This window comes from Nomascus leucogenys, chromosome 5, assembly GCF_006542625.1.
Source record: "Nomascus leucogenys isolate Asia chromosome 5, Asia_NLE_v1, whole genome shotgun sequence".
Lineage (NCBI taxonomy): Eukaryota > Metazoa > Chordata > Mammalia > Primates > Hylobatidae > Nomascus > Nomascus leucogenys.
Window position 1 is genome coordinate 127,310,717 of NC_044385.1, and position 576,716 is coordinate 127,887,432.

General features: G+C 37.6%; 2 protein-coding genes and 1 pseudogene across 9 annotated transcripts in view; 1 reads left to right on the forward strand and 2 right to left on the reverse strand.

The window, feature by feature from the left end:
* Nucleotides 1–653: 653 nt before the first annotated feature.
* Nucleotides 654–366,339, reverse strand: NALCN (sodium leak channel, non-selective). Of its 7 annotated transcripts, none has more exons than XM_030813647.1 (45): nt 366,144–366,339; nt 348,891–349,037; nt 345,178–345,360; nt 328,789–328,872; nt 327,139–327,278; nt 326,922–327,050; nt 296,748–296,902; nt 244,773–244,915; nt 244,539–244,643; nt 236,524–236,610; nt 206,792–206,923; nt 186,196–186,363; nt 178,655–178,846; nt 140,312–140,449; nt 127,839–127,913; nt 91,071–91,207; nt 89,397–89,538; nt 71,956–72,029; nt 63,942–64,028; nt 57,606–57,707; nt 57,101–57,170; nt 53,920–54,011; nt 53,709–53,831; nt 51,113–51,169; nt 50,749–50,869; nt 50,521–50,652; nt 49,392–49,559; nt 46,333–46,437; nt 41,129–41,235; nt 35,443–35,563; nt 35,260–35,358; nt 29,313–29,406; nt 28,693–28,799; nt 28,411–28,485; nt 27,134–27,253; nt 22,681–22,749; nt 21,347–21,495; nt 20,373–20,466; nt 15,517–15,649; nt 14,740–14,855; nt 12,187–12,344; nt 8,736–8,886; nt 6,618–6,767; nt 4,810–4,927; nt 654–2,359 (listed from the first exon to the last, which is right to left on the reverse strand). In XM_030813647.1, the coding sequence occupies exons 2-45, from the start codon at nt 348,996–348,998 to the stop codon at nt 2,166–2,168; spliced, it is 5,304 nt and encodes a 1,767-aa protein (XP_030669507.1). In that variant the 5' UTR covers nt 348,999–349,037; nt 366,144–366,339; the 3' UTR covers nt 654–2,165. The 7 variants fall into 7 exon arrangements, with proteins under 7 accessions (XP_030669507.1, XP_030669508.1, XP_030669511.1 ...); XM_030813648.1 differs by having other exon boundaries at nt 366,267–366,323; XM_030813651.1 differs by lacking the exon at nt 63,942–64,028 and having other exon boundaries at nt 366,267–366,339.
* Nucleotides 111,817–112,489, reverse strand: LOC100592789 (annotated as a pseudogene). Its single transcript, XR_001115747.2, has one exon. The product of XR_001115747.2 is annotated as a 60S ribosomal protein L17 pseudogene (transcript).
* A 33,257-nt stretch (nt 366,340–399,596) lies between the features above and the next one.
* Nucleotides 399,597–576,716, forward strand: part of ITGBL1 (integrin subunit beta like 1) — a 265,662-nt gene continuing 88,542 nt past the window's right edge. Inside the window, exons 1-7 of the mRNA XM_003270154.2 lie at nt 399,597–399,910; nt 400,858–401,075; nt 513,368–513,514; nt 521,007–521,129; nt 524,862–525,002; nt 528,793–528,933; nt 543,842–543,988. Coding sequence (XP_003270202.1) covers nt 399,813–399,910; nt 400,858–401,075; nt 513,368–513,514; nt 521,007–521,129; nt 524,862–525,002; nt 528,793–528,933; nt 543,842–543,988 — 1,015 coding nt within the window. The 5' untranslated portion in view covers nt 399,597–399,812. The remainder of the gene's footprint in view (nt 399,911–400,857; nt 401,076–513,367; nt 513,515–521,006; nt 521,130–524,861; nt 525,003–528,792; nt 528,934–543,841; nt 543,989–576,716) is intronic.

Below are 576,716 nucleotides of genomic sequence, written 5' to 3' on the forward strand. Positions count from 1 at the left end.
TGTCTGGCTTCCCTAAGGACCAGGGAACACTGTGACCCAAGTTTTCTCATCTGTGTAATGGGATTGTTCATATGTTTACGTATCTAGAGGTAAAATCTAAAAAGGGGTGGCGCTTAATTTGTCTGGCTTGCATCTGCTCTACCTGTTTCGGAAAAATCGTAGAGAGGAGTCCTATAGGAAGTGTGTGACTGTTTTGCTTCATTGAAAATATAGGGTGCTATGGCTTTAAATACATTGGTATTCTGTCCCTGGCTTCACTGCAGAAAGAACAACAATGATGTTCTGCTGAACATCAATTCCAGACGTTTTAGAAAGGGCTCAGCAGTTTTGTGAGAATGAAGCTGTATTACTCAAGTGTAATGAGCCAAAAACATCTTGTTTTTTATGCAGCACTAGTACAGACCCATGCCCTGGACCTGTAAGTGCCTTCTGTTCATTGTAGGCTTAGAAGGCACAGGCTATTCACTCAGCCTTATCAGCACAAGTGTGAAAGGAACATTCTGGCTCAGAGAATTGAGTTGAAATGAATATCAGGGACACAGCTTTTGCCAACTAATTATGGACTGAATATTCAATCCAGGGTTTGCAATGTGCTGCTACCGAGTGCCTGCCCCACCAAGAAAAGGATTTAACAATGGTCAACTCAGAGTAAATTATTTTACAAATCCAATATTTATTTTATCTTGTATGTACAAAAAGTAAACTCCAAGTGAACATCAAATCAAATCTAATCCTTTTGGCCACAGGGACTGGTTATTCTTTATCTCATAGTTACAGTGAATCATATAAACTGTAGACTGCCACCACCATGATACATCTGTGACACAGAAGGAATGTCCTATTTGCCTATCTATCTGAGGAATGTTAGAGAAAAATAGATCATAAAACAACCTGGAGGTCACAGGATTCTGAGAGAATCCCTCTGTTAAAAAACATCTAAACAGCAAATGTCCAATCTGTAATAAAATAGTTAAAGGTCCAAGTCCACTTCTACTTGGCTGACCCAGCACAAGAAATCTAACAGCACTTTGTAATCATTTTGCTTTTCTAATTTTCCCGGAGGACATGGGCCATTGACATATAAGGAAAAAAAAACAAAAACAAAAAATGATTAAGTTGTGTGATCCCTAACCTGTGAGTTCAGAGGAAGATTTTGCAGGGCACCATTATTTCCATAGAAGATTCTGGTAACAGAGATGTCATTTCAAATCTAACTAACATAGCAATGGTGTGTTAGGATCACCCAGAATGAAATGACTCCACTGATTTATGGCAAAACAGACATACCTTGGGTAAGAAATGAAACCAATGATAATATCACACATGCAAAGATTTTTTAAAATAAATTAAGCTGTCTAGTTTTATTCTTTTTGCTAAACTCACTCAGTTATTAAAAGGCTTCTTAAGAAACTGAACATCTTTGCACAACTATGTCACTCAAGTGATTTATCTACAGGTTTGTTTTAAACCACTAAGCATCCTGAGTCCATTTCTTTGCCTGGTGCTTGCACACACAATTTTCTTAGAAGGAGGCAACAGTTTCATTAGCATAACTGAGGACAGAAATCAACTTGTTCTGGTCACCAAATGTCTTGTGTATATTTAAAAATATAACACAAGAAAAAGAAGACACTTTTTAAAATTCAGAATCTGTAGTTTGTAAAACTACTGTCATTTTAGCATAAGTTCAGTGCTGACCTTTTCAGATCAATCATAAATAATAAATTCTCTCAAGAGAAATATTTCTAGTAGAAATGGGAAAGATGTGAACTAAAGCTATAACCCCTGTACCCTAAATATCAGCCACTTTGGGCTTAGCACTCTTTTGCGGGGTGGTGATAATACTGCATTAGAGCACATATGAATATATACCTTAGTTTACACAGACAGAATATATGACATTTTTGAGTGATATACATTTGCTTGCGGTATCATTTCTAATATTATCAGTACAGTCATTATACAAAAATTGTTTTGAACAATGATAGTAACCCATCATACATGCAGCTTATGCCTTTCTGTGGCAGGATGAAAATCAATTTATAAAAATCTTGTGACAAGTTGGAATTCAGTTATAGATCAATTACAGATTGCTCACTGGACAATCAAGGACATTATTAGAAAACAGTTTCCACCACTAGAAATTCATCTACATTGACATCCACCTAAATATCCAGAAGGTCATCCCCACTTTCGTCGCTCTCCACAGTCAGCTGCCGGGTCCACCACTTCTTAACTTCAGAACCGCAGGAAGCCGCGTCAGTCATGGGGTTCATTTTGCACACGACAGATTTCATGGTTGTCCTTCCTCCAAACCGTAAGTTGACTGAGGACACTGAATGGCTTATTGGTTTTGGGGCTGTGGAATTAATGAGTCCTATGAGCCACTTGGTATTGCCCCACCCTATTGTAATCATTCCTAAAAACCCGTGATATTCCCATCCGTGATACTTTTGGCTAACGTGTCCTATCCACAGATGCTAAGTAAACATCCTTTTCAGGACTTGATTCTTTACGTTCACGATAGATTTTTTTTTTTTAATTATGCTCATGGACAACTAATGATGTCATTTGGGAAAAAAAAGTGCTGTTCACCCCTTTCATTTTGAAATAATTACAAAAACTAGAAAATCACTAAAAAAAATTCCAATTTGGGAACTGTTAAGTGTCATAGAAACCTGTGCATTCGTTAGCATACGCAATAAAGAAAAAAACAAAAAGGAAGGAGAGTGTGACCCACAGTAAAGGCCAGGAGGGATGCAGTGAGGGTATGGGAGGAAAGGTGTGGTTCTGGGGCCTCACAGTCATGGTGTTGGGACCCACCTCTGTAACCTGTGGATATGTAGCTATGGGCAACTTCACGTCTCTGAACCCAAGTTTCCTCCATTGTAAGATGAAGACAATGAAAATGTCCTAATTAGACTATTGTCAGGATTAAAACAGGTTACATGAGATGACTTAGGAAAGTGCATAGCATGACACCTGTGACATTGTTGCTGCCCCCTCAAAATACTATTTTTCTTCTCCTCTGCCTCCTCAAACTCAGCCTGACCCCAACAGCATGTCTATTTCACGATCACCATTTTTGGTGGGGACCACCTAGGCATGGACCGGTGGAAGTCCTTTTTTTTTTTTGAGGGGAGACAGGTTCTCACTCTCTCACCTAGATGGGAGTGCAGTGGTGCAATCTTAGTTCACTGCAACCTCTGCCTCCCAGGCTCAAGCGATTCTCCTGCCTCAGCCTCCTGAGTAGCTGGGATTACAGGTGTGCACCACTACCGGTCAGCTAATTTTTGTATTTTTAGTAAAGACAGGGTTTCACCATGTTGATCAGGCTGGTCTTGAACTCCAGACCTCAGATGATCCACCTGCCTCGGCCTCCCAAAGTGCTGGGATTACAGGGGTGAGCCACTGCGCCTGGCCCAATGGAAGTACTTTTGACAGCATCATTTCTTTTGTCCATTTAAATGAATACCACGGACTGTGCATTCTCCCCAGGTCACCTCTCCTATCTGTCCCTGCAGCATCTAGCCCCCAGCTCTGTCCATGCCTTTGTTGCCTTGTGCTCACACCATAGTAACTTCCTCCAGCTTGTAACCTGCCTCCAGGCTCTGTCATAGACAATTCCCTCCTTTGCTGCAAAGTCAACTTCCTAAAGCACAGATTCCAAAAGTCACATACTGCTCAGAAATCTTTGCTAGCTCCTAATTGCCTACAGGAAAAAATTGAACCTACTCAGCTTGTAATTTAAGGCTTTTTGTGACCTGGCACCACCATCTACACTGTCTTGATGCTGTCATTCTCTTCTGTGTTTGAATAGGAGGAACTTAGATCTTCTCTGATCCCCAACAAATAAGTTCCTGGATATGAAAGGGGATACTTTCCTTGGTGGTAGTCCCAGTGAAGACCCACTGAACATCGTCAGCCTCAAAATGTAAGCTGTGCTGTCATCTGCTTTGTGGAACACGTATGCTACACATCTCCTTTCAACTGGGCTGAAGTTGGGGCACAGTTAAAGAGCATTATAAAGCTCCTGCTTTTTAGCATGAACTTCGTTTTCTATAGAGAAAAACATGTACAAGGACACTGGGCTGTGGGGAGCATTGCTCTCCCTCCATTCCTGAGTGCTTTTAATGGGATTATCCTGGCTTTCCAAAACCCTATACAGAAGAAGCTCATAGAAGAAAATTCTCTCACTGAGTCAGTAAAATATGGAAAATAATGGGATTGTTTATTAAAGGAAATGATTGAATGAGAGAACACAAGTAATGCACTTAGAAGAGTGACTGGCATACAGTGAGAACTACGTAAGTATTTGTTGTTGTTGTTACTGTATGGAGGTAAAGCAGCTTGCCTAAAGCCAGTGACCCACTCAGCTGCAAAGTGTGCTGAGACAAATCGGGGGCCTGTCCCTTTTTTGAGAACTTTGTGGCGTTTTCTGAATGATTGCATCTGCCCACTCCCTCTTCAACTGAATACTTTTGCCCATGTTTGAGCATGCCTTGAGGCACACAGAAAGCCCTTGGAAATTTCTCCCTCTTTCTGAATCTTGTCTTTTTCATAGGTGCTGGCTTCTCAGCCACGATAGCCTGAAATGTACCCGGAAAATGGGGGCTAATGTAAGTCATATTTAGAGGAGTTACTTTGGGGGACAATGTTTTTGACAAGACTGCATTTTTCATTATGTTGCTGTCTGTAAACAACTGTAGATGCAGACTTGCATTTTGAAAGGCAAGACCGAAAACACACAAACAGAGTAAATACCTTTAAAATGCCTCGATCGCTGGAGAAATGCCTGGATGTACCTACCTGAGGGCAGACGCCACTGCCCAAACTTCCTCTGCGGTTTCCCTGCATCGGCGGCATCTTGCCGACTTCCTCCTCGATCCGACAGCGTGGGGCTCAGGAGCTGCTGCTGGCTGCTTGTCTGCATGGGAGGAGAAGCACGCAGTTACCGTCTTTTTAACCCTGCGCTCTCCTCCTTTTACTATAAGAAAGGAAAACACACGGCAGGAGGACAAGTGGGAAGAACAACAGGGACTCAGAGTGTCCACAATGGGGAAAAGTGAAAATGGGTATAAAGGGTCACAGAAGCAAAAGAGCCACCACTGCACGCCGTGCTGAAGGAGACACCACTCTTCCTGGGATATCTTGTCCCCACTGCCTCGTTCCCCTCCATGCCTGAGAATGTCATTGTTTCCCTTCGTATCTTAAGGGGCACTGCAGGAAGGAAGGTGGGGCAGTGGGGACTGGCTGGCCGGGGGCAGTCTACTTTTGCCAGCCTGGAGATCCACACTTAGAGCTTCAGGGACAGAGTTCTCTGCAGGCAAAGCTGTATGATGGGCCGTGGCGGAGGAAGGAGCTGATAACAGTCTAAGCTAAAGTCAAAGAGAGATGCCAAGACTTCCCACACGTTGCACCTGTTCTCAGGTTCACCTGTCACCTCTCCCTTTCCTAACAAAAGCCTTGGTCTTCACATCTCTTCAGTATCCTCTTTTTTTTCTTTTATTTTTGTCACCTCTTAGGCTTTTTCATCTAAAAACAAAGGGCTCTGAAATCATCACTTTCCCCAGCCTCATTAGTCCTGTCTCACTGTCTGTCCTGACCTCAGCCTGCCTCCCTCTCCCATGCAAGACACTGCTAACCATCTTCAGGGTGACCAGTGGCAAGGCCACTGCAGATGCCCCCCCCTTGCCCCTTGGTTGACTAACTCCACAGAAGTCCCTGCAGTCGGTGGCAGATGATTTCTAAAGGCTGGGAAGCCCAAAACATGAGATCTACTGAAAACTGGGCTATGGCACCAGTGGGCCTCCTGGGGCACCCTGCTGGGCTGTGGAGCCTTAGGCTTCCAAAGGTACTCCCGGCCCCTGGCTGGCCTGGTGCTCTGCACAGAGCACGGGATCAGCTCCATGTCGTTAACCTCAAATCATAATTGCTGCCTCATAAAGGGGCAGATCCTCCCAGCCAGCTGCTTCTCACAGCACAGGACTCTCCAGGACGCTGATAACTCCCTGTACTCTTGAAAATAGACACATACATAGAGTTTGAAAGTGAAAATATGCTGTGACCTAATAAATAGAAACTCCTCAAGCCAATTGTCCTGAATTCCATATGTTCTTCTGATACCCAACCAGGAAAGGATATATCTTCAATGAGTCTGATTATTTAAGGAGGTTGAAAGCCAATTACAAACATTTTCACTGATTTTACTGCAAATTTCTATGACTTTAGTGAGGGGAGTTAAACATTTAGGGCAGAGCTTCCTGTAAACCATACTCCATGTCATATTTCCAGATTCAAATGCAGCCCTTAGAGCTGATGTTAACTCTTTAGACAAAAATAAAACTACAGAATTATGAAGTTCAGGGCATTAACATTTTTTTGGCATTCATATGAATCAGAATCTTTTTAAATAACCTCAACTGCATCTGAGATGGCAAAGACACAGACGTAATCTGGATCAATGGATTTCCATTCTCTCTTTTTTTTTTAATGAAAATATTCCTATTGGAAATATGGTCACCTTGTTTGAATGATCTGACCAGCACCCATTTTATTTATTTTTATTAAAGAAGCCCACGGAGTGTCCTGGGACAGAGGACGCCTCGTGCGCATACCTCGGGTTGCATGCTGTTGTCCTGACTGTTGGCGTTTGTGTCTTCACTGGGCTGGGTGGTCTCAATGCTGGGCGGGTTCAGAAACCGGCTCAGCTCTTGCTGTTGACTCTCTCTCAGGCTGTGGATGATACTGCATGACTGCTGCTGTTTCTATGGAAATACGATTGTTTGTTCAGTAAAATAAGCCCAGCATACCGCCTGCCCCACCGCCACACAAATCTTAGTTTCTTCTCCCCTCTCCTAAGACCTGCGTGATTGGTGACCTCTTAGGAATTTCCAAGTAAGGATCCTGAACTAGTTTCAATGTTCAGTTAAGGTAGGCTGATGCAAAGGTGGGCTTAGAGAGGTATGCATTGACTTCCCAGTCCATTTTCATTTGTGTAACAATCAGAATAGTGATGGTCATTGATGCTTGTGTTTTATTTATTTGTTTTTCTTTTTGTTGTTGGTGTTTTTTTTTTTTTTGATAGGCTCTCACTATGTCCCCTAGAGTTCAGTGGTGCAATTATTATAGCTTACTGTAACCTTAAACTCCTAGGCTCAAGCTATGCTCCTGCCTCAGCCTCCTGAGAGGCTGAGACTAAAAGTGTGCATGACTGTGGCTGGCTAATTAATTTTTTTCTTTCTTTTTTTTTCAGAGAGGAGGTCTCACTCTGTGGCCCAAGCTAGTTTCAAACTTCTGGTCTTAAGCGCTCCTCCCGCCTCAGTTTCCCAATGTGCTGGGACTACAGGCATGAGACACTGTGCCCAGCTTGTGTCTTATTTAAAATTACTAATGTAGCTATTCTATTTTTTCTCCTCTTATTTTATTCTAGGCTCATTAAGCCAATACAACCCCAACCCCTTTCCCACTTTCCTGCAAGTTGTAAGAGGCAAAGAGCCTCAGGTGGATGAGAAAACCTTTGTGCTTGTCTTGGTTCTGAAGTTTTCGGGCCAATCCAGGAGACCAATCTGTCTTGGCATATACTAAAGCCAGGACTCCTTGTGCCCTCTCAGAGCCAGAGGAGGACAGATTGATCCCTGGAGCTAACACAGCTACAGTGGCCAGCAGTGACGGGACATCACTGGGCAGCTGGCCTTGCTACAGGAGGTCGAGTTGCATCTTTTCTCTGGGAACATTTTCTCCTGCAGTAGAAATACATGTTTCTGCAATTGATGTTGTTGCTCTGAGGAAGAGGATTGAAACAATCTCTGTTATATATACATGTTTAGTGATTGCTTTGGGTTTCTTTCCCCCGCCTGTGAAACATGCCAAAAGCATTCATAAAAGTAATTATCTCATAGAAACATTCACTGTAAATACAGTATATGTCAACGTGGTATACATTCATTAATTTATGAGTTAGAGAATCTTATAGGCTTATAATTCAGGAAGCAGGAAACATCATTAATCTTGAGAGGTCTTTTCAGAATAAACAACATTATCAATCACAGTTTGTTGAAATTTTTAGCAGCAATTTAAAGTAGTTTTGCAAATTCAATATGTGGAAAAATTATAGAATTTTGAACAGTTGAGTTTAATAAATGGACATATTTTAATACCAATAAACTTTTTTTTTTTTTTGAGACAGAGTCTCACTGTGTCACCCAGGCTGGAGTGCAGTGGCGCGATCTCGGCTCACTGCAACTTCTACCTCCCAGGTTCAAGTGATTCTCATGCCTCAGCCTCCTGAGTAGCTGGGACTACAGGCATGTGTGCCACGCCTGGTTAATTTTTGTATTTTTAGTAGAGATGGGGTTTCGCCATGTTGGCAGGCTGGTCTCCAACTCCTGGCCTCAAGTGAGTTGAGCTCCTCCCTTGACCTCTCAAAGTGCTGGGATTACAGGCACGAGCCACCGCGCCTGGCCAATAAACTGCTTTTTAATTCTTCATGTCATATTATAAAAATGGGATTCCATGGAAACTCCTAACGGACTCTGCTGAAGAGGGCAGGGCTGACTGTGGACTAGAGTGAAAGTCTGCATCATGATCTGACCACTGTAAGTGGAGGTGGTGGACATAATTTAAAGGGATAGAAGGCTGATCACAGGAGCTAAACCCAGGTTCATGAAGCTCTTTTCTTTCATCCTCCTGTGGGGTGGGGCGGGGCGGGGCGGGGACGCGTGCAGTTCACTCACAGCTCTGATGCGCTTCAGGCACTTCTTGAGCCACATGCGGATGGTCTGCTTGGCCACCTCCTCCTCTATGGTGTATTCCAGCTGCTCCCTCGCCAGGAGTTCCTCCAGCTGCAAGCTCTTCCGGATGTCCACGGACCGGTATGAAAGCATGCTGGTGGGAGAAACACACCTGCAATCGCAGCTCTGATTCACCTGAGATTTACGTATCCTTAGATACGTCAAAATCCACAGAGGACATCACTCAGTCCAACAAGTCTAGCGTTTTGACACCACCCCTCGCCACCCGCATGTCTTGGGCTGGTCCTGTCACCTCTCTGTGTCTCCCTTCCCTGGTGTGTAAAATAAAGATAGTCCTGGTAACTCCTTTATTTAATGACTAGGTGAATTAGTATCTGTGAGGCTCTTATAGTAGTAAGTGCCATCTAAGTGCCTGTAAAGCAAAAGATCCAGGCTAGGAAAAGGCTTGCGACTTTCTCTGCAGAAGGAAGACCGCACCTCCCATACTTTCTTCACACTTAGTCCCCCATGGTGATGGTTAATATGCTCGGCTGTGCATCACACATCCCTACTCCCTGCATCCCATTTCCCTCTCTGTTTATCTCATTCATCCTTCTGTATCTTCCTTATTAATTAATTTTTTCTTTTTTTGAGATGGAGCTTCACTCTTGTTGCCCAGGCTGGAGTATAATGGCGCGCTGTCGGCTCACTGCAACCTCTGCCTCCTGGGTTCAAGCATTTCTTCTGCCTCAGCCTCCCAAGTAGCTGGGATTACAGGTGTGTGCCACCATGCCCAGCTAATTTTGTATTTTTAGTAGAGACAAGGTTTCACCATGTTGGTCAGACTGGTCTTAAACTCCTGACCTCAAATGATCCACCTGCCTCAGCCTCCCAAAGAGCTGGGATTACAGGTGTGAGCCACCACGCCTGGCCTTCCTTATTAATTTTAGAGGCTACCAAACAAACCCAGGGTTGAATAGCCACTCCCATTTAACCCTTGACACACAACAGGCCCATGCAGTTGTAGATGAAGCCAACACAGCATCACAGTTCATGGGGCAATAAGGCAGCTCCCAGGATGTCTGGACTGAGCAGTCCACCACCAGAGGAGAAGACAGCCCCTCTTGGCAGTATGATGCACCCAGGTGTAGCCACAGGATTCCAGGTTATGGCTGAGACCCATGCACCCTGGTGCACCTGTGAGCTACCAACTTCTGTGAGCTCAGTTCCACCCTAGAGCCCAAACCACAGCATGGAGGCTCTTGAGAGCACTGGTACATTGGGCTTCTCTTCTTTGCTAAATCTCTTCCCACCACAGAGGGAAAAAAATGAATCTTCTCTTCCTCTCTTCCCTGACTCATCAAGAATCTCATCAAAGCTTCATTGCTTTTATCTTCACTGTTTGTTTTTATCATATACTGGGCTACGGGAATAAATAGGAAGGGGAGAAACAGCCCCATCATAGATTTTGCCTGGGTCTATTTTTATTAGATACACCGGTATGTTCCAAAGAGGCTGAATATTAATTATTAATGACAACAGTATGCCTATCTGCCTCATGTCAATTTAAAAAATTTGCCATTAGGAGGAAAGACTCAGAAACATTGACAGAGATGACATCCTTTGTGATTCACATGCATTTCCCCGTCCCGTCTTTTTTGCTTTTTAGCTTGTTCATGGAAGAACTGGATGGGGGAGGTGAAATTGATAACTTGAGAGAACTTTTCCCAGATTCTTCCTGTACTGATCTGATCCTTTTTTTTTTTTTTTTTTCAGCTTCTGGCCACAAGCATATTTCTGTACACCTGAGTTCTGAAATTTGAGACACAACACAAGATCCCACACACTACTTGTAGGTACTGCTATGTGATTAGAAAAGCTACTGCTAGTCAATCGCTCTTAATTTTTTCTGTGGCATGGACCCCTGTGGCAGTGGAGCTTATGGGACATTTCTTAAAATAATGCTTTAAATGCACAGAATGAAATACACAGTATTACAAGGGAAACCAATTATATTAAAATACAATTCTCAAATTTACTTTAAAACGGCGGTGATATAGTAACATAAGTGCCTCCTTTATTATTCCATTAAATAATACCATCTAGCAGAGCTCAAATGACTACCATAACTCAGAAGCACTGGTGAGCATAAATGATATTTTAAGATGTCATCCAAGGCAATCAGTTACGTAATCTGAAAATATCTATGATTTCTCCTGGTAACAAAGCTATGGGTATTGCTATGTGACGGTGGTTTGTTGCCTACGTTCATCACGGAAGAGAATGCCGCATTTCAAAGACTGATTAGCGAAAATAAAGATGTAATTGTTTCCCCTTGCAAGTCCATGGGCCTCTGTTTTACCCATGGACTCCTGCTTAAGAAGCTGTTATGGTTTAAATGTTTCCTCCCACAAAAAGATATGTTGGAGTCCTAACCTCTAGTACCTCAGAATGTAACGTTATTTGAAAATAGAACATTGCAGATGTAATTAGTAATTAAGTTAAAAGATGGACTCCTGTCCATCCTGTGGATAGGATGGATATGTAATATGACAGATGTTCTTATAAAAGGAGGAATTTGAACATAGATACACACACACACACACACACACACACACACACACACACACACACACACACAGAATGCCATGTGAAGATGAAGGGAGACCAGGCTGATGCTTCTACAGGCCAAGAATGCCCAACATTGGCAGCACACCCCCAGCAGCCAGGGGAGAGGCTGGGCAAGATTCTCCCTCGCAGGCCTCAGAAGGAACCAGCACTGCAATACCTCCATCTCGGGCTTCCAGCATCCAGGGCTTCGAGACTATACCTTTCTGTTGTTTAAATCCCTCAGCTTAAGGTGCTAAGTTACAGTAGCCCAAGGAAACAAATACAGAAGTCTCCCAGGGAGAAGAAACGGCAGAGACTCCATTTGACCCTCTGTCCTGTCTGGGTGCTCATGAAATGTCTGGAAAATCTGGTGTTTTAGTCAACGGGGCAACCATCACAGAGCAGGCCAGGCAAATTCTTATCAGACCTGTGCAAGTGAGGCGCTCTGCATGTTAGTTCCAGCTTTGCCAGAGCCCTGTAACCGCAAGCAAGTCACTAAGCTCTTCCGGGCAGTTCCCGCATCACAGGGAAGGGGTTGGGACTGTGCTCTCCCAGATCCCTTCCACCTCTCCCCTTGGGGAGCACCTCAACGGGCAGGGGTTCCTATGGGACGTCAGGGCACGGCTGCCCAGCCCTCCCCTGTGAGGCACCTACTTGGAAATGATCACTGGAGGACAGCGGGAAAGGGCACTTAGCGCCTGGGACATGTGACCTCGCTTCGTGACCACAGCAGATGTGGCATTTTGGGTTGGAAACACACTTGTTAATTGTACTGCAGAGGCCTTGAAGGCTGACAGCTGTGGTTTCTGGCCCCCGTTCAGCCCTGCAAAAGCCTGCCTTGTACCTCAGGACATCGTGGAAGGTGACGTCGCCGCCGTTGTGGAGCCTCTCCATTTCGTAGCACATGTGCTTAAACAGGAGTTTGTCCTTGTCCAGGTCCACCTCCAGCCTCCCACGCAGCAGCCGCAGCAGGAACTTGACGCGGAACGTGGGGATCACCCCCTGGGGGGCAGAGCACAAGAAGCAGCAAATCATCATCAGGCCTCGCTGATTCGCTTGGGTTTCTCAAAAAAAAAAAAAAAAAAAAAAAAAAAAAAAAAAAGGTGCTATTTCTCAAAAGCTAGCATAATTAGCACCAGATGTGAAGAAAGCTGGTCACCTCCTTGGAGCCTTGTGGAATTAAGTGCACTGAGAAGAGCAGAGGATAGAAAACTGAGTGATAAATTTCTGCTGGTGCTTCTCTCTCTGGGATGTCACCACATTGCAGCATTTGGAGTGAGGCATGGGAAGCTCCCCTTCAGCCCCTCAGGACTCTGCTCTTGGTCTCACCAGGTTGATGCTCGCATAGCCTGTCCCACAGACTCCGCCTCCAACACATGCACTGAATGGGTCATAATGCACTCACACAAGGTAATGGACAAGTGTAATCCTCCTCTTCACTCAGTCTGGAGGCTAGGAACGTCTCAATGTTTATTACATGTTTTTCTACAATTAAAAGATAACTCATGGTGGATCATGCTTGTAATCTCTGCACTTTGGGAGGCCGAGGTGGGTGGATCACCTGAGGTCAGGAGTTCGAGACCAGCCTGGCCAACATGAGGAAACCTGGTCTCTACTAAAAATAAAAAAATTACCCGGACGTAGTGGTACGTGCCTATAGTCTCAGCTATTCGGGAGGCTGATGCTGGGGAATCACTTGAACCCTGGAGGCAGGGGTTGCACCACTGCACTCCAGCCTGGGGACAGAGTGGGACTCCATCTCAAAAAAAAAAAAAAGATAACTCCTTTTCATGTCTTCTTCAGGATTAGAAAAACTATATACAGGAGAATTAGGCCCCCAGCTCTGCCCTCTTCTGGGGTCAGAACTGATCCAGACACTGAGAATCTAAGATGTGTCGCTACCTTCCATGCAACACAAACCACCATGCCCCCTGGCTGTATCTTTGGATGAAAGTGCTGGGCAGAACATTGGTGACCATGAGTGCCTGCCAGTTACTGACATCTCGGTTTGCAGGGCAGTGTGGTCTTCATGTGTGTATTGCATGAAAGCAGGTTCCCGTGGGTGACAGTTAGAGAGAGAAAGGTGGATCCCGAGGAGCTGCGAGTGAGCTCAGATGCCCTGCATGCAGGGCACGTACTACCTTGAAAGCCCTCAAGACTGAAGCTTGGGCGGGCGAGGGTACCAAGAAGAGGCAGCAAATTAGGGTGAGTGCACTGCCAGGGCCCTCACTTGTGATGCCCATGCTGGCTCCTTGCTCTTTGTGCCCTTCATCAATTCTTCTTGAACTATTTCCAGATCTCGCCCCAAATACCCTGGCAGAACTTTCCTTGTTCAGACATGAGGTCCCACAGCACCCCTCAGGCCTCCTTCATGGTCATTCCTGCCGGCGCAGCTCCAACCCCAACTACTGTCTATAGTTTTAACTTCTGGAAATACTGCACTATTATTATTTCACTTTTTATTAGTTGTCTCCACCTATTAGAACGTAAGCTCTGTGAGTACAGAAGCTGTTCCTTCTTGTTCACTGCTATATCCTCAGTGCCTAGACCTGTGCCTGAGTGTTTGCTAGGAAGAGGAAGAGAGAAGAGGAGGAGGAGGAAGAACAGGAGGAAGTGGAGAAGGAGGGGGTGGGGGAGGAGAAGGTAGAGGAAGGGGTAGAGGAGGAGGAGTGGGAAGATGAGGTGGAAGAGGAGGTGGATGAGGAGGAGGAGGAGGTGGAGGTAGTTGAGGTGGTGGAGGTGGAGGAGGAGGAGGAGGTGGAGGTAGATGAGGAGGTGGAGGTAGATGAGGAGGTGGAGGTAGATGAGGAGGAGGAGGGGGTAGACGAGGAGGAGGAGTAGGAGCAAGGGAAGGAGGTGGAGGTTGATGATGACAATGACAAGAAGAGGAAGAACAGACTGCAGCTACTTTGGCTAATTTTAAGAAATCTTGGGTAAACTTTATGGTTAAAACATTCAAGTAGTAACTCAAAAATAATCCAATACACACCTTCAGACACCACTTAAATAACTCCTTTGTACTTTTAATTGGGATTGCTGCTTGAGTTTGAGGTGGTCATGAATTTGTAATGTACTGTCCCTTTGGTAGTTTCAGTGTCACCTCTTTTTCTAGCCTAAGCCCAAGCCTGATTCCTACAGAGTTCTTTTGGATTCCTTTCCCTGCTGGCCTTCTGAAAGTCTGAAGAAGAGGATGTTCATGGTTGAAGATCATGTAAGGAGGAACGACGCTCTCTCCCTTCCTAGAAGATTCTGCTGAACTGTAAATGATGGCTTTCTGCAATTCACCATTTAAAAATTCAATCTATGTCATTTGCCAACCTCAAAACCATTTAAGTGTTTGAGACATGTTGGTAAGTCTCTTTGAGGTGGGGCATGAAACAACAACCCACTCCCATACCTCTCTTTTATCATCCACCATGTTCCATATGATTTGAAAGTGGCGAAGATCATTGTAACTTAAAAGCTGGTCCTCCTCAGTGGAATAAAACAAGGAGAAATTCTCCACAATTATGGCTTAAAAAAAAAGAAAAATTCAGAAGTTAGACAATTGTGCTAATCTGTCATATTTTAGAAAGAGTAAAACATCTACTATTAATAATGGATTCTATCACCTACATCATAAGCCAAATTTTTAAAGTGCTTTTAGTATGGTTTCCAAATTGGCATGTTTAAACTTGGACTAAGCTATTTCTCTAGCTCCTGCCTTTCCAAAACATGAGGGTCGTAAGCACAAACACACATTCTGTGTATAGAGATAGTCATGCCAGCTGGCTTTAACTCTTAGTTGAGAGTTCCAGGGCTGTTTTTAAAGGTCAAATTGAATTCTGGGTGGCCCCACAGCTGGGTAAATAAGGTGTACCTTTCAAAAATATAAATCTGATATTTCAAGGCTAGAAAGATAGTCCTCTCTGATATTTGTTCAACTCAATCCATGAGAAGAGCTCTTTTGAAATTAATGATCATAACAAATGCTACAACTCTTAAAATTGCAGTCAACTGTCATTTACATGCCTTTCAAAGGTCTTTTCAGCTTCTGGATTGAGAGACAACAATTTATAATTAATGCCATGAAACACCCACCCCAAGCAATCCAAGATAATTGCTTGAAAATCATACATAATTATCTAAGTACCTGAGTTTAAAGAGTAAAAAGTATTCAACTAACATCACTTACCTACAAGCAGATTTAGCATGATGTAGGCAATGATGACATAAAATGAACAGAAATACATAAGTGCTCCAGCATAATTTCCACAGTCTGTTGCCCAGTATGTAAATTCATCTGGAGTACAAAACGGAGGCTGAACCTTTGGGGCATTGGGGTGGAAGAAGGAGGAGAGGATAAGAGTAGAGAATACAAATTTCTTTTAGCTGACTATAGTTAATAAATAGATTCCTAAACATATAGCATATCATTAACTTCAAAGTAAGCTTTCAAAAACCACATACATTGGGTACATCATCTGTAGCAGAAATAAAGAAGAATATTTCACTTATGCTATGCTGTTATCTTGTAGAATCCCAAGGTTATTGCCATTTTTAAAAGCACAATGAAAATGAACCGATCTCCACTAGATATTCTTTCTGCCACCGCCACCAGACCCAAGTGATAAGTAGCCACTGTGCTCAAACTGCAGAAAATCAAATAAAAAGACATTTGCAAGTTTTTCTCTGACTGAAGTAATGGGTTAAGGTTTGGGAATATAGACTCTACAGGTATACCTCGGAGACATTGCAGTTTCAGTTCCAGACTGCTGTGATAAAGTGAATATTGCAATAAAGTCCCATGCATGTTTTGGTTTCCCAGTGCATACGCAAGTCATGTTTATACCATACTGTGGCTTATTAAGTGCACAATGGCATTATGTCCAAAAAGGTACAGACCTTAATAAAAAGTATTTTTATTGCTAAGAAAAGCTAACAACCATCTGAGCCTTCAGTGAGTTGTAATCTTCTGCTGGTGGTGGAGGGTCTTGTTTCAATGTTGATGGCTGCTGACTGAGCAGGGTGGTGGCTGCTGAAGGTTGGGGTGGCTGTGGCAATTTCTTAAAACAAGTCAGTATGGAAGTTTATCATATCAATTGACTCTTCCTTTCATGAAAGATTTTTCTGCAGCATGTGATGCTGTTTGCTAGCACTTCACCCACAATAGAACTTCTTTCGAATTTGGAGTCAACCCTCTCAAACCCTGTTGCTGGTTCATCGAGTAATTTTATGTAACATTATTATGACTATGTTCATAGCATCTTCTGCAAGAGTAGATTCCCTTTCAAGAAGCCACTCTGATCATCCATAAGGCGCAATCTTCATTCCTTCAGGTTTGATCAGGAGATGGTAGCAATTCAGTCGTGTTTTCAGGTTCCATTTCTAATTCTAGTTCTCTTGCTATTTCTACCAACCATGTGCAGCAACTTCCTTCACTGAAGTCTTGAACCCCTCAAAGTCATCCATAATGGCTGGAATCAACTTCTTCCAAATTCCTGTTAATGTTGATGATATTTTGACCTCCTTCCATGAATCATGAATTTTTTTTTTTTTTGAGACGGAGTCTCGCTGTGTCACCCAGGCTAGAGTGTAGTGGTGCGATCTCTGCTCACTGCAAGCTCCGCCTCCAGGTTTACGCCATTCTCCTGCATCAGCCTCCCAAGTAGCTGGGACTACAGGTGCCCATCACCACGCCCGGCTAGTTTTTTGTATCTTTAGTAGAGATGGAGTTTCACCATGTTAGCCAGGATGGTCTCGATCTCCTGACCTCGTGATCCACCTGCCTCGGCCTCCCAAAGTGCTAGGATTACAGGCGTGAGCCACTGCGCCTGGCCATGAATGTTCTCAATGGCATGTGGAATAGTGAATCCTTTCCAGAAGGTTTTCAATGTACTTTGCCCAGATCTATCAGAGGAATCACTATGGCAGCTATTAGCCTTATGAAATCTATTTCTGAAATAGTAAGACTTGAAAGTTGAAATGACTCCTTGATCCATGGACAGAACGGATGTTGTGTTAGCAGGCATGAAAACAACATTAATCTCCTTATACATCTCCTGATACAGCTCTTGGGTGACCAGGTAGATGCATTGTTAATGAGCAGTACTACTTTGAAAGGAATTTTTTTTTTTCTGAGCAGTAGGTCTCAAGAGTGGGCTTAAATATCCAGCAAACCATACTGTAAACAGCTGTTCTGTCATCCAGGCTTTGTTGTTCCATTTATAGAGCACAGGCAGGGTAGATTTAGCATAATTCTTAAGAGACTGTATTAGTCCGTTCTCGCACTGCTAATAAAGACATACCTGAGACTGGGTAATTTATAAAGGAAAGAGATTTAATTGACTCACAATTAAATGTGATTGGGAGGCCTCTGGAGACTTACAATCACGGCGGAAGGGGAAGCAAATACGTCCTTCTTCACATGGTGGCAGCAAGAAGTGCCAAGCAAATGGGGGAAAAAGCCCCTTATAAAACCATCAGATCTCACGACAGCTATAGTGAGAACTCAGTATCACAAGAACAGGATGGAAGAAACCACCCCCGTGATTCAATGATCTCTGCCTGGTCCCTCCCATGACACATGGAGATTAAGGGAACTACAATTCAAGATGAGATCTGGGTGGGGACACAGTCAAACCATTGCAGGGTCCTAGGATTTTTGGAAAGGTAAATGAACATTGGCTTCCACTGAAAGTCCCCAGCTGCATTAATCCCAAACAACAGAGTAACTCTGTTATTTGAAGCTTTGAATCCAGGCATTGACTTCTCCTTTCTAGCTATGAAAGTTCTAGAGGGCATCTTCTTCCAATAGAAGGCTGTTTTGTCTACACTGAAAATCCATTTTTTAGTGTAGCCACCTTAATTAATTATTTTAGCTAGATCTTCTAGATAACTTGCCACAGCTTTTATATCAGCAGCACTTACACTTTTATATTATGGAGATGGCTTCTTTCTTTCCTTAAACATCATGAACCAACCTTTGCTAGCGTCAAACATTTTTTTCTGCAGCATCCTCACCTCTCTCACCCTTCATAAATTTGAAGAGAGTAAGGGCCTTCTTGTGCATTTGGCTTTAGCTTAAGGGCATGTTGTGGCTAGTCTGATCTTCTATTCAGACTGGTAAAACTTTTTCTCCATATCAGCAGTAAGGCTATTTCTTATCAGTCATGTGTTCGCTGGAGCAGCATTTCAATTCCCTTCAAGAACTTTTCCTGTGAATTAACAACTTGAGTAACTATTTGGTGCAAGGGACCTAGCTTTTGGGCTAACTCAGCTTTTGACATGCCTTCCTCCATAAGCTTAATCATTTCTAGCTTTTGATTTAAAGTGACTGATGTGTGAATCTTCTTTTCACTTGAACACTTATAGGCCATTGTAGGGTGGTGAATCGGCCTAATGTCAATATTGTTGTGTCTCAGGACATAGGGAGGCCCGAGAAAAGAGAGGAGAGTTGGAGAAACAGCTATTTGGTGCAGCAGTCAGAAGACATATGACATTTATCAATTAAATTCTCCATCTTATTGAGCATGGTTCATGGCACCTCTCAAAAAAACTACAAAAGAAACATCAAAAGATCATTGATCACAGATCACCAAAACAGATATAGTAATAATGAAAAAGTCTGAAATAGTGAGAATTACCAAAATGTGATACAGAACCAGAAAGTGAGCAAACATGCCATTGGAAAAATGGCCCTGATAGACCTGCTGAACACAAGATTGCCATAAACCTTCAATTTGTAAAAATGCAATGTCTGCAAAAGGCAGTAAGTGAAGCACAGTAAAATAAGATGTGCCTGTACATAGCAAATTCACATTCAAATTGTGTAAGGAGTAGGCCCCATTCTTGGAACACTGTTATGGGATGCTATGGAATAGCACAAGACTTAAGTCATCGAAAACTCTCTCATTGTTTACAGGCTCCATAAAATGCCCACACCTCTGAGAGAACTTTCTGGTTTTTCTCTGCAAGGTAAACTAGCTCTCTCTTCTATAATCCCAGCATTCTGCTTGTATTTTTATTTAAGATTCATTAAATTTTGCCTTGTGTTCTATTTGATTTGGCAAATTCTCCTTGTTAATTCATGCATGAAGTCCTAGCGCTCCTACTGTGTGCTAGGTTTGTGCCAAGTTTCAGGGGAGACTGGTAAGAAAGACATAGGCCCTGTCTGTTCTTCCTGCGGACAGTTGAGTGCTGTGCAGTCCAATATGGTGACCACTAGCTCCATGCAGGGACGTAAATTTAAATTTATGTTAATTAAAATGTAATAATATAAAATTAAAACTAAAATTCAGTTCCTCAGTTGTGTTAGTCACATTTTAAATGCTCCATAACTACATATGGCTAGTGGCTCCCGAATTGGACAGTGCAGATTTCCATCACTGCAGAAATTTTTTAACACAGCATTGGTCTGTCCTGTAGTGAGAAAGAGATAAAATAAATGAATGTAAGCCAATAATTCACTACAGCTCCTTATTACAAAGGAGAACTATAGAGCAGCATAAGAACATGTAGCTGGCTGTCTTAGCTTAAGGCAAAAGACCTGTTTAAACTGAGGCCGGAAGGATGATGCTTGGGGAAGACAGGATATAGTAAGAAGGAAGTTTAAAGTATACTTTATAGTATAAAGGAAGAGTGGCTCAGAGCCCTTGCGATAAGCTCCTGGAGTGTGCCTTGGAGTTGTTGAAGACCTAGCCCCTAACATATAGCTGAGGGGCAGTGAACTATCCACTGAATACATTAAATTAAAGGGCTCCCTGTTTGACTTTGATTACCAAAATATTAAAGATGGGAGGGAAAGAACAACACTCACAGAATGCATATTTGTTGAATAGAACTACAATAGCTCAAGCTGGGTTGAGTATTTTGCCCTAAATATTCACACATTGGAAAGTATAATAATGCAATTTTATGGACTGAAGTGTCAGGATTTATATTTCATACACAAAGTCTTGACGCTAACAAGGATGATCCTGCCAACACTGTGTTGCAAGAGTTTCATGCTGATTCTAAGTCTAAGCCTTGTTCATGATGAGAGATATTTACCATACAGTCATGCATAATCTTGTTCCAGTCTTCACCGGTGACAATTCGGAACAGTACGGTAATAGCTTTGCCAGCCGAAGAAAAATTTGCATGCCTGATTTAAGAAAAAAAGATTAACAGAATGTGAATAGAAGGGTTTGTCATGAAATAGCATGGTTTGCCACCACCAAAACAAGTGGAGGTTGTAGCAAATTTGGTTGCTAAGTTACCTTTTCCAAAGGTTATACCTTTTTATTAGTTTGTCATTTATACTTGCCTCCAAATATAGCTGTCTGAACACCCAACTGTAGCATGACCACTAATTTATTGCCATTCATCTTGAATGACTAAGTAGGCAGGCTTTGGCAACTAAGTGATTCCTTCTTTCACTTGGACGATGCTATAAAAGGTGGGGCAGCCATGTATCTAATTCCTACAACCAGACATATCGATATATACTTTGTTGCATCAGGACTTTAAAAAAAACAATGAGACGCATCTATGAAACTTAGGCAAATAGTTAAAAACTGCTTTTCATATATTATATATATAATATATATGTTACAACCATTATAACATATTACATATATATTACAACCATTTGGGGGGCTCTAAATTCCCATATTTTGCTGAGAAAGAAACCCAAAGTTATCTTAAAATTGTTCCATCTGAAAATAATATATCACTTTTTGGCAATATGTAGATAGAAAAAGTGCTGGAATTGGGAGTGATGATTACTGAATGTTGGTGGAATTATGGATTCTTTTTGTTTTATTTCTAATTTTTCTAAGGTTTTGAAAGTAGACCTTTTCAGCTGAATAACCTTTTTCAACTGGAAAAATATCATTCAAAACTTGGCTATTATTTTAATTTCCAACTGATTACTTCCCTTTCCCCTCTCCTAGACTTTAATAGACAAAAAAATTTGTTTATTTAAAATTTTATTACTAAAGGGTTTGCTTGATAAATGAATAGAAAGATAAGTATACACCAACCTGTTAATATTCTCCCCATATTTCACAGTACCAAATAAAACAACTCCAGCAAAAGCGTAACACAGCAGCAAAAGGAACATGCCTACTATGATAAAGAAGCTCTTGTACATGCTGACGACCACGGTCAAGAGGAGCATCTTTAGCGTTACCTGGGGACCAGGGGTGGGAAGCAGGGAGAGAGAGAGAGAGAGAGAGAGAGAGAGAGAGAGAGAGAGAGAGAGAATATTCAATCTATTAAGCTATGGAAGACCTGGGTAGCACTAATCTTTAAGCAGATTGGCTCAAAAGTGACTCTTAGGTGTATCATTTGAAAGTTGCTTTCTATAAGGTATTAAATCTAAATATTCTTCAAAACCCACCAGGCATTGGGTGAATTTTATTCTTACTTCAAGCATTTCAGCCTCTTCACACAAATTAATAAGAGTAACACTAAGCATTTTCACCTTCCATTTTCTCTTCTCCTGCTCCTCAATTCTCTATGATAAGGGCTACACATTTTTGACTGATAGCAAGTAAACTCAGGTTTCTTCCACAAACAGACTTTCACAAAAACAAACCTAAGCAAAGGTATAATACTAAATAACTATCAAATATTAAGTATATTGGTTATGTGTATATATGGAATGTATATATGAAATAATGTTTGTAATAAAAAAAGGAAACGGCATTGTAAAAAATGAAAAATATATGTGGAATATAACCATGAACATTAACAAATAATATTAAAAAATCTGGAATCTTATCCTGGCTAACGTGGTGAAACCCTGTCTCTACTAAAAATACAAAAATTAGCTGGGTGTGGTGGCACATGCCTATAATCTCAGCTACTTGGGAGGCTGAGGCAGGAGAATCACTTGAACCTGGGAGGTGGAGAAAACAGCTGAGATCCTGCCACTGCACTCCAGCCTGGTGACAGAGCAAGACTCCATCTCAAAAAAAAAAAAAAATCTGGAATAATGGAAACATAAAAATTCATTACAGATTATTTTTCTTTGAAGTTACTTTATTGAAAATAAAAATAAAAATGCATTAAGAAAGAATATTGGTTTTTGTTTTCATGACTGATGTTATCTTTAAATTAATAAATTTAAATAATTTACTTAATTATTGAATGTAAAGAATAAGCAACATAAATGGCAGGAAACACATCGAATGATAACTAAGCTACTGATTCATTTAATAATGTTTAATGTTTGTTAATCTTGACTTATGATGTCTAGTAATTTGTGATTACATCCCTAAATACCCGGAGGTAAGGCTGTAATCAATTAATCACCATTCTTTCATTAACACATATATGACCTTTAAGATAAGATTCTTCACAAAGTACTTACATGTTTTCCACAGATGGAGAAAAACCTAAATACAATCACACAAGCGCCCATCATGTAGGTATATGCATTCTGAAATTTAAACAGAAGACACGCTCAGAATTTGCACAAAAGATCTTGTTACAGTTCCATTTTTTAAGCCTTCTGTGAAGTATACTGAATAATTAGCTTAATATGTGTAAATTCTTATAAGAAAGTTATCTAAAAAAGTGCTGAAAAGGTCACTGCAAAAACTCATGAATAAATATTAGATTTAAAATTCAATCTCAAATGAAACTTCGGGTTCTGTTTTGCTCAGCTAAATTCTGTATTTTGAAATTTACTTTACATAAAATGATGACCAGCTCTTTTGCATACAGGGTGTGAAAAACACAGGATAACTGTGCAACATAGGAAGGTCAACTGACATAGGAGATAAAGGAATCCTGGCAAAGAGAAAGGGCTGATAGTGGAAAAGATTGCCAGAAGTCAGATTCTAGACACCACTGAACAACAAACACACACTCATTCCTCTAAGCTGATTTCAGAGAGGTCCTCCCTGCTCAGGAATACATCCAGCTCTTTTTTCAAGGGTGTGATTAGCAGGAAGAGATGACTGCACTTTATGAATAAGAAAGCTTCATTTGAGAAACAAAGATCCCACCAGCTATAACTGCAATAACAACCTTGACATTCAGCCGATGCCAGAGTGTGATTACTTTCGAGGAGGCTTGCCTAGCCAAATGATGACAGTCACAGATGGGCCCCGCGAAGGGGGTCCAGCGAGATCCTTGGTGAGGTCCAAGCACATGAATGTGTGCACATAGCATCCTTGCATGGGGAACTTTCCTTCCCAATAGTCCACTGCAAAATACGGTGGAGAATGAGCATCCTTCCAAGACCAAAGAGGTTCTTGGAGAAGAACAAAAGCAGTCAGGCAGAAAAGGGAAGTTGGTCTTTTGGGTTTAAGATTTCCTTTCTGAGGTTATCTGGGATTAGGGAGTCTACTTGACTTTTGCTTGGACTGAGTAGCTTTAGGTTGCATTTTGATATGGTTTGGCTGTGTTCCCACCCAAATCTCATCTTGGATTGTAGTTCCCATAATCCCCACGTATCATGGGAGGGACCAGGTGGAGATAATTGAATCACTGGGGTGGTTTCCCTTATCCTGTTCTTGTGATGATTAAGTCTCATGAGGTCTGATAGTTTCATAAGGGGCTTCCCCTTTCACTGGTCACTCATACTTCTTCCTGCCACCATGTGGAGAAGGATGTGTTCGCTTCCTCTTCCACCATGATTGTAAGTTTTCTGAGGCCTTCCCAGCCATGCAGAACTGTGAGTCAATTAAACCTCTTTCCTTTATAAATTAACCAGTTTGGGGTATTTCTTCATAGCAGCATGAAAAAGGACTAATACAGTAAATTTGTACTTAGAGTGGGGGCTACTATAAGGATACCTGAAAATGTGGAAGCGACTTTGGAACTGGGTAACAGGCAGAGGTTGGAACAGTTTGGAGGACTCAGAAGAAGACAGGAAGATATGGGAAAGTTTGGAACTTCCTAGAGACTTGTTGGATGGCTTTGACCAAAATACTGATAGTGATATGGACAATGAAGTCCAGGCTGAGGAGGTCTCAGGTGGAGATGAGGAACTTATTGGGAACTGGAGCAAAAGTGACTCGTTATGCTTTAGCAAAGAGATTGGCGGCATTTTGCCCCTGCCCTAGAGACCTGTGGAACGTTGAATTTGAGAGAGATGATTTAGGGTATCTGGTAGAATAAATTTCTAAGTGACACAGTGTTCAAGAGGAAGCAGAGTATAAATATTTGGAAAATTTGCAGTCTGATGCAATATTTGGGAGGGGTCCAGGCAGAATGATATGGTTTAGCTGTGTCCCCACCCAAATCTCATCTTAAATTGTAGTTCCCATAATCTCCACGTGTTGTGGGAGGGACCAGGTGGAGATAATTGAATTAAGGGGGGCAGTTTCCCCCATCCTGTTCTCAAGATATTGAGTTAGTTCTCACAAGATCTGATGGTTTTATAAGGGACTTCCCCCTTTGCTGGGCACTCATTCTTCTCTCTCCTGTTCCCTTGTGAAGAAGGATGTGTTTGCTTCCCTTTCCACCATGCCTGTAAGTTTCCTGAGGCCTTCCCAGCCATGCGGAACTGTGAGTCAATTCAACATCTTTCCTTTATAAATTACCCAGTTTTGGGTATTTCTTCATAACAGTGTGAGAAGGGACTAACACACATTTTATCTGGAGAAAGGAAAAACATGGGCCTTGCTGCCTCCTCTTCCCATGTTAGCTAAAGATCTATTGCAGATACCTTCCCTCTTTATGTTTTGGAAGTAATGACAACCAATAGTTTTTAGGATGAGAATCTGAATTCTTCACCTGGACTGCAAGGTCCTAAGAGGTCTGATACCTTCTTCCTCATCCAAATCTTGTACTATGCTAGTACTATGTATCTATCCTTCTTCCAGCTCTGTCATCTTTCCATCCCAGGAACAGCTACCTGAAATGCCCTCCCTTATCCTACAGATGGAGCCATCACTCCCTTGGGGATGTCTTCCAAGACCTCTCTGATGAAGCCATCTCCCACTATTATCTAAGTTGTCACAGGAACACAGGCTGTCCTTCATCTCCCTCATCATAGTCATTATACTCATAGATTTGTGAGCAATTGATGACTATCTACTTTTCTAGGATATAAGGTTCACAAGAGCAGCAACTATATTTGTTTTGCTTATTACATTCTTCTCGATTACTAGTACTGTGTCTTGTACTAGGAATTGAGAACCATTTATTGCTGAGAAAATACTTCAGGGTGACTGAGAGCTCACCTAGGCTTCGTTACAGCCCCGATGCTGAAGGTAACCACTGGTTTAAGAAGGACGCTCACTATGTTCATGAGCACAGCATCTCATATTAAGGCAAGCCCTTTAGGATGTGTGAATGAGTCTTTCCCAGCATGTGTCTTAACACTAAGGGAATGGGAGAATGAATAGAAGGAAACAGGGAAAAACTGATAATATTCCTTGGGATGAGATCAAGGGTGACTAACAAAAAGAAGGTAATTATAATAATGCCTACAGGCTTGTATAATCTTTCTAGTTCAAGAAAGCCTCAAATATATTATCTCACTTGATCTCATAATGCCAGAGGGAATAGGTGGATTATGAAGTTATATTGGCCGTTCAGAGCAGGAAACAAAGGATCATTGAAGGCAAATAAATTAGTCAAGGCTGGAAAATGGTGGAACCTAGACTAGGACCCATATCTTCCAGAGCTGTGCTATCCAACATGGTAACCACCAGCCACATGGAACCACATGTGGTCACTGAGCACTTGAAATGTGGCAATTTAAATGAAGATACGCTGTAAATGTAAAATACATACTCAGCCAAAGACTTCACACACAGATACCAGGATACAACTTATCTCAATAATTTTATATTGCTTACACATGAAAGTAATACTACTTTAGATATAGTAGTTTAGAAAATATAATTATTAAATTGTTAATAATTGTAATTTTATAAATATAATTAAATAATTATATAAATAATTATAATCATATACTAATAATTAATTATAATTATATACTAATAATTAATTATAATTATAGAAATAATCAATTATAATTATATAATTATAATTAAAAATCATTACATTAATAAATATTTATTTAATTAATAATTATTTAATTATAATTATATAATTATATTATTAACAATTTAATAGTTATATTTTCTAAACTACTACTTTTTTATTGTGGCTTCTAGAAAATTTTAAGTGATATCTGTGGCCACATTTTATTTTCATTGGACAATATGGCCCTAGATTACAGTTCAGTACACCCATAGCTGCAGATTTTGAGTGGGATCTCGGACTGAATGGAGGGTGAAGGCACTTTAGGTAAAATAGTGAGAATACAGGTGTAGAGATGGAGAGTCATATGATTTAGAGAAGTGGAGGCTAAATGTCTTATAGAAAATGAAACAGTGGAAGTACTTGAGAATTACATCGTGAAATACTACTTATAACAAAGTGGAACAAATGCTGTATTTCAGCTGAGAAAACAGGAAAATAGGACTATAGTCTTCTGATACTAGCTTGTGTGAATTTGGACAGTTCTCAATCTCTGTTGCAGTCTTCCTCTTTCTTTCTTGTTTTCCCCTTTGGTAAGATGAGGGGTTAAACCAGAAGATCTTGAAGGTCCTTCTCTTTCTAGCTTGCACCATCTAGGGCTTTGAGGGGCCAGGTTTTGCCTGTGTGAAGAGTGCGGGGGTGTGTACATGTAGATAAAAGCATGTCTGAGAGCCCATCACAGTCAAAGCTGGGCTTTAGGGAGGTCCATCTAACACCTCAGAGCAGGTTGATGTGGAGTAAAATGAGACTGGAAACAGGACTGAGCAGAACTGAACCAAGCTGAAATAATCAGCTGAAATCAACTTGACTTCTATGCTTACCAGGAGGGCAAAGTGAAGCACCACCCATACAACGCCAAGCGACGTCACCAGGAGATCGTATCGGTTTCTTCTGCTTTGCCAGAAGCCAGCAGGCGACATTGCTATGATCTTCATGGTAACCTGGAGAAAAAGCAAAGAAGAAAATAAACAGAGCGAGTGTTTAGCACATATTTAAATGTATTAACTTGACATGCATTATGTGTATGTATTTTTTTTCAAATGAAAAAAATTTTAAATTATTTGATGTGGACGCAGTATCTTTTCCATTGAAAATGAGACAAACACTTTAATGCCTTTTGAGGTTTCCTTTTAGGCCATGTGCCTACACTATCTATCTGTCTGTCTATTTATTTATTATTATTTTTTGAGACTGAGTCTCGCTCTGTCACCCAGGCTGGAGTGCAGTGGCACAATCTTGGCTCACTGCAGCCTCTGCCTCCCGGGTTCAAGGGATTCTCCTGCCTCAGCCTCCCGAGTAGCTGAGATTATAGGCATGCGCGACCACTCCTGGCTAATTTTTGTATTTTTAGTAGAGATGGGGTTACACCACGTTGGCCAGGCTGGTCTCAAACTCCTGGCCTCAGGTGATCCACCCACCTCGGCCTCCCAAAGTTCTGGGATTACAGGAGTGAGCCAGCATGCTCAGTTATACTATTTAAAGAACAATTGTAAACAATGTAGTAACTAAAAATAAGAGTTTATTACCAAGATATATGATTTTATTTTTGAAGCTAAGTAGCTTACAAATCTGTGTTCTCTCCACTCTTTCCTCTTTGTTTTATGACTAGTTCTGATCATGGGACATTTTTCTTCCTTAAGCAAAAGGTCACAGATTTTGGGAAACATCAACCAGTGTAGGGCAAAATGAGAATCTGCTTGTATTTCAAGAAGATTGCCCTGGAAAGCGATATTATGAGACTCACATGTTCAAATAACCTTGTCTGGGCCAACTTGCTTTGCTTCTCTATTGCAATTTGAGTCAATGAATTATAGTGGCTTGCAACATTCCCTCTAAATATGAGAACTCGCATAACTAAACAGGCCAATGTTCAGACAAAACAATCGACAGCAGCATTTCTGTAGTTAGAAAAATCTGATGGATAAAGTGATGTCTTTGTCCGAGTTAAGCAGAACCGCTTAAGAAGGAAATATCCTAAGGGCAAAGCTTCAAAGGCAATGGAACACAGAGAGGAGAGTAAGTGGCATCAAAGAGGGAGGCTGATTTACTTTAAAACTGTGCACAGATTCCCCCAGAGCTAGCTGACTCATTACGGTACCTCCAGAACAAAGATGAAGGTGAAAACAACTGACATTGTTGCCAAAGGTACGGTCACCGGGTCCTCGACGTCCCACTGCAACAGAAACAGCACACGAATCGTTGCCCACGTCCATCGGACACAAACAGGCTTGCCCCTCTTCTGCCCACTTTGCCATGACACTGAATCTTAATTTTTATACCCAAGAACATAACCGTGAATGCACAGAGCAGCTTGTGATACTCTCGGATGTAGCAGTGAGTACAAAATTCATTCCCAGAGTCTTAGGGTGAAACCAAGTACCTTGACAGAGAGCAACACCGACTGGGCCAGGACGAGTAATGCAATTGTCCTCTTAAAAAATGGATGCTGGGTTATGTCATACATTTTAGCTCTAAAACCATCATTATCTAGAAAAGAAAGGTTTGGGCAAGGGCATTTTAGACACAGGTCACATTTACTTTCTTGTCGTTTATTTTCTTAAATGCTTATCTTAAAACCCATTACATTTTTCTCCCCAAGCAGTTCCATCTATTGTGAGGTGTTTTTGCAGCAATGGCTGGCTCTGAATATTTAAAACGACAGTGTATGATGCCGTCTATATTGGAAGGAGAAGTGCATCATTCAATTTCTGTCAGTTTAATACATTTCACTCATATTTTTAAAAGGGGAGCGCAAATATATTTTATTTAAAAATTCATTTTTTCATTAAGGCTCTGTCTGAGAGCACTGAAGCACAGGACTTTGGGTGGTTGATTTTAATAGCCTTATGGAGAGATCTGTGGTTTGGAGCCTGTTTCTGTATTAACTTATGCACAACCTCCCAGCGGCCTCACGATTATTATTTTAATTTAAATCTGAGACTCCTGGGGAATCGTGCACACTAGTGCCCAACATGAATAAAATCAGAGCATCTTGGGTACCCGGGCGAGGCGGGAGATGAAGAGGCTGTGCGATCTTCAGTCGGCTCTTCAGGTCTTCCCATCTTCTCTGATCGACGGTCAGCAAAGCCGTCCCCTTAACAGACAAAAGAAAGCAGGAAAAGGCCTTTTGTCATGTGCTCGCACCAAGAACATGGCAGATGGGGTGCCGAGACAAACAGGACTCACGTGGGGGCTTGCACTGACCATGTTCTTCCAACCGTGGTGGTTAGAGAAACATGGTCAGAATGCTCAAAGCTGGTCTTGGGAGGAGTTCCCAAAATGATGACCAGGTGTTTCAGAGAGAATTCAGCAGCCTTCGATTTGTAGCTTTGGAGATGTGTAATATTCAGGTTTGGGAAAATGTAAAGAGGAGTTTCTACATAATCACATTTTCAAAAAAGGATACTCACTAATAGTAGTTAGTTTCCTTTCATTTCATACCAGCAAAATTATAGCTTGTCAGTGCTGTGGCTTCTAGTTAAGGGTATGTTGTCTTTCTTTAAAAAATGTCTAATATGTGCACTTGCAAAACTGTTTTTGAGAGATACAAAGTCATAGAGTTTGCATTTTAAGAAATTAGTGCTGTGATAGCTGCCTAAATGGAATTCCATATTCTGTATAATAGAGTACTTGATTAAAATGCATATGATTACAATTATATTATATTGTATTGCACTGCACTGCATTATATTTTATCCTAAAAGCAGAAGTGTAATTTTAAAAACTAGACAAAAACCCCACTCTCCCTTTCCTTACCCAGAGCTAACCACTACCCTTCAGGCATGCATCCTCCTTACTATGTTTTCAGACTTTTGTGCTTATGTATGTATCAATACATAAGAATTTGTTTTGAATTTTTTAATATTTATAGAAATGGTGTCCAACATGTGATTATTTATGCTGTTCTTTATATCTGCATTGAACAGTATACTTTCCATACAGCTAGATTACTAGATCTAATTTGTTTAACTGCTCACAAACACTGTCCACTGTACAAATATCAGAAGTTATTCATTTTAGATTTATGGACTATAACCAATGCTGCAATAAGCATCCATGTATTGTCTCACAGTAAATATCTATGAGGGTTTCTCCATTGTTAATCTCTAGGAGAAGAATTGATGGGGTCTAGGAATTTAAGCATCTTTACATTTACCAGATGTTGCCAACTTGCTTTCCAAAGAGCCATAACCAAAACAAATTTCCTACCAGCAATATACAAGTGTTACCATATCCTAATATTCTTGCAATACTTGATATTGCCAGACATTGTAATCTGACCACTTTGATAGGTGTGAAAACGTATCTAATATTGTTTTAATATTAACGAGATGAAACATTTGTATGTGTGTAAATGGTGATGCTCGTATCTTCCTATGTGAATTGCCCATTCATATCCTTTGCTCATTTTTGTATTTTGATATTTACTTTTTAATGGTTTGTAGAGATTCTTTATACATGCTGGATACTAATCCTTTATCAATTATGTAAGTTGTACATATTTTCTCTTAGTCTTGGCTTGTATTTTTATTTTGCTTAGAGTGTCTTTTGTCATTCAGAAAATTTTAATTTAAATATAATCGAGTTTATACTTTTTTCCTTTATAGATTTTACTTGGTGGCTAATGTGATGAAATCCATAACTACTCCAGGGCAAAAAACAAATGCTTACTAGGGGTGGGGAGGGGAACTAGAATAGGGATAGTCAAATGTTGATTAACAGATATGAAAATACAGCTAGACTGGAGGAATAAATTTTAGTGTTCCATGGTAATATACGGTGAATCTAATTGACAACAATTAATTGTATATTTTTAAATACCTAGAAGAGAGGATTTTGAATGTTCCCAACACAAAACAGTGATAAATGTTTGAGGTGATGGATATGCTAATTATCCTGATTTGATCATTACACATTATAATACATGAATTGAAATATCACACTGTACCCCATAAATATGTACAATAATTATGTGCTGATTAAAAATAATAATAAGAGCAAAAACATTATTTGCTGCTTATCTGAAATTCAAATAAAAAATAAATGCTGACATGCTTTAAAAATGGTTTAAATTTTGCTTTCCATATCAAAGTCTTTAATTCATCTGGAATTCACTTTTGAGTATGCAGTGAGGTAGACATCTCAGCATAGCTCTTTACATCAATACAATCAATACCCTCAACACCACTCCTTGTTGGTCTCACCATCCTCTGCACTAATTTGTTGAGCTGCTTCTGTTTTCTACATACAAGGGTCCCTGCTGGGTCTTTCTAGTTTTTTCTGTAAGTCTGATTTTCTATACCTATAACAATACTGACACTGTTTTAATTATTGTAGCTTACTTTATTGTTTTATGTTTTTATTTTTGCTCAACCTTCCTAGAGGTTTATTGACTTGATTTAAAAAAAAACAAAACCCAGCTTTTCTTATTCTTGAACATTATAGAAGCTATACAAGTTTCCTCACTTTCTGTATCATTAATTTCTGTCCTAATCTTTGTTACTTTCTTCCCCCCTACTTTATTTGATTTTACTTTATTATAATTTATTGATTTGGATATTTGACATATTAATATTCAACTTGTGATTCTTCTCTAATATATACACTTAAAATGATACTTTTATTTGTAATTACTGATTTACCTCTACCTCATGAGTTTTTGTATATGACACTATAAAATGTTTTGTCTGTAAATATTTTGTGATTTTCTATTACAATTTCTTCAACTCACAAATTATTTATAGTATTGTCTTAATATTTCCAAATTGTAGAGTTTTTTTTTGTTTTTGTTTTCATTATGGTCAGAAAACATTCTTACAGTATCAATTCTTTGGTAATTGTGGCCTACTGGGAGACACATTTTGTGCTTGAAAATAATGCACGTTCTCAAATTGTTGGAATTAGAGTTTTCCTTATATGTTCATTTGGTTGTGTTTATTGTATCAAATCTCATATTTCCTTTTACTCTTCTCTGAATTATGAGATTTTTTGAGAAATATGTTAATATCTTTCACTATGATTTTGGATTTTCTAGCTTCTTTTTACAACTTGGTTAATTTTTGCTTTGTATATTTTGGGATTCGGAAGTTCTATATCTTTCTGGTGATTATTTTGTCATTGTTTAATATATCATTTATTCCCAATAACAGTGTTTGTTTAAAATTGTTCTTTTCTGATAATCACATTGCTAAGCCACTTTTCCCACTAATTATAAGCAAACACATGTTCTCTGGCCACCATAGATATTAATGTAATTACTTTGTTATACAAAAAAAAATTTTGGAAAGTTGAACTCTGAAAGGATCTAAAAGAATAATAAGCATGGAGGTATTATCTGATCATTAATATATAAAAACTCTGAAAGTTTATTATTGTCAAATTAGGTTAATAAATCAAACACATTGTCTTATAGAGAAATCAGAAAAAAATCTATATTACTAATATAGACTTGGAACTCTTTAAAGAGGTTCCCATTTTCAAAAGAAGACATATTTTTGCATGATTCTGAATTGTACCCTAAAGATTCCCTCATTTTCTATCTCTATTGTTTCTACATTTGGAAATTGACCTATGTGCCTTTGGGTATGACTATTAAGATGTGTGCTCCATGAGGGCAAATAACTTTTCTGTGTTTAGCGTTTAGGTTAGTTCGCTAGGTCCTCAGTGTCAAGAGCAGCACCTGGCACCTAGTGGATGCTCAAATACATCTGTTGAATGATTGAATAGTATACAAATGCTGTTAGATGGCAGCTCATGAGCTGCTTTCTAAAAAAAAAAAAAAACTTGCAGAGAAAGAAACTTTTCTAAAAGGCTCACATAATTTAGCAATTGATATCTCCAATTAACAAACAAGTTTGTAAAACTTGGTAATATAATTTCTTGTCAATTTCTCCTTTCTTTAAGTGCCCATTTGAGCTGATAGAACATACGCCCCAGATCCCTCAAACAGGCCACGTTACTCTTTCCTACCTGCAGAACATAAATACAGCGCTGGATGGAGACCTCCCTGGTTATTCTGCTTACCTCAGCCACTTCTCTAAGCTCAAGTGTTGCAATTAATTATACATTTATTTCCAGTTACTGAACATTTTATGTTGTTCTACGTATGTTGCTGAACTGTGAGCTGTGATACGTTCTAATCTTCCTGAAATCAGGTGTCTGCTCAGACGGCTTCTTAACGGTGTTCTGGGCAAGCAGTGCCTAAACTCTCCTGTTAATTGACTGATTAGCTTCTACTTATATTCTAGAATTCTCAGTGTCTGCTGCATTACATGGCTCAAAGCCATCTAAAAGATCCTTCTTCCTCTTTCTGCTTGGTATTAAACTAAACACTGTAGGGCTCAAAGCATCTCATTAATGAATGTGATAGGAGTAAAATAAGGGGCTGGGTGACACGATCACTACTGTTCTTTCTGTCTCTAACATCCCATGTTTCTGAGGGTCCAAGTAGAGTCGGGGCCCAGAAGAGGAATTTTTAAACCTCATCCTTTGAAAGCCTGAATGAAATGACATGCTCATTAGCCACACATCAAAGGTGTCAATTGACTGGGTAACTGGTACCACACACATTGAGCCTGAGGACAGTGAATGACAGATACAGTCCCATGTGTGGCAACACAAACTGAAGAGCTCTGATGTGAATGCATGGGAATCAGTCCTAGCCATGAATAATATCGAACAGCACGGTGCTTTACGGGCAGATCTAGCTTCAACTTAATGCAGAGTGAAGGTTGACTTTATTCTACTCATGCCTTCGAAGAATCACAGAGCCTGCGGTAATAGGCACCAATTCTGAATTCCGGCCCTGTTTATCACAGCTTATAAGCCCCAGACTAGTCATTGCTTTTTCTGCAACCGTGCATTTGAGAGTTGTGAGAATTGATTGAATATGTAAAATCTTAGTACACAGTGTGTGCTCAAAAACTGCATGCATTTCCCTTACCATGATTCCAAAGACTGCCTCTCAAACAATAGAGGGCAAAGCAGAAGTGCCTAGATAAGCAAGCCCCTCTCCAAGGAGTGCCAATAGAATGTTCTTCCCCAAACTCACACTTTGATAGGAAACTACACTGTCATTTTCCCATTTGTGAGCCTTTGTTCTAAATCATTAGAGCTGTTACAAACTCAACAGGCTTCCTGAGTTCACAAAGTATGTCAAGTTCATATGAAATTAGAAAATCTTTTTTTCTTTTTTTTTTTCTTTTTTTTGAGTCTCGCTCTGTTGCTCAGGCTGGATGCAGTGGCGTGATCTCGGCTCACTGCAACCTCTGCCTTCTAGGTTCAAACAATTCTCTTGCCTCAGCCAAACCCAGTAGCTAGGATTACAGGGATGCGCCACCACGCCCGGCTAATTTTTGTATTTTTAGTAGAGATGGGGTTTCACCATGTTGGCCAGGCTGGTCTTGAACTCCTGACCTCAAGTGATCCACCTGCCTTGGCCTCCCAAAGTGCTGGGATTACAGGTGTGAGCCACCATGCCCTGCCACAAAATCTTTTTATTCTGTGATTTAGGATTTTACATTTTCTACCAGACTCCCCTCACCTCCATCAAAATTCTGAGTTCACCTACTGAGTTACACAGAAGCATAAAATCTACATTTAGTGAAAGTAATATTACCTGTAATTAGCGAATCACTTTCATCTATTGTATTTTAATAACTTGCTGCACATCTTTTCAATTTGAACAATAGGAGATGCGCCTCTCAGTTGTCAGTGAATTAATGACACTGTTACCAAAAGGGTAAATTTAGCAAGAGAACTGTACTCTTAAATAATGTGTCTGAAAAGCAGCAATGAGGTAGCTTGTAAAAACAGTTATAGAGATTATTTACACCAGTCACATTACAGTTTAACAAGGCTTCACGCCGTGTGTGAAAAGAAAAAAATAGCTCAAAGTGAGCGGCTAGAAAAGGCTAAACCCTGTGGTATCCAAACCAAAAATTCTTACCTTGTTTTCATTGAAATTAGCAATAACTACTCCAACAAAAAGGGTCAATCCAATCATGCAACCCAGGAATACAAAAACATGAATATAGATTCCATGGATCTGCATAAAGGAAAATACGGTTATTCATCAAAACAAATGAAAGCTGCTCTTGAAGTGTTCAAAGGATTCGATGTGCTCGCTTACCGGCCCCACACGATGAATAATAACATCTCTCACTTCCACCCAGCCTTTCAAGGAGAGAACTTCAAACAATGCCAGCATAGCGTTTCCCACATTGTCGAAATTAAAGTTCCGAGGATTCGCCCTGCAATTCCAATACAGGAATGTTCTGTGAAATTCCAATAAGCAGCACTGGAAGGCAAATATCTGTAGCCCTTTCCAGTCATGGGTGTGGGATATGTATGCGTATGTGTGTATATATACACACACATATACACACACACATATATGTGCGTATATGTATACACACACATTTTTACGCTATATGGCATTCATTTGCTAAATCATAACAATGCATCAATGTGCTATAATTGAGTGTGTTCATTAGGTAATGATGGGGTGATCTCAATGTAAAACAGCTCTAATTCTAGCTGGAGAGGTTCTGCAACATTTCTACCTCGTCCTGATTACCCTGAGGACTGGACATATGATTTTATCGATTTGCACAAAGAAGCACTGGATTTTGGATGTGGATTTTGAAATAGTTTTGTAATTGAAAACCTTCTGAAGGCATAAGTTACAATTGCCTGTGTTAGTATAGAAAGTGTAGAGTAGAATTTAGTCACTATTTCACTTTGTGTCATCATGGTGAACACAGGGCTGTAAAGTAGTGATGCATTTAGAGGTCACTGAGACGGCAAGAAGTGTTTGCTTGTAGTATGTATTTTTCCAAATTCCTCTCTTCCGGTTGGATTGTTTTTCTTATTAACTCTGAGTCTTTTCAGTGGACTCTTAGTCTGGTCCCCTTTCTGGGTGGCATGCTTTCTACCTCCACCGCTGATTCCTGATTCCTGAAACTCATTGGCTTCTTCATTTTCTTTTTTCTTACAGATTCGGGGGGTACACGTGCAGGCTTGTTACATGGGTGTATTGCCTAATGCTGGTGTTTGAGCTTCTAATGAACCCATTACTCAGACAGTGCACGCAGAATCTAACAGGTAATTTTTCCAACCTATGCCCTCCTTTCTTCCTCCTCCCGTTTGAAGTCCCCACTGTCCGGCGTTTCCATCTTTATGTCGAGGTGTACCCACTGTTTAGCTCCCACTTCTGTGGGGGCCAGGGATGTCTCATTTCTTGTTCTTTTAACATGGTTATACTTTTCTCTTCCCACTTATAAAAGTGATCCTTTTTACTAGATTGCATCTTCTTTGTTATGGTTCTTAGCTAACATTTTTGTTGTTAATAGAAGAAGCTTTCAGTGGTTTTTCCCCCTCTTTCCTTCTTATTAGAGGCTAATTTTAAATAATTAAGATTTTGACGACCAAACACTGGAAAACCATGGACTATATTTCCTGAATTTAATGAAGAACTGAGCTCCGGACCACTGACTAGAGTAGGCCCCTTGGAGCCTATTTAAATTATATTTTGATCATTTTTTCCCCCTGCTAGCTCATTTCTCAAAATTTAACCCTCATGACAGGCAACGCTCTGGGGAAAATCTGGTTCTGTACTTTTCTACCATCTTTTATGTTTTTTAAGCTATAGAGACAATCACAAGATGTGCCTTCATAAGTGTTTTGAATATTAAATAGATGAGGATAGAAGAAGAAAACATTAAACTGAAACTGATTTGCTCTTAAGGGCTTAGGGCTGATTAGTGGAGATGGTCCTTAATGTAGTGCAAAAGCCCCACTCAGAAATGCATATTTTGGAATTCTGCTTTATATTTTTGATGTGTGAAAGTACAAATATATTCTTCTGGATGCTTCCAACAATCTTTCCTTTGGGATGTTTCCACTAAATTTCATATATTTTACAGTAGACAGAAGTTATAAGGATTCTACAAATGCCACAGTTTGCTTGAATAAGGATTTTTTAAAACCAAGTGAACCAGTTCTCAGAGCCGATGTTGGACTTCCTTACCTGCTCATTTTCTTTTGTAGAAGTGCTTTCTTAGCTGAATTTGCAACAACTGAAACTACTGTTATCTTCTATATCTTCTAGAAGTTAGAATATGTGAAAAATATTCTAACTAAACCAAGAAAAACAAAATGTAGCATCAAAGACTTCAATAGTTAGAATTTATCACATTTAAAAAGATGTCTTTTTCAGTTTTAATCAGGTAAGGTGTTTTCTTATGCTTTCTTCATGCTAGCAAAGTTGCAAAGTTTGAAACTTTACCTGTAACTACGGAGTCCTTCAATAAATCCCAAATGTCATCTATTATTGTCATTTTTACCTGCTACCCTTCCTTGAATTGAAAAGGTTGTCATTTTTTCTGGTTAATTTGTGAAATATTGTAATCTTGCCTGTCCAATTCAGAAAACTAAGACATTAGATCTGACCACATAATTTTGTCAGTTTTTTACCTCCCAGAGGAGGTGCTCCAAGGCGCCCCAAGATCATGGTAGGGAGAGCTGCTCTTCCCTTGGGGAACATGGGGCCACCCTGAAGACGTGACTGAGCCTCTGCCCTTGGATGTGGAAATGCAGAAAAAGACTTTGTCCAAAAACAGCATGCTGTATCTTACACAACCATCTCTAAATAAATCAGAAACATCGTACTTCCTACAGCACCCCAACCCTTTTTGCCTTGAGCTGTGGGCATAGAGTTGCCTTAACTTGTAATACCAAACCTATGCCTAGACTTTCCTCCGTACCTGCCTCTGACCCTGCCCCCTTCACCTGGCTAGTTCCTATTGGTTGTCCTTCAAAGGTAACCAGTATGTCTTCTCATCTGTTCCTTCTCTTTGGCCCTGCATAGTTGGGGTTAGGTGCTTCTCCTGTGTGTCCATTGTACCCTTAGCCTTTCTGTAGGAATCAGAGGCAGGTATACCATGAAGCCAAAGAAACCTAAGGGGTAGGACCCCTCTTTTGTACAGGCCCTTCCAAGACCCTGGTACCCCAAATTGTTTGGGCCTTAAACCCTATAAAACCTGATCACCTTCTGCCTAGAACGTATCACAGTGTAGCTTAACATTACATGGAGATGAGTTTCGGGTGAGCCAGAGGTAAGCTTAGGGGCTTATCTGTGCAGCATTAAAGCCCTTAGCATATTATATAAAATTATTTGTAATTTTATTTTCTGTTTCCCACTAGACTTTAAGCTCCTAAGGGGTAGGGGCCATAGCTTATTCAGGGCCTTACCACAGTGACGAGCATACTACCTGGTGAAGAGCAAGCACTCAATAAATACATTTATTATAAGCCTGAATACTTTGTTGGTTTTTCTCCCATGCATGCCATTTTCCTATATTCCAGACTTCTTCTTAAAATAAATCACACCATATTTATAATCTATGATATGTTTAATCCTTTTTACTGAGGTGACTCATCAAGTCTGAGTGATTCAGAAGAAAGTACATTTATTAATCTGAAGAGAGAATATTGAAACTAGACTGTCTCCTGAATTAGTGCATATTTATGTCCTAATTACCAAAGCATTCCTCTAGATTCCTAGATATGTTATTTTCTTAATCATAACTTAGCCAATATAAAATTACAAAATTTCAGCTTCTAACTCTTGATCAGCTTGCTAAAGAAGGAAAGTGTAAAAAGTTATCATGGTTACAGATGACATTTATTAGATCGAAGGTATCTATTTCACTACAATCCAAGTCACATTATCCTGGAGAAATGAACAAGAGCAATTGTGATGATGCTCAAGGAATGTCTGGCTATTTGCTTATGCTTCCAGAATGGCATTGCCTTTGAAACCCCTAATAATACCTTCCATAAAATATTGCATTTAAATTAACTTTGATTTTAAAAATCCCATGTAGCTTGTTTTATGGAATAGGTTGAGTGCATAGGGCACAACTGGCAGGTTTACTTTTCTCCAAACATTACCCTCAAGTGTGTTCCAGCTCCCTTTCTGAATTCTTGTGGAGGTCCCAGAGCTTTTCGGTTATTTTCAGTCATTCAGTTTTACATCCAACTGACCCTATAACTCATACAACAATCCCATCCTTAGCAGCTCAAGGACCCCGGTTTGAGGAAAGGAAGAAAAGCTGGCCACTTTCTTCACTTCCACTCCCCCTCTTCAGGCCACCACGAGATTCTCACATGACTGAGGTGGGATGTCGTTGAAAGGAATGGAGGAATGGAGTTAAAGTCTTGTGCATCTGATACAACTGGATTCTGGCCATAGGTGTTCAAGAGTTTGAACCCCCTCTCCAGCCCAGGAGTGCCTCATTGCACCTTTACTCCTGTGAGTGTGCAGTCTCTGGGTGATTCTCAAGTCTGGCTCCTGGAAACACACCTATGGCCCCTTTGGATGGGGGTACCCTTTCCCAGCACAAAGCCCTTTGCAGCAAGGTTCAAGAGGACTCAGATGATGCGGCCCTAGGCAGTGACTACTGGGCTCTCCAGGAACACCAGATAACCCTGCTCTCCAGGTGGTGATGAGCAGCCTGGCCACAAGAGTCTCTCTTCTTGCCCTGCCCATCTCTGATGTTAAGTGATCCCCCTGGGGTACCTCACTTGGCAGAGGTGGGAGGCACCCTCCACCTTTCTCTATAGTGAAGGAAATGAAATGCCCCAGTGTTCTCTATTCCTGACTACATTTACTTCCATATTATCTTTGAATTAATAAAAATTAATAAATTATAACATAAATAACCTTATGCTATAATTAATTTTTGTCTCATGGAAGAAAATTTTTATGCTCCTTTAATTTTTATTTCAACGGAAATTGGACGGCTCTTCTAGTCAGCAGTGGGGCCAGGATATTCTCATGTCTCACATTCCTCTCTCTCCAAGCTGAAGCCACATACCCCAAATGAACCCTTTTTCTTAGTTCTTGGATATTTTAAAAAATAGAAACCCAATATGCATTCTATTGGATTATGTATAAAAGCAAATTTCATATTAGAAAAATGCCGAAGAAAGGTAACAGTGAGTGCTAGGGTACAGCTGGGTGAAATGCTGTTTTTATTAAAGAGTTTTGACATTTAGAAAAGAACATCAATTGTGATAAAAGCAGAGGTGCTGTGCCTCAGTTGTTATTCTTACACATTTTCTAAAAGAAAACTTAAAACACAGATAACAATTTTATAGGACAAATGAAGGTGACAGAACACTCAGTTCACCAGTGACACAGACTGAGAGATCCACTCATGGTCATTAATAAAATAAGAAAGAAGGCACTAGGTATTTCTAGCTTTGATCTAAGTGCTTTGAAAACTCAATTTAAAGAAAAAGGAATATTAAAGGGAAAGTTAGAAGTAATCAACTGTGTTACTGATTATTCCTCTCTAGTCTTTCAATAATGGAAATCCTTCAGTATAAATGGGTTTTAAAATGGAAATAGCTTTATGATTTAGGGTTCTATTATGAGGACATCAGATCCTCCTTTAAAGATATAAACTCAGGATAAGTTTAGTTTTAATTTGACAGAAAATCCTTTCTTAAGCCTAATTTTTCAAGCCATTTGAATCCAGATACATATTTTTGAAGTCTTAGAAAAATACTGAGATAATATTTCTCTAGTTTCATGAAGCTATGTAGAACTCATTGTACTACTTGCTCTCTTATTTTTTTTACCTTATTTCTATCTTCCAATATAATCTAGTGCTTCGCCCTGTATGACTTAAGATCCTTTTTACAACTCTAGCAAAACTACTTTTAGTTACATGCCATATTATACTTATTTAAAACCTCATATTGACAAACACACCATTCTTCAGAATTTTTTTTTATGATATACTTACCAAACACGGGGCACCCAAAATCCAGGTTTTTTCTCTCCAGGCCTCAATTTTAAATTTAAGTTCTTTGACACACTGACATTAATTCTGAATATGCCATTGCAATCTTCCTAAAGTAGAAAAACAAGGGGAGAGGGGGAACCTGGTCAGAAAATGAACTCAGAAAAGATAAAGGATAGGAAGCTCTTCTCTCACGGAATCCCAAAAGCCCTTTATCTAACAATAGTGATGTGGACAGCTACCCAGCAAATAGTAACAAAGACTTTGGAGACAGGCAGTTAAAAGTTGATGCTGAGAATATTAGTTAAATGGGCAAAGGACCTGAGTAGACATTTCTCCAAGGAAGATATGCAAATGGCCAAAAAGCACACGACAAGATGCTCAGTATCACGTGCCATCTGCCATCAGGAAAATGCAAATCAAAACCATAATAAGATATCACCTCACACCCACTAAGAAAGCCATAGCAAAAGGTCAGATAACAACAAGCATTGGCAAGGATGTGGAGGAATCGCAGTCCTCATACTGGAACCCTTACATACTGGTGGGGATGTAGAATGGTGCAGCCAGTTTGGAAAACAGTCTAGCAGGTCCTCAAACCACTAACAGAGTTACCACATGAGCCAGCAACTCCACTCCTAGGTAGAAGTGAAATGAAGAGAAATGAAAATGTATGTCCCTAAAGACACTTGCACAAAATGTTTATATAAGCGTTATTCACAATAGCCAAAAGGTGGAAACAATCCAGATGTCCATTTTTGAACAAATAGATAAACAAAATGTGGTCCAACCATACAAGTGAATATTATTCAGCCGTAGGAAGGGATGAAGTCCTGACACCTGCTACAACATGGATGATCCTTGAAAATATTATGCTAATTGAGAAAAAAGTCACAAAAGACCATATGTTATGATTTTATTCATATAAAAGTCCAGAACAGTGAACTCTATAGAGACAAAAAGAATATTAGTTGTTGTTTAGGGCTTGAGGTGGAGGCTAAAGGGATGAGGGTAACAGTTAAGAGATACAGGGTTTCTTTTCAAGGAGATACAAATGTTCTAAAAGTGGCTGTCGTGTATACAATTCTGTGAATATGCTAAAAAACCATTGAATTGAACACTTGAAGTGGGTGTATTGTGTGGTATGTGGATTATATCTCAATAAAGCTGTTAAAAGGGTTTTAAAAATTAAACATCTATAGGCAGTTTTTGACTCATTTCCTATTCTCCCTTTGGTTATTTTTGTTTCTTTGGCTATGATGGTCATATTTTGAACCTAAATCTCTTTTCTGGGTTCAAGGTGTAGATGGTAAAATTCTTGATCACTGTTTGAGTATTTCAACAGAAATTCCATTTTAAGCTGCTTAACGTCCTCTTTGACCCTAAACCATGTCTCCTCTTGGCCTCCTCCTTTCTGTCCCTGGACCAGCATCCTGGCAGCAGCCCAGCATCAAGCTTAGGGTTCCCTGGGCTTTCCCTGTCCTTCCTGGCCCACGTCTCCATTCTTACTACGATGAGTTTAGTAATGACAACGTTACTTCTTTCTGGATTACCAGCATGACTCTTTAAAATAAGAACATTTTAATGCAAACAACACATCTTTAATTTATAAAGCCTGGACAAATAAAAGGAAGAAAACTTACCTACAATTGCCCACAGACAAACACAATGAACGTTTTGGGATATACCCTTCCAGTCTTTTTTCCTATACGTATCTGAGCTCATAAAGTTTATATTCTTCCATCGCCCACCTTCTTCAGCTAAAACTATATTGCGATTATCTTTCCATAACCATACCTTTGTATGTAGAACATTATTTGAAAAGGCTGTGTTGTAGTGTATTGTATAAAGGTCCCTTGACATATTCGGCCTCACTGCCTTTTCCAATTTGTCTTCCTGAACCCACCTGAGCCCACCTTTGATTGCATGAAGCAGTCTGGTATCTTGGTGAAAAGCCAGGGTGCCTGGACACTAGTTCTCTGCTTCTCCACTTATTAGGTGGGTGACCTTGGACAAATTATTTCATCTTTCTACACCTGTTTTCCTCATTAGGAATGGATATCCTCATTAGGATATGGGTAACAAAAACAGCACTAAGAATGGTGCTTTGTACTTTGTGGGCACTAGGATGTGTCTGATTCCTCTTCTTACCAACCTTTTGTGGTTTCTCACTTCTCATCAATGAAATTCCAAACCCTTTAGCCAGGCATTTCAGGTGCTTGAGGATCTCCCCCTAACTTACATTTCTGGCCTTGTTTTTCAGTTTTTTCCTACGTGGGCGGGTATGAAATTAACACTCACTACTGAGACTGGGTTAGGTACTTTGCATAAACAAGCTAATCTAATCTTCATAATATCATTGTGTGAGAAGCATTCCAGGAGGAAATAGTTTCCAGAAGGATTAAGTGACCAGACCAGGCCATCACCTCTCCTAAAGTAGGATTCCCATCTCAGAGGCTGTGATTTCGAAGCCCGTGCTCCTTCCTCCTTGTTCGGTTCCTGCCTCCACACTGTGACTCTTCTTTACATGCTTTGTGTCCTTCTTCACTGCTTGCTCTCCTTGGAAGGTCCTTTCCTGCTCATCTCAAATCCCATCTCCTCCCTGAAGCCCTCCCAGTACAGTACTCCCAGTTGGAAGCACAATTTCCCATGCTGACATCATAGATTGCATGTTATTTCTGCTTCTCATAGGCTTTTGAAAACTGCTGACTTTATATTACTGTTGCTTGAACATGAAACACATTCTGATTGGACAGAAAATGCCGCAAAACAGAACCAAGGACCTCCTAATGTTTCCATTCCACATTTCATTTCACCTATCACAGTGCCTTGGACACAACTGACATTTAATGACTATTTGTCAAAAGGTATCCTCAGCGTTTGTTTACAGGGTTTTGGTGACTAAGTCCTAGGCTCCATATCTATATTCATCTCATAACATCTGTTGAGTTTTAAGAAAACAAACAAAGGAGCAGAGGGAGGAAGTGCTCAGCCTCATACAAGAAAACATGTTTTCCCAACTGGAAACTATGGATGCAGCAACTCAAGCTTCATTGTCTTTAACAGGAACTGTGTGTGATCTAAATGTTGGTGTATCTACTTTACCCGTTTCTTTGGATTTATCTCTTCTTTTAGTAAGATGGGCTGAAGTTCTCCGATAGAACTGACGTCACCTTCACTCATACGGCGTTCTTGGCCTTGGCCTCTTATGTTTGGATTTGAGAAGACAAAAAGACTCAAGCCCCGTCTCACCGTGCCAATTTCTTTTCAATCATTCTGCTTGGTGCTGGCGCTCTCCGTGATGGCTAAGTCTCCTTAGGCTTTCCATCTGAGCCTCGTACAGACCTCACTGCTCTAGGAAACAGGATACATGCATCATGAAATGTGTGTCTATGCTCATCTGCTGGCTGCTGTCACCATCAATCTTCGGCTTTGGCCAGGTATGAGTAGATAATGTAAAATCACCATGCTCTTAGGCCACTGTTAATATACTGAGTCATCCAAGATTCCTAGCAGGCTTCATCCTGAAGTGTTGTTAGTATCTTTCTGGCCTCTGTTCTGTGTGGATCGAAAATCACTCTTCTTTCCACACACAAGCTTGTGGATGAATGCGTCAGGTCTCTGTCACTTTCTTTATCAGCTAATTTGATACAGCATGACCGTCAGGCCACATTCCTTGTTCTGTCTTCTCAGGTGTATCAAAGCTCTTGGAATGTCTCTCCCAGTCTGGCCTTTGTTTCAAATTCTCATTATTAATATAATTTATAATGTATTTTGGCTGAACAAAGATGTTACCTGTATTTTGTAACAATTAGAGAACAATTTGTGTCATTTAAAATCTATACTAGATAGCCATATTTGCTAGAAATATATAATGTAGTTCAATTCAGGTCTAGTAGGCCTTTTGAAGATACACATTTAGGAACTAAGGCATCATTTTATTGGGATCAAAGAGAAAATACTTTTCTAGTTTATACACCAGCAGTAGTTGGGGTTTACTTTATTAATCTATTTCTAACATAAGAATCTTAAGAGAATGGGACACTTTATGATATTGCAAAAATTGTCTAATTATTAACCAAACTGTGTCCCCCCCTTTTTTTTTTCTGGAGCACACAACTAAATTCCAGCATCCCTTGCAGTATCTCTGCTCTTTACAGATGAACGTGGGTAGAGCGGATTCTCCCACAGCCCACTCAGATGGAGATGGCTCTCCACTCTTATCTCCAGCTCATTGAAGAAGGCTCTGAAGACATGGCAAAGGGTAGTGGCACAGGATGGAAAGCATGTGAGTCCCTGAGTGGTCATTTGGAGGAGAGCTGTATATATCGTATATATTGCAAATGTATATATTGCAACTGATCCAAGATGCAATATATACATTTCATTATGTGAAGCTATGAAATATTGGGCTTGTTACAGCAGCTAGCCTCCCCTCATAACCAATGACTGAAGAAAGAGGAAGAAACGCCGTAGTGCAAGTATTCAAGTTTGGGTCTTTGTGGAGGTCCTTGTTGCTTGTCATAAAGAGGGAGATTCTGGGCAGCTAGAGCTAATGTAAAGGCACTGGCTTTCTAATGGCGAGAAAGCTGATAGTGGGGAAGAAATAAAAAGTGGTGAGAACCAAACGCTGCTTCTTGGACATTTTTGCAAGGGGCTGTTTGCTGATATGAGTCTTATGTGACAACAAAGGAAGGATCAAGTTAGCTAAGGCCTCAAGGGAAAGTATCCGAAGCTCACAGCTATAAACAGCTGGAATCTTGGGTGACCACGCTCAAGTTGTCAACAGCGGGTTGACACTGGAATAGGAGGGAAGAGTGACATTCTCTGAGGTGTGCTTTTCATCTTATCAACCTTTCTAGCCAGAAGAGACATATCACATGCTTAAGCAAAAACGTTGTGGGAAGAGAATTCTTAGAGTTTTATAGGGAGTTCTTAAACTAGGCTTGTCAGCCACTGGTACCACACGCTTGCCAAGGGAATGTAAACTACCTTATTATTATTATTATTTTTCTTTTTAGGGACAGGGTCTCTCGCTCTGTTGCCCAGGTTGGAGTACAGTGGTGCGATCATAGCTCACTGCAACCTTGACCTCCTGAGTTCAAGTAATCTTCCCTCCTTGGCATTCCAAAGTGCTAGGATTATAGGCACATGCCACCACACTTGGCCCTTAATTTTTATTTCAAAAGACAGAAAGTACATCTTACCCTTCTAATAATGTTGGGATCATTGCACTTGGCCAGTTTTCCAGCAAAAAGCTGAACTCCAAAGCTTGCAAAAACGAGCATTAATGTCAGCAAAAGAATGGAGACCTGAAAGAAATTGATGAAATGTTGAATCTCTTGTTAAAGACTGAATTATTATGTTTGGTTTAAACAGTGACATAAATCGGAATTTTAAGATAACATTGTATAAAAATCATGGGTTTTTGATGATATATTTTAACTTCTCCACCATAGGTCACACAATTAGCCTTACTGGAAGGTCAAAAGGAGAAAATTAACAAGCTTTGAATTTTTTAAATGGAAACATGAATTTCATGTAAGAAAATGGAATAAGGTATTTTTGATATGACTTGAACTTTTCTGACTTTAAAATCAACACCTTGATCTTTTTTATTTAATGGAACAAAGGAAAAAAACTTTAAATAATTATATTTTGTCTATTTTTTCCCAAATGGATTTATATATATATTTATATATATTTATATATTATATATATTTATATATTATTTATATATTTATATATTATATATTTATATATTATATATTTTTATATATATTTATGGATTATATATATTTTTATATATATTTATATATTTTATATATTTATATAATATATGTTTATATAATATATATTAATATATATAATATATATTTATATATTATATTTATTAATATATATTTATTAATATATATTATATAAATATATATTATATATATTAATATATATTATATATATTAATATATATTATATATAATATATATTATATATATTAATATATATTATATATATTAATATATAATATATATTTTTATATATATTTATATATTTTATATATTTATATAATATATATTTATATAATATATATTAATATATATTATATAAATATATATTATATATATTAATATATATTATATAAATATATATTATATAAATATATAAAATATATAAATATATATAAAAATATATATTATATAATAATATATATAATATATATTAATATATATAATATATATTAATATATAATATATATTAATATATATAATATATATTTATATAATATATATTAATATATTATATATTATATATATAATATATATTTATATAATATATATTAATAAATATATATTTATATATATTTATATATATTTTTATATATATAAATATATATATATATTTTTGAGATGGAGTGTCACTCTGTCATCCAGGGTGGAGTGCAATGGTGCAATCTCGGCTCACTGCAACCTCCACCACCTGGGTTCAAGCAATTCTACTGCCTCAGCCTCCCAAGTAGCTGGGACTACAGGCGCACGCCACCACGCTCTGCTAATTTTTGTATTTTTAGTAGAGACAGGGTTTCACCATATTGGTCAGGCTGGTCTTGAACTCCTGACCTCAGGCAATCCACCCGCCTGGGCCTCCCAAAGTGCTGGGATTACAGGCGTGAGCCACTGTGCCCGGCCTGGATTCATGTTTTTATTAGCAGAGCACAAATGAGCGGGACAGTGGCTTTAGCTGTCTTGTAATCGTGAAGGTGTGCATTAGGAGAATGTTCTATACACAGAGGAAAGGAGAGAATTCAGTACTGAAGAGCAAATCTGTTAATTAACTCATGCTCCCTCTGCTGGCTGACTTCTTTGGTCCAGCAGAGAAGAGTGGCAGAGGGTAAAATACGGAACAAGTGAACTGCACCGGTTGAATAACCTAAACATATACCTAAGTGTACTAAAATCACACTGACCACCATTAGAGAAAGACACAAATTCTCCTCTAAAATTTATTATTGATCAAAAGATTCATATACATTAGCAGTCAGGTGATATTTTCTTTTAATTCCAGCTGTGTGAAGAGCCACCGTTTCATGGCTTTGCGTAAAGAAAACAAGAATTTTTAAACCCATGATAAAAAAAAAATCAGCAATTGGGAGGCCGAGGTGGGTGGATCTCCTGAAGTCAGGAGTTCGAGAGCAGCCTGGGTAATGTAGTGCAGCCCTGTGTCTACTAAAATACAAAAAATTAACTGGGAGTGGTGGCACATGCCTGTGGTCTCAGCTACTTGGGAGGCTGAGGCATGAGAATCTCTTGAACCCAGTAGGCGGAAGTTGCAGTGAGCTGAGATTGCGCCATTGCACTCCAGCCTGGGTGACAGAGCAAGACTCTGTCTCAAGAAAAAAAAAGTCAGTAATGATATACCTCTAGTAACATCACAATCTATCTTTAAAATACATTTGTATCAAGTACAACTACAGCTGTTTTCTCATCACAGGTATGTCTCTAGAAAGCAAGATACAAAACAAGCCTACATAAATTAATTTATGCCTCTCATGCACAAGCAGACCTCATCAATAATAAAAAAATCTTTTGATCACTGTTTTGTAAGGCAAAGATGTTTCTGTAACAGATTGTGAACAATGAGCCTCTTTCTTGTTGTTTTATCTCCGACCTTGTTTTCAGAAGACCCTAAATCAATGTTTGCCCAGCTAAAAAGTACGTTTTGCCCCCTCAATCATCTTTGTAATCACTCATTACTGCAATGCTGAAGTTACTTAAAGTGGGTTATACCTGTATGTTGCATTTTTAAAGTTGTTTTATGTTAACACTCCTGAGATCTAGAGGCAAATTCTGTGCTATATTATTTCAGGAACACACAGAATGAGATTAGGAGCCCAAATGCATGAATGCCTAATCCCATTTGTGGAGTACACGGTGTTGAATCTTCTTATCCTTCATTTTCAGATGGGAGGAAACTAAAACCCAGAGTAGAAATTAGAGTCAAGAGGTTAGTACTGAAAGAGTCAGCAGATACAAACTCTTTCAAATCTCAGAGTGCTTCTCTTTAGGTGAATTAAATAAACTCATATGCCAGAAGCGCCCATGAGTAAAGTGTTTGAAGGTGTATTGTGTTTTGTTAGTGCCTCTATTACCCTCTGGCAATAACCAAAACTATTGAATTGACCATGATAAGCAAGACTCACTTTTTCCCTCATTAGCTATATTAGAGCTGGACTACTGTGAACTGGAATCAAAGGATAATTCTAACATACCAAAAATATTTCCTTGAAGCCGCTGAAAAGTTCCCGAACAACTTTCCTCATCTGGGGCACCAGTTTGAATATGCGCAGAGGTCTCAGGCACCGAAGGACCATTAGGAGCTGAGCTCCCGATTCAGCAGGTACATTTTGAGGCATCCAACAAAGAAATATCAAGCTCACCTAAAGCGGAAAAAACAATCTCTGGAATTTATACAATTCATCCCCTACTATTTACATTTTCTGACAGCCAACTGGCCACAACTTTTCCTTTAGCAGAGATTCCACTCACTGGTTGTACGTGCAATCTGTTAACTTTAAACAACAAACCTCAGCTAGAAGGAAAGTCATCATGTGTATGCAGGAAAGAAATGAGGGTGTCCCCACTGTGCGTGTGTGTGTGTGTGTGTGTGTGTGTGTGTGTGTGTGTACATCAGTGCATTCTGCGTCTTCTTTTAACTTACTACTCTGGAGGGTCCGCTGATGTCGATATGGCTGGAATTCCTTTTATCAAGGTTACTGCTATTTTATTAATGATCCGCAACATGCTACTTGTTAAGGATCACAATTCTCTTTGTTGTCTCTGCAAAGACATTGATTTCATGCCTCCTCGGACATACAGGAAAAGTAAAAAATTCTCTGAGCCCATTTTTATGGTTTTCCAGCGAGTTTTACTGGACAGTTGAATGGGCACCTGCTATAGCCAGGTATTTTATGCATTGGAATCAGGAGAGAGATACAATCACAATCACTTTAGTTTGCTCTCAACAATAAGGGGCTCATAATCAATAACATGGTTTATATGAGGCAAACTTTTTTTTTTAGTATAGAAGCCATAAGATTTGTGGGATGCAAACTAGATTTGCCATGTTAGACCTTGTTAATGTATGTCTCATTCATACATAAAATTGTGATTAGTGTATTTGAACAATATAACTATCCATAGATATTTATGATGCTCTTAATTTAGATTTTACATGCATGGACCTTATTTGCATATAATGAACTACTCTAGAGTCCATTTAAGAATTCAATTAGGGAATCTAAACCTCTGTGACTCATACCTCTTGCGCTTATACCAAGAAATGCAGGAGATTTTACAAAACCATTACATTTTTCATTTAGGAAATAAGCAAAGGCTTACAAGATATATAAATATGTCCATTACTCCACCGAAGTCCCTGATGACAGCAGTTGGAGTGAAAAATAAGCCATCTGCCATAATCTTCAGATTAAGCTCAATGCTCATGAATATCACAAACACATACTCAGCAATCTGAAATGGGCAAAAGGCAGTTTGGTTACAATGAACGGAAAAACAGCAGGTCAGTATTTTACCTCCTAGTTGTAAACTGAGATTTAGCAGCGGTACCTGCAAAGTAGGTGCATGCATGACTCTTCGAAACGGGGACTCAAACATCATGGAAATGCAAGAACAGATGGTTACGATGATCATGACCCAGTCCAGGTAAGTGACCAATCCCAGCAAATCACTGCCAAAGACCAAACAAAATTGAGAAACATAAAGGTTCCAGGAAAGGCTTCTAAGAGTCAGAGATGATGGCTTCTGTGGCTCTATCAACATGACTGGTATTTTAAAAACATCATTCCCCAATCATCTATTTCATAGCACTATATAGCAAGAAAATAAAAGAGAATTTTAATCTCTGTATGCAGCATAAAATAGTACATGAAAACTTCAAATGTGCATGGAAAATGAAGTTTGTAATGCTTACTAAAGTTGATGGTACTTTGTATTTTTCACAGCTCCTGTGACAGGGTCTGTTTTAGATCTGTAAGAGAACACATATATAAAATTCTGCAACATAGCAAGCATGTTTTAACTTGCTAAAAATCATATTTGCAAATATCTCATCTACCTAAAATCTCTTTTACATCCTCTATACAATGTCCATTATAAAATATGTTAACTGTAGGTGACTCTGGAGGTCAGAGAACATTGATGAATGAAAAAATCCAAAGAATTTGCAGTTGATGCTTATGAAAATAAAGTTTTATATTTCTCAAAATACTTGATTTTAGACGTTGTGACTTTGTTCAGAATTTTCTGACATGGATAGTACAAAATTAAATTTTGACTTTCATTTAAAAATACTCATTTAAAATCTTTGCTTTAATAGTTCAAGAATGTTCTTCAAAATTATTTAATTAAATACTCTGTAATTTAAATAGACTTCTTCCCCCTGCATTTAACTGTGATATTGGAGAACGATTTATTTAGAATTTCTTGGGAGGGCAATTCATTGTTTTTACTTTCAGGAAGCTGGTGAGCACTGTCACTGAGATTCCTTACAGTCCTTGTGTATGTGTCCCCAATTACAACAGAGTCTTCATCAATTGTATTCAACATCAGCTGCATTGCTGATAAAAGGGAAATTACACCACACTAAGTGAAGTGGAGAATTAGCCATGAGATGTTAAGGTACAGGCAGCCAACAGGATAATTCAAGATTAAAAAAACCTACTTTGACAACTGATCAAATTAATCTCTAAAATGGCATTTTCTTCCTTTGCTTTGAAAACTCATGGAAGATTTTAATAATTATGACTCAGTTGCTTTAAATTGTGAAAGTCTTTATAGAACAGCAGAAAGAACAATAGTCTGGCAATCAAGAGAGAGCCAGGTAGTAGCTGGGTCCTTGAGCAAAGCCCTCAACTTCTGCACACATTAAAATGTCCTCCTCTGTTGAAGGAGGGGGCACACAAATGACACTGAGTGGTCCCTGAGGTCTCTTCCATCCCTGAAATGTTATAATAGTGTGTATTAGTTTCCTTGAGCTGCTGTAACAAAGTACCACTGGTGCTTAAGACTGGGCGGCTTAAGCAACATACGTTTATTTTCTCATAGTTTTGGAGGCTGGAAATCCAAGATCAAGATGCCAGCTGAGTTGGTTCCTTCTGAGGGCTGTGAGGGAAAACCCTGTTCCAGGGCTGTCTCCTTGACTTGTAGAGAGCCGTCTTCTACCTACATGTCTTCGCAAGGTCTTCTCTCTGTATATGTCTGTGTCCAAATGTTCTCTTAAGGAAACCAATCAGATTAGATTAGGGCCCACCCTAATGACCTCATTTTAATTTATTTAACCTGTTTAAAATTCCTATTTCCAAATACAGTCACATTCTGAGGTTCTGAGGGATTGGACTCTACCATATGGATTTTGTGGTGGGGGGAGGAAACAATTCAGTCTATAACAGATAGTGATTATCATAAGCTACTAATTAATAACAAATACATCAATTTACTTAAACGATGGCATCAGGGATAGTCCAACTACATAATGGGAACACGTAAAGTTTTCTCATTTTCTCCAGGACACTTAATGTCTTCGGAATATTTACTTAAAGGTACTGATATGGTTTGGCTCTGCGTCCCCACCCAAATCTCATCTTGAATTGTAGCTCCCATAATTCCCACATGTTGTAGGAGGGACCCGGTTGGAGATAATTGAATCATGGGGGAGGTTCCCCCATACTGTTCTTGTGGTGGTGAGTCTCATGAGATCTGATGATTTTATGAGGGGTTTCTGCTTTCACTTCTCTCTCTTGTCTGTGCCATGTAAGATGTGCCTTTTGCCTTCCACCATGATTGTGAGGCCTCCCCAGCCACTTGGAACTGTGAATCCAATAAATCTCTTTTTCTTTATAAATTACCCAGTCTGGGGTATGTCTTTATCAGCGGCATGAAAATGGACTAATACAGGTATGCTTGACAAAAATCCATTTCATCCATTGGTTGCCTGTCAAACTTGGCTTAGGTGTCCACAAATACAGTGTCTTCAGTGTTCACTCTACTTATGGCTTCTTACACATTTCTTCCATGTTGGTAGGGTAGAGACAGTGAACAGGGGGTTTCCTTCTTATAACAGTTGGTAATGAAAGCACTAATCAACTTTACATTATTCTCCAATAAACCAATTGAGGTATTTTTAGCACAAAGAAACTACAAGCCTCATGGAAGACATGGACAATGACCTTCATTTCACCACATCCTTTAGTCCCCTTTTCTCAGTATTTCCAAAATAAAATATGGAGTTAATAATGCCGATAAAAATGTATCAGGAAACTGCTAAAATGCACAAACAAAAATGGCTGTTTTGTGTTTTATCAATGCGAGTTTTCTATAAATGTTAACTACTTGCGACCTTTGTTTTCTACCTGGTCGGGCGTTCAGCAAAGAGGAGCAGCATGATTAATTAGTCCACAGTTTATTTTGTGACCCCATTAGGATTACATGTTCCTTCTTGTTCATATGACAACACCCCTGCTGTTTGCATGGCTCAGGCCAAACACCTGGCTGAAATGAAGTGTACTTACGCGTTGAAGCGCGCTCGGACCACCACCCGGCAAAAGTTTCTGAACCTGTGTTCTCGCCCGACAATGAAGAGTGGCTTATCGAAGTACGGGTGGTTCTCTCTGAGTTCCTCTTCTTGCACTTTCCTTGAAGGAGAAATTCATGGGAGAGTAAGGCTAAGGGAAATTTTGCCATTCCCAAATGAGAGCCATGGGACACTGCAGCAACCTGTACCTTTTCATCTCTGCTTGCTCCTTTTTTTCCTGAATCATCTTTATTTCACTGTCTTCTCTTTGTGCATTTCTATATCTCACTGTATTGGAATGCTAGAAATAAATTAAAAGGGGGTGTGTTAAAATAGGAAGGTTCTGAATGCAAAATATATTATCAGTTAAAAAAATTAAAACTAATATCTCCCTCGATATAAAGTATAAATATTAATTATATATATTTACTGTTAAACATATATTTATATATTTATACTAAATGTATATTTTACCATATGTATATTTATACTGAATGTATCTATTTACAATAAATATGTATATTTACACTAAATGTATATATTTACATTAAATATGTATATTTATACTAAATGTATTTATAATAAATATGTATATTTACACTAAATGTATATATTTACATTAAATGTGTATATTTATACTAAATATATATTTACAATAAATATATATATGAAATGTATATATTTACAATAAATATATATGAAATGTATATATTTACAATAAATATATATATGAAATGTATATATTTACAATAAATATATATATGAAATGTATATATTTACAATAAGTATGCATATTTATACTAAATGTATATATTTACATTAAATATGTATATTTAAACTAAATGTATATACTTACATTAAATATACAAATTTACAGTATATGTAACATATATACGATTAAATTTACAGTATATGTAACATGTATACATATTTAATGGCCACAGTCTTCATAGCAAGAGTATTTTTTTCCTCTAAAAAGTAATTCATTCAGCACATATTGATTGAAATCCTATTATGTGCCAGGCACTGTTCTAGTGTGTAGGATATGGCAAGTGGAAACAAAACATCCTTATTCTCATAGGATGTTCTAGTCAGTGTGAGACAGATAAAAAATATTCCAAAATAAGTATGTTAGAGGATGTTTAGTGATCTGATTTTTTAAAAAATCACAGTGGGTGAGAGGCATAGACAGGCTAGAAGATTATGATTTTAAATGAACAGGTCAGGGTAGACCTCAGTATGAAGGTGCTATTTGAGGAAAGACTAGAAGGAGGTGAGGGTGCAGGCTGTGGTAGGGCTGCAGAAATGTGTTCTTCCACAGCTGGGAGCAGGCCTGGTGTGTCTACGTGTGGAATAGCCAGGATGCCAGTGTGGGTAAAGCTAAGAGAGGTGAGCAGGCCGTGCAGGCCCTTCACAGCCCTTTAGATGGACCCCATGGAAGGTGCAGGGCCAGAGTTCCAGTAACTCAGTAGATTTTACAGAAAGCACTCCTTAGACTTAATTATCTGTGTCTGCTATCATTTAGAATAAGTGAAAAAGTTAAAATTCTCTAATTTAAATCTCCCCTTTGTGGGAGAAAAGACATTATAAGAATTTATTGGAAATGATCAGAACCCCATGGCGTTTTGCTATGGAGAAGGTGGGAGATGGATGTTGCTATACTTCTATATGAAAAATAGGGTAGGAAGTCTCTGAAGAAGTAAGCTCCGGCACTGAGAGTATTCAATAGGGCCTTTGCTGTCTATGTTTAAACACGTTATTTTCAAAGACATGTTCTGATTTGATTCTTAACTAGGTTGTACATTTCGGTTGAAACATATTGAAGTAGCTTTGAATGAGGGTTGCCGTTTTGACTTTTCACCTGAAAATGTTCTCCGTGCAATATGGCTGACTCAGCAATTCTAAGTGCGCAGGCCATGTGTTGGATTTGATGGCAATTCCATGTCAACAATATGGTAGCCAATCAGATAGAGCTCTGGATATTAAAAATCGTGGCTGTAACAGAGCTCTGTGCCGACTAGAACCATGTCTATAGGGTATTGGTGATATCAGGTGTTCTCATTGCCAACTTCTTGCTCTCGATTTTGCCTGGAACACTTAATAAAAGCCCTCTACTTGGACTAAAACAGCAGTTTCTACAGAATGAAAGCAGATGTAGTAGGCAAGCACTCCAAAAACTCAAGAAATAAGAGGTAAGTGGTAAAAAAGAGAAAAATGAAATAACCCCAGGGCTTTGCTAACTTTCTCTTGCTAGCCCTCCTTTCTCAAGTGCCCTCCTTGGCTCTGAACATTCAAGATTACTTTTTAAGCCAGTTCATCCAGACTCAACCTAAGGCCTGTCTTTTAATCAGGACTTCATAATCACAGTTATTTAATATGCATTTTCCAACTCTTTCACTGTAATCTTTGCATGGTATAGCTGCTGGGCCATCTAACGCTTGGCTTCTCTGCATTTTTTTCATGGCTCCTTCATTTCATTTGGGTCTCTGGGATAACGCAGATGGGTCTACGATAACCATCGTATCTAAAAATTCCCTGCCCCCAAATCCCCACCTTTGATTTCTTTACATGACTTCATTTTACTGTACATTATAAAGCAAATCTGTCACAGTAATGAAGAGATGATGGAAGATAAAAAGAAATCACTCCAGAAATTCCATTATATTTTTACGAACTTATTATCTGTCTCCTATTCGAAAATTTAAGCTCCAGGAGGGCATTGAGTCCATCTTATTTCCCCACTGCTCCTCATTCCTTAGAACAGGACCCAGCACATAGCAAACACTTGACCACTATTTATAGAGCCAGTAAATAAATACATGACCTAGAGTCTAAAAGCAAAAAGCTTTCTTGGGAAATACTAAGTAGTCCCTGACAGAAAAATTCTTCTAGAAATAAAATTTCACTTCCTAATATATAAAGCCCTGAAATTATATATTATATATATATATATTATATATAATATATATATATTTAAATATATATATTATATATAATATATATATATTTAAATATATAAGGCCCTTGATCTAGATTCTAGAATATTTGATTCTTAGTGAATATTCAAAGTCAATGATGCAAATCAATCCTATATAAAATGCTTAAAATGTCTTTAATTTCAAGTCAAATCCAACTGATAATGACACTTTTGTGTTACTATTTTAACTAAGACATGTGCTTTGTGTGGGATGACTGGAGTTTTCTGCTGTTAACGGTTACTTCTGATACTTGGCTACGTAATTCATATCTTGAGTTTCCTGATTCCCTCTGGTATGAAGTCTTAAGGAGACATGGGAATGTGGCAGAAAGACACTGACATTGTCTAAGCAGTCATTTAAATACATTTTCATAATCACGTTTCTGAAATCCAAAGCATTGCTTAAAACTTACATCTTGAGTCAAAGTTTCAAGAGATTTTCCCCTGCTGATCCTCTGGCTGTTTGATCCATGTCTTAGAGACCTAAAACAACCACCGGCACTGGTTAATACATCTCAAGATCAAACTGGCCTTTCAAGCAGTGACTATGATAAAATCAAAATAAAACACTTTTTCTGCTACAACGCCACAAATGCCTATAATTTCTTTTCGTAGCAGAAGCTTATACTCTCTCCAAATGTTTTTGATCCCATCTAACAAAATTCAGAATTTTTCCTTCTGGTCTTAAAGGTGAGAATTTGGCCATCTCTAAGGAAAAGGATTGTGAAGTAGAGATTTTTTTGAATCTTTGGATCTGATTAGGTGTTTCATTATTGTAACAAACAGCAAATAGAACTCGATTCCTCAGTCATGCCTGTCTGGCAGCCAGCGCTGACAGCCGTGGCTGTGTACAGCGACCATTTCCTGTAAAACCCCCTTTTTTAGAGTCTCTGAAGCCCTGTCTTCCCGAGTATTTACCTGCGCTCTTGGCGGATATGATGCTGCACACTGAGGATTGACCTCTCCTTTGCGGGTTGCCCCTCGAATGATCCGCTCAGCATGCGCTGTCGGGTGCAAGCTCTAGGAAAAAAAAAGGAGCCCAAGATAAATGCATGGTTTGTACACTTGAGATGAATAATACATAAGTGCTCATTACTTTTATTATTTTAAAGGCAACACCAATGAAAACACAAAATATAGCAAATAACGTATAATTATAAAGGAAAATGAACTTTACGCTCTGTGTCAAGAACACTTACAAAGCAGAAGTATCACAGCTATGAAGAAGGGCTGGAAAATAAACAGAAAGCTCCCCTCTTGCCCCTCCTCCTACTGCCTCTTCCCTCTTCTCCAAAAATAATGGTAGAGCTTCTATCAGGACGCCATAAGCAGGAAGGCCAGCTTACCCACAGTGATATGGTTTGGCTTTGTCCCCACCCAAATCTCATCTTGAATTCCCACGTATCGTAGGAGGGACCTGGTGGGAGGTAATTGAATCACGGGGGCAGGTCTTTCTTGTGCTATTCTCATGATTGTGAATTAGTCTCATGAGATCTGATGGTTTTAAAAAGGGGAGTTTCCCTGTACAAGCTCTCTTCTCTTGTCTGCTGCCGTGTAAGACGTGCCTTTCACCTTCTGCTATGATTGTGAGGCCTCTCCAGCCACGTGGAACTGTTAAGTTCACTAAACCTCTTTCTTTCGTAAATTGCCCAGTCTCAGGTATGTCTTTACTAGCAGCATGAAAACAGATTAATACACACAGGCAATCATGATGTCGGTTTTGAATGTAAACAAGGTTTCTAATAAACCCCCTTTGGGAAGGATTGGTCCACTCAGGCTCCTGGAATGATGAAATATATGTTCCAAGGAGATTTTGCAGAACTTTAGGAAGATAGGAAAACATAAAGCTTACAAGCAAAAATGAGTAATAAAGAGAAGTAACTAAAGCTGGAATTATGCACAACAATGTAAACACACTTAACACGACTGAACTGTACACTTAGAAATGGTTTAGATGGTAAATGTTATGTGTTATTTTTAAAACCACAGTTCAAAAAAAAAAAGCACACAGTTTTTGGAATTATTACCTACAGAAACCTCAATCTGAAGCTTGCAGCTTACTGTAACCAGTTATCACATGTTTAAACCATGAAGACTTTTAAAAACATGTTCTCTTTGGACCATAACTGGACTTGTGTTAATTTCAGATTTGCTAATGAGTGAAGACAATTGGGTGGCCTAACACCTGTGGTGTGAATGATTTTGGTGAGAAAAGAAAACTATTCTCCAGAAAAGTTTCTCCAACTGGGAATGACAGGAATTCCCTTGAGATAGTTGATAAGTGGCAAGAAAATAACACAAGGGATTAAAAGACCTGTGTGCCAGAAGTTACACTGCTATGAACTAGTTCAGTGATCTTTGGGCCCAACTTCCTCATTGGTAAAATGAAGAGAAAGGCTTGCTCTGAAAGATAGCTCACAGGTTGAAAATGCAATGATTTTATGATATGCAAATCTAATGATACTCTATTTGCTCAACACCTGAACGCACAATTCTGCCATTTTTTACATATTATTTTAATATTTATGTTTCTTAAAATGCATTTCTTGAATGGCTTTGAATATGATTACTATCTGTCTCAGAGTTAAGATCTTTGAGAAAAAGATTTGTATGTGCTTAGCACACTTAAAATAGCAGCTCTTATGATACATGTATAATAGAAGCATTTTTAAGTACTTAAATATAACACATATGTTACAGAGGAACTTATTACATAATACATCATATAAGAACTTATTATATAATAATACATTATATAAGAACTTACTAAATATGTCATATTTAAGTCCTTAAAAATGCTTTTAATGTGGATGAAGATAATTACGGTGAATATCTACGAAAAATCATACAAATTCACTGAATGTAAATGTATTCTTGGAAACAAACCCCAAATAATCACTATTTTTCATTTACTAAACAGCATGAAGCAACTTTTCTACAGATATATAAATACGTCTAAAGAGAACATTCTGGAAAATCTCCTTCCATTATACAAGGAGACCACTGGCCACACACAGGTTCCTGGTGAATGAGGAAAGGACCGCAGATGGAAGTTATAAACCTGAGGTTGGATGGTGGATGCAGGAGCAAGGGAACGGAAAGGAAGTTTTATAACCCTTTGGCCTGGAGCTCACCTGGACATTGAAACAGGTATAGAAAGATTCCCATGATAGAATGTTTCTGCATAATGAAACAGCCTCGCACTGCCTAAGCCATTGTCACATTTGTTGGCCATGTAAGAAATTTTGCTATTTTGGAAAATAACAGTGTTGGCAGAAAGCTATGAACTTCAGCTGGACACAATCAGACCTGCTAAAAGGTTACATATACTCTAATCCAATGTGCCCAGGTTCATACAAAAGCATGGTAAAAGTTTGCTTTATTATTTTTTAAAGGAAATACAATGTTACCATAGATAAGCATATACAGTAACGCAAACCATGAAATAAATACCAAATAGTGTTTTAACATGCACAATATAATGACAGACTGATATAAATGGGTTCTGAAAAGTAACATGAAATGAGAAATGAATATTTCACCTATGTGAAAGCACAAAAAAAGACTTGTTTTATACTCCATGTTCCTACGGTGTGTTATTAACCAAGCTTGTTTAATGTTTATGGCATTTTGTTATCATTAGTTATTCCCCTTACTGTGAGTTGATTAGGGACCACTTTATCACTCAGCCTCCCATTCCTAGGAAGTTCAGTTTCTGGCCCTCATGCTGCCTGATGAACAGAATGAGTAAGTGAAAAGGTGGGGAGGGGTGAGTAGGGAGGGTAGAGGCAGGTGCGTGGGGACTGTGTGACCCCATCCGTAACTTGCTAGTCTCTCACGGTTCAAAGAAGTGCACCATGCAGTGCAGCTGCTGATGGAAAGTTCTGCCTTTGTCTGGAAGCCTAATGGAGAAGATGAGTTCAGAAAACACAAGCTTTAAAAGCACACACTTCTGACTTCAGCTTTTATAAGTTGTGGGACCTTAGACAGGTGATGTGCTTTCTCTGAGCCTCCATTTCTCATATGTAAAATGTAGAGAACAATAATGCCTTTCCTTCTGACTTCACAGGGAGCTGGAAGAAGTAAAGATGATTATGAATGTGACAGTGCTTTGGAAACATCCACACTTTCTTTGAATTTTAGTTGCTATTATTTCCTGTTGTATCTTGTCCCGTGTCATGGTGGATGTTATAACACTCTACATAGCACTGGGGACTGGGCAGCAAGTTTGGCTGGATAACAGCAGAAGCTAAGTCTTTTCTGTTCTGACTGATAGTGATGTCCACTGTGGACCCATGCTACAGCCTCTTAACTGGTCTCCACGCCTCCACCCTCAATAAAGATATTGCATTATTATCCCAAACTGAATGTTCTCTGGAATGAACGTCATAATGGTATCGTGGCAGGCAGGTTTCTAAGATTACCCTGATGATCTCTGCCTCCTGGGTTTCATGCCCTTGGGTACTTCCCTCTCCTTGAATGTGGGTGGCACTTAGTGACTTCCTGCTAAGGAGCAGAAGAATGGGAGAGGTTGCAGAACACTATGACTTCTGTCTTCCTAGAGCTCTCTCTCTCTCTCTCCTTCTCTCATGCTGACTTGGTCTTGCCCTCTTGCTTGTCTCTCTCCTCTCTCTGTCTCTCTCTCTCTCTCTCCCTCTCTCTGTCTCTTTCTCTCTCATGCTGACTTGGTCTTGCCCTCTTGCTTGCATGTTTCTCTCTCTCCTCTCTCTCTCTTTCTCTCCCCCTCTCTCCCTCTCTCTCTCTCATGCTGACTTGCTCTTGCCGTCTTGCTTGCTTGCCCTGGTGAAGCAAGCTGCATTTTGTGAGGTGCTCTGTGGAGAGTTCCACTTGGGGAGGAATCCAGCAAACTGGTTGGAACTGAGGCCTTCATATCACAGCTCACAAGGAACTGAATCCACTAATAACCATGCGATTAACTGGGGCTCTTCCCGTTCAAGTCCAAATGCATGCAGCTTGGAGAGAGACATGACTAAGTGATGCCCAGATTCCTGACTAAAACTGTGAGGTGAAAAACGTGTTGTTTAAATCACTTAAGTTCTGGAGTCATTTGTCATGCAGCAATAGATCACGAATGTAGCTATTATCACTGCCTTAAAAAAACTAAGCCTAACGAGCAGCGTGGCTTACAAAGCCCCGTTTAGTGTCCCTCTAAACCTCCCTTTCTGGTCTCGTCTTTCCCAGGAGGAACCTCGTTCTCTCCATGCCATTTTCTTTGGTCTTTTAGTTCGTCACATATGCCATGCTCCAAAGAGCTCTAAGAGAGCAGGGTTGTCTTTAAAATTGTTCGTGATTATTTCTCAGCTCTTATTCACAGTAGGTGCTCAATAAATATTTGTGGAATGAATGAACCTTGAAATTCTGTGAAGATCAAATATTTTCTTTTTTGATCACTCCATGCTTTTGAAGCATGAAAATAATCACGGACAAAACAGCATGTGTTTTAAATATACTTTGTAAAGGGGCAAGTTAAATAATCTTAATTTTATCTCAAGTTAGAATACGATGCCACTCAAGAACAATGGGCTGCATACCTACACTAGAAGAGACAGTAATGAAAAAAAAAAAGACATTGTGTCTTACAACTAGAAACTTCATACATCTTTCTCTATATTGTATGTGAAAGCTATTAGGGAAGTCTGAAAGCCAAGATGGAGCAGAGCAGGCTGCAGCAGGTGAACTTAGTTCAATTTCTTTAACTGGAGATCAGATCTGTTGCTGGGAACGTGGTCTCCATATACCTCCTCTTACAGGAATCTAATACTTGCAAGCCGAAATAGTGAGTAACTACAAAATTCGAGATTTCTAATATTTTATATAAGAAATGAGATGCATACATCCTTAAAGTTACCAAGTAACAGACCTACCCAGAAGAAGAACTTGAATATTCCATTTTGTTATATTTTGCCACTTTACATTTTTCATTAGGATTGAGATGCCTTTTGGTCTCACGTAAGGACAAAGGAGGTGCGTTTTCAGAAAGAAAATGTTCATTTATTTGCTTCCCAGAGTAAAAGCAAGGCTAATTTTACTGGAAAAATACTGTGATCTTCAGGGACAGTCTCACTTTTCTTAGAGGAAAGACTGCGTCGTGTCACGTATCAAGGTTTTTAACATCCTCCCTAGATCTTTTCACAATGGCAAGTACTAGAAGGCCAGTTTCTTAGGAACTCCATCTAGTGGCTTACTATAAAAAACTGGCCTGCCTCCTTGGCTTCTGCAACTGGGAGGCACAAGACTTCAAGTGTCTGGTGAAAAATAATGAAGTCTTTTGTCTTGTCTGAGTGAGGAAATTCTGCATTATGCAGGCATATGTAATCCCTTTATTCCTGTTCCCTGGAGGAGAATTACAGTGAGGCATTTTCCTTTTCCCAGTTGGGGTTAATGTTATGCCCTCTCTACCTTTGAAAGTAAAACAAGATGAGGACCCCTGAGGATGATTCAAATGTGGGAATATTCTTCAGCAAACACACATTCCCAGTTGCAAAAATATTACCCCTGGTTTCTTGCCAAGCCTTTGAGGAAAAAAAAATATGAAAGATTGATCCTTTTTTTTCTCCCTGCATTGCCTTCGTGCTGTGGAATTTCAATTGCTCCTTATATGACAGCCATATATATATATATATATATATATATATATATATATATATAATCTTTTATGGACATTGGGGAAAGTGAATTATGTCTTGAAATTGTCTCTATTTTTCTTGACATTTCTCCATCTAAAATATTTTAAAATTGGCCCAAAGATTATGGTTATAAGAGAGATCTTTGGAGCTTTATTAGCCTTTAAACACCACTAGTTGTTTATAGACACAGTAGCAGGGGGTCCCCGGTTCTTTTCTTCTTTGTCTCCATGTCTTCTTTCTTAATGTCCCAGAACAAGGGTGTGGGAAAAGCCTATACATTCTGTAATGAAAGGGAGAGGCCTATGAGTCTTCGAATTATTTTCACTCATTGTAGAAAAGTTAGATTACACAAAAGCATCTGGTATTAAATGTAATTACCATCTAAAGGAACTGCAGTATAACTTTGCAGAGCATTACATTTGAGGGATTTTGCTCAAATCTTTAACTCCACAAGTAATACATTTTAAAGTATTATCCGAGGTTGGTTAATGTAATGTAATCACATTAGCAGACAACAGGAAAATAGTCTTTCAGTGGTAATTATGTAAAACTATGACTGTATAACTAAGAGAATAGATAATGAGTATTTCCTGGAAATGGCTCTTACCTGACTCCACTAGAGTGACAATGTGATCTTCCCAAGTAGAGACAACAGCGGATGCTAATGGGTGAGCTCGCCGGTAATGGCCTCTTGCTGAGATGAGGAAAAAGCTGCATTTTTATCCTAGTGGATACCCCACTCCTTTGTGAGTCAGCCCTGTCCCGAGTAAATGGATCTGGCTCTTTCATAGCAACTGCCAGTTAGTTCTTCCCAATCTTGTGTTATTCACAGAAATGTTTTCATAGAAAGGCATGTAAATACAGGGGCGACCAGAACTTCATCGTAGGCAGAAAATAAAATAAACCTTGAATGTCTTTATCTTACGCATTTATACCCATACTATAAACAAAAAAGAAAAATTAACTCATGAGAAATCCATGCCTTTAGTGCATCTATTAAATTTCAGCATAAAAATTGTCCGCAACCCCGCATCATTCACTGGGCTTCAAATTTAGTAACCCAACTACTGACTCAGAAACATGCAAATTACAACGCAAAGGCTGAACTTTTTACTACAATAAAAGTGAAATTTTGTAAATGTTGCAGGAACTGCATTGGGCAATTTTCAACAGGTATGTATTCCATTTTTCTTTACTACTTTACTCTTTATTCTTTTGACAAAATAACAAAAGAAAGACCTTGTTAAAATATCTTCCCGTCTCCATGGTTCTATCTTTCCCAGAATGCCATATAGTTAGAATCATACAGTATGTAGACTTTTCAGACTGACTTCTTTCCCTCAGTAACAGGCATTTATGTTTATACCATGTCTTTTCATGAGGTATCTCATTTCTTTTCCACGCTGAATAATTATTCCACTGTCTGGATGTACCACAGTTTGCTTATCCATTCTCCTACTGAAGGACATCTTGGTTGCTTCCAAGTTTTGGCAATTAGGAATAAAGCTGCCATAAACATCAATGCATGTCTATGGAGACACATATCTATGTATTTCTATGTGCATTTCTGTGTCTGTGGCAACAGTAAAAAGATCATTGGTTGCCAGGGTTTGTGGGGAGGGAGGAATGAATAGGTGGAGCACAGAGGATTTTTAGAGCACTGAAATTACTCTGTATGATATTATAATGATAGATATACGTCATCACATATTTGTTCAAACCCATAGAATGTAGTACTCTAGGAGATGAACCCTAGTGTCAACTACAGACTTGGGGTGATAGTGATGTGTCAGTGTAGGTTCATCAATTGTAACAAATGTAGCACTCTGATGGGGATGTTGATGGTTGGGGAGACTGTGGCTGTGTGGGGGCAGAAGGTACGTGGGAAATCTCTATACCTTTGCTCCATTTTGCTGCAGACCTGAAACTGCTCAAAAAATAGTCTATTTAAAAAAACTTCCCACATCTGTTTGGTAAAACTCAATAGTAGCCTTTCTAATCCATAACACTATTATAATCACTTTGGGGTTTATCTAAAAACAATCTATAAATCATATGCTATCTCAATAAAATATAACATATTTTGATTACCGCAAATCAGGTACTATCTAAAAATGTGTTTAGAATATATTATTTTTGTTTTAGTTATATTTTGCCACTTTTAAATCTTTACTATTTTATGTTTTATGCAAAAACATATTTCTACACATCTTGTCTCCTTAGTTTATGGTTGTCTGAATACAGTTAATTTTCCATCTATCTACTTAGCTTATTTCCAAATAGTCTTTCAACTAACCTATCAGAGTTTTTAAGTGTCAGGAAAATCTTAAGAAAAAGCCAACAATAACCAGGCAGCCTTCATAGAATTGCAAAGATAAATATTTATGACATTCATTCTCAATACTCTCTTTTCTTAAAACTTGGGGTTATTTATACCAAATGCTAAGAAAAAAAGTTGCTGCTATCTCAGGGGTTGGCGCAAACCCTAGGCTGCAAGGGTCTTTGTTGTTTCTTTCTCTAATCTGTAGGGTCAGTCCAGCACCTTCCCTTTCCGCTGAGGAGCCGAGCTCAAAGGTTCAGGGGACGCTGTAAGGTACTCAGGCCCTCCCAGCAGTGTACAGGGTGTCTTGCTAGTTCTGCCCAGAATGCGGAGCTGCAGAGAACTAACATGACCTTATCCAAAGTTGCTGAATAGCTGGCTAACCTATGTAACAATAATTATGAAAGAAGAACTTTCCAAATGGGAAAAAGTAAATGGTGTGAAATGCCTAGCACGTGAAAGACACTACAGAAATATTTCTCGAATGAATGCGTGAATTCTTAGGGGCACTTTCTTTCAGGAAAAAAATCCAGCTAATGTCATTTACATAACTGCAGATTAATAAATACATAGTGATTTTATATATGTGTAAGTAGTATATAAGTTGTATTTATAGTCATTAAATGATTCTTTTAAAATGATGAGTAAGAGAAAAACTAACTGTATGTATTTTATTAAATCCATTTAATTTTTTCTGTAGTAAGTAGCACTAAACTAAAGACTATTCCTTAAGACAAACAATTATTCATATAAGTGCATGGCAAAGAAAGTTACGTTATAAAACCAAATGTCAGAATGCAAACATCATACGAGACTGAGCATTCGAAAGGTTATAAAGATATTGTCCTTGCTAAGGAGGTACTCATGGCAAACCAGAAAAGGATGGAACTTTCTAAAATAATGTAAAATGTTTGTTTTATTTTAACATTTCTCTATTCATTCAGCCTTGCAGGAATGATAATGCATTTTTGCTCGATTTCAGGGCTTTGAATTAGAGGAAATCTCAACAAAGGTAGTGATGCTTTTGAAAGCATATTGCTATTTGTTTTTGATTTCGCCTGATGCAGAGAAAAGGTCACTGCCTTTTGAAAAGAAGCTTTATTTAGTGGAGCTGAATGATACAGTCTAAGTCCGAACAACAACAAATTTAATAGCAATCTTGGATTTTATAATTCATGTAGTGGAACGTCCTCTTCGGGTAAGTCTTAAAAAACAATGACACAGATGCCTGTTTGTGCCAAGTGAATCATCTGCATTTTTGCATGGGCCGGGAGCCTCAAGTTCTGTAAAAATGGCCCACTTTTTTTTTTCTCATCAAAGAGTTCCCAGATATATCAAAAAATTCATTTATATTTCTCAAAACATCAATTAATTTTAACAAGTGCAAGAACATGAATTAAAGATGATGATATACAGAAATGGATGATTCCACCTGTGAGTTACATACCTCAGGCTCTAGGGCCCTTCCTCTCTGAAAGACTTCTTCATCTGGGGGCTGGAATTTCCTGTTCATAGTAATGTATATAACATACTTTCTGCTAGAATAATGCAGATCCTGTTTCAAATGGAAGATGGATATTTGGAAATGTGGGTCCCCCCTGAGAACTAAGACCCCTGGCAGCTCTCCAGCTTAATTTCCAGGGCTGATTGCTGAGCCTCTGCGTCAATATGACTTGACTTGTCCAGGAAGGTAAAGCTGTTAACCAGTCAGCAGCTTCACTGTTGATTTCAGGCACTTCCCACAAATTCATTTATCTGAACTATAGACTGCTGGGTCAACGCCTTTCTCCAGACGGTAGGTCACTCAACTGGTCAAGCTAGTCACCTACAAATAACTGGTATTCATTAGGATTTTTTTCAAGACTCTACCCAATGGGATCAATCCCAAACTTAAAAAAAAAACACTATAAAAATCAGTTGTATTTGTTTGTTAAAGGTAATACATGTGTCTGGTTAAAAATCTAAAAGGCACAAAAGAAAAAATAAATTTCATGTGTGAAGAGGACAACATAAGGTCACCATTTATTTTTCTTCTCTTAGATCACCCAAGTCAAGAAGGAGAATGAAAACAGAAGGGCAAATTCGCTGTAAAGAATGGATTACCCAAATGTTGAACCAAAGCCGGGGGAAAGAACATGGAAAGCAGTGGAGAGGCACCAGGCAGGTCACTTTCTCTTTCTGGTCCTCAAACACAGCACTGCCGTCTTCAGAACTATAACTATTACTTGTCCATACCAAGTATCTTCAACACTCCTCAACTCATATCAAGAATTCTGCCCAATCTCAAACAGACCTCCATCCTACAAACACTGAAACCCAAACCCAAAACCTTACATATATCCACCTCTCACTTATCCCTTCTGAGATATTATGAAAACAAAGTGGCAGTTTCCCTTACTGGAATAAGTATTACATTTCACTTTGCTTGGTCAATAGATTATTCAGACAAACTTTATAAGGTAGATAAGAAAACTGAGGGTCAGATTAGTGAGTTGTTCAGTGTTACAGAGAAGCAGAGCCTGATTCCAGCCAGGGGGAATTTAACACCAAGTCCAGTATCCTACATTAGATCTTCAGGGGCCCTGAAGATCGCCTCCTCCTAGCTTCCATGGAATAGACAAGAGAGCTGAGAATTGAAATTAATTGCCTGTTTACACAGCCAGGCCTCCAGAAGCCTTAAGTCCAGGAGTTGCTTTATTTTTTCCCAAATACTTGTTATTTTTTGGAAAGTTATCTCAAGACGCTAATATTTCATAAAAGCTTCCTCTTCTTATATCACTCTGGATTTAAGGTTTTTGTGGTTTATCTCTATCTGCACACAAATTAGGACAAATGCCAACCTGTGATGTTTGCCGGAATGATCCAGCTCAGGTCTCTTTTTCAAGCCTCCCTATACTGCTGTTACTTACTCCCTGGCGAGGAACCTCTTTGATAAGACTAAAGACAATAATTCTATGAAAATAAAAACACCTAGAAAGTTAAGAGAGATAGAACACTAAAACGGCAGTCTCTTCCAGACTTCTTTTATTTATATCAAGGTAGACCCATCTATTAAAAGATGGAATCTGCATCCTCTTTGTCTTAAAAGCCCTTTCATTTTTTAAAAGCCTTCTTTCAAAATGCAAATGGTCCTGGGAGACCCCACTGCTACGTTATCCAGGAACCTTGGCAGAGTTTAATCCACAGCAAGGTTAGAGCCTAGGAGAGCGGTCTCTAGAGGCAGTAAAAAGACACTGAAAAAGTGGTGGAGAGCTTTTTCTCCTTCCCAATTTTGTGGAAGGTTATTTGAATCAATTGTCCTAAGGTTACTGCAAATATTTTTCTTTTTTTTTTTTTAAAAATGCTTTTTTCCCCCTCTTCTTTTTCCTTTTAGCTGTTATTGTTCCTTGAAAAACAGTATAAAACAATACAAACACTCATTGACATGGACCCAATCTATTCTTGACTTTTTAATTGTTGGATCACATTATAATGCAGGTATGGTATCATTGCCATTACTATTACTACGATTAGTGGTGAAAAGGTAAGTATTCCCAAAATATCAGTTTGATTTTTTGCACTTGCCCTTAATTCACGCAGAAACTAGCATAGAAGCAATGAAGAAAGCATTCGCACAGAAGAAAAAGCAAAATGGCTTTCTAAGATCAAATTTGTATTTTAAAAAATTCTAAGGTTTTTTTATTTTTTCAAGTTATGGCTTTTTATTTCCTGAGTTTCACAAGGTGATATAGCTCCCGTAGTTTTAAGGTGCTGCCTCTCATTTTGTAGCATGCTGGGCTGTAGTAAAATATTATTGGCTGGGGGTATCCCCTAAACTATACCATTGTTAGGCAAGTTAGAGGGGTCTATATTCCCCGGTAGTCTTAAAAATATTGCTCATGTACATTATATAATTGAAAAAACAAAAACACTTCTATATATTTAAAAATCAGCAACTATATTCCTCTTGCGCCATGTTAAATAGAAGAAAGTAATTTCTAGCATTATTGTGTTTGTGCTTCAAAATAATTTTGAGAAAATATTGGAGACTCTTAGCCATCCAATCTATTCAATTTTATGACATCAGGCACTTATTAAATCAGTTTTCATTGTTGAACCAATCAGCTGAATCTGTCAGAAAAAGTCTGGCTTTATTTTTCAGTACAAATAACATGTAACCACATGCCCTTGTGACAATCATGTTATTTCTAAGGCCTAACTCTAAGGTAGATAGCTTTGGGAAGGAAGTTATCCATAAAACTGTCACCTGGATAAATAATAAGGCATGGCCCCATGGGACCCTCTTTTTGGAGAAATCCAGGTGGGAACAGTCCTTTTGCTTGGCAACCCAGAGGATTTTACATGCCAGATTAATACACACCATAGTTTCTGGATGAGTGAGAGTTTCTCCTTTCTTTTGTAAACTGAGAGAGGGGTAAATGAGGACAGGAGGGAGAAAAAGGTAAAGTCATAGATCAGTTTTAAGAAAGAGTTCCTAGGGAAGTGAGGTCTGGAAATCTCTTCCTTGCAAGTATCTCTTTCTGCATCTGCCTCGGAAAGTCTCTGGGAACCCATTCACACAGAGGGCCCATTCACACTGCAAGGCAGTGGCTCTGGACAGGTGAGTAAGGTCCCTGTAGTTCCTGACTTGGCAGGCAGATTCTCAGTGCAGACGGAGAATGATGATGTCCTTGTAGGTAGTTTCTGGCTTGAGGGTGAATTTCTCTTTTTAGTGAGTGGATCAGCATTGCTGTAGGACCCTACCATGAACTTGTCTGATGTAGGTGCAGCTGGAATCATGATCCTGATGTAACATGTGTGGTTCAAGGCCTCCAGCCTCAGTGCATGATCTGATGGTAATACCAGGATGGGGTTACCAGCCAGTCAGGAGCAAGCTTAAGTTGGGACGCAGGTTGTCTATTTCAATGAGACCTTGTCTGTTTATCTCATCACATTTTGTGGTGATAATATACAAGCCCCAGAAATGCTTATTTTCATCTTACGACAGCTACTCCAACACATACTTAACTCTGTGCATGAATGTCAGCCAATATAGAGAGAAATACTGTCTTGATTAGTTGGGAATTTTTTTTGCACACAAATTTTAGGTAGTATTATAAAGTAAGAATAGTTTTAAAGATCATATATACTGAGCTTTATTTCCTCACACAGTCTTCCAAGTTATAGTAATATGCATTCTGGAGAGAATGCTTTAATGTCTATTCCTAGTAATAAATCTAGTAGAAGGGAGCTAGAACTCCTTATCACCCACCGCAGGTTTGCAGGGGGCTTCCTGGCATGAATCTGTCCACTCGCCTTGCGAGCGATCCTACCTCCAGCTCTCAATCTTGAGTTGTGTCATCTACATATGTCTATGTAATATACGTACCAATAAATGATATTCCAAATGCTTATGTGTTTTTATACTCATCATGTTACTCCACAATATAACATATAGTCTTATAAAATACTCAAGCGGCTTGCTTAATTTTCCTCATTGATATTTCATTTCAGGGCATCTTCTAGAAAGTAGCATTAAAAGCACATGTTTTCATAGGCATTCTAAGATTGGTATACTTTTTTTCTTTCCAGATTTTTAATAAATGTGTTCTTAAGGCCGGGCGTGGTGGCTCAAGCCTGTAATCCCAGCACTTTGGGAGGCCGAGGCGGGCGGATCACGAGGTCAGGAGATCGAGACCATCCTGGCTAACACGGTGAAACCCCTTCTCTACTAAAAATACAAAAAATTAGCCGGGCCTGTTGGTGGGCGCCTGTAGTCCCAGCTACTCGGGAGGCTGAGGCAGGAGAATGGCGTGAACCCAGGAGGCGGAGCTTGCAGTGAGCCAAGATCGCGCCACTGCACTCCAGCCTGGGGGACAGAGCAAGACTCCATCTCAAAAAAAAAAAAAAAAAAAAAAAAAAAATGTGTTCTTAATAGTGTAATGAACTATAATGAAAAAGTTTACACTTTTACCATTTATCCTTTAGATTGTGATTTCTCCTTTACATATCACGAAACATATAAAACTGTTAAAAATAACAGTAAGTTATTTTCACCTTTTGGTCAATGTTTATACTTATCATTTATGTTTAAATACTTGTAAAGAAAGAAAGGCCTACTGAGCTACTAAAATTTTTTTTTTTTAGAAATGACATCAATATGTCTTTTACCTTGTTTGTAAGTATATAGATACTCAAAGCTACTTTCTGGCAGAAAGTATATGCTGATGCCCAGAACATTAATTCATTTTTCAAAAAACTATTTTTTGATTAATATAATCCCACTTGTGTTTAAATATGTGTCAACATTAATTGGTGTTACCTTAAGATTTTAGTGACTGCGGTCTCCTTTTCCAGAAGGTTCCTTGCCCTGATGCTGAAAACAGACTTGCGAAGCTGAAAATGATAAGAGTATGACTTTAGTTTTGGAATGTTAAGAAATAATATACTGTCAAATCATTCAATAGATGACATTGTTAAAACATGAAACATGAATATCTTTCGCTGAAGCATCATCGTACGATTGACGATTCTTGTCTATTTTTACTTTTATTTGGGCAGCACCATGAACAAACTTGTGGGGCCCCACGTCCCAGCCACAGATGGTGCATTGGCTGTGCCTCACTCTGATAATGGCCTTCATCTGAATAAAATGTTCAGTTTCCAAAGACTTTAACATTGACCCTCGTACTGAACTCCTTATTTGTCTTTGATTAGTGCAACGCTCTCTAATCCACATTATGTCTGCTGCAGGTTCTTGGCCTGTAACCGAACGCTAATCTGAACAATGAGTTTAGGAGTTGTTTTGCTTGCAGGCATGGGGAATGAATGAAATGGGCATTCAAGATCTCTTCCTAGTTGGCAATGATGAAATTAATCCAGAGAAGAGAACTAAGGAGAAAACCATCCTGGATGCTGACTGTAAATTCAAAGATATACTCCCCAAGCTCAGTTCTGTGTGGCTTGCTAGTTGCAGATGTTAGATTGGTGGAAGGTGTATAAGGAGTTAAAGCAGGCAGAAGGAGGGCAAAAAGAAAACAGGGAAATGGGCCATTATGTTCTCATAATAATAAATAAATAACTAGATTCACAATAATAAATAACTAGAATAAATAATAAATAACTGGAAAGTGTAACTCCAGTAGTCAGACTGAAGATAGTAATTGAGACCTGTTCATTTTGATCAATAGATTAGATTTACTGAGCAGTTAGCATGATATTAGTGACCATAGGAGATTTAGGGTAAATAGAATTTGGAGTTCTTGGTTTCTAGAAGTGAATAGCCTAGATAGGAAGACAAGAGTAGGACACATGAGATCATCAGTGACAAGCACAGTGCAGTAGATGGCACAGTGCTAGATGGTATGTAGAGGAGAAAAAATGAGATCAGAGGGGCTGGAGCTCTCTGCGGTGGAACAGCAAGTCTGGACTAGTCAGCAAAGGCTTCACTGAAAAAGTGGAGGTTATACTGGGCCTTGAAGGAAGGCTAAGATTCCTAGAGGCAAAGGCGGCACTGGGTGAAGGACTGAAGTGGACATGTGTGCACAGGGCAAGTTAATTTGGTGCAAACTACCTGTATAAGTGCTGTGCTAGCCAGATCTTGAAACCAGGCAAGAAGCCCTACAGGGCATAATGTGTTTCAGACAAAGTTGAGGGGAGAAAGAAAACCCTCGGAAGACAGAAAACTCTGTATTCAGTAAAAATAGATCACCTAGTTAGTTTCTTTTCAACAAGGGTTAGGTATGTTGAGGTACAAACACACAGCACCCCATTCTACAAACAAAGCTATGAACAAATGCTATAATATCAGCCAGTGTGTCCATAAAGCCATAGTGGAGAAGAACTAGAGTAACAAACAGGTCTTTTTAGTCACAAATGATAACCTAGATAACAGCAAAACTAGCAATCCACTTTTCATATTTTACAGCAGATATGTAATAAAGATCAGCGTCACTGAACATACTGGCGATTTCCCCCTCATGAGGAAAGGTGGTTCATTCATTTTTCTGCTCAAAAACGAAAAAACGGAATTGGTTTCATTATTCACTAGAACTCTTAGGAGAAAAATTAATGTGTGGACAAGGAGACGAGAGTGGATACCGTCTATTTGGAACTTCCATTTTCTTGGTAGCACATACATGCTATTTCCAATGATGAATCTTGAAATTTTCCTACTTCTCCCCTCCTGAAAGAGTTGACTTTTGGCTTTTTTTTTTTTTTTTAGATAGTCTTGCTCTGTCATCCAGGCTGGAGTGCAGTGGCACGATTTCAGCTCACTGCAACTTCCGCCTCCTGGGTTCAAGCGATTCTCCTGCCTCAGCCACCTGAATAGCTGGGACAACAGGTGCCCGCCACCACACCCGGCTGATTTTTGTATTTTTAGTAGAGATGTGGTTTCACCATATTGGCCAGGCTGGTCTTGAACTCCTGACCTTGTGATCCACCCGCCTCAGCCTCCCAAAGTGCTGAGATTACAGGTGTGAGCCACCATGCCCAGCCAAAAGTTGACTTTTGGCATGGATTTAACCTCTCTGAGTTGACAGCTCAGCTCCTAAGGAAAGCTGCTTGGAGCTGCTTTTGGAGATGGAAGACTCAGCCGGTGGCCCCATCATTGTGGAGCATCTGCTCTTTAGACACCTAAGAACACACATAGTCCTGAGACAGACCCAGGCACAGAGGCCCTGTGACAGTAAGTTTTAGGAGAGGACTCCAGATTCCACAACTCTTATTTCATCTTGAAAGGACAGTGACGTGTGTTAGTTGTCTTTCTCTCAGTGGAAGATGAGAGTCTGAATCCAATCACTTATCTACTGCCCCTGCAATTTCACGTTAGGAAAAACCTTTGGGATAATATCTGGTACACTATTGCCTAAATGATTTCTGCCCTGCACAAGATTGCTAAAAGGCTACTGAATGGCCTTTGCCCTGAATTTGAACTAAGACAAAATACAGCATTAATTCATACAAGGGAGTACTTGAGAACTGTTTTTATAACTAACGCCGGAAGTAGCAGGAGAATAAATATTATCATAGAAAAACGTCAGATTTAGCTTTGGGATATTCTTTTGTTTTGTTTTGTTTTTTGAAACAGAGTCTCACTCTGTTGCCCAGGTTGGAGGGCAGTGGCGTGATCCCAGCTCACTGCAACCTCCACCCCCTGGGTTCAAGCAATACTCCTGCCTCAGCCTCCTTAGTAGCTGGGATTACAGGCATGCACTACCACACAGGCTAATTTTTGTATTTTTAGTAGAGACGAGGTTTCACCATGTTGGCCAAGCTGGCCTTGAACTCCTGACCTCAAGTGATCCACCGACCTTGGCCTCCCAAAGTGCTGCGATTACAGGTGTGAGCCTCTACACCCGGCCTTTGGGATGTTCTTAAAAGAAGGAAAGGACTCACGCACACATATATATATGTCTTCTTTCGTCTATTTATACATATATATATGATATTATATTTGATGTCCTAGATATGTATTTAGATCGTTATATACTTTCTTTTTTCTACTAAGTAAAGAAGGCCTATAGTGATTATCTAGTTATTCCCTTCTTTTTTCTTACTTCTATAGTAAAGCTCTGCGAATTTATTTTTGGCAAAGGGCATTCCTAGACTGTGCTAATCACAAAGAACTCAGAGCTACGCTGCTCTGCAGTGCCCTCTTCTGGCTCTAAGAGATATTGACAATCACCTGAAATAATTAGCAAAACAAAGAATACAGAGATCCATTTCATGGTAAGTAATTTCAGATCTGAAATTGTAAATTACAGCTATGAAAGGAGCCAGTAATTGCTCATTCTGGATCTAAACATATCAGAGATGTGGGAATAAAAAGGAAGGGGATGAATGATGGAATTACAAAGAGTTTACTTTGAAAAAAGTCAAAGATGCATTGAAAAAGATTTTCTTTGGTTTCGTTTGTAAACTGAAAACATCCAACTGCCTCAGATAACAATTCTTTGACAGAATTAATAACTCAAAACAAGTAAATTAAATTTAAATTATCAACAATATGGAGATATTTTAAGTCTTGAACTTCTAAGTTAAAACATGTTTCCAGAATTATATACTTTTAACACATAATTCAAAAGCTTCAACTCAATTTCCATAGAGTTATTTGTGATTGAATAATTTGGACCTGAAAGACATTCCAATGTATGAATCTTGCTGATTTTTTGACAATGTCTTCTAATTAATCTACATATTACCCTTCTTTCCCATTAAAATAGAGAAACCTGGGCCATTGACCTACAGTTTTTGAGAGTCTGGATTTTTTTTTTTTTTTTTTTGACAAGGTCTCGTTCTGTCACCCAGGCTGGAGTGCATGCAGTGGAATTATCATGACTCACTGCAGTCTTGACCTCCTGGGCTCAAGCGATCCTCCTGTCTCAGCCTTCTGAGTAGCTGGGACTACAGGCGTGTGCCATCACATATAGCTAAGTAACTTTTTTTTTTTTTTAAAGGGATAGGGTTTCTTCATGTTGCACAGGCTGGTCTTGAAATGCCTGGGCTCAAGTGATCCTTCTGCTGTGGCCTCCCAGTATGCTGGGATTGTAGGAGTAAGCCACTGCACCCAGCCAAGAGAGAGTCTGGATTTTGCTGAAAGCACATTCTTGGTACAGTTCAACACGTTCTTCTGTCTTCTATTTTCTGAAAATTGGCAGCTGGATCCAGAGGTTTCATCATACAGACTCTGGTTTCATCCCTTTGGCAAGGTCATAGGTGGTGTCAGATTATTCTATCGAAAGGAATAGAGTGTGTGTTCTTTTTGTGATGTTACAGGTCTTGATATTCATTTCTTAGATCCATTGACTTCATTCAGTTTGCAAAATTGTCATTCTTTTTCATTTATTAGTTGGGATAGTTTTATAATCAGGTGCTTTCCCTCTTGTATTATTTGGTTACCCAATAGCAAAATTGGTATGGAAAAGCCAAGATAAATGCTTGATTATCAACTTTTACTTATTAATTTTATATGTTAATTGATTTTCTATCATCCTCTCAAGGCAACCAATTACTATTTTTAAAATGTCATTATGAACTCAGGATTTAAACATATTTGATGTTTAATGGATTTCAGTCCATGTCAATTACCATTCTTACTGTAAGTCAAATTATCTCTACTGTGCTCATTGGGAGTTTTTCAAGTTGGTCACTCCGTAGGTTCTTTTTATATGATGACCCTCGTAGTCTTTGACAAAGCTTCCTTGTTCCTAGTATGACAAGATGCTCCAAGGTCATCTTGCACACTTCCCATTCAAAATCAACCATCTTCTTCAAGAAGTCCTGGTTTACTTATTGGAAAATTGGAAAATGGTGTTTCAAGAACATACTTAGAGTCCACAGATTCTCACTGCTATGGAGTTGGTCACTGTTTCAAAGATTTTGCCTGGGTTTATTCTGATGTTTTCAATTTAAATTAGGACCCAGGATTTTTTTTTTTTTTAGTTATACTTTAAGTTCTGGGGTACATGTGCAGAACATGCAGGTTTGTTACATAGGTATACATGTCCCACGGTGGTTGGCTGTGGGACATAGCCATCACCTACATTAGGTATTTCTCCTAATGCTATCCCTCCCCTTGCCCCCAACCCCGATAGGCCCTGGTGTGTGATGTTCCCCTCCCTGTGCCCATATGTTCTCATTGTTCAACTCCTACTTATGACTGAGAACATGCAGTGTTTGGTTTTCTGTTCCTGTGTTAGTTTGCTGAGAATGATAGTTTCCAGCTTCATCCATGTCCCTGCAAAGGACATGAGCTCATTCTTTTTTATGACTGCATAGTATTCCATAGTGTATACATGCCACGTTTTCTTTAGGATTTTTATTTTTACCTAAGCTTTTCTATATGATATCTATATCTCCTTTTTTCTCCACAAAGAGCACTCTTGATTATCAAGAGCACCAGGGATGCCAGAATGAGACTGTCTCATAGTGACTCAGTTTTATTTCACATTTCATAGACAATAGTCTCAGAATAAAAATACACAACCAAGAAAACTACTGAATATCTTAAGGGTTTGCATATCTTCTTCCCATTCACCTCCTCATTTGTATATCTGTACTCTATCCATATTAGAACAAATAATTATTACATATTTTACTCTTCATGTTGTCCTTATGTAATTAGTCCTTACATATGAATGTGAATTTTTATGCCAAATGGTTTAAGAGTCCCTTTTGGAGTTCATTGAGGTTATCTGAGGCCTGTTTTTTAGTAGATTACAGGTTCACTGAAACAAGATTACTTGTATCTTACATTACTCATATTCTCAGATCTTGAAAGCAGTTTCCCTGACCTTGAAAGTTGAAAGTCAGTTTTCAGGATGGAAAAAAATCTGGCTCAGATATTCTTTGCCTGGGCATCCTATATATGTTACTCTATTTTCTTCTGACATAAAGTATTGCTGCTGAAAAATCTGATGATAATCTAACGTTCTTTCCTTTATAAATCACTTGTTGTTATTTGGGCTAGATACCATTTTTTTTTTAAATTTAAAGACCTGTCATTTGTCTGGTGTATGTATTGTTTTTAATCATTTACTCCAATATTTTTAGGTGTGTGCTGTCAATATATAGTTTTAAATCTTTTTATGTTTCAGAAAAGTTTAGTACATGTTTTATTCTCTTGCTGTGGTTTTTCTTCCTTAGGGACACCTATAATGCAGATACTGGACTTTTGACTTTCTTCAATTTGTCATTTTTCTTGCAAATCATTTTCATCTCTTTCTTCATTTCTCTTCGATTTTAAAAAATTTCTTCTTCTTCATTTTCTATTTCTCACTTTTGAATCATCTGAGGTCTTTTAATGTTCCTTCTCGTTTAGTTTTCATTGCTTTAATTTATAACTTTTCTCAGTTCTGGCACCTCATTTCAGAGTTTTTCTAACCTTTATTTATGTTGCTATTTCACCCTTATGTAATTTTTAATGTCTTTTAACTAATTTTTCAATAGTATGCTACAGTTTGAGCTGGTTAGAGCACGTTTTTATGGGTTGCTTTCCTTGTCTACGGGGACAGTATTCTGCTCGCTGTTTTTTTCTTATAATAACGTTTGGCTTATAATAATGTTGGCGCTTACTCATTTTTGAGTTTGGCTTTGATAATTTTCTCTTACTCATTTTTATACAAAATTAGTTTTCCCAAACAGTTTAATATTTCTCTTCTAACTTCAGAGTTTCCTCTTCTGTTGTTTTAATATAGTGATCAAATATGGTAGCTTTCTTTCTGGAATTTCCAAGCTCTGTTTCCCAATCGTCCTCCCCCTGCAAATTTCGTCTGGATCTGCTTTTATCCTTACCACTCTTGTCCCTGGCCTGTTCAATTTTGATTCCACTCCTAGATTTTTTATTTCAGAATGGAGCTAAGAAGATGTTTTACCATTCCATGAACACTGGATGCTCTGTAATTAAGCTTGGTTTCCTCCCACAGACACTAATATCATGCAGATCATGTGGCTATTTGTTTGTCAACACTTGCTTTTATTTAGGGTTTGTGGATTACCAAGTTTTATGGTAAATATTAACTATGGATTTGGGGTTTTGATATCTTGGTATCCTTTTTGTTTTCATGTGGGAATTCAAGATTAAAAAACGATACCAATGCCTCTGTCATCTTTATAGAAGAAGGCGCCTTAATTCTTTTCTTGTTGAATTTTGAAGTAGATTTATCAATTTTATTACTGTTTCCAAAGAACAAAATTTCAATTTTGTTGATATTATTTATCACTTCTTTTCCCCGCATTTGATTAATAACTGCTTTTCTTTTTATTATTTCTTTCTGCTATCTTAGTGTTTCCTTGGTTGATAATTTTTCCAAATTCTTGAAATGAATGCTTGGAAGATTAATTTAAGCCTTTATTTCTTTACTAGATATTCATTCAGGGCTATATTTTTTCCTCTAAAAATGCCGGTAGCTACTTCCTACAAGTTTGATGCATCTTTTGTTCATTATTTTTTAATTGTAGATATTTTCTTATTTTGATTGGTGTTTCTTCTTTGCTTATTTGAAAGTAGTTTTAAATTTCTGAATGTGTAGGTTTTTTTGTGGCTATTTTCTTGTTATTAGGTTTCTGATTTTGTTACATTTTGGTCAAATAATATCTTCTCTAGGACATTGATGTGTATATGTTTAGAAGTCTTTCTGGTAAATGGTTACATTTAAAATCATACATGTGTTCTCGAATTAGAATGTTATTCTCTAGTCATTGAATGAAGAATTTTATAGATGCCCATTGCACATTTAAAAATGTACATTTTAAAACTTCTACATCTGTATTTCTTGGCTCCTTGATCTGTGCTGAGGTGATATATACATATTTTAAACTTAATCTTCAAACTAATCCTCATAGGTAGGTAAGGTATTATTATCTCTTTTTTCCAGATTAAAGATCTAAGGCTCATAAAAATCAAGTTGTCTAAGTTCACTCAGATAATAAATTGCAAAATTATTACTAGAACTCTGGATCATGCAGCTTCAGTGTTCGAATCTTTTCATTGCATTATGTCTATGTAAAATGTCACTGGGCTTAGTATAAAAAAGCATTTTCTAAACTAAACTATACCATAACAAAATATTATCTGCTTGACTTGAAATATTTGGTTTACATATATTATAAACTCTTGCTATTCTCACATCCTAATGCAAAATCGAAACTAACCAACTTTTTGTTTGTTCTACATATGCATAATTGATTTTCAGAATAATGACTCTGAAGCACTGAAAGAGATCAATACATTTCCTAACTCATTAAAGCTAGTATGATCATAGTTTTTATATTTTACACTTACTGATTCCTTAAAATCTGGGATCCATCAAAACTCTCAATCAATCAAAATATTAATTTGATTAATTCGATCACCCAGAAGTAACCACAGACCTATCTTGAATACAGATTCCTTTAGGATGTGGCAATGCTTAGACCTAAAGAACCATAGCTTGACCCTAGAAACCACCTTCAGAATGAAGCCATCTATATTTATTTGACAAAGCACACCACAAGCATTATAAATATTCAATAGCTTTTTTGATTTACAATGTTAACAATACATTTCTGTTTCTAACTGGGAAAAAGTTTGAGTGGCTCCATTTTTCTTTTCTCATTTTAAAAATATTAACAGGTTAATAATAAATGGGAAAGTGGTTATAAAAACATATGACTGTAAGACACAAAACCATGGTCCAATTAATATGGCTTGATGAATGTCATTTCTGCTGGAAAGGTGTAGTGTAATTATTATAATGAGCCACTTTATAAGTCTCCCAAATAAAATATAGTAATTGGGAATAAGCAATTACTTAAAATTGCATGGGTTGAAGGTGGTATCTCATTTGACTGTATTTGAATTTTCATGCACCCATGAATTCAAAATTAATCCCAAAGTGCATACGACAGATCACATGTGGCAAGATGTTTCTATAAAATAAACTTTCTCTGGAATTGACATTATGCTTAGAAAGAAAATTTTAAAAGGTGATTAATGTGAGCATCATCAAGATTAAAATGTTGATTATGGATGTATATAAAGATGAATACCATTATAATATCATGTTATGAAGCTTTGAACAGTATCTTAAAATGTGAATTTTGTGAAAAGAGAATTTTAGATGATGGGTCAAGATTTCTTACTGTAGGCTGGGTGCAGTGGCTCATGCCTGTAATCCCAACACTTTGGGAGGCCGAGGAGAGTGGATCATGAGGTCAGGAGATCGAGACCATCCTGGTTAACATGGTGAAACCCTGTCTCTACTAAAAAATAGAAAAAATAAGCCGGGCATGGTGGCAGGCACCTGTAGTCGCAGCTGATCGGGAGGCTGAGGCAGGAGAATGGTGTGAACCTGGGAGGCAGAGCTTGCAGTGAGCCGAGATTGCGCCACTGCACTCCAGCCTGGGCCACAGAGCGAGACTCTGTCTCAAAAAAAAAAAAAAAAAAAAAAAAAAAGATTTCTTATTGTAAGTTATTTCAATATCATGTGTTCTGAACCCTGTAAAAACACTATGTGTAGGAGTTAAAATATTCATATAAACATGCATGTGCACATGTGTGCATGCCACACATACACCAAATCTTCACTCTTCCTTTGGACTCCAAGGCACCCAGCACAAGTTGATCCCTGCCCTGTGTGAAACATCTTTTTATCTTTCTGTGAATTCCAATAGATTGTAAACTCCTTAGGATATGTATAATGTATTCTTTGTTTATTACATTTTCTTTCATTGTCTAGCACTGTGCATTGTTGGTGCTTGAAATATATTCGAAAATTGAATTAATTTCATAATATTCAAGTATTACTTTCAGTTTTTGCTCCTTTTTCTGTCTTATATATTTTAATGTAGTTAGTCCTCGAAAATAAGAAATATGAATGAGGTAAAAATTACAAAGAGGGACTGCTTATTTTGAAATGAATCAACTAACTTGATATATAGGAACATCTTGTAATATTAGAAACTAAACAATTTAAAACTTAATTGATCTGATTTTTTTTGCACTTGAATTTTATGACAATGCTTCGGCCACTAACACAGTAGCCTGGGGTCACCGTGGTCAAATCTCTAACATCTTACACATCAAATAATGAAACTGTGCAAAAATCGAGGGAAAAGCAATATCTTCGATTACTGAAACAAATTTAGATAGGTTTAATATACAGTACTTAATGATAAGAAACTATGAATATATGCTAGGTAGATTTTAATTACAAAACTAAAAGACAAAATGACTTTATGATTATATCTAATATAAACAGGAAGGCAAAGATTGGAAATCTGCAGAGACAAAAGAAGGTGAGTGGGCTTGTGATTCTAGAGTAAATGTCAGATGCTTTTAACTTGTTTGTGAATTTAGAAATTTCACATTTTTTTTTGTTTTGTTTTGAGATGGAGTCTCGCTCTGTTGCCCAAGCTGGAGTGCAGTGGCACGATCTTGGCTCAATGCAACCTCCGCTCCCTGGGCTCAAGCAATTCTCATGCCTCAGCCTCCCGAGTAGCTGGGACTACAGGTGTGTGCCACCATGCTCAGCTAATTTTTTGTATTTTAGTAGAGATGGGGTTTCACCATGTTGCCCAGGATGGTCTTGAACTCCTGAGCTCAGGTGATCCGCCAGCTTTGGCCTCCCAAAGTGCTGGGACTACAGGTATAGAGATTCCAAATTTAAAATCTGTGGCAACACAAGGAAGCAGGACTTGGACTGAACACCGTCGTCAGCAACAAATAAAATCCACTGAGACTAGCATGACACTTAATAGAAGAGAAAATTCGTAAGTAAACTATACTCAGAAGAGGAAAAAGTTTAAAAAGAAGAGCAAAATGTAAATTTCCAAGACAGATTTAGCAGCAGCCTTAACTCCTTGATACCTCTTTTTTACATGATATAGAAAATGCAATTAAAAGTCTCTTACATTACCTATAAAAAATTCTTAATCCTAGACTGATTTACTTTTGACGCTCAATGAACCTTTACTAAGGAATACAAACAGCTGATACATAATTCCAACCTAAAAATGGTTACACAATTAAATATTCTGCAAAAATAATCGCTAAGAGGGAATTCCTACTCTTATGTTAGTTGAAGACAGAAAGATGTGTTTGTTTACTCAGGGCCCAGCAAACTGTTTACATATAATGGTCCTTACAAATGATTGTTGGATGAAAGGGTGAGTGCTCACACACACAGATATTTTGTTTTTAGCTTGAGAATTTACTGCAAAGACCAGTAAGAAGAAAAAATGGTTTGATTTTATATTATGCATCTTTTTATTTCCTTTCCATTATGTGACTAAATTGGGAATCCATTATCTACTAAAGCATTTTTAAGCTAGAGAGAAGTGTACAAAGTTTTCATATTTGACATGATGAACACCAATTCTTCCTTTTGATATACAACTCATGGTTATATGGTAGCATCATGTCATCTGTCACTCGTTTCCTGGAGATACATCTTGAATAGTACTGCAGAGATGCTAAGCCATTATTTAAAAAGAATTCTTTCAAAAGAGCAAAAGCCCTAAAGACAAAAACAGGCTGTTCTCTCTCTCTCTCTCCCTCTCTCTCTCTCGTGAACAAACATTCATTCATCCTGGAAATTATAGATCAGACTGAGTAACTTGTTATGTGAGGAGTTACAAGAACAAATTATCAAGCACTCTATAATCATATAGAACATTATAAAATGCTGTATGGCAATCAACAAAACAGAAGAGTAATCTTTCCAGAATGACTTAACTTACTTCCTCAGGTTCGAAGACACTGTGTAGACAATGGGGATAGCAACTAAAATATCAACAAAAATCAAACTCTAAAAAAAAATCAGACTCATGTACCATAAGGAAATTGATCAGCAATTAATATATTGCACTCAACTAGACTGTTACATCTGAAGGTTAAATTTATGTGAAAGTCTTTTGTCCTAATTGATGAATAGAAGTCTGTTTGCTGAGTCTGACTTCATGGTACGGTTTAATAACAGTAACCTTTCTTGTCTGGTTTGAGAGATACAGAACATATGCTAGCCCGGGTGCAATGCTAGGTATTTAACTTTATTACATTATTGGATTCTCACAACAAACCTTGAAAATGAGAATTATCTCTACTTTACTGATGAGGGTTGGAACCTGCACCACCTAATCACTCTTCTACTCAGTTTCTCTCAAACAGTTACATCAAGCAGCTGATGCTTTACATACCTTTGCATATACGTCCCTCTCTGCCTGGGGTGCTTTCTTCCTTTATCAATCAATCACGCTTCTTCCGTAAGGGGAACTTAGGGGGTTCTGTCTCATGGTTCCGGTAATACTTTTTACCTTCATGCAGGTATGTGCATTTCCTCCCATTGGACTATGAGCTTCTAAAGGGTACAGTTTGCATCTTGCTCACTGTTGAATTCCCACAGCCCAGAGAATGGCAGATGAATAATGGGTGCTCCATAAATGTTTGTTGAATGACTGAATGAATGTTGATACGTTATAAAATAAAATGGGTAAACAAAACATAGTCATTCCAATGATCATTTTCCTCTTTACTGTACATATAAGTTAGTTGTTCATTGTGAAGGCTTATTAAAGAACTATCATAGGCTTCAGCAGAAAGGAGGCTGACAAGAGGGTGGGCAGATATTGCCCTACTGTCAGAGAAATATTCACTGTTCATTATTATGTGGGCTCTGATTCTATGCTGGGAAGTACAGGAGCATGAGGTGGAGGTGCTGGGACAGCCCTCATCCTCCATGTGTCTCAGGCTAGCATGGCTCCAGGAGGTTCATTCATGCTTCCCAGGCTCTTGCAAATTCTGACATAGGAAATGGTGCATCAGCCAAGGCAGCAGCACAGAACCGACGCCCTAGACTCAACCACAGGTGAGACCTTGACCTTGACTGGATGTCTCACTTCGGAGAACAGAGCGGGCTGGTTTTATTACAGGGTTACTGGAAAGTCAAGTTCAGATCTCACTTTATTAATCACCGCTCTGCTTAAGGAAACTAGAGTTTAATTTCAATAATATGGAGGAAAAATACAAGTAGAAATTGTTGCTTGATTTCTTTCTGCTTGGAAACTGGAAAAGCCCCTCTCAAGATCCTTGAATCAGGAAAAAAAAGGAACCTCTCACAATTGCTCACAGGAACAGGAGGTAGCAGGATAAAGGGATGGGGAAATGACCACTTGGGAAGGTCGTTTCTATGGAGTCTCAAACGACAGGCAGGAAAACACTCTTTCCTGTCTTTTCCTTTTAGGATCTGGGTCAGCCCCAAGATTTTAAAGATTTTTGTTTGCTGGTTGTTTTCTGGGAGAAGGACAGGTATTTTAAACTGTATAATAAAGGTGATCCACCAGGGCTATTTTTAAAAACATTGTTTCTGCAAAGTGAGGTTGCCATGGGAATTACTCATCCCTGTTCAAAGCCGGGGTAATTACTGGGAGAAAATCTTGCCTAATGTGCTTTTGTGTTTTCTGCAATGCTTCATCAAACCCCTGCCCCCTTCTGGGGTTGCTGTCAGTTGTTGTTTTTTGCTCCCTTAACTTGCAGTCTCCAGGCACTTGGGGCTTCACTATTTTCCCTGGAAAGAGAAAGGTGATTCCCTCTAGCATAGCGAAGTCAGAAGTTTCTCCTGGTACAAGATAACTATTAAGAGAACAGTTTTATTTTATTGTTCCTTTGTTCATGTTATGAGAATCACCGATAAACCAGCCTCTCATGTCCTTTTTCTTTCATACCAGTCACTGAGGAAAAACAGCCTCAATTTGCACAATTTGCAGAGTGCTGGGTGGATTTTTTTTCATGTAGAGTGCAGAACCTTGCCTGCCACTTTACGGTGACTAGGATTTCCAAAGGCAATTGGGATTTTAATGGCAATTTCCAAGTGCTCGCTGAAAAATACTTTATAAGGGGAGCTAATGGTGGTAGGGTCTGTGATCGGGATTTTTGTTCTGTGTTTATGCGCTCTTGTTTTTAAGTGGCTTTCAAGTTTCTTAATAAAAATGAAAAAGGCTTGCCGTATTTATAATACAAATGCCAGAATGCTGTCTCCGCAATTTCTGCTTCCATTAAATCTTTATCACTGAAATCCTTTGAAGAGGGATTTTCTGCTTCAGATTTCCCTGGCCCAGGGGCACTCAACAAGGTTGACAAATCCTAAGGCCTTATGAAGAACACCAAGAACTGGTGGGAACTATTGCTGAAAATGGTGGATCCGGAAAAGAATTAAGTCTACTTTTCTGACAACCTAGATCAAGTCAAAGCTTTAAGAAAGCGTGGATAGTAACAGAAGCAGTTGTCTTGCTGCTCCCCTAACAGGGTCCTCTGATGAAGAAAAAATATGTTTTTGACATTCCACTTTCCAAGTGGGAGCAATAATACATGCTGTATGGGATAAAACGTGTTATTCCAACTGTACCTGGGGAGGGTTTGCTTCGGGTGGGTGCACAGAGGGGTGGGCCACATTCTCTTTAGACTCCTCCTCAGCCCGGCACACACCTCTCAAGAATCTTTTTATTTTTGTCCTCACCAAATCAAACTACTGTGTTCAGGAAATGTGAGAAACAATCACATTTCCTTTTAGAAAATAAACTCATATTTCAATTTTGTGTTTCCAATGGGGTAGTGTTACCAGTGATTTTTAAAAGCAAGTCATGGTTTTGTGACTTTGGCATAATGGATATCAGCTCTCTATCCTCTTCCTGGAGATAAGTGGTCACAAGACAGCCCAGACTTCTGGCTTACAATCTGCTTTGGAAACAAAACAAAACAAAACAACTTGCTTTCTAGTCTACGCAAACTGCAATTTCAAACTGGCTGAAGCCAAGGCACTATCTTCCCACTTGTTTATCCACTGACATATGACCTTCTGCTTCTATGCCCCATGCACAGTGTTGAGCGGATTATAACTGTGAAGAAGAGAGGTGATTAAGTTTAATTAAAAACAAAATCAAAAAAGCCAGGCATGGTGGCCATGTCTGTAGTCCCGGCTACTCAGGGGCTGAGGCAGGAGGATCACTTGAGCTCAGGAGTTCAAGGCTATAGTGTGCTATGGCCATGCCTGTGAATAGCCACTGCACCCCAGCCCGGGCAACACAGCAAGATCTCATCTCTAAAAAAAATAAAAATAAAAGACAAAAGTAAAGCATCTAAGGATAGCTAAGGGTAATATGCAAGCCTTTAAGGATAGTTAAGGGTAATATGTCCATATCGTAATTTTTCACGAGAAATTTAGAGCAAAGGATAACCTCAGTTGAAATCTAATTAGTGTCCTGGAAGACCAAGCACAGAACAAAAATAGAGAGATGGCAATCTTAGGGGAGAAAGAAGCAGATGGAAGAGTAACAATTGAACACAAAATAAATGGAAATTTCCCTGGGCAAATATCTTAGTTGGCAAGCTGAAAAGACTCTAGTTGGAGCAGTTCTGATGAAAAAAGACATATAAGATATATTCTAAGAAAGCTTCTGAACTCCAAGGATACACAGAAAATCTTACAAGTTTTCCTGATGAAACAAGCAAACCAAGTCTACCAACCAAAAGACTAATTACTTTAAAAAAATGACATTGGCATCAGACTTGTCATTTACAATCTTGGATTCTGCAAAGAGAATAGAATAGCATCTCTAGATGGCTGAAGGAAAATCAACACATGGAAATCCTTGAAAAAGAAGAGACATCCTGCGGAGAAAATCATCATCATTTTCATCAAGAGCAACATGACTGAACTACAGCAGAGAACCTGGGAACTGGGGGAGAGGTAAACGGGAGAAGTAGCATCACATTAGGGGAGGGGAGGCGAGAAAAAGGAGGAGAAAAAGGAGGAGCAAAGGGGGAGGTGAAAAAGGAGGAAAAATGGGAGGCAAGAAAGAGGAGAAAAAGGGGAGGCGAGATAAAGAGAAAGGTGAGGGAATTCCAAAGGGTTCATCCCTGTGGGAAGGGAAAGAATGTAGAGAGAAAGAAGATCCTGGAGGATGAAAGAGTTGGCATTTTATTTTCACATGATCATAGAGAAATATGGATTTCATTGTAAGCAAAAGAAAAAGGGCAGTAACAACGTAAATGAATAAAAAACACACTAGGAATTCCAAAGTGAAATACTTGCAAGTGAACTAGGTGTTTTTGCAAACTCTACTGTTTAATCTCTTTAATATTAAAGGACAATTATTAATCTTTCATTTTCTAACTGAACTGACATTGATTATGTGACCAAGCTGATATAGTTTGATATTATGCATACATGTATACACACATATACATTTATATGTATATGTATGTATATTTATATGTATATGTTTATATATATAAATATGTTTACTTATTGTACCTAGACAATACATTTTATGTCTTATTCTTTTTTTTTTTTTGAGATGGAGTCTCACTCTGTTGCCCAGGCTGGAGTGCAGTGGTACAATCTCAGCTCACTGCAACCTCTGCCTCCTGGGTTCAAGTGATTCTCCTGCCTCAGCCTCCCAAGTAGCTGGGATTACAGGCACCCACCACCACACCTGGCTAATTTTGGTATTTTTAGTAGAGATGGGGTTACACCATGTTGGCCAAGCTGGTCTCGAACTTCTGACCTCAAGTGATCCACTCGCCTCGGTCTCCCAAAGTGCTGGGATTATAGGCAAGAGCCATGGCACCCAGCCCTTCCATTATTTTTTTAAAAAGTGAATAAATGAAAAATTACATTTCTTTAAAATTACACCTAAATTTGCTTTGGAATCTGAAAAAAAAATTTGAATCTGGAAAAAAAAAGAAACTTTGCTGTGGAATCTGAAAAAAAATTTTCCCATCTACTTTTCCAATGATAAATAGGTAAACTAGAACATGAATAAGCTCTTGCACCTAAATTCCTGCCACATACCAAGCATTGAATAAATGGCAATTCTTTTGACTGATTTTAGAGAAACATGCTCTGGTATCCTCTCTGATGTAGTGAGTAGACATAAGCAGTTGTACTTGCAGGAGGTGGCAGATCATTACACCGGGACTGAGCCTTGGAGATCCCAGCCCTGTATGCTGCACATGAGAAAATGCAGATTTGGGAGGCTCTTGATGTTTACAAAGTTGCATGGCTGCCACGTGGCACAGCTCAAAAGCTTACATGGAGAAATGCAAAATTTCAATGCATAGAGTAAAAAATGTTAGGTTTCATGATATCTTTTACAAATGAAATAATTTTTTTTTTCATTATTCTCTTGAGAAATTGGATTCCAGGACCCTAAAGAACTCTGCGGTTCTTTTCTGAAACATACATGCTTTTCAGAAGCCTTGTTATTTGAAACAGCGGATCTTACTTTTTGGTCGATGTATTTGTTGTCCTCAATGGCCGGGCGTTTGGAGTGGTCGCAGGAGGAGGAAGAGGTGGAAGGGAGGCTTCTCAGGAGGCAACATGTGTCCTGTTGCTGGCGGTCAATAAACTGCTTCATAAAACTCTCCCTTTGCAAATGAAGTACACACACATCAGGCATTATTAATGGAATAGAGCAAGTGACAGCATTTTGCAATGATGAGTTTGCTTGAGCAAAGATAAAGCAGTGACAAAAGATCAGAGAAAACTAGATCATGACTAAAATATTTCATTAGCAACAGCTTCCTGAAACTCAGTGACTCCTGCTTAAAAAGCAATATGCTTGAAATAACTTTCAAGCAATATTACTCAGTAACTGATGGTAGTTTTTTGCATCTTTTTTTTTTTTTTTGAGATGGAGTTTCACTCTTGTTGCCCAGGCTGGAGTGCAATGGCACAATCTCAGCTCACTACAACATCCACCTCCCGAGTTTAAGCAATTCTCCTGCCTCAGCCTCCAGAGTAGCTGGGATTACAGGCATGCACCACCACGCCTGGCTAATTTTGTATTTTCACTAGAGATGGGGTTTCTCCATGTTGGTCAGGCTGATCTCGAACGCCCGACCTCAGGTGATCTGCCCGGTTCGGCCTCCCAAAGTGCTGGGATTACAGGTGTGAGCCACCGCACCCAGCCCAGTTTTTTGAATCTTATTGTGGTAATAAAACACTTTTTTTCCCCTCTAAGACTTGGAAGAATTAGTTGCTCTCTCTAAATGCCCATTTATCATAAGAATAATTAAGAGAGAATTTTACATTTTAAGACTCAAAAGCAAGGGCGTTCATCTGATCTTCAAAGCATAATGAAAATTCAAGTAACGTCTCTTCAAATTACCAAATTCAATTAATTTTTTTAAATTAGAAATGCAAATATATTTCTATCTGAATTTTAAATATTATGGCACCATATCCAGTCTCATACTTTTATAACCCCCCACAGAATTATTTTTAAAGCTAGTAACATATTGCTGTAATTCTGTTTGTAATTTCTTGAGCTATAACTAGAAGAATTTCCTTTTATTATTAAAAATAGGTGTTTAAAGCACCTTTTATGCATTTGCTTAACTGGAGGGCAAACGTGGTAGAAAATCAAATCAGTATGAGTGGAAAAATGCCATGGTTCTTCTTTTAAAAAGTGGACGACAAATTATATGGTAACCTGACAGGGTAGGATCAATAAACACTGCAGTAGTACACAAACTGGGCCAGCTGTGGTTTCTCTGTTTGCTTGAACATAAAAGGGCCACAGAGGCAATTTTAGTCTTACATGGTTGGGGTCAGAGACTGATGTCTACCTGCCATCCCTGCAACACTGAGCAGCTTCTCCAGTTTCCTGGGATGTCCCATTCCCGAGGAGTCATCCCAGAGAGAAGCGATGGGAAGCAGCCTTCTTGCTTAGGCTACTGCAGTTATAAAGTGACTCTTCTCTGAATACATTGCTTAAAAGAGTCAAAGTTATTTATTTATTTATTTATTTTAAATAGAGGTAGAGGTAGTAAAGATAGATAATAAAATAGAAAGAAACCCAACCCACATATACTTAAAAGAAGGGTTAAATCAGATTTAAGATGATGAATCTTTTACAATGTATGTGAAATATGCAATTAAAGAAGTATTTTGGTACCTGATTTTAGGAACTGTAAAATCTGAAGGAAGCTTTGAGATTTTCACCATTTGCGGTCTGTTTGGGAATTTTTCAAAGATTCGCAGGCGTAAAGGGAGCTTTTCTTTGGTGTCTGCATTTGCTTCACTTTGCTTTAACTAAAGAAAAAAATGGAAAGAAGAAAAAAAGGGGGAACCTATAATACTATTACATATGCTACACAAAATTAGTTTTGGAATGGAAGCAATAATACGTAATTACATGAATTGCCAGTAGATGGCAGTAAAGGCCTACCAAGTATACGTCTCTTGCCCGACATAAATTGCTCTATGAGCTAAAACTTTTGAGTTACAGAAAAAACAAAAACAAAACTTAACAACAACAACAAAACTAAACCAGAAAAAAATTCAAGGAAAACTTTATGTTATTTTATTCCCAAAGACAAGCCTCTTTTCATCTCAGACATTTTTATGGTTTACTATTACTTGCATATTTAAACAATAAAATTTGTTTACACATGTATAATGCTAGAATTAAAAATTTTTTAAAACCATGAAAAATAAAAAAAAATTAACTACAGAATCATACCAAGTAGTAGCATTTGTAAAGAGAGACAATGGCAAGAAAATTGGTTATGTCGTCTAGCAGATTACAACAGAAAAGCTCAAAACAGAAATGCCACATTTGGTCCATGCAGCGAGTTTTCTATTTGGCTGCAAACATGCTTAGACACGACGAACTTAAATGCCATACAATATCTTTGTGAGAAATGACAATCAAATGGATTTATTTAAGAGCGTCTCAAAAAAAAAAAGAGTGTATATTTATATTTCTACAAATTGAGTTTCAGGGAAGCTCAGGTTTAACATAAACTGGAACAAGGCTGAACTAAGATATTATGAAGGCGGACTGTGGCTTTCAGAATTCATGCTACGCTTTCTTATGCTCTCTTTTTCTCTCCCAGTGCCAATGTCTCTTGGAGTCCCTCTATACTTCTGTTTACCTCTCCCCTTCTCCAGGACCTTCTGCAGACTGGAACACCCTTCCCCACGTCTGCCCTGTCTTCTGTCCCGGCTTCCCAAATTGCATCTTTTAATGCTGATGCCTTTCAAAGAGTACATTTAATTCAGGCTGCCTTTTTGGAGGGATTTGGGGGGCAGGTTTCAAAAATCTTCCACTCATTTACCTCCTTGTTGGGTATGCTTTTACTCTATCACTACAATTTGTCTTAGGAGTTATGGAAAGATAAGAATTAAAGGCCAAGAGAGCTTTTAAAACAGGAAGAGAGATGGCAATGCATCCCTCCTATATGTGGAAATAGAAATTGGCTAAGGAGAACAGGAGGGCTTCTTTTTGGGGAAACATTCCCATTTCAATATGATAGATGACTCAACTATCCTGTTGGTTGTAAGCTCATGATGAGATTATAATCCTGATTTCTGGTTTTCTTATTAGGCTGCAGAAATTGCTCTTATGTTTTTGTTTTGTGTAACATAAACATTGACCTTAGCCATTTGTAAGTCTGATTTGACTTTATGGGTAGCCTTTGGTTTTTCTGTCTTAGATGGTAATCTTACTTAGAGAAGGAGTCGCTGCTGTTCGTTGCCTTCCTCCCCTCCTAACTGGAGTGCTCAATGCAGTAATGTGTGCAAAATGGCACGTTCTCAACAGTTCCATGGTTATGATGATGACAATGTAAGGAATTAGCTCCCAAAGACACAAAACAAACAGTAGTAGCATCTCCGTGAGATGTACACAATTAGAAAAATGATTCCATACACGAATAAAGAGATTTACTAGGAAGAGTCTTGTTTTCTAAAAGTTGATACAACTAGTAGAAAAATACTTGTCAGTGGTAAATAGAGCAGAAATAGAGAAATCAGTTAATCTATTAGATCAGATCAGAGTGTAAGGCAGGTATATCAGGCCAAAGGGGATAGGATAGAGCAGAAATAAAGTATTGTTAATTCATGCATTTGCTGACTCATTTATTTATACATTGATACTGTCACTTATAAATCACATCTTATAGGTCAGGTTCTGTGCTAAGTTCAGGGGATATGAAAATAAATGTCACTGCACTCACCCTCACAGAGCCCACAGTATAACTGGGTAGATAGTCCTATAAAGGGATAATTATAATAAAATAGAATGGCCACTCTGGTAGATATAGGAACAGAGTGCTTAGAAACACAAGGTAGAGAGCAAGGAGAGAAATAAGAAAGAAAAATGAAGGCACTACTTCTACTCCAAGAGACTTCATGGGCAGCGGAATAGACATACATGGTCAGAAGAGTTGACTTGGGGGCTCTAGACGTATCAGGACTGGTATGTATATTTTATGAGAATTCAGTGTCTTCAAAGAGACACAAGGGCAAATCGTATATTAATTGGGACATATCATTGAAATGAAAACACAGAGTTCTTTCCTAAAAGCCTCTTGGCCTGCCCACTGCCTGCATCCCCACCAGTGCATCCCTGGCCAATGTACTACTCGGTTCCTGCATTTCCTGCAGTAGTTTCTCCATCTGCTTCAGCTCTTTCTAATCTGTTCTTCATTCTTTGGTTATTGTAATTTCTCACGCTCTGTCTTAAAACCTTTCAATGGCATTCCACTGCCTTTTTCTTTTTCTCTTTTTTTTTTTTGAGATGGAGTCTTGCTCTGTCACCCAGGCTGGAGTGCAATGGTGCGATCTTGGCTCACTGCAACCTCTGCCTTCTGGTTCAAGCCTCAGTTTCCTGAGTTGCTGGAATTACAAGCATGCACCACCATGCCTGGGTACCTGCTGCTTTTAACAAACAAAAATAAAAACTTTTGTTATAACAAACAAAAATATAAACTTTTTTTTTTTTTAAGATATGGGATCTTGCAATGTTGCCCAGGCCGGCCTCAAACTCCTGGGCTCAAGGGATCCTCTTGCCTCAGCCTCCTGAGCAGCCAGGACTACAGGTGTGAGCTGCCATGCCTGGTCAAAATCTCAATCTTTCATCTAGGCTCAGAGGCCTTTTTTCGGCCCCTCCCTGCCTGTCCAGCCTCAGCTAGCCCTATCCCCACACCAGGTTCCAGTCACATCCTTCAGTTGGTTGGAAACATCTGCACCCTCTGCCTCAGAACCTCTGTGCCTCCCACTCCTCTGCCGGCCCTCTGCCGGCCGTCTGCTGCCCCTCTGCTGCCCCTCTGCTGGGTTCCCCTTTCCTCCTCTTTTTTTCTTGAACTCCATCAAATTCTACTTGTTCTCTAAATTTCAGCTCCACTAGAAATTCCTCAGAGAAGCTTTCTCTGACAAAGTTTTCCTCTTACAAGCTCATAACATGTTAGGATGAATCCTATAATATTGCTCTTTGTGTGGCTCAAAGCAGTTGAAAATCTGCAATTTCTTATGGTTCAATTGAATCCACATTACATTAGTTTCCTAGGACTCCTGTCACACGTTACCACTAGATCATTAGCTTAACACAATAGGAATGTACCCTCTCAGCATTCTGGAGGCTAGAAGTCAAAAGCCAAGGTGCCAGCAGGGCCATGTTCTCTCTGAAGGCTCCAGGGGAGAGTCCTTCCTTACCTTTCTCTCATTTCTCCTGATTCTCAGCCATGCTTGGAGTTCCTTGGCTTGTAGCTGTAACACCCCATCCCTGCTTCTGTCACCACATGGCCTTCTTGGCCTGTGTGTTTCTGTGTCTCTGAATCTGAATCCCCCTCTCCTTTTCCTTATAGATGCCAAACACTGGACCATCCAGAACAATTAACTTAACTGATGACCTCTGCAAAGACCCAATTTCCAAAGATGGTCTCATTCTAAGGATCCGGCTGGACAAAAATTTTGGGGCAATGCCATTAAACCCCCTACATGTACTGTCGTTTGAGACTATATTGTGTGACCCCTTGCACAACAGATCTCTTTTTCCTGAGACTGTAAACTTGGTGAGGACAGGAACCATGCAGGGCTCTGCTTATTATTCCACGGCCAGTGGCTGGCATGGCACTGGACACAAGGTGAGCTGAGCAAATATTCAGTGGAGGAATAATGGCATTGATCAGGTGGCGGAACTCAACTCTAAGCTAAACTCTCCGGCAGACAACTGGGAAATAAAAGAAAAGATTTTAGATATATCCTGAAGGGTAGAGAGATAAGCATTAAATATCTATTGATTGATTGAATAAATTTGTTAGTGTGGAGTATGCATGTCCTTAGATTCACAGAAGAGAATAAAATTAGACTCCTGTGTTGTTTAACCTGAACTGATGTCTGTCGTTGACAAACTAATGAATGTTTAGACAAAGTACATATATAAAAATTTTGTAGGCTGGGTGTGGTGTCTCACGCCTATAATCCCAGCACTTTGGGAGGCCGAGGCGGGCGGATCACGAGGTCAGGAGATCGAGATCATCTTGGCTAACACAGTGAAACACCGTCTCTACTAAAAATACAAAAAATCAGCCAGGCGTGGTGGCAGTCACCTGTAGTCCCAGCTACTCGGGAGGCTGAGGCAGGAGAACGGCATGAACCTGGGAGGCGGAGCTTACAGTGAGTAGAGCTGGCACCACTGCACACCAGCCTGGGGGACACAGCGAGACTCTGTCTCAAAAAAAAAAAAAAATTGTAAAGGGACATGTTGGAGAAATGGCAAGTTGTGTTTTATCGAATATCCTTGAACATATTGTTTAACATATGTAGGATACCAACAGTCACGTTGTTTACACGTTTTAAAAATGGGTTTCACCCGCATTCTAATTGGTATTAGAGATATTTACACTCCCCAAAGCTTGTACGCTCCTTAGGAACAAGACACCATTTTAAATTTACTTCTCTAGTACATTCTAGGGAGTAGAAATAGAACTCTTTGTAAATAAATGAATTAGAACTCAGCAAGACTTGGTCATTGCACTGTGAAACTACGAAGAACAGATGAGAAGCTCTTTTTGGAGACTCAGAAGGTTCTTCACGATTGTGCAAACCCGGCGTCATTACTCTACAGTTGTGCATAAGGGCCAGTTAACATAGAGAAAGATGAGTAGCTGCTTGAAGGGTTAGTATTTCGAATCTCATGGCTGAGGCACTGAATCAAACCTCCTAAAAGCAAGGAAATATTCTCCTTCTGGACAGCAGTTCCCATGCACTCTTTGCTGTTATTAAGAGAGAAGCAGTATCAACTAAAAATGAGCACAGGTACATCCAGCAGCCCTGTGGGTCCTCTCCTAGGTTCGTGCCTGCAAGAAATGTGTGCACACTCACAAGGCACAAGCCCTCCCTTGGCCACAGCAGTGTCAGTTGTTAGAGTCCCAAAATGTGAACTGTCCAAATGCCCACTAGCAGTTGAATGGAAAAAAAAATACATTTGGATTTATTTAAATATTTGAATGAGTGAATTACATCTCAATGTAAGAATGTGGATTTCACAACATAACATTGAGAGAAGGAAGCCAGACACCACAACAGAGTACCTACTGAATGATTCCATGTAGATGAAGTTAAACCAGCAGCTGACACTGACTGGGCTGCTGAGTGTCTGCAGAGTGGTCGTCCTGGGTGGGGGTGGAGGGGAAGGGGAGGGAGTATGGAAAGGGGCTTCTAAGGCGCAGTCAATATTTCCTGAGCAGGGTGCTGGGTGTGTTCTGTTTGCAAAAGTGTATAAAATACCTCTTTCTGTATGTATATTATAGTTCAGTTAAAAGTTTTTAAAAAGGGAAGATGGTGCAGTTAAGCAAAATTATTCCATTCTTACTTCGGCACTATCAGTCGCCATAACTTTGACTTCTTCCCCAACCCGTGATTTTGACCAAGCTACAGACACAGAAAAAGGAAGAAAGAGTAAGAGGGGAGTAGACAGGGTGTGTGTTGGTGGTGGGGAATGAGGTGACCATGATAAATAAAGTATTACACGTTATTTTGAAGCCACTATTGAGTTTCTTTAAAATGTAATGAAATAGTATTCTACCTTTTATCCAAATTCTTTCCCCTTTTTTGCATTTAAGCAAAGATTTTCCAAGATTAAATTTACTTTGATGCAAATGAATGAATAATATATATTATAAGAAGTGGTTATGAATTTTTAAGATCATTATACTATACCAAGAAAAGAAGATCTTTTAACATAAAGTAATTATAATTGTAAATGTCCATTTAAAAAGTGTTTTTAAGATCATGATTCTTGAAGGGAAAGAACACAGTGTAGAGAATCCTAGGATTTTATTTTTCATACTGAAAAATCTAATGTAAAGAACAGTACAAAGGAAGTTTATAATGGCCTCAGCTGAGCATGAAGTCTGGCTGCAACTGAGAGATCAAATGATAGCTTTGTCACACATTCACATGGTAAAGAAAAGCACATTTGCAAGAATGAAATTAGAATCAAAGAAATAAACTTCAAACCTTGAGCTTTAAACCTAGAAGTCATCTAAGCTCAGTGCTATTGTACGGCTCAGCATCTGCCTGGCTGAGATACCATTACACATCGGGCGGCTGAAAGCCTCTGCTTTCCCTGACTTCTCAAGAGACTTCGGGTGTAATTGCTCTGCACGACTCATACTGTGTTCTGCCTCATCGCTTAAATCTTCCCTATTTCAGCCTGTGCTTTCTTCTGTTAAAATATTCAAACATTATTCAGTTTCAGTTCCTTTCTGATTGCTGTGAGGAATAACTGAATTGAAGAATTACATTAAATAAAATGTTTTATAATTTTTTTTGTATGATTTCCCAAAAGAAAACAATTTAAAAAACATTCAGACTTGGGAGATTCTCATTTTGAAATCTAGTCCGTGTTAGTTTGAAAACTGTGCATAGATTTGTGAGTTGACGTAACTGTAGAATATTTTTTGGTTGTTCAATATAGGAAAAAGAACCACATTATCTTCAATCAGGAGAAAGGAGTCCCTCCTCTTTGTTATGTGAATAAATTAAGGCTGAATTCTCTTTGCTTCTTTACACAGTGGCTTTGGCTATTTTTTCTGTATCTATATATATGACATAGCAATTCAGAACATAGAGTCTTGCTAAGGCGTAAACTATTATTTTTCAAGGGAGTTTCTCTTGCTAATTTGTATATGTGATTTTACAACCCAAATCGCACAGTCAAAACAGATGGGGCATCTGGAATAATGATCACACATGTTGGTTTTTAATAATACCTCTATGTAATTATAAAAACTTACTATACAAATACAAAGAATATCCCTCACTGGCCTGTGAAATCCAATACAGAATTTCTTCAGGTGGGTGAGCACTGTCTTTTCTGCTGTGGACAAAAGGCAACCAACTCTAATTAGTGCATAGAAGACAGTGATACTGTACAGTTTTCAAATGTTTCATTAAAAAACATGTTTAAGCTACTGATTATTGCCACAATTTCAGAATCTGTTATTGGTCTATTCAGAGATTCGACTTCTTCCTGATTTAGTCTTGGGAGGTTGTATTTGTCGAGGAATTTATCCATTTCTTCTAGATTTTCTAGTTTATTTGCATAGAGGTGTTTGTAGTATTCTCTGATGGTAGATTGTATTTCTGTGGGATCGGTGGTGATATCCCCTTTTTCATTTTTTATTGCATCTATTTGATTCTTCTCTCTTTTCTTCTTTATTAGTCTTGCTAGTGGTCTATCAATTTTGTTGATCTTCTCAAAAAACCAGCTCCTGGATTCATTAATTTTTTGAAGGGTTTTTTGTGTCTCTATTTCCTTCAGTTCTGCTCTGGTTTTAGTTATTTCTAGCCTTCTGCTAGCTTTTGCATGTATTTGCTCTTGCTTTTCTAGTTCTTTTAATTGTGATGTTAGGGTGTCAATTTTGGATCTTTCCTGCTTTCTCTTGTGGGCATTTAGTGCTCTAAATTTCCCTCTACACACTGCTTTGAATGTGTCCCAGAGATTCTGGTATGTTGTGTCTTTGTTCTCATTGGTTTCAAAGAACATCTTTATTTCTGCCTTCATTTCATTATGTACCCAATAGTCATTCAGGAGCAGGTTGTTCAGTTTCCATGTAGTTGAGCGGTTTTGAGTGAGTTTTTTAATCCTGAGTTCTAGTTTGATTGCACTGTGGTCTGAGAGACAGTTTGTTATAATTTCTGTTCTTTTACATTTGCTGAGGAGAGCTTTACTTCCAACTATGTGGTCAATTTTGGAATAGGTGTGGTGTGGTGCTGAAAAAAATGTATATTCTGTTGATTTGGGGTGGAGAGTTCTGTAGATGTCTATTAGGTACACTTTCTTTAGAGCTGAGTTCAATTCCATTAGCAACTTCAGCAAAGTCTCAGGATACAAAATCAATGTACAAAAATCACAAGCATTCTTGTACACCAATCACAGACAAACAGAGAGCCAAATCATGAGTGAACTCCCATTCACAATTGCTTCAAAGAGGATAAAATACCTAGGAATCCAACTTACAAGGGATGTGAAGGACCTCTTCAAGGAGAACTACAAACCACTGCTCAATGAAATAAAAGAGGATACAAACAAATGGAAGAACATTCCATGCTCATGGGTTGGAAGAATCAATATCGTGAAAATGGCCATACTGCCCAAGGTAATTTATAGATTCAATGCCATCCCCATCAAGCTACCAATGACTTTCTTCACAGAATTGGAAAAAACTACTTTAAAGCTCATATGGAACCAAAAAGAGCCCGCATCGCCAAGTCAATCCTAAGCCAAAAGAACAAAGCTGGAGGCATCACGCTACCTGACTTCAAACTATACTACAAGGCTACAGTAACCAAAACAGCATGGTACTGGTACCACAACAGAGATATAGATCAATGGAACAGAACAGAGCCCTCAGAAATGATGCCGCATATCTACAACTGTCTGATCTTTGACAAATCTGACAAAAACAAGAAATGGGGAAAGGATTCCCTATTTAATAAATGGTGCTGGGAAAACTGGCTAGCCATATGTAGAAAGCTGAAACTGGATCCCTTCCTTACACCTTATACAAAAATTAATTCAAGATGGATTAAAGACTTAAATGTTAGACCTAAAACCATTAAAATCCTACAAGAAAACCTAGGCAATACCATTCAGGACATAGGCGTGGGCAAGGACTTCATGTCTAAAACACCAAAAGCAATGGCAACAAAAGCCAAAATTGAAAAATGGGATCTAATTAAACTAAAGAGCTTCTGCACAGCAAAAGAAACTACCATCAGAGTGAACAGGCAACCTACAGAATGGGAGAAAATTTTTGCAACCTACTCATCTGACAAAGGGCTAATATCCAGAATCTACAATGAACTCAAACAAATTTACAAGAAAAAAACAAACAACCCCATCAAAAAGTGGGCAAAGGACATGAACAGACACTTCTCCAAAGAAGACATTTATGCAGCCAAAAAACACATGAAGAAATGCTCATCATCACTGGCCATCAGAGAAATGCAAATCAAAACCACAGTGAGATACCATCTCACACCAGTTAGAATGGCCATCATTAAAAAGTCAGGAAACAACAGGTGCTGGAGAGGATGTGGAGAAATAGGAACACTTTTACACTGTTGGTGGGACTGTAAACTAGTTCAACCATTGTGGAAGTCAGTGTGGCGATTCCTCAGGGATCTAGAACTAGAAATACCATTTGACCCAGCCATCCCATTCCTGGGTATATACCCAAAGGACTATAAATCATGCTGCTATAAAGACACATGCACACGTATGTTTATTGCGGCACTATTCACAATAGCAAAGAGTTGGAACCAACCCAAATGTCCAACAATGATAGACTGGATTAAGAAAATGTGGCACATATACACCATGGAATACTATGCAGCCATAAAAAATGATGAGTTCGTGTCCTTTGTAGGGACATGGATGAAACTGGAAAACATCATTCTCAGTAAACTATGCAAGGACAAAAAACCAAACACCGCATGTTCTCACTCATAGGTGGGAATTGAACAATGAGAACTCATGGACACAGGAAGGGGAACATCACATTCCGGGGACTGTTGTGGGGTGGGGGGAGGGGGGAGGGACAGCATTAGGAGATATACCTAATGCTAAATGACGAGTTAATGGGTGCAGGAAATCAACATGGCACATGGATACATATGTAACAAACCTGCACATTGTGCACATGTACCCTAAAACCTAAAGTATAAAAAAAAAAAAAAAGTCAAGATCATGAAGATCATGATTACCCTTGAGTGGGAAGAAAGAGACTGGCAGGGGGTGGGAAGAGCATCTAAACTACTGCTCACGTTATTTCTTGATTGTGTGCTGGTTACATGGGTGTATTTATTTTATGAAAATTTAAGCATACAATTATGGTTTGTATACTCTCCTGTATGTATATTTTACTTCAATAAAAAGATTCACTCAAAACAAAACAAAACAAACAAACAAACAAAAAACAAACATGTTTAAGTCACTAATTTTTCCCCCTTTTACAAAAATATTTAATACATCCAGTATATCCAAGGTCAAAGTGGGGTTTTCAATTATTTGGGCACATCGACTGAAGCCACAGATATAAATTGGAGGGCTCATTTCTTGGTTAGCCTATGGGCCATAAAAGCTACATTTTTATGTGACAGCTGACATCCAAAATGTTCATAACATTAGCTGATTAATTGTATGTGCTGTATCCCGGCTGGTTGCTCATTCGTCCAAGCAGCATGTTCCTTAAGTAAGTGCGAAGAGAAGCTCTGTTTTCAGAGGGGCGGGTGCACTGGGCAATTAAGTGGCTGTTTGTGTTTGTTGGTTTGGGAGCTCAGCAGAACACTTATAACAGACTGTTGCATTTACGCCACCTATGATATCCCTGAAATGTGCATAAAATGTTTACTTTCATGCTGTTATCACAACCCTTAAGATCTTACAAGCTTTAAATGTCCTTCAGAAGGTTACTTTGTGCAACAACATAGATAATATTTGCAGCAAGGCTAAGCTAACCAACAACTCTAATGAATTAGTAAAAGAAAAAAGATTATTCAAAAACCAGAATACCTAATTATGTTGAATGAACACATTTTGCTCATATTATTGTCCTTTAATATCCCATTAATATAATTAATAATTTCTTAGAGACAGTGGTGATGAATAAAGATTGATTTTGTATGTTTATTCTTCTAGGTCCCAAACATCTCTATTTTATATCTCTCCTTTGTTACTCAACTGAGACACAGGTGTTTCCATTAGAGAATTTACTGAGTCATAGAAATATGCTCAGTGTGATAAAAAAGTATATATCTTTTTTGCTGCACTTCAGATGAAATTATATTAGAGTTTCATGTAAACTAGATACTTGGTTCTTATTATGAAATGATTATTCATAGTGCTAGGAAAAAATGTCATACCAAAGGGAATTCAGGATACACACACACACACACACACACACACACACATACACACAAACACGCACATACACTCCCATGTAATTTTTCTCTTTTAATTCATAAAACATCAGAGATAGCATAAGTAAAAACAGTAAAAAACAAAGTAAGAAGACATGGATTTAAACTTTTGTTCAGTTTTATAATCTCTTCACCCCTTTGGATTTCAGTGTTCTCAAACAAATAATGAGGATCTTTAGTCTCTTATATAAATGCCAGACGTATAAGTAAGACAGCAATATGCCTGTAATTGGAATTACTCGAGGGAAATGTGCCATACAAACCAAAGCTCTCATCATGCCACAGGGACTGTTTGCTCTACAAGAGGTATGACTTCACCCATACGAATGGGATGACACGTATGTGCGCTTGAGTCCCTTCCCTCTGGCTAATCTGAGACAACTCAACCTCTCCCTCTTTCCTCAATTTCTTCTTTGCTATGTCGATTGGATTGTTTTCTCAAGACTCTTGATTGTAAAAACGAACGAAAATAGGCAGTTAAACCATTTCTCCTGATCATGCCTCCTTTGCTGTTTAAGGCTGCTTCTTCAAAGAGATGCTTACGGTACCATTATATCGCTTCCCACCCCTCTTCCATCCTCTCTTGTCTCAGGTGTCCCCCCTGCCCCCCGCCTCAGTGGGGCTGCTCTTGGCAAAGTCAGCATATTTCACATTTTGCTGAATCCAGTGGTCAACTGGTCATCCAAATTTCGTCTCATTGAGACTCTTGAAACCTTCCTAACTGGCTGTCTTAGTCTTGTCCCTGTAAACCAGCCTTTTAGAACATCTAGAAAAGAAAAACCTTTATGTCTCTCTGGTCCTTAAAGTAATGCAAAGACTATCAATTATGTATAGAAGAAATTCTAATCTTCTTAGCATGGCATAAGTGGGTCTTCCAGTGCTTTGCCCTCTATGCTCTAACCTGTAGGTTTGTGCGCCCCTCACACAGGGATGTCACATGAAGGTACTGTTCTCCATGCCTGCAATACACTTATTTAACTCTTATAAATCCTTCCAAAACCATCTTCTCCAGAACTATTTCTCAGAATAACAACTGGTAGGTGAAGCAGTAAACACGTGTGCTGGATGTTATGCTGAACACTTTATGCTAATATTATTTAACCCTAAAAATTAGCTCCCTGATGTTGGTACCATAATTCGCTCCATATTATGCAATGTCATTGATGAGGAAACAGGTCCATAGAGCTTCAATCAGCTGCCTGAAGTCACACAGCTAGAAGTGGCAGAACTGGAATTTGACAACCATCTTCCTGATTCCAGAGCTTGAGCTTCTGAAACTGTTGTATACTGCCACACCAAAACAACACTTTCAAGCAATTGGTACACTTTTACTTGTGAATCTTGTGCCTGTTATTCATCTTATATGGGATATTTTCTTTCATTTTCCTAAGAAAGTTTTATGCATCATTTTTAGACACACCTTCCAGGACCTGCCTCTAAACCAAATTAGGCACATCTTCCTCTGTGCACTTTGCATTTAGTCACATCTTCCTCTGTTGCACCTTGCTCAGGGGTTTGCACTATAACTTTCTAATTACGTGTGCTTTTCCCCTACTAGCATGACGCATTTTTAATTAAGGGCAGAACTCTCTGTGGCCCTGTGGCCTCACATTGTACACACGATACAATGATAATCCAATGGTGATGAGATGAGAACAAGAAGGCAACACTAACAGACTCCCATCAATAGGCAGAAGAGGATCATTTGTAATATTTCTCTTCATTCTATTATTGTTTTCTTAGAGACTTTATAATATGGAATCATCTCTATTATCCAGCAAAGCAAGTCTTCCAATTTCAGATGAGTTATATTACTGGCAAAGATGAAAGAGGAGTAATGACAAGTTACATCAGATTTTCGATTAGAAACAAAATCAAAAAAAGCATTTGGCTGTTGATAAAGTGTGTGTTCCCAGCTTTTTAAGATCAAAAAAGCATAATAAACTTGATACAACCTATTTATGGCATAAAGCTACACAGATGTACATATCTTTGAACAAGGCAACACAGGAGCTAATCTCTATGTTGCATTATTACTGCTTACCATAGAAAATTCTCATCCTATTTACAAAAACACTATTTTGAAGTAATTTAAAACTTACATGAGAGTTGCAAAGATAGTACAGAGAGTTCCTGTATACCTTGACCCAGCATGTTTTATACCATAGAAAATTTATCAGAACTACAAAATTAATCTTGGTCAAATACTTTTAACTAAAGAACTTATTGGGAATTCCCAGGTTTTTGCATGAATGACTTTCCTCTGATCCAGGAGCTCATCCTGGAAACCACATTGCATTGCATTGTCACATCTGAGGTCTCTCTTGGCTGTGACAATTCCTCTAATTCTTCCTGTTGTTAATGACCTAGAGGGTTTCCAGGAGTATCAGTCAGGTAATTTGCAGAGTGTCCCCCAATTTCGGGTTGTCTGATGTTTCCTCATGATTAGACTGAGGTTATACACTTTTGGGACAAATACCATGGAGACGATACATCCTTCTCGTCATATCAGGGTGTATATGACATTGAGGTTAACTGTCCTTACTTGGGTAAGGTGATGTCTGCCAGGTTTCTGCATTATAAAGTTACATTCAATGTTTCTCTTTTCCTACTCCATTGGCTTGAAGCAAGTCACTGACTCCAACTGACACTTGAAAGAGAAGAATTAAAGCTTTATCTCTTAGGAAGGAGGAGTATCAAAGAATTTGTGGGCGGATGTTAAAGCTGCTACAATAATTAAAAAAAGATTTGGAGAGGACACTTTGAGGCCATGCAAATGTTCTATTTCTCCTTAAAGTTTCACATACTAATTTTGGTATTCATCAGCTCTTGTCTGTGGCAATTACAACAATGGTTTCCTAACGGCAACTTTCTGTTTTCTTCATTCATTATCCTGTTATTTCCATTTCTCTACATTTCTTACTTGGAATTATTCTGTGAGAATCAGTTGTCCCTCCTCCTTTATTTATTCAATGATGTATTTATATAAATATGTATTTGTGACTATTGATTGTATTCTTTGGGTTATAACCCAGTACTTTCCTTATTCATTTCATTGCTCAGTCTTCCTGCTTTGGCCACTGGGGGGGTCTTTCAGTTGGCTTCTCTAGTCTTCAGACATACTTCTATCTATTTTGTTTGTTTGTTTGTTTGCTTTTTCCTTTTTAGCTCTCCTTTATTTTCTGGCACCACAAAATGTCCTATCCTCATCTTGTGTTCTCTTTAATTCAGCTCTAAAGCCAGCCATTTCTTTAGAGTGCCGACTTGTTTTATTGGAGAATGGTATTTAGGGACAAAAATCCCAGCACTAGATTTCTCATTGTTTCTAGTATACTCTTACTTCTAGGCTCCCTCAGCAGAAAAAGCGGGAAATACACGTATGTATATTAACTTATGTACACACACCCTGTCACATACATTTACCTAGTTTTGTATATATTAACCTACGTATGTATCTTACATAACCTTCCAACCATATGCATGCAGGTACGTATATATGCATGTAACTACCTACCTATCCTCTCTCTTAAAATAAGCTGAGTTCTTACTGATACTCCTAATCTAGCCCCACAGGTTCATTCTGGCATCTCCCCTCTGCTTATTTAAAACTTCTTTCTCTGACAGTATGAACTCTGGCTCTCATTTTCTATAGTAAATTCCCTTATTTGTTACACTTAGTGTGCATGTAACATTGTATCAGTAATGGTATTTACTATCAAATAAATATAACACTTTAAATTAGAGGCATAGAAAATACATACTTTGGAATGCAGTCTTAATATTGGGGTCTTGGACCCCAGCAGTGTCCTGTTCCCTTAAGTAATTTCTTTTCTGGTCACAACCATGCATTTCCAATTATCATTTTTGAGTATGTCTGTGGTCAAATGAATAGTTTTTAAATGTCTCCTATGTTGATAAAGGGCTTATTAGATATACTATGAAAACTCACATTAATCCACATATTTTATTAAAAACAAGTGGAAATAGGGATAACATTAAAGAAAATAACACATATATACTACACTCATTTCCCAGTAACAATCTAACAAAATTAGTATATTGTTAATACCTGAGTACAACTTATCAAGGCAGATGGTTCTATGGTTATGTAAGACACATACATAGATAGGTAAATATATACAAAATTAGCTAAATACATGTATGTGTGTACATGAGTTAGTACACATACATGTATTTCCCTTCTCTTTCTGCTGAGGGGGCCTAGAAACATTGATATACTGGAAACAATGAGAAACCTAGTGCTAGGGTTTTGGTCCCTAAATACCATTCTCCAATAAAACAAATAGCACTCTTTGAAGAAATGGCTGGCTTTAGAGCTGAATTACAGGAAACACAAGATGAGGACTGGACATTTCATGGTGACAGAATGCCAGGAATGCTTCACCTCTCACTGTGCCTGGGGATGCCCTACCTCTCACTGAGTAATGCTCCACGTGGAATGTAAGGGAAGGCCAACAATGAAATCAGTCATCCTCAATTATAGGAAAGTTGGATTATAAATGAGGATAAAAGACCGGCTGTTATCCCTAGTTAATTCCATAACTTTTTGGTCCACTTTGGTTATTAAAAATTTAGTTCAGTGCAGTCTAGTCTCATACCTGATTCAAACTTCCCTTCTTCCTCACTCCATTACATGACAGTATGACATATGGTTTTGAGCTAGGGAGGGTACATGGTCTTTTTTTTTTTTTTTTTCCTGAGACTTGAGTCTTGCTCTGTTGCCCAGAGCTGGAGTGCAATGGCATGATCTCAGCTCACTACGACCTCTGCCTCCTGGGTTCAAGAAATTCTCCTGCCTCAGCCTCCTGAGTAGCTGAGATTACAGGCAGGCGCCACCACACCCAACTAATTTTTGTATTTTTAGTAGAGACGGGGTTTCACCATGTTGGCCAGGCTGGTCTCAAACTCCTGACCTCGTGATCCGCCCATCTCGGCCTCCCAAAGTGCTGAGATTACAGGCATGAGCAACCAATGGTCTTTTCTTTCATTGCTCCATATCTCCTTCTTTTGGGTGTAGCTCCTCCAAGGCTGGGGTCAGAGTGGAGAGTTAGGAGCAGAAGGTATTATCTTAGGAAACCACTGACCTTCCTTCTAGTTTGGTTTGGATCTACACCCATTCAGAGCTCATGTCCTTTGTTGATAGGGTTAACGTATAATTTGCATGATTTCTTTTTTGTATAAGGAGATAAGTTTTACTCTGTTCTTCTGCAGCCAAAGACTTCCTAAAAGAAAGAGAATCTTGTCTTCCTTAGGTCCTTCCTTTAATCCTCTCCTGAATGAGCATGTCTTGGCTTGGCTTCTGCCTGCGCAGCCCTCTGCCTCCCCAACCTTCCTCTAACAACTGTCATGGGCACCACTGAGCTCCCCTCTGCACCGTCTGAGGTGGCATAGAAGTAGAAAGGGGTGGGGTTCCCCCCAGCCCAGCATTAATCTTAGAAAATATTCTTCTTGACAGTCCCTTCTTGACAAGCTACTGCTAGCTTTACTCTGGCTGGCCTCTGACTTTCACAACTGTCTATGTCACACAAGGGCACGTTCACTCTACCCCCATCTGCACCATTCTTCAGAAGGAAGATGCCAACTTCTTTTCACAACCAACTCAGCTTGCTCTGATCTAGTGGCTGAACTGAGTAGAGGTGCGGGTTTCCAAGCTTCCAGAGGGAAGAGCCAGTCTCCTTCTGTTTGACTGGTACTCCTCACTCCTACAAGTGATTCTCTGGAAGTCCTCTTGCGCTTTGGCAAAGGAGGAATAATCTCTCCATAAACACTGCTACTGATGATTCTACCACAACTTTCCTCCCACAGCACTCTCCTTATTTCATCTGGGGGAGTGGTGAGCTGGGAAGATAAGCAGGAATAAGAGGACCACCAGTCATCTTTCGAAGGTGGAATCTCAATTTAGAAGATGGAGCACTTAGCACTGAGATTTTAGGCACAAATCCAGAGTAAGATGAAATGATCCAGTTAAAAATATGTTGAAGGCATATGAGAATCCAGGTAGTCACATAATTCCCTTTCCTAAACTCCCAGAGTGAAAAAATAATAGGAAAGTGGGAAAGTTTGATGGCATATTAAGTAAATGGCAAGGAATAAATACCACTTTCCTGACTTTTATTCTTTCATTTGATCCATGTACAAATACAAAGCAATGCTGTCAATGACAGCATTTATTAATACAACCAAGACTTCTACTAAGAGAAAATTGTATGTATTGACAAAATCTGACTATCCTGAGAGGAGAATGCTTATCTATGGCCCAGTGACCCCAGCTCTAGTGCCAGAGCTCACAGCACAGGTCAGGCACATGGTAGATCCAGCTCTTCATCATGGCTTGCAGTCGCCCCCTACGGGTGGTTACTAACATGTTGCCTATGCTGGAGATGGCGGTTTGTGTAGGTGGCCAGGGATCGGAGCAGAAATTCAGAGTAATGGACAGAGAACATATTAGAACTATGTATATTATAAAACCATGCAGCACGAACACCCCAAAATCAGAGGAGACACTGGACATAAACAACAGATCTGTCATAATGAAGTATACAGCTACATGCGTCCCAGTAATGCCAGCTCTCGACTCTTTCCCGGATGAGAATTTTAGATCTAGAAAAGATCTTGTCAGGGTCTAGTGCAGGGGCCCAGATTTAAATGCCTATGAGACCAGGGAGATGATAAAAGTGCCAGCTAGGATGACATAAAACAATCATATAAGACAACATATAGGAGTTAGGACCCATGTCATCAAAGTGAAGAGGGCACACCGGATCTAAAGATACCCAAGTTAGATTTGGTAAAACTGAAAGAGAGGGAAGACATTTCTCCAAAATCACATCTCTTTGTTAGTGAGAGAGAAGTTTTTTTTTTTTTTTTTTTTGTTTTTGTTTTGTTTTGTTTTGTTTTTTTGAGACGGAGTCTCATTCTGTCTCCCAGGCTGGAGTGCAGTGGTGTGATCTCGGCTCACTGCAACCTCTGCCTCCCGGGTTCAAGCAATTCTACTGCCTCAGCCTCCCGAGTAGCTGGGACTACAGGTGCATGCCACTATGCCTGGCTAATTTTTTGTATTTTTAGTAGAGACAGGGTTTCACCATGTTAGTTAGGATGGTCTTGATCTCCTGACCTTGTGATCTGCCCGCCTTGGCCTCCCAAAGGAGAGAGAAGTTTTAATTGTTTTCTCCTGTGGACCACTCAGTGAAAGGAAAATGTTGCAAGGTCCCTTCTAAATTTCCTTCCCTCTTCCTTCTTTTTCACTTTGTCTGTGTCTCTTGCCTTTTATCTGCGCTTATCATAAAGCAGAGAGGTAGAGTGAGAACAGGAGCCATATGAAGGTGTAACTGACCAAGTGTGGGAGGAGGGGCAGGCTAGGAAATGGGAACCAATACTCACTCAAGACCTTACAATGGCATTCACATCTGCTTCCTCCTGAATGAGTGGTTGGGAAGGGGCTGGATTATCTCAGCTCCTCTTTTCTGTTAGCTTTGCTTAGACTGTTGAGTTACAGTGGCATGCAATAGATAAACAAATTAAATCTCTTTGTAATATGCAGGTGAGTTCTCTGAATGTCTGCCGGTTTTTTTTTTTTTTTTTTTTAATGAAGGTGATTCTTCCTTATAAATTGCCTGATGGTACAAAGTAACTCATCACCCTTGTCAAAGCTGGTTGAGCCAGAAACCGGGCCAAAGAGAGGGAATTTCTATAAGACTGGCCAGCATTGCAAGGCAATCAGAGATGAAATTCCTCCCTAAAAGGAATCATATTGATTAGCTGCATCAGTCAGATCTGTTCTTGTTGGGAGTTTTGAACTTGAGATACAGAAAATGTTGACTATTTGCAATGGAACTGAAAGTGAAAATACACAAGGAGGAGAACAAAGACAGGTTGAGTTACCATAAAGGCAAACACCAGCAGTTATTAAATGCTGCTCTTCCTCAAGGCTCCAGCATCTTTTTTCTTCCCACCCTATACAATCTCACCCAGACTTACACCTTGCAGTTTATGAAAACATGGAGAACTTTACTGGGACTGAAGCTCAAATGAGGCAGTCGTTTTTGTCTGTTCTGTTCATTGACCTACCCCACACGTCTAGAACAGGACCTGAATAAATAATTGAGAATTACATTGAACATCCACATTTCTATCTCCAGGCAGCCATCCTTCTCCCCTGAACTCCAGACTTATACACAACTATTAGGCATCTCTGTTCAGACATCTTGAAAGATTCACCAATTCAACAAGCCCAAGGCTGAGTTGATGAACTTCCCCCCCAAAATACGGTTGTATGCTAGTGTTTCTTGACTCAGTTAATGGCATTTCATTCATGCAACTGTAGAAACCTGAAACCAGGAGTCATCTTTGAGACTCTCTCACTCATGTCTTTAAATCCAACCTATCACCAAGTCCCTCTTGATTTTATTTTCCAAACAGTTCTCTGGTTCACCACTGCCTCCCATCAGTGGCTCAGGTTAAAGGTAAACATTAAAGGTAAATGTTCCGGCTGGTGTGGTGGCTCATGCCTGTAATCCCAGCACTTTGGGAGGCCAAGGCGGGCAGATCACCTGAGGTCAGGAGTTCAAGACCAGCCTGGCCAACATGGTGAAACTCTGTCTCTACTAAAAATATAAAAATTAGCCAGGAGTGGTGGCGCACCCTGTAATCGCGGCTACTTGGGAGGCTGAGGCAGGAGAATCACTTGAACCCGGGAGGTAGAGGTTGCAGTGAGCCAAGACTGTGCCACTGCACTCCAGCCTGGGTGACAGAGTGAGACTGTCAAAAAAAAAAAAAGTAAATGTCCTTACTGTGTTTCTCAAGGCACTGCATGGTTCATGCCCTGCTGACTTTTCCACACTTACTCTGTAGCACTCCAACCTGGTCTTCCTGCATTCTGGGTGCACAGAGGCTTTCCCTTCTCCCTGGAGTTGTGCTCCCTTCTCCTGACCCACCACACCTCCGTGAAGTCCACAAGGCTCATCTTGCAAAACTTAGCTCTCCTGTAACTTTCTTCATCCTCACCCCTGACCACCATTTGTGTCAGGGTCTTCTACGAGTGTCTCTTCTTAAATGATGTTATTTTCTGAAGAAAGCTCATCTCAATATTTACATAGTTAGGAATTAATTACTTGATTTACATCCAACTCTCCTATTAGACCAAAAGGCTCCATGGGAGCAAAGAACTTATTTGTTTATTATTGTACCTGGCCTATCATTGTATACATGGTAGGGACTCAAATATTTGAAGAATGGATGATAAAGTAGATTGTGAGGATGCTTCCAGAAGAACGGAAAAGTACATGAATTACTTGAAAAAAGATCCAAATGGACTGTGTGAAAGTTGAGTCCAAAAGGAATCAGGGCAATGATTCCAGCTCCAGCATAGTTCCTATTTAATGTGTAGGTCCACACAGGGTAAACCTCACTATTCTAACTCCTCACAACAAATCTTTTTTTTTTTCCTTTTAATTACATTTATTTTAATGCTGAATTTACTCCCGTGCCATAAGTTTTTGTTTCTTCAGTTTCTTCTGGGATATCTTTTTCTTCTGGGCTACCTCCTCTTCTGGTTTAGGAGCAATCTGTTCCTTTTCCGTAAGGATCATCTCAATGTGGCAGGGAGAGCTCATGTATGGGTTAATCCGACCATGAGCTCTGTAGGTCCGGCGGCGCATCTTAGGTGCTGTGTTCACTTGGATATGCTCAATGACCACAGAATCTACATCTAAACCCTTAGTTCAGCATTACTCCCTGCGGTTTTAAGCATGTGCAGCAAAAATTCAGCACTCTTTTTGGGCCACCGACCTTGTGTCCAGCCCCACTGCTTGGCCTGCGCACACCTGCCAACTCCACCATTGTAACATCGGAAAGGTACACACTGTTTCTGTAAAGTGACATCTTTCAGATACTTCATGGCTTTTCGTATATGCATACCCTTGATGGCCTGAGCAGTTTCACGAGTGTTCTTAAAGTGAACACGAAGATTGGAACCTCTTGATTTGCATGATTTCATGGGGTTCTCCGGGTCAAGTGAATAGCGAACCATTTTCACAGATTACCTAAGGCTGCTTAGGGAAAGAGCCTCACAACAAATCTTTTTTTTTTTTAATTTCTCTAAAGCAGTTGCCATTTTTTTTTTATTATTATACTTTAGGTTTTAGGGTACATGTGCAAAATGTGCAGGTTTGTTACATATGTATCCATGTGCCATGTTGTTTTGCTGCACCCATTAACTCGTCATTTAGCATTAGGTATATCTCCTAATGCTGTCCCTCCCCCCTCTCCCCACCCCACAACAGTCCCCGGAGTGTGATGTTCTCCTTCCTGTGTCCATGAGTTCTCATTGTTCAGTTCCCACCTATGAGTGAGAACATGCGGTGTTTGGTTTTTTGTCCTTGTGATAGTTTACTGAGAATGATGATTTCCAGTTTCATCCATGTCCCTACAAAGGACATGAACTCATCATTTTTTATGGCTGCATAGTATTCCATGGTGTATATGTGCCACATTTTCTTAATCCAGTCTATCGTTGTTGGACATTTGGGTTGGCTCCAAGTCTTTGCTATTGTGAATAGTGCTGCAATAAACATACGTGTGCATGTGTCTTTATAGCAGCATGATTTATAGTCCTTTGGGTATATACCCAGTAATGGGATGGCTGGGTCAAATGGTATTTCTAGTTCTAGATCCCTGAGGAATCGCCACACTGACTTCCACAATGGTTGAACTAGTTTACAGTCCCACCAACAGTGTAAAAGTGTTCCTATTTCTCCACATCCTCTCCAGCACCTGTTGTTTCCTGACTTTTTAATGATGGCCATTCTAACTGGTGTGAGATGGTATCTCACTGTGGTTTTGATTTGCATTTCTCTGATGGCCAGTGATGATGAGCATTTTTTCATGTTTTTTGGCTGCATAAATGTCTTCTTTTGAGAAGTGTCTGTTCATGTCCTTCACCCACTTTTTGATGGAGTTTTTGTTTTTTTCTTGTAAATTTGTTTGAGTTCATTGTAGATTCTGGATATTAGCCCTTTGTCAGATGAGTAGGTTGCAAAAATTTTCTCCCATTCTGTAGGTTGCCTGTTCACTCTGATGGTAGTTTCTTTTGCTGTGCAGAAGCTCCTTAGTTTAGTTAGATCCCATTTGTCAATTTTGGCTTTTGTTGCCATTGCTTTTGTTGTTTTAGACATGAAGTCCTTGCCCATGCCTATGTCCTGAATGGTATTGCCTAGGTTTTCTTGTAGGATTTTAATGGTTTTAGGTCTAACATTTAAGTCTTTAATCCATCTTGAATTAATTTTTGTATAAGGTGTAAGGAAGGGATCCAGTTTCAGCTTTCTACATATGGCTAGCCAGTTTTCCCAGCACCACTTATTAAATAGGGAATCCTTTCCCCATTTCTTGTTTTTGTCAGGTTTGTCAAAGATCAGATAGTTGTAGATATGCCCAAGGTAATTTATAGATTCAATGCCATCCCCATCAAGCTACCAATGACTTTCTTCACAGAATTGGCAAAAACTACTTTAAAGTTCATATGGAACCAAAAAAGAGCCCGCAACGCCAAGTCAATCCTAAGCCAAAAGAACAAAGCTGGAGGCATCACGCTACCTGACTTCAAACTATACTACAAGGCTACAGTAATCAAAACAGCATGGTACAGGTACCACAACAGAGACATAGATCAATGGAACAGAACAGAGCCCTCAGAAACAAATCTTAACACAACTATAAGAGAGCCTTTTTGTAATTCAACAACTGTCAGGTGCTGCATAAAACTGAAAACTAATTGTCATGCTTTTCTCTTAGAACCACTGCAATCTAGCTTCCCACTGCCTGTGACAGGATCTGAAAGAAAAAGTGCTGCGAGGTTGCTCTTCCTTATCATCCTTGCTGTTTTCAATGGTACAGTGCAGTAAGCTCATGCTTCTTAACAATTTTGTTCTCTTGATTGAAGGAAACAAAATAAAATAGCATCCTTATAGTTAAGCAGTGGGCGGTGTTCAGTTGGAGTTGAAGTGTGAGCTTCTCTCCAGTTTGGGCACATTTTCCCTCCAAATCCCACTATATTTTATTTTATTTATTTTTTTGAGATGGAGTTTCACTCCTGTTGAGATGGAGATTTGCAGGCGCGATCTCAGCTCACTGCAACCTCTGCCTCCTGGGTTCAAGTGATTCTCCTGTCTCAGTCTCCCAAGTAGCTAGGACTACAGGCACCCGTCACTACGCCTGGCTAATTTTTTGTATTTTTAGTAGAGATAGGGTTTCACCACGTTGGCCAGGCTAGTCCCAAACTCCTGACCACAGGTGATCCACCTGCCTCGGCCTCCCAAAGTGCTGGGATTACAGGTGTGAGTCACCATGCCTGGCATATATATATATATTAATTGAAGGGTTACCTTGCAGAGTGCTGTGGAAACTGGAATGAAAACAATTCTGAATTAGCACAATTAAAGAATGATATAACCAACAACCCACTATTGTAGACTTGAGTGGACAATCTTAGGTGTGTAGTTTCATGTTTGTTCCATGGTAAGAGAGATCATGCTAACAAAACAGTCCTGAGTACCCATGAATGAGGCAAAGGAAAGGTCTCTAAAACAATGTCCTTCTGGTTTGGGTTAATCATACACGACAGGAAATTTTGGAAGGGCTTTACATAAACCTTTCCTCTAAGAAAGTCTCAAGTCTATAAAATTTTACTATGATGGGGTTTGATTCCTATAATCAAAGAAAGGCAGAAGAAAATAACTCCAACTGCTGAGAAAGCTGCTCCAGGGTGGCGCAGGCTGGTGTAGGATTCCAAGGGTACGTCCACTGTTCCCCGCTGCCCCACGCTCTCAGCCAGGCTACTTGCCAGCTTTAGAAGGGATCGTTTCTTCTTGAATCCAGAGAACAAGGCTCTGGAGGTGTGTTAGTTGTCTAGGGCCGCTGCCACAAAGTTAGAAAAAACTGGATGGCTGAAAACACAAATGTATTGTCTCATATTTCTGGGGGCTGGAAGTCTGAGATGAAGACGTCAGCAAGGCAAGCTCCTTCTGGAGGTTCTGAGGGGGGTCTACTCCACGGGACTTTTCCAGCTGCTGGTGATGCCAGCAATCCTGGGTGTTCCTTGTGGACCGCATCACTCCAGTCTGCGGCTCCATCGTCACATGGTGCTCTGTCTGTGTGTCTGTGTCTCTTCTCTTTTTATGAGGACACCAGTCATATTGGACTAGGGTCCACCCTAATGACCTCATCTTAACTTGATCGCATCTACAAAGACCCTATTTCCAATCAAGTTACACTCACAGGGACTAAGGGGTAGGGCTTCCACGTACCTATTCGAGGGACACAATTCCACTCATATCAGGAGGACATCAATTCTAACAGGTGCTTCTCCTGTTTTGAACTGACTTTCTGAATCTCCCACCTATACTTATTTGACTGTAAAAATCCAGTTGGCTGTTTCTATCTTTATCTTTTTTGGGGGGTTGCGGGGACGGGGTCTTTCTGTGTTGCCCAGGCTGGAATCACAGCTCACTGAAGCCTTGACCTCCTGGGCTCAAGTGATTCTCCCACCTCAGCCTCCCAAGCAGCTGGGACCACAGGTATGGACCACCGTACTGCGATAATTATAATTTTTTGTAGAGATGGGGGTCTCACTATATTGCCCAGGTTGGTCTCCAACTACTGGGCTCAAGCGATCCTCCCACCTTGGCCTCCCATATTTCTACTTTTTGAATGACTTCTAGATTCCTAGGCTGTTGTTTTATGTTGATAATTGATATTCCCAAATTCTGAGCCTCTGTTGTGACTTCTTGGCTTAAACCTTGATCTAAACTGTTCTCAGTCTTAGCCATTTCATTTCTTCAAACCAATTTTATTGCTGTTCATGTCTTAGTGTGACAGAGAATTTATTATAAAAAGTCTAACATTTATTATAAACGTAAGAATTTATTATAAAAGTAAGTAGCTATTTCAGAAATAACAGATCAAATGCTCTATAAGCTGATCTTTTGAGATTTATGTCATGGAACGTTATGGGCAATAATAAACTGACCTCAAAAGAGTCATCTCTGACCAAAAGATTGAAAGAATGGCTTCAAGTGGAGTTAGGTAGCATCAACAGGTTTGAGTGAAATGCAGAGTTTTCCAACTCTCAGCCACTAATGATTTATAGGTTCTTCAGGGTATGGTCCTCTCGCTCCTGGGCAGCTGTTTCCTGGAGCATCAGGAATCTTTGATATCTGATATTTCCAGCTGCTCGTGCTTCCTATCTGTTGACTTCAGCGTGTTGTACAAATACGATTCTCTATGCATACCACAATGGGAAAAGGTTGGGTAGCACTGCAGCAAATGGTGTTAACATATCTAACAAAATTAAGATTCAGCCAGCAACCAGGTGGTCTATCTGGAAACAGAGTATGAGGAGTTTGAGGAAAAGGTTGGTAATCCACCTTCACTTCCTTACCTGTCATTGATTCCCTATCCTCTGCAACCCAGCTCTATATCATCAAAGGCCCTGAGCTTGCTCTTATTGCCATCACTAACCACCTCCTTATTGTTAATATGATCAGTTTTAAATAAATTAATTGTGGTAAAAAACATATAAATTTTGCCATATTGATCATTTTTGTCGTTGCTGTTGTTGTTATTTGAGACCCTGTAACAACTGTGTTGCCCAGGCTGAAATGTAATGGCATGATCACAGCTCACTGAAGCCTTGATCTCTTGGGCTCAAGCAATCCTTTCACCTTGGCCACCTAAGTAGCTGTGACTACAGGCACGCACCACCATGTCCGGCTAGGCTAATTTTTTGTATTTTTAGTAGAGACAGGGTGTCGCCATGTTGTCCAGGCTGATCTCAAACTCCTGGGCTCAAGCAATGTGCTTACCTCGGCCTCCTAAAGTTTTGGGATTACAGGTGTGAGCCACCACGCCTAGCCCCATCTTAACCATTTTAAGTGTACAGTTCAGTAGTGTTAAACATAGTCACATTGTTGTACAACAGATCTCCAGAACTTTTTAATCTTTCAAAGTGGAAACTCTGTACCCATTGAACAACAATGGGTTTACTCCTCTCCCCAGCCCCTGGCAACTATCATTCCGTCTTCTGTTTCTCTGAATTTGACTACTTTAGATAAACTCACATAAGAGAAACCATACCGAATTTGTCTTTTTGTGACTGGCTTATTTCACTTAGCATGATGTTCTCAAGGTTCATCCATGTGTTGCATGTGTCAGAATTTCATTCATTTTTAAGGCTGAATGATATTTCATTGCGTGTAGATACCACATTTTGTTTATCTATTCATCCACTGGTGGACGCTAGGGTTGCTTCCACCTTCTGTTATTGTGAAAAATACTGCAATGAACATGCATGTGCAAATATCTCTTTGAGACTCTACTTTAATTTCTTTTGGATATACATACCCAGAAGTATATTATATCATATGATCATTATGTTTAATTTTTTGAGGAACTGCCATACTGTTTTCCGCAGCAGCAGCACCATTTTATATTCTCATCAACAAAGTACAAATGTTGCAATGTTTTCACATTCTTGCCAAACTGTTTTTTTTGATAGTGGCCATTCTAATAGGTATAAAGTGGTATCTCATTGTGGTTTCTATTTGCATTTCTCTAATGATTAGTGATGTTGAACATCTTTTCATCTACTTGGCCATTTGTATATCTTCTTTAGATAAATGTCAATTTAAGTGCTTTGCCTATTTTTAAAACAGATTATTTGTATTTTTCTTGTTGACTACAGGAGCTCTTTCATATTCTCAATATTAACTCCTTATCAGACATAGGATTTGCAAATATTTTCTACAATCCCATAGGTGGCTTTTCACTCTATTGATTGTTTCCTTTGATGTGCAAGTGTTTTTAAGTTTAATGCAGTGTCTTATTTTTGCTTTTGCTGTCTGTGCCATATCCAATAAATCATTGACAATTCCAATGTCATGAAGCTTTTGCCTTGTTTTCTTCTAGGAGCTTTATGGTTTTAGGTCTTTTGTTAAGGTCCTTAATCCATTTTGAGCTAATTTTTATATATGATATAAGGTAAGGGCCAAACTTCATTCTTTTGTGTGTGGCTATGCAATTTTTCAACACCATTTGTTGAACAGACTGTCCTTTCCCCATAGTGTGGTCTTGACACCACTGTTAAAGATCATTTGACTATATATGTGAGGGTTTATTTGTGGTCTCTCTATTCTGTTCCACTGGTCTATATGTGTGTCTTTATTCCAGTATCACACTGTTTTGATTATTTTACCTTTGTAATATGTTTTGAAATCAGGAAGTATGACATCTTCAAGTTTGTTCTTTTTCAGAATTGTTTTGGCTCTTTGGTATCCCTTGAGATTTCATAAGAATTTTAAGATTTCTTTTCTATGTCTGCAAAAAAGGCCATTGGAATTTTGCAAAAGATTGCATTGAATCTATAGATTGCTTTGGGTGGTATGAACATTTTAACAATATTAAGCCTTCCAGTTCTTCAACACAGAATGTCTTTTCACTTGCAGATGTTCCTCAACTTACAATGGGGCTTATAAACTCATTATAAGTTGAAAATACTGTAAGTTAAAAGTGCATTTTTTTGACTTATGATATTTTCAACTTACTATGAGTGTTTCTGGATGTAATTCCATCTCAAGTTGAGGAGCATACCGAGCGTGTATCTGTTTTGCACCATCATAAAATCAGAAAATTGTAAGTTGCTGGGTTAGGTGGTTCACACCTGTAATCCCAGCATTTTGGGAGGCTGAGGCAGGTGAATCACTTGAGGTCAGGAGTTCAAGACCAGCCTGGCCAACAGAAACCCCGTCTCTACTGAAAATACAAAAATTAGTTGGGGTTGGTGATGCATGCCTGTAATCCCAGCTACTTAGGAGACAGAGGCAGGAGAATCACTTGAACGTGGGAGGCAGAGATTGCAGTGAGCCAAAGATCATGCTATTGCACTCCAGCCTAAGGAACAGGTTGAGACTCTGTCAAAAAAAAAATTGTTAAGTCGAATCATTGTAAATCAGAATTCATCTTTATTTGTGGCTTAAGTTCTTTCCTCAGTATTTTATAGTTTTCAGGGTATGTGTCTTTTGCCTCCTTGGTTAAGTTTATTCCAGGTATTTTATTCTTGTTGGTGCTACTGTAAATGGGATTGCTTTCCATGGTGACTATTTTTTTGACCTCTTTGAAATCTTTGAGATTGTTGAACAAGCCTCTCTCTTGAAACTCTTTCACCTTTTGATTTTGATGACACACACATCCTAGGCTTTCCTCTTAAACCTTTTGTGCTGTGACTTCTCATACACATTTTGGCTCCTTCTCACTGGTTCGTACCATTTATTTATTACCCCTTAGGGCACCATCCTTCCCTTGGTAAGTTCCTGCTCTCTAAAGGCTTAAATTACCATCTGCATGTTGATTTTGCTCTTTTTCAGTATCTATTTCAGCCTAGATATTCCACCTAAGCTTTAAACTTTATATCTCTCCATAGACATTGTCTCATAGATATTCCCCAGGCATCTCAGGGAAAATATGACCAACCTTCTTCCCCCGAAAAAAACCCCCAAAAAACAAAACTCTCATTTCTCTTTCTCTTGTATTTCTTCTGTATCAGTGCACTTAAAGAAATCTAGAAATCTGGGTGACATCCCTGTGTCCTGGTTTTTCTCGCTTCCTACATCCAATTTGTCACTAAATCTCTTCTCTGTACTTCACCACTTTCAATATTCTCTCATTCCTATTTCCTTTTGTTCAGGCTGCCATCACCACTTGCCTCAAGAACTGATTCTTCCATCTCCAGTCTAGGTGCCCACCAGTTCACTTCACACTGACACCAAAATGTAGGTATGATTAAGACACCCTGTGGCGTAAATGCCATCAGAATAATATCAAAATGCTTAGTGCTGCTCAAGCATTTCCTGTACTGGTCTCTGCTTATTTTTCCAGTTCACAATTTTCTCTGTTGCTCTACACATTAGCCACAGCAAACTCTTAGTGTCCACAAAGCCACTCTGTTTTTATCCCACCTAAAAAAGAGTCCGCAGCTCCCTTGGTCTTCAGTATCCTTCTTCATGCCATCTCCTCCAACCCTCTTCACCTGGATTAGTACTACTCAACCTCCAGATTTCAGTCTGCACCTGCTTGTGAGAAAATGTCCCTGATTTCACAGTCTGCTTTAGATGTTTTCAGTGTGCTTCCAAAACATTATCCTTATAATGGTCACCACCGAACCCAAACTGCCTGTTTACTTGTCTCTTTCTCCCACTGGCTCAGGAATTACTTTTGAGGGTAGAAACAGTGTCCTGACCATCACATGTCCCTGGCACCGACACAATATCTATAGCATAGTAGATGAGTGTCCAGACCCCAGTTTCACAGAATGGGTAGATGTAGTTTCTGGGTCACTAATAGCTCAACTGTAAAAGAGATATCTCAGATGATCTCAGCCTATCTTAGCCTATGCCATTATGTATTTTTAAAAATATTTTTATTTATTTACTTTTATATCTTACTTTAAATACCGGGACACGTGCAGAATGTGCAGGTTTGTTACATAGGCTTACATGTGCCATGGTGGTTGGCTGCACCTATCAAACTGTCATCTATGTTTATTTGAATCACACAACCTTTCTCGCCTCCCTCTCCATCCTGATTCCTGGCTCACTAAGCTATAGTCTGATTATAATTTGGCTTCTTCTTTGAATACCCACAGGGAGAAAATATGCTGATCTAAAAAATGGATAAGCATCTCATCCAATCCACACCTAGATATGCTTTTCATTATAAATAAAGGAGCTGGTTCTCTGCAGGCAGCATGGCCTCTTTCGGCAAGGACATTGGTTTAGTGTCAGACAGCCTTTGTGGCCTTGACCCAGGCACATATGAATTGTGTGAACTTGGGCAAGAAATTCACTCCCCTGAATGTTGGTTGCCACATCTTTAATATTTAGGATTAAATGTGATAATTTAATATAAAGTAGCCTACACAAGGTAGTTCTCAATAGATAGCATTTGCTCCTGCAGCAGTTACATCAGTCTTTTAAAATTACATTAGTTTGAGTTCATTCATGAGAGACTGACAAAATGCTGAGAAGACTGAAGATTCAACTAACATCAGGAGATGCAACCAGTGCTCAGCCGAATGGCATCTTCCAGCAGCATCCCTGCCACCTTGCTACCGCCCTCAATCTAGAATGAACTCAATATAGGCGACAAAATGGAGATGCAAATGAGAGCTTCAGGGTGTGTTAGGCAAGATTCTCCAGAGAAACAGGACCAATAAAATATACACCAATATTTATTTTAAGGTATTGGCTCATGTAATTATGGAGGCTGATAAGTCCCACAATCTGCCATCTTCAAGCTGGAGACCTTTGGAAGCCAGGGCAACAGTCTGAAGGCCTAAGAACCAGGATTCCTGAGGGCAGGAGAAGGTTGTTTACATGGTGCAGGCAATGAGACAGACAGCAAATTCAGTCTTCCTCCACCTTTTTGTTCTGTCTGGGCCCTCAAAGCTTTGGAAGTGGCTCAACGACACTGGGGAAGGGGGTCTGCTTTGCTCAGTCTACCAATTCAAATGCAAATCTTTCCAGAACCACCCGACAGATGCACCCAGAAACAATGTTTCGCCAGCTATCTGGGCATCCCTTAGCCCAGTCAAGTTGACACATAAAATCAACTATCATGCAGCTTAAGGCTAAAGAAAAGCATTCACCTGGAGCTCATACTTAAACAAAAGAGAATATAAGATATTTATGGTTTTTGTTTGAAAAAGTCACAGTCAATAAGAAAGGAAAGCTTCTTAATATATAATATCTATCCACCACTATGCAGCAGACTCTAGCAAAGACCCAATACCATTAAATTGGGACCAGGATTCAAATGAGACTGGATACAGAGCTGGGTAAACAGTTTTCAAATTCACAGCTCTGAATTTAATCTAAACAGACTATCTATACTTCCCTTTTCAATGATTCCTCCCCTCAGGCTTTTCCGTGGGTTTTTTCTTCCCTCAAAGCTTAATGAATTTTATACTGCTTAAAAGAAAACCTTTTATATCTGTCTTTCACCGAATTTGCAAAAATCATTAAAGCTGCAAGAATTCTCTTCACATTCAAACCTTGCAAAACTCTGTCTACATTCCCCAGTGTCATTCGTGCATCACTTGAGCTTCACAGTCATCAACTCTTCCTGTTCAGAGAAGTTTTAGGTCAAGGGTTTTGTTGTAGCCTCCATACCAACTGATTTATCAGGAATCTCCTCAGCTCACCACAATCACACATTCACAGACAATCTCATTTTTAGCCAATTTTTAAATGTCATGCAGAAACAATGTTTTATATATATGTGTGTATAAATACTAAATATAAAAATATAATTTTTAGGTACTATGTTATATATAGTACACACATTATATATAATTTATATGTCATGTATTACATATATAAATAATATAATCTTTATATTTAATATATACATATATGTATAGATATTACATATATGTAATACAAAATTATAATATATTTTTGTATTTAATGTATGATATATACATATACGTTATATATATTACATATATGTAATAATATATGTACATACACACACATATATATTTTTTTCCCAGGTCTCTGTATTGGCTTTTGGGGATGCTGAAAAGAGGAATATGGTTTCCAAGTAATTCAATATGGGGGTCATGTAAATGATGGCAGCTATGCAAAGATTATGCTGCCCTATTGCTATTAGGAATCAGTTGTGTCCTATATATAACACACAGGGAAGGCAATAGAGGAATTTCATATGGTTATATGATTGAGGTGAGTTTTTGGAACATGATTGTGGGAAGTGACAAAGGAAAAGCCATAGAGGTGACCGTCACGGCACACACTGGTGATATCTTGGAGAGGGGGTGATGGGAACAAACACACCAGAGCCTCTCAAAATTTCTCTGCAAAAAGTCCTTTTACTTTCTCCTCTGGATTCTAAAACCCAAATTTTTTCCTGCCAAAATGCGTTGATTAAGCAATAAGAAATTCATTGTAGCTTTAAACAAATTTGCTTGAAGGAAAGTATATATGAAAACACTTCAGAACTATAGTATTAAGGAACAGTGCTGCCACTTAGAATTTTCAGATTTCCAGCTAAAAGTATTAAACTTGACATTTTATTTAGCAGGTGCGGGCTTATATTAGGTAAATGCACAATTCTCTTCCAGCCTCCTGAAGTATTAAAAATGACACCATAGCTTCTCATGAGGACCCCTAGAGCTCAGCAGTCCTTGGCTAGAAACCACCTCTGATGCACATGGAGATTGCATAGAAAAATAATGGGAAAAGACATACAGCACCATGCTTCTCCTCTAGGAGAACACAGGCCCACCGACAATCCGTCATGCAGCCCATGCCTGCCCTCAGGGAGCTTTTCAGGGGAAGGACCTGGTGGGCTTTCACTTTTGGCCACTGACTTGCTCACATTCCTAACTCTGGATTTGGCCACATTCCTGCACCTTTATCCCTGCGTTATGTTCATACTCTTTATTTCATATCTGGTGTTTTCCTACTTCACTTCTTCCTTCTTTTCCATTATAATTTCTTCACTAGTACCTTTTCACTTTCTACCACCATCTCACACCCTTAGCTTAAGGGCGGCCTCTCCTCTCCCCCGCACGAGGGCTGCTTCCTCTTCCTCTGTTGAGCCCTACTGAGTGTTGCATGTTAACACCCCCATTTATTATTATTATTATTTTTTGAGACGGAGGCTCGCTCTGTCGTCCAGGCTGGAGTGCAGTGGCGCCATCTTGGCTCACTGCAAGCTCCGCCTCCCGGGTTCACGCCATTCTCCTGCCTCAGCCTCCCAAGTAGCTGGGACTACAGGCACCCGCCACCACGACCGGCTAATTTTTTTGTTTTTGTATTTTAGTAGAGACGGGATTTCACCATGTTAGCCAGGATGGTCTCGATCTCCTGACCTCGTGATCCGTCCACCTCGGCCTCCCCATGTGCTGGGATTACAGGTGTCAGCCACCGCGCCTGGCCAACACCCCCATTTTAGAGGTAACTGGCACTGGTTTTTATTATTCTTGAAAAAAAATCTATGAACCAACTTTTATATATTAAAACAGTTAAAAACATATCGATAATAAAAGACATTAAAGTCACTAAAATGTTGCTATGCTGCAAGCCTGTTATTAGGCGTCTGAGGAGGATCATCGCTCCAAGAAGATCATTGCAAAGTGGCACCTTGAGTGGCGTTTGCCGTCGCGCAGCAAGACTGTAACTCCAGTGGCTCTGATTAGATCCTCTGAGTTTTGAGAGGAAACAAAGAACTAATCTGGATAGTTTTAATGATTGGGTTGCTGCATTCACTGCTATTCTCAGAAACTGTCCTTCATTCTAACAGTTACTTGAATATGGGGATGCCTTTGTTATCTACAACATCATTATTTATAAACAAATAATTCAGAGTCCTATGAGTGGCCTCCACTGTATGCATGACTCATGTTTGGCCTTTATATAGCTTTAGTTCGAATCAATACAGTTTAGAGGTTAAGAGTGCGGGCTTTTGGTCCAAATTGTCTAGGTTCAAATTCTAGCTCTGACATTTGTTGGCTGTGTAACCTTGAGCAAGTTACTTAACCTCTCTGTGTCTTAGTTTCCTCATCTGTAAGATGGACAAAATAATAATACCTGCATTGAACGGGTTGTTTTGAAAAATAAGTGAAAACATAAAACACTTGATACCGAGCACGAATTCAACCAATGTCACTATAGCTATGAGAATCGACAGACCAGCAGACGTGGTAAAAGAAGCAAAACGTTTGAACAGAGCAAAGATGGAATTTGGAATGCATAGCGCTTTCTGAAACTTGAAACATTAAGACAACCAAATACTTTCTTTGAACATTTCCTCCACTCTACTCTCTATCTGGGAATAGTAAAAATAGAGTATATAAGTTTAAATCTTAAGGACTGGATTTGTACATGGACAATTGAAACAAATATTTAGGGTAACAATTTTATTGTTTTTTAAAAGAATCTGTAAAAGACAGTCGAAAGTTTCAGGTATCCGCATTACTACGTGTGTATATGAAAGTGCAAGCACGCGAATGTGTGTGTTCTTAAAAATATGCAGATGAGCCCTACCTTAAAGGCCAAGATCACTGAAAATAAGAAAAATCAGGGGCATAAAAAATGACACAGTTGTTAAAAACTAGTGAAACAAAACATAATCATACAAAAATGAGAGAAAGTTAACCAGGAACACTTTAACTTAGTTTAATAATATTTGCTCTAATGAATTTCAGGGTCAGTGAGTTTCAAGTATGAAATTAATAGAAGAATTTAATAGATACATAGTTTCAGTCCAACCATGAATAAAGAACAGTGCAGAAAGTACTAACAAAAATGGAATTGCTGCGTTGCGATTGGAGTTTTCAATGCCCAAATACCCAGAGTATATGGTCCAAACTGTAGGCTACTGCAACTGGATAACCAGTTCTGATATACAGAATTTCCAGAAGCACAAAACTTCACTAATATCTAGCAAGTAATTGAAAGCTCTTTTATAAATAATGACATTTACCCAAAGTGAAGAGCCATATAGTTTATTAAAACTTTATAGTCCAGGAAGAATGTCAATGCCAATTAAAGTCCTGACTTTTTTTGTTGGTTTTTCACTTTGGGTCAGATATGAAATGCCTATTGTGACCAATAGATATAAAGATGACAAAAAATTTAAGTAGGCTATGTATATACATGTATATATAAATAAGTTAAAATGTTGAAAAAAATGAACACTGCAAAGTATCCTTAGGTTTGAATTCACAATCCTGAAAAAATTGCTACATACAAGTTTATTTTGTTGCTTTCCAGCAGAAAAATTATTTTGCAAATGAGGGCTGGAATTATATGGTTATTTAAAAGCATATGGAACCTGGCGGTAGCACTAGCTAAAAAAAATAGGATATTTTAAATTTTATCTATAGAATACACATTGTAACGTACCCTCTCAGAGGATAGTACGTATCTGTGCATAATAACCATGGCATGAAGGAAAAGCGACAGCTCAATACCAGATTTGTAAAGCATGGACTAAAGTGGTTCTACAGCAGCAGATTTTTATTGGTCATGTCTAATTATATAGCTGGTCACTTTCAATTTTGAACTCACCTATTAGATATTTTTTCTGCAACTAGAAGCCACACAAAATATTTTCATTGATGGCATAAAGGAATGTCCCAGCTCTCATTTGAAGAACCTATCACTGCTGCCACAGAGTGAAAAGACATGGAAGAAATAATCTCTAGCAGAGCCGGGAAGATGCCCATTTGTCTGGGTAGCTGTAGGATGGTGAAGAACTCAAAACTTTCCTTGGTATGCTCTGAGTAGGAATCTTCATAACAATGTTTTGTTTGTTTGTTCTGTTTTTTTTTTCCTTATTGATACCCTCTGTTAAAAGCATAGGCTTTAAAGGTAAAAATAATAAAATGAAATGCCTAACCTGATCATGAGATAGATTAAAAAAATTAAAAAATTTAAATAGGTTATATTTTTTGCTTTGTTAAAAATAGAGAGCTTTGGAAAATTCTGAATATGGAGGGCCTGCTTATAATTCCAAATAGAAAGGTTGAGAGCCATGGTTCTGTTAACATTACAACAGGTGTGGTTCTGTCGACATTCTAACATTCTAACAGTTGGGTAGAGTTTGGTAGTTAACATCTCAATTATTCTCTCAGTGTTGGGGACCGTGATACAAGAACGCTCCACCCATTGTCCCACTCTCTTGCGAGCTCTTCTCAAAGGGTCTGTACTCTTTGATCGAGCCAAATATTCAAGCCAAATATCCTCCATGCAACAGAAACTATGGGAATTGTTGACTATAGCTGTAATCCTCCTGCCATTAAGAGCACAGCATTCACCTATTTCTAGTTTCATTTTTTGGGGTATAACTTTCACCATGATGACATCCCATCTGTTTTCATACATAACTGGATCCACATTTGATCATTTATTCTGTTTCTTATACTCACTACGGGCACCCAGACTAAACTGTCCTTAAGTGTCTAGAGACCAGGCAGGTTGTAGTATTTTTATGATGATGATAAAGAGTATTACATATAATTATGCAAAATGGCAATCTGGCCTTGAGGTATCTCATTTCCAAACAACCTTCATTTAAGGACAGAAGGAGAACAGTCTCCAAATCCAATTTACTACACTCTGTCCATCTTACTTTTATTCAAAACTATTCCTAGGATATTTATAGAGTAATGGAAAGTTTCCCTTGTTAATATTAGATAAAAGTTAAACTTAAAAGAACACCATTTTACCACCTTGGATAGCCTTAACTTATTACATTTTATTTTTACTTTGAAGCTCAAATTTTTAATATGGCCTATAAGCAAATGGTTTGTCCCTGGTTTTTTGTCCTTTTAAAAAAAAATTCCCCATACGTTACTTACTTGTTTAAGCTTCTTTAGGTCTTCATCAAGTTCTAAGTTGTCCAAAATAACAGCAACAAACAAACTCAGGAGGATCTATAAAATGGTGAAATAACAATGAAAAAACCCACATGCCATAAGTATCAAAATATTATATGTATAATATAGCTACCTAAAATATATTGAGTATATAATTCATTAAATGAAAAATAAACGTGCAGTTATGAATCATTGCATAGGCATTTCAAGGTATTTATCACAAATACATGAAATAAAATGCATATGTTCATTGAAGTAATATATTAACTTGCTTTATGAAACCAACTTACTTAAAAAGGAAATTAAGAAAAAGGTTTTTTTGAACTCAACAATCCCACTTCTGTGATTATATTCTAAAAAAGTGATCTGAACTGTTGATGAAAAGCTTACTACACAGGTGCTTATTAGAGGGCTGTAATAAGGAAATATTAGAAATAATATCCAACTTTGCATGAATAGTCAATACAGTTATAGAGATTTATGTGATAAGATACATGCAGCCATTACAAATTCCCACTGTGGTAGCTACTCTTCAAGATGGCCTCCAGCATTGTTCTAGACTCCTGGTTCATGCCTTTGTGTAGTCCCCTTCCACAGTGAATATGGCTGGCCTGTGTCATCAGCAGGTTGCAGAAATGATTGTGTGTGTTTTATGAGGCTAGGCGATAAAATGCACTGTGTCATTACCCTTGGTCTCTCTTAGATCACCTGCTCTGTGGAAGCAGGTGCTATATTGTGAGGATGCTCAAGCAGCCCTCTGGAGAGGTCCATGTGGTGAGGGACTGAGGCCTCCTGCCAACAGCCACTGGAGTGGCCCATCTTGGAAAGAGGCACTCCAGCCCTAGTAAAACTTCAAGGTGACTGCAGCTGTAGGCAACATCTCAACTGCAACCTCATGACACTTTGAACTAGAGACACCCAGCTAAGCCTGTCTCAGATTCCCAACCTCAAGAAACTAATTGAGGCCGGGCGCGGTGGCTCACGCCTGTAATCCCAGCACTTTGGGAGGCCGAGGCGGGCGGATCACGAGGTCAGGAGATCGAGACCATCCTGGCTAACACAGTGAAACCCTGTCTCTACTAAAAATACAAAAAAATTAGCCGGGCGTGGTGGCGGGCACCTGTAGTCCCAGCTATTCGGGAGGCTGAGGCAGGAAAATGGCGTGAACCTGGGAGGCGGAGCTTGCAGTGAGCCGAGATTGCGCCACTGCCCTCCAGCCTGGGCGACAGAGCCAGACTCCGTCTCAAAAAAAAAAAAAAAAAAAAAAAAAAGAAACTAATTGAGATAATAAACGTCTATTTGCTGGTAGGCTTCTAATGTGTGGGTAATTTATTACATAGCAATAGATAACTAATACACTGGTGGATTTTTATGGTGTTGAAAACACATTATAATAGTAAATAAGATTATATATATATATGGTAGAAGCTCAACTATGCATATAATGGAGTAATAAATGCTTGAAGGAGGTACTTTAGAAACATTAACGGTACTTGCTTTTGTGTATTGGAGTTATACATTTTTTCCTCTTTTAAAAATTGTATGATATTCTCAGTTTTTTAAAATGTATGCTTCTTTTAGAACAGGTAAATAAAACAACAAAATAGTATAATTTTAAAAAATATTTTACTTTCTAGTTCCTCTTCAACTTTGAATTTTCTAACGTCCCACATTCACTTGATCATCTTTTTCATTTCTAGCTTATATTTTTCCTATAAGTTTTCTTCTTAATGAATTATTTCCATTTGTTAATATTAAGGTGGTTAAGCATGAAGGTCAGAAAGTTGAGATAATTCAGCCAGTGCTAGAGAAGTTATTATGCAGAAGTTAATGGCTAGCTCTTTTTCAATTTTAATGAGTATATCAACGTGATTAAATTGTGATGGGATATGCTTGGCTTGGGACAAAGTCCAGCACCCTTCTTTTCAACAGCCATGACCTTTGGAGTCTTATCAGAACTTGAAGAAGATACAGAACGATCTAGACCAGAGGGTTTTTATTAACATCACCATGACTGGTACACCACTGGTAACTGGGCATCAGCCTTATTCTGAACTAGACATGATTCCAAACTGGACATTTTAAAGTTTGCTCCATGTTCAGCCCATTTCCCAATACCTTGATGACAGAAAGTAATATCAGAGGCAGAGTCTACCTTCCCTTGTCTTGATTTCTCACCCCAAATTCTGAGATGTTCACCTGCTGGTTTCCTTCTGCAGGAGGGGATATCTTATACCCCTTCTCTCACCCCTGGGCACTGGAGCAGGCATTGCTCTGTGTCCTAATTTAATCAGGTTTCCTCTCTCCCTATTGAAAGTGCAAACACGAATCTAAAAAAAGGGGGGTTGGAAGGGATCCTGTTCGCCTCCCTTTTCTTAGAGCATTTCCTTTATAAGACTTGGAATTGTAAATTCTTTCCCTTTCCGTTTGAGATGTATATAAATACTTTTAAGAGCCAAATAAGCTTCTCACCAGTTCTACAACCTAAAAGAATGTTTTCCTTGAGGGCTGCCTCCTTGAAGTAATGTAAACATCAAGGAAGACAGAGCCTCCATCTCTCCTTCTCTGTGGAGGGTGGGAGTTTAGACATCTGGCTCCAAGTTGTAAACCTACCTACTTGTCATGGAAATATGAGAAGTTTTCATTTTCTTTTGGATAAAGGCAATCAGCTCCCACAGATGGCCACCCCAGTTACCAGGTGAATTTAGGATAAACTATATTTAACAAGTGGTGCTGTCAAGTCTTCTTGAGGACTAGTTATTTCTATCTTGAGAACACGTATGGAAAGCAGTGATATAAAAGAGGGAGGTATTTTCTGCCTCCGTGATCTCTTTAGCAGATTGCCAGTGATGTGCATTGCAGCCTGTGTTAGTGCTTATTCAATAACAAAACTGGGCTGTCTCTCCTCTACCTTTAAGGAGAGGTTTCGTGGGTTGGCAGGAGATTTTATTCTTAATTATATCCCCCAAACCGGACAGATGGCAGGCTACTTAAGGACAGCAAGGCTATGTTATTCCATTAAATTCGACAAACAGTTGATTGGACTCCATGGATGTGTGAGGCACTGCTTGGTCAGAAACATAAATACGATATTGCACTCACTGCAATGATGTTTATCACTGAATTAAGCACCCATAGAAGACAGCACTGTGCTTGGAGTCAGGGAGCTCGGGCAGCAAACAGGCTCTGCCAGCTACGAGCCACGTGGAGACTGCCAGCCCACAGTGAGTTTCGGTGCCCTCATTTGTAAAATATTACAAATGTAATAATAGCTCAACAAATTGCACTTTTTTTTTTTAAATTCTCCCTGAGCAACCCTGACATGTAGTATAGCTATACAACGTCTGAAAATATACAGACATAAAATTAGTTATGCAAAGCTAAAATAAATTTCTTGGTTTTTCTACAAATGAATTGAATTTGGTGTACAATCCCTCCATTTCTGTTGGGGGCTGGAAGCATCGTCTTGCTACCTCAATTCCATTCAGTCCTTTCAAGCTCAGCTACATTTGAATAAATGCCCCTTTTCTTTTTAGGGGTAGTTTAAGGTCAAGGTGACCCACTACAAGCTGGGTAATGTGTCCTCCATCCCCCATCAGGGGAACTGATGAGGCTGTATTGGGGGTTTGGGGCTTTCTCTCTGCTGACTTGGCCACCATCTCAGCTCCCAAAGCTAAGAGCTCTGATTCCCAGTGATGTCCTCCGTATGTGCTTCCTAGAGTGCTGTAACACAGAGCACGGAGTTGGTGGCTTCAAACAACAGACATTTATTTGATCACAATTCTGCAGGCCAGAGTCCAAAATTGAGTTGTCGGCAAGACCGCACTCTCTCCAAAGGCCACCGGGGGAGAATCCTTCCTTGTCTTTTCCAGCTGCTGGTGGCCTCCACTGTCCCTTGGCTTGTCACTTTGTAACACCAGTCACTTGGCCTTTATCTAACACCAGTCACAAGGCTTTCTCTCTGTGTCTTGTGCTCTTCTGTCTCTTACAAGGACACTTGTCATTGGACTTAGGGCCCACTCAGATAATCCAGGATGATCTCATCACAAGATCCTTAATTTAATTACATCTGCAAAGACTCTTTTTCCAATAAAGTCGTGTTCATAGGTTCTGTGGGTTAAGCCATGGTCCCATTTTTGTGGGGGCCCATTTAATCCACTATACTCTCTGCGTGGTCTTTTTTTTTTTTTTTTTTTTTAGAGACAGAGCCTCACATTGTCACCCAGGCTGGAGTGCAGTGGTGTGATCTCAACTCACGCAGCCTCCACCTCATGGGCTCAAGTGATCCTCCCACCTCAGTCTCCCAAGTAGCTGGGACTACAGGCACCTACCACTACGCCTGGCTACCTTTTTTTTGTATTTTTTGTAGAGACAAGGTTGACCAGGCTGTTCTCGAACTCCTGGATCTTGGCCTCCCAAAGTGCTAGGATTACAGGCGTGAGCCACCACGCCTGGCCTCCGCATGGTCTTTGGCTTGGGCTGTTGTTCCCGCAACGGATATATTAGCTCTCAACTCAGGGAACCTCAGAAAGGGCTGCCATTCCATTTGGAACTAACGGAGACTTGTTCTTGCGGGATATTCCGGGCCTCTCCACCTAGAACTCTCAGGCAGCTGCCCAACTCTGCCCTGGCTGCCCCTGGCCCATGTGGGGCCCCCAGCAAGGTTCTCTCCCCATCAGGTTCCAAGAAGAATTAGGGTCAAGTCTTGGATGTCAAAACACACCTGTGTGGGTACCAACGCTGCCAATGCCCCCAAGTGAGGTGTGTGGGCATCTCCCACGGAAACACGCTCTGTCTCTCTCTCTCCAGGGCTTTCTGTCTCTCTCATGCTCCATCCCAGAAATCAGTCTTATTTCCTCTCACAAAGCAGGAACGTGAGAGAAAATTGGAGCGCGGATGGGAAGGGCGGCCACGCAAGTTTGAAGGAGGAGGACCCGAAATGAAGCCACATCAGAAATTCACACATTTAGTTCTGTACCATTTTGAAGCATTTAGACTTGGAGAGCCCATCTGGGCACATGGGCCAGGGGAGCACTTTCTGAACACTACTTATTGAAGATTGTGACACAATGATAGAGACCCAAAGATGCTCTCCCAAGCCACACAGATGCCAAGGAGAAGACTGATTTTGGAAAAAAGCTGTGAGAAAGCCATTCCAGGTGGCGTGGTCAGGGCCTGGTGAGTAAGTCTGGCCAGAGTCTGGCTTCCAGGCAGAGGGCTTGGAGGCTGGAGAGGAAGGCAGGATGGGCAGGCGTCTTGAGTGCCACAGAGGTCACGGATAAGAGAGGGAGGCTGGAATAATCACAAAGTGATGACATCAGTTTCTTTCTGCTAAATTTTTCCTTTTAAAAGTTCTGAGGTTTTTTTGTGTGTGTTTTTGTTTTTAATGCATGTAATGTAGCCAGTTTAAACTGGCTCAGCTGGGCATGGTGACTCATGCCTGTAATCCCAGCAGTTTGGGAAGCTGAGGCAGGACTGCTTGACCCCAGGAATTTGAGACCAGCCTGGGCAACCCCATCTCTCAAAAAAAAAAATTAGTCAAAAATTAGTCAGGCATGGTGGTGCATGCCTGTGGTTCCAGCTACTTGGGAGGAGGCTGTGGTGGAAGGATTTCTTGAGCCTGGGAGGTCGAGGCTGCAGTGAGCTGTGAATGTGGCACTGCACTCTAGGCCTGGATGGCAGAGCAAGTCCCTGTCTCCAAAAACTAAAAACAAACAACAAAAAAATAAACTGGCTCACTGAAATAGTAACTAGACAGGGTTAAGTGCAGTTTGACAAATGTTACAATGTTTTCTGGCCGGACGCGGTGGCTCACGCCTATAATCCCAGCAATTTGGGAGGCCGAGGCGGGAGGATCACGAGGTCAGGAGATCGAGACCATCCTGGCTAACACAGTGAAACCCCGTCTCTACTAAAAGTACAAAAACTTTAGCTGGGCGCAGTGGCGGGCGCTTGTAATCCCAGCTACTCAGGAGGCTGAGGCAGGAGAATGGTGTGAACCCGGGAGGTGGAGCTTGCAGTGAGCCGAGATCACACTACTGCACTCTAGCCTGGGCGACAGAGCAAGACTCCATCTCAAAAAAAAAAAAAATTTTTTTATATATATATATATATGTAATGTTTTCTTACCTTGGTTAAACAAGAAACCAGTATAGTTTATACTTTTCCCTTGGGAGAAAGAGAGAAAAGCCACTCTCAGAGCAGAAGGACAGAGAGAGCCACGGCATGCCAGCTGCACTGACTCCTCGTGGCAGATGTGTTTGATATTTGCTGTGGATAGGAGAAGGCAAGACGCCAAAAGGAAGAGCTTTGGCTTCTCTGGGGAAACGCTGCATGACTTCACAACGGGAAGGCCCAAACTTAGAGAATTGTGAACAAACTCTCGGGGAGAGGGTTGGCAGCAAATTTAAGAATAATATAATAAAGTTTGAAGTTTGCTTGAAAGTAGCATAAACCTAATTTTATTCAGCAAATATCTGTTTAGGCATCATTTTTCAATTAATGTGACAGTGGGGTGACAAAAGCACAAACTTTCAAAACAGAAACTGGTTCAAAATGTGTGTGTGTGGTGGGGGGCTTGGGTTTTCCCCTGAAGCCCTATTTGAATGTGGACTTTCAGATTGATCCTTATCTCCCTGTCCCTGGCATGTAGGGCACTGTGATAAGGTGGCAACTGGCACTCCGGGTGAGAGATGACTAAAGTCTGACCCAAGGCTTTGGCTGTGTCTTTGCAATGAAAACAGAAGATTCAGGAGGTGCAGGGTGAGTCTGTAGCTGATTGCCAGGAGGTGAGAATGACTTTGCGGTTCTTTTCTCACAGACTCTAATAAGGTGACAATAACCACTGTGATAAAGGGTAGAAGTGAAGGAAGAATGGCAGCTTGGCGTCCATCATATTTACGTTATCAACGATACAGTATTTTCCTACAAACCCAGCGCAATGTGGATTTGGACTGGAAAAGCAGGTCGACCTGGGTGTCAGACACTTGCCAACACATGGTATGGAAAGTCATGGGAATGGGAGACAAGCCCTCAATTCTGAAAGGAAGAATCATTTTTCAGTTCTCTGAGTGTTCTCATTTGTTCTGTTTTTACAGAAAGCTGAGGTAATGCTCATTAGTAATCAGAACCCATTACAGCGATCTCTGCACGTTACCTTCAGCTAGTGTTTACCTACACTGCCACATGTTGCTGTGCCAAAAGGTTTTTCTATAGAAGCCTGGGAAGTCTCTCTCAGAATATTTATGAATGACATAATAGAATTTTGACCTTTCAGCTTAGTGGATTTCAAAAGCGTAATTTTCCAGGTTGAAACTGGTACCTGGACCAGGGTCTCACAGGCGTTTGATTTCTCTAATATTCTTTATGACTCTCCTCTTTCTCTAATACCTCCTTTTCCTTTTTCTCCTCTGAAACAGCTCAGATTCACCTCAGTTAATGGTGTGGTAGTTATTTGCTCTGTTTAAGTTTTATGCATGTGACCACAGATATATTTATTTATTTTTCCGTTTAACTACAATAAATTTCAGTCAAATTCAATAAATTACTGAAACAGTTGCGTTTACAAGTATAATTATTTCTTCCAATTTTGTTGTGACGCAAATCATTTTGTCCAACATAATGTAGTTCTCATTCCCTCAGAATAAGACTTTTGGATTAGCACGATTCAAACAGCTGAAAAGTATGATTTATTTTTGCAAGAGGGCAGCCTTGTCATTCACAATGGATTTTCTGGTTGAAAATTTCTCTCCCTGTAGCAACATATCCTATTTTACATTCTCTCTGACTCTGCGGATAGCCATGACCTTACCCTATATAGCTTTCCCTTTTCATTTTTCTTTCTTTTTATAAAGTTTAATTTTATGATTTTTTTCCTTTTATATAGCTTAAAGATGTCCCTTTAACTGAAATTTCACCTTTAATCTTATTTTCTTCTTTGTTGTGATCTTTATTAATAATTTCTATCTTTAAATTATTTTCAAATATACAATAGAAACACAGCAGGAATCAATGTCCCACACTCTTGCGTTTTTCTTTTCCTTTTTACCATTTACAATCACCCTATCCTAAGCTGTCTTGCCGCCTGTAGTATGAAACAATTTCACTTTTTACCTGGGTCAACAAAAAGTCAAATGTAATCAGAACAGTGTAAAATGGGATGCGTTCAACACAGATGCACTTTTAAATGAATTCTATACAATCGAGTTATTTAATTTACACTTTGGAATGCCCATTTCTGTCAGCAAAATATGACTATTCTCAGAAAGCTGTCACTACTGAGGCAAAATCAAGAGATTGCTGTGTTAATTTCAGCACTTCAAAGGTAACAAAAAGACTACCCACAATGAACGCTTAATTACATTTTCTCTCTTTTCAGTATTCACATCACAGGGCTTTGCTTTGAAACAGTAATAGACAGAAAAACATTGCAGGAAGAATGGAGTCTTTCAACTTGTTAGGCCTTCCACAGGCCTTATCCCCAAATCGTTGGCAAGGGTGGGGAAAAAGATGAATTTAACAAGCATTCAATAAATTGCAATCAGTCAGGACAGAAATACAGAATACATACCTGGCGGAAGAGAGAGATATTTGAAAGGGACAATACATGGTGGTTATGAATATGCATTTGCTATATACTTCAGCTTGATTTTCATTGTGGGCTGAAAATTGGTGCCCCCAGGGGTGATGAAATAGCCTGCTGTTCTTTATTCCAGAACAAGCTGCAACCACACATTTTGTTTTTCGCTGCTTGGGACATGCCTGTCCCTGACAAGACTAAATCAGGAACTCACCAAGTTGTATGGCACCACTGTTCAGTGTGAACAAAAGACAAATCAGAGCTTGTATGTTTATATAGACTACTTTTTTTTCCTTCTCACCCATTTGGGTTAAAACGCGTTGTAGTATTTTGTAAAAGGAAACATACAATTAAACAAAAATGCTCATTTTAAGGTAAGTTCAGCTCTAAAGACAGGTTTATGGAATAGAGATTTTAACTCGTGAAGTTTAGTTTTTAGGGGCATGCAATGTGAGTATAACACAGACCTGTCACTCTCACACATGTATTTATATGTTAGCCCACAGACCACCTCCAGCTGTTTTACTGCCACTACTTGTGATATTTCTCATAAGGCAGATTGGGAACAACTGGGAAGCAGATGTTTATTGATCACACAGCAAGTAGCAATGTACACATGCCTCTCTTATCATTTGCATCTTTAGGCCTTTGAACCACTGGTTTTGTTTGTTGGTTAGCCTGTCTGTGTTTGTTATTGCTAATGTCCAATTATTTGTAGCCCCTAAGAGGACACGAATTAAGCTCTTTCCCACTTTGGCCAGGACGTAGGTTAGTACCTGCACATGGTAGTACAGGTTCAGTAAAACTGTATCCAATCAAATTGAACTCACTTCATAAAGCCCATTACAGTAACTGTTAGTCTAAGGGTATAAAGGAAAAGAAAAACAACTGCTGATCATGTTTTAAGCAAATTTTTTTGTGAACTGGGGAAGTGACTTCAGTATTAGACTTTTTTGGGTAGTATAGAAGTGATAATCTTTGTTTTAATTTAGTTGTATAGTGTCTCCTTTTATTAAATTATCATTTAAAAATAATTTATAAGTTTAAAAGTTTGAATAGTTTACCTTTTTTGTTTTAGACTTCATAATTAGATAAATAAATATTCTAAAGCTTGCAGTTTCTCATATGAATCTGTTTGAGAAAAATTGGTTTGAGTTGTATTTAAACAGTATATTTCATCTAGCTTACACTATATCTAAATAGTAAGTAGAGATGAACTAAAGACTTAAAGGTGAAAAGCAAAAATTATAAACAATTAGAAGAAGCTATAGGAGTATATTTGTATTACCTCAGGTGGGAAAGAATTTCTTAAGCATGAGTTCAAAATAAATACAGGCCATCAGTGAAAAAACGATAGTTTTGACCTAATTTGATCATTCTACAATGTATACATGTATCAAAACATCCCGTTGTACCGCATAAATACCATAGGCCCCCCCTTATCCACTGTCTCACTTTCTGCAGTTTCAGTTACCTGTGGTCAGCCACAGCCTGAAAATATTAAGACATTTTGAAAAGGAGAGATGGAGACAGACAGAGAACGCGTATTCACATAACTTTTATTACAGTATATTGCCGTAACTGTTCTATTTTGTTATTATTGTTGTTAATTTCTTACTATGCCTCATTTATAAATTAAACTTTATCAAAGGTATGTATGTATAAGAAAACGTATAGACTTCTGAATTCTCAATTGCCTTACAGACTTTTAAAAAGTGTGAATAAAAGAACAAGTTATTTCAATTTTCAGTTTTAACTTTCAACTGTTTTTTGAAAATTGCAATAAAAAAAGTTAGAACAGATATTTTGGGTAGATAGTTAAATCAGTAAATGGAAAGAGTAGAATTAGAGATTGGTTTTCATCTTGTGCTCTGTGGATTCCTAAAGCCTCAGGTGAACCCCAGGAGTCCTTGGATGAATTTTAAGTGTTTTATAACCAATGCCATATTTTAGCCCATAAAGAAGATTTAGATTGCCCGAGAAGGCTATATACCAGTTTTAATATTTTATTTTATTATATTAGTGACCCCAGTAGAACTTTCACTTGAAAAAATATTACTTTACTAAATAATTTAATAGGCTAGTTTTTTCTCCCAGCTTTCATATTTTGTGTCTCTAAGAATCAAATGTATATCTGAGTGTGAAACATTTTCAGTGAGGAAAGTAAACCATTATGTTGCTTTATTAGGAAAACGATTAGGTTGATTACTATAAAATAATAAGATTGATATTCCCTGACATAGATGATTTCAATGAAATCTATCCTGCATTTAACCCACAATCAACAGTCTGAGCAATTCCATAGTTTTACAGTAACTTAAACACATGGTGCTTAATAAACTTAGTTGAACGCATAAATGATGTGTAAATGAATGGATGAATGAATAAATGGCACAGGCTTAAAGGTCCTGGAAGGGAAGATGCAAAGACCCCAGGGCTAAGTGTTGTGCAAACACCGGCACGGCCAGATTCAGCTTTGCAAGCCAGGCTTCCATTCCTACTGCACAATGTTCCTATCTTTTGTGAATGTTTTAAAAGTGGATTCCATGTATAAAAAGGCCAAAACTATGTCTATGTAGTTCTACTGTTTGAGCCCATGACTTCACACCATGTAACAATGAATTCTCATGAACTTTTCAGTGGACATGTCTTAGTTTTGAAAGCCTCTGTCTGTCTATAGCAAACACAACTTCTAAGTTATATCCAGTTTATCAAGGACTTATTTCACTCATAGATATTTAGAATTAAAACTGACCTTAGAGATTATATGTAATTTGTTTGATGTGAGTGATTCTTTGGCAGAAGTTTGATTTGACAAAGACATTTTTTCAAACTTTAAACTTCATTATCCAGGGAAGCAATAATAAGTAGCTGCAAGACTAAGGACCAAATCTAGATCAGACAGACCTGGGAACACTCTGATCATATTTACATTCCATGTGACATCAGATAAATTACTAAACTCTTCTGAGCCTCAGTTTCATCATCTGTTAACTGAGAATACTATCTAATGGGATGTTCCAAAGATTAGCAAAAATATTGTAAGATATTTTGTAACTGTAAGACATATTGCCAAAAACAATAGTAGCAGTTGTTTTTATTTCTTGTGTTCCTGATAAAGGGAAACACTTGAGTCCTCAACTTGCAACTTCTAACATAATGTTAGAACTTAGGTTTGCTTCTTAAATATGAACAAATTTATTACATAGAGCTATGCATTTGGTATTACATTCCTGCATTTCATAACATTTTTTCTTTGTTTTTAAAGAAGTACATTGAGGAGAAAAATCTGCTTGTGTGACAGAAGTCAGTTCTTAGTGGAGTTTGGTATTCAGTTTTCTTGTGCTTTTACAGTATTTGCAGCGATGTGTTTTATTTTTTTCCATGTGTTTTTTCCAGTCGCACATAGCACAAAAACACTGTGCTGATTTCTAATTAACTGACTGCACCCTGAGGTCTACAGCTTCTGTCTTCAGTTTAATTACAGCTGTGAAGAGGATGCAGTGAAATTGAAGACAGTGTCTCTACATGAGAAAAAAAATAATAATGGAGTTCCGGTTTGATCCTGAGATCATCTAGGTGTGAATGCTTGGGGATACTTAAATTGGTATGTAAATGTGAGATTTTCATTTTGTTCTGTCTTGTTTTCCCTCTTGCAAACACTGGTACCTGATGGAGGAAATATCTAACTTAACAAATCAAGCAGTTCTTTGATGTGTAGAAACCTAGAATGGAAGGAGGGATCTCATCCAACCAGACTAGTCTGCATTAGTCCTTTGGCTCCCATTTTGAAACGGACAATAGGCCAAATATCTGTTGATGCGCATCCCATTATAAATTCCAAGATATAATTGAAAAAAAAAAAAGCTGAACTCACCAGAGTGGCAAAAAGATGATAGAGAATGAAATAGATGGCAACCACAGGTGCCCACATATGTCCCACAGCATTTAGAGTTTGGTCCATTACGTCCACCCATCCTTCCTGGGTGAGGATCTGGAACATGGACATAAATGCCTAAGAAGAAAAGAACAAAGGTATTACACACTAGCTTTAGGCTTGCATACAACTTCAAATTAGCATGTGATGTTTGAAGACTTTGATCTCAATATTATTGATTTTTATCTGATCAGGGCAAGAACAGTCTTGATTCAACACATAGGAAAGATATGAGAATAAAGGTCTTAAAAATGTGATATTTATTTGATGTGGAATAAGAAAATAATTACCCTGAATTAAAATTAGTTTTGCTGGCAATAAATGCTGTTGAGCAAATTAGAAACAAATTCAACATCTTTGGTTTTTGCCGTTAATTTTTTTCCTTTCTTTTCCTTTCCTTTTTTGTTCCTGATGCTAAGAGAAACTTATTTTATAGTGAATTACATTTGTCTAAGGCATATAAAAGAACAATAACCTTAATTTTATTTTTATGGTACCCATCTATCATATTATTTTAGCTATCGTATTAAAAACATGGGACTCTTTAAAAAAGAAATATTTCTAAGTGATATTGCCACACTGAACAGCTTGAAGACAAACACATTTTTCATGATTTAAAAAAAGTTTCAAGGCACAGGGTCAAGATCACGGAAGAAGCCAAGACCAAAAAACAAAAAAATAAATAAATAAAAAATAAAGCATTCCAACAAAGGCCAGCCAAGCTAATAGAAGTAGCACCCAGGCATTAGGACTCCAAAGTAAGTACTTTTTCAAATATTGCATCCTGCATTCAGTGAAGTCTACCCAGGATCTACCAGGCCTAATTACATAGTAATGTAAGTATAATTTTCACACTTGATCTTAGCCAAAACGCCGAGAAGCGACCTAACTGTAATTTCCTTCAGTAAGGATAACAAGCTTTCTTAGAAGTACACTGTTCAAGGCCCAGAACACAGTGGACCTGTTTGAAAAAGGAGCAATTAATTGTTAAATGAACCATGAACTAGAAGATAAGTTCTTCCACTTACCCTTTGTCCATGTGCAAAGTAATTATTTTTACTTGAGTTGATCTTTCTATAATCTCATTATCTTGCAAAGTGTTTTGTTCACGAAAATATGAAGTATGTTGTTACTGATACTTGACCCCAGCATCACCAAGGACAACATACTACTTTCTTGCCATGGTGCCCAAGAGACGGCCACTCTCTGCAAAAATTATTCCTTCTAAAATTGCTTTTGAGAATTTTTCAACACATTACTTATCCTTATAAGTATTTCAGAACTCATCATTGAGGGCAATTATTTTTTTCCCTGTATTTTTTTCTCTTGAATATTTACTGTATCCAAAGGTGAGGAACACAAATTCCAAAGATGATTCACATAAAAATATCAGATTGCCGTATTTTCTTCAATGAAGGTATCAGTGTGAAAACATGTACATATCCTAGAGATTCAACAGCAATAGGTGAAGAGTCAAAATGCCTGTCAGTATCAAAGAAATTTCACTGGACATGGGTTTCTTTCCCCAAAAGTGGCAGGACAGCTCATGATTAAGCCTGACAGATTTATTTTGTTATCTGGAGACTAAAAATGTAGGTGCATCTTTCAGCTGTCTTGGTCACGAACCAGCTGATGTTTTTTCATCTGCTGTGTTACATCTGATCAACACAGCTATTATGTGTTCAGTAGATGCTCGGGAATATGGGGTTATGGGATTGTAATCTGTTGTTGTGAGATAAGCGATGCGGGCAAGAACACTGGGGTTATCCTCTTTTCATTTCAGAGTCTCAGGAGAAAAAAAAAATCTAATTTCCACATGGCTCAACCACCTGAAAGCTCATATTGTGAGATGCACTAAATTATATTTGTGAACAAAGCTTTCTGTGACAATGGGACCTGTGTGTTTATAGCTGCTGAAATGAATAAACCGACGAAAGGTAGTGCCAACAAATGCTTCTATTAGAGGCTGAAAATTAACTTGTGTCCTGCTTGAAGGGTGCCTTATCAGTTTTGTTGAGATTTTTATCCAGAAATTTAAATTCAAATGAAAGTGTGCTTGAGATAGTGACTCAAGTGCACTTACTGACTTACATTATACGTAGGGCCTGTGCTCTTTATTTATTCAAACAGGACTATTAGTGGTTACTAAAGGTTTGAGGGGATTGAGTGGAGTAAGACATAGTTTCTTCCCTTAAGAATTGTATAATCGAGAGGGGCAGAAAAAGATGAACAGGATCAATTCTCAAAAAGGAAGAATATTGGCCAGGCATGGTGGCTCATGCCTGTAACCCCAGCACTTTGGGAGGCCAAGGTGGGCAGATCACTTGAGGTCAGGAGTTACAGACCAGCCTTGGCCAACATGGTGAAACCCCGTTTCTACTAAAAATGCAAAAATCAGCCAGGTGTGGTAATGGTCGCCTGTAATCCCAGCTAGTCCGGAGGCTGAGGCAGAAGAATCACTTGAACCTGGGAGGTGGAGGTTTCAGTGAGCTGAGATTGTGCCACTGCACTCCAGCCTGGACAACAGAGCAAGACCCCGTCTCAAAAGAAAAAAGAAAATAAAAAGAAAGGGAAGAATAGTAACTTTGGTGTGCAAGCAAAATACGGTAAAACTACTGAGGGGCAACAGAGAAGAGCCAATTTAGTCCTCTTGGGTGAATCAAGAACAGTTTTGGGAAAATGAAGCAACTGACCTCAGTAATGCAGAGGAGTAGAGTTTCAGTGGAAAGAAGGCAGAGAGGAAGTTGTTTCCCTGAACTACCTATTCACATGTTCTTCCATTTTTCTGCCCTATTGACCATTTCATTTTCTTTATTGGTTTCCACCAACCCTTTACAAATTAAGAAAACCCATCTTTTATCTGCCATGTATGTTCAATGCATTTTCCCCTATACATTTCTTATATGTTTGCAAAGATCAGTTTTAAATTTAGTGTGGCCTAATTTGTCATTCCTTTTAAGTGTTTTTATTTTGCTTAAAAAGACTTCTCTCGCTGCATGATTAGACAGAAATTTACCCGTGGTTTTATGCAGTAGTTTTACACTTTCCTTGCTTTATTATTTTAAACATGTTAAACCTGAACTGGCTGTTTAAATCAGTTTAAATCTGAAATTGATTTTGGTATAAGTAATGAGACAGGAATTTTTTGTTTTCACTTCTGATGGTGTTATGCCTATCCCTATTTAGGATTTCTTGATTTATCCACTTTAGACATAGACTTCTGCTATGATACGTAAAGATTTCATTTAGGCACAACATCACTCCCCACTTCCCTTAACCACTCCCAAATTTGTATGTAAATCTCTATTTCTTTTTCCATCAAACTAGAAAGACTTGACCCCTTCCAGGGTGAGATGAAGGTATTACCACTGCCACCTGTCAGGTCGCCTCTTCTCTCTGCTTTCATTTTCCATCTTGTGTCATGTATACATTTATATCCTCAAGTTTGACAATATTTACATTTTGTTTTTCTATCATAATTGGGTCATCCGTGCTTCTCAGCAAGTTGATAATCAATATGTTGATAGTCAATGTTTCCTATGAAAACATTGCTCACTCTTGGGCCAGGTAATGTTCTAAAATTATACTTCCCCCTCCAAGACTCTATTAGACAGTAAATGGTCAAGGTTAAATGGAACCTTTCTTACCTTCCATGAATTGCTCAGAATCTGGGCCAATTTAACTCACGTTATTTGGGCCATTGTTTTTTTAACACAGTTCTTGGTTTGGTTTTGTTTTTGCTGAGATTTTCTGACTATTTCTCACATGTCTCATTGGGAAAATAAATATATTCTTTCTTTCTTCTATCTCAAGTAGCTTCCAGATTCTCACACATTACACCTATCATTTAGAATAAACCCTTCTTACTATCCTACAGATGTTCTCCTTTAAACCATCAATTGCCCAGAAACCATTTGATTCTTACTCTCATAGATATTATTATGTTATTCTCGGGGTCCTCTCACTACCTGTTTTAATTTGAACTAATTTCTTTCTAGACTGGTTCCACAGTTGCCAAAATTTCCACTTTTAACATTATTATCTAGATCTTTTATTCTTTCTAATACAGGGGCAGAGAATTATTCCAGACATCTCAACTCACTCATTAGCGTCCTTTTTCAATTTATCAACTAGATTTTCTTCTCTGTGTTTTACTGTCTCAGTATGAGGAGACGGGTACAGGGAAAGAAGTATTAGCTGAGGCTGTGTATGGGCAAATATGCTTAAAATATCAGGCTTCAGATATTTCTTCAATTCAGGTAGATTCAGGAAATCTTTATTGCAGCCAGAACTAATCAGTCTTAAGTGTTCACTTCCCCAAATTCACTGGCCTCTCTCCAGCCATCATTCCCACTCCACTGACTCCCGGTAAGGGAGAAGTCAATGTCCTTCTGTTGGTTTTGGTTCTCTGTATGGGCGAATAGGACAACTTCTGGGGCTTTCATCACCCCTCTTTATCCTGAGCCTCCTGTACTCTTGAAGCTTCTGTTTTCATCTCTTCATATTTTCATTATGCTACATTTTTGTACCAGAATGGGAGCTGATTCATTTTCAGAAGGTATGACATTTTGCCTTCACTCTCAAGCCTTCTCAGCTGAAAAGAATAAAAATGGTGAGATCTAGTGGATTATTTTGCCTCTGGAACAAGTGGCTTCTACACATGAGTGGTTCTTATCACTTTCCAGGGCTCTGCATAGCCCTTTGGCCACAGACTTCACAGATTGGGGAATTTGAGTATATGGTTTAGTTGTTTTTCCAAGTTCATTTCTTCTTAACTTCTTCCAGAAGACAGTCTTGAGGGATGAGCCTAGAATATTCATATTCTCTCTCATTCTCTTCTCTTCTTCTCCAACCCTTTCCTCTTCCTCCTTCATCTTTCTCTTCTTTTCTTTCCTCCCAGCTGCTATTCAGAGAAAACGGCATGAAATTGTAGCTCTACCTTACTGTGGTTATGCTGGTATAATTTTCTCAGGTCATTTTATTCATTTCCTTAGGTTTTATTGGCAGGGGAGTTGGGTAATTTTGCTCTATTTTGCTATTTTACCCCTCAAGTCCAAACCTATACATGTAAGTATGAGTAAACAACTGTGTTTACAAGTGCTATTTTGTTTGCTGCTAGTAACATCATCACATATTAAACATCACTATACAGGTCAATCACTGTTAATGCTGCAGATGCCTCCCTGCTGATAACAGCACCAGGGATGAGTAGTTTACTTGAGAATGGTCCAGTTTGCTATGAGGTGATCTGGAACAAGCAACTCTACCCTGCCAGAGAAGAAATAAGTAAATCAAAAGCATCTCTAGTGAATTTTAATGGAAAAATATGAAGAAAAATCAGATTGCCAACGGGAGGCTCTGGAAGTGAACAAATGAATGGAGATCAGCCATGCAGCTGAGTGGGGCAACAAAAGGGAAATTACAAAGTCAAAGTTGCCAGCACATTGATGTTCCCAGGAATCAGTCCCTGCATGAACAGAATTTAAGTGGAAAAGAAAACACATTGAATAAAGAGACTGCAATGATTTTCACTGAATGGAGAAGAAAGATTTTGAAAATAATGAGCTGAGTTCAGTTCTTGTTTCTAATTAGAGTGTATCATCTTCCTTGGATATTTGAGAACAGAGTGAGAACCAGAGAGTAGAGGGTGAAAGCACAACAAGAATGTATGAGGAACCTTATGCAAAAATTAATTCAAGATGGATTAAATACTTAAATGTCAGACCTAAAACCATAAAAACCCTAGAAGAAAACCTAGGCAATACCATTCAGGACATAGGCATGGGCAAGAACTTCATGTCTAAAACACCAAAAGCAATGGCAACAAAAGCCAAAATTGACAAATGGGATCTAACTAAACTAAAGAGCTTCTGCACAGCAAAAGAAACTACCATCAGAGTGAACAGGCAACCTACAGAATGGGAGAAAATTTTTGCAATCTACTTATCTGAGAAAGGGCTAATATCCAGAATCTACAATGAACTCAAATTTACAAGAAAAAAACAAACAAACCCATCAAAAAGTGGGCAAAGCATATGAACAGACACTTCTCAAAAGAAGACATTTATGCAGCCAACAGACACATGAAAAAATGCTCATCATCACTGGCCATCAGAGAAATGCAAATCGAAACCATAATGAGACACTGTCTCACACCAGTTAGAATGGCGATCATTAAAAAGTCAGGAAACAACAGGTGCTGGAGAAGATGTGGAGAAATAGGAACACTTTTACACTGTTGGTGGGACTGTAAACTAGTTCAACCATTGTGGAAGTCAGTGTGGTGATTCCTCAGGGATCTAGAACTAGAAATACCATTTGACCCAGCCATCCCATTACTGGGTACATACCCAAAGGATTATAAATCATGCTGCTAGAGATGCAACAACAAAAAAGAATTTTAGACCAATATCCCTGATGAACATCGATGCAAAAATTCTCAATAAAACACTGGCAAACCGAATCCAGCAGCACATCAAAAGGCTTATCCACTATGATCAAGTGGGCTTCATCCCTGGGATGCAAGGCTGGTTCAACATATGCAAATCAATAAACGTAATCCAGCATATAAACAGAACCAACAACAAAAACCACATGATTATCTCAATAGATGCAGAAAAGGCTTTTGACAAAATTCAACAATGCTTCATGCTAAAAACTCTCAATAAATTAGGTATTGATGGGACGTATCTCAAAATAATAAGAGCTATCTATGACAAACCCACAGCCAATATCGTACTCAATAGGCAAAAACTGGAAGCATTCCCTTTGAAAACTGGCACAAGACAGGGATGGCCTCTCTCACCACTCCTATTCAACATAGTATTGGAAGTTCTGGCCAGGGCAATCAGGCAGGAGAAGGAAATAAAGGGTATTCAATTAGGAAAAGAGGAAGTCAAATTGTCCCTGTTTGCAGATGACATGATTGTATATCTAGAAAGCCCCATCGTCTCAGCCCAAAATCTCCTTAAGCTGATAGGCAACTTCAGCAAAGTCTCAGGATACAAAATGAATGTGCAAAAATCACAAGCATTTCTATACACCAATAACACACAGAGAGCCAAATCATGAGTGAACTCCCATTCACAATTGCTTCAAAGAGAATAAAATACCTAGGAATCCAACTTTCATGTGTCCAATCTCCCTCTTCAAGGAGAACTACAAACCACTGCTCAATGAAATAAAAGAGGATACAAACAAATGGAAGAACATTCCATGCTCATGGGTAGGAAGAATCAATATTGTGAAAATGGCCATACTGCCCAAGGTAATTTATAGATTCAATGCCATCCCCATCAAGCTACCAATGATTTTCTTCACAGAATTGGAAAAAACTACTTTAAAGTTCACATGGAGCCAAAAAAGAGCCCACATTGCCAAGTCAATCCTAAGCCAAAAGAACAAAGCTGGAAGCATCAAGCTACCTGACTTCAAACTGTACTATAAGGCTACAGTAACCAAAACAGCATGGTACTGGTACCAAAACAGAGATATAGACCAATGGAACAGAACAGAGCCCTCAGAAATAATGCCACATATCTACAACTATCTGATCTTTGACAAACCTGACAAAAACAAGCAATGGGGAAAGGATTCCCTATTTAATAAATGGTGCTGGGAAAACTGGCTAGCCATATGAAGAAAGCTGAAACTGGATCCCTTCCTTACACCTTATACAAAAATTAATTTAAGATGGATTAAAGACTTAAATGTTAGACCTAAAACTATAAAAACTCTAGAAGAAAACTTAGGCAATACCATTCAGGACATAGGCATGGGCAAGGACTTCATGACTAAAACAACAAAAGCAATGGCAACAAAAGCCAAAATTGACAAATGGGATCTAATGAAACTAAAGAGCTTCTGCATGGCAAAAGAAACCACCATCAGAGTGAACAGGCAACCTACAGAATGGGAGAAAATTTTCGCAACCTACTCATGTGACAAAGGGCTAATATCCAGAATCTACAATGAACTCAAACAAATGTACAAGAAAAAAAAAACAAACCCATCAAAAAGTGGGTGAAGGATATGAACAGACACTTCTCAAAAGAAGACATTTATGCAGCCAAAAGACAGATGAAAAAACGCTCATCATCACTGGCCATCAGAGAAATGCAAATCAAAACCACAATGAGATAACCATCTCACACCAGTTAGAATGGCCATCATTAAAAAGTCAGGAAACAACAGGTGCTGGAGAGGATGTGGAGAAATAGGAACACTTTTACACTGTTGGTGGGACTGTAAATTAGTTCAACCATTGTGGAAGTCAGTGTGGCAATTCCTGAAGGATCTAGAACTAGAAATATCATTTGACCCAGCCATCCCATTACTGGGTATATACCCAAAGGATTATAAATCATGCTGCTATAAAGACACATGCACACGTATGTTTATTGTGGCACTATTCACAATAGCAAAGACTTGGAACCAAGCCAAATGTCCAACAATGCTAGACTGGATTAAGAAAATGTGGTACATATACACCATGGAATACTATGCAGCCATAAAAATGATGAGTTCATGTCCTTTGTAGGGACATGGATGAAGCTGGAAACCACCATTCTCAGCAAACTATCGCAAGGACAAAAAATCAAACACCACATGTTCTTACTCATAGGTGGGAATTGAACAATGACAACACATGGACACAGAAAGGGGCCTGTTGTGGGGTGGGTGGAGGGGGGAAGGATAGCATTAGGAGATATACCTAATGTAAATGATGAGTTAATGGGTGCAGCACACCAACATGGCAAGTGTATACATATGTAACAAACCTGCACGTTGTGCACATGTACCCTAGAACTTGAAGTATAAAAATATATATATAAAGAGAAATGTCACAGGGATGCTCCGGGTGAAAACACAGAGAAAGGTGGTGAACAAGCATCTTTGAGTCACCAAAAGGGCCAGAGCACTGCACTACAGAGCCACAAAATCCAATGCCAGCCCTTTACATGCTCCTTTGCTGGTTTCTCAATTTCTTTATGTCTAAATGTTGCAGAGCTCCAGTACTTGACCTCAGATCTTTTCTTATATCTCAATACTCACTACCTGCTTGATCTCATCCATTATAATGCCTTTACATCCCATGTATGCTCTGATGACTTCCACAGTTATATTTGCAGCCCCACCTCCAGAATCAACTCCACATTTTTACTTGGACAGATGTTAGATAAACAGGAATCTCAAGTATTTGATGTCTCATATGAAACTCCTCATGCCGCATTTTGAAACCTGCTCTTTCTGCACTCCTTCCCAGCCAAGAAAATGGCAAATCTATTCTTCAAGTTATTCAGGCCAATGACCCTGAAGACATCTTTGGTTCTTCTCATTTCCTCACATCCTACATCCAATCTTTCAGGAAATCCTGCTAAATCCAACCTTAGTCCTTGCTTCCAGTTCTGCATTTGTCCCTGATCTTCCTTGATATTACTACTAAAACAGATAACAGTTTTCCCCTAAATGCCCGCACACTTTGGTGCTGTATTTTCTGCTTATAAGTTGAGATTAAGAGCATTGGATAAAAATGAGACCACCAAAGAGGGAAAAAAGGGGGATAAGCAAAAGTCTCCATAGCTTCTCTTTTGTTCCTAGCACCCCTTAAACATCAACATAGGTAGGCTAGGCCATGTTGCCTACACCAGGCTTCCCACAGGGCCACTGAGGATCCATGCCATAGGGTCATGGCAGAGCCAGATCATCAATAGCAGAAGATCCTTTTCTCTCTCAAGCCCCAAGGACCCATTTCTGACCCTAAATATCTCTAATAGACTTCCTTAGAGTTAGGTGAAGGCAAAGCAAGGGTATTTTCCTATGCTGAAATAAACAGGCTGAAAGATCATGCAAAGGAGTTTTAAGCCCTTAAAAAATATCATGGATGACCTTTGAAATTTGATGACTCAATGCATATTTTGGTATTTTAGTATGTGTGGATATCAATTTAAGTTAAAACATAGTCAAATATTAAGAAAAAGTAGAATGGTTAAACATCTTGGGTTTTGGTCAAAATAGAGTAAGTAGAATATATAGTACTGTCCCTTTGCTATATCTATATGCCAATATAGATATAGCTATATGCTATATCCCAAGCACATAGATATACTTTTTTGTGCATATAAATGCTTGAAAGTCTATACAATAAACCTGTAACTCCCAGGACTGGAATGGAAAGGACTAAGGAACTAGGGAAGGGGTCTATATATTTTTTTTACTTTTAAAAGAAATAGGTTTTTGAGATACAATTTGCATACCATAAAGTTCACCTTTTACAGTGTACAATTAAGTGGGTTTTAGTTTATTCACATGGTTGTGCAACCATTACCACTATCTAATTTAAGAACATTCTCTTTATCCCCAAAAGAAGCTACACACTTGTTAGCAGTCATTCCCCATTCCTCCCTCCCTTAGCCTTTGGAAATCAAAGACAACTACTTTCTGTCTCTATGGCTTTTTGTACTCTGGATATTTTCTATAATTGGAATCATGCAATATGTGGCCAGGGTTCATCCATGTTGTAGTATGCATCGGAACTTCATTCCCTTTTGTTGCCAAATAACATTTTATTAATGGATATACCACATTTTATCTATTTATCAGTTGATATTTGGGTTGTTTTCACCTTTTGGCTATTATGAATAATGCTGTTATAAACATTTATATACAAGTTTTTGTGTAAACATATGTTTTGATAAATTACTTTTGGCTCTTTCTTTTACTGTTTTTACTAAAATACATGTAAAATACACATTTTTTCATTTAAAAATATATACACTAAAAACGTTAAAATGTGGTGGGGAATACAACTCGTATCATCCACACATAACTTTCATTTTACAACATAACTTCCATCTACTTCCCAAAGTGCTGGGATTACAGATGTGAGCCACTGTGCCCGGCCCGGAATTCCTGTGTATTTCAAGAACTCTTTCTCTACAAAAAATGTTGCTTTCAAGATAAAATCCACTTGATGATTTATATAGTAGCTCAACCTTTTTATTGACAGAGTCCCTGTTATGTCTTACTATAAGACAGCTCTAAAATAGAAGACTTGCCTTGATGGTGTTCATTGAGTGCAAAAGTGACTTATCTTCTGCTTTTAATTGCCTTAATGATTCATTTACTCAGTCTCCTTGTTTCTTTTTTTCCCAAACAGCAATAATTAGTAGAATAGTTTTATCTTCAGAAAAACCCACTGACCTCATAATCCATTAATATTTTCTTTTATAATTCCTTTGCTTTTATTTAAAACTTATTCAGCTATTCAAAGCTTCAGCAATATTTAGGATAATATTGATATACAGTAAATCTTGGATGTACCTAATGTTGGGGTTACATTTCTAAAAAGTATATTGGTTGGCAAAGTCATAACTGACGGGATGAAGATCTTATGGAGAATTAGGGGTTAAGGAAAACCAATGAAGATGACATGAAATGTATTTAAAATCCCATGGTAAATAAAAGCTCCAAGAGCCACAACTTACTGTGGCTAAACTAAATTGTAGCTAAATACAAATACTGTGGATTTGGAATTTGGAGTATAAATACAGTAGTTTGTTAAAGCCATTGACCATAGCTATTTCTTTATTTCAGATCCCTCCAATTCAGTCACACTCTTCCCAGTTCTTCAAATTCCATCTCTCTGTCTTTTTTTGTGAAACCCTCAAGAAAAATATCAATTCCTAGGCGAATCCGATGCTCCATGGCTGCACTTAGCCATCCAGCTGCCCTGTGGAGAGAGCTCTATCCCAGGGAAATGGGTTCCCTCCTCACACAGCCTCCAAAGGGACTTCGACATTGCCAGCAAAGCTCCTGCTCCCATTAGTACATGCCTATCAGCCAGGAGCTTTTCAAAGCTTCTCCCCCTGGTGTAACTTCAGCCACCTCCATCACTGCTCTCACTCTAAAGAGATCACCTTTCTAGAAGGAATGGCTGAGGGATCGCATTTAAGATACTGAATCGCTGAGTATGCAGACCAGGATGCTCTGTAAGCCAGCAGATCAGTGAGGCCAAGAACCAAGTACTCAGGCTCTGCTTTCACAGGGTCTGAGTCTAAGTCACCGACTTACTTAATGGCTTTGGGAAAAACACGCAGCCGTCCTGAGACCAGTCTTCCTCAAATATGCAATCCCATTGTCACTCGAAGATTGTTTTGAAAATCAAAATAACGTATATGTGAATACTTTAAAACTAGTACAGCATTATGTAAAGAATAGTTTAAATAATAATTTTGAAATCTGCCTTAAAAATATTGTCCCAGGGAAAAGCAACTTCTATCACAGTGGTTAAATTCCAGAATTCCTATGTTTTCTTTTTTTTTTGAGACAGAGTTTCGCTCTTGTCGCCCAGGCTGGAGCGCAATGGCACGATCATGGCTCACTGCAACCTCCACCTTCCAGGTTCAAATGATTCTCCTGCCTCAGTCTCCTGAGTAGCTGGGATTACAGATGCCTACCACCACACCTGGCTGATTTTTGTACTTTTTAGTAGAGACGGGGTTTCACCATGTTGGCCAGGCTGGTCTTGAACTCCTGACCTCAGGTGATCCACCAGCCTCAGCTTCCCAAAGTGCTGGGATTACAGATGTGAGCCACTGTGCCTGGCCTGGAATTCCTGTGTATTCTTTATGACTGAAAGTGTTTTGTCATATATGGTGTGATTCCATTTTTATAAAGTTCAAAAATTATAAATGATAAGCTATTTTTTAAGAAATTTCTTTTAGATACATAATTTTGAAAGTTTGACAGTGTTTTCAAAGACATTATTTCCTTTCATCTTTGAAGTACACAATACATATATTCCAGCTATAAAGGTCTACTATTCTATAATCTATTAACTGATAATGACAGTCAATTGGAAAATTTTGTTTTTTTTGCAATATACTTTCCAGTCTATTTTTCCAAGCCAGATCTTACCTATAAAAGTTAAACAAAGAGGCTACAGTGACTTGTTACTAATAGATGCTATGAATTGCATTTTGTTGCTGTCAACTCATCAGGGTCTTTTACTGAGTCAACAGTAAAAATTGCAGAGTTGGCAAATTGACTGAAAATAAGGAGGCAGGTAAATTAAGCGCTTTGCTCTATGTCTTCAGTCATCACTTGACTGGATGTTGAAACACAATGGAACACTAACTGAATTTTGGTGTAGGGTCCTATTCTGGGGAGTTTAATTATGAGTGATTTTTAAATGATAAAGTTTTCGTAGCTATTTTTATATATATCTCTCTATGTATGAACTCTTTTGAAATTAGAGATCTGTTGAAGGCAATTATGTTAGTAGAACTTAAGCATTTAAAATATCAACATATCTGTAAAATAATTCCTTATTCCTTGTGATTTAGGAGGAAATAAAGTTGAAACTGGTGGTTTCAATTAATTCTGTGACTGCCTTTTATGTTGGCAAGAAAGACCAAGTAGTTCTTTTTTCAAAATGAACCCACATTATTTATTTTGCTTTTACAATTCCCAAAATATGCTTGTTGCCAAGCATTCCACTTAAATGAATAAAGAGAGAGGAGAAAAAAACTGTTGATTGTTCAAATTTTAGATGACTAAGGAAAAGTTTTCTGAATCTAGACTAATGTAATTGGCCTTAAATGTCAAAATGAGCTTGAACATAATTAGAAGCAAAGCAGACATCAGAACATTATGCCCGTTCCAGCAGCAAATTACTTTAAGTAGTGTCCACACTTAAATATAATTTCAAGAGTAAAAGAAGAAAAAATAACAGAAGTACATTGGCAAAAACCAGCAAATCTTTTTGCTAGTTATGAAAATATACATAGGTATGTCCAATTGTCTCTTTTCTTGGCTATGCTTGGGTTAACTTTTATGTATTATACCATAAATGACAACTGGACAAGGTCATGAATTTGTACTAGGATTTCATTGCAGCTAAGATGAAATGACAGGAGAACAGGCACTGAACCAGGACTAGCATTTGTATGGTGCTTTGCAGTTGCCAGAGTAGTTAATTGTCCATTATTTAATATAATCTTAGCAATGACCCTGTGAAGTCATTACTGTAGATATAATGGCCCCTACTGCAGATGGAGAGCTGAAGTACACAGGGTTTAAATCATGAACTCCAGCTTACAGGTAGCGAATGGTGTTGCTCAGTATCCAGGCTGAGATCTCTTGACTTTGATTACTGCTGTCCTTTTGGGTGTTACAGGTAAAAGACATTTAAGATCTAATAATTTCTGATCCTTTCCATTATTAAAATTAATAAAACAAAGAACATACACGCATATTCTCAGCAATATCTAAAAATTTTAATCCTCTTTTTTCCAGCACACCTATCTTGCACTCCATATAATGCTTGGCTGATTAATGAAAAATAGATATCCTCAGCATTTTTTACTCTTTGCTAAAATAAGCTCTACTGATTAACATTTTTACATATGAACACATAACTTTTTATTTTTATGAAAATATAAAATTATAAAATATATTTTAATAATAAAAATATTTCAGCAATTTGAGGGCGACAGAGCGAGACTCCGTCTCAAAAAAAAAAAAAGAAATATTTATTTTAAGGAAAAATATCAAGATCTTCTGAATGAACATATATTTTACCCCTGACAATCTTTCTTGCAGAGCATGGTATTTTTAGTTGAAAGGTATACTTCCCACCGATTATGTTAAAATAATTTTGAACTGCAACCGTCTAGTTGACAACAAACAGCTGTGAAAATGAGACCTGGAGATTTATGCAAATAGGGGACTTTTGAATTAATGCTCTTCATAGAACAGATTGTCAAGTTTCTTGGAGTACTTATGACCTATTTCTTAATAAGAGATTTTGCTAATGTCAGCCATATTAAATTTTTGTAAGTTAAATGCATTTCATTGTCAAATATGTGCTATAAAACTGTACATGAAATTGATATTTTCATTTCAGTGCAATGATAATTTACTTATACAAAACAGTGCTCCGAAAAACACAGATGTATGCCCCATTGTTAAATGGAGAATTAAAAATATTTCTGTAACTAAAACAGCACAGAATCTACATAGGAAATTTCACTATGTTCTCTTATTATTCATTTGTATAACTATGCTCAAGAATAATATTTTTATATTTAGCTTTAAATAGAAAGCAGCTTTTGTCAGAGAAATGCTTATGTTTTGCATATTAAAATAAACTGCACTTCAGACATGGAGTTTGCCTGGCTATTGTTCTTCTCTTTACAAATGTGGAAATATGACTACTATTTTCTCTGCTCATTTCCTCATGCTCAATACTTAATTTTTAAAAGTTTTAAATATGAGATTTTGTAAAATCTCACCCAATTCCTGCCTTCCTTCCTCCCTGTATCTTTCTCTTATCATGTGAAAAAGTAACATGTGTAATCAACTTTGATTTCTCATTTCTCTTCACTAAGCTCACAAATAAAGAGCTTTATCAAAAATGATGTGGTCTTTTGCAGATATAAATTTCAAAGCCACACTTCTAATAGTGCTTATTTAGTACTTTAATACCTTAAAAATAAACTTGATAGCTGTTTATGAATAAACGCTTAATTGAAATTATTTGACTTTAATAAAACATTTTACAAGTCAAAAACCTAAATTAGTTTTATTGTAAATATAACTAGCATGTCTGTGTGTGTATTTTCTTTCTTTTAGAACTTAACCTGTTCATGTACTTGCCATTTAAAAAATAGTTTTTTTCTCACTGATGTTTAACTATAAATTAAGGTTTTATATCTATTTGTTTATCAATCCACCTGCTTCCATTTTTGAAGATTTTCATAGTAAAAAAACTCAAAATACCAAAATATATGAAGAATAAAATAATTCAAACAGGTTTTATATATACACATATAACAAAAAATGTATATATTTTGTTTTGTAATTTAAACATTCTATCAGTTTGTTTCTAGGCATATAAATGTACTTGAATCAAAATTGAATTCAGCTGCAAATATAGTTTTGTATAATTTTTAAAAATATCATCACCATTTCTCTCACTCATGACTTACATCGCTAATTAGTCTATAAAAATATAGTTTTGATAATTGTATGATAAACCACTATATATCAAAATTTACTTAGTCATTCTACTATGGTTGGACAGAAAAACTTTCAAAATTTTGAAAACAGTAAATAATGCAACAAAAAACATTTTTTGAAGATCAATCTTTGTATGCATCTCAGGTTACTTTCTTAGGAGAGATTTCTATAAATGCAATTACAAGATCAAAGGATAAGATGCTTTTTAGTGTCATTTTATATAATAAAAAAACAATTCTCAGAAAAGTTACACAAACTTTCACCGCCACATGCAATATATCACAGTATCTGTGCTTCCTTGCCAGCAGTGTGCATTGTTGATAACAAAAAACAAGTATGGCAAATAAATCTTGTCCATTTGACATTTTTTTACTGAAATGGTAAGTTAAGGTTGTATTTCACATTTTCCTTTGTTTAAAAAATATTTTTGGTGGTTATTTTCGACCTGTTTAAACATTCAAATTCATTCTTCTTTGTAATTGATTTTATTCTTTTAGGCTTAGGTGGTCTTTGACTATCCAAGATTAAGATTTTCTTTTCTTTTTGTTCTCTACAGTTTCATTCCTTAAATATCCTTGTTCTAATTCATCAAGAAAATGTCTTGGTACACAGTATTGAGATGTGAAGCTGGCTGGGCTTCTGGGTCGAGTAGGGACTTGGAGAACTTTTCTGTCTAGCCAAAGGATTGTTAACGCATCAATCAGCACTCTGGGTCTAGCTAAAGGTTTGTAAACGCACCAATCAACACTCTGTAAAATGGACCAATCGGCGCTCTGTAAAATGGATCAATCAGCAGGATGTGGGTGGGCCCAGATAAGGGAATAAAAGCAGACCACCCAAGCCAGCAGTGGCAACCTGCTTGGGTCCCCTTCCACGTTGTAGAAGCTTTGTTTTTTCACTCTTCACAATAAATCTTGCTGCTGCTCACTCTTTGGGTCTGCACGCACTGCCTTTATGAGCTGCAACACTCACCGCAAAGGTCTGCAGCTTCACTCCTGAAGCCAGTGAGACCACAAACCCACCTGAAGGAATGAACAACTCTGGACACGCTGCCTTTATGAGCTGTAACACTCACCGTGAAGGTCTGCAGCTTCACTCCTGAAGCCAGCAAGACCACGAACCCACCAGGAGGGACAAACAACTCTCGACAGGAGGAACGAACAACTCCAGATGAGCCACCTTTATGAACTGTAACACTCACCACGAAGGTCTGCAGCTTCACTCCTGAGGCCAGCGAGACCATGAACCCACCAGAAGGAAGAAACTCTGGACACATCCGAATATCAGAAGGAACAAACTCCAGACACACCATCTTTAAGAACTGTAACACTCACCGCAAGGGTCTGCAGCTTCATTCTTGAAGTCAGGGAGACCAAGAACCCAACAATTCCAGACACGGTATGAGAGGGCTTTAGTATTCCCAACTTGTTTAACGAGTCTTTTAATCATTCATTGTGATACTTTGTTACATGTTGTGTGAGTGAATATATGGTGATATGGTTTGCATGTGTATCCTTTCCAAATCCCATGTTGAAATGTGACCCTCAGTGTTGGAGGTGGGGCCTGGTGGGAGGTGTTTAGGTCACGGGGCAGCTCTCTCACAAATGGCTTGGTGCTGTCTATGATAACGAGTGAGCTCTCGTTCTAAGCTCTAAATTCACAGGAGATCTGGTTGTTTGAAAGAGTTGACACCTCCTCCTCTCTCTTTTGTTTTTGTTCTCGCCATGTGAAACTGCTTGCTCCCCTTTCACCTTCTGCCATGATTGGAAGCTTGCTGAGGCCTCACAAGGAGCAGATGCTGGTGCTACGCTTCCTGTACAGCCTGCAGAATGGTGAGCCAATTAAACCTCTTTGCTTTAGAAATTGCTCAGTCTCAGGTATTTCTTTATAGCAATGGAAGAATGGGCTAATACATACGTGTTTGCCTATTCATCTGTCTGTGAACCCTAAGTCATACTCTTCTAGTTATTGTAGCCTTATATGTTTTCTTGTCGGTTCTCATCAATTTCTGGTGCTGTTCCTCACTGCTTCGTTTTTATAACATCCATAATTTTCCTTAATGAAGTCATTTTGAGAATTATATTAGATATATGTAGATATCTATGTGTGTGTGCACCTCTCTCTCTGTGTATATCCATCCATCTATCCATTTTTCTGCAAGGCTCTTGTAAAGTCTCACACATAAAAAGCAATCACATATAGTAACCATTATTATTAATAACATCCAGAAAAATGTCTTTCTGGACTTGATCAGGCATAATTATGCTTCTCTAGGAACTAGTTTGTACCTCATAATCATTGTAGAACTTGTATAAACATGTTTGTCTATCAAAGTGTATATTTGCTAGAAAAATTAGTCACACTTGTGCTGGGACTCTGGGAAACATGAGTGTCCTCATGATGAGCTTTTTAGATTTTGGAGTGTCATTTTTTGTTTCCATCTTAATTTGTTTTATTTTTAGATTAATTACTTTACATTTTGATTAAATTTATTGGACCTGGATATAATTATTGCTGGACACATTATACTCTGTTAGAACAAGGCCAAATATAATAAACATTTATTTTTATTTGTTGTTGAATTGGCAGCAACTATAAGATGAAGATAATAATCTTTGCCTAGTGAGTAATACAGGAAAGTTCTTCCTCGCTCTTCAAGAGAGTGTTGCCTTTCCTTTCATTTGCTGTACCTTTGCATAATCCCACTGGCTTTACTTCTTTTTACTCAACTTGAAATGACTTGGTTTATCCCAAGATACAGGAAATGTGACATTTGTCTAGACTGTTAACAGAATTCACTTTTTGGTCGTTCATATTAATATGCATTCTTTATTGCCAACTTTGTAGAGTTCTCACGGGAATTTAGCAAGTACATTTCTGTTGGATTGAGGCAGGATTTTTATCTTTTGCCTGTTGCCTTTTTCTCTGGAATTCTGAAAACTAAAATAACAACACAAAGAAGCAACAACAAAAGCCACAGCAGCAATACTGCAGACCTCCATCTAAACTAGCTACTAAGGTTCTTTCTGCATCTGGTCCCACCTGTTCTGCTTTTCCTTTGGCATTGCACAATATAAGATTATAGGATGCAGCCCACTAGCTTCCATTTGCTTATGGGGGTCCCTCTCTCCTTCCCTACCCCCCATCTGCACACACATGTGCTCAGCCAGATGCATGCTCACACATGTACACACATTATGCTTTATCCCATCATGCTTCCTGGAAATTAAGATTTCAACACGGATTCCTAGAAAAAATGTTAGAGACAGTCCTCTGCAGAGGTAGGCATTTTAGTCTCTGGCACACTAAGACTCCTGGGTGTTACATCAAAGAGGTGTATACCCAAGAGAAAGAATGAATATACATATCATTGGTTGAATGGTCTCTCTTTCGTTCCATGTATGTAATAGTTAGTGATAAGCTATTTCAGCTTCTGGAAATAACCTGTCACTTTGTCTTATTTTTCTGTAATATGATTTTTTTGCCTTTTGCATTTATCTGGAAAGTTGCAAAAGACTGATTAAAAATAATCTTCTAAACTGGAACTGGGGACTATTTTTAAAGTTTTAAACTTCCTATACATCACAGAAAACTGAGTGCCCACCATTCCATTAATTCTCCAGTCATTTACCCTTGGATGTTGGGCCACCTGAGTGCTGCTAGGAATTCAGCATACCATGCTGAGACATGGGCTTTCCATGCATTTAAGAAGGACAACTGCTACTACTAGTTAAGTGCCTATTTATATGGCAGGCGCAGTGCTAACTACTTTGCATATATTACTTCCTTTAACCTTCCTACCAATCCTCTAAGTTATGTATTATTATCCTGTTTTATTGATAGGAAATTGTGGGTAGCCATGAGAGACTGACAATAGAGTCTCACTACAGATTCTATTTTTTGTAGGCAAGACTACACAAATCATGTGCCTGTTTTGTTCAAAATTCCATCAACATTCTTTATGTAGTGGAGCTATAAGGCATACAAACACAAACAAATGTATGAACTGCCTTCTTTTTGTAGGCAAGACTCAACAAAATATTTAATAACACAGTCACGTTTTCATCACTGAAAACATACTTGTGGAAGCTCATTCTAATGGAATGAGACTATACTTTTCATTAATGACTTTAATTTATTTTTAAAGTTTGAACAATGGAACAGTCTGATTATTAAAATAATATTAATGTAAGATGGCAATTAAATAGTTGGGAAATTGCAAATAAGATGATTGGTGGAAAACTACCAAAATAAGATGAGGTGCAAAAATAGGTTCTCCCTGAAAGAGTACTCTTCCAGGGTTAGGGGTAGGAAACAGGATGCTTTATTCAAGAAAAGTCATAATTTTGATCATTGCAGTTCAGTGGACCAATGATATTAATATACAACAGCAGGAAAAGATGGCCAACTTTATGTGATTCATCCTCTAAAAGGAAGTACACAGGATATTATTTTATTATTTCATCATTATGCCACTGATGAGTCACCACAAAAATAAATTCAAACAGGAGCAAGGAAAAAAAAACCCTAATATTATAGTAGAAAGGAAATAAAGTTGATTTTACAGTTTTTTTTGGGGGGGAGACAATTATAATAAACTATATATATATGTCATGGGATCACTTTAAAATAAGCCAAATTGTTAGTTTCTATTGCAGAGTCATGCTCAAGCATGGATAACAATTTGGCCTAAAGTTTCAGATGAGACTCAGTTTTATGAGACTGTGAAAGATTTGACACAGTAATAGCCTCACAGAAAAAAATAAAAAATACCTCCAAAGATGCCTGAAATTTATCAACTGATCATAAATTCTTGTCTTTCATCAATAAAAATGAATTTCGTTCAATGAAAATACCTCCTCAGAGAAATAACATTTCTTCCAGTATAACTTTACTCCAGTAGCTCTTCTGCTATGCTCCAAGAAAAAAAAATAGTAAAAATCTTCAGAGGCTCCCTTGTGTCACAATTCCAACCACTGAAGACCCTCCATGTCTGGTTAATGGGTGCAGCACACCAACATGGCTACTGCCATCCATTGGTTATATGTGCCTCCATGCCTGTGATTCTCCATGTCTCTAATTTACTCGTTTGGTTTTTCTTATATGGAACGCCTTCATCTAATGCCATGACCCAAATCCCTACCTGCTTAAATTATATTCACCCCTAAAGACAAACCTTTATAAAGCTCTGCACACCCCCTTCTCTGGAAGCAATATTTTCCTCTTATTAAATGAGCTGATATTTGGAAGCACTAGGCACACAGTAAATTCCCAGAATTTTAAAATACTCTCCCAAATGTCTTTGCTATTACTTTAGAACTGAGTACATCTATTGTTGCATATGTCACCTTTGGCTTACTTGAAATCTTTCTTATGTGTTCTACTATGGGATAAGTTGTTTTGGTCCTTCCTTGGGTTCTTGACAATACTACAGTTAAAGAGGGCAGTGAGTACCTTTGTTCATGTCTGTATGCTTCCTAGCTCCATTGCATAAAGAATGTTGATAGAATTATGAATGAAAAACCAAGCACATGATTTATTTATCTTCATCATAAATGGGTATGTCAGATATTTTGTGAAAGATGATTTTCAATGGTGTGGCAGACTGGGGGAGGGTAAAGCTGAGGCTATGACATTCAAAGAGGACACCATATCCTCAATGCAAACAAAGGCAAAAGACTGAGGCTGCGGACAGTAAAGGCAAACACTGGGATGGCCTGCCCTAGATTGTGCTTATTTAAAAAAGTCTATCCATCTGAAGTCTATCCATCTGATAGGAAGGATCAGTATCATGAAAATGGCCATACTGCCCAAGGTAATTTATAGATTCAATGCCATCCCCATCAAGCTACCAATGACTTTCTTCACAGAATTGTAAAAAACTACTTTAAAGTTCATATGGAACCAAAAAAGAGCCCGCATTGCCAAGAGAATCCTAAGCCAAAAGAACAAAGCTGGAAGCATCAAGCTACCTGACTTCAAACCATACTATAAGGCTACAGTAACCAAAACAGCATGGTACTGGTACCAAAACAGAGATATAGACCAATGGAACAGAACAGAGCCCTCAGAAGTAATACCACACATCTATAACCATCTGATCTTTGACAAACCTGACAAAAACAAGAAATGAGGAAAGAATTCCCTATTTAATAAATGGTGCTGGGAAAGCTGGCTAGCCATATGTAGAAAGCTGAAACTGGATCCCTTCCTTACACCTTATACAAAAATTAATTCAAGATGGATTAAAGACTTAAATGTTAGACCTAAAATCATAAAAACCCTAGAAGAAAACCTAGGCAATACCATTCAGGATATAGGCATGGGCAAGGACTTCATGACTAAAACACCAAAAGCAATGGCAACAGGAGCCAAAATAGACAAATAGGATCTAACTAAGCTAAAGAGCTTCTGCACAGCAAAAGAAACTACCATCAGAGTGAATAGGCAACCTACAGAATGAGGGAAAATTTTTACAATCTACCCATCTGACAAAGGGCTAATATCCAGAATCTACAAAGAACTTAAATTTACAAGAAAAAAATCAAACAACTCCTTCAAAAAGTGGGTGAAGGACATGAATAGGCACTTCTCAAAAGAAGACATTTATGCAGCCAAAAGACACATGAAAAAATGCTCATCATCACTGGCCATCAGAGAAATGCAAATCAAAACCACAATGAGATACCATCTCACACCAGTTAGAATGGCCATCATTAAAAAGTCAGGAAACAACAGGTGCTGGAGGGATGTAGAGAAATAGGAACACTTTCACACTGTTGGTGGGGCTGTAAACTAGTTAAACCATTGTGGAAGACAGTGTGGCGATTCCTCAAGGATCTAGAACTAGAAATACCATTTGACCCAGCCATCCCATTACTGGGTATACACCCAAAGGATTATAAATCATGCTGCTATAAAGACACCTGCACATGTATGTTTATTGTGGCACTATTCACAATAGCAAAGACTTGGAACCAAGCCAAATGTCCAACAATGATAGACTGGATTAAGAAAATATGGCACATATACACCGTAGAATACTATGCAGCCATAAAAATGGATGAGTTCATGTCCTTTGTAGGGACATGGATGAAGCTGGAAACCATCATTCTGAGCAAACTATCGCAAGGATAGAAAACCAAACACTGCATGTTCTCACTGATAGGTGGGAATTGAACAATGAGAACACTTGGACACAGGGTGGGGAATACCACACTCCAGGGTCTGTCATGGGGTGGGGTGAGCGGGGAGGGATAGCATTAGGAGATATACCTAATGTAAATGATGAGTTAATGGGTGCAGCACACCAACATGGCACATGTATACATATGTAACAAACCTGCACGTTGTGCACATGTACCCTAGAACTTAAAGTATAATTTTAAAAAAAGTCTATCCATCTGAGACTCCATGGAGTACTTTTTGTTTCTTCTTCTCAAAAATTTATTAGTGAACCTCAGTTTCTCATCCTGCATGGAAAAAAATGATTCAAAAACCCCGGGAAATTCTGGATAAAATGCAAAAAGCATCCTTTTAAAGGTTAATAGTCCAAGAAAATAATTAAAAACACCAGGGACCAAAAGCCACGAAGCAGCTTGAATCAAGAAAAGTCAATTTCTCTAGAGAATTTCCGATCTCTGCTAAACTTTGGTTTTTAATGTTGTGCCAGATATAAGGTGCAAACTTATGAACACTTGAAAGGAGGAGACTGCTGAGATACTTGAGCAAAGCTATATAGTTATTGGTTTTAACCCTCAGAGAGGAGGTTGATCCAGTACAAAAATTCAATGGCAAAAGGGGATGACAAGGGAGCCTGTGCTTTTTGACTTGGGCACTCACATATGGAACCATGTTATGACACAGCTGGCATATGATGCAGAACTAGGGTGCATGAATAGATTGGTCAATAAATGGTACTGTGGCAATTGTTTATCCAAATGGAAATAAAATTGTTCCCTCTCTCACAGCAGCCATAAAAATCAATTCAGGCTAAATGAAGAGCTAAGTGTTTCAAGCAAAATATAGCCTGACCAGACCAAGTGTTCCTGAGTGGTGAAGTAGAGAATACTCTCATATACTGCTGATAGCTTAGGATAAATTGGTAAAACTACTTTGGAATGCAAGTTTATCAATACCAATGAGAATTGAGGATATGTTTATCCTAAGACCCAGCAGCTCTATTCCCAGCTACATACCCTAAAAAGAATTATTTCACATGTGCACAAATCAATGTACAAAAATGTTCAGAGCAGTACTGTTTGGATTTACAAAATTTAGAAACAAACATCCAACACCTGGATGCATTAGTTTTCTATTGATGTGTAACAAATTACCACAAACGTAGCAGCTTAACACTCATTTGTTATTTCACAGTTTTTGAAGGTCAGAATGTGGGCATGGTGTAATACAACCATGCTCTCAGCTCAGAGTCTCAAAAGGTGGAAATCAAGATGCTGGCTGGGCTTTGGTCTCATCTGGAGCTTGTGGTCTTCTTCTAACTTCATTTGGGTTATTATCAGAGGGTTGTTCCTTAGGGTTGCAGGACTGAGAGTCCTGCTTTCTTGATGGCTGTTGGCCAGGGTCTTGGCCACATAGCACTTCACAACATGGAGGCTTACTTTTTTTTTTCCTATTTATTTATTTATTATACTTTAAGTTCTAGGGTACATGTGCACAATGTGCAGGTTTGCTACATATGTATACATGTGCCATGTTGGTGTGCTGCACCCATTAACTTGTCATTTACATTAGGTATATCTCCTAATGCAAGCCAACAGAAGACCCTTTCTTGCTTTGAATCTAAGAAAAGGCCAGTACCTCTGATTAGGTCAGGCCCGCCCATGGCAATCTGTATTTATGACTGACTCAACATTAAAGGCTTAGCAACCTATTCACAGGAATCAGAACCCATCATATTCACAAATCCTACCAGTATCAAAGGGTAGGGGATGATGCAGGATATGGACACTAGCGGGGAGCTATCATGGGGGGCAGCTTAGAATTTGCCTACTGCACAGGAAAATGAAAAAATAAATTGTGTTTTGTCTATATAAACAATGTATTATATATGTAATATAATAGTTGCTTTTTATACAGTAATGACTAAATAAAATACAGCTCCATGTACTCATTTAGGTGACTCTCATAAACATAATATTGAGCAATAAAAGCAATTAGCAGGAGAAATAGTACGGAATGAGACCACATAAGGCAAGTTTAAATTACACAAACGATATGTGATTTTCAGTTGATGTCCATATATGCATTAAAAGTATAAAGAAATTTATTAACAAAACACACATCAAATTCAGAAAAGTGATTCTCTATGGGAGAGTGAGAGGGCACTCTGGTCTATTGCAATTTAGTGTTTGTTAAGTATGGCCACAGAGGAGTATGTTTTATTATTCTTCATATTTTTTACACATCAAATATTTCATGACAAAATTAAAAATACATGAAAGCAGAACAAAAATTAAATATTTCAGCAATATTAATTGAACTAATAGTTTTAAAGATTAAAATAAACCTTGAATCTATTAAAAATGTCACACACTCTACCTACATCTGACAAATAATTTAAAAAATTAAGGAGCAAATTGTTTCTTCAAATTTCTTGGTAATTCCTTTAATACAACTAACTGCATGACTAGTCATTTTGGTGGCAAGGGGAAAGGAAAGTTAATTTGTAATTATGTGTTTTATAGCATTTGTTGCTTCTATTGTGCAATAACTGTTTTGGACATATTTTAGAAGTGAAAATTCAATACAGCAAGTAATTAACATTTAGAGAATGCAAATTAAGAAAACCTACATCAAATAAATAATACTAAAATTTAAGTACTTTGTGTTATAGAAGATAATATGTTACTTAGAAATAAAAACTATCCCCATTTGTACAACTGCTAAACATGTGAGGCCTGTTTATTATTTTAGTGAGAAGTCAGAAGGAATAAAGATACAGAGCTGGTTAAAGATGGACAGTGAATGTTTACTGCATTTATTTCAGTAATTTAGAGGCAATTGCTTTCTATAATAAATGGAGGGAAAAACTGAGTAAAACCTTACTGAAGCTGCTTACAAGCTTTTGTTAGGTGATTATGGAAAAACATGCAATTTGTTTTTGTTAAAGAAAGACTGTGGTTGTTCTTGCTTATGCCAATCTGTCTTAGGACCTGTACAGGCTGTTCTAGAATGAATAGTTCATCTAAATTGTACTCATACAATATATTCATCCCAACAAAACAGGAACTGTTGCATATTACCTTAGATCAGGATTTCATCTTATTTCTATTTAGCAGTGTAGCTGTTTGGTCCAAACTAGAACAGAAAGTTATTGGCTTGAGATGACAAAGTTGTTTTATTAAATTCTATCAATATAGCATTCTTTGTTTTTCCATCGAGTAGAATTCGAGCATCCCTTCTCCATCTCTTGGGCTTATATACTGATGCAGTCCTAGCTGTCTTCCTTTCTGACTCTACTTACTAATGCTTACAGATCCCACTGCACAGTGTTCAGTGCTCTTGCAGGTGTAAGGAATGCACATGCTCTCAACCTCAAGGTACCTGTAGACTAGTGAAGGCAATAAGACCCGTGTGTAATGTCAATGGTATGTGATAGAAACTGACCAGTACCATAAAAACAGGGAGAATAGGAATCCACAAATGATCTACTCTGCGTCCAGCCCTATGCTAGCTGCTTTGCAGGTACCTACCTATTTGGGCATCTTGGGAAGGATCTGGGGTCCAGATGTTTCTGGCGAAAGGAATTAAACACCAGCTTTCTTTCTACCACATGTCTATTTACAAAGCTTGTTTGCATGGGGAATATAGGAGCAGCTCTGGAGACAGAGCTGAGAGAAATCTTGTCCAGGTTTTGGGTCTGACCCAAGTAGTTGTCTTCACAGCATCTACTTCTTCCCATGTGATTAATCAAAGCCAGTTATTTTAATTCTAGGAATGACCCTGTTACTCAATCCTGCCAATGAGAGATGACAGCAAGTTTGCTGGAAGGAAAGGGATGATAGGAAAGGTTTTTCTGGTCCTAAGGAGGAGGCCTGGTAACAGAGGACCCACATATTCCTCTAGATGTCATCAGGAAGCCTGGAAATGTCACATCCATTTTGCTAACATAGGAAGACAACCCATGGAGAAGGTCACTGTATGAGTTTGCTAGGGCTGCGGTCACAAAGCTCCACAAACCTGGTGGCTTAAAACAACAGAAATGTATTGTCTCACAGGTACGGAGGCCAGAAGTCTAAAATTAAGGTGTTAGTAGGGCTGTGCTCTCTCTGAGAGCTGTAGGGAAACAATCTTCCTTTGTATCTTATGGCTTCTGGTGTTTGCCAGCATTCTTTGACGTTCCTTGGCTTGTAGATGCCATTCCAGTCCCATGGCCATATCCCCATGTCATACAGTTTAGATCTGTGTCCCCACTCAAATCTCATGTTCAATTGTAATCCCCAATGTTGGAGGTGGGGCCTGGTAGGAGTGATTAGATTATAGGGGTGGTTTCTCAGGACTGGTTGAGCACCATCTTCTCAGTGCTGTTCTCACGACACTGAGTGAGTCATCATGAAATCAGGTTGCTTAAGTAAGTGTGTAGCACCCCCTCCCTCTTTCTTTTCCTCCTGCTCTAGCCATATAAGACTTGCCCGCTTCCCCTTCACCTTCTGCCGTGATTGTAAGTTTCTTGTGGCTTCCCCAGGAGCCAAGCAGATGCTGCCATGCTTCTTGTACAACTTGCAGAACCATGAGCAATTAAACCTCTCTTCTTTTTAATTACCCAGTCTCAGGTGCTTCTTTATAGCAATGTGAGAACAGGCTAACATACTGTGTGTCTATATCATCTTCCTCTTATGCATGTTTGTGTCTGTTCTTTCCCTTTTCATAAAAGCATCAGGCATACTGGATTAGGGTCCACCCTGATTACTTCATTTTAACTTGGTTACCTCTATTTCAAATAAAGTTCTGGGAGTTGGCATTTCAACGTACATTTTTGGGGGAACACTGACAATTCAAACAACAATAAAGAGAATTTCAGTGAAAGATCCAGTCCTGACTTCCTGAAAGCTACCTAATCTCTTGAATTTTATGGAATAAATTTCCTTATTCTTAAAGTCAGCTGGAATTAAATTTTCTGTTACTTGCAGCAAAAGGGTTTGCAACAGAATTATGCAGACGTTCCTGATTGGATAGGGTAAGGGGAATGAGGATCCTGGAGGAATGAACAATTCTGGGAGAAGGAATCCCGCATGCTGAGCCTCACCCAGTATGTAAGGATGACAGATGTTTGTGTTGGTTCAGCATTGTTGCTCATTCTCCATTCAAACACCTCTTCGCAAGCTGTCACTTGGAACATCCTTTCACCTGTCTCACGTGTGGGATCTTCTTAGACAAATGCTGTTTCTGCTATGGCACAGAGACTGTCAGGTGCTGGTTTGGGATCCTGACACGATCATTTCTAACATTCACAGGCTGTGCCCCAAAATGTTAATACCTCTGCACCTTTCTTGATTTCCTGAAGTCCTCTGGGAAGTTTGTGATGAACTCTTCCAGAGGCCTTTCCTTCCAGGTACAGATTGACAAAATATTTATATTCTTGGCACTCAATAAATATTTCCTAACTGAACGCTTTCTAGTGTGTTTGCTTGGCTAGAAGTGACCTAATGGATAATAGTTGGTAGGAGCAGTAGACAACTTCAAATCCAGCTGTCCAGCTGTGTAGCTTAGTGTGGGTTATGCATGCTCTCCAAGCTTCAGTCTTACTATCTGTAAGTAGGGCTCTTAGTTATCATGCCTGTTTGATAGACATCATTACCATTTTAAAAATGAATGAAGCTCAGACAAATTAAGTGTCACCTAAGACTGCACACCTGGTAAATAGTGTTGAAGCAGATTCAGTGTGAGTGCCCTCCCCAAGCCTCCCATGTGCTTCCACACTTTATTTTCCCACACCATTCTGCAGCCCTATAAACACTGCTGGGAGGCAGCCTCCAAGATGGCTTAGACCCAAGTCAAGATAACATAGACAACTGCTGATTTTTAAAGTCTCTATTTCACTTTGCAATACATCATGTGATTTTTCTTGCAGAAAATTTGTTCTGGTCATGTCCTGTGCCTTGGCTAATACTGTAATTAACCAACCTACCTTAAGCACTCAACTACTGGATAATGTCTAGAGAAGGGAGGGGAAAGAAACCCAGGGATGAGTGTCTGAGGACAAATCTAGCCTTAAGGAAAATGTGTTTTTAATCATCTTTCCTGAATGATTTTCTATCAGGCAAGTATGACCAATTGATGGTGCTTTATTTGATTAGGGATGATAATGACCCCTTTTGTAATTGTAATATTTTTTAACATTTCCTTGTAAAATTTTATTATCCTTCATGGATTTCACCTTTAATAACATTTATGTGAAAGGAAAAATATACTCCTTCTAGTCACTTCACACGTTCAGGCTGTCACCATTGTCAGCTGCTGAATAACTGATTAGGGGGCCTGGGAGCGGCCAAGCTGCTTTCATTAAGATGGTCAAAATAATCAGGCAAAATGGCGCAATTGAGTAATTGGAGATCTGAAAATGTAATACTACTTGATTACTATTATAGCCGGAAAATAGAGCAAGTATAGAGAGGCTAAGTCAGGCATGGATCTAAAAAGCAGCCTTGTCATTTATACAGATAATATTATCAATTTCAAATATATTACATAGGGTGTAATCTAGTCTTTTAAGAAATACTTTCTAAGCCCAGTTGTGTCATATTTGTATATTATTTAATATACAAAATGCAGAAGGAAAAAAACACATTTCTGCTTACATCTTGAATGTGAAAAATAAAAATGTAAAGAAAGATTTGCCCAGTATTACATAGCTAAAAAGCAATGGGGCATTGATGCACAATTGGACTTGTAGGGACAGAAGTACAGACTCTTAAATGCATTTTTTAAAAATAGAGGCCCACAGCCCTTATTCACAACTCCAAAATTTAAAAATTTCTGAAAATACTTGAAGGTCCTTTTTTTTTTCTTATAGTACATTTAGTAGCAAAATCTGCTGCAACCTCTGACGCCCTGGTTCAAGTGATTCTCCTGCCTCAGCCTCCTGAGTAGCTGGGATTTCAGGCACACACCACCACACCCAGCTAACTTTTGTGTTTTTAGTAGAGACAGGGTTCCACCATGTTGGCCAGGATGGTCTCGATCTCCTGACCTCGTGATCCGCCCACCTCAGCCTCTCAAAGTGCTGGGATTACAGGCATGAGCCACTGCACCTGGCCAAAGACACCTTTTTTACTATCCTTCTACATCCCTCCTCTCAAAACCTTTATGCTTTCACTTGGATCAACCCTGACACAGGCTACTCCCAACAACTCATCTGGACTGTCCTTCCCCAGGGGGTTTAGAGACAGCCCTCCCTATTTCAGTCAGACCTTCAATTAGACCTCTCCCAACTACCTCTACAACCCAGGATTTTGCTGCAATATGTGGACAATTTACTCCTTTGCAGCCCCTTTCTTGACCATTGTATTCAACACACCACCAGGATTTTAAATGTTTTGGCTGAATGTGGGTACCGGGTGTCCAAAAGGAAGGCCCAATTAACATCTCTGAAAGTTTCATACCTAGGACTGATCATAACTCCAAATACCCGAGAAATGCTGCTGGCACGAAAGCAAGGTGTTCAACAAATCCCATTTCCTAAAACAGAAAGGGACTTACTTTCCTTCCTTGGATTAGTGGGATATTTCCGATTATGGGTAGCAAATTTTGCCATTATTGCTAAACCCCTTTATGAACACACAAAAGGAAATCTTGACCAACCACTCACTCCCACCCCAGACCTTTATCATGCTTTTTCTCATCTAAAACGTGCCTTATTGCAGGCCCATGCTTTAGACATTCCAAACCTCCTAAGACCTTTTCATCTATATTTACACAGTTCTCATAATCAGGCCCTTGGACTATTAGCCCAACTGATGGGAGACTCCTTCTCAACAGTGGCATATTTTTCAAAACAACTAGACCCTATTTATAAAATCTGGTCCTTTTTCTTAAAAATTTTGGCCACAGCCTCTCTAATTATCCCTGAGACACAAAAACTCATGTTCTACAAACCGCTTTAGGTATTTTCTTCTCACAGTCTACAAGATATGGTCAGCGATAAGGTGCTCACCCCCATCTCATCCTCTCATATGCAAGCCCTACATTTAACCCTCCTTCAACCCGCTGTCTCTTTTCGTAGATGCTCACCACCTAATCTGGCCACTCTTTTACCTTCAATACCGATTTTAGACCCTGACCAACACTCATGCTCTGATCTAATTGAAAGTTCTCTCACCATGTTTCACCATCTTACTTCCACTCACATAAACGGAGCCCCAGATTAGTTTATAGATGGCAGTGCATCAAAAAACCCTCCTCTCCAAGCAGGATATGCCATCATTGAGGGATATCATTATGATACCCACTCTCTCCCATCTAGAAGAGTCATAGAGGCTGCCCCCTTGCCTTTGGGCACATCTGCCCAACAAGCAGAATTAGTTGCCCTAATAAGAGCACTAACCCTAGCAAAAAACACGCAATATATACACCAATTCTAAATAGGCTTATAACATCATCCATTCCAATGCCCAAATTTGGAGAGAGCAGGGCTATCTCACAGCTATGGGAACCCCTATCATTAATGGAAAACTCATTCATCATCTATTAAAGGCATCTCTACTTCCATAAAAGGTTGCAGTTAGTCCTTGCAAAGGATATCAATCAGACAAAAGCCACATTTCTTTAGGGAACCATGAGGCTGACTATTGGGCAAAACATGCCTGAACCAATCACTCAATTCCCCAATACTTATTTCCCCTCATACAACATATCCCCTTCTTTTATCCAGAACACAAAACACAACAACTAATCATGGCAGGGGCACAATTCAAACCCCCCAAACTGGTTCATACAAAACAAATTAGTCCTACCTGACCCTGAAAAAAACAACTCTTTTATGGGACATTCACAACCTCTTCCATGCTAGCCATTCCCCTCTACAACACTTCTTAAGTTCCCATATACACATAACCCCAGATATAAAGGAACAGTTAAAAGCCATTTCCCATCAATGCTCTATTTGCCAGAAAGCTTCACACCATTCCAACACTAGACACTCTTCTTTCCCAACCCATCAAGCCAGGGGACACCTTCCAGAACAGGACTGGCAAATTGATTTTACCCATATACCCCCAGTAAAAAGGGTTTGATTTCTTTTAGTTCTGGTTGATACCTTTTTGGGATGGGTTGAGGCTTTTCCCCCAACCAACAAATGAGCTTCTAATGTCACCTCCAAATTAATAACAGGAATCATCCCCAGGTTTGGGGTGCCTCTTTCTTTTCAATCTGATAATGGCCCTGAATTCATTTCTCAGATTACTCAAACACTTGCACAAGCCCTACACATCACCTGGAAGCTACACATCCCCTATCTACCTCAATCTTCAGGAAAGGTTGAAAAACTGAATGGCATTCTAAAAAACACCCTCACCAGGTACTCACTCCAGACACATAAAGACTGGGTTACACTTTTGCCTTTAGCCCTTCTAAAAATTCAGGTGCTCTCACATAAACCTTTAATGCTCAGCCCCTTTGAACTCACATATGGGAGACCACTTGCCCCTTTTGGTCCACCTCAGGGTCAAGCCCCACCTCTACCAACCCCTCTTGTTTCCCCTCTTGTACATACCATCCGCCATTTCATTTGGGAATATGCTGACAAATACCTGCCACAACTTGTCGTTGCCTCCTCTAATCCCTTCCTGCAGCCAGGAGACTGGGTTCTGATAAAAGATCCCAGTCCTACCCCCAATTCCCTCCTCACACCTAAATGGAAGCGACCTTACCAGATCATCCTTACTACACCCACGGCAGCAAAACTCCAGGGACTCCCCAACTGGTTTCATTATACTTCTCTCAAGAAAAGAGACTTCCCTTCACCACGTACCCAAACAACCAAATCTAAAACCCCTTCAGCCTTCTCTTGTGTCTCCAAAGGACCCACTTCCCTTCGCCTCACCTGAATCCTGGAGGAAAAGGAAGAGAAATCCACATAAGCTGCTTATGTCTCTTTCTCTCCCAAACTTTCATTGCTTCCTAACCAACCTTGTTACAGACCTTCAGTGGTACCCTTATGAAGCTCCTATTATACATCCGAATCAGTTTCTGACTGTTCTATGGTACCTATGGCTTCAAGGAACTTTCCAGGACTTTACTACTACCCAAATAACTTTTTTCTCATTTTGCTTGTTTCTTTCAATATAAATTCCCTAATCATATCAACCTCATCAATAAAACCACTCCTCACTGCTCTCAAACTAGAATGCTCTATAAACGTTACACTCTTGCTGCAAGCTAACTCTTCCTTTGCTCCAGAGTGCTGGATATGCTTATCGCTGTCTTCCTCAGCTTACACAGCCCTTCCTACACCCCTTCATGACCTTTTAACAGGAAATATAACCCTAACTTATAAACTCCCAAAAGGAGCTTCCTTTTTTGAAAGAGCTGACACCCTGTTTCTAGATTATCTCACTTCCAGGGCCAATCAGGTCAACAAAGTATTTCAAACCTATTACAACTCTACAATGCCTTAAGCCCCAAGACCCTCCCATTGAAGGGCCCATAACTAAACACACCCTCCTTTTACAACAAGCCTCACTTTGCTTTTCAGCCTCGTAGGGAAATTTCCCTGTAGGGTCCTTAACATCTAACCAATGCAACCACACTATCATTGTTAAACACCCCTCTGACCATCAAAGTAACCATGTTGGCTACCAAGTATCAACTGAAAGAAATGGAGCATTTCTGCAACCAGCTCATTTACAGCCTCTCCCTCAACTAATGCCTCCTGCCTAAGGTGTGCTGCCCCTAGTGCCCAACTTTTTCCATGGCTCAATATCAATGGTGCAACATCTGATTGCATTAAATGTGTACAAAATAACTCTTCCTATATTTCTACTATAGTGGATGTCTCCCTGGCCTCCTCCTTGTCCACCTGGAGTAAAAAACCACAGGAAAGAAAAAACACCCCATCTTTAATTTGCTTATTTTCTTTCCCTATCTCCGCCTGTATTTATGACAAAGGCTTGCTCTTTTTGTGTGGTACCAACACATATCTTTGTCACCCCACCAACTGGACCGGAACGTGTACCCTAGTTTTTCTTTCTCCCTCCATTGGACTAGTTCCTCCTAATCAATCTTTATCTGTTCCATTCATCCAATATGTTAGAAAAAGGAGGAAAATCCAAGTCATTCCTTTAATGGCCACCTTATGTATAACCTCCGGTCTTGGATTGGGAGCAGGCAGACTGGCCAACTCCTTAACATACTTTAAAGTTCTTTCATCAGAACTACAGGATTTATTAGAAGATATAGCCCAAAGCCTTATAAGAGTCGAAGACCAACTAGACTCCTTGGCTGGAGCAGTCCTCCAAAATAGACTGGGATTAGATCTTATAATGGCTGAAAAAGGGGGTCTCTGCCTCTCATTGGGTGAGGAATGTTGCTTCTATCTCAACCAATTGGGCCTAGTAAGAGATGCTGCTGAAAAGCTTAAAGGGCTACAACGTGAAAGGAATACCAAAACAACCAAATACATTCTTGGTTTAGAAACAAAATCCTAACACGGACCATCCCATTCTTGGGCCCTCTCCTAATAATATGCCTAGGACTAATGTGCTTACCTGGCTTAATTCACCTTTTTCGAAGATTTTTTAATTGACAGGATCATGGCCATCCCACAATTACCCAAAAACATCTACAGATGGCATTACTCCTACAATCAACCCAAGACCAAAGAACCCTCTGACCCCCCGCACAGCAGGAAGTAGCCAGAAAGAACCTACCACCCCTCTTCCTTTCTATAACTGTAGGGACTGGATTGACAGAGCAGGGGATCGTCATCTTGGAGAAACACCACCATTTTAAGTTCCCCTTGATTAAAAAACCACCCAAGTCAAGCACCCAAACATCAGCCTAATGCCTAATGTCAGCATAACCAAAACATTCCAACCCTAAGATAAACCCCCTCTGACCAGAAACACGCCAAGCCCGAGACAGCCTCCCCTCCAACCAGACATCCCAACCCCACAATAAACTTTCCCGCACATAGAAACATTCCGAACCTGCAATAAGCTCCCCACTTCCTACACCCTTAAATAGTCTTAGTCTGTAAGAGAGAATGCTCCTGAGCAAAACTGGCCAGAAGCTCCTCTCAAGTTTATTCTCCAAAATAAACCCATCTTTGAGCTGCTTTTTGTGTTTCTTACCTCTTTAACTCTTGGAATAACCATCCCCATGTTCCCATGGGGAAGAAAGCCAGCTGCTCTTTTTATTTACCCAGTGAAGGGGCAGACCCAGAGAAGGGAGGCCTAATGATGTGGCTTATCATCCTGGCCTGCCTCCCTCCAGCCTCCTCTCTAGGAGTCATGCTCCTGGCCAAAATCCTATGTGTGATCCATTCAGACCTGATCACAGGCAATGGCAAGGCCTTGCCTGGGAGGCCTCCTAGGGGACGACTGCCATCCCCACCCTTGACATGGTGCATGACCAGGGCACTGCCATTTCTGGAGGGACTTGCAATTTATGACTCAGCTGTGCCCTGCCAGGCCAGCTGGGATCATGGCCATAGCTGCAGTCCCAGACCAGGTGCCTCCGTGCAGAGGCCTCCTGATCAGAGCCCAGCTGAGGCACTTTCCTCCATGCTGGCTCCGTTCCTTTCTACTCCTATCCCTTCCTTCCTTATTCTTCCCCTTCCTGGGTGCAGGAATGGTTGGAACCTTTTGTTCAGGACTGCTTAGCAAGGAAAACAGCCCTCCCTCCCCCATGCCTGCTGATCCACCTGACCCTTAACCAACACCTCCGGACGCTGGAGAACAGGGGAGCAGTGCCTACCTTTGCCTCCTGTCTGTACTGTTGCAGTGAGGGAACAAAGTCTTGATTGTAACTTTCAGCTTGGCTTGCTGTCCTAAGGATCACCTCGACATCTGTCAGCTCAACACCTGTCTAAGGCCAATCTTTGTCCTCTTGCTGTGGGTACTGCCTTCTCCCACCTCTGCAGGAACCTTTGCCGTCATCCTCCTTATCTCACCCATCTGCAACCTCACTATCTACTTGCCCTCTCTCATCAGCACTTAAATATCATATGTAAGTGCACCTGAAAGCAATAACTCAAGCATACCCTGAGAATGACCCTTCTTGCCAGACACACCTGAGTGTGTGTTCTGAGCTAGGGAATCTAGGAGTGGCCAACCCAGAGATTGAATCCTTGTTTATGAGGAACATCTGAGCCCCCATCTCCTCCTGTGGAATACTGGCTATACAGGGAATTGAGGCCCCGAGTCTGGGGTGAATTAAGATTTCCACGTGGAGGTTGCTGGGGGAGTGTGCTAAGTAAAAATGCTATGTAAATTGTATGCATTTTGCAAGCAGGTCTGGTTCTCCTGACCAGCCAGCCACCATTGGACTCCCTCCCCTGTATGTAAGACCTCAGTGAAACCCCATGTCTCGTCTGCTGGCTCTGGGTCTCTTCTTCAGCCTCTTGAACCTGGTGCCTTCCCTACTAGAGTTGATAGGAGTTTGGCATGACAAATACGATCACACTTTCAACCGACTTCAGAGTTCCTTGGCCTTCTGTCCTCCTCTTACCATTGATGGTTCTTGCTCTCTAAGTTCTGGAACAAGGATTTGCTCACCTCAGACATTTAGAACATGCTGTCCCTGTGATGGGAATCTGTTCCCTTGCACTTCCTTTGGTTACATCCAGCCGTTGGAGCCACCTGTTCCCACAATCCTTTCTGGACTTTTCCATGCCTGAGAATCCATGCCTTGCCTCTGTGTCCCCAGAGCACCTCGTGTCTGCCTTCATCAAGGCCTGTGGTGCCCTGTGCTTACCTACTGGTTCCTCCCCTCAACTGAGAATTTCTTGAGGACTTATGTCCCCATGATTACCTAAATGACCAGACTCTTTAAAGGCACTCAACAAATCCTTGGCAGCACATGAATGAAGAATCTGCATTATGAAAGGATGAATTCCAACACTGGTAGCTCAAATCATAAATTTAGCATAGGATTTTTAAAAAAAATCCCTAAAATAAAGCTAAGCTATCCATTAAAAGTGCAGACCCTTTTGCTGTCAAAGCTTAACTTTTAAAAATATATGTTGTTTTTACCCCAATATTATTCTTCCCATATGATATGGTTTGGCTGTGTCCCCACCCAAATGTCGTCTTGAATTGTAGCTCCCATAATTCCCATGTGTTGTGGGAGGGACCAGGTGTGAGATAATTGAATCATGGAGGCGGTTTCCCCCATGCTGATCTCGTGGTAGTGAATAAGTCTCACGAGATCTGATGGTTTCATAAGAGGTTTCCCCTTTAGCTTGGCTCTCATTCTCTCTTGCCTGCCACCATGTAAGATGTGCCTTTCACCTTCCACCGTGATTGTGAGGCCTCTCCAGTCACATGGAACTGTGAGTCCATTAAAACTCTTTTTCTTTATAAATTACCTAGTTTCGTCAAGTATGTCTTTATTAGTGGTGTAAGAATGGACTAATTCACCATATAATAGTCCTTACTATTTCAACTTAGGGTAAAAATACATACATTCTTTGTCTGGTCATTGTATTTTTTTACGTTTCTAAGTCCACATGGAGTTAAATTTCAAGGTCCTTCTGGTTAGGAGCTTTATCTCCTACATGAGTTTTGTTTATGGATCCATTGATTTCTAACTTCCTTTTTAGCCTAAGTGAATTCTAATGAGAAAGCTGAGAGACATTTAAAATCTGAAGAGCCTATGAATTTTATTTTATTGAAAATCAAAATCTTCCTTCTAGATTCTAACATAACAATATATAAACTATAAAACATTAAAAATATGTTAACGCTCTTGAACACAAAAATGTAAGCTTTATTTTAAAATTCTGCTGTATTTTAATTTATAGGTGCTAAGAACCCTAGCATTCAGGTTTCAGCATCTAACTCTATTAGATTATTTCCAGAATTTTAGAATTGATATATAATCTTACAATGCTGAAAATGGTCTCAAATACCTGTACCCTGCAGAAGAGACAATTTTAAATATTAAAATCTAATTATCCCAAGTTATCAAAAATAGGACAATATTTCTGAACCACTGCTAAAGTGAAATTACTTTGATGTTAATCATTATTACTAAAATAAGAATAATGAATTTAACTTACTGCATTTTTAAAATTCTTACCCTCGGAAAGGTAGTAAATCTGTCCAGTTCTTCAACAAAGCAGAACATCTGCAAACTAATTGCTGACATAACAATCAAGAGGCTGGCAGTAAACACAACCAAACTCCCAAGCTTTTTTCCAGGACCGAATATCTTGTACACAAAGTCTTCTAATGCAGGTGAAATCTTAATCAGCCGAACTACTCGGAGAACCTATCAAGGGAGAGAGAAACATTTATTTACACATATGATCATTTTTTTACACTGAATCTTAAATATGTTCATACTAAAAGATTATTTTATAGTTCTTTATGAAAATCATACCTCTGCATTTGAACATCTAGTGACTAAAAATAACAATAGAATAACCATTGGTCTAGCTCAATGCCTGCCACATAACAAGAACTCGATAAATCCCAAATGAATGGATGAACTAAGTGTTTTAACATATTATATGATTATACAAAATGATATTCATAGTGTACATATTGTTGAAATAAAATTGATATTTTTCTAATGTTCAAATATGCAAGGCAACCTTTAATTCAATAAAGGTTGAACATTCCTAATTTAAAACATAAAATACTCAAAAATTTAAACATTTTGAGTGCTGATACGAGGCCGTAAGTGAAAAATTCTACACCTGACACCTTTGCTTTATGATGGTTCAATGTATACACACTTTATTTCATGCATAAAAAAACTATTAAGAATACAACTACCTTCAGGGAATGTATTTGAGGTGTTTATAAAACTTAAACAATTTTTGTGTTTAGACTTGGGTCCCATTCCCAGGCTATCTCATTATGCATATACATACAAATATTCCAAAATCTGACAAACATCGAAAGCCAAAACACTTCTGGTCTCAAGCATTTGGGATACAGATACTCAACCTCTATTAGTTATATTCATTGTCTCATAAAATATTTTCCTAGGTATTATTAGAAAATCACAAGGAAATGGAAAAAGAAGCAAACTTTTGCCAAGAATATTTACTTCTTACTGAGATTATCACCCCAATATCCATTTTCTCCTTCCTCCTTTAAAAAACAGAACTTTCCGAATTCTAACCTAGCAAGCGGCTGCCTGGGGCTATAGCCTACATACACGTTCCGGTCTCCCTTGCAGCTAGCTGTCTCCAGTGGACTGGGTTCAGACCTATGGAATGTGAGAGGAAATGATTTGTACAAGTTTTGGTGCATTAAGTTAAACTTTCTCTGAATCCTTTTTAAAATACCTTCCTCTTGCCTGGAAATGGAAACAAACAGTGTAGCCCCTTTGGACCAGAAATAGAAGGCTTGCACAGAATATGACAGTCCTGTCCAACCCGACAGGCTGGGTGACCATGGGGGGCACAGCCACCTGCTTTCCCTGCATACTCACCAACTGCTGCAGAGAAATAAAATTCTGTCTTATGTAAGTTTTATATTTTTGGATCTTTGTTATATGTACTTTTCTCTCTCTATATATATACACACATATATATATATATGTGTATGTGTGTACATTTACATATATTTTAGTCATGCATCGCATAATAACTTTTGAGTCAAGTATGGGCCACGTATAGGATGGTGGTCCTATAAGACTTAGCTTTTCTATATTTAGCTATGTTTAAATATACAAATACTTACCTTTGTGTGACAATTGCCTACAGTATTCAGTGTAGTCATACACTGCACAGGTTTGTGGCCTAGGAGCAATAGGCCATACCATATAGCCTAGGTATATAGTAGGCTATACATCTAGGTTTGTGTAAGTAAACTCTATGATCACACGACAACAAAATTACCTAACAATGCATTTCTCAGAATGTATCTCTGCTGTTAAGTGATGCATGACTGTGTATACACACACACACACACACCCCTAAATATATACAGATATATTTAGATGTTTTGCATACACACATTTGTAAAAAAACATAAGTAATTAATTGACAAATTTATTCACTCATTTGTTTAACAAACATTTATTGATTACTATGTGCCAAACTTTGTGTTGGACAAATAGGATTCAATGGCTACTATTACAAAGCAAGTATAACACAAAGACACAGCTTTTAAGGGCATATTTATATGATTAGTATGTATAAATTAGTACATAATTAAAAGTTGAAGTATATAGTGTGAAAAATACAACTTTTCATTACGTCTAAGATGTCATCAATTTTGTATGTAGCTCTAAGAAATAAAAAAATGCTGCCAATTAAAGTATAACACACCACTGACTATAACAGCTCCCAAATTCAGAGATATTAACATAGGAAAATTGCATTCTTGGCATAAATGAAATACAGTTTATACAATGATCATCCGAGATTTTTTGATGTCAATAAGAGATTGAGTTGTCTGTTAAAGATGAATAGTGTATTTGGAATACAGTAAGAAACAGAAAATGCATTTTTAAAAATTAGATTTTAATTTTTACATGTCTAAAATAACATTTGTTTGTTTTTGGCTTCCCAGTGCCTCTAGCTTCTTCACCTCTGCCTGGTTTTCCTTTGGCAAATCATTCCTACCCCAGTCTTAGTACAGAGGTGCAAAAAGGACTCCCCAACCCTCATGATCCAGATCTGGCCAGAGTATTCACAGTCATCTGAGTCATCCTCAGGGCTTTTGCTGGATGCCTTTAATAAGAAATGTTCTATTTCTTTTTTTTTTTAATCCCCAGTGGGCACTGCTGTAAGAGTCACACAAACTATGAGCTCCTGGGAGCCATCTTTGCCTTCACATAGAGAAGACCAGCTTAAGAATGACACCGATACACCAACAGAAGAAAGGTAGGTGAAGATATACACTAAGCCCCCGACACCATATCAGCCTCTGAATTTTGCCATACCTGAAACCACGTTTACTGCATTTACTTTGATTTAAGAGGAAATATCAGTGGTCAGTCTTATTTCTATTGTCTGCAGAATGCAAATGATATGGTTTACAGCATGTAAGTAAACCAATGGAAAAAAATGACCAAAGCATGTTTCCTTCATGCTAATTTGCAATTTTTAAACGTATGTAAGAAATTACGTTGTTCAAATTTAGCATCATACCACGTGGTGCAGCTACCAATTTTTCCTGCTGTAATTCTTTTCTTTTCTTTTTTTTTTTTGAGACGGAGTCTCACTCTGTCGCCCAGGCTGGAGTGCAGTGGAGCGATCTCGGCTCACTGCAAGCTCCGCCTCCCGGGTTCACACCATTCTCCTGCCTCAGCCTCCTGAGTAGCTGGGACTACAGGCGCCCGCCACCATGCCCGGAGAATTTTTTGTATTTTTAGCAGAGATGGGGTTTCACCGTGTTAGCCAGGATGGTCTCGATCTCCTGACCTCGTGATCCGCCTGCCTCGGCCTCCCAAAGTGCTGGGATTACAGGCGTGAGCCACCGCGCCTGGCCATCCTGCTATAATTCTTAACATACATTCCCAAATCAGGACATATTACTCTCAGATAATCTTTACAAAGAACAAGCAAACAGCTTTACCATAAGAACTATTAAAGTATTAACATTCAGGTTAATTTCCAGAATAATAATCTGGAAAGATTTCACATTTTTATCAGATTTGTCTATTCTCAGACATAAATAATTCAGTACCTAACTGTAAACAGCTTGAAAAAAATGGAACTATTTAATACCACTTCCACATAGGTGATTTGATCAGCATTTTCAAAGGTTAAACTTGCATTCCTAGAAAGGAAAAATCCCTGTCAGTGAGTCTAATTGTGCCTTTTCATTTATTCAGGGATCAGTAGGTTTTTTACTCTATCTACCCTACAAAGCTTTTTGATTTTGTGTTCCTATAGATACAACATAAAGTAAACCATACTCTCAAAGATAAGCACTTCAGAACATGCTGTCTCTAAAACACATTTTCCTGGTCACATTTCTGAGTCCGTCTCTTAAAGGTCACTCTGTTGATTTGTAGTGAGATGCTGTAGAAATTGCATAGTTAAGAATATGAACTCTGAAATTCATTTTTTTTTTTTTTTAGTTAAGAATATGAACTCTGAAATTCAAGTTCTTGGGAAGAAGTTTTTTTTTTTTTTTGAGACGGAGTCTCGCTCTGTGGCCCAGGCTGGAGTGCAGTCATGTGATCTCAGCTCACTGCAAGCTCCGCCTCCCATGTTCACGCCATTCTCCTGCCTCAGCCTCCCAAGTAGCTGGGACTACAGGTGCCCGCCACCAGGCCCGGCTAATTTTTTGTATTTTTAGTAGAGACGGGGTTTCATCATGTTAGCCAGGATAGTCTTGATCTCCTGGCCTCGTGATCCACCCACCTCGGCCTCCCAAAACGCTGGGATTACAGGCGTGAGCCACCGCGCCCAGCCGGGAAGAAGTTTTAGCTCCATCATTTGCTAGGTATGCGGTCTTGGGCAAGTCAACAGATTTCTTGAGACCTCAGTTTACACATACAGTCCTTATCTCAGGGCTTGTTATGAGAAACAAATGAGACAATGCACTCAGCAAGGTGCCCGACACACAGAAAATTCACAAGAAGCACCAGTCAATATCATCATGATGATACAGATATGTAAGAACCACAGCATTCTGCAAGACCTTATGATTTCCCATTGGCCATGCTGCCCTGCATTGGTTGCAGCCCAGCCACACTGGCCTTTGTGCTATTCCTTGAACACATCAATCATGCACCCTGCTCAGGACATGCTCAATGTGATTCTCTCCACCTGGAATGCTTCCCCTCGGACCTCCTTACGGTTTGCTCCTCCACTTCATTCAGTCTGCTCAAACCTCACCTCTTCAGAGAGGGCTTCTATGGACAACTAATCTAAAATAGTCCCTACTACACAATCTCTATGCTTTTTACCCTGCACACTTCTTCCTTAAGACATTTCCAGTACTTGTACTTCACATTCCTTTGTGTACTTCTTTGTGAACTGTTTGCCTTTAGAATTTCAGCTTCATAAAATGGGAACCCTCTCTGCTTTGTCCACTGCTCCATCTTCAGTATCTGGAACAGTGACCAACACATAATAGAAGCTCAGAAATATCACTTGAATAAATACACGAATAACATCAGTAATTAGTCTAACCGATAACTAATATTTTAAAGGAAGCCACTTTGCACTAAATATTACTTCATTTAAATGTGACAAATATGAGATTGTCTAAGGAAAGACTTGTTGCCAACACAGTAAAGAAAGGTTGGTTGAAATGAGAAGTGTGAGGACCAATAGGGAAGACCAATGTGGGCCTTTATACAAAGAGCCACTCTGTCTGGTACAGTGGATCCCCCACATGCAAATTTGCAAAAACGCTTGTGACACCTAAGTTTCTCAAGAGATTTACTTTCTAGCCACAAATTAACTGAGATCATTTTTATTCATTATTAATACATTAGAAAAACATAAGCATGGCCATGTATAGAGAGATACAAATGAAAATCACTTAATCATTAACATAAATTAAACAGAACCAATTACAGAATAATCCAAAATCAAAGACAGAACTGAAATTGCAAACTTCACTATGATTTGACTATCTATCTACTATCTATCTATCTATCTATCTATCTATCTATCTATCTATCATCATCTATCTATCTATCATCTATCTATCTATAAAATGGTTACAGCCTTGCAGGCTAATATTAGATATTTTGTAAAAAACAGACTAGTAGGAAAATCAGACATGGTGATGAGAGTAGGAAACTAGAGACGATTAATAATTTGTAATAAATTGGTTTATTTCTCTGTAGTCATTTTTTCCATTGTATAGGTATTTTACATATGTATATAATAAATATATACATACATATATGTAGTTATGTGTATAATATAATTTATACTGTTTATCATTTAAATAAAACAGTCATATTTCTAAGTTATAAAAAACTCATCATAATTATAATTTTATGGTTAAATTCACATTATGACTTATCAAGCTATTCCTCAAATGTTTGTCATTTAAACAGTTTTCTTTTTTCTCTCATTAACAATTCTGTGATAAATATTTTGCACACAAATGTTGATATTTTCTAACTTTTTACTGAAAAATGGCACGTCAGAGACTATAGCAGTTTTAAGGCCCTGAATATATTTTATACTGTACCTTTGCTGAAATAGGCAACACCAATTTTCTTAATTTGGCTGCTTTAATAGCTTTGTAAAAAAGGTATGCTGTTGTTTTGATATAAAGGATATTCTCTATAATTATGTGCAATGATGCCCTAAGGTAGGTACTCAATGGCCATGATAACTTTGTGAATCTAGAGAGCAGTGCACAAGAGCTTATAATCACATGAATGTTTGGAAAGCACATTTTGTATCAAGAGTTTTAAACATGTATATCTCTTGCCCCAGCCATGTCACTTATGATAGCCAAGCTTCAGGATATAACTCAATAAATGAGGAGAGATTTACATCCACGGATGCTGAGGGAAGTGAGCGCTTGAACTATGAAAACCCTCTGTGGTTTCAATATGCTTAGCTGTGATTACAAGGGCTCAGCTTTTTGCCTGGGTTTGTGGGGGGTTTTGCTTTTTACTTTTTGTGAATTATATTTGCATGTCCTTTCCCCCAGGTACTAAAAGTGTCTAGTTACATGTGATCTGGCAGATAAAGTGAGTATTGTTCTGAAAATAATACTTTGGTATTACTAATAAATAAAATCAATACAGTTGCAATGCATGTTCTTTTTCCTAAGGGGTTAGAGTCCTGTTTTTCAAAATTACTTCTTTAAAATTCTACTGTCATTTTATTTCCCAAATATTTAACAATATCTATTTGGAAAATAGTCAATGCACATTCTGGTGTTTCCATGATAAATTATATAAATGACCAAGTTTGAATCAGGAAAATGACTATATTTGAGGTGTTTTTGACTAGAATACCATGTAGACGTATTTTATCATTTTGACTAAGTATTTACCAGGACAGTGAGCACGTTGCTATATTCAATAATAACAAACAATGTAACTAATAATTACTGTTTATTGCATAATTAGAAAGCAATGTGATTCCATATATCACATTTTAAAAAGATATCCAATTATTATAAGTTAAATAAGAATTATAAGTGCCATCATGAAGTAAGTAACAGACATTTATAAATAATACTGTATGACTAATTACAATCTGTAAAGGTAAGTTTTATAAACCTTTAATATTTTCATTGTAAATCATTGTTGAGCCAACACTTAGCCTTATCAACAAGGAAGATAAACACTTGGGATTAAATTAATGTTTCCTACTCTTTAAAGTTTGTGCCAACATCTTACGTAGTTTAAAATTTGATACGCATGTATAGATATATGTTATCCATATATAAAAATATGTGTATCTATATACTGCTAATTTAGGAAAAGTAAGTAAAATATCTACATTGTTCCTGTGAATTTTCAGGAGTTTTAAAAAGCAATTGTTACAATTTATGAATGCACTTTTCTAATTTTTAAGATGTCATTGTGCCTTTCTCAAGTTCATACTTACCATAATAGTTATATATAAATATCATATATAATTCCATGTGGTTGTTAAAATAATGTGACAGGTATTTACTCTGGAAATAAAGAAATTTCTAAAGACAAATAGGCATTATTTGTATTACCTGAAAGTACGTGAATTGTGAATGATAAAGATCTGGATATACATGAAGAGTAGTTCCAATTACGAGTAGTAGTTCGAATTTGTGGAGAGATGAGCTAATATATCCAGTAAATCCCAAACACCATATCTTCAGAAGTGCTTCCAAATCAAAAAGTACTGTAAAAGCCACCTAGAGAAACAAAGAAACATTGAAATTGAAATTCAAAACTATAATTTATTCTAAATTATTTCACATATTTGTCAGTGTATGAATTTTTGCCACTATCGCATACACTAAGGCGCCCCATAAGGTCAAGAATGACATTTTACTTTAAAAATGTATTTGAAACACACCAACTAGAACACAGTAGACCAAAACAATCTTAAGCAATTATAAAAACATGTTACAATTTTGAATGTTTGTGAGTGGCATTATTTCTTTATTATCTAGATTTGATATTATTTTAAAACCATTATTATTTAAAGACTTTCTATGTACACAAAAGGCTGAATTTTTTTGTATGTTGTATTTTTTTAAGATAAAATTAATTTAACGTACATGGCATATTATAAAATAACAACTTACATATTACTAACCTAATTAAACCAAAATTTAAGTTAAAATATCATTTATTCCTTTATGCTTTAGGCCACATGGCAAAAGAGAAATTGGGATTTCATACCAAGCAATTGATCTATGTGTGCGTATGCAAATAAATCAATATGTTACTTCACTATTAATAAAATTAATGATCGATATTAGTATATTAACACATTTATTTGATCTTTTAATCTCTCACATGCATTCTATGAATTTACTATTCCAAATAACAATATTATAAAACACACACATAAAGACAGCATGTTATTTCCTTTACATGTCCTATGAACAAGAATTTTAATTTTGTAAAGGAGATTGCAACTGGAATTAAAATTTGCAATAAAAGATTAACTTCTAATTAAAGACTATGAGGGTGACTACTGGGACTAGTCATAATACGTCCCTCTGAGAAGACACTACATGATTTATTGAAGATAGGAATATAGCAGAGCCTGCTTCTCTTTTTCTGGACTAATGTGGAGTATTAGAAGGGATTTTCTTCCACTCACACATGGAACATGTGGGGAGAATGCAGTTTTAATAAAAGTGTTTTAAGAAATGAAACATTAAAGGCACTGCAGATAATTTAGATGTGAAGAGGAAATTAGCATCACTTCTCAAATCTACCATTTCTGTAGATTTTAGTTGCTTTTTAATTTTAATTGCCATTTCCCTCCTTAAAAAATGTAAGAAGGTAATATATTTTAAATTTGAAATGATCTTCAGTCCACAAAACACGTGGATGAACTCCCTTGCCTACATTTCTCAGGTATTTCATGTTAATGTCATGTATATTCTTTCCTTGATCATCTGCATCTTCATCCATACATATGCAATCACATAAACAGGCTTGCAATTACATGTTTTTACATGAGATGTAAAAACAATTGCTACAATTTATGAAAGCACTATTTCTAATTTTAAAGATGTCATTGTCCTCTCTCAAGTTCATACTTTCTACACAATTACTAGGTATAAATATTATGTACAGTTCTATGAAGTTGTTAAAAATAATGTGACAGGTATTTACTCTGGAAAGAAAAAAAAATTCTAAAGACAAATAGGCATTCTTGGCATTACCTAAAGTTATATGAACTGTGAATGATAAAGATTTGGTTATGCAAGAAGACTATATATCACCCTGCAACTTGCTTTTCTGACTCACTAACAATTGTGGATATCCCTCCAGATTAAGGGATATAGGTCCTATGTTTTATTTATCAGCTGCATAATTTCCCATAGTGTTCAACGTTTATGTAACTCAACATTTTCTCTACTAATTCATTGGTGGGTGGTATTTGCAGGAATCATCAGGAAAGGTGGTTAAGCACGTTGCTACTTCAATAAAAAGGCTGCACTAAGCATCCTTCCTCAATACCAGTATTTATTGAGGCTTTCATATCTATAAATAGATTTCCGAAGTTGGTATTGCTGGGGCAAAGACAGATTTGTGTGTTTTAAATTTAGAAAATATTAAAATGATTATTTTCAAAATATTATAAAAATCATTTGCCCTTCAGCAATACAAGAAAGTTTTCTTGTCTCAAATCCATGCCAATATCAGTGTAATCAAACTTATTGTCACTCATCTGTTTATATGTTTACTAATCACTTTAATTTCTTTTTAAAGCAATTAAATGTTACTTTTCATAACCTTGACACTATTATATGGTGTTACATTGTGTTTCTTATGCGTTTTGGGAGTTGTTGGTATTGAGGACAATAATCTTTGCTATATATACTGAAAACATTTTTTCCCTAGCCAACAGTCTGGTTTCTAACTTTCATATCATTAGTGCCACAAACATAAAATTTACATGTTCACATATGTCTACAACTTTATGATATTTTCTTTACCTTTTACATACAAAATAGAACTTTAAGAAGATTAATACTAGTCTTCATATCCAGGAATACACTCTTTTCCTATTTATTTGAACTGTATTTTGTATTCTTTAATAAATATTTTCCATATAAATATCATAAATATCCTCTCTCTGTCTCTCTCTCTCTGTATGTATTTTTTCTTTTTTACTATTTCTACCTAGTAGTTCCAGTGGGAAGAAAAGCTATCGATTTCTCTATATTGACCTTCTGTAGCCACTTTACTAGATTCTTCTATTAATTCTAATATTTTTCATAAAGTCTCATGAGTTTTATAGAAATATGTACATTTCATCTGGAAATAAGATTATTTCATTTTTAAGATTTATTTTGGAGTCAATCATATGAATGCATTAGTTTTGAAGGTACAGTTGTATAATGGTTGCTAAATACAAAATGGTAGTAATAGGAATCCATAACTTGCTCCTTGTTTTCAATGAAAGTTTCTTCAGTGTTCATATATGTGGTTGAAATGAGTGTTGGTGATTAATTTTTATCATGTTTAAAGACTTTCGTTTTCTTCCTATTCTCCTTCAAAGGATTTAACCTTTAATTCATTGAGGCAATGAAATATATCACAAGCGCTCCTGATGTTAACCATTTATTTATTTTTGGAAAAAAACTCTAGATGATAACGCTAACATGTTGGATTTTATCAGGTAATATATTTTATATATAATTTTCACAGTTACTGTTTTATGTGAAATTGGCCTATAGTTTTACTTGTATATCATTATCAGGTTTTGGCTAAGATTATGCTAGCTTTATCATTTGTACTGTGCAGTTTTTATCTTTTGTATGATAATTTCTGAAATAAAATGAGAATTAGCACACCTTTAAATGTAGACAGAAAGCGCCAGGAAACCCACATAGGCACAGGCCTTTTGGTGATGGTGGAGCAAAGCTGTCCAATGCTGTTCAGATCAGGTTTCTTATCTCATCCATCAATTTGGCAGTTTGTATTTTGCCAGGAAATCATTGATTGTCTCTAGATTTTCAAGACCTGCATTTAGGGTACATATTTTTCCAGAAAGAATTGGTTCTTCCAGGGAACCTGGGTCATCTTAGAAATTTCGGTTCCTCTTTAAATCAACTTTTGGCTGCTGTTTCTCAGATTCTGGACGTAATGGGATTTTGAGCTCCAGCCCCACGAGTGGGCAGGCTGTCTTACACAATTCAGTAGAGATAACATGATAACCTTTTTTTTCTTTTTTGAGACAGAGTCTCACTCTCTCACCCAGGCTGGAGTACAGTGGCATGATCAATCTTAGCTCACTGCAACCTCTGCCTCCCAGGTTCAAGTGATTCTCCTGCCTTAGCCTCCCGAGTAGCTGGAATTACAGGCACACGCCACCACGCCTGGCTAATTTTTGTATGTTTAGTAGAGACGGGGTTTCACCACATTGGCCAGGTTGGTCTTGAACTCCTGACCTCAAGTGATCCACCCACCTCGGCCTCCCAAAGTGCTGGGATTACAGGCGTGAGCCACCATGCCCTGCCAGAGATAACATTTTTGATCTGCCAGGGGTCAAGGTCCAGACTGATGATCCCATCCTTTCCCTCTGAGGGATGGGAATTTTCCTTCCTGATGTTATGTGGGGCCTCTCTCTTGCCTCTTCACTTTGCACAGGCCTCTAGTCGCTTCCATCCTGGACACGCTCCTGAAAACTGCAAGTTCTGGCCACAAGGATATGCAAATGCCCTCAGGGCAGCCACTGCCTTGGGGCCCACCTGGTATTCTGGCCTCATGTCACATTTAATTTTTGGCCTCAAGAATTTTCCTTAATTTTTTGCACACTCTGCTGAACATTTAAAATGTTTTAATATTTTAGGTGTTTTGTAGAAATGATTTTTAGCTACCTTGCAGGGCCACTTTGTACGTGCTTCCTATAAGCAGTGTACAATTTTATTTTGTTTTTAAACATACCCAGATTTTCTAGGGTTTTTGATAGGAAAATTCAACCTGCTCAAACAAAATGTACCAAACTTATACTTGGTCTTACGCTTCATGTTTATTTTATGTCATTGCTATTTCATTTTTAACTTTATCTTGTCTTTTTTTAACTTGGTCAACTATTTGCTAATTTCTTTCCGCCTTCGTTAATTTGGACAGACGACTTGGTTTTACTAATCCCCTGGTTTAATTCTCAATGGTTAGATATCAAACCAATATTTTTTTCTTATTGCTTCACAATTAAATTGCTGCCTCACTCATCCCTCCACCCCACACATCTGCAAACTTCATAGTACACTTCTACCATCCCACTCTCCATTGATATCACACCCTTTCCTAAGTCCTGGTTTTGCTGAAATCATTTACAAATTTATTACTAGTTTCTTGAATGTTATCATTTCTCTTTTTTTCAAAGATCCCTATTTGACATATGTATTATTATCTATTGAGGTCCAATGCCCATCAATCCTCTCTTCTTTTATCTAGTCATTGAGATTGCAATTTACTTATCTTGTGATTAGCGCACTTTAGTTTTCTTAAATAAATATAAAGGGTTGTATGCTCTCTTAGTCCTTTTATATATAAAGTGCATTTTTAACACTGACAGATGAACATGTTGTCTGTGTACAGATTCTGGATTTGCAGTTCCATTCTCTCAGCAGTCTATGTATATTGATTCATTACCTTCTACTCTCCAATATTGTAGATGAGTCATCCATTGCACAATACATTTATTTTACTTTTTCAGGTTACTTACGCCTGTTCAGAGGCTGAACAAGGTTATTTCTTTATGCTTGCAACCAAGGAAGGTCACCAGGACATGAGTAAGAATCTATTTTCATTTAATCTCACTAAAATGTAATGAGCTCTTTCAGTCTGCAGATTCATGGTTTGTTTTTCATTTAGGTAAGCTTTCTTCTGTTGTTTATGACAACTTTTCTTCTATCTGTTCCCTTTTTCCTTCAGGGACTCCTATTACTCACAGCTGTGTGGATAGGCTACTGTACTTTGCCCTTATTATTATATCTCTACCACTTTTTATTTTTTCCCACTTCATCTGCCATATTAGAAACTAGCTCTCAAGGACTACGCCCTTTTTTACCCATTTTTTGGACATTTTCAGTTGAAGTTAAAGAAATTTTATTTTGTGCCCTGCTTACTTTTTCTTGAGACACAACAACAACAACAACAACAAATTATTGTCTCTCCCATCAATTATACTTGCTTGGGAAATCCCCATACTAGACATTTGTCTTGATTCTCTGAGTTTCATCCTCAATTTCTGAGTCTCCCTTTGTGTGTGAATTAACTTTTCTTTCCTTCACTGTGGATATATGTTTTTGATGTAATTGTCATTTGTCTTTTATGCTATCTTAAGCAGTGGCAAATGAGGGGTAGTAGAGGGCACCATAGTTTACGGAGGCGAAAGACCTGAAAAGCCAAAGCTCCTTTGCTGAACATCTGGAGGCTTTTTGGTGACAGGATTTCCCAGAAATGAGTGGAGTCATTTATTGACCCCTTTCTCCACCTGGAGTAATTCAGTCTCTAGTGAGGTTCCCTTCCTGGCCCACTGAGACCCACAGGACTCTGAGGACTGCTCCTGGACCACAAGCAGCAGGCAGGCAGGTCCAGCTCCTCTGCAGGAAGTGAAATGCTCTCTGCCCTGAGCAGTGGCCTCAGGGGACCAGAGGACTCAGACTTTGCTGCAAGTCCTGCGAGAGGTACTTCCTCTCTAGCACAGGCTTCTTAGTTCTGGCCTTGCGATGATATGGGGAAGACCTGAACCTGTTCTCTCTCCTATGGATACTAGGGAATCTCAGGAGAAACTGAAATTGATGTGTCATGAAGGTCCCATCCACGTGCCTGACCTGGTTGCTGTATTAGCAGAGGAAGCAGTAATAGGCACCCACGACATCATCTCTCCCTTCACCTGTATTTTCAGACTGAGACTTTCATTCCAAAAAAAAGGGTGGTGATCCATTTTAAAGTGTTTTTTTAGGAACACTACTAATAAATGCCTGAAAGATATTCTAATAGATTGTCTAATTATGTATACATACAATTAATCACCTTACTAACTGCATATATTATCAAAAGGACAGATGGAATGAACTGTTTAAGTGAGCATAATTTATAGTAAAATGTGCAGCTGGATCTGTTTGCATTATGGTTTTCTCTGTGGGAAAATGATATTCTTTTGAAAGACACTGAAAGGCACTAAAAGATTTGGCAAACTGTTATGTGATTATATTTAAATATATATAGTCTCACTGATTTTCCCCTAGAATTCCTGATTCCAGATTCTCTTGGAATCAAATGCCTTGCTTTGAACACAATTTGTTAACTTTTACAAGCCAACACTCTAGCTCTCTGAAATATTAATGCCAAAGTGATAACATTTTATGGAAAAACAATGCACATAAAAATATGCCTAACTTACTTGAAGGTATGGGTTATCCTGCTATAGAGAAGAACCGTGTCAGGATTTAAAGAAGGTGATTAGGAAAATCAAATTAGTTTAAATGATCACTAAGTATTTCAGTGTAGGTTATGGGGTTTGGTATAGGACTTAAATTCAGAGGACTATAATAGTTCAGAAGAACCAAAATGGAAGCAGTGGAGGCAACCTCTAGTAACCACTTCTCAATGTGCAGCTCCAGATTATTGCAGTGAACTCAACCTTGATGGTAGCTGGACAGGGTGGAATTTGCCAGGGGCATGCTGGGAGCCATCTAAAAGGGAGAAGGCAACCGGGCTGTCTGCAGAACCTAGTTGCCTGGAGTGCTCCCACCAAAGTCACCTGAGCAGGTGTCCAATCTCCAGGCTTTCTGCAAATCCCAGGCATTCAGCAGGCAGCCTGTGGAAAAGCGGAAGAGTGGCTTCATTTGTCACTCTTAGCCTGGCAGCCCTCCACTGCTTTGGCCCTCCTCAGTCTGCAGCCCCCGCACCAAGAAGGTCTCATTGGGACCCTTCTTCTGTTGCATATTCTGCAGTGCATTCCACGTTCGTGAGTACCTACAAGTTAAAACTTAACTTTTTAAGAGTTAAGACAAAATTTATAAGAGTATAATAAACTTTTCTCTTTTTTTGCATTACTTTAAGAAAACTTAGAAACAATGCATAGAAAAGGAAAGAAATATTTATTTCTTCTTACAAATACCCCAAAGCAGTGTTTCCCAATCTTTTTTTTTAATCACCTCTTCTAAGAAGTCTTTTAGAGATTTTGTTCTTAATCACCACCTCATGGAGTTTTGATATCTCTACCATATTATATATCTTTTTACATACTCTACTTTGGTTATTTGGTCTACATGGCAATCTACATTATAAAAGAGTGACAATTTTCTATCCCCCAACTAAGAACATATTTTTACCCCTTCGGAGGTGATTTTACTCCCTGTTGAGAATGCATGCTCAACCGATATACCTGGTTTGATGTCGCCAAAATGAGGCAGGGGAATAGGGTCTGGAGGCAGGGAACCTAAGTCCATTTCACACTGACTTCCTAGGACTAAATTGAAAGAAAAACCCTAACTTTCCATGCCTGAGTAACAAAAGGACCAGGGGCTACCTCCTTTGCAAACCCCCACCTTTTCTGTGCGGCAGATGGATAATTGAAAGTACCTCTGATTGGTTGCTTTTCCCAACCAGACACTTGCCTAGGAGTGTAACTTCGTAACTTCACCTCAGCCTCTGACTGGGGGCCACCACTTCATTTACATGGGGTGAGCACCAAGTAGGTAGCCAATGGGAAACCTCTAGTGGGTATTTGGACCTGAGAAGATTCTGTAGCTGGGGCCCTTGAGCTGCTGCTCGGGCTCACTCCCACACTGTGAAGTGTACTTTCACTTTCAATACATCTCTGCTTTCCTTGCTTCATTCTTTCCTTGCTTTGCTGTGCGTTTTGTCCAATTCTTTATTCAAAATGTCAAGAACCTGGACAACTTGCAGTCAAGACCCTCTACCAGTAACAACAGCAGAGTTTAACTAATCTCGTAAACACTGGCCTGTGAGATAAAATGGTAGAGATGGACATTGCCCATGAGTGGAAAGATATTTGAAATGTGTTATCTAATATTTGTGTTGCAGTCTCTGTTTTCTAATTTCAAAGAATCATGATGGATATCATGAGAAAAAAATGCATATTTATCACAAAGGAAGATTACAGGACAAAACTCACAAGAAAATCAGTTCAGGCAATCCCATTCTCTCACATGAAATTCAGATTCAATAACACCAAAAAGTGATTACTGATTACCTGTATCAGTCTGGAGCTGTCTGTAAATCATCTACTCTTAGCTTGTAGTGTATATCAGTATGCTATAAAGAGCAAAGTTTGAGACGGATGGTTGAGTAGTCCAGATTGTCATTATTGTATTATATTTTTACCTAACAAGATAATGCCCAGATCTTTTAGAAACACACACAAAAAGTAATTGTCAGAAGAAACCTATTTACTTGAAGTTTCCCAGAAAATGAAATTAAACTCAACAATAATGTCAAAGACTGCTGCTATGGCAAGATTGATTATTTTCTTCATCTGGCCATTTTTTGTGATTAATGAACTCAAACATGGGTGTCAGATTTTGTTGGGGCCAAAATAAATGACTCTTCATTTTAACAAATATCATAAAACCAAATGTCTTCAGAGGAATGCAGAAATCACTTTTCTAGAAAAGAGGACTCCCTGCAAGATGGCAAAATGAAATCATGATTTATGAAACCCCTTCTGTTTCAAACACAATGTGATCAAAGGAAAAAACAGGAAACCAAAGAGGCAGGAAGGAATTCTAAACGAGGTTAACCTCTTTGTTGACCAGAAATGCAACAGAAACATATGCTAGATCAAGACTCAGGCAATGTTGGACCCAAATGTGTCCTACAGGGTTAGGAGACTAAGGCACCTTAGATAAGGTAAAGACGAGAACCTTCATAGCGTAAAGACAAGGACTAGGATGGGTTTCTCTACTAAGGAAAGGACAGTGAGACCAACTACCCAAAGCTAAGACCTTATAGGTAGCTGCAGGCCTCCAGAAGCAGGAGGAGAAATAATCAGCTTATCTGAAACATCAGAACAAGATCTTTTATGGACTATAGACTAGTGACAAGAACTGTGATATCACCCATATCAAGGGGCTAGCAATCTCCAAATGACACTTAAAAACCTGGCTCTGGATGGTGGGGCCCAGGATCAAGGTTAAGGCAACTGCAATATCCCTAAGAAAGTAGAAGTGATCACAGAGGGAGGGAGAGAGAAATAAGAAAATCTCCCAAGCCAAACGAGGCAGCATGTGAAGATTTTAAATAAATCTAATGAAAAAGAAAACAAAATTCTAAAATTCAAAATATGAATTTACTCTCAATAAAATTAATGTTGTCAAACTTTTTATCACAATCATTTAGTTGTTTTTATTATTTTATTTTATTTTATTTTAAAATTAAATTCAATTAAATTTAAAGTTCCAGGATACATGTGCAGGATATGCAGGTTTGTTACATAGGTAAATGTGTGCCATGGTGGTTTGCTGCACCTATAAACCCATCACCTAGGTATTAAGCCCCACATGCATTAGCTATTTATCCTGATGCTCCCCCTCTCCCCACCTCCTGATAGGCCCCAGTGTGTGTTGTTCCTCTCCCTGTGTCCATGTTCAGCTATTCAGTGTTCTATTATTCAGCTCCCACTTATAAGTGAGAACATGCAGTGTTTGGTCTTCTGTTCCTGTGTTAGTTTGCTGAGGATAATGGCTTCCAGATCTATCCATGTCCCTGCAAAGGACATGATATCGTTCCTTTTTATCACTGCCTAGTATTCTGTGGTGTATATGTACCACATTTTCTTTATCTAGTCTACCCCTGATGGACATTTGGGTTGATTCCATGTCTTGGCTATTGTGAACAGTGCTGCAATGAACATATGCATGCATGTATCTTTATAATAGAATGACTTATATTCCACCCAGAGAACCCCAGTAAGAAACAATTTTCAAAGAAGTTTAAAATGACCAATGAGATAAATGAAAAGGAGAAAATAATAAAGGTCAGGGAAGAAATTTAAAAAACAAAGAAATAAAGGGACTTAATAGTTCAAAATATTGGGAATGAACCAATAGTTTCAGGTACATTAGACACTGTTAGTATCAACCAAACTAAAAGCTGGTTCTTTGAATGAAAAATAAAGAATTTAACTTTTGTCTCAAGTTCCTGGGAAGTAGCCTCGACATCCTTGGAATTTGCCAGTTGATAGGTATCTTTGTTATTTATGGTGACCCTGGTAGTTTATGGCAATGAGATCATTCATAAGCACTGGCCATGTCAGAAACTCCAACCTTGTGTGGCCAATGATTCCAGCGATCATGCCTATCTAAGGAAACCCCAATCAGAAGCCTCAGCACAAAGCTCAGGTGAGCTTCCCTGGTTGTTAGCACTCCGAATATTGTTTCACATCCATGGGCTGAGAGGGTGATATGTCCTCACTCCATGAAGAGAGGAAACAGGAAGTTTCACATGTAGGACCCTCCATACCTTTCTCTCTGCATCTCTTCTTTTGGCTGGCTCTGATTTGTATCCTTTTTGCTTTAATAAAAATGTAACCAGAAGTATAGCACTTTCCTGATTTCTATGAGTCATTCTAGCAAATTATCAAACTTGAGAAGGCTAGTGGAAACCCCCGAGTGTTTAGCCTGTTGATATGTCATATGATATGTCATATGACATATCAACCATATTAGCCACATGATACATCATATGCCAGGGAGGCCCTGGAACCCCCTGAGCTTACAGTTGGTATCTCAAGTAAGGCCAATCTTAAAGAGAACTGTGCCCCTGTGCTGTGAAGTTTGGTCTAAAATCCAGGTAGTTAGCATCAGATGTCATTCACTTCTATAAAAAAGAAAGTTATAAATAAACAATATTGGCAGCAAACAGGATTATACCTTCAGTTTCAATAGAGATTATAAAAATCCTGAGAGAAAACTGTGGAAATGTGAAACATTAGTTAAAATTAATGACTCTATAAATAGCAAGCAATAAGCCATGAAACTGACAAACCATAATAATCAAACCATAAAATAAGTCATTAATCAAGGTCTCTCTTCTCCCTTTCTCCACCAGGGATCCCACTGCAAACAATAGACCTAGATGGTGTCTAGAGGGACTTTATTCACTCTTTCACAGAAGAGAAAAGGAGAAAAATATGTCTATTTCATTTGTGAAAGGAAGTGTAACTTCCCTAACAAAATCAGACTAGCAATGTAAAAGAAAATAAAATCATAGAACTGTCATTATGATTGAAAATTCCTGATACAATGTCAGCATATTTGATTTGTTTATTAAAAGTAGTGCTACAAAATCAGGTGTCTCAGGAATCTAAAATAGTTTCAGTATCAAAATATCTATTATTCTAATATACTGCACTAAGAAATATAGTGTAGTCAGCTCAATATATGTAGGAGAAGATTGAAAACTCAACTCATCATGAGAAATGCTCTTGGCAACCTAGAAATAGAAGTGAGCTTTATTAACATGATAAAAGGCATCTATAAAAACCTACAAATGACATTAATGATGAAATCACAAGCATTCATACCAAAATATAGAAAAACACCCAGCACGTCCACTATCACTGCCTCTATTCAACATTTTATTAGAGACCCACGCCAGGATAATAAAAGAAGAAAAAAATCAGAGATATAATAATTAGACATGGAAAGACAAAACCTAAATTTTAGAAGATATAATTATCTACACAGAAATTCCAATCAAGTCTATGGATGATCACAAATAACAAATTGTAGTAAAGTTGCTGGCCATGAATTAGGTCAATATAAAAAAGTAATATTATTCCTACATCAATAAAAATTTAATTGAAATTATTTCATTCATAAAAGAAACTGTAGGATATATAGGCATGAATCTAACAAAAAATGTGGAAGACCTTTGGAGAAAATTACTAAGCATTATTGGAAAACACTAAGGAAGGTTAGAATAACTGAATAGACATGTTCTTAACATCAATTAAAATCTCATTACTAAAATGAATTAAATTTTCAAAATGTAGAGCAAGAATAGCAAGGCCAAGAACAGATAAAACAAATCTGAAGAAGAATATCAACATCAGTAGCTTGCCCTAATAAATCTCAAGGTTTATTATAAAAGATAGCACTTACGACAACATATTATCAGCTAAAGCTCTGATGTATAGACACAGACTGAGGTGTCCAGAAACACAATTGTGCACATGTGTAAACCTGATATATGACAGAAATTGCACTACAGGAGTGAGGAAAGAGTGGATTTTCAATGAATCTTCGAAGGACAATTGTTTATATAGGGGAAAAAAATCAAGTCCTTATCTCATTCCAAATGTATTGGAGTCTAAAATTGAAAAAGCACAACTTGAAAACTCCAGCCTTTACTATAAGAGAATGTCTTCAATGACTCTGGTATAGATAAGACACAAAAAGCACTGAACCAAAAATTAAAGATGACTATATCTTACAGTGTTAAAATTAATAACTGCTATTGAAGAAAAGACAGCAAATAAAAGTTAAAAGACAAGCTGAAGGTTGGGAGATGTCTGCACTGCATACTACTAGATAACTGAAAAATCAATTAGGGTACAGATTAAACAGGTAAAATTATAGAAGAGGAAATTCAGGGCTGACAGAATATGAAAAAAAGGTAAAATCTCTATGGTAACCAAGAAAATGTATATTAAGACTATAATGATTATATGAGATTGTAAGAAAATTAAAAATCCTGAACATAAAAAAGTAGCATGAAGTAGAGCTGCTCATATATCCTGGCAGGAATGTAAATTGACACAAGCACTTTGAAGTTCAATTTAGCAATATTTAGCAAAGTTGAAAGTGAGCATATCTGACAAATTCACAATTTTAAGTCTAGGTATATATTTAGAAAGAGCTCTCCCAAATGTGGCACAGAAACTCTAATGAGAATGTTTACTGAAGTCTTGTTTTCAACAGCAAAAAGTTGGAAGCAATTGAAATACCCATTGCCCTTACAAGCAGAACAAATAAATTCATGGTTAAATCGACATGAATCAATTTCCCAAATACAATGAGGAGTGAAGGAGAAAAGTGGCATCTTAACACTTCATACTATTATAAAACATACATTGATATGATGAGTATAGTTCTCTGTAGATTAGGGAGAAGGAGGAGATCAAGAAGTGGTACACAGGGAGCTTCTCTACTCTACTAATGATGTTTTATTTCTGAATGAAAAACCTGACCCAAACACGAAAAACTATTAATTTTTTAAAAATCTGGGTGATGGACACACAAATATTGGTTATAATATTTTCTCTATGTGTTGAATTTAAGAAATACTTTCTAATTAAGAAGGAAATAAAAGAAAGTCACAGATTTTCAAAGGATAGAAATTTCAAAAAGAAGGAAAAATAAATAACCATAGAAAAAGAATCCTGCAAAATAATCATATTAATACACAAAGGCTAAGGGTTGCTTCTGACATCAGAGGTGTCTGACATAAATAAGTCTAATCCTGCCCAAATCTTATTTATGTAAAATTAATTTAGTCTCAGCACTTTTTGCTTCATCAATAATCTGTTTTAGAAACAACATTCTCTCAAGCTGTAACTTCTTGCAACGAACTAGCACCTTGGCAGATTATGACTCATTCCCTCCGACAAGACAACTTAATACATATTTTAGTTCTCTACCACAATAGAGAATGATTTTTAGATCTATTGGAAACACGGATTTAATAGCTAAAACTGCTCATATGGATATGATGTGTTGAGACAAACACTGACTTGGAAATTGTTCTTAATTTCTTCTTCTAGATTCACCAAAATTTCTTTGATAAATAATGTTATTGCCACAAATTTTAGGTATACACCTCACTCAAGATTACGTCAGATAATCTCTTAAGATTCTCACAGAACTATAGCTCCTAAGAGTAGAAAGAGGTCCCTAGAGTCATGCATCCATGACCATATCTTATTTACTTTATTTACCTCCGATTCCCCATCACCTAGCACAACTGCCAGGTAAGAAAGGATACTAAGCCCTTCTTCCTCTCTGTTCTCTGTCTTTATAATTGAAATGAGATGAAGAATTTTATATCCATGTGAAATCTTTGCAGAGAAACTCTGAATGTATTTAAAAGAAATATTTCCTGTGGGGGACTAAGAGGGCTTAAGTAATAGATGATACTTTCTTTTCTGATGAATCTAGATCCTCTTAATAGCAGAGCTTTTAGTTTTGCTGAACAAAGAGCAAGTGAAGATGCAAGTCTGGGGTTGGAGTGGAATTGCTGTGCATGAGTAGCAGGGGAAGAACCTGCCTGGCTGATGACAAGCTGGGGAGATACGGGAGTAGGCTGGGTAGGAGGGATAGACAGAGTTGAGAGAAAGAGGAGTTTTAGTTAGTTTACTGTGGGGTATGTAGCACAGAGTCCTGGGACTTCTTTCTCCCCTTTGGCTTCATTAGAAAACATGTCTGTCCTGATTAAAACTTAACACCAGGAGGTGGAAGAGGGTCGAGCTCCCCATTCACATAGGTCTAGAGGAAATCAAAGAACATAGCTGGGGACAATGCTAGGAGGTGACACAGAGCTAACTTTGGGCCTCTCTGTAGGTCTGTTCGCTTCCTTGCTGTGTCTCTCCCATCTGTTTGTGAGTTTCTCAAAAGAAGAATTTTGTTAAAGTTTTTAATCTCCTGTGCTGTGCTGATAAATTTTGTTAAATGTACAGCCTAATGGATACAAATACATTCATAGACAATAATAAGAAAAAAAATATTGCTCATATTTTATTATTTCTTAAGAAAAATATATATTTAAAATGTAATTATGTTCATTATAACATATGATTTTATGTGCAATAATAATATATTCTCTTAGATCACAGTGAAAAGTTAAAATTCTTACGAAAGAAAATAAACTTTACCTTTTTGTGTTTATGCACAGGCTAGAAAAGATGTAAACTTTTTCCTGTTTCTTAACTAATTCTAAATTTAGGTTAATTAATCCGAAGTAACAAAACAAGTCCTCAGCTTCACAACAGAAGCTAAGCAGCTTAATTTATTCTTAAAGGGTGATTTTTAGACTGTGAGTTGGCTCTTAATGGGTAAAGTGGCTTATTTTAGATTTTCTAAATAATTTATTCTGGAATATGTAGGAACTTAAAAAATTACTTCTTTAAAAGCTCATGACCTGTTGTGATCTATTTTTAAAATAAACTTTTCAAAATATTACATAATGCTATTGCCTTAAATCCTGCATCATTATAGTCTATAAACTTGAATTGCTGTTATTATGACTATTTTGAGAATTAAATGAGACAATGAATTCTTTTAAAGCACTTGGCACATAGTGGGCCCTCCAAAAATCATAGCTTTATTGTTGTCAATATTAAAATATTTGACTTTAACACGAAATGTTAGTTGATATGCTCTCTGTTTCTATAGCTTAAACCAAGATCCATTTTTGTAAATAAAGTTTTATTGGAAAACAACCATTCTGAGACCACACTCACTTTTGTGCAATTTCAGAGTTGAGTAGTTGAGACAGAGACAGGGTGGTCTACAAAAGGCAAAATGTTTACTATCTGGGTCTGCAAGAAAGAGTTTGCCGAACCCCGGCCTAAACTCAAGCCATTTTTATAAACTTTGTAAAAATAGAATATATTATGAAAAAGTAAGTTTAATTAAATTGACTTTTTCACACTCATTTGAAACAAATCACTTTGTCTCATGTATAAGTTTCTGATACAAAGAGAAATGGCAATGTAATTTGAATAAAAATGAAACATACTTGGGGAAAGTCAAACACACAAAATCAAAAACAGAGTGGAACGGCCAGGAGTGGTGACTCGCGCCTGTAATTCCAACACTCTGGGAGGTCGAGATGGATGGATCGCTCAAGCCCAGGAGTTCGAGACCAGCCTCACCAACATGGCAAAACCCCATCTCTACTAAAAATACAAAAATTAGCTGGGTGTGCCTGTTATCCCAGCTACTTGGGAGGCTAAGGCAAGAGAACCACTGGAACTTGGGAGGCAGAGGTTGCAGTGAGCCAAGATAGTGCCACTGCACTCTAGCCTGAGCAACAGAGTGGGACTGTCTCAAAAAAGAAAAAGAAGAAGAAGAAGACAACAACAATACCAAAAAGCCACCAAAAACCCCAAAACCTAGAGTGGAACAAATTCAGAATGCTTAAATAGTTCAAGAGTAAATTGGTGGAGTTTATCTGGTTAAGTGAACAAAATCACCAATACCTAGTTTATTTATTTATTTATTTTTCCAGGATTTCAAAGAGTTAGTTGTTAGCTGGTTAATTGATTTGCCACTTTGTTAAGAATGAATGACATGTTAAAAGCTGCATTTATGTAACGTACCAATGTGATGAGTTTGGGAATAAGTGTACCCCTGTGGAACCATTACTATCAATGCCATTGACATATCCACCACCTCTCAAAGTTTCCTCCCACCCCCTTTCTTCTTATTATTGTCAGGGGACAACAATTATTGGACACATAATATATACTGAATTCCACCATCCAGTCCTGTCTGTCTGTTGTTGGGGTTGTTTTTATTTTTAATATAATATAAAAAAGAAAAAACACAAGGATTTACCAACCACCCCTAGACTCTACAATACACTTAAATAGTAACCAGTCAACGCTACAATATTCAATTATTTGACATTTTGTTGGAATTTTGTACAGTATAAGGATAAATCATCTACCATACATAAACGCATTAGGAAAGGATCAATTTTGTACATGAAAAAGTTAGGTAAAATTTACTAAAGAATTCCATTCCTTGCTGTTGCCAGTGTGGAGCGCCTATTCACTTATGCTCCAGGATTGATTTAGTGTGACCACCTGCCCACCCTGGGCTAGAACACAAAAGCAATGTTACTATAATCTCTAATGTCAGGATTCCCTCAGGAGCAGATGCAGATTCCTCTTCCCAGAGAGATGAGCATAATTGTAATCTCTTGTGGTGATTTCTGCTTTTGTTCCCTGGCATTTTTGTCAGCAGCTCTTTACCTACTGATACTATTACTCTTGTATCATTCTTCTGTCTCATCGATCTTCCCACTTCTCCCTCCTCAGAGCCTTGAACTAATCTTTGAGTCTCTCCTGCGTTAAATAATTTCCTCTACATTATCAATCTCTGTTCTCAGAATCTACTTTCTGTCTGTGCCTGAACTGATTCTCTCTCAAATACATTAGTGACCCCTGCAGCCCTTTCCAGTAGAATATGTGGACAAGGAAGAGGTGCCCATCCATTACTCCTTGATACTCCTTTGCAACGTATTCCATGAGGTTAAACCATGCTGTCACCCACTCTCCCTGTGGCTGCCTTCTGTCCTTCTGTCAATCTGTTCATCAGTCACTCGCTCATTCCCCGTGACTTTGCTCCCTGACTCCACTCTTCTCTCCAAGAACTGGCCTCACTCTGAGTGACTTCAATGTCCATGTGAAGACTCAGCCAGTGCCTTAGCTTCAACAATCTTTTCCATTTCTGCCTTGACTCCATCAATATGTTTAAGCCGCCCACATCCATGTGACACCCTAGATTTTATATTTCATTACTCAGAACTACCCTGGAATTGTAAAATCCTGGACTCCACTCTCTGATCATAACCTTTTCTAGTTCTATTATTCCATCACTTCGGTGGTACCTGTTCTTTAACCATATAGAGACCATTGATCCTTCACCTTCACTCCTCCCTTCTCCTCCATTTCCACATCCAATAGAGACCACAGGGTCATCATTTCAACTCCTTTGCCAGCAATCCATCTTTCCCCCTTGTTTCTCGGTTCCCCCAACCTGAAAAAAACCCTAATGCTGAATTCATTTAAATGTTGCTTTTCCCTCTTCTTATACAGGGCTAAAAAGTCGCAGATCTATCTAAATTGGTATCACTGTAAATCCGTAGTCCTAAATAGATCTTTAATGTTGCATTTGCAGTATTGTTAATTTTTTGCCTATCCCCAGGCACCTCTTCCCTCTCCCCTTTCTTCGCCAACTTCCCACTTCACTGTCTCATCATCTGGCCGGATGCAGACCTTGCTTCCTACTTCCCGGGAAAAACAGAAATAACTTGATGGGGCTTCCTTCATTGTTCTTTCCCCGTGTTAGAAATTTACCTGCAAATATTAGTATCAGTTCAGGCTTCTCTCTGCTTTTTTTTTTTTTTTTTTTTTTTTTTTTTTTGAGATGGAGTCTCACTCGGTCACCCGGGCTGGAATTCAGTGGTGCACTCTCAGCTCATTGCAACCTCCGCCTCTCAGATTCAGGTGATTCTCCTGCCTCAGCCTCCAGAGTAGCTGGGATTACAGGCGCCCGACACTACACCCGGCTAATTTATTGTATTTTTAGTAGAGATGGGGTTTCACCATGTTGGCCAGGCTGGTCTTGATCTCCTGACCTCATGATCCACCCGCCTTGGCCTCCCAAAGTGCTGGGACTACAGGCGTGAGCCACCATACCCGACCTTCTCTCTGCTTTTAATGACAATCCATTCATTGTGTGCTGGATTTTCAGCAAAATTATACCTATTTTTCAGAGGCTGGGCTGCATATAATTTCTTCATCAGCCCCTGTCATTAGTTCTCCATAGCACAAAACTCTAATTGTTTACTTTTTTTTTTTTTTTTTTTTTTTTTGCTAGATCGTAAGCTCCATATACCAGGTAGCCATTGGGCAAATGTTGCATATCAGAGACTGTAGCCCAGTAAAAGTTTTGTATTAACGATATTTTGTTTCAGGAGACACACTTCCATGAAGAGGAGAATTCAGAAGCGACTACTTAAAAGTTTCTTGATATTCACATAGATGTCTACACTCAATAGGTACATGCAATCAATTCTTTTTCAGAAAAGCTTGTGTGTGGGTAGACTAAGTTTTTATTAACCAAATCCATTTTTAAATGTACTGAGAGAATTCTAGGAATCTAATAACACTTAATTATACGGCAAATTGATTTTTTTATGTGAAAAATGCTTTGGTAATAAAAAATAATCAAATTGTGACTTTTTTGCCTTTTCAGTTTACTTTTTCTTTTTTTTGAGACAGAGTCTTGCTGTCGCCCAGGCTGGAGTGCAGTGGCGCAATCTCGGCTCACTGCAAGCTCCGCCTCCCGGGTTCCCACCATTCTCCTGCCTCAGCCTCCAGAGTAGCTGGGACTACAGGTGCCCACCACCACGCCCAGCTAATTTTTTTTTTGTATTTTTAGTAGAGACGGGGTTTCACTGTGGTCTCGATCTCCTGACCTCGTGATCCACCCGCCTCGGCCTCCCAAAGTGCTGAAATTACAGACGTGAGCCACCGCGCCCGGCCCCAGTTTACTTTTTCATAGGTTGGATTTATTGAAGCATTGTACAACTGTATATATATACCTCACTCACACGATGAATGGATTTCTACATTGTCAATCAATTTTTTCATAAATATGTAACCACTGAATTCTGAGATATATTTTAGGTAACTTTTTACATTAAAAAAAAACAAAGATCTTGGAAAATTATTAAAATGCTTTAACATAAATGCAAAATTCTTATTGAAAGAAATAAAAATTAAAATATTTTAAGAATCAGGTATTAACAAAATTACCTTATCAATAGGAAGTATTATTCCAGAACTCTAATATGATATATAGAGTGCTAGGGAGATGCTTATTTAATCATGAAACCTACCCTTTAATGGATGTCTTTAATGTAGGTTGTAACACCCGTTTCTAGAGGAGTAATTATCATTATCATCTCTCTATATTTCCTTCCAGCCCTCTTCTAGGTATTGCTGAGCTGACCTGCTTATTTATGATCTTCTGAATCTGTGCCTGCTTGTACTTAGTAGGAAACAAACTAACGTAAGCTGAGAAAGGGAGAGATAATAAGAGGTGGACAGGAAAACAGCAAGATCCTAGAGTAAGGCCCAGGGGAAAAGGGTTACCTTGGCAACGTGACATACTGTGAGGAAGATGACTCAGGCCCGCGGTGACAGGAAATGAATCAGGCCACACCGTGACCAGAGGAACCACTTAAGAAGCAGACAATGATTCAGCTTTGGTGAAAGTCAAGTAATGAACAGGCTACACTTCACTTTCGCATTTCTAAGAGGCACTGTCCGCGGTTCGCCTGTTACCTGCCCAGCGATCTGCACGGTGGAGAGCTGCTTACCTCCGCCAGGTAGAACTCGTCGTACTGCCTCCTGAAGTTTTCTCCTTTGTAGTAGTTGCTAGCCGCCACGATCACGTCCACGGTCACCATGCTCAGGATGAACATGTGGAAAACGGATGACCGCATCATTTTCTGAGGGGGCGAAACAGACAGACTCTTAACAAAGGAATAAACCTCATGATGAAGTGTAATTGACGGGCTTAGGCCTTGGCTGACAGCACCTTTGTGATGTGCTGCTATGCAAAACAGGGCTTCCAAGATAAAGCCATCCGCGTCCCACACTGCTGAACTGGGCAGGCAAGGGAACCTTTCTTTCAGGCAGCTAAACAGTGACTAGGAAGATGGTTTCAGAGACTTTTGACTAAAAATGGAAAATATATATCATTTAATTTGTGTGTGGCTTGCATCTTAATTTTTAATTGGTTGGTTGGGTAGTATTTATCCTTAATTCTGACTGTATGGATAAATGGCTTTTAAAAAGCTAGTAACACAAAACAAGTATTACTTTATTCTGTGTTAAGGGAGAATACTGTGGATGAAAATATTTTAGAGATGATTATTATACAACTGGAAAAGTAAGAGAAACCTAAGATTTATTTTTTACTTATTACTTCCATAAATATTTGTTGAAAATTTTACTACAACTTCTAGTAAGTGACATGTACATCGTACTTGCTATCTACCTGGAGATCTTCTAGGTGCTTTACATAAATTAACTCATAATAGCCCTAGGAACCTACTCTAATAAGGGAACTGAGGCTCAAAGAGGTTAAATAACTTTCCCACTGTCAAACAGGGATTGAAGATGGACTCAATACTGGAACCCAAGTCTGGTCCAAGTCTACTGCCTACATTAAAATAGAGATAATTAAACATTAAAAAATAATGAGTATTTATTTATTATTATTTTTGAGACGGAGTCTCACTCTCTCGCCCAGGCTAGAGTGCAGTGGCACGATCTCGGCTCACTGCAAGCTGTGCTTCCTGGATTCACGCCATTCTCCTGCCTCAGCCTCCCGAGTAGCTGGGACTACAGGTGCCCGCCACCACATCTGGCTAAATTTTTTTGTATTTTTAGTGGAGATGGGGTTTCACCATGTTAGCCAGGATGGTCTCCATCTTCTGACCTCATGATCCGCCCGCCTCGGCCTCCCAAAGTGTTGGGATTACAGGCATGAGCCACCGCGCCTGGCGCCCGGCCATAATGAATATTATTATAAAGGCTATCATGTATTAAACAGTTACTATGTTCCAGGCCATATTATCCACATTAAAAAATATTTGTGGGTACATAGTAGGTGTATATATATATATATACACACACACACATAAATATATATATATACATAAATATGTATATATATTTATGGAGTACATGAGATGTTTTGATACACACACGCAATGGGGAATAAGCACATCATGGAGAATGAGGTATCCTTTGAGTTACAAACGATTGTGTTACACTCTGTAAGTGATTTTAAAATGTACAGTTATTATTATTGACTGCAGTCACCCTACTGTGCTAGCAAATAGTAGGTCTTATCTATTCTTTCTATTTTTTTTGTTCCCATTAACCATCGCTGCCTCCTCCCGGCCCCCCAGTACGCATCCCAGCCTCTGGCAACCAATCTCTATTCTCTATGTCCATGAGTTTGATTATCTTGGTTTTGTGATCCCACAAATGAGTGAGAACATGTGATGTTTGTCTTTCTGTGCCTGGCTTATTTCGCTTAACATGATGATCTCTAGTTCCATTCATGTTGTTACAAATGACTGGATCTTGCTCTTTATTATGGTTGAATAGTGCTCCATTACGCATATGTACTGTATTTTCTTTATCTATTCATCTCTTGATGGACACTTAGGTTGCTTCCAAATCTTGGCTATTGCAAACAGTGCTGCAGCAAACATGGAAGTGAAGATTTCTCTTAGATATACTTATTTCCTTTCTTTTGGGTATATGCCCAGCAGTGGGATTGCTAAATTACAGCAGCTCAATTTTTAGTTTTTTGAGGAACATTCAAACTGTTCTCCATAGTGATTGTACTAATTTACATTCCCACCAACAGTGTAGAAGGATTCCCTTTTCTCTGCATCCTCACCAGCATTTATTATTGCCTGACTTTTGAATATAAACCATTTAACTGGGGTGACATGATGTCTCATGGTAGTTTTCATTTGCATTTCTCTGATGATCAATGATGTTGAACACCTTTTCATATACCTGTTTGTGTCATTTGTATGTCTTCTTTTGAGAAATGTCTATTCAAATCTTTTGCCCATTTTTTGATCAGATTATTAGATTTTTCCTATAGAGTTGTTTGAGGTCCTTATATATCCTGGTTATTAATCCTTTGTCAGAGGGGTAGTTTGCAAATATTTTCTCTAATTCTGTGTGTTGTCTCTTCACTTTGTTAATTGTATCTTTTGCTGTGCAGAAGCTTTGTAACTTGATGTAATCCCATTTGTCCATTTTTGCTTTGGTTGCCTGTGCTTATGGGGGTATTGCTCATAAAATCTTTGCCCAGTCCAATGTCCTGGAGATTTTCCCAGTATTTTCTTGTAGTAATTTCATAGTTTGAGGTCATAGCTTTAAGTCTTTAATCCATTTTCATTTGATTTTTGTACCTTGACAGAGATAGGGGTTAGTTTCATTCTTCTGCATATGGATGTCCAGGACCATTTATTGAAGGAACTCTTTTTTCTCCAGTGTATGTTCTTGGCACCTTTGTTAAAAATGAGTTCACTGTAGGTGTGTGGATTTCCTTCTGGGTTCTCTATTCTGTTTCGTTGGTCTATGTGTCTGTTTTTATGGCAGTACCATGGCGTTTTGGTTACTATAGCTTTGAATTATAAATTGAAGTCAGGTAATGTGATTCCCCCGGCTTTGTTCATTTTTCTTAGGATAGCTTTGGCTCTTCTGTGGTTTCATATAATTTTAGAATTTTTTTCTATTTCTGTGAAGAATATCATTGGTATTTTGATAAGGATTTAATTGCATCTGTAGACTGCTTTGGGTAGTATGAATATTTTAACAATATTGATTCTTCCAATCCATGAACATGGAATATTTTTCCATTTTTGGTGTCCTCTTTGATTTCTTTCATCAGTGTTTGATAGTGTTCATTATAGAGATCCTTCAATTTTTTGGTTAACTGCAAGGAATTTTATTTTATTTGTAGCTTCTGTAAATGGGATTACTTTCTTGATTTCTTTTTCACATTGTTTGCTGTTGGCTTATAGAAATGCCACTAATTTTTGTATGTTGATTTTGTATCCTGCAACATTACTGGATTTGTTCATCAGTTCTAATAGTATCCTTGTGGAGTCTTTAGGTTTTTCCAAATATAAGATCATGTCATCTGCAAACAAGGATAATTTGACTTCTTCTGTTCCAATTTGGATGCCCTTTATGTCTTTCTCTTGTCCTATTTTTCTAGCTGGGACTTCCAGTACTTTGCTGAATAACAGAGGTGATAGTGGGCATCCTTGTCATGTTCCAGATATTAGAGGAAAGGCTTTCAGTTTTTCCCCATTCAGTATGATACTAGCTGTGGGTCTGTCATATATGGCTTTTATTATGTTGACATATGTTCTTTCTATCCCCAGTTTTGTTGAGGGGTTTTACCATGAAGAGATGTTGAATTTTGCCAAATGCTTTTTTAGCATGAATTGAAATGATCATATAGTTTTCATCACTCATTCTGTTGATAGGATGTGTCACATTGATTTGTTTGCATATGTTGAATCATCCTTGTATCCCAAGGATAAATCCCACTTGGTCGTAATCCATATTATTCATATGTTATTTGTTTTACCCACTTTAATATCCACCATAACTCTATATGGTGAGATACATTACTCACATTTCACACAGTTCAGAGAGACTAAGTCATTTTTCCAAGGTCACACAGCAAGTACACAACAGAATCAGGCTTTACCCTAGTCTATTTAAAGTCCATTCTGGGGCCCGCTGCCCACTGTGGGTAGAGAATACTTAAATGGAGAGAGTGGAGGCTGAAGGACCTGGGCAGCAGAAAGAGGAGAGAGAAGCAGACCTATGGAAAGGAACTGAGCACAAACAGCACACCACTGAGCCACATCTGCCCAGGGACTAGCGCCACCACACATCCTCTTTCTGAGGTTTCATTTCTTCTGGGTATTTATTAACACATGCCCTTACCATCTGATCTGATCTGAGAATCCTTTAGTCATTGCAACTCAAAGAGCCTAGCTAAAGCACAGCCTTAAAATGGGGTAAGAGAACAAGAACTGCCTCCTCTGAGCGCTGCCGATGTCTCTGTGACTCTATGTATGTGTCTCATGGGGTCTTCCTTATCCTACAGCAGGGGCTTTGGGCCAAACTGCCTGGAGCTGAAACTCCACCACTTACTGGCACTGTGGCTCCAGGGAAGTTACTTAAACCTCTGTTTTCTCATTGATAAAGTGGGGAAAATAGTACCTCCTCCAAAGAGTTGTTATTAATTTTAAATGAGTCAATATTTGTAAAGGGCTTAGAATAGTGATTACACTTACAAATATTCTACAAAGGTTTACAGAAAAAAGGAATGCAATTTTGTGAATCAAGCATTTTTCTGTTCAGGAATGAGAAATTAATTACCCGAGGTCGAATAATTAATTATGTTGCATATCAGACTAAGCCCAGAATCTAGTGAGGTAAGTAACATTGATAAGGATCTAATAATTTGAGACATGCCAGTAACATTGGGAAAGTAGATTTTTATTAAGGCTTACTGTCACCATGGCTATTGATGCATATCCATTTCCCTTTGACTTTATTTCACAGGTATTACAAAATCAAATTCCAGAGCTGCCAATCAACATGTTTATATGTACATCAATTTACTTGCAGAAATGACTGACCTTCATAACACAGATAGGCAAATCATCTGGCACTTTTCTGTGCTCACTAAAATTTTTATTGCTATTTAGTCTTTCTTGCATTGTGAGAGTTAAATTCCATTACTATTATTCCTTTTCTATACTCCTTTCAGCATAATGTTCTATTAAAAACATTTCTGCTGATTTCCATTTCATCTGCATGGCAGAAAAGCCACAACTTTCTTTTTCTATTTTCCTTAGCTGTGGATTTATGTCTTAAGTAAACTGTTATTACTGAAAGATCCAAACAAAGCTTTTAGCCATGGCTGTCAAGAAACTTTTAAATTGGTTTTGCAACTGTCACAGCTTCACTTTGGTGCTGTCATTATAATTAGGTTGTTTTTTGTCTGAATGTCTACGTGTCCCTGTTGGTTCAAAGTTATTAATATAATCACTTACAATGGATTTTGATACACTATAATCACCATTGCTTAGCTGACTTTCTCCAAAGCAGTAACTTTCAAATATTAAATAAGAATTAAGGTGATAAATATGTGCAGTACCTACATTTAAATATTAAAATCAGTAACTCCAGCTTTAAAGTTAGAGCTAGTGGCATGGCCCACTTCAACTCAATTTAATTCAGCCAGTGCTTGAAACTGGCTATCAGTTTCTTTAATGTAAAAAGGCTGATGACATTACATTTAGATTCATGCTTGTATCTACAGGAAAGTCCAAATTTGTACTTTTCAATTTTTTATTTTCTAATAAAAATTAATATAAAGGAAAATGTTAAAGTTGAGTCAGTACCACAAAATATTATATGACTTGAGGTCTTCACAACTGCATTATTTAATATGGATGCATGATCTATCCCTCTGCCTATCTACGTAGACAGATGAACACATGCATCTCTAGTATATATGTATGTGTGTACATATATATGTGTATTCACATATGTGTGTGCATATTATTTTTTATTTATATATTTTAATATAAGGTCCTTCAGACTCTACATACCATTCAATTTTTTAAAGTTTCCTTTAATTGCAATGTGATTTTGGTTTACATTTTTTAAAAGCAGAAGAGTTTTGGATATGTTCTTAGTTTGGCTTTGATCCAATAATTACTTATCTGTGTATATGACAGCTGGAAGTTTCAAAATACAAACCATCTATACTAGATTAATCCCTAAGGCAGCATTATCTGTCAGGAATGAGCATTGTTACTCAAAGTGTGGTCCCTGGACCAGCAGCATCCTGGAAGCTTATTAAGAATGCAGGATCTCAGGCCCCATCCCAGGCCTACTGAATCAGAATCTGTATCTTTAACACGGTTCCCAGGTGATTCGTGAGCATGTTGAATTTTGAGAAGCACTGTTGTAGTGGATACTCCTTAATAGCAGGCTGCACTATGTAACCTATAAGATTATTTACAACTTCACAGTTTCACAATTCTAGAAGTCTATAATGACTAGAATAGAATACCACAGATACTGGCTGGAATGTAATATGCTGGACTACACCAACACAAAAATGGCTGCCAACCTAGTCCCCATACCCCAACTCCATGGTCAAAAATCAACTAAATCTGTTTGGCTTCATAAAAACAAAAGCATGTGTTGGTTTTGCAACCATTTGGAGGCATTATAAAGACATCATTACAGACTCTCATAAAGTTAAGAAATGCAAATGCAGGTGGCCTCCAGGAGGTGAAAAAGGCAAGGAAGCCATTTCTTCTCCAGAGTTTCCAAAAGCAATGCAGCCTTGCTGATACCTTGTGTTTAGCCTGAGGAAGTCCATTTTGGACTTCTAACTGCCGAGTTCTAAGAAAATACATGTGTGTGGTTTTAAGTCACTGAATTTGTGGTTATTTGTTACAGCAGCAACAGGAAACTAACATAGCATTGTCAACGATTTTGACAGACACCAGCTCAAATCGTCTTGTATACCAGCTCGAATCACCTTCTATGAAACATGATTGTAAAAAAGTGCCCAGGGCTACAAAATGGCACCTGACCATAGGGTTCCACACAAGGTGACTTGCCAATGAGGGGTCTCTGTAACGTTGACAACTACAGATATAAAACTCATAATAGCAACCAACGCTTTCATCTTGCTTTGTGTCAGAAAGTGTAATGAGACAATGAGTCTGGAACAATGGGACTGAGTCCAACCTCAAGCAGAAGAACAAGAAAGATCACTTTTTCCCACATTGATTCTGAGTCCTGCCATGAAAGCAAACCTCCCAGGAGACTGTGGAAGTCCAAGCCAAACACGGGGAGGGCTCCTCACGCAATTAAAATGGACACCAACAGGATGGATTATTGAAATAAGAGCTACTGTTTTCTGGAGTGCTTGGTTTGTGTCAAGATTCATTCCAAACATGTTGCTTGCTGATGTAATAACATCTTTAATCCTCAACAACTCTGTGAGGTAGATACTTTTGCATCCCCTTTTACATATGGAGAAACAGGCTCAGAAAGTCTAAGTAGATTTCTAGGCCCACAGAGATAGAAACATCTTAGACATTGTGAGCCCAAACCAGGTAGTCTCTTGCCTTGTATCAGACAGTCAAAATTCATCAGTCAACATTGCTCTATATATTAAAAAAGAGTGACAGCAGCTTCCTCACCAAGTATTTGTGGTTGGATAGAAGGTGTAAGTACATGAACCCTAAATTTGAAAGCTGAAGACAATCTGTTCTTCACAGAAAGATTTAAGATTGCCATGGTTTAATGGAATGTCAATTTTGAAGACAGGATGAGCTGAGTTTAAATCTTGTCTCTGTGCCGGATTTAACCTTTCTGTGACTCGGTTTTCTCACAGAGGAAATGAGTATGATGACATCTACATCTTTTGGCTGTAAAATGAAAATAAATGAGACTTTAGAGTAGAGTCTAGCCTGCAGTGGACACTGTGTGCTCTGTAACTCTCATTATTTCAGTCTTGGAAAACACTCGAAAGATTTAAAAGTAGAGATGCAGTCAGTTGCTTACAGGGAAGGTCTGAAGGGTAACATAAGAAATCAGGTGGAAGAGATTAGTAATCTTGAAATGGACCGTGAAAATTTATAAACTTTCAAAATGATCTAAAGCTATCTTATCTTTTTTTGTGGTATAAATGCCTAAGTACTTCATAAAAGCTCTTTCTATTAAATTTCTCCAATAATTTTTCCTATGAAACAGTAACTTAAAGATTCTGAAGACTGTAGGCAAAGAGACAAAATAGTGGTCTTAGAGGTTGCAATAAATATAAATTAGGATAATGAATAGTACAGCTCAGAAATGAAATCTGTCTTTAAATTGCTGCTTGAGCGAGTAAAATAACTCCAGTTAGTAAAACAAAGTCTCCTCCACTGAATACTGCATCAGCCATGTACTAAAACTTGTGTCTTAATTGGATTTTGAAATAAACTTATTTGGGGAACAATGCAATTACATGGTGAAAGTCTCAGAAACCATCTTGCACATGAGCCATGAACATAAGAACAAGGACACAATGAAAAAGACCAAATGCATAACACCTAAAATAAATCTCCCATTTGCAAGTGGGGCATCTTTTGCTTCCCTTATTTAGAAGACATCTGGATATTCATTACTTCTACTATCAATGCACACAATTATTCTGTCCAATACAAAGAATTTATATTAAAGAGGTAACACTTATATCAACACTGAAAACAGAACCAGTGGATATCCTTAGAGACTGCCTTTCCCATCTGTCTGTTCCTGATGTGTCCTTAGAGAGTCAGGACAGAAGGGAATCCACATGTCAATCTCTACAAAGGTACCAAGAGCGTATGATTTCAGTGGACGCCCTGCCGGCTGCCACGCCCTGTCAGTGGCTGGCTCTCTTTATTGGAATGGAGAGCTGAGTAAGGGAATTCTGAACAGACCCTTTATCTCTAGGCCATGTGAGTATAGCTTTCACTCTACTCTGTAAGAGTAAGGTTAGATGTCAAATTACAAATCAACAAACAAATGTGGATGTTATTTTTTTCAATCACCAGCTCCTCTTGACTTTACAACACAAATCTAGATTTTAACAAGAAGGAAAAAGCACCACTAATGGCTGGTATGAAAGAGATCACCTCTAAGCAGGATTGATTATGATGCCAAGCCAGTGATTTTCAAATTCCTCTTAGCCTGTGTGAAAAAACCCAGTGGCCTCCAATTGAATTCACCTCCCTGTAGCCACACATACTTGACAGTATCCTCCACACCGACTCCGGACTCAGCCATGTGACTTATTTTGGTCAGTGAGATGGTAGCAAAGGTGAAGTAAGCAAAGACTTGGAAAATACTTGTGTATTAGAAATTACTCTTGCTGCTCTTGGAACCCCAAGCGACCACATCAACCCTGCAGCCTAGTCTGTTGCATGGTGGCCAGGTGGCCATGGGCCCTGCCATTCTCTTGATTCCAATTAACGGCGAGCCACACCCAAAATCAGAGATGCCAGCTGATGAGTGGCTGACCGCAGGGGCAGGGGTGAGCTCAGCTGTAGTCGGCTGAGATTGGCTCAGACTAGCAGGGCTGTTCAACTGATCCACAAATTCATGAGCAAGAGTTAGTGTCTGTCCAGGCCATTAAGTTTTAGGATGCCTTGTTGTTTAGCAAAAGCTATTATACCTACCAAGCTGGTTTCCTCTTCCTGGCATATAGCTCATCTACATCACTCAGCTTACTATTACTGAAGTGGAGCAATGTGATTGGTTCTCACCACCAGAACAGAAATGGAAGTGAGGCATCACTGTGGATGTGTCGCTTTGAGAAAGGGTGTGCCTTCTTGAAAGTCTCCCTCTCTCTTTCCCTCTACGGTGATGTTGGAAACTAGGTGCTTTGGATGGAGGCATCAAAAATTCCACTTTCTGCAAACAAAATTTTGCAACGTGTTTACATAGACATGTATGACATATATGTATGTATATGCCACCTCTGACTGAAGTGGGAGTGCAGCTTGCCCCAGCTGTGGTGTGCTGGAGCTGCAATCGCATCTCTTTCCACCTTCATGTTTACTGATGTCATGTTTGTGACTTGAAATTGGCCACGGTGGGAGCATTTACATTATGGAAAGCAGAAAATGCCAACAGTCAGGACTCCTGGACTTCAACTTGATTGTTCACCACTCAGCTCCCCCAGCTCTTATGGCATCTCTGAGTCTACTGTAGGGTATTTGAAAACTCATACATTGATCATAAATAATAACCCTTGTGGGAAGGGGAGACTATTTTATGGGCTTTTCTATGGTGTTTAGCTTTGTTACTCTAGTCTGGGTCATATATATTATATATAGTCCTTTTCTGCTGTTTAGAGACTCCTTACGAATCACAATGCCATGGCAGTCACATAGCTATGATGCCTCACTAAGCACTAGGAGCACACAAAAGCCATTTCTGGGCATTGGGATACTGTCACTAAGACTACAGAGATCCCAGTATATCAGTTAAAGTAAGAAATATTTAAAATAGAACTTTTCCTATATCCTGTCCAATAAAATCATCTGCCTTGAATTGATTTAAAACATGGGAAATTTTCTTTATGAAAGTTTCAATTTAGGACAACATGTATTTTCTAGAGTACAATGCCATAATGGATATTCACAATTTAAACTATCTTATAGAACACTACTTAAAATCTCCTGGTTTCCTCACACTTTGTGGCCTACATTTATGGATTAGTAGGAGAAAGGAAAAGTAAACGATGACATGTACAAAAACCTTTCAATTAACTAACCTATAATTTACGGATTAAGAATTCAATACCCCTGCATGACTTCATTATTGACTTGGAAGAAAAATTAATAATAAACATGCTAAAATCTTGGCTTTTCAACAATGAAGTATTGACCTTTATTATTTGGCTGGATATGGGTAATAAAAATCAAAAATATTAGTTATTCCACAATACTTTTCTTTCATGTTCCCTGGTGTCCAGAAAGAGTAGAAAAAGCTCATATATATAAAATATACTTATATATAAAAGTATATTATAATATATATTATAAGTATATTATAATATATATTATAGTATACTATAATATATATAGTAAGTATATTAGAATATATATTACAGTATACTAAAATATATATAAGTATATATATATAAAATATAAATAAGCATATATATATTATATATATATATATATATAATATATATAAGTATATATATATATATATATTAGCCTGGTGTTCCTAAACTTCAGTACTCAGTTCCTGCAAGGCTGGATTCACAGTAGATTCAACAATAATTTTTTATATGACTTAATTTCCTCCATGTACTCAATTGGCCATGGAGCATCTTCTGCCTCCATCTGAGGAAAGTAGCCTTGGGGGCTAAACATTTCTCTATCTCCTGTATTAAATGAAAGTAATGTTGGTACTGTTGACATAGCTAACTGGACCATGAACCAGGCTTCAGAAAGGCAGTTTCCCCTGAGGTGTCTTAGCAAGGACTCCTAAAAGAGGGATGCTCTAACCTAGATGGTGATCCCAAGACCCTCTCATCCCCTTCCCTATCTTTGGCATGTATTAATACAAAGTGAGTAAAACAAATTAGGACACTAGAGTTCAAGCAATACAATCTTGTTGCTTCAAGTAATATGATCTCCTATTCCAGGAAGCCGCACCATTCTGCTTTGGGCACAAGAAGACCCAGGGTGATGGTCAACCAAGGAGGCCTCACTATATATGTTCCAGCAATAAGTCTCGGCCTGTGGCAGTCACCAGGGCTGTCCCTTCTTCATGATCCTCTGATTCTGACATACACTCAAGTGTCAGTGAAATACCAGAGTAAAAATTAAGAATGAAAATGGCTTTTCAACGGTGAAGTGTTGACCTTGCTTATTTGGCTGGACATAGGTAATAATAAAAATCAGAATATTAGTCCTTCCACAATAATTTTCTCTCATGTTCCCTGGTGTGTAGAAGGAATAGAAAAATCCAGCACTGTTTTTTTTAGCCTGATGTTCCTAGGCTTCAGTACTGAGTTCCTAAAAGGATGGACACATATTAGATTCAACAATTTGAATATATATGATGTTTTATATTTTTCTCACTAGTACTCCACCAACCACACAGTTACTGAATAATCTCAACAGATTTTGACAAAAGATGCTTTCTTAACATTAGTTATCTGTATTGTTGTGAGTTTTTCTTTATCCTTGTCTTCATGGGTAAGTTAGTGAGAAGTCAGGAAGGGCTACAGTAGGGCTGCTAGACAGGCGACACGATGCCATGATGGTTTTGAGATGTCATTGACATTTCCATAGCTAATTAAATTCCTACATCTAGAATCACTTCAAATTGACTTTTATGTTCATATTTTTATTTTTAGTATTAAATGGTGGGCAGTTGAACACAGAACTTCTGTTTTATACTCAAGAGACAAATTACGAATTCAAAATTGAAGCTAACTGTCTTTTCTAATACACTGTATTTCTAATGCAATGCAGGACCTCACTTGTGATATTTAATGAATGCATAAATAAATAAAACAATTTTGAGCTACGTAGAATCTTTAATGAAAGACTCATTTTGAGATATTTAGAGTATTTAGGAAAAACATTAAAACAAATGTGAAGGACTGAACTGCCTGAGCTATACAAAGTGACTTACATTTTAGATTATGTCTAAACCTGTCAGCAGCTTTAGAGTGCATAGGGCATCATATTGCTGCTCCAAACCCTTCTACTGCAGATGGCATTGAACACAGAAAATACATAGCAGTTTCAAACCCTGGCTTTAAGGCTTAAAGAAGGCTGCGTATTTAACCTGGAGATCAAGACTTGCAAAACCAAACCAAACAAACAAACAAAAAAACTCATCCTTCATTTTTCCAAAGGTGACAACGCAACAAATCTTTGGTGAAGAAATTTATCTCCAATGGACATTTTATAAATGCTTGGCATAAGTTAGTACATGTCTCCTAATTAATATAATTGTAAACATTCAAGAGTTATAGGACTGATTCAAACTGGAGGATGAAAATATAATATGAGACAGGAATTTAGTTTGAGATAATGCGGCACGCAAATAATTTAAAAATGTTCTGCATATTTCTTCCAATGAGGCTTAAAAATCAAAGAAGCAAAACCGTTTAATTGCCAGTAAGACAGATAAACAAATAAATAAAAATAACACTAATATTTTAATCTTATTTTTTATTATAATATGCCTGGTCATCTGGTGTCTATTCTAAATATAATTATTATTTGAAATATAATCAGGATATATTAGATACATATTGTATATATATTTAAATAAATATATATGGGATATTTAGAACTGAGGATTTATACAATTGGCCCCTCTGTTTAGTTTATTTGGCCACTGGCTTCAAAATTACAATAGGCCTTTTTCAAGTAGTATTTTAGCTACCCCTTTCCACATTTAGCTCTTGTATTTTTCCTGGTTTTAATATTTATTCCAGGTAATTATTGCATAACCATTTTTATATTCACCTTTTCCTACAAACTTTTCCTCCAAGTAGCTGTTTTCTGTACCTCTGAGAAATTGAAAATGAATGTGTGTGTGCACCTGTGTGTGAGTGTATGCGTGTGTGAGGTATGTGTGTGAGCATGCATGAGTGTGTACAAGTGTGTTTACACGTGTGTGTGCATGTGTGCATCAGCACGTGTGTGTGTCACTGTGTCACCATTTGTATGTGCAAGGTATGTGTGTGAATTTGCATAAGTGTGTGTATGCATGTCTGTGTGCATGCATGTGTGTGTGTGTCAGTGTGTCTCCATTTGTGAGTGTGCATTATGAGGTGTGTGAGTCTGTGTGAGCGTGTATGTGTGTGTAGCCGTGTGTGTGCACGTGTGTGCATTTGTGCATATGTGTGTCTGTGTGTGATTATGTGTCACTGTGTGTATGTGTGAGGTGTGTGTGCATGAGCATGTGTAAGTATGTAGATCCGTGTATGTGCCTGTGTGCATGTGGGTGTCTCTGTGTGTGTGTCACTGTGTGTGTATGTACGTGTGAGGTGAGTGTGCATGAGCATGTATAAGTGTGTAGGTGTATGTATGTGCACATAAGTGTGCATGTGTGTGTGTCACTGTGTGTTTGAGGTGTGTGTGCGTGTGTGAGCATGTGTAAGCCTGTATGAGTGTGTATGTGTGTGTACACATGTGTGCATGTGTTTTTGACTGTGTGTCTCTGTTTGTGTGCATGCGTGAGCATTTGGGGAAAGCATCGTTTGACACCCGCCTAAGGGGAGAGTAAGAATTTGGGTCTGCTGTGTGTGAGGCTATGTCTTCTGCACATGAATGCAGCTTGATGTGTACAATCACGTATAATTCAGAAAATTTTTGGCAAATGCCTATCGTGAATGAAGCAATAGAGAAGAAAGAGAAAAAAGAAAATGACCAAATATAATCAAGGAATCAGAGATCACTCTGTTGAGGAAGCATTGACCTGATTTTGAGGACAGGAATATGAAGATGGAGTGGACAGAATGAGCCAAAAAATTTCAAAATACTGAAGTAATAACAGAATTGAAGAAGGATCATATTGGATTTGGAGAGGACAAAAGGAGAAGCATAATGGGTTGGTTTGGAGGTTTCTGGAAATGCAGGGAAAACCTAGTTTCTTTGTGGGAACGGGTTGGGGAGGGAGCTGCATTTAGTTTTTATGGTGAGAAGGGTGATGTCTCTGTGAGAATGCCTGGGAAACATGCCTGCTGGACATTTAGAAATGCCTCTCTAAAACCTTGGAAAGAAAGCAGGGCTGGAGTCACCGGGCTTGGGGCACGCGAGAGAGCCGACTTCCTGGAAATGGACAAGATGCCCTGGGTAGTGAACAGCACTGGGCGAGTGTGCTGATGGCGATGACAGACACGTCTACAGATCGAGTGGCCCACAGCTTCCCACACACTGTGCCTGTATGTACAGTCCATCATCTCTAATTGTTACAAAAGCCCGAGAGATGTTATTGTCCTCACTTTTCAGGTAATGAAACTGAGGCTTAGAGAAATTAATCAAATTGTCCCAGGTGCTCCTCTGCCACACGGTCTTAGCTGGATCACACTGTCTTCTCACGCTGGTCTGTGAGTATAGAAGAGGCTAGCTTCTGGAAGGAACCTACATTCTCATGGTTTCCATCAATTCTTGAAATGATCTGCCAGTTTGTGGGAAGGTTCACAAAGAAGATAGTTTCAGGAGTGCCTGGGATGTCACTTTGTCACTTGAAATGCTCCCATCACACAGGCCACCTCCCCTCAATCTTAGCCTTCAATGGAAATGTTTTCAAAGAGCATTAAAACACTGCAGGAATAATTTGGCCACCACTTGACCTACTTTCAGCAAGAGCCTGTTACCTCCCTCTGTTCCTCACAGGAGGCACGTGGTGGAATGCTACCAGAGGGAAACTGAGATCCATTGTACCACGTCTCATGCATATGTACTTTCATTCTCTTGTCAGAGACTTTCCTCATGGTAATAGAGCACGGGGGTGTGTTGGAAGATGGTTCAAAAGTGTGCAGCCACATCTGTCAAAGTGTCAAGAGATGAAAACTCCTACCTGGGCAGCAGCAGGAAAACGGCTTGTCACAGCAGCCGCTGAGGAATGAGGGTCCAACTGAATAGACTTCTATTTATCAAGCACTGGAGTGACCCTTCCCACAGCTATGGCTTATGCTAAAATAGTATTTAAACAGCTATATACCTGCTTGGTTTGATGCTAAAAGAGTCAATTATAACTTTTCACCTTTCTAAGACTCACACTTCAGCACACAATGAAGAAACTTTCTCTAATCGGTTTCTTTAATACCATATAAAAGAATTGCCTTATTGACTAAAGATGGGAGAAATGAAAAAGGTACATGTGTCAGGCATTAATATTTTAGATTTGTCTTTATATCTAATATCTTAAATTTTTATTTAGAAAGAAACAATATACCCTTTAGAAACACTCAGAATTCCTGAACATCACTTAGAAAAATCAACAGATAAATGGGCAAATGAGATAAACAAGCAATCTACAGTCGGGAGATCGAGACCATCCTGGCTGACACAGTGAAATCCCGTCTCTACTAAAAAATACAAAAAATTAGCTGGGGGTGGTGGTGGGTGCCTGTAATCCCAGCTACTCGGGAGGCTGAGGCAGGAGAATGGCATGAACCCAGGAGGCGGAGCTTGCAGTGAGCCGAGATCTCGCCACTGCACTCCAGCCTGGGTGACAGAGCAAGACTTCATCTCAAAAAAAAAAAAAAAAAAAAAAAAGAGAAAATGTGTGGCCCTTGATCTATAGGCTGTAATTAGGGAGATGCAAATTTACACTACAAGACACCATTTCATGCCACCAGGTGTAAAAGCCTGATAACATCAAGTGAATTTGAAGATGTAGACAATGAGCACTCTTACACCTTTCTAGAAGACATACAAAATAGCCCTATCATCCAGAAAGCCATCTGCCATACCTCAGAGAGTCAAAATTGTTCATTTCCTTTAACCCAGAAATTGCTGTCCTAGCTATATATGTTAGAACAGCTCTCTCACGTGTGCATACAAAGGCATGGATAAGAAAGGTCTTAGAAGGTCTGCAATAGCAAAACAATAAAACACACGCTCAATGTCCATCAATAGTGGAATGAATAAATTAATGAACAAACTGTGGGATATTTTTACCATAGGGTAATACACAGGGGTGAAAATGAAGTGGTTAAAACTATAACGTGGACTACCTGAGATGAAATCTCCATTCACTAACTATGTGACCTTCATCAAATTCCTTATGCTGTCTGTGCCTCAACCTCCTCTTTTGTAAAACAGATAATATTAGTACCTACATTTATGGTGCTGTGAGCATTAAATAATTTAATACCTAATAAAACATACAGTGAGTGGTCTGTAAATATTAGCTATTATTATTTCTGACAGACACATAGGTATTTTTTCTTATCTGTGTTTCTAAATTATTTCAGAATATGTATTTTTAAATGTAAGGAAATTGACTTAATATTATGTTGTAAAATAGCACCAATTTACAAACTGTCCATTTGCAAGTTTATAGTAACTATGTGGTGTTTCTCTAAAGAAACTATCTTATACAGCATGATTTGAGCTTCAAGTGAGACTGTAATAGCTTATTTCTTTAGCCCTTAATAAACTTCTAAAGTCCTGCAAGATTTAAAAGTTTAACAAGAAAAATGATCCCTGAGTTATAAGTACTGCAGTCAAGTCTCACTACTTAACTGGCAAATTGGATAGAGTCAAGACCCATCAGTGTGCTGTATTCAGGAAACCCATCTCAAGTGCAGAGACACACATAGGCTCAAAATAAAAGGACGGAGGAAGATCTACCAAGCAAATGGAAAACAAAAAAAGGCAGGGGTTGCAATCCTAGTCTCTGATAAAACACACTTTAAACCAACAAAGATCAAAAGAGACAAAGAAGGCCATTACATAATGGTAAAGGGATCAATTCAACAAGAAGAGCTAACTATCCTAAATATATATGCACCCAATACAGGAGCACCCAGATTCATAAAGCAAGCCCTGAGTGACCTACAAAGAGACTTAGACTCAGACACAATAATAATGGGAGACTTTAACACCGCACTGTCAACATTAGACAGATCAACCAGACAGAAAGTTAACAAGGATACCCAGGAATTGAACTCAGCTCTGCACCAAGTGGACCTAATAGACATCTACAGAACTCTCCACCCCAAATCAACAGAATATACATTTTTTTCAGCACCACACCACACTTATTCCAAAATTGACCACATAGTTGGAAGTAAAGCTTACCTCAGCAAATGTAAAATAACAGAAATTATAACAAACTGTCTCTCAGACCACAGTGCAATCAAACCCGAACTGAGGATTAAGAAACTGACTCAAAACTGCTCAACTACATGGAAACTGAACAACCTGCTCCTGAATGACTATTGGGTACATAACGAAATGAAGGCAGAAATAAAGATGTTCTTTGAAACCAATGAGAACAAAGACACAACATACCAGAATCTCTGGGACACATTCAAAGCAGTGTGTAGAGGGAAATTTATAGCACTAAATGCCCACAAGAGAAAGCAGGAAAGATCCACAATTGACACCCTAACATCACAATTAAAAGAACTAGAAAAGCAAGAGCAAACACATTCAAAAGCTAGCAGAAGGCAAGAAATAACTAAAATCAGAGCAGAACTGAAGGAAATAGAGACACAAAAACCCTTCAAAAAATTAATGAATCTAGGAGCTGATTTTTTGAAAAGATCAACAAAATTGGTAGACCGCTAGCAAGACTAATAAAGAAGAAAAGAGAGAAGAATCAAATAGACGCAATAAAAAATGATAAAGGGGATATCACCACCGATCCCACAGAAATAGAATCTACCATCAGAGAATACTACAAACACCTCTACGCAAATAAACTAGAAAATCTAGAAGAGATGGATAAATTCCTCGACAAATACACCCTCCCAAGACTAAACCAGGAAGAAGTTGAATCTCTGAATAGACCAATAACAGGTTCTGAAATTGTGGCAATAATTAATAGCTTACCAACCAAAAAGAGTCCAGGACCAGATGGATTCACAGCCGAATTCTACCAGAGGTACAAGGAGGAACTGGTACCATTACTTCTGAAACTATTCCAATCAATAGAAAAAGAGAGAATCCTCCCTAACTTATAATTTTATGAGGCCAGCATCATCCTGATACCAAAGTCTGGCAGAGACACAACAAAAAAAGAGAATTTTAGACCAATATCCTTGATGAACATTGATGCAAAAATCCTCAATAAAATACTGGCAGACCGAATCCAGCAGCACATCAAAAAGCTTATCCACCATGATCAAGTGGGCTTCATCCCTGGGATGCAAGGCTGGTTCAACATATGCAAATCAATAAATGTAATCGAGCATATAAACAGAACCAAACATAAAAAACACATGATCATCTCAATAGATGCAGAAAAGGCCTTTGACAAAATTCAACAACCCTTCATGCTAAAAACTCTCAATAAATTAGGTATTGATGGGACGTATCTCAAAATAATAAGAGCTATCTATGACAAACCCACAGCCAATATCATACTGAATGGGCAAAAACTGGAAGCATTCCCTTTGAATACTGGCACAAGACAGGGATGCCCTCTCTCACCACTCCTATTCAACATAGTGTTGGAAGTTCTGGCCAGGGCAATTAGGCAGGAGAAGGAAAGAAAGGGTATTCAATTAGGAAAAGAGGAAGTCAAATTGTCCCTGTTTGCAGATGACATGATTGTATATCTAGAAAACCCCATCGTCTCAGCCCAAAATCTCCTTAAGCTGATAAGCAACTTCAGCAAAGTCTCAGGATACAAAATCAGTGTACAAAAATCACAAGCATTCTTATACACCAATAACAGACAAACCGAGAGCCAAATCATGAGTGAACTCCCATTTCCAATTGCTTCAAAGAGAATCAAATACCTAGGAATCCAACTTACAAGGGATGTGAAAGACCTCTTCAAGGAGAACTACAAACCACTGCTCAATGAAATAAAAGAGGATACAAACAAATGGAAGAACATTCCATGCTCATGGATTGTAAGAATCAATATTGTGAAAATGGCCATACTGCCCAAGGTAATTTATAGATTCAATGCCATCCCCATCAAGCTACCAATGACTTTCTTCACAGAATTGGAAAAAACTACTTTAAAGTTCATATGGAACCAAAAAAGAGCCGGCATTGCCATGTCAATTCTAAGCCAAAAGAGCAAAGCTGGAGGCATCACGCTACCTGACTTCAAACTATACTACAAGGCTACAGTAACCAAAACAGCATGGTACTGGTATCAAAACAGAGATATAGATCAATGGAACAGAACAGAGCCCTCAGAAATAACGCCACATATCTACAACTATCTGATCTTTGACAAACCTGACAAAAACAAGCAATAGGGAAAGGATTCCCTATTTAATAAATGGTGCTGGGAAAACTGGCTAGCCATATGTAGAAAGCTGAAACTGGATCCCTTCCTTACACCTTATACAAAAATTAATTCAAGATGGATTAGAGACTTAACATGTTAGACCTAAAACCATAAAAACCCTAGAAGAAAACCTAGGCAATACCATTCAGGACATGGGCATGGGGAAGGACTTCATGACTAAAACACCAAAAGCAATGGCAAGAAAAGCCAAAATTGACAAATGGGATCTAATTAAACTAAAGAGCTTCTGCACAGCAAAAGAAACTACCATCAGAGTGAACAGGCAACCTACAGAATGGGAGAAAATTTTCACAACCTACTCATCTGACAAAGGGCTAATATCCAGAATCTACAGTGAACTCAAACAAATTTACAAGAAAAAAACAAACAACCCCATCAAAAATTGGGTGAAGGACATGAACAGACACTTCTCAGAAGAAGACATTTATGCAGCCAAAAAACACATGAAAAAATGCTCATCATCACTGGCCATCAGCGAAATGCAAATCAAAACCACAATGAGATACCATCTCACACCAGTTGGAATGGCGATCATTAAAAAGTCAGGAAACAACAGGTGCTGGAGAAGATGTGAAGAAATAGGAACACTTTTACACTGTTGGTGGGACGTAAACTAGTTCAACCACTGTGGAAGTCGGTGTGGTGATTCCTCAGGGATCTAGAACTAGAAATACCATTTGACCCAGCCATCCCATTACTGGGTATATACCCAAAGGACTATATATCATGCTGCTATAAAGACACATGCACATGTATGTTTATTGCAGCACTATTCACAATAGCAAAGGATTGGAACCAACCCAAATGTCCAACAATGATAGACTGGATTAAGAAAATGTGGCATATATACACCATGGAATACTATGCAGCCATAAAAAATGATGAGTTCATGTCCTTTGTAGGGACATGGATGAAACTGGAAATCATCATTCTCAGTAAACTATCGCAAGGACTGAAAACCAAACACCGCATGTTCTCACTCATAGGTGGGAATTGAACAATGAGAACTCATGGACACAGGAAGGGGAACATCACACTCCGGGGACTGTTGTGGGGTGGGGGGTGGGGGAAGGGGTAGCATTAGGAGATATACCTAATGCTAGGTGACGAGTTAATGGGTGCAGCACACCAACATGGCACATGTATACACATGTAACAAACCTGCACATTGTGCACATGTACCCTAAAACCTAAAGTATAATAATAATAAAATTAAAAAAAATGACCGAAGAGTTGTGTCCTCTCTCCACCCATTCCATGAACCTAAGGAGGGTGGTTGAGTAGTGGTTCCAGCAGAGATGGGGCAAGGCTTTCAGAGGGGATTCAAAAGGGAGGTTTCAAACCACTTTGGGTTTGCTCTGCAGGAAAATCCAATACTTTTGCTTAACCAGACCTGCTCTTTCCTTCCATTTGCACTCTCCGGACCTACTGCTCCCGGCTATGCCTCCTGTTTCTGATACCCCCCACGCAACTTTATTTTCTCCCAGTGCACCTTCACCTTTGGGTGTTTTCTGGGGAGTCTCGTTAGGGCTTTTGATTGGGAGGTCATTACACTCAGTCACAATCAGCCATACTTGGGTAATATGCAAGGAGAGAAACAAAACAGAACAAAACAAAACAAAACAAAACAAAACAGAATAAAGCCAGTGTTCAAGGTGAGAAAACAGAGGCAGGCTCACAGACAGAAATCATGTGGCTCAAACGGAGAGTGAGAGACAGGCAGAGAAAGGCTGAATGACACTTGCAATAAATGTTCCCTTTGAGCAGATGGTCTGTTCCTTCCAATCAAATAATTCTTTACTAAGTCATAAAAACTCACTAATTCTCACAAACCCAGGAAAAACGCATTCTCATCCCCATTTTCCATAAACGTGTCCTATCACGTATCACTAGTAGGTAGTGTAGCTGAAATATGTTTCCAGAGTCTTATCTCTAACAGACTACAATAGCGTGTAGTCTCAAAACAAGATGTTGTGTTGCGTGTTTTTTGCATCAAGTGAAGATAAGGGTATGCTGGGGAGGCAGGAGGGAGAGGTGAGGAGGTCATGTTGGGAGATGTGCATTTCAGCAGTTGTAGTACAAAAAGGAAAAGAAACCAGGTATGGGGCTTGGCTTATCTATCTTCCTAGGCTTTTCGTTTTCACCACCAGTCATCTTGTCCCTACAGTATGGACCAAAAACAGGAAAAGGCAGGCGGATCACGAGGTCAGAAGATCGAAATCATCCTGGCCAACATGGTGAAACCCCGTCTCTACTAAAATACAAAAAATTAGCTGGGCGTGGTGGCGGGCACCTGTAGTCCCAGCTACTCAGGAGGCTGAGGCAGTGGAATCGCTTGAACCTGGGAGGCAGAGGTTGCAGTGAGTCGAGATCACACCAATGCACTCCAGCCTGATGACAGAGCGAGACGCCTTCTCAAAAAAAAAAAAAAAAAAGTAACAGGCATGAGGGGCCCCTGAGTGACAAGCACATCAGCAATGCACAGAGATGAGAAAGAGCCAGAAAGACATTGCAGGCATGACAGAGGATGGGAGAGGGTTTTTCAGGGGTTCTAGGACATTCACTTATTCGTTTTAACGTGAGGATAAATTTATTAGGAATTGCACACATTGACCATGCTCAGTATCTTATTAAACTTAGCCTTATTAAGCATGGTATAAATTTCATTAACAACTAGATAAACATGAGAAATGTCCTAGCCAAATTAATATAATTAAGTTGATTAACAAAAAGTTTTAACAAATGGCATTAAAGAGCTCACCACACATAACTTACCAAGCTAACAATACCTTTCTGCTAGTCTTCCTGCTCCAAACTTGCGGTCTTGCAATGAAATTTACAAGTATGTGCATTTTCATTTATTATAAAAACAGAAAGATCACTTTAAGGGCACTGGGTTGAATCGTTTCCTTGCATGCCTGCATATGGTTCCTATTCTAATTATAATTATAGCTATGATTGTAACTGTAATTTGTGTTTCAGAACACAAAATAAATTTGTGGTTTCAAACTGCAGACAAAAGATGCCTATATTTTCCTCCACAAATGGTTCAATAGAGCCTGTTTTTTCTGTAGAAGAGTAAGAAGATCTTTTATGTGCCCTAATTCATTTGACTATCTCCATAAGCAATATTTGAAAACAGGAAACAAATACCATAATAATGGAAATATTTGATATAAGGTAAAATATGTATGTGCACACGTGGGAATGTAGGAAAACAATTTAAAATTAGTTGCTAATGTGTGATTGGAATCACTGCCCATTGAAATACACAAAATCCTAATAGTTTTATGCCAGCAATGTTTCTATATATATGTATAAACACATATACATATACACACATATACACACTTATATATGTATATATATAAACGTGTGTATATATATATATGTTTGTGCATATATACACACACACATAGAGAGAGAAAAATAGAGAATAAATTATTACTCATAAAAACTCAGCATCACAGAAGCATTGGTTACATCATGTATTTAATTACATAATGGTGAGGAAAATTAAGCCACTTCATCAATCTTGTTTTATTAAATTACCTAATTGCTTATAGTAACTGGACAAGAATACAGAGTAGAGAATATGGTGAAAAGTATAATACATAATACCAATGAAGAAAGTTTTGATTTTTTAGTACATTTCATTTATAAGAGAAATTGAGCCAGCTTCCAATTATGCTGAGTTATGATTTTAAAGTTTTAAAATGTTAAAAACATAAAATATATGAAAATACTATTTTGGAATCACTGAAATGTGTGGACTACTTGTTATTATATAATCTTTGTGATCTAAAGTTACATTATTTTCATTTATTCCATGAGTCACTCAACCAAGTGCCTCCTGAGACCTAGAAAGAAACACAGTGAGAAAACTAGGCTTAGGGTTCCATATTTAACACATTGGAATAACCTTTTTTCTTAAAATACTAGGTTCATTTCTCATTGTTTTCTGTAATCACAGGGTGCTTTTAAAATGCCTTGTATTTATTCTTTATTCATTCATCCATGCATTTGTGTATCTTTATACATTTATATATTTATGAATTTATTACTTCTTTATTTCCACATGATAGAGTCATGGACAAACAGAAATCTTTCTCTACTCTTAGAAAAATAAATGTATGAATTCATGGGCAAGTAAAACACTCACCTCCAGTGCTGTGGAGACAATATGGAGAGTTGGGAAACTGAGGCACAACAAAGCCTCTCTGCCTCTGCTCATGTGGCAGCCACCACCCAGCTCTGGCCAACTCCAGCCAGGTGGAAATGAGAGCTTTTTGTTGCCAGATCATCCTCTTTTACATGATGGGTAGGACTTCTGGGTTTTTATGTAAAATACTCTGGTTTTTAAAGTTTGGATCAAATTTAAAAACAAAGTCCTACTTTGAACAAAATCAACAATTCTTAGTAGTTAAATGGGAACTCAAACATCAGTTTGCTATCTCTCAGATATTATTGATACCTCATTTTTTCTAATTTACTTCAACAGTTTCAAAATTACAAATTCCATTTAAGTACAGCCGTTCAAATGTTTCATTCCAATAAACTCTGTCTTCTCGTTAACATACAATTAGTTTGGGTTCAGCTGGGCGCGGTGGCTCACACCTGTAATCCCAGCACTTTGGGAGGCCGAGGTGGGCGGATCACGAGGTCAGGAGTTCAAGACCAGCCTGACCAATATGGTGAAACCCGGTTTCTACTAAAAATACAAAAATTAGCCAGGCGTGGTGGTGCATGCCTGTAGTCCCAGCTACTCTGGAGGCTGAGGCAGGAGAATCACTTGAACCTGGGAGGCGGAGGTTGCAGTGAGCCAAGATTGTGCCACTGCATTCCAGCCTGGGCAACAGAGTGAGACTCTGTCTCAAAAAAAAAAAAAAAAAAAGAATTAATTTGGGTTCTTTTCAATGATGCTATTCCTAACACTATATTTCTAAACATAAGACAAATGCTTACAAGATGAAAAGAGTTCTGAAAGAGGTGAAACATAACAGAAGTCAGGGTTATGTCCTGCCAAGGCTCTGCCACCACAGATTAGAGCAGACATCCTGGCAAAACTATCCAGAGATATCCAAAGCCCTACAACCTCTGCGAGGCACTTTCTGGAAGCAAACTCCAAGTGTACTGCTTGCTTTAGACTCCAACAATATGCATATAGAAATAAGTGTTTTGTATGGAAAAGGGTGTTATTGCCACAGTCTATTCAATTTCTAGTTCTTAGAGACAAGACCAGGAGGATAAACAGAGCAGCTTCTAAGTGAGAGGTCAAATAAGTACTTTCATAATCCAAGAAGGTACTGGCTCCTTCTTTCACCAGACTGTTCTCAGTTAATAAACATAATTGATCATCTCTCATGTCTAAAGCATCGTTCCAGTAGTGACCGTGACTGGTATGGTCTCTAAAGTAATGGAATTTCCCCTGGTTGGAGAAGCAGACATCAAACAACTAATTATATCCTTAATTTGTTTTATTAAAATTATGACAGACATAAAAGAAAAGTGTAGGATGATATGAAAACATGTAACAGAGGTACCTGGCTTATTTTTTGAGGATAAGAAAGTGATGTTTGAGCTGAGTTCTGAAGGATGAGTGAGAAGGAAGTGGTGTAGGAAGAGGAAACATTCTGTGAAAATGTCAGTGCTTCCTGGAGGCAGAAGTGCTTTTTCATGTGAGATAAAATGAATAAATGCAGGAGTCTGAGAAGAATCGCCTCAACATTAACCTCCAAGTTACCTACTGGAAGAAGAATGAGGAAGGATACATTGAAAGAAGATTTCAAGTAAACTCTTCTTTTTAATTTTATTTTCATATTAATTTTTTTATGAGAACATGTTCACATTTTTCTTGTTTTAAAAATAAAAAGAAGTAGTATATGCTCCTGTTCAGCCTTGAGGGCAAGGTACCATGACAGTCCAAGCCAGGGAGTGGAAGGTTCAGATGAAAATGTTCTTGTTACCCAGTTTTAGACGGCATTAATCATTAGGAAAAGCCATCAAGTATTTCATGACCATTTTATCTTCAATATATTTTTACTTAATTCTTTTCTTTTAATTAATTAATTCTTTTCTTGCTCAGACATAGAAATGTATTCTCTCTCTAATCACAGCTCCTGCCTGGTACAAACAGACAACCTCTTGGCCATCCCACTTTTCTTCCATGCACTCTTCATTGCTGCCTCTGGAAAGCTTTATTCAGGGCCAAACACATGAAGTTGAGTGGAATGAAACTTGCGTCATACTGAATTACCTGACCCCTTTCCCCCAGGTTTCTAAGCATATGAGTCACATTCATAAGATGTCAAAAGCATGCTGCTATATTCATAACACATATCTCATATAGGGGTCTCTGGGATGCCACATCTATACACTTCAAGCCCGATATCTATCCCCACTCCATTCCAATCTTTATTTTACTATCTCCTTGCTCGATTTTGTCTTCACACTTCACCTTGTCATTAATCTCTTGCTATTCTCAAATCTTTTTGATAAGGAGGCTGACCTGCCTCCTAATTTCAGATTGCCACCTTGAGGCATCTATTAACAAGGATTTAATAGGTTTTAAAGCTCTGGATACCATACAACTCTGATTTGGCACTCAGAGTAGCCCTGATAGTTTATTTCTCTATCACAAACTTAACGATTTCTTGCATATTTTTTTCAGCTGGATAAAGCATGGGACTAGGAACCATAAGACCCAGCCACTAGTCCTGGGTTCTCCCTTTGGTTGAATGTAACTTCAGGAGACATCCCTATGTCCTCTGAATCATCACTTTCTCCTATAAATGGCTGACCAGGCATGTCAGTCTTTCTACATCACAGGGTTGCAGTAAACCTCATCCTTAGTCATTCTTTTCCTCATTCTCTCTCCTTTTTTTTTTTTTTTTTTTTTGAGACAGAGTCTCACTCTGTTGCCCAGGCTACAGTGCAGTGGCACAATCTCAGCTCACTGCAACCTCCACCTCCCAGGTTCAAGTGATTCTTGTGCCTCAGCCTCCCAAGTAGCTGGGACTACAGGCGCGCATCACAACCTGGCTAATTTTTGTATTTTTAGTAGAGATGGGTTTCACCATATTGGCCAGGCTGGTCTCAAACTCCTGACCCTAGGTGATCTGCCTGACTCAGCCTCCCAAAATGCTGGAATTACTCATGGTTTTGGTTTTAAGATTATGCACTAAAACCTTCCCTGACCTCTGAAAGAGGACCCCAATTTATATATTCTTATTGCATCTTGCTTTACTTCTTTCAAAACCCACGTCACTCTTGTGATTGCTAGTTCAATGCTGCCTTTTTTCCTCCCACCCTCAAGCATACTGTAAGCTCTATGAGTGTGGAGACTGTGTGTGTTTCTTTCAAGACTATCTTAGTGTCTAGCACATAGTTGGTACTCAGTAAATATCAGTTGGTGGATTAAAAAATAACGTCAATAAAAGTGCTTTTTAGGTAAGAAGCTAGTACTATAATCATTGTCATTATTGTTATTACTATTAGTAGTGATACTAGGAGTAAAGGTAGTTGTAGTTTTATATTAGCAGCATTGTCAACATCAAATATAGGATAGAAGGAGGACCACAAAATAATACTTATCAATATTCATCGTAAGTGTTTCCACTTATTGCCCTCCATTTTTTAAAAACTGACAGAAATAAATAACTAACAACAAACGAAATGAAAAGGCAGTCTATGGAACAGGGAAGAATTGGAACGCGATATTTCTGAAAAGGAGATAATATCCAAAAGATGCAAGGAACTCATACAACTCAACACCAAAAAGCCCCCAAACTAAAAAACAAAAACAAATACAAAACGTAAATAATCTGATTTAAAACTGAGCAAATTCTGAGTAGACATTTTTCCAAAGAAGACATATGAATGGCCAATAGGTATATGAAAAAGTGCATACTATCCCTAATTATCGGGGAAATGCAAATTTAAACCACAATGAGATAACACCTCATATCTGTTACAATGGTCACCATCGAAAAGACAAAAGGTAACTATTTGGCAAAGGCATAAAGAAAAGATAACCCTTTTACACTGTTGGTGGGGATTTAAATTGGTAGAGCCATTCTGAAACACAGTATGGAGGTTTCTCAAAAAATTAAAAATAGAACTACCATATGATCCAGCAATCCCACTTCTGGATATACGCCCAAAGGAAATGAAATCAGTATCTCAAAGAGACATCTGCAGCCCTGTGTTTACTGCAGCATTATTCACAATGGTCAAGAGAGGGGACAACCTAAGTGTCTACTGATGGATGAATGGATAAAAAAAATGTGGTATAGACATACAATGAAATATTACACAGCCATAATAAAGAAAAAAATCCTGCCATTGACAACTATATAGATAAACCTGGAGGACATTATGCTAAGTGAAATGAACTAGACACAGAAAGACAAATACTGCATAATCTCATTTATGTATGGAATCTCAAAAAGTCAAATTCATTGAAGCAGAGAGCAGGATGGTGATTACCAGGGGCTGGGGACAGGGGCTAGAAATGGGGAGCTATTAGTTATCAGTCAAAAGATAGCCAAGTTCTCAGGATCTAATAAACAAAGTGATTCATTAATGGTTAATAATACTGTATTATATACACGAGATTTGCTAGGAGATTAGATCTTAAGTGTTACCCCCCACCGCACACACACAGAGGTAACTATTGAATATATGCGGCGACGGATGTGTTAATTAGCTTGGTTGCAACAATCGTTTTACGCCGTGTACATATATCAAATCGTCACATTGTATACCTTAAGTATTTACAATTTTATTCGTTAATCACACCTCAATACAAATAGAAACAAAAAGAAGTAAATAACTCTATGGTAAAATGGCCATATAAACATAGCCCCACAGTAATGGCTCAGAGTACAATTTTATTTTTCATGCACCAATCCTTGAGTTGCATAATAAGTCCCCATCTGGAGAAAGACCCAAAAGAAAGAAAAGAGATACAGTCTCATCCCACGGCAGATGTGAACACTTCTCCAAATTACGAGGGCAGGATATAAAGAACTACGGAGACCACCCGTCGCGAGAAGAGGATTTGTCACTGAAAACCAAAAAGGCTAAAGAAAATAAAATTCTCCAGGTGGAAGAGTCAATTCTCCGATCCTACGGGTGGGCTGCTTGGAGGGAAAATGAAAGTGAAAATATTATGGAAAATCAGGGGTGCTGCTCTTGGTAAGGTGACATTATTTTGAGGGAGTTACTGATATTTAGGGGGCAAGGAGGGGGAACCAAGCAAGGGAAGATGTCAGTATGGCCCCCTGAAGAAGAGATAAAGGAGTTTATTGGGCCTTATTGCTATTACTGTTATCCATATTGTTGTCAATGGCAGCTTGGAGAAGCTTGGAGATGATGATGATTCCAGAAAGTTCACAGGCAGGGACGAGGCTCCATCTTATAATCGCTGTGAGAATCTATCTCATGAGGACTCTCAGGCCCCACCTGCAATCCTTACGTTTGTTATTGCTGCACTGTGCTAAAGAAACACCTCCACATTATGTTCCTCTGAATGCTTGCAAATGCAGAAAAACAGAGAGACTATGTATTAACATATTTTTTTCCCAGTTACTCTGTGAGGTATTAAACTGAATGAATTTGCCCACTGCCAAATATCTCAGGCCTTTGGTAAAGAATATTTTTGTAAGATTTCACATGTCAACAAAATTCTTCATTGATTCAATACCACTGAAATGCTCTTACATGCGTGCAGCCGTCAGAAACTTATCAAATCCCTACTGTGTATCTAAAAAAAAAAAAAAAAAAGCTAGGTCCTGGGAATAGAGGAAAGAGTGAAGTACCATCTCTAACTTCAGGATCTTAAATTTGGACAAATCTAGAGCTTAAAGAGCTGTGGATTTTCTTGGATGAAATAAAATTCAAAGACCTTTGCTGGGTGATTTTTAAAAATGTCATTGTACTGCACCTGGAGGCAGGCTGGGGCGCGTCCCTGGGGCTTGTTGACGTCCACAGCTACCAGCTGCCAACCTCCAGCAGCATCTTCATGAAACATCTTCAAGACAAAGAAGGGAGATGAGTCAGAGACATTTAATATGGAACATTGAGAACTCTATGTCTCCAGCTTTGTATATTTTTATGTTATCAAAAATTTGTCTTCCTATGGATTTATATTTGGAATGAAGTCATTTCAATTATATTTCCTTAACATTGAAAGCTTAAGTGAATGGAAAAAGAACAATGATAATAACTTGAGTTTATTGACTACTTGCTATGTCAGGCACTTTCTGTCTTGCACATGCTTTGCATGTAATTGCTCAAATATTCTTCTCCACAAGAGAAATACTTTAGTATTTTATCCCCATTATATTGATAAATATCTATTAGAGCTGGGAGAAAATGAAAATTAGAATTAAAAAGCATTGTGTCTGGTGTGTTTTTACTATAGGTAGCAAATTTTTATTTTTATTTAGTGGACAGTTCTCACTGACCTAATAAAAGTATTCTCAGGATCAATAAAATAAGAAGTGTGCATGTGGCATAGGGAAAGAACTGGTGTTATTTTAATGGTAGAAGACTGCCACATTGCTTAATACACTTTGTGTAATTATTTTAAGTAGGCAGCAATTAATCTGCTCAACAGAAATTTTATGTACATATTATGAAGGGAGCAAGTAGTTTCTCTTGGATTAAAGACCTAAGTGATGAAATTCAAGATGCTACAGGCCTACTAAATCTGAAATCCATTGAATTAGATACCTAGGTTATTATCTCCTAGGGACCTATTATCTCCTAGCTATCATCACATATTACCTATGTGTCAATATTACACCCAGCTGGAAGACATTTCCCACTTTCATGTATTTTCCCACTAACGTATTTTTCTTTCTAGTTCTTAGGAGTGAGTGTGTGTGTATGTGTGTATGGTAGGAATAGGGCAAAATTAAACATTTTTGTTTTTCTAAATAATGATACTAACTACAAGTGCTCACTGTTTTATTCCTGCCTGAGGTCACTGTTTTACATAAATAAATATTTCCTTTGTCATCCTTATTTATGTCCTCCTGTTAGTCTGACCCTGTATTCGAAGGCGTAACTGCTAATGAAAATATGAATGAGATGATGCAAAGATCCCATTACCTAGGATTTGTAATTAGAGTTTCAAATCCCTGGCAGCAGTGGTGGTAGATCCTTTGTGGAAAATAAACTTGCCTTCTATAAAATGAGTGAGGTGGTGAGAGACAGTTGCCAAAAATCACAGGCCCTATATGTATTTTTATTATTTATTTATTTTTTTTAGAGGGGAGATAGAGTCCTGCTCTGTCGCCCAGGCTGGAGTGTAGGGGTGTGACCTCCGCTCACTGCAACCTCCGCCTCCCGGGTTCAAGCAATTTTCCTGTCTCAGCTTCCCGAGTAGCTGGGACTACAGGCACCCGCTGCAATGCCCAGCTAATTTTTGTATTTTTTTTTTTTACTAGAGAGAGGGTTTCAGCATGTTGCCCAGGGTGGTTTTGAGCTCCTGAGCTCAGGCAATCCCCCTGCTTCTGCCTCCTATATGTATTTTTAAATGACAAAATTAAGGTGCATATTTACATAAAGCTCCTTTGACAAAGACGCCAACTGCAAATTGCTCATCTCAGCTGTCCATTTACAGGATTCTGATTTTCTTTAGAATAAACTGCAAAAACTCTTTTTGGGGTGAATCAAGCATATTCTTCCTGAATAGGCTCATTCTGAGAATACAGACATCAGTGGAGATGCAAACCTGTTGTAGGACCTTGTAAAGTTTCTGTCAAAATTCTGGAATCCTCATTTTAAGGACAAAAGACAAAACCAGCATTGCCAGTCACCAGTTATTAATAAAAACCCTCTGTTGATACATCCTATACTCTCTAATTGTGGCATAAAGGATCCCTGGGGCATATATTTACTTTGATCAGTAGCAGACTAATTTTCTCTCTTAAATTATTTTTTTTCAGTAGACTAAAATCAAAAGAATCAATTTAATTTTCAGTAAAAGTGTTCTCTCAAGGTCATTTATTTGTATGAAATAAGCAAAGGAAATGCAAAAACGTTCAATTTCTCTTTAGTCCCCTGAATTATACAACATTTAGATAGGTTAATATTACAGTAGATCTTTGAGACAGAAGCTGGGCTAGCTAGCAGAAGCCAAGAATCCTCAGAGACTCAAATCCTTGCGGGGAGCGTGGCAGGGACTGCCAGTCTTTCCTTTGTATCTCTTTTTCCTGTTTTACAAAGAGAATCTGTATGGGGCCACTAGGCTACCAAGAAAAAAGGCCAGTTCTTGCCCCTTTTTTAAAGCTGACCTTGACCATGTAACTACATACAGGACTATAGGATGCAAGCAGAAACCCTCTTTTCCTGTATTTCCTTCTTCTTCCTGTTCTCTGGAATATGGATATGAGGGTTAGAGCTACAGCAGCCATGCCAGTCTACAAGGTGACTGTGGTAATGGAGGCTGTGCAAAGTGGAACAGGAAGGAAGGTGTCTGGATACGTGGCAACATAGACGAACATACCACTCGGAATGAGCACCTCCAACTTCTCATGAGAGAGAATGGGATTCTTCATCGCAAACCTCACCTAAGCAACTTATTTTGGGCTTTTTTGTCCCTTGCAACTGAATGTAACTTAACTAGTACATGTGGTTTCTGTTAGAATGTCCATTAATTTTTTTTTTAAATTTTACTGATGTAATTTTCCTTTCTCATTCTATAATTAAATATTTTACTATTAAAGGCTTAGAAAATGAGGATGAGTTGCAAAAGAAACAGTTTAAACCCATTCCCCAGAGACACCACAACTAACATTTGAGAGTTAACATTCCAGGTATTTTACACACACACACACACACACACACACACACACACACCCCTGCATCCCACACACAAACATGGGATCTTTTTTTGTACTAATATGTCATCAGCATATCTTCACATCAATAAAGTTCAATGCTTATTTTAATGGTTTGCATTTATTCCAATTTCATAATTTATCATCGATAACTTACTGCTAGAGATTAAGATTGTTTCTATTTTTAAAAAATTGCCATAATGCCTCATAAACATCCTCAAACATATGTCCTTGGCTACTGCCCCCAATTTTTCTTAGGATACATTTCTAAAAGCGGACTTTCTTGGTCAGATAGTATATATGTTTTACTTTTGGATACATATTGCCAAACGGTTTTCTGGAAAAGATGTTTTAATTCATACTCTTGGCAACAATGTATGCGAACGTCCCTTTCAGCCAGCAATAAGTACTGTCTTTTTTAAGAAAAGAAAAGTTAACATGGGGCCAGAACAAAGACAGCATGTTGACAGCAGGGCTTGTAATGGCTAAATTGAAAGGAGGTAGCATCTCATGCTGAATAAAAAGGCTCTTGCAGCTGAGCAACCTGGTTTTGAGTCCCAGTTTTACCACTAGCCAGTTATATAACATTGGGTTAGATAATTAACTTTCCAATCATTGTCATTTTTTACATGCAAAGTGGAGACATTAATAATGCCCACTTCACAGTATTATTGTGAAGATTAAATAAGACAGGTTGTAAAGCCATTAGACTAGTGCAGTTCTCAATATATGGGAGTGATTGTAAGATGTTCTGAATTAGTAGAATATCACCAATAACACAAATGAATTTCCATGGCACTCTCCTCTTAGCACAATCATTTGGAAGCGCATGGAGATTGCAACTTTGAGAATTCTCTCAGGCCTGTCCATTTGCAACTGCTAGAGTTTTATAACTGGTCGGTTGGTTTGTAAAGTAGTTAAAAATACTTCTGGGATTGTTCCATTATAGGCATAATATCATCATCATCAACAACAACACGAACAACAGGTTATCTAATGGATAGTGGTAAGAGAAAGAATCTTGGTAATGGAGAATCACTAGCAGCTGAATTAGAATTCCAAACTCAAGACAGGCACACACACATCCACTTACACAGTAATGCAGAGAACATCTAAAATTTACTTTGCAATTTGCATGCTCTTTGGATTCTTTGAAAATTTATGGTTTTTTTTTGAAAAATAGCTAATAGTCACTATGACAGAAAATAGTGAAAGTGGATACCTGGCTTGATTTCATTACAAAATAATATATTCAATGATGCAACCTCACAAAATTTAATTCTCATGTATGGCTTCTTATGATGATTGCATTATTCTATTATTATGGTTTTTTTATAAGGAGGCACTCATTATTACACCATGCTAGAAGCACCCTTCCCTGAAATGCATTAATTGAATTGTTTTTTCACATATTTTAATGATGTATATTTATGAGGAAATACATGGTCTTGGAACACAGTAAACACATTTTTGCTAAAGTATTGTCTTTGAGCATTAAGTTATACGTAGCTTTCTCTTTGGAGGAGAAATTCTTTCCATTTTGGATCATGTGCCTTTTCATCCATTTTTTTTCTACTTTTTAACCCAGCACTGAACATTTATGCATAAGTTGCTTTAGGCATTGTATAACCCATATTCTAAGAATGTTGATGGAAACCCAAAGGAGAAAAACTCCAAAGTGCCCATTCTTCCCACACCAATTCTACCTTTATCAGTCTTCTCTCTTAATTGGGGATATTAATTCAGAAAACACATGTCAGCAAGAGTGCTCAATCAGAGATAATAACAGACCCAGAAATGATTGCTGTCTTTGTACAATCAGAATATTTAATTATTTACCAAACCTTCAATATGATCCTATTGGACTATGATTCATTTATAAAAGTTAGATATGTATTGCCTGTCAGAAGCCTGCTTTCTGTCTCTTACCATTTTAAAAGAAAAGTAGCCTTGTGTGGCTCTAAAGTTTAGCAGTTCTTTGAGTTCTACTCAAGGCAAAGTTGGGATAAGCTCATCTCCATCATAAGCTAGTCTAGATCAGAGGACCATGGGACTGCTAACAGGTATCGGAAGTAAAGCATCTAAATAATGTGAGTAAAGGTCTGGGTTAGTGAGATAGGGTAATCAGGGTTTTGTCTTCCAGCTCATCTGCACATCCCAACATCCAGTGATGGGACATCACTAAAAAGTTGTGGCCTGGGTAACCCTATAGTGTATTAACACAGCCGGGTATTATATCATGGGTGTATGAATCACTTATCCTTCAACCCAATCCACAGCTGAGCACAAGGCAATAGTTACCCATGTCTAAGAATCAGGCAGGTATGAAATCACAAGCCTCTCAGAGTTCAGGCAGAGTCAATGCTTAGTAATTTGAAATTTTCTACGTCATTTTCCTTCTGTTTTCCAGTTACATGTTATATTATGGTCTCCTAAAGACCCTTGGCATTAATGTCTCTGTAATTTGTTCCTATGCTGTGTCTTGGAGGCATTCGGTGGTGACCATTCAATTAAAAAATATTGCTTTGTTATTTTAAAGAAACAGTTCTCATCACAGATTTCCTTTCGCCTCCCTTGAAATGGTTCCTATCAGAACCAATTCCTAGTGAGCTGCCTAATATAACAGAAAGCCCCTTCTTTGTTCTGAAAATGTGCATATATATATATATATATATACACACACACATATTTTCTATACACATGGCTGTTATGGGAAGTCTGCAGACTTAGACATTAACAAGTCCAACAAGCCCAGGACCCTTTAGTCCTCTGATGAGAATAGCCTATATTTAACAACTGCAAATTTTCCATATGCTAGAGAAAGGCAAGAATGTATTTCCATGTTTGAAAAGCTGTGTGCATTACAGTAATCATCTTTATTTTATTTCCTTCAAATTAGTAACTTGCGATTTAGGGTTTTAAACCAGTGAATGAGAAGTCCCTGTTCACAGAATTTGGTCATATTTTACAAACGTAATAGCATCATGGCAAATTATGTCTCTCCCTTCTCTACACATAAAAGCATCAGAGGGCCCACTTGGAAGTGGCTAGCCAGGGTGGGCGGGGCCTGAAGCCCGTTGCTAGGCTGCCTGAGTGGTGTCTCACCCAGAGGCTGACAGCAGGAGCTTTTGTTGCTTAGCAACGAGGTCCTCAGCTCTAGCATTTTTCTTAATGAAGGTTTTTCACAATTCTCTGTATGATTACCACTGCTGAATATCTAGACGCATTACCTCTGAATTACCAACTTATTCCTCTTGATTAAGTACAATTTTGCATCAAAATGATTTTGTACAACTTTGTTCCAAGTCTCTTCACATTTCCCTTTCTATTAGAACCATTGGCTGACTTGGTGGTGCTTCCAAACACTATGTTTTCCAGCTGTGATTTTATACTTGAGAGTTACTCCATAAACATACTACAGTTTTAAAGGAATTTTAGGTCATCTCCAGGAACACTGCATGTGAGTTAAGGGCTGAGATCATAGTTCCATATTCCATTTAGGTCTCAAAGTCATAACTGAAAACATGTCCTTCTAGAGGCTGCCACCTCGGAAAGGACCGGGAACTTTATCTCTCACAGTTTGCAAAAAGAGAGGAGAGAGGAGGTGAAGACTTGCTATGGTTGATTTCTTGAAGGCTTTTCTACATGGCATTTCTGATATAACCTGGATAGCATATTCAGAAAACCTTTCATGGAAGTTTGAACAGTTGTTTGTCAAAATTGAATACGACTGACACTATTTCATCTATAATGAATTGACTGGACAATTCAGACTTTTACAGCATCATAAAGATGCCTCAACACCATCAGACTTTTCCCAAATTAGTGTGTTTAATTGCATTTTAACATATAATTATTAAAAGTTCAACTTGAGGGTTTTCAAAAGTAAAATTTGTACACCTCAGCTCCTTGATAGATACCTTTGTCTTAACGGTTTTTGTAAGTGTTTACGGAGTTGTTGAATATCCTTTAGAATTTAATATTATAATAGTTACAAGGCATTATATCACTTTATTCCTGATTCTGGAATTTATATTTTCTCTCTCTTTTATAAAGATTCACACTAGAAGAAGATAACAAACCTGCCCTTCCCACGAAAACACACACATGAAACAAAACCAAAAATAAAAACAAAGGCATTGGATCTGAATTGCCCTCTTTTGTGGTAACTGCTCTGCTGCTTCTAGCAAATTTGTAGCCCACCTTCAAATTCTCAGGAGCCTTATGGCTTTATGGAAACAATATTGTCTTATGGGAACTTATGGGAATCCTTCTGATTATATACGGATTCTTTAAAAAAATCACAAACATGCATTTGGGTTTGAGGGATCTTTTTCATAGTTTATCGTACTGTGGTTTGTTCTGAATGAAATATATTTTCCATTACAAAATTCTAATCCTACACATAGACATTACATAGGTTTGCAAGTACATGAATAAATACTCATAAAAGTGAGAAATTCCATAGCGGTTGCATTTTATCCGCAAGCCATTTGAGGATTTGTGATGTCAGAAACAAAGGTATGTAATAAATGTGGCTGACGATCTTGGTTTTGTATCAAAACCACACATGGAGCTGTTACAAAATATAGGTGTCATTACCTCACTGCCTAGAATCTCTGATTTGATTGTTCTGGGTTTGGGCCTTTGAACCTATTTTATTTTATTTTATTTTATGTTTTTGGGGGGATAGGGTCTTGCTCTGTCACCCAGGCTGGGGTGCATTGCTGTGATTGCAACTCACTGCACCTTTGACCTCCTGGGCTCAAGTGATCCTCCCATCTCAGCCTCCTGAGTAGCTTGGACTACAAGCTCATGCCACTACTCTTGGCTAATTTTTAAAAATTTTTTGTAGATACCGGGTCTTGCTACATTACCTAGGCTGGTCTCAAACTCCTGGGCTCAAGCAATCCCTCTCCCTCAGACTCCCAAAGTGCTGGAATTACAAGCATGACCCACTGTGCCTGGCCTGCACCTGTATTTTTAAACAGCTTCCTGAGTCAGACTGTTGAAGCCCGACATGCAAGAGCTTCCCCAAGGTCCACTGATGGTGAGGGTGAGACATGTGCATGCTCAAATGGGTTATAACATCCTCTTGCTGATACCGTACCTGGGTGGTGGCTGTTGAGGTAGTGCTGCTTCTTGATCCCCACATTTGTTGAAATTGTACTCTGATTTCTGCAAATGTTTCAATGATAACAGCAATAAACACGTTCTGAAAAAAATCACAAATCACATTTACCAAACTCTAAGAATGACAAAGCAGAGGGCAACCAAAACCAAACAAAAGATCTGCAGAACTATCACAGAACATAGACTTTCCTAGTACAATTCTTCGCAGTACCTTCACAAGCCAGGCGAGGAAGAAAATGAGAGTGATGAAATAGAAGTAGGAACGCCAACGGGGGAAGCTGTCAATTGCTCTGTACATGAGGAACACCCAGCCTTCCTGAGAGGCAGCCTCATAGACGGTGAATATACTGGTTCCTGTCATGACAGAGGAGGACAGACTGAGTCACAGCTGACTTTTGAAATAAGAAAGCATTTTCCAGAAAAACAATCAATATTTATCATACTCATTTTCTCAACGACAAAAGCTCTTCAAAAATTGATTAGAATCACATGCAAAACATTTTACTGTTCTCTTAAAATTTTAATAAAGTTGTTTCTGACTTCAAGCCAGGGTAATTTCAATATCTAACAATAAAATAATTTGATATTATACCTTTAGCTGTTAAATGCAACTAATAATGTGGAAAAGGGAATAAACAGTCAAACCAAGTATGTACAGGTATAATTAAAAAAAGGGTATGTACCATTTAAGCTTGCCACTTGGAGCCTAACACATTCAATAAGCCGAAAAGCACCTGCTAGAGTTTTTTTTTTTTTTTTTTTTTTTGAGACGGAGTCTCGCTCTTTCACCCAGGCTGGAGTGCAGTGGCGCCATCTCGGCTCACTGCAAGCTCCGCCCCCCGGGGTTCACGCCATTCTCCTGCCTCAGCCTCCTGCGTAGCTGGGACTACAGGTGCCTGCCACCTCGCCCGGCTAATTTTTTGTATTTTTAGTAGAGACAGGGTTTCACTGTGTTAGCCAGGATGGTCTCGATCTCCTGACCTCGTGATCTGCCCGCCTCGGCCTCCCAAAGTGCTGGGATTACAGGCGTGAGCCACCGCACCCGGCCAGCACCTGCTAGAGTTTTAACCAAAATGAAACAAATGGGAGAACTGGGTTTCATTTGACATCACTTTCTCATAGGGAGAGTAAAGTATCTCAGGCTCCACAGTTAATATGATGGAGCTCGTCTTTGGATTCCATGGTGTTACCGAACACCAAAATGTAAGGCAGTGAATCACCAAATAGGACTTTGTATTTTCTGGGAGAATTACCTCATAGAAAGTACTTCTAGTACTGGAAAGAAAGGAAAGTTAAAAATATGCAGACAGATTTTTTAACATTGGTTAAGAGAACCCAAAATGCCACGTAGCGAAAAGATATGTTTAATCCTAACAACACTATAAGATGTTTTACAGACGGGGAAACTAAAGCATATAAAGATAAAGTGACTTGTCTGAGGATGCAAAGATAATAATTAAGGGAACTGGAATTAACTCAGTCATTCTGGTACAAAGCCCCACACAACCAGCTGTGATGATATCTTGCCTCTTTAATAGCCTTTCTGTAGTTAGTTTCTCCATCTGTAAAATGGGAAATAACACAGACTTTATAGTGTTGGGAGGATTTAATGACTTAATTCCTTAATTCCTGTAAATCATAGGGTAGGTTCTTAAGATATTTCAGGTATCATTGATTATAAAATTGAAAATAATTGCTCAATATGCTTTTGTGAGAAAACACACAAACATATACCACTGAAGTTGTTTATAAATATATGTTGTTATTCATAAAACTGGTAAACATTTGTACCTCAATAAATTCTACTTCTATAAATAAGTTTTATTATTACAGAATATAAAACCAATCTCCACTCATATATGTTTTAATTACACAGAAATTTAAACTAGAATGTGCATATGACCAAGTATCCAAACTAAGAAGAGAGTTTCACAAGTTGGGGCAGCCTCACTGTTTCTTTGAGCCTGTGCGTGAGAAAGCAGAATCAGAGCATCAGTGAACACCAAGGCATGCAGAACAGAAGGCAAGTCCAGCTGCAGACTTGATGACAAGAGAAAAAAAAGAGGCTGGAAAGAAAAGCTAAGAGAAAGAAGCAAAGCATATTCCTATTGCCTGTTATGCATTAATGTGTGCTAATATACTTTATATAGAATATAACTTCATAAATGCCCTGCCTTTCATTTTAAAAATCATATTTTGTACATTGGTACTGTAGCTCCTTGTCATACAGCTGGTATTTGTAAAGCATGTTGAGTTTCTAAGCCTCTTTAACACAACATGCTAAGGAAATCTCTGTCTTGTTAGCTTGGCAGATGGCGAAGTGGGGATGAGGGCAGATGTTATCAATACCATCTTATAGGAAGGAAAAGTGAAGGTCACTGGTTAATGAAGGTCTCCAAGGTGGAAAGTGATAGAACCAGAAATTGAACCCATATCATCAGATCATAAATTTTTTTCTTTACCATGCTATTTATATTTTCTCTTGATTGAGACTGGGGCTTTAAAAAGAAATTATTAATGGGTACAAACATAGAATTAGATAGAAGGAATAAGTTCTAACGTTCCATGGCAGATGAGGGTGATTACAGTTAACAACAATGTATTGTATATTTCAAAATAGCTAGCAGAGAGGCCTTGAAATGTTCCCAACACATAGAAATGATAAATGCTTGAGGTGATGGATATCCTAAATATCTTGATTTGATAATTATACATTTTATCCATAAAACAAAATATCACAGGTACCCCATAAATATGTACAATTATTAAATAGAGATTATTTTCTCTGATCATCCTTAAATACAGTTAATATTTTTCTGAGGGATTACCATGGCTAAGTTTATTGTATATTGATCATCTTTAAACACAAAACCAATTAACTATAAAATGGTTCCTGTCGTTTGCACATTATTTCTTAAAAGTTGACTTTTAAGAAAAAGGTTCGGAGAGGAACAACACACACATAAAATGTCAACAGCAAACAGAAGCAACTGTTTTTATTAATGATTCATAGCTACTAACACTGGACAATACCTTTGCTTATGTGCATTGAATATGAAACATATTTTTAACATTAAACAAATAATTTATAATTTATATCCCTTATTTTCCTCTAGGTTTTTGAATGAAAACCAAAAAGTGGCTACAGAAATCCATTATTATCTACTATTAAAGTTTAATAGCTGTATTAACTGAGCATTTTCATGTAAAATATGGAGCGTGTCACTATAAGATTAAATTTGAGAGGAACATTGAAAATTATCCTCCCTCTCCCTGTCCAGATCTTTCTTAATTACATCTACAAGCAAGATGTCATTTGGAGTTAAGTAAAAAAGAGCACATTTAACAAGTAGCCTTGAAACTTCGACTCCATTTTTTTTTTTCTAATTGGACAAAGGAAAAAAGGAAAGAAACAGAAACCCACAGTACAGCTCAAAGAGAAGGGTTTGTTGATACAAAGAGGTGAGACATTTGTGAAAATATAACCAAAACACTCCCCAGGAAGAGGCTGACTACAGAAAGAAATGTTTCCTGTATGTGAACTACACTGGGTAGAAAGGCTGCGAAGAAGTAACGGTTACAAAGGCAAAGGCAATGGACTAAGATGGCCCTTCCTCATCACTTTTCTACTCCCAGCTTTGCCAAATATAGCAAAAGAAATCACTTTTCAAAAACGATTTTCCAATGGTTGACCAATATTTAAACCGACAGAAATCAAATGGATGTTCCTTTCATTTTCTTTGGGAAGTGGAGGACCCTGAGAAAGAAACTGTAGCTACTGAACTTCTTTTGCATAGTCCCACTCTCCCTGCTGGCCCTGCACTGCTTCCCTCTGGCCCTCTTGGCAGACTCCTGGGCTGCCCAGCTCAGCTCCTGTCTGCCCTCAGCTACACTAGGCAATGGCCCTCAGTACTCCCAGAGAGCCTCTCATTCACCTATCTCATGTCACTCATCATGCTGAATTCTCTACCTTGTTTGTTTCCCTCACTAGGTGTGAGCACTCTGAAGTTACAACTGTATCTTTCATTTCTGTACCAGACACTGAGGAGCACTCAAAGATTGTTAATAAATTAAACAATGATTTTGTAGCCTACAGACATACGAAAGCATTTCTCAGATATTTGCTTTTCGATTAATTCTTCCTCAATATTAATACTGCACAGATAACTTGGAAACTATTTTATAGTGAATTGACTTTGTTTTGCCAATTTTCAAAATTCTCTTAAAACACCTGCACGCTCATCTATAAACATAAAAACCCGTCCTATACACACAGAAAAGTCTTCATCTACTGTTTGATCTAACATGGAAAATTTCTAGGAAGAACATTGATACATATAAAATATTTTTTTTCTAGATGCACTGCAGAATATTTTTAGTCCATTTTAATTATAGAACTAAAATTTCTGGCTAAACGACCACATTTTTGTTAAATGAAAAATGATGCTACAACAGCATCTGGGAATATAACGCATTAATTTTTTAGAAAACAATAAGGCCTGTTCCAAAAATATCCCTGGAGAGCTCCTGGAATAGCACTACTTTCTCAGACCCCAAACTCTCAAGGCACAAATTAAAGCTGTGCAAGAAATGCAATCACAACAATGATACCGATGATAATCAGTTCTCCTGATTTCATTCATTCTTTCTGACCTCTTCCACTGGTGGTTTGAATTTATTAAATAAGAAGACCACAAGCCTATGTTTAGAAGATAAATATTAACCTTGAAACTTTCTACACACTGCCTGTATTGAGAACAGTAGAGGACATTTTTTATAGCTCTCAACAAAATTCTATTCTCATCTGTTTTGATTACCTTTAGGATTTTGTTTATTGCTTTGCCCTCTTCTACTGACTCTTTTCCCATGAAAAAAGAGGTGAGATATTTGTGTTTTGGGAGCGCTCCCATTTGTTTCTTCTAGTCTTAGGTTACATAACCACATCGTCATTCCACTCTCAAATGAGAGGGTCATAAAATTGTGATGATAACTAGCAACACACTACAAACCTGGGGTCCTACCACTAAACCTCTCTCCAAACGCAAAATACCTATAGTACTATTGTAACAATGGTAATACCTGGTCTACCGTGACAGAATTTGGGAAGTTAGAATTGGCGATGTAGGCTTGAGACAGTGGAATAAGAATGAGTCAGTACCCAAGGGCTTGGTCTGAATAATCACCTTCACTCCCACACTCAGAATTTTTAAAAGAACAAAGAGGACTTATTTTAGGACCATCCATTTCTTTCTCTCTCCCAGTGTTTGGATCCTCAGCAATGTTCTTGAACTTTAACCCCTCCAGGGATAGGGAGCACGCTATCTTCTGAGACAGCTCCTTACCAGGTATGCAAGAGCCCATTCACTGGATGCTGCCAGGCCTCAGTCCCTTGCAAGGCACAACAAGCTATGGGAGCCTGCAGAATTAGTCCTTGCAGCCCCTGTGAGTGAATCATCCTTTGTTTTACTCGGGTCATCTTGCTATAGGTGCTTGTTTTCTTATCTGGTCCTTTAACTCTTCCAATCTGATCTACTGTTTATGAAATTGGCCTGATTATCTGGCTTCATTTACTGTCTGGGAATAGACTTTCATCTGTGGTGAACAAAATGACAACTTTTTTGTTACTCAAGATCATCAGTTTCCCTCAGACTTTTCTAAATCACTTTCTGATCCTCCAGCTGACTCTGATCAGACATCACCCTTTTCAGAGAGAAGCTGATTGACTTCGTCCTTGTTAAATCTCAGTTTGAGCATCCCCCTCAGTTGGAAGGGAAAAGAAACTTACATGTTACTCAACCGCTACACATGGATGACTATGCTGTATCTGTGTCTCAATGAACTGTCTACCATCAGTCAGTAGATTTAACTGTGGAAGTGTATTATCCTAATCCTAAACTCCAAATAGATGCTTATTTGCTCAACTACAGTTGCAATGACTAAATATTCAATCCTGAATGGTGACCAAATAAGAGCTTGATATTTACACATGTGCATAATTAGAAGTACAACTTGCTCAAGATGGGGTGGCTTATGCTATATTGGTTTTCATTTGTTTTTTTTTTATGTTTGCATATATACAACTTGCCTAATCTCCAGCTATTTTTTTTTGAGACGGAGTCTTGCTCTGTCACCCAGGCTGGAGTGCAGTGGCTTGATCTCAGCTCGCTGCAACCTATGCCTGGCGATTCAAGTGATTCTCCTGCCTCAGCCTCCCCAGGTAGCTGGGACTACAGGCGTACACCACCACGCCTGGCTAATTTTTGTATTTTTAGTAGAGACAGAGTTTTGCCATGTTGGCCAAGCTGGTCTCAAACTCCTGACCTCAGGTGATCCACTCACCTCGGCCTCCCAAAGTGCTAGAACTGCTCCATAGGGCAATATTCTTATTAAACTGCAGAACTAATGAAAAAAGGGAGCGATGAATAGTTTAAGAGAGAACTTGCTGAAGCTACCCAAAATGTAAGTTTGATACTAGTGACATCTGCAGGTGCATGATGCCTTAATGGGAAGGTCTGTCCTGTGTATTGCAAGATGTGTAGACACATCCCTGACCTCTACCCAATACATTCCAACAGTCCTTGCAACCCCCAACCAAAAATACTTGTAGACATTGACCAGTGGCCCCTGTTGGAAAAATTGCCAATTGAGAAACACTTTTCTAACTTGACAGCCTGATTCTTCAGCTTTTGCCCTGCAGTGCCTAGCACAGGGTCTAGCATATAATTTATATTAAGTATTTTTGAAATGAATTGAATCTCTTCACTTGAGATCAAAGATGAGACTTAAAAATGACATTTCATTCTTCTTTAAAGATTTTTGAAGGCTAAAAGCCTAGATCCTAAGACATCACTTGTTTGTATAAAATATTTGCCACACAGTAGACGGCTCAATAGTACCATTACATAAATTTTTACCATTTTGCTGTTTTAACAACTAGGCACTGGAAAGAAAAGCTTATTTGTTTTTAAAATTCCTGCTATGTAATAAGATGACTGTATACATGCATATCTTAGAGTCTGGGGGAAAGGAGGCTATCTCTGCTTGCAGGATGAGCCATTAAAAAAGTACTTTAATTAAAATTGAAAAAAAATTAACATATTTTGAATGAAATAAATAGTGCAAAATGTTCCCAAACGAAATTAAATGACTGCCTTCTGAACTGTCCCAAGACAAACCACACACAGGGTTTTGTTTTTTACTTTTTTTTTGGGTAAGCTTTCAGGTTTTTCTTCTGAATCAAGATGAGACATTCAGTATATTCATAGAAAAACACAGAAGAAAACAGAGTAATTCTTAATCCATGTTGATAGACTCTGGTTCTGTCTGGGTCATGAGACAGATAATACAAACTTGCAAAACAGCTCAGTAGATGTAGCCTCTACAATGAGATCTAAGCAGCAGCCACCAGATTAAGAACAAAGTGGCCACCTCTTCAGTTCAGCTACAACGTGCATTTGAGGTCATTTGTTAATGGCAAAATCTATATTGAAATTTTTTTTTGTTGTTTTTGGTGAACTCTCAGTTTCTCTCACCCTCTGATAATCTCTTCACTCAAATATACCATCTTTTATGCAGATTTTAGCCACACATTAAAAAAAATATTTTAGCAAACGGTCAGTAGTGAGATTGACTGTAACTTACTATAATGTTTTTCTTCACCAAACTTCCTCACACCATCTCAGCACTTTCTTCTTAACTGAGAGCTGGTTCTGTGGTAAGAGTAAATTGTACCCCAACAGTAGTTATCATAAAGTAAATGTATTTAGTGTGACATAGTTAAAAAAAAAAGCAGCAGCAAGGGATGTGTGTACTCTTAAGGTGGACATCTGGACTCAACATAATGAACCTTTGTCACTGTGGCTGGATGATCCACATACATGAAATAAGATCATGTGGATCAGCAGACTGGCAACAGCAAGAAAGGGGCATCCTGAATTGCAGAGATTTATTAAACAATAAACCAGCTAGAATTAAATTACTTGGGAGGATGTTACCATCCTACTGAATAAAACCTCTATAAACCATGTTTTCTCCCTCCCATCCTCCCTCCCTCCCTCCCTCCTTTCTTTCTTTCTTTCTTTCTTTTTCTTTCTTTCTTTCTTTCTCTCTCTCTTTCTTTCTTTCTTTCTTTCTTTCTTCTTTCTTTTCTTTCCTTTCTTTCTTTCTTTCTTTCTTTCTTTCTTTCTTTCTTTCTTTCTTTCTTTTCTTTCTTTCTTCTTCTCCCTCCCCTCCCTCCCTCCCTCCCTTCCTTCCTTTCTTCCCTCCTCTCTTCCTTTCCCTCTTTCTCTTTTTTTCCTCTCTCTCTTTCTTCCTTCCTCTCCTTTTTTTCTTTTTCTGAGATGGAGTCTCGCCCTGTCACCCAGGCTAGAGTGCAGTGGTGCAATCTCGGCTCACTGCAGCCTCCACCTCCTGGGTTCAACCAATTCTCATGCCTCAGCCTCCCAAGGAGCTGGGATTACAGGCAGAAGTCACCACGCTCAGCCTCACAAAAAATAAACTTAAGTATTTTTCCCTGATAGACTGTGCTGTAACATTGTGCCTATAATAATAATCTTCAACACAACTTGTCCACACACTCAACTCATGTGCTCCACACACCCAGCCTTAGGCTTGCCATGTGGCATACCAAGGTAATAACACAAAATAAAGCAAAAACCACATTTTTTATTTGCGATTCCAGAACATGGGACAAACATAAAAGGACTTTTTTTTTTTTGAGAAAAGGACTTTTTTTTTATTATAAATGCCTTAAAAATATTTATAAACTTTATGTTTTTGAGCTACCTTAATTTTGATTTTGGTTTCTTTGTTTGTTTTTTACACTTAAGCACTCTTTTGGCATATCTTGCCATATTGGTAAAATCACTTTGTTGCCTTAAACCGTACACATGTTTACATATATCTTCTAAGTTAATTTTTTATAAGTAATAAAGAATCATAGTTGAAATATGTTTTCTCAAATGTAGAAAATTTCTAAAGTTCCAAGTTCTGAACAGAAAATACTTCAAAGAAAGGAGAGGTGAAGGCTTTCACTATAGTATTCACAAATGGAAAAGAAGTGTTGACAAGCCAGATGCTGACATTGGCAGGAAAGTGTAGGTACTACAGCAGAACAGTTTCCAGGACGCTCAGTCCACACGCCAACTACAGCACTCCCCGCACCCCCTGCGCTCGGCAATTTCCAGGTAGGCTGAGAGTAACGGTTGCAAAGAAATTATGTCAGATACCCCTCGGCATGTGAGTCAGCCTTCTGCCTTCGAAGAGCAGTGATGTCAGGTCAAAAGAGCTTCTTGGAAATTTATTTTCCATTAATTGTCTTAAGAAGAAAAGAAAGGCCGGGCGCAGTGGCTCATGCCTGTAATCCCAGCACTTTGGGAGGCCAAGGCGGGTGGATCATGAGGTCAGGAGCTTAAGACCAACCTGGCCAACATGGTGAAACCTTGTCTCTACTAAAAATACAAAAATTATCCGGGCATAGTGGCATGCACCTGTAATCCCAGCTACTCAGAAGGCTGAGGCAGGAGAATTGCTTGAACCTGGGAGGCAGAGGATGCAGTGAGCCAAGATCGCACCACTGCACACCAGCCTGGGGGACAGAGCGAGACTCTGTCTCAAAAAAAAAAAAAAAAAAAAAGACAAGAAAAAAAAACTCTACACTTTGCCACAGTTAGCTGTCAGTTACAGTTCCTAACATTCCAATCATCTATTACTTCTTACCTAGGTAACCTGTATGAGTCAGTATACCCTGGACCTCAACTTCCACTAGGGCAGTGATGATACTGCTGGTCACCACTAAGGTGCTAAAGAAATGTTAATCAGAAGCTTTTCAATTGTTCTAAAGAGTAAACAAAATATGTCATACCAGAAATATGTTTCCTCTGAGGGTCTTTTAGCTTTGTCACCCATATTTTAAAGATTTATTGGAAAGAAATCTTTTCAAAGGAAATTGAAGCAAAAGGGCTAGAACTTCGCATAATGTTAAGGTGATAATAGTTATGACATAAAAATTTCGTAATAGTCCAAAAATTAGAACCAAGTATTTGGCAAAAGTACTAAGATATTTTTCCTCCTATTCTGAGATATGCACGTAGTTCATATCTGCATCATCACACACATTCAATAAAAATGAAAATGCAAAAATTAACGATAAGGTAGACCTGGTCAGTCTACCTCAGAAGAGCTACAAGAGCATTTATTTATTTATTTATTTTTAATAGGAAGGCTGAATGAACTAGTAAATAATCTCAGAATAAAAAGATCAACCAGGATTGGAAATAAATAATTGACATTTGTTTATAAAGGCATATTAAAATTCAATTTTTAAAAATCCAATTTAGATCTAAGTGGGAGGGAAGAAAGATACCTGAGTGATAGTGACCAAATGTAATTTTAAATAAACATGAGATATGAAATACAAATAATGCATGGAATTAGCTTAAAATAAAGTTCTTATTTGTATTATGATAAATGCCAAATTTACACTGAATTTCATCAATTTAAATATTTGTAATACAACACTAAAAGCAAAGACGTGTTCTAATATCATTTGTAATAATATTACAATTTAATGGTTAAAACTGAACAGAAAATGTTAACTAACTGCTAAAAATTTGAAGCTATACATGGGGAAATTTTTCTGTCTTGTACCTTCACATTTACATATATGAACAAAAATATTCCCAAAATTTTTCCTGTATTTGCTATCCGCATTCTTCAGTAAGCTTCCAAAGCCTGAAAATATGTTTAAAATTGAAATTTGTTCAACTGGTTTAGATTTGTTTTCCAATGTGCTACAGATTCTGGTTTAGATTTATTAAGGTTATACTAAAATTAAAAATCATTTTTCATGTATTAAAAGCTATGCTACCAAGAAAGCTCTATACTGTATATTCCAACTTTTCCAGCATTTCCAGTGTAGACCAGAACTGTACAGAGGTGAGGGAAGAATGTGAGAAAATTGTAATCAATTAACTTTTAAACCACTGTTGATTTCCACTTACTGACTGCCAGTGTGCTCAGCATTTTTCTTGTTGTGAAGACAGGATTGGTAACTTCCAAGCTCTTTATGAGCAGAAACAGAAACCAGAAGTCAAAAAAGCTTCGTTTTGATTTAAGATATAGATCAAAAATAGTACAGATAAATGAACATGTTTGATTAAAACGAGTTTTAAATTAATGTCTACAAAGACGTGGCTCTCTGCTTACATGTGGTCTAGTCTGCCTGGTCACAATTTGGCTTATGCCTCACTAACAGCAGAGGATGAAAAGGCCGTCATTAGCACAAAGGGAGGCTGAATTGTGATGGGGCGATTCTCCTGGTGGACCCCAAGACACTATGTCAGAATAATGCATTATTAAGTCATTTTCCCCACCAACAACTTTTTCTATTTACATTTTAATATTTGCCTGTTTTTTTCTGCTTGATTTTAACAACTAACTGCAAGGCAACATTAGATACAGACAACATACTTATAATAAAACAGTGGCGAAGGAGGAAGGAAAACGGTCATTCACGGAATATGGTTCAAGTCCCCATTACATAATAGCACAACAAACTTAATCAAAGCCAGAGAGCTTTGGGCAGCTGTGATCTGGCCTGCTTATGCCTGGAATAAAATGTCTTTCCGCGCTCTCATTAGGCACATTGGCAAGACTGCTGCACCAGGCCAGAGCTCATTTGGCCAGCAATCATACCTTTCTAGCAAGTATCTGGGCTAACGACCTCAAGAGAGCAATCAGACATTTGCGCTGCGGCTGATGGAGTAATACTGACTGGCTATTCCTGACTGAGAGGAATACAGAAAAATCATCCCTGGAAATGCTAGCTAAACTCTAACATGCAGAGAAATACATTTGAAATATGGAGCAATTGGCAATTATTTAAAACTTTAATAGTATTTTATTTAATTCACTATTCAGAAGGTATAACTCACTGTTCTTTTTCATCAACCAATGCAGGGTATTCGTTAAGTCTTTTTGTAGAGTGTGTATGTAGGTGTTTGTCTTACAAATCACTTTGCAGTCAGGTGTTTGAGCTTTAATGACCTCCGTTTAAATCTGAGGAAACATCTAAAATGATTTTTATTTTAACTTTTTTGTACTTTAATTTTCTTTTTAATTTGAAGTATGTTTATTTCAGATGTAATGACTTTTTTGTTATTTTATTATTATGGTATTATTTTTATTTTTAAATTTAAGTGCTGGGATACATGTGCAGAATGTGCAGGTTTGTTACATAGGTATGCATGTGGCATGGTGGTTTGCTGCACCTATCGACCCATCATCTAAATTTTAAGCCCCACATGAATTAGGTATTTGTCCTCATGCTCTCCCTCCCCTTCCCTCCTGCCCCCTGACAGGCCCTGGTGTGTGTTTTGTTATGTTTTGAGACAGGGTTTGGCTCTATCACCCAGGATGGAATGCAGTGGTGCCATCTCAGCTAACTTCAGTCTCCACCTGGGATTACAGGTGGATGAGGAGCTGGGACTACAGGCACTCACTACCACGCCTGGCTGATTTTTGTGTTTCTTGTAGAGACCAGGTTTCGCCGTGTTGCTCAGGCTGGCCTTGGAGTCCTGAGCTCAAGCGGTCCACCCACCTTGGCCACCCAAAGTGCTGGGATTACAGGCGTGAGCCACCACACCTGGCCTGGAATAATTTTTTTTTTTTTTTTTTGAGATGGAATCTTGCTTTGTTGCCAGGCTAGAGTGCAGTGGCTGGATCTCAGCTCACTGCAATCTCCACCTCCCAGGTTCAAGTGATTCTCCTGCCTCAGCCTCCTGAGTAGCTGTGACTACAGGCCCCTGCCACCATGCCCAGCTAATTTTTGTATTTTTAGTAGAGATGGGGGTTTCACCACGTTGGCCAGACTGGTCTTGATCTCCTGACCTCATGATCCGCCCGCCTCGGCCTCCCCTAAAGTGCTGGGATTACAGGCATGAGCCACCGCACCCGGCCTCGCCTGGAATAATTTTTAAAGAAAAAATTATTGTTATTGTTTATTGACAAAATCCAGCATTATATACCTGACAGTTTTTATGAACCTCTGTACTAGATTCATTCAACAAGATTAGGAATGAGAGGACAGGTCAAATGTTGTCTCTTATTGGGACATGAAGAAATGGAGTTGAATGTAGTATCCAACTCTCTTATTTGGTTAACCTTGTCACTTTCTGCCTTATCATCACTGGTGGTTACTTATTGGTTGGAAGGAAATAAGTACCTTCTATGATAGTTGTGTTTCATAATTCTCTTATACTTGAATAAATTTGCTATTGCTTAATGGACGCTTATAAAATATCCAGCACAAATCATTGAAGTTAAAGAGGCACAAGGACATTTTATCATCTACACAGACATTTTAGCGAGACAACTCTTTCATTTGGCCTATTTAATTTTTCCAGCCTTTTAACCCTTATGTTTTGACCTAGAATTCTTGACTACCTCATACTGCAAAAAGAGACAACAATCAAAAGGATAATATTCAAGGTTTAATCTTATTTGCATGACAAATTCAAGTCCAACAATATCTCTTGTCTCCTTTTATCTCAAAGCTTTAATTTTAGGGAGGCACAGATTCTGTACCATGTAGGTTATACCATTGCTTATCTCATTTTATTGGAAAAATGCAGTATTTATAAAAGTTTGTCCAAGTTTTAAAGTTTAAAGTTGTTTATCTTTTTTGTCCCTTTGTAGATTGTAAACTCCATGAAAGCAGCCACTCTGTGTTGGTCACCACCATATTCCTAGTGCCTAGGCCACTGCCTGGCAGATGAAACACAGGTATGTTAATCTGGACAAAACATAAAATGTAGATTAAATGGGCAAAGGAAAGTAAAGCAGAGAGAGGTCAGGGAGAGGGGCTGGTGGAAATATTCAAAGAGGAAACACATGTAAAAGGGAAGAGTGTGTTGGACCATGTGAAGAGCCACAATTATAGAGGTCAGCAGACTTTGAAAGCCGGCCAGTCTGCTCATCTGCCATCCTGGAGGGTCTCCAGGAGGGGACTATCCAGATTAATTTCTATGAATGGTGCCTGAGGCCAGTTGGTGACCGATACCAGCTGCCAGAGCTCCTGAGGCTGCAGACCTGCTTTGCTGACTAAGGATGCCCCAGGCCCTCATTGCCAGACTCAGCCACCTCCCTTGAGAGGCGCTGCATTCCCCACATCCCTTCCCACAGTATCTATCACGCATTGCTAGCTCAATGGCTCCGCTTGTCTCCAGCCACTGGCTTCCATTTCCTCTGCAGATGCTCATTTCATGGCCTCATGTGACCCTTCTCCCATGTCGGTCCTCAGAAATGTGGGCCAATGGGTTGTTTTACCCTCTATGTCAAGAAATCCCTCTAGGTCCAGCCGTGCAGGCACTGACAAAGCTGCTTTGGCCTCCCTTCTGCTCTACCCTTGTCCTGGTGATTCTTTTATACCAGTCCTGATGCTGGCTTTGACTTTAGAGCCATTGCTTGTGTAGCTTCAGTGTCTACATGGCATTTGCAGGAGGTGGGACACCATCGTCCTCCACCTCAGCATCCCAAACGTTAGAATATCACCACATTCATTAAAGTGGCTGAGACTTGTCATGAATCGGTGTGGGTCAGGCTTGGCTCATTTAATCCTCACTGACACCTTAGTACTACGAACACCATTTTGCTGATACAGAAAGCGAGTTAAGCCATTTGCTAAGGTTGCATGGCAAGGAAGTGCTACTGTGGGTTGGATCCTGCCCTCAACTCAAGCTTAATCCCCTGTTCCTATCAGGCTTTCTTTGTGTGGAGGAAGTTCAGGTGCTATTATCAGGTGCATTTTCTTGGACTCTGAGAACCCAGGCTCCTCCCTGCAGTTTCTGAGGTAAGGGGTGGGGCTCTGAGATGCCTTCAGTCCCTGGAAGAGCCAAGCACAGGCTGGGTTTGAAGTTCATGTTGTTGCATGATTATTAACCACAACCAACAGACATGAGCATCTTGTTTGGAGCCATTATTGTTATGAACTTCTAAGTCAGGGCAAGGTCTCAGCTTCATTTTCCCGCTCCTATTATAGAGATCCTTGGGTGCTTAGCCCCTCTTTGTTGCTTGGAGAAAAACCTCATGTTTTGGTATGATTAGCTTCTGGGCAGAGCGATGGTGGCCTGGGCCCCATTAGACAGCTCCAACCCATGGAAGCCACAGACAACTCTTGGCCACAGACCCAGAACAGTCATAACCTTGAACTTCCTAGGACTGTCACAGATTACGCAGATGGAGAGAAACATCCTGTTACACGCCAGACCTTTCTCTATTTCAATTCTCTACCAACACACTGGCAAGTTCGTTCTTATCACTCTCACATTAAAAATGAAAAGACTGTGGCTTAATGAGACTAAACACATCTCTGAGTTCACCCAGAGTGGATGTCTGGAGCGGCATTCCAATGAATCTGTGCTCGCCTCCACAGACTACGTTCTTTCCACTCTGCCATGCGTGTCTGAACTTTCTGAAACTTTTCTTGGCTTAGTTTTGAGGAATTTGAACAAATTCCTGTCTGGTATACTTTGTGAAAGCAAAAATTCTGCTTTTAAAATTAAACAGACTAGCCCAAGAAAAGGGAAGGGAGGAGGGGTGAAATTTCCTCCCTGAGTTTTGGATTAGCAATAGTTCTTCTGTGCTTTTGCTTGGGGTGGGGAGAACATTTCTCTGCCTTCTCTGCACTCTTAGCTCCTCAATGATTTTCCGACAAGAGTAGGTAAAGATAGTTTTAAATACTCTCAGAGTTCTAACCAAAATCTGAGATTTAAAATTTACAAAGCAGCAAAATTTTAATTATTTTCACTAATCTGTTAGGTAAATCAGAACAATATAAAATTTAGCAGTGACTCTGGTTTAGCTTTTGGGTGTATTGGGTGTACCTTTTGGATATTCCGTACAATTACTGAAATTCTAACTATGGCTTTGTTCTGTGTTATAAATGTAATCATTTGAGAAATAGAATATAAAATAGAGAAATTAGTTTATAAAAATAAATTTGTTTTGACTTCAATAAATGAAGTCAAATTTCATGGCTTCATTTTTGGAATATATTTATAATGTACTGGGCATTTTGTCCTTTGGTTATTTAAGCCTGTAGTAGATATTGCTGCTTGCGACTCTAGACTCATTCTTCTCTTCTTCCTGGGTGCATGGCTGCTCAGTGAGGGAATATGTTTCCTAGAATTTCCTGCAAGGAGGTGTGGCCTCGTGACAAAGTTCTTCCTGATGTATGCAACTCTCAAGCCATCTACAAAAACTCCTTCCCTGGACTCATTTTTCCCTTCCCTTCCACCAGCTAGAAGTAGAGAAGCCAAGGACAGACTTGGAGAGTAAGTGTTGAGTTTGGCAGAGATGCCACAGAGGCCTGCACTTTGGGATGACTTCGTGGGGCCCAGCTCATCCAACTACCCACATACCCCGGATGGCAGCCTCAGAAAGAAATCAACTTGTGTCTTGCTTGAGCCGTTGTATTGTGAGTTCTCTCTTTAAAGCTTACTTTACCCCAACTATTACATAGACTAAGACTCAAAGTAGCTATGGTCCGTGGGCCCAGTTCTCAGAAACGGCTGATGTTCACAAGGATGTCTGTTTGGAAAAAATATGCTAACTAAAAATTATTGATATACAGACATCTTAGGATTTCACACAAATATATGAAGCAGATTGGACAGTTCAGGGAAACAAAAAGGCAAAGTTCCAACTGATGTCCGATAAAACAGCTCTTTTTTTCTCACAAAAGCCACTCTACTAACCTTGCCCTAAGTTATTGGCATACCAAGACACAGAAATTCACACTTCATACCTACACTTAGCCCGAAGAATGAACTCCACCCATAGATCTAAAATAACAAGGTAAAATGTACAATTTAATGTCACATAAAGATTTGCTTAAGATTCTTTGAAATGTTCAAAGGAGATCCTTTGAATATGAGATTGTTACTTTTTAAATATAGGGTTTTGGTTTCATGACTAATGGTATGATTCAACAACATGGAGCAATAAATTATTTCTCAAGAAAAAGCATTATACTTTAATTTGTCCCATTTCAAGGCTTTAAAAATCTTGCCAAAATAATGCTGTTTTTACCAAATAAAATGTTAAAATACAGGCAAAGTCTTAAGAATAACACACACTCACACACACACACACACACACACAATTCAACATTGCTAAACTCAGACACACCAAAGAAATTCACATTCTTGAAAGGACTACCAAGCCTGCATCTTGTTATTCTAGGCAAACAAATATGAGAAATATTTAGTACTGGAATAGGAAGAATTTTGGCAAGTTATTGCAAGTGCTTTGAACTCACAGTTTATGATCATAATGAATGGCCACCTCAGTGATATAAATCTGACACCACATAGTTTGATAAAATGTAAGGATACATTTCCTCATCTGTCAATCAAATCATGCTCATTGGCCACTTCAGCACATCAACCACCCCATATTCATTTTGTCTATTGGCAAAGAATTCCTAAGACAGTCTGTCTTGATTTTCAGCAAGATTCTAGTCTAATGCCTTGTGGTTTGAGTGAAATTCACGTCATTTAACCAAGCTTTTGCAAATTTGATCATTTTAGTTTATGGAAAATATTTTCATCTCAGCCATTGTTGACTTTGTATTCTTGACAAAAATTACACAAATCTCATTGATCCTTTACTGTGTCAAAGAAAACAATTTTAAAAAAATTGAGCATGTGTAGTTTTCATTATTCAATCATGTTTTCTGTTTTAACATAAAAAGTGAAAAAATTCTACCAGCTATAGCATTTTCAATCTAATCACATTACTGGAACTTAACATGTAATGAAACCAAGATCCTCATATTTCCCCTCAAACATGCTCTCCTGGAAGTCAATGGCAAGTCTATCTAATCACTGAGGCCAGAAGCTTTAGAGTGATCTTTTCCTTTTAACACACAGCCAATCTCTTAGTAAATCCCATAAAGTAAACATGAACACTGTATTCAGCATCTTCTGTGACCTCCACTGCTACCACCTTTGTCCAAGCCACTGCCATCTCTCGCCTGGACTCTTAGGACAGTCTCTTCTGTCATTGCTTCCCTTGATTCTATTCTCTGCCCAGCAAGCAGAGTTGTCCTGATCAGTTTTGTCTCGCCTCTACTCAAAATGCTCCACGGGCTTTCCATCTCATTTAAAAGGAAAAGCCAAGGTCATTACGTTGGCCTGGAAGGCTCTATGTGATCCATTCCTTGTTACCTTTCCAATCATATTCCCTTTCTCTTTCTCCATAGCTTCATTCGAGACCTGTTGGCCTCCTCATATGAGGAGGAGAGCATGGGGCATGCTTCCTTCTCAAGGCCTTTGCAAGGGCTGTTCCCACTGCCCTGCACACTCTTCCCCAGAGAGCCATGCGACTTGCCCCTTCCCAACTACTACATTTTCCTTGATGGGACACCTTCATGGCCACCTTATCTGAAACCACAATTCCTGTTCACACCTTCCCCTCTCTCTTTGTCTGCTTGCCTTTTCTCCTTGACACTTACTACTACGTAGCATGCTATTTATTTTACTTACTTATTTTCATTATTTCCTGTTTCCTTTGGTAGAATTTGTAAACTCCATGAAAGCAAGGATTTTTTTTCTCTGTTTTTCACTGTTGTGATCAAATGCCTGGCACATAGTGGGTACTTAATAAACTATTTTTGAATATTGAATGGATAAAATATTTTCCCATATAATCAATTGACCAGGAAGGAAACTGATAGAAAAATAGTAAAGAAACACATTCACATATACTGGAAATAAAGTCAGAACTGAATCAGATAATAGGATATTCACATATGGAATGTGCAAAAAAATCTCATTAGGCATTAGCTAGCTGCATCAATCAGAGACACGGAAAACAAACATATGAGTACATGTGAAATTTTGGGGTAAGGGCCAGACTAATATAGGAACAGGTGGCATTTTCCTAATATGCTTATTCTATGGCAGATGGTTCCTATGTTTTACAGCCTGAATAGTTCCATCACTGTGAGTTCTCTATCTCTAGTAAAATACAATCATATTTGGGGAGTAGCTATACATACCACAGCACCTCTTATTTCCACAATATCACCCACGTAAACCCAGGAATCACTCAGTTCTCTATTCTGGATATTCGAACAAATGCACAGGACAATTTTTCAAATGAATACAACATGCAAATTATATTGATCAAAAAGAATTTCATGTCAAAGATACTCCCACTAATACAGCTTTGATTCAGCCTTTAAGTTTCATTAAAACCCAGCAGCAGCAGACTCCTGTACAAAGGCAGGTGAGCAAAGCTTTGCATTTAACGTGTCATTTGGATGCCTATGAGATCTGTTGACTTGTCTGTACTTAAGTTCATACCTGAGAGTGTACTTGTTAGTTGCTTCCCACTGGCGGGAAGAGGACAATGCTGGCAAGATGCCAAAGTGATGCTGCCTGAACGTACCTCCAGTGAGATGCTAAGGAAGGGCTTTTCGAATGGGAAGAAAAGCTTTACAAAGGAAAGGGGTTAACGATGGAGAGAGGCTTTAAGGAATAAAACTTAATACAAAAATAAATAATCATTATTTGTTTAATTAATATGTTTAATCATTATTTAATTACCAGTAAATTAATTAATTGTAATGCTAGAGAAAAATTGGTCAAAATGAGAAATATGATCATATTCACAAAATGCCAATGTGGTTTTAACTTTGAGAAAGAAAAATTGTCAAAACGATAAAATAAGCATTAATTCTAGAAAGTCTAGATAATCTGAAGACCCTTAAAGAAAAGAGTGAAAACTGTCAAGAGCCAGCAAAGGCTCACTGGGAAGGCATCAGTTCCAACCAGATTTCCTTTCCTTTTTTAAAATACTTATGTATGTATGCATGCATGTATTGATATTACAGGATTACTAGAAGTATAGATCTAGTAGCACTTAATTTCAACAAGATAGTTCATATTTTATTCTTTAGAGGAGATGAAGAAATGGTAGTAGGCCTAGATGAATTCACAGCTGACTGCACAAGCTTATCTATACTCGGTTTCTATGTAGAAATTAAGGGAGAAATTCTACATTAATTTAAGATATAAACAGCAGAAAACTTTCTTAGTAAGAATGTGTACACCACCCATTTAATATATAATCTCTCAAGAAAAGTCTTTAACAAAATTAATCTATGCTTTTAAACTAGTCTCTAATCATAATGATTAATATCAGGTAATCATTAATATGAATTGATCTAATGATGTTTCTTAAATATAGTAAACACAAACTCTAGAAAGCATATACTTAAGAAATACCAGATTCTTTCTAAGAGGGTAAAAATGAAACATCACTGCTGAGGTGAGTGTTCAGAGTTGGTAAGACTTGACTCCTCCTTTTAAGCTACCAAGCCTGTTTTTTTGTTCCTGTCTAATACGCTCCTGATCTGTCCTGAGTGCCAAAATCTCCCCTGAAATGACCAGCGATGGGACAAGATATATTCCCTTCTTCCTTGCCTTCTTTCCATGTCATGCAGTGTGTTCGACTTGGAAGGGAACTCAAGTCACCCAATGCTCAAGTGACAGCTGTAGCTCTGTCACTAATGAAAGGAATGAATCAAACTTAGTCTATAGACTAAGATACTTGGATCATATATGAGAATCCACTCTTAAAGTGGACAATGCTATTCAATAAATGTTCTTCTCATCAAAACTTAAATGCCTTGTCCTCTTCCTCTCCTACGCAGCAACAGATGATAATGGTCTAATTCGTCACGCTAATTAGCAAATGGATTAAATTATGTACTAATCCCTCTCAGTTCAAACGGCCCTTAATCTAACTGAAGGTCATTTATTGCCTAGAGGAGTGCTGAGTAAGTACCCAGGCATTTTATGTTAATCAGTGAGAGAGACCTCACTGGTTAGGACGACCTCCTAGGATTCCAGATTTATTCTCCACCTACAGAGCATACTGGCACCACCCACTGTATCTAAATTACCTATTTATTTCATGTGTTCAAGAACATTTTGTTTCCACATTCATCTTTCCTGACTTTCTGTCATCACTGAAAATATTATGTGAGGTCCAGCAAAGAAAGTTTCCATTTTCTTAAGTTCAAACATCAAATTTTTCTTGGATGGAAATCTTAGCCATTTGTCAGCACTATGATTCCCTGTAAAGAATATACCCTTTTATACCTGTACCCTGGAAAATTCTTTTAAAAATTTCTTGTATACATTGCAAGAAGAAAATTAATGTTCAGTTTATATGTTCCTTGCTTCTCAAATGTTCCAAAGGTTGGGACCAGGTGACCATCCACTCTAATTCTTACTAATTTTAAAATTATGTCTTCCTGTAGATCACCATAGAACAAATTTATGAGAAAAAAAATGCTTCACTGATAGGTGCAGATAATTAAGTAGTTTCATGATGCTAAATATAATGTATTTGATGTAGTTTTTAGATTGTTAAATGCCTTTTCATTTTAAAAATAAATCTATAATTACCTTGTATACTTAACCTTAATTTTTCCAGCTATTCTGTAAATTCTTTATTGAAATGCACAGTGTTCAATATATTTCTTTTAGCTTCATCTCCTCATCTTAGGATTTTCTAAAAATTAACCAAAGCCAAATTTTGTTTTTGAGGGATTAAATGGCTATTTCCTGAAATTGTTTAGTCAAATATTTAGAAAGTTGTTCTGAATAATTTAAGTTTGTTTCCACTTATTTTACTGTAGGAAAAAGTCTTTTTAAGAAAATATAATTATTTGTATAAATAATAATGTTTGATATAGAAAATCTTTACAGGTGAGGACATACAGATAATTTTATGAGATGAAGGCAAGACATTTTAGTCATAAACTAGACATACTCTGGAAATGCTATGAAAGTCTCTGATTCACCCTTCTTAGCCATTGGCTTGCCAATCTCCATCTGAAAAGTGTACACCAAGGACATTGTCCAGAAAAGCTAACTTCTCCCTTGTAAGCATCATTGGTTTAAACCCATAAGGTACGGTAACCATAGGGGATTCCTGATTAATTTCCTGTTGTACTGCTCAGGATGGCCTCTGTGATCCACCTGATCTGGTCAATTGCATCTTCTAACATCACTCCAGAGTTCCTCCATATAACCAATTAAACTACTCCTTTAGCGACTCCTGCGATTTTGTGGTTTCTCAAACATGGACGCCCTCTCTTCCCTTTCTTTCACGTCCTTTCCAAGTGTGGCTACCTCTACATGGGCCAAGAGCCACTCTGAAAGCCTCAGAGATTTAGGAAGGTTATGTTTCCTCACCAGTGGCTCATCAGTGTTTGCTTTATTATAATGCTTACCTCTGCTTACATAACTCACATAAATGTTATGTACATTTATTCGTTATATATACATAGATTATTCCACTTTTTTAAAGCTAAAAACATTATCTATTTTTTAATGTATTGAAATGTTAGTTCTTCTGGGATTACCCTGTGATAATAGAGGAGTGAGATCCTTTCTTTGTGGTTTTGTGGCATACAAAAGTACATTATTTACAGATATACTTGCTCAACTGGGGTTTTAAATTCCTTAATCTGCTCTATCCCTTCATTACCCTCTTTTCCATTGTCACAGGATCCTTAGAGTGTCACTTCACCAGCCGGAAACCTCTGTAGCCAGTGGCACATTTGCCCAAGTTTTTCTCACCCGCTGGGCTCATTCTGCCCACCCGGCCTGGCAGGCAGCATTCAGCCTTCACTACCAGCCTGGATCCCATGCCCACCAAGGTTAAACCAGGTGCGGAGCGGTGGGGGGTGCATGAGTGAGTGAGCATGGAGTCTGGCCACTGTGCACAGCCAGACATCCTGGCTGCGGTGGGGTGGTCAGCTCCAGGCACTGGCATGGGCGCCGGCTCCCTGCTGTGGCTGGACCAGGCATACTGCAGGTGGTTTCAGGATCCCTAAGCATGAGCATTATTAGAACACAGTGAAGCTACTGCATTTGGAATTTCCATTGTCATCAGAAACTAATATTCCTGAATAGGGGGAAATCTTAACTATGTGAAGAGACACCTAGCACTTTCAGCTATGGAAGACCTATTCGACATCAATTTCTGAAAATGACTTGGCTCTTGAGCAGAAAAATGTAATTAATTCCAAGATATGTGTACTTCATGTCCCTTTTATCCTTAGTAGGCTGAAGAGGCTAGAATTATATGCAACTAACGAAACCGCCCCCCCCGCCAGGGAACTTTTCAAGAAAGCACTACAATTATTGATAATTCACCAATAGGAAAGCCCTAAAACTCAAAACTGATGTTTAAATTTTTAAAAGCTTTGTGGGTACAATTAAGCATGATGTATGTTTAGAATAATTATGACACTGGGCAAGATTGTCCTCACATCTTTTTTTTTAATGAAGAAGACTTCATTACAGCTGACAAGTGACTCATATAAACAGAAATCCCTGCCTACTCTTCACACTCAATAAACCTGGACAAAAGAAATAAAAACCTAATAAACACCCACCTGTGGGTAAAGTGCTGCTGGATGTTGTTATGAGTTGAATGGACTGGAAATAATAAACTGGGTACCATTGGAGGGAAAATACCTGCAGCTCAAATGCATCTCAAGGGGCACATGAATGAGAACTGCAGTATATTTCGCAGAATCTCTTAGCAGGGCTGCGGATGAGCCCAGACAAAATGGAGGAAGTCCCCCAAGGTACAGCCAGATATAGAAAGTGCTCAGAAACTCTTTCCTCTGTTGGCCACAGGGCTTGTCTAGTCCTAACCTGCTATAGTCAGGGAACCTCATCATCAGGACGTCTCTGTTCCTCCTGCAGCCTCTCCCGCCTATTGTTCTTGGCCCCTTTAGTTTGATGTTCTTGCTTCATCCTGTGCCAAACCTACAGATAGCGGGAGCATTGATTTGACTTAACCATATAGGCCCTCCAGGCTGGAGTGACACTTCTGAAAGATGAAACCTTCTGCTTTAAATAATGAAATACTCAGAAAACACAATACCTTCTGAATCAAAGAAATTTTATCATAGTCAAAATATTGGCCTAAATATACTTTGTTATATTTAATTACATGTTTTTAGAAGATATGTAAACCATGATTTTGAAGTGATTTTTTTGGTACATACGTTCACATTTTCAAACATTTATGAAATGCATGTGTTTTACCTTTATGATGAGAAAAAAAGGTAAAAGATTTTAAATCAACAAGTCATGTATATTTTATATACAGCCATTTGTTGCATAGAAAAAGGATTTTCTTATATATGTATAATGAACAAACAAGGCTGAATTTAGATGGCTCTGAAAATGTGGACTCATATCAGGAAATATATCAAATTATCATTTTACTTTTATATAAAGTTGATAATTCACTGCTGTGAAAACTAATCAATATAAAATTTATGAATTAAAAAAATAGCTATACTATTCCCTAAGCATCTGTGGATTTTTAAATAGGTCTTTTTCTTTAAAAATCAATCTCAAACACATAATCCCTAAAGCCAAATTCTTCTTATGTTTCCCACAATAATTAACTAATCTTGTTCTTTCCGCCCATCTCATGTCTCACTCCTGGGTGATCAGAGCACTTCCTGGCATCCCAGTAAGTTCTATAGTCCATCTTTTCTGCCTATTAGCATAGAATGAACACCATGATTATTTAGTGTACTAAAATCTATCTTCAGGTATTCAATTTACAACAACAATAACAAAGCAAGTCTTATATGCATGCGACAAGTTTTCCGATATAAAGGATCTTAGAAAACCGTGAGTTTCCTCAAATTACAACTCACTAAAATTAATAAAAAGTCAAGAAATTTGCTAAGCATTCTGAAATAAAATAAAAGCTAGAAAACCTCTGGTTGTCATTTTAAGCTGTATTTTAGATTAAAAGGTTGTTTTTGCTTCCTCTATATTTCTGTTTTAGAAGGAAAATTAAAAATTCTGGGACATTTTCCATTCTGAAGTCATGTGGTTGTTAGCTTTGTACCTTTCAGACACTTGAGATGCTCAATAATACTGCAAAGTACAGTTCTTGCTGTGTGCTATTATTTGCAGTGCCACATAAAGAAGGTTTTTAAAATAGGAGAATATTAGAGTGGGGGAAGAAAAAAGACTCTATTTTTATATCCCATTAGACAGTTTACTGCCTTTCAAGACACCGATTATAAGGAATGGCCCATTACCAGTTTTTCAGGTTCTTGGAATATGTCTCAAAAGGGTTTTTGTTATTGACTGCAGTCAGCTTTCAGAGCTCTGTCCTTGTTCCTGACAGATGCCCACAAGGAACTCGCCTATTATTTTTTTGTTTTTTATTCTTGGAATGGGGATAGCTATAAAATCTGCTTTTCTTACTACATCTATTCCTCCTTTTATTTGATTCTAACACCCTATTAATACAATATCTTATCGCATATCTTTTTCCATCGTAATAATACTTTCCCAGGGTTAGAAGAAAGGGCAATGAGATTTGCCAGTCTGCAGAGCAGCACTGTTAATTTCTTGATCATGGTATAGGTGACAATATCATTCAATGGTGCCGATGTTATGACAAAATCATTCTTGATTCTCTATTGCCCATAAATGCTAAACCCTTCATCTGTGAAATTCCACATTCTTCTTTTGTCCCACAAGCCAAATCCTTATTTAGAACATGGCTTCTGTTTAGAATCCTATGTATGATTCTGAATTCTAGGCTTCCAGCATTTCATCCTTTCATTAATTCTAAAATCCTGTAACCTTAAAGTAAATAATAGACAAAACTCAAGTATACAATATATGTAAGAAAAAGACACACACACAAATCCAGAAGGAAAGTGGGCGAAGCATGTGAACCAGTAATTCACAGAAGAAAAAAACCTGAGTGGCCAATAAACATACAAAAAATGCTTAACTTGATTATAACCTCATCAGTTACTAGAAAGGAATAGAAATCACACTCATTGAGTTGGCTAAAATTTACAAGTTTCATTATATCAAATATTGACATGCTAAGAGGAAAACAGATACATTCTTAGTACTGGTGGGAGTATGCAGGAGCAATTTGGAAGTACATATTAAAAATTAAAAAGGTGCATACCCAGTACTTCTATTTTCAGATATCTACTATACAGAACTATTCCCATGGTACACAGGAGACTCATGCAAGTATATTAATACTCCAGTATTAGTAATCACACACACAAAAAAGGTGTCAATCAATTGTAGACTGACTAAATAAAATGTGTGATAGTCACCACTAAATTAAGTGGAGTAGGTGTATATTTATTCATATAAATAATATGTAAACAATACTCCATATACTCTATGTAAACATATGTATATACCCATATGAAAGTGAGTTGCAAAGTCAAAAATGTCATACATGTAACTCACAATAATGTTATCTTGGAGATGCTGGAGAGAGGACTGGAATTGTAGATAATCATAAAAAAGACTTTGCTGTCTTAATAGTTTAAAGAAAAGAAAGTATTTCTTATGTAATTGAGTTTTTTAAATTCAAGAAATATATGAACTGTAAGGCAGACATTCTTTATTACTAAAGTTTTACTTTACAAGTCAAACATGGAAAAAATAAAATATCCATTCTTAGATTAATTCATTGTCTGGGAAAACTAGAGGCTTATAGGATTTTTTTCTAATGAATTTCCCTTTTAAAAACCTTTGTATTCATTAACTGGATATCATTTCATGGGGTGTATTTGTGTGGGTATATACGAATATGTCCATGCATGTGGAATATAGGGAATTCACACAGATCTATAACTGTGTGACTCTGGTTTGCAACGTGCAAATCAACTGATAATGCATAAATATATATGACACAAAGTACACCAATGTGAATGATACAGATGTGTAAATGATAGTGTGCAAATTATTTGACAATGTACAATGCACATTTTTAAGTATAACATACACATGCTAGGCTAAGCAGTGTATAACTTAATCAGTATAAAATTCCTTACTTTAAAGTATATGTTTTTATATTAATTCCAAAAGAACAGCAATTTTTAAAATGTTTCCAGTTTATTAATTCAATATTTTTAAATAGACTATCAAATAAATCTTCTGGTTAATGTTTGATGTGCTGTTCATTTGAAGTCTAATATCTTAGCAGAAGGTTGGACTTGATGATCTCATATGTTTAGTTTCATCTCTAACCTCTATCATTTGTGATTTAAATAGAAACCACTTGTTTTAACTATAATAGAAGTATTGAAACTAATTTAATTAAAAAATCTCTGAGCATACTTTTTTTTTTTGAGACAGAGTCTCACTCTGTTGCCCAGGTTGAAATGCAGTGGCACGATCTCGGCTCACTGCAACCTCCGCCTCCCAGGTTCAAGCAATTCTCCTGCCTCAGCCTCCCAAGTAGCTGGAATTACAGGTGCCCACCACCATGCCTGGCTAATTTTGTATTTTTAGTAGAGACGGGGTTTCACCATGTTGGCCAGGCTGGTCTCAAACTTGTGACCTCAGGTGATACTGCCCACCTCGGCCTCCCAAAGTGCTGGGATTACAGGCATGAGCCACTGCGCCTGACCCTAAGCATCCATTTTTAAGTAAGATAACTCTATTTTGTTGAACAAACCTTTAAAAATTCTAAAAAATTACTTCAACAAAATAACAATCAGGACTTACCATTATTAACATCTTCTTCTAATCCAATAATAATATGATTTTATTTCATATATATACTTAATATAAAATGTTTACTATTAATTGTATCAGTATATAAAACAGTGAATTAATTTGGAATAGTAGGTAGAGACTTACGAATAATGAACTTGCCAGATTTCTTAGCTTAAATAACTGATAATTACAGACCTCAGCCATTTGTATTAACTAGAATAAATGTCTCAGCATTGTCAAGATTTGCCGAACAAATTACAAATTTTATGGCATAATCTGTTGACATTACCAAACAATCTGTACTGAATTTGCGACGTGAACAACACAATGCAACCCTATTAATTCAGCATATGTACAATATGTTCTTAGATGCTGTTTCCACAGGTCCCCCGCTATAATTCCATCTTCTTCAAAACTTATTTCAATATTGTATTTCCTCAGTGCATGATTATTATTTTACAGTCAATAACTTTTGAAAATTATCCTAATCCAAAGAGCAGAACATAAAGTCTGACATGTAAATCTTATCCTCTGCCTACAGCCTCAACATAGTATTGATTAGAATTATTGGTTAGAATTTATAACCTATGCAAATAGAGGTTTTATAATGGAATCCAGTAGGAAGAAAAAAATAGGTCTCATGACTTTCCATGCATTCAGGATAAGACAGGGAAACAGTCACACGTACTAACATGTAACTTACGCATTATGCAATCTCCTTTCCTGGAAGGGAAATATTGTGGACTGCCTGTCTGAAGACTTCTGTTTGGAAAATAAGGTATTTTTTCAAATGGGTAACTTTTCTTCTGCCATTTTGTTGTAGAGTAGTACAGGAGTTACTGAGATAGGTTCCTCTATGTAGAGAGGCACTGAATAAGCAGAATAAACACCCATCACCCAGAAAACCATGGGAAGTAACGTTTAACTTAGTAGTAATTTCACATGACATTAACATTCAGAAAACATGCATTATTAGTATAATTCTATTTAAGTATGCAACCAGAGGTAAAAAAATTTACTATGAACGTTAGAATGGCTTGTATACTTCATAACTGTATGACATTTGGTCACTGCCAATTAGAATACTTTGAGTCCTCGTAACACGTCTCAACTGGCTTGTAGAAGAGTAAATGATAAAAACAACTCATGCTACTGTGCAACAAGTATTTAACAATGACGAAAGCAAAAAATGTAATGTCAATCAGTTAACATTTTAGCGGGTTTCTGTTTTGTAGAAAGAACAAAAGAAACACTAAAACTTTGTAACACCAGAATTTAAAATATTTTATCAGGTTACGTCATAAATATATTTTAAGTACGTTTTGTTCCCCAACAACTTTAGTTTTTAACAATTGTCGAGCAGTGGTTTGTAGTTCTCCTTGAAGAGGTCCTTCACATCCCTTGTAAGTTGGATTCCTAGGTATTTTATTCTCTTTGAAGCAATTGTGAATGGGAGTTCACTCATGATTTGGTTCTCTGTCTGTCTGTTATCGGTGTATAAGAATGCTTGTGATTTTTGCACATTGATTTTGTATCCTGAGACTTTGCTGAAGTTGCTTATCAGCTTAAGGAGATTTTGGGCTGAGACGATGGGGTTTTCTAGATACACAGTCATGTCATCTGCAAACAGGGACAATTTGACTTCCTCTTTTCCTAATTGAATACCCTTTATTTCTTTTTCCTGCCTGATTGCCCTGGCCAGAACTTCCAACACTATGTTGAATAGGAGTGGCGAGAGAGGGCATCCCTGTCTTGTGCCAGTATTCAAAGGGAATGCTTCCAGTTTTTGCCCATTCAGTATGATATTGGCTGTGGTTTTGTCATAAATAGCTCTTATTATTTTGAGATACGTCCCATCAATACCTAATTTATTGAGAGTTTTTAGCATGAAGGGCTGTTGCATTGGGCTTGCTATCCTTTTCCTTAAAGGATTAAACTTCTGGACAAGCTGGTTCCTGGCAACACCAAAACTTCACCTGTCTGTTCATAACTTCTTGGTAGCTTAAATCCGTACAGCGTTGGTCAGTTTGGAATACTATCAAAAGGCAAGCATCTTCCACATGAAACAGTACATACTACAGATAAAGTAACAAATGGGTTGACTTTATGAAATATCTCAAACAAGTGTATAAACAGAGATGACCAAAGGAACTTCTACTTGCCAACCTAGTCCACTTGAGCTGTAGGAGCCAAAAAACTGAAGAGTTTCTCTACTTACTAAGTTTGTTGGCCTAGGTGAAAGTACCCCTCCAGTGCTTGGCAATTGCAATGTGGGCAATGAATGGATGTTGATTTTTCTCCCCTTATTACAATAGTTAATGGTCACTGTAAATCACAACGATTCACAAATCCTCTTGAATTTTGCCCCTTACACAAAACAGCCAGCTGCTGCCCCTTGATTTTGTACTGTCTGCCATCAAGACTTTCCTCCCAGGTCCCATTTTCAGGGGGCAAAGGGCCTCTTAAGCCCTCCTCAAAGGTCAGCAAAACGTGCTTTTCCTCAGCAGCTGCTTCTTTCCTTTGTTCATCATCCAGGCTAGTGCTAGCTGCTTTCTTATGGCTGATATCCTTTTTAATCCTCTGCAGACTAGTCACAGACAGCTGCAAGCTAATTAACCCCTCCAGGTGTCTCCTTTTAGGTTTAAACATGGTGTGTGTGGCTAGGAGACAGGATGGTAAGAATATGTAAGAGGTGTTATCATGATTTTGACTCAATTTCTGTTCCTTCTGGCCTCATTTCACAGAGCTTTATTAATGTTACCACCACCAAGAAAAATTAGCACAAGGTATTCCTTTTTAAACTGATTAACAGAAGAAAACAGTTTAGTTTTAGAAATTTGCTTGAGACTTGAGAGTTCAGTCAAACTCTGTTAATGCTTCAGTTATCTTTTGTTATTAACATAATTTAGATTTTATTTATTTTGGTTTTTGTTTCTGCCTACAAGTTTCCTTTTTTACAAAAAGTAAACAGCAAACCTGTTTGACAATTTACTTCTTGAAATCTAGCACTATGTTTTAAGCTAGACAAAAATTTAAGTACACAATTGGAGTTCTAAAACTTGAAACAAATCAGCTCTTAATAAGGTAGGTAATCAACTTATAAGCAAGAATAAATTTGTAATCAAATGAAAATGCAATGCCATCCATCTCAGGTTCTGTGTTTGTACTTACCTGGTGCCTGCCTTCCAGTGGTAAACGTAGTGCCTAACATATAGTAGATCTCAATAAATATTTGCTGAATGAATGAATGAGTGAATGAATAAGCTTAAAACACTGCTCAGAGATGTGACTGCACATCTCAGGTTTTCCAAAACATTCCTGATCTCAAAAATCCTAACAAGTGCAAAATACTGGTTGAGAAAACTCTACTTCCCAGACGACTACCTCTGTCTTCAGAAATGCTGATTACACAATCTAATTAGTTTTTGGAAAATACAGAGTATAGTAGAGGGCATTGATTTAGAGTATAAATTTTTAGTTGGAATGATTTGCATCTAAATCCCTGACTTGCCATTTACATTGTGGGTTTAGGTAGTTGCTTAATGTCATGACCCCCCAGTTTTCTCTTTGGTAAAATGAGGGTTTTTCAATGATATGTTGCCATATAAGAAACCACTGCAAAATATGGTGGGTTAAAGCATCTGCTATTTATTGGCCCGTGTTTCTGCAGAAGGCAATTTGGGCTAGGGTCAGATGGGTGATTTTTCTGCTGATCTCAGCTGGGTCTAACAGGGCCAAATAGTCTGAGAAGGCTTTGTTCAGAAGTCAAGCAGCTGGGGCTGGCTGACCTCAGTTCTCCACGTGGCCTCTTATCCTCCTTTAGGCTAGACTGGGCTTCTCTCCATGGTCATCTTAGGGCAGTACTCAGATAAACAAGAGAGATAGCCGCAGGGCTTCGTGGGACCTTAGTTCCAAAACTTGCACAATGCCACTCTGCCATTTTCTCAAGGGGAAAGAAAGTTATAGGCATCAGATTTAAGGGGAGGAAAAATACATTCCACCTCTTAATGGAAGGGAGGCAATGTCACATGGCAAATGGGTTATGTGTCCAGGGAAGCGAGGATTCTTACTCTACCCTTGCAAATAATCCACTAGAGAAAGTAATCAGTGAGTTATTTAAACATTAAAAGTGCTATCAATGATAGCGCTTTTGCATGTTTATTGTATTTTAGCAAATGATAGTTTATTGTATTTAAATCAATGATAGTTTATTGTATTTTTATTAGTTTTTTGTAAGTATAATTATTTTTCTCCTTCTCTTGCTCATTTTCAAGTAATTTTTCTAGCTAAAACATTGGGGGGATGATATTTAGTATTTTGATTCTAATTTTTTAAGCAATTTCTTTAATCATTCAAGCTCATGCTTCCATTCTAAAGAATACTGACTAAATTTAACCCAGATTCAATGAATTTTATGTCTAACCTATTACCCACTTTTCAAAAATTCCTTACTTAAAGTGAATGACAGATTTAAGGCACATAGCCTGTGCATTTGTGAGAGGCAGCAGAAAGAAGGTGACTTTCAGGGATATACCTATCCCAGGTAATCTTTCTTTTAAAATTTCATGTTTAGAGTTCAAGGAACATTGAGTCAGGGAAAGAGGGCCAGAACTGGATTTGTGAAATTGGATTCTCACAAATATAGACAAAATTAGAGATGTGTTGTAGCCGCTGAGCCTCCTAGGGTAAAGACTGCAAAGGATTCTAGGCAGCTGTGGGAAGATAGAATCAAAAAAGAAGCTTGGGCTGAGTGGTTTTTCCTACTTTTATTCTAGTCTGGGGGTTGGCTAACTTTCCATAAACGGCCAGATGGTAAACATTTTAGGCTTTATGGGCCTCAGGGTTTCTGTTGGAACTACTGAACTTTTCTTCTGTTGGAGAAAAGCAGCCACAGACCATGTCTAAACAAATGGGCAGGGAGTTGCAATAAAACTTTGTTTACAAAAACTGGCAGTAAGCAGGATTTGACCCACTGGCCATGGTTTGCTGATCCCTGCTCTAGTCAGTTGTAAATACACAGCTACGGCATTGCTTTAACTCTTTAGAAGTCCTGCCAGGACAAAGCATCTCAGCTTAGAAATAGTTTTGCTGGTAGTATCTCAAAGCAGTGCAAAAAATAGTAATATAGTTTTAAACATTTTATTCCCAATGAAAGTCTCCATGCAAGAGAGAATATACCAGTGAATACAGAATATACTAGCATAGGAAAATGTGAGTACTGTATTTTTTTTTTTTTCTTTTTTGAGACAATGTCTCATTCTACAGCCCAGGCTAGAGTGCAGTGGCGTGATCTTGGCTCACTGCAACCTCTGCTTCCCAGGCTTAAGCCATCCTCCCATCTCAGCCTCCCAAGTAGCTGGGACCACAGGCATGCACCACCACACCCAGAAAAGTACTGTATATTTTAAAATTACATTGTATAATCATGAGTGTTTTGCCAGACTAAAAGGAGGTAATCTAAATCGAATGCCAAGGAATGAATATAGACATTGGTTTGTCTCCTATTTTTCCCACTTTCTGTCTGTATGACACTATGATTATTTGCTCTATAATTCATTAATTTATTTACTTAATTATGTATCTAGTAAAGATAATTATAATCAGTTAAACATTGAGAACTCATTAGGTGTGAGGATGAGAATAGTCTAATTTAGTCTTCCTATGACACTCTGAGATATGTACCATTTTTATCCCTATTTTACAGGGCAGAAGAGGTTAAGCAACTTGTCCAACAACCCACACCTAGTAAGATGCAGACTATGTCCTGAAACCAATTCCTTCTTTTATCTGGATAGGACCATCCACAGAATACTCACTATTGTAGCTGTACTCCGTGACAGGTGAATATAATCATCACTGAGCCCTGTCTCTGTCCCCTAAGAGCTGCTTCTGTTCTCTGCATCTCAACATCTGTACCATTAGAATGAGTTAATAACATGTCACACCTGGGGTTGATGTGAGGACTAGGTGACTTTCCTTACATACAATGTAAGGCTCCCAAGTATCTTTCCAGGAAAGCCTCTTTCAGTTCAACTTCAATTTGGTGTCAAGATTTAGAGTCACCGCTGGTTTTTAAATGAAATAATATATCTGTATGCACAAATATAGGTTATTGTTTTACTGGACATAAGATGGTAAGAATTGCCTAGGACAATTTACTTGTTTTATATTTAGGTAATTCTGAATTAGGGTTTTTATTTCATATTTTGCTTATTTGCTTAAGTACTTGTATGGAAAGTGAAAGCATTTGAATATTTGTTGCAATTAATATTAAGAAGCTTAAGCACCCCAAATCTTAACCCACTGGAATTGTTCTCAGTACTCAATAATTACCATTGCTGATTTGCAGTCTTGTCTCATTCTCTTCTTCTCTAATATTATTTTGTCTTTACACAAATTGACTGTTGGTGTGTTGTCTTCCCAGGCTGCACAGAGGCTGGCATAACTATTCAGCAGCAAAAAATAATAAAAATAATAACATTGAAATGGAATATTTGTAAAATTAAAAGTTCATGGAAATACCAAGTTTTAAGAACTAATAATTAATAAAATGCATTTTATATATAAGTATAAAAATACATATAGAATATAAAATCATAGATGCATCATATCAAAGAAAGGGAAATTGCATCATTACATGGGAATTGTAAAAATATAAAAACATAGGCTGGACACAGTGGCTCACACCTGTAATCCCAGCACTTTGGGAGGCTGAGGTGGGCAGATCACCTGAGGTCAGGAGTTCTAAACCAGCCTGGCCAAAATGGTGAAACCCTGTCTCTACTAAAAATACAAAAATTAGCCAGGCGTGGTGATGTGTGCCTGTAGTCCCAGCTACTTGGGAGGCTGAGGCATGAGAATTGCTTGAACCTGGGAGGAGGAGGCTGCAGTGAGCTGAGATCATGCCACTGCACTCCAGCAACAGAAAGACTGTTTCCAAAAAAATTATATATATATATATAATTAGCAGCATATATATATATATATATATATATATATATATATATATACACACACACACACACACATAGGCTTTAGGTCAATGTGTTGGACTATGCTTATTTAGACACCTTTTTCCCTTACCCTCCTCACCCTATGCCAAATCAACACAAGGAAATAGATAAAAGAGAGTAAGTTTTGACTGTATAAATTATCTCAAAGCTACATGAGCAAACTATCCAGTGGTCAGAGAGTTTGTGAGAATATAAAATGAGAGCTGTCAGCAGCAGCTGAAGCCAAATGGTTCACAGATGTGCTTGGAGTCAATATAAATCTTCAGGGCTTCTGGGTCCCAATAGGGAGAGGAGTTGGGAGGCACCTTATACAAGACAGGAGGTTGGAGCTGAGGTGTCTCCACAAAGCTGGGAGTTACAAAGGATTGTTCTGCATTTTATCTGGACTGGAAGAACCCTGGCCTCCAGCTCAGGAAAAAAGCGGAATGTTGCTTGACTTCTGTCCAGATCCATGTGGGGCAAAAGAGTCTCCTTAGAGAAATCAGAATCCAAGACCTGGGCCAACTGAAGTGTGTAGTCTAATTTTACAGTGCCCCCATAATGCAAATAGTTCAAGGACCTCTCCTTCCCTGATATGGTTTAGCTGTGTTTCCACCCAAATGTCATCTTGAACTGTAGCTCCCATAATCCCCATGTGTCGTGGGAGAGATTCAGTGGGAGGTAATTGAATCATGGGGGCGGGTCTTTCCTGTGCTGTTCTCATGATGGTGAATAAGCCTCACGAGATCTGATGGTTTTATAAAGGGCAGTTTCCCTGCACAGGCTCTCTTGCCTGCCCCCATGTAAGATGTGCCTGCCACCATGTAAGACATGCCTTTACTTCTTCACCTTGTGCCATGATTGTGAGGCCTCCCCAGCCATGTGGAACTGTGAATCTATTAAATCTTTTTCTTTATAAATTACCCAGTCTCAAGTATGTCTTTATTAGCAGCATGAGAACAGACTAATATATTCTTTAAGCCACAAAAGTAACACGAGTATCAGTAAGAATGGTTGATATCCATGAAACTGCAGCAAACACAACCCCAGTCATAGTTCAGGCCAGAGTACCCCTGAAAAAGGAGCTCATAGCCAGTGGCAATGAGCTCATAGCCAATATTATAAACCACATAAGAAAATGAACTATTGTAAAGGAGAGTTAGAAAAGACGGAAGCATTAGAAACAAATTCTAAAATAAGCATGTTTAAAATGTTTGGTGAGACGAAGAAAAGATTAGAAAGAAAACAGCAAGAACAGGAATCTAAGATAAAAGAACAGGCAGGTTTGAAACAGAATTAAATAGAAATATTAGGTATAAAAATTATAGATGTTGGAATTGAAAATTTGCTAAATAAATAGCAGTCTAGACACACTGAGAGAAAATTAAGAGTTCAGCAAAGAATTTGAGCTTGAAAATATGTAAACAACTCTTGGAGGGATGGAGAATGACAGAAGATTCCTTGTGCATCTAATCAAGGATCAAGAGTATAACCCAGGGTCCCTGGGTTTTTGGGTACACACTGTGAAGAAGTATCCACTTTTAACTGTTGCACCTTGAGTTTCTGTTGTTTAAAAATGTTCTAGGAAGAAGCCGAGCCCCTGCAAAACAAACAACAAACACACAAAAAACTGGTCCCAGGCATCCGGGGATGCCTGAGCTGGAGATGAACTTTGGAGACCTCTTCGCCTTACCATACTAAATGCTCTGCCCAGGGAAGAGCTTATGTGCCATTTTCTGTATGGGCAACATATGAAGAAGCATGAACAACAGCTGTGCCTGCGTGCACTCCACCTCTGCGTACAGTGACTCAGCTAAGCAGCCCCCACAAAGCCCTGTTTCCACCTGTGTCTGGGGAGCCACTGCTTTGGGAACTATCCCCAGTGTTCTACTTACTTGTTGCCAGTAATGAAATCCCTTCGTTAAACCCTCCTTGGTTGTGGTCATTGGACTGCCACCTGCCAAGCAACTGAACCCACCCATTGTGTGGTAACAAGAGCAAGTCAAGAAAATAGAGGGAAGTTAGAAAGCAAGATTTAAAGACATGGAGGATAGAATAAGAAATATATGATAAAAACAAATATTAATCAGTGTTCCAGAAAATAAAGAATAGAGAGAATGGAGAAGAGAGCTGGTATGAGAAGATAATATCTAAAAACCTTCCAGAATTGAAGAAAGGCATGAGTCTCATATGCAGACAATGAATTCACAGTAGATAAAAAATAAAAATCCATGCCTAAGCATAGGATACTAAGACCATAAGACAGCAAAGACAAACGGTAAATCTTAAAAACTACCAGAGAAAAACAATGTTAAAAAAAACCCAAATTCACAAAATCAAAAAAAAAAGGAAAGCCTTAAAATTAGACTCACAGTAGGCTTGTTATTGGCAGTAATAGATTCCAGAATACAACGAAAATATCTCAGGTTTTATGTCCAATCAATACCAAAGGAGAATTCTGTACTCATTGAAGCTAATTATCAAAAATAAGATAAATTAAAGCAATTTTCAGAAAAAGTACACAGGAAGCAGAAATATTTAGCTAACTACAAAATGAAGGTGGCACACTTAATTTATGCTACTGTAGATCTTATTTAACAAAAGCAAAAATAAAAACGTAATTCTCTAAAGATTATTCTGCATTACCAGAACTAATAAAAACATTTGTTTCAGAGGTTAGACAAGTTACATAAATGTGAGAAATAAAGGAAATAGGGGAAGTGAGACTTGCAGCAAATGTGGAGTGCTCACGCTTCACTTTAACAAAGTCATAGTAAAAAAAAGTTTGGAAGCAATGTATGCGCACACGCACACACTCAGACAGGCACACCTGCATCCAGCACATGGCTGTAAGAACTACTACAAGTTAATGATCCATCCTTTCTTCTGAATTTATTTCACCTTCACTTCTTGTTTTATTTTAGCATCTCTGTTTGAGGGATGTTCATATTTATTTACATCATTCTATTTTCAGTACCTATATAGAGTAAGTGCAAAATAACTGTTTGTTGAATATATTATTTATGAATACATCTCATTCTTCTGCGTACTGTGAGAAGCATCTCATATTCTTTAAGAATGCTTCCATTCTCAGAAAAATAGAAATACATCTCACTTTTCTACTTATCTAAAAATAAATCTGATCAATAATAATCTTTATAGTAGCAATTGTGGTAGTGGTTGTTATTTTTGTTTTAATGGTGGCAGCTTATATTTATTAGCCATTCATGATTTATTCTAATATGTTTATTTTAGTTTTAATTTTATTTAGTGTATTTAAGTTATTTAGCATGTTTTAGTATATTTAGAATATTTTGCTCTTATGATTCCAGAATCCCAAGTCCTAAGGGGGTGAGAGCTGAGGGGTAGGGAAGAATAAGGGAGAAAAATGGATGGGCTGTCTCCACTGTCCAGTGACTGCTCAGGATGACTAACTTCTTTTTCATAGCCCACATGGCTCAGGCTAGAAGCACTTTGTCAAAGGCTGGGGGCTTTCTCTCCAGAGAAGAAGGCTCTTCCCTCTTCAGCAGGGTTTTGGCTAAGCAGGGCTCACAAGCTGGAACATGGAAGCCCCTCGAGTTCCAGGGTCAGGTCTTCATTAGCCTTGAGGTAAGAGCTGTGTTAGGGCTTTCCTAAATAACACTATTATTATTTTTTGCTCCTACTGATTAGTTGATAAAACTGATTTGATTTCATAGAGTGTCCAGGGAATTATGTTCTGCAGGCTGCTGTCACCAGCAGAGAAAGTTTCCTTGACTGTCCATACACGATTTCCATGCTAGTCTATTCACATTTGTTTCACGTGAGTATCTGGCTTAACAGAGAAGTCATACGTTCAAGCGAACAGTGAAATTAGAACCTAAAGTTGTATTTGAATTTGATTTAAATTTTCAATGACTAAATTTCTACAGAATGATGATTTTCAAAAGGCAATCTATCAAATATAAAATTCTCATAAATGTGATCAGCCAGTCCTCAAGTATATACCGAGTTCAATGAGAGTGAGAAAAGACATCAAAAGAAGTGCCTGAGGCTCTGCTTCCACCTGAGACAACTGGGTCTAATGAACTAATCCAGAAGATAAGGGTAAAACACACACAGGCACGCACGTGTGTGCATGCACACACACTCCCAGACGGTGGGACACATGTAGAACGAAGTAACGAAGTGTCAACTTTGATGCACAAACCTTACTATCATAGTTCGGATAGAAGGGAGATGAGTGCTGCTGGCAGATCATGGGAAACTTACCTGAGTAGATCCTGAAAGGTGAGTCATAGGAGATGGGGGGAGTAGGAGAGAGGCATTCGAGGAAGAATGGGATGAACGTATACATTCAAGAAGAGAATGGAGAGAGGCATTCCAGGAAGAATGGGATGAACACATACATTCAAGAAGAGAATGGACTGCCAGTGTTCAGAAGAGTACAGAGTACAGAATACGAAATGCCTACATTATTTTTTGCCTTCAATATTTATGCATATTGAAAAAGAATACCTTGTATTTATAAAAATTCACTCACGCAATAAGGTCAGTACTATGAATCCTTATCTTTTTAAAAAGTAAACCGCCAGCTATCTCTTATATTAAAAATGTGCATATCCTTTCACCCAGAAATTGTTTCTAGGAATCTGTTCTAAAGCATAATAACACATGAGCACAGAATGTATATATGCCTGTATTCAACACAGCGTTACTTACTGCAGGGAAAGACTGAAAACCACTTAAATGTCTATCAGTAAGGGAAGAATGAAAAACATTTTATAACATACCATGAAACTTACAAAGAGGGAAGAAGAAATGAGAAAAGGAAGGAAGAGAGGGAAGGAGGGAGGGAATTATATATGGCAGAATTTATTACTTTCTTAAATCATTAAATCTCTTACATTATTTGAAGTACTACTTTTTAAACTTATAAATGTTTAAAATACAACCATAAAAATGCTAATTTCTTGGAATCCACTAGATATTTCCAGTGAACATTGTCTTCTATGTATAACATGAAATAAATCATCACTTTATGCTCTCCAAAATTTACTTTTAAAATTTCCTTTCACTGTCTGATGAAAAACTCCTCTAGTCACTGTCTTTTCTCATCCATTCAACAAAAACTCCTAAACATCTTTCAGCAGACAATGGACAACCTTATTTTTAAAAAATCATGCCTGCAATTTCTGCCTTTAAACTCATTTCTTCCTAACATTCTGAATAATATCTGTACATCTAATTTCAGTTTAAGTCAGTCTGTGGCCCTATTTGAGAACCTGAGAAACCTAAAGACAGTCCCTTTAAAAATCCTCAAGCACACATTCCATGTAACCTAGGGGCACTTATGATTCAAGATACAAGGATAAAACTCCTTGCATTTGGCTAAGCGTTTTCACAAATATTCCTCATATGATGTTTCTTGATCTTGTCCTCGACTCAACAAAAATATGTCAGGTTTTCCTTGTTCCATGATAAAGGAATTTTTATCAGAGCAAACAGAATTATCATAGATGAAGCCCTTTTAGTTGAATTCTATTGCCTTAGTTCTCTCTTCCATATTTGTTTTCAAAAAAAATCAATAAGTAATTCCTATGGCAACAGTAAACATCAAGATAAATGCATCAAAACAAACACTTTGGTGCTTTTTTTTTTGAAAGCATTATAAATCTCAATTACATATTTTACAAATAAGTCTTTACTGGGCTTTTTCTTTTATGACTGCAGTAAAAGTGTACATTCTGTAATAAATCATGGTTGTAGATACGTAACTTCCTGTTTTCTATTCATTTGTAAAGTTCTCATCTGATATCACATACAGTAGCATGAAATATGGTTTAATATCATTTAACTCTGATGAATCAATTTTTAGCAGCAGCATCAACAAAGTTCAATTTACATCCCATTATAATTTGAACAAAAGTAATTTTCTTTCATCATATTTTATGTCCATATTTAACATCAGATGTAATAAGAGACAAATTATAAAAATAATAGAATACGAATAGAAAAAGATATAGAAAGTTATTTCAAAGTCAAGCAAATCCTGTGTTAAAACTAAAACACTGGACCTGTGTAAGTGGATCCATTGTCAATCCTATTTCAGCAAGATACAGGGGTAGAGTCCGAAGCACAGAACTCCACCAGCAATGAAAATAATAACTGATATTTCTAAATCAATATTTAATAAAACTGATTTATGACCCACACAGGGAGCTGAGTCCATAGCTTATAGTCAATACCACCCAAATTCAAAGAAGAAAAATACTACAAAAGTAAATAACAGCTACAGTATATTTCTCCTTGTAAAAAAATACCAGTCCCAAATTTCAGTACTCATAATAATGTTCTTCAGAAGTGAGTTGGGGATATAGGAAATCTGGCAGACTCAATCACCCTTTACCTTAGTTTTCTGCATTTTCTTGAAAGGCCCAATTAATTTATTTTTGCCAAAAAAATTCACGAATATTACAAGTCATCATCTTAAATTTGTTCTAAGCATCCAAAATCCACATTTTAACTCCTGTGGAGGTGACGACTTGTAGTTTTCTTATCTAATATTTTAAGGAGGATATATATATATAGAAAAGCTTTATAATTTTTTTGTAAAGAAAACTAATAAGGTAAATACTGTTTATGTCACATTCTAATAAAGAAATTAATTAATGTGGATTTCCAAAATCATCTCAGATAAATTTGTTGGTTAATTTGTGATAATTTAGTAAGCAAATTTAAATATTCATATCTCAAAGGAAGTAAATTCAAATACACAACAGAAATTAACACATGTAGCTATAAATTACATATAGCAAACACATGGCTTATCATGGCATTTTGAACTTAGCTCAAATGCACATAAAACTTACTAAAATATACCAAATAGCATATTTTCTTTCGCTTGCTAAGTTCTCTCCCACATCTCTAGCCATGATGTGTCTACCATCTAATTTTACATCAAAAGTAGTATTTACTAATTTTTTCTGGCATTATCTCTAATCCTTGCCCAGATGTTTATAGCTCAGTAGCTTATAAAACTGCATTGCCTCCAAGGTACATTTTTTAATATTTATATTCTTTCATTCAACTAACATATACTATGCACCAACTCTCTGTCCCACAGAATACAGAATACAAGGGACTAGACTTAAAGCCAGAGACCAACCCCTTAAGGGGCCATCAGTTTGCAGTGGGCGTCACATTCCTTCACATTTACTCTTTATTTATTTATTTATTTATTTATTTATTTATTTATTTATTTATTTATTTTTTGAGACAGAGTCTTGCTCTGTTGCCCAGGCTGGAGTTCAGTGGCTCAATCACGGCTTACTGTAATCTCTGCCTCCCAGATTCAAGCGATTCTCCTGCCTCACCCTCCCGAGTAGCTGGGATTACAGGCACCCACCATCATGCCTGGCTAATTTTTGTATATTTGTAGAGACAGGGTTTCACTACGTTGCCCAGGCTGGTCTTGAACTCCTGACTTCAGGTGATCTGCCTGTCTCAGCCTCCCAAAGTGCTTGGATTACAGGCTTGAGCCACTGCACCCAGCCCACACTTATTCTTTTGTCTAAGACTTGTCTAAAGACTTCAGGACAAGAGGGAGGTCACCATGTTGCAGGATATGCCACTATGGCAGGTCACTGTTTTGGAAGATGTGTTTCTTCTATCATCATAATGAGACTTTATAATGGACCAGGTGTCCTGAGAAGCCACAGGAATGAAGGTTACTCATAGCTGACTTCTCTGGTAAAGTAGTAGTTTGTAGATCAAGAGCACAGGCTTCAGCCTCAGCACACAGGGCAGCAAGACGTGGCTTCCAAATGCGGCTGGTAAGAGGCTCTGGGAGAGTTCATTCTTGCTCATCTCATTCTCCCCATTCATCAACTGAGGGATAATGATACCTCATGGGCTTATTTTGAGGATTAAAAACACAATGGATGGAAAACCTTTTCACTGGTGCCAGGCACATAATGTGCAATCAATAAATGATAACAACAGTTGTCCTAAGTAATGACAGTAATTACAAAAGTAACGACTGTCTGATGGACAATTAGTCACCATAAGAACATAGTGTTTATTATTTCCTGGCTTTACGTTTGACTTTTGTATATAGAGAATAGGCAAAGCGATCCACTATATACAGCTCGTGTAGTGTTAAGGGCATATGTTGTATGTCTTTTCTATTAGTTATTTTCAGAATGTCTTGATTTATAGTTTATCTTGCTTGTGGGCTTCCTCTGCTATAAGCTGTTTCAGTTGAATTTCATTTATTCTGGATTTTTTTGAAAATGGGCTTTTGTCATTTATTCTGATGATTCTGAAGACTAATAAAAAATGCATGACAGCGATTTACTTCCTAAGTGACTTCCCAGGATGAGTTTTACCATCCAATGACATTCATTAGGTTGTTTAGTCCAAACTGAACATGTTTTATTTTTTACCTGACTGTATAATGAATGAAGGGTTCAAACCACCACCTGAATAGTTTTGTTCTCATCTCTTGAACCAGATGTTTTACTTTCTTTTAAAATGTCATGACAAGGAATCACCAGTTCCATGGTGTTTTTTTTGCTGTGATTTATTTCCCATATACGATATATTTTGTGTTGCTTTCTTTCTAACTGGCACATCACCTCTGTTTGGATAATGGTCTTCCCCATCAGCATTTCACTAAAGGGAAATAATGCTAACATTCTACTAGAAAATTAAGAATAAAACTAAGCTTTGCAAATTATTTTTGAATTTTCTTCTTAAACACTATTTTGAGTTGTAAGACGGTTTGGTGGAAACAGCAAGTATGGTGGACATCTGCAAATCTGGAGAAGTGAGTTCAGCCTGCCTCTGCCCGGAGTTCTGTGCAACTCTAATCCCACTCACTCTGACTCTCAGATCCCCACCTGTGTGGGTAAAACGCATGACTGCATTATCTGTTCCAGCTCTAAACTTCTGTAATTTCATTTCCAGTGCTATTACAGAAAATCACAGTGTCGCCTCTTTTATGTCTCAGCTTTTATGTCTCATATGTTTATGAGCAAGTGGGAACAGCGGAAGTAAGAACTGAAAGTGGGGTAAGTATTCAGAAAAGGGAAGACAAATTTTCTAAATAGGGTAAGTTGCTGTGATTTTGTGTCACATCGACAGTGTGGCTTTTAGTATGTTGTCAATCCCCAAACCTTTCCACTGTATGATTCCTACCCACCTCGCCACCCATACTGCAATCACGGAATCTCAATGTCTGCTAAATACATTTTGTGATTTTGCAAGATGTCCTTTAGATTATGTCTGCTACTCAGGAAGCTCGCAACATGGGGAGTGTGTGAGATCTTGAGTGCACAGGCTACCGTCTTAGCGGGGATGAGTTAGTTGGGGGTCCTTAGGAAGGAGTCGCAGGAAAGCTCTCCAGAAATAAAGATGGAAAGGTTCATAAATGGAAGAAAGAGACAGAAATAACCAGTATCTCAGTCGTCACGTGGCTCAGGGAATTAGAGGAGGTCAGAAAATAAATCACTTAGTGCTGGAGCCCCTGCATGTCACAGCATGGCTGTACCTTCTGCTCAATGCCCCAGCTGGTGGTTTGCTTAGACTCTGTGGAAGGAGCACCTGTTGAAAGGCTGCTGAAAGGGAGAGGCTCAAATCCAGGAGTCACAAATTCGAATGTATAGGGATAAATAAATAAAATTAAACATACGCATGATGCTTCATCAAACTGTAGAAAATTCAATGACATGGGCTAAATGTTGATCAGATTCTAGAGAGATTGGTACAAGCACAGAAGTGAGGACATTTGTGAGAGGGGAGAGGAATAATTGATGAATAAAGACCAAACATCACCAAAAATTTGCCTTCCAGAATGCTAGTCATTGATTGGAATACAATGAAATGGGAGATATGAGTTAACATAGGCAAGATGCAAGGTTAAGAACACTGTGCCCCGGCCGGGTGCGGTGGCTGAAGCCTGTAATCTCAGCACTTTTGGAGGCCGAGGCGGGTGGATCACGAGGTCAGGAAATCTAGACCATCTTGGCTAACACGGTGAAACTCCGTCTCTACTAAAAATACAAAAAAAATAACCAGGCATGGTGACGGGCACCTGTAGTCCCAGCTAACTGGGAGGCAGAGGCAGGAGTATTGCTTGAACCCAGGAGGCAAAGGTTGCAGTGAGCCAAAATCGTGCCACTGCACTCCAGCTTGGGCGACAGACCGAGACTCCATCTCAAACAAACAAAAAACACTGTGCCCCTGCCCCAATGCCTCTCCCTTGCATAAGATACTGAAAAATCTGCACAGTTAATGTCTGTAAACAAAGGGAATCATATCAGATGCGGTGTGTGAGTGTGAAAACATCTATGTCCTGCCCTCCCTTATTATTACGCCATTTTCCCTCAAATAACACAGAGATACATTCATATTTTGCCGTGCATCCCAATTTCTAGCTCATTCTGTGTTTGTTCTATGCTACACAGTTCTATGCTACACAGAAACTCTAGTTTCTCAGTTGCTCTTTACATTAACTCTGTAAGGTAGGTCTATCACTTATCCCATTTCCTAGATGGGGAAATTGAGGCAAGAGAGTTAATTACTTTCCTAAGGCTGTCACACTAATATAAAGTGGAGTCATGATCTAAACCCCAGGGCTATTCTTTTGAACAACTGTGCTTCAGGCAAACTTTACCACAAGGGAGTCATATGCCCCTATTAATTTTAAACATGCTACAGCTAATAGCATAACTCTATTCAGAGGTTAAAAAATACACTGTTACTTTTCTTTTGAGAACTATTATCAAGATTTAGAAAGAATTTATTCCAATATTATTACTTATATTGAAATGATTTTTTGGGACATGGTCATAGATAACATTATTTGGATTTTTGGGTTATTTCTAAAGAAAGTAATTTCTGAGTTTATCATGCATTCTCGTGACAAGTATGCATATATCTCTATTATACATTTCATATATTGTATAAATGTTACTTTTTTAACTGCTAAAAGTGAACATTAAGAATATCAACATAATTACACTATCTCCCCCAGTTTTCATCTTATCTCTTCTAGATATTCATAATTTGTAATATTTACATTGTATTTTGTAAATCCTACAGTTATATTAGCTTTGTTCCTAAAACAAATAGGTATTAGAGACTAGCTCATGATAAGAAACTCTTGATTGGCTGAATGTTTTCAAGAAGATTTCATGCAAAATATAGTCTCTATGTTCTTGCCTCTTCAAAAATATTCAGAAAGAACTTGACCCATTCTTTCCTTAAAGAATTTGTGAGCATTGTGCCATTACATTCTAGAGCTCCATATTGACATGAAGTTTCAGGCCTCTCTGATGTACCTCCTTATAGCTAACTTGACCTTTTTTTTCCTGGATGCCTAATGAATGTTTTCTTTAGCTTTGATTTCCAACAATTTTACTAAGATGTGTCTCAGTGTTGACTGTTCTATGTTCACTTACTGAGACAAGCTGTATCCTTTGAATCTGTAATTCAGTGCTCTGTTTCCTACTAAGTTTTTAAGAGTTATATATCATGATTTTTTTAAATTTTATTATTATTATACTTTAAGTTTTAGGGTACATGTGCACAACGTGCAGGTTTGTTACATATGTATACATGTGCCATGTTGGTGTGTTGCACCCATAAACTTGTCATTTAGCATTAGGTATATCTCGTAATGCTATCCCTCCCCCCTCCCCCCAATCATGATTTTTTTCAGTTTTAATAGTACCTCAAAGTACATTTTTATAGATGTGGTCCTCATTCTTTCAATTATGACTCATCTTTGAAATAAATTTTTGTTAGACCAGATATCTGTCACTGTTTCACTTTGGGGAGGATCAGGGTAATGTTGTAGGATAGTGCAATGGACAGAATGCTGATGTTTCCCCAAATTCATTTGTTGAATTTCTAACCCCCATGGGGGTGATGCTACCAGGAGGTAGGACCTTTGGGTGTGATTAGATCATGAAGGTGGAGCCCACATTAATGGTATTAGTAGCCTTATGAAGGAGGTTCAAGAGAGACCCCTTACTCCTTCTACTACGTGAGGACACAGTGAAAAGGTGCCATTCTATGAACCAGGAAGTGGGCCTTCACCAGGCATGAAATCTGCTGCTGTCTTGATCTTGGACTTCCCAGCCTCTAGAACTGTTAAGAAACAAATTTCTCTTGGTTATGAGACACTGATTCTACGACATTTTGTTATAACAACCAAAATGGACCAAGATGGAATTGAAGGTTTTTATAATATAGGTGTGTGTGTGTATGTGTGTGTTTCTTTTTTTTTAAATTATTATTACACTTTAAGTTTTAGGGTACATGTGCACAATGTGCAGGTTTGTTACATATGTATACATGTGCCATGTTGGTGTGCCGCACCCATTAACTCGTCATTTAACATTAGGCATATCTTCTAATGCTATCCCTCCCCACTCACCCCACCCCACAACAGGCCCCGGTGTGTGATGTTCCCCTTCCTGTGTCCACCTGTTCTCATTGTTCAATTCCCACCTATGAGTGAGAACATGTGGTGTTTGGTTTTTTGTCCTTGTGATAGTTTGCTGAGAATGATGGTTTCCAGCTTCATCCATGTCCCTACAAAGGACATGAACTCATCATTTTTTATGGCTGCATAGTATTCCATGGTGTATATGTGCCACATTTTCTTAATTCAGTCTATCATTGTTGGGCATTTGGGTTGGTTCCAAGTCTTTGCTATTGTGAATAGTGTCACAATAAACATACGTGTGCATGTGTCTTTATAGCAGCATGTTTTATAATCCTTTGGGTATATACCCAGTAATGGGATGGCTGGGTCAAATGGTATTTCTAGTTCTAGATCCCTGAGGAATCGCCACACTGCCTTCCACAATGGTTGAACTAGTTTACAGTCCCACCAACAGTCCTCTCCAGCACGTGTTGTTTCCTGACTTTTTAATGATGGCCATTCTAACTGGTGTGAGATGATATCTCATTGTGGTTTTGATTTGCATTTCTCTGATGGCCAGTGATGATGAGCATTTTTTCACGTGTCTTTTGGCTGTACAAATGTCTTCTTTTGATAAATGTCTGTTCATATCCTTTGCCCACTTGTTGATGGGTTTTTTTTTTCTTGAAAATTTGTTTGAGTTCATTGTAGATTCTGGATATTAGCCCTTTGTCAGATGAGTAGATAGCAAAAATTTTCTCCCATTCTGTAGGTTGCCTGTTCACTCTGATGGTAGTTTCTTTTTCTGTGCAGAAGCTCTTTAGTTTAGTTAGATCCCATTTGTCAATTTTGGCTTTTCTTGCCATTGCTTTTGTTGTTTTAAACATGAAGTCTTTGCCCACGCCTACATCCTGAATGGCATTGCTTAGGTTTTCTTCCAGGGTTTTTATGGTTTCAGGTCTAACATTTAAGTCTTTAATCCATCTTGAATTAGTTTTTGTATAAGGTGTAAGGAGGGGATCCAGTTTCAGCTTTCCACATATGGCTAGCCAGTTTTCCCAGCACCATTTATTAAATAGGGAATCCTTTCCCCATTTCTTGTTTTTGTTGGGTTTGTCAAAGATCAGATAGTTGTAGATATGTGGCATTATCTCTGAGGGCTCTGTTCTGTTCCATTGGTCTGTATCTCTGTTTTGGTACCAGTACTGTGCTGTTTTGGTTACTGTAGCCTTGTAGTATAGTTTGAAGTCAGGTAGCGTGATGCCTCCAGCTTTGTTCTTTTGGCTTAGGATTGACTTGGCAATGCTGGCTCTTTTTTGGTTCCATATGAATTTTAAAGTAGTTTTTTTCCAATTCTGTGAAGAAAGTCATTGGTAGCTTGATGGGGATGGCACTGAATCTATAAATTACCTTGGGCAGTATGGCCATTTTCATGATATTGATTCTTCCTACCCATGAGCATGGAATGTTCTTCCATTTGTTTGTATCCTCTATTATTTCATTGAGCAGTGGTTTGTAGTTCTCCTTGAAGACATGATTGTATATCTAGAAAACCTCATTGTCTCAGCCCAAAATCTTCTGAAGACGATAGGCAACTTCAGCAAAGTCTCAGGATACAAAATTAATGTGCAAAAATCACAAGCACCAATAACAGACAAACAGAGAGCCAAATCAGGAGTGAACTCCCACTCACAATTGCTTCCAAGAGAATAAAATACCTAGGAATCCAACTTACAAGGGATGTGAAGGACCTCTTCAAGGAGAGCTACAAACCACTGCTCAATGTATGTGTTTCTTTAGTCCAGTGGTTCTTAACTCTGCATGCACTTAAATTAATCACCTGGAGAGCCTTTAAAAGCCATCTATTCCTTGTATCACTCTAAGGTTGTGATTTAATTGACATGAGGATGGTGCTTGAGAATCTGTGTGTTTTAAAAGTCTCTCCAGGTCATCCTAAGTTATAGCGGCCATGAAAACCTTCCCTTTAGCTTTTATCCCATTCTAGCCAACCCAGATCAGCAGCGTTGGGGCCCATCACAAAGCAGTTGTGTCCCCTCCACTCTATCTCCCCACCAACTGCTTGCAGAAATGAGGGCCTCTGCTTTGTGATGCTGCATGGGGTCCTAGTAAGCCTCCACAATCAGCCTTTGCTCTGATTCCCTGACTCAAATATGAGATGATTCTGTTCCTCCAGGAACATGCATTATCTTAGAATGTGGCTATCCTGCCGGTGCTGTCTGATATCCACAGTAGGCAGAATCCTCTCTGGAAGTTTTCTGTTAGACTCCCAGTCCAGTTTTTCAGACTTCTTAAATATGAAAATTTCATTTCTGTTTCTCAATCTTCTTGATATTTGGATGATTTTGGGGACACAAAGGGGCAAAGATGTCTTTACTCTTCAATCTTACAACAGAAGTTCCTTGTAATTTTTTCTACTCCATGACTCTGGCTTTTAATATACTTTAAAATTTGAATTTTTCAACATCATCAGTGTTAAACCTTAATGAGAAATAAACCTACTTATGCCAGAAATTTTATAAGTGAATTGAAATTCATGTTTTGAATGGTAATTTGATTAGTAAGAAAAGGAAATGGGCTCCTTTTTAACTAATCATAATTACTTACATATTCAAGTATATTAGCCAAATTCATATGCATAATTAGGCACCTAATTATGTTTTAAATTCAGAGGCATGCATGAAGAGATGATCATATGTGTCTAATAAAATATTTTATTTTCCTCATTTTGGGCAAAACATTGTCTTTTGTTTCCATAAGAACTTTCAAATATAGTAGTTTGTGTATCTGCAGAGATACATAATATCAGGAAGTAGCTATCAATTTCAATCTAAATTATAATGACCATTTAAAAATGTTTTGGTTATGGTACAAGATCAACATTTCATTATCTAACAATTAGTCATACAGTGATGATGAATTTGGGAAAAATAAGCAAACAGATGAAATTAAGCCTGTATAGAAAGGAAGGAGTCATGAGGAATAATGAATATTGCCAACAAAAACAGACAAAATCAGGCAAAAGAACAACAAGAAAACAACTTAATTCTCTATTGTGGCTCTACCTCCTCATACAAACATGCCTGGTTACCAATGAATTAAAAGGACATACGCTTTGTTGAGCCTATTAGTAAATATTTGTGGAGGGCTCCCTGTGAGCCAGGCATAGCCCTGTGCCCTGGAGACTTGAAGATGAAAAGATGCACTTCCTGTTTTCAAGCAGCTTAAATCCCTGGGAGATAAATTAACAGTACAGCTATAGTAACATAATTGCTTTAGTAGGGGGCGACTGCCTCCAAGGCAATTTCCTCCTAGAATTGGTCCTCTCGAGCCAGCACACTACAAGGAGACTTTTTCTCTCAAAAAGAGATTCTACCCTATATTAAGCAAAGCCATTGTAAGTCAGAGTGAAGAAAGATGAATCAACTTGAATATAATGCTGCATTTTGAATTTGGGTACAACTGTTGAATTAAAAATGGTAAGGGTGTGAGGTGCTTTAGCTACATGATTTTTAAAAATTGGAGGCTATTTTCTGTAAGGGCAACCTTAACCCTGGAATGGTGACCACTCCCCATAGAAGACATGGATACACTCAGACCCTAAAAGAAAGAGCTGCAGACTCTGATAAGGCATGCATTCTAGTCATGCCCAGCTGTTGGAACTCCTGAAGCTTATTTCACACAGCCTATCAGCCTATACATCTCGCCTCCCATACCCATCTGTGATTTCTTCCTCATGCCTAAAAGTTATTGGTATAATTCATGACGCCGCTGTACTTTTGAGAGAGAGGGAAGGATTTAAGATTAATTACCAAGTTGGATTAGTTTAAGAGAGTATAGAAAATTGAAATTGCTTCACATCAGTTGGCTTCTGGATTTTTGTGAAACAGGAGATAATATTATTGGTCAAAAGAGATGGAAGAATGCCATCTAACTATAATGCTTGAGATAAAATATGAGGAAATACTAAAACATAAAGATGAAAACTTGAGATGTTATTTGCAAAACTGACTTTAAAAAAGATACCATCAGCCCACGTTCAGTACTATATTCTATCTAAAAGCTGTAACTTTATGGTTTAGCATGCGGGCCTGACACTTGAAGAAATTTTAGTTTAAAAAATTACTCTGATAACAATTCTCAAGGCATAAAATACTTGTTTGGAATTATACATGTTTTGCTTTAATAATGTAATATGTGCAACTTGCATGGAATTATAAAAATACAATCACATCAACTAAATGGCAGATGCTAAGTTCTTTCATTATGTATGTAATGGCACATTTTAGGACTTAATAAGGCAAGCCAAGAAGAATGTACACATTTGAGTACATAGTTTTCATGCACAAGCATTTCCCATACATTTATTACTTAGTTGATGCATATTCATTAAGTAGTTCATTAATTGTCTTCTAATCAAGGAGCACTTTTCAGCTCTAGTGCACTCATCAATACCTAGTATTACAGTTTTTAAGACTTACCTTGCCTATTAGGGTATAGTTACATATGAAAGGAAACCAAATTTTATCTTTTTTTTTTTTTTTTTTTTGAGACGGAGTCTCGCTCTCGCCCAGTCTGGAGTGCAGTGGCACGATCTCGGCTCTCTGCAAGCTCTGCCTCCTGGGTTCACGCCATTCTCCTGCCTCAGCCTCCTGAGTAGCTGGGACTACAGGCGCCCGCCACCACGCCCGGCTAATTTTTTTGTATTTTTAGTAGAGACAGGGTTTCACCGTGTTAGCCAGGATGGTCTCGATCTCCTGACCTCGTGATCCGCCCACCTCAGCCTCCCAAAGTGCTGGGATTAGAGGCGTGAGCCACCACGCCTGGCTTAAATTTTGTTTATCTTTGAGTCAACAACCCAGAACCCTGTTCAACAAACAAATATTTTTAAATGCTATTATTAAGAATCGAAATAGTCAAAAATGAGAGACCTGTAACTCCATACAAACACTGCTGCCTATATACGTACACAGCATGTATGCTACGCACTGTCAGGTAGAATATATTATAAAATAGGCAAAGAATTAAAATTTGTATTTGTATTTCTTCTATACTACAGTGAGTCAAAATATTAGTATCAATTATTTAATTATTCTGTCCACTTCATAAACATCATAAAATAGAAACTTAAAACGTATTTTACCAGTAAGACAGACCTATCTCATTAAAGCCACTGTAGCCCAGCTCTTGCCTGCTAAGTCCCAGATCTTCAAGGTCCATGCATTTAAATCCAGGTGGGCACTGGTAGCCTTCTTCTAGCTCTGGTGAGCAGTGTGTGTCTGGAATAGCTAAACTATTCCAGGTTACATTCCTGTGAACAACACATGAAAGTGTTAGACAATTTCAACAATCACAAATGTTGATTACAATGAATAATGTAATTACTCTTCATTAATATCTATGTATCTGGCCAGATGAGGTTGCTCATGCCTGTAATCGTTGCACTTTGGGAGGCATAGGCAGGAGAATCCCTTGAGCCCAGGGATTCGAGGTTGTAGTGAACTGTGATCATGCCACTGCACTCTAGCCTGGGCAACAGAGCAAGACCTTGAGAGATCTTCTCTCTCTCTCTCTCTCTCTCTAAGAGTACAGCAAAGAGAATACATATATATATGTTTAGAGAGGGAGAGAGAGAGAAAGAGAGACCTTGAGAGACCTTCTTGCTCTTATGTTGTAGGTACCAAATCACTGATGACAAGCATTGTTGATGAGGTTAATAATATTTGTACCACACACTTTGAAACATAGAGTCAGGTCAGACTGAAGCGAAGATAGATCATTTGGCCTACATATAAGAATGAGAAATGAGGAGCTATAAGCGACATGTCTGTCTAAAATCATATCTTTCTGGCCCACCCAATTGTGGTAATTGGTAATATATATATGAGAGACCTTGAGAGATTTTCTCTTTCTCTGTCTCTCTCTCTCTCTCTCTCTCTCTCTCTCTATATATATATATATATATATATATATATATATGATGTTATTTGCAAAATTGTGTATGTGCATCTGAATAGTTTCAAGATTCATAATCCATAAATGATATTCATAACATTAATTACATATTAAACATTCTCAAATGATATCTGATTCATCCCCACAATAGCTCTTTATAAGAATACTATCACCATTACGGTTTTTGCCATTACAGACTGAGACCCAGATAAGCAAAGGAAGGAATTTTTCTACAGATTTGCAAAGAACGTTAACTTGTCTGAGGAGTCATTGTGATTCACAAAATCCTTGTCTCACTGTGGGCACAAATTTTACTTCCCCACTTCTAAGCAATGTTGCATGATGAAAATCATTTTCTGTGTGGTACGAATACTATGAAACTCACCAATGATACTTGTCCTTCCGAGTGTTGGAAGGTGTCTAGTTTAGAAAGAACCAGACAAATAAGGAGAAATGGAAGGAACTCAAGGTATCCCATAGGAAAGAGAGATTATGAGGTGATTTAGTGATAGCTCTAGGAATATTAGAATCCTTTAGGTGGATAATGACATAACCCATTTTTATCCTTCTTTAGAATAGGCTGGATATCAACTTGATATAAAGGATTTAGATATGTAATGGCTTTCCTGACAGCAAGTATAGATAACATAGGATTGCTGACTGTAGACTCTCATTCTGGGTTGACCTTAAAAATGGACCCCAAACAGCTGCTATCTGAGGTATCCCACACGGATTGTGCAGAAGCCAAAGTCTGGGCTAGATGATTTCAGAAGCCTTCTAAACCCATGACTGCGTTACACTTATTTCCCACTACATCAACGTTTCTGGGAATTTCTTAAATGGAGAACAACCCTAAGACAGCCTCAGTCACGTCAGTTCATGGCCAAATTGAGGTAGACTTACTGGATGACTATTTTTTCTTTAATATCTTCTTCTGTTCAGTTGCTGCTTCCATCCCTTTTATAATATGCTTTTTCTAAAGTCTGACACCTAATTGTGCAATCCCTTAGCTATTTGCTGCCACTACACATACACACATGTACATAGTTTTACACACACACACACACACGCCATGCCTGGGTGATACTATGCCAACTTCTCAGACATAAACAAAGCTCCAGAAACCTCACCCATGATTCAAACACCCTAAGCTATTCCTTTAGGGTTCTGCTCTTTGTTCGCAGCAGGTGAGCTCATCTGTCTGCTGGTCTCAGGAAATAAATGGTTAAATCATTGCTCCCTCTAGTCATATTTTAAGCTGGTCCTTTGGACCCCATCTGCAAAACCCAAGGGAAAGGCTCTAATTGTGGAAATTAATACAGTTGGGTGGGTCAGAAAGATATGATTTTAGACAGACACGTTGTGTATATCTCCCCATTTCTCATTCTTATACATAGGCCAAATGATTCATCTTTGCTTCAGTCTGATCTGACTGTTTCAGAGTGTGTGGTACAAATACTATGAACCTCATCAACAATGCTTGTCATCAATGATTTGGTACGTACAATATAACAGCAAGATGGTAAGGAGACTGGGCTTCTGAGTTTCAGAGTGAGGCTTTCTGGGTTTCATCCCAGCTCTGCCATTTACTGGTTGTGTGATTTAAATAAAGCTCTAAGGACCTCTAAGCTCAGTTTCCTCATCTGTAAGGTAGAGAGAGTAATCATAATTAAAAGCAAAGCTCATGTGAGGGTTAAGTAAAGTAAACCAAGCAATGCACTTTGCATAGCACCTAATGTGTTGTAAGTACTGTACTCAATAAAATGCTTGATCTAAATGATTAATCATTACAATAATACAATGTAGCATAAATCCCAGCATGTAAAAACAGAACAATAAAGACTTGTTAAAAGAGGAGAAGAAACTTTGGCATGTTCATAGAACTATGCAGCTAAGAGATACTTTATGGATCACCTAGTTCTTCATTTACTCTTGAAGGCAAGGTGAAGTTCAGAGAGGGAAGGGTTTACTAGCCCATCAAAATTACATATATTTTTAATTCCAAATACTTTTAAAAATACAATAGCAGAAATGTCTAAGATAACACTCTGTCTACATGAAAAAGTTTCAAAAAAATCACATTTCAGATATTTGGAGAAGAAATTGGACTTTGGAGCCAATCTTCTTGGGTGTGAGTTCTGACCTACTTATTACATGTGTGACTTAAGCATGCTTTAGTTTTCCAATCTATAATGGTGTGAAAACGTCTACCTCATATGCCTGGGGTGAGAGGTAAAGTATTTACATCTGTAAAGTGTATAAAACAGGTACTTGATAGACAATCAATGCTAGATGTTACCTACTGTTATTGACAGTTTGAAAGTTGTAGATTTCCTAGATTGAAACTCCAGCCCTGTGTGTACAGCCTCAGTTATCCCACTTCCAAAATGAGGATAGTTATTGCATTCTTTGTAGGGGCATTTTAATGATTAAATTAGATAATGTGCAACACTCAGAATGGTGCCAAAAATAAGTTAATCACTCAATTGTTAACTATTATGATTTTTTAAATTAATTTATAAATATTAGAGTATTTTTTCCTTTTTTCTTCCTATTATATTTGCTTTTTCTTTCATATTAGTGCCGATACTCATTTTAAGCACAACTCTCACTAGATATTATTTTGAAGTCTTTGGCTTCAGAGGCAGCAGGCTTGAAACATTTTTACCAACATCAAGCTATTAGCAAATGCTTATTAGAAACACATTTATTAGATGATTAATTGCCCTGGAACACACGTATCTAAAACCACAAGGTAATTACTGTTTTTAAAAATTGAAATGAATGTCAAGAGTTTCAGAATATATATTTGTTAATCTTTGTTTCATTTTTTTCAGTTAACAAGAATCTTCCAGATTTTATTTTTATTCATTAACCTTAATTATTTCCGTAGTCATTTTCCCTCAGGTACTTTGGAAAGAGAACAAGTGACTCTCTGGAGTTGGGGGTGGGGTGGATGGAATTCTTGCCCCACCAGGCAAATCCTGGACATAGACAGAGATTCTTTCAGTGATAATAAATATCCACTCATGTTCAAATGGGTTTCAAGACCAGCATTTCTTACTCACAGATTTCTTAAATAAAGTATCTACTTGTAATCTCTCTCTTTTAATTTTTTAGCCCATTTCTGTGACCTCCAAGACACTGAAATTATTTTTGTTCACTTCCATATGCTATATCCAATCAGAAAAATTTTAGTTTTATCTTCTGTGACCCTTCAGCAGTGCTCTGAATTGTTGTTTTTGTGGTAGAAAAAATACTGGTTCCCTAAAGATGTCCCAATTCTAACATATGGAACCTGTGAGTAGATAACATTGCATAGCAAAAGGGAACTAAAGTTATAGGTGTGATTAAGGCTAAAGGCATTAAATTTGGGAGACGATCCTGAATTATCCAGGTGGAACCAACCTAACCCCGTGAATCCCTAACAGTAAAGAACCTCACCTGGCTGTGGTTGGAGAGAGATGTGAGTATGGGAGGAAGACACAGATGCAACTCTGCTGGCTTTGAAGGTGCTGGTTTGTCCGTATTTATTAGGCCATTCTGCTTTTCCATCTCCTCTAGTCATGAGCTGACCTTTAGCTGTGAGCTGCTCTGAGCTCTGTCTTTGGCCTTTCTCTTTTTTCATGATAACTCTCCCAGGCAATCTCACCCACTTTCATGATTTCTCAATTCTCTGTCATCCGATACATCGTTGTAGAGTCTTAGAGCTACATGTCCAACTGCTTATTAGATTTCTCCACTTGGCTACACCACAAGTACCTCCAGCTCAATAGGTCCCTTATTCAATTTGAAACCCTAAACCAGAGTTCCCTGTCACAACGAATAGGACCAGCTTCCAAACCGTGGAGCAAGCTTGAAGTCTTAGAATCATGCTTGATCCCTGCTTCTCCATCAACCCTCATAAGTAATCATCACGTTCTCCAACATATTCTCAAAATATCTTTCAAGCTAATTCCATTCTCTCCATCTCCCTCTCTACGCACACTCTTATCTGGCCTCCTCACTGGCCACCCTGCCTCCCACTCTTAGCCTTTCTGATACATTTGGCACAAAGCATATGGAGAGACCGTTAATAATCACTGTCCTACTTTAACACTGGCAAACCTGTAACATGGTCCACAAGATCCTGAAGGAGCTGGCTCCTCCCACACTTCAAACACCCCTTTGTACCCCCTTTCCCCAAGTATCCTAGTGTCTGACCATGTTGGCCTTTCCCAGCTCCAACCTAATGAGGGGTCTTCTCCTCCACTTGGAAGTCTCTCCTGTTTTCTTTGGTTAACCCCATTTTTGTAGCCTTCAGGCCCCAGTATGACTATCATTTTCTCGGGGGAACCACTCCAAGTCCTTTCCACTGGGTCAGGTTTCCCTGCTATAACTTCTCAAGGTACCCTCACTTTTTGTTTCTGGCACTTGAGACAAAGGCAATTCATGCTTGTGTGGTATCTGTTCATTGGATGTCTTCCAAACTCAACTGTTCCTTAGTGTAATTTCCAATTCCATGAAGTCCCTGACGCACAGTCTATGATAGTTAAATTTATGTATCAACTTGACTAAAGTATGGTGCCTGGCTGTTTGGTCAAACACCAGTCTAGATGTTGCTGTGAAGGTATTTTATAGTTGTGATTAACACTCAAATTGATAGACTTTGAGTAAAGCATGTTACCCTCCATAATGTGAGTGGGACTCATCTTATTAATAGGAAAGATTTTGACTTCTCAGCAGTGAGAGGTCACTGGCCTACCACATCTTTGGCAGAGCCTTTGGACTGCCACATCAGCTTCTGCTGAAATTTCCAGGCTTCCCTGAAGATTTTGGTCTTAACAGCCTACAAAATTACATGAGCCAATTCCTTAAAGTAAATCTCTTTATATCTGTATCTGTATCTATAGACATATCTTTTGAGCTAAGCCAACATATATATACACATATTTATATATATATATACATCTATACACACATATATACACATATATACTATATATACACACATATATATACATATATACTATATATATACACACACACATACATACATATATAATATATTCTATTCTATATTCTCTCTGGAGAAACCTAATATATAGTAGATGTTTAATAATTATTTTCTGAATAAATGAATGAATGAATGAACGAGTGTGTCTTTCTACCATTATTTATTTGTAAATAATTTTTTACAAATAAAAATTTGTATGGTGAATTATTTATTTGTAAACTACAGAAACTCTTTAATAAGTGGATCCTGTTGTTTTATGCATTTTTAAGTGTAATAATCCACAAATTGGCACTGATTTTCAATGTTTTAAATTTCTGGCTTTATTAGTTTCCATGTATCAAAATGAGTACTAGAATCCCTGGGAGCAGCTAATTGTTTTTTTAAAAGCCTTCAATTATCCTCCTAGCATATGTTTGCTTGCTTGTTTTTAATTCTTAACAAAACATTCTATTTACAAATAACATTTTGTAGGAGTTTGAGATCTAAGAAAATGTGTTCTGAACTTGTTACTAAAATTGTTGATAATGGCCACAAACAATACCTCAGGACCTCAGAGTCCTGTGGTTTTAAGTTATTCACCACTCCTAGGGGTGCAGAGCACTGAGCTGTACATCGTAACACAAAGACGATCATCTCAGTTCGGTGATTAACCAACTTAATTATGCTGGGAGATTCACTTGAAACATTTGAACCTCAGTTTCCTCATCTGAAAAATGAGAAACTTTCCAGCTGTTTAAAAAACAATTCCCAGAAGGACCTCATAACGCTTTCATATAAAAGAAAAGGGATACACTTAGAGTGCAAGCATGTGTCCCATAATTCAACATATGCTTCACTGTGCATAGTTCTCTCACCACAAGACTCACCAATGACAAAGGCAATAACTTAAGACTTCATGTTAAGATTCCTCTCTTCGTTATTCACAATACCGTCTTTCTCTACAGATATGGAACTACCATCACTGCTTCTGGCACTGCACTTAGTGTTGGCCTTCTGTAATCACTGTCATTAATGAATATGACTATGCTTATAATGACTTAGCCTCTTTTCAGAAAAATTTTCCCATATTCGTAGGGGGGCACTTAATTGTATTTGAACATCTGTTTATTAATTTATAATAATTATTTTTGACAAGCCTACTCTATGCCACACAGCATGCTAGGAATGGAGATGAATAAAAGTAATAAAGTGGACTCAGGGACTTTACTGCTTAGTATGAGAGAGAATAAAAAGGTAAGGACTACAGGAGAGTGTGATGAATGCTTTAAGAGCTATCTATATGCTCCTGATGTTAACTGAAGTTCAAAGCGGAAACATCAACTATGACTACGGGTGGCAGATGGTGGGTAATGGGAAAACCTTGCAATAGGGTGTTGCTTGGAGTGACTACTATTAAAGGATCCACAGGTACTAGTTCTAGGGATGGAATAAACAGCATAGCATTCTGGAAAGTAAGAATGTCAGAGCCTGCATTTGCATATGAGAGAGAGAGAGAAAGAGAGAGACGTTTTCACCTTTTCACTGGTGAGTGTAGCTGTTTAGTGAGATACGAGGATTGTTAACAAGCAGTTGTTATCATATAAAAGCAATTTTTAAACTACACTGTTAGAGATTTATAGATTAGGGTAAAAGACAAGGATTTGTGCTGCCCTAAATGGATACTGAAACTGATGCAGCATGAGCTGATTATAAACTGTTCCTAGTAGGTGAGAAAGGACATAAAAGGTCAAAAGATACTCACAAAATAAATTATTACTAAATTTACTTGCTGGATTTTCACCACATATACCTATGATAGGAATTTATACATAGCAATTTTGTTTACATTGTTATTACCTTTTTTGGTTGAAAAACTAAAGACAAGCAGGCTAAGGATGACTTTTTGGTATCAAAATTTGACCCACTTGTTGTAAAAGACATTTGCAGAGTCCAAGCTACATTTCTGAAGTTGGCATTCCACAAGAAATTGTCAATGATGTAAATAAATAAGTAGCCCAACAAATCCACATGCAACAGATAACACTATACAACTTGAGCATTTTGTTTTTTATTGCATCTGTAAGCCTTCATTTTTATTTATATTGTATGTTCTAGAAATACATCAAAAACAGAGGAACACAATTCTAAATAAACCCATGGAGAAAATTACACCCACACACAATCATACATAGACACAGACACAAACTCTTTTGCACTCAAGAGAATAATGAATATAGCCTTTGATACCTTACATGGTGCTTGTCTTGCCTTTTGTGGCAGATATAAAAATTTAGCAAGACACATTATCTCGCTAAAAGCTGACCCCTAGATTGAGATGTTTTCCTGGTCATTGCATGTACTCACAGAAAACTTAGTCTGGCTGTTACCACCTTCCAGCTTCATTTCAGACAATTATCTGATTTCATTTTCACTCTTATTTAGCTTCCTCTGGTCAGGATTAATTATAAACTTCTATGAATTGGTCTGGCTAATTCTAATGCCGGATGCTTTGGAAAAACTAATCCCACCCTGGAAAGCAAGAGTCTTATTTGCAGAGATAAATTATTTATTGATTTTGGAAAACTTTTAATGGCTCTGCCTGGACTTTTAGTGGAACTGTAAAACAAGATAAATATTCTGAAGCAGGAAATAATATTGACATCACAGCTCTTTTAATAAACAAGTTAACCTGGCACATTTTTTTCTAGGAAATAAGTTGTAAAACTGAGTATTTTAATATGGTTTTCCCACTCCTTTCACCCATTCCTGAAACGGTTGGTAGGCAAAGTTGTAAAGAATTGTAGACATCATGCATAAAAATGGTAAAATTAAGTATTTTTTTCAAATATTGTGACTATGAAATTTAAGTGACAAGGCAGTACATCATTTTATTTTAAAGGAATATTTTAAATAGTTATCTTGTTATATCTGAATAGCTTTTAAAAATAATATATATTCCCCAAGTTGACTCCCTCAACTACTTTGCCAATATGGATAAGGGACAGTGCACCTAACAGGAGCTAGAAGACTGCAGTTGGGTTAGGATAAGGCAATGAGAGGGCACAAACATATTCAAAATAATATCAGAAAAGTTGGTCGGGTGCAGTGGCTCACACCTGCAAACCCAGCACTTTGGGAGGCCGAGGTGGGCGGATCACCTAAAGTCAGGAATTCGAGACCAGCCTGGCCAACACAGCAAAACCCGTCTTTTCTAAAAATACGAAAATTAGCCAGGTTTGGTAGTGCGTGCCTGTAATCCCAGCTACTTGGGAGGCTGAGGCAGGAGAATCGCTTGAACCCAGCGGGTAGAGGTTGCACTGAGCCAACATCATGCCATTGAACTACAGCCTGGGCAACAGAGTGAGATTCCATCTCAAAAAGAAAAGAAAAGAAAAGAAAAGTTAAGCATCAGGACACAGAGGATGCACTGATCAGCTCCAAACTGGAAATGTGAAACCATTTGAGGTTATAAAGCAATCCACTGTCTTTGACTTTTAAAATCTGGGCCAAGAGATCCTCATGCAGCAACTTTTCTCCTTTTGCCTTAGGAACTGGAAGATACAGGGTGAGAATCTATATGTAAAGAGAGCCGGTTGACTCTGGTGGAAAGGGGCCACCAGAATTCAGGGCCAAGCATAACAGGACTTCAGTTGGTAATTCAGCCAATTAACTTTGGCAAGGAGCAATTTGCTCATCTTCCTTGTGAAGATCAAATTTATGAGACTGCATTATAAATTAGCAATTGTGAATATAAATCACCTCTTACATACTTGGAGGTCAAAATACATCTTTGTTAATTGAATGTGGTTTGACTGAGTTGTATGGCTGGAGAGAGGCAATTTTTTTTCCACTCCAATAAGCTTTCATCCTTTCAAGATGGCCAGACATACTAACGACTCCCTGATATAGTTTGGATATTTGTCCTCGCCCAAATCTCATTGAAGTATACTCCTCAGTGCTGGAGGTGGCGCCTGGTGGGAGGTGATGGGATCACTGGGGCAGATCCCTCATGAATGGCTTGGGCCAACTCCTAGGTGATCAATGAGCTCCTGCTCTGAGTTCACATGGGGATCTGGTCATTTACAAGTGTAGGGCACCTCCCCTCCACTATCTCTCTCTCGTGCTCATTATTGTCATGTGATGTGCCTGCTCCCCGTCTGCCTTCTGCCATGATTGTAAGCTTCCTGAGGCCTCATCAGAAGCTGAGCAGGTGCCCAGTGCCATGCTTCCTGTACAGCCTGGAGAACCATGAGCCAATTAAACCTTTCCTCTTTATAAAATATCCAGTCTCCAAATTGGATAAAGAGTTAAGATCCATTGGTATGCTGTATTCAGGGGACCCATCTCATGTGCAAAGACACACATAGGCTCAAAATAAAGGGATGGAGGAAGACCTACCAAGCAAATGCAAAGAAAAAAAAAAAAGCAGGGGTTGCAATCCTAGCCTCTGAGAAAACGGACTTTAAACCAACAAAGATAAAAAAAGACAAAGAATGGCATTACTTAAAGGTAAAGGGATCAATTCAATAAGAAGAGCTAACTATCCTAAATATATATGCACCCAATACAGGAGCACCCAGATGCATAAAACAAGCACAAAGAGACTTAGACTCCCACAAAATAATAGTGGGAGAATTTAACACCCCACTGTCAATATTAGACAGATCAATGAGACAGAAAATTAACAAGGATATTCAGGACTTGAACTCAGCTCTGGATCAAGTGGACCTAATGGACATCTATAGAACTCTCAACCCCAAATCAACAGAATATACATTCTTCTCAGTGAGACATGGCACTTATTCTAAAATCAACCACACAATTTAAAGTAAAACACTGCTCAGCAAATGCAAAAGGACTGAACTCATAACAAACAGTCCCTCAGACCACCCTGTAATCAAATTAGAACTCAGGATTAAGAAACTCACTCAAAACAACACGATTACAAGGAAATTGAACAACCTGCTCCTGAATGACTCCTGGGTAAATAATGAAGTTAAGGCAGAAATCAAGAAGTTCTTTGAAACCAATGAGAACAAACAGACAATGTACCAGAATATCTGGGAACTAAAGTAGTGTTAAAAAGGAAATTTATAGCACTAAATGCCCACATCAGAAAGCTAGAACGATCTCAAATGGATACCCTAACATCACAATTAAAAGAACTAGAGAAGCAAGAGCAAATAAATCTAAAAGCTAGCAGAAGACAAGAAATAACTAAGATCAGAGCAGAATTGAAGGAGATAGTGACACAAGAAGCCATTCAAAAAATTAACGAATCCAGGATCTGGTCTTTTGAAAAAATTAACAAAATAGATAGACTGCTAGCTAAACTGATAAAGAAGCAAAGAAAGAAGAATCAAACAGACACAACAAAAAATGATAACGGGGATATCACCACTGACCCCATAGAAATACAAAATACCTTCAGAATACTATAAACACCTCTACCTAAATAAACTAGAAAATCTAGAAGAAATGGATAAATTCCTGGACACACACACCCTCCCAAGAAGTTGGCTCCCTAAATAAACCAATAACAAGTTCTGAAATTGAGGTAGTAATTAATAGCCTACCAACCAAAAAAAGCCCAGGACCAGACAGATTCACAGCCAAATTCTACCAGAGGTACAAAGAGGAGCTGGTATCATTCCTTCTGAAACTATTCCAAAAGAATTGAAAAGGAGCGATTCCTTCGTAACTCATTTTATGAGGTCAGCATCATCCCGATACCAAAACCTGGCAGAGACACAACAACAACAAAAATAAAACTTCAGGCCAATATCCCTGATGAACATCAATGCAAAAATCCTCAATAACATACTGGTAAACAGAATCCAACAGCACATCAAAAAGCTTACCCACCACAATCAAGTCGGCTTCATCCCTGAGGTGTAATGCTGGTTCAGCATACACAAATCAATAAACGTAATTCATCACATAAACAGAACCAGAGACAAAAGCCACATGATTCTCAATAGATGCAGAAAAGGCCTTTGATAAAATTCAACAACTCTTCATGTTAAAGTTTTCAATAAACTAGGTATTGATGGAACATATCTCAAAATAATAAGTGCTATTTGTGACAAACCCACAGCCAATATCATACTGAATGGGCAAAAGCTGGAAGCATTCTTTTTGAAAACTCATGCAAGACAAGGATGCCCTCTCTCACCACTCCTATTCAACATAGTATTGGAAGTTCTGGCCAGAGAAGTCAAGAGAAAGAAATAAAGTGTATTTAAATAGGAAGAGAGGAAGTGAAATTTTCTGTTTCCAGATGACATGATTCTATAGTTAGAAAACCCCATCATCTTAGCCCCCAAACTCCTTAACCTGATAAGCAACTTCAGCAAATCTCAGGATACAAAATGGATGTGCAAAAATCACAAGTATTCCTATACACAAAAAATACACAAGCAGAGAGCCAAATCATGAATGAACTCCCATTCACAATTGCTACAAAGAGAATAAAATACTTAGGAATACAACTTACAAGGGACGTGAAGGACCTCTTCAAGGAGAACTACAAACCACTGCTCAAGGGAATAAGAGAGGACACAAACAAATGGAAAAACATTCCATCCTCACGGATAGGAAGAATCAATATCATGAAAATGGCCATACTGCCCAAAATAAATTATAGATTCAATGCTATTCCCATCAAACTACCACTGACATTCTTCACAGAATTAGAAAAAACTACCCTAAATTTCATATGGAACCAAAAAAGAGCCTGTATAGCCAAGACAATCCTTAGCAAAAAGAACAAAGCTTGAGGCATCATGCTACCTGACTTCACACTATACTACAAGGCTAGAGTAACCAAAACAGCATGGTACCGGTACCAAAACAGCCATATAGACCAATGGAACAGAACAGAGACCTCAGAAATAACATCACACATCTACAACCATCTGATCTTTGACAAACCTGACAAAAACAAGCAGTAGGTAAAGGATTCCCTATTTAATAAATGGTGCTGAGAAAACTTGCTAGCCATATGCAGAAAACTAAAACTGGACCCCTTATACCTTAGACAAAAATTAACTCAAGATGGATTAAAGACTTAAATGTTAAACCCATAACCATAAAAACCCTGGAAGAAAACTTAGGTAATACCATTCAGGACATAGACATGGACAATGATTTCATGATGAAAACGCTAAAAGCAATAGCAAGAAAAGCCAAAATAGACAAATGGGATCTAATTAAACTAGAAGCACTAAAGAGCTTATGCACAGCAAAAGAAACTACCATCAGAGTGAACAGGCAACCTACAGAATGGGAGAAAATTTTTGTAATCTACCCATCTGACAAAGGTCTAATATCCAGAATCTATAAGAAATGTAAACAAATTCGCAAGAAAAAAAGAAACAACCCCGTCAAAAAGTGAACAAAGGATATGAACAGACTCTTCTCAAAAGAAGACATTTATGCAGCCAAAAAACATGAAAGTTCAACATCACTGATCACTAGAGAAATGCAAACCAAAACCACAGTGAGATACCATCTCACGCCAGTCAGAATGGCGATTATTAAAAAGTCAAGAAACAATAAATGCTGGCGAGGATGTGGAGAAATAGGAACGCTTTTACACTGCTAGTAGGAATGTAAATTAGTTCAACCATTGTGGAAGACAATGTGATGATTCATCAAGGATCTAGAACCAGAAATACCATTTGACCCAGCAATCCCATTACTGGGTATATACCCAAAAGAATATAAATCATTCTACTATAAAGATACCTGTACATGTATGTTTATTGCAACACTATTTACAATAGCAAAGACACGGAACCAACCCAAATACCCATCAATGATAGACTGGACTAAGAAAATGTGGGACATATACACCATGGAATACTATGCAGTCATAAAAAGAAATGAGATCAAATCCTTTGTAGGGACATGGATGAAGCTGGAAGCCATCACCTTCAGCAAACTAACACAGGATCAGAAAACCAAACAGTGCATCTTCTCACTCATAAGTGGGAGTTGAACAATGAGAACGTATGGACACAGGGAGGGCAACAACACATACTGGGGTCTGTCGTGGGGTGAGGGGCAGGGAGAGGGAGAGCATTAGGACAAACAGCTAATGCATGCAGGGCTGAAAACCTTGATGATGGGTTGATAGGTGCAGCAAACCACCATGGCACATGTATACCTATGTAGCAAACCTGCACATTCTGCACATGTATCCCAGAACTTAAAGTACAATTTTTTTAAAAAGCAAACAAGTAAATAAATGGATACAAAGCAGAAAAAAAAAAGAAGAGAATACTTATTTAACAGGATGGCATTTATTACCCAGAAAGTTCTGAAAAAAATTATTAGGAGATACTTGCTCCCTAGGGTGCTAAAGATAGACTACTTAAAATCAACATTACAAATTACAGAACATGAAAGATACGTGTATCTTGAACTTTGCATAAAACTGATGTCTCTTTATGGTTAAATTTAGACTATAATTTACTTTGGAGGGGGCAATATCGCAGCAGTGATGCTGTGTCCTTCTGTGTGCATCAGCACATCATAAAAACTTGTCCTAGCGCAGTTAACGTTAATGATTCACTTGGTTAAAGAGCTCTCTGACAGACGGTCGCACTACAGAGTTAATTATTTTTCTCTTCATTATTAGGTATCTTTATGCTGCTGATGTGCATAAACCATCACATTTAATCTGGCAGCTGCCCTTCTTTCTTAGGTTTTCTTTGCATGTATCTGTCTTTGGTAAATGAAAACTCTCATCTTTGTTTACACGCCAGAAAAACTAGAAAAAGAAACACAGCCTCTTCCACTTACTGAATTTTTGACAAAATATTCTTCTTTGGCCAAAAACATTGACATGACTGGTGAGCTTGTTAAAAATTCAGAAACTGAGTCTTTCTTCCAGATCTTCTGAAAAAACAGTCTACATTTACACGATCTCCAGTTTATTGTACACATTAAAATTTGAGAGGTACCTTTTAAGTCAATATGTCTTTTCCATCTGAAAAATATACAGAACTCATTCTGTATGATACAAATATAGGACTCAAAAATGTAATAAAAGAAATATAATACCCAATCTCAGTTTTTCTTTCTTTCTTTCTCTCTCTCTTTCTTTCTCTCTTTTCTTTCTTTCTTTCTTTCTTTCTTTCTTTCTTTCTTTCTTTCTTTCTTTCTTTCTTTCTTTCTTTCTTTCCTTCTCTCTCTCTCTCTTTCTTTCTCTCTTCCTCTGTTCCTCTCTCTCTCCCCTTCCTTCCTTCCGTCCTTCCTTCCTTCCTTCCTTCCTTCCTTCCTTCCTTCCTTCCTTCCTTCGATGGAATTTCACTCTGTGACCCAGGCTAGAATGCAGTGGCATGATATCGGCTCACTGCAACTCCCCCACCTCCCGGGCTCCAGCGATTCTTGTGCCTCAGCTCCCAAGTAGCTGGGATCCATTCCCAGCTATTTTTTGTATTTTCAGTAGAGATGGGGTTCCACCATATTGCCCAGGTTGGTCTTGAACTCCTAGTCTCAAGTCATCTGCCCATCTTGATCTCTCAAAGTGCTGGGATTACAGGCATGAGCCACCGTGCCCTGCCAGTTTCAGGTATTTCTTTATAGCAATGAAAGAATGGATTTACACACTTCCCAATGACGTGAACATGAAAAGTAAAGTCGGTGAGGGATTTTAAAAGTGCCAATGCCCCTGACGACTCCAACCATGCTCAACCACAAAGTACACCAGCCCAATTCAATCTCTAGAAATAAGAACATGTAAGAGTCACTAAATAAATAAAATTGAGATGGTTGTCCATCCCAGAAAACAAAGACATACCTGCCTCTTTGCAGGAAAGACAGGAGGCTCTAATTACCTCTGCTGCTCCTTGGACTTTTCTGGGGAAATAGTCTTAAGGGAAGAGGACATGCATGCTACCCTTGGGCAGGGCAGTAAGCAGCTAGCTAGAAGACTAACATTTCTTTGAAGACTCAAGGTCTTTTTTTTTAAAAAGCCATGTAATTTTGTGTTCTAATCTATAACATATCTTTTGGAGTTTAATTGCAAAACTAAAATTTTAAACGATTGATTTCTAACCTAGCCAATTCTGAGAATCTCAGCCTTGCCTAAAAATATGAATCACAAATGTGGCTTGGAATCAGTATTTTTTACAAATTTTGCCAGGTGATTTTCTTTATCAAAGAGATTTCATCCTAAAAACCAGTTTTCAAAATTTACTAGTGGTGCTGCTGTAGTTATGCATACTTATTATGGTTTCTATCATGGGGAAAACCAAGCTGGTTGGGTGGAACCTGAGATACAAAAGTGATAGTAAATATCTATTCTATGGAGGCAACTACAGTAAACACTATTTGTGAGGGACTGAATAGGTAGAGCTCCTCATTCCACACTCACAGAGGATGTTCAGAAGTTCCAGTGCATGCTTTTTGAATTCAGTCTTAAAACAAGCAATCGTAATTAACCACTTACTCATGTGTCCCATTGAGAACTTGTCTTCTAAGAATATGCTCCTTGTAACTAAAGGAAAACTAAATATTTTATTCAAACATTTTGGACACACATGTTGAAGGAAGATTATCTCATACACTGAACAAGTTACAACTGAAAGCATAGAAAGCAGTGTGAGGGAGAAATGGGTCTAGTCTTGCTTCTGATACAAGCTGTTTCATCTTAGCCACTTTATTTAACTTTACTCAGCTTCAATTTCCTTGGCTGTAATATACAGTGTAAAAATGGAACATAATTTATCGGGTTGTTATAAGTATTAAGTGAGAAAATAACATACAGCAATTGTTCAATAAAAGTTATTTACCACTAATAATGAGAATCTTATAACCTATAATATTATATTATCTTCTTTTTGGGAAGTAAACATATGATCAAAAGATTGATTAAAATAAATTACATTTCTTTTAGACCCCCATTCGAACTGCATGGTTTTCTTTTTGTATACTGAAGACTCTCACAAACATTTTTGCTATTCTGGTAAAAATCATACTGGTATTAATTTTCATCTGAAAGTTCAACTTATTCTGAAATATATCCTTATATTTACTTTATAAATATTATTATCATATGAAAGGCTGATTTCTGGCACCTCCGGTGGTTCATATCTTGGAGATCAATGTGCAGAACAATTTTAAAAGAGATATATAGATAGTACTAAAAATATATAATATATCTCTAGTTTATAGATTTAGATGAAGTCGAATCCCATGAAACATAACATATACATAGGGATAGAAACCAGACTTAATAAAAACTTTAATGTAGAAATTATACTACATATATTATAAAGAGTTTATACATATGGATGTGGATCTCTATGTGTGTATAGGTTTATGAATGTAGAATTAAAATACAGAAGTTTCTCAAATGGTAAAACGTACATAGGCTTGGAAGTTAGACTTGAGTTGAAATCCTGGCTCTCTCACTTACCATCTGGACATATTATTTAACCTCCCAGAAATGAAAGGATGGCTTAACATATGGAAATCAATAAACATGATACATTACATAAATACACCAGGAACAAAAACCATATTATTATTTCAATAGATGCAGAAAAAGAATTTGGTAAAATTCAACATCTCTTTATTATCAAAACACTAAAAAATTGAGTATAAAAGGAGTATACCTCAAAACAATAAAGACCATATTTGACAAACCCATGGCTAACATCATACCAAAGGGAGAAAAATTGAAAGCCTTTCTGCTAAGATCTGGAACAAGATCAGCATGCCCATTTTCTTCACATTTATTCAACATACTACTGGAAGCTCTAGCCAGAGCAATCAGATAAGAGAAAGAAATAAACGACATCCAAATTGGAAAGGAAGAAATAAAATTATCCTCGTTTGCAGATGACATGATCTTACACTTAAAAAATCCTAAAGACTCCACCAAAAACTGTTAGAAATGATAAGCAAACTCAGTAAATTGCAGGACACAAAACCAACATACAAAAATTAATAGCATTTATATACACCAACAGTGAACAATCTGAAAAAATAAATCAAGAAAGCAATCCCATTTACAATATTTATTAAAAAATTAAAAATGCCTAGGAATAATTTTGACTAAAGAAGTGAAAGATCTCTACAATGAAAACTATAACACTCTAATGAAAGAAATTGAAGTGGACACAAAAAATGGAAAGATAGTCTATGCTCATGAATTGGAAGAATCAGTATTGTTAAAATGTCAACACTACCCGAAGCAATCTACAGTTTCAATGCAATCTCTATCAAAATACCAATGACATTCTTCACAGGAATATAAAAAACTATCCTGAAATTTATATTAAAACACAAAAGATTCTGAATAGCCAAAGCAATCCCGTGCAAAAAGAACAAAGCTGGAGGCATCACACTAACTGACTTCAAAATATGCCACAAAGCTATAGCAACCAAATCAGCATGGTACTGGCAAAAAAACAGAAAATATCCCAATGGAACGGAATAGAGAACCCAGAAATAAACACATGCGTTTACAGCCAAATCATTCTTGACAAAGGTGTCAAGAACATCAAGGAAAGGACAGTCTCTTCAACAAATGGTGCTGGGAAAACTGGATATCCATATGCAGAAGAATGAAATTATGCTCCTACCTCTCATCATATAAAAATCAATAATAAAGGATTAAGTTCTTAAATCTAAGAACCGAATCTATGAAACTCCTAGAAGAAAACATGGGGTAAATGCTCCAGGACACTGGTCTGGGCAAATTTTCTGGGGGGTAAAATCTGAAAAGCACAGACAACTAAAGAAAAAATAGATAAATGGAATTGCATCAAGCTCAAAATTTCTGCACAGCAAAGGAAACCATCAACAAATTGAAGTGACAGCCCACAGAATAAGGGAAAATATCTGCAAATGCTTCATCTGACAAGGGATTAATAACCAGAATATATAAATAACTCAAATAACTCAATGGGAAAAAAATCTAATAATCTGATTAAGAAATGGGCAAAAAATCTGAATAGACATTTCTCAAAAGAAGACATACAAATGGCAAATAGGTATATAAAAATGGTTAACATCACTAATCATCATGGAAACGCAAATAAAAACTACAGTGAAATACCATGTCACTCCAGTTAAAATGGCTTTTATAAAAAAGACAGTGAATGCTGGTGAGAATGCAGAGAAAGAGGAACCTTCGTACACTGTTGGTGGGAATGCAAATTTTGACAGCCACTGTGAAAAACAGTATGGACTGAAAAGAACTAAACATGAAACAACTCTATGATCCAGCAATTTCACTACTGGGTATATATCTAAAAGGGAGGAAATCTGTATATTGAAGAGATAGTGGCACTCACATGTTGACTGCAGCTCTATTCTAAATAGCCAAAATATGGAATCAGCCTAACTACCTAACTGCCCACCAATGGATAAATGGATAAAGAAAATGTGATATGTACACACACACACACACACACACACACACACACACACACACAGTGTAATACTATTCAGCCATAAAAATCAGTGAAATCCTGTCATTTACAGCAGCATGGATGGAACGGGAGGTCATTATGTTAAAAGAAATAAGCCAAGCACAGAAAGACAAATATCACATGATCTCACTCATATTTAGGCCCTAAGTAAGTGGATCTTAAGAAGACAGAGAGTAGATTGGTTGTTACCAGAGAGGGGGAAGGGTAAAGGCCAGGGTTGGATGAAGAAAGGTTGGTGAATGCGTACAAAAATACGGTCAGATAAAAGAAATAAGACCTAAGCGTTTGATAAATCAGTAGGGTGACTATAGTAAACAGTAATCTATTACATATTTCAAAACAGCTAGTAGAGAATAATTCAAGTGTTCCCAGTATTAAGAAAAATGTTTCAGGTGATAGATATGCCGATTGCCCTGATTTGATTATTATGCCTTACATGAATATATCAAAATATCACATGTACTCCAAAAATACTTACATCTATTGTGTCAATGAACATATGTAAATAAATAAATACATAGGAATCAAGAAGACGTCATAGATCGTTGCATGAATTTGGGGCAATTATGATTTTACATATTCTACAAAACTGTCTCTTGATGAAGTCTTTAGAAATTAAAAATTAATGTTCTAAATTCCAGTATGTTTCTATTTGTATTTCTTTTTTTTTTAACTTTTATTTTAAATTCAGGGATACATGTGCAGGTTTGTTATATAGGCAAACTGTGTGTCATGCGGATGTGACGTACAGATTGTTTCGCCAATCAGGTAATAAGCGTAGCACCCAATAGGTAGTTCTTCAATCCTCACCTTCCTCTCACCCTCCACCCTCAGGTAGGCCCAGTGTCTGTTGTTCCCTTCTTTGTGTCCGTATGTACTCAGTGTTTAGCTCTCATTCATAAGTGAGAACAAGCGGTATTTGGTTTTCTGTTCCTGTGTTAGTTTGCTTAGGATAATGGCCTCCCGCTTTATTCATGTTGCTACAAAGGATATAGTCTCATTCTTTCTCATGGCTGCATAGCATTCCATGAAAAAACCTCTTTATTTTGTCAACAAAATTTATAAGACAATACTTCACTTATCTGCCAAGTACCCTAAAGAATACGTGACAAATAAATTTTAATTTAGTTAATAAATTTTAATGTATTTATTTTAATAAACTTAAAATGTATTTGAACCAGCAAGAGCAAACTGCAAAAAAATCCAACTTTATATTATCTCTAATTCAACTCTTGGTGATATTTTATAAAATACCAAGTTCTATAAACTTCCCCTGGGCAAGGTGACCATAAAATGCATTGTCTACACTGAGATTCCTTAAAATCGAATAAGAGGCTGTTAGTGATTGCTTTGAAACAGTAGGGATAAACCAAGATTGTCCTGGGCATCTGTGATGTGTGATCACCCTATCTCTGGGCTTAAAGCTAGTGGTCCAGCCATCGCAAATACGTTCCTGAGTTCCTATTTGAATCCTGCTCTCTCTATATTAAACTTTCATATATTTAATGGTTACATTTACTTACCTTAAAGTTTTTCTAATTATCTCACTCTTGGAAATAAGATTTCATTATTTGATACTGAGCTATGAATACGTTTCCCTTCTTTTTCAGGAATGATAATAAGGTGTCAGGTAAGTCTTCATCTTTTCTATTTAACCTGCCGGCTCATTTTTAAACATTCCTGTTCCAGCTTTGGGGAGATTTCTGCCATCACAGTTGGTATTTCACAACACCTATTTCTGCTACAAGCCATTGCTCTTCTCAACTTTCTTTAGGAAATGAGCTGCTTTGCTTAGTCAAATCTCATTACTCTTTTCATAATTGCCTTAGGTCACCATTCATTATCAGAGAAGAATCTAAAGCTTTACTAGAACTGCTACTGAAGACACAGCTAAGATTCCCTGCTATGGGACCTTACAAGAACTAACTTCCATTTAAAAGCAAAACTGTATATATTGTGTTGCTTCTTTATCTTGTTTGCCTCACATATTAAACAGAATCAGTTCTGGAGGTCAGCTATGAAACCCAAGGTATGCAAGTTTCTGGTCTGAAATCTCTGTCATGATTAGGCTGTAATACATGCAAATCAATTAGGCAGAAGTTGGAACAATTGTTAAAATTTCTCTTAATCGTTTCTCTTAAATGATTAAGAGAAATGAGGTCACGGCAGTAGCTGGCAACACTGATTGCTGAAAACACAGCCATAATACCTTAGCTTAATATGTGACTCAGAGATGTGTATAATACATTTTTAAAATAATAGTATTTTAATTGACAAATCATAATTGTATTACATTAATGCAGCATCATGTGATGTTTTGATATATGTATACAATACATAATGGTTAAATCGGGCCAATTAACATATCCATCATATCACTTAACTTTTTTGTGATGATACATTTGAAACTTACTTTCTTAGTTATGTTGAAATATATAACGCATTATTACTGACCATTGTCACCCTGTTATGCAATGGATCTCAAAACTTACTCTTACTGCCTAGCTGAAACTTTGTACCCTTTGATCAGCAACTCCTCATTCCCTTGCGGCCCCATCTCCTTCCCGCCGCAGCCCCTGGTAACCACCATTGTCCTCTCTACTTCAATGAACTAACTGGTTAGGATTCCACATATGCGTGAGATCATGCAGGATTGATCTTTCTGTGCCTGGCTTATTTCACTTAGCAAAATGTCCTCTAGATTCATTCCTGTTATTCCAAATGACAGAATTTCTTTTTTTAAAAAAAGTCATAGTTTAGAGGCTACAAAGGGAAACAAAAAAGTTAAAAAATTTTCAAATCAATTAACCATTTTCTGTTTTATTTTGAGTTTGGATATTTCTTGAGTCTCTAAGAGTAAAACTAAATTTATGTCTGGGCTAATAGTTAACGGTAAAATGGTGCTGACAGTTTTTCTGCTTATGTGTGGGGCTTTAAAATGCAGTAATACTGAACTGAAATTTTATTAAAAAAATAAGGCTGGATATGGTGGCTCAGGCCTTTAATCCCAGCACTTTGGGAGGCTGAGGCAGGCAGATCTCCTGAGGTCAGGAGTTCGAGACCAGCCTGGCCAACATGATGAAGCCCTGTCTCTGCTAAAAATACAAAAATTAGCCGGGTGTGGTGGCACGTGACTGTAGTCCCAGCTACTTGGGCGGCTGAGGCAGGAGAATCTCTTGAACCTGGGAGATGGATGTTTCAGTAAGCTGAGATCATGCCACTGCACTCCAGCCTGGGTGTCAGAGTGAGAGTCTGTCTCAAAACAACAACAACAAAAAAGATATTATTGATGGATTCTTGAATCATCAAAGCTATAACAGTTGTGATTATGAGCAACATTACTACCATGTGGCTAGTTAAGCATTTTCTTCTCAAATAGTAAACAAAGAGTCACATAAAAAGAAGACAAAATAAATGTGTGTGTGTGTGTGTGTGTGTGTGTGTGTGTGTGTGTGTGTGTGTGTATGCAACTAGGCAGGTTTTACACATATGGGAAAGAGAAAAATGCAGCCATTTCACCATAATGGCTATGTCTCAGGTAACTAAGCATTCTGTCAACATTTATGAAATTTTTCATGGTGAACTTCATTTTTAGGATAAAGTAATGAGCTGCAGCTAATATTTAGATCACAAGGCATGTTTTCATGCATTTTTTTCAGTATCATTCTTTTCTTGGTACCAAATACAGCATGGAACTAGCAAATAATACTTACTGAAGCAACTCTAGGGTCATGAGTTCAGACGACATTCATGTAACTGTTCTCAATTTCTGTGATCATTTATGTGCCAATATGAGCTTTCATTTGCCAGCATAATGCCTGATCTTCTAGCTGCATTTACAAGTTTTATAACTCTCGCATTCTGACTTGGTTTAATAAAATGGTAATTTGAAGCCAGCCTCTGTACCCACCGCAGTACTACACAGCTGCTTTCTTATCCAGAAGATTTCCCTGTTCTTCATCTCCATATTGATTGTCTCCAACCCACACAATATCTTTTTCCATTTTCATATTCACTCATAGAACAATCTAGGCATATTCTACAGCCTACATACACTAAAAAAAAAAAAATCCAACTACCTACAGATTTTCTTCCATGCATTTGTCTCTTCCCTCACCCACACAGTCAACCCCCTTACTCACCACTTGCTTCAATTTTCTTACTCTGTATATGAACTAATTCACTGCTTCTTTCTGCTTAAACTTTGTTTTTCTATTTTTTAGCCATTTCTCCTTTCCTGCTTTTAACAACTTACTTTTCCCTGTGTTTCTTTTTTATTTCATCTTCTTTATCAATTTGTCATCATGTTAATACTATCTGTCTAAATAGAATATGTTATCGAGCATGTCTTCAATAAATAGTTACTAATTATTTATTCTGTGTTAGGATACTAGGTAGTAAGGATAAAAAGATGAATATAACACAATATCCTCTTCCCCTTTCTCATGCATGTCCTCAAGGACCTTAGACAAAAATAGAAAAAAAGTAGCTATGAATGTGAGTCCTGGGCCTGGCAAGATGGACTGCACCAAATTCAACTCCTTCCACTACAAACAAATAGATAGCATTAAAAACTCCACATTTGGGCTCACAATAAAAAATGCATTCCAAAATGTCAAAACATAAGAAGGAAAGCAGTAAATGAGTAGGAACAGAAGGAACATGAGTCGACATAGTGTTACGAATGGAGCTAGGTACCCAGTATCCAAGAGCCTGGGTTTTAACGCCCACATGAGGCAGAAGACCAGGTCTTGAGCCCATGTAAACCTGAAAGCTGGAAATATGACCCCATGTATAAAGCCAGATTGTAATTTGAAAGACTTTCAGAGTGTGATATTGGCAAAGAGAGAGTCCAATAGACCAGTGAAGCACAATAGAGCATCATAGGAACAGACCTACGTATAGACAGGGAATTAGTGAATGAGACAGGTGAAACTAAACTCAGTGGGTAATAGTACACAATAAATAGTGCAGGCACAATTGCTTAACCATATGAAAAATTAGATTTCTACTTCACCCTGAGACATTTTAAGCAGTTTTAGTAGGTGTAACTGACATAACATAAACTGCACATACGAAAGTGTATAGTTTGTTAAGTTTTGGCACATGTACAGAACCACAGTCAAGATAATGAACATGTCAATAAACCCCAAAGGTTTCTTGATGCCCCTTTGTAAACCCTTACTTCCACCACAACCTTTATCACTAGGCAACTGCTGATTTCTTTTCTATCATTAAGGATAAGTTTGCATTTTCTAGAATTTTATGTAAATGGAATCATAGAATATGTCATCTTTTTAATCTGGCTTTAGTCAGTCATCATAATTATTTTGAGATGTATCCAAGATGCTGTATACATCAATAGTTCATTATTTATTATTATTAAATAGTATTTATTGTATGGATATACCATCATCAGTTTATCTATCTGTTGATGGAAATTTGGGTTGTCATCAGTTTGGAGTATTATGAATAAAGTTGCTGTGGACATTCATGTGTAAATCTTTGTGTGGACATACATTTTTATTTCTTTTGGTTAAATACCTGGAGTGGAATAAATGAGATGTGGCAGGTGCCTGTTCAACTTTTTTTCTTTCTTTCATTTTCATTTCTTAGAGACTGGGTCTCACTCTATCACCCAGGCTGGAGTGCAGTGATGCAATGATAGCTCACTCTAGTCTCGAACTCCTGGGCTCAAGTGATCCCCCCACCTCATTCTCCCGAAGTGCTGAGATTACAGGCGTGTGCCACTGCACCCAGCCTGATCAACTTTTTAATTTTTTTTAACAAAAACTGCCAAACTGTGTTTTGAAGGAGTTGTAATATTTGTTGTAAAGTTGTGATATTTGTACCATCCTCTATTCCCCCAAAATAGCTTATGGGAGTTAGTTGCTTCTCATCGTTAATGCTGTTTGCCACGCACTGATGCAGAGGACAAAATAAATTTGGTAGGCACCACTTGATTCACTTCACTTATTTAAAAAACACACAAAATCTCCAAGGTTTTGACAGTGGAATGAGAGTTGTTGATTAGGGCATCTGACTAGTTGGTCCAGACTCTCTTACTACTGAGTTTCTTCTTCATTTGCACTCTTAGCACTGGGCTTAATTTCACCACCACTAGGCTGGGCTCAGGATTGTGCAGCCCATGCTCTAAAACTAGGTAAGAATTTGTCATGTGCTTCCTTTTACTGTCAATTCAGGAATGGTCCAAAGTACAAGTAAGTAATTGTGGGAAAAAAAACAATTAGTTAATAAGATAAAAGGTGATTAAATCAAATAAATTATTTTAGAGTTATAAGTTATTTTAGAGTTATCACTATTGAAAAATTTGAAATGTCATGTCCTTTACCATCATACACCCTGGCATCCAGAAGCTAATTAGGAAAAAAATTAAAAATTCATGATGATAAAAAGTTCAGCCCATCTGAAAGACACGATGATGCTTTCTGTGCCTAATTAAAGTTGAAAATTATATAAAGCAAAAACGAACAAAAACAAGAGAGACTGAAAATTTTTGTCTTGTCTAGAAAATTGAATAGTGCTCTCTCAGCAATTGATAGAACCCTGATTTTAAAAACCAAGAAGCATAGAAATACCTAGAACAAATTATCCGCCAACTTGACTTTGTGACATTTATAGATATTATACTCAAAAACTGCAGATTTCACTTTTTTTCTTTTCAAATTCTCATGGAATTTTCACCAATTCAGACCATATACTGGTCCTTAAAATGATTCCTAATGAATTTCAAAAGGCTGAAATTTCACAGGGACTATTGTCTGACCACAACAGAATAAAATTATGCACCCAAATAACATTTTTAGAAAATCTCATCCTTCTAAAAATACACTTCTAAATAACCTATGGGTCAAAAGAGAAATCACATATTAGAAGATATTTGAATTGAATAATAATAAAAATACAACATATCAACATTTTGGAAATGCAGCTAAAACAGTACTTAGAGGAAAATTATATTTTTAAATTACTGTATTAGAAAAATGTTAAAAGATGTCTATATACCTTCATTTTATGAAAGATGAAAAAGAAAACAAAAACTAAAAAGCAGAAATAAGGAAATAATGAAGATAAAAAAATCAACATGAAAAACAGACTAACAACAGGGAACATTAAAGAGGGCAAAGATTCTTGTGTGTATGTGAAAAGATTAATACAATTGAGAAGAAATAAAAAAAATGGAGAGAAAGATAAAAATTATCAATCTCCGGAAAAAAATGGCTTATTACCACTATTCTACAGATGTTAAAAGATAATCAGACATTTAAAAGATAATCAGAGGGCATTTGTAGAAACATTATGCAATATTGACAATCTATAAAAATAGGTAAGATCTTTGAAAAGCAAAATTTACCAACTTAACAGAACAAGAAAGATAACAACTCCATAGCTCTGTGAGTTGAATACATTTAATTTGTAATGAAAAACGTTCTCACAAAGAAAATTTCAGGCCCTGAGTTTTACTCATGAATTCTATCAAACATTTAAGAAAGAAAGAATATGAATCTTATATTAACCCTTGGAAACATGTTCCACTTGTTTTATGAGGACAGCATTACCCGGATTTCAAAACCCGGTAAAGTTATCTCAATTAAAAAAACCTAAAAATAATGCTCCTTGTGAACAAAGATGCAATAATTTGTAACAAAAACATTAGCAAATCAAATCTTCCAATGTATAAAGAGGAATACAGCATGACCAAATTAGCGATACACCGGAAATGCAAGATTGGTTTCTATTACAAAAGTCAATCATGTAATTCAGTACATTAACAGAACAAAACGGAAAAGCACTGGACAAAATTTAGCATACATCAATGATTAAAAACTCTTGGCACTACAGGAACTAAAGGTAACTTCCTCACTTCGAAAACTCTACAGCTCACATCCCACCTAACGGAAATACTGAGAGCTTCTCCTAAGATACCGACGTCCATTCCAACCACTAAGTTAAGACTACATCTTGACCCGTACCTCATAAGAAATACACAAATTAATTTGAGGAGGATCGTTATTTTCAGGAAGTACCTCATAAGAAATACACAAGTTAATTTGAGAAGGATCATAATTTTCAGGAAGTAGAATAATAAGTGCAATGCAATAACTTACTCTCTGGATTTAATTCTGACAGAAAAAGGAAGTAGTTCCTTCAAGACGTATATAATAAATATGTAAAGATTTTTATATTCACCAAAATCTCAATAAAGTGGTTAAAGTAGAGACATAATTTCAATAATAGGGGAAAATAATAATATATCCAGAAAATGGTTATCAAAAAGTTTTTTTCCAAGGCTATTTTGAACAATAATAATGAAGATTGGGAGTGGGGTTAGTAGCAACAGTATTTTTCTTTTAAAAATAATTTTGAATAGATTATTCACTCACATCATGCAAAAATAAAAGTTATATTCAAAAACAAGAAAAAATGAGATCTTTAACGTAATGCTATGGATAACCAAGGAAGGCATGGTATCTGTCCACACTTATGTGAACCTAAGGTAAATTTCTTTCTTTCTTTTTTTTTTTTTCTGAGATGGAGTCTTGCTCCGTGGTCCAGGCTGGAGTGCAGTGGCGCGATCTCAGCTCACTGCAACCTCCGCCTTCTGGATTCAAGCAATTCTGCTATCTCAGCCTCCCGATCACAGGTGCCTCCTGGGATTACAGGTGCCTGTGCCACCATGCCCGGCTAATTTTTATATTTTTAGTAGAGAGGGGGTTTCACCGTATTGGTCAGGCTGGTCTGGAACTCCTGACCTCAGGTTATCTACCCTCCTCAGCCTCCTATAGTGCTGAGATTACAGGTGTGAGCCACTGTGCTTAACCCCCTCTGGTAAATTTCTAAGTAGGTATGAGATGCATGCCTTCTAAATAAAAATAAAATTAATTAAGGCCTTGACTAATAGGTAATGCTTTACTGTTCAACATTTAACCAGTGAAATCATACTGATGTTTTGAAATTACTGCATTCATTCATATTTTCTTAGAAACTTGCACATGCCTCCTGGTCTGAAAACACATGGAAACAAAATCTCTACCCTTCTGGAGTTGACATTCTTTGGGGTGGTGCAACAGCAAACAATTAAATTCACTTTTAGTTTTTAGTAAATTATGTAATTATTAGGAGTTATATAATATACATATACTGTCTGTGCACGAATTAGAAATTCAATTATTAAATTATTTCTGGGAGAGACTAATAATTAAATGACCATTATAAACATGAAATAAACTCAGAATTAATTTAGTTACTTTGTCAGTAAAATAACATAGCCATGAATTAGTCATAGATGTTTTCCTTTCATATTCTTACAAGTTTAAATTTCGGTCTTCTTTATTGTTCTTTCCTTTTTTTTAACCATGTTATCTCTATTTTGGAGGATACACTTATGCCTACCACCTCAGCATGTAAGCGTGTTTACATATCTCTTTATGACAACAAAATAATGACAGCTGGCATACAGTGAATGCCTTTACTATGTGCTGGTTACTTTGCTTGTCTTTACATTCATTCCCTCATTTGCTCTTCCTGACACCTCTAGGAAGTATGTCCTGTTATTAATCTACCTCATTGAGGAGTAACCTAAATAATTTATGCAAACTCATACAATAAAGTGTTGGAATTGAGCCAAGCTTATCATGATGTCTATACTCACAGAGATATTCACTTATTTGTGGTTTATTTACTTTGTATATATACAAGTACATAGACTTTATGAAAAAAAATGCTCCAACTGCAGAAAACACAACATAACCCTTTCAATATTTTTAAACTCAATGATCCTTATATACCCAATTGGTTTATAAGTAGATATTGATATATTAAAAATATTTTGAAGATGAATGGCTGCTTGTAATCTCTTTTTGAATTTTATAAAGTGCTTTAAATCTAATTTCTATGATTTGAATCAAGATTTTTCAATTGGTAATTTATGGATGAGTTCTTCATTTATAAATGGACAAATTCCTATGTGAATATTTGAATATAAGGTGTAAAATCAATTGTATTATCCCCAATCCCTGCTGCCCTGAAATCTGGCATAGTCCTATCTGTTGCACTTCCGGGTTGTGCTTGGAACCCCAAACTCTCTATCTAGCTAACATCTAATGGGACACTTCTGGACCATCCAGGGGCCAACATCCCACTCTGCTCTCTCCTGTTATCACATCCCTGGAGTTGTATATTAACAATGATCAGCCAAGTAGAAGAGGCAGGTGCCCTATTGCATAATACATAATAGGTAGTTAAAGTACATACATCCTATCTTACCCACCAACCCTACAACAGACAAATGCAACAGATAATAGTGTTTTGTCGAGAAATGATGTTATAATCATTTAGGAAACTATTTTAGGGAATGATGACAAAAGTTAATAATAATAAAAATGAGCTTCTTCTCCCAAACATGTAACTCATTCTAATATGAAAAGCTTCCACAGTGAAGCTTTAGGTTTATGTTATTATGTTAGCACACTCCCCATTTTGCCACACTAAGGTTTCTAAATGTACACTTTGCATTTGCTTAATCTACTTTCCCACCAGGTTACATTTTCCAATCTGCCTTGTCTTGAATACTTGTCTTTAAAAATTGGACAAAACAAAAATTAGCCGGGCATGGTGGTGCACGCCTGTAGTTCCAGCTACTTGGCAGGCTGAGGCAGGAGAAATACTTGAACCCGGGACGCGGAGGTTGCAGTGAGCCGAGATCGCGCCACTGCACCCCAGCCTCGCGACAGAGCGAGACTCCGTCTCAAAAATAAAATAAAATAAAATAAAAGTTGGACAAAAACAATACCGAGGAAGCAGAAACACAGAACAAAGAGGACATAAGCACTGTTTGAAAAATCTGACACAGAGGTTATTCTCATGAAAATTACAGAGATATCTTTGTTAATCAACTAGATTAAAATGCAGTTAATAGATAAACTTACCCTGGTTTTGTGTCATTTACAACACAGTGATAAGTAAATGTTCCAAACATCTGAACTCCTAAAATTCCATAAAGAAGTAGAAAGAAAAGTAGAAAAATGGAAACACTCCATATTTGTTCTCCCGATCGCCTGGGGAAACAAAAGTTGGTACAGTACATAAAACTTACAAAAAACTTCATAAACGTTTCCTCTTAACTTATTGTAAAGCAGCGCTCACTTTAAAATATTTGTAATTCTGGTCCTTGGCAGTTCAAATCGGAAATAAATCCGGAATGCTCGGATCATAATCAGTGGCCGTGGAATCCGCAACATGCCCCAAGGTGACATCTGATCAACTATATCAGCAATTTCAAACACCTACAAATTAAAAGATGGGTAAATGAGGTTGGATTTTCCCTTAGCATTGCTTACAGTCATGGAATATACAGATGTTAGAAGCATAAGTAGGTGCACCTCTACTCTGAATTTGGCCATACATTATTTTCCACCAAAATCCACTTTCTTCTGAGTATATTTTGAAGCTATAGCTATCTTAACAGAAACAAATAGATAAACTAATAAGAACAACATTAATGTTCATTTCCTGTCACATTCATTAAGACAGTTTTTAGTGACAAGAAGTGCCAACTTAGAATATAAAGTAAGTATGCTGTCTTTCTTATTAATAATGTTCTTTGGTGGAGGCTTTTGAATGTCTAGAAAATAAAGTAATAGAGAAAGGGTTAAAAACATTAAAAAAGAATTGCACTATTTACTAACAGAGGCAAAATAATAATTCGAAATGTTTGTCAATCACACAATAGTTATTAAATGGAAAAGAATACATTAATGTGAGGAACGATTCAACCTGAGAAAGCTGATTAAAAAAATATATGAGTGATGAAATTAAATTGTGGGAGAGGTGAACTTTATAAAATAAGAAAGGAAAGCTTATCAACAAACACAGTGATGAGGTGGCAGAATGGGCTGTGAAGTTTTGAATTCTGAATTTTTAAATAAAGAATAAATGAATGAACTCTAGAGACCTGTACAACATTGTACCTATAGTTAACAATAATTTCTTGTACAATTAAAACTCATTAAAACAGTAGATCTCATGTTAGGCGTTCTTACCACAATCAAATCAAAACAGATCAAATCAAATCAATAGAATATAGTAACTTTAGCTGAATTAAAAGGCAAAATCATGTCTGAATGAATGCACGGAAATTAATTCTACTTATTTTCCAATCAAATCTCTCCTGTAAGCCTTTTTAATGTACATTCCCCATCACTTACAGTAAAGCATTTAATATTTGCAATACAGTATTTTATGTTGGCTAATACCTATCCAAATATGGGAAGACGAGACTTTAAATTTTTAAGTTCAATGTTTTATTTACAAACACAGAAATATTACTCCACATTGTTGCCTTCATTTCAGGGAATATATTTTATATCCGATTAACAGCTAATAATTTTCTATAGTATTGATTTTTGTTTCTGATTGAGAAATAATTCACAAATGTAACTGAAAATAATTAAGATATTACAGCTATTGACTTTTCTAACAATAAAATGTTTGAGGTGATATAAAATTGCTAATTATGCAGATTTGATCATTGAACCTTGTATACATCAAGTATCACTCAGTCTCCCATAAATACATACAAGTATTACGTATCAATTAAAATTAATTTTTCAAATTTCAAATATGTCAGAGTAAAGAGATTAATCACATCTGTTAAAATAAAAATAAAATAAAATGTAGGCAATTACACAATCACATTTGATATATATTTTGTAATATTTCTACTTAGACTTTTAATGCAAAATAATTCCCATTTTGGAGAATACCCCCTTGTAATTTAAAAAAATATTTAATTACCTGTAGCACCAAAGAAACCCAAAGGCAAAAGACCATAAATCCATCAAAAACACACCAGCGATCTTTCACATAGGAATTATCCCCCTAAAAATAAATTTTACATGGCATTATTAGGCAAAGCAAATATTTTAAAGAACAATCTGTGGAGGAAAATATCAAATATTATTTCAATAAAGGCTATCTACAATTTTTGTATCATAATAGAACAGACTTTCACAAGGAATAAGTTTAGCATTTTAAGTAGCATTACTTATAAGAAAAATAATTTATAAAATACAAGCAACTTTGCAGGTAAAATATTTAATTCATGCAAAGAGAAAATATCACTAATTTTTTTTCTCAGCCACACAAATTCTAATACTTAAAGAACCAGAAGCCATTCTTCCAAATATGCTATGTAGGTCCTAAGCCAGCTCCCTGCTTACAAGAACCAAGAGCACATAGTGGTCAACAGGAAGGTCTTTAAAACTGCTAGGTTTAGCACCGTTAGTAGGAAAATTAACAAGGCATTCACTTCAAGCTGATTAAAAAGTGAAGAAGAAAAAAAGCTCATCATCACTGGTCATTAGAGAAATGCAAATCAAAACCACAATGAGATACCATCTCACGCCAGTTTAATGGCGATCATTAAAAAGTCAGGAAACAACAGATGCTGGAGAGGATGTGGAGAACTAGGAACACTTTTACACTGTTGGTGGGAGTGTAAATTAGTTCAGCCATTGTGAAAGACAGTGTGGCGATTCGTCAAGGATCTAGAACCAGAAATACCATTTGACCTAGCAATCCCATTACTGGATATATACCCAAAGGATTATGAATCATTCTACTATAAGGACACATGCACACGTATGTTTATTGCAGCACTATTCACAATAGCAAAGACTTGGAATCAATCCAAATGCCCATCAATGATAGAGTGGATAAAGAAAATGTGGCCCAATATACTATGGAATACTACGCAGCCATAAAAAAGCTTGAGTTCATGTTTCTCGAAGGGACATGGATGAAGCTGGAAACCGTCATTCTCAGCAAACTAACACAGGAACAGAAAACCAAACACTGCATATTCTCACTCATAAGTGCGAGTTGAACAATGAGAACATATGGACAGGGAGGGGAACATCACACCCTGGGGCCTGTCAGGGGGTGGGGGGCTAGCGGAGGGATAGCATTAGGAGAAACACCTAATGTAGATGACAGGTTGATGGTGCAGCAAACCACCATGGCACGTGTATACCTATGTAATAAAACTGCACGTTCTGCAAATTTTTTATAATAATAAAAAAAGACCTAACTATCCTAAATATATATGCACTTTACACAGGAACACCCGAATTTATAAAGCAAGTTCTTAGAGATGTTCAAAGAGACTTACAGTTCTGCATAATAATAACGGGAGATTTCAACACCTTGACAGTATTGGATCATTAAGGCAAAAACCCCCAAAGGTCAAATGGACCTGACAGACATCTACAGAACTTTCCACTGTATATACGTGGATGCATATATACACATATATATACATTTGTTCTCATTGTCACATAGCACATATTCTAAAATCAACACTTAATCAGACATAAAACACCTCTCAGAAAATGCAACATAACTGAAATCAAAACAACCATTCTCCTGGACCACACAGTGCAATAAAAATAGAATTCAAGACTAATAAAAAAAAGTGAAGAAGAAACTTGTCTTAATTTGCAAGGAAAACACATGTTGACTTTAATTTTAATTGGGATTGTATATGTAAAAGAAAGATAAAGATGCACCACTTTCATTTTTTAATAGGGTATCCTGACATTAGAATGCTTTAATAACATGGGAATTTAAAAAATGCCTTTGGAATAACAAAGCAGAAAACTTCATGAGGTTAAAAATTAGAAACTTTAAGTAGAAAAGCCTTTGCTTTTTTAGGACTATCCCATTAAATCATCAATTCTGTAGTCATTCATGTAAGTCAATTCTGAATTCAGTCACATATATCATTACCTCCTCTGATTAAACCTGCTAGGGAAATGAAAATAGAAATAAAATGTCAAGATTTCAAATCAAATGATAAAACATGTTGCCGGATATTGACATAAGCCTCTACCTTTAGTAACAAATAGGTATCCAAGTATCTCCTGGAGAGGTTTCTGGAAATAGTTTGTGGTGTATGCAAAACTAACACTATGATAAAACACTTAATGGAAGTTATCTGACCCAAAAATGAAGTATAAACTCAACTTAATGAACACTGGGTAAGTGCCTGTCTTACATTTGAAGATATATAATGCCTAGCTAACACACACACACACACACACACCCCATCACCACCACCAGCAACAACCAAAAGAACAACAATCTTGTAGAAAAACATATGTGAACACATCCAGCTAATATATAAGGCAAAATAACTTAAAGCTATAAACGTGGTGGGAAAGATGGTAAGAGTAATTCTGTGGGGAGTTTAGAGAAACCGATGTTAATTCCCAAATGAATGGAGAAATAATGTTTTCAGGGGCAAGATAATCAACCAAACTTGGTGACTCCTGGGTTTGGGAAGACTCACAAAAGAGATATGAAAGCAAACTGAAGCTTGGCTCTGGGTGACAAGAAGGACAATGGCCCTATTAAATTATGTGATGATCATCATATGAAGATTTATATCCAAGGAAGAGAAAAACTGCATCTTAGGATGCTACCGATGCTACTGGTGTTTATGTGCTACACATAAACACATCGCAAAGGTTAAATATATAACAAATAATTTAAGGATTTTTTATAGTCATCTTCAACTTTTTTTATAGTTGCATTTTTTAATAGTTGTGTTAAAGATCTCACAGAGGATCTTTAACTATAAGCATCATACTTGCCTCATATATTGCACAGTTGAAAATGTAAATTAATTATAATCTAAATACAGATAATATAGCCAATATAAAATTGACTTTTTCTGAGCCTAAATTTGATTAACACCCAAGAAGATAATAGAATAGGAATTATTTAAAGTTGTGCCCTTCACTCCTTCCATCCTCCCTCCCTCCCTCCCTTCCTTCCTTCTTTCCCTCAGCTCATAAGCATCCCTTTAATCTAGGCAGTGTTCAAGAACTAGGGATACAAGGGTGAACAAAACAAATGCTTCTGTCTTTATGCAATTTACATTCTGAATGAAATAAAATATAAAATATTCATTATGTTATATGTCGACAAGTGTCATGAAGAAAAATAAAAGTGTACATTTTCAAATGGACTTTTATTAAATGAACAAATGTTTTTTACTTGTGTGTTAGGGAAAAAGAAAAAGAAAATTATCACTTCATCTTTATTTTAACAACTAGGCATAGTTGTCACTTGTTTTTAAAAATGCAAAGAATTGGCCAGGTGCGGTGGCTCACGCCTGTAATCCTAGCACTTTGGGAGGCCGAGGCGGGCGGATCACGAGGTCAGGAGATCGAGACCATCCTGGCTAACACGGTGAAACCCCGTCTCTACTAAAAATACAAAAAATTAGCCAGGCGAGGTGGCAGGCGCCTGTAGTCCCAGCTACTCGGGAGGCTGAGGCAGGAGAATGGCGTGAACCCCGCGGGGCGGAGCCTGCAGTGAGCCGAGATCGCGCCATTGCACTCCAGCCTGGGCGACAGAGAGACTCGGTCTCAAAAAAAAAAAAAAAAAAAAAAAAAAGCAAAGAATTCCGAAAACGAAAACTGAAATTTTATGGGACTCAGCAGAGAACTATGTTAAAATTGGAGCAATGAATGAGTACATATTAGGCAGGAAAAGAGTAATTATAGATCGTTGAGTACACGGGCACCCAAATAGGATGAATTTATATTGCACTTTTTCAAATATTGCATTTTTTCAAAAAAGTATTACTATTTTATTTCATTTTTGTCATTAACAATGTTATATGTACTAGCACTACAATTACCCTCTTTTTAATTGCTCATAATTTGCTTTAAAAATGAATTAAACTCGGTGGAACACAGAATGAGAGCTCACCATTATACTGAGGTACATTTACAATGTTAACAAATGAAGCTAAACAGTGATATTTCCCTTTGTGTTGTGGGGAGGGGGGCGGGCAAGTGAGTGGCCAGGAGCCAAAGGTGGAGGAGAGACATGCTTTTCACAATGTATTCTGATGTGTTTTTGGACCAATGCTTACATGTTAAATTTTTAAAAATAGCTTTTCAATTTTTTTTAAGTTGGACATTTTAGCTTTAACAAAATCACTTCTCCAGTTGGCAAAAATAAATTTAAATTTAAAAACTGGGGCCTCACCAGTTCAGAATGAAAAGCTATCAATAACAGATGTGACTGAATTTTTGTTTCTGATTTGTTTGCTAAGGAAATTAATGTTGTAAAACTGGCCCACACTACATTTCAAACTATATAAAATAATGAATTATTTTAATCATTTTAGAAGCACCAGTGGTGATCAGAAATTAGAAGCATACAAACATCTTAATTTCAAACGACCTTGGTTATAAAAACTGGCTTAGCAAAAGTTCTGCTATGTAATATAGAAAACTTTCTTTTCCATAGGAAGTAACTTAATTGTTTTGTTTGGAATGTCTTCTGCCTCGGACTTTTCAGAAACATATAGTTGCATTCACGTGTCACCAACAAGCTCAGCACATGCTAGATAGTATGCAGTGGTCAATCAGAATTGACCTCTTTTTATTTTCCCAGTAAAGTATGGAAATACTCCTCTGGGCATAAGTTTCATGTATTATTTTCTGGCTCATGTTTCCAAGAGTCATTCAATATTCATAAACGTCTCTTATAAGCAGAGTTATGACCCAAGATACAAAGACCAGCAACCCTCAGCATTTTTCCATTTGTAAAAAATCTTTGGCTTTTTAATGTTCATTGTTTTTCATGCTGTCCATCTTCCTGAAAAATTCTGCCAAGTCTGTGCCAACCTTTCCTTCCAGAGTGATCTGACTACAGCCTCCTCTGATCACCTTAACTCAGGCGTCACGGAACAACTGACAACTCAGCTCGTGTATATAAATAATGTGCATCTGTGTTACTCGCAGAATACGCCTTTGTAATCCATATTGGTTATTTCATGAATTTATATTCGGCCTCTCCAACTTATTGGATCTGATGGTGAAGTTTGAGTTTCCTACTTAAATCTTCTCTGAACGTATTCTCTGGAGTTATATTAGAAAAAAAAAGAAGTCTATCTCTCATGGTAAATGTTTGAGTGTGTTCTGAAGATGAGTAACACCCTGAGACTTTAAGTTGGATAATTTAAGCTTGTGTTTGCAGCACCCAGTACAGTGGGTGACATATAGCAGATATTAAATGAATGATGAGATAGGCACATGAACCATGTCTTAGATACAGTGTATACAGCAAGATGGCAGTTAATATACAATGTATACAGCAAGATGTCAGTTAATATTTCTTAATGAATGCATCCATCCATCCATCTATTCACTGAAATTATTTGTATGCTTCTAAAAAGAAATTATTCCTTTCTGGCTCCTTTGTAACCATGAAAGATCACAGATGAGATTATGAGATGAGTTATGGATACTTCCTGGATTAGCATAGCTTGCATAAGCAGAACGAAACATGCATGCAAATACAGTTACAGTTTACATATTTTATACATTAGCATGATTGTAAATACAATTGAATTGGTAGGAATTAAAATTACTATCATATTAATCATTATCAATAATTGCTAAGGCACAATAAGTTTATAATACTTTTAAATAAGTAGAACACAGACCTTGAAATCTGACACTTTGGAATACAATCTTGGATTGTGTTTTGTATCTGGCACATTTATCAAATTATCGTCAGAAGCCCTAGCCATAGTAGTCAAAGTTGCTTTGATTCCATTTATAAGCATGGCCAGATCCTTTAAAATTCTACTGTATTGAGGCTCAAGTTATAATATTTGCAACCCGCTTCTAAAATATGCAACCAGAAGCTAACACATATGAATGCCCAGTGGTACTCAAGATATTTTAACACCTTAAATATGAAAAAATGTTTTAATTTGTTTGTTCCATCAACAAGAAATGGAGGGCAGAGAGTGCTTGAGCTATGGGCAAAAATCAGCACTTTGGTGGCTGAGGAGATGAGTGCTTCAAGAGCTGTATATGTCAATTTTTATAATGGTAAACACTTGAAGACTGCCAATCAATGATAAGGTATAAGAAAGTAACAACATATCATGCAAGTATTTAACAAGCAGAAAAAGGAAACACATTTATAGGGATATATTTTGCAGTGACAAAATGATATGCACTGGTACAGTTTCATGAGAACAGGATTTATTGTTCCAAGTTTCCAGGGCCCATCTGTCACTATGTCTTAGCATCATTATATATTACTTCAACAGTGCTTAAGCCATGCATGCTACTTTTACTTGTATCTATTGCCAGATGTGAAATAGACAACTGAGAATGGTCTGAAGAATTCACAGTCTGCAATACATGAAGTGCTCTGCAACAACACAGACATGTATCATCCAAATAGTTTCTTTTCACCTCTAGGGATTTGGTGAGTGAGAGTGCTTCTAGCAAGAGGAATTAGGGAGGCAGAAGAAAGTTGCTGAGGAGTGGGAATTGATGGGCAAGCACCTTCAAGTTTTGGGAATATTATAAAAGATGGAAAACACTTAAAACAAATGCATTCCTCCAACAAAAATTGTTAGAGACATTTCTTGCCGGAAGGACTTTCTGCTTCAGTTTCTCTCCCCAGCTGTGCATCCAGCATGTAACCTCTGGAGTGAACTGTTCAAACACAAATCAGATTGTACCACTCTCAGATGAAAATCCTCCATGCATCTTTGCTGACCACAGAACAAAGTCAGAACTCCTTGCAGAGCCTGCTGGGCCCTCCATGATGCAGCCAGGTCTGGCTTCACAAACTCCTCTCCAGCTGCCTCCTGTGCACAGCCCATCTGCCACTTCTGACTACTTTGAGCTCGGCATGTACCTCGCTGTTCCACACCTTTGTGTCCCAACATATTCCTTTTCTTTTTCCGTGAGATCCCTTACTTCTATCTTACTTCCGTCACCCCTGCCACAGACCACACTTACTCATCCTTCAAGGCATCGTTTCACGTTCCTCTTTCTTCAAGACTTCTCTGATATCCCCAAGCAGACAGTTGTGGTCCTTTTCTTTTTTTATGCCTGCCTCCCCATAGCTTTTACAGACCACTATTAAAGCCCTTTCATAAAAAAAAAGAAGGTCCCTGTCTATGGAGATTCTCACTGTACTAATATTTGCTATTTATATCTGCAAAAAATGTTTGCCCCAGAATCACTATGAGCCTAGAAGAACCACCATAATGAATTTGCGTATGTGCCAATGGAGACATTAAAGTTGCCAATGGATTCTGCCAAAGGTATAGTGTGTAATGCAGGTGTATCTCTGTTGTTCGCCTTTTGGGCCAAATCTTGTACCAGCACTGTTTACCTACTTAATTATTTAATGCTAGTGCATTGATACCTTCCTCTTTCCTACCTTTCCCCTGAAGGTTAGCCTTTCAAAAGATCCAAAAATTGAGTTTACCAGCCCAGGCCCATTGTATCATATTTCATCAATTCTAAAACACACCCTATCCTGCTCCAACACAGTTGCGCAATTCTGGATTCAGGATGCATTTTCTAATTGATGTATCAATTACAATCTTACATCTTACAGCCAAAGTGTAATTAGAAGCCTTTATTATTTCTTAGAGACCCGTGAATCTGTGAAGTGATGCCATTTTTTTTTTTACTACTGATGATAATCAACAATTCAATAAAATATGGTGGATAGTACTTTAATGTATTTTTTAAATTTACTTAATAACAGAAAGTTCCTGCTATTGTTGGGCACATATAAAACATCCACTATGGTTTGATTAGTGCAAATAATTGGGTCAGGGATGTTTTAAATGCTTTCTATTTTGCAGAAATATGCAGGTTGACTTGTATGGGTATTAGATGGTGAGGCAGCGATATTTGGAGAAATCGTTCAGAGCTCCCCTAATACATTATTAGTTTTCCCATATAAATTAATGAAATAGAAGTGCCTATTTTCTGAAAATATGCTATCCAGCATGTTTTCAGAAATATATTGGATGTTGAAAATGAAGAGTGCCTGTATGTGCTAAGTCTGTTGCACAAAGTGAACCAGGCTTTCTCTGAGGACAGGGGCTCTCCTTGGCTTTGTCTGTTTCCCTTCTCCAAGGGCAGAGATGGGCTCATCGTAAGTGTTCAATAAATGGTTGCTGGATGATTAAAGGAAAACTTGGAAACTGTACTTAGGGTTAAGAATATAACTCCTTCTTTTATTACATTTATATCTTAAATATCTTAAACATTTTCATATCTTACATATTTTATATTTATATTTATACAGATTTTAATATATCTGGCAAATTACTAGGTCAATAAAATTAGTAGGAAATGCTAGGAAGCCACAGCTTTGACATGTTTGTTTTCAAAAAATACAGTTTCTGGGTTTAGTTTGTTGTGCATAATTTTATAAACTAGGTATCATTGGATAACACTACTTTAACGATTAGGTATGACTCTTAGGTATACCATAACATTGCCAAAATTGGCTAGGTATAATTTTAAAGAATTGTGCATGACAGCTGGGCAAAAATACATTGGTTTGCCTCTACAAATATTTTCTTATGGACTAACATAGTTTTATGCATGGAAAAGACTCTTTAAAAAATAACAGGTTAGCATTTCCCAAATTACTGGCATATGTGTACATCAACTCACACACACTTTTCCACCCAGAACACGTGGCTAACAGGTACTGCTCACTCAATAACTAAATTTGACTATTCCTTAGAAATATTTTAGTTGGAAATCAGTGAATATTAAATATTTCACATTTGCACAACTCTGTTCCAAACAATGTGAAAACTTACTATGAAAAGTGTAACCTGAAGATTAAAATAGAACATGTATATTCATAACGTTCCTATTTATGTATGAAAAAATACAAGCTAAAATGTTAGTGAGAAAATGCAGCACATATTTGCAAATTACTCTGGGTGAAGAGACTAAAGAATTGAGAGATAACTGCAGTGCTATTGGCAAATGTATTAAGGTAGAAAAAGTATGAAAAATGATGAGGTTTTCAGCGGACAGGTGCTTAACAAGAGTTTTAAAAATTATGGTAGAGTTGAAGAAAGCACAGTAACTCAAACTTGAGTAATATAAGAGAGAGGTCCCCTGAAAGGTATCACAGAGCTTCGATGTGACAGTGTGTTTTTATTATGATGTAACTTAAATACCTACAATATGTACAAATTTCTCATGTAAGTGTAAAAGCAAAACAAATTTACAAATACAAAAATTCAAAGCTAATAAAATGTAAATTAGGAACATACATTTAATGTGACAAAGGACATTTGCTAAAATAAAGTCTTATTAAAAGTTTAAGTTTTGAATATAAGAATGTAATATCAAGCCCAATATATTCTTTGAGCTGTATCTGTTATGACATGCATGTTTGAAGAAGTCTGTAGTACAAAAACAATAAAACTGTGGCTTAGATTTAATATAATGAAAATGACAGTACTTACTGATATAATTATTACCCTCTAACAATAATAGAGGCCATGATGGTAAAAATTCAGTGATTTGATACATTTAAAGCTTCGTTCAGGATAAACAGATTTCATATTTAACTATATTTAACTAAAATGTTAGCTAGCATTTAAACATAGAATACCAGTTTTACTGAGCTATGAAGGTGAGCTGACTACTTCAAGATAATGTTAACAGTGCAATATTACTAAAATTGCATTACAGTTTTATTTGATCCGATTATTTCTGAATGAAAACCAGAAAACCTTATTTGATTTTCATCTTAAATTTCACTTCTTACAGGTTGAAAATAAAAAAATATTTTTGGTTGTGGTAAATAGCTCATCACCCAAATGTTGATGGAAATGTGAAAATACTGGAAATGGCTAATTTACAGCATTTTGAAAACAATTTGGTCCTAAGTCATTTCTTTCTCTTTTAATTATTGCTTCAACTTCTAACATTTACATTATTAAAACTTGTGTTCTCTCACTGCTCTGTTCACTTGGAATGAGTATATAATTTATATATTAAGTATGCCTCTCTTCTTTTTATTGTTAGACTGTGACAATTAGCAGAGTGCCTACTATCATTTTAGTGATGTGAAATCCAAGTCTTTATTTAATGACTTAAAAAACCAAAAGTTTTCTTCTAGGAAAATGTCACTCATTTGTTTCATTCAAATGGAACCCTTAAGAAGTCAACACATGGCAATTTCGATCATCAAATGCTTCACCCAGAATATTCAGATCTTTCCATGCATGGGCAAAGGTTGCCATGGCCCTGATAACCACTACACACAAGTGACAGGGCCATTCATGGCCCTCTAGTGAAACACAGAATGTGAGCTAGGGCTGGGCAACGTCCAGGGGAGTACTGTGAATAACAGAGACGTTAGCATTCTCCCAAGACCAACTTTCTCCCAAGATGGCCTCCTGAGACAGGTTCCTGTTTTCTGAACCTATGCTTACCTAAACCTAGTGCTTATAAAAACTAGCCTAGCCACACTGTGGAAGATACAGACAATTTTGGAATCATCCTGAAATCTGTTCATTGAAGCTATGGAGGATGCCCACCTCTTCCATAAACCAGTAGATTTCCATAACCCCAAAATCACCAATAAATAGGTGTGGAATGCTGAGCAGGTATCTCAGAAGGTGAACCTTAAAATAAATGGCAAAATTTGTAGAAATGTAAACCGGCAGGCTGCAAGTTGCAGGTTAATGTAAAACAAAGGAACAAAACACAAACGACTACCAATGTCCCCAAGGGACTGCAGAAAGATCAGAGGCAATGGAATATTAGAAACTCCAAAGGACACCCAACAAAAACCCTTTCCAGACCACAGCCCCATGTTTAGAACGGAAATTGAGTAGGGCAGGGATACTGGGGTCAGTGGGTAAGAAATATTCGATAATTGGGCCAGCAGTCCAGAGGAAGCAGAGCTCAGAACGTGGCGGTCGGTACACAGAAAAGCTCCATGTTTACCCATCAGGATAACAACAGTGGAGGGACCCCTCGTACTGATAATATGTGGAGGCGACTCTACCCAATGTGCAGGAAAATCTCCCATTTCATGTGAACAAGAAGGACAACCAAACAAAGGGATCATGATGAAGCTCTTGTAAAAACATTACAGAATAAGGTGAATGAAAGAATACATAGGACGGGCGCGGTGGCTCCCGCCTGGAATCCCAGCACCTTGGGAGGCCAAGGCAGGCGGATCACCTGAGGTCAGGAGTTTGAGACTGGCCTGGCCAACGTGGTGAAACCCCATCTCTACTAAAAATACAAAAATTAGCCGGGTGTGGTGGCGCATGCCTGTAATCTCAGCTACTCAGGAGGCTGAGGCAGGAGAATTGCTTGAACCCAGAAGGTGGAGGTTGCAGTGAGCCAAGATTGCATCACTGCACTCCGGCCTGGGTGACAGAGTGAGGCTCTGTCTCAAAAAATAATAAAAATAAAAATAAAATAATACATAAACATATAAACAGAAAATAAACATTCAAAGCAGATGAAGACTATAATAGAATATGACAACATAACCAAAAGAAATTTAAACAAATAGAAGCTCCAAAAGTATCACAAAACTAGAAATAAGAAAACTCAGAAATGATGTCCAAATGACAGGAGACTGAAAAGAAAAAAAACAAAAACTGTTCAGGAAATGATGAAAAAGGAATGAAAAAAGCATTTGAGAAAGAGGAGTGAAATACAGGGGACAGAGGACTGAGGGGACAGCATGGGGAGTGAAGCAAGGGAAAGAGAATGTAGAAAACATAAAAACAGAAGGAAACACATGGAAAGAAAACAAAGGAAAGGAAAGACCAAAACATAGATCATGGTGTAATTAGAATACAAAATGAATCCTGAAAACAATGAAATAAAATAAATATCACATGATGAAACTAGGAAAATATATTCATAAGTATCAACGAAAAGATAACATACATTCTCATAGAGCTACTGACTTTAACAATAAAGGGAAAGTCTCTTTCCATATTCAGGAGAAAAGATCAAGCCACCTAGAGGGAAAAAAAAACATTCTCAGCAGTAACATTTTATGCTGCTGGTTAACATTATCCTTGTGGTTAACATTTTAACCACAAGACAAGGAAGCAGCAGATTTGAGTCTCAAGAAATGAAAACGTGAGACAAACACCTTCGAAAAGTTAGAAACAGACCAACAAAGTAAACCAAATAAAGCAAAGAAAGAAACTAATAAATATAAAACAAAAATTAATTAAGTTAATTAATTAAGCTGATTCTTTAAAAAAAAATCAACAAAATGAGCAAACCAATTGGCTAACCTAAAACAAAATGGAACAAAACAAACAAAAGTACTACTAGCCAACCTAACAACAACCAAACGCTAACCGAAATAACAAAAAAATACAAAATTAGGAGAAAACCAAACAGAGGAAAGAAAAGCTATTTACACAAATCTATGTTACCAAATAATTAAACAAAATAAATAGGGGATAATTTCCTAAGAAACTATACTTCACCAAATAAACCCCAATAGACCAAGCAAGTCTAAAACAGACAATTTTGACTGAACACTGTGACTCATGCCTGTAATCCCAGCACTTTGGGAGGCCGAGCTGGGAGGATCACTTGAGTCCAGGAGTTGGAGACCAGCCTGGGCAACACAGCAAGACCCTGTCTCTGAAAAAAGTTTTAAAAATCAGCCACACAAGGTGGCACACACCTGTAGTCCCAGCTACATGGCAAGATGAGGTGGGCGATCTCCTGATCCCAAGAGTTGGAGGTTGCAGTGAGCTATGATCACACCACTGCACTCCAGCCTGGGCAACAGAGCAAGATCTTGTCTCTACTAAAAAATGAAGATATAGGCCTGCCACAGTGGCTCACACCTGTAACCCCAGCACTTTGGGAAGCCAAGGCAGGTGGATCACAAGGTCAGGAGATTGAGACCATCCTGGCCAACACAGTGAAACTGCATCTCTACTAAAAACACAAAAAGTTAGCTGGCGAGGTGGCACACGCTTGTAGTCCCAGCTACTCGGGAGGCTGAGGCAGGAGAATCCCTTGAACCTGGGGGGCAGAGGTTGCAGTGAGCCAAAATTGCACCACTGCACTCCAGCCTGGGCGACAAGAGTGAGACTCCATCTCAAAAAAACAAAAACAAAAACAAACAAAACAAAAAACAAAAAAACATAAAATAAAACTAAAAATAAAACAGACGATTTCCATAGAAGAAATAGGAAATACTGCAAAGGAACGCCCACAAAAAAGCAACAGGACCAGATGATTTCACAGGGAATTGATACCAAACTTTTAAACTGAAAACAATTCTGAGAGTGCTCAGACTATTTTATAGTGTGCATACATGCCCGTCACCCACACACATGAAAAATTTAATATCAAAACTGACAAAGATTAGACCAAATTTAAAATAAGGAAAATAATAACATATATAACAAAACAGCACATTAATATAGAATAAAAATGTATGTTGACCCAATAGGGATTTTTCTTTATAGGAATGGAAGGATAATTCAATATTTAAAAATCTCTTCTATTATAAGCACTAAGGAAAAAATAATAATTTGACAAATTAAAAATAATCATTTGACAAATTAAAAAGCTAGTCGTGATACAACTCTCAAAATGTGAAATTAATGTTTATTCACTTAATCTGATAATGTATACATACTTCAAATCCCAATTTTTCAAACTAGTTAATGAAGAAACACTAGAGATGTTCTAGATAAACCAAAAATGAAACAAAACAAAAATGTTCACTACCTGTACTAGTATTTAAAATTTTACTGGCAGGGTTAGTCAACTCATTTATTTTACTTTAAGTAAGTAAAAGCAACTGGGGCATAAAAATTAGGAAGAAAAAGACAAATCTTTCTTTATTTGAATATGATATGATATGGAAGCATCAAAGGAATTAGAGGGAAAACTATTATGACTAACACAAGAATCTAGAACATTTAATAAAGTAGCAGAATATAATATTAACGTATAGAAACCAACAGCCTTCATTTAAAAGAACAAGTTAGAATACGTAATAGAAGATAAGACCTCATACACATAAAAATGATTAAATAAAATACCAAAGCATAAATATAACCAAGAATGTGCAAAATCTATATGAGGAAACCTACAAAACACTCCTGTATGGCATAAAATGCAGAGAATGGAAAGTTTGTCCATGATTTGGATAAGAATTTTGTATGATACAAATAACCACGAAAAAAGCCAATGACAATGGCAAACTGGGAAAAACAATCGCAACTTATGCCACAAAGGGCTGACACTTCTAACACACACAGAGTGGCCAAAAGTGAATGAAAAAATAGTAACTTAAAAATGGCTCTTGATACATAAAATCCCGTTTAATCTCACTCTCAAAAGGGAAATGCAAATTAAAACTACAGTGGATTCCTGTTTCCCACCCTTCAGACTGGCAAATATCCAGAAGTCTGACATATTTTGTGGTGACCATGTGGGAAAGAAGCACCTGTGCGCATTGCTGGTTAAAATACAAAGCAGTTCAGAGGACATGGAGTATACAGAAACTATTAAAGGGCACCATCTGGAAGCAATCAGTCAAATCTCAAATGTAGAATCTTCCACAAGAAAAAAGATGCATGTCTTCCAATGGATCAATGACATAGAAAAAATTTTTGCAGGATGTGAAAAGCTGAAACTTAATGGACTTACAGAGACTTAAAGGAGACTTAAGAAACATAAGTGGGAGGCCGAGGTGGGCAGATCACCTGAGGTCAGGAGTTCGAGACCAACATGGAGAAGCCCCATCTCTACTGAAAATACAAAATTAGCCTGGCGTGGTGGCTCATGCCTGTAATCCCAGCTACTTGGGAGGCTGAGGCAGGAGAATCACTTCAATGCAGGAGGCAGAGGTTGCCGTGAGCTGAGATCGTGCCATTGCACTCCAGCCTGGGCAACAAGAGCAAACCTCCATCCCAAAAACAAAAACAAAAACAACAATCAAATATACTATGTAAACCTTGCCTGAGTCTTGGTTTGAAGAAACCAAGTATAAAAAAAATTTGTGACAATTCAGGAAATATGAACATGGGTTGAGTATTAGCCTACATTAAGGAATTATTGCTAAGTCTTGTTACAAATATTTTATCATATATAAAATATTGTTATGTTTGATAATGGTATGGAGGCTATAAAAAAAGAAAATTTTATCAGTCACCAATACAAAAGGAGTTATTTCTGAAATGACTTGGTTTCTCAGATTTGCTTTAAAATGAAACAGAATTGGCTAAATATTGGTAATTGTTGATGTTTAGTTACAGGGATTCACATTATAACTGTAATATACTTTGGGGTAAATTTTTTAAAGTCCACAATAAAAGGTTAAACAAGAACCTACTAATGCATTGTCTGTGATCTCTGTCTTTCAAGGATGGCCCACAATGAATTATGTATAAAAGGGAAGCAATGAAATTGACCAATAATTATGCGTTATACATTGTCTCGGTAGATTCTCAAAATCCTTGTACAAAATAAAACACTTTCCCACCAAAATTAACTAACTTGAGAAGCTGATACAACCAGTAAGTGAAAGAACTAGGATCTGAGTTGTCCGTTATTTGTCAGACCCTAAAATCTGCACTGCTATTACTGTTTCCCCAAATACTACAATTTAAATACTCTAGGGACAGCATCATCTACATATGTTTAACCTATGTAAAGATTAGTGCTATGGAAGGAAAAGATATCCAGTGACAGAAATTTTCTTCCTTTTCTTTCCCTTTCTTTTCCCTTTTAAAACATTTTATATTTATTTTGTTTCCAATTGGTACTAATTTCACACGACACATTATTTTCCTTTTGGTCCCAGACATTTTTTCCATCTCATGTCCTTTTTTTTTATCCTTTTGTATCTTCAAAGCACATCAAGTAAATGACATCGTGCTGCAATAATATCATGCTCTAACTCTATCATGTGACTCTGATTCTGCGCTCCCTAAGTCAACAAATAATAAGGTGCTTCTCTGGGCCAGCCCCTGTGCTGGGTTGTGGGCTCAGCCCTAAGTGGCATGAATAACCCTACTCCAGACTTCACACAGTCATTAGTTGAACCATCTTGTTCCTTCTCAGGTATTCCAGGAGTTTGTGCCTTATAAAATTTATTTAACTTTTGAAATAGTCTCATGCAACAATTTCTCCCAATCTCTGGAGTTATGCCTTTTTAAAAAGGACTTCAATATGTATAAGATAAAATGATGTTTTGTTTTACTGAAATGAACATGAAATTATGATTAAACGGATTAAGATTTCAATGCATTTAGGTTCTTAGTTTAAATGACACGGAAGTGCTCACCTTGACAATGCCCCGGATGTGCATTTTTGCTATCATCTCTGCCGTGTAGAGAAACATTAATAACGTATCCAAAGTGAAGGTCACATACTGAAGTGGAGGATAGTGCTCGAAGGTCATTGGCGTATTCATACAAACAGAAATGACGCTGATGATGGCACAGATGCGCAGCAAAGAGTGAACCCACTGCAATGATGGTCCAGAGTTACTACATGGCGCCATACCTGATATCGCAAACTTGTATTATGAACCACACTAAGTGGAAAACATAATACTGAGGTTAAAATAGTTTACTAATATGGAGGTGAAGAAGAAGAAATCTAACATCTAAGTGCATATAATGTGCTAAAAATATTTTCACATGTTTTTATATCATTTAATTCTCAATGCATCTATTTTCCACATACACACACTAAGACAGAAAGGTGGAGGCGTTTCTGCGGTCATGCATTACAAAGACCCAAAGCCTAGACGGAACCTGATCAGGCTCCCCCAAACATCTGATAACCTCCTGGGCATCAGACTACAATATAGGAAGATTCTGGTTCAATTAAAATATGTGTTTGTAATTTAGTCACATAGGAACTTGATGTGCCATTACTTTTTTTCATTTTTGTACTATAAGTACCTAGAATTAGGGGCATACTATATTTACCATATTGATATACAACACATCCCATATTTAGAATTTCCTTTCTATTTGTATCTTATATATAATGTCTTTGTATAAAAATACAAAGAAACTTTTAAAAAATCTGGTCTCATCCTACATTTTAAAAAAATGCATAGATTTTTCTCTTTATTTTGGAGAACATATTTTATACAAATTTAGCCCAGACATCTTTCAAAATTCCATGGAATAACTTTCTGTGCAACATTAGAGGCATGTCTGCTGTCTGAGGATTTTCTTTAACCCCAAAATAAGAAGAATTAAAGATAAGTGTGTGTTAACATGAATATATACGCAAGACATACAATCACTCATACTCAATATTTTATTATGAAAACTAATATCTAGGATTAAAAAAATACTTAACTGCATCTCCATGCTAAACCCACCACAATTAATATTACCAGTTAATCAATTAGTACACAATTCTTAAACATAATCCAAATATGTTTTTATTGACTATCTGGGACATATATGCAATTATGATAATTCTTTAATATAATACTCTGAAAAAAATTTCAGTTTTGTGGTAGATGGATTCTGCAGCTATATATACTAGCAAACACTCAAGATGAAAGATAGAAAAGACTGTCAGAACTTTCAGGAGACTCAGACACTTGCAGCTGAGGAGTGGGTTATAATATTTATCTGACAGTTATAATATTTACATGAAGATATTATGCTGCTAATTCCATACCACATAAGCCACTGATGATTCAGTTTACTTTAAAGGTTGGTGTATTTTTCATGCAATTTGGAAGCACTTCAATAAACATCGGTGTGTGAATTTAGCCCCATCTGGACTTTCAACATAAAGAATCTAATTATACAAAAGAGCTTCCAAATATAAGTTCTTCAACAACAAACCTGTTTTTAAAGACAGAATTTTAATGAAGAATTATTAATTTTAGTAAGTGCCTCCAAGGCCACGTCTTTTATACTACCTTCTTCATAAGTTCATAGGAAGCTCTGTAATAAGATGGACACTAAGAAAAAGTTAGGGGTGCTTCATTCTCTATTCCATTCAATTCTCTAAGCATGAATGAAGGCCTACTATGTGTCAGAATGCTGGGCATGGAGAACAAAATATGGAAGCGACACACTTCTGACTCCTGCTTTGCAGTCCAAGAAGTAAAACACCTATGAATGTATTTTTTATATATATGTATATATATAATATATATAATGTGTGTATATACACATAGCATGTTATATGTATGTATATATTATGTGTAAATACACATACATGTAAACACATGTAGCCTGGAGAGCAGATTAGAGAAAGACAGACTGGGAAGGACAACAAAGAGTCCATGCAGATCCTGCATGTATCATGGTTAGGGGAAAGACAAGCACTGCAAGAGGCAAAAACATGTTATATTATATAACTTTATAAAACATGTTCTAGACAAGACATAATATACATATATTATGTATATTGTCTCATGAATATAACATATACATATTACATATACATGTTATATGCATGTATATGTACATATATGTATACATTATACATATATGTATATGCATATGCAACATGTATATATGTTCTATACACATGACATTTATATGTGTGGGTAATATGCATATATGTTAACACATATATGTGTATATGTAATGTGTATATATGTGATATACATATAACCTGTTATATGTTTATATATATGTGTATATAACATGTATATATACCTAAGACAATAGATCCATAAGTATATGTATATTATATAAATATACACATTACCTACAATATATATAATGCAAATATACACATAATATATGATATATATAAAAATACAGTTATTTATAGATATTTTATATTTGTATACAAATATAAAACAGGCTAAGTGGAAAGAGAAGAGAGGTACATTCTGTCTGTGGTGGAAATAAGCCTTTCAGAGGAGGATGCCAGAGGTGACATCTCAGCCAGTCCTAATGGATGAGGAGGATTTGACTCATCAGAGGAACTGGGAAAGGGTCACTGGGGCCAGGAAGCAGTACGACCAAGGGAAAGCAGTGTGAACAATCCAGAGAGCCTAGAGGAGTGGGAGGCTGCTGATGGGGCTCGAGTGGACGGTGTGCTGACACAGGAAAGGAGCAGTTGCTGGACAGGTTAGATCCTGAATGAAAAGATGCAGGAATGTCACACTAACATATTCTACTTTGCAATGAAGGTAATAGGGATGCTTCCATGATTATAAAGCAGGAGGGTGATGTGAATAAAAATAGAAACATAGAAGGAAATGTGAGCAGGCAGGGGAAGTAATCTGGAAGATAGATTAGAGGAAGACAGACTGGGAAGGACAGCGAAGAGTCCAGGCAGATCCTGTGTGTGTCATGGTTGGGGGAAAGACAAGCACTGCAAGAGGCAACAGGTCATTTCCTTTTGTTACTTCAGCATCAACCATGAGATGAGTAAGAAGTTGATCCTGCTTGGTTTTGCAGAGCTGAGATTCCAGCACTCATGGATATGCATGCCTGTCAGGCTTAGTTCTGGTTACTATGCTTTCTGGCATACAGTCATGCCTGGCCCAGCAGTTCTTCTCAAATCCTCATCAACTTAATTAGGTGGTGAAGGTGACAAAGTTCTTCAGAGATACCATCCATTATCTCATTGACCTTTTACTCAAAATTTGCAAATCAGAAGGAGACCTTTAATTCCAAACATGTGCATATTATCTCATGGATTCAGGAATGTTGATAACAAGTAAAGGAGGTTCATTAAGAACAGGTTGCTCATCTTGGACCCCAGCTTTGGATCAGCCTGAGAAGTGGTATCATCGCTACACCGTGTGACTCTGAGGACAGGGTGCACCACATGGGGAGGGGAGGGGATCAGACCACCCAGTGCATCTTCCTATGTGAGTAACTCATAGCGGCATCTCTCTATTTCATTGGATTGTTCTCTACTTCCAGACTCTGAACCTCATCCATATTCTACTGCAGCTCAGACATTTCGAAGCCAAAGGTACATGATATTTGAATTTGTCAGTCACATTTCTCTCACATCCACATGTGCTTCTCCATACTCAAAGAAGAAACTTACTGGTTTGTTAATCCAGAGGATGTCAGCATTATCCGACAGAGATTCATCAGGACCAAAGTCAGTGACTGGCTGGGCTTCCACCCTGGAACTCTGCTTCCTTTTGAGCATGCTGAGGTTAGCTTTGGTGAGCAAGCACAAAACCACAGTCTGGGAAAAGGAAAAGTTGTATTTGTCATCTAAACCATCTTGCCCTCATCAAAAAATTGAGTTCCCCACACATATCTACTTATTTGTAAGGCATACTTGTGTTCTACTCCATAGTGTATAATAAACATATGAAAATAGAAACTTTAAAAGGATGAGATAAATTAATACCAATAGAAGCTTGATTTTTTTCTCCCAATGCAATGGATTATTTTATGTACTTCAAAAGCAGTTTAGAGGCTAGTGATTTAGAATAACTAGAGTAAAATGGTTTGCTTCTTAGGGCAGACATATTCTTGGGAAAATCTTTTTAGATGTATGCTCTTATACCTAAAGCTGTCTCCACATAGAGGTGCTTTGTGCTAGAACACTGCTGACTAATACACATGAAATGCACAGATCTTCCCCATGGTTTCCCCAGTGTTAATTTAATATGACATTCACAGACGTCTCTTACTTCCAACAGTCGTCCCAAGTTGATCTCCCAACTTGGGAGGGGAGGGAGGCCAGAAAGAATGGGGGAAGAACCTCCTCTAAATGGAGATTTTTTTTTATGAATGCAGTGATTATCTAAATTCTTCCAGCTACTCTGAAGTAAATTTTTCATGAAATTACATTGAGGTGGGAGATGAGATGCCTGCTAACTGCTTAAATTTCCACAATTCTGAAACATCTACATCCTGTGATAGACGTTACCTCCCTATGGCCATTGCTACTGCCTTCCACAACTCAGCAGTCACTTGAAGGGGGGCTATTATATGTCAGCCCTCAGGACACAAATAGCAAGTAAGCGCAATACAATGTGAGAAGAATTGTTATAAAGGCAGGTGGTACCTGATGATCCCTGAGTCGACTGTGAGACTTCCCATTTGATTAGCACCTGGATTGAGTCTTAAAGGAAGGCGAGGAACTAATGGCTATGGACATACACTATGTTTGGGACACTTAGCAGTGATATTTTATTTGATCTTTGCAACAGCCCTAACAACAACAACAACAAAAAATCTTACCTTCTTACACATGCACGAGAAAAGCTAGCCTCAAGGCAGGTAATAACTTGACCAAGGCCATCCAAGCAAACTTGAAATTTAAAATAAGCTCTGTTTGACTACAATGTGTAAGGGGTTTAGAGTTGACCATGCTGAAGCTGCGGACTATTAGGAGAATTTCTCAAGGCAGGTAACAGAAAAAAAGAGAGCTTCAGGCAGCGCACAGCTGTGCCGAGCCAGGAAAACATAGCACTGCAGTTTTAACATCTGACAGGTTCACTGGCTCTGCTATCTGGTGATCCATGGGTCTAGACAAAGAAACCTAACCAAGGACAATGGGTGCCACTTAGTCCTCACTGGAGTACAAGAACATGTTTGCAGTGTGTGTGTGTGTATGTGTGTGTGTGTGTGTGTGTGTGCGCGCACGCACATGCAGTTTTTACTGGAAAAGACAATAAAACACAGAAACTCAGAACAAAGCAGCTCCAAATCTGATTGCCTGTATTGAGCACCTACCCTCATCACTACGTGCTCCTTTATCTACCTGGGCAGGTATCTCTGCCTAATTGATATGGTTTGGCTGTGTCCCCCCACCCCCCAAAATTTCATCTTGAATTATAATCCCCACAATCCCCACGTGTGGAGAGAGGGGTTGAATTATGGCGGCAGTTTCCCCCATGCTGTTCTCATCATCATAGTGAGTGAGTTCTCACAAGATCTGGTGGTTTTATCAGTGTTTGACAGTTCCTACTTCACACACTCTTTCTCTCTCCGGCTGCCTTGTGAAGAAGGTGTCTTCGACCATGATTGTAAGTTTCCTGAGGCCTCCCCAGCCATGCAGAATGGAGTCAACAAAACCTCTTTCCTTTGTAAATTAGTCAGTGTCAGGTATTTCTTTATAGAAGTGTGAAAACGGACTGATTCACCTCCTATTCCCAGAAGAAAACAAGCTAACTGGCTTTAAGACATGCTAGGTATTTCCAGGCTGTTACTGCCCTGAATATTGAGTTTGAATATGGGCTTTGCAGTAGGCTTCATTAATTAATTTGTTATATAATTGGAGTTTGGGACTCTTTGATATCCCATGTTAATATATGCAGAGTGTTTAAAGTGTTTTTTTTCTCTGATTTACTGGTAGTGGGGAAGGAAATCTGGTGGCCTCAATTTGAGATGCCTCTTCAATGACAGTCTCCTATCCATCCAAATACTGAGTGTAGATAGAATCTTTTAGAAATCCTTCAAGATGACACAGTACAAAGGAGAAAGTAAAAGAGTGGTTTCACTTCAAAGATTATATAATGAATTTTATAGATCTGTCCACAATTCCTCTTTCACTGAGCAGTGGAGACAATGGGCATATGAATTCCATGCACTTTTATTATCACTATGCCACCTAAAGCAAAAATGATTCTTGATTATGGATTTGTTTATCTGGAAAAATACTGTCCAGAATTTATTGTTTTTTAAAAATTCCCACTTTGGTTATATCTGACCAACCAAAATGGTGCAATTATAACTGAATGACATTAGCTGTCACTCACCTTTACCTTCACTTTACCTGCTCCTAGGTGCCACTAAATCAAACAGTGCCCAAAAAATGATCTAAGCTCCAAAGATACCTGGCTGATCCACACATACATAAAAACTCAACAAGTAGCTCCTGGATCTCTAGAAATTTCACTGATTTAATCTATTAAATATTACATAAAGCATTCAAGTAGTAAAATAAATTTAAGTTACAAAAACATGAGGAATTCAAAATTAATTTGAGGTGGTTGATTGTAATAATTTTCCTTTGCAAACAGAAATATTGTTTTATGCCTTCATTCGTGTTGAATCAATAAAACTGCATACAGCAGACCTATTATTCCTCTGATAAAAACCAGTAGGGATATTTAAGTATCCTAGGTAAGCTTATTATTTTGATAGGAAATTGCTCCTGTGTATCTCAGCCTTATCATTATTATGTTTTTATAAGCCAGTATCTCTTTTTTCTGTTTACTAAAGTGTCCTTCATAAGACAGTACATAAAGTTTGAAAAACGTGGCTTTCAAAAGGTTTCCGACATTTATTAAAAGTAGTTGGTATTTAAATAGTTCAATATCAGGAGAGAGGCTGCACAGTCACAATGTGTCTGTTAATAAATGTTTTACTCAGAAACAGCTTATAGCAACTCAGGAAACGTTCATTCATCCCGTGTTCATTGCTGTTTTAAATGGTTAAGATCCAGTTTTTGTATTCTGCGATAGCAATTTCATTTCTATTGGTATATACTTTCCCTACTTCATTCCAGCCCCCACTTCATGGTATTAATATTAAAATATTCCATTTTCTTTAACTGCAACATTATGGGTCATTTCTTTCCCTTGCAGCTCTCTTGGGTTCAGTATTAAAGTCTTTTGAATCTTCTCCTGTCTTCCAAATTATGGTTCACAGCATGCCCTTCTTGCCTGTCCTCTCTACTTAACCCCTTAAGTGATCACCTGTTGTTAGTTTCCATTACCATCTGTGTCCAGCTACTAATTTAGAGAGGTATCGGTGCTGCTTCCCCCGCAGATGTAGGAAGACGGTGCCAACACCATCATGAATGAAGATTCAGCCGGAGAGCGACATGAGCCAGGCATCCTGCTTTTCTCCCTCCTCTCATGTCCCAGACCCTACTGCTCTGAACTCTTCAGGTTCCCCACGTGCAGCGGGAAGGCCCCGCAGGTTCTCTTTGCACCCACTCTCAGCGGTGGATTGTTTTCTTGCTCATTCATTCCATACATGTACAATGGCCTTTTTCACCTATCCCCATTTCTAGACTCCTTTCTAGGTAGGCATGGGCCCTCAGGTCTGGGATGCCTTTCAAAATGTTCCCTCTTTTATATAAAAAAATCAGCTTCCAAACACACTGTAGGTCTCTTTTGTAGCCCAGAAAACCTCAGTGTATCTTCTTGTTTCTCATTCACTGACTCATTTGTTCATTCATTCATTCATACAGCAAATATTATGCATCCACTGTGGTATCAGGCACTGCGGTATGTGCTGGGTATGCAGCACTGAATATAAAGGCATTCTTGAAGCTTACAAACTGCCTACTTTATTTAACCTTATGTTTCCAGGACCCTGAGTCCCACTGATTTGTACCTGCACTTCCTTTCACACTCATACCACATGCTGCACTCAGGTTGGCTAAACGTACCATTAGTCACCATCCTGCAACCTTTACTCAACTAATTCAAACCCTTTATCCAAGCCATGTCCTCTTTGTTATCCAATGCCAATCCCACATCAGTCTTTCCTAATTCCCTAACTTAACTCATGAAGACTTTTTGTCTATGTGTGTGATTTGTTATAACTGAAAAACTTAATATCTGGGAATAAAGATGTGAGAAGATAAACATACAACTTGTATAAAATCAAAGCATCTATCTCATTCTAAAAAGCCCCAAAGAAGACAGAAGTCATTGACTCATTTTTAATCATTAGGTGTTATTAAGGTTGTCAATACATCAATACCAACAACTACTCTTCTGATAACTTTTGTGCATAAACTGTGGGGTCTTTAGGAGTGCAAGTGAAATTGTTTATTAACCGCCCTATTGCAGACACAGACACACACACACACTTAATGGTGGGTTTTTATCTCTTTGCTTGGTATCCCTGGCACAGTATGAGAAGGAAATTAAGAAAAGAAAATGTTCAATAACATCTCCGGGACTCTTCACCTCAAACTCTGACTTTCATATCTTTGGGAAGCCAACCAGCATTGCTCGCAGAAGTTTCTCATTCATTCATGTTTGCATAATTGTTTTGTTTTTTGACTATCCCGACCATTATGTTAAGTGATGTGGATTTAACATTGAACAAAACATACTAGGTCTTTTCCCTCCATGTTCCTGACATGGAAGACAACATGCTGTATTTAAAGGCAGAGTAGCTGATTAATCAAAAGAGAGCCTCTAGTGTGGTGCACTTTCTCTTCAACCTCCATCTAGTGGTTTTCTTATTCCTTCAGTACCTTACTGCTAGCTCCATACTACCTCTCTAGGCAAGGAATATTGAACAGTGGATTCCCAACATGTTTCTGTGCTATCAGGCATAATGAGATCCATGCAAAAATCCAGGAGAGCTGACTGGTCCTTCTTTGCCTAGATCTCAAATACTTAAACCTTAAATTAAGTTAGAAGAAAGTAATTCTATTTTTATTTTATTTTCATTAACACAAGTAATACAGGTTTGTTGTAGAAAAATTAGAAAAACTATACAAACAAAATAAGAAACAAAAATGAAAGCCATCAGGGATTCCACTTCTAGAGACTCAATCATTTTTGCAAAGAATCTGTTGAGCACATACATTGTGTCTGCCACCGAACAAGGGGCTGCAGATGAAGTAGTAATTAGTTACGGTCTCTCATGGAATTTTCTTTAGGGTGCTTACTCTCCAAGAGGATATGAATTGTATCTCTTTTAGAACTTTCTTTGCCATATATATGTTTCCATGCATACATTTATTTTTAAATGGCTGCTTACACATGGTTTTGTAACCAGATTTTTAAAATCTAGCCCTATTCTGTGAACATCATCCTCTGTCAATAAATACGCAGGTGCAGAAAATCCTAACTGTAAGTAAACACCACCTTCAAACATCTGTGCCCCTTCCTTGTCTTTCTTGTCCCATAGCTCATTTACATGTGTATACCTGCAAGGCCTTACAAGGTAAACTGATATAAGCACAGCTTTCCAGATCAGGTTCCCAGTGTTAAATTTGTATCTGAGAAAGGCATTACCCCATATTTTGAAGACACATGTATTTGATGTTACCAATTTGTTAATGTAGGCATTACAATATTAATTCTTATTTCAAATGTTTTTGCTTCTTCCTCTTTTTAGTTCCAATAGCCACAGAACTCAAAACAACAAACCACTAAAATCTACATTTGAACAAGAGCTTCCTGTCCTTTCCCTATATGCACATTTACATCTTCATTTTTACCTCAATACACCACAATGAAAACTTGAAGACAAAAGGCGATGCTTAGCAGCAAGATGGCCTTGTTTCTGTTAAGTTTGACTGTCGATTTTGTTTGCCAAGTTCCTTCTCAGACAGAAGACATGTCCATCAGAGCAAATGAATATAGCATCATACATGTTATGCTATGGTTTCAATTAGGAAAAAATACCCCATATTTTTGTCTTATTATCTGTTATCCAACATCCATCCACCTGCCTCATGTGTCACCATCCCTGCCCACTCCACCATCCTCCTAGTCCCAGGGCACATTTGAGCCTCAGAGCTACTGATACCTGCACCTGCCTCTGCCCGGTTGAGTGTCCTCTCTGTGCATCTTGAGTGTCTGAACTTCCCCTCTTTCTCTGAGCCCAGATCATCTGTGTCCTTCATGCTCACGCTCTTCCTCTCCCTCCATGAGGTCACCTCTCACGGCCTCCACAGCCTCTCACATGCACCAGGCACTTTCCAGACCAGACTCCAGCAACTCTGCTGTCTCCCATTTAGGGGCTGCTCAATGACTGCCTTGAGATTTCAATCATCACAACAATTTAAGGGAAAGTGTTAAAAACAGAAGTTGATGTAAAAATGAATGTTATCTCCTACTCAGAATGCTTTCCTTAAAGGAAAATAGCCTTCAGTAGCTCACACACACATGCACACACACATACACCCCATGAAAAAGTGCTTTGTGAAACATGAGAGTTTCCATGTTAAAATAGTGAGCTCACTGATTTCAACCCAAATTACATTTACTGTCATGCAAAAACAGAGTCCTTCTAACAAAAATGTTGGTTGAGGGGTTATTATGTGCCAGACTATTTAATAATATCATACATTTTCAGGCCATGTATGGTGGCTCCCAGTTGTAATCCTAGCATTTAGGGAAGCTGAGGCAGTGGATCGCTTGAGTCCAGGAGTTCCAGACCAGCCTGGGCAACATGGAGAAAACCCATCTCTACAAAAAAAAAAAAAAAAAATACAAAAAATTAGCTGGGAATACTGGCATGCACCTGTAGTCCCAGCTACTCCGGAGTCTGAGGTGGGAGGATCACTTGAGCCCGGGAAGTAGAGGCTGCCGTGAGCCAAGATCATACTACTGCACCTCAGCCTGGGCGACAGAGTGAGACTCTGTCTCAAAAAGAAATAAAGAAAAAAGATATGCATTATGTCATTCAATTTTTGCAAGAACCATTTTACAGATGAGGAAACTTAGGCACAGAGACAAGACCGGACAATGTGCCTTACATAATTATTGAATCAAAAATTAAGTGTATTACCGAATGGACAGGAAATGAGAAAATGACTTTTTCGATATATTTAAATCATATAGCCTGGTGATTACAAACTCTTGGCATCAATTATTTTTTGTGCAAATAGTACAGACATTTCTCATCTCCTGAAATTGAATCCATTTTTATTATCTGACTCACTTTATGATTTTTCTCACCACACACTTATAAAAATGTCGTTTTTTTTCTGGCAGAAATCATCAAACCTCTCATTAAATCTATCTAAATGACCCTTTCAGGTTTCTGAAGGTATTATCCATTTATCATTCCTTTTTCCTTGAGGATGAATCCTAGAAATATTCTATTATACCTTCATTATTTTTTTCTCTAAATTTGGTAAAGAATGAGAAAAACATATTTACTAAATCTCATTTGATAATCTCACCCCATGTAGTGACGAGACAGATTTCTCCATTTCCTAAAATGACAGATTTCTTCACTTCCTAGAGTTAGTTTTAGTCTCGTAATTTCTTGACCGACTATGCTATGAATATGAAAACTAAAAAATAGATTCCACCTATGATACATGGCTAAAAGAATGTATGTATTTTTTTTACAGAGATTGTGCAAGAGCAATTAAGAGGTATGTACTGAGAAAGTCTTTCTGTCATACCCAAAATCCAAAGCCCAGAACACAGATGTTATGATTTGTTTCGTAGTGTTCTCTGTTCTTCTAGCAAGGAAAATGCAGACAAAATAGAAATTCTCTATCAAAAATTTATCAAGACGTGACTGTTTATTTGATAAAAAGAACATCTACTCTATAAGTTTCCAATCATAATGTGTTGGAATATCCTGAAAGGTGGTAAACTCCATTATGGATACTCTCAGAGGGAATGACTACACATTTTAGAGTCTGCAGAAAAGATTTCTCTTCTGTCTGGGACTTTGCAATAGATGATATCCAAAGTGACTTCCAATGATAAAAGTGATTAATACTCTTGACACTGCTCATATTTTTATGCATTTGATCATTTCTCAGGGTAGAATGAAGGTCCATAAACTACTGTGCATAATTATAGAATAGAAGCAAGCTTAGACATTATGTACTCATTTTTTTAACTTGAAAGATGACAACAAATATTATTGAAAGCTTACTCCATGCCAGGCACTATTCTAAGCATTTAACACCTCTCTGAAGTAGTTTTTAGTATTATTCCCACTACAGAGATTAAAAATTGGAGGCAAACATGCCCAGACCCACAGGAATTGGAAGCAAGTTTAGAATCCAAGTAGTCTATTTGTTGGGAGAACAGAGGTAGGGGGAGGGAGGGAGAGAAATGGTGAAGCATTTGACTTTCACTTTTTAACCTTAAGAACTTTTGTACATTTCACAAACATGAACTTCTGTACATGTTCACAAAGATGATGTGTTTTATTTACAATTTCTTTAAAACAAGTAAAACATCAAAAAAATTTTCAGTTTAAACAAGTCACACCTAACATTTGCTGAGGGTTTATTAAGTGTGAGGCTAATTGTTACCTATTTCTCACCATGCCCCAATGAGGCAAGTGTCTCTCTCTGTTATTCTGATTTTACAGGTGAAACTGAGTTTTGGAGAAGGTAAGTGCCTTATCTGAGGTCACATGGTTAGCTGTGATGAGCCACGAGGGAGCCAGGTCTTTCTGATTTCCACCCCAGGAATACTTTGCTGTCCATGTCTTCTTTCAGACTGACCCTTTCAAGCCTTTGTAAATAGAACAGTCTTCTTTCCCAGAGAACAGAGACGGTAGTCTCCAAGTTCCTGCCTATTCCATGTCTAAGTAATAAAACCAAATTAGAGCATGCCTGCCACTAGACTTGCAATGCCAGTCCTTCCGGGCCCTCTCAAGCAAGCCTCTCCTGCGGGTATCCTTAGCTTGTGAACTTCAGTGAGCTGGATGCATCTTTCCCTGTAATCTGGCCTCTGCTCAGAGGAAAGGCAGCAGCTCTATGTTTTCTCTCTCAAATTTAGCCTGGAGTCCTGCGTCTCCCCCAGCAACACAGCAGAGAACATGTTAGCAGGAGAACTAAGATAGCATCAAAAATCTGATGCCCTGGGCATCACAGCAGCAATGTGTGTCTCCGCAACAGAACAGCGGCCCCCTCCCCTGCCCCTGCAGGTAGAGGATTGTTGTGGTTGATTTTCAATCTAATTTTGTACAAAAGTCAAGGCCCTGATTTGGCTGCCTGGTTTTCTCTCTTCTTCCTTCTCTTTTTCTTTCTGCCTCTCTCTTTCTCTCTCTCTCCTCCAAATGCCACCTGCCACTTTTCTTTTGGGGTACACATTCATCTATGTCTTGGCCCTCACTAAATTATGTAGCTCTGCAAAAAACATAATTTTGCATGCATGGTCCAGTCCCAGAAGACTTCAAGGGCTACCCAAGGTGGTGACCACATAGGGGAAGGCAAATATTTCAAAGAACCATCTCCAAAAACAGACTCTTCTGTTTTCCGTTTGTCAAGCCACTGACTAGAAATAGAAAATGGTTCCCCACTTTTTATGAGTCTATTTCCTAAATCCCAAAGTAAAACAGCAGGTTATTTTTCTCTGGTTATTTCTAGAAATACTCCGAAACTGTCATTACTTCTCCAAGGATTCTGTTTTGTTTAATTTTTTAATCGTGAAAGTTGATTTTCTTTGGCTTTTAAAAGTGATGGGTTTGCTAAAGGGATCCAGGATACACCACAATGCCCCAATGCCCTTTTGTCATTGCTCCCTACACGCCCAAACTAAAAGTGTCATTGCACCTACATGCCCAAACTAAAACTGTCAAGCAGTATGAGAGGGAACTGGGTTGTATTTTTGTCACCTACATCACAGTAATTTTTATTTTTGTTTCATTGTAGTAGGAGCATTTAACACGAGAACTGTTTCAACAGATTTTTTAATTCACTATAAAATGTTAACCACAGGCGCAATGTCATAACACAGATCTCTAGAGCTCATTCATCTTGCATAACTGAAATGTTCTACCCAGTAATTAACAACACCCCATTTTCCCCTCCTCCCAGCCCCTGGCCACCACCATCCTACTCTGTGCTAAGTATATATCCTACTCTATATTAATTATCCATTGTTGGATATTTTATTTTGGTGAGCTGCTACTATCATTTATATATTATGAAAAACCAGAAAGGGGATACTTATTTTGATTGTGGTTGTTTAATCTTATAATATGAATCTGTAAAGGTTAGATAAAGAAGGTGGATGGTTTAAAACAGTGGTTTTCAAAACTTGCTACTATATTTAAATATAACAGAAGATCAAAGGGAGATTATGTTTTTGTGGTTGTTTAATTTTGCAATATGAATCCACAAAATTTGCTCAAATGGGGATGGTTTAAAATAGTAATTCCTAAAGACTGCTTAACATATGAATTATCAAGGGAGGTTCAGAAACATTCTCAACACCGTAAACCGAATGGTTCTGTCTTCCTCAAGTCATATGTTGAAGCTCTTATCTCTAATGTATTTGGAGGTGGGGCCTTTGGGAGGTCATGAGGCCATGAAGGTGGAGCCCCCATGAATGGGATTAGCGAATCTATAAGCAGAGCAGAGGCAGCTGAATGGTCTGTGGACCGGGAAGACAGCCCTCACAGGAATCAGCCAGCATGTTGATCTTGGACTTTTAGTCTCCAGACTGTATGAAACCAAAGTCTGGGGTTTAAGCCACCTAGTCTGTGCTATTTGTTACAGCAGCCCAAGCTAACTAAGACACTCAAGCTGAGCCCTCCTTCACCTCAGACACACTAAATCAGAATCTTTAAGGGTGGAAAATAGGACACTGTATTTTTTAAAAAACATCTTCAGGTGATCCCTGCACACCTCTCCCATCACTGTTGCCAAATTAATGAGGCATCACTAGCCTAGATGCTCAGAAGAGAACACTTAGAGAGTTCACATTGCATAGTCATGGCTCTTTGTGTGGAAAAGAATAAGAGAGTTTAATTATAAGCAACGCAGGCAAAATATAAGTCTGAGACAAAAATTTTGATTTATAATTGTATGTATATACAGTATATTCTTTCCTCAGAGATCTTCAAAATTTACTTTTAAAATAACTAACTTGCATTGTATACAGGAATTAAATTTTTGTTTTATAAAAGGATAACTAAGATATTTGAGTTTTTGTTGGGGTTTCTGTTATGATTTTCTAGTCTAGACTATACCTTTAAATTGCCATTCAATGCCTTCAAAGACAGGAAGCAAAATGACATTGCTTGTGGAACTAATCTCATGTGAATTTCAAAATAACAATAAAACCGCTAGAAAAGAGAATGAAGCAAAGGATTTACCCTGTAGATACTATTAACTGAAAGATAAAGCAGTAACAATTTCTTTTAACTAGACTTAATAGAATACAATAGCACAATCACCCAAGCTCGATGATCGGAAATTATTTTTAACCTAGGACTCTCTTTCATTCTCTTCCTTCCATCACCAAGACGTGCTAGCATTAGTTTTTGTGGATATATCTTTACCATCTACCTCTTCATTTCCATTACTGCAATCTGATTCCAGTTCTTCAATCTTGGAATTTTATACCTAATTTCTCCAGTGCATTTCTTCACTAACCTCCTTGTCATCATTCCAATTTCTTGGCATTCTAATTTACCTTAAAGATACCTGTAGATCAATATTCCTCCCAGATTGGAATGCTGTAGCTCTCAGTTTTTGCTATCAGATTTAGAGTTTATCTACGTCATAGTGAATTCATTCATGTTTTCATTTTTAAAACTTTATCCTCTTTCTTTTTTTTTCCCTTCTTTTGTACTTCTTAAGATGAAATGCTGACTCCCAATACCATTTTAGGTCACAAAACCCTTTAAAAAGATATTGAGTCTATGGGCATGTTTCCCCTTCCATTTCCCCTAAAATAAGCATTAGACTTTTTTTTTTTTTTTTTTTTTTGAGACAGAGTCTCGCCCTGTCGCCCAGGCCGGAGTGTAATGTGCGATCTCGGATCACTGCAAGCTCTGCCTCCTGGGTTCAAATGATTCTCCTGCCTCAGCCTCCCCTCCCGAGTAGCTGAGATTACTGGTGCCCACCATCACGCCTAGCTAATTTTTTTGTATTTTTAGTAGGCACGGGGTTTCACCATGTTGGTCAGGCTGGTCTCGAACTCCCAATCTCGTGATCCACCCATCTCGGCCTCCCAAAGTGCTGGGATTACAGACGTGAGCCACCGCACCCGGCCAGCATTATGCTTCTGACTGTGCATACTATAATGCTCTGATCATTGGTATACATGGGAAGCTTGTAGTTATAAATGGATTAAAGTAGCAACTTTTATGACTTTGAGGTCTTTTTTCTCATTGAATCAAACAATTTTTTGAACTGTTTTCTGACATTTACACACTTCTACCTCATTTTTTTTTTACTGATATCACTTGCCTAGTATGTATTTCTTCACCTATTTATTTTTCATTTTTGACTCATTTACAACGTAAGAGAATTGTCTACTGATATTTTTCAGGACTACAGATTTTCAGGACATTATTTTATGTTTGCTGATAATTTTAGAGAGGAAGTATAACATTAATCTAAATTTTCTCTTTGTGGATAAGTAATTTCTGAAGCATTTGATCACAATGCTGGTGAAATATTTTTCTTTTTATTGGTTTTCAAATCCAAAGTGTTTATCAGGCTATATGTAGATATTGGCTAAGTTTTATTAATTGTTTTGGTACTGATAACCTATTTTCCTCGGAAGATTTGGATTGTTTTTAATCTAAAAGAAGAAAAGAATCTTATCTCACTTTAAAACATGGCTGTGTTCCATGCACTGTGATCCTCTCTGTCAGGAAAAACATTTATTGGTGTGTCTCTGTTGGCTGTCTTCCATCTATATCATTCTCTCTCCAAACAACATCCTCTTTTCATCTCTTTTCTTTGCATAATTGGAAATAATTCTCACTCTTGATCTCTTCCTAAATGTTTCTCTTGGCTTCAGTGTTCTGGTCTATCCTACTTCGAATTCTTCCACTCCTGCTGCGGAGGCCCACCCCTGCCCCCACCCTGGACCTGCGGGGTCAGTCCCTGTCTTCAGAACATATTCTGGTATGGCTGCCTTGCCCTGGGTGGGACCTCATGCAGAAACAAGCAATTCTGTTTTACCAAAAGCCTGCTCCCAACTTTCAACTTCACTCCTTCATACTAAGGGGCTCTTCCGGGGTCTCTCTTCCTTATTTTTTGTACACTGCTCTTAGAAAGGAAATTGTGAACTGAACTTTAGTTTTTCCCATCAGTCCTGTTCCATCTATACTGAATCTACCAGAAAAGCCTTGGATTCTGCAGCCTAGGAAAGAAAGATCTTCTTCTTCCTTTACCTGTGGGGGTACAGATTTCTCACTCTATAAACCCTTTTGATCATTTACCTGAAGTCTGAGTAGGAAAGCAAAAAGCAGAATTAGACTCCTGAATACAACAGCCAATTTTCTAAAGGAACTTGCTTTGATTTTTTTCTTTTTCCAGCTTCAAACTTTTACAGTATTCCTATTTTGGCTTTACTCTAAGAGGTATATTTTAGCATCTGGTTTTCAGGTGATTTTTGTAAAGGTCAAGTTTTTATATAGCACAAAGATCAAACATCCAAATTATTATGTTACCTTCTTTTATTTCTGTAAAAGAGGGAATGTGATCCGCCAACACTTTTTGTAAAAAGGTAGATTTACCTCAAAAGCAGATTAAGCAATTTATTCAAAATTAAAATCTGAATTCTTTAGGAAATCAATTTAAAGACATACAATATATCTCTATAATAATTCAGATACTTCTTTTTTCAAAGATATAATTACTGGAAATTTATCATAAATAAATTATAATCTGAATTTTTCAGGAAATCAATTTGAAGATATGGATAGATAGATGACAGATATGGATATATTTGGATATTTATGCTGAAAAACATAAAATAGAAATAAATCTGTACATTATAACTATCTATCAGGACACTGTTTATAATGATGAAAAACTGGAAACAGCAAATGTCCAATGATAGAGGTATGGTTATATATATGAGGCTGTATTTACTGGGTATGGTGTTATATAGCCATTTACAATTTTTAAGTAAGAAAATTATATAGAAACATTTTAAATATTTATAATAAATATTCAATGGAAAAAACAGCATAAAAGTTGTACAATGCCATGATTACAACCACCTAAAGTCAAGCCCTTAAAAAGACTACAAAAAGCACACAGATATTGTGGTCATCTGTCTTTGGTTATTAAAACTGGGTGTTTACTCTTTTTTCTCTATCATTCTGTCATCTCCATCAACTTTGGTTACTTTAAAATTCAAAAAATCAATTAAAAAGTTTAAGCATTTGCATAGAGTTTGAAGGTATAAAAATTTGTGCTGGTTCTTGAGACAGGTGAGAATTGTATAACATGAGTGAAGCTCTAAAATGTTGATAACATTTTGGGGCAGGGGCATTCTTTCTTTATTTTTAAACAGAGTCTCACTCTGTGCCCAGTTGCCCATTCTAGAGTACAGTGGTGCCATCATAGCTTGCTGCAGCCTTGACTTCTCTGGGCTCAAGCGATCCTTCCACCTCAGCCTCCCAAGCAACTGGGGCTACAGGTGTACACCACCACACCCAGTGAATTTTTTTTTTTTCTTTTGTAGAGACGGAGTTTCACCGTGTTGCCCAGGCTGGTCTGGACTCTTGGGTTCAAGCAATCGGCCTGCCTTGGCCTCCCAAAGTGCTAGGATTATAGGCATGAGCCATCGTGTGTGGCCTTGGGGACCATTCTTAATATGTTTAAGCTCAATATCACAGTTTCCACAGCAAAACTAGAAAATAATACATCTCACTGTATATCCACCTGCTTACCTATTTGTCTTTCCTGAAGGATTCGTAGGCTCTCAGTTCATCTCTTTGCCTCACTCACCACCCAGCTTCTGGCCCAGTGCTTAGCTTATCTTAGTACAGAGGTGTAGATGTGAATTTTCATTCACAAACTAGAAATCCACATGTGGCTCTGACCTGGGATAAATTTATACAGCTATGGAAATTCTGAAATTATCTGAACACATCATTGATAAATGATAAAACAAATGTGTACATTTGTGTATACACATACATGCACACACAAAGCATGCAGGAATGATAAAAAAAATCAACAGGAAACCATTTTAAAGAAATGCCATACCCAAGAAGAAGAAAATGCTACTCAAATCTTCAGTTCACTAAATTGCAACTAAATGACACTATTTTGAGTAGACTTTTTTTAAAGTACATTTCTCCTTTGAATATCTTGCAAGTCCTATCCAAAGTTATAAGTGTATAACCACTATTTTATGAGACATGCTTTCTCCTAGAGTTTTGTAGAGATTTTAGCATAGTCCTTATCAGTGACAGCACATTTATTCTGCAAACACATTACGTCTTCTATGAACACAGAAGAGGATCCAACTGAACCTTTTCACTTTTTAAGTTTTTCTCCAAAGCTGGATTTTGTCTTCACACTGTCTGGTTTTAGCAATGGCTAGGTCAAAATATACTACAGAAGAATGAAAAATCGACTCTAGTAAGACACACAGAATGAAAGCCAACCAGTTGGGGAGTAAATGTTTCTCGCTGCAGATGTTTGGGAAGCTGTGATTTTTATTTAGAACTGTGGAAACCTTACATTTGAATTTAAAGAGCCAGTCCTGAGATGCATCTGCCTCAGGGGTAACTACCATAGTGAAACCGCTCCTCTATCAGGCCATATCAAATCACAGTTGTAGTCATGAACATACGAATCATATATATATATATATTTCAAAATCACCACCTGTTAATTTTTGATCCCCTATTCGAGGTGTTATCCACCAACTGCTAACACAAAGGTCACTGGTCCTCAACCCACATTTCACCACCAGGGCAGTCGGGCCTAGCTGATGACCACACGAACACCAGATTAGGAGTAAAACCTTCTGAGGCCTGAAAGGGAGCGTGTATTCGCACATCCTTAATAATACAGTGTCTGAAAAATTGTAACTGAAACTGAAAGATTTATTCTAAGGTATTTCAAGCACTAAGGGTCCGAGTTCAGCATTCTCACACCATCCTGAAAGAGTAACATTAAGTCAGCAAAATGACCCCTGATCTGCAATCTGGGCCCCCCGAGGGATCCCAGCCAGGCCATCCTTGCTGGTCTCTTAAAGATTCAGTGACAAAATGGTGTTGCTTGGCAGGACACTGTTTTGCGTTCCCTGTGGCCACCCTAATGACGGCTGCTTAACAAGGCCAATGAATACCATAAGGGACATTTAGCAAGGAGCAATCCACAGGAGCATGGGGGTGGGGCAAGGCCGCGGAGCCCCCGTGAAGACCTGCTGGAGCCCGGCTGCCCACCCCCATCCCCCCACCCGCGCGTTGGCCCAGAGGTTTACCCAGGCAGCGGCCCCGGTGAGGAGGGGGCAGGTGCAGCGCTGTAGTGATGCCCAGTGGCCTCGTCCTCAGCCACCTGCCCCCCAACACCTGCTAGATGCCCAGGCGGGGCAGGCCCGAGGTCTCGCCGGCCCTGGGCTTCCCAAGCCAGCCCAGGGGCATCCAGCGGCAGGCGCCCCCGACACCCACGCGCAGGAACAGGGTGGGCGCATCGCGGCTCCCGCGCCCCGGCCAGGCCGGCAAGGACCCCACCGCCCCGCTCTCGGGTGGAGGCGCCCCTCCCCAGCCCTCCTCCTCACGGGGCCCCCGCCCGCAGCCCCTCTAGCAGCCCCTCTCGCAGCCCCAGCGCCCCTGAGCCGTCCTGGCCCGGCCCGGCCAAGGAACCAACGAGCGCGCATCCCGGGCCTCGGGCGCAGGGCACAGAGCCGGCCGCGCCGCAGCCTCCCGAGCACCGGCGGCGGTGACCAACCTGTAACCCCAGCGCTCAGAGCTGTCATGGTGCCCGCGGGCGGCGGCGGCGGCGACAGTGGGCGGCCGGCAGGATCAGTGCCAGGTGCGGCGCCCACGGCGGGCGAGGACGCGGGCCCCTCACCTACTGCGGCTCCGCTCAGGCAGCGCGCTCGGCCCGGCTGGGGCCGCGGCTCACGCTCGCCGTGTCACTCACTGAGCGCCGCCGCCGCCGGGCGGGTTGGGGGAGGGGTGGGAGCCGGAGTTTTCGGGCCTTTAAAAAATTATTATTTTATTTAAAGTTTTAAAGTTAGCTTTGCTACAGGGACTGCAGTGATGCCGAAGGGCGGGCACCGCAGAGGAGGCTGCGCCGCAGTTGGTGGCGAGCGCCAGGGTCGGTACTGGCAGTTCCTTCTTGCCGGCTGCCACCCGCAGTCAGTCTCACAGCAACAGCTAGGCTCTCATCTGCGAGCTCCTCTCGGGGGTCTTTCGTACTCAACAGCACGGCGGCGGTGTGCACAGGATTCCGCCGGGCATACGCGGGGTACACTTAAGTCCACTGCCAGGAGGCCGGGAGCCCAGCGTGCGAGCATGAGGTCTGACTGTGCACAGTATCGAGGATGAGGACTAGTTCCACTCCTGAGTATGAAAGGGTGAAACCCTTCACGTCAAGTTTCACCCCGGAGTTATTAAATAATGAATGCATCGGTCACACTTATAGTTTTCTAAATAGGTTGACGTTTGCCTTTAAAATTAAAATATGTTGCCGTGTGGATGAGACAAAGCCTATTCAGAAATGGACAGTCCCCCACCCCATACCCTGTAAGTATACCTGGACTGCAGACTGCATCTGAGGCTTCCTAGGGCTCCCGGCAGAGCAGGTTTAGGGAAATCTGGCCTCCTAAAGCACCATGCCCAGGGCGACATCCTCCCACTCATTCCCACTCTCTGAAAGGTTTACTTTGGGTCTGGAATCTTGCCATGTAGTCAGATACGAAAATCCCCAGGGAACTCCTGACCAGTGATTTAGACATCATGCACACAGGCATATATAGATAAAGGGAAAGAAACAACTGAATGAAGTTTCTCTACAAGAGAAATTCTAAACAAAGAACATTTGTCTATCACAAAATGTTATGTGGCAAGGGATAGAAGTAAAATTACGCAAACCTACATTTTAAAAATGTATTTTCTGGTTACAGATATTTAATTAAGCTACTTTCTTAAAAAGTCCATTTACAATTTATTCACATTCATAATCCATAATAGTACTTTTTATTGTTTAAAGGGAAATGTTAAAATATTGGTATTTCGTGAAATACAGAATCATGCAGGATATTTTTTCAAATTTCTAAAGACAAGAAAAACTGTGTCAAAAGCTAGGTTTTAAACAAATGATGAAATCACTCCTCATAAGAAAAAATTGACAGTAATTTAAACAATGGTAAATCTACAACCAGTTTGCTTAGAAAAAGTGTTTACCAACTTGTTTCATCATCTTTAGTTGGGGCTCTCAATTGCTTGATCTAAATACTAGTTTATTCCACAAACTGAAATATATAGCTATATATATATATGGTAGCTGAATGATAGTGTATTATTCTTTGAAATTCGTTCGAATTATCTGTTAGAAAATCATATTAATGAAATATTTAAACATTTATTTATAATGTTTTGAAGTGGTAAAGGCAGTGATTTTTCACTAATCTCAGTGCCACTCCTCACCCAACAGGCATTTCAGACCCTTCTCTGTCCTTGGTTGAACTACCTCTGTTAAGTCTCTATAATTCATGCTTATGAGCCAGACAATCCCAATGATGATGGAGACAGTCTCAGAGAATTCATGGGCTTCAAGGAAGTCATGGAATCCAGCATACTCATCCTATAATGCATAGGGATTCACTGTATATTGGAGTAGACAATCGTTTTAAAAAATAGATACATCCAAAATATCATAGTACCCCTTCTACCTGCTCAGTATCTCTTTTCTTTCATTTTCTTTATTATTTTTAGAGACAAGGCCTATCTCTGTTGCCTAGCCTGGAGTGCAGTGATGTGATCATAGCTCGATGCAGCCTCAAAGTAAAAGTAGAAAGCATGAACAAATATCTTTTCCAGGTTGAATTGGCCCTGTAACTACATTCATTGCTGGAATCCAGTAGAAGTCAATTGCCTGCCTGTGGGTTCAATATAAACTGAGAATATAAATCAGGTGTGTTTTGTATGACTCAATGTATATTGTTGACAAATTAAGATCAATTACCAACATTTGAAAACCACAAGAATTTTAGTTTATCATGAAAAATAGGAAGATCTGGATTACAGGCACCCGCCACCATGCCCAGCTAATTTTTGTATTTTTAGTAGAGACGGGATTTTGCCATGTTGGCCAGGCTGGACTTGAACTCTTGACCTCAGATGATCCACCCACCTTGGCCTCCCAAAGTGCTGGGATTACAGGCGTAAGCCACCATACCTGTGGGAGTCTGAGGCACGAAAATCACTTGAACCTGGGAGGCAGAGGTTGTGGTGAGCTGAGATTGTGCCACTGCACTCCAGCTTGGGTGACAGAGTGAGACTCCATCTTGAAAAAAAAAAAAAGGAAGATCTGGCCAGGTGAGTTCTGCATTCCCAAGTGGCAGAGGGCCAATAGGGGCATCCTGTGCCTCCCATAGGTGGGAGGTTCTCTACCATGGACATGGTTCATGATGCTCTGAAACAATTACAATAGTAACATCAAAGATCACTGATTAAATATTGCCATCACAGATACGGTAATAATGGAAAAGTCTGAAATGTGTAGAATTACCAAAATGTGACACAGAGATACAAAGTGAGCACATCCTGTTGGGGAAGCGGCCCTGATAGACTTGCTTGAGGCAGGGTTGCCACAAACCTTCAATACGTAAAAACAAAGTACAATATCTGCAAAGCACAATAAAATGAGATGTGCCTGTACAGAATTCAGCCTTGGCAGAATAGATGCATTTTGATAATGGAGTGCATGGGGAAATTTAAGGCAGTTTGCCTCCCAGATCTCCCAGCAGGAAACATGATGTGGAGTGTCTCTGGCGAAAGGAAAGAGCTACCAGAAGAGATGTTGCTAAGTTTTGTAGCCCCAAAGACCAATCTCACTTTACGTAGCTCTGTCTCGGATCTTGAGGGCAGTAACAAGTGTGATAAGTTTCTATTGAGGAAAGAACTGCCGGGTTGGTAGTCTTCACTTGCCAGTGATATTCTAGATGAAAAACTTGAGGAAGTCTTCTTCTCATAAGTCAGCATCTCTAAGCAACCACAAAACATTTATTCATAATTAAATATTTCAAGCTACTGAAAGACACCGCACATCATAGCTTTTCCTTAAGGTGATGTTCCTCAAAATTCTCTGATAATAAGGATTACCTGGGCCATCTTAACTATTTCCAGAGAGGTTCTCATTAAGTATCTCTGGAGTAGGAAAGGCAACTATAGAGAATTCCTCTTTACAAAACAGGCGTACTTCTGAGCAACACTGTTCCAGTGGTTGGGACCTATGCACAGGCATTCCTTTCCTAACAGGCCAGAGTGGACTTGCCTACTTTCCTCCCTTTCCTGCAAGTCTGTGTGCTTCAACCACCATCTGGACCAGTTCTGCAACCCCTATAGACCCTGCACTTACATTGTAGCTGTGTTATCTGAAGCACTAAAAACAGGTGAGCTCAAGTAGCTGGTAAAAATCCATCTGCTGAGTCAGAGTGGAGGTCTTTGAAAGATTGGCATAGGGCCTTTAATTGTGTCATTGAAATCAGCTGTGGATGGGAGAAAGGCTTAGTATACCCATCAACAGAAAATAAGGGTAAGTTCATAGAAAGATGCTATTAAACCTCACAGAGACAGAAGCTGTGATGTTTATACCGGGCAGAAATATCTTTGGGCAAGAAATGCAATTGATTTTTCTCATGGAAAAATTAACCGCCTAATGACATCGGAGAGATGACGAAGGACACACTGGACTTGGAAAATCCTATGGTGAGAAGTAGATGTGATATTCACACTGTGTATACTTTACAGATTAATCAAAAATATTTTCTACGTTACCGTTTTGTTGTACTTTAGAATTATATTTTCAGAGGAAACTAGGTTTTAGAGAAAAAAACAAAAGGAAGCCTGTGAAATCAGGAGTAAACAGTAATGCCAATTAAGCACTCGTGCTGGGAGCAAAACAGAGGCCTCATTGTGTTGAGCCACAGCTGAGCCAATCGCCCAAAGGAACTGGTGGACTTCTAAAAACAAAGGTCAAGTTTCAAGTGAATCACTCAGCAACAAAATGAAGCATATTTTGACCATTTAATAAAGGCTGCTACAAGATAGGAGTAAAGCTTTTGTTCCAAAAATAACCGTGAAGAACTCATTTATTGCATAAAATATCTTAGCAAGTACATGATAACCAGGGGCTCAGACCCTTCAGGATTGATGGGCTGGGTCACTCCATGAGACACCCACCGAGGGGGAGAGGGATCCAATAAGAGAGGGGATGAGCATCATTTGCTGAGTTCGGGCCGGCTGTAGCAGCAGTGGCTGTTGTTCATTTCAGTAATTCTCCTCTTATACATTGCCCAGAAATCAGGACCAACAAAGATCCTGGACAAATTGTCCCTGGATGGAAAAAACTTAAAGAGAGAAGCAAGTAGATCTAAGTAGCCTGAGAAGCAAGAGGTAGACGGTGCTGGATACTATTGACACCACACCCAGATCCTAACAGGCCAGTGCCATTATCACCCAACTTGTGTTAGGATGACTGCTAACTTCTCAGAACTGTCCCCTTCCCCAGAGAATGGCCTTCTTCTGAATAGCAGATGTCTTACATGGGTCGGTATAATCCCACCCTGACCCAGGGGCAGTCTGAAGTCAGTGACAAAAGGACATGTTTGTACAAAAGCTAGGCCTCTTGCCTCCAGGTGGACCAGCTGTGTGTGTCATTCTTCTCCAGAGTTCTGTGGAGGTCCAGGCTGAAGCTGAATTCCATCTCCCCATATATTTAGAAGGAGCATGCCCTGTGCAGTTTTGATTGCTCAGTAGCGTCTTCTATGTGCTGATCATGAAGTTCAATATTTTTGCATCTTAATTTTTGTTTGCTTGATTTGTAAGTTTCTGAAAAGTTTGTATTAAAATCCCCCACTATTACTGAGGGTTTATGTTTATTTATATTTCTGTCAGTCTTGCTTTATATGATGTGAGACGATGTTACAAAGTGCATACAAATTTAAAATTGCTATATTTTCCCAAAGAAATAAAACTTTGGTCATTCCAAGTGACTTTATATTTGGTGATACGGTTTGGATTTGTGTTCCCGCCCAAATCTCGTGTCGAATTGGAGGAGGGGCCTAGTGGGAGGTGATTGGATTATGGCTGGAGATTTCTCCCTTGCTGTTCTCGTGACAGTGAGTTATCACGAGATTTGATGGTTTAAAAGAGTGTGGCACTTCCGCCTTTGCTCTGTTTCTCTCCTGCCACCATCTGAGGAAGGTGCTTGCTTCCTTTTCGCCTCCCACCATAATTTTAAGTTTCCCGAGGCTGCCCAATCATGCTTCCTGTTAAGCCTGCAGAAGTGTAAGTCATTTAAACCTCTTTTCTTCATGAATTACCTAGTCTCAGGTAGTTCTTTATAGCAGTGTGAGAATGAACTAATACACCTGGTAATGCTTTTTTCTTTAAAGTAATTTTAGTGTAGCTGCCCCAGGTCTCTTCTGCTGTGTATTTTTCATTCTTTTTCACTTTCTATTCTTTAAACTTCTTTTTTTCCCCCTATGATTTAAACTTTAACATTTTATCTTTTTACTTTCAACCTTTCTGAATCCTAATTTTTTATATACTTCTGATTGTGCATGTTTGTCTTTTGATTTAGTATTTTGATCATTTATCTGCCCACATTTCCATTAGAGAAAACCTGCTGGTGGCAAATAGTTCCTTTTTTGTTGTTTATTTGATAATGTCATTAATTACTAAGTCTTGAAAGATGAATTTGTCCTGATATAGTAAATTCCTAGTCTAGTTTAGCATTTATATTATCTCAGCACATGGAATATAAAATACCACTTCAGCATCTTCTGACAAACTACCGAACGTTTCTATTTTTTTTGAGACGGAGTCTCGCTCCCTCGCCCACGCTGGAGTGCAGTGGCACGCACTCGGCTGACTGCAAGCTCCGCCTCCCGGGTTCACGCCATTCTCCTGCCTCAGCCTCGGAGTAGCTGGAACTACAGGCGCCCGCCACCACGCCCGGCTAATTTTTTGTATTTTTAGTAGAGACGGGGTTTCACCGCGTTAGCCAGGATGGTCTCGATCTCCTGACCTCGTGATCCGCCTGCCTCGGCCTCCCAAAGTGCTGGTATTACAGGCGTGAGCCACCGCGCCCAGCCACAAACGTTTCTATTTTTGAGAAGTCAGTGCTCAGTCTATATGTTTTTCTATTGATCTATCTTTTTTTTTTTATATGTATATTTACTCTTTGTGTTTGTTTTTCTGGAACTTCTCCATGATGGATTTATGTGTGGATGTCTTTTTATCTATTCTAGTTGAGATTTATTAGACTCGGAACTCATGGATTGGTATTAATTATTTCTTCTGCTTTTTGTCTCCCTCTGGGACTCCAGTTTATGTACATTAGCCCATCACGCTTTATCCTTCATGTCTATGAATCTGTATTTCCTTTGTTCCTTTATTATGTATTCTGAATAGTTCTTCTGACCTGTCTTTCAGTTCACTTATACACTTTGCTGCATCTAAAAAGCTATTAGTTCACTTATACATCTTCCTGCATCTAAAAAGCTATTAAACCAGTCTTTTCAGTTATTAATTTCAAATATTTATTTTTTGAAATGCTATTTGATTTTTTATGTGGCTAGCTGTTTTTTATTTCCTGCAGATACTTTTAGGTTGCTCTTTATTGATTTGTGCTTTATACATAATAAATACAGTTATTTTATATGTCTGGCAATTTCAAAGTCTAAATATTTTCTGGATCTGTTTTGCAGTCTAATTTTTTCTGAAGGTTCTTCATCATGGTGTCTAATTTTCTCTCTGTGTTGCTTATTTTTTCAACAAGTGGTCTCTGAAAAATCTTTTACAAAATTTTTTGAGACTTAAGACGAAAATGGTTTCACTAGGGAGGATTTGTTTTAGCTTTTGTCAGTCCTAAAGACACCAACAGTCCATAGTACAAGGATGACCAAAATTCATGGCATGTGATTTTTTGTATCACCTATGGGAAGGCATTTTGTCTAAAAATCTGCCAGTGCTTGCTCTTAGGTATAAATTCTTGGGGACAATGCTTCCTCGTGCTCAGCTTCAAGGCAAATCTTATGGTCCTCTGACTTCTCAAGTTTATGGAATCCAATGGAAGATTTATAGCTTTTTCTTTTGCTATAAACAAAAGTTTAATTTAAACTGGATAGGCAAATTCCCTTATGGTAGAAATGCCTTCAACCTCTGCTTATATTCCAGTATTCATTCTTGTTGCCTGCTTTTCGCCTGATGATTGCTGACTGTCTTATCAGCTCTTGGATGCTTTTAGAAATAATTAAAATTTTTAATATTTAGTCTAGCTTTTATAATTATATTGTCCAGGAAGCTTATCTAGAAAATCTAGACCACTTTTTCTCCAGAAACAGAAGTCATTGGACACTTCTTTGACTCTTTCACAAAATACTTGAGTAGATGTTTTCACCTCCTTGCTGCCCCATGAACTATGGGGCATGCTTCTACCTTAGGGCCTTTGCGCCTAGCCTTTCCTATGAAGTACTCTTCTCTCAGAAATCTTTTGAGCTCACTTGATCCTTCACTTGTTTGGGCTGTTTTTCAATTTTTATTTCAGAATCGGGGAACATGTGAGGGTTTGTTACAAAGGTGTATTGCATGATGCTGAGGTTTGGAATACAAATGTATCTGCCACCAAGGTAGTGAGTATAGTACTCTATAAGTAGTTTTGTTTTGTTTTGTTTTTAGACTGAGTCTCACTCTCTTACCCAGGCTGGAGTGCAGTGGCGCGATCTCAGCTCACTGCATCCTCCACCTCCCGGGTTCAAGCAATTCTCGTGCCTCAGCCTCCCAAGTAGCTGGAACTACAGGCGTGAGCCACCACGCCTGGCTAATTTTTGTATCTTTAGTAGAGATAGGATTTCGCTGTGTTGGCCAGGCTGGTCTTGAACTCCTGACCTCAGATGTTCCACCCACCTCAGCCTCCCAAAGTGCAGGGATTACAGATGTGAGCCACTGTGCCCAGCCTCTATAAGTAGTTTTTTCCAACCCTTATCCCCCTCCCTCCCTCCTCCCTCTTGTATTCCCCAGTGTCTGTTGTTTCCATCTGTATGTCCATGTGTATCCAATGTTTAGCTCCCACTTGTAAGTGTGAACATGCAGTTTTCTGTTTTGGTTTCTTGTTTCTGCATTAGTTCACTTAAGTCCTTCACTTCCTGTGTATTAACTTCCCAGTCAAACCTTCACTGTCTACCCCATCTAAAATGCCATCACCCCAATCCATATTTCTTATTTTTTCATTTAAAACAATCTTTACTTCTTAGTTCTTTTAGATACCCAGCATTATCTATATTTTACTTACCTTGCTCATTGTGTACACCACTGAAATAGAAGGTTCATCAGGGCAGGGGTTTTGTTTGTTTCACAAATTTGCTTTATCCTTAACACCTAGACCAGTGTTTAGCACATACTAGGCATTTAAAAATATGTATTGAATGAATAATGGAACAACTGCAGTCTTGGATCCTGTCTTTTAAGGACATAGACTAGTGTTTTAGAAATGCAGGACTGATGTAGCACAATTGAATTATTATGGAAATGTTGGAATAGCAAATTAGAATTACAGCTAAAAATAAATAATTTGCTAAACTTTGAGTCTGGCAAATAAGGGCATCTGTCAATAGTTTAAACAGGAGAGCAACCAATTATGCAAGTCAGTTGTAGAAGAGAGTGTACCTCGCACTGGAAGAAGAAAGCATAAACAGTACAAAGCATATTTCAGAGGATTTGTTCTCTACTCCCATAGTTTTACTTTTTAAAATTTAAAATACATGCTCTTTGAGAGTAGGGATTTCTGTCAGTTTAGTTCACTGCTATATTCTCCCTCAAAAGAGATCTTGTATATGCTGTGTGCAATAGTTACTTTTTGAATATGTGGTATTATGAATACTGATGTTGACATTTTTGTTGAGTATATATATGATTATGACATGAATATAGCCATAGCTTAGCAAGTCTTTTAGTGAGATGGTCAACAGAAACCCATGATTTAACTGGATATCTTGATAGGCCACCTGGAATTAAGTCTTCAATGAACAATGTTTATAGAAAAGTGGATTTTGGTGTCCAAGCAAAAGCTACTGCAGAAATAAGCATCTCTTGTACATAAGTCTCTGCCTATCTACCAGGGTAGTTTAGAGGTATTCCCTATAAGTCACTTGTAGCAAAAGGTATGCTCTGTGCATATTTAGATGGAGCCACTAGTAGTCCAGCCTTTCTGTGAAGAAAACGGCACCCTCTATTATGGGGTGACTCAACACATTCAGGGATTATGGCTTGGAGAAAATATAGCAAGGCCTGGATTTCAGCCCCATGCATTCCCTCAGCCAGGTGTCTGTGCAGAGCATGACTTGCACAATCCAATATAGTGAGCTCATGTGTGGATGGCTTTCCAGAATGTTAGTTTGCATGTCTACTAGCGGTGCATCGTAAGCCTGCCTCACCCATCCTCTTCAGTGTTATAGTCTATAGTCTTTCCAGTTGAAATGATGAAAAATCATATCTCATTGTTTTGTTATTTCACCTTTTTTTGCTTACCTGGTGAGTTTGAACTTTTGAACTACATTTTTATGTATTTCTTGTTTTTATGACCTTTTTCTACAATTTGCTGATTTTGTCGGAAAACTAACATTTTATTATCAATTTGTAAAATTTGATAAGCTATATATTGCTATATATATGTGTAAATGTGTACACATACATATACGCAAATTATGTATATGAAGACATATATGTTGCTATTATTTTGCCAAGCCTATTATAATACATAGAAGAATATACTTTTACTCTTCAGTGCTTCTAATATTTGTAGACTTTTAGTGAAAAACTGTTTTCAAAATCTTAAATTAGGAATTGTTAATAATTTTTTTCATAAATTTTATAAATATTTCTCCCATTTAGTATAGGTTTTACTTTTTTGTGATGTATCAAAAGTTCAGTAAACTCTGTTAGCTTTTTCCTTTGTGGTTTTTCCCTTTGTTTTTATGCTATCAATATGTATCAATATATCTATTTTTATATATCTATATCTAGCTTTGTTCCATTTAGAATTTAGAGTTTGTTGTCAACTGAAGACTTAGGTCATTTTATTTTGAAAAAAATAGCTGTCCAAATATTTCATCATAACCATTAACATTTACTATATTTAGAATATAAGGTTTAATTTTGATTTATCTTTTCTGTGGTATGCTGTAAATGTTAACTCTTGCACAAAATTTATTCCATTTTCAGTATCTTCCCCATAAAATGCACTTAGTTAAAAGAAAAAGTCTTATTTGCCAACTGCCATTATTATAGTTCTTTTCTCTTATGTGTTAGTCATGTTGTAATTATTTCTGCAAGTTAATTTTGGAAAACCATTTTATGCCATCCACAAAAGTAACATATTAAGATTTTTAGTGACATTTCATTAAGCATTTGAGTTACCCTGTGAGTAACTGACATCTTTGTTATTGTCTAGGAATATGGCATAGCCCTTTTCATTGAGTTCTAATTTGATAGTTCACACTAAATTTATGTATTTTCCCTTATAAAGGCTCCATACATTTCATGCAGAAGTCATTCTTAAGAGTTTTAAATATTTGGATAACCATTGGCTCTGTGATTTTCCCTATTATATATCCAAATTTGTTATTGCTTTACATAGATAAAATATCTAGTTTTGTACGTTTATCTTGTATTTGGCTACATTTCTGAACTCTTAAGAATTCTAAAAGTATTTAGTTCCTTCTGGATTCATGTATGTTTCTATTACTTTGCCAAGGTTCATGTGAGGCATAAAAGAAGATACACTTTGTTTTCTCTTGAATGGTTTTAACATTGGTCTACCTCTAATGAAAAACTATTTCCCAGACCATAGGCTTGCCTGAGGTTTGCATGAACCTGGGGATGTGGAATGATTGGCAGAAACCATATTAACCACTTTCATATCCATTATAACTTCAACCAATGAGTACCACAGAGTGAGTTATGGTGAATCATTTCCACAGAAGAAATTTCCTGAGAGATTTCAATCCTGTTATATATAAAAATTGTCAGAAGTAAACAGCACTAGGTCAAAAAAGTTTTCGACTTATGTTAGCTCCTTTAGCGCATACATGAGACCTATTTTGTTCCTTTCTGTATCCCTAGAACAGGACTAGAAAATAGTAGAATTCAACATCTATTTCTTTATTGCTGTTGAATATATATTTGGAGCAGTCAAATTGCCTATAGGAGAAAAATAACCTGATACTGACAAATCTATAGGCTTTAGGGTGTCTGCAGTGTCTACTAGTGTGTATTTAGAGGGAATTTTTGATAAGACTCCAGATTTTGAGTGGCATTTTATTAAGCATTTGAATTACTTTGTAACTGACATCTTTGTTATTGTCTAGAATAATGGCATAGCCCTTTCCATTGAAGTCTAATTTGATAGTTTGCAGTATATTGATGTATTTTCTCTTATATGGGTTTCATACGTTTCATGCAGAAGTCATTCTTAAGAGTTTTGAATAAGACTCTTATCCAAAATTCCCTCTAAAAACACGTTAGTAGACATTGGTGGTTGTCTGACCAGTTAGTTCCCTCTCCCTTTGGCCATGTGCTCAGGGCAAGGGCCAATCACCAACTCAAATGAACAGCCATGTTAATGCTGTTTCTGCCTTCAGTAGTTGTGTTAGGCGTAGGCATATGACATAATTTTGTTCAACAAGGCTTGTGAGGTAGAGGGATCAGACCTTCTGAGAAAGATCTTTTTCATTCTTAAAAAGGAAAGTTAAGTCAGAGACATGCTTTACTTCCCTGAGGATATTCTGAGTGAGTTTTATGAGTTGGTGAGGTTTAGACTGGATACAGCCATCTGGTAACCATGAAGGGACAAGTCTCAGACCAAAGCCAACAGCCTGAGGATGAGGGGCAAACACAGAGGAAGAATCTGGGCCCCATGAGGTCAACAGTGAGCTGCTAAAATTAACCTGAAATTTCCCTGCTGGGAGACCTATTGTGTTGTGAAATAGTTTTATACCATCTTTTACTAGGTTTTCAATTACCAGCAGTTGGATGCACCCCGTGATCCAATGGATACAAATGAGATTTAGAATTTAGAAGTGCATGTTAACTTAAATAAAATAAATAGCCTTGTCTAATGTATTAACAAGAAAGACATTTTTGTCTTATTTATATGTCTTACATTCTTTGAAATGAAATAAATGACCATATATGCTTTTAAAGAGAGGGACTCTACAGATATTTGGAGAAAGAACATTCTGGGTGGAGAGAACACAGAGTGCAAAGGACTTGAAGTTAAAGTGCATCCAGCAATCTCAAGGAAGAGTAAAGGGCTCCATGTGAGTGGAATGAGATGAGCAAGGGAGAGAGGAGCAGGAGATGGGGCGCAGAGGTAAGCAGGTGAGGTGCAGGTCATGGAATGGCTGTAGATCATTCAAAAAACTTTGTTTTTTTTTTATATTTCCCCAAGAAATGAAACGATTTTCAGCAAAAGAGCACAGTGGTCTAATAATGCTTTAAGAATCATTCTGGCTAAGTTGTCTAAGGGGAATAAGGGCAGAAGCAGGGAGACATGATTAGCTGTCTCCCGCTATTCGGGCAAGAGCAGATGTTGAGTTGGAGTGGGAGTGGTGGGGATGGTGAGATGTGCGCTGATGCAAAATCGTTTCCAAAGGATCTGACAGGAATCACTGAAGGATAGAGTGTGGGCAATGAGAGAGAACGTGGACTGTGAGGAGTCAAAGATCACCCTGAGGTTTTAGGCCTGAGCCTCTAGAAAAATGAAGTTATGATTTATTTAGATGGGAAGGGCTGTAGGAGCAGCAGGTTTAGATGTGGGGTAGGGGAAAAACAAGAGCTTGGTTTTGACATGTAAAACTTTGGATGCCTGTTAAATCTCCAAGAGAAGACTCTGAGCAGCATTTGTAATATAGACATATCACAAAAGGTAGATATATGTATGTATATACACGTGTGTACATACATATATATGAATATATCATTTATAGAAATAGTCATATAGGAGTGTATGTGAGTTATAAACCTGGTAGTCTTCAGCATAGAGATGCTGTTTAAATCCAAGAAACTGGATAAAATCACCTGGGAAATCTCTTTTCTATATAGAAACATAAAAGAGTGGTCCACGGTCAAGCATAGGGCATACAATAGTTTCAAGGCCAAGGACATGTGAATGGAGACACTGCATAAACAACTCCTTAAAGGAGTCTTGCTATAAATGGAAAGAAAGAAATGATGTGACAATTGAAGAAGGAAGTACATCAAAGAATTTTTTTTTTTTTTTTTTTTTTTTTTTACAGATGGGAGACATAACAGTACATTTTATGCTGAACTGGTGGACAGGCAAAACATGATAATGCAAAGACTGGTAAATAAAGCATTGCCCTTGTGGAGAGGAGTGGGATAGGATCCAGTGGACAAAGGAGGGCTGGCCTGCACTAGAAGGCAGGTGATTCATCCACTCATTCACACTAGCAGAAAAGAAGGCAGAGTGCAAGTTCCTAAAGGCAGGGGGTGGGTAGTTAGCTGGCACAAGCTTATGAAAATTTCTTCTAATTGATTTTGTTTTATGTCAGTGAAATAGGAAGAAACTCATTAAGTGAAGGTGAGGATTGAAAAAAGATGTGTTGGAGGTTTGGGGAAAAGAAAGTTATGAATTAGTCAACTAGAAGAATGGAGGAGAAGCTGGGTTGGACTGCGGGTGATTGCTAGATATATTAAGAACCCATGGGCTGGGCGCAGTGGCTCACGCTTGTAATCCCAGCACTTTGGGAGGCCGAGGCGGGCGGATCACGAGGTCAGGAGATCGAGACCACGTGAAACCCCGTCTCTACTAAAAATACAAAAAATTAGCCGGGCGTGGTGGCGGGCGCCTGTAGTCCCAGCTACTCGGAGAGGCTGAGGCAGGAGAATGGCGTGAACCCAGGAGGCGGAGCTTGCAGTGAGCCGAGATTGCGCCACTGCACTCCAGCCTGGGCGACAGAGCGAGACACCGTCACACACACACACACACACACACACACACACACACACACACACACACACACACACACAAAGAACCCATGAAGGAGAGCATCAGGATAAATAGCTAATGCACATGGGACTTAATACCTAGGTGATGGGTTAATAGGTGCAGCAAACCACCATGGCACACGTTTACCTAGGTAACAAACCTGCACGTCCTGCACATGTATCCTAGAACTTAAAATATTAAAAGAGAATCCACTGGAAATAATTGATCATGAATTTAAAGCGAGATACGTACATTTTTGTCCTAGCCTCGCTCAGTTATGTGAGTGAATGTGATGATGATGCAGTCTGCTTTTGTCAGGATTGTGGTTTGGCCTGGAGAGTAATACAAAAATCTTCAAGTCCAGTGCCATTGTGGCAGTGTCTCCTGTGGCTGTGTTTCCTGTAAGAAGGTTAAGTCAGATTCATGTGACTTTCTCAAGTCATTGTATTTTTTTTTTTTTTTTTTTTTTTTTTTTTTTTTTTTTTTTTTTTGAGACGGAGTCTTGCTCTGTCGCCCAGGCTGGAGTGCAGTGGCGCAATCTCGGCTCACTGCAAGCTCCGCCTCCCGGGTTCACGCCATTCTCCTGCCTCAGCCTCTCTGAGTAGCTGGGACTACAGGCGCCCGCCACCACGCCCGGCTAATTTTTTGTATTTTTAGTAGAGACAGGATTTCACCGTGGTCTCGATCTCCTGACCTTGTGATCCGCCCGCCTCGGCCTCCCAAAGTGCTGGGATTACAAGCGTGAGCCACCACGCCTGGCCAAGTCATTGTATCTTGTGTGCTAGCACAGAGCTTTTAGAACTCATCAGCCCTTCTGCTCATGAAAGACACCTATCCTCAGAGAAAAGATGAAAAATGAAAAGGTGTATCATCAAGGGAATAAATGAGCCATTTAGAACCACATCAAGTAAATAAAATATTTCTCTAAGAAATATGCATTGTAGTTTATCACCAAAACCATTGAACCTCATTAACCTCAGTGATAACCTACACTATTGGTTTTGAGATGTTTACAGCTGGACTCTACCAAAACATAAGACTATTAAAGAGTAAAAGATATGGGAAATATATTCATTGGCTGGATACATTATTCTACATGAATATTTTCCAAAGGATTAATTTGGCCTTATCTTGGTTCAATACTGTCTTTTATAGTAATAAGAATATATCTTATTTAGATTTTGAGGCTCTGAAAAAGAGGGCCTTATAAGGCTTCACATAGTCTATTTTTCTGTGTCTTGTACTTTTGTTTTTTTTAACCCAGTAAGGAGCTAAATCGGTATTTGCTTAATGAATTAACTACCAATTAATTCACAAATTCAATTGTTGAAGTTTTAAGTGCTTTGTATGAATAACGGTCCCTTTGATGCAATGGATATTTTTAGGGAGACAGTCAAATATTTTTATATTAGGAACTAAAAATTTTCCATTCCCTGACCAGAAATCAATCTCAAAACACGGCCATGATAATGTCTAATTATGAAACCACCAGGGAACCAAAGCTTCCTATTTTAGTGTGAAAATAAAATAGAGGATGATGTTGAATAAGTATGTCCTCATTAGCCTTCAAAACATTCTCACATTGTTGGACTGGAAAAACCCTAAGAGGCTGTTGGCTTCATCATCTACTTCCAGGCAGGATGATAACTAAATCATACTGAAAATATTGTTGCCTTTCTTAAATAAAAATCTTCAGTGAAAACTGTTTTATAAAAATGTTTTAGCTATAAATTTTCATGATGCTGTATGACAAATTAAAAATTACAGACGATTTGATTTTTATGTTTTTATCACATCAAACAATTGGTGTAATAAATCTTCGTAACTAAATTTTTGGACTCAAATAATGGTTTTCTTATTTGATATTTCATCATTGTTTAAATTTCCCAGAAGCAGGCTCTGAGATGAATATTTGTGTGCAATTTTAAAACAAGTGCTCCCAGGGGAGATGGGGAGACTGACATCGAAGTAGAAGGAGGACAGGAGGTAGAAAAGGGAACTGTTCAGTCTTAGGCACAAGACCCACAGGGACTGGAACTTAGCATGATTATGTTCGGGGATTCGAAATTATAACTTCAGAGTTGTTTAAACCTAAGGCAGATTTGCAGTTTTTCATCCAACAGTTAATAGCTTTAGGAGGGTAAATAAGGAGGGTGGAATAAAAATAAACATTTAGGCACTTCTGACTCTGCATTTGTTGACAAAGTGGCTCGATAATCTGAGGGCAGTGACCTGAAGTTCTACAGGAGCTGGCGCATCCCACCTACACCAACAGAAGTTGTGAATCTCGGGGAACCTGGACAAGGCAGCAGCCATGTCTGCTACCCATGGCAGGTGCCTTCAAGATACTGAGAAAATACAGCCAACACATATAAAGCAGTTACAGTGCAGTGCAAAAATTAACTAACTAGTTGTCATTATAAGTTCAACATAAATTGAGATTGTGAAGATTATCCATATGGGCTGAATGACACTGATCAGACATTGAACTAAATAGGTCTTTAAAAATGTGAAAGATTTAAGTACATGGAGAAGTAAGGGCATTTCAAGTAGATGCAAAAGCAAGATTTTTGAAGATCAAGAAACAAGTGTTGAGGTGGAATTAGGAGTACACAAGGTTTGCTGGGAAAAGGAAGAAGCAAGATTGGGCAGGGGGAGCCATCAGACTTCTGTGCTGACCTGACATTGCCTCTGTGCCAGCCCTGTGGGAGGCCCTGATCCATGATTGCCCTAAGATTATACTACGTTTGGCTCAAATGGCTGGACCCTCAGATCACTGCTTTGTACAGCCAGAGACAGACCATCCTGAGAGTATTGTGACCTTGGCTCAAACCTGTTTTTGAAGGGGTGAACAGCTGGTGGCTTTCAGCCTACCCTACTCCTCCCAGCTGGTTAACAAGTACTTTTCTGAAGGGAATTCTACACTATATAGCTTTATTTTTGTTCTTATGGCTAAGTGCAAAATGTTAGAAATTATGAATGCTTGTGAGACAATATCATAGACTATTCGTAATGGAATAGAAACCACCTTGGTAATCATAAGAAATATTACAGATTGTGAGAAATATTCCTCGGGTCTGTCCTGCTTGTGTGTATTTCTCATCGTCTTGCAAACCTGGTGTCAGTCTTGATAGTACTTAATAGATGTACACTGAATTTTTTTTTTTGAAAGAATAACTGAATGAGTCTAGGTATATACTTGTTGCTATGGGAAGCGTATGGGGATGATCCAGTGTTCCAGCTGAATCAAAGAAAACCGAGTTACCTGAGAACAGGTGGCAGGGAAGGAGAAAGAAGTAACTGAAGTAGAAAACAGATGGGTGCAGAATAAATTTTACCATCTTTATTCTTTGAACTAAGGCTAATTCTGTTCCAAAAGAAGCAATTGGCTGTAAGCACAATGCTTTCTCTATAATCTACTAGCATGATCATCTTGGTTTGTATGCCTGACCTTTGCGAGCATCGTGTTTCCATCTCATGAAGTTGTTGTATGAGTTAAACGAGATAAAATATCACATCTTGTTTATTCCAAGAGGCAATTATTTTGTTCAAATTTTTGACAAATTTGAAATTGGATCAATAGCAATGAATGGCATTTTGTGATCTCTGTTGGTAAGTCATGATGATGCACCAACATCCAAAGCTCTGACTTTGAAATCTGCAAAACTGGTGTCAGGAACTTGCAAGAAAATTCCAAGACAGTAGCAGAGCAAGTGAGTTGTGTTGAGCACGAGTGGGCCATGGTGACTCAACTAGTTCAGAAAACTAGAAGTTGGAATAAAAAATTGGCCAGCTATAGAAATATACAAAGAGCTCAGCACCAAAGGGATTTGGCTTCTTTCATAGGTTGTGTTAAGTAAAACCGCATCACCTGCACTTAAGGACAATATATAATCAGAGGGTGATATATTGTATGGAAAACACAGTCATACGATTCCAAGTTGAAAAGTGAATAGTTAGACTCTCCAAAGGATTTTTAGGAATATCTCAATCAATTTATTTCACCTGTGTCTTTATTTTTATTTCTATGTAATAATATGCCAATATAATGATGTTTTGGTAAACAAGGAACCACATATATGATAGGGATCCCATTAAGGTTATAAAACCATATTTTTACTGTTTCTTTTCTATGTTTACATATGTTTAGATATACAGATACTTACTGTTGTGTTACAGTTGTCTCCAGCATTCAGTACAGTAATGTCCCGTACAGATTTGCAGCCTGGAGGAAATAGGCTATACCATACAGCCCAGGTGCGTGGTAGGCTATCAGGGTGTGTATGTACACTCTGTGGTGCTCACACAGTGATGAAATTGCCTAGTGATGCACTTCTCAGGGAAGAACCTATTGTTAAGCAATGTAGAACTGTAATAGGGAGATATGACAAAAAATATACTTCTAAATAAGCCTAAAATATCTCTTTCAATAAATATAAAATTAAAATCTAACTGATAAGAACACGTGTCATAGTTTAGTTGGCCACATTTTTTTTTCTTTTACAGTGGTACATATGATGAAAAATCTCTCTGGATGGTTATATTTGATAAACTATGGCATGGAAAGTAATTGATACATCATAAGTTCTCAATGAAAGTGAATGGACTTGATTTTTTTTATTAGTTGTTACCAATCTTAAAGAACTTAGGTAAGCCATTATAAATAATTCTTTAGAATAACAAACACAATAAAAATAAAAATATAGAAGATAAACCATCCAATTAATATCTTCTTGTTCCATAGTATAGGTTTCTCATTAACAGAAATAACTATATGCTCTTTTTTTCTGCTTTTATATCCAATCAATTTTAAATAGACCTAGCAAGACAGTTAATTTAAAACATGACAATTAAAAAGCAGTGAACTGCATTTTCTTTCCATTGTATTAAATAGCCTTTCAGTACACCAGGACACTTCTAAGAATATTTAGGTTTTCAAGAACTATTTAATGTGAAGCTTCATTTGACTCTACAATGCCAAACTGACTGATTTAGGGGCTAAAGTAACTAAAGGAAAAAGTTGCTTGACCATTTCAACCAGAGCTTGAAAGGCAAGTGTAATTTATTGTGTTGCCTGGTCAAGAGGAAGGCAGAAGGTGATAGGAGAAGTGGTAATCGACTGGGCTACCCACAGAGGAGGTAGCAAGCTGCTGGCTTTATCATTCACTACTTTTCTCACTCAAGCTACTCTTTTTTTTTTTTTTGGTTACTGGTCTTATTTACCCCTCCTTTTTTCCTTAAAGAAATTTAATTTATATCTTACTGTTAGTAATTGATCTAGATTATTATATCAAATAAAAATTTCTATGACTAAATTTCATTTTCTGTTTATGAAAATGAAAAAGTTTTGTGGACAATTTTCATCACAATAAGGCAATGTTTACGGCAATTTGGTCAAAGAAATTACATCAAAATCCATATAATGTCAGTTTTATAAATTGAATATTATTATGGGAAAATGCTTGGGCTCTCATATGGGCTTTTATTCTGTGATTATTATTCCCATAACATGTTTTAGTGTCTTACACAGCTCAGGACAGAGTCTCTTGACCCTGGCGCTAGACACAACCTCATGAGCATCTCTCTTCACCTATGGAACCTGTATTTAGTTTGTTGCCTGTGGTTCCCGAGTGTAGCTCTAGTGGACCAGGCTGTGTAGTAGGAAAGGTCTTGGCACAGAGTTCAGATCAAAATACACATGAATGAAATATATTTTTAACTTCTGGAAACTTATGCTATATAAAATAGCTCTATATGAATGCCTATTAGCAGAAGACTCATACTTGTTTTCATCATTTCCAACTCTGATATGTATGCAGGATATATATATATATATATATGTTTATTAATGTATTGTGTATAATATATAAATAAAGCACCAATCCTATTGACACTATTCCACAAGATAAGGAAAGAGGGAATCCTCCCTAAATCATTCTATGAAGCCAGTATCACACTAATACCAAAACCAGGAAAGGACATAACAAAAAAAACTATAGACCAATATCCCTGATGAACATAGATGCAAAAAAAAATTAACAAAATACTAGCTAACTGAATCCAATAGCATATCAAAAAGATAATCCGCAATGATCAAGTGGGTTTCATACCAGGGATGCAGGGATGATTTAACATATGCAAGTCAATAAATGTGATATATCACATAAACAGAATTATAAACGAATATCACATATCATCTCAATAGATGCAAAAAAAAAAGCATTTGACAAAATCCAGCATCTTTTTATGATTAAAACTCTCAGCAATCGGCATACAAGGGACATACTTAATTTAATAAAAGCCATCTATGACAAACCCACAGCCAACATAATAATGGGAAAAAGTTGAAAGCCTTCCCTCTGAGAACTGGAACAAGACATGGATGCCCACTTTCACCACTTCTCTTCGACAGAGTACTGGAAGTCCTAGCCAGAGCCATCAGCCAAGAGAAAAAAATAAATTGTATCCAAATCAGTAAAGAGGAAGTCAAACTGTCGCTGTTTGCTGATGATAATATTGTATACCTAGAAAACCGTAAAGACTCCTCCAAAAAGCTCCTAGAACTTATAAATGAATTCAGCAAAGTTTCAGGATACAAAATTAATGTAAACAAATCAGTAGCTCTGCTACATACCAACAGCAACCAAGCTGAGAATCAAATCAAGAACTCAACCCCTTTTACAATAGCTGTAAAATAAAAATAATAAAAAAAACCTTAGGAATATACCTAACCAAGAAGGTCAATGACCTCTACAAGGAAAACTACAAAACACTGCTGAAAGAAATCACAGATGACACAAACAAATGGAAACACATCCCATGCTCATGGATGGGTAGAATCAATATTGTGAAATTGATCATACTGCCAAAAGCAATCTACAAATTAATGCAATTCCTATCAAAATGCTACCATCGTTTTTCACAGAACTACCAAAAAAAAAATCCTAAAATTCATATGGAACTAAGAAAGAGCCCACATAACCAAAGCAAGACCAAGCAAAATGAACAAATCTAGAGGCATCACATTACCTGATTTCAAACTCTACTATAAGGCCATAGTCACCAAAACAGCATGGTACTGGTATAAAAATAGGCACACAGACCAATGGAACAGAATAGAAAGAAACCCAAATACTTCAGGCAAACTGATCTTTGACAAAGCAAACAAAAACATAAAGCAAGAAAGGATACCCTATTCAACAAATGGTGCTGGGATAATTGGCAAGTCACGTGGAGGAGAACGAAGCCAGATCCTCATCTCTCACCTTATATAAAAATCAACTCAAGATGGATCAAGGACTTAAATTTAAGACCTGAAACTATAAAAATTCTAGAAGATAACATCAGAAAAACCCTTCTAGACGTTGGCTTAGGCAAAGATTTAATGACCAAGAACCCCAAAGCAAATGGAACAAAAACAAAGATAAATAGGTGGGACTTAATTAAACTAAAGAGCTTTTGCATGGTAAAAGGAACAGTCAGCAGAGTAAACAGACAACCCACAGAGTGGGAGAAAAATCTTCACAATCTATACATCTGACAAAGGACAAATATCCAGAATCTACAAGACTCTCAAACAAATCAGCAAGAAAAAAAACAAACGATCCCATCAAAACGGGGTTAAGGACATAAACAGACAATTCTCAAAAGAAGATATGCAAATGGCCAACCAACATATGAAAAAAATGCTCAACATCACTAATGATCAGGAAAATGCAAATCAAAACCACAATGCGATACCACCTTACTTTCACAAGAATGACCACAATCGAAAAATCATAGACGTTGGCATGGATGCAGTGAACAAGGAACACTTTTACACTGCTGGTGGGAATGTAAACTAGTACAACCGATATAGAAAACAGTGTGAAGATTCCTTAAAGAACTAAAAGTAGAACTATCATTTGATCCAGCAATCCCACTACTAGGTATCTACCTTGAGGAAAAGAAGTCATTATAAGAAAAAGATACTTGCACATACATGCTTATAGCAGCACAATTCGCAATTGCAAAAATATGGAACCAGCCCAAACGCCCATCAATCAATGAGTGGATAAAGAAACTGATATATATATATATATATATATAATATAAATATATATAATAATATATATAATAATATAAAAATATATAATATATATATATATATATATATATATATATATATAAAATGGAATACTACTTAACCATAAAAAGGAATGAATTAATGGCATTTGCAGCAACCTGGATGGGAGAGCATTATTCTAAGTGAAGTAACCCAGGAAGGAAAAACCAAATATATGTTCTCACTCATAAGTTGGGGGCTAAGATACGAGGATGCAAAGGCATAAGAATGATACAATAAACTTTGGGAACTTGGGGGGAAAGAGTAGGAATGGGGTGAGGGATAAAAGGCTACAAACGGGGTTCTGTGGATACTGCTTGGGTGATGGGTGCACCAAAATCTCACCAATCACCACTAAAGAACTTACTCATGTAACCAAACACCCCCTGTTCCCCAAAAACCTATTAAAATAAAAAATTTTAAAAATATATATATTTTATATAATGTATATTATATATTATATAATATATATTTTAATATTACATAAAATATTTTGTTTTATATGTTTATATATTTTATATTTTATATATTAAAATATATAAAACATACATGTAAAACTTACATATTAGAGTTGGAAATGAAATATTTATATACATTTATATATAAATTATAAATATATAAAACATACACATGTATATGTGTATAAGTTTGTGTGTATATGTGTGTGTCTGTATACACACGTGTACATGTGTGTGTGTATGTGTATCTGTTCTATTACTAGAAGACACTGTGGACAAATACATAATAAAAATATAATCACAGAAGTTCAGCATTAGGGAAAACTGATATTCCCTTCAAGCATGCCATTGTGGAAACAGAATTTAGCAGGTTAAGAAACCTGGTCAAGGTCATCAGCTATTCGATGACAAAGCCAGCAGCACAATTCATCTCTGAACGGTTAAGTCTCCATGCCACTTGTGTGCCTAGTTACGTGTGTGCCTAGTTACATCCTCCTGCTTATTAACAGCCAAATACCACTTTAAGAATTAAAAGTCTATTCATTGGCGTAAAAATAATATTTATGTGATAAGTTTCTTTTCCCCTAAAGTCCTGGATTTTTTTCCTAAAATATCCTTCTAGCATCAACTAGAACTGCCGAACTATTCAGAACAGTGAAAGACTACTTCTCATCCCAGAGACTCCTAATATTTCCAGGTGTTTTTGCTATGTGGGAGGGAAAAAAAGCCCTCTGTTTCTGTGCTAACATCTGGAAAAGATGTTAACTATACACCTTTTTTTTTTTTTCTAATTCCACAGATCTGGCTCAGCTGAGAAGCACTTTTTCTTGGAAATGCAAACTTATTTTTATTGCTGTCTGGGAATATTTAGCCTCCCTGAAAACTTTGGTGTGCCTTTTACTATTTGAAAACCTGGAAGGTGCCTTTGAGTGAAAGTATTATTCAAGTAGGTTTTGAGTGAAATTGAGATTTTTTTAAACTTCAAACTTGACTGTAAGTGATTGTAACAATTAGTGCCACACATATATGGAGAGTTCAGTAGGTGCTGTTTATTATTTAACTGTAGATTGACTTTCTTGATGTTTTTTCATAATAGATAGAATTTTCTGTTTTTATATTTTAGTTGCCTAAATTCATCTCATTACTGCATGTTGATTTTTGCCTTCCGTTAAGCTTGAAATACTGTCAAGTATTCAAAAGGTTGAGTTTAATCAACATGTATTAAAATTTTTAAGCCATTTATTTACTTATTTATTTTATAATTCATTCTGTCAGCAAATACTTGTTGAGGCTTTTCTCTGTGCAAGATACTGGAGTTACAGCAAAGAACAAGAGAGAAATGGTCCCTGCTGTCACGGAACTTGCGTTGAAATGGGGGAGTAGTAGATTATTCACTAGTAGATGAACAAATGGAAACAATAATATTAGATCCTTGTAAGTACTATCAATAAAATAAAATGGGATAAAGGGTGCCTGGACAGGGGAGTGGCTTTAGACAGCACAATCAGGGATCAGCTTCCTCTTTCAGAAGGCGGCATTCGAAGAGAAGCCACTCAGCACGTAACCTGGGGGAGAGGGATCCTTGCAAAGGGGGCACTGAGGCAAAGAACAAGCTTAGGAAGTTCTAGAAACATGTGAGAAATAGAAAGACTCTGAATGGTTGGAGAGTAGTGAGTAAGGGGAACAGTAATGAGAGATGAGGTTAGACAGGTTGACAGAGCCACATCACACAAGGTTTTGTAGGATTTGGGAAGTAAGTGATCAACAGAAATTTATGGAGCAATGTAATAGTGGGAGGAAGAATCAGTGAAAGTGAGTGGAGATGGAAGGAAGGAACGAAGGAAGGGAGGTACTGTGTAAAGATACAAACGCTGAGTTTGCAGAGAAATTACAAGTACCTAGAACTGAATTGGACAAGAATATTCTGCCTTTTCCAAGGATAGTAACGGTCAGAGCACGGCATACCTTGGTCTGAGTTGATATAGGTAATACGATAAGGGAGCGGGCAGCGGGAAAATGGAAACAAGTTCACAAAAAGAGATACGCACATTTGAAACAGCTTTAACCAGTACTATCTGTATTCGTGGTTATTTTGAATTGCTTCAACATGTGTATAATGTGTAGTGTGGTATGTGTATGCATACATTAATCCTTATTTGTATCATACTTTAGATGTGCTTTATCAGAATAATGAATATTAGAATCAGTTTTTAATTGGTGGGATGTATGTTAAGATAAGGGGTTGGCTTGGAGTGATGCTCTTGCATAAATAAAGTGTTAAAACCAGCCAGCCCATCAGTTACGCCAGCTTTGAGGTACATGAGGTCTGGAGGCCATGGGTTCTGGTTCTATTCACTAAAGACCTTGACCACAAGAGATTTGCCAATCCTGTGGGTGGTAAAAATGCCACTGAATATGCTTCAGAAGATTCAGAGGGAAGCTTCTATACAAAGCTCAGGTTGGTATATCAGAAGACAGAGGAGTAGGGATATTACTTTTCCAGACAGGCTGTGTGACCACTCTTGCATGTTTGCTGATAAATGCTTACATGTTTGGCTATTTCAGGTCTGAGGCTCGTTTTCCTTGTGACAAATGCCTAATAGTTTGTGGGGCAGAAACTTACAGCTCTCCTTTCTCCCTCTGTTGGGAACCACCTGGTACTGCTGATGTTACCAAAAATCCATCTGAATGACCAAACCAGTTTGTGTTGGTCAGCTAAGTCAGTGTCCAAAAAAAAGCAAACAAGTGAACAACAGGGCTTGGTATGATTAAGATCTAGCCCTGGGGAGATCTTTATCCACACCCACATTTTGATGGACAGTAAGAACTGCTGTCATGTTTGTTCACATTTACATTTCTGCAGTCTCAGACCAGTCCATGGAGAAGCTTGAAGGGGTCAAACTCATATTCTCTCAAAGAATCTATTGGAGAAGTTATAATAATAATGCTTAATATCTCAAAATTCAACTTGCCTTTAAAGCCTGGCATCACTTTAAAGTAAAAGAAAAGAGAGATTGTATCCAGATAAGCCGTAATTAAAGAAAGGGTTTAGCCTAGAAAGAGCTGTGATCTCCGATGATGAATAGAAGTGTATGACTAGAAATAAAGCAACAAAGACTGGATTTACCAAGATTTCCAGTCATTTCCTACTAAAATCTTGAGGAAATTTACCATCTTATGCTTGCGTTTCAGCCCCTGAAATGGAAGCGTCATGAGAATGCTTTCTGTAGTGGGGACGTTTGCACAATGAGTTTATTAATTGATGCATGTAGACAAGAGACTGTTGGGTGGTGCTAGGAAGAAGAAACCAGCACCCTCAGAGAAGAGGTAGGGGTAGTGCCCTGCCCCGGGCAGAGTGGACTTTACTGAATAGAAATTCATGCCCTAAGAACTGGATTGTCCCTCATCACTCTGTGGCCTTGGTATACATATGAATTGCATTCTTTTTAAAGGAATATGATCCTTGAAAACAGTTTTAAAAGACAAATGATGCACTACTAATAGACTTATGTAGGAATCCCCTGTCCCATCCTCCTACCTCCAGTGTGGCTACCCTGAAGCAAGAACCTTCAACTTCTCTACCCTGAATCAACTGCAGTGCCATTCTCCCCAGTGGCATTTACCTCCATGTTTCTAAGTATGTGTTTGTGCTGCTTGTAGTTGATTTATGGTGGAGAAGACTTTAGCTCTCTTATATTACCATTCCATTTCCTCTGTAACCCTGCTTCCTAATTTGGTGATATTACCAGTTTTCTATTTGCTTGGTTGTCTATGTACATATGGTTTGTTTTCCTCTTAATCCAGTGCTTCTACTTGTCAAATTTATCAGTCAGATCTGGTAGGTCCATTTTCTGTTCTCTTGAAGATCTGCCTTCTACAGCCTCACATTGTTATATAGCAATCGAGACTAGTTGTTCTGCAACATAGAACTTGCCTTTGAAATTCCCCTTAACTTCATTATTTGTTCTTATTTTCATTTTTCTTCTGAGTTTTATCTGAATTCCTGGATCCCATGTCTTCCCTTTCTTGATTTTTTGACCTGAGAGTAGTGAATCAGATTTATCAGCTTCCCAGGAAAGGGGCCAGGATGAAACATTTTTAAAAACCAATATATCTGAAAGTATTTTAATTAGCATGTATGTTGGAAATAGAATTATGGGCTGAAAATCACCATCACTCTGAATTTAAAAAAAATTGCTTCCAATGTTACTATTAAAGCATCCAATACCACTCTAGTTCCTGGTTCTCTGTATGTGACCATTTATTCTCTTTTGGAAAGTTTTTTTAAAATATTACTTTCCTATTATTCTGAAACTTCCCCAAGATGTTCCTTGGTTTCCATCATTTTCATTCATCTTTTTACCTGTTAAGTGAGACTATCCAATATGGAAACTCATGGTCTTCAGTTTGGGGAAATTTTCTTGAACTTTTCTTCAATAATTTTATCCCCTTTATTATTTTTCCTGTTCCCTTTCCAGAACTGCTATCAGACGTCAAATCTCAAAGATCAGTCATTTAATTTTTTAGTCTTTATTTGTATCTCTGTTTTGGCTTTCATTTTTAGGAAACTTCTCCTCATTTATTTTTCAACCCTTTTAGTGACTTCTTTCCAGCTAATTTATAATTCACTTTTTAGGGCACTTCATTCATTTTTGATTGTCCTATTTTTATGGCTTCACATTTTTGCAAGCCCAGATCTTCTTAGCTCTCTGAGGAGAGGGATTATACTTTCTTACTTAAGTTGCTTCCTGTTGCCTTCATCATCTATGTCATCTGAGTTTCTTTCATTTGTGCTTTGCTTTTTAGTTGTTTGTTTTTTTTTTTTGACTTGGGCCTTTTATTTTGGAGGGGCTCCTTCAAGTTCTGGTGCCTAGTAACCCTTAGTGATCTTTTTATTAAAAGTGTGGTTTTGAAAGTCAGAGTGTAAATTCACAGTATCTTAGTAGGACCTATGAGGGTGAGCTCCACCATAGATAATTTTTTTATGAAAGCCTCAAATATTCACATTCATATCCAGTGTGTGTGTGTGTGTGTGTGTGTGTATATATATATATATATATATATATATATATATATATATATATGTTCAGTTTTCTAAAAACTAACAATTTAATCAATAGCCCTTGAGGGAAATAAGACTGGTATAGGCCAAGTAAGGAAACGGCGTGTTATCACTGTTCAGATGGCTCAGTTAATTCCTGTTTTCTTTCATACTGCCTTCTGCTGTGTCCAGTATTCCTGAGTCTAAAGCCTGGGGTCTCAATTGGGAAAGAGGTAACTTCCTGTCTGAAAGATCGTAGGTGAAGATCTGAAGTCAAATTTCTCCTGTAAGAGTATTTATACAAATCTTCTTGTTAACCTCACAGCTCACACATCTTGTCGCTTTCAGTTTTTGAATCTTTGAGTCTTTTCTGCATTGTTGACAGAAGCACAATGATGGAGCTGTCCAGCTCTACAGTTTCCATATGTGAGAGGCTTAATGATGTCAATACTGTTGGAGGTAGATATTAGGGAACTGTCTTGAATCTGAGTGATCAGCCTCTGGGAAGCCTGTCCTCTTATGCACAGGGCACGTCTGAGAGGGGCAGCTGTGAGTCGTCAGCAGTTACTACTGTCATCAGCGAGATGGGTGGGTGCATGGACCCTAGAGAGGGGATCTGGGAGGAACCATAACATCCACTAGGGAGACAGTCAGAGTCCAAGCACAAAGTAACTTATATGAACTCAGAGAGTATTTGGGCTTTATACTATAAACAATGGAGAGCTACTTCAACATTTTCAATAGGGAATGGACGTGATGAGATTTGCATGCTAGAAAGATGTCCTAGGGAGCAGGATAAATGTAGACACAAAAAGATAAGACTAAATGCAGAGAGACCAGTTGGGAGGCTATGGCAATAGTGTACAAGATATAAGATGAAGATCTGAAATAAATACGTTGAAGTGGAAGGCTAGATTACTAAGAGGTGGGCTCAATGTGATTCAGGGATTTACCAGAAAATCCAGATGAATTGTAGACAGGAACCAAAGGTAACTCTCACAATTATGTCTACAGGGAATAAGTTAAAATGATATGATTAACAAAAATTGGGAATATAGGAAAAGGATCTGGTGTTATATAGATTGAAGCTGAATCCACAGTCATCTCAGGGGAATACCTAAGGCCAAAATGTCATCTGACAACTGATCCAGAATCCATTATATCACCTGCATCCTTTGTTGACTCATAAACTTATTATGCATGTTGTACATCATTTTTAGTTAATTTATTTTTGCCATAAATATATATCGAGTATGTAATATGTATTGGGCACTATTTTAGATGATGGCAGAAAAAAGTGGTAGCCTATTTAATGGTAAACTAAGAATAGTAAAGCAACCGATGGGATCTTTCATAATATTTTTCTGGGCAAAATGAAGAAATAGGTTCATATCAGACAACTCAGTACACTTGTAAGTGGTTGGATGGCCTATTCAATATGTGCTAAGAGGCTAATATTGTCTTAAAGAAAGATTGTATCTCAACTTGGTCCTCAGCCTAATTTTTTTTTCAAATATCTTGTTAATTATTTGAATAAAGGTACAGAATGTGTGCTCATCATATTTACTTTTGAGAGGGTGAAATAAATATAAAACAAGTAACCATAGTTATTTTTACTGACTGGATAAAAGAACACAGCTTAGATGAAAAAGAATAAAGATAAACATCAATTTGTGTTTGGGAAAAATGCACTTATAAAAGCACACAACTGGGGCAACGTGGCATTCAAAAAAGTGAATATGACCTTCAGTTTTATTGGTAGAAATACAGCATATGAAACGAGAATACGGAAAGTACTGATCTAGTCCACATCTATTAGGCCACAGCTTCTTGGTTTCAGTTGTATATATTATACTTTCCAAAAGGCAACCATTCCAGAAAAAGCAAAAATGCTAAAAAAATCAGGGCTTTGAAAGCTTGAAGTTATAATACATAAGGAAGAGGTGAAGGCAATGAAAATATTTATCTTTAAGAAGTGTAGAATTGTTTGGGGGTTATATAGACTGGGGAATATACGATTACATCATTGAATATTTGATTCAAGGCTTGTGGCTAGAATATTATTTTAAATGTCTTCTTAGAGTAGACCTGGAACCAAGGGGTGAAACCTTCAAAGCAATTCTCAGAAAAGGATGTGGTCCTCTTAATTTTTTTTTTTTTTTTTTTTTTTACCAAGGCTACGTAATTACTTGGCAAATACATGGTATGTTATCAACAAATTTGGTTTTGAACTAGACAACCTTTAAAAAATACCTTGAATGCTGAAATTCTCTGATTGTGTAACCTGAGGACTGAAGGACTACATTCAAGGACTGGGGTGTTTTCAATCTTTTTGAATTCAGTTCCAGATGCACCGGGTCCTTTCAGGCACCCTTCATTATGCATCCAACCCACTGCTGTGTCCCCAGCCAGCAGAAGTGAGAAACTCAGGACCTTTCTTGGCACATATGTGTCCTTGAGGTTCTGAAAACTGGGAAAATGGAAGGAGTAGGTGTTTCCAAGGCATTCAATACTTCAGTTAAAAAAAAAAAGAATGCTAAAAGGCATAAATTTAAAGTTACCCTTTCATTTTGACAGAGTTTCTGTGGATCCAAGACTTTCGACTGAGTCACCAAGTCAGCCACAATATAACTATTTCAACTGACTGGGAATATTATTTCTGAGTCACAGTAATGTAATGATACGAACTTTTACATTCTCTCAGTCACCTAGTACATACTAACTTCATTTCAAAGCTGAATAATATATTAAAGAGAATATTGCTTATTGAATACTACACTGTATGAAAATACTACAGGTTAAAAAATCACTTAAATCCATTAAAATGTTCAAATATCAAGTCCCTATTTCACAATAGATTTTCCCTCAGAAAATATGCAAGGAGTAAACAATACATGACTCATTTATTAAAGCTTCCATGTTTTTATTGCAAATTCCTAGGCAGGCTTTGGAATAGATACTTCCCTTCTATCATTTCCATGTTCTCTGAGTCACTAGGTTTCTAGATGTTGACAGGAAAGCCTGTTCCTATGTCCTTGTACTATCACACGTTGGCAGGATAAAATGTAACTCTAGAATTTGTACTAAAGGTTGGTGGAAATTCCACTCTTAGATCCAGGCACCCTCAGGCGTCAGCCCTGAGCCCTGTGCTTTGCAGGCTTCTCAAGCTATTATTATGTAAAAATAGATATCTTGGGATATTATTCAAATGCACTCTGTGATTTCTTAGAGATGGGGTTGGGGCCTGAGAACTTGCATTTCCATAAATTCCCAAATGATGCTGATGTTGCTGGTCCATGGAGCACGCTTTAAGAACAACTGACTTAGTAATTCCCATTCTGTCTCTTTTAGACAGGCCCTTCCCCCACAGGCTGTAGTTCATGTGACTTAGGAACCTGCCAACTCAGAACCTGTGTCCTTTTTTTCTAAGCCGCACTTTGGGTAGCCAAGACCCCAGAATTACCTGTCCAGACATCCTCCCAAAACTCTGCATACCTGTCCCCAGTCTGTCCTTGCAATAAAAGACTCCACTAGTGTGTACACACCTGTATCTAAGGGTGGCCAGGAAATCAGCTATTTGAAAAAGGTTAAGTCGTGTGAGTAGGGGTTGGGGCGTGCCCCATGCAAAACCTCCCCTATTACAGGATGGAGATTGGGGTAGAAACAGAAAAGAAATGGACTATGATTTTTGTCCTTGCGATAGTTTACTGAGAATGATGTTTTCCAGTTTCATCCATGTCCCTACAAAGGACACGAACTCATCATTTTTTATGGCTGCATAGTATTCCATGGTGTATATGTGCCACATTTTCTTAATCCAGTCTATCGTTGTTGGACATTTGGGTTGGTTCCAACTCTTTGCTATTGTGAATAGTGCCGCAATAAACATACGTGTGCATGTGTCTTTATAGCAGCATGACAAAAAACCAAACACCGCATGTTCTCTCTCATAGGTGGGAATTGAACAATGAGAACTCATGGACACAGGAAGGGGAACATCACACTCCGGGGACTGTTGTGGGGTGGGGGGAGGGGGGAGGGACAGCATTAGGAGATACACTTAATGCTAAATGACGAGTTAATGGGTGCAGGAAATCAACATGGCACATGGATACATATGTAACAAACCTGCACATTGTGCACATGTACCCTAAAACCCTAAAGTATAATAAAAAAAAAAATAAATAAATAAATAAAAAAGAAATGGACTATGATTGGAGGACTTTCATTGTCTTCTTGCTCCAGCAGGCAAGTATTGTGGTGGTCTTACCCTTATACCTACTTATATAAATGACAGGGAGAAATCCCATCCTGTTATGGCTCATCCCTGATTTTAAGGATCTGGGACCACAGATGATTCTTGGATGGTTCTATTTCATGAGAAAGGATTGCATCTACAGTGCTCTTCTTAGGGTGAATGAAAAATGTTTTCCCCTTCTGTATAACCCTCTACACATTTTTCCCAGATGACCATAAATGTAGGGGATAGTGTATGCGCTTTGGATTTCAGCTGAAATACGACTAACTTCCTGTGTGAATTTGAGCAAGTCAGTTGACCTCTTTGCTCTCAGTTTCTTTATCTTTAAAATGGGAGTAAGAATGTCTGCCTGTTCTCTTCCATCTCCTTCTTATTTCTACCCAATTTAATTCGATGCCTTTTTCAGTTTTTTTGTTCAGATGCTACCATCTTTGATTAGATCAAGTGCCTGTATCTCATCTGGAAGTAACTTCTCACTGCACTTGCAACCGTTCGTTCTTTTATGTGGTTTTGTTTTGATTAATGTCTTTCTAGTTCATTGGACTCTGAGAGAGCAGGGATCATGTCTCCTTAGTTCCCTGTTACATTCATTCTATCTTGCACAAAACCTGGCACCTGATAGATGCTAAATCCCCATTTGCTAATGCACAAATAAATGTGTGATTATTGTCATAATTAGAGAAAACATACTAAATGACAGGCACATAGTAGGTGCTTAGTAAATGACACCGATTGTTTTTCAGTGCAATTTGTGCTATAAATAAACATTTAATTTTCTTTTCTCACATTTGATATATGGGGAGAATGGGGTGAATTTGAGACAACTACAATTTAAACTGTCCAAGTCAAGAAAAAAAATGTGGCATGATAAGCTACTGGCCTAAACAGCTGGAAGCATAACACAGTTTTTAAAGACTAAAGAAATTAAATATCCAGTTTAAATCAAAGGATAATAAATGCAAGAAAAAGTTGTATTTGCCAGGTTTCCTTGCCCCCGCCCCAACCCAAACTCCAAAGAGGGCATCTTCTTTAAAAGCGTGTGGTGAAAGTAATTCCTTACCCAAGTGTTCACACGACTGTCACTGGCCTCACCCTTCTTCTCCACAACTCAGGGCTTATTTTAAAGGTCTCTTTAATATCGGCCAGTCCAAATATTCTCTTGTCAAATGTTTCTGGGGCCTGTACTTGAAATCTGTGAACAGGACACTTTTTTTTTTTTTATGTCAAAATAAACCATCTGCTTGTACAACTGTTTCTAATTACTTCCCTGCCTAGACTCTCCACTGAGGGGTTTGGCACCAGCACCCCGCCCAGAGCAGTGCCGCTGCCCAAATCCTCGCAGGCAGCTCATCAACGCAATTGCAACTCCTGCTGGAGCCCCGGACCTGCAAGCCTGGGTGTCCGTCTGCCCGGCCATCTGCTGGTGGCACCTCTCCCTCCTGCCGCCTCCCTCGGTGAACCCCACCTTGCAGAAGTGCAGCTCGCCCTGAGCAGCCCAGGAGCGGCCCAGGAGCTCAGCATGCGTCCCCCAGGCTTCAGGAACTTCTTGCTGCTGGCGTCCTCCCTTCTCTTTGCTGGGTTGTCAGCTGTTCCTCAAAGCTTCTCGCCATCTCTGAGGTAAGTTGGTTTGTTATTCTTCAGTACAGACCTGCCCTGCTTATGTGGCAGGGCTCAAGCTTGCAGGATGGCTGCCCTAAGCCAAGAGCTGTTACTAAATTGGACACGGGATAAACTGTTTTCAACCTGTTCCGTTTCCTCTCCTTATATCTACACTGTGTATTGCCTCATGTCTGTCCTTTTGCTTTTCCTTTGGAAAAATGCAATCATTGAATAAAAATATAATTTTCTCTTCTGCAAATACATATCAGGAGGAATTTCTGCTGTGAGTTAAAATTCTATGTGTACCTGTATCTTCTCACAACCTATAAAGCAGAATGATCTCTGTTTCTCAACAGCAGCAACAGGAGGTCTGTATTACATTTTGTATCACATCCTGAAAGAGACTGAGGCACACTGCAATAGTGAAACTAAACTTTTGAAAAGTAGAGTTCCTAAAGACTGCTTAATGCAAATTATGCCCGATCCTATCATAACATGTCTAACTCTTTCTATAGATTCACCTCTTCTATAATATAACTGCTCATTGGCCATCAGATAGCAGTGGGACGTTTTTTAAAGGAGAACTGAAAAGTCAGCTGAGTGCCATACGTTGGATTACTTTGTATTTAATCTAAATGTGCATAATAAGATTTAGTGATAAACTAGCAAAGAGCAGGGCAGATCACCTCTATCCACCTGGAGGAAGGACCTGTGTCCAGGGGGCAGGTCACCCATTACACATTTTGGGCCCTGGTCATTTCTCTGGTGGGTGATACTTGTTTGCTTGGGAAAATACAGCCCTTCGAGGCAGCGCTTGGACCCCAGAGAGATGTGGGCCTCAGGCTTCCTGTACTTGGGGTTGTACGTCTGCACCTGGAGGGGACAATGGGGAGGAAACGTGGGTTCGGAGCAGGGGGCGGCGTCCGCGTCTGATCCGGCCTGCCGGTTGCTTGTCGCCCGCGCAGGAGCTGGCCGGGCGCCGCCTGCAGGCTGTCCCGGGCCGAGTCGGAGCGCCGCTGCCGCGCACCTGGGCAGCCCCCGGGGGCCGCGCTGTGCCACGGCCGGGGCCGCTGCGACTGCGGCGTCTGCATCTGCCACGTGACTGAGCCGGGCATGTTCTTCGGGCCCCTGTGTGAGTGCCACGAGTGGGTGTGCGAGACCTACGACGGGAGCACCTGTGCAGGTAAGGGGGCGGCGCTGTCTCCTCCCTCGGGAGGTCGGAACTCCTCTTCTGGGATTTCTGCCACTCCCCTAGAAGAGTGAAGGGTGGGGATACGCCTCCTTTCACATAAGCACCAATTAAGTTACTGCAATTGCCACACTTTGGCTAGTTAATTCTGGCATCATTTGTCACAATACTTTTATCCCCCAGGCTCTGAACTTGAATGGAAGTAATATTTTAAAAATTCATTCACTTAATTATATATTTTATTATATATGATAAAAATTATGATTTTTTTAAAGATGGGATCTTGCTATGTTGCCCTGGCTGGTCCCCCAACTCCTGGGCTCAAGCCATCCTCCCTCCTAAGTTTCCCAAAGTGTTGGGATTACAGGCGGGAGCCACTGCACCTGGCCGTCATTTGCTTAATTCTAAAATCTCACTTGCCTCTAAAGTTCCTCATTACAGAATAAATTCCCCAATGTCCTCACAAATGGAGTTATTTTACTGGGTTCTCCTATCCCTATCAAGAATGTTAATCATAATATTTGTAGATCTTTGGCCTGTATTTTATTTTATATAGGAAACAGTGGGAAGGGGAATGTATTATTTTCCTCCATTCTAGGGAGGCAGGTTTTGTCTTTGAAGCCTGATTTGCTCTCTCATCATTATACTATAGTTCACAGGCGGGAGTGCATATCAGAAAACTATAACAAGGAAAAAAGTAAACAGGCACATATTTACTTAGAATGACTGTTCTTGCATTGTTCTAGCTGCTTGAATTTTTGAGTTGCAATGAAACTTGGTATTTTGTAAGGGTGGAGTGAAAATACATTCACTTCCCTTGCACATTTTTAAGGAGTGATTCAGGTTCAGATATTGGAAAGGGTCAAAAAATTCCTTCCCAGAGAACACCCTTAACCTCTTTACCTGTTTCAGATAAATGTGTCATTTTACTTAAGGCCAAGAGCTTCAATTAGTGCCTTGTGAGTGACACAGAACTCCATTAGTGAAAGCACAACACAATGCATTCCAGCCACGGTTTGGCAAATTTGTAGGAAAAACTAGCCTCTTATTTTACCCTCAATGTAGCTAAGAATAATAAGACAGCCAACACTAACATAGAAAGATCAAGAATGAGTTTTTAGCAAAATATTTTTTTCTTGGAACCTGGGCCCAGTAGTGTATAAGTTAGGTTACTTAATATGCAGGCTGCTTGGCAATGCAAAAAATAGTCATAGAAGAAATTTGGAGGGGTGCAGGTGCATCAACTTGATTTGTTTTCCCTGTGAAGCCTGTGGATCAACCCTTTAAAAATACTGAATGCCGGGTGGGGTGGCTCACACCTGTAATCCCAGCACTTTGGGAGGCCGAGGAAGGTGAATCACTTGAGGTCAGGAGTTCAAGACCAGCCTCGCCAACTTGCTGAAACCCAGTCTCTACTAAAAATACAAAAATTAGTCAGGCGTGGTGGCATGTGCCTGTAATCCCAGCTACTTGGGAGGCTGAGGCAGAATTGCTTGAACCTGGGAGGTGGAGGTTGCAGAGAGCCAAGATCGTGCCGCTGCACTCCAGCCTGAGTGACAGAGTGAGACTTCATCTCAATAAATAATAAATAAAAATAAAATATTGGATGCCACAACTTGTTATTTAACTTCGCAGTCCTACAAGCTGCAGTATTATTAAGGGTAGCCCTTTGGAATGAAAGCTAAGTTACCGCCTAATATTTCATTCCAAATTTGACTGTTACTTGGCTTCTCTGACCTATGGCCTCTGGCAAGCCCTCTTCAATATCATGAATTTTGAACAAATTTTCCAGGGCTTTTTCTTTTGTTGTTTTATTAGAGAAGTAAGAGGTAAGATGCAGCCTTTAACTGGTGAAAGTTGTAAGTGCCATCAGATTCACTTTCCCTGTTGAAGAACCTAGGCTGGTGCTTTTCTCTGTGAAACTATGCAGAAGGAATGCTGTGGTAGACAGCGTTCTTTTTTCCCTCCCATAGAAAATGATTTGTTGTTTACTCATAGCATCTTAGTCACTGCATTCCTTCCTTCCTGATACAAAATGCTGGACTGAGTCAAGCATGGTTTTTTTGGTTATGCATGCATTTCTGTAGAAGACGAAATGCTTCTCTTTATTTTAAGACTGAATGGAATAATGAAGTTCATTTTTTATTCTCATCTTGCTGACTGATGCCCATCAAAGCCAGCTCTACAGGGCCTTGAGCAGAATCTGTCCCTGCAAATGCCCTGACCACGTTTGTGGGGCCCATGCGGAGATCCCTACAAGTAGCACATAGGGCTGCCTTGCGAGCTCGTCGACGTATTCCATGCTTCAAATTTAGCTTCTCAGTTTTATTTTTAAGAAGTAGTTCCAATTTTATCACTGTAATATGGAAACATAGCAGGTTTCCTATGTTTATGTGCACCTGTGCTTTTACCTCCATGAAAGTTCCTGTAGGTCCTTTCCAGAAATAGAGTAACTTTCAGAGACCTCTCCAACTTCTAAGAAGAAAACAAAATCCTTCTCTCATAGTACTATATCATGGAGTGATTGAAAGTATGGGCTCTGGGCTGGGTGTGGTGGTTCATGCCTATAATCCTAGCACTTTGGAAGGCTGAAGCGGGTGGATCACCTGAGGTCAGGATTCAAGACTAGCCTGGACAACATGGTGAAACACCATCCCTACTAAAAAACACAAAAATTAGCTGGGCTTGGTGGCATGTGTCTGTAGTCCCAACTACTCGGAAGGCTGAGGCAGGAGAATCGCTTGAACCTGGGAGGCAGAGGTTGCAGTGAGCTGAGATCATGCCATTGCACCCTAGCCTAGGCAACAAGAATGAAACGCTGTCTCAAAAAAAAAGTACGGACTCTGGGAGAAAATTTCCAGGATTCAAATCCTAGTCCTACTACTTAATAGCTGTATGAACTTGGACAGTTACTTAAACATTCTGAGCCTTGATTTCTTCATCTGTAAAATGGGAATAACATTACCTAACTTATAAAATGTAAGGTTTAACATACGTAAAATACTTAGACTAGTGTCTGACATGAAGTAAGTGCTCAGTACATATTAAAATGTATATGTACGTAATATAATATTATTACAGTGATGCATAACAAGTGGGCTAGTATGGATGGAAGGATGGGTGGATGGAGATGACAGATGGGTAGATAGCTGGCCTAGTGTTTGTCGGGCATTTAATGCAGTGAGAGCAATTTACTTCTCTTCATGTAGTCTGGGTCTGTTATTGATTCAAGGCCCAAAAGGTCAAGTAGGGATAAGGATTTTGGCCCAGCCTCAGGGCAGCTGTATTAGATACACTATGCCCTTTTAAAGTGAAGTCCATTGGGATTTTTATAATGTGAATCATAAGAAACATACTTACTATAGTTTGCGCTGGTTGAAAGTGATTAGGTTCCCGCCATTAGAAGTCTATTTCTTCCAGTGTCCACTTGTTCATGGCACATCCATCTTCCACAGACTTTTATAGCATAAAGATCCAGCCACGTGAGTGTTCCTATGCATGTGATGGTCTATTAAGGGGTAAAATAATTTTGGTAGAATGGTGAAACCCTGTCTCTACTAAATATACAAAAATTAGCTGGGTGTGGTGGTGTGCGCCTTGTAGTCCCAGCTACTCGGGAGGCTGAGGCAAGAGAATTGCTTGAACCCAGGAGGCAGAGGTTGCAGTGAGCCAAGATTGCGCCATTGCACTCCAGCCTGGGTGACTGAGTGACACTCCATCACAAAAAAAAAAAAAAAAAAAGAAAGAATGGCAAAATGTTTGATTGCATGGAAAGAAACTTTCAGTTGATATTTCTAAAGCATTCCTGGTTGACCCCATGACCAGCTACAATGACACTTAAACAATATATTGTTTTCTTAGAAATCTTTTGAAATTGCTGTTGAAATATGTCTCTTAAAGAGTTTCAGTTTTAGTAATTTAGGAAGAGCTAATTGAATTCAATTTAGCAACACTTGTGAAGCACTGCATATTTTCTAGGCTCTGTCCTGTTGAAGGGAGTGTAAAGATGAGGGATAGAAGGCAGCTTACCATTGAGTAGGGAGACACAGAGAAATACCAGATATCTGTAATGTAATGCAAGGTATCATTTGTACAAATTTTTATGAGGGCTCCATTGAGGCAGAGATTATATATTATGGTTAAAAGTTCTTGAGAAAGAGGTAGCATTTGACATAAGCACTTAAGTACTGGGAGATTTTTTTTTATTCCTCTATAAATATTTATTCAAAAAATAAAACACAGCCAAACATAATACAAAAAGCATGCCATAAATGTTCTATTTTTGGAGTTTTTCTGCATGAAGCAATTGAGATTTTAGTTATTTTTTTATTATTATTATACTTTAAGTTTTAGGGTACATGTGCACAATGTGCAAGTTTGTTACATATGTATCCATGTGCCATGTTGGTGTGCTGCACCCATTAACTCATCATTTAACATTAGGTATGTCTCCTAATGCTGTCCCTCCCCCCTCCCCCCACACCCCATGACAGGCCCCGGAGTGTGATGTTCCCCTTTCTGTGTCCATGTGTTCTCATTGTTCACTTCCCACCTATGAGTGAGAACATGCAGTGTTTGGTTTTTTGTCCTTGCGATAGTTTGCTGAGAATGATGGTTTCCAGTTTCATCCATGTCCCTACAAAGGACATGAACTCATCATTTTTTATGGCTGCATAGTATTCCATGGTGTATATGTGCCACATTTTCTTAATCCAGTCTGTCTTTGTTGAACATTTGGGTTGGTTCCAAGTCTTTGCTATTGTGAATAGTGCCGCAATAGACATACGTGTGCGTGTGTCCTTATAGCAGCATGGTTTATAATCCTTTGGGTATATACCCAGTACTGGGAGATTTTTTAATCCAAAAAGTGGACTGTTGGAATTCTGAGTAAGGAAAATCTTAAGCAAAAGTGTAGAAGCAAAAAAACATGGGATGTTTGGGAAATAGGGCTACAAGGGTTGGCTTGGCTGGATCTTAGAGCTGTAAGGAAAGTAATAAAAGATATGTTGAGAATTACAGTTGATCATATTGTAGAGAGCTTGTTCTTGATTAAACAGCATATAAGAGCTATTAAGAGTCAAAATATAGGAGTGATCATTAGTGCTCTGATTTATGGAAAGAAATACAGTCATTCCTTGGTATCTGCTGGGGATTAGTTCTAGGGAGCCTCCCCCACCAGTGGATACCAAGGATGTTCCAGTCTCTCATATAAAATGGTGTAGTATTTGCATGTAACCTATACACATCCTCCAGTAAACTTTAAATCATCTCTTGATTACATATAATACCTCATGCAATGTAAATGCTATGTAAATAGTTGTTATACCATATGTTAGTTGTATTATTTTGTACTACACTGTTTTTTTTTTTCTGAATAATTTTAATCTGCCAATGAGGAGCCCACATATATGGAGGGCCGACTATATGGTGCCCCAAAGCATGGCAAGTTAAAGTAGAGAACCAGTGGGGAGGAACTCCATGGGAGAGGCAATAAGAACAGAATTATTGTTTTTTTAAAGGCCGTTTAAAAGTAAAATCGGTATGAATTAGTGTCCAAGGATGAGTAAGATGAATTAAAACTCATGCTGGGTTTTTAAGTCTGCGAGATCGGAAATGTGATGGAACTGATGGAATCAAGAAATCACAGGAAAGAACCAGATAACCAAATCGATGACTTAAAGTTCTTTTAAAAGAACTCTTTTTAAGTGGAATTGATATAAAATGAAAAATTAATGCTAGCAGAAAGAGATTCCGATTTCATTGGCCACCACGTTTGGGGCAGGATGGGAATCTTGTCTGAATTGTTAATGTGGGTTAACTTGTTTGTGTTATTAACTTTGAGCCAGTTTTTTAATTTACCTGATATTTAGTACCTTTTTCTGCAACAATATCCTTATGGATATGAAGAACCTTATATTCTGTGACACTGAGCATGATTTTATATATGTATGTATAAATTTATTTAATATTCATATCCTTTATATACTTCTACATTTATTCAGACTATCAGCCATCCTTAGCTGGGTGTAGTGGCTCACACCTGTAATCCCAGCACTTTGGGAGGCTGAGGTAGGTGGGATGGCTTGATCTCAGGAGTTTGAGACCAGCCTGGGGAACATGGTGAAACCCTGTCTCTACAAAAGATACAAAAATCAGCTGGGCATGGTGCACACCTGTAGTTCCAGCTACTAGGGAGGCTGAGAGGGGAGGAGGATGGCTTGAGCCCAGGAGGCATAGGTTGCAGTGAGCCATGATCATGCCACTGCACTCCAGCCTGAGCAACAGAGGGAGGCCCTGTTTCAAATAAATAAATAAATAAAAATAAAAAATAAATATAATCCATTCTTATAAACATTGATTTTTATGTACAAATATTAACAATACAACAATTAAAATAATTAGAATACATTGAAACATTTTTAATATGTAAAAATTAGTAATTTTTTTTCTTGAAGATATTTGACTTTTATACCATGAAGTAAGTAGTATAGGAACTATATGTGATTATTCGTGAGAACTGGACTTCCTGGCTCTTGAGGCTGTCTGAGGACTGTTTAACTTGCCTTTCCCTTCCAATTGCATTTTTCTTAGATTGTTGAATGATTTCCCTCCAAGCCTACTTGTGGATTTACTCAGGCTTTTTCTTTACTAGTCTTTTTCTATTTTTCATCTTCTCTCCCTTCCTTCAATCCTCATCCTGTCTTCCTTGCCTACTCGTTTACCTCCATCTAGCCCATCTTGGATTTACCACCCCCTCTCTTTCACAAAATAGCCCTTCCATGTCTCTGAGTCAGAGGCACCAAGCACATAAGAATATTATCTGCCTTGAATCCCCTTCACCAATAAATAAATGTCTGGAACAGACAGACTGGCTTTCACATTGCCTCTTTCCTGTATTTTCTTCATAGTCTTCACATCGCTTGTAGTTTCTGGAAACACATTCAGGAGTTCCCCATTAGCTCACCCACTGCATGTAAGCCATTTTTCGGGAGCTCTATTTTCTTACATTCATCTGTGTTGGATAAATGCATATTGTCTTAGCCCAAGTGACGTATAAAAGTTAAATGTTTTCGTTCTGAAAGCAAGTGCCAAACATGCACAGCAATTTTCCTCAATTGTACTGCTTTATTTGGACAGGGCTCTGCAGCTCTACCATGATCTCTTAGTCTGTTTTGTGTTGCTGTAAAAGAATACCTGAGACTGGGTAGGTTGTAAAGGAAAGAGGTTTATTTGGCTTACAGTTTTGCAGGCTGTACAAACAAGACACCAGCATGTGCTAGGCTTCTGGCGAGGCCTCAGGAAGCCTTTACTTATGGAAAGTGAGGGGGGACTGGCATGTCACATGGCAAGAGAAGGAGCAAGAGATAGAGAGAGGGGCACCACATTCTTTTAAGCAACCAGCTGTCCTGTGAGCAAATAGAGAACTCACTCATGACCTTGGGGAGGGCACCAAGCCATTCATGAGGGATCCACCCCCATAACCCAAACACCTCCCACTTGATTCCACCTACAAGATTGGAGATCACATTTCAACATGAGATTTGGAGGGGACACACATCCAAACTATATCACACAGAGACAGACATACCTTGCCCTGGACTAGGTCATCCCTGCACCTTGATGGTCTAGAGGAACATATTTATAGCATTGTGGTATTTAGATAAAATAGTATCAATGTGAGAAATTCAGACGTTATTTTCTATGTAAAGTTTCCCCAGAATGAGAAAGGAACATATGGAAACAAATTTATTTGTATTACAAATTTTAAATTTGCAAAACATAAACCTCCCTCATGAGGTTCTCAGAGTCTTCGATATATTTTGAAACACGATGCTAAAACTGACATCGCATGTTCTTGATATCATAAACCCCCACAAAAGCTGCTCAGCTCTCTGGGCCTCAGATACACATTGTTACATCTGACCTTGTGACTCACCATGTTCATGTTCTTGACGTAGGTGATCGATGCCCTAGAAGGGGCTGGGTGTAGTGGCTCACACTGCCTGTAATCCTAGCACTTTGAGAAGTCGAGGTGGGAGGATCCTTGAAGCCCAGTAGTTCGAGACCAGCCTAGGCAGCATAACAAGACCTGCTCCCTACTAAAAATTTTTAAAAAATTGCCAGACACAGTGGTGGGTGCCCGTAGTGCCAGCTATCAGGAGGCTAAGACAGGAGGCTCATTTGAGCACGGGAGATTAAGGCTGAAGTGAGCTATGATCAGGCCACTGCACTCCAGCCTAGGTGAGAGAATTAGACCCTGTCTCAAAAAAATAAAAAAAAAGTAAAAAATTCCCTGGGAGTAGAGAGCCCCGTTATCGTTCTTCGGGGGAATTCCCTGTCTGCAAAGTTAGGAAGTAAGACAAGACATTTTGCCAAGCTTCATATCCTGCCCTTGTATTTTTCTATTGCTGCTATAACAAATTACCACAAACCTTGAGGCTTAAACAGCTCAAATGTCTTTTCTAGAGTTCTGTAGGTCTCAAGGTCCCCTGACATGGGACTTCCAGGGCCAAGGTGTTGATAGGCTCTGTTCTTTTCTGAAGACTCTAGGAGAGAATCCGTTTCCTGGTTATTGGTGTTGAGATAATTTAGTTCTGTGTGGTTGTAAGACTGTGGTCCCCAGTTCCTTGCTGGCTGTCAGTTGGGGTCCCTCTTGTCTTCTAGAAGCTGCTTTCGGGTCCTTACAAGTACCCCACTCCCAAATCTCAAAACCGGAAACAGGTCGTGAGACCTTTCTCACACTGCCATCTTCCAGAGCCTCTTCCATCGTCACATCCCTTCTTACCACCGTCAGAAAACATACTCCACTTTTAAGGTCTATTTTAATTAGACTGAACCCAGATAATCCAGGATAACCTTCCCATCCAAGACTCATAAACTTCATCACATCAGCAAAGTCACTTTTGCCATGTAAGGTGACATATTTACAGGTTTCAGGAGCAAGGGTATGGCTATCTTTGAGGGCCCAAATAGTCTTCTCAGCATAATCACCCTCCTATAAAGTGCAGGGCACTCTGTATGTGTGAATGGCAAGGGAGGGGTTCCAACTCCATTCACATCTGGCTGTTGGTATGCTCTATCGAGGATGCAAGGGCTGAGTCTTTTCCTTCTTTTCCGAGGTTATCTACATGATCTAATTGTTCTGGTCCCAGTCTTTTCCATATCATATCTTTTTTTTTTTTTTTTTGAGATGGAGTCTCGCTGTGTTGCCCAGGCTGGAGTGCAGTGGAGCAATCTCAGCTCACTGCAACCTCCACTTCCTGGGGTCAAGTGATACGCCTGCCTCAGCCTCCTGAGTAGCTGGGACTATAGGCATGCGCCCCCCACACCTGGCTAATTTTTGTATGTTTAGTAGAGACAGGGCTTCACCATGTTGGCCAGGCTGGTCTCTAACTTCTGACCTCAGGTGACCCACCTGCCTTGGCCTCCCAAAGTGCTGGGATTACAAGCGTGAGCCATGGCACCTGGCCTTTTCCATATCATTTCTGATAAAGAACACTAAGTGTCTTTCTAAAGCATGAAGAGGGACTTAAGCCCAACAGTTGCCTGCATTCAGTTCCTGACATTGTCACTTGCCCACTGTGGAGCTACAGGGAGGTTACCCAAGAGGTTACAACCTCCGTTTCCTTATGGTTGAAAAGAAGGCAATAATAAGACCAAATAGGGATAATGACAGTGCCAAACACATATGAGTGATTAATAAATCACTGGAGTTATTATGCTTAAATATGCTAGACACCCCTCTCCTACCCTAGAGTAATTCCTGGTCCTAAGATATTTATTTTCAAATAAGCAATTTTCTGTCCATGTTATATCTTCCGCTGGTACTAAATTCATGTCTTGGAATTACTCTGGTAGTCTTTGAACTATTCTATCCCAGCCAGCTTGCCTGCTCTATAGTACCAGGGCTGGGTGTGCCCTCAGCCCTGGCCAGCATGAGGAATCTGAGAGCTTACTGCGTCATGCCCCAACTCACCGCACTGCCAGCCTTCTGAGTCTTGTATATGTCTTTGTCTCAGAACCTGCCTTTTGTGTTCCTGTCCCTGAAATCTGCACGCTGATTTATACCATCATAATTGATCTAATGGAATGCTCCAGAACCCTACCCTCAGAACTGTGTAATTAGTCCTTGAATTTGGAATTTTCATTCTTTTTCTCTGCTGGAAACCTTTAGATGTCTGCAAACTCCCAGGGCTTACTCTGTAAGTGCAATTCTGCTTCTGACTCTTCCCTCTTGTATTTCTAGGGTGTTCCTTGATCTCCTCTAAATTGCTGATCCCAAATAGTTGATCCCAGAAACTGCTTCTTCAGTTGTAAAACTGCAGAAAGCAACACAATAAAAAAACCAAATCAAAATAACTTACAGATTTTTAAAAATTTGTAGTAAACATTACCGAATGTTCTGGAGACATTGGGTTGTGTGTTATTTAATCATAAGAATGCAAACAACTAAAGATTGAATAGGAGTAATTCTAGTTTTTTTTTTTTTTTTTTTTTTTTTTTTTTTTTTTTTTTTTTTTTTTTTTTTTTTTGAGACGGATTCTCGCTCTGCCACCCAGGCTGGAGTGTAGTGGTGCGATCTCAGCTCACTGCAACCTCCACCCCCCGGGTCCAAGCGATTCTCCTGCCTCAGCCTCCTGAGTAGCAGGGACTACAGGCGCCCACCATCACGCCTGGCTAATTTTTGTATTTTTAGTAGAGACTGGGTTTTGCCATGTTGGCCAGGCTGGTCTCAAACTCCTGACCTCAGGTGATCCACCCGCCTCAGCCTCCCAAAGTGCTGGGATTACAGGCATGAGCCACTGCGCCTGACCCATTCTTAAAACTCCCAATGCTCTGTTATGTACTTCAGCCTCTCTTCTTTATCCTGTTTGAACCCCTCCTTCTCATCACATTTCTTTTTTTTAATTTCATTTTCAAATAATGTTCATTTTTCACAAGGAGTTTAGTTATTATTTCTGTCATCTCATTTTTTGCCCATCCATGGCCTCTAAAGTCTTGACTTGTACCCCAAGTGTTGATGTCCTCAGATATTAAGGATACAAACATATATGCATGTGTCTGTATGTATATATGTAGTCTTTTACATTCTGGTTTATTGTGTGTATGTATACAGAAATGAGAAGACCCAGGGAGGGTCTCTCTCTCTCTCTCTCTCTCTATATATATATATATATATATATGTATACACATATATATGTATACATACATATTTGATACCCTAATTTTATACACATATGCCATACATATGTGAATATGTAAGTATGTGCACAAACATACATATATATGTGTGTTTGGATATATGTGTGAGTCTAAATGTCATACACAGGGACATACATGTGTAAGTCCTTTTCTGGTAGACTACTACCTGCAGATCAAAGTCAAGTCCACTTTCAAATTTCTGTAATGCTGACACTCTTGATATAAAGGTTGCTTGGGATTGATACCACATGTGTAAACCTGCTAGAAATCAATATCTCATTGGGGAATACTTTTGTGTCTTTCTCTTTTTAATGAATGCTATGAAAACAATGACATATCATTTGGGTGATTCATAATTGGATTATTTTTTTCACTATGGAGTTAACTAAATGCTTTTAGGCTGCTCAAGTCACATTCAAATTACAGTTAATTGTTGGTAAATGGTCCTCATCTTATACTGAAACTGTGCAAAGATAGAAAAGAGAAAACAGTTTCTTTTCTTTTTTCAAAATAAGTAATAGTGACATTCTTATCACTAATATATTTTGATGCTATATACATTTTTGTGGAGTATTTGGAAATGTCACCAAAATTAGGTTTCATTGGAAATCCTTGAGTCTAGGGTTGGAGACAAAAATCACTCAGGATTCTCTTATAGCTGTCCTCTGAAAGACATAGTCTTAAAAATACAAAACTATGATAAATTTTCTCTATCTTTGAGGCAATAATAGCTGCTTGTATTATTTTGCTTCTAATAATAAATTCTGGTTTCTATTAACAGATATGCTATTCTTTGCTAAATTACTCTGAATTTTGTAGTCGCATCTACAAGGAAGGAAGAAAAAAGGAAATAAAATAATGTGATAAATCAGCTTCAGATTTGTCTGGATTTAAGACCCTCTGCCTTAAGAAGCAGCTTGCATCAATGGAAAAATAACTGGATTAGGAGACAGGAGAAACAGGCTCTATTATCCACTTTTCCACTTGTCTACTATGTGATCTTGGCAAATAACAAAAATGTCAACCTAAGCCTCAGTCACCCATTTATATTTGATATAATACTTCTGACTTTTTTGAAGGGAAGGTATGAGGTTGAGGATCCCTGCAATGAGTAATTGGCACTTTGTAGGGGCTCAGTAAATATATGTTCAGTGAATAAATGAGATTCAGCTTATTTGAATTACCATTATGGCTATGGAATAAATATTTAGGTAAAGGCATCTGAAAAGATTAATAATTGAGGATAGTGGTAACCGTGTAGAGCATAGAGGATAAAGACACTCATAACTTTAAGAGCAGAGGTAGTGATGTTACTGATAAACAGTTGACAAGCCAACCAAAATGAAGACGTGGAGTCAGAAAGGCCAAGAAAACTTGGAGGGGAGGGGATCCTCTTAGTCATCCAACTAAACTATGGCCAACTTTGACTCATCCTTTTCATTGCTCTCCTATCCTGCCAATATTGCTAATGTTTTTACTTAATTTTCTGCTGAATTTAGTTCTATTGCTAGTGCCTTAGCTTGGCCTTCATTTCCCTTGACAAGGAATATTAATAATAGTTAAGTTCTTATCACACCTCAGGCTTCATTCAGGCTGTCTTCCTGTATACCATCCTGTATGGTGAATCACCATAAGTGACATTTTGTCAAGTATCCGTGCTTTTCAAATTCACTTCAAAGATCATTCTAACCATTTATACTGGCCACTTATTCTGTACCCCTGCTTTGATTCACTTCCTGAGGGTATATACTATAGGTATCAAATCTAAACTTTGTCTTCCAATCTACTTGGCCATTAAGACATTCTAGAATCTGATTCCTCTTCAATGGCATGCTGACCCTGCTTCCTCTTTCTCACCCTGTATGCTCCCATCTCTCTAGTTAGATCTTAACATCACCGTCACTTAATACAGCCTACACCAAACACATTTTTCATGATTTCACGTGTTTTCTTATGTTTACCAATATGCTGAATATTCTGAATACTAGCACCATCTCACGTATTTTTCTGGAAACTAAAAACAAACATATTTAGCACAAAAAACAGGTATTTAGCACAGTTCTGAGTAAACAGTACAGATCAATCTTTCCTGGAACTCTGCTTTGTATGGTTTTGAATTACTGTCTAGTGTCCTTTTATGTCAACCCGAAGGATTCCTTTAGAATTTGTTGCAGGGTAGATGCTTTAGTCCATTCAGGCTGCTGTAACAAAATACCCTAGACTGAGTAATTTAGAAACAGGACAAATTTCATGCTCACAGTTCTGGAGGCTGGGAAGTCTAGAATCAAGGTGACAACAGATTCAGTGTATGGTGAGGGCTCATTTTCGGCTTCCTGCATGGCACCTTTATCCTCACGTGTTGGAAGGGGTAAACAGGCTCCCCCAATCCTCTTTTATAAGGGCACTAATCCCGCTCATGACCTAATCACCTCCTAAAGACCCACCCACCTTCTTAATACTGTCACGTTGGGAATTAGGTTCCAAAATATCGGTCAATATTTGTATCATAGCAGCTGGTCTACTAGCTGACTTTGGCAAAGGGAAACCTCACATCAGTGGGAGGGGAATATTGAAGCCTTTGTCCTTTGGGAAATTTAGCTTCCAAACCTGGTCTGAGATTTAAAGGCAAGAGTCACACCTAAGAAGGTGGAAAAGTCTGGTACTGCTAGACTGAGAGTATCAGGGGAATTTACCAGGGCGTTTTTGAGACTCTATGTGGGTAAATTCTCAAGCTATTTTCTATTAACTTCTAAATTGATAAAGATAGAGAGCTGCATGGAGGTTGCAAATCTCATTTTCTTTGGAAAAGGAGTGCTTTGTCTTTCCAAGAATCACATTTCCTGGCAAATAAGAAACTATATTTTGTAATAGAAGTCATTCTTCTGTCTACTCTAAATCATCTTACTTAAGGCTGGGTAGAAGAATGAGGGCTTTATAAAGAGAAAAGAAAAATAAGACTTTTATAAGGGTGCTTACTGACTTGACCTTGTACAACCCCACCCTTAAGTTATACGATAAAATCAGTCCCTGTGCCAAGAGCTCTATCGTTGTAATTGTTTGTACATAGTCACTAGTTCAAACACCGAATTATTCAAAGTGAATACCTACCCACTCTAGTTTCCTGCTCTGTTATTTTATCTGGAAACTTCCTAGGGAAAGGTAGGCTAAAATTTTTTTTAAAAAAAGAGGTCAATGAGTTTTGGCATTGCTTAAAAACTTCTCTTATGGCCAGGTATTAACTGTAAATTCATGACTTAGTCAGTGGGGTAGAGTAAGGAGCCAAAATCAGAAAATGAAAACGTGGTAAATGCATTTCCTAATTGTTCATCACTGCTTTTTCAAAGCTATCATTTTCTGCTGAGCAAAATAGTTAGACAAAACTAGTTATTTTTATAAACAAAGTGACTTGGCCATTTAAGCAGTTTCCTCCCCAAAATACAAAAGACAAGTTATAGACTATTTTCTTTTCTTTCCTGGGCAACACCGTTAGTTATATGAACTCTAAGAGCTGTCTTGACATGGAAATAATTCACTTGTTTCAAGAAAGAAAATATTTGATTTGTTAACTATGTGCTGGAGAGACTTCTCTTAGTTGCCTGTTTGGATAATTTTAAGCCTTGAAATTAATGCTACATTAGTAATACAAATGAATACGAGTAGTATCTACCTATATTTGAGTATAGTATGCTGGAAAATATTTTCATACATATGAATTCATTCACTTTTTATAATAACTTTTAAGAGATAGTCAAAACAATTATCCTCCAACTATTGTGCTAAGTAAGCCTAAGGAGAAATTCCTCCCACCCCAAATCAATAGAAGGGTTTTCTTCAGCATTATAGTAAAATTATCCTAAAACCACATATATAGGGATAATTTCTTCATGAATTTTGGAGTACTGAAATGAAAAACATAATTTTCAGAAACTTTATTTACATTTAAAAATATAACTTCTTTTTGGAAAAGTAGATTTTGATTCTTATTTTTGTCTTAGAGAGTGCATGTAAAAGCTCAAATCATAAGAAAGTACTGGGCAAAAGAACCCGTTATGCATCTAATGTTAAAGAAATTGAGATAACCAAAATCACTGGGACAAAATTACTTGTTTACTGATAATGAGCATTTTCTCAGCTGTAGTTGAAGTTTTTAGAGAGATTGCATTTAACATCAACCATATCCAAATAAGAAGGATCCTCCTGAGTCAGTCTTTGAAGGAACTCCTCCATAATCTAATTTTTCTTGTCTATAAAAGTGAAAGAAAAGGTAGGTAGGAGAATTGAATCTACATATTTGTTATTTCCTTGGGCATTACCTTACATTATTTTGTGTATTACATATTTTGGCTATTACGAATAAGTCACATCAGAGATTCTCTTTTGTTCTTATAAAATTAAATTTCATAAAGTGAGCTCAAAAAATTTAAACACATGCAGATTTTAATATCCGTATAGCCTTTTTGAGATCAAAGCTATGCGAGCCAACAATACTGCAAAGAGAGAGAAGAAAGCATTTACAGAAAGCTGAACAGTTTTGAATTGATCATCATGTAGGTTCATTTTGCATCTTGGAAATGAATGGGTGGACCATGGGTCATAATATGAAGGCTTATGGGGACATCCTGCCTACCTGGGATTCTGGATATTGTGGTCTTTCAATATTTCAAATATCCGTGTTAATACATCAGTTGTTGCCGGGCGCTGTGGCTCATGCCTGTAGTCCCAGCACTTTGGGAGGCCGAGGCAGGTGGATCACCTGAGGCCACGAGTTTGAGACCAGCCCGGCCAACATGGTGAAACCCTGTCTCTACTAAAAATACAAACATTAGCTGGGCATGGTGGCAGGTGCCTGTAATCCCAGCTACTTGGGAGGCTGAGACAGGATAATTGCTTGAAACCGGGAGGTGGAGGTTGCAGTGAGCTGAGATCATGCCATTGTACTCCAGCCTGGGTGACAAGAGTGAAACTCCATCTATCCATCTATAAAAAAACAAAAACAAAAAACAAAAAACATCACCAACAAAAAAAAACCAGATGTTGAATTTTAAGACCTATGTGAGGCAATGCGCTGATCTTTTATTAAAAGATAGTACAGTCTTTACTGAATTTAACAATCTTTTACTTGGGAAAACTAAGCAGGCAGGTTTGGGTAGGATGAAAATGCAGACGCAGAATGCTCTGGAAAATGCTTGGGAATTGGAATTAAAAAACAAAGCTGTTTGATCTTTCTCCATTATTGTTGCTGCCTGTGTGATCTTGCACAAATCACGTAACTTCTCTGAGCCTCAGTTCAGTTAAATTCAAAAGGCACTTACTAAACATCTCCAAAAGGATGTCTAGAGAAGAACAGGGAAATCTTATGATCAGACCTAGCCTCATTAGCTGTGAGATTTCAGCCATCAGAAAGCAACAGGAGCTGAATCTCCAGTTACTGCAGATTTGATAAGAGGGTGGAAAGAATTTGTTTCTTACAGTTGACTGCTAAAACAAAATATTCTGTTACCTTAGCTAACCTTAGAAGCTCTGCTTTACTTGAGGATTTAAGAACTTTCATATCCATGAATAATTATTTAATGCATGTCCAGTGCTTGAAAGGTATTATAATATAGGCATTACTATTTTATTTCTTTATTTTTATTTTTTTGAGACAGAGTCTCGCTCTGTCACCCAGGCTGGAGTGCAGTGGCGCGATCTCGGCTCACTGCGAACTCCATTTCCTGGGTTCAAGTGATTCTCTTGCCTATGCATTACTGTTTTATAAAGTAGACTTGGTGTTTGTCTTTAATTCCCCAACTATATGCACACAGTCTATTAAAGCACAATGAAATAATGATATTTGTGTGCATCTCAACATTTCCCCTCTGGATGTATAGTTATCAAAAACCATAATAGTCTCTGCTGCCCTTTATATGAAAGTCAACTAGGCAACCTGGCAAGAGAGCCATGACTTTGAAGAACAACTAATGAATGAGGTGTGTGGGGGAGGGGTCCAGAATAGCAATAGTCTGGAAAAAAATTCCTTTTCTAGTAGGACAACATTCTATGGGGTGCCCTTAAAAATCTATTTAATTATAATCATCCTATATGCTTATTATGAATTTGAAATAAGGTAATGATAATACGGCAAACATTTATTTAGAATTGCTACATACTTCTTGTGTGGTGTTAAATTCTCCCAATAAACAAATAGCAGGATAAATCATCTTACCATTCTAAAGATAAAAGCATGAGCCTCAAAAAGATTAAATAAAATGTTTAAGATCACATGTTGTCTGACATAAAAACTGTGCAATAAGTCACTTTGTTATTCAGTTACACCATTTAGCACAGTGACACTGTCTAACAAATGCCCCAAGAAGTATTAAATCTCTTTTCTGAATTTTGAATTATCACATGCAGTATTGATCTACCATAATTAAATGTCATTTTCATAGGTGAAAGTGTGAGAGGGACAATACCGAGGAGACTGAAGGAGAAAGACTATATGGGTTCCAAAACTGGCTCTGCCTATTATGAACTGTCAGTTTTGGGAAGTCAGTTGATTTGCTTGTGCCTCTCTTTCCTCTTATCATAGTGTTGTTATTGAGAAAACTCCCTTGCAGGTAGTAAATCCTCAACAGCAACTTCTTTTTTGTTATCAGTATTATCAGGCCATTCCCATGTCACTATGATTAAATTATATACTCCTCAAGGGCAGGAATAGTATCTGATTTTCTGTAAGATTTTCTCTTAGGTCTTTGTTGTTATTGCTTCAAGAATGCTTTGTTACAGACCGCCACAACATTTAGTGGCTTACAAAAAGGCAACACAAACACATATATGTGTGTGTGTGTATGTGTATGTATGTGTGTGTGTGTGTGTGTATATATATATATATTTATCACTCTTGGGTGTGCAAATGAGCTACAACTCAGCTAGGCAAGCCTGGACTTCAGGCTGAAGGCTGACTACATTCTGCTGCATGTTATTTTTATGCTATCCAAGCTACGTTTTCGGTATTGTGGATCACAGGAGCACTAGAAAGTGAGATGAAATACTTGAGATCCCTTAAATCTTTGACTCTGAACCAATAACCTGCACTTTATATCCAAACATCACTGGGCAAAAAGAGCCACAGGCCCAAGCCAGATATCTCTGCTCTGCATGGTGGCATGGTGGGAGTGAGTGAGGAGCTCAGAGCAGTAATACCATCAGTAGGATTTAGAAGGTATATTCAAATATTCAGTGAAATTAATTTTATTGACATGATCATAAACATCTGACATTTAAATTTAATTTGGAAATAAATACATTTTATTTTTATTTAAAGTATAACCATATTAATCAATTACATAGTAAATTATATTGACATCATAAGACATTAGGTCTATGTTTAGGGAATTCATTTTTATGAGATTGATATGAACTCTCTTATATATTAACTTCTGGATATATTTTTACTTGTTTAAAAATTTTCTTGTCCCTTCACAAAAATCCTTAATTTCCTAAATATAGACTTAATGTCTTATGAGTTAAAGAACACTGCACTGAAATATATCCAATATGCCACTTTACGGCCCCTTCCAAATGCTCTTAGTGTAAATGTATGTTACAAATCCCATAAAGCACAGCAAAGATAACAACCAAACTATTGGTACAAATCATGAGACAGATTCAGTAGTTGTCTGTTTTTATATGTGCATTCAGTAAGCCACTTACCTATGTTTTGTTACATTACTTTAATTTTCATGCTTTTTCTACCTTAAAGTAATATTTTATGTAGGATAATATGCTTAGATCTTTGAATAAGCTACTTTTAGAATTTCTTGAGAACTTCAAGAGTATTAGAAGCAGTCAACATATTTATTATTATTGAGATTTCTGTTTTGGGGGTTTTTAAACCATATAACTCAACTTGAGAAGAAAGGAAAATGTAAATGGTTTTAAATGGTGTTGGCTGTCACACAGGCATTGGGTGGCCAGTCAACTATTGTAAATTAACTGACAATGCTATTGTGAAGTCCATTAACTTAATGCAGAGGATTGTTTCGTTTTTCTAATGGGGAACTTTAAGTCCTTTAGGAACTAATATTTCCATAATGTTTCATCAATTTTGAAATTTAATATACATTTTGATTTGATGTCCATATTTGTATAAACATATTTGACAAACATATTTATCCATATCAAATGAACACAATCTTTAAGAATTAAAACTCTAAAAATGGACTGCTTTCTCATATATAGAGCCAAGGATTTATATATTGACATAAAATATCAGTTGTATATATTTATGTTGTGTGTGTGATTATGTTGTTTGTTCAATCAACAGTTATTTATTAAGGAACTATTTATAAGATGGTGTATTCATAGCTGCAGAGGTTATAAAGATTAAAATATGATTCTTGAGAGGGAAGTGGAACAAGATAGCCAAATAGAACCTTCCAATGATCATCCACCCCACAGGAACACCAAATTGAACAATTATCCATGCGGGAAAGCACCTTTATGAGAACCAAAAACCAGATGAGTGATCACAGTGCTTGGTTTCAATACCATATCAAAGAAAGAGGCACTGAAGAGGTAGGAAAGACAGTCTTGAATCACCACACCATGCCTCCCCCATCCACCGGCAGCAGCCATGTAGTGTGGAGAGATCATCTCTGCTTGAGGGAAAGGGAACAGTGATTGTGGAACTTTGCATTGGAACTCAGTTTTGCCCTGTACAGTGGAAGACAACAAGGGGCAGAATTCAGCTGCCCACATACAGAGCATTTTGATCAGCCCTAGCCAGAGAGGAATCATCCTTTCCAGCAGTTGGAGCCTGAGTTCTGGCTAGCACCACCACTGTGGACTAAAGTACTCTGGTGTCTTAAATAAACTTGGAAGACAGTCTAGACCATAAGAACTATGATTTCTGGGCAAGTCCTGCTCTGTGCTGGGCTTGGAGCCAGTGGATATGGGATGCATGTGACCTGGTGAGACACCAGCCAGGGCAGCCAAGGGAGTGTGTTCATCACCCCTCCTTCGACCCTAGGCAGTGCAGCTCATAGCTCCAGGAGGAGAGGGTAAAGAGGAATTTGTCTTACAACTTGGATACCAGCTCAGCCACAATAAAATCGTGTACCAGAGCCCCCATTCCAGGCCCTAGCTCCTTGTGCCAGAAGGAAACCCACTACCTTTAAGGGAAGGACCCAGTGCTGGCAGAATTCATCACCTGCTGGCTAAAGAGCGCCTGCGCTTTGAATAAATATCAGTGGTACCCAGGCAGTACTTGCTGTGGGCTGTGGGTGAGACCCAGGGCCATGCTAGATTCAGGTGTGATCCAACATATTTCAAGCTGTGGTGGCCATGGGGAGAGATTTCTTTTGCTTGAAGAAAGGAGAAAGAAAAGTAAAGGGGACTTTGTCTTACAGCTTGGGCAACAGCTTGGCCCAATGGGGTAGAGGATCAAGTGAATCCCTGGGGTCCCCAGTTCTACAGTTCTAGGCCTTGACTCCTGGATGGCATTTCTGGACCCACAGTGGGCCAGAGGGAAGCCCACTGCCCTGAAGGGAGAGACCAAGGCCTGGTAGCATTCACCACAAGCTGAGCCTTGAGTGAACATTGGTACCAAGCCTGGGGTGGTAATGGCCATGGATAGACACTGTTTCTGACTGAGGAAAGGAGAGGGAAGGGTGGGAAGAACTTTGTTTTGCAGTGTGGGTGCCAACTCAAGTCACAGCAGAACAGAGTACTGAGTAGATTCTTGAGTTTCCTGACTCCATGCCCTGGCTCATGGACAGCATTTCTGGACCAGCCTTGAGCCAGGGAGTAGCTTGCTGCCCTAAAGGGAGGAACACAATCCTGGCTCAGTTTGCAACCTGCTGACTGAAGAGTCCCTGGGCCTTGAACAAAATTGGCAGTAGCCAGGCAGTGTGGTTGCTGTGAGCCTTGGGTGCGACCCAGTACCATGCTGGCTTTGGGATTGACCCAGAGCAGTCCCAGTAGTGGTTGCTACAGGGGTGCTTGTGTTACCCCTCCCCCAGTTCCAGGCAGATCAGCATGAAAAGAGAGACTACATTTGTTTGGAGGAAAGTAAGGGAAGAGAACAAGAGTCCACCTGGTAATTCAAGGAATTCTCCTGGATCTTATCCAGGACCACCAAGGGGATACCTTTACAAGTCTGTAAGAATCACAGCATTACTGGGCTTGGGGTGCCCCCTAATGCAGACATAGCTGCAATGACCAAAGATTTAGATAACAACACTCAATTCCCTTTGAATGCTTGGAAATCCCTTCTAAGGACAGGTACAAATAAGCCTAGACAGTGAAGACAACAATAAATACTTAACTCTTTAATGCTCAGACATCAGTGAACATCCACAAGCATCAAGGCCATCCAGGAAAACATGACCTCACCAAACTGACTAAATAAGGCACCAGGGACCAATCCTGGAGTGACAGAGTTATGTGACCTGTCAAAGATAATTTAAAATACCTGTTTTGGGGAAGATCAGTGAAATTCAGGATAACACAGAGAAGGAATTCAGAATCCTATCAGATAAATTTAGCAAAGAGATTGAAATAATAAAAAAAAAAGCAGAAATTCTGGAGCTGAAAAATTCAGTTGACATACTGAAGAATGCATCAGTATCTATCAACCATAGAATTGATCAAACAGAAGAAAGAATTAGTGAGTTTGAAGACAGGCTATTTGAATAGTTAGAAGAGACAAAAGACAAAAAGAATGAAGTTTGCTTATAAGACCCAGAAAATAGCCTCAAAAGGGTGAATCTAAGAGCTATTTGTCTTAAGGAGAAGGGGGAGAGAGAGATCAGCATAGAAAATTTATTCAAAGGGATAACTGAGAAATTTCCAAACCTAGAGAAATATGTCAATACTCAAGTACAAGAAGGTGATAGAACACCAAATAGATTTAACCCAAATAAGACTACCTCAAGGAATTTAATAGTCAAATTCCCAAAGGTCCAGGATAAAGAAAGGATTCTTAAATTAGCAAGAGAAAAGAAACAAGTAACATTCAAAGGAACTCCAATACATTGGCAGCAGACTTCTCAGTGGAAACCTTACAGGCCAAAAGAGACTGGTGCAACATATTTAAAATGCCGATTGGGGGCGGGCGGCAGGGGGGGACAAAAACAACTTTTATCCTACAATAATACATTCAATGAAAATATCCTTCAAACATGAAGAAGCAACAAAAACTTTCCCAGATAAACAAAAGCTTAGGGATTTCATCAATACCAGATGTGTCCTATGGGAAATGCTAGTTTTTCAATCTAAAAGAAAGGGTGTTAACAAGCAATATGAAATTATCTGAAGGTATAAAACTCACTGGTAATAGTAAGTAAACAGACAAATACAGAATATTATAGCACTGTAATTGTGGTGTGTAAAATATTTATATTTTGAGTAGAAAGACTAAAAGATGAACCTATAAAAAATAATTCCAATAACTTTTTAAGACATACTATAATAACATAAATAGCAACAATAAAAAGTTAAAAAGTGGGTGGATGAAGTTAAAGTGTAGAGTTTTTATTAGTTTTCTCTTTGCTTGTTAGTTCATTTTTGCAATCAGTGTTGTCATCAGTTTAAAATAATGAATTATAAGATATTATTTGCAAGCTTCATAGTAACCTCAATTCCAAAAACTGACAAATAAAAAGTTTAAAAATGAAATTAAAACATACTGTCAGAGAAAATAATCTTCACAAAAAGGAAGACAGGAAGGAAGGCAAGAAAAAAGGAAAGATGACAAAACAACCAGAAAACAAGTAACAAAATGGCAAGATTAAGTCTTTACTTATTAATAATAATATTGAATATAAATGGACTACACTCTCTAATCAAAAGACATGGAGTAACTTACTGGATTCAAAAACTAATGAGACCCAATGAACAGTTGCCCACAAGTAACACACTTCATCTGTAAGACACAAATAGACTGAAAATAAAGGGATGAAAAAACATATTCCATACAAATGGAAACCAAAGAAGAGCAGGAGTAACTATACCTATGTCAGACAATATAGATTTCAAGACAAAAACTATGAAAAGAGACAAGGTTATTATATAATCATAAAGGAGTCAACTCAGCAAGAAGGTATAGCAAGTGTAAATATATATACACCCAAAACTGGAGCACCTAGACATGTAAAGCAAATATTATTAGAGCTAAAGTTAGAGACAGACACCAATACAATAACAGCTGAAGACTTTGACACCCCACTTTCAGCATTGGACAGATCATCTAGACAGAAAATCAACAAAGAAACATCAGACATAATCTGCACTACAGACCAATTGAACCTGATAGATATTTACAGAACATCAATGGCTGCAAAGTGCACATGCTTTTCCTCTGCACATGGGTCATTCTCAAGGGTAGACTATATGTTAGGCCACAAAACAAGTATTAAAGAATTCAAAAATATTGAAATTATATCACATATCTTCTCAGATCACAATGGAATAAACCTAGAAATCAATACCGAGGAACTTTGGAAACTATACAAACACACAGAAATTAAACAATATGCTCCTGAATGACCAATGGGTCAATGAAGTAATTAAGAAACAAATTAAAAAATTTCTTGAAACAAATGGAAAGACTACATACCCAAACCTATGGAATACAATGAAAGCAATACTAAGAGGAAAGTTTATAGCAATAAGGACCTACATCAAAAAAGTACAAAAACTTCAAATAAAGAAGTGGTGCATCTTAAAGAATTAGAAAAGCAAGAGCAAACCAAACCCCAAATTATTGGAGGAAAATAGTGAAGATCATAGCCGAAATAAATGAGATCAAATTAAAAAAATAACAAAAGATCAACCAAATGGAAGGTTGGTGTTTTGAAAAGATAAACAAAATTGACAAACCTTTAGCAAGACTGAAAAAGAAGAGCCAAATAAATAAAATCAGAGATGAAAAAGGAGACATTACAGCTGATACTAAAGAAATTCAAAGGATCATTTGCGACTACTATGAACAACTATATGCCAATAAATTGGAAAACCTGGAAGAAATGGATAAATTCCTAGACACATACAACCTATCAAGATTGAACCAAGAATAAATTCAAAACCTAAATAGTCCAATAACAGTAATAAAATTGAAACCATAAGTTTATTGTACATTAATGAAAAGTTTCCTGGCCTAGTAAAGCCCAGGACTCAATAGTTTCACTGCTCAATTTTACAAAACATTTAAAGAAATAATACTGATCCTACTTTAACTATTTCGAAAAATGGAGGAGGAGGGAATACTTCCAAACTAATTCTGTGAGGCTAATATTACCCTGATACCAAAACCAGACAAAAACACATCAAAGTAAGAAAACTATAGGCCAATATGCCTGATAAGCATTGATGCAAAAATCCTCAACAAAATACTAGCAAACCAGATTTAACAACACATTAAAAAGATCATTCATTATAACTAAGTGGGATTTATCCCTGGGATGCAAGGATGGTTCAACATATGCAAATCAATCAACGTGATACAACATATCAGCAGAATGAAGGACAAAGCCATATGATCATTTCAGTTGATACTGAAAAAGTATTGGATAAGTCACTATTACTTCATGATAAAAACCCTAAAAAAAGTGGATATAGAAGGAACAAACTTCAACACAATAAAAGCCACATATGACAGACCTATGGCTAGTATCATACTGAACGGGGAAAACCTGAAAGATCAAGAACATGATAAGGATGCCCACTTTCACCAGTGTTATTCAACACAGTACTGGAAGTCCTAGTCAGAGCAATCAGATAAGAAAAAGAAATAATGGTCATCCACATGGGAAAGGAAGAAGTCAAATTATCCTTGTTTGCAGATGATATGATCTTATGCTTAGAAAAACCCACAGACTCCACCAAAAAACTATTAGAACTGATAAATTTAGTAAAGTTTCAGGATACAAAATCAAAATGTAAAAATCAGTAGCACTTCTATATGCCAACAACAAACAATTTGAAAAAGAAATCAAGAAAGTAACCTCATTTACAACAGCTACAAATAAAATGAGTTAACCAAAGAAGAGAAAGATCTCTACAATGAAAACTATAAACATTGATGCAAAAAATTGAAGAGGACTCAAAAAATGGAAAGAGATTTCATGTGCATGGATTAGAAGACTCAATATTGTTAAAGCATCCACACTACCCAAAGCAATCCACAGATAAAATGTAATCTCTATCAAAATACCAATGACATTCTTCACAAGAATAGAAAAAGTAATCTTAAAATTTATGTAACTACAAAATACCCAGAACAACCAAAGCCATCTTGAGTAAAAAGAACAAAACTGGAGGCATCATATTACCTGACTTCAAATTATACCACAGAGCTATAGTAACCCAAATAGTATAGTACTGGCATAAAAACAGATATATAGACTAAAGGAATAGAATAGAGAACACATAAATAAATCCATACATCTACAGTGACCTCATTTTTTATAAAGGTACCAAGAATGTACATTAAGGAAAGCACAGTCTATTCAATAAATGGCTCTGGGAAAACTGATATCCATATGCAGAAGAATAAAACTAGACCCTTATCTCTCACCACATACAAAAATCAAATCAAAATATATTAAAGACTTAAATCTAAGACTTCAAACTAGGAAACTACTAAAAGAAACAGTTGAGGAAACTCTCTAGGACATCGGTTTGGGCAAAGATTTCTTGAGTAATACCCCACAAACACAGGCAACCAAAGCAAAAATGGACAAATGGGATCACATCAAGTGAAAAAGCTTCTGCACAGCAAAGGCAACAGTCAACAAAGTGAAGAGACAACCCACAGAATAGGAGAAAGTGTTTGCAAACTATTCATCTGACAGGAGATTAATATCAAGAATATATAAGAAGCTCACGGAACTCAACAGGAAAAAAAATCTAAAAATCCAATCAAAATGGGCCAAAGATCTGAATGGATATTTTTGAAGACATGCAAATTGCAAACAGGCATATGAAAAGGTGCTCAACATCACAGATCATCAGAGAAATGCAAATCAAAACCACAATGAGATATCGCCTCACCCCATTTAAAGTGGCTTTTATCCAAAAGGCAGGCAGTAACATTCCCAGCAACAGTGTATGAGAGTTGGAGAAAAAGGAACCCTCTTACAATGCTGGTGGGAATGAAAATTAGCATAGCCACTGTGAAGAACAATTTGGAAGTTCCTCAAAAAACTAAAAATAGAGCTATCATATGATCAAGCAATCCCACTGCTGGATACATACCGAAAAGAAAAGAAATCAGTGTATGGAAGAGATATCTGCACTCCCATGTTTATTGCAGCACTATTCACTATCACAAAAGACTTGGAAGCAACCTAAGTGGCCATAAACAGATGAACAGTTAAAGAAAATGTGGTATCTATACACAGTGGAGTACTATTCAGCCATAAAAAATGAATGAGATCTTGTCATTTGAAACAACATAGATGGAACTGGAGGACATTATTTTAAGTGAATAAGCCAGGCACAGAAAGACAGACTTTGCATGTCCTCACTAAGTTGTGGGAGCTAAAAGTCAATGCAATTGAATTCATGGATACAGAGAGTAGAATGATGGTTACCAGAGGCTGGGAAGGGCAGTGAGTGGCAGAGGGGTGGAAGTGGGAATGAGTAAAGGGTACAAAAATATAGTTAGATACAATGGATAAGATCTAGTATTTGATAGCACAATGATGCTATTTTTTCCATTTGATAACACAAATACTAGATGAATGTAGGGTGACTACAGTAAAAAATAATTTATTGTACATTTAAAAATAAAAGAGTACAATTGGAATGTTTGTAACACAAAGAAATGATAAATGCTTGAGGAGATAAATACCCCATTTACCCTGATGTGATTATTACACATTCTATGCCTGTATCCAAGTATCTCACACCCCATAAATATATACATCTACCGTGTACCCATAAAAAGTAAGAATAAAAAAAAAACTTCAGAGTAAAAAATCATATGATTTTGTCCTTGAGAAACTTAGTAGTAGGTTTATGAGATAGCATAATGCAGTGTTAGAGAAGTACAAAGTGCTTTATATGAGAGGAGTTGGGGTTGTTTTGAAAATGAGCGTGATGTTGACTGGTGGGTATGAGAAGAATTGCATTGTAGTCAAACAAGCAAAATTTTAAAGTAGGACCTCATGGACATTTTGCTTGCCTAGGCCAGCGGGTTCTTTTAAAGATGATGTTGGAGAGAAACTTTCAGAGATCAATAGGAACAGCTCATAGGGAGCCTTTTAATGCCAGAATATACGTGTGTGTGTGTGTGTGTGTGTGTGTATATATATATATTATATATATATATATATATATATATATATGACACTGAATGTCCTTGGCAGGCAATGTGAGCAGAGAATTGGCTTTTCCAGAAAGGAGTTTCTGGGACGTCATTCTTGGGATAAATAGGAAAAAGATAAAAGCCTTCAAATGGAGGTACCAAGGAGAAAACTATTTCGCTATTTTAATAGCTAATAGTGAAATTAATAATATTTTAAAGTTTTGTGGATGGCTATAGGAAGAAAAGGGAAAGAATGATGCTAGGCACACTGTGATATTATAGAACTGACAGGAATTGGGGACTGGGTTAAGAGGTGGAGACAGGGCTGCAGTTTGGTAAATGTAAGCTGTTATGGACATTCTGGCTCTCAAATATTGCAAGTTCTGCAACCCTTCCTCCACCCTATCCCAGAGATATCTGAGTGTCTTTTTGGTTTGAATTTCAATTTAAACCCTGAATATCTGGAGGAACACCCACGCCCATCATGCTCTGATGCTAAGTACTTATACCTTTTGCTTATCCTTGGTTAAATCTATTTTAATTCATTCATTGTTCTCTCTATATATACTCCTCACTAACATGCAAGCTTTTCTTTTTATTTTGAGTTGTATATATTTTTATTTTTCCCCATTTTTTAGTTGACATTGATGTTGCACATATTCATGGTATGCAAAGTGATATTTCAATATGTATATACAATGTGTAATGATCAAATCAAGGTGATTAGCGTATCCATCACCGCAAATATTTATCGTACCTGGGAGAGTCAAGGGGAATGTGGTGGGGCCAGAAAGGGGAAATTTAGAAGGCAATATTTGGAGGCAAAGGATTGAGGGGCAGTTGTTCATGAAATGACAGTCTGAAGGTAGAAAGTGGGGGCCAAAGAGTACATCGACTTCCAAAGATTACCAGTTTATTATGTAATGAGCATGTATTAGCTGAGAAGACTTGAAAAAGTTGACTCTTGAGTGCGACACATTTTCTTTAAAATATTGAATCTGGATATTCTTCTAGTTACTTAAATTAGTATTTTTATTTATAGGTATTTGTCTAGGGCACTTTGACCCTTTAGATGTGGGTTAGCCATTTCTCATTAGGACTGGGAAAGATGAGTGAGAAATAAAATTATAGATCGCATGTTAAAAAGAAAAACACTGGTTGTGACACTGAGTATAGTTTTTTTTTTTACTATATCTGAAGTAAAATGATATTTATCTGCCTTGTTAATTATATTTATTTGTAAAAATAGTTTCCATTTAAATTTGCCAATAGTAAAATTCCTCATGAAAAATATCAGAAACCTACTCTCTTTTGTAATGAAAAGAAACCTTAGTTTTTTATGTACCTATGACATTTGATTACAAGATGGAATGAAATTTAATTGTAGCATAGTATGAAATGGAAAACACCCTAAATATACCATGAAATTTATGCTGTGTAATAATTTCCTCCTATACTTTCCATATATAGGCACTAAATAAAGTGAAGTAATTTAGGTTAATTTGGGAGGCAGATGTTTTTCAAATACTCATAGGTGTATCAGGTAGGATACTTTATTTGGGGTCCATATAACAGAAGACCCAAGCCAAGTGTGTGTAAGGAAAAAAATTGCAATTTACTGGACCACTTAACTGAAGTACTTAGGACTGTGATTTCCAAAGTGTGATTCTTGAATCAGCAGCACACGCAACAACGGGGGACTTGTGAAAACTGTGAATTCTCAGTTTCATACTCACGGCATCAGGGACTCTGGCTGTGGGGCTCAACAGCCTGTGTATTAACAAGTCTTCCAGCTTCTGATGCTTCCATAGTCAAGTTTAAGAAACACTGGTATAGAGCTGGATCTATCCCTGGGTGCAAATCAACATAGGGTTCAAAGGATACCACCAGGATCTAAAGGTGGACTCTGCTAGGCACTGATATAGCCCCACATCCAGGCTTCACATGGTGGCTAATGACAACATTAGATACATATCATCACAGCACCCTGTCCAGTGGACAGAGAAATTACCTCACCTGGAATCCTCTTGATATTCTTGGGTAGTCTGACTCAGGGAGTATCTCTATCCTTCAGCCAATCACAATGCTGAGTGAATGGGATGTTCCAGTCGTCTTATTCTAGTCATATTGTCCACCGCCAAGGTTGCAACTAATTTAGTATGGGGGCATTGCCACACGAAGGACAAGAAGATGTAGAATATCATTGACAATGAGTCACAAACAGCAAAGATTCAGTTGTTTCAGAAGACAACCTCAGGCCAAAATTTATTTAACTGAAGTTATTGATGAAAAAAAAATTCAGAGACGCTCTAGAAGTCAATCACTTGACTGGAGAGGAGAAAAATGTTCACTTGCACAGAAAATGCACAAGTCCCATTTTCCAACGTCCTATTACCTAGAGGGCAATTTTGGTTTCATAACCTTGATTATACTATTAATACTGGGCTATTTGGGCTAGTGTGGAGGATAGGCTTGATGTTTGTAAAATAACATTTATTTGAATGTGTTTTTACTTCTAAAATTCATTTTTTTTCCTTCTTAATATAAAAATTGCCCTCATTTTACTATCTTACCACATATTTTTGAAATCTAGTCTGATTGCTATCACATATTTCTTTAAGTGGAATGGCTTAAATAACTCGGATAATTAAAGGATAATTAAAGGCTTTGTCATCATTAAGATAATTAAAGTATCAATTAACTTTTTAAAAGGAAGCTTAGCCTTAATCAGAAATCCTCTATTCACATAGCAGGGCCTCAGATATGGCAGATATTCCTGAAAGGGAAAAACAGTACTTCAAAGTTTAGGCTCTGTGGAACTTCGTCATGATTTTTCTTCATCAATCTCCATTCTTTTTTGTAGATGGCATATTTATTTTTTTCCCTGCTTTTTGTCTAACTAGTTATATATTGCTTATTGTAGATACTTTTGCAAATACCAAAAAAAAACTCCCAGAAGCAACATTTTAGCTAATTTTTTCCAGTATTTTTCTAAGTTTTATTTTTATTTTTGTGGTTAAAAGGGATAGGTAAAAATCCATCAGCATAAAAAATTTACTTCTCTAATACCCTAGGAAAACATGAAGGGAATTACAAAATACCTAGAGCTGAATGATAATGATTTCTGGTTTCAAATATTTCCTGCCATGAACTTAGTTTTATTTATCCTATCAGTGATTATGTATAGCTTTTCTACATGGTTCATTTAATCGTTAAGAATTCTCAGTCATTTTTCTATTCCAACATTGTCAGTTGACCCAAGTTGAGTTTCTAGATATGAAAACCACAATATTTAATATGAAAAATACTACATGGGATTAACAGCAGATTCACATCACAGAAGAAAAAATGGTGAATTTGAAGATGGAACAATTAAAAGCTATCCAAATTAAAACAAAAAAATTTTTATTTGTATAAATTTTAGGATTACAAGTGCAGTTTTGCTACGTGAATATGTTGTATAGTGGGGGAAGTCTGGGTTTTTAGTGTAATCATCTCCTAGGACTATTCAGAAAATAGGTTTTCAAAATGAATAGAACATCAGTTAGCTGTGAAACAATTTTAAATGATCTAATAGAGGTATAATTTAATTTGTGAAGGACAGGAACTGGCAAAATATTTGAAGAAATAATAATGAAAATATTTCAAATTTGATGAACATTGTATACCCACAAACACAATTTCAATAAACTTGAACTATAAACAAATCTGAAGACACTACACTGAGGCATGTCATAATTAAATTGCTCAAAACCATTAATAGGGAGACCATCTTAAAAAGCATCTAGAGAAAAAATTGTGTACTACATACAGAGGAACAAAAATAAGGATGATAGCAGATTTCTCTTATTTCAAAGACAGTAAAACAACATCTTTAAAGGATTGAAGAAAAAGTGTAAACCTGGAAGTCTAAACTCAGCAAAATACTTTTCAAAAACAAATGTGAAATTAAGACTTTTTTCAGGCTTACAAAAGAGAATCATCACTGGTCGATGTGAGCTAGAAGAAATGCTAGAGGAAGTTCTGCAGGCACAAGGAAAATCATGCCAAGTGGAAAGATGAATCTACACTAAGTCATGAAAAGAACTAGAAATGGTGATTACATGGGTAAATATATATGGTGCATTTTTCTTTTATTCACATGTCTTTTAAAGAGAAGGTTGCATCAAAAAGTGGTTAAAGGATATGAATAGAGAGTTCTCAAAAAAAGATATACAAACAGCTAACAAACATATGAAAAAATGCTCAAAATCACGAATTATCAGGGAAATGCAAACTAAAACCACAATGAGATACTACCTTACTCCGATAAGAATGGCCATAATTAGGCCAGGTGCGGTGGTTCATGCCTGTAATCTCAGCACTTTGGGAGGCTGAGGTGGGCTGATCATGAGGTCAGGAGATCGAGACTACAGCGAAACACCGTTTCTACTAAAAATACAAAAAATTAGCTGGGCGTGGTGGCAGGCGCTTGTAGTCCCAGCTGCTGGGGAGGCTGAGGCAGGAGAATGGCATGAACCTGGGAGGCAGAGCTTGCAGCGAGCTGAGATCACACCACTGTACTTCAGCCTGGTCAGCAGAGTGAGACTCCGTCTCAAAACAAAACAAAAGAATGGCCGTAATTAAAACATCAAAAAACAATAGATGTTGGTAGGGATGTGGTAAAAAAGGCACACTTTTACACTGCTGGTGGGAATATAAATTAGTGTAATACAACCACTATGGAAAACATAGTGGTTGTATTACACTATGTGGAGATTTCTTAAAAAACTAAAAGTAGAACTACCATCCAATCCAGCAATCCCACTCCTGGGTATCTACCCAATGGAAAAGAAATCATTAGACAAAAAAGATAAATGCACACGTGTTTACAGCAGCACAATTGTGAAGATATGGAACCAACCTAAGTGTCCATCAACCAACAAGTGGATAAAAAAAAATGTGGTATATATACACCATGGAATACTACTCAGTTATGAAAAGGAATTAAATAATGTCTTCTGATGCAACTTGGATGGAGCTGGAGGCCATTATTCTAAGTGAAGTAACTCAGGAATCAAAAAACAAATATATGTTCTCACTTATAAGTAGGAGCTAAGCTATGAGAATGCAAAGGCATAAGAATGATATAATGGACTTTGGAGACGGAAGGGTGTGAGATGGGTGAGGGATAAAAGACTACACATTGGGTACAGTGTACACTGCTCAGGTGATGAGTGCACTAAAATCTCAGAAATCACCACTAAAGAACTTCACCTGTTTCCCAAAACTATTGAAATAAAAATAAAAATTAGAAAAGATCAGAGGGAAAGAATATGGGGGAAATAAGACCCCCATCAAAAAATTAGTGATAAAAGATATTGGGGAAGACACAGGAGAGCATTACTGGGGAAATAAAGACTATTTGAGAAATGGGCAAAAATGATAAATAATGCAAATCTGCAACATAGGTTTCATATTTTAAGAGTCTAGACCTCTTGCAGCTTTAAAACTTCATGATGCTATTTAAATGTCATGTTTAGTATTGTAAATAATGGTAATTTTAATCATTAATGCTAATTGCTATTCTCTGTGGCTATATTACTATTCATTTATTCAGTCAATGCATGTTTGTTTAGCACTAGAAGGAACATAAGCACACATCCAGTAGTCCGTATTTTATTTGGTTTAATTTCACACACCCAAAAATGCCTATGTAGGTATTAAATGCCAGCTCTTATTTTTAATGCTTTCTAGATTGCATCAGCCAAATGGGAAGAATTATAAAAAATATGGGACGAACAACTTAAATACATTTATAAGGTCAATAATAACAAAATTTTATAATACTTCTTCATAAACCTTGGATTTATTGCTTCTAGGTTCTCATAGTGATTTTGATAGCCTACCTTATCATTTGTTACTATATCTTTATTAGGTATAAATGTTCAGGCTTCACCTATTACCAGGCATATTAAATTTCACAAGAGAAATGTGTAGTTATAGCTCCAAGGCAGGTGTTGTGATCCTGTCAAATTGCTCAGGCTAATTTTAAATCATATCAGGTCTGTTGCTGGGAGATGTTTGAGGAACACAGGAAATTGTATGGAGCCTGTTGATAACAGCCTGTCCTTATCCTGTGACCTAAAATAATACCAAACTTGCCACATTACCAACCCTCTTGTTTAAATGTAAAACCCATATTGGAGGTTTACACCGATGTCATTAAAAAAAGAAACTTAGGATTCAAAAATATCATTGTAATTTTTGAAATCCTGGTAGCGAAAATTTAGCTGAAATTGGCAATTATATTTGATAAAATAATTATTTAATATAAATCAATGTGATATTTAGTTAAATTACCTCAGGAATATATGGAGTTATCACTGATGGCCTAAAGCCATGCATTCCAAGCTTGGGTGATCATAAGCTTGGAATGCACCACAGCAACACTGTGGTGTGTTTCTGAAATACAGTTTCCTAAGCCCCTTTTCCGAAGCGCATTCCGTAGATTTGCAGTTTAACCAGCGTCCTTGGTGAATCTCCTGCTAAGATATACTGGCAACACACGGGCCTAAAGTAAGGAATTCTTATGCTTTTTAAGAAACTGGATGCAGAGAGCTCATCTGCATCAACTGAAGTATGTTCAGTCTCAGCTTGTAGGTTTTATTTCTTTACAGTTCATTAAAGTCAGAAAGAAGGGTTAATCTTCCTAACTCAAATGATGCTCAGAAGACAGAGGAATTGTTAACTAGGTTTGTGCTCAGTGTGAAACTGGCACAGGGGGCCTGACTGCAAACAGCCATGCAGGGAGGTTGAGGCTGAGGAGGTGGTGATGGTAAGAATGCTGGGGTTCGGAGGAGGAGATCAAATGGGCCTCCCTCTTGATGAGAAGGGAGAGAAGGGATGGAGGATGGCAGGGATTGGGACCGACAGTAAACAGATACTGGTTTTTCTTGAAGGATGTTTGGATTTCACAGCCCATGCTTTTCTAACCAAGGAGCCAGCCTTAGCATTGACGTTTGAGGGAGTATAGAATTCCAAATAAGTTTGAAGATAAAGGAGCAATTGCTTTTTACATTAAAGGTACAGCCTTTTCAGAGCAATCTGTTCATCATCTGTTATCACTTTAAAGGGAGTCTAGGTTTTAGCTTGATATATATATTTAACTGACTCTCTATAATGGCAGAGAAGACTGCATGGCACTTCGAAGTTCATTTCTTTACCTTTAAGTGGATTAAGGCATATGCCCGCTTAGCTTTCCCACGTTCACTGCTTTGAGGGGAGTAAACGTGGAGTGATTTCAGGAATTGACACTGAAAGAGTTTCCAGGTCACAGGCTTTGAACCCAGAAAGACCTAAGCTGACTGTCAACTTTAACTTGAGAGAGCTGTTAACCACCTCAGTTTCCTTGTCTAAGCGGAAGAACAGAACATGTTAATAGAAAGTGCTATTTACTGAGCATGTATTGTGTGCTCAGGCATTGTGCTAAGTACCCTATGTCGTATTCATGAACCCCCCACTACAACCTTTGGAGACATGTGTTATGTTCTGACAACAGCAATAATTGTGCATCCTCCTCATGGAATTTTTTGTTTATATGTGAGTGATTATGAGATTAGACTCATTAAAGATTAAAGAAGATTAAAGCCATGCCAATATTAGGTTCCCAGTTCTCAAAAAAAGGGAGTTATATTCCTTTTATTTGTGGCTGTTCCTTTTCATCTTTTGATGTTTTCAGGAAGCCATTTTGCCTGCAGCCACTGAAGTGGCCCAGCTGCAGATGTTAATGGCTGTTTACCAGTAGGAGCCAAAACACCACACTAAAGAAGCTAGAAGGTGTGGTTATTTTGCCTTTTCTGTAAGATAAATTTCTTAATGCTAATGCCTCCAAATGAAGATATTTGATTTATCTCTAAAGTATATTTTTAAGTATAGAAACTATAATGAGTGGCTAGAATACTACTCCTCTGTTTTAAAATGTGTTACAAGACAGCTTTCATCATGTCAATCTACAGATCCAACAATTAAAAGAAAGGTTACTGAAATTGTACACAGATAGAATTTTACTTCATATAGCCCTGGCATTCCAGTCTCTTCTAAGAATGTGAAATAAAGGATTGATAGATGGATAAACACATGGTAGATGGAGGTCCGATTCAGGTGGTGTTAAAAATCAAACAAAAATCATTCCAAGGTAGGGATCAAATTCTTCTTTTGAGATATAAACTGTTTATAGCTTTGAAATGACAGTTTTCACCTCAGCACACCCATTAAATTTTTGGAACCCTTCCTCATCTATTAATACATGGAATATAGGAGGGGCTCAATATAATTTAGTTCCCCTTCAATGCTTTGGTATGTGATTTGGAGAGAGCAGCTGACATAGTTGAATATATATCAGATTTAGGGTTAGAAAAATATTGCATAGCATCTGTAGCAGAGAAATTAGTTTTCTGAAAAGAGTGAATGTAAATAATGCCAGGGAAGCATGCTTTTGAATAACATTTGGTAAGATCCATTCTGAAAAAAGAGAGTTAGGGAACTTTTATTTTATTTTATTTTTCACAGTACGGGAAAAAAGCAAAATAAAGCAATCAAATGTCTTGCTTGGGATGAGGTCATTGATATCAGAGGATGCTGCGATACTGATCAAACTGATAAAATAGCATTCAGTTTGTCTGACTCATTGGTGAAAAATAGAAACCAGTGAGAGGTGGACTAAAGGTCTTAGTGTGATGGTTGCTAGCTTTTAGAACAAGCAGAAAACAAAATATTTTTACTTTAAACTTTGTCTCATGAACTTAGTTGCAGTGATGGGAGCATTTAATAAAGGTAAATAGTGTTTTTCATTAAATTTTATTAGCATTTTGTTATGGACTGAATATTTGTTTACCCCCAAAATTCTGTGTTGAAATTCTAACCCCCAGTGTGATGGTATTTGGAGGTGCGGCCTTTTGGAAATAGGTTTAGTTGAGTACATGAGGGTGGGGCCCCATAATGGGATCAGTGCCTTTATAAGAGAAGGAAGGAACACCAAGAGCTTTCTCTCTCCACCATGTGAGGGTACAGCAAGAAGGCTGCCATCTGCAAGCCAGGAAGAGAGCCCTCACCAAGAACTGAATCTTCCAGCACTTTGTTCTTGGGCTTCCCAGTTTCCAGATCTGTGAGAAATAAATGTCAATTGTTTAAGCCATCTTTTTATGGTATTTTTGTTGTAGTAGCTCTAGCTGACTAAGACACACTTGATAAGTAGCTACTATGCACAGAGTCCTCTTAAGCAATAAAGAACAGTCTAACCCTGAAGCCAGTGAGGACAAGACTAATTAAAATAATACTACTAACAGGGCTGTGAGTAATATGTTGTTCACACACAGTAAGTAGCCATTAATTCTGCCTGGGATTATCTTGCGGGTGGTGCTGTTTGAGCTGAGTCTTGAAGAGTAAGAGGGATTTGTAGCCTTGATATGGTACAGCTTCTGAGGATAGGAAATTGGAAATGGGCACAGAGAAGAGGCTAAACCACAAATAAGTGTTTTGACAAAATATGCCAAACCTAACACATGTAGGCAAAGCCACATGCAGTAGTTCTGGCTCTGTTTATCTTCCTGCTCAGATTTTAGTCTGACAGATTTATAGAGAGAAGGGGCAGAGTTTCTTGTTGATTTGAGAAATCATCGCTGAATAATAAGTTTTTCCCTTGATTAGCTGGGAATCCCTAGGGTTGCCCAAGGGCCGCGGATACTTATTGACATTTAGTAAAGAACCTCTAAAACATCTTCAGACTGGTCCCATTGTTAATAAGTGGTGTGACACACCACTTGGTTTTTGGTGGACCACTTATAAGTTTATAAAAATAGTTTTTTAAGGTTCTGATGACTTTTCTGCAATATAATTTGTAAGTGCTTATATATCTCCAACCTGTAACCATGTAAATTACTGTGAATAATTTTGTCCTTAATGAAACTCTGTCTGCTTCTCTGTGATTAAAGATTATGAATAAAATGCATTGGTCTTTTTTGTCCTACATTCTCCTCTGCAAGGTCAGGAGATAGGGTTTGTCAGGGCCCAGTTCTAGCACTCTCTTAAGACTCCATCCTCAGACCCTCCTTCTCCCCATTACCATCACTGCAAAACTTACCCTATAAAGCAGATAGCTTCCAAATTAATCTACTTTGAAAATTTTTTATCGTTACAAGCAACTTTAGCAGGTATAAGTAGTGAAGTTTTATTCAGATTGTTACATTTGAAGGGATTTTATAATTCATCACATTATGGTAAAGTGCCTGCGTGGCCTCCCAAATTATAACAACTTTTCCTCCATCATACATTGTCATTTTCTTATGCCACACATTCTTCTGATGATTTTTAAGCCGATTTGCAAGATGAAAAATTCTGAGTCACCTGGATGAGCATTGCTTTCTTCTTCTTTATTTTTTTTTTTTAATTATACTTTAAGTTCTGGGATACATGAGCAGAATGTGCAGGTTTGTTACATAGGTATACACGTGCTGTGGTGGTTTGCTGTACCCATTAACCTGTCATCTGCATTAGGTATTTCTCCTAATGCTATCCTCCCCTTAGCCCCCCACCCCCTGACAGGGCCCCGGTGTATGATGTTCCCCTCCCTGGGTTCATGTGTTCTCATTGTTCAACTCCCACTTATGGGCGAGAACATGTGGTGTTTGGATTTCTGTTCCTGTGTTAGTTTGCTGAGAATGATGGTTTCCAGCTTCATCCATGTCCCTGCAAAGGACATAAACTCATCCTTTTTATGGCTGCATAGTATTCCATAGTGTATATGTGCCACATTTTCTTAATCCAGTCTATCATTGATGGGCATTTGGGTTCGTTCCAAGTCTTTGCTATTGTGAATAGTGCTGCAATAAACATACGTGTGCATGTGTCTTTAAAGTAGAATGATTTATAATCCTTTGGGTATATTCCCAGTAATGAGATTGCTGGGCCAAACGGTATTCCTGGTTCTTAGTTCAACCATTGTGGAAGACAATGTGGTGATTCCTCAAGGATATAGTGCATTTCTTTCTTACAGAGGTGTCTGAAATAAATACAGTTCCTTCTTTTGAAAGTTCAAAGGCTTTAAGTCAATATATGACTGTATTTGTGGTCCTGCTCTGCAGTTATTCATTTAGGAGGTGATTTGCTATTTTCTGAGAACAGGGATATGAAATGAATGTGGTTGCTTTTAGAGTCCAGAAATCCATTTGGCTCAATGGAGTTGACACAGTTTATTGCAGTTTTTAGGACCTTTTTGTAATTTACAGTGGATACTAATTTCCTGCTCAAGTTTTCTATGGCAGCTTCTGTGCAGCTGGAACAGAAGCTGGAGCTACGCCCTAAGAGGGTGGTCTGGATTCACTTCTGTGGGTCTACTCCTCTGCCTCTCCTTCTCTGTTCCCTCTTTCCTTTGCCTTTCTTTTCCCAAATTCCTCAGAGCTTGAAAGGGTGAGATTTTCCTTTTCTTTCCCTTGCTGCCCTCCTTGGAATTCCATTATGTAATTCACCAGCCTCAGCTGTTGGTGGAATAAATGGTAGCTACCAGAGGAATTTAGACAATCCTTTCTCTTGGCTCTCAAGTATATTGTCTCACTGTACAATCCTCTTTTGAATTCCAGAAGCCGAATATTAACTCCTTCTTTCTTCGCATTGCTTCTGTAATAATCCTAAACTTCCTCACTCCCTTTCCTTTTCCAAGTTCAAATGGAGAAGCTTCATGCTCCCTAAGGATAAAATGCATTTATGAAGAATTCCTTTACACAGAACTTTTCTGGGAGTAAATCTCTGTTAAGCACGTAGTAGATGTTGTATAAAGTTTATTATGTAGATAAATCCATGGGTTAATTGGTGGAAGGGGAGGTAGGAATTACAGACTTTGTGGAATGAGTAGATTTCAAATCATCCTTGGAATTTTCAAGATTTTACTCAAGGAGCTGATATTTAGAGCTTAGATAGACCTCTACTATTTCATAAATAAAGGGCCAGCTGAACTGTATGAGTTTCTTACTTAGCAGAATTGGAGCTCTTGCTTTTTTGTCTTTCATCCTCTATCCCAAAGATTTGTTGAAGGATGATGAACTGAATGAGGGCTGGGTATCTTTAAGAAGATACCAACAGTGTCACCTAATGAAAAAAAATAAAGCTATTTCGATTACATAGTTTTAATAATCCTCATGTCATGTACTCTTATTATGATTCTCAATATTGCAGTAAATTGTGTTTTGCAGGGCTTTGATTAAAGTTACATTTTGCACTCACTGTTATGGTCTGGAGTGATTCTGATCTATGGGGGGAGTGAAAACATCAGCATCAAGATTTTCTTTGTCCGGGACATGCTTCAGCTGCATGACAACTCTCCTCCTGAGTGATATGTGATTTGTGCCTTCATCACCTGTTCATCCTGCCAATCTATTTTCCACATCTGTCCTCCCATTCACCTAAAGATTTATTCCACATGTCTGATGACAGAATGTCCTTGCACCTGGGGGACCTAAGCCTGTAGAACATCTATCTCATTTTCTTTCTTTTGACACAAGTCCATTAGCTTCATCTGTCTTGAGGACAATCCCGGCTAAGAGCCTATCTGATGTTTCTTCTTTGGGGACCTTTCAGAATTTCAAGGTTATAGGAAACTTGGCTTTGTGCAAAGTATGTTGCCATCTGTTGCTAGTTTCTAATTTCAGATCCATTTAAGAGATTTGCCAGGTTAGATTTATATAGACATTTTAACTAATTCTGTTTCTTTGTACTTAACCCAAGATCACATACTTAGGTTTGTCCTTTCAGTATCATTTATCAGAATACTCCACTATTCAGCCACTTTGAGGAGACATCTTGTTTACCTGCCACTTACTGTGATAAGACATTATATGCAGTATGTGTTTATTTGGTAGTCATCAAACAATAATGCCTGTTAAGAGACAGCCAAAAAGCAAACAGGGCCTTTAGAGGTTTTGTGTTTTTTTTTGTTTTGTTTTAAATAAGTAAATTGAAACTCAGAGCGGTTATGCAGCTTACTTAGAGTCTAAAAATTAGCTCATATTTCAGATGAAATTTGCCTTCAAGTTCTAGATCAGCTACAGCGCTGAAGTTTTGGTGACCATTCTTCAGATTTTATTTATGATTCCTTGATTAACAAATCTTTAAAAAGTTGTGAAAATTATTTTCTGGTAAATATTGGAAAAGGACTAAAATATGATAATACTGCAGTCAGAAAAAAACGATTCAAAGACACACGCACCTGTATACAAATAAATATATTTTTATTACATATGCTTCATATGCACTTTCTCACATACAGAGCTCTAACTTCAGTGACAATAAGCCCTTTCCAGAGATTTATCTTAAGAAAATAATCCAGAAGAAGGAAAATGCTATATATATGATGGCTATAATAGCCAAGTGTTATAGGCAAATTTTGTATCCAATAATATAAAATAAATGATAGCATATTAACTAATGTAATTTAGTCATTAAAATGATGAGTATGAAGACTTAATATATGGAGATATGATGAACAATCAAGTTTAAAAAGCCAAAACCACTGTATTCACTTTCCTTTCAACTATATGAAAAGTATACATGCATAAGACAAAAATGTAAAAGTCTATGAAATTCTTAGTGTTAGGTTGATGATATTATAAGCGCTTTTCTACTTTTATATTTTTCTGTAAGTTAATGTTGGTTCCACAACACACCATGATTACAGTAGTATGATATCCACTGCCAAAGAATAGGAATGCATTAGACAAAGAGTGATGGTGATTATATCACACAAGTGCTATATTTCTCTACTTCCCATGATTGATATTCTTAATTGATGTTGGAAGGTTTTTGAATCCTTCTCAGTTCTTCAGGTTCATGAACTGATCAGCAAGAGCATGAAAGTTGCCAACCCTTTTTAACTGTTATGGTAGTTTACTCTGTATTCCAAATTAATTGTCCAGAAAGACTATTGACTTTAAATGGGCTCCAAAATATATAAGTAGCAGGAATGGTGGCTGGGACAAAACTCCTGGTGTTCACTATTTAGAAATGTCTGATGTGGAAGTGATGGAAATGGTGGGATCTGAGCTGGCCGTTGTCGCAGCTGTGAACGAATTCACATTTGTTTCCCAGGCCCCACACAGGTAATGCTGTGGCTCTATTCCACAGACAGACACATGGTCACCCCCACAAGGGTGCTTTTCTGTTCCCTTCCTAGAGTCCGCTCATGAAAATGTGCTTGTTCTCATCTCATCCTCTGAAGGTTTGGCTTTCTACCTCACTGACTCCCTGGATTTTTTTTTTTTTTTTTTTTTTTGGAGACGGAGTCTTGCTCTGTTGCCCAGGCTGGAGTGTGGTGGTGCAATCTCGGCTTACTGCAAGCTCCACCCCCCGGGTTCGTGCCATTCTCCTGCCTCAGCCTCCCGAGTAGCTGAGACTACAGGCACCCGCCACGACGCCTGGCTAATTTTTAATCCATGTATGGATGCAGCTCCTCAGCAATGGGATTGCTATTTGTATAGGAATCTTCTGGGTCCCCACACTTTTTTTTTGTACAAAGAGGTAACTAGCAAAAGGGAGATTTTTTCAAGGAAATGATTTTTGGTACATTTCCAATCATTCTATATGAAGGGCGTACCTCCTATAAGGATGGGCATGAGTAGGGGAATTAGAAGAGGACTAAGGGGGGTCTTTAGTTGGAGCTACCAGGGAGGTATATGAGATTTCATGGTGTCTGTCTGGGACCTGGTAAGGAGTAACCTTTCCCATTTGTGTAGGTATATTTACAGTTTACATAACTGGTATAGCTTTCCTTTATCTCAAGGCAGGACAAATAATACTGTAATTCTAGGTAAAAGCAATTCACTGAGAGAGAAACTGATATATCTTACATTGTATATTTCGTAATATAGTGAGACATTTTGAAAGCTTACTTGTCTTATATTGGTTTTCTTAATATTCTTTAATTTTCCCACCAGCTTCAAATTCCACAATTTATCTACATGCAGATACCCACCATTTCTCACAGATACGTATGTTCCAGCCTATATTTCTCTAGAGTTGCTCTTTCTTACAGAATATTTCTACTTGAATGATTTGCTAATATGTAACCTATTTTTGTTGCGAAACAACAGATAGTGCTCAGTATAGAATTTCACACTCCAGTCCAAGGTACTCTAGAGGTAGATCAGCTCCTGGGCAGGCTAGTGTTCAGCAGGGACACAGCCCTGCGCTGACAATTGGGAGACTGGGGCTGGGGTTTTCTCTGCCAGAGCACGATCTCTGATCCTGTAAGTCATTTAAATTCTTGTGTTTCAAATTCCCTCACTGTAAAAGGAGTGGCTTGACCTAGATGACCTCAAAAGTTTCTCCAAGCTTGAAAATTCTGGTTCTATGATTTTAATATTTAACAATACCCATAATTGTGCTTGTGCTTGCATGATAATTAGGCATACATGATAAGTGGGGCACAGTGAATGGCTGTAATTAGTTTTACTCCTACAGAGAAAAAATCTATTTTTAAGTCTTTCCACTTCTCATCTTATTGGTTTTTTAAAATATTGATAATCAGCATCAATGGCCTTTGACTTTCCCTTGGAACCTTTTACCCTTATCATCCTCAACTTCCTTCTTGCCACTGCTCTCTGTCATAATAGCGATAATCACAAATCCACACATATATTAGAGACCATTCTGTTGAATATTAATTCCTGCAGAACTGAATTCTCTGTGTTCTGACTTTCAGTTAGGACAATCCTCTCCCATATCCTTCATTTTCATCCAATAAAGGTACTTTCGTGGAAGCTTCCTGCCATATCCTGAATACAGATGTCCTTAAAAATCCAGAGATGAACATGGAGGAATTAGGTAAACAGGATCTGTTTCACAGGGGCCTGTGGACAGCCTGGGATGTTGTGATGTTGTAGTATCAGGCATGTAGAGCACAGTGAAGGGGATGTCCAGGAGCCAGGGGAGCCCGGGACAAGCATAACAGGCAAAGCCCACAGTGCAAGAGGCCTGGGGGCCTGCTGACTCACCTGGGAGTTCTGAGGTCAGAGGGAAAAGAGAGGGAGAGTTGTCCTTACAGGATGAGAGAAGCTAGAATTGAGGCCCTCTAAAGTAGCCTTCTGGCTCTGTAAGTAAATTTACCTGACAATCATATTAATTATTATAACTAACATTAATTCTACAAATGTGCAAGGAACTGTGATAAGTACTGTAAGAGAATGATTTAACTCCTCACATTATTCCTTTTAAGTAAATCCTTTTGAATCCCTAAATTGTAGGTTGATGATCTAAGTACTAGAGTGTTCTGAAAACTTGATCCCGGTCACATGAGTAGCAGGCGATGGAGCCAGCTTTAGATACAAGGAGATGACATTTTCTTTTCCCTTCTACTTACCACACAGTCTGTATGCCATCCTCAAAATATATAATTGCAATGTCAATTTTTCCTGTTTAGTTGGACCAGGACATGTAAACCATGGAGGCAGAGTCTGAAAAGTTCTGTGTAATTGGGCAAAGTAGTGAAAAAGTGAAGCTGGAAATGAAAGACAAGTTTTGATTCCACTTGGTGTGTTTTAATTTAAGTTGGCCACCAGGAGTTCCTGAGCAAAGGTGCTCACTGTCTCCAGTGGTACTTGTCTTCCTGAGATGGAAGTTCTTGGTCCTTACTCCCCAAGTGACCATGTCCCGCTCCTTAAGGGCAGTCTCTCCAGATGATGACCAAATGGTCTCTAGGGAAGATTTTAACTCTGATGTGGAGGGGCTCTTCAGGCAAATAGCATTTTGTCTCTTCTTTTCTCAGTACAGTAATTAAGCTGATAATTTTTTTTTTTTCCTTTTCGGGCCACTACAACATTCTCTGCTCTTGGATTCAAAGATGAGTGTTCCTTCTGCAAACTTTAATATGTCGACAGTTCCACCGAGGTTGGGGGAGATTTTGTCTGATCAGAATGTTTTTCCAATAGTAGTGTCTGGTTCTGTATTGGGATTTCACTCAGTAAGGTTTTCCATTCAGTTTTATGATTTGGTACTCCTGGTATGCACATCTTAATATATCTGACCCTTCACTTTAAATTTTTGTTACACTTTTTTAAAAATTTTGTACCAAAACAAAACGTTCTCTATCCGAGACCTCATACAGCTTCTATTAGGAGTTGTCTCCATTTCAAACTTACATTTCCTTTGAAATCCCAGTGAGTAGCCTTACTTTCCATATGGCCTGATGAGAATGTATTTCCCTTGCAGATGTGAACAAGCTTTTTATTTTTAACTTCTCAAATAAGATGTACATCCAAGACTGTTAAAATAATCTTCTATAATGATTTGTCTTGGAGTAGAAATATGTGGCATATTTTTAATCATAAATACATATACATATTATAATTGTTCTTTTGTGTTTAAGTTAATACCTGTGATTTGTTTATCCGGGACAGATGGTAAGGGGTGATATTTGTGTCAGCTTACATCTAGAGATCTATAGTACGGTTAATTTAGAATTCAAGTAATTTTTGTTCAAGGTTTTATGATTTTATGAAGAAAAAATGGGAAGAGGTTAAATGTCATCAAGCATTCAGTTTAAAAAATACACAGATGACCTAAATAATTTGTTCAGCTGTATACTTGTATAGAGATGTATGATGTATTACTCAGCTTAAACCTCCAGTCCTTTCTCCTAGAGCCTAATAGCATGAACAGCCACAGATGGGGATTTTACCTAGGTTTCTGTGTTAGTCTGTTTTTAGCCTGCTGATAAAGATGTACCTGAGACTGGGTAATTTATAAAGAAAAACAGGTTTCATGGACTCACAGTTCCACATGGCTGGGGAGGCCTCGCAATCATGGTGGAAGACAAAAGGCATGTCTTATATGGTGGTGGGCAAGGAAAGAAATGAGAACCAAGCCCCGTATGAAACCATCAGATCTCATGAGACTTATTCACTACCATGAGAACGGTGTGGGGGAAACTGCCCCCGTGATTCAGTTATCTCCCACCAGGTCCCTCTCACAACTCATGCAATTATGGGAGCTACAACTGAACGTGACATTTGAGTGGGGACACAGCCAAACCATATCAGTTTCTGAATGTCCTCTTCATGCACAATTTTGCCTTGCGTTATCTGTGCTCTAACTTCATGCTGCTTGTTTCCTGGCTATCTGCAAAAATAATAAAATAAAAGGCAGCTTCAGACTCCTGCATTTGCCACATATACTTTTATTATGCTTTACAAACTTTATCCTAGTTATCAAAGACGAGGTGTTGCTGGATAGTGCTGCTTTGGCTTCTACTTTTCTTTAATTTTGTCAACCCCTCCCTCATGTCTTTACACTGCAGTTACATAGAGGTGCTCAGTACAAAATATATTGTACCAGCAGCATAGATGGCTGCAGAGATTGCCTTACAGTAGAAGGCAGTAGAAGTTTTTATGGTTTTATATGGAGAAAGAAAATTGTTTGCTAGCACTCCGATATTCTTCTCCTTAAGTTTGTTTCTCCCAACTCTGACTTTCACTATAAAATGCCCTGGCTCAGTTTTGGAACTGGAGCAAAGAGAACCAGAGAAGTGATCTAGAGTTGCCACTTCTTGCTTGGGCAAATAAATGCCTCATGCTTCCCCTGTCCCTTTAGTGTGAGTCACGTAGAAGACTTTGGCAATTGATTTTTCTATTTATAATCAGATATCCCCATAGGAATCTTTAATGGATTACTCTGACTTTAAAAAAGGAGAGAGATTTCTATATTTAAAATGTTTCATAAAAATAATTGGGGAAAAGAGAAACAAGAAATAAGAGGTGGCTCAGGGCTTAGCTGCCTATGTCCCCTAATTTGCCCCTGAGATAAAGGACATTCCTGCCTTCTGCTGCATCAGCCTCCTTCCACTGGCTCTTCAACCTCCTGAACCTCAGTGTGGCTTTCCAGGTGTGGCCACTGGCTGGCCTTGGGCCTGTCACCACTCCTTTCATCTGACGCCTTCCCCCACTGAAGGCCATAGGTTTGTCTTCCACCATCAGTTTGTCTTATTAAAACTGGCCATTAGACCCTTGCATTTTCTGTGGTCTCACAAAATAACACCTAAGGATAAGGACAGTAAATCCAGAATACACTTTAATTCCTCTTGGTGAGGATCATTTTTGATCATTGCCTGCTCCAACGAGCCAGAAAAAAAAAAGTCCAATAAAATATATTATGCAGTATCTCTTTATAAATTGTTTTCTTGAATAGTTATGAGTGGAGTCCATTGGATTCCCATTTATAACAGAGTTTAATGTAGTGAAATTCCTGCTGACTGATATTGGAAATGAAAGTTTCATTTATAAGGATGCAATTAAAGCATTGCCAAGTTAAAAATGTCATGTTGCTCTTTGTCAATGAGGTTCATTATGCTATATTATTATATTTGCGTGAATCCTTTCTTCTCAGGAGTGAAATGTTCTTTCTGAATATTAACCAACTGCTACAGAATTCTTCAGAGATTATTTTTCTTTCAAATTACATAGAATTTAAAAATCATCTACTAATGAATCCTCCTGAATTTCTCAGAAAAGGAGAGAACTCGAGCAGATTTACCCATTGGTAAAGGAAACTGCCCCTTTTCCGGTACTGGGTTCGTTAGTAACCACTCAATTGCATTTTTCCTGCACTTTCATGTAAGTCAGTCATAGATGCAGAAGGGCATCCTGGTGGGAAGTAGCATTTTACAGCCTTTAAGCAGATTGCTTTTCCAAAAATAATAACAATGAAAACTATTTGGAAACACATGTAAGTCCTTTGTGAGGCTTGAGTCTAGATGAAATATCAGAGTCTACTGCAACATCCAGTTTGAGGGTGCCTTTGAACCATTTCAGGACAAAAGCAAATTAAACTTGGAATCCTATCCCAACTTCATTACCTAGCTGAATGTACTCACAGTTCATCTAACCTAATTGGTCTTCCTGTTTCTTCCTGGCAGTAAATGAAATAATAATGACAATTATTTTAAAACAGTAAAGGGATATATATCTTAGTGGTTGTTATTCTGATTATTACTGTGTGTCTCCTCTGCTTCACAATGGGTGGAGTTTAGTTTGATGGGTGGTTCACCTTTTGGCTCCTGCTATTTGGCTTAATTGATGATTGGCAGGCTATCTGGCCTAAATCTGATGACGTTTCTTCAGGAAAGGAAGGGTGAAATGAAGAGATGATAAGAATTCCTCCCATATTTCCTGATCTTTCTCTGGTGGCCCACACTTCCAGAATTCCCTGACTCACACTCCTCTGCAGAATCCTTGCAGTAATGGTTGACCATAGTATGGAGAGTGACTGTCCTGTTTTCTACTGCTGGCATGGCTAGACTTATTCTGCCAGCTTATCTGCTGGTTTCCAGGAACCCAGTGGAATGGGAGTCCTGGCGTGCAGTGCCCTGTCAATTCAATTTCCAGGCAAAACCAAGGAGGAGCTTTCCTTTCGAGAATGCAGCTGACACTGACATCCTCAATGACACTTGAAATACATTGATTACAGTAAACAAAAATACAATGTTGTAAAAAAGAAAATGACTCTTAGCTATTACCCAGCAAGGAAACCACAGTGTTCCAGAGAATTGTAATGCCCCATGATAGCCCTTAAACTCCCTCACCACTCCTACTTTTTGATAGAAAGATCTGTAAGGGCTATATGACCTTTGGCTCTGCTCCCCAGCAAGGTCAGTTTTGTTCTACAGAATATATTGTAATGTTGATTGTTGTGTTCCCATAAGGTCAGCACATCTCCAAGGTCTGTCCTAATGGATAAACTTTTGGATCAGTGGTGAGCAGACTGGGACAGGTGCAGCATGTGCTCCCTAACCAGCTTCCTGAAGTGGCTCATGGTTGAATTTCTGGGAGTCCTTTATCACAAAGATGGAGAAATTGAGGACCAGAGGGTCCAATGTAAGCTGGTTCCTTTTCCCCAGAGGCTTCCCTCTCACCTGAAAGGGCATTTTTCGGTGAGCCTCATTATTGAAAGAAAGTGGGATACAAACAAAACAAAAAGTAAGAATGTGTATTGGCCCCCAAGCAGACACCCTAATTTAGGGATTGAATGGATATCATAGGTATAAGTCACACTTTAAAAAAAAAAAACAACTAATGCTCTTTGATAGCTTAAACCTTATGTAAGATAGACAATTTAAGCTATTAAGTCTTTAATTTTTATGCAAATTATTATTTTTTATTTTCCAATTTAAAACATTTGCTTCATTAAATAAAACACATATTAAGGAAACCACACAGGACTGTGTATGATATAATAAGTTATCAGAAGGTTAAATTCTTACATCCACTACTCAGGCTAAGAAATTAAAATCTGTGGCCATGCTGGAACCCTGTGTCCCATCCTAAGTTTGTTCCCACTCTCTTTCTTCAAAAGAGATTGTTATCTTGGTGCCTACTCCTTCATTTATTTATTCACTTATTCAACAAGCATTATGGTGTGCCGGGCATATGTCAAGTCTTTTCCATCTGAAAGATTCAGAATGGCCTCTTAGGTATATGAGATATCATTCTAAATTAATTTTATTCTCCTGGCCTGCAAATTTATTCTCAAAAACTGCTAGTTATATGGTTGCTCTGTTTATTTGGGTACAGGTAGGCTGGTTCATACATTTACTAATTAAATTACTTTTATTGCTGACTTTGAATATTTAATGCCTTGTTTGGTAATTATGAGAGATATGAGTAAACCACAATCTTTGCTTCTACAATGATTATATATTATCCAAACATAATGCAAAGGAAGTGTTACTAGTAAGAATGCCAGAGGCCCTTTTCCCCTAAATTCTCATGTGCCTGGTTCCAGGAAGAAAAAAAAAGATTTAGGATGTTTCTTTCTACACCAGTCATTCCCTTGGAGACAAGAGAGAATGAGGCAAGATGTATTGGATTGTTCCTTAGTCTTTTTCCATTATGCCTCTCCATCTACAGATTGTGCCCTCCAACAATTTCCTCCCTCTAATTCAAACGCAGTGCTCTTGGAAACTTATTTTATGTGTACCCAATAAAATGGCGTTAATCTGATAGTGGTTTGTTCAAACTCACACAAAATTTGAAGCAAGTGCTATTTTCCACCAGCCAGATGTCATATTTGGTAAAAGAAATATGGGGTAATCAATTTTAAAGTCCTCCAAGTTTCCCTATACTATGAAATTTAGGGAGGTAAAATTAGGATTGAGGCAGAAGGATCTGGATCACCTGAAGAAATATGATTGTGCACTTAGTGTCGTACACATCTTTCCTAACACTCTATTCCTTGGACTGTTTGTACTCAGGGTCAGGGAGTGAGGCTGTCATTGGCATGACCATTTAAGGGGCTCAGGAGGTGTCTACTCCACAGAAGGGGCTGCTGAACCTGTGGAAGAAATGCTAACAAGAATTCGAAGAATCAGACTCCAGGAATGGGAAACACTATTCTGAAATAATGGAGTCGAAAAGAGACCACATTCTTATCTTGGGGGCTGGGATCAAGAAAGGGCCCCCAGGTGGGCCAGGAACTCACCTGGGCTGGATCCATGCAGAGCTTGTTCATGGTTATTAGAGGTTATGCTTTTAGAAGTGACACTGGTGGGCACCCCTGAAATGACCTCCAACACACCACCTAGGGGAGTACACCCTGAGTTTCCCAAAAAATGAGGAACCACTGACAACAGAAAGAACTGGTTTTCTTTGTAGGGAGGGGTTAGTCTCTGGCAGGGAAGAATCTTCCTTCAGTCTCAATAGCTAAAACTGTGAGGAAGTGATGAATTGTAGAGTTGAGACTTTCCTTCTTTGCTGTTAAAGATGATGGACTAGATGATGGATGCTGTTAAAGAAGATGATGTGTTGGGACATCAGAGCAACCAATAACTACACAGCAGCCTGTGATAGGCTGGAGCAGGTTGTCACTAGGAAGACAGGGAGTATTCAAGTCTGGCTTTCTCTAGATCCTGAAATCATTATTCTCACTTTGATAGTTTTAGGCTGATTTGACTTGGTAAAGCAAAGAATACATGAAAAATTCAGGTTGTGGCTGAAACACGGGCATGTCCTTCAATCTGTAAAAGATAAAGGCAATTAAAAAATAAACTGTAAATGACATATTTTTGCTAAATGTTGGAATAATTGTTAAAAATAATTATTTTGCTTTATAAACATATATTTCCAGGAGGGTTGTCAAAGGCACTGTGGTTAGGATACATAGACTTACTTTTTAAAAAGTTAAAGATCTGTTTTTCTTATAAAACTGTTCATCCCTTCTGTGCTTGACACATGCTACCAGAGATACAAAGTGAATGGAAAGGAATCATGCCCTCTGAGTCACGATCCAGCAAAGAACCTGAAAATGACAATCTGACACCCAAGTCCAAGCTCTTAACTACTATTTTACACTGATTCTCAGAATTGCTCAGAAGATTAAATAAGATGATAATAAGAGTGCATCATAACCTTATGACCAAGTAGAATACCATTCACTAATAAAGCAAATGTACTATACATTTCCTTCCATATATATATCAAATTATTCATGAAGAACATCAAAATGCTATTATCCATCCACAACTAATATTTACAACTAACATTTTAATAAGTTAATTTTAGGTAAACAAATTGAAACACAGCCTGTATATATATTTTATGTGAAAGTATTATTAGTGAAGTCAGAAACGTTGCATGAGCGTCTCTCCTTAGCCTTTTATACCTATTCTGTGGAAAGATAATTTAAAGAAGGTTAGATTGCCCTTGCAAAGGATAGCTGGCTGGCTGACTCACTGCTTTGACTTGCTTTGGTAGCTGCTGCTTCTGTCTTGTCTGTGTTTTAGGGGGAAAATATACCTGGCAAATTCCTCTAATGTGCATTGCACCATACTTGGAGAAAATGAAATCTTCACATAATGTCAAAGAAAAAACCAGCATCACACAGCCTTTTTGTACAATTAGGGATAATTCTACCTAAGTGGAAGAAGGGAAGGGCAAAATAGAACATTCAGCAGGTCATCTCTCCAGGAAGTGTTTTAATACTGAGGTGTTTTGGGTGTTCGTGCTGTGCTTTAAGCTGTTACCATCTCTCAAGCCTCCCTACTTATTTATTATAAACATTTAAAGCTGAGACCTTTACAAAAGGCCAAAATTAACAGTGAGTGCATTCACACAATGAAAATGTATTTGAATGAGATTTCTCCGCTGTTAGATGGATCATCAGTGGCATTGTCTCAAAGGATATTTGTGCTTCTCTCCATGTCATTTGGCTTTGACAATCAGAATGATGAAGATTCCTGTAGTAGAAGTGTGCATGTAAATGGAATTTTTTAAACCTATTTTATGAACACTTTCTGAGTGCCTGCTGTGGACTGGATGTGCATGTTCTTGAAGAACTCATAATCTAGCAGAAGATACAAATAAATAAATCTATAGAGTAGAATGTGATGAAACGTTGGAGAGAAAGGTGTTCATTTGCCCTGGGGACCCTAAACAGGTTGTGGCTAACTCAGCCTGGCGGATTTAGGGGAGTAATAATGAATAAAACATTCATTATCTTATCAATCTTTATTGAAATGGATAAAACATTTATTATCTTATTCAATCTTTATTGATTGCTTCAGTGTATGCCAGGCACTGTATTTGGTGCTAGGAATACATGGGTGACAAGACAGCAGTGTCAAGAACTGCAAAAGATCTGAGGTTTCTACCCTCCTTGCCAGCCAACAAGCTCAAGGCTTTCTCTCCGTCTGACAAACCATCAATAGTCGATGTTCCCTTCCTCTTCCTGCTTGCTAATACTCCCCAGAGCAATTCTACCACTGTTTGAACTAGCCACTGAATAGGAGGACACTGACAACTTTGGGTGGCAGCTTTCCAGTTCTTCAGAAACTATTAAACCGGCAACAGAGAAGAAGCGGAGCTTGCTGGGACTAGGCCTGCACGTTTGAAAGTTGCTTCAGCAGCAGAGCACCAGCATCTGAGCTCCCTTTTTTGGCTGCATGTCTGCCCTGGGATGACAGTGCAGTAGTGACATGAGAAAGAGATCTATTAACAAGAGACTCAGCTGCTTCTGAAGAGGTGGGCTTTCCTACCAAGTGAATATTCTTTTGATGGCAAGCCTACTACAATGCGCTCACTGTGGAACTAACCTAAGGACATTCAAGAATACTTCTGATGTCCTAAAATGTGATAATGTACTGCTGAGCCAAATAAGACATTCCTGATGTGTTGAATTTTGGAACTTAGTTTGATTTAGGACAAAAGACCAGGAGGCATATCTCTCTACATTTTTCTAGCATCTGTGACATTGAAGACAGAAGAAACATTAAATTTGTTTGATTGTTAAAGACAAAACTAAAATGTGTCAAAGACAGTATCATAATTTCTTTATTTTGTTTATTCTGGGATAAGTTTCTAGAGTCATGTGTATCAGATGAGTAATGGGGTCTTGATGGGAGGCATTGTTGTTCATAGCGACTCTGAAAGACCACATGCAGCAAGGTATTGGGATGCTTAGAAGATGTGCCAAGTATTCAGGGTGAAGTAGCAGGTGCACAAATGGGCAATCAGGGCACAGCAAGGTCGGCAGAGCCAGAATTGTCTCTGCCTGCTTCCATACCTCTACCAACCGTCACCTGCAGGCTGCACACATTTCCGTATGAGGAGTGATTCCTGACTCTTGAGGAAACACAAAAGGTATTGTAACTGAGATAAAATTTGCTTCAGCTTAAAGAATTCCTTCTATTTTTTCCTGTGACTTGCATTTTATTTTTTATTTCCTTTGACTTGTGTGACATGTAGGATCCTTGTCTCCTGAGATCTCTCTTGACTGTAAACTACCCATTTTGACATGAAAACAAAATATGCTTCAAATTTCCAAGAACTGTGGATCTTAAAGAGAGTCATTGTTTGTTCAGTGGAGATGAGGGGTTTGAAGATGTAATTGGAAGAGATAAGCTTTTGTGTATGAGGAAAGGAAATATAAAGACATGGAGGAAGATCTGGGAGAAGGGGAACTGCTGGGGTGGAGGAAGAGGAAATAAGAAAAACCTGGCTGCTGAGCTGAAGAAGACATTTGGGAGAAAAAGGAACACATGTAGAGAAGATTCCTTCTCCATGCCCCAGTAGAGTCTTCCCACATAATATGTAAAGTCAACCCTTTTCCTTGAAACTTCATGAAATCTTCAGGAAGATAGTGGTTCCTCATTCATCTATTGAGAAGTCAGAGCTATTTATTTTCTGCTTTTCCTACCAGAAGTTCCATGAGGGCAGGAAGACAGCCTGCTTTGTTCTCTGCTTTACCCCAGCACCAAGGACAGTGCTTGGTAGAGTGGATATCCAGAAAATACTTGAACAAATAAATGACTTATTTACAAATAAATGCTTTTGTTTACAAATAAATGCTTTTATTTTTGTGATTGTGTTGAACAAAAATATTTTTCTTCACATATCATCCCGCTTCAAATAATACCTATTTCTAGACTGATTTTTTTTACCTTTCCTAATGATAAAAAATATATAAATTATTTGATATTTTAAAAATACATAATAATGTGAGGCAAGGAAGCACCCACAATATCATCGATGTTAGAAAACTGTTAATTCTTTTATGTAGTCTTTCTTGTCTTCTTTGTATACACCATTTTTATACAGCGTCATTTCTGGCTGGTGTTTTGAGGCAAAATGGACATATTGAGGTCACAGAGCCATTGGAACAACTGAAGGAAGAGATTTTAAGATAGCTTTTAGAAATAACTTCACATTTATCCTGTTCCCTTTCCAAGTTGCGTTCATAAAACTTAGATTGTACATAGGGCATTGCTTGCAAGGGAGTATGGGAATGTAGTTTTTAAGGCACCAAACCTTTTCTTGTGTATTGATTTTTGTAGTTTTCTTTTGTCTGGACCTCTCTTTCTGCAGCTGGCTCTATAACTAACCTATTGACATATTTCAAGTCTCAGTTCAAAAATCAACTCTGATGAGATGAGAGACTTCATCTGCTCACTGACTCACAGGTTGCCTCCCCCACTTACTCTACCTTATTACCCAGTTGATTTTCTTTGTAGCATTACTGACAATCTGTAATTATTTATTTATGTCTCTTGGCTGTCTCTGCTACTAGAATGTAAGCTCCATAAAGGCAAGAACTTTGTCTTTCAATACTGTATCCTCAGTACCTAACATTTTGCCAGGGCTTTATGTATTTTATACACATTTGTAATATGATCAATTCACCAAAAGTTGTACAATTAGTTTCTTTCCAGTTTACCATAAGCACTGCAGTGATGAGCATCTTTGTATAAAAATATTTGTCTACATTTCTGATCATTTCCATAAGGTAGATTGGTAGGAGTTCTTGAATTGGTAGGTATGGAACATCTTATCTCTTATATTTGCCAAACTGCTTTATAAGAATATGGTTCTATTTACTTTCCTTCCAGCAAACTGTGAGCTTCCATTTTATCACATCATCACTGGAATTGAATATTTTCGTATTTAAATATTTGCTAATTTTTCTCACTAAAGCTTAGAGGGTGTGTTTTCTGATAAATATTTATTAAGTTTTATTATATTATGGATATTTATGCTTGGTCATATTTTTGAAATAAAATTTACATTGTTTCATTCTATGTTAGAAGTCTTACATTTATATGTAGTCAAATCAATTGATTTTTTATTTGTGATTTCTCTCATTATTAAGAAAGTTTTTGTCCAGAGCTCAGATGAATATTCCATATTTGGTTCTTTGATGTTTTCAATATTTCAACTCTTTGAGAAACTTTTTAAATCAAATTTATTGTAATAAACTGTATTTTAAGGTTTTTTAAAAAATTCTCTCCTTTCCGAAGTTTGAAACTGGCTCCTGTTAGTAAAGAACATTGGCTCATACTAAGAGAAAACATTGACTAACGAACCAAACATAAATCACAAACAAAAAATAAAATAAAAGTAAAGCTTTTATATCTGTCATATTAGTCCATTTTCACGCTGCTGATAAAGACAGACCCAAGACTTGGCAATTTACAGAAGAAAGAGATTTAATGGACTTACAGTTCCACATGGCCGGGGAGGCCTCACAATCATGGCAGAAGGCAAGGAGGAGCAAGTCACATCTTACGTAGATGGTGGCAGGCAAAGAGAGTTGTTCAGGGAAACTCCCATTCTTTAAACCATCAGATCTCATGAGACTCATTCACTATCACCAGAATAGCACAGGAAAGACTTGCTCCCATAATTCAATCACCTCTCACTAGGTTCCTCCCATGACATCTGGGAATTGTGGGAGTTACAATCCAAGATGAGATTTGGGTGGGGAAACAGCCAAACCATATAATCTTTTATATCTGTTTATTCTTATACCAGCATTAAGCAAGTCTGAAAATCACATTCAAACATTAATCCCTCATTTTAATTTTATTTACAAACTTAAATTAATATTCTACCCAGGTTCTAAATTGAATAATACCATCGGACCCGGTTTACTTAGCACATGTTGTGATTGTTTCAGTATTAACCGATATTCAATATCATTATTATTATTATTGGATGATAAGGTTTGTACATGGACCTAATTTCAGATTTGAAATGGATCATAGTGACTTCCCAAAGCAAAAATGAATGGGGAAATTTTGGTTTTAGTGATGCACAAAGCCAGTCATCCTCCATGTCTGATTCCAGAGTGAACAGAAATGACTTCCCATAGTCCCTTTAAAGTTTTAACCTATCAAATAAAATCCTTTAGTCTAATCTCTTTGAAAAACACCATTTTTCAAGTTTCCTGTTATTAACTTCATGTCAGAATTCAAATCCCCAATGTTTTAAAAAATGTTATTGGTTACTATAACAATTAACTTACTTAATTCAACAGAGTGCCTTCCTAGACATAAATTATGCAGTGATGTTGAAAGAACAAAAGATAGTACAAAAAAGAAATCCAATTTCTTTTTTTTTTCTTTAGGAGTACTAGCTTTAATTAATTTATCTTTTACTTTCAGCTTTGGTTTTAGATATAGGGGGTACATGTGTAGGATTGTTACATGGGTATATTGGACCCAGGTTGTGAACCTAGTACCGAATAGGTAGTTTGTAAACCAGTGCTCCCTTCCTCCATCCCCTCCTCTAGTAGTCCTCAGCATCTATTGTATCCATGTTTATGTTCATGTGTATTCCATGTTTAGTTTACACTTGTAAGTGAGAACATGTGGTATTTGGCTTACTCTTCCTGTATTAATTCACTTAGGATTATGGCCTCTAGTTTCATCCATGTTGCTGTAAAGAATATGATTTCATTCTTTTTTATGGTTGTGTAGTATTCTATGATATATATGTACCATATTTTCTGGATCCAGTCCACCATTGATGAGTATGTATGTTGATTCCATGTTTTTGCTATTGTGAATAGAACAGCAATGAACATATGAGTGCAATATAATGACCTATATTCCTTTGGGTATATACCTAGTAATGGGATTGCTAGGTCAAATGGTAGCTCTGTTTTAAGTTCTTTGAGAAATCTCCAAACTGATTTCTAAAGTAGTTGAACTAATTTACATTCTCACTAACAGTGTATGAGTTCTCTTTTTCCTGCCAGCCTTGCCAGCATCTGTTGTTTTTTGACTTTTTAATAATAGCTATTTTGACTGCTGTGAGATGGCATCTCATTGTGGTTTTGATTTGCATTTCGATGATGATTAGTGATGATGAGCATTTTTTCATCTGTTTGTTGATCACATATAGATCTTCTTTTGAGAAGTGTCCATGTCTTTTGCCCACTTTTTAATGGGGTTATTTGTTTTTTGCTTGTTAATTTGTTTAAGTTTCCTATAGATTCTGGATATGAGACCTTTGTTGGGCACATAATTTGTGAATATTTTCTACCATTCTCTATGTTGTCTGTTTAGTCTGTTGATGGTTTCTTTTGCTGTGTAGAAGCTCTTTAGTTTAATTAGATCTCACTTGTCAATTTTTGTTTTTGTTGCAATTGCTTTTAGGGATTTGGCCATAAATCCTTTACCAAGCTTGATGTCGATGAGGGTATTTCCTAGATTTTCTTCTAGGAACTTTATAGTTTGAGGTCTTACATTCAGTTTTCCTAATTTATTGTTTTCTTTCTTAGAATAATCATTCTCTTCTACTCCAATTTGAAAAAAAAAAGCTTCAGGAGTAGAAAGGGAGATGACTTTAATTTGCAGAAAGTATGGGTTCACCTATTTAGGCCTTATCAATGAGAACTCTTAAAGAAACAGCCTTTGAGTATACAGTACTGTGGCACACACCCCTAAGGAACCTTCTATGAGTCATGACCTTGTATAATTCCTTTCTCTTGAGTGGAACCTGAGACTTGCCTTTAGCTACTACAATATGACAAAAGTGATAGAATGGTACTCCAGTGATTTTGTTAACTTACACACAAAGGTGAAAGGATTTTTGCAGAAGTATTAAGTCCCTAGCCTTGTGTTTTGAGCTAATCAAAAGAGAAATTTTACTGGGTGGGGTTGACCTAATCAGGTAAGCCCTTTAAAGGAAAAGCCAGGCCTTCCCTGAAGTTAGAGATTCAAAGCAGCAGAGACTCTCGCCCTCCTTTCCTGGCTTTGAAGAAGCAAGTTTCCATACCTCCTACAGCCACAAGGAAATGAATTCCACAAACAACCTGTGGTTGCTAGGAGGTAAAGGCTTCCCCGTTCAAGTCTCCAGATGAAAATGCTGCCAGACATGCACCTTCATGTCAGCCTCCTGAGCGGAATACCCACCTAAGTTGTGCCCAGACTCCTGATCTGCAGAGCTGTGAGATCGTGAGTAGATGTTACTTTAAGCATCTTGTTTGTGGTCACTTGTTATGCTGCAATGGAAAATGAAAACAAGAAGTCTCCATAATGGCATCAGCTAAGGGAGGAAGAATTCCTTCTCTCAGACATACCAAAATGTGCAATTTCTTTTTCAGTCTGCAGATTAATTTTAATGTTGTCATTCTAATTTGAAATAATACCCCTCTGACTAATAGTAGCAGTTACTCCTGTGAATTTTGAGTTTCCTTGTAATTCGACTACTTGTCCTATTTTTTCTATCCTCATTTAAGTCATTTTACTTCCAAGCTCAGATGGATATCCCTCTTCCACTTGCCTTTGTGTTTGATGATCTGATCTCTTCTTCTGCATGTTGTTTCTACTTTGCCTTTGCCTGGTTATTTCTGTATTTCTTCCTCACTTCTCCCTTATTTCTATTTTTATTCCCATTCTGGGTCCACTCATGCTCCTCCTCGGGCCACTCACCATCCAGGAAATTTCTGTCTCCACGTCTCTTCTAAGATTTACTTCTACTTAAGAATTTCCATTTTCCGAATGATGTTTCAAATTCAGAAATGTGGATTTAGGTCTATTTGCCTTGTAAGATTTATGTTTCACGAATTTATTTATTTTCCTTGAGAGTTAGTGAACAAATGGTTAGGTAACCTTGAGTGGACATGAAGCTTTTCATTGTAATTGGATACAGATTTTATTTAAGCACCTCATCCAAGATCTAGGACTGTGGGATTGTCATTCATAGGTTGTGAGTGAGCACAAGGACCCTTTCCATGGGATGGTTGACCTTTTGTTTTGAGAGCCAGAGTACTGCAAGGAAAGGTAGTTATTCTTTGACTGGAAGATGTCTTTTCTGTTCTGAATGTTCTGAGGTATGTGGATTCTTATCTATAATTACCTTCCCTTAAGTCAATCTGCATGCCAAAGCCTCCCCCAGGTCCTGCATCTGTGCCTCATTCTCTGAAGCTGGGATTCAGAATATATTATAACAGAATAAATTATAAAGATTGCTTGGGTGTTTCCTGTACCAGGACATAGCAGTGGTTTGGTGTCCTGCCCGTTTGTGTGGCAGGAAATTCTTTTGTTTGTGCTGGCGAGTTTGTTTTGTCTGGGGCTTCTTTCTTTGCAAAAATCTTGCATTCTTTCATTTGGTAAGCATTTTGTCAACAATTTTAACTTGCAAAAACTATGGGTCCACCTATTTAGGCATTATCAATGAGAACTTCCAAAGGAACAGCCTTCGAGTGTACGGTACTGTGGCACACACCCCTAAGGAACCCTCTATGATTAATGGGTTTGTATAATTCCTTTTTCTTCAGTGGAACCTAGGACTTGCCTGATATTCCAGAGAGTGTGAAGAGGGATTTTTAAAAATAAAAATGAAAAAGTGTTGCCCCCATAGTATGTAACAAATGCCTCCCAGATGTGACAGATGTGAGCTATACTGTGAAGGTGATATTGATGAGTCTGGGTAGGTGTGCAACTGCTTATGGCATAAGGCAGGTACCCAGTAAGACCAGTAAGACTAAATCAGAATTACTGGATATGGAGCTTGGGGATCCAATAAGCCTCCCAAGTGATTCCTGTGTACACTGAAATTTAAGAAAATTGTTACATGGTGCCAAAATTTTGTTGTTGATCATGATGATCATGGTAAGACAAAATACCAAAAATTTTATCTGATGTATTATGTCTTTAAGAGAATGTTATAATTTTAAAAGAGAAATTATATACTCCTTAAAATCATTTTCATTAATCAAAATTACTTATGGCTAGAATTCCTCTGCCTTTATAATGCTCTTGCACTTCTAAATCTAAAGCCTTTAAAATGGTCAGTAATAATTATACTTCAAATTAATAAAGAACCATTGACCCTATGAAATCAGGTTCTGAAATTGACCTATAAGTAATGAATTCTTAACAAGGATGTATTATTCACATCTGCAGTAATTATTTTGCACCAATAATATTCTAGATTTAAATGATCTTGGAAAATATCATACATGTGATATTCCTGATCTCAAAGGACAACTTAGTAATGTATAATTATTTTCATTTTTCTGCAATAATGAAGTACGTATGTAATAAATAAAGTACGTATATAAATAAATATATGTATAATATTTGTTTATTCAATGTGAATTTTATCATATGAAGTTAATGCCCTAAATTTAATGTCTTCTGCATTATTGTGGCAATTGTGATATTTAAAACATTTCTAAACACAAACACATGTTCTTCGTTTCCGTTTGATGACCTATAAATGAAGACACATTCTAAAGTGAGACAAAATAACATATATCCTAAATATTCTATCCTAAACATCCCCATATTCTTGCATTGTATGAGCAGGTGTGTTGGCTGGTGTATGCTAATTTAATCGTTAAATATAAATTGGTTGCTTGATGGAAGATAAAGGGAAACTTGCAGTTGAAAGCAGTCAGAATGTTGACATCTGTTAAAACATTTGCTAAGTTTCATCACTGAAATTGCCATGACTTAGTACCTTAGAGGGAATAATTATCTCCCTTGGAAAAAACTAATCACCTTAGAAGTGCATAAACTCTTCTAAGTCACAAAGGTGCTGTTTGATGAACGATATCAAATTATTATTATCTTTTGGTTAGGAATCATTTTTGGAGCTAATTTATTTCCTAAAGTCTCTCTTCTTTAATGTCATTTGTGTAGTGAGAGATATTAACAAGCTAAGTACTCTACAAATGATGAGAAATATAAAAACAAATTAATTATTAATAACCGTATCTGTTAATGTTATGAAATTTCCATATTTCTCCCCCTAGCTGTTGTCAAAATCACATCTATTTATTGTCTGAATTTCAATTTCTTTGTTATCTCTCATGTATGAAAGTTTAACCTTGAACCTTAAATGACCACTAAATATACTGCCTTAAAAACTGGAATACACATAGGTGTGGTATGTGTGTACCTTCACTTATTCCAACTTAGATGACTTCCATTCCTTCCATCCACCTTTGCTCCTGAGGTCCCAGGCTAGGGGAATTTGGATTGTACTAATAAGCACTTTAATATTGGCCACCAGAGGGCTCCCATATTCCTTCCATCTAAGTGTGAAAATACAAAGTGCAACTAACATAAAGTTCACCATCAAATAGAAAATATGGTAGGAATTTATGATATAGTTCTCTCTAGAGTGAAAATGTTCCAAACCCATTGTGTTCTTATACAAAATACTTACAATGAACAAACTTGAGATACTCAACACTTTCATTAAAATAAAGTTGTGAAATTATGTTTGGTTTTTTCTTTGTTTTGGGAGGTTATGATAAGACTTATAATACTTAATTGGTAATTCCACATTTTAAATATTAATGTTAGTAAATTTGGATGTAAATCTATTATTTACATATGATGTAAAATATAACTGATTCTAGTCATAGGAATACAATTTTTTATCACAAGCTAGCTATATAAATAATCCTCAATTAAAACTCTGGATATATATTTTTTAAGCCCAGCATTTTGATGGTACACAAAACTTTAGACAACAAGATGGTAGCGTTTCTTTAAGTGTGTGTTGGTAGTAAGAAATAGTTCCATTGGAGAAGAACAAAGAATTGCTTCCTTGGCGAGTCTTTCCACTAGTTCTTGTTGGGTTGTGTTAGCCGAGAACCGTTTGCAGTTACTGAGACATGCCAGGATACCTCTCAGGGTTTTAGAAGCAGCAAAGTTATCTGCCATCTTTTTTTCTTTTTCTTTCATTGATGGTAATTTGTTTGGTTTTGTACTGACCAGGTGCTGACCGAAGTATTTATGTATGCAGACATATTTCTGCTATGCAGTAGAGGGTAGGGTTAGCCAATAGTGAAACTGTTGTAATTGACAGTGGAACAAACTTTGAAGTTTCTTTAGGAACTCTTTGAATCTAGGTGAAACATTTCATATGAGTCATCAGATTGATCTTCTCTGCGATGTACTTTTAAAATTACAATTCATTTATCAGTAACCGAAAATGGCATTTAACCATTCTACCTTTTTCAATTGCTTTTCTTCTAGAACACATTACTTATATTTCTGCACTTAAATGTGCATCAAAGAGGATAGCAGCATGGAAGCCCTGATTAACTAACTCAGTTATACACCCACACCTAGATGCTGTCTTTTTGACTGTGAGACTGCAATATTGTGTTGCAGAAGAAAATAAAACAGTCTGTTCCCCTTTTTTATCCATTATGTTATTCTGGTCTGAGAATTATTGATTGTACTTTTTCTTTAGAGAAAGAGAATAAAAATGAGCTGATTTTGGTGCACCTTGTATTTATTGAAATAGTTTTAAAGCAGTGTTTTGAATTATGTTTTGATATGTGTTTTTAAAATAGTATTTCTGAAAGCAGGCTTTCTTTGTTTAAATCCTCCTCTGTCCCATCCTTTGCTTTCTCTTCATGAGACAATTGTGATTAAAAAGCACTCTAATCTCTAGGGTTAGATTATCATGTCTAAATGAAATGTGGTTATAAAACTATCTTTGTATACAGTCTATTTTGGAAATTCGAATAGTTTTATTCAGAATCACATAGTAACAAATCCAGTCCAGTTTGTCCTGATGATTCAGTGGGATTTTGATTTGATAATGTTCACCAGGCATTTGCATTCAATTTCTAATCAAGGAAATCCACAGTATTGCAACTAGTAATTGATGGCATTTTAAAAATACGCACAAGCAAAAGAAAAGATAGAAAAAAATGCAACAACCAATTTTGATAGTGACTGGATATTATCATAGCCCAAAAGCTAATTGTATTATGTTCCTCTTAGAAGTCTTTGAATTAACAAGCAAGGCAAATTTTCTGGGTTAGATAGATTTTATTCAGGAACATCTTTGTTAATTGTCATATTATTTCTAAGTTTATACTGTCTAGGAATAAAAAATACCTGGAAATGTTTTAATTAGTATGTTCATACACTTCCATGTAAACTGATTTGGGTTCCTAAGTTTCATGAATAATTGCTCTAATTTTGAAATTCAGCATGCTTAGATACCACTCCAATTGTATGTATTTACCACTTAGAGAGAAAGTTTATTCCTATCTAGCTTGTGTGAAATCAAATTGGCAGAGAATGAACTTTGGCTTAAAAGCTTCTCCTGACATTTATTTGCAAAGGTTTCTATGGCCAATATTCTTGCACTCAAGGTGACATTAAGCTTCCTTGGTCACTAGGGAGAAATGTGGTTTTTCTCTTCACCGATTCTGGGTATGAGAAGAAAAGAATGACTTGAGGATGTGCCAACCTCACCTTGCTTCTGTCTGCCCCTAGCTATATTTGATATTTACATTTCAGGCAAGAGACCAAAAAACTGAATTCCCAACACAGGGAGACAGTGGTGAGGGAGATGACCTGCACACCCAACTCTTAAATCCTACATCAGTACCTATTCCTAAAGCCACCAATGATATCCAGAGACCTTCCTATCTGAAGCTATTGATGTTTATTTTTTTCAAGACTTTAAGACCTCTCAAAAAATAAAATATAAAATTTAACTTAGAATACTGGTGCTTAATTATGACTGCACATTACACTCATCTAGGGGTGCTCTTTAATTCCTAATACTCAGGTTGCATCACTGACCAATTAATCAGAATGACTGGGATTCAACCAGACCTCAGTAGTTTTGTAAGCTCTCTCTCATGACTGTGACTACACTATGGGTTGAGAAGCACTCAAAGTTTGAGAACCATTGTTTTGTAAACCAGGGCCACTAAATGATATCATAATCCCACATCCTGACTTATGTAAAGGATAAGGATCTTAGACTGCAAATCCAGATGTTCAAGAAATACAGGTCGATTATGAGTTGTGTGGTCCAAATTCTGTAATTCAGCCAGTGTGGTAGAGGGTTAATCTTGGCCAATTCAGGATTCTTCCTTTCCATAAGAATGCAAGTGAATTTCAATGGGTTCAGAGAGGGCTACATTGTTTGGGGGTAGGGCTGGAGAGGACTCTGTCCTAGGTGGCTACTTACCTGTGCCAGCCTTGCTGAAATGTGCACCAAGGCATCCGTCCACAGTGGATCAGTGGTGGCCCAAGTCCCCACAGCACTGCCCCTTCACCCCACCAACAGGCCATTTTCCTTCACCCATGCCATGTTATGGTGTGACGTGAGCTGGTGTGTACCTGCCGTGAAGTGTCCCTCAAAATTTTTTCCTCTTCAGTCTTCCCCACACTTGAGAAAATGACTACGTGTTTGCTGTTTCTCAGAGATTTGACCTCAGATGAAAATGTTAAGAAAGGAACCAATCATTAAACTGAGACTTCTGGTCAGTACAACCGGTGTTTCCTCTTCTTTTTAAAGCAAAAGCTTGTAAATTCCTTTTTTCAATTTTAAGGAACCATAAAATCATGCATTTTTGTCTTGAAGGAATTTTTTTAGCATGCAATGATTTGATTAAACATAATCACTAAAAAGTATATTACTATCACTTGTTATGTTAAGATACATAATACATGAAGTGTTCATATACATACATTGTTATGTTGCTGGATAAATCTAATTCATCTCTGTTTTCTTAAGATACTTTTGTCATCTGTCTAAACAGTTAAGAGTCACGTTTAAAATGGTATCAACTGATACCTACTCCAGAGTATTTATCTTAATCTAGTCAGTGTTATTGCTCCTGTCATTCAGAATCTTCTTAATTATTGATTTGGATTAATTACCTGGTGAATATTTAAAGCCAATTGAAGGGGAGAAAAAGAACAGTATATATTGATTAGCACCATTACTGAGAATATCATCTCAGTTTGTCTTAGGCAGGGATCCCCCAGGTATGTATAATATTGGCCTTGAGAGAATGTAATTCTGCCATACAAAGTCTAAGTCAAATATAATGGCATTTACGTTTTTATCAATGTAACAAGAATTTACATTAATTACATTCTTACTGTGTGTTGGAGACCATATTAGTACATTGTAAACACTGTCTTGCTTAATCCAATAATCTCATGGGGATATTTACTATTTTATCTCCATTTTACAGTTGAGGAAACTGCTCAAATCACTTTTCAAATTACTCAGCTAGTTACCAGTTAGGACTTGCACTATGTTTTTAGACATACAAGTTGAAGGCAGTTCTTGATGTTTTAAACTAATTATTGTAAAGACAGATACATGCACACCCACATGCAGAAAATACTCCTTTTTCTAATAGATACTAAACTTTAAAAATAAAGTCAGTGGTACACATTAAAAATACATATGTTCAAATCCATAATGAAATATCAAGGGGAGCCTGGAAATATTTTGGAAATAAACCTTTTTGGGGGTAATGTGAGAGACAGTACCCAGGCCTCTGCAAAAATGTTTTTGATAAGAGAATACTGCACTAAGGGCACCATAGTCTACCCCAGGGCTGCCTGATACAGCTATATGCAGTGATGAAAATGTTCTTCATTTGCAATGCCCAGTATGGTTGTCTGTTGAGCACTTGAAATAAGCGTAGTGCAAATTAAAAACTGAATTTTTAATTTTTAAAATCTTAATTAGGTTAAATCTAAGTAGTCATACGTGGCTATTGGCTACGGTACTGCAAAGTGCAGGCTAATCTGCACTTACTGTGCTTCTTTCTCTCTCTCCCTTTATTCCCACCACTCCTTCCTTCCTGCCTGTCTGTCTGCCTGCCTTCCTGCCTGCCTGTCTTCCCTTCTTCCTTCTTTCCAATAAAAAGAATAAATATAAAGTTTGGGTCAGACAAATAAAATTCACTTTTTAATAATAATCTGAGTAAATGCATGTGTTTTTCCTTCTTAAATGCAAACAGTAAATAACAACACCTACTTATGTCATTATTTTTAGGACTAATGAGACAAATAATAACAGATCCTTATTATGGTATTTTTTTAGAGCTAATTAGATAATATATGTAAAGCATCAAGTAGACTTCCTGCTATAAATGATGATCCATTGATGATGATAATGATTATGGTGATGGTGATACTGATACTAATCCTGTATTCATTTAGCAAATGGGATAGAAGGAGGTCCCCATTTCTACATCAGTGTCTCATGTGGTAAAAAGAGTCAGATATTTACTCATTGATGTAGTAATATATTTTCTGTCAATAAAGCCATGTGTGTATACAGTGATTTATGAGTATGGGGTAACTGCTCATGTTTCAGTATGTCCACATGCTTTTTGAGTTTAGGGTTGAAATATTAGGCTTGTGTTACTAGTAATAAAATGAAAATCCAGTGAGAGGGATTTGCTGCAGATCACATAGTTTGTACTCAAGTTCCTGTCTTCTTTTCCATCTACTTCTCTTTCTGTGTTATCATAGTTCCCATAAAAAATAATATGAAAAACTCTAAGATTCAATGAAAAACATAAATTTTGTGGGATTTCATCAAAACTTTTTGATACAAAATAAATAAATAAGATATTAGAATCAGTGGTTGAGTACGATCAAAACTCCAGATGAAATTATTTTTTGCGTCTCTTTTTTAAACCAATTATTAGCAGTGCTTTTTAGAGAGCAGCATTTATTTTTGTTTAACCTTGCAATGAGAGAGTTTCAGGCCCAGTTTTTTAAATGAGTGCGATAGTAGCCAATGATAGAGAAAAATCCAGTATTCCTAGGGAATAAAAATTGAAGAAGTAATCGTCTGGCCTTGGAAGTATGTATCAGCATGGCCAAGTCATGTGTCGGCTTCCATCTTTCACTGTTGCCATAGTTCCATGGAGGTGATGGAATCCAGTCATGTTCTTAAAGGATAACCACTGCTCTGTTCAGGGCACCCTGCTCACTCCGTGGGGAATGCTGGAAGGATGTGGGACACCGCAAGGCTGCCTCGCTGGAACCAAGGGATTTAGCAAATGCTAGGAAAGAAAAGCAAGTTTAAGCTGGGAATGCAAGTCATTTGCTGAGACGCCAAAACAGGAAGAGAGAAGCCAGATGATTGCTGGGCACATCACAAAGCCATGGGGCCTAAAGGAGGTGGAAATGCAGCATATTAGAGGCCAGATGTGCTTCCACTCAAATTCATTGGTGGCAAGGGCCTGAGAAGGAAGTGGTAATGAGTCACAAGCAGGATGATGCAGTATTAACCCACATCCTTTAGAAGGCTTGAACATAGTCCTTTTGTAGCTGATTCCTGTCTTAGATCAGAATGCCGACTGAGAGACAGGATTTTGACAGAAATAAAATAATGAAGGGTTACCAAGTGAAAGGGTGATAAAAAGTGCTGGAATGGAAAAATATGTAGTACATTTACAAACTCTGGGTCGATCTGAAAGAACAGAACTTTGCTAATGTAAGAGCTGTGTTTGGGGCATAGATTCTGAGATAATATTGGAAAGTTATTCCTCATCCTTTTATTCACTCATTATTTCACTTCTTCATTCATTTCCAGGCATTTTTCTAGAAGCAAGGGACATAGCAACAGATACAACTGACGAAAATCTCTGCTTACATGCAGCTTTCATTGTAATATGGAAAACAGACAATAAGTGAGAAAATAAGTAAAAAATAAAGTAGGTTAGATGGTGATAAATACTAGAGAAAAATTACATGGGAGGGAGGATCAGGGATTGTTGGGCCGATGAGAGAAGCAATTTTAAATTTGGTGGCCAGGGAAGGCCTGCAAATCCAAAGGACCTCACTTTTGTGTCGAGGGAACAAGATAGAGACCAGTGTGCCTGTACCTGGGCCGAAGGGAATGAGAGGGAGAGTGGGAGGAGAAGACGGCAGAGGAGCGTTGGGTGGGGACAGAAGATGCCACGGAGTCTCATTGAACCAGCTCAAAGACCTGGACAGAGGAGGATTGCTTCTCCATCCTGGCAGCATGGAGAAGGCCTTGTTCCCTGTGTGATCCCCACAGGAGTGCAGAAGAGCATCCTGCCCCTTTCCTGATGTATCCATTTACAATCCGCACAAGTAAAATTGCAACAGCTGTCCCTCTGGACTAGTTCTTTTCCTTTCTTTCTTTTTCCTTACGTTTCCTTTTCTTGCTTTTTTTTTTTTTTTTTTTTTCGTTTTGGCTTCAGCAACAGAAATTCATTTTCTCATAGATCTGGAGGCTCAGGTTCAAGATCAAGATGCTGTTAGGATTGGCTCTAGGTGAGGCATCTCTCCTTGGCTTACAGACAGCACCTTCTGCTGTGTCGGCAACATGGTCTTTATGCTCACGGTGGGAGATAGAGAGAGAGAGAGGGAGAGGGAGAGAGAGAAGAGAGCAAAGAGAAGAGAAGAGATTGAGTGCTCTGGTGTCTTCCTATTCTTATAAAAACACCAGCTCTGTGAGATCAGGGCCCCATCCTTATGATGTCATTTAACTTTAATTATCTCCTAAAAGGCCTTATCTCTACTTACAGTCACATTGGAAGTGAAGACTTCAACATACGAATGTTGGGGGCACACAATTTGGCCCATAATAGTATATGAACTAAAGTTGTAGCATTAAAAAATGTCTATATTATACTAGTAAAGACCTTACAGACTAGTTACTTTGCATCCACAGGGCTACACTAAAAGAAGGAGAAGAATAAAGATACTCATACTATTCCCTCCCTTCATTGGGCCAGCCCTGAAGGTTATGATTTCTGTTACTCTTAACACATGTCATAGAGAAATTTGAGTTCATCTGAGAAAAGCCATTTAAGCCTTTTGGGAAGAAATATACCTTGATCAGAACCATAATTTAGGAAGATAAACATGAACTGCTTTGTGGGAGGTAGGAAGATTAGGAGAAGGGAGACTTATCAAGTAGATTTTAGAGTACTCTAAGAAAAATTCTATGTGGCTGTTATGTGGGACGTTGACAGAAGTTTCCTCAGTCAGTACATATTTACTGAGTGTCTACAATGTGCCTGTATCTACTGTAACACATTTATACAGTTCTAGGTGCCAGGAACAAGTCAGGGCTCTTTGTTATTTGCCTTTGATAAAAATGATGAGAAGTCAGATTTGAGGAGCTTTAAACCCAGACACAAGAAGACATTGTTTTGATCCAGGCAGACAAGTGACAAAGAGCAAGCGCAGAGAGTAGGAATGGAATAAAGTCTTGGAGTTAGGACAGTGAAGCAGTATCTACAAAGGACAAGCCGTTGATTACATAGCTGCAGGCAAAATAATGCCAAATGGACAGACATCTCAAAATGTATTCCTCTCTCGTCCAAAGATTTCACCTCAGATCGCTCAGGGATGCTTTCTTTTTATGCAAATTAAAAATGTAGACAAATGGAAATAATGCTGCTTTATGAAAATTCAATCTTTAGCTGCCTTTATTAGCACATATCTGTTCTATGAAACAAAAGTTATTTCTCCATCCTAGCTCCATTTGTCCTTGAAATAAATATTTGGCCCTAGCTCCTGGATTTCTTAGGAAATTCAATTTATTGCTGGACACGTTTCAGTAATCTGTGAATGACCCCGAATTACCTGTTCATAAGAGAAGGCCAGGCCTGGATGACAAACACAGAAGCCTTTTCATTTTTCCCATGACTTCCTTTTTTTGGCAAACCATCCTCTTTGTGAGAGTCCGCCTCCAAGTTGGATTAGAAGATGTCCCGGAGCATGCAGTTCACCACCCACTGTATTGTAAGCTGAAAGTGTTTTTGCTAACTGAATGTCAAATTAATGAGGTTTTGCTATCTACATGGCATATTTTGACAAAAATACTGTGTACCTTTATTGACAGTAAACCTTCTGCTCTGGAGTAATGCTAATCCAAGACTGCTGGTTTTTCATGTTAAAAAAACTCATAAACTTATTAGTGCAGATGACTTCCAAAATGTCAAAACTAAAGATGTTGCTTATTCACTAGAGGAGTTTATGTTGTTCACATTTAAGATGACTTATTTTTATTCACTTGACAACACTTTGAACTTCAAATGGATGCACACAAGCCAATTCTTGGAGGGGTTGTGACTGCAGAAACAAAATGAAATCATGTGCTCATGTGTTGCTCCATCATAGTAATCCTCAGTTTTGTCCCAGAAGTAGCATGTGTCACTTCCAGTGATTCAGGACCAGCTGGTAGAAAGGACGGACATTTCATGCTGCCATGAGCAACTGCTGTGTGGTCCAGGATGACTTTTCCAAAAGCTTCACTCACTGCTCCTCAGACCACGTCTGTTTTTGTAGAGGCAAAATGAGATGGCTGAGAGAATTGTGGACTCTGGCCAAATGAGTAGTCATTCCCTGGCTGTAAGTGGGCGAAAGAGAGGTGACAGAACCATTTTTACTACAGTGCAGTGTGATTAATTTATGTCTTCTTAATGAGATTAAGGGGAAAAACAAACTTTTAAAAAAAAATTTTTTTTTTTTTTTACTAGCTCTCCTCTACACTGCAAGTTAAACAACTTATTCTGGCAGAAGGTTGAAAGAAGGGAACAATTGCCCCTTTGCTAGAAATTCTCCTCATCAGGAGCATAGCCTTTCCAGAAACAATGTCACTCATGATATGCTTCAGATTCTATACAATCATCTCACATTGCCCTTCTCCTAATTTATTTTATAAAAGAAGTTCTTTTTTGGTGAGAGATAGATCGTAAAACTCAATGTATTCTTATTCTTTTTTTTTTTTTTGCAATTATTCCGGAATACAAAACTTGAAAAATGACATCAGGGCTTTATATCTAGAGTAGACAGTGGAAAAAAATGAATACACATTTATTTGGGAAAGATATCAGTGGTCATTATGCCAACTGACATATAGCTGTCATCACTGATGTAATTTTGCATTTGTTTGTGTAATTATTTAATTAACATCTGTTTCTCCTACTGTAGTATCAGGTATATGTAGAGGTAATCACAGATGCATCAGCTCAACACTGCTTTTGGAGGGCTGCACACAACCTTGGCACATGGTTGGCACTCCATTTGTATGTTTGTTGGTGAAAGGATGAAGGAATAACTACCCATCATTGAAATTTTACGCAATTTATTTTTTATTTTTGTAGTGCTCGTCCAAACTTTTTTGAGCACCTCTAGCTATGGAGAAAAAGTTTTCTTCATAAGGGTGCTCAATGTGTTTTCAGCAGTTTTGGATATTACAAAGTTTTTTCTTTTATTGAACTGATATATGTTCATATATAGACTTTAACATTTAAAAATAAAATAATTGTATAGAAAAATGACTGATATTAAAGGACAACCTTCTTTATGTAATTTATGTCCTGATTAATGAACTTTTCTTGTTTGGGATTCATTCCTTTTCATTCAAGCATTGTTCACAAAACTTGATTAGTTGTTAATTACAAATGGCCTAAACTATTTTAAGAAATAATTTCATTATGGAAAAATGAAAGTACTATAAAAAAGTCAATTGGGGTCACCTTATCTATTGTAACTAAAATAGAATTGACTCAGACCTGCATTTTCGTCACCTCCTTTTCCTACCTCTTTCTTGGCCCCCTTATTCTGGCCTTACATTACTCTGCAGAAACACAGGCACCTTGTTTTTTTTTATGTGGAAAAAAATTAGGTTTCTTTTTCTTATTCTTCCACATTCCAGATGAATTCCTTGTCTATTTTCTAATAAATGTTAACTATTTTGAAGAGAAATGCATTACTCTCATAGAAAGAACAAATACTTGCAATCAGTGATGTTTTACAGTTACTGTTTTAATTTTTATTTATTATAAAAATGGGGGATATGTGCACACATGAAAACATTCTCATTGTGTAACATTAGAGTATTACAGTTAACACTGAAGCCCTCTTTAAGTAGTAACACCTCTATTCATTATTAAGCATTTAAATATATATGCATATATACATATATCATTGTTTTTATGGGTTTTGATATGTGGTACCTCAATACTCTCTACTCTGTATTTTTCCAAATCAATATCAGTTAATCATAAATTTTGCATTTTCATATATGTATACGTTCATATATATTTCTGATATATGTTGTTTATTTTTACTTTTGAAAAATAACCCTATTTTGATTACTTCACATCAAGAAGTCTGTTTCACTCTTACCTTTAGATTGTTCTACCTTCAAATACAAACATTTTACTTGAAACTGTGGCAGTAAGAACTCTGGAGACAAAGGCTAGTTGTTTCTTCTTTTTTTTTTTTTAATACTTTAAGTTCTGGGATACATGTGCAGAATGTGCAGGTTTGTTACATAGGTATACACGTGCCATGGTGGTTTGCTGCACCCATCAATCCGTCATCTATATTAGGTATTTCTTCTAATGCTATCCCTCCCCTGGTCCCCCACCCCTGATAGGCCCCGGTGTGTGATGTTCTCTTCTCTGTGTCCATGTATTCTCATTGTTCAACTCACACTTAAGTTTATTGTGGCACTATTCGCAATAGCAAAGACTTGGAGCCGACCCAAATGCTCATCAATGATAGACTGGATAAAGAAAATGTGGCACAGATACACCATGGAATAGTATGCAGCCATAAAAAAGGATGAGTTCATGTCCTTTTCAGGGACATGGAAGAAGCTGGAAACCATTATTCTCAGCAAACTAACACAGGAACAGAAAGCCAAAGGCTAGTTTCTAGGCACTCTTTTGCTTTGATTTTGAAATCTGAAAAATCAGCATTGGAGTTGTGTGTGTGTGTGTTTGTGTGTATGTAAGAAAAGTAAAATAAACACCTTTAGCACCCAAATTAAACACTAGTTAGCATTTTTCTATAATATGTTTTTATGTTTATTCATCTATAATGCCATCATAGATTTTTGTATTATCTGCTTATAATTTTTTCTGAATTATTTGGTAAGTTGCAGATATCATGGCATTCTACCCCCAAATACTCCAGCTTGCATTTACTAAAAATAAGAACATTTTCTTGTATCAACATAATGCCATAATAACACCCAAGAAAAATAATTTCTTATATAATATCTAATTTAAAGTAAAATTTTCCTATTATTTCCAGAATATTTTTTTTTTTGGAGACGGAGTCTCGCTCTGTCACCCAGGCTGGAGTGCAGTGGCGCGATCTCGGCTCACTGCAAGCTCCGCCTCCTGGGTTCACGCCATTCTCCTGCCTCAGCCTCTCCGAGTAGCTGGGACTACAGGCACCCACCACCACGCCCGGCTAATTTTTTGTATTTTTTTTTAGTAGAGACGGGGTTTCACCGTGGTCTCGATCTCTTGACCTCGTGATCCACCCGCCTCGGCCTCCCAAAGTGCTGGGATTACAAGCGTGAGCCACCGCGCCCGGCCTATTTCCAGAATATTTTTAAAGCTAAATACCTTTTCTGATTCTATGCCAACGAAAATTCAGACACCTATTTAGTTATGTCTCTTTAGTCCCTTTTTAAAAAAATCACATCTATTAAGATAAAATTTGAATTCAATGAATCACACCCATTTAAAGTATACACTTCAGTGCATATTGCCCATACATGAATGTTTGATTCTAACTTCACGATCAAGATACAAAACAATATCATCATCTCCAAAATATTTCCTCATGTCCCTTGACTATTCATCTCCATAGGCAACCACTGAGCTACTTTCTGTTGTTAAAAGTTAGCTTGCATTTCCTATAATGTAATATAAAAGGAGTGCTGTACATTGTACTCTTCTGTGTCCAACGTCTTTTCCTCTGCATGCTTTTGAGACTGATCGATGCGGTTGCATATAGTATTACATGTATGAATATATCGCTATTTTCTTCACCATTCAACTATGGATGGTCATTTGAGTTGTTTCCATTTGAGGCTATTATGAATAAAACCATGATGTATATTCATTCCTAAGTTTTCATGTAAGCATGTGTTTTGTTTCTCTTGAGTAAATGCAATAATATGTTTAATTTAAGAAGAAACTGGGAAACAGTTTTACATAATCCTCAACAATGTCTGAGAGTCTGTCAAGACTTGTTTTTTCAGAGTTTTAATTTAGCCATTCTAATAATGTGCTCAAATTTCACTGATATCAAATTTCAGTTAAATTTTACTAGTATCAAATTTCACTGATAAGTATGTTTTGAATATTTTCATATGGTTATTGGCCATTTATATACATTCATTTGGAAAGTGAATGTTCAGATTTTATCATATTTAGGAGTTTGTCTTCTCATTACTCAGAAGAACATTTATATATTCTTGATAGGAATCCTTTGGCAGGTATACATATTGCAAATAATTTTTCCCATTCCATAGCTTGCCTTTTACTTTTCTTACTGTATGCTTTGAAGGTAAAATGTTTATGGTTTTGTTCAAATCCAATTTGTAGATTATTTTTTCTTTAATGGTTCATGTGTCTTGTTTGCTATATAAGCAACCTGGTGTTTTCTTCTTGGAAAATGTTTTATTACAAAGTTATTGTTTTTATTATATAAAAATATATATAGGTTTATTAATATTTAATGGTTTATTAATATTTCTTTTTTGTCAGTTTTTATATTTGTCTTTCAATGAATTTATCCATTTAATTTTTCAATTTATTGGCATAGAGCTATTTATAATATTGTCTTATAGCCTTTATAATATTCAAGGAATCTCTAGTTGTGCTTACTCTAATTTAGAATATGGTAATTTGTTTATTACTTGTGTTTTTAACATAAATGCTTGTGTACATTGTTGTTTATAAATTTCATTGATCTTTCCAAAGAGTCAGCTTTTGGCCTCATTGATTTTTCTCTAGGTTTGTTTTTTATTTCCTTTATTTTAGCCCTTATATTTATTAATTTATTTGTGCCATGTTGTGTTCTTCTTTTCCTAGATTCATAAGGAGACCTCTTAGATCATTGATTTTTGGCATTTTCTTATTTTGTTATTATTTTGCTTAAAATATGTTTTAAATTTATTTGTGATTTCTTGTTTTACCTATGATTTAGAAATAAGTTGTTTGCTGACTTTTTAATGATGGCCATTCTAACTGGTGTGAGATGGTATCTCATTGTGGTTTTGATTTGCATTTCTCTGACGGCCAGTGATGATGAGCATTTTTTCATGTGTTTTTTGGCTGCATAAATGTCTTCTTTTGAGAAGTGTCTGTTCATGTCCTTCGTCCACTTTTTGATGGGGTTGTTGGTTTTTTTCTTGTAAATTTGTTTGAGTTCATTGTAGATTCTGGATATTAGCCCTTTGTCAGATGAGTAGGTTACAAAAATTTTCTCCCATTCTGTAGGTTGCCTGTTCACTCTGATGGTAGTTTCTTTTGCTGTGCAGAAGTTCTTTGGTTTAATTAGATCCCATTTGTCAATTTTGGCTTTTGTTGCCATTGCTTTTGGTGTTTTAGACATGAAGTCCTTGCCCATGCCTATATCCTGAATGGTAATGCCTAGGTTTTCTTCTAGGGTTTTTATGGTTTTAGGTCTAACATGTAAGTCTTTAATCCATCTTGAATTAATTTTTGTATAAGGTATAAGGAAGGGATCCAGTTTCAGCTTTCTACATATGGCTAGCCAATTTTCCCAGCACCATTTATTAAATAGGGAATCCTTTCCCCATTGCTTGTTTTTGTCAGGTTTGTCAAAGATCAGATAGTTGTAGATATGTGGCATTATTTCTGAGGGCTCTGTTCTGTTCCATTGACCTATGTCTCTGTTATGGTACCAGTACCATGCTGTTTTGGTTACTGTAGCCTTGTAGTATAGTTTGAAGTCAGGTAGCGTGATGCCTCCAGCTTTGTTCTTTTGGCTTAGGATTGACTTGGCAATGTGGGCTCTTTTTTGGTTCCATATGAACTTTAAAGTAGTTTTTTCCAATTCTGTGAAGAAAGTCATTGGTAGCTTGATGGGGATGGCATTGAATGTATAAATTACCTTGGGCATTATGGCCATTTTCATGATATTGATTCTTCCAACCCATGATCATGGAATGTTCTTCCATTTGTTTGTATCCTCTTTTATTTCATTGAGCAGTGGTTTGTAGTTCTCCTTGAAGAGGTCTGGAGAGGATGTGGAGAAATAGGAACACTTTTACACTGTTGGTGGGACTGTAAACTAGTTCAACCATTGTGGAAGTCAGTGTGGCGATTCCTCAGGGATCTAGAACTAGAAATACTTTTTGACCCAGCCATCCCATTACTGGGTATATACCCAAAGGACTATAAATCATGCTGCTATAAAGACACATGCACACGTATGTTTATTGCGGCACTATTCACAATAGCAAAGACTTGGAACCAACCCAAATGTCCAACAACGATAGACTGGATTAAGAAAATGTGGCACATATACACCATGGAATACTATGCAGCCATAAAAAATGATGAGTTCATGTCCTTTGTAGGGACATGGATGAAACTGGAAAACATCATTCTCAGTAAACTATCGCAAGGACAGAAAACCCAACACCGCATGTTCTCACTCATAGGTGGGAATTGAACAATGAGAACTCATGGACACAGGAAGGGGAACATCACACTCCGGGGACTGTTGTGGTGTGGGGGGAGGGGGGAAGGACAGCATTAGGAGATATACCTAATGCTGAATAACGAGTTAATGGGTGCAGCACACCAACATGGCACATGTATACATATGTAACAAACCTGCACATTGTGCACATGTACCCTAAAACCTAAAGTATAATAATAAAATAAAATAAAAAGAAATAAGTTGTTCTCCAGATACTGAATGTATATCATGAATGTTCTGTAAATGTCATTAAGTAGTTCTTAAAATGAAAATAACAGAAGAGGGAGCTCTGTGGAGGTAAACAAGATATTCTGAACTTCAAAATTATCGATCAAGTAATTTTCTATAAAAATAAGCATACCAAAATATTTAGGCCAAATCCCATAGTAAGATATTATAGGACAAAAGAGAATGAGACAAATAACATCCCTAGAGGTAATAAATACTACTCAAATAAATAAAAATATCAACTTGTATTTCAAAACTAGCTAAATGACATTAAAAATATAATGCACATTGTGCACATGTACCCTAAAACCTAAAGTATAATAATAATAAAAAAGAATATAATGCAAAACGTGGAATAACATTATAAAACAGAATTAGAAAAACTCAAAAATTAGGCACTCTACCATAGGGAAAAATAGAAATGAAAGAAAATAACAATTTCAGAAATGAAGATGAAACTAGAAATATCAACAGAGCAAAATAAACACATGGATAATGCTTTAAGAAAAACCAAAGTTGAAAGTAGAAAAAAATTGAGAAAGAGAAATGCAGAAAGACATACAAATAATTTGAGACAGAAATTGAAACATGTGAAATATGAATAAAGAAGTTCAAAAATATAGATAATAGGCATCTCTAAAGAAGAAAAAAAGCAAGGGAGAGAACTGATATTAAAATCTATAATTCAGAAAAATTTTCTGCAGTGAAAAAAAGATGAAAAAGATTTCAAACTACATGTTGAAACAGCATACCAAATGCCACATTGACCAGAATTAACCAAGACCAAAATATGTTCTAATAAAACTACCGGATTCTAAAGAAAAAGAAAGAAAAAATAATAACTGGGCATCCAGAAAGAACAGTAAGTGACACTGGAAAAAGAAAACTATGTTAGCATCCGTATTTTTGGCAAGTATAGTTTACTCCAGAAGAAGATGAGGCTACATAGTTCATGTGGTTTGGCTCTTTGTCCCCACCTTGAATTGTAATCCCCACGTGTTGAGGGAGAAACCCGGTGGGAGGTGATTGGATCATGGGGGTGGTTTCCCTCACGCTGTTCTCATAGTGAGTGAGCTCTCATGATATCTGATGGTTTAAAAGTGGCACTTCTGCCTTTGCTCGTTTTCTCCTGCCGCCATAAAAGACTTGGCTTTGCTTCCCCTTCTGCCGTGATTGTAAGTTTCCTGAAGTCCTGGCAGCCAAGTAGAACTGTGTGAGTCAATGAAACTTCCTTCCTTTGTGAATTACCTAGTCTCAGGTATTTCTTTTTGGCAGTGTGAAAACGAACTAATTCAGCAGTTAAGATAATCAAGAAAAAAATAACTTGTGAGCCAACAATTTTCTATCTAAAAAAAACACCTTCCAGTATAAAAGGCGTAGACAAACTGTTATCTATAAGGAAGAACTCAGGGAGTATTGAGTAATCTAATTAAAGAAACAGCCTAAAACACCCAAAATGCCTAGAGAGAAGAGACAGGTGGTACACATTAAACACTGGTGGGAAGCATTAAAAACATAGTTACTTATGTTGACAAGTCTTTAGTACGAAGACTAGAACAAGTCTTAGTGTAGAACTATGACTAAATGTAGGTTAATGGGGAAAAGTATGAAATGTAATTTTATATATATATATATATATATATATATATATACATATATATAGAGAGAGAGAGAGAGTGAGGGGAGAGAGAGAGTAGTGCTGGACTATCAAATTACATTTTCACTTTAAAGAATATACTATAGTGATGTCTACTAGTATCTTATAACTAAGAGTAATTATAATAATATTAGCAATTGCCTTGCTGCTTCTGTGCCAGGCATAATTGGATGCCATGTATCAGGGTGATCCTTTTTCCCACCCAGGGTTTTGCTTAGATGGTTCTCCCTTAAGAATGCTTTTGCCACTGTCTCCTAGTTTCCTAGCCCTTCCCTTTTGGTGAAAGACTTCCAAAACCAAGACTGAAAGTAAAGTTAGTTTATGCTGATGTGTACTCTCTGGACATTTTTCTTGTAATAGAAATCAGTGTTATTTTACATCCTGATATTTTATATATTTTATCTAAACTTGTTTGATGGAATATGTTTGGTAATTTACGTATGCAGCCTTTAGTTTATAAAAAAATTAACACACACATTAAATCTTAAATTTTATCTAATCTATAAATCAGCATATACCATGAGCAGTCATGGTAAGTTGCTTGATTTCACTAAGGTTGTTGGGGAATTTTTTTAGAAACGTAGGTATGGATCTCTGACTACACTGATGAGAGTTTGATTCTTTAAGTTGGCTATAGACCTAAAAACACATTTTTGGGATATGTCGCATGTAAGCAGCAACAGTTTCTAATGAAATCTTCTTGGACTGACTATCAACTTCAAATTCTTGAAGGGCAAACCACACATTTACTTAGTGTCTGGTTGGGTTTAGATTCATCTTAAAAAATCACTAAGGAAAGTAAAATCATGTTTGAAAGTCCATGGAGGTTTCTTGTCTGTCTTTCTTTGAACTACTAGAGGAGCTGCAATATAGGAAGAAATATTAGAGGATTTTTTTTTTTATTTTAAAAACTTTGGAGGCATATAGGATAAACTTTCAATTATGGCTAAATTTATGAAATTTAACTGAAATGTGTATACTATATATTTAATTGTAACTTGATTTTTAAAAAAGTATACTAGTTCTAATCAGAAATTGTCAATATTTACTTTATGTAATTTAAGTGACTTTAAAAGTTATGGAATACAAAAAGGTAAACAATTGTTTACATGATATGTTTTCAGGACTCTAATATTTCTACTGCTGCTCCACTGGACTGCAATTTAACTTAACTGTAACTTAAAGTTTCAGGTTCAGTTTTTGCTAATCATTAATATTCATTCACTTATTCAGTTGTGAAGTATTTATCCAGGTCCTGTTACTTTTGTGGGTTTGATATTGTGCTGTTTTAAAGCAATACTCTGGAAAGGATTAAAAAATAGCCATTAACAATATAGTGTGAAGTCAAGGTCAGTGAGTAGGATTTTGCAGAATTGGAAGTAAGACGTTTGCACTCGAAAACAGGGGTGGTTGGTTTCTGGAAGACACTACACCCAATTACTTCATAGCGTATTTTGTTGGGGGGAATTTACTTTATTTCTTAAGTAGTTTAGGTGTTTTATTAGTGATTTTGATTTTTCTTGAAGGTTTTATTTTTATTTTTATTTTATTATTTTTGAGACGGAGTCTCACTCTGTGGCTCAGGCTGAAGTGCAGTGGCGCGATCTCGGCTCACTGCAAGCTCCGCCTCCCGGGTTCACGCCATTTTCCTGCCTCAGCCTTCTGAGTAGCTGGGACAACAGGCGCCCGCCACAGGCCCGGCTAATTTTTGTTTTGTATTTTTGGTAAAGACGGGGTTTCACGGTGTTAGCCAGGATGGTCTTGATCTCCTGACCTTGTGATCTGCCCACCTCGGCTTCCCAAAGTGCTGGTATTACAGGTGTGAGCCACCGCGCCCGGCCAGTTTTATACTTTTCAATTTAGTTTCCAACATTCAAGACATTCAACATATACATCTTAAAATAAGTTGTATATCTGTATTTAAAGAACGAATTTTTCCAAGTTATTCCTTAGAAGTTATTTATTTGAAGAGATTATTTTTAATCATATGGTTGGTGTCGAATAGATTTTTAAAACAAAATATGTAAAGAAGTACACAAAATCATTTTCAGTAATTCTCTCCTTATCTAAGAAGGTAATTTCTATTTTAAGAACCTGCACAGAGTAAATATTCAGTACATTATCAAGTAGTGTGTTTATTCATTGCAAATTAAAAATCATCAAATTCCTAATTGTTCTGCTTAATAGATGCTTAACTATATTTTAGCAGATTCCAAATATATGTTAATATATATTTTTGGAATTCAGCATGAGTATTTTCAGATGCTAATTGCAAGTTAATCTTTCTTCCTAGAATGTAAGTTCCATGGATTATAAACGTTATTCCTATTGTAGATTTTCTAAACAGTGTTTCTGCTGGTAAAGTCGTCTTCACTCTCTGGTGCTTAAGATTAGAAAGAAAAAAGGAAAGTAACTGAACAAACGAAATTCTTCTTTGAACATGAAATTATCAAATGAAACAGTACATAGGCAAAGGAATTTTAAACCATTGCCTTGCAAATGTCTTTTTATGCATAACAATATTTTGATAAAATGAAGAGACTGACCAAAGTAACAACTCTAAATAATAGCGTTTCACTGCCATAAGGATGGTTGTAATTATCAGTGGAAGCCTAGAGCATTAGGTCCCAACTCCTAATATTACTTTCAATTTTTATAGCCTGGTTGTTCAAAGACATGCAATTAAACTAACCTAGTATTATTGGAATAGAAAATAAAGAACTACTGTTGGAAACACAATTAATAATACATAATAGAGGGGCCATATTTCCAATGGCTGCATGTTAAAATCAACATTGAGCTAAACTAAGCATAGGCCAAAGCTGAATATCATCATCATAGGACATACTTCTAGGATTACAAGAGTGTACCTGAAAGTGACTACTGCTTTAATGATATTAATTGTATCATTAAAAGGTTTTATGGTCAAATTTCAAAATCATGGCATTGTAACGTAGGCTGAAAGTTCCTCCACACTGCCATGTGATTATTTCTGCAATGAACCTGCTGCACATTTGTCATTCTAAAGGGACACTGACTTTCAACTTGTGTCTCTGGAAGAGCCAGACCCACCTCTGCCAGTATACCTTACTGCTAATAGTCATGTTGCAGTAACAACATTATCAAGCTTTTCTTCCTCTCTCAAAGAAAATGATTCAGGTAATGCTTACTTCCTCTGCAATCCAGGGACTGGACACACTGTCTTCAAACAAAGCTCTGTGCAGTGTTGGTAGAAATGGTTTCTGAATATTTTTAGAAGCAGACTTAAAACTGTAGCATGATTTCTTATATTTTCCACAAATGCACTTGATGCTTTACTCATTCATTGAGAACCGTAATCCTTAAAGTCTGGATCCTTCTGCATATTTGATGTTAAATAAATGCTAAATGTAATGGTTAAAACTTTTTGATTAGAAGTTAAGTGTAAATCCAAACACTAAGTTTTGTTCATATTATTCACATTCTGAAACTGATTTGGTATGATAGCAAACTTTATAACAGAGAGGATTTTGCAGCAGGTAATTGAGTATTATGATTTCCAATGCTGAAGTACAGTAAGAGTTTGGCTAAGCATCTTGGCTAAGGCCTAACATTAGTGTTTTCCTAATATGATTCATAAAACATTCTTTTCTAATAAAAACAATCTATTTGGCTGCTACTTTGGACACCTTGAAATCAAAGAAGATTAAATATTCCATTAATAATGTTAAATTAGTGAAGTAGGAAATGGTGCAATTGTTCAAATCTTTGCCTGTTTTCCAAGTTAAAAAATAAGCCACTAAGGCAACAAAGAAGAAATAATCAGAGATAGAAAGGCATTTAGGAAATAGTGTCAGGGAAGACAAAGATAGTTTTTCAAAGAAAAAATAAGTAACTGGCCAAAAGCATCACAATCAGCACAGTCTAATTAGACAAATATAGACTACCGTTCTTGTATCCACAGCACAAATGTCATTGTCAACGTTGAAAAGAATAGGTTCAGGGAGTAATGAGAGCAAAAGTTTGGAAGGGGAGAACCACTAATGGGTGGGGAGGAAGGAGAAACAGCAGGCATAGGCTACTCTTTCCAGAAGCTTGGGTTGGGAAGGAAAGGATAAAACAAGAAATAGGTACATTAGTCTTAGAATTGAGAAAGGTTGCTTTCATGTTTGTTTTTGTTTTTTAGAAGAAGAAATGGGTAGGCATGGTTTTAGGTTGAGGGCAACACACTAAAAGGTAAGACAATTTAAAAGTGTAAGAGAAAGATGGATCCAAATCCAGGAGGAAATAGAAGAAGGACTCCAAGATTCACATACACCAGTGAGGAATCAATAGGCAGTTTCCTGTTCCCTCTAAAAATGGAAAGACCCTGGAAAGGGTCGGTGCAGAGGTTGGACAGTCACAACTGACAGGACCAGTGAGAAGAAATCTTAGTTCATGATGGCCTCCATCTTCTTGATGAAGCAGAAAAAAAGGCAGCCTGTTAGGACTGAAAAGGGTGAAGATTAGGAACGGGGTGTTAAAGGTTCAGAAAGGTCAAAAAGTTGAAAGAAGGTGTTGGAGGGTTTTTTAAGTCTGTAAAGGGCTTATTAAGCTGTGTTGAGTGCTCAGAGAAATCTGGAGACCATGATTTTCATTCCATAAATCTGCACATAGGTATGATTTTTTTCCAGCAGTAATTATTAATCCAGGTAGAGAGGAAAGATTGTGAAATTAACCCAGGGTAAAATAAAACAGTGTAACATAAGATGTTCCGCTGGTGCTACGGCAAGGAGAGACGGAGCATTTGTCAAAGATGATTGTGACCACCATGCTTATTGCCTTCATTCTGTAGCTTTGTCATATTTCTCTTGCCTTCACAGTCTCTTCATCAGCAGCATCATTGCTTTTACTCCACTTGGGATTGGCTTTCCTGAATTGACCCCAGAAATAGGCTAGAACAGTCTTTTCTTTCTCTGCTGTCATTGGCCCTTAGCTGCATTATGCTCAATATATCTACGTGGTGATAATGCCCTATTAAAGTGAATCTTCACAGATGATATTTTAGGAATCTTAAGTATGTTTTTATTAACTCAAAAAAAAGCAAACTTTCACCTACTCCAGCAGAAGACTAGGAAAACTGTACTCTAATGTTACCCAGACATTACCTTTTGATGAGGCTTCACCCACTCTTTCAGAGCTCCAGGAGGCTGTGTTCTTCTGGGAGTGCTTGGAGTTAATGCTAGGCCTTAATTAGAGAATATGACGTTAGCTGGCAGACACATCCTGGTCAAATTATTTTAGTTTGAACTTTCAGCCTCTCTCAAAATATCTTTGAATCCCTATTAAATTCATGACTGGAGAGTTTGCTAAAATTCCTCTGACTTGAGAATCTAGGCTGATTCAGAGCTTGTCCTTGTGAAAACTTTATCTAAACTTAATCTAGGTCCAGACTCTTTCCTTAAGGATAAGTTGAGAGTTCATATTTCAGAACTGAAAACATGTTGAAGCTAATTGACATAATCTTCACAAACAACAACTATGACAACAACAACAACATGTTCCAAGATGTTCTTAAGCTCTTCAAAGATGATTTGATTCCAAAAACTTTTACGGAGAGTCTTAAAAAAATTTTTCCTTGCAAAATTTTCCAATTGAATCTCTTCTTCATAATCATTCTTAAAGGTCCAAGTGAAAAGTTTTCATATGACTGTTAGGAACTATAAGTTGAATACTGATAATTGGCTTAATTTGTGTTGAAACAGAATTTTTAAAGTATATTTCACGTGGTTAGTTCTGTACTTTAGCTTTTGAAATAGATTTTGTGTTTGATCCTCAATTTATTCTCTTTACCTTAAATATAAATATCTGGGGAAGGTTGGTGGCCCTTTTCTTTTAAAAGGACTCTGCCTGGCAAATAATCAAAAGACTAGGCTATACTTGTTTCCTCTAAAAACAATATTTGTACCGTATCCCTCCCTGGAGTCGGGCTTACTAATAGAACAAATTGCATTTTTATTTTTAACTTCTAGATGCTTTCAGTTTCCAGAAGAGGAAATACATAAAACAACACCTATTTTCCCCAGAGTGACTAATATAGGAAAGATTATTTAGCATAATTTCTAAACATATATAATTGTAAAATAAATACCCAGGAAGGCACGCATTTTCTTGAAAGTGTTATTGAGAAGAGGCAAAATTCAGAGCAATTGTTGAAGCTGAGTTATATAGTAGAAAAGAGAAGATCATGGATATTAAGATTGAGTACAACTTTATGATTTGAGGCAAGTCAGTTGGTCTCCCTATTCTAAATGTTGGCTTTCTCATTCTCAACTCGTAAGTCGTGGTCAATAATTCATTGTGCTAATACATTTGAGGACCTAGGTACAATATGTAGTCGTTTCTTACCCTCAGGATTTTTAATCTGCCTCATAAAGACTTCTGAGTAAATTGATGCAAGCCTTCTATTATTTCTCTATGGTTATCTCACTAGCAAATAATACCTTTCAATACAGAAGATGATTTCTGGTCAAATTAATTTATTATAATCTCATGTTAATAATTATTTCCAGAAAATATCTGGAGCAGATGTCACTGGAGCATATTTAAGAAACGAATGACATTTAAAGGTTTAATTTAAACTGATCACATTTAATAAACTTTTAATGCATAGATATTCTTTGCTTATCTCTACTTTGAGAAGGATGCTTTTGCCTGTGATGAAAACTATCTACATTTTAAAATAAAACCATTTCCTAAACCTGTTCTAGCACCCAGTGTTTCTCTTCCCCATTGTGATAAAACATATGTAAGCATATAGAGGTGACAAGGTTAAAGTCGTATGTTCTCTAACATTCCATGATCAGTCTCCTGAGACATGTGAAATTCATCATATTCTAATCAACTTGTATATTATCAGCCCTGACACAAAAAATTATATCAGCTCTGACTGCCTCAAACCACATCTTAGCAGTCAGAGACTGGCTCTCCAGGCTATTCCATCTCATTTGAGAAGAAAACCGAGAACCAGAACAAATTTTGGTCAAGTAACTTAGGAGATATTTAAAATAGAATACGTATTTCGAGTAACAAATAGATGATATTAAAATAATTTTATATGAAACTTAATCTTTAGAAAAATATAACATTTCAAAGGAAGGCTTTGAACTCAGCCATGAAGCCTGATAATATGTGGCAATTTTGGGATGCTGTTGCTCACTGTGGCCTTGGAAAAGGTCAAATTAAAATGAAAGTATACATTTTAAATGACAGTTTGTTTCACTTAGCATAGAGCAGTATGGTACCTTCACTAAAATTCCTAGATTCAAGGTTGATTCAATCATCTTAACAAAACTAAATTATTAATTTAAAAAGACACATTTTTCACATAAAGCAGAGAGTTCCCTCTTATTTCCCAGAGAATCAAAATTGTCATGTGGATCACAATGTATTAAATTGCTTGAATCAACTCCCAGTCATTTTTACCTTAGAATGAACTTTACAGGTGGTCTATATCTTTAGCTTTGTTTAATGGATTCTAAGATTGTTTGCATGAAGATCAACTGCGTTTTAGTCATTATTATTGACAGGTGGTCAGTTGCAGCTTAATCAGCTTAAAGAATTATACATAATTTCATGAAGAACTGTTAATCCTATGTCAAACTTTGGTTACATAGATTAAAAACTATGTTTGGATCATGCTTTAAAGTCTCACACTAATTAAAGCTTATTAATAACGTCTATGCACACATACATCATAATTTTATCAGTATTAGGATAAATAAGTTATTTGTAAGAGTCATTTGAAGGATAATTATAATTTCATGTATGTAAAACAGGTTTTTGACCTAGACTCAAGTTTTAAAATTTATATTGGTATAACTAAGGAAATATATAGTAGAAAAATAGGATTTGTAGAGACAAGAACTGGATTCATATTCTACTTTTGCTGTTTACCAGTGGTGTGCCCATAAACAAGTAGTTCTAAAGAAGATGAATTCTTAGTTCTGAAGAAGGAAACAGTTTACTGGGGTTGGGGGGCCATGTAAAGAGATGATAACGGACTAGAAGTAATGAATATGAGGAGGCATATTGGGGGGTCTAGAAAAGTTTCCTGTCCCATTTGAGGGTCAAAGAAGCCTTTCAAGTAGTAAAAAAGAAGAAACAGTGGCTTACAGTTGTTGGTAAAAATGAAAATTGCTTATAAACATTTTAAAGAACTTTAAGACCATATCTATTAAACTTACATGTGAAGATTTGATTTTTTAAATTTACCTTTAGAAATTGATTTTTAAAAATACATAACATGGTACCAGTACCATGCTGTTTTGGTTACTATAGCCTCGAAGTATAGTTTGAAGTCAGGTAGTGTGATGCCTCCAGCTTTGTTCTTTTGGCTTAGGATTGACTTGGCGATGCGGGCTCTTGTTTGGTTCCATATGAACTTTAAAGTAGTTTTTTCCCAATTCTGTGAAGAAAGTCATTGGTAGCTTGATGAGGATGGCATTGAATCTATAAATTACCTTGGGCAGTATGGCCATTTTCACGATATTGATTCTTCCAACCCATGAGCATGGAATGTTCTTCCATTTGTTTGTATCCTCTTTTATTTCATTGAGCAGTGGTTTGTAGTTCTCCTTGAAGAGGTCCTTCACGTCCCTTGTAAGTTGGATTCCTAGGTATTTGATTGTCTTTGAAGCAATTGTGAATGGGAGTTCACTCATGATTTGGCTCTCTGTCTGTTATTGGTGTATAAAAATGCTTGTGATTTTTGTACATTGATTTTGTATCCTGAGACTTTGCTGAAGTTGCTTATCAGCTTAAGGAGATTTTGGGCTGAGAGAATGGGGTTTTCTAGATATACAATCATGTCATCTGCAAACAGGGACAATTTGACTTCCTCTTTTCCTAATCGAATACCCTTTATTTCCTTCTCCTGCCTAATTGCCCTGGCCAGAACTTCCAACACTATGTTGAATAGGAGTGGTGAGAGAGGGCATCCCCATCTTGTGCCAGTTTATAGATCAATGGAACAGAACAGAGCCCTCAGAAATAATGCCACATATCTACAACTATATGATCTTTGACAAACCTGACAAAACAAGCAATGGGGGAAGGATTCCCTATTTACTAAATGGTGCTGGGAAAACTGGCTAGCCATATGTAGAAAGCTGAAACTGGATCCCTTCCTTACACCTTATACAAAAATTAATTCAAGATGGATTAAAGACTTACATGTTAGACCTAAAACCATAAAAACCCTAGAAGAAAGCCTAGGCATTACCATTCAGGACATAGGCATGGGCAAGGACTTCATGTCTAAAACACCAAAAGCAATGGCAACAAAAGCCAAAATTGACAAATGGGATCTAATGAAACTAAAGAGCTTCTGCACAGCAAAAGAAACTACCATCAGAGTGAACAGGCAACCTACAAAATGGGAGAAAATTTTCACAACCTACTCATCTGACAAAGGGCTAATATCCAGAATCTACAATGAACTCAAACAAATTTACAAGAAAAAAACAACCCCATCAAAAAGTGGGTGAAGGACATGAACAGCCACTTCTCAAAAGAAGACATTTATGCAGCCAAAAAACACATGAAAAAATGCTCATCATCACTGGCCATCAGAGAAATGCAAATCTAAACCACAATGAGATACCATCTCACACCAGTTAGAATGGCCATCATTAAAAAGTCAGGAAACAACAGGTGCTGGAGAGGATGTGGAGAAATAGGAACACTTCTACACTGTTGGTGGGACTGTAAACTAGTTCAACCATTGTGGAAGTCAGTGTGGCAATTCCTCAGGGATCTAGAACTAGAAATACCATTTGACCCAGCCATCCCATTACTGGGTATATACCCAAAGGACTATAAATCATGCTGCTATAAAGACACATGCACACATATGTTTATTGCGGCACTATTCACAAAAGCAAAGACTTGGAACCAACCCAAATGTCCAACAGTGATAGACTGGATTAAGAAAATGTGGCACATATACACCGTGGAATACTATGCAGTCATAAAAAATGATGAGTTCATGTCCTTTGTAGGGACATGGATGAAGGTGGAAACCACCATTCTCAGTAAACTATCGCAAGGACAAAAAACCCAACACCACATGTTCTCACTCATAGGTGGGAATTGAACAATGAGAACACATGGTCACAGGAAGGGGAACATCACACTCCGGGGACTGTTGTGGGGTTGGGGGAGGGGGGAGGGATAGCATTAGGAGATATACCTAATGCTAAATGATGAGTTAATGGGTGCAGCACACCAACATGGCACATATGGATGTTATGACACATATGGATACATATGTAACAAACCTGCACATTGTGCACATGTACCCTAGAACTTAAAGTACAATAATAAAAAAATACATAACATGAACATAATAAGCAAAACTCCAGAAAAAAAATCAGCACCTGAAAGATATCACTATGGAACTATAAATTATGAACAATTTTTTATGTTACAAAATTATAGTGTTTCATTCTAAGAAGCTAATGGATATGTCACTTCCCGGAAATAAGAGCTCAAAGGAGAAATGTCAGGCACGGAAGGGAAAGTTACATGAGAGCAGAGATAAGTTCTTTTTAAAAAGGATTTAAGAAATACTTATATAGTGTTTATTATGTGACAAGCACTCTTAAGCAGTTTATAATTATTATTTTACATAGAAATTCTATAACGCAAATACTACCATTTTCTCATTTTATAGATGAGTGTTCTGTGATATATAAAGAGGTTAAATAACTTGCTCAAGTTCACACAGCAAATCCATGTAGTGGAGCTTTGCCATCAGTGGTACAGTTGCGGAGTCTGTGATTTTGAGATTTATGCTGTGCTGCTTCTAAAACAGTAAGATGAGCTGGCAGTGTTCTGGAGGAAAATATAGGAAAAAAGTAAAAATACTGTAAGAATTAAGAATGTTAGAATGAATACTGTGACAAGAAGAATAATAGATGCACCCAGGCCCATTGGGAACAAGAAACACAGGCTTAAAGATATTGGAAGAATTGAATGAAAAGTAATCAAGTGTTACACCAATGAACAGAGAGAAAATAGTATAGAAAGAAGGAAAAAAGGGAAATCCAACATAAACAAAATTGGTGCACTTGCCGAAGAGAACAGAAACAGAATAATTTTCGAAGGTGTAATTCAAGATTACTTGTTGAAAATATGTACACTTTTATCTGTAGACAAGGAAAAATATGTCCCGGGGGAAATCAAAAACTTTTTTAAAAACATATAATTCAGCAGTAAAATCGTCCATGGTAAAATTGGTGGATTCAAAAGATAAGGAAAAAATCTAATGGGAGAACCAAGCTAAATATAAACAATAAAAAAATCATCTTCTTCAGGGAATTTATAGTAACAGCCATGAGTCAATCAGATATATGCACAAAAGAGATATTTTCACACATTGAAGAACTGAAAGAATATCCTGCTCAGAGCATTTTTTTGGGGAAACTATGAGAGAAAAAGTTTCTATCAAGGAAGTAACAGATGAGCCCCTTTAATAAACACCTTTCCCAGGCATTGTAAATACAGTTAACAAGACAAAACTGTCTTGGTTCTCATTGAGCTAATATTCTAGTTATACAATGGTATAGAGAAAAATAAATTGGAGAATAGATCATTAGACTATGTTGAAGAATATTATTGGCCAGGATGATATTCAGCTGAAATGTGCTGAGTAAATTATAATAATTGGTAATACTGTGATACTTCTCTAGCAGTTAGTGAAAAGATGTTGCCCCAAGTTTTTTAAGATTCTTCAGCCTTTCTTCCACTGGGGCCCTCCGCTGGAATTCATGGACCTGCCTATGATTCAACAACTAAAGGGGGAAGGCAGAGCAAGGCAGCGAGCCTCTAGACTGACGTATGTTCAGATTGGTTACTCCTAGTTAAATATTTTGAATATTATACCTGTTTATAATTACATTCCTAGTATGACAACTACTGAAAGTAATCCCCAAAGTCCCACAGCAGAATAAAGAATAATTTTTAAAAATAATCATACAATGAAATATATTAAGGTGAAAATGAATGAAATACAGCTACAAGTCACCAAATAGATGAATCTTACGGTATTATAAATATTACAAACGTAATATTGGGTAAAATGTTATGATAAAAATAATAGCTTTGAGTGACAGAGTTCATGTAGTATGATTCCTTTATGAACATTAGAACATATGTGAAGTTAAACTGGTCACTTATGCATATTTACAAATTCAATAAAACTGTAAAGAAAAGCAAAGAAATCATAAACATAAAATTCAGGGTGATTGGTGCAATTGCAGTGGGCTACAAGGGATACCCATTATGATTTTGGGTTTCATTGTCCAGGTGGTGGTTACATGGCTTTAATTTCATTATTGGGTGTTAAACCATAGGTAGGGTTTATATATACACTTTAGTGTTCATGATATAGTGGAACAAAACCATTCACATAGCAGAAATGAAACAAATGAAAATCAACATTTTAAGGGTCCAAAATCGAAGTAAGAACAGAATAAACCTAAAAAAGTAAAGAAAGATAATGAAAACAAACAAAAATGATAGAAATAATTTAAAAAGTCAAATGTTAAGTCTTTTACTGCACAGTCTTCCTGCAAACTTAATTTTAAAAACTAACAAACTCATAACAAACAAAAGTGAAAAGCAACAAACAAACCTAACAGAGAAGCAACAAAGAAAAAAAATGGGTAAATATATTAAGAATGAAACTGTATACATTAACTATAGAATTAGCATAGAATTAATAATATAGCAAGCAACTTTTATCTAGCAAGCTTATAAATTTAGATGAATCTCAATTTCCCAGAAATATTTTTTAATCTGACTCAAAAAGAGATAGAACATGGTAAACTATCAGGAATTAAATAAGGTGGCTAATAATCACAACTGTTTTTCGTATCTTACTGAAGATGCTACCAAGCGAAGTCAAAATAGCATAGCAATGTAAAGGAAAAACAATTCTCAAATATTTTAGTATCAGTAGATCTCTATAATTTTAGAAAGAAAAGAATAAATCTAGAGAAAATAAAACACAAAATAAAATCCTATTAATTATTTAAAATATCTCTTGGAAATCTTGCAACAAAAGTCAAACCCAGACTGCAGACCACCAAGATTACAAAAATAATAAAAATCCTGAATATCAGAAATTTCTTTGTGTCTGTATAACCTATCTATTTATATTTTTTATGGACTTACTTAGCACTTTATTTTACTTTTAGAATTTATTGCTAATTTTTTCTTGTTTGTTTTGTGTATACCTGTCTTCCTCCTTTTTGAATTTATTGTGAAAGCTAATGACTTTGCCATTTTACTAGCTATTGAACATATGAAGCTCACTTATGTTATTTTCTAATTTATTAACTTCTGCTATCATCTGTAATTAGTCCTTCTTTTCTAAGAATTGATATTTAATGACTTTATTTTTAATTAGAAGATTAATTTTATTCTTTCTTGTTTAGTAAGAAAAATATTTTAAAAGACAGCTTTTTTCCTTAACACCTCTTTGGAAGTATACAAAAAGATAGAGTGTTGCAAATAAAAATATCTTAATGCATGTAAATATTAAAGCCTAGATGAAATGGATGTCTGGGAAGGGTAGTGGGGAGGGAACTGGAGATGGTTAACGGGTACAAAAATATAATTACATAGAACGAATAAGATCTAGTATTTGACAGCTCAACAGGATGACTACAGTCAAAAATAATTTATTGTACATTTTTAAATACCTAAAATATTGGATTGTTTTTAATACGGAGAAAAGATAAATGTTTGAGGTGATAGATCCCCATTTACCCTGATATGACTATGATGCGTTGTATGCCTGTATCAAAATATCGCATGCACCCTATAATACATACACCTATTATGCACCCACAACAATGAAAAGGAAAAATAAAAAATGCTTTCTTACATTAAATATATGTATATATCTCTGTATATATATATTCATACACACACACACAAAGAGATAAAGCAAACTCTAAAGAGGTTACCATTTTAGATGTTTGAAAGTCCTGTCACCACCAAGTACTTAAAACAAGACAAAGTGTTTCACAGATAAATATTATAAAACTTTTAAGAGTAAGTTTAGTTCTTTCTTAAATTCTTTTAGAAGGTAGAAAAGAAGGTCAATTTCCAAAGTTTACTCTTCAAGGCTGCAAAACATTGACTATATCCCCAGATAAATATGACATTACAAAACTCTATACCAAACTCACTGGATTGCTAAGCCTTTGAGTAATGTATTAGCAGATAGAAATAACAGCATGTTTAAGGATACTATGCTATTACCAATGGTGTCAGTACAAAAGAGGGAAGGCTGGCTTAATTTTAGTATCTTTTAATATCATTTTCCATTTTGAGAGATGAATCTACTTTAAAAATCATGTGGTCATTTCTACAGAGATTGAAAAGCTATTTAACAATATTTAACTTAATCTGTGCCTTAAATGTATGACAATAATTTAAAATGGGTGAATATTTTCTATATATGAAAAGAATGCGTATCATAGTCTTCCCCAAAAAGCAGCATTAAGTTTAGTGCATTTAAGTAGAGAATAAGAAACATATATCAATTTCTGTTATCATTTTAAACATTGTTTAATATCTAGAAGGGAAAATAACAAAATAAAAAGTTGTCTTAACTATGTAACTATCATTAACTTGATATAGATATCATACAGCTAAAGCAAAAGGAAACAAAATATCTAAAACAAAAGGATTATTAGAATTAATAAGAGAATATAGTAGATAATTTATTGAAATTGACAAACTGTTTCTATATTACAAACTATTGTATATCTGTGAATTTACCTTAAATTAATCTTTATGTTTAATGTGATTAACTACTCTCTCCAAGAAATTCCAAGATTTATTTTTGGAATTAAATAAGCTGAATTGAAAAATAAAGGCTTAAAATGAAGAATACAAAAGGGACATCAGACCTACCAATTATTTTTTAAAAATACATTATTACACTTGAGCATTTAAAAGTCTGGCAGTCACACATGAATTCACCCATAAATTGAGATCAGCAGATATCAACATAAGATTATAAAGAGTTGAGAAAAAGATAAATATTCAGGAATGTAGTATTTAACGAAGATGACTTTAAATAAATGAGAAAGAAATAAGTTGTTCATTAATAGTCCTTCAAAAACCTTTCTAGCCATATGGAAAAAATAAATATGGACAGTAACCATACTTCTTACAGTATAAAAATTCCAGATTTATGCATAAAATCAAACTTTCAAGAAGAAAGCGTAAGAGAATTTGATCATATGATTTAGCAGTGTGAGAAACTTTATGTCACAAAACTTAGAATTCATAAATTAAATAATAATTTTCAAGCATAAATATTAAAATTTTATGGAAAAATGCCATTTATTAAAAGTCAAAAGATCAAAAATAAACTGAAAAATAGCTGCAACATGATGGAAGTAAAAGGCTGAAAATAACATACAAAATTGAATGCCCATTAAAAATAATGAAAATGTTCAAGACTGAATAGAAAATAAGCCAAATATATAAGGAAAACTTCTAAGAAAAATTTTTAAAAGATTTTTGTGTATATAACAAAAATGATTTATAAACCAATGAGAAGATTTTGAATCTTATTCACAGTTGACACACGTCAGTGAAAATATCCAGCATAATTTTCAATGCCAAGATTGACACAAGTCATTTGGTAATTTTTTTTGTTATGTGTTGGTTAAGTGTATTCTTGCACATTGTTGGTGAAAATATATTTAATAGAACTTTGAAAACAAATCTGGCTATATCTATTAACAATGTATTGATATACGTATGCTTTCATCCATAAATTCCACATATAATAATTGATCCCAGAGGTCTCTTCATATTTCTGCACAAAGATGCTCGTGTAAGGAAGAATAGTTATGATGATATAATTTGTAGTGGTAAATAGTCAAAAACTAGTTAAATGTACATTAATAAAGGACTGCTAAATGATTATGGCTATATACTATATACAGTCACAAATTATGCATCTATTCAAAATAATAAGTCTTTTTCTATGAGCTGGGTTATAGATATGTTTAGATATTGGGAGAAAATTCTCCTTGGGCCTCTGGTGTTTGCATATTTTTGTCAACATAGGCCCTGACTAATTTTGTTCCAGACTGTCTTTTCATGGCTGTTTGTTCAGAGAACAGCCTGGGAAGACAGACATGGTGCCTCCCTCTGGAGAAAAAGAGTATGTTTATAGCATAATAGAATAAACTACTGTCTACTGGGGCAAAGGTCAAGAATGCTTACTGCCCACTGTGAAAGAGTCGGGACCCCCTATCCTGAGGGTTCCTCTTCTGGAACACAACCAACTGCATGTTCAAACACCATTTTGTTCTCATTGTGTAGCCTTTTGGGAAGTAAAGCTCAATAACTATCTCAAATTGATATTCCAGTTACTGCTCTTGCCGTTATAAAGCCCCTTGACGCTGATTCAAGAGTCTCATGTCTTCTGCCAGAATCCATGATACTGTGGCAGGCTAATTTGTTAGTTTGAAAGTAAGGTGAAATCTAATCCCAGTCCCCTTTCACAGTTCTCAACAAAAGTTCTCCAAGATATATTTCAGATGGAAAAATAAATCAAGGCTCAGAACAGTATGTATGGTAGAGTACTAAGTTTAAGAAAACTGATAAGTGTGTGCTTGTGGAAGATTAAACTTCACATTCTTTATCTTGAATATGCAAAGGAAATATTTCTTTTAATTCCTTTCTGTTTTCTCTTATGTTTCTCATGAGCTTTCTTCCTATTTTCCAACTGCTCACTGAATGCCAGGAAAAAAAAAATAGAACAAAACTTAATAAAACATAACTTAGTTCAAGCCTACTTAAAACTTAGTGTGATTCAGTCATGTGAAGAATATCTTTAGGTTTAATTAACTTTCTTCAGAATACATGTTCCAGTCTTGTTCTTTTATTTGCTTCATCGCTTCTTGGATGCGTTGGGGTGTATGGATTTTGCTGACTCCCTGTCATCATGTAGGCGTGATAGAGAGGGGTGAGGATACAGAGGAGGATGGGGAGGGTAGGAGAAAGAGGAGAAGTTGTCAAAAGACAAAGAAGCAACCAATGAGGTAAGGATCTAACAGACAATTAAACTAAGCAGTAAAAAGCGTATTAGTTTATCTTAGAGAAATGTCAGGATGGTGGGGATGAAATCTGATTGTAAATAAAAGATGAGACTTGGAATAAAACCTACCCTCGCCTAATATAGTACTGATTATATTTTGTAAAGAACAGGAGACACTTGCTCAATTTTGTGGTTTAAGGGGAGGTATCAAAAATGAAGCCAAGGTTGAAATAGAGAAGAGAGAGGAATTCGGGACCCAAAGAACCAGAAGGCCAAGAAGTCAAGGCTCCTTGAAAGGAATGGACCTAGACATGGCCTTGGGGGCTGGAGAAAAGGTAGCAAGATGGATCAGGAAGGAAGTTCAGGAAGGGAGAGGATTTCTCTCTCGCTCCTCAGCTCCAGGGTACCTGAGCTGGGTAAGTGACTTGAGAGATTGGCTAAAAATTTGGAGGAATCATGAAAAGACATTCACCAAGAATTTCCTTTTCTGTAAGTGAGGATGATTATGTTTTCTGTTTTTCATGCCATTTTGCAAGTCAAAGTGATTTGTATGCTCAGAATATTAACATATACTTATTTTATGCATTATAAACTTGGTGAAGCTGTTTTCCAAAGTAAATATTGGTTTGCCAATGCAAAAAGGAAGATAAGATGTATTATCTAGAATGATTAAAAATGAGATCGTTTGTAAATGTAAAACTAAGTGAAGATTATCTATCATGACAGACTTTCAGAATGGGGGCGGATATATAGCCCATGGGTCAAGAGCAGGGAGGGCAGCCTTGATGGGGGTGGTGAGTTTTGAACTGATCATATTTTCATGGGAAGATATTCCTTTTTGTCGAAGTGATTGCTACCAGTGTTGTCATGCTCTTTCCTCAATCTCCAAGTGCCTTGGTTTTAAATGGCTTCAAAACAGCTGTGCATACTGGCTACTGTAGCATCCTTTCCTTAACTGTACACCTGAGTACAGTTTGCAGTCCCTTTACCAAAATCCATGATTTCTATTAGAGTTCTACTTGTTGAATGAACTGTGTCCAGTTTTTAGTCCTCAAGAAATGAGATGGGGCATCAGAGCAGAGAGTATCACATCCTGCAAAATATTGCTTGGCCTATGGATTTATTCTCAATTTAATTTTTCTGTCTACTGATCTAGGTGTTTTTTTAATAGGATCAAAAGTAACAATTCATTTGAAATATTTTTCCCTTGTCCATGAATTGCTTTGTAAATCTTATGAGCTACTTCGCGAGTTATGAAGTTTTTAAGAATAAATAGCAATGAACTCACTTTAGTCTCCATGCCAAGTGCAGATGTTTTTGTGATAGCTGATCTTGTTTTGTAGGAAAACTCATGCCTTCAAGTCCTTCTATTGGCTTTCAAGAGAATAATTTCCTTGTTTTAAGTCAGATCAAGCAAACTGTCAATAATGTTTATTAACTGCCCACTTTACAACAGCTTACAGTGGAGGTTCCCTAGGGAGTTAGAGTTAATAGAAAAGTCATTGTAATTAAAGGATTTACAATAAAGTTAACTCAAAATATAAATGTTTGTTAATTTTGAACTGAGTGAGAAGGAAAGAAAAATAAATTATTGCAATCTTCTCCTTTTCAGTTGGGCGAGGAGAAAATAACATTCCGAAGAATTGAGTGATCATAACATTTGTAGATCATAAGGTGATTATTGGTAATCTTTGTTTTAGCCATTTCACAAATTTATTTGAAGGAGCAGTGAAAGCGTTCTGTCTATGAAACATCTCCTCAGGCATAATTTGTAAGCTTTGTGTGGGGGATTCTTTACACAGCCCACTGGAATTTAGTGATGCAATGTTGTTAGTAGGAGAAGACTGACATTTTTTTCAGACGAAGAAAGTGGTCTTGTTTTTTAGACCACAAGCTTTAGGGAATGGAGGAATCCCAAGCAGGATTAGAAAGAGAAGTCATGGAGAGGCATTTGGCCTGTTACTTAGTGATTGCCTCAGCTGTGTGTTTCATTATTTCTATTGCTTTTTTTTTTTTCCTACTGCCTTTAGACACACGTTAGCAAGAAGAAATATATACTTTTGTTCAGAAGTTTTTGCCTTCTGATATAATTTTCAGGATGGCCCTGGGTATGCTAGGTACAATATTCAGATTTAATTATTTCTCCCAAGATTCATGTAAATTTCAACCCTCATTTATTAGGCCACCTCTTAAGCATATAGATTAAAATGCATTGAATATGTCAATGTGTGGTGATTACTTTTTGAGACTGTAAACTCAGAAATGCAAAATGATATACCTTCATTTTCCTATAACTTTTGAAGACTGTACTTTGAGTTTCTGCCTTGGTTTGCAAGGGCTACTATAACAATGTACCACAAACGAGATGGTTTTGAATTACAGAAATTTTTTGTCACAATGTTCTGGAGACCAGAAGGCTGAGATCAAGGTGTTGGCAGACTTGGTTCCTACTGAGGGTTATGAGAGAGGTTCTGTTCCACGCTCCCTTGGGAGCTTCTGGTGGCTGATGACCCTTGGCTTGTAGACACATCGCGCCAATCCCCGCCTTCATCTTCACAAGGCATTCTCGGTGTACCTGCCGCTGTGTCCAGATTTCCCCCCTTTTTTTGAGACAGAGTTTCTCTCATTGCCCAGGCAGAAGTCCAATGGCACGATCTCAGCTCACCGTGACATCTGCCTTCCAGGTTCAAGCGATTGGACTGCCTCAGCCTCCCAAGTAGCTGGGATTACAGGCATGCATCACCACACTCAGCTAATTTTGTATTTTTAGTAGAGACGAGTTTTCTCCATGTTGGTCAGGCTGGTCTCGAACTCCCAACCTCAGGCGATCCTCCTGTCTCGACCTCCCAAAGTTCTGGGATTACAGGTATGAGCCACCGTGCCTGGCCGAGGTTTCCCCTTTTTATAAGGATATCAGTCATGTCAGGTTAAGGGCCCACCTAATCCAGTGTGATCTCAACTAATTCTATCTACAACCACCCTATTTCCAAATAAGGTTACATTCTGGGATACTGGGGTTTAAGTTTTCAGTATATGAATTGTAAGAGGACACAAATTAGCGCGTAACAGCTCTCAGTCCACTGATGACAAAATGTTATTAAATTCCATTCAGGTTGCTCTCAATCAATGTGGACTTTCCCTGGAGTCAAGACAATAAGCCTCGGGAGTAAACTGCTCACAGCTCACAGAGCTTTGCCACTGTTGCCTGGTCCCTGCTTATGTCTCATTTCTCTAGCTGCTGTCTTACACGATGACGTCTGTATTTCCCATGTGGTCAGTGGTGGGCAGTCCTTGTGGGCCCATCTGCTTGTTCTCACCATAGGTCCTCTTCGGACAGCAACCTTCCTTTGAAGCAATTATGGTTGTTCTCCTGAGCCATGCTGGGTCTGTGGGACATTTGGTGGCCTATGTCAGGCATGCGTGGCCTTAACAGCCACAAGTGCCTTATTCTGTTGAAATTGTTCTGAGGTGATTCAGAGAAAATTTGCAACTCTCCAGGATGTGCAGGATGGACCTCAGGCTCTATCTTTCCCCTGTCTGTACTCCACTCCTCCTGGAGTGGGGCAGGGGACAGGGGCCTTTTGTGGAGTGCCACACAATTCAGAGCTTTTCTGTGCATTTCTCATACTGGCATCACATTTTTCTGAATAATAGTGTCCTTTTCATTTAAATAATCATTAATTACATTCTATTGGCTTATCACAGCCCCTCGGATTGCAAAGATTAGTATTACTCTGTCTTCCCCAGGCAGTGTCTTATGAATATGTCAGGATACTATGAGTTGTAACAAATCTTGATATCACTGAAATCCCAAAACAACATCATAGTTAAACAACATCTTTAATATTACTGCTTATAGAAAGACTGTTTCTAACATATGTTTTTTCCTCTTTTAAATTTTTGAGTGAAATATTATCCTAAAGTATAAAAAATGACAATATTAATATTGTGTGTTCATCACCCAGCTTAAAAAATAGAATTTTTCTTATAGCTTTGCAAATCTAAGCTTACATCAATTCAAAACTTTTTTGATTACACATCAGAAGTGAAATTTACACATATATGCATATTCATTTATAATTTATATAGGCGTATTTCACGTCAATATGTTGTGCACATAAAATGTACAAAATAAACATTTTTAAAACAAAAATAAGTATAAGTATTCTAGTGTTTTCTTCTTGTATCCCAAATATTTTTCTTGAACTCCCTCAGTGAGGGCCCTACATTTTGGAAACCACCAGTTTGTATCAGGACCTTTGCTCTGAAGATGAAAAACACAGAAAAATGAATTTTTGCTGTTGGTTATATTTCTGTTGCTTTTCCAAAAGCAACTGGTGTCAAGGTATAATATGGATATGGGAAGGGGTAGCATTTAGGAACTTTAAAATAATACACAGATAACACACACAAGAAAATATGTATGCATGTACTTAAGTATTTACATATATGTATGTGTATATATATATGCATGTATTTAAGTGTTTTGCGTGTGTGTGTATGTTTTATATAGATAAAACATTGGTTAGCACTTTAAAGTCTTTAAGTTCTTTTTTTTTTTTTTTTTTTGAGACGGAGTCTTGCTCTGTCGCCCAGGCTGGAGTGCAGTGGCGCAATCTCGGCTCACTGCAAGCTCCGCCTCCCGGGTTCACGCCATTCTCCTGCCTCAGCCTCTCCGAGTAGCTGGGACTACAGGTGCCCACCACGACGCCCGGCTAATTTTTTTGTATTTTTAGTAGAGACGGGGTTTCACTGTGGTCTCGATCTCCTGACCTCATGATCCACCCGCCTCGGCCTCCCAAAGTGCTGGGATTACAAGCCTGAGCCACCGCGCCCGGCCTAAAGTCTTTAAATTCTTATCTGGCTCCAGTTGGTTTTGAATTCATCTGTTAGTAGGTTTATCTGTTAGTTTTGTTGACATTCTCCAGGAAAATTTCTTATCTCTGTAACCCAGATGCACTATTAGTATTTGATCAGGGATTTTTGTGTGCTATATGAGAGAAGGACTCAGACTCAGAATTTGCAGTTAATGTCCTTTATTTCATTCTGCAAAAGTACTTCTTCACTTAAGTTTAGGGTTGTGATGGTCAGGACAGTTGTGTTAGGGCAACCTGCTCTCCAAACACTTTCAGTGTGGATAGTAATAGCTACCGTTTTATTGATAAGCAGTGTTCTAAGTGCTTTGTGTGTACTGACTCATTCCGTACCTTTAACAGCTCTATGGGAGAGGTGCTATCATTAGCTCCTTTTTCACAAAGGAAGAAGCAGAGATAATGAGAGGTGTTATGAGTTGAACTGGGTCTCCCCAAAAGATGTGTTGAAGTTCTGACACCCAGTACCTCAGGATGTGATCTTATTTGGAAATTGGGCCTTGCAGAGATAATTTATTAAGTTGAGATCATACTGGAGTAGAGTGGGCCCTTAATTCGATATGGCTGGTATCCTTAGAAGAAGAAGAAAAGAGGCCAGGCACGGTAATCCCAGCCTGGATCATGCCTGTAATCCCAGCACTTTGGGAGGCCGAGGCAGGTGGATCCCCAGAGGTCGGGAGTTCGAGACCAGCCTGACCAACATGGAGAAACCCTGTTACTACTACAAATACAAAATTAGCCAGGGGTGGTGGCACATGCCTGTAATCCCAGCTACTCGGGAGGCTGAGGCAGGAGAATTGCTTGAACCCCAGAGGCAGAGGTTGTGGTGAGCCAAGATTGTGCCATTGCACTCCAGCCTGGGCAATAAGAGGGAAATTCCATCTCAAAAAAAAAAAAGAAGAAGAAGAGATACAGAGACATGACTGGTGAAGGCCATGTAATTGGAGTGATTGGAGAGGCAAAAATTGGAGTGATGCAGCTATGAGCTGAGAAACTCCAAGAAATGTTGGTCACTGCCAGAAACCAAAATAAGGCAATGAAGGATTCTACTCAGAGTCTCAAGAGACCCTGGTCTTGTTCACACCTTGGTTTTGGATTTCTAGTCTCCAGAAATATGAGACAAAACATTTTTGTTGTCTGGAGTTACTCAATTTGTGGGACTTCGTTATGGCAGTTCTTAGGAAACTAATATGATGGATTAAATAGTTGCCTAAAGTTACATAGTGAGCAAGTCATACAAGCAGAATTTGAGTCAAGCAGTCTGTCATTGGAGCCTGCACTCCACAGCCCTGCCTTATCCCTCCTCATGGGACAGACAGAGTGGTGCCATGCTGATGCACAGCTCCTGCTGGGGCATGAGGAATAAGGCTGTGGGCAGAGATTGCTCCTTAGACAACCAGTGGAACTTAGGATGAAGAACACAGCACTGTCAGATGAAGAATATTATTAATGTTTATCAAAGGTGCACATTCAAAGAGTTCTGAAAAACATTTTCAACACTGGGAGGAATGTTAAATATCATCTCATTACATGGTGCTTTTACTTTGAGTTGCCATTTAAAAGAAAGTTTATAGCCTTGTTGATCTCCTGTGCATATACTTACATACATATGTGAATACATAGACACACATATATGCACACATAAATGTGCATGTATTTCTTCATTTAACCAGATTCCTTGTGCCCCTGTATTAAAAATGGTCAAGTTTCTATCTCAAACCATGCAATAATTATAATATCAGATAAAGAATTCTTTCACAATCTTTTCTTAGAATTCTAGATGTCACTTAGTTAGTGTCCTTCCTCTACAGTGAGGGAGGAAATAAGAGTGATTTGTGAAGATGCTTCTTTTTTTCAGTAAAACTGGGGAGGTTTCACTTATCTCGGGTCACCTATTCTAGATACAACATTTCGAGAGTCTTGGATTCCTGTTTGATTATCAAGTTCACTTCCACTGACCAATAAATATTGGTAGATGTTAAGTTTTCAGGCTTGAGAGGCTCTCTCATTTGGTGTATCTGATGCTAACAGACACTCTTAAATAAAATGCCCCAAGAGGGGCCGGGTGCGGTGGCTCACGCCTGTAATCCCAGCACTTTGGGAGGCCGAGGTGGGTGGATCATGAGATCAGGAGATTGAGACCATCCTGGCTGAAATGGTGAAACCCCGTTTCTACTAAAAATATAAAAATTAGCCAGGCATGGTGATGCACTCCTGTAGTCCCAGCTACTCGCGAGACTAAAGCAGGAGAATTGCTTGAACTCAGGAGGCAGAGGTTGCAGTGAGCCAAGGTTGCGCCACTCCAGGCTGGGAGACAGAGCAAAACTCCGTCTCAAAAAAAAAAAAAAAAAAAAAAAAAAAAAAGCCCAGCGAGAAGGCAAAAGACCAAGGAAGAAAACTAAAGTGAGGATTGTTTTTATTGCAAAAGAAGTGGAGGAATCTTTAAAGATTTCTGATACAGCAGAAAATCAAATATTGCATGTTCTCACTTATAAGAGAATGAGCTAAACAGTGAGTACACAGGGACATAAAGACAGACATAACAGACACTGGGGACTCCAGAAAGGGGGAGGGAGGGAGGAGGTAGAGGTTGAAAGGTTACCTTTTGGATATAGTGTTCATTATTTGGATGATGGGTACACTAGAAGCTCACTCCCCACCATTAGGCAATATACCCATGTAACAAACATGCACAAGTACCCCCGAATCTAAATTTTTTAAAAAAGATTTCTGACAAATAGAGTCTTAGAACTGAAAGCTAGAAGCTGACAAAGGGAACGGAGAATATCTGTCATCAAATCTAGTGGTCTTCCCTTTCTCTCTTTCCCTTCTCAGGACACCTGAGATATGCCATACTCTCTTTTATTATCATGGATTCTCTGGTAGGGAAAGGGTCACCAAGTTTTGGGGATTTATGTGGATGAAACAGGGCAGAGGAAGATAATTCTGGTACACTCTTAAAGGGACATGCCTTGGCTCCCTCAAGAAATTCTGATCTCATATACATTTTTAATTTACCAGACAAAAATATTGGGACCAGAAAAATTAAAAGATTAACCAACTGGTTGAAGGCCACAGAGCTAGCAGTGACATAATCTATACTAACACCTAGAGGTTTCCTGAATCCCAAACTAGTGCTTGTGTATTTGTATTTGTGTGTGTGTGTTGATATAACTTTCGTGAATTTGATACGTGAATATATGTTTGACTTTATAAAATTTTCTAAGTTCAGCCAAAATATTGTGTTTTGCTTTACTATAATTTCAATTTCATCCTTTAGTCACAGGTTATTAGAAAACCCCCTAATTTTAGTAGCATTAATGCAAACATACCTTAACAATAAACATATCATGATTATCTGCAATATTTTAATGGATACTCTGAATGACACATAGAATTTTAACTGGTCATGGTTGCTTTTAGTAGCAAACAAGATCTGATCACAATTAATTGATGTCTGTCACCCCCTTGTTTTAATATATTGAGTGCCCAATTTGAAAATACTACTTTGTTATGAGAAAAAGAAAATAATTGAGGGTATAGTATGGGATTTTCAAGATGAAGGGAATCTTGGGGCTATTCAATCCAATCTCTTAATTTTGCACATGAACACAGTGAGGTAGGTCAAGAAAAATTTCATGACTAGATTTCTGAATTATTTTATGTAGTTTTAGCATTATTCAATTTTAAATCATGAAGTTCAATAACTTTGCTGTTACAGTTCTTTCACGAAGGATTGTGAATAATCCAATTCTAAACATGTGTGTTTCAAAGGAAGCAGTAAAAATAAAACCAGTGCTATCAAGCAACCAATCCATAGCTTTTACTAACACCACTCTTCCTAGAGCAAAAGAGTCTTTTCAAGTCCATTGCTAAATTCCAGAACTAAACAGATAATGTTGGCTGTCATGGGAAAAACATAGCTTTTGAGCTTGCCAGCTATGTGACCTTGAGCCAAACCAAACTATTTAAACTCTGCTCAGTCTTCTCACTTGTAGAGTGGAAAAACAAAGCCCATCTCATTGGCTCATTATGAAAATCAGACTAGCTTGCATAAAGTACTTATCATAGTACTGGAAGCCAATAATTATTAGATTTCTCTTCTTTTTTATTTTCCTGTCAAGATTACATGGCTAGCTAGTGTCCAGGCAGGACAAGAGTAGAGACCTTTTAATTTTGCGGCAGTGGAACCCTCTATATTCTCCCACTGTCCACATGAATATGCTCTCAGGAATGGAAAGCAGAAATATCTAAGGAACATTTTTTTTTCTCAGCTTGAGAAGCAAGCCAGGGACTGGTGCCCTGTCTTAAAAATGGTGAAGTTTCTATCTCAAATCATGAAATAATTGTAATATCAGATAAAGAATTCTTTCACAATCTTTTCTTAATAGATGTTACATAGTTTTTTTGTTTCTTATTACTGGAGAAGGCTTAGGAATCCATGGTGGCTCAAAAATGACTAGAGAAAAATTGAGTTTATCTATTATAAACTGAGCATATTTGAATACACTGGAAAATAGGACACAAAACAGGTTTTGGGAATTTACATATTTGAACAAAGCAAATGGATTTTAGCTGGCAGAGTCAACTAAGTGTTCAAATTAAAATACCTCTATTTCAAGGTTATCATGAGGCTGTAGCAGTGGTACACTTAGCTTATCGGATGCACAGGGAGAATAAATTTTTAATATCTATCCTTCTCTATGTGATAAAATTGTTGGCAGTAGTAATCATGAAGAGATAATTAACAATCAAATTTTTAAATTTGTTTTTTAGTCTTAAGTAACAATGTATGTAGAATAATACATTTACTTTTAAAAGATATTACAAAATTAGGTTAAATAATTTACACTTAAACAAAAATTTGCACTTACCTCAGAAATTACACATTACAACTCTCTGTATGCTGTTTTAAAATGTAATACAAATAAACATTCCAAGTGGTTAAAAAGACAAATACAAGTAACTCATTATCTTTTTTTGTATTTACGTAATCTCTGAGCTATAATTATTTATTTCCAATATACATGTAAATGCAGGGCTGTGTAGCATCACAGGTGTTGAAGATGTGAGCTATAGTTTTTCTTTACCCTTGAGGAACTTATTTGCAAAGTGGCTTTAAGATTCTGGTTTCCACTTAGGGACATAGAAAGTTACAAAGTGTGATTCCCATTCTTACATTGAAGAAAAGTGGGAAAAATTAAAAATCCCCATGTGTTTCTGAATTTATCCAAGATCTGAAGTCACAGGAAAAGCAACTGGCCCCAAATCTGGAGATAGGTAGGCAGATGAAGGGAGAGAGAGAAATGAGCTGAGGCTTAGCTGGGCAGACACAATTAGGCCGAGAAGGGTGGTGGGAAAGTTGGTAGAGGCCCAATGTGCCCTCGTGAATGAGCATGAAGCCCCCAGGTGCTGCAGAATTTGAGAGTCCACACCCTCTTCAGATTTGTATCTGTAAATCCTACTGCACTCTCACAGCAAGGACTGGAGGATGCTTTTGAAAACAGATCCAGGAAGTGGGGAACTCAAGGAAGAGAGGAGCAACTCCTCCAGGATGGTCATGAAACTATCCAGACATTTAGTACCTATTTCCCCTACAAAACAAAATCTTTCACTGTTGGGGGAAGGGTAATACATCTCCTTGCTCTTAGGGCACTTGTGAGTATCCATGGCAGCTATGAGAAGGAAACAGGAACATAAATAAATGAAAGCTCGACATAGATAAATAACGAAGAAAACATATCACACAAAAACAAAGAGGTGGACTTATCATTTTCAAATTACCGAACACAAAAACAAAAGAAACTCTTACAGGCAGTTACAGAAAAAGAAACATATGCAGAGGAACAAAGATACTAATGACAGGGGACTTCTTGTCAGAAACCATGCAAGCTTGGGGAAAATGGAGTGACGTCTTTGAAGGCCTGAAAGAAATAAATGTTAGCATTGAATTCTATATCCAGCAAAAAGTATATTCCAAAAATGTAAACAAGGATTTTTATGAGGCTATTGATTACAGCAGACCTACCCTAAATAAATGTAAAGAAAGTTATTTAGACAAAAGGAATGTGATACTTGACAAACTTGAATCTACACAAAGAAATGAAGAGCAATGGAAATGGAATAAATTAAAGTGTAATAGCATTATAGTTTTATTTTTAGTTGCTCTAAAAATAACTGACTGTCTATAACAAAATTAATGGCAGTAGATTGTGTGTCTATAGGAAACGTGTGTGTGTTTATGCAAAAGTAAAATGACACAAAGAATGAGAGGAAAGAGCTGGGAATTTAATGTTTTAAGTTCCTAAAATTACATGTAAAGTGGTACAGTATTATTTGAATGTAAACTCTGGTTGATTAAAGATATATAATGTATACACTAGGACAACCACTAAAAATCAAAGTATACAAATAGTAGAGGAAATAGAATAAAAAATAATGCTCAATAAACAAAACGGAAAGCAGAAAAAGAGGCAAAAACAAGAACTGATAAAGCTAATAAAAATTGCTTAGAAAGTTGGTAGATTTATATCCAGCAATGTAAAAAATCATGCTAAATTTGATCTCTCTAAACGCACCAGTTAAAAGATAGAGATTGTCAGATTGTATAAAAACTGAGACATGACTAATCTATAAGAAACCACTTTAAAGATAAGACATTTTCAGGTTAAATATAAATGAATGGGAAAGGTATTCTATGCAAATACCTGTCAAATGAAAACTGGATCAACTATACTGATGATAGACAAAGTAGGCTTTAGGACAAGAAATAATATCAAGGATAAAGAGGGATGTTACACAATGAAAAATTAATTATATCCTAAGTTTAAAAATGCTAAGTATATATACACATAAAGCATTTCAAAATACATAAATTAAAAAAGATGACAGACTGAAAGGGGAAAAAATCCACAATGGTAGTTGATGTCAATACTCCTTTCTCATAGTCGACAGAACAAGTAGATAGAAACTTAGTGAGGATATAGAAAACCTGAACAAAACTATTACCATCTTGACCAAATTGACGTTTATAGAACAGCAGAAGATACATTATTTTCAAATGCACAAGGAAAATTGAACAAGATAGATCATCTGGGTCATAATAGAAGCCTTCAGAAATTTAAAAGAAACTACTGTCATGTAATAATGTGATTAAACTAGAAATTACCGAAATAGATCTGAAAAAAATTTGAACACCACACTTCTACATAACACGTAGGTCAATAGGAAATCTCAAGGGATATTAAAAATAATGAATAAAAATAATTTATAAATAAAAATATTTAACTGAAAGAAAAAATATAACATCAAAAATTTGTGGATTGCAGCTAACATAGTACTTAGAGAAAAATTTACAGAACTGAATGTTTACATTAGAAGAAGTGTTTAAAATTAATTTATACTTCTACCCTAGAAAATAGAAAAAAAAACCTAATTAAATCCAAAGACAGGAGAAGGAAGAAAATAATAAAGATTAGAGAAAAAAATAGTGAAATCAAAAAGAGAAAAATAGTAAGGAAAATCAATAAAACCAAAAAACTGATTATTTGAAAATAACAATAAAATTGATTTATTTTTAAGCAGACTGATCAAGAAACATACAGGACATACAAATATTACCAGCATCAGCATCAAATAGCATACATAATATCCAACACTATGTATGTTAAAAAGATAGTAAGCTTATGATATCAGCAAGTCTATGCCTGTTAAGTTCAGGAATTTAAATGAAATGGGCCAAGTCCTTGAAAGACACAATCTGCCAAAATCAATTAAAAAGAAATAGATGACTTGAATAGCCAATATTGGTCAAGCAAAGTGAATCATAGTTAAACATTTGTGAAAATGAATATTCTAGGTTCCGATGATTTTACTAGCAAATTCTACCAAACCCTTAAGGATAAAATAATGCTGATTCTATACTACCTCTTCCAAAAACTAGGAGATTAGAGAATACATTTCAAATCATTTCATTAGGGCAAAATTTGCCTTATCCTAAAAGTAGACAAAGACCTTACAACAAACAAAACTGCATGCCAGTATGATTTATAAACATAGAACACCAAATATTTAATAGAATATTAGCAAATGGAATCCAATATATAAAGAAATACATAAAAATATAATACTTACCAACCAAATGAGGTATATCTCAAGATGCAAGGCTGGTACAACATTAAAAAATCAACCGATGTATTTCACTGTATTCACAGACTAACTATTGTTAAGATGGCAATTCTCTCTACTTTTATCTATAGACTCAATGCAATTCCTATCAAAATCTGTGCAAACTTTTTTGCTGATATCAACATACTGATTCTAGACTTTGTATGGAAAATCAAAGGAATTACAAGAGCCAGAATAATTTTTTAGAAAGAACAAAGTTGGAGTTCTCAGAATACTTGATTTCCATACTTACTATAAATTAGACTAATCAAGACTGTGATTGTAGCAGAAGAATAAACCTAGAGTTAGGCAAAGGTTTTTCAGGTAGATACCACAAAAACCACTATTAAAGAAAAAACTTTATAATTTGGATTTAATTAAGATCAAAACCTTTAACTCTTCAAAAGATACTGTTAATAGAACAAAAGGCAAGTCACAAATTGGGAGAGAATATTTGCAACTTACATTTGTGACAATGAACTTCTATCCAGGAGCTACGTACATATATATGTATATACAACAATTTATATACACATATATCCGTACATATATGTATATGTAACAATTTATGTACATATATATGTATCCTGGTTATACATGTATATATGTGTATATATATGTTGATATACATATATGTTTTTTATGTATACATATATATGACAATGAACTTGCATCCAGGATAAACATACATATACATGTATATATAAATTTTTAAACATATATATAGAAACAGATATATATGTATGCATATATGTATATATAATTATATATGTTATATAATCATATATATAAAAGTCTCTGAAATTTCAGTACAAAAATGGACAAAAGAAGATAGATGTCCCTAAAACTTAAAGTATAATAATAATAAAATTAAAAAAAGAAGATGTATTGCAAATAAGCATATGAAAGGATATGCAGTATCATCAAAGAAGAGTTACACTGCTACAAGCCAGCAAATGCCCAAGATTACCTGCGACCACCAGCAACTGAGAGAGAGGCACGGAACTGTTTCTCCCTCAGGTCCTCCAGAACACCAGCAACTGAGAGAGAGGCATGGAACTGTTTCTCCCTCAGGTCCTCCAGAACTAACCAACCTGACCGATTTCAGGTTCCAGTCTTCATCACTCTGAGAGAATAAATTTCTGTTTTTTTAAGCCACCAAGTTTGTGGTGCTTTGTTATGGAAGATTCAGGAAACTAACCCATAACAAATAAATTATTTTGAAAAATGAGGTGTTTTTTGAAGCCATGTTATTGACACTGTGATGGAGATTACCTTGCCACAATAATATAGCAACCTAATCCCCCGAGGTCTGCTAAAGCTCTTACTAACCTTAGAAAAAATATTTATCTTTAAACAAGGTTACACAGGCTATTTGATAATTCTTGACAGTCAGAAATCAATTCCTATTCAATGAGTTTTCCTAAATGGAAGAAAATCATGGAACCCTTACTGGGCATAAAGCTTAGAAAGAATGTAAAGGCAGATGGCCCTGTCTGACATTAGCTGTCATCTTTGCCTCCAAACAGATGCTAAGGAAGAAGCTGAAAAGACATTACAGTGTCTGACACAGTGTTAGTCTAAGCATGTACCTAAGATGCTAATACAGGTTATGAGAAAAAGGGGCTCCTAGCCAAAGTTTTGCAAATTCTAAGCTAAAAAAATTAAAAATATTTTTCATGATAAGACATATGAGGCTCATTAGTGTGCTGATATATATTGTGACACAATAGAACAGAAGATAGCAGACTCTTTTCCATGTTTATTTTACCCTAGAATCTTTTGTGAAGAGTTTCATGAAACTGAGCCTCCATGGACTCACTTCAGGGGATAAGCAACTTAGAATATTGCTTCTATTGATGCTTCATTGGGTCAGTTTGGAAGGGATGGATCTCTCCCTATCCTATATACATTTTGTTTATTTTCCCCTTGTCTTTCTATTTTTAACCATCTCACCTTTAAAAAGATGTTACCTTTGACCCACAAATTATTTCCCATCTCTACTGTGTATACTTTAGGATCTAAGATGTCCTATTCAGTATAAAATTTAAAAAATCACATTGAGTAGTCTCTTATTCTTGACTCACTAAGTTACTGCTACCATAATGCTTTATCTTCTAAATCAATTCTATTTTCTTTACTGTTTATATGAAGACTGTTTATTGGTATGGAAACATAAGAAACAGCTGATATTCAACTTATGAAAGTGGCAATTCCATATGGTTCAACCTCATACATTAATGTTATTAAAGAGTCAACACAGTTTCCAAGATAGTTGATTTATCAAAGAGCCTTAGCCACTGCAAGAATTTGGCTTAATGCTTTTATAAATAGGTGAGGTGGTTGACAGGTGAGATCACTTATGCTTATAAATGATACTAAGTTGGGCAAGATTGACAATATTTTGTAGGGCCAGGCAGGAATGCAAAATGATGCAGTCAATTTGATGGAGTGATGTGCGCTGAACAGAATGAATTCCTATTAAAAGACTTGCAAGGTTTTGGTTATAAAATAGAATAATTAATTTTATAAGTGCAACAGAAATAGAAGCATTTACATGGACTGGTCCACATAAAGAGCAGTTTTAAAATCACAGCCAATCACAGATTCAGGCTTTGCTGAACATGCCCAAATGGGCAGCCTCGAAGCCATTCATACTGACCAACCACCTGGACCATATCCCATGGATTTCAGCTACCACGTTGAATCAGATCAATGACTTCATGTGGCCTATGAATTTTAGGCATTTAGACATAGTAGTAATGTGTCTTGAGTAATATATGTACACTCTTCCTGTAACCCGTTCAAAATCTGCTCAACTTTCAAGGGCCAGTTAACAGTCAAGGAAGTCCAGAAAGTCTCCGCTCTTATGTCTATAGGTCATAGACTGTATCGCTCAACTTAACTTGAGGTGACGGTCACTTCTGGCTGACAGTCACATCAGCTTCTTTGTATATTAGCCTTGACTTTGGAGTTTGTACGTTCTTTGAGGACAAGGACCAAGTACTGCACATGTTTTGCACTTGTGTCAGACTAATGTGCGATCAAGAAAAAATAGGCTTCATCAAGCAGGACTTAATAATGTTACTGATCACAACAATGAAGACAATATGCATTAAGGCAAAATGACTATTGAGAACATTAAAGATTGAGAAGTTTATGTGGAGGCGGATGAATATGAAACAAAACATATATGTATTTTATGTCCATATTACTGAAGTTGGTGTTTAATATATCCATAAATTTCATTACATGTTTAATTCGAGTAACAGTAAGGCCAGTGTTTAGTTTAGTAGAGTTTCATGTAAGAGTCTTTATTCACGGTTTGTGGTTTAATGTGTTATGTAAAATACAGTAAACTAGAAGTATTTTTTCGTTGAATTTTGTCTCTTAAATACTGAGATGCTGGATAGAATGGTTTTTCAGTGCTGAGTTTTCTGTCCATGTGATTTATTAGGCTTTTTTATGTATTATCCTAATGTCTTTGTAAATTAATGTTTTTATAATTTATCAGTTGATTATTGAAATAAAATTTGCATATTCCATTGCATTTTATATAATAGCATTACCCCTCAGCCACTGTGATATACACGAGTTTCAATTTATTATAGCTCAGTCCCAAATCAATGTCACTGTTAAGAGTATGTGTTACAGTAATGGTTATCTTTGGAAAACAATTTGAGTCTGACTAGATGTTGTTCAATCCCCAGGCCATGGTAAGTGTGACTGTGGCAAGTGCAAGTGTGACCAGGGATGGTATGGGGATGCTTGCCAGTACCCAACTAACTGTGACTTGACAAAGAAGAAAAGTAACCAAATGTGCAAGAATTCACAAGACATCATCTGCTCTAATGCAGGTAAGAAGTATACCCTGTGAAAATTGTTAAGTGAAATAATCAAATTTTGTTTTTAATGGAAATATGTGGGCGTGGAGAAATGTCGAATCTCAGAGTGAGACTGCTTTTGAGTATGTTTTTTAGAAGTGAAATTCAGATAAATCAATAGAAAAAAATGCCATCTTGCTGAGACTGGCAAATTTGATGCTTTCCAGCTGTTCCAAATGCCTCCTTCTAGCAGGATATTCACTGGAAACAACACCCCAACAACATTTTATGTAAATTGTGAGCCATGATATTGAATACCAGATTACATCTGTTAAAAAAGGATTTATATAAACCGACTTAATTATTTTCTGTTACAGATCAAGGGTGCTTTGAATTTTTACCTTCGCAAAATAGAACCAAATACTTTAAATTTGATAGAAGTTTCAGATATACTGGTTATAAAGCTCTTTGAAGGATATAGTCACAGAAAGATTTTTTGTTTGATCAAAATATTTTTTATTTCATTGAAGTTATTTGAAAATACTTTTTACAAAATTATAGCGATGCTGTTAAAATTTATTAGCAAAATCATATAAAAGAGTTGCAGTTTAGGTTTCAATGGTATTTAGCGAGTATTACTGTAACTAAATATTCTTTTTGCATTTGGGCAGGTGAAGCCTCAAAATCAGATTTTCTCAACCATGGTTGAACAATCAGCATCCCAAGGGGAAAGGAATAAACTGTCAGTTCTCATGTAGTACACCAGAGGTTCTGTTTCAGGTGCTTTGGTGTGTGGCCTTGATGTTGGTGGTTTTTTTAAAGCTCTCTGGGTGATTTTAATATAGATCGAGTGTGTGACCCATTGCTCTAAATGCTAAAGGTGAGGATTTGACTTCACGAATGAGTACCTTTCCTCCTGAAGCTCACATTGTTGGTAGGGCCCATCTCTAACCAGAGCTGAGAATTCCCCACAGTCTGACTGTGTGCTTTAGACTGAGCTCAGTTAAAGGTGTTTTGCTGATAGGAATCAGGACCACATCCAAAGCGAGGTGTGAGTGGATCCGTCAGGGGTCATGACAAATGATCTTAGCAGTTAGGTCCCTTTCTGTGTTCATGATGTTCTCATCATATTTCTCTAGCACTTCAGTCTTTCTTTCTTCTTAGTAGGATTTCTCTACTTCCAATTCATAACACCCACCCCTCCAAACACACACACACACACACAAACACGTGCGTGCGCACGCGCACATGCGCATACCCCATAGCATCTTTCATCTTGAAGATATTATTCGTTTCAAACTTGTTTCAGTAACAAGACTTGAATTCTGTTTTGGGTTTGAAATCTATTTTGAGATTTATTTATTTATTGTTTGCAAATCAAATTTAGGGTTTTTTTTAAAGAAAATTATAATCAAACGCGGTAGTCTAGGATTCTGAAGATGTTTAATATTAAGGAATCTAAACATGTAATTCACCACATTAACATATCTTAAAGGAGAAAACATACAGAAGTGTTTCAGTAGATGGAAAACATATTTGATGCAATATAAATGCATTTCTAGGACATCTGTACTCTCTCATTTTTTAAGCATGGATGCAATACCTTTATTCATAACCTGGTTTAGTCAAGTGACCCAGTAATGTCCTGTATAGCATTTTCCTCTCCTTATAGGATTCAGACTATTGAAAATGTTATGTTTATATCTCTCTTTAGTCTTCTTTAATCTGGGCCATTTCCACAGACTTTGGCTTTAGAGCATTGAAACTTGTGAAGAAAGTTGTCCCCATTTTATTAAAAGAAAAGTGTACTTACCTTGGATTTGTCTGATGTCTCCCCCCCATGATTAGATTCATAATACATATTCTTAGGTAAAACACTAGAGAAATGTTTTTGTGTTCTCAAAATGTTTCATCTGGAAGCACATGATGTCCATCTGCTCATATTGGTGATGTCAGTTTTGATGAGCTGGTCAAGGTGTTGGCTGGTGTCTCAACTATGTTATTTCTGACTTACCCTCTTCACAAATGTGCATTCTATGAGGAAGTACTTTAAAGCCATACACATATCACATTCCTCACTAAAATTACCCCAGATTTATCATCCGCTGATGACAATCACCTGACGCAGTATTGACAATGATGACTGGAAAATGATGATTTATGAACTGTAACATTCTCTCCGAATTGACTAGTTGGCACTCAGCATTCCATCACAAACAGGAATCCTCCACTCTCATTTACCAGTTATTTGATATTTCATTTACTTAGTGACTTATTATCAGTCTAGAAGCACAATTCTTATTATTTCATTGATTTGTTATTCATTTTGTGCATAATTATTCTGGTGCACAGAGTTTTCCAGATTAGGTATTAGAGCCCATCAGGCTAGCTTTTGTGTTTCTGTGAAATGCCTCCCTTGTTTTTTTGTTTTGTTTTTGCAATTCTTTACTTGTTGGCATAATAACATATTCCAGGGTCATATTGGACCTGCTTCTCTGCACCTTTGGAATCAGCCACTTATCCAAACAGCGTGATTCCTTTTATTGAAAATGGTATTTGAATAAAAATTGTGAGCACAAGGATGCTTATTTCCACTGGAGTGTATTTGCTTCTTGGCCCTTTCTGCAAACAGGCTTGTGTCAAAAAAAGTAGATTGAAGCATAATACAATTTTTATTTTATCTGAACAAACAATGATTCATGAATCAGGCAACTCCAAATCAAAAGTGGTTCAGGAGCTTCATTGAGGGAATGCAAGTGGGAGGCTTTTATAGGGTGAACAGAAAAAGAAAGCAAAGAAGAATAGTTGATTGGCTAACGTTATACAGTTGCCTTATTTAGTCTATCCTGTTGGAAAGTCCATAGTTATATAATTATAAGTTTGTTGGTTGCTTCTGATTGGTTAAACTTAAGTTCTGTTCTTTAATGTAGACATTTACAAGAAATAAGCCAAGTTTCACTTATTTTTGCCTATCAGGCAAGGTTAGGATCATTTATGAGGCCTAGCTGGCTTAGTCTGCTCAGGGATTCTTTAGGCCTTGTCTCCATTTTAATTTATCTTGACACTAGTAAATATATGCCTGTGCATATACACACAAATACATATACACATACCTGCACACAGATATGCATGCACACGTACACATACATGCATATTTTTGAGATCATGAATTTACACCAATACATCTAATTCCAGTCCAACCTCACAGGATTACTTCTTGTTTTCTCCATTCCATATTTGCATGTCCCATTTTCACAGGGAGAACCCTGGCTCCCAATACCACCAACGTATTTACTTATTTGCTCAATCCTATACTACCTCTCTAGTTACTTCTAGAAGTGCTGCAGACACCACTAAACCAAGCAGATCTACCAAAAGAGATTAGGATTTGCAGTCCACCCCTCTCCACTTCCCCCCACTCACTGTACCTCAGTCATGCCCAAGATTGGGGTATGTAGTCCAATGCTGTGTTCGTAAGTCACTCAGACTTATTTTATTCTCTTTTAGCGTGGTTGTGGTACTCGTTTGAAATACAATTTAGCTTATTTATTTCAGATCACTTTCAATTTTAGGTTTTATAATCCCTTCCTATCTGTATTAATATATTTTATAATGTATAGTACACTAACATGCTTCTAAAACTCATAGCTATGCAGAAAAGCATACTCAGAGAATCATCCCGCTCTTCATCAAACCTTGCACCCTGCTTACCCTCACCTTATAGATAACCAAATTTATTGCTTTCTTCCTTCTCTGTGCATGTATTTCTTTTTGTGTAAAGATAAATAGACATATTTGTGTGTTATTGTTTCTCGTTATTTTCCTGTGCAAATGGTTGTGCATTCATTCCATGTGTTCTTTTGCACTCTGCTTTCACCACTCAACATAAACTCCTGGAATTCACTCCAAATCAGTTCATAGAAATCCTTCTCTTTATTTTGTCAAAAGCATAGGACTGGATTCTATGTATGCAATGTAATTTTTTCAATCGAGCTCTTATGCTTGAGCATTTAGACAGTAGTCAGTATTTTGGATTGTAAATAATAGTGCACAGAATGATCTAGTGCACATATATTTTTATATTTTTGGAGGTGTATATTCAAGGCAAATTACCAGAAATGCAATTGGCCAAAAGATACATTTATATTCAGTGTTGCATTTAACCTTTTCTGTCTCATTTACTCTTGTAGAAATATCTAAGCCTTTCATGTTTACTTTGGCAATCTCATTCTCACCTGTCTTTCTTTTAATACCCACTTCCACCCTCCGAGTTCAGGACCATTTCCCCCAAATTGCATTAGCCTATGAAGTATCTCTATTAATCTTTCCCTTTCATATCACAGTGTGGTTTTCTGAAGTAGTTTGGAGCAGAAGGGGAAGAGGAGTTAAATGGATTGGGGAATGAGACTGAAGGGCAGGATGAGACAGAGCTGGGGACCAAAGTGTTCCAGAGGCTAACTTTGTGGGAAAACTAGAAGGGAGGTCCAGTGTGCAGAGCAGGGTGAGGCCCAGGCACCACTGCACAGGGGTGTGGGCTGGTGTACACATCTGGTCAGTCATCCTAGAGAGAGTCAGCTCTATTGGGCACTGTGAAAATTCAGAGCTAAAATAATCAAGTGTAAGGCAGAAGACCAATCCTAGAGGCTGAGTTATCTGGCAACCACAAGAGAGAAGCTGTGTGTCATAGCATGAGCACAGGAGTCTGGAGCTTTTGCCTGGGCGTCCATATGCCATGTCTTCAAGGCTCAGTTGTGAATTCTGCTTTATGGGTGAGACAGGAAGTCTCTGAGCTGTTGTAAACTTCCCACATCAGCCGGGAAAGGTTCCGATGTGTGGATGAGAGGGAGCTGCTTATGGGGGACTTCAGTGAGGAGTCATAGAATTTGGAGGCAGAGGCTGTTCCTTCCCATCTTTCCTGAAAAAACTTCTTCATACACAGCCCTAACCAAGTGACTTCCTGCTCTCATATTACATATGAGAGGCCCATATTATATATGGTTACATGTATAATATCTGTATGGGTTTATATTTGTATTTATAAAGCAAGAAAACATATGACTCAAAGACTTTTGCAATAGACTTGTGGCAAATGCTATACGAAACGTATTAATAGGGTATCTCTTTCTTCCTGGTCTATGATTTACTTAATTTTAAGCATCTCATTATTTTCTATAGCACCTAGTTCCTTGCAAACAACATAACAGATAGATAACAAGAAAGCTTAATGGCTGGATATGTGGGTGGTTGAGAGACAGGATGAATAAATGTGAAAATGAAAAAGAAGGGTGATAATTAGAGAACAAAAACTAGATGAAGCAATAGCATAAATTATAGCATTAGATTAGAAATTACTTTTATGAATTGAGATAGCTTTTAGGGAAAAATGCAATAAAGTGAAGTTTAATAACAGGAAAATTCACATGAGTATTTGCAAGGTAGAAAAATAAATTCTGCAAAATCACCATTTATATGTAACTGTGAGTGAAAAATTTATAGATAATAGTGACTTGCAAGTGATCTGGGTAACAGAATCATGCAGAGGTTATGAAAACAAGGATATTGTCAGCATCCATAAATATATTTTCTGGAGAAAATGTTTGCAAGTATGACGAATATACTCTATATCTTAATGGGAGAAGAGGAAGAACCCAAATTTTCTCAAATCCTACTATGTACTAGGTTCAGCAGTGCTTCTAGAAATATGACTGGGTACATATTCATCACTTGGTATTGGCAGCAGTTCTATGAAGCAGAGATTATTTGCAGATATGGAATCTGGGAATTAGAAATGAAAGCAATGCCTTTAAAAATGCATAGCTCATGAGGATTAAAACTCAGAATTCAGCTACAGCTGTACCTTACTCACAAGTTCATGCTCTTTCTAATACATCACATATAGATTTGTCAATATCTAGTAATTCAAACCAAATTATCAGCAGCATCTTTGGTTCCTTTCCATCCTTCACCCTTTACACTTAGTCACAAAATGCCCTCTACTTTTTCTCCTAAAAATATCCCTGAATGTATTTGTTCCTTTCTAAACTCATCGCATCATGTGTCTAGCCACTGTCTTCTTTCCTGCAGACAAATACAACAGCCTTTTAACTTATTTCTTTGCATCCACTTTTGCCTCATTTCAGTTCATTCACTCTTATGCTATTGCGTCATCTAGTTTTTGTTTCATGACAACCAGAGTAATCTGGTAAAAATTCATGCGTGATCACAGGACTCCCTTGCTTCTATGGCTTCCAATTATTGTTGGATTAAAGCTGGAAATCTTTAACATGACCTATAAGACTTCCATGAACTGCACCTCAAGTTGCTTTATTCATTTCATGCACTTTTCACGCTGTTCTGCATACCTCAATCCCATGCAATGTTTTTCCTTCACTTCCTCTTTTATTGCAGAGCCTGTGCTATTGTCTTGTGCTGGAAGTAAGCCTCTTCACCATCTCACTTCTCTTAGCTATGCTTTTTCTCTTGGCTTTTAGTTCTCAGCTACCTCCTCAGGGACTCTGACTTTGACCTACTGGTCTCGGTTAAATCCCCTTGCTATGTGCTTCTGCAACACTTTGCACTTCTGTATTTATTTTATCACATTGGTTTTTGCTCATGTAAAACTCTGAGAGGAGGGCTATGGCTGACTTGATCCCTGTTGGATTTTCAGAGTCGTGGGTGGGTGATCAAGTCTCAGTTGATACATGGTGATGGCTGTGATGACCATTAAAACTCAAAATAGATACATTAAAAAGGAAATTTCTCAAGTGGGCATTCCACCTCTCAAAATTATTTGAGTGCAATATTAATGTTGGTGAAATTACATTTGGGAGATGTGGTAGAATCTTCAGACTTGGAAGAATATATGGCTCCTGGTAGACCAGATGACTACCATGCCTCTCTAACACGGAGGTCCCCTGAGAATCTGGTGAGTTTCCAGCAATCCATGCCTAAGGAAATCCACTCTGGCCCCATTATTGTAAGGACATGTGTATCAGTATAAGTTAATGCTGACGAGGGGAAATTATCAGGGGCACATATGATTTTTATTTCTGCATTTGACAATAAATTATTTCCACAAATATTTCTTATATAAATAGTATGTTCAAACGTTGTGCAAAACATTGAATAAATACCGGTGAGGAAGATAAGCAAGGTTGCTTCCCTCACAAAGCTTAGAATTTGCTGCTTTATTTCACTTCAGACCCAGGTGTGATCAGAAGACATTCATGCATTGGTTGGATGGCTATGTGTGGAGTAGCTCTGCACTTGGAGAGGTCAAATTTACATTCATTAAACCATTAGAGGTCAATAATAATAGTTATGTGATATAAAATATAATTGCCATGCTAAGATAACCTCAAGAAAGAGTAGCATGCGCTTTACCTCACCATGCCCACAGAAGTATCTAATTGAAATATTAAATTGATTTGGATTATCTACTCTCTTGAAAGAGATGGTATAAAAATTCATTAACTATAATTTTATATGCATGTAACAAACAGTCTTTTTTGTTTTCATGGTTTAGGTACATGTCACTGTGGCAGGTGTAAGTGTGATAATTCAGATGGAAGTGGACTTGTGTATGGTAAATTTTGTGAATGTGACGACAGAGAATGCATAGACGATGAAACAGAAGAAATATGTGGAGGTATGTATGTTGGCTCTGTAGAAATTAATAAAAGTACCTGTTTTTTTCACCTATTTCATTGTTATTTTATCTCTACATAAATTTCTGCTCTAGGTGTACTAATTTAGTTTAAACCTATGTTTATTTGGAAAACATTTCACATAAGAAGAGAGAGTGAGGCTATGGCATTAAGAGTAGACTAGTACTTTTTAGATGCAAAGCCAAATTGTCCTCAGAGGAGAGCCGTGTCATTATGGCAACAGGCCAACTGCATAGCTCTGAAGTAGTCCTAGTAGAATACCATCTCCTCTGCTCACCTTAGCCACTTTTATTTTCCTTTCTCTTACTCTCTTAAGTGTACATTTTCATTTCCTTGTTTTCCCTTTCTAAAACATGAGTCTCATGTCCTATTGGGGACATTGAAGGTCAATAGGGTTATTAGCCTAGAGTTTACCTCCCCCTCTCTGTCCCTAAACACTTAGATAACATTTTCAGTGACCTTTTCTGTGTACCACCATTACTCAATTCATTTTTTCCGTTGTAGCAGTTCTTGCATGTTTGCTAGTGACAAATTCTGCAATAAGTGCTTTACATTCATTGTGTTTTGTCTCACAACATCACTCTAGGGTAAGAATTATGTTTATCCACATAGATAGATGTGGAACCTGGGATGTGGATAAATTAGGTAACGAACCCAGTGTCAGTCCACCAATGATAGTAGAATTCGGGCTCGTGTCTGTGTGATGCCAAAGTCCATGTTCCTGACGCCTCACCACTCACGACTGCATCAGTGCCTCGGAGCTCAGAGCTCCACAAGAGGAGTCTCTCCTCACCATTTGCAGTTTTCATCTCTTCTGCTCAACCTGCAAGCCTGTGCCCAGAGTTTCCATTTGCAACCTTGACTGGCGTAGGAAAAGGAAAGTAGAAAGCAGAGAGAATCATTTGGTTTAGGTAAATTCTTCTCTGCTCCGAACTTATATTTCACTCCTATCTCATGGGATTCCAGTTGAAGGAAGACTGCCCAGTGTGCAGAAATGGTAGTTTTAGAAGTATTGTTTTTCTGGAAGGATTAGGGCCCAATGGGGCCAGGTGGAACCAGAGAATCCTGAGAAACTGTGGCTAGCATAGGACAAGGTTGTTCTTTTGTTTATATTTCGGTAGCTTCAATTCCTGTGAGTCATCCAAATACACTTATTTTAGGCCTGATTGGCCCTTGCTCCTTGATCTCCTGGCTGTATAACCCACCTGGATAAAACAAACAAACACAAAAATCTCATTTTCATTTTTCCGAGCCAATGACCTAAGCAAGATGCTGCTCAGACAATTCTCTCTTAAAGGGCTCAGTCCAAAATAATTAGATCAATTAGACAAATCCATCCACAAATATATGTATTTGTCCTCTTAATGTTTAGTTTCCAATGATTACAGATGAAAGAGAAAAGAAGACAGGAACATGCTTTGGGGCCAGTGTGTGTTGATACACACCACAAAAGCAGAGTCTATTTGCGTGTATCAATAGAAAAATGTAACTTGAAACAACACCACAGAAAATGTTTAACTTTCAAACTTTCTAGTTGTTATTTCCATTTGTTTGAGGCTTAAGCAATTTCATGGTGCAAAGTCTCTGAACAAGGACACCAGCACTCCAGTAAACACCCTCTGGGGGTGACATTGCCTGGGATTGTAAATCTTTCCATGTGTCATTCACATGAAACCAATCTGCTGAGAGATGATTCCACAGTTCATCAGTGAAGCAGTACAAATAGAGATTTTCTTGCTCTATCAGTTTGCACAAAGCAAAGAATTACGTTTATTATCTGGAATATGTATTGTCCTAAAGTACACATTTTAATCTCAATTATTCAGATGTGTCTTGTTCAATATTTTTATTTGAGTTATGTGGATATTTGTTTAATTTTCCATACCTGCATAGATGTGTATCATTACATAATTTTTGCTTCCTTATTTACCTCTAACTCAAAGATTTCTTAGTAAAACCCTAATTCGATACTGAATTGTATAAATATTCAAAGAATTTGGATGTGAGAAATATAGATTTTCTATCATTTATTAATATAGTAATCCTTACGTATGTAGCACCTTCTGTATAAATTTTCTGAAATTACAGAGAAAATAAATTCCGTAGTCTAAAAAGGTGATTGGGTCTTACAAACCTGACTCCTAAGAAAAGCAATTAATATACACTATTTTTTTCAGTGTAATCCTTGAGTTCTTGAGGCCTGTGATATATCACTAGGATGTGATTTAATTGTGTGTGCAAGTAGATACCATTTAAGTTTGTAAATAAGATATATAGATGATATATTCTGTACTGATTAAATCACTTGACAGCCTTTGCATTTGCTTAAGTAAACAAATTTAAAATTCAGATTCATTGTGGAAATCATCATTGATTTTTAGGTTAAGAAGTGATTTTCTTTGAATATCCCAATTATAACTTATTTAGACAGAAAACATGGCACTGGGTCCCTGTCTCTTTCTCTGTGTCTCACTATAGCACTCTTTCTGTTCATCTCTCTGGCTCTGTCTCTCAGATGTGTGTCTTCCTGATGGAAGTCTCATCTGCTGCACATGAATAGCATAGGAGACCAGAATATTCTGTTGTATTTCCTGCTTCTTATGTGAGTTTTACAGGTCCTGCTAATGTTCTTGCCATTGGCCAGAAATACCATAGTGTTAGAATGGTAAGTATGCTCATAAGACAATGAAAAGTAGTCTCATAATCAGTTTTGCATTGTCTTTTGGGGAGTTTGGCTGTAAGAGAAGAGAGATGGAAAGAACAAAGACTTTAGCCATAGACTGATAAAACACAAACTCCTATAATACAGAAAGAATAAACCAAAAACAAAACAAGAACAAAGACATACATTTATGCTTAGGTGATATAACTACAAAGATGAGAGTACAAGAAGTAAATTTTGGGATAAATGCCATCTTTGGGGAATTTGCAGAAGGATTGCCAGACGTGGATGAGGAAAGCAATGGTGTGGTAATTCACTACAGGTGGCTTGGAGGCAAGTGCAGATGAGCAGGTAACAGGTTACAGAGAGGTGGGAGCTGAAAGAGGGCATCTGGACACAAAATGATGAGTGCGCTTACCTGTCATTTGTATCCCCTTGACAAGTAGAAAGGGAATTTGATTGTGAGGCCAATGGCCCATGGTATTTTATTTGTCTAAATGAGGATTAAACATGGAGGCTGAAAACCTCTCTTTCACATGGTGGAACACAACAGCTTGTGGGGCACAGTTGAGTGAAAAGGTAAACTATTTCTTCTGCTTTAAAGAGTTGTTTGGTCATTCATAATGTCTATCTAGGTAAATATGCACCATTGGTTTCTCAATAGTTGATTTCAAATGACATATTTTAATAACTAATTCAAGAAATGTCTTTAGAGTGAATGCGCATATATATTTGGGTTTGATGTGTGCATTTGAGATGGAAAAGTAATAGACTGTCATGGTCATTCATGTCATTTCTTTAAAAATACTTTTAATCAGTTCCCTGTCTAGGCCAAGTTAAAGGACACTTTGCTCTTTTTGTATAATTAAGCAGGTATAGGCACAACCATGATGTGTTTGGAGAAAGCTGTATAATTTGATTATTTTAGGCAGGGAATGTGGAGCTATGACATTATTTCAGAAGGCAAAAATGATCACAAAGAGATAGAAAGTTAATTCTGCTTATGAAAGTTGCTTTTTTCCTCACTGTATAAAATTCATTTTGGATAAAGGCCACGGGAAGTGTTACTGTGGAAACTGCTACTGCAAGGCTGGTTGGCATGGAGATAAATGCGAATTCCAGTGCGATATCACCCCCTGGGAAAGCAAGCGAAGATGCACGTCTCCAGATGGCAAAATCTGCAGTAACAGAGGTGTGTCATTCATACATGTTACTACATAATGGGGAGGCAAACAAAGCTTTTAATTGTTAACACTTCTTTTCTCTGTGTTTCCTCTAGTGTGGGAGGAAGTTATCTTCTAACCATTTACTTTGATGTAAATCAACATTTACTATCCCAACAATCTTTTCTGTCTTGTTTTTTATTGAGTAGAAAAGAGAAAGATAAGAAAGTTCCTGTCATTCTTTAAGCTTCACTGAATAAACAGTTAACTTAGGACTGTAATTTCTTTGGCGGCCCTCCAGAAATAGCACAGTGCAGCTAAAAGGCAATTCCTTTAGATACTTCTGTTAAACGTCTCTTGACTAACAGAACCATCTACAGTATGAACATCTAATTATCCAGAGAGCATTCAGAAAACCCTCTTGTCTTAATTATGAGTAAATGGAAGGCTTGGTTGAAATGCAGATTTGATATGGACTAATTTAACTTCTGTGTGCAATAATAAAAATTTGATATTGAATATAATGGATATACAAAATATGTATCCAATAGCCATAGAAAATGTACACTGACTTTACAAAGGAAGTTAACAAATATATTAATATTGCTAAACTATAATTTAAAGGTAGTTAACTAACTTTTGATATAAAATCAAACAGTTTAAACACAGTTTTAAAATTCCTTGAAAATACTTAATTTTCCCTTTGCTGTAGTGATAAAGAGAGCCATACTAAACTTTTCATTGCCTATCTGATGACATTAAAAAGTGATTATACTTCTTTAAAACTAAAACAATCTAGATAGCTGGAAAACTTTTTTTTTCGTTTCTATGCATGAATGATGCATTGTAATAGATAATGCTAATACAGAAACCGTAGCATACCACCTTTTAGAAATTGACATAGAGGAGTAAAATGTGCCACATTTCTTTACATAGAGAAAATAAATAAAAAGGCAGGAACTTGGAACAAAATCATAAAGTCTTCCTTTGTGGGGACTAAATCTTACTATATATCATACTAATTTACCTTATGGTTTCTTTTTATTTATTTTTTTTATTATTATTATACTTTAAGTTCTAGGGTGCATTGCACAACGTGCAGGTTTGTTACATATGTATACATGTGCCATGTTGGTGTGCTGCACCCATTAACTCATCATTTACATTAGGTATATCCCCTAATGCTTTCCCTCCTCCCTCCCCCGACATCACAACAGGCCCCGGTGTGGGTGTGTGATGTTCCCCTTCCTGTGTCCAATGTGTTTTCTGCATAAGTCCTTTTATGCAGTAGGGGTCACAGTCACCATTTGTAAGTATATGAAGCTTGAACTGTGGTACTGTGGAAAATGACTATTTAGCTGTCAGAAAGAGAGAGGTGGAAAATGGAATTGGTTGGGCTGTGGATTAAGGTCAGGTTCTGGAGCAGAGTTACATTGGCTGTGAGAGACGATGTCCTTCAGAAACATAAGCTAAGCCACCTGCCTCCCACTTCGTTGTGCTTGGAGCATTCTGACCTGGAGCTCTGGCAGAGGCAGAATGGGAAGTGGCTTGCCTGAGCGAGGCTCACAGCTTCTGAGATTCAGGGGGACTTGAAGACAGGGCAGAAGTGGGCGCTGAGATGAGTCATTTTTTTTTTCTCAAAAGGTAATACTCCTGACTACCCTGAAAGCGTTTCTGCATCATTGCATCCATAGGTAATAGAAAGACACTGGTCCCTGCACATACCTATCTTGTCTTCCTTTTTCCCCATCTTCAGGGGCCAAAAAACCAATGTTGCAGACATAATCATTAATAGAACAAATGTCCTCTATTGCCCATCTGTTTTATTGAGTTTCATATTGGACGCCTTTACACATGGCTGAGAAGCTGCTGCTTCGTCACATCTGCATAGCTCCTAGTCCCTGTTCCTCCTGACCAAACTCATTTATCCTATTATGAAAGCAATGCATATTCATTTTTTAAAATCTAGATAATAAAGTAGAGTACACAGAAAAATAAGAAAGTGACCCATAAACCTAACTTCCAGGTGTAATGTAACCTCCTTTTGCATTTTGGTACATGAGCTTTCACTCTGTATTTATTTATTAAAATTCATTTGCGTGGCTGGCCTATCCCTGTATTTCCTTCTTATTAAAGAAAAAAATCAAATCATAACAGTACATGCTGATTTGTAATTTTACACTTTTATTTCATGATAGATGTTGTTTATCTTTCCATATTTATGGGGCAAAAACCTAATTATTACTTAGTGATTGCTAGGTAGTCCATATGTGTGTACCATTACTGCGCTAATTCCCCATTGATCAATATTTCGGTCACTAGTAATTTTTCAAAAACATAAATACAACTATATATTTCTGAACATACACTTGTGTGTACTTTTTCTTTCTGTTGGGTACATAAACTAAACTGAGCTATAAGTCTAAATAATAACACAGATATAAAAATTACATATTGTAAAATCGTTACCCAGAAAGTTGTACCATTTTGTACTCCATTTCAGGGCAAGAAAGTACCCATTGTCCCAAACCTTTACCAAGTCTGGATCCAAGCAATATTTTCCACCTCTGTCAATCTGACATCTAAAATAATTGCCAATCACGATTATTTTGAAGATCTCCCACTGCTACCCACTTAGTAGTGGTTGATTGAGTGATAAACATTTTTCATCTTTATCAATCATTATTTCTGTATGAAATTTCCTTTTGTTGTCCTTTGCTTTTGTCTCTTTCACTTTGGGCATATTAATCCTTTATATGTTCAATCCTATGATTTATTTATATGTTTTTGAAATTGTTCTTTGTCTTTTACAGACATATTAACTACTTGTTTCAGCTTTATCAGTCTTTTTTTTTTTTTACAGTGTTTTGTTGCCAAACAAAATTTTCAATTTCCTTTTTTAGTAATTGTGCTTTCGGGTCTTGAATAAAAAGAGTTTAGTTCATATTCTACAGTTTTATTTTGTACATTTAAATCTTTAATCCAACTGGTACTTATTTTGATGTAAGAGGTAAGAAAAGGATTTAACTTTATGTCTCTATCAAATGATTAGCTGGTTGCCCTAAAGACAGTTACTGATAATCCACACAGAGTAAATATGATTTACAGCTGGGCGTTTCCCTCTGCAAATCTGCAAATGACCAAGTTTATATCTCTCAATCTGATCTCCAACATTCTCTATAATCTGGGCTCATCTGATCTAGCAAACCTTACTTCTTGGTCTTTTTTTTTTTAACATGCACTTCAGGGTCCCTATGCCCATCCCTACCCTTCTTTGCTTAGTCTTTTTTTCTTGACTTTCTCTTAGTTCTACCTCCAATGTCTCCTAGAACATTTCCTGTAATCCCTATATATCCAATCCATCCACTGCTAATTATTCCTACCCTCATTGATCCTCTCTCCAAATTCTTAGAGCATTCATGTCTTAGTTTACAAAATATTCGCACATTGTTTTTAGTGTTTGTTAATTTTTCTTTCGAATTAGCTTTCTTTTTGCCAAATAGATTGCAAGCTTCTTGAGGGAAAGGATTATATCTTATATAAATTGTTTTAGTGTTATCTTTGAAGGAAACTAACATAATACTAATGACACATTCCACCAACTCACATAATTATAGAATAGATAATAACTTTTGTTTATTAAGGAATCTCTATTATCAATGTTAGATGGTGTTTTTCCTTTTTAGAATATTTTTATCTGAATATATGTGTTTTTTTCAAATACAAAGTAAACAACAGAAAATAATCAGCAGTATGTGAAATGCTTTCTTTCATGGTTTTTCTTGACTGGATTCTTATAAAATTCTTCTTCCCACCTAGGGACTTGTGTATGTGGTGAATGTACCTGTCACGATGTTGATCCGACTGGGGACTGGGGAGACATTCATGGGGACACCTGTGAATGTGATGAGAGGGACTGTAGAGCTGTCTATGACCGATATTCTGATGACTTCTGTTCAGGTAAGGGCTCTTTCAATTCCTGTTTTTCTGGAGGGGGAGGTGGGGATGGTTAATGGGTACACACAAAAAAAAGCGATTAGAAAGAATAAATAAGACATACTGTTTGACAGCACAATAGGGTGACTATAGTCAATAACTTAATTGTACATTTTTAAATAATGTAAGGAGTATAATTGGATTGTTTGTAACACAAAGGATAAATGCTTGAGGGGATGGATACCCCATTCTCCATGATGTGCTTATTTCATATTGCATGCCCGTATCAAAACATCCCCATAAACATATGCATCTACTATGTACCCACAAAAATTTAAAAAGTAATGAATAAAAAAAATACATATTTCCCTGTTTTCAAGATTTCTGATTCTCACATACCCTGTAAAAGAAACTGAACGTGTATTCTAAAGCATCTTATATTTGCAGTGCTCCTACTGGTAACTTGGAAAACCTCCAGAGAATTCCCAAAGTTGGCAAAGACTAGAGATGAGAGGGCACCCACTCTTTTAAAGTTAGTCTAATTCCTCACCCAGGAGAACCATTAGCTCTAGATAGTTACTCAGTTCAACTCTAAGACTACAAAACTAGCAGAGCTGTTGACGATGAACAGGATAGTTACCATTAGGACACCTATATTAATGTATTACAAAACAGGATAATACAGTGCTCAGGGTTATTTTGTGCATTAACTCTTTGATAGGCTTTAAACTAAAGTTATTCTGCAATGTAGTCTATCATTAAATATCAATTAGTAGATTCAAAAATCTTTGACTGTGAATACTATGGAGCAGATATTGTCTGTTAGGGACTGAGTGACATCTGGGCTACTGGTATAGTAGGAGCCAGTAGGGGACAGGAGACAGCCATGATCTTTGACTTCATGGAGTTTGCAATCTAAATGCAAAGAAATAAAATATATAAGGCCAGGATGTCTAATAGTGCAAAGAAAAAGAAAGTCGGAAATCTATCTGAACAGGTATCATTTAGCAAAAATGGAGTTACAGATTTTCAGTCCAGTTCTGTTTGATAATCCATAAGGTAGACACATACACATATACATCTTGTTAAGCTTGACTGCCTTATTGGTGCATGCAGATGGATAGAAACTCCTCTGGTCTCCTGAAAAGTTTGCCAGCAAAGGGAGATAAAACAGCTGCCCCATTTAATTATGAGTGTGCAACTTCAAAGGCTTCTCCAGACTGACTGGGGAAAGCCTGCTGCTAAATCTTCCCATTGCAGAAGGGTTTCCCTGTTCTGATAATCTCTTGTGCTCCAGAGGATTTCCTAAACATTTTGTGAACACTATTCTCTTGAGGGTATTTTTTTCTATTCTTCATTATACATGCTCATGTTCTTCATTATCATTGCTGTCAACACAGTGGTAATGAAAGAGCTCATGACTAGTGAGTGGCGTCTATGTTCCAAAGAGATGATGAGAATAGTGGGGAAGAGGCCTGTTGGACATTTTAATTAGGGTGACGTGGCTCTTCACAGGGGTGGTGATGTAGGGCTCATGCATTGCAGGAGGCTATTGGATCGCAATACATGTGGGTTTTATCCTAAAAAAAATAGGCTTGCAGGTAAAGAAAGATGAGAGGGGCATTCCAAGCAGAAGGAACGGAGGGATAGAATCTGTGTATAGGACCAGACTCAGTTTGAAATTACCAGAATGCAGAAGTAAGGAATCATGTAGCAAAAGGAAAAGTTGGTTGGGAAACAGGAACTGGGGGGCCTTTTACCCTCCTGCAGACCCAGGTTTTATTCTAAAGGCAATGAGGAGCTAATGATGGTTTTAGGCAGTAGAGCGCTGTCATCACCAGATTTCTAGTCTGAGTGTCTGGGAAAATGTTGGTGCCATTTACTGAAATAGGGAATATGGAAGGAAGCTGTCAAGTTTGTTTCTAGACATCTCCAGCATAGAGGGCAAAGGGCAAGCCGAAGTTTATATTTTTTCCCAGCCTATTGAATATGTGAGTCGGGGTCATGGTTAAAGCAAGAGAGTTTCAAGTTGTAAGCATAGAGTTGGTAGTTAAAACTATGCTGGCATTCAGGAAATGCCATTTGACAATGGCTTTTTTTTTTTTTGAGACGGAGTCGCCCTCTGTTGCCCAGGCTTGAGTGCAGTGGCGTGATCTCGGCTCACTGCAAGCTCCACATCCCAGGTTCACGCCATTCTCCTGCCTCAGCTTCCCGAGTAGCTGGGACTACTGGCGCCCACCACCATGCCCGGCTTATTTTTTGTATTTTTAGTAGAGACAGGGTTTCACCATGTTAGCCAGGATGGTCTCGATCTCCTGACCTCCTGATCCACCCGCCTCGGCCTCCCAAAGTGCTGGGATTACAGGCGTGAGCCACCGCCCCCGGTGACAATGTCATTTTAAGATTGCTTTTGAGATAAACGTGATTTGATACAATTTAAAATAAGAAAATAAGGGAGGCATATAAAAGGCAGTATTTTAAAATTGTTAAGTCTGTGACTTGCTGATATGGAGCCCCTTTTTCCTATGGGTATTCACTCTCTTGTGAAATCCATAATTCTGATGTTGATCCTGAATTTGGACTGGGGTTGAAAAATTCAAACTAACTACATTATAGCGATAATTCAAGGTCCTCTGAACCAGTCCATCTCACTGTGAGGGAGTGGGGTCATGGGGTAAAGATGGGTGATGACTCCTGAATTCACACTTCAATCCTCGCGTAGGCTTGTGTGCAATTCCTGCAGTGTGTCATTTAGTCTTGGAGTGCTTACTCTAGGCTGAGCAGGTGAAGTGTCATTAAGGAGGCTGCCCTGGAATCTAATTTTCCACCTCACCTATTCCCCTCCAATCCCTCTTCCCTATTTTCCTTTTTCTCACATTTTCCTTTCTTTCATACCCTGTGAGACTCCACACAGCAGATATGGACAGGTAGGGGTAGGAAGAGGTGATGGCACAATTGGCTGTAGTTTGAACAAGAAGACATCAATCTATTGTGATTTTATGATTCGCTGGTTGAAGTGAATTGAACATGGCCAGCTTTCCATAGCTTGGCTCCCACACTTAGAATGAGGAATCGAGGAAAGAAGCAGAAACTCATATTTACAGAGACTCTACTCTATTGGACCCTTACTGAGTTCTTTTATACACCTCATTCCATTTTATTTACACACTTACTCAGAGAGGGAGGCATTATTGTCTATAGTTTAGCAGAAGAGAAAATACGTTCAGAGTAATTAAGTAACTTGATAAAGTTCACACTGCCATTAAAGTGTCATCTGAAAACACATATAGCCTGACTACTCATGTAACTTAATCTCCAGGTGATGCAAATACAATTCTCCAATTTTACTTTATTTTTCTGAGGAAGAACTGTCCTCTGGGTACTCAGATTTTTTAAAAATAAAACTAAGCTTCTCTGAACATCATTATGATCTGGAGCAGACATCAATCTCTGGAGTATTTCATCATTCTTACAGAATCTGTAGGATTCTATATACTGTATGGTATTATGCTTAGAGAATTATTAGTCTTTAAGTTTTTCCTAATTACCAGTCTAAGTTGCAATGTAAGAAGAGTGCCATATAGTTGATGATTGAGTATGTTAATACCTTTGTGTTATGAGACAGAAGTAACCCAATGACATCAATATTCTCTAGTCTTTCATGCAAGACTAGAATATAATAAGGCTCAGATGAAATGAAGTTTTATTTTTAGCTCCTGTTCTTGCCATCCTGAGAGTATTGGTCTTATTTAAGTCCAAGGGAAATCTCTGGATGGATTAGTTTAAGTTAGCTCTTTTAATTGACATTCTCATTTTATTCATTCATTTCCATTCTGTCCTTTTGTCTATTCAATAATGCATTTAAATGTAAATATTTTATGCCTAACACATCATGAATATAGGGGACACAAATATGTTGAAACATGGTCCCTGCACCCACCAAATAAATCAATTTTATTTACTTCTTTTAATCCTGTCTGTTGTTCATCATCCACAAAATATGTGTGTTTGTGTATGTTCATTTGCCCATACACCAACATGACTGTTACACTACACACATATACGCACCCCTCAAAGACAATACAGTTGACACGATTCGAGTGTGACTGAAATGATCAGGGCATGAACGGGCATCCTGACGTGTCCTGACTGTCCTGTTTGTTACACCCAATTTACTTTCTGATTCTAATATAACTGCTTTATTCCTAATGGCTGCTTACCACTCAAGTCTATTTCCCCAAATCCCATAATTGGAAAAATACGCTGCAATGTGACCTTAAACTTTATCGTTCAGCTTTCCCTGCCTAAGAAAATTATGAAAATATAAGGAAAGTTTTGGCTTAGAGTTACCTTAGTTTGGAAAATGGAATCTTTTGATAGAACCATATTATGTGGTGAAATTTGTTCCTGTGGATTGTCAAAGCATTAAGAAAAGAAACTAAAGGAAATGATTAAGTATATTCAGACTGCATTTTCTTGAAAGGAAAAATTAATATATCGAATTTAAAAAAATAGCAAGTACTACCTAGATCTAAGTTATTCCCCAAAGCTTTTCTCTATTGATGGTCTTCATGTTACTTTGTAAACATGTTAACAGACTAGTTAACATCAGATTCAAATTCATGGGCATTTTTTGATCCTTTAAAAAGAAAGAAATATCCTCTAAAACAGAGAAGTATTTGTCTGGAATAGATGCAACTGCACTTGTGCTGAAACACCTGCACCTGTTTCTGGAGTTTGGATAGCATAACTCCAAAGAACACAATAGTTACAAATAAACAAGGAAAGGTTTAATTAACACCCTTTCGTATAATGTCCTGAGAACCTTAATAACTCCTGCCTTCCCAGCATGGCCTTCAGACCACTTGATGGCTGCTCTTGGTGCACATCTTCCTTTTCATATGAGTATTTTGGGCTGCAGTCATTTTTATGGTAGGTAGATTATACCAACACCAAGCACTGTATTGTTCTTCCATGGGTGTGTGTGTGTGTGTGTGTGTGTGTGTGTGTGTGTGTGCATATGTGTATACGTACAGAGATGTCTTTAGAGAGCATTTCTCTTATTTGAATTCTTCTTATATTCGATATCAGGACAAACAGCACCATTCCAAAACTTTCATCTCTATTTCGTTGATCTTCTGCCTGCACAGTTTAAAGGAATACTGGTTAGAAGTAATGAAACTAAAACCTGCAGGCTTAACATACACATAAATTTGACAAACTAGCATGGAAGCATTGCATTTCAGATCCATGTGGCAAATTGATCTTTTTTTAGTTCTGTCATTTGACAGATAAAGCAATGTGAGATAAGGCCCAGAAAAGATAGTGGCACATCAAATGAAGGACACAAGTCTCCTGATTTCTTCTTTTATGACCTTTTCACTATTTGTCTATTAAAAAAAAAAAACCTGATGTTATGGCAGTCTAAAGGGTTTTCATGCTAAATAGATACCATTATCTCTAAACTCTTCTATATAGCAAAACCCAATATTTTCATCTTCTTGACTTTATCTCTACCAAATGATTCCTTCTTTGGCATAGCTTTTAAAATTGAAATTGAGAAACTGGTAACTTCACAAGAAAAGTTGCAATTTTGTTTTATAATTTTCTGTCTTATCTGAAAAGCCCAATACCTGCCTGAGAATCTGGTACCAATATCTGACATTTCTAAGTGATTTTTAAACTCTACCAGTTAAATATCATGAAGGATTTTGTAGGACATGTACAGTTTCACTTAAAGTGGTATCTCTAATATTCTAAAATATATTTTGACAGCACATGACTAACTTCTTGAAATATGTAGTATATAATTTTTATTACTGAAAAAGCAAAAGTTATATTTATGTTTTAACTCTGTCAATCTGTAATAAATATTTAAATTAGGCAATACCATTGTTGATTCTATTTTTATTATAGTAGGCTAGAATTGTAGAAACTTTATCCATACACTTTTATGCTTGCTTCTTCTATGATATACAGTGAGATATCTTATTTAGAAAATTCTACTTTCCCCAAACAGTAAAACCAGTTCTACTCTCCCCAGACAATAAAACCATCAAACACTTTCTGTGCCACTATTTTGTCACACAAACTGGTTACCATACATTCACTGACTTTCAGGAACTTCATTCTTTATGGATGGCTTATGTATGTCACTCATATTTAAATGCCTCTTCTTTCCTTAGCTTGAACTTTTTCAATTAATATCAAATCCTGGTGGTAAAGCATAGAAGACATATCAGTGGATGATTTGAGGAGGATCATTGGCCATCTTGAACTAAACAATGTTATCCCACTTTGATGCTTTCCTGTTTGGGGCCAAGGTCTTTTATCTTTCAGCCAATCACAGCAATGACACAATCTCTTAAATTCATTCCAGTGTGCAAGCAATTGGCTGCCGGTGTGTTATTGAGAAGGTTATTGAGGAGTCATCACACACGGCAAAGTAAGGACACATATATATTCTTCCCAGCTTTGCTTATAGTTGGCAATGCCTGGAGGTGAAGCACGCATTTAGAAGCATGATCCTGGAGAATGTTCATGATGCTGCATTAAGTACACAGGAAAAGAGGTGTGGGAGCTTATAGGCTCTATTTTCCCCCTCATGTTTGTAGAAGAGCATCAGAAATAGCAATGGAATATAAAAATAAAGCTGCAACAATAGAATTATGTTAGGGGAAAAAGGTTGAGAGAATTAAAAACTGAGAAAAATAAAATGATAAGAAAACAATATGCATATGGGAGAATAAAGGTGAAAGACTGCCAAAGATTTCTTCCTGCAGGTCTAGAGCGTCTGAACTTAAAAAAAAATTATTAAGGCTTTCACAGCTAATCTGACTTTTGTTACTAATTGGATAGGATTCCAACTTTAAAAATCTCTTTTGAATAACTTCTGTCTTTAGGATTTGTTTTATTCTGCCGTCATTTGTTTTTAAAGATGTCAACATGTGAATGGACTTCAGATAGGAACTAATGGTTGCTTTTAAACATGGATTCCAACTATGCAACTTAAGAACGTTCTCCCTTCAATCATGGGTCTCCCTCTGTACCTGCCTTTACCCCCAAGGTTTCTACTTTATTCTCCCTCCCCAGGGAGGGAATCTTCCTGTGGGGCATGTCACTGCTTGTGAATTCAGGTGGGCCTTAGTGGCAGATGACATTCTCTTGGGCAGTTAGGGATTTGATGGATCCCTCATCGGCTAGATGTATTGTTCTAACCTTCACAGCCATTAAACTTTCAAGAGTAGAGAAACTTTTTCTCCCTCTTCAATTTGGTTTTCAGTGTTATTGTTAAAGTGTCAACAAGCAATGTTATTGTTCCAGTGTCAACAAGTCTCTCACAAATGTCAGCATGTTCTATACTTTGCCCAGTTTGCTCACAACAGATCTAACTGTTGCTGAAATAAAACCACTTGTCTCCAAGAATTTCAAAGCCATTGGCTCCTATGAAACAATAGAATTGACTGTACATTAAATGTTAAATATTTATGTGTTAAAATCATTATTTATATAGGCATTTCCAATGTAGATCTGTTTGCAATGTTTGTCCTTAACCTTACATGAGGGATGGAAATAAAGAAAGATAGGAACTTCTTTGTTTTTTTTTTTTGTTTTTTTTGTTTTTTTTTTGAGATGGAGTTTCCCTGTGTCACACAGGCTGGAGTGCAGTGGCAGTCTCAGCTCACTGCAACGTCCGCCTACCGGGTTCGAGCGATTCTTCTGCCTAGCCTCCCAAGCTGAAACTACAGGCATTTGCTACCATGCCCAGCTAATTTTTGTATTTTTAGTAGAGATGGGGTTTCACCATGTTGGCCAGGCTGGCCTTGAACTCCTGAACTCAGGTTATCCACCTTCCTTGGCCTTCCAAAGTGCTGGGATTATGGGCGTGAGTCACCACGCCCGATGGGAACTTCTTAAACTGAGGTGAATGAATGGCAAAAGCCATAGAACCCAACAACGTATGAAATATAATTGTTAATAAGCATAAAATGTTACAAAAATTCCCATACTGTAAGGTCTAAATAATCATATTCATATGTCATGTACGTTTATTAATAATAACAATTTTCCTTTCAACTGAGGTCTAGAGCAGATAATTATGGCAACAATTTGTCAAATAGACTCTGTTACATAGCAGATGATCAACAAATGAGCATCTGAATTGAATTGAATTTGTGATTAAATGAGAGATTTAAATTCAGTGATCCATAATGTCTCATTCCACTTCGATTTATGATTTTGTGATTTTTTTTTTTTTACTAAAAATTAGTTAAATGGTGAAAAGCTTCTACGTATGTGTATTGTCCAGTTTCTTCAAATTCAGAAGATGGAACTGCAAACCTCAAGGAATATTAGTAAAAGGGTCTAGTCTTCACTGGAGGCCAATTTTCATATTGGATGATATACATTAATATCAGATGCTAAAGACAGCATGCATTTTCATCCATTAGCATTTATATGTACTTTTAAAAAGTGTAATTCCACTTTTAAAATTCTTCATGCATTTTTGCAGCAATTATAGAAATCTACTTTGTTCTGCATCTGCAGTGATGAGTAGCTTTGTGTTTATTAGGAATTATGGAAAGCTCAGTTGAAACTATGCTTTCCTCTACTTGCTTATAATGTGGGATCTGATGAATACAAAAACCAGTAGCTCCTTTTTATGTAGCATTTAAACTATGTAATGTACTTCCCAAGAAATGTGGATTGATAAGATATTTTCTTCCTTTTTAAAATGAAGAAACTGAAACTCAAATGTGGTCATTTGACTAGCCCCACTCTGTAGGAAGCAGAATCAGGATTTGAACCCATTATTTTATTGATAATGTAGGTGGATTTTTGCTAAACCACACCACTGTTTCTCACAATTCTTTGCAAACTGTATATTCATGTGTCGAAAAATTTAATATCTTTTCTGACTTCTTTTGAATACACTAGGCTAATCTTCAAGGATTGTAAACTCCATGTAGGTTACTGGTTTTACTCTAAGGGTCTCTAGGCTAAACATGTAGTATTCGCTAAAAAAGTGCATGAAAATAAAGTGTGGAGACTCCATAAGATAACATTCTGCTTCGGTGAAGTAACCAAAACAGAAATTCAGAAAAAAATCTTGTCTGAGGTCGTGTAAAAAATAATATACTTAAGAATAAAATTAACCAAGGATGTGAAAGATTATTGCACCAAAAACTATAAAACATTGATGAGAGAAATTGAAGACACAAATAAATGGAAAGATATCTCATGATCATGGATCAGAAAAATGAATATTGTCAAAATATTCACACTACCTAAGGTGATCTACAGATTCATTGCAATTCCTGTCAAAAGTCCCATGACTGACACCCAACTGATTTTCAACAAAAGTGCTAAGAATACACATTGGAGAAAAGATAACATTTTCAATAAATGGTGCTGGAGAAATTGGATATCCATATGCAGAAGAATGAGATTAAACCACTACTTCTCATGATATACAAAAATCAACTGAAAATGCATTAAAGTCTTAAATGTAAAATCCAAAGCTACAAAATTACTAGGAGAAAATATAGGATAGTACTTTACTGTGGGCAATAATTTTTAAAATAAGACCTCAAAAGCAAAGCAACAAAAAACATAAATGGAAGGACATCAAACTGACAAGCTTTTGATCAACAAAGGAAGCAACTAAAAGAATGACAAATAGACCTACATAATGGGAGAAAATAGTTGCAAACTATATATCTGACAAAGGATTAATGTTAAGAATACATAGGGAGCTTAACAGCAAGAAAACAACCCAAGTAAAAATAGGCAAAATACATTAGTAAATATTTCTCAAAAGAAGACATTCAGATGTCCGACAGGTATATGAAGATATGATCAAGATCACTAATTGTCAGCGAAATGCAAATCAACACCACAGTGAGATACCTCTTCACTCCATTTAGAATCGGTTTTATTATAGAATTATAATAAAAAAACACAAAAGAAAACAAATGTTGGCAAGAAGGTAGAGAAGAGAACACTGACACACTGTGGCTGAAAATGTAAATTAGTATAGTCACCATGAAAACTGTATGGAGGTTCCTCCAAAAATTAAAAATAAAGCCGTAATATGCGTATGATTCAGTAATTTCACTACTAGATATATATCCAAAAGAAGTGAAGTCAATATGTCAAAGATATATCTGTACCCCTTTGTTCATTGCAGCACTATTTACAGTAGTCAAGATATGGAATCAACCCAAGTGGCCATTAACAGATGAATAGATTAAAAAAATGTGATATATATACACAATGGATAATTCTGCCATAAAAAGAAGGAAATCCTGTCATTTGCAACAATATGAACGGAACTGGAGGTGATCATGTTAGGTGAAATAAGGCACAGAAAGACCTTATTTCAAAACCTAAAAAATTGGAATCTAAAAATAAAATTGGGATCTTAGAAGCAGTGAGTTTAAAATGTGGTTACAAGAGACGGGAGGAGGAAGATGGGAGGATAGGGAAAGGTTGGTGGTTGGTCTGTGGTCCAAGTTACAATCAGATAGCAGGAATAAGTTCAACTTCTATTACACAGTAGGGTAAGGACAGTTAACAGTGATATATGGCATATTATAATTAGAAAATAATTAGAGAAACTTTTGAATGCCCTTACCACAAATGATAAATGCATGAGGTGATCGTCATGTGAAATACCCTAATTTGATCATAATACAACCTATATATGTATCAAACATCTAATTCTACCCCACAAATATGTACATATAATAATTTTTAAACTCTCCTAGCATTTTTAATAGTAATAACAAAAAAATTTAAAATTCACATGGAACCACAATATACCCCAAATAACTAAAGCAATCTTCATCAAGAACAAAGCTGAATGCACCATAGTTCTTGATTTCAAATTATATTACAAAACTATAGTAATTAAAACACTGTGGTGCTAACATAAAAACAGACACATAGACCAATGGAACAGAATAGACAGCATAGAAATAAACCCATACATTTACAGCCAATTGACTTTAAACAAAGATGACAAGAACACACAATAGGGAAAAGACAGTTTATTCGATAAATGGTGTTGGGACAACTGGAAGTCCACATGCAGAAGAAAGAAATTAGAGTCTTATCTCATACTATATATAAAAATCAACTCAAAATGGATTAAAGACTTCTATGTAAAACCTGAAATTTTAAAACTACTCGAAGAAACATAGGAGAAAATCTCCATGCCATTGGTCTTGGCAATGATTTTTTTGGATATAATACCAGAACACAGACAACAAAAACAAAAATAAATGAGTGGGACTGCATTGAACTAAAACGTTTCTACAGCAGCAAAGGAAACAACAAAAGTGAAAAGGCAACTTCCGGAATGAGAGAAAATATTTGCAAACCATATATCCAATAAGGGGTTAATATTCAAAATATATGAGTTCTAGTCCATTTTTGCATTGCTACAAAGAAATACATGAGGCTGGGTAATTTATAAAGAAAATAAATTTATTTTGGTCCAGGCACATGGTGGCTCATGCCTGTAATCTCAGCACTTTGGGAGGCCGAGGTGGGCAAATCAATTGAGGAAAGGAGTTGTAGACAAGTTGGGCCAACATGGTAAAACCCCGTCTCTACTAAAAATACAAAAATTAGCCGGGCGTGTTGACGCACACCTGTAGTCCCAGCTACTGGGGAGGGTGAGACATGAGAATCACTTGAACCTAGGAGATGGAGGTTGCAGTGAACCGAGATCGTGCCACTGCACTCCAGCCTGGGTAATAGAGTGAGACTCTGTCTCAAAAAAGTAAATAAATAACTAAAACCAAAAAACCAAAAACAGGTCTATTTTGGCTCACATTTCTGCAGCCTGTACAAGAAGCATGCCACCAGCTTCTGTTCCTGGTGAGGTCTCAGGAAGCTTCTGATCGTGGCTGAAAGTGGAGGCAGAGCTAGTGCATCACATGGCGAGAGAGAGGAAGACAGAGGGAACAGAAGAGGTTGGGAGGAGGTTCCACACTCTTTTAAACAACCAGATCTTACGTGAACTACCAGAGCAAGAACTCCCTCATCACCAAAAGGACAGCATGAAGCCATTCATTAGGGATCTGCCCCCATAGTCAAAACACCTCCCACCAGGCCCCATCTCTAGTATTGAGGATTGCATTTCCACGTGAGGTTTGGAGAGGACAAACGTTGAAACTATATCTAACTCATACAACTCAATAGCAAAAACTCAAACAACCAGATTTAAAAAATGGGCAAATGACCTGAATAGACATTTTTCCAAAGAAGATATGCAAATGGCCAGTGGGTATATGAAAAAGTGCCTAACATCACTAATCAGGGAAATGTGAATCAAAACCACAATGAAATACGACCTCACACCTGTTAGGATGGCTGTTATCAAAAAGCCAAAAGATAAATGTTGGCAAGGATGTGGAGAAAAGGAAAACTTCCATGTTGTTGGTGAGGACATAAATTGATACAGCCATTATGGACGATACCGTGGAGTTTCCTTAAAAAATCAAAAGGAGAACTATACGATCTAGGAATTTCTGGATTTGTGTACAAAGGAAATGAAATCACTATCTTGAAGAGCTGTCTGCACTCCCATGGTCACTGCAGCATTATTCCTAATAACCAAGATATGAAAACAGCACAAGTGTCTGTTGTAAGATGAATGGGTAAAGAAAATGTGAGATATATATATATATATATATATATATATATGTAACATGATGTTTTGACATGCATATGCATAATATGCATATATTTACGTATATGTGTGTATGTGTGTATATATATAATATACATACATATATATACACACATACACACATATACGTAAATATATGTGTGTGTGTGTGTATATATATATATATATATATCTCATATATATACACACACATACCCAGTGGAATAGTATTGGTCCTTTAGGAAGGAAATCCTTTCATTTGCCACAACATGGATGAACCTGGAGGACATTCTGTTAAGTAAAATAAGCCAGACATAGACAAAAAAACACTGCACGATCTCACTCATATGTGAAATCTAAAAACGTTGAACTCTTAGAAATAGAGTAGAAGGGTGGTTACCCAGGGCCGAGGGGTAGGAGAAATGGGGAGACTTTGCGTACAAACTTTCAAAGTTATAAGATGAATCCGTTCTGGAGATCTAATATACAGCATGGTTACTATAGTTTGTAATACTGTCTACTTGCATTGTATGAGGAGAGTAGATCTTAGATATTCTCACTGCACATAGACACACACACAAAGTCAACTGTGCGAGGTGATGGATATGTTTATTATCTTGGTTGTGGTAAACATTTCACAATGCATATGCATATCTAAACATCATGTTACATACTTTAACAGTCTACAATTTTTTTTTGTCACTTATACCTCAATAAATCTTGGGGAAGAAAAGAACGACCTCTTCTGAATTCTAGATTTCATGCCTTTTGTCAGTTCGTGGCCCCCAATTTGTCTGTGGTTGTGAGACCTTAATAAATAGCGATCCATTAAATGGTTAATTTAAAAAAATCCTGCTCTGAATAATATTCCATTCTTTGGATATACCACAGTTTATTTATCCATAGAGGAATCTTAGATGCATATTACCAGCTGAAAAAAAACTGAAAGGACTACATATACTGTATGACTCCAACTATATAACATTAAGGAAAAGGCAAAATTATGGAGGACAGTGTAAAGATCAGGTTGTCAGGGATTGGGGAAAGGTGTGGGAGAGGGATGGATGACTAGGCATATCACAGAGGGTTTTCAGGGCAATGAAATTACTCTGTATGAGTGGTGAATTCATGTCACTATATGTTTACTCACACTCATACAATGTACACTAACAGTGGACCCTAATGTCAACTGTTCACTTTGGATAATAGTGATGTGTCTGTGTACGCTCATTAGTTATAACAAGTGTACTTCTCTGGTGGGAATTGTTGATAATGGAGAAGGCTAGGCACGTGAGGGAGAAGGAGGTATATGGAATATCTCTGCATCTCTCTCAATTTTGCTGTGCACCTAAAACTACTCTAAAAAAAAAAAAAGAATATGTACTCTCTCTGATATTGTTTGTTAGCATGCTCTATAAATGTTAATTATGTCTACTTGGCTGTTAATGTCAATTTTTCTACATCCATACTGATTTTAATTTCACTTATTGCATTAATTACTGAGAAAGGAGCATTTATATATTAAAAAGTAGTCTAAAAAGCAAAAAAAAAAAAATCCTGCTTCAAAAATACATTGTTTGCCCTTCCCTGTGACTCCCCTCCATGTAAATTAATTGTCAAATCCACCAAATACTCCTTTCCATTTTTTCTTTTTTCTTTTTTTTTTTGTTTTTTTTTGAGACGGAGTCTCGCTCTGTCACTCAGGCTGGAGTGCAGTCGCATGAACTTGGCTTACTGCAATGTCCGCCCCCCCGGGTTCAAGTGATTCTCCTGCCTCAGCCTCCTAAGTAGCTGGGATTACAGGTGCACACCACCACGCCTGGCTAATTTTCATATTTTTAGTAGAGACCAGGATTTCACCATGTTCGTCAGGCTGGTCTCGAACTCCTGACCTCGTGATCTGCCCTCCTCGCCCTCCCAACGTGCTGGGATTATAGATGTGAGCCACAGAGCCCAGCCCAAATACTCCTTTAAGGCCCCAGCGACCAATACAATCACATGCACCTGGAATTTGACAGCTTGAAGTTTATAGCCTTACTAAACTGTTTATCTTATCTGTTGCTTTATCCCTCAAGATAATTCATATAAATCAGTTATTTAAGAATTTGAGAAAAGTGTGCCTTTACCTTAATGTGTTATATTATGTTCATCAAGATCCTGACTCATTTGTGACATTTGCTGTTAGAATGAAAACTAATTCCGACTTCATTATCTTTATGTACATTTTTATTATTTGCCACTTTCACTGTGAAGGTCATGGACAGTGTAATTGTGGAAGATGTGACTGCAAAGCAGGCTGGTACGGGAAGAAGTGTGAGCACCCACAGTCCTGCACACTGTCAGCTGAGGAGAGCATCAAGAAGTGCCAGGGAAACTCTGATCTGCCTTGCTCTGGGAGGGGTAAGTGAGGTCTCTCAGGGCTTGCCACAGCCTCTCCATCACGATTCAAATGAATTCAATGCACACACATCTCTTGTTGTTTGTTTGTTTTGTTTTGCTTTTGGTTTTCTGCTGTTTTTGTTTTTTATTTTTTATTTTTATTTTTTAAATTATACTTTAAGTTTTAGGGTACATGTGCACAACGTGCAGGTTTGTTACATATGTATACATGTGCCATGATGGTGTGCTGCACCCATTAACTCATCATTTAGCATTAGGTATATCTCCTAATGCTACCCCTTCCCCCTCCCCCCACCCCACAACAGTCCCTGGTGTGTGATGTTCCCCTTCCTGTGTCCATGTGTTCTCATTGTTCAATTCCCACCTATGAGTGAGAACATGCGGTATTCTCAGCGATAGTTTGTTGAGAATGATGGTTTCCAGCTTCATCCATGTCCCTACAAGGGACATGAACTCATCATTTCTTATGGCTGCATAGTATTCCATGGTGTATATGTGCCACATTTTCTTAATCCAGTCTTTCATTGTTGGACATTTGGGTTGGTTCCAAGTCTTTGCTATTGTGAATAGTGCCACAATAAACATACATGTGCATGTGTCTTTATAGCAGCATGATTTATAATACTTTGGGTATATACCCAGTAATGGGATGGCTGGGTCTGGTGGTATTTCTAGTTCTAGATCCCTGAGGAATCACCACACCAACTACCACAATGGTTGAACTAGTTTACAGTCCCACCAACAGTGTAAAAGTGTTCCTATTTCTCCACATCCTTTCCAGCACCTGTTGTTTCCTGACTTTTTAATGATCGTCATTCTAACTGGTGTGAGATGGTATCTCACTGTGGTTTTGATTTGCATTTCTCTGATGGCCAGTGATGATGAGCATTTTTTTCATGTGTTTTTTGGCTGCATAAATGTCTTCTTTTGATAAATGTCTGTTCATATCCTTCTCCCACTCTTTCATGGGGTTGTTTGTTTTTTTCTTGTAAATTTGAGTTCATAGTAGATTCTGGATATTAGCCCTTTGTCAGAGGAGTAGGTTGCAAAAATTTTCTCCCATTTGGTAGGTTGCCTGTTTACTCTGATGGTAGTTTCTTTTGCTGTGCAGAAACTGTTTAGTTTAATTAGATCCCATTTGTCAATTTTGGCTTTTGTTGCCGTTACTTTTGGTGTTTTAGACCTGAAGTCCTTGCCCATGCCTATGTCCTGAATGGTGTTGCCTAGGTTTTCTTCTAGGGTTTTTATGGTTTCAGGTCTAACATTTAAGTCTTTAATCCATCTCGAATTAATTTTTGTATAAGGTGTAAGGAAGGGATCCAGTTTTAGCTTTCTACATATGGCTAGCCAGTTTTCCCAGCACCATTTATTAAATAGGGAATCCTTTCCCCATTTCTTGTTTTTATCAGGTTTGTCAAAGATCAGATAGTTGTAGGTATGCAGCATTATTTCTGAGGGCTCTGTTCTGTTCCATTGGTCTGTATTTCTGTTTTGGTACCAGTACCATGCTGTTTTGGTTACTGTAGCCTTGTAGTATAGTTTGAAGTCAGGTAGCGTGATGCCTCCAGCTTTGTTCTTTTGGCTTAGGATTGACTTGGCAATGTGGGCTCTTTTTTGGTTCCATATGAACTTTAAAGTAGTTTTTTCCAGTTCTGTGAAGAAAGCCATTGGTAGCTTGATGGAGATAGCATTGAATCTATAAATTACCTTGGGCAGTATGGCCATTTTCAGGACATTGATTCTTCCTACCCATGAGCATGGAATGTTCTTCCATTCGTTTGTATCCTCTTTTATTTCATTGAGCAGTGGTTTGTAGTTCTCCTTGAAGAGGTCCTTCACATCCCTTGTAAGTTGGATTCCTAGGTATTTTATTCTCTTTGAAGCAATTGTGAATGGGAGTTCACTCATGATTTGGCTCTCTGTTTGTCTGTTATTGGTGTATAAGAATGCTTGTGATTTTTGCACATTGATTTTGTATCCTGAGACTTTGCTGAAGTTGCTTATCAGCTTAAGGAGATTTTGGGCTGAGAGAATGGGGTTTTCTAGATATACAATCATGTCATCTGCAAACAGGGACAATTTGACTTCCTCTTTTCCTAATTGAATGCCCTTTATACCCTTCTCCTGCCTGATTGCCCTGGCCAGAACTTCCAACACTATGTTGAATAGGAGTGGTGAGAGAGGGCATCTCTGTCTTTTGCCAGTTTTCAAAGGGAATGCTTCCAGTTTTTGCCCATTCAGTATGATATTGACTGTGGGTTTGTCATAGATAGCTCTTATTATTTTGAGCTACATCCCATCAATACCTAATTTATTGAGAGTTTTTAGCATGAAGGGTTGTTGAATTTTGTCAAAGGCCTTTTCTGCATCTATTGAGATGATCATGTGGTTTTTGTCTTTGGTTCTGTTTATATGCTGGCTTACATTTATTGATTTGCATATGTTGAACCAGCCTTGCATCCCAGGGATGAAGCCCATTGATCATGGTGGATAAGCTTTTTGATGTGTTGCTGGATTCGGTCTGCCAGTATTTTATTGAGGATTTTTGCATCAATGTTCATCAAGGATATTGGTCTAAAATTATCTTTTTTTGTTGTGTCTCTGCCAGGCTTTGGTATCAGGATGATGCTGGTCTCATAAAATGAGTTAGGGAGGATTCCCTCTTTTTGTATTGATTGGAATAGTTTCAGAAGGAATGGTACCAGCTCCTCCTTGGACCTCTGGTAGAATTCAGCTGTGAATCCATCTGGTCCTGGACTTTTTTTGGTTGGTAAGCTATTAATTATTGCCTCAATTTCAGAGCCTGTTATTGGTCTATTCAGAGATTCAACTTCTTCCTGGTTTAGTCTTGGTAGAGTGTATGTGTCGAGGAATTTATCCATTTCTTCTAGATTTTCTAGTTTATTTACATAGAGGTGTTTGTAGTATTCTCTGATGGTAGTTTGTATTTCTATGGAATCAGTGGTGATATCCCCTTTGTCATTTTTTATTGCGTCTATTTGATTCTTCTCTCTTTTCTTCTTTATTAGTCTTGCTAGTGGTCTATCAATTTTGTTGATCTTTTGAAAAAACCAGCTCCTGGATTCATTAATTTTTGAAGGGTTTTTTGTGTCTCTATTTCCTTCAGTTCTGCTCTGATTTTAGTTATTTCTTGCCTTCTGCTAGCTTTCGAATGTGTTTGCTCTTGCTTCTCTAGTTCTTTTAATTGTGATGTTAGGGTGTCAATTTTGGATCTTTCCTGCTTTCTCTTGTAGGCATTTAGTGGTATAAATTTCTCTCTACAAACTGCTTTGAATGTGTCCCAGAGATTCTGGTATGTTGTGTCTTTGTTCTCATTGGTTTCAAAGAACATCTTTATTTCTGCCTTCATTTCGTTATGTACCCAGTAGTCATTCAGGAGCAGGTTGTTCAGTTTCCATGTAGTTGAGCGGTTTTGAGTGAGTTTCTTAATCCTGAGTTCTAGTTTGATTGCACTGTGGTCTGAGAGACAGTTTATTATAATTTCTGTTCTTTCACATTTTCTGAGGAGTGCTTTACTTCCAACTATGTGGTCAATTTTGGAATAGGTGTGGTGTGGAATGCACACACATCTTAATTTAAAAGACAGCTGATATCCCTGAATGAGGGGCTATTAGTCTTTTTAGAACTAATAATCCAATTTCCATGAATGAAAGTACACGGAGAAATATATTTCTCTTTCTCTCTATATATGTATCTTTTGCACACAGACTCTCTCTCTCACTCACTGTCAGTCTACTTTAGCCTTAAGGTATGTTCAATTTCAGTTCAGTTCAGTTCAATGTTACATTAAAAAAAGAAACACAGTTTAGACGTTTGCTTAAAGCTTTCTGAATGAGACCATCTAATTGTCCACTGACATTTATGAAACCCAGTAGGATTATTTTGAGGACAGTGTTTGCTTTTGAAAATTCATTGTATAAACAAATAGCTATGAATAAGCTTTTGTCATTTTAGAAGGAAGGCATGTAGCCTCAGGTGTGTTCTTGATATCAGATCAGTACAAATTGGAGAAGGACAAATTCATCTAGAAGAACACATTCCTCTTGATTTATCAAAATAAGAAATTCAGTTTCACTTCTCACATGAGAATAGCAAAGTTAATATGAAATGTGCTTTTGAAGAACTCGTAATTGACATTATTACCAATTTTGTTCAAGAAAGAGGAAACAGAGAAATACTTTCTTCACTTGAACATTAGATCAGAAATTTAATTTTACATTGCATTTTTCTTTTTTAAAAAATGTGTTTTAATAGGGATATAATTCACATACCATAAAATTCACATACCGCTCAGTATTTTAATATATTAACATACTTATGCAGCCATCACCACTGTCCAATTCCAAAAAAAAAGTTTATCATCATAAAATACCCTGTTACCCTATAGCAGCCACTCCCCATTCTCTTGTCCCAGAACCCCTAGAAACCACCAATCGACTTTCTGTCTCTGTGGACTTGTCTATTCTGAATATTCCATACAAATGGAATCATAAAATACGTGATCTTCTTGCATCTGGCTTTTTTCACTTAGCATAAGTGTTGGCAAGCTTTATCAAAGTTGTAGCATATGTCAGTCCTTCATTGCTTTTTATGGCTGAATAATATGCTGTTGTATGGATACACCACAGTTATTTAACCTTTCATCAGTTAATGGGCATTTGGACATGGGGTTTCTACTTTTTGGCCATTATGAATAATGCTGCTACAAACATTCCTGTGCGAGTTTTTGGGTGGACGTGTCTTTTAATTTCTTTGGGATCTGTATCTGCGAGTGGAATTGCTGGGTCATAGAGTCACTCTGTTTTACCTTTTGAGGTAGCGCAGGACCGTCTTCAAAATGGTGATACCATTTTACATTCCACCAGCAGCATGTGGAGTTTCCAGTTTCTCCACATCCTTGCCATTTCTTGGTATTGTCTGTATTTTTGATTCTTTAGAGTATTATTTATAAAGAAAACTCCGTAAAGTGTCTCAGATTGTTTGCAGCATAGTTATTTTCTCATATCCAGTATTTTCCCCTAATGGTTGTAAGTAGAAGAGTAGAGGAGTAGGATATGGGTATAATAATTTATTTTAAATTTCAAAAGTATTTTTGACTAGCCCTATATTTCACCAGTAACCCCAGACAGGAATCATCGTTGTATCTGCATTGTAATATTGTCATTATAGTGCTGCATAAGCCATCATGCTTTTAAAGCAGCAACAAAGATTAAAATTGGTATCCCTGAGACTGCTTAGTTACCAACACTTGTAATCTACAGCAAAAAATAATTTTACATTATTATTTTACATGTACAAAAAGCTCTGTCTCTTGGGCCCAGCCATGTAAAAAAATGAACATAGGAAGGCTAACCACTGTCTCTTAAAAAAAAAATCGTGTATATTTTCAAAAATGTATTATAATCCTGGGGACAATTCCATTTCAAATTGAAAACCTTGGGAGGGAAAGAAAATGACTTTATCTCAAAAAGAGATTTTTGATCTTGAGGATACTTTTTCATTTACATTTAAGTTAGAGAACTTTAGGTACAGTGATTTTTACTGTTTTCTTAAAGTGGTAAACAGAGCAAAGGGAGGTCTGATATCTTAAAACATTATTTAAAGGGTTCACATTTGGTAAAATTATTTAAAATCCAAATGGTTATGTCGCCAGTAGAAGTAAACAGAACAGAAACCAATAGGGATATGCACTTATATTTTAAAACAAAGAAATGAACAAAATGTATACTTTTAACAAATGCTTTTATATAATGGAAAAATAAGAAAAGCATACAAAATAGCTCTCAAACAGAGAAAATCACTGTAAGTATATACTTATACCAATGGTTTTTCATTTGTCTCTAAATTTTTTAATGTGTAGAACAAGTAAAATAAAATTATTGGGGACTTAATATATTGATCTTTTATAAACTCCACTAGATTTTTCCTCAAACATGCATATTTCCTTTCTTGAGATTCACTAACTTATTTAGCTACCATTTTTTAAGCAATAGAGTATGTTCAAACTTTATTTTATTAAAAAGGTGTTGAATAAATGTGTAGAATTTTGATTTTTGAAATTGTTTGTAATTCATTTCAGCCTCTTGAAGTGCTTTAAAACTAAATAAGCTTCATCAGTTTCCTTACATGAGCAAAGAGATTTCGCAGGGAATCATGACAATATGTAAGATTTTTGAAAATGGAAACCAAGAATTTATGACAGCCAGTTGAGTGCTTTTGGTCAAGGTCAGGGACCCTTTCTTTCTCATAGTGCTACATCGGCAAACTCATTGGCACTGGATGTTTTGAAGCAAATGACCATTATGAAAACTTTTAAAGAGTTCTTTTTGCAATTTATGAATGAAAACTGCAGCTGTGGTTACATGAATTAGGAAAGCAATTATAAGACCCATCAGTTTCTCAATCCTGACAGCCTCATCAGCTCACCAGCTGGAAAAAAAAATCCTAGTAGAATATACTGAAGTTCATCAGGGACCAGGTGAAGGCAATATATATGTGTATATATATCCTTATATCATATATATATGATAATATATATATCAGAAATTAAGTTAAATTTCTAATTTCTTGTTTCTGCTCGTGGTGACTAAGTGTGATCATTACGTCTTGAAGGTAGAATAACTTAGATGATATCTTACATTCTCTATCCTGTGATTCCTTGATTTCTGTACCATATTGGCTGTAGATATGTTTTCATGTAACTAGATGTAGCTCATATAGCCAATATAGATATGAAGACATTCATCCTAATTTTGGTTCCTGGGCATAAAGGTGGGAAAACACTTTCTCTAGTCTCCTAGTGTTCTGCTCAAAAACTATAATGGCTTATGATAGGCTAAACATTAGTTTTACATTCTTCCTGATTAAAGAATACATCATTATTATTATCGATGTTCTCCTGAGCATGAGTTTGACTTTGGCTTAAAAAAAAAGTGAGTAAAATTAATTTGCATCATATCTGAGCAGAAGCTATAAGAGGCAGTGAAAAATCTGCCATTCTCTCAGGCAGGAGGATTTGCAGCACTGGAGATCATCTCTGACCCATTAGCCTGGGTCTCTGAATGAGGATGGGTAGCAGAAACCTCTATTAATCCACCAAGGTTCTATGATGTGAGTGAGAAAGAAACTCCTGTTGTTTTAAACAAGTGAGATTTTGGAGGGAGGTGTTATCGCAGGAGAACCCCTGACTGATAATCGATTCCCCATATAAAATGTAGGGAATGTGGTTAAGCCAAGGTAAACAAACACAACAAAAAATCATACTTACATAATTTATATTTTATATACATAATTTATAAATGCCATAATTTATATTCTTGTAGCAGGATTCATGTCCAAATCTCTTAATATTAATTCTTGGATATGGAATACATAGGTCTAAAAAAACCATGCATATATTTTATAAATGATGTATTTATGCTGTCCTATCAACGGCATTTATGTGCACTTAGTCAACAGGTAAAATGATAGGAACATTGAATACATTTTTAAAAATTTCCTAAAAACACAATGAGGCAGGAAGACATATAATTATTATTCTTTTTACAGAAAAAGAAATTAGATATCTGAACAGTTTGCCATTTTACATAATTCCAGTGGTGCAAGTTTAAAAAAAATTAATACATGTTCTCTGACTCCAAGGTTGTTGTTTTGGATAACTTACAGGTTCTCGTTACATGCCAATTTATTGGACAATATCTATTAAACATATTTCCTGTTACAAATATAATTCTGCAGAATCATTGAAATGGCTGCATAATATTCCATTATATAGTTGTAGCAAAATAATTCAATCAATCCTCTTTTTATTAGATATCTATATGTTCTCTTATTCAAGTTCTAAATGCCATAATTTATATTCTTGCAGCAGGATTCATGTACAAATCTCTTAGTATTAATTCTTGGATATGGAATACATAGGTATAAATGAAAAAAATAAGTATTTTGAAGAAAAAAGTCCAATTTATAATCTCTAAAATAAATTATACAGGTGTGCTCTCCTGCCAGGGGCATAAGAAAAGTCTTCTTCACCCACTACTAGTGACAATTTAAATAATCTGTTAGTTCTCAATGTATTTTGCTGTTGGTGTTACAAACTTTTGCCAGTTATCAAACTTCTTTCATTGACTTCTGTAATAATCAAAGTGCATGATTTATCTGCAGGCATTATTATGCAGAGGCTTGTGTTTTCAGTATTTGCCTTCTTTGATCATCGTTTGTCCTTGTGTCTAAGTCATCCTTTCATTTGATACTGCAATCCCATGTGCTTTTCTTATCTGTTCTGTTTGCTCTTTGGTTTTCTTTTATCAGACTTGTTCTAAGCGGTATTGCATATGTTTTAGTTCCTTAAACACATAATCATACACCCCCATAAGGGAAGGTGTGAAATGGGGGAAGAATGATAGATGGAGGCTAATTATTTAATATTGTAACTTCTAGAAAATAGAAACCATGTCCTCATTTTTATCAATTAGCATGCTTTAATTAATGAATTAAGAATTGTTTCAATTCCCTTACCTAGGAACATACTTTCAAAGAATAATAGCATGCCAAATTCTCACCATCTGGATATTTTTCAATGAAGTCACAATTTATCTTTCCTTTTTATTGGCAAAGCCCATCTTTAATTTCCTGTTTTATTTTTCAGAGAAGTTTTCATGATACATGCTTTCTTTCCTTTTTATTTTCTCTTTTTTTTTTTGACCTGTGTGTTTTTTACTCTATGTAATTTTGGACAGCTGAATCATTACCTTTGTTATTCATGTTTACAGAGAGTTTATTTATTTGGAACAAAGAGAAAGTTTAAAAATTTGGAAGTCCTCCAAACATTTTCAGTTAAGCAGCATACCATATATAGTGATTCTGATTATATTTTAAAATCCTTTGTGGCTTAATTAACCATCTTATCATAAGTTTGCTGCTGCAGGAAATGTGCTGAGTGTTTAGGTGACAAGGGAACCCCAATGTGTTCTTGCAGTAGTACTTTGAGAAAGCAAGTGGAATTCAGATTTACTCTATTCTGAGCTTTCTGCTAGATTGATTCATTATTTCTGCCAGTGCTAGAGGACCCTGGAATAGTCATGCACTGAGTTACGCCATTCGAAACCTAGTTTTTATAAACTATAGCCAAAGATGATAAATAAATGACCCTGCAAAATTAACTTATTTACTATTTCTTATCCAAGAGGAATGGTCCTGCTTTTAGTGTGCATCAGATAAGGAGAAATATAAATGAATTGGTGAATTGTTTCAGAAGGAAAGGCCTGGACTTTGTCATGTTATGGACATTAAATGACAAGAATAAGCCTGCATACCACCAGGGAGTCTTCCATGCACCTTTGATCATGCTTTGCACTGACAATGCCCACTATTACGGCTTGTATATGCTCTATTACCATGCAATAGCCCATAATAGTACCATTATATGTAGAAATAGAAGAGCCTGTTTATCATTTGCTTTCTTTATACTCATTATGATATCTTAAACTGTATATGCATCATACATTTCAGAACACATCAGTAATGTAATTGTTATTTATTATGAGGTTATTAAGGATAGTATTGATATGAGAAGACTGAGATCAAGGGAGAATTAAATAGGGTGCTTCTGGTATCCTTTATCTATCTTTATGATGCACTTGGATTTCTGTGTTGGGACATTGTGTATTCTCATAGAGATAGCTAAAGGTGCAGGTGCTCAGAATAGTCGTCTACTTGAAGGTCCTAGTTAAATCCAGTATTAAATCTGTCAGTCATATGATGAAGCAGCATTTACTAAGCTAATAACATAATCTGCATATGTGAAAGGAAATTATTAGAGGGAATGGAACAGAGCCTTGTTAAATAGAAGAGACGATCTCATTCAAGTTGATTTTTCAGAGACTCCCCTTTGCAGTGGGTATTTATGTTCCTTATTTCTCCTCTTGTGTTTGATCTTGCCTTTCATCTTGCTATTGTTATATCCAACAGAACAGAGAGAAAAGAAGAATCCAGAAGCTGAATTTAACAGTTTTGTTTATTTTTAAGAGACGGTAGAAAATAATTCAGTGGAAAATAATAAACATATTTTAATTAACTGAGGTTTTTCTAACTAATAGTCCCGAAAACTGTATTACTACCAAGTAAGAGAGAGTATTTTTTTTCTGTTCTAAAGAAACAATCTTTATCTACGGCAACAGAACAGTTTGTATCAAATATAGGAATTGATCCAAATAAATAGACAAGTTTCATTACATTTTGCATTATTTTTATGTTGTAAGTTGAAAACCAGTGAAATTCTTTGGCTAAGGTAACTTCCTAGTAAAGACTGCAACCAATATTGTCAGAATCTATCTGAAACGAAAATAGAAAATTGGACTTGAATTTAATTCCAATTTCTCCAAGCAAGCTTAAAATAAATGTGTGACAGGTATGACAGTTTTGTTACTATGATTATATATTTATTTCTATTAAAACACTAAAATTATAGTGCAGATTGTAGTGGAGAGCTTTAGCAGTTATTTACCTGATTTCATTCAATATAAACAGGCAAACCAGATACTTTTATGGGAAACAATTTGCTCTGGTTATCAGCCGTAATCTTCATAGAATCAGCCTCAACAGATGTTCTTTCTAATAGAAAACCAATGAGGCAGAGTGTTATCTCTTTGTGTAGCTTGTAGAGTCACATAGCTGATCAGAACCTGCGATGCCCCTCTTAGGATACACAAAACTTAACAGGGCTGGTCATTGTGCTATAGTTGCAAAATGAATGCAGATACTCTATACTCACAGCATACAGACAACATGTACATCGCATTTTCATAAATGATGTTGCTTATCATAGTTAATCTAATATTTATTGATCTTACCACCATGTATCTCTGGACTAAGCCAGTGGTCAGAAAACCTAGGGTTAGGCCTACATTCTCTTTTTGTAAATAAAGTTTTATTAGATAATTGCCATGCTCATTTGTTTACATATAGCTACTTTCTTGCTGTAATGGCAAAGTTGAGTACTGGCCACTGAGAGCACGTGGCCCACAAAGCCTGAAATATTTCTCATGTAGCCCCTTACAGAAAAAGCCTGCTGCCCCTGAGCTAAGCATTTGTGATCATTGTGACAAATATGTCGGGAGAAGGGATTGAGTGTCTCGAGAATCAGAGGAAGATGACATTTGCTCAATCTGTGTGCAAATATGGCTTCATGAAATGAGTGAACCTAGTGGGTGTCTGCAGAGATGAGTAGTAGCATTAGCCAGACAATAATTTAGAAAAAATATAAAAGGACATCCCAGGTAGGAGGAACAGCAAGGGCAGAAACTCTGAGTTATGATGAGAATAACGTGTAAAGAACAGGAAGCATACTCACTTGCGATGATTTAGAAAAAGTAAGAAAATGGTGGGAGACAGCCTGGGGGGAAATATGTCTCTCCCCCACTACCTAACTTCTTCTTCTGTGATTGACAGGTTTCAGACAGAAAAAGTCACTTCTTTGCAGAGCTCTCTATGTCATAATTGTCTTATGAGGTTAATTGTTAGTAAAATGATGTCATAGAAATGCCAAGTTAACGTTGCTTCATGCCCATCCATTGGGTCATTGCTAAAATGCCAAGTTTTTTTTAACTGAATTTAGCGAGATTCAAGTTTTTCCATGAACAAGACAAATACTTTAGCATCCTTTCATGTGCCCTTCTGCACCTTGTATCATGTTTACTTAACTACTGACAGAAGATGAGAAAACAAGCACAAATCCAAAATTGTTTTATTCGAAGGCATTCATATCAGCAAAGTATTAGAATGACAACTGTCAGCAGTCAGATTTGTATTTTGAGAATGAGATTACTATTATCTAGATATTGGGTATGTATATAGATGCCTACATGTTTAAAACGGCAAAGGGACACGTTGCACAGTTAGTTGAACGGTAAGCTGCTGGGATAGAGGTGAGTAGACCCTGAGTTAGTCTGGGTTCAGTCACTAGCCAGCTGTGTGACCCAGCAAGTCATACTCTGAACTGACAGCAAAACCCTTCTCTGTGACCTTGAACTTAGCTCCATAAGCTTGCATTGCCTCCCTTTAACCTCTCTTTGCAATAAGTGAATTTGACACTGTGTTCTGACTCATCTGGACCCCTAGATTTTATATCTACTCAAATGGACACCATGCCTGTCATTTCTGACTCACCTTCATAGCAGACTTTGTGTCTGGTTTTGCAAAGCCAACTAGACAGACTAAGATCCGACTACGTGTCATGAGAATCATGTGACTAACCCATCGTTCTTTCAGACTCTGCTTTCTACCAAGAGTCTGCTTGGGATTCAAACTAATATATTCTTCAGTTATGGCATTCTTTCCTTTGGAATATAATAATTTAAGATGGATGAGATTTTGGTTCTCCATAAATATTTATTTTTCATGTGTTGCCTACTATTTGGATAAAGGCAAAAAGGCAAGATTCTTTGGCTTCCTATTTAAGTTTATAAATAATTTTGGCCTCTTCGATGCTTAAAATATTCATGCCATGTGGATGTTGGTAAATAATACCAAATGGCCTGGCATGGTACAGTTGTAAGCTGCTTAAGATTTGGATGGTCTCTAGGGTGGAACAGCAAATATTTTGAGGTCATGTATAAAGTCCTTTATAAGGATGTTAACTCTTTTGCCAAGATTTCTTTCCAGAGCCCTGTTTGTATAATAGTTAAGTAAAGGAAGTTAAAAGGAATGTGAAAAACATAAGAAAATGTGGGGTATGTAGTTCCTGGTAAAGTCTCTCCTACTGCTTCCTTTAATTTGCTGGAAGTCTGGGTATGGTTAATGATACTGTTGAATTATAGTTGCAATGGTGAAAGAGAATTGCAAAACTCACCCTCTTGAGTGTAGTTTAATATAATTATAAAAAAAAAGGTGGTAGCAAAATCCAAGTGTCATAATTTATGCTTGAGTCTAGATATATTCTGGATAACTTTACATAGAGAGGAAAACCCAGAGGGATTGCAGTTTTTAGGTTACACTTCTTAGTAATAAGATTTTGGATGTGTTAGGAGGCCTAGAGTCTTGTGACCACACAAGGGTATGACAGGGTGAGCACAGGCCGACACTATTCACCCCTGCTCATCTGTTCATCAGTGATACTCTCCTCTTCACTGGCAAGGTCCCTGGAAACACTATTAACAGGCATCAGTTTCTTGTTTGGGTAGAAAGACACACATGCTGCCAACGCCATGCCTTCCCTCAGCGTCCGTAGCTTATCAAAGCAGCCAGGCTCCAACTGTAAGGGCATGTGCTCTGAGGGGTCAGGGATGGAAGAGATGGCCACGTGGCTGCATGACACCCTCACAGAGCTGATGTCTCACACACTTATTATTAATGTGACTCTGTAGAGTTTTGTATTTTTAAAAAAAACTTTTTGGACCCTTAATTTTGTTATCTATTAAAATGGCATTATAACAATTGCTGTTTACTCTGAAATGTTGTTGTGAGAGACACTTGAAACAGTATATATAAAACTTTTTTGTTAACTTTAATATACAATAGTATGGGCTTACAGAGTTTTAAGTAGATGGCATACAAATGACCTCCAGGGCATACGATTTAATAGAGAAAAACAAGGCTAATGTTCATTCATTCATTCACTCACCCAGTCATCATATATTTACTAGGGTCCTCCTGTGTTCCCAGAACCACTCTCAGTGCTGAGAAAAAATAGACAAGGCAACAGATGTCATAGAGTTTGGGAAAATAAGTTAAACCAGAAAACAAATAATTTCAGATAGTCCTATGAGAAGAGGAATCATGAGAATATGAGAGAGTGGCCAACATGAAGTCTGGGGGCTGCTGTAAGTATGGAGGGCAGGGACCCTCTCCCAGGAAGTCATATTTGGCCAGATTGGAGTATTGAAAGTGGGCCACATGACAACTCAGGGAAGATGGCAGAGGAATCAGGAAAAGAATTTCAAACTCAAGGGATAAAGTTTTCCGGAAGGAGATGTAAGTCAGGTGGGCTTCATCCTTCAAAAAATCATGGAGGAGATGAGGGCACTTGGAGAGCTTGCAGAAGTATTTTTAAAACACCAGTGCTGAGTTCCCACATGTCTTAATTTGTCTGCAATATGGCCTGGGCATCCGGGATTTTAAAAGCTCCCTGGGTGATTCTGCTGAGCAGCCACATGAAGACTCACCACTCTGCAGGGTTGTATAACAGGCACGGTCCTGCAGCAGGAGGATGGACACTTTAGTTTTTGCCCTACTTCCCACTGAGCAAACAGGGCTTTAGGGAGTGCTTAAAAGTTGCACAAAACCTATTGCTCTGTGGTGTCCTTTCCCAAAGCTTTGTTGAATAGGGATAGGAGGGAAAGGAATGAGTCAGGGGCAAGAGGGGTGGGTGGGTCGGGTAGGAGTGTAGAGAGAAATACAGAGAGGAGATCTTGAACAATGAACCACTTTAGGCACGTTTGAATACCGGCAGCATACAGGACAAGGATTATTTGCTCTATATGAAAGATAATTGGCTGAATAGATAGAATTGTCAAAGAGTCCGGAAAATGGGCTTTGTCAGAAATGCATTTTGGGTTTTCACCATAGATAATTTCTGCTTTGAAAAATAATATGGAGGAACGTGTTTAGCCACTCTTTTTCCTAGAATAGCCATGGTAATAGTTAATAATAAAATATTATTTGGTTCTGTTACCACAACAGTACTAATTGTTTTCCATGTTGTCTTTTTTCCCATGCATATTATCTTATGTGTTGAGGACAGGCATACATCAGGATTATATTTTCCTGGTTAATGAAACTAAGAATTTTGTGGATGAGTCTGAGTAGGTGCAGTTTGAGCACACTTTCCATTATTTAATCAAAGAACTGACCAGCGAATCCATATCAGCTCCCTACAATCTGTTCCCAGCCCAGCCTTCCTGCTTGGTCCACTGCTAAGCTGGCTCCTTGTCTGCTTTGTCCCCAGATTTTTGGTTGGGCTTTCACAGCTACGGTGAGAGGCGACACTTCTGAGAAGTGAGGCGCATGCTCAGGGGAGCAATGAGGCAAGGCAAGGTTAGCAGTAAAACCATTGCACATCGTCCAGAGAGAGGCTCCTCAGGACCAATGCTGGGAAATAGCCCAGAGAAAGTTAGACTGTCCTCAGATGCTCCCCGGAAACCCTTCATTTGCACAGTGTTTCTTTGAAGAGCCCAATTTTGAAACACCACTGCTCTCTTAGCTGCAGGTGACCCCTTGTGATCCACATTGGAGATATACCCCACCCCTGCCCTCAGGTTAGATTCCTAGGGCTGCAAAAACAAATGACCACATATTTGATGGCTGAAAACAGCAGAAATTTATTCTCACAGCTCTGGAGATCAGAAATTTGAAATTGAAAAATGTCAGGATCCCTCTCAAGGATCTAGGAGAGAATCCTTCCTTGCTGTTTCCAACTTGTGGTGGCTTTTGGCGTTCCTTGGCTTGTGACAGCATCGCTCCCTTCTCTGCCTCTCTCTTCGCATGGCTATCTTACCTGCCTCTCTGTGTGTCCAAGCTCCCTTCTCCTTTCTCCCATAAGCACAATAGTCTTTGGACTTAGGGCCCACCCTAAATCCAGGATGATTCAGCTCTAGTCTTTAATTATATCTGCAAAGAACCTATTTCCAAATGAGGTGACACCCTGGGGTCCTAGGTGGACATGAATTTTGAGGAACACTATTCAACTGATTATACCCTCTTAGGGGAAATCAAGCCTGCTTCTACCAGTGATATTTATTCAGAAAATAAATGTCTTATCCACCATATACTACTTTATTTGCTGATTTGGGCACACTACTTTGGCCTGAATGTTTGTGCCCTTCTTAAAAGTTAAATGTTGAAACCTAGCCCCAAAGTCGATGATATTAGAAGGTGGGGTCTTTGGGAGGTGATTAGGTCATGAGGGTGGAGTCATCATGAAAGGGAATGGTGCTCTTACAAAAGAGACCCCAGAGTATGGTTGTGCATGCCTGTAGTCCCAGCTACCCAGGAGGCTGAGGTGGAAGGATTTCTTGAGCCCAAGAGTTTGAAGCTGCAGTGAGCCATGATGGCACCACTGTACTTCAGCCGGGGTGACAGAGACCATGTCTCTAAAAGTAATTATAATAATAATAAAATAATAAATAACAAAAGAGACCCCAGAAAGCTAACTCGACAATTCCACCACGTGAGGACACAGTGAGAAGGTGCCATCTATGGGTAGGAAGCAGGCTCTCGCTAGACACTGAATCTTCCGGTGGCTTGGTCTTGGACTTTGCAGACTCCAGAACTGCAAAGCATAGATATCTGTTGTTTATGAGCTACTCATCTGTGGTATATTTTATAGCAGCTCGAACGGACTAAGACAAGTATCAAAGTTCAATTAGATACAGCATAAAAAAGAAAGAGAAAAACATAAATCATTGCAGTAGAATGTAGTAAATGCTCTGATGGAGATATTTGAGGTGATCTCTACGTGCAAAATTAAGAGGGTGAGGGAGGTCTTGAATGGTCAGAAGTTTGCTCCTGGAGAAATGGGGGAAGAATATGTCCAAGACAGGAAATCCCATCACGAAGCACAGAAAGATGAAAGGATATGATAAGTTCAGGTAATTGTTTCATCCAGCTTATGTATATCCTAGGTAGGATGGGAGTCTTTATTTGTAAATAGATCTCCAGTGTGAATATGAAGTATTTGGGCATAAATTCTGGGGGTATAAATCTGTTTCATAAAACTTTCCTTCTGTGGTATAAGTTGCTCAGAACTCTGAGATTGGCTTTCTGCCTTCATAGCTAGTTTTCTTTCTTTTACTTTTTATAATTGTTTATTTTTTTGAAATGGAGTCTCATTGTTGCCCAGGCTGGGGTCCAGTGGCGCTATCTCAGCTCACTGCAGCCTTTGCCTCCCAGGTTGAAGCGATTCTCCTACCTCAGCCTCCTAAGTAGCTAGGATTACAGGCGTGCACCACCATGCCCAGCTAATTTTTGTATTTTTAGTAGAGATGGGGTTTCGCCATGTTGGCCAGGCTGTTCTCAAACTCCTGACTTCAAGTGATCTACCCACCTCTACCTCCCAAAATGCTGGGATTACAGGCGTGAGCCACTGCAGGCAGCCCATAGCTAGTTTTCTGAGAGCTACGCTCTGATGTGCTTCCTTGGCCAGAATAATCTGCGTTGTAATGAGGGAGTTAGGGAATCCTATATCCAGGGACTCTTAGCCTGGAATTCATGCAACCCCAGAGGATGGTTGGATATCAGACAATAAGAACTCCTTAAAATGGCACAAATATATTGTGTTTACCTTTTAATATTTTTGTGCAGAAAGAGTCCATAGCTTCCTTGGCTAGATTATAAAAGGGCTCCATAATATCAACAAAGGTGGCAGTGATTTAGACATCTCTGCATAAAATCAAACAAAAAGACTTTTAGCTGTCACAATGTATTATTTTAAGCTACATATGCTTTAACTAGCTACTGTATTGTTTACTAAGTAAATTAGTAAATTATCCAAAAGGTAGTCAAACATAGAAGTACCTTGTGATGTCCAGTTTTATTTATAGGTTTTGATTCTGCTTTTAAAAAATAAAAAGATAGACCAAGCCCCAAATTATTTTACTGTAAGTCATAAGAATTTGTCACTGAAGTTTCTTTTTAGGATAATTGGTAACAAGCAGAAGTTCAAGCAGAGGAAAGAATTCCTCTCCTGTTTTACTCTCAGAAGAGAGTGACCTTTGTTCTATAATTCCTTAGGTTTTAGTGTGTATCCATGAGAAGGATCTCTATTCTGATTAATGTGGAAGCACTGGATGCTCATATGAGTACAACCTGGCATTCTAGAAATAATAGGAATACAGAAACAAGAAGAGAAATAATTTTAATTTCTATGCTAATCAAGTTGCATTTGAAAGTGTTTTAGCAGACTCATCTCATTATGTAAAAATAGTCTTTTATTAAAAATATAGAAATTTAATAAAAAATATAATTGATGTTTTGCAATTCCTACATGACTCTAACCTAGTATTTAGCCAGTTTATAGACTGGCTAAATCAACCTTCAGCTGTATTGTTATTGTTTTAACTTTCACTAGTGAATATCCATATGAATCTCGTGAATGTGTGGGATATGGCTAAATTGTCAAAGACAATTTCAGTGTGTCAGAGCACCCAGAACCTGAGGAGACAATAGCGAAGATGTATTAATGGATCATGAAGCAGCAGTAACAGTGGTTTGTTGATATTGAATGATCCAGGGCCTACCTCCTTGGCTTAGAACTATTTTTTCACTATATATTCATGTATTTAATCATTCACTCAATGTGATTAGTTGCATTGGCAATATAAGATAACTAGAGAATCTTCCTAGTATTCATTTTAGTGAAATAATTTGGGTTGCTGCTATTTACCTCTTACATATGCCGCTTATAGATTCTGGTTGAATCCACGGACTTTGTTTCCGTGCTATTAACTAGCTACATGGGGGGAAATTATGTTTAGTGAGAATATTTGCTATTATTTGTTCAACGTAGGCAATAGATTAGGGAAGTGTTTAAGAGACCATTGTTGATACCTACTATAGATCAAAGACTTAGCAACAAAAAGCTATGGTGTTACTGGTACCAGATCACGCTTAGCAGCAATCTCCAGTTTGGGACATATAAAGAGTTGTTCTATGTTTTCTATGTCCTGAAAGAATTCTAGCTCTCTTTATTACGTTTTAAAATCCTTTGTCATTAATTACAGTGCTGAGCACATAAGAAAACTATACAGCATCTATTTTAATTAAAAGACCTTAGATGAAAGTGGCAGAATCCCAATTCAAACAACCAAAACAAACAAATGATTTATGTGCTCACAAGCCAAAAAGGACAAGGGTACAGATGACCTTTGGGAAGAATGGTAAAGGGACTTAGACAACCTCCCACAGACTCTCTCACTCTTTCACTTTCTCTATCACACCTACACCCGTGTACACACACATGCACATGGGTTGACACAACAGCCTCCAACACACACATTTCTTCTTTTATCAGCCCTTTAATCTGAATCTTGTCTACTGCAGATGGATTTTTCTCCATACAGGGGGAACATGGATTTTAGCATCATCTAAGGTTGTAGTTTTACTATGCTCTGACCAAGAAAGATTAGAGGCTTTTCCTTAGCAGTTTAAGGGAGAAAAAAATATTCAGGGGAAAAACTCAGATTGACTTTGCTTGGATGAAATGGTCAGGTTTGAACCAATCACTGATGGTAGAGGGATGATAGCATTCTAAACTTGGGTCACCACTGGGAGCAGTTGGGAATTGGGGGAACGAGATGTGAGACTGTAAGACTTTAAGGAGTCCTTCTAAGCAGACCACAGTTTTCACTAGATACAACTGCATTCAGGTTGATACTGATCTTGAGTATCATTGATTACGTGTACAGCCTTCTTAGTGTAACAAAGATGATCCATAGCTTATTTTCAGACTTATAACCAAATGACAGCATGACAGGACAAAAGAATTCATTGATGATTGTGGTAGGTAGAATACTGCCCCCATCAGACACCCCTGTAATCCCTTGAATCTGTGAATAAGATGAGATGGCAAAGGGGACTTATGATTGCTAATCAAAAGATTATACTGGATCATCTGGGTGTGCCCAATACAATCACAAGGGCCCTTACAAGTGGACACGGGAACGAAAGAGTCAGAATCAAGTGATTCAACATGAGAAGGACTCAACCTACCACTACTGCCTTTGAAGATGGAGAAAGGGGACCAAGAGCCAAGGAATGCAGCCTGTCTCTAAAAGCTTGAAAAGGCCAGGAAAGAGATCCTAAAGCCTCCAGAAGGAATGTAGTCTTGATGACACCTTGATTTGAGCCCAGCAAAACCATTTTAGACTTCTGATCTCCAGAACTGTAAGATAATAAATGCGTATTGTTTTTAGGCATAAAGTTTGTGGTAATTTGTTATTGCAGGACCAGGAAATGAATACAGTGATCTTTGGACATATTCTTTGGCACAGTCAACAGAATATACATCAGAAGCTGTTTCTGAATTATGTATTCCCATGTATTTTGAAAAGCTTTTTTACAAAAAATCTGAAAAAGAATAATGTATAAAATATTATTTCCTTTACTGAGAGTATTTCAACTATAGGCATAAACATAGATTAGTTGAGATATGATTTTCTTCTTGGCTTTTTTCTTGCTTTGTCTTAAAATGAAACTAGTCCTTTTATAACTAGTTTTAAAGCACAACTTTATAGCTTACTCGTTGCACCTATTTGAGGTCTTACAATTTACTCCATGTTGTAATATTATCTTGGTATATTGTTTTTAATGGTTATACATTATATTAAGATATTTTGACCAAGCATAATATGCATTATATTCCATCATTTAATCAATTTTTCTGTTTAAATGGCCCATGAACATAATTACAATATTTTAATATTATGGTCTAAATTGTCTTAACTATTTTTACATTGTAATTCTACATTGCAATTTGGGATGCATGTCTTTGTCTAGCATAGATAAGTAGATTCACATTTTGCAGGGTGTACATTTTGGGAGTCCTTTTTAATAAAATGAATTCAAAATCAAAAGTACAAAGTTAGTTAAGGTGAATACTAACTTAGGATGAAAAGGCAATCAACACAAATTACATTTTTATATCAGACAGATACCATAAACCTCACAAATCTAGAATATGATGTAATTATATCGTATTGTTGTTGTAAGTGGCTCTTGTAAATTATATCATCTGTTGTAAGTGGCTCTGTGTATTTCAAAACTTGTTCCTTCTCAACTTCCTAAATGAAATGTGGGCTGAGCATTATAGCATGCATACAATTTTATTACTTGATCTCTGGTCTTAAATTGTCATGACCCAAGAGGGCTACAGCAGTATTTCTAGAAGGCATTTCTATACCCTGAAAAGCCACAGAAGTGATGGTACCCCACTAATCTCAAAATGAATGTGTCCTCAACTCACCTTCTCTTTGGCTGACTCTCAGAAGTACCTGGAGTCTTTCCAGAGCCACTGGACATGAGAGGAAATGTGGCTGAGTCAAAGTTGGAATAGAAGGAGAGTCAGTCATCTTACTTCACTCAAAATTTCTTATTTTGGAAAAATTTAAAACACGTATGTCATCTATTGTCACGGTCTTTCCCAGTGCCAGAGACTCCCACCAGTGGGGAAATCTAAAGAATAGTTGTTGTTAGTTCCATGGTAAATGTGCCTGTCTCTTTGATGATTGATACTGAACAACTGCACCTGGGGCTGTACCCACAGTGGAGAACAGTGAGTTTCTGTGTCGTGACTGTCATTGACCTTCCACCTTTCCTCTCCAAAAGAATAACAAGCAAATCAATTGTGAAGTTGGAGCAGGTGCTGTGGTTCAGCCTTTCTTTATATCACCAGACAAGGTGAAGCCTGCCTGGGTTTCATGGTCTCCCAAAGGACTGTTGACACCTTTGTACCTATGCAGCTTTCTGCTGCTTGATGCTAATATCATACACATTCTTCTGAAATATTAACAGGAAAATATCTGTTTGAATAAATAGCTTTGTACAAGTGGACGTCTCCATCCCAGGCATCCTTCCACTCCCTGGGTGTGTATGGAATTAGAAACATCTACCACTTTATCAGCTTTCAAATGCATTTTTAAAAAATCTGGAAGTGTATAGCCTGGGGCCTCAGTGTTTCCATTTCTATCTATTTGTCATACAGAGTGTTGCTTCTCACATGAACCCCTTACAGATATTCCAGCAAAATGAAAATATGACCTTGAGCCTTAGTTTCACCGTCCATGAAAAGCTCAACTTTTATTATAGAAACTCAGGGTTAGAGCCCTTCTTTTTTTCTCCCACTTAAAAAGGGATAAAGAAACTAACCCACCCAGATTGCTGCTAAGCCTAACATGAGCTTTGCGTACCCATTGAAAAAGGTTCCTACACTCTAGAATTTTTATTCCATCTTTTAAAATGCTCTTGTCCATCTCTTCTTAAGACTTTGGAGACAGGAGATTTTTCAGTCTTAATGCATTGAAATGAAGATAATACAAAAAGAAAGCTTTTCAAAAATTTTGGTCTCAAAGAGACTTCTCTTGGGAAAAGGCAGACCTTTATCTTAGTCAAAAGGAAATGAGACTGTTGGCAATGACAAATTAAAGTTTGAGGGGATAATTGAAATAAGGAAATGGAAAAGTATGGCTGATTATCCCCAAAGCCTGGATCAGACAAGGAAATAAGCCAGAGGCAGCACAGATTTGAGTGAAGATGTACACCCTCAGGTCAAGAGCTGAGGCTGGTTGGGAGCAAATAAAAATAATAGGACAAAAAGAAATGGGAGGAAATGTTTTAATACATTTAAGATGGTGGAATATAAATAAGCAGGCAGGGGTTTCTATTTATTGTGTTTCCTTTGCCTGCATGGAGCCTCAGTATGTTACTAGAGGCTTGGTGATTGACTTAACCTTTCTCCATATCCAAAAATCCATCTATATGATTAAACTTTTGTTCTTAAACAATGCTTCTAATATTAGATGGAAGATTTAATGAATAATAGTAGTTAACATTAAGTGAGTACTTATAGAGTTCTAGGCACTGTTCTAAATGTTTGACATATGTCATTTAATAATCTCATCAACCTCATGATGATGGTAGTATCATGATTATCCCTACACAGCTAGTAATAACACCAGCATCTCTCTGTCTATATAAATTTAATCATTCCTATTTCCATCAATACCAATTCAGTCTAGGTTCTTGCTTTTGCCCTTCTCTCTGTCTAGAATAACCACTGACACCTTGTAAGCTAGAAAAAAATGCAACCTCACATGTAGCTGTGATCACATTTTCCTCCATATTCCAGCTAAACCGGTGCACACTTTTAGTTTTGTATTTGCCGTTTACTATAATTATTTGGTGATATTGGTCTCTCTGACTGTTAGCTCCATGAGTAGTGTTGATTTTCTTTGTATTTCTAAAACCTAGAATCTAGCAAATATTTGACTCAGAGTAAACAATAATGATTTACTATGAAACGAATGACTACATGAGCACACAGATGAATCCAGTGTTTCTTCTTTTAAATAAATGATCATGTACCAGTAATTACAGAACTGGTTCTAAGCATGGATTCTTATGTAGTTAGAGATCCATGAATAGAAAATCTTTATTTAATTTAATACGAGGACTCTAGCCTAGTATTCAGTTGGTTCTAGGTTCCCCAGCAGTGATCTGGAAGGGAAAAGAAAATTGAATCTGAAATGAGCCCGGGATGTGTGTGTGTGTGTGGGTGTATGTGCCTGGGTGTGTGTGTGTGTGCGCGCGCGGGTGCGTTTTCCTGTAGTTGTGACTTAATATCAAAGACAATTACAGATGATATGAGAACTTTTCATTATTTATGCTGCTTTTCTCTAATTGAGATTAGATTATATTTTGCAGATAAACAATTTGAATTCGTTAATAATGTGATTTTTGGAAATCACTTGTTAATGTTACTAGGATGAATATTATTCTCTATTTAAATTGTGTGTTTTGATCTTTCCTTTTAAAAATAATTTACTACAAATTTTAAAATATTAAATATTAATATGATAATGCAATCTGAGTTTTATAATTTAGCTTGATCCTGTGACAGAGTAAGCTAATATTAACTATATAATCAACAACTTGTAAAAAATGTTCAGAGATTACCTCTTAAGGCCCACAGTAATAAAACTATCTACACTTTTCTCTAAAAGTCATAAAAATGTTTGTGAAATAAAATCAAGTTTCATCTTTTTGTATGCTGAAATTAGCTTCTTATTCCTACCCAATTATCTAACATACAGTTCTCGTTTGTTATGAGATACATACACTTCTCATTACACATGGAGAAGCATTATGTCATTATTTTTATAAAAGGCTGATAAATACAGTTGTTCCTTGACGCATGGCTTCCGTACAGATTCCTGGCAAGATGATTCTATAAAATTATAAAACTCAAAATCTCCTGTTGACTTTCATCTGAGGAAAGGCAGTGGGTTCACCGTGAGTCACTGTAGTTCAAAGATGTAAAGAAATCTGTTGTAATCACACTTAACCTTCGCAGAGCACAAATTTAAAGGGAGACTCATGATTTAAAAGTGGACAATTAACAAATGACCTTTCTCCTTCACATTAGGTGAGATCATCAGGGCAGTGTAGTAAATAGTCTGACTGTAGAATATTTTAAAGGAATGAAAGTTTTTTTGAGTATACATTCTGGCCTTCTGGGCCTGTTTTAAATCCCATTTTTAAAAACCCTATTGCTGAAAACAGCTGAAAGAACAAATTTTGTAAGCATTCCATTAGACTGGCTAAACATCTCCCCCGCCCAGTTTACAATCTATACAATCTCTTATATTCATGTGGCTTAGTGATTTGTACAGGGTGACCTAAAGCCACCAGGATTCCTGGAGATATTCCTAGATGTTTACTAGGTTGCATTGGAGAGTGAGAAGAAATCTGAGCTTGCTGAACTTTACCTACCCTACCCACTGCTTCCTCTGGGCAAATTCGCTTACGTATGTTTTATTTAGCATGGATCTGTTAATACTTTCATTTGGAATGAAATGTTTCTGCCGGTTTCTTTCTGTTGTTGTGCAAATGTGAAAACTGTTGCTTTAGCGAAAGCAAACACCGTTATTTCCTGAATCACAGCTCCCTCCTAACCACTCCTCTCCAGTTAAACATTTATGTTCTATGCCCCAATAACTACACTTCTTTTTATTTTCCCTGCTCGGAGCCTTGAAGTGTTCACCTGAAAGCATTTTAAAATAGTCTGTAATTCCAAAGGAAATGAAGTAATTGTCCATGGAAGGGAGGTGAGTGTGGACTCAGGATACAGACTGACCCGGGGTTGCTCATGAATTGAGACCAAAAGAAAAACAGAGGTAGAATAAAAGGAAAGGGAGAAGAGCTCAGTGAACATCTGTGCTTTCTCTGAGTCCTGTGCTTTCTCTGTGTCCTGACACAGAGCTCAGTTACCCCTCTGCATTTTATCCCTGTCACCATTTGGAGAATCAGGCAGGAGAGCCCAGCATCAGGGATTTCCTCTCCCTTCAAATTCTGGTCCCTGCAACCAGCTGGAGCCACCCACAGATTCCCTTTGTTGATGAGCGCTTCCGGAAGGGGAAGGAGAACCTCCCCGTCAGGGGGCTGCAAAGGCCCCAAACTGCAGCATCATTCACCACGTGGCTAACCTTTACCTTCATTTTTGTAGGGGGTGGAGAAAGGTATTTTATAGTAATAAAATACAATCTGTGAATCCTGCCATATACCAAATTAAAAGAGGTTCTGCGGTACAGCTTTCCATGGAGACAAGGAACAGGTAATTATTCAGAGATAATGCTTCTGAAACAGAACATTGTCACTGTATAATGGTTCCCTGCCGGTAGATAAATGCAGAGGCAAAGACAGTATATTTATTTTTTAAAGCAAGAGACATTCAGTGATGCAATTGCAAGTCTTGCAATTACCTTTCCTGTTTTACCAGATGAAAGGTTGTAGATTTAATCATCATGCCTGATAGAGCACTGGTGTCACAAAGTGACAGAAATAAGCCCAGTGACAGTAGCCCTGCTGTGTACAGATTGACTTAGTAAACACTCTTGGCACAGACTTTAGCTGTTGAGGAACTTCTTAGTTATAAATGGGTGGATTCTTCATATACCTTCTCAAATTCTAAATTCATTATATTCCTGCCAGTTAAGCCTTCGTATGTCTTTGCCTTGCCAATGAAAAGTCAGCCGGCCAGGAACAAATCATATACAGACTTAATTTGAATTCAAGGGATGATATTGCTTCTTCTGTAGGTTAAGGGTTGCAGTGGTAGCTCAATAGTTGTATAACTACACTGCACTGCAAGGGCTCATCAGGCCCCACTCAGTATTTTGTTTCTAATAATAGTAATGGCTAATTTTTTTTTTTTTTTTTTTTTTTTTTTTTTTTTTTTTTTTTTTTTTTTTTTTTTTTTTTTGCGATGGAGTTTCACTCTTGTTGCCCAGGCTGGAGTGCAATTGCATGATCTAGGCTCACTGCACCCTCCACCTCCTGGGTTCAAGCGATTCTCCTGCTTTAGCCTCCTGAGTAGCTGGGAATACAGGAGCCCCACCACCATGCTCAGCTAATTTTTTGTATTTTTAGTAGAGATGGGGTTTCATCACATTGGCCAGGCTTGTCTTTAACCACTGACCTCAAGTGATCCACCCACCTCGGCCTCCCAAAGTTCTGGGATTACAGGCGTGAGCCACCACACCCGGCCAGTAATGGCTAATTTTATTGACCATTTAATGATGTGTTAGACACTGTTCTAAAGACTGCACATATATTTTTCATCAACCCTATAATGTATTTTTAAAATGTGGTAGATTTCTCTTTTACCCAGGGAGAAAGTAGAACTTAAGGGAATGGCTTGGATCTGATCACATGGCTGATAAATGATAGAACTTTGACTCAGTTGAGTTGACGGGCCTCTTAACCATTGTACCTTTGCTGTTCAAAGTGATGGACCTCTTAACCATTGTGCCTTTGCTATTCAAAGTGTGGTTTGTGGACTAACCGTATCAGCATCAAATTGTATTTCAGATACAACTTCAGACCCAGTTAATCAGAATTTGCATTCTAAAGAGATCCCAGGTGATCTGCAGTCTTCTTCATAGACAGTGTCTACAAACTTTTCTGGAATGCTTTTGCTATTTTAAAATGAAGGTCACTACCACCCATGGATTTTTATAGCCTTTCTCATCTATTTGATCTATTAAGCACTTTGAAAATTACACTACAATTTAATGGCACAGAAAAGAATGAGTATTGTGGACATTTTAATTTTAGAAAAATGCCATTGTAAGTGAATAACAATTTTCTCTGAAATAAGCAGCTTATCTTAGAAGTTAGCTTCGGACTGATTGATGTGAGTCCTCGAGAGATAGCCCTTTTGCTGAATCAGTCAGATCTTTCATCTATCTCTAAAAAGTACCATCTACTCCAGGAAACCTGGCAGTTTCTACACCTTTATCAGCATTGCTTTGCTTGTGACAGTCCTTTGCATATATGATGGCCTTTTTCAGTGCTTTCTAAAGATATTTTTAATACAAATGAAGGATTTGAATTTAAAATCCAGCTGCACACATTATTATTAAAGATAATTTAGTTTTGGAGAAAATCTAATCAGTAGATATTTTTATTGATGTTAATGTGCCAATTCTCAGACAATAGGAGTACATCTTTTTTTGTAAAGAAATCATTTTAAAATTGATCCTAATTTCAGAAACCTTAAAATATGAAAACAACGTTTTAGAGTCAAGGGATTAGCTAATTAAATGTTTTCCAATTTTGTTCTTAGTGTTTCTTCAATAGGGAGACAGTGGTATATCTTTAAAAGAGCCCTGGAATAGGAGGCAGAAGATCTGAGTGAAATCCTGGTTCAGACACTTATAGGCTGTATGACTTTGCATAGGTCATTTAACCTTTTGGAGACTCCTTTATCTTGTCTGCAAATAAAGATAAAACACTTAGGAGAATTAAATAAGGATTAAAACTTGCGGTTTTCTGTTTCACTCATGTCTGTAACAGGTTTCATGTTTTACTTTCATTTTCACTGCTTCTCAGAGTGTAGTCTGAATTATAAGTTTCCTCTTTCATGTAATTTTTTTTATATTTCTTACAAGTTTTTTGAAATTATGACCATAGACCATAGCTTGTAGAAAACATATGATATTTCAATGCTTTTTGTAATACACTTTATTTTTTGGTGCAGTTTTAAGTTCACAGTAATACTGAACAGAAAGTACAGGGAGATCCCATATACTCCCTGCCCTCACCCATGCATGGCCTCCCCCATCACCATCCCCCACCCCACCACAGTAGGTCCATTGGTTACAAGTCAGGAACCTACATTGACACAGCACTATCCCCCAAAGTAATTATTATAATTTACCTTAGGATTAACTCTTGGTGTTGTATTTTCTATGTTTTTGGTAAATTTTATAATGACACGTACCCACCATGACAGTAACATATAGAGGAGTTTTACTGCCCTACAAATCCCCTGTGCCCCACCTGTTCACCCCTCTCTCCCTGCAACCCCTGGCAAGCACGGATCTTTTTACTGTCACCATAGTTTTGCATTTTCCAGAGTGTCATCCAGTGTGTAGGCTTTTCAGATTGGTTTCTTTCACTTAGGAATATGCACACGTTTTTTAAGTGTGTTTTGATGGCTTGAGAGCTCGCTTCTTTTTATTGCCGAGTAATACTGCCTTGTCTGAATGTACCACTGTTTATTTATCCATTCACCTACTGAAGGACGTCTTGGTTGCTTCCAAGTTTTGGCAATGATAATGTAGCTGCTGTAAACATTGGTGTGCAGGTTTTCATGTGGACATTAAGTTTTCAGTTCCTTTGGGTAAATAACAAGGAATGTGATTGCTGGATCATATAGTATGTTCAGTTTTGCAAGAAACTGCTGAACTGTCTTCCAAAGAGGCTGTAGCATTGTGCATTCCCACCAGCAATGAATGAAAGACTGTTTTCTCCACATCCTTGCCAGTGTTGGGTGTTTTCAGTGTTCTGGATTTGAGCCATTCTAATAAGCGTATAGTGGTATTTCATCGTTTTAATGTGCATTTGCCTGATGACAAATAATATATAATATGAAACATCTTTTTATGTACTTGTTTGCCACCTGTTTATCTTCTTTAATAAGGCATCTGTTAAGATCTTTGGGCCATTTTTAAATTGTTTTTCTCTTATTGTTGAGTTTTAGGAGTTATTTGTATATTTTAAGTAACAGAACTTTATCAGATACGTCTTTTGCAAATATTTTCTCCTTGTCTATGACTTATCTTTTTGTTCTCTTGATATATTTCTTTTCTTTCTTTCTTTCTTTCTTTTTTTTTTTTTTTTTTTGAAACAAAGTCTCGCCCTGTCACCCAGGCTGGAGTGCAGTGGCATGATCTCAGCTCACTGCAACCTCTGCTTCCCGGGTTCAAGCAATTCTCCTGCCTCAGCCTCCTGAGTAGCTGGGACTACAGGCGTGCACCACCATACCCAGCTAATTTTTTTTTTTTTTTGTATTTTTAGTAGAGTCTATGTTTCACCATGTTGGCCAGGATGGTCTTGATCTCTTGACCTTGTGATCCACCCACCTTGGCCTCCCAAAGTGCTGGGATTACAGGCGTGAGCCACCACGCCCAGCCCTCTCTTGATATTTCAGTGCTTTTTACATGATCTAGTATATGATGGATATATCTATTTTCCTAAATGTTCTGTGGATAGTTTAGAGAAGGTTGATTAGAGTAAGAGGCCAAGTTGACATATTAAATAAATTTTCCTTATTAATTATTTTCTTCAGAGTCTATATAATACTGCTTAGACTTTCTCATAATAGTAATCAATTTCTTATCTGTTTCTAACAGTTTTTATGTCATATACAGATAATGAGTGATACTGACCAAAAATTCATGACTTCACATATTCATTAACATTCAAATTATGGAAAAAGAAAATTGTATGACCTTTTTGTTTAGTTGTTTTGTGTTGAATTCTACTGGGTCTGAAATTTAGGCTACCATGCCTTTTTTCTATATGCTTGATAAATCTTTGACAACCCCTTAAATTTTATTCTTCTTCATTCCTTTGAGTCAGATTTGTCACTTTGGGGCAGCATACACTTTCATTTATGATTTTGTTAATTTTTTACCTAATCTACAAATCTTTGCTGTAAGAGGGTAGGGATTAAAATATTTGAGTTTACTATCATAATTGATATATTTGATTTTATTCCTGCTAATGTATTTTATCCTTTCTTCATGCCATTTTTAATTTTGTGTCTTCTTTCAAGTATTTTATAAAATACATTGCATACAGTTTAATGCCCAATCCTTTGAAAATAAATATATATTTTTATTTATCCTAATGGTTACCTTATATTATTTGAAAAACATTTTCAGTATTTATTTTATATCAAGGTCTCAAATTTAATGGTGTCATTTGTTCTTCATCTATTTAAAATAAAAGATCTAGCATTTTTTCAATTTTCCTCCCATCTTTACTCACTGGAAATTATTAGTATAAACTTTGCTTTTATAACTAGGTAAATAAAATAATAACTATTTTATAGTGCTTCTGTTTTAATCATTAATTTTGATATTTCCATTGAGTTGTATAACCATATTTATAGTGGTCCTTAAATCCGACTACTATAGGAATTGATTAGCGTAATATAGACAGCCCCATTTTCCAATTCTCCCATATTTTGAGCCCATTTATTTATTTATTCATTAATTTTTTGAAATAGAGTCTTGTTCTGTCACCCAGGCTAGAGTGCAGTGACACAACCTTGGCTAACTGCAACCTCTGCATCCCGGGTTCAAGCAATTCTCCTGCCTCAGCCTCCTGAGTGGCTGGGATTACAGGTGCATGCCACTACGCCTGGCTAATTTTTTGTAGAGAACAGGGTTTCACCATGTTGCCCAGGCTGGTCTTGAACTCCTGACCTTGTGATCCACCCACATTGGCCTCCCAAAGTGCTGGGATTACAACCTTGAGCCACTGCGCCCGGCCTTATTTATTTTTTTGTTATAAATTTCAAAGTAAATTTTTAAAGAATTTTATTTGGGCAATTTGTTTTCTAAAACCTTGAATACATAAGATTACCTTTTCTACTGCCCTAACCATGAACACAGTTTACCTTTGGTGTTCAAAATAAGTATTGTCATTCCATATTTATTTTGAAAACAAAATAAGTGACAAATCATTCAATACTTTTTTTTTTATTATTATACTTTAGGTTTTAGGGTACATGTGCACAATGTGCAGGTTTGTTACATATGTATCCATGTGCCATGTTGATTTCCTGCACCCATTAACTCGTCATTTAGCATTAGGTATATCTCCTAATGCTGTCCCTCTCCCCTCCCCCCCACCCCACAACAGTCCCTGGAGTGTGATGTTCCCCTTCCTGTCTCCATGAGTTCTCATTGTTCAATTCCCACCTATGAGTGAGAACATGCGGTGTTTGGTTTTTTGTCCTTGCGACAGTTTACTGAGAATGATGTTTTCCAGTTTCATCCATGCCCCTACAAAGGACATGAACTCATCATTTTTTATGACTGCATAGTATTCCATGGTGTATATGTGCCACATTTTCTTAATCCAGTCCATCGTTGTTGGACATTTGGGTTGGTTCCAAGTCTTTGCTATTGTGAATAGTGCCGCAATAAACATACGTGTACATGTGTCTTTATAGCAGCATGATTTATAGTCCTTTGGGTATATACCCAGTAATGGGATGGCTAGGTCAAATGGTATTTCTAGTTCTAGATCCCTGAGGAATCGCCACACTGACTTCCACAATGGTTGAACTAGTTTACAGTCCCACCAACAGTGTAAAAGTGTTCCTATTTCTCCACATCCTTTCCAGCACCTGTTGTTTCCTGACTTTTTACTGATGGCCATTCTAACTGGTGTGAGATGGTATCTCATTGTGGTTTTGATTTGCATTTCTCTGATGGCCAGTGATGATGAGCATTTTTTCATGTGTTTTTTGGCTGCATAAATGTCTTCTTCTGAGAAGTGTCTGTTCATGTCCTCTGCCCACTTTTTGATGGGGTTGTTTGTTTTTTTCTTGTAAATTTGTTGGAGTTCATTGTAGATTCTGGATATTAGCCCTTTGTCAGATGAGTAGGTTGCAAAAATTTTCTCCCATTCTGTAGGTTGCCTGTTCACTCTGATGGTAGTTTCTTTTGCTGTGCAGAAGCTCTTTAGTTTAATTAGATCCCATTTGTCAATTTTGGCTTTTGTTGCCATTGCTTTTGGTGTTTTAGACATGAAGTCCTTGCCCATGCCTATGTCCTGAATGGTATTGCCTAGGTTTTCTTGTAGGATTTTAATGGTTTTAGGTCTAACATGTAAGTCTTTAATCCATCTTGAATTAATTTTTGTATAAGGTGTAAGGAAGGGATCCAGTTTCAGCTTTCTACATATGGCTAGCCAGTTTTCCCAGCACCATTTATTAAATAGGGAATCCTTTCCCCATTTCTTGTTTTTGTCAGGTTTGTCAAAGATCAGATAGTTGTAGATATGCGGCATCATTCCTGAGGGCTCTGTTCTGTTGCATTGATCTATGTCTCTGTTGTGGTACCAGTACCATGCTGTTTTGGTTACTGTAGCCTTGTAGTATAGTTTGAAGTGAGGTAGCGTGATGCCTCCAGCTTTGTTCTTTTGGCTTAGGATTGACTTGGCCATATGGGCTCTTTTTTGGTTCCATATGAACTTTAAAGTAGTTTTTTCCAATTCTGTGAAGAAAGTCATTGGTAGCTTGATGGGGATGGCATTGAATCTATAAATTACCTTGGGCACTATGGCCATTTTCACAATATTGATTCTTCCTACCCATGAGCATGGAATGTTCTTCCATTTGTTTGTATCCTCTTTTATTTCATTGAGCAGTGGTTTGTAGTTCTCCTTGAAGAGGTCCTTCACATCCCTTGTAAGTTGGATTCCTAGGTATTTTATTCTCTTTGAAGCAATTGTGAATGGGAGTTCACTCATAATTTGGCTCTCTGTTTGTCTGTGATTGGTGTACAAGAATGCTTGTGATTTTTGTACATTGATTTTGTATCCTGAGACTTTGCTGAAGTTGCTAATCAGCTTAAGGAGATTTTGAGCTGAGACGATGGGGTTTTCTAGATATACAATCATGTCATCTGCAAACAGGGAC

Coding starts and splice junctions, on each gene's coding strand:
- NALCN (XM_030813647.1), bottom strand. CDS start 348,998: ATGCTCAAAAGGAAGCAGAGTTCCAGGGTGGAAGCCCAGCCAGTCACT. Junction 50,870..51,112: donor ACAAAGTACCATCAACTTTA/GTAAGCATTACA, acceptor GGTCTTTGGCAG/TGATTTGCTGGGATTGGTCA. Junction 6,768..8,735: donor GCCTGAAGCGCATCAGAGCT/GTGAGTGAACTG, acceptor GTATTTCCATAG/AAACAGCAGCAGTCATGCAG.